The following is a 576,716-nucleotide window of genomic DNA, read 5'->3' as shown; positions in this document are numbered from 1 at the left end:
GCTCAATTCTCAAGCTTTTCCATAACAAGTTAGGACAAAACTTTATATCTGCAAGCAAATATGATAATTAGTACTATTAACCACCTCTCTATAACAAAACCACCTATCTATAAACAGTTGATTTTCAACTAGCTTTTAAGTAAGTTTGAGTTTTAATGGCCCATTTTTACAGATGGGGAAGCTAGGGTTCAGATACGAGATTTTACATAAAGACTTTCACTCATGACTAGCGCTCAGGTATAAACGTCATGCTCTCCCCTTAAACAGGGTCTTCTCTATACATACTAGATAGTAAAACTGGCCAGACTGATTTGGTGGCAAAACATCCTTCCACTGAGTTCTGAGCATATTTTGTGCTATTTAAAAGTTTGTCTATCCATCCCCTCCTCCAAGTAACTACCACCCAACTTTGAATACCTCCTTTGACTTACTCATCTTTTCATAAACCACTTTTTCAATGATGTTGATACAACTGCTATTAGCATCTGGTTTACTTTCACGCAAGATGTGGAAAGAGCTGTGAGTTATAGTTTAAACCATACTAAACTGTGAATATTCAACAATTTGAGCTATTAGTGACTACTGGGTGACCAACAAATTCCAAGACTGGGTAAATTTCTTAATTAAATCTTCATAACCTTATTAAACATTATTCCCAGTTTAGAAATGAGTAAATTTAGACAGTAAAGTAGTTCAAGGGACCCACAGACTTAAAAAGAATCTACATTTAAGACCTTCCACCAAGAGTCACATTTTATTGCTTATGCTACTTAAAGAAAAAATATAACTCCTAGATAGTATGACCTTACTATACTGTTAAATTGGACCCTCTCCCCTGGGCTTAGGACTTAAGGGACCCCTCCCCACCTATTCAGCATACCTTCTACGTCTTTCAGGTTCCCAACCTAGGCCGCATCATAAAGTCCTCTGTTTATCAATGCCCTCTGCATTCTAAAAACATAAGGTTCTTCTAAGGATATCTTAACTAAATCAGTATGATTATTTTATTTGGTTTGATTATTTAAATGATCATTTTCACAGCTTAAGTTAGAGTAATATAAAATATTAGTTGAAAATATTTACTTTACAATACTATCATTCCTACAGGGAAGCTCTCTTTCAAAGAATTTAGTAATTTCACAGATTTTTCCCACTCCCACTCATCACTGCCACAGCTTATGTAATTCAGAGCCACCAGAGTAATAGTGTTAAAATGTTAGACAGATCCTATTACTTCTCCATTTAAAACCTTCCAATGGTTTCTAATCTCAACCAAAATAAAATTCAAAATCCTAACCATGGTGCATAAGGCTCTATATTAATTTCTCATCTAAACTTCGGCCTTCCTTCCCCTTGTTAACCGAGCTCCAGCCATACTGGCTTTGCCTCTTTGCTATTATCTGAACACTGCATACATGTGCCTACCTCAGGATTTCTGCACTTACTCTTCCTTCATGGCTGGCTCAGTCACTTTACTCAGGTCTCTGTTCAAATGTTAGAGAAGTCACTCCTGATCTTTATAGTAGAACCAGCCTCCAGTATTGTCTATCCCATTATACTGCTTTATTTTTTTTCATAGCAAATACCATTTGACTATTGGAAGACAATCTTCCATGGGTCTCTAATTTCTTCACACCTTGCAAACCAGGCACAAATGCTCATTTTTTTCTATACTATCTTTTCAAGGATGTTTATATAGAAAAATAGCCTTGGAAAACAAAGATAGCATCTTCCTCTGGAGCAAAGGGCAAGCAGACTTACTGTCCATTATAAAAGCTTCAGCTTCCATAAGTTCAAAGGTTCCTCTTCTATATGGAAGTATCATCTGGTGCACTTCACATTACCCCATGGGAATTGGAACTGAGGAAACCAGCAAAGGAAAATGCTAATGCTAAGGCTATTGTTATTGCTGTAATACAAAGGTCTCTCTTTGACCCAGAAGTCTTGCATCTTCAGCCAACAACCACAGAACTGTAACAGGCTACAACGAGGGTAAAATCTTAGACCTTTCATAGTTCTTGATGTTGACCTTACATATTGGTTTCCTCTTTTTCCATCTATTTCTCCTGACTATCTTTTATCAACTGTTATATACTCATTTTCCTATAGTTTTCAAAGCACTTTTACACAGTATCATTTGACCTTCAAAAAACCTCCAAGAGGCATTTTTTTACTCTCATTAATGGGAAAGACTCTGACGCAGGAAGGTTAAAAAACACGCAAAATCACCTTAACACATCAGTCACAGAATAACAATTAGAGTTGAGGTCGAACTCCTAATTTGTTGTTAATTTGTGACTGCTTTTTTTTTTTTTTAAAGATTTTATTTATTTATTTGACAGAGAGAGATACAGCGAGAGAGGGAACACAAGCAGGGGGAGTGGGAGAGGGAGAAGCAGGCTCCCCACAGAGCAGGGAGCCTGCTGTGGGACTCGATCCCAGGACCCTGGGATCATGACCTGAGCCGAAGGCAGACGCTTAACCGACTGAGCCACCCAGGTGCCCAATTTGTGACTGCTTCTTAAAAGAAAGAGGAGTGCCTAGGTGGCTCAGTTGGTCAAGCGTCCAACTCCTGATTTCGGCTCAGGTCATGATCTCAGGGTTGTGGGACTGAGCCCCCTGTTAGGCTCCACACCAGGCATAGAACCTGCTTAAGATTCTCTCTCTCTCTTCCCCCATCTGCCCCTAACCACCCCGCTCACATTCTCTGTCTCTCTCCAAAAAATAAATAAATTTTAAAAAGACAAATAAATAAAGATAGCACACATATATTCTGTGAGATGGAAGGATAATCACCACTAATAGTATGACAAATTCCTTATGTAGTAATCCATGAAAAAAATGGCAATAAATTGGGTGCCTGGGTGGCTCAGTTGTTAAGTGTCTGCCTTCGGCTCAGGTCATGATCCCAGGGTCCTGGGATCGAGTCCCGCATCGGGCTCCCTGCTCGGCAAGAAGCCTGCTTCTCCCTCTCCCACTCCCCCTGCTTGTGTTCCTTCTCTCGCTGTGTCTCTCTCTGTCAAATAAATAAATAAAATCTTAAAAAAAAAAAAAAGGCAATAAATAAAACAGAGTATCCAAATAAGCACCTGACATATTAAAATGCATGTATTTTAGACTGCTTTTATTCTAAATGATGACCCTTGAATAATTATGTAACAAAATTAGATTCTGCTATCACACTAAAAGCCCATTTCTTTCATGTCTAAAGAAAGATATATTGGAACAATATCCAAAAATGTTTTCCTTATAACCAGTATTTCCCATTTCTGTAAGAATTAAGAATTCTGTAAACATAAACTCAATTAATCTGGAAAGGTTCTAGATAATTTAAAGCTTCCTACACCACTCTCTTTCAAGAGGTAGGTAAGAAGCATTTATTGTTGGTTTTTCCTCTATAATTTGAGCAAAAAACTCAAAAAACAGACTGTACACAAGTTTGGCAGGCTATAACTCATACCTTACTATCTCCAGAAAGACTGGAAAAAAAAAAAGTAGTCTCTCAGTGTGTAAGATTAGATTCTATACACTAAGGAGATATCACATTATATAAAATATCTAAATTTAAAAACTCTACATACCCAAGTAGGATGAATCTACTGCATCAGTAATAGATACTGATCTACAGTTCAAAGTTCTAATATGCTTATAAATCACTAAATCTACTATGGCATAATATATAACCATCTTCAAGGTTCACAAGTTATAAAATTTGTTTCTGAATGTTAAATTTCAAAAATATAGATAAAATGATTGTGACTAAGTAGTTAAAAATTTACTCTCCTCTTCAGTAAAGAAAACTTAAGAAAATGAAGAAGCAAGCACTAAAATATTAAAGAGGAAAATATAATCAATTGAATACATGACGAAGGTAAAATGAAATTGCTTCATAAAGTAATTTCTTAATTTTAACTCAATTATCACCGTTACACTTACTGTGTAAGTTATAGCTGCCAACATTCCAACCAAGGTCAGAGAACTAATAGAAAATGACAATGCAGCTAAACCATCTGCAAAGGAAGCAGAACTTTGTTAAAAATGTACACATATACTATTCAAATGTTTATATTCAAAAAATCAATATAAAGATATAAAAACTGGGTTTCTTATACATTCTTAAGGAATAAACCCAATGTATATTACCTCATCTTTGAAGTGCCAACTCCAAGGGGAGAAAATCTCTACACCCAACATGGGGCTCAAACCCACAACCCTGAGATCAAGAGTTGCATGCTTTATTGAGCCAGCCAGGTGCCCTGAGAAAAGAGTTTTTAAAAGGATCTTCACAAATTGATTTGCAAAAATCTTTTGGACTAAGATTTTCTTTCTTTCACTTCTTAAAATTAAAGAGAAAAATTATTGTCTAATTATTGAGCCTAAAAAGAAATCAGCAAAATATTAGATGCTCAAAAGGTGGCAAAAAAACTATCCTAGACTTTCTGAATGGCAGTCCTTGAGAAATAACATTACATAGGAAAGCCACTGACACTGACTACTTCTCTTCCCTCTGCCCGCAATCCTGATATTCCTAGTTTCTTAATTTTCAAATAAGTTTTCAACATATAGCCTAAAACTAAATCTTAAAGAGTTTATTTCATTCTTTAACTTGAAAGGAGCTAGACTGCCCATCTGGCAGGAAAAAAACAAAACCAAATAAAAAGCAAACACAAACAAAAAATAAATTCAAACAAAGTACTAACACAGGAAGAATATTATGTTAACAAGTTAGACATAGTAAATTGTTTAAGAGAAGGCCAGTAATTTGGAGGCAAGAGTGACACTTTTAAATAATTATACTAGATTATACAATGAAACACTAAGCAAATTTGAATATTCATAAATGGGAGTAATACTAATTTTTTCAGTTTTAATATAGGTCCTATTGAACCTGTTTTGATCTAGTTAAAATGCAGGTCCTGTGGAACCAAATATAATTTTAATTTAATGTATATTAATCTTTCATGAATAACAATAAAATCAGAATCATTTATCTTCTTAAAACTCATGTCTCAGTTTTATATCACACCTCAAGAAAGCATATTATTAAACAAATTCACAAGCTGCTATGCAAGCCTAATTTTTAAGCCTTCATTTTGTAAAACTAAAATATTAGATTTTATTAAATCAAAGACATTCTGATGCTATTATCTTCTTGATGTTACTAGAATTATCAACAGAAATTGTTCATAAAACTAGGAGAGGTGTGCCTGGGTGGCTCAGTCAGTTAAGCATCTGCCTTCGGCTCAGGTCATGATCTCAGGGTTCTGGGATGGAGCCCCGTGTTGGGCTCCCTGCTCGGCATGGAGTCTGCTTCTCCCTCTCCCCCTCCTCTGGCCCCTACCCCCTGCTTCTGCACTCTCTAATAAATAAAATCTTTAAAAAAAAAAAAAACCCAAAAACTAGGAGAGATCTGGTATTTAGCTGATAGCAATTTTAAGGTCTATCACTTATAAAACACATCCCAATATCAGAAATATAAAAATGTGGGAAAATACGCACCCTACAATTGATAAAATGGAGTATTATATTAACATATTTGTCCAGTCAAAAAAGTTAATATTACTAATACCATTAAGCAAAATGTACTCTAGGATATGGTGTTTAAGATTTGAGATAAAAGAAATAATGTTAAGACTAAAGAGCATGAGATTACAGAAATTAGAATACTACAGTACCTATATAATTACTGATTCAAGTTATACCAATACTCAAAGACCAGCGTACAACTTAATGTTTAAGGCAGAAGAGTAGTTACTCAAGAGACCTGAAGGAGTTAACTACGAGAAAAGAAGCAATTTATTTCTCAGTAATGGGATCAGGTGCATAAATCCTGACAATTCAGTATTAATACATGCCAGGACTGCTATCCTAGTTCTTGCTAGTATCAGCAAGATATTAATGGACCAAAATTTACACAATGAAATCTTAAGTGGAAAGCAAGAAAATTAAGAAGTTGTACAGCAAGGACTCCAAGACTTAATTTAATCATCATTTAATATTATATCTGGATAAAGAAAAAGAAATGCTGATCAAGACTGTATAGTGCTTACTAAAAAGAATACAAAAGCAATAAACATTTTTCAAGTTTATAAAATAAATATTGTAGGTTTCTTTGAAAATAAAGTTATTACTAAGTTCAAATGCACATGAAATTCTGAGGAATAAGATACACATTCTTATTTGATATCAGTTTCTAATATCAACTGTACTTTTCAGTGATTGAGCATCTTTCTTAACCTAACCTCCTGAACCTGCCTAATTTTTTCCTTCTAAAAACCTAAGTCACACTGATAAAGTTGAGGGAAACTTCTGGAAAAGCAATTCCAAATGTTTTGGTGAGGTAAATTTATAATAAAATATTATTTCATTCATATGAAACCTCTGTAATTTATATTCCACATAAAAATTATTTAATGATGATCAAACAGCAATATGTAGTTTTCTCACTGGCTAAAAGTTAAAAATAAAAAACAATATATCAAGCACATTTCTTTAACATATTCTATATAATCCCAAGTGAATTAACAAACATCGAAATTATAAGACCTTCACTGCTAAAATATTTTGAAGATTATATTTTTGTTTCGACTTGGTAATTGTATGAAGAGACTTAACTACATAATAGTTAGAAGTGAGTCTAACAACACAAGGCTCCCAATTTTTCTAGCACACTTTTAACCACAAGTCAAAAGAACTGTGAGGTTAAATTCTTAACACTGTAGAGACTACTCAAAAAAGTCCCAAGAGTCATAAAATATGAAATATTATGAATATTTTTAAAAAAGAATACTTACGACTACTTCCAAGTTCTTCAAACAGGAACTTCACTTTTTCCCACTCTGTAGAATTTTTATTATTAGGAACATTCAGAGGAACAAAAGCACTACAAAAAAGAAAATAAATCTGGTTAATGGCTGTAAAGATAAAAATTTAAATAAAAGGAAATGGTCTAAAACTCAATTCCTTTTTTTTTTTTTTAAAGATTTTATTGATTTATTTAAGAGAGAGAACAAGAGAGCACAAGCAGGGGAAGTGGCAGAGGGAATGAGAGAAGCAGGCTCCCTCAATCCCAGGATCCTGGGATCATGACCTGAGCCGAAGGCAGATGCTTAACCAACTGAGCCACCCAGTCACCCCTCCAAAACTCAATTTCTAGTAATTTTTTATACAAAGATCAACTGCCCCCACCACACACACACACAAATTAACAAATCAAATCTGCACCATGTACAGAGGGATGTGGTAAGTTTCCTACCTGTGTGTTCACCATATTATAAATTTCTTTTAATAGTTTTATTACTGCATTCAATATAATTAGTTTCCTTTGCAGTCCTATGTATTTTATTTTTTGCATTTAAAATATTTTGAGAAGGAGCCATGGGCTAAAGATGATCAAAAAGGTCCATGGCACAAAAAAGGTTAAGAATTTCTATAATAAATCAGAAGAACAGAATAAAAATATATGTAATGATTTCAATATATTTATATACATAGAAAAGAACAGAAAGGAAACATATCAAAATGCACAGTAAATATCTTATTGTGAGACTAGGGATAATTTTTACTTTCTTCTTAGCATTTTTTTATGTCATTCAAGATTCTAACCAACACACTTTGTGAAAGTAGTTTCTATTTATTTTTCAATCCACAGCTGAAGGGGCATCATAAAAATAACAGTGACAGCTAGCTTCCCAGGACGTGCTCTAGAGGCTTAAACTGGGAGACAAGAGAAGACAGACGGACAGAAGGAAGGAAGGAAGAAAGAAAAAGAAAGAAAGAAAAAAGAACGAAAAGAAAGAAAAAGAAAGAAAGAAAGAAAGAAAGAAAGAAAGAAAGAAAGAACGAAAGAAAGAAAGAAAGAAAGAAAAGAAAGAAAGAAAAAACGAATGAACAAACAGGGAAATAATCAAGAAAAAGAAAGAAAGAAAAGAGGAGGAAAGGAAGAAAATAGATATTACTTTAATATCTAGTCAGAAACAAGATTAAGGTAAAGTGCTGGGTATCTCTGAAATTGTGTATGTGGAGAATCAAACAGAAATAAAAGAAATAACTCTAATACTACCTCCTTTCTAACCTAATTTTAATTGTAAACAAAGCACAAAGATCTATCCTCTTTTGTAAAGAGGAAATACTAAATGAGTTCAACAATATAGTAAGTATCTAATAATGCGTGCAAGTAAAACAAAGTAATCATTCTATTCTTTTTTTTAAACCTTTACTCCTTGGTACTACTGATACTTATTATTCTTACAAAAAGATGAATGGTCAGAGCATGTCAGGAGGTTATTTAAATTTCTAACTATTTGCACTGATGTGCATTTACTACACTCTTAATCTTGGAGACTTATTTCACACCACTTTCAGAAAGAAAAGTGATTACTCACACAGAGTTAGAGCAATAAATGCAAAAAGTTCATCGTTGCTCTGGTCACAAGATTAAAAAATAAAAGCAGTAAAGTGGAATCAAAAAATAAAAAAAACAACTCTTGCAAATTATACTTCTATAATGATATTAACTTATTTATCTGCATTTGAACAAAAGTATAAACCAAGCAAGTAAAAACTACCTATATAATATCCCTCAATTTTTTTTGGATGGAGTTTTTTTTCCCGATACATGTATTTTTTGAAAAGTTTATTTTGAATTTCTTAGTTGGGAATGACCAATTCTGTAAGTATGGGAAAAACTTCTATGTTGTATATAGTATCACCAAGAACTTTCTATGACAAAAAAAAATTTTTTTGTTTTGTTTTGTTTTTTTAAGGTCAAATGGCCCAAACTACTGTCAGAATGACTTCAGAAAAATACTTATTTTGAGGAGATCCAGCAGAGTAACATTTTAGCGCTTACTTTCAGGTAGGAACTACAGGGAGTAACAAAAGCACAAACCCCAAAGCAGGTTCTCCTCAATTAGGAGAATCCTGTCACCAGGATTGTATAATCTAAGAAACAGATGTGAAATATTTTCACATCAACTAAGAGAAACATGTGTAGGCTGAATTCAAGAGTTAAAACTAAATTCATCTATACATCCTGAACAATAATATTCAAAACATTTCACAACCAATTTGGCAAAGGCACAAAGTAGTCAACAGACACACTGGCCTTAATTCTGGAAGACCCTGCTGAACCAGGCTTTACCCTTTAAACAGGCCTAGGATGGGTAAGAAGACTCAGGAAGGCAGAGCAGCAGCTGACTAACATGCAAGCATTTCAACTTCTTAACAACCCGAAGGGGCAAACTAACGTTCACTGGCCAAATGTCAGCCTGTAGACAAAGATCTATAAAGAGAAAGGAATACCTCCCAACAGATGCAAAGGCAACTAAAACTAAAGTCAGATGTGTCTTGAATATAGATACATCAATTTTGATGAGGAGGCAGCATTTAATAAGTTTATCAGCCATTTACTAAATGATAATGATAGTAAAGTAACCAGGAGTAAGAGTATAATGAGATTTATGTGGTAGAAAGTACAGATATTTTCTTAATCTCAATCTCTCTCAAAATAAAAATGCATAAGGAGAACCTTAGCTTCCAAAAACACCCATACTAGATCAAGATAAGACCTGGAGCCTCAAAAGGTTATAAATTTCTCTTACAATCTTAAAAAACAGTAAAACTGAAAAACCGCTTAGTAAAAATACTTTATACCCAATCTGACTCACTGTATTAGTTTAATACAGATTATCTCTTACGGAAAAGACAAAGGAAAGGCTAACGAATTTCAGTAGATATGAAACTGAAATGATAAATTCAGTAGAATAGAAATAAGATTTTCACATCTTACACCCAATCACCAGTCATGTTTATCTTCCAAATAGCTTATCAGTTTCTTTTCCTCTCTGCTCTCTTTGTAACTACTCTAGTTCAGACCCTCATCTGTCACCTTAACTATTAAAATGATTACATGATTGGTCTTCCTATCTACCATTTATATTTCAATTCTCCAACCCAACTTCCAACTGCCCCTTTCAAACGCATCCTTCATGGTGCTGTAACTCTTAGATATATTACTTTCATGCATTCACACACACACAAATGTATACACAATCTTCACTGTCTTTCAATTGTTCAGCAGGATAAAACTCAAAATTTCTTAAATGTTGTTTATAAGACCCAGTCTACCTACCTGGCTAATCATAGCCTGTCCCTCACCTACACAAACATCTGAAACATCACATCATACTTTTTTTTTTTTTTTTTTGTACTGAGGAGGGTGAGAGTTAAAATTCACATTATATGTAGGGTGCCTGGGTGGCTCAGTCAGCTGAGCGTCTGACTCTTGATTTTGGCTCGGGTCATGATCTCAGGGTTGTGACATTAAGCCCTGTGTCCAGCTCAACACTTAGTGAGGAGCTTGCTTGGGATTCTCTCTCTCTCTCTCCCTCCTTTGGCCCCTCCCCTGCCCCTCTTGTGCATTCTCTCTCTCTCTCCAATAAAAAAAAAAAAATAGGGGCGCCTGGGTGGCTCGGTCGGTTAAGTATCTGCCTTTGGCTCAGGTCATAACTGCAGGGTCCTGGGATCGAGCCCCACGTTGGGCTCTCTGCTCAGCGGGGAGCCTCCCTCTCCCTCCCCCTCTGCCTGCTGCTCTGCCTACTTGTGCTCTCTCTCTCAAATAAAGAATCTGTTTCTTGGTTTCTCTCTCTCTCTCTCTTTTTAAAAAAAATTCACATTATATGTTTTATATCTTTCTTCAAATATTCCATGTTAACTGCAGCCTCTCAAGTTACCATAATGTTATGTACTCAACTCGTCCCTCTAAAATTCATATGTTGAAGTCCTAACCACCAGTGTGATGATATTTGGATACTGGGCTTTCCAGGAGGTAATTACGGTCAAATAAGGTCCTAAGGGTAAGGTTCTAATCCAATAGGATTGGTGTCCTTATAAGAAGAGGAAGAGACACTACACAGTTCTCTCTCCCTGCTAGCGGAGAGTAAAATAAAGCCCATGTGAGGAGACAGTGAAAAAGCAGCCATTTATAAGCCTAGTATCTTCAGCAGAAACCAAATTTACTGAAACCTTGATCATGGACTTGTAGCCTCCAGAACTCTAGAACTTGAGAAAATAAATGTTCACTGTTTAAGCTACCCAGTCTGTGCTATTTTGTTATGGCAGCCCAAGTAGATTGATACAGATTTTGGTACTGTTAAGTGGACTGCTACTGTAAAAAATACCTAAAAATGTGGCTGTCTCTTTGAAACTCAGTAATGAGCAGAGGCTGGAAGAGTTTTAAGATGCAACCAGAAAAAGCGTAGCCTGCCTTGAAAGTGAAAAGAAAGGAAGGAAGGAAGGCAGGCCCCAAATGGAGTCACTTGTGCTAAGCCCCACCAAGATTTAATACCTAACCTCAGAGCAATTTCAACCTCTCCCAGGAGTAGAATTTTAAACCAATCAGTCTGGAATTTCCTAGTAAGGTAATCTGCCTGATAAAAACCCCCTGCTTTGGGCCCCTGGGTGGCTCAGTCGTTAAGCGTCTGCCTTCGGCTCAGGTCAGGATCCCAGGGTCCTGGGATCAAGCCCCACATTGGGCTCCCTGCTCCACAGGAAGGCTGCTTCTCCCTCTCCCACTCCCCCTGCTTGTGTTCCCTCTCTCGCTCTGTCTCTGTCAAATAAATAAATAAAATCTTAAAAAAAAGGGCAGCTAGTTCAGTTCTCATCTTGAACAATCAGACAACTGCTTAAAAAAAAAAACAAAAAAAAAAACTCTGCTGTGCCCTCAGGGAAGGTGATCTTGCTTGAAACAATTCCCTCTTTGAACTTCCTTATCTCACCTCCTTCTACTTATAAAAATCTTCCATTTTGCATAACTCCTTAGAGCTCCTTTCTACTTGCTAGATGAGATGCTGCCCAATTCACAAACTGCTGAATAAAGCCAACTAGATCTTCAAATTTACTCGTTTGAATTTTGTATTTTAACAAAGAGACTACTGATAAAAATATGGATGTTAAAGGCAAGAGGGAGGACTCAAAAAGAAGAGTTATAGAGAAAGCCTTTGTTGTCTTACAGAAGACATATATCATCATGAATAGAATGTTGGTAGAAGTATGGACACTGAAGGTCATTCTGGTGAAATCTCAGCTAGAAATAAAGAACATGTTATTGAAAACTAAAAGAAGATAACTTGTAATACAGTGGTAAGGACTTTGGCTGAACTGTTTTTGTGTTTCTGTGGAAGGCAGAACTTTTAAGAGATGAAATTGGGTATTTAGCTGAGGAGGATTCTAAGCAAAGTGTTGAAGGAGCAGGATGGTTTCTCCTTACTGTTTACAGTAAAATGCGAGAGGAGAGAGGTAAGGTGAAGGAGCTACTCCATCTGTATTGTAAAAGAATGATGAAGCCTGTGTTAAGAGTGTGGCTGAACAACCACCTGATAAGGAGAGGAGTAAGGGTGGAAACCATGGGTTTAATCAACCATCTCAGCAGAAGCCAGGAATAGTGGTAGGATGATACTAACAGGGACACTGCCAATTTGAAATAAAGGGAACAGAGATGGGACAAAATAAGGTAGGCTATGAGATTTTTGGGATTCTACAGGGCAGGATGACAGAATTATTTAGCTGAGAACATGCTTTATCCTTCAAGAAAAAGTAACCAAAAGCAATTCAGTTATCATCAGGGCTGCCACTCCCACCACAGGCCCAGGGGGCAAGGCTGCTTCCTCCTTGCTTTCCTCAGTTGTGGCCACCAGGTAACTGCTACAAAGAGTCGAGGGAGCAGGACCTAGGCCCAGAACCAAGAGGGCAGGGCCACTACCCAGGGCCATGGTGGTGACCCTACCACCTACCCCTCAGTGGGCCTGGAAAGCAGAGCATCCAACCAAAGGTAATTATTCTTGAGTCTTAAGATCTAATATAATTTGCCTTGTTAGGTTTTGGACTTGCTTGGAACCCATAATCCCTTTTTTTCTTTTCAATATCTCCCTTTTAGAACAGAAATGTCTATCCTATTCCTGCCCTACTATTCTATTTTTGAGGCACATAACTTGTCTGGTTTCAATGGTTCACTGCTAAAGAAGAATTTTGACTCAGGATGCATCGTATTTCAGGTCTCACTGATACCTGATTTAGGTGGTATTTTGATAAGATTTTGGACTCAGCACTGATGCTCAATTAAGACTTTGGGGGCTGCTGGGATGGGATGAATGCATTTGTACATAGTAAGGTCATGAATTTTGGGGGGGCCAGAGAACAGAATGTTATGGACTGAATTTGTCCCCACAAAATTCTTATGTTGAAGGCCTAACCCCCAATGTGATGGCATCTGGATATAGAGCCTTTAGGAAGGTCATCAGTTAAATAAGGTGGGACCCTAGTCCGATGGGATTGAGTCACTTTAGGAAGAACAGACACCAGAGAGCACTCTTTCTCCCAGTGAGAGCACACAGGAAAGACAATGTAGGACACAATAAGAAGGCAGCAGCCAAGACGAGAGTTCTCACCAGAAACCAAACTTGCCAACATTCTGACCACAGACTTCTAACCTCTAGAACTGTGAGAAAATAAATGTCTGTTATTTACAGCACTCTAAAAAGATGAATACACTTCACATGCTATTTATCTTTTTTCTTTATTTAGTCTGATGACAAATTTCCACTCCTCAAATTTCAATTCAAATGTCATTCCTTATTAGGTCTTCCCTGATTCTTCAAGGCAAGGCTAGGAACTTGCTACTCCATCGTCAAAACCTAGTATTTATCTCTTATTAGAGCACTTAAATATTATAGCCCAAGTTATGTATTTATGTCTCTCCCCACTGTGACCCTTGAGGAAAGAGACAATAACCCTCCATCTTTATCCCCAAGACCTTGCACACTACATAATAAAGTGCTCCAAAGATGTTAGCTACATGAATTAATGAAATCTCAACCACATTTTTACCATAAAATTATCTACTGTTTTAAAAGAAAAACACACATCACTTAACAAAAACTAGGAGTAGGTTACCCTCAAGAAAATTTCAGGAAATTTAGTCAATCACTTAATCTAAATGTATACCTCATTCAAATATGGTAATGAGAAGAACCCTACCCTGGGTAACAAAAACATTATTAGTCTTTCATTCACAAATTTCAGCTTGTGAAATACAGGAGTCCACATACTCTCCCCTCTATCATGCCCTCAGCTAATGACCTCAAATATCAATAAGAAAATAGAGGCCAATCAGAGAAGAATTCTTTCATTTGCACACAAAATCTAAGAACCCACTTGCACATCTTTTCATTTTTATTGCTCTTATAACAACAGAGGAAATATCTTTCCACCTTAATCAAAGCCTCCCACCTGTATGGGTGCTTTCTATGCCATTCCTTCTCACCTATTATCCACCTGAGAGCCAACATAATCAATTCAATTACAAAAGGACCGCAATACTGAGACAGGCCTGAGGTGGCACAAGGAATAATATTTAGCAATCCTTCAGCTTATCTTTTACATTTTACAAAAGAAAAATCTCATTTTCTCATTGGAGCTAGATATTGCTATTGCAAGAGCAGTGACTAAACTCTGACTTCCCTAATGCCTGATTTGGTGGCTTACTCATCATCTCTTCCTGACTGCCTATAAAACTTACCATGAAATAAACTGAGATTCCAATACTCCCCCACAAAACTGGCTCCTCCTTCAGATTTGCCTATCTAAGTTGATGACAACTTCACCCTTTTCTGTGTAGCAAAGAATTTGGCTTTGCCCAAAAGAGGTGCGACTTTTGCCCACGGTTCTGGCAGGTACTCAATGTCTTTGTTTAGGGCAGGAGCTGACGACATCTTAAGTGGTGAGCCAGAAAGAGCAACCATGTGATTTTGGGTGACAACTTCGGGTCATATGTAGTCCACTGTCTGGAGGCTGAGATAACTATGTGAGCAATCAATCAATCTGACTTGCCTAAATAACAGTCTCAATAAAAACTCTGTGTTAAGGCTCATGTGAGTTTCCCTGGTTGGCAGTACTCCATGCATACAGTCATACATCAATGCCAGAAGAGTAACATATCTTGAGGACAATGGAAGGTTCATATTTGAAATCCTCCCAGACTCTATCTTATTTATGCATCTCTTCTTTTGGTTGATTTTAACCTGTATTCACTTATAATAAATGGTAACAATGAGTATAATTGCTTTCAGTGATTTCTGTGAATCCTTCCAGAGAATTATCAAACCTGAGAGTGGTTTTAGGAACCTCCCAAAGTTGCAGGTGGTGTCAAAAGTGAGAGAAGTGTTCCTAAGACTTTGCCGTTTGGCCAACTGCAGGTACATTCTCAATTCACCTTTCTCTCACACCCCACCTATGTATCCTATCAGAATATCCTGCTGGCTCTTTCTCCAAAAGGTAGGCAGAATCAAATCACTACTTCTACCATCATGCCTTGCCTCGGTTAGTACAACAGCTTCCTCACAGATCTCATAGTTCTACCCTTACCCCCATAAACTCAAATCTTAAAACACCATCCAGGAACCCTGTTAAAATGTCAGATTATGTCGCTTAATGACAAAAGTCCCTGATAGCTTCCCATCTCTCTCACAATAAATGTCAAAGTCCTAACAATGGCCTATGATATCCTACTAAATCTGGCAGCACTAGTTACCTCTGGCCATATCTTCAGCTACTCCAGCCTTCATTCGCTCTACTCCAGCCACACTAGTTTCCTGGCCTTGTCTTAAATATGCCAGATAATTTCTTGCCTCAGGGTTTTCCATCTGTTGTTTCCTCAGACTGGAATGCTCTTCCCCCGACATATATTCATGGCTCCCTCACTTCCTTCAAATACCTTCTCAAATACCACCTTCTCATCAGTGTCTTCCCTAACATTTCACAACCTCAACACAACCCGTTTTTTGTTTATTTTCTTTCTCTGCCTCCGCTCTAAACCTCTCTTGAATGCATGCTCCCTGAAGAGAAGGAGTTGTCTTTTCTGGTAACTGCTGTTTCACCAGCACCTTGTATGGTATCTGGAACATACCTAGTACATAATAATATTTGGAAAATAAGTGAATGTTATACTGTTCAAAATGGCTGGTCAAACTGTTGCTTCTTGTTACTAGTGTATTTGCAAGGAAACATTTGCTTAACTTTTAGTATACTGCTTCTAAATAAATAAATGTCATCTAAAGAATCTGTTAAAACTTTATCAGAATTGTGCAAAATGTAACTCTAAATGAGGACTGAAGATAATACTCCATAAAAAGAACAAATAAATTTACAAATATATCCCCAGACACCTTTTGTCTAGGACAGATACTCTGGCTGCTATAAAGATTTGTAGTTTTACTGATGGTTCTCAGCCACATTCTAAATCAGGAGATTACAAACTACTGTTTGTAAATAAAGATTTATTAGAACTCAGCCATGTCCTTCTGTTTGCATCTTGTCCATGACTACTAGAAAGGTACAAGAGAGTTGAGGAGTTGCCACAAAGACCATCTGGACCTCTAACTTAAAATATTAACTACCCTTTAAGAAAAGCTTACTGACCTCTCTTCTAGATAATTTAGGTTTCTAAATGAGAGAGCTTCACATTAACAAAAGCAAATTCACATAACTGTCTTTTTTAAAAAGCCAAAAGAGAATTAAAAATATATTCAATAGCGGGGCGCCTGGGTGGCTCAGTTGGTTGGGCGACTGCCTTCGGCTCAGCTCATGATCCCAGGGTCCTGGGATCAAGCCCCGCATCGGGCTCCCTTGGAGCTGCTTCTCCCTCTGACCCTCTCCCCTCTCATGCTGTTTCTCTCTCTCTCTCGCTCTCTGATAAATAAATAAATAAAATCTTTAAAAATATATATATATATTCAATAGCTAAATAGAAAAAGTACTAAAAAAAATTGTCCTTTCAATAAGTACTCTTTTTTCATGACACATCAAGGCAGACAAAGGGTACTGGGAATATGCCTTGATTATAAAGCATTTGTATTCCAAGAAGTCCTAGAACCACAAAAGGTTACTGACCAATTTTATTCTACCACAAATTGTATTCAATAAATGTCATTTTTTTTATTTACTGAAATTTCTTTTTTTTTTCTTTTTTTAATTATTTAAGACCTTTATTAACGGGTGCTTGCCATTTGTTGATTTTTTTGAAAAAATCAAGTTGTAAACTTTTTATTACAAATTAAAAATGAGGTTCTTAAAAATCTCAACTTGACCAGATGTGAAACAATTTAAAAACCTTTAAAGGTGTATTGAGAAAAACCAGGTTTTTGTTTTTTTTTTTTAAAAAAACACGTTTGTCATTACCAAAAAGAGACGTCTTTAGGTAAAAATAATAAAAACCCCATGCTGCATAGATAATGCAGATAGTTCTATTTATCTGGTTAGTGGGCAAAAAGCAAGCACTTAAGGTCTTCAGTTCCAATCTTTTGTTCATTTCTTATTGCTGGAATTTCATCTTCATTTCTTCGTGTTGGATGACTAAACCGGATGATGGTAGAGATGGTAAGCTATTTACTGAAATTTCTGAGACCAAATTATAAAAAGGACCTTTTAAAAGCTTATTAGCACCTCACATACTTCCTAAACTAAAAAAACAAAAGAAAAAACAAAAATCAAAACCTATTTTAACAAGGAGAAATGTCTCAAGGACAAATGTTTTCCAGAGAGAAAATGTTAAATGTATAAAAAAATATGCAAAACTTTATTGATATTAATATAAAACCTTAAGGAAGAAGATTTAAGAAAGGAACTCACTGACAAAGATTAATTCAAAAATTTAAAGACTGATGCACCAAATCTGAAAAGACGCACAGAAAGGTTTCATCAAAGAGCTGTTGATAAAAATGGAAAAACTGCAAACATCATAAATGTCCAAGTAATCATCACTAGAAGATTAAACTGTTGTATGCTAAAAGGAAAATGCAATACAGTCAAAATTGATGAAACTACATTTACTATTTCTAAAGAAATGCCAATAGTATGTCAGCAAGTAGATTATCAAGAATTCATAAAATAAAATCACATTTGTGTAAAATTATAACATGGAGGGTATATGTATGGGGGGAGAGCACTCTCCATGTATCTGAGCACATAAAATGTCTAGGTAGAACAACATATATGAAAAAGTTAACTGTGGCTATTGCTTGGTGGCAATATAAAAGGTGGTTTATTCTTTTTCTTACATTTTTTTCCTAGATTTTTCTAAATGAGCCTTTATTATTATGTTATTTCCATTTTCAAGGGGAAAAAAATCAAGACTTACCCAACTAAAAGAAGAAGTGCACAAATTACAGCAAATCCCAAAGTATACTTGAACGCCGTTTTAATTTGCTGGAAGTCAAGGGAAAAAAGTATACCATTTACTAAGACCTTTAAAATATAAAATAGTCTTAAAAAATAAAATACAAAATATTCTTGCTACAGTGTAACAGTACTTTCACATCAAATGTACATTTATGTGTAAATTTGTGTAAAATTTCCTTGTTGAAAAATAATCTTAAAATTTAAGGAAAAACAATGTAATGCCACATCATAAGTTTTCTTTGCAAACCGTACTAGACTTTAAAAGTCTTTTCAATGATTAGCCCTTACGGAAATCAGTACTCAAAAGCATAACCAATTCTTCAGTGGGCGTAATCATTAGTAAAATTATCAGAATATTTACTAATATATTCCCCTAAACAGGAAGCAATCAGAATCTATTACACCCCTCCCCCAATTCATTAAAATGGGTTATAATAAGTACAATAAATACTCAATATGCATGCATGTGTGTATATATGTACATATTTTATATATAATGTATATTATATTTATATAAAATAAAAAATATAGAGAGAGAACATATAAATATATAAAACATTTATCATTATCCTTGTCCAAAGACAAACGTAAAGCTGAATATTCTAAATATGGAAAGAAAAGTTAACCTCAAAAAAAAAGGTTAAATCAGTAAAACAACAAAACAAACCTATATTTGTCTCTCAGATTAATGAAGTCTCTAAAAGTCACCTTTTAAAATTTAAATTCATGCTTCATATGACAAATTCTTCACAAAGGAGTTAAGACAATCTTTAGGAAAAAACCTAAAATAAAGGTTGAGGAGGATTTTAAGATCCACCAAAGAGTTGGGAAAGATGAACTTAGAAGAAGTGAAAAGAGAAAGCATGTATCTCATTCCATTTTTAACATTAAATTCCTAGCCACCCACTTTACCTTACATATGTTGGGTTTACAAATACAGAGTTACATAAGTATCTGCAAATAATTAATTTTGACTTTCTTTATAAATATTTAAACATCTTATTTTTTTCTCTAATAAACTGTACTGATTACCACTTGGAATCACTTAAAATATTGTTATGTACTTGCTCCTTATCTTAATGCAAATACTTTAAGGTTTTAATAAACATGATTAAGAATAATGCTGGCTTTTAAGTGAAAGCTATATATATATATATGTATATTTGTATTTAAATACAAAACATAAAAAAGGTATAAAACAAATTCCTGTAACTCAATAAAAAGACATTCCTTTTATGCTCCTTTTCCCCCTTAAATTAGAAAAAATGTTCAATTTTAGCAAATACCTTTCAACATACAGTTTCTTCTTTGACCTATTAAATGACTATATGTTAACAGATGTGCCGATTCTAAACTGCCCATGCAGTCTAGAGATAGGCCCAACTCAGTTATACTATATTAATATATTTTTAAGATACCTCTGAATTCAATTTGCTAATATTTCAGTTAAGATTTGTATACCAATACTTAAGTGATGTTGGTCTGAAGTTTTGGACATGCATGTATGTTATATTTATCAGATTTTTATATCAGTGTTATCCTGGATTAGTAAAAATAGTCTGCAAGTGTTCCTTCTTTATGCCCTACAATAGGGGTCAGCAGACTGTCCTGTGGGCCACATGTAGCCCACCTCCTATTTTACTGGATCACATCAAGCTCATTAAGTATTATCTCTGGCTACTTTCACAGTACAACAGCAGAGGTGAGTAGCTGAGACAGAAACTATATGGCCCACAAAGCCTAAAATGTTTACTACCTGGACTTTTGGAGAAAAAGTCTGCCAATCCCTGCTCTAGAATTGCTGTCTAAACAATAGTCACAAGTCACATGTGCCTACTGAGCTCTTGAAATATGGCTAGTTCAAATTGATTCTTTGAAGTGATAATACTTGGAACATATTACATTAAATGCAGTGTATCATTAAAAATAATTTCAACTGCTCGTTTTTACTTATTTTAATAAGTAGAAAGAAAATTTAAAATTTCACATCTGGTTCACATTGTATTTCTATTAGACAACGCTGCTCTAGAATAAATTCAAAGTCCTGTCATTCTTTGAGAAAGGAAATAATCTTTCCTCCTCCCCCCTAAAATAAACATACTTACAGTACATTTACTAGTATCATCATCATCCTTTTCTTCATAGTAGAAGTAGACAAAAGGGATCCAGAAAAACACACAGAATAATATAACAGAATATAAGGCTGTGGAAAGAAATAATAAGCTGAGTTCTACTGAATACATATAAACTTAATAACTGTTATATGTATACTTACGTGTGTGTATATTAACATACAAATTAACTTACCAAATTCACATTTACATACCAAATTCACTCCCCCATCTGATCCCTATACACATAACTCTATGTTTATATGTAATATCCCAATCAGCCTTTTCTGATCCCTGCCCCAAGAAATCAACAGCACTATTAGATAGATCATAAATCAAGTTAACCATGGGGCAATTTTCAGCAATAATGATAACAATTATGCCTATAGGGGTGCCTGGGTGGCTCAGATGGTTAAGCATCTGCCTTCGGCTGGGTCATGATCCCAGGGTCCTGGGATCGAGCCCCGTGTTGGGCTCCCTGCTCAGCGAGGAGACTGCTTCTCCCCCTCCCTCTGCTTCTCCCCCTGCTCGCGTTCTCTCTTTCTCTCTATCTCTGTCTTTCGAATGAATAAAAAAATAAAAATAATAAAAATAAAACAATTATGCCTATAACAAGTGTAGCTGCTAATACCTGAGCTCTTACTACATACTCAACACAATGCAGGAACTTCCTATGAACCAACTCATTTAAATGAACATTAACTTTTGGGGCGACTGTCTGGCTCAGTTAGTTGAGTGACTGACTGGACTTAGCTCAAGTCATGATCTCGGGGTTGTGGGGTCGAGCCCCATGAGGGACTCCACACCCAGTACGGAGTCTGCTTGTCTCCCTTCTCCCTCTGCTCTTCCCCCTGTTCATGCACGCACACTCGCTCGCTCTGACTCTCTCTCCAAAAGAAATAAAATCGTTAAAAAATAAATGAGCGTTAACTTTTGTATTCCTTCCAACTTAAAATCAAGTGAAGTTGACACATTTTCCAGTCACTCAAGTTAAAGAAATAGTTATATATACAATACTATCCTTTTGGTACAAATAATTTCCCCAATCTAAGTTTAAAATATGTAGTGTTATAAAACTGATCTTATACAAATCAAGACCAAGAAAAGGTAAGAATGGTAAAAGAGTAAAATCAGATTCAAAGTTAACTGATACGAATTACTATTTATATGCTTTAAAATAATATTAGAGATACTTTGACCCAGTAGTCAAAATATTTTTTAATTCAATGTATTACTTAAAATTTGAACAGCCAAAGTATATTTAACAATAAAAAAAGAAAACAGAATAAACAACTTTTTGAGGCTTCACAAACCTAAAAAAAGTGCTTTTAAAATCATCTGTGAAGGGGCACCTAGGTGGCTCAGTCAGTTAAGCAACCGACTCTTGATTTCCGCTCAGGTCATAACCTCAGGGTCCTGAGATGGGAGCCCCACCTAGGGTGTGAAGCCTGCTTAAGTTTCTCTCTCTCCCTCTACCCCTCTCATCCCCCACCCCAGTGCACGTGCTTTCTCCCTCTCTCAAAAAAAATAAATTAAAAAAATTTTTTAAATAAAAAAATAAGGGACGCCTGTGTGGCTCAGTCAGTTAAGTGTCTGCCTTCAGCTCAGGTCATGATCTCAAGGTCCTGGGATTAAGCCCCACATTGGGCTCACTGCTTAGAGGAGAGTCTGCTTCTCCCTCTCCCTCTGTTCCTCACCCTGCTTGTGCTCCCTCTCTCTCTCTCTCTCAAATAAATAAAATCTTTAAAAAATAAATTAATTAATAATAATAAAATAAAAATCTGTGAATTTACATTTATTTGCATGTGCCTAAGTTCATGGAAAGAGTGATCATGTAATTATATAAAACAATCACAGGATAATAGTTATTATACTCCTTTGTAAAAAAAAAAAAGCATTTGTTAGTAATGTATAACTTCAAATACTTACTCTGTTAGAAGGAATGATTATATAAGTTACAGAATTTTTAAACATGATCTTAATACTTGCTAGTACTATCTCATTTATCTGGAGGCCACTTATGAAACAGTCCCCATTAAATGCAGCATAGCTACAACTCAGCAAACAAAGCCCTAAATAACCAATAGAAAGGTAAAAGGTAATTTTTATTGACCAATCATAAAATAATTGTCAGCAAACTGAATTCTTGCACTACACATATTTAGTGAAATGCATGTAGTCTTTTAATATTATGAGAAACTAATAATGACAGTAAATCTTCAAAGGTAATGAATATTGGTGTTCCTATACAAAACACAGAGTACAGTTAACCCCTGAAGTTGGCTAAGGCACCAAGTCCCTGCAGAGGTAAAAATCTACATATAATTTTAGACTCCCCTAAACCTTAACTAACAGCCTACTGTTGACTGGAAGCCTTACCGATAACATGCAAAAACAGTCAATTAACACGTATTTTGTAGGTTACATGTATCATATACCATATTCTTAAAGTCAGCAAGAGAAAAGAAATGTTAAGAAAATCATAAGGAAGAGAAAATACATTTACAGTATTACAGTATTATACTGAATTTATTAGAAAAAATCCACATTAAGTGGACACAACACAGTTCAAATTTGTGTTGTTCAAGGGCCAGCAATAGTTAGTATTAATATTTCTATTATAAGTCTAACAGCCAATGGAAATAAACATATATTCAAAAATGTAACCAAAATAAGTTTTTAAAAATTAAAAGTAAAAGGGACAGGACTATAAATCACTCTAAATACCATTCTAATATTATGATTAAAATGATCAAATAATTTGTATAGAACAGGAGAAACCCTAAACTAGCATAACAGAGTTTAATGAGCTGATAGCCATATCCCAGAAATTTTGATCCAGTAATGTTTGGCTTCACTCTCAGCATGGTGCTTATGTCTACTACTTGATAGCCTAGGCCTTCATCTGGCCAAAGAGCCTATGGCTATTTCATAAACATTCCTGGTATTCGGGAACTTGTGTCATCAATGATCTTGTAAGTTTCATAGTTAATATCATAGTCAATTAGCAGAACAAGTAAAAAATTAATTCCTATAATTCAAAAAATACAAATAATCCATTTTTTAAAGTGGACAAAAGACAGATACTTCATCATAGAAGATATTAGCCAAAGATACAAAATGGCCAAAAGCACATTTTAAAAGGTGCTCATCATCATTAGTCATGAAGATGTAAACTAAACCCACAATGAGATACACATATCCAAAAGAATGGCCAAAATTAAACTGGCAATACCAAGTGTTATCAAGAATGTAGAACAACTGATAGTCCCATACTTTGCTAGAGGCAGTGTAAAGTGGCACAACACTATAGAAAACTGTTTAGTAGTTTCTTACCAAGTTAAATATACAACTACCACATGATCCAACAATTCTATTCCTCTGACAATGAAGAGCAGCAACATATGCAAAGGGTTTCTGCCCAGAGAAGCCTGCCTGAGTTAGAGTCCAGGGCTTTTACTGGGGACTTGTAAAATACGGACATTTGCCTGAGTGACCAGCTATGATACCAAAACTACAGACCCAAAGCAGGAAAGCAAGTATTGACTGAAAATCATACATTTTGCACAACTGAACAAGCTGGTACTGCAAGGTTCCATACTCAGCTATACAAAACCACCTTATCAATTAGTAACACAGAGTACATCCAAGGGCTAGGTTCACAGGAGTTAGTCAAGGGTCAGCCACACAACCTGAAAGTATATGGTAAGTGACAAGCTCAGGTGTCTTGCATTAACTCTTTATTTTCTTTTCTTTTTAAAGTAGGCTCCACGCCCACTGTGGAGCCTAACGCAGGACTTGAACTCACAACCTCCTGAGATCAAGACCTGAACTGAGATCAAGAGTCCGATGCATGGGGCAGCTGGGTGGCTCAGTCCATTAAGCATCTGCCTTCGGCTCAGGTCATGATCTCAGGGTCCTGGGATCGAGCCCTGCATCCGGCTCTGTGCTCAGCGGGGAGTCTGCTTCTCCCTTTCCCTCTGCTCCTCTCCCACTCATGCTCTCTTTCTCTCTTCTCTCAAATAAATAAATAAAATCTATAAAAAAAAAGTCAGATGCTTAACCAACTAAAAAACCCAGGCGCTCCCTGCATTAACTCTTTCATAACAAAAATGTTCTTAGCAACATTATTCACAGTAGTCAAAAACTGGAAATGATCCAAACGTCCATCAACAGGTGAAAAGATAAGCAAACTAAATGGTCTTTTATTTATACGAATGACTAGTATACAGCAATAAAAAAGAACAAACCATGGTTACATGAGATGGGGATGAATCGCACAGACCTTATGCTAAATAAAATATGCCCAAACATAGGAGTACATTTTCTACAATTGGACTTCAGGAAGTTCTAGAACTGGCAAAACTAATTTATTACAACACAAGTCAAAAAAAGTGGTTGGGACAGCTACTGACTGTAAAGAGACATGAAGATGTATGGCAACCAAAACTCTCATTATGTTGCTGATAGAAATAACCAGAAAAAGGCAGTTTCTAGCAATCAACACCTGGGGGAAGAAAATGGGGAACACACACAATTCTGAAAAGACTCTATAATATCCCCTCAGCAGTCTGTGACTCAAAATAGGTGTAGAACAACTGCTCTAAATCTTTGTTTTGCCAACACCACACTCTAAATAAACTATCCTCCAGAAATCTGACTGCTCTTTTTTCATAAAGATCTCTCCCGTATCTTTATGCGTCTTCTCCCTGCTTCTCCCTCTCTCTCTCTCTGCCTGCCGCTCCCCCTGCTTGTGCTTTCTTTCTCTCTCTCTCAAATAAATTTTAAAAATCTTTTAAAAAAATGAACAAAGATCTTTTCCTTTAGCCCATAAATGTTAATCTATAAAGAAACATAAGTTAATTAATTAACATTTTTGTGTTTTGGATCAGTTCTAATGTCCAGTTGGGTTTATATATCTATAAATGAAAAAAAAAAGTTGCTGTTACCACTATCATGAAACTGAGAAATTGCTTCTTTTACAGCTCTACTTCATACTGATAGCTATTTTCAAAGGAAAATTATTCTTAACCCAAACAGTGATGACACTCTCATATCCTGACATCTTTATAGTATGCTTTTACTTGTAAATGTTTTTGTTAAAAGACTGCTACTAGCAAGTGAAAGATAAACAGACTATTTGGTTTAATAGTCCCACTAACATCAAAGAAAACGTATTAAGAACAAATTTTAAAACCTCATGTCCACAAAAATTGGCAAAAATTAGACTCATAAAACAAGTTCTTTTTTTAAAAGAACTTAGCAAGAACTAGCAAAAACAAGTGGACAGCCATCAACTCTTAAAAGGACATAGACAAAAACTGTGGCAAAGAATATATGATAACTGTTATGATCTTTTCATATACACAGCTACCTTTTAAAAACTGTGTATCATTAAATTTTAACACACATGAAAATTAACTTGGATTAATTAGGCTTTGGGATTTTTAGACATTCTTTATTCCTCCCAACTACTGATGAAAACACCAAGACAAAGAATAACTTGGTCAATATTGTGATAGTATAATTAATCATTACAAAGCTTTTTTTTAAGAAGGTCAAAGTATAAAGATATTCTGGGAATTCTAAAAGCCTTCTAAAATTATCCCATTTACCCAGCTGAAGATATTTGGGGTCAAGACTGCTAGCTGTATATCCAGATACCCATTTTCATTTCAGCTGGCATTCCCCTTTTTGTCCTTCCCCTTTCCTCCTGCTTCCTGCCTGAAATGGATATATGATAGCTTAAACTCTAGCCATCATTTTGGACTTTGGTGACCTTAAGATGGAAATCATGTACTAAGAATGGAGAGCAGATGAAAACAAAGCAAAACAAAACACAAGTTTAAGATCCTCATGCTGCAGCCATCTGAACCCTGGATAGCCCAATTCTAAACTTACTTTAAGTGAGATTTAAAAACCACTATACTGTCTTAGCCATGTATTTCCAGTCTGTTAACAGCTGTCAGGTGTAATTCCTGAAACAGAATCTGATATGAGAAATGGGGGAACCCAAACATTCACTCCTGAACTATCCTGAGCCATTGGTGGTCCTGCCTGTGAGCCATGAGTATAACAGATCTCAATTAACTTTTACCATTGAACATGGTAGCATCATGAGGTGCCACAGAATATTCTGGGTTCAAGATACAGTTCTTGCCTTCACAGTGTAGCAGCAACTCTATTTCCCTTAATAACCAGCATCAATCACTCCAGCCCACATGGTTAACTATTATTGTCTGTTCATTCAATAGAATAAGGCAACCAATGGTCAGGTGGAAATAATACCTCTAATTCAACAAAACTATTGTTTCATCCTTGCTGGAAGTATACTCATATGGCTATTAAAAATTCTAACCAGCAGAACTCAGCTAAAGAAACAAGTTTTGTGGTTAGTTCATTAGGACTAACTGTACAAACTGCCATGCTCACTTCTATCCCTTAGTTATCAGACATGGGTACAAATTATAGGACAAAGAGACCCATGTAATGCTCACTGGTCCACAGCATTCTCTGAAATAAAAAAATAAATAAACAGGGCCGCCTGGGTGGCTCAGTCGGTTAGCATCTGCCTTCGGCTCAGGTCATGATCCTGGTCCTGGGATCGAGTCCTGCATCGGGCTCCTTGCTCTGCAGGGAGCCTGCTTCTCCCTCTGTGTCTGCCTCTCTCTCTCTGTTTCTCATGAATAAATGAATAAAATATTTTTTTAAAAATTTAAAGGAAGGAAGGAAGGAAGGGAGAAAGAAAGAAAGAGAAAGAAAGAAAAAGAAAGAAAAAAAAAGAAAAAAGAAAAAGAAAGAAAGGAAAAAGAGAAAGAAAGAAAGAAAGAAAGAAAGAGAAGGATGAATACTTCTCGGTTCATTTTATGAAACTAGCAGGGTCTTCATACACAAACCTGACAAGAATAGTTATAAAGGAAAATTACATACCAGTCTCACCTAAGTCGATTTTTAAAAGAATCCCAAATAAGATAACAGCAAATCAAATCCAGCAAGAGATTTAAAAACCAAAAAAGCCACCATCATGACCAGTCAAGGTTTATCCTAGGAATGCAAAGTTGGCTAAAGAATAATCTACCTATGTAATACATTACTTGAAAGAATAATTTAAAAAAACAAAAAACAAAAAAACTTCACATGATTATCTCCCCTGATAAAGTGTATTCAAGTCAACAAATATCTAATTAGTATGTTCCAGGCATCATCCTAGGGCTCATGAATATGGCTAAATCAAAGCTCAGAAGTCCCTACTCTCTTAAGAATTCAGTGGGGGAAAGAAAAAAATATTTCGAATCACTGTGTGAACTACTCAGAGTACACAAAAAAAATTTTCTTAAATAAGAAAAACACAAAACAACCCAACTAAAAAAGGTAATTCAAGCAGAAAGTTGAAAAAGCTAATAAATTTTTTAGAAACATGCAATTTTATTTTCAAATATGAGAAATGCAGATTAAGGAACTATCATTTCACACTTGCCAGACTGGCAAAAACTAAAAATACACAGCAATATCAAAATTTGGCATATAGAACACCTGAAATTAATGGACCATTGTGTGTCAACCACACTCCAAAAAAAGGACACTATGGTTTCTAAAATGACAGCTACGGTCTTGATGTCCCACATTATCCAAATAATATTAGGCTTGTCAGGAGTATTTTACAGTAATATTTTAATCTCAAGTTAGAGTTTCCTTGCTATTCCAAGGGCTCAGATAATGCATGAACACCTTCAAATACTCTTTTTCTCCCCTTCATTTTGGAGGTAGTACATACTCATTCGGGAAATTTTGTAAAATACAAAAATATACACAAAATAAAAATTACACATAATTCAACTACCTAAATGCCACCTAATTTAACCTTTGGGACATTTTCTTCTAGTCACTGATTGTATACACAGTGTTTTTATTTTTATTTACTATATAACTATGATAGATTGGGCCAGGTGCCAGAAAACTACAGCCTGCAGGCCAAATCTAGCCCACCACTTGCTTTTGTAAATAAAGTTCTACTGGAACACAACAGTAAAAACAAAAATAAAAACAAAAACACCAAGTTTAGGATACAGAGCAAATGGAAGATTTCTATCCTTTCAATGGGAGTTAAAGTGGTAGAAACACTTAGAAAAATAAATTATCATTATTTAGAATGTTGAAGATGCACATAACTCGTGGTCCATCAACTCTATGCATGTATTTTGCATATATGCAATAGGAAACGTGTACAAAATATATTCAATGCACAATAGCAAAAAATCTAAATGTCCAGACTGATTAACATGTGTTATATTCATACACAATACAAATAAGCTACACTTTATGCAAGAACATGTAAGAATCTCAGAAAACATATGGCTGAATGAAAACAAGCAAGTAATTTCTTTTTTATTTATTTATTTATTTATTTATTTATTTATTTATTTGACAGAGAGAGACACAGTGAGAGAGGGATCGCAAGCAGGAGGAGAGGGAGAAGCAGGCTCCCTGCTGAGAAGGGAGCCGGATGTGGGGCTCAATCCCAGGACCCTGGGATCATGACCTGAGCTAAAGGCAGACGCTTAACGACTGAGCCACCCAGGTGCCCCTGAAAACAAGCAAGTAATTTCATATAAAGTTCTAAAAATGTAAAACTACAGATACAGCCTGGTAGAACTATAAGGCAAAAACAAGGGATTAACACAGACTAAATTAAAATAGTGGTTACTTCTAAGGGGGTTGGAGAAGAGATGGCATCAGGGAAAGGCCCACAAGGGACTTCAAACTTCATACCTTGCATGCTTAATAGATATATTGCAAGTATAAAAGTATTATATGTTGAATAAACATCAAAACTGTCAATACTTGCAAGACTGCTATAAAGTTAGCCTCTAAAATGGCTCTTGTTGATCCCCACACCCTTGTGCAATCCCTCACTTTGAGAATGGATAAACAAGCCATGGTATATTAATACAATGGGTGTGGGCTAGATCACTGACTCACTGCTGATGAAAAGAATGTGACTCCTAAGATTAATTACTAAAAGACTCTGACTTCCATCTTGCTCGCTCTGAGAGACCTCAGCTGCCATGTGTGAACTGCCCTCTGAAAAGGTCCCTGTGGCAAGGAACTGATGCTGCCGGCAACAGGTAGCTGAGACGTGAAGCCAGCCTAAACCCACATGAGGGAGCTTGGGAGCCAACTCTCCCCAAGTGCAGCCTTAAGATGAATGTAGTCCCAACATACACAACTGCAGCCTTGTGAAGAGAAAATCCGAGCTGAGGACCCAGAGAAACTGGGAGATAATGTTTGTTCTAAACTGCTAAATTTGGGGATAATTTGGTACACCATAGTAGGTAACTACTACCACTGCTGACAGTACCTCACTGATTGAGACATTAAGGGGCATGATCTGATAATATACAACTTGGGGAACAAAACTGTTTACAGCCTTTAACTAGAATATGTACTCTGAAGAACAGTCATTTCCCTGAAGGATTTTTTTTGGTTGTTTGTTTCCTCTAATATTTCTACTTGGAAACAAATTCTTAGGCCACTTAGTGTCACGGAGTCATTATCGAGAGAATTTCTTGAGCAAATGCAATCAGAAACCATTTAGGAAACTTCCCCAGAGATTAAGAATACATTGTCAGGTAGAATACAGTCTTTTTAAAAGGGGAAGGGAAAGCAGGAGATAGGGCACAACTATATCTCATCAAGAAGAACTTTACAGAAATCCCCCAAATTATTCTCAATCTTTTTTAGAAAAGTAATTATATATATTAGAAATGTTTTCAAAACAATAAAGAATCAAAAAGATATAAGTTGAATGAGATGCTAGGTCAATTCTTTCATATTAATCTTCTCCTATCATTTCACTGAGGTTTACTTTCCTTGCTCTCTTAGCTAATTTGAATTAAAACAACAGCAGATATCAGCTATTCAGCACTAATCACACGTCTCACATTCCTAATACCATTTGCAAGACTGCTAAGTAGATACTACTTTATCCACCATTTCACAAGTGTTGAAGTCATAAAGAAGTTAAATGACTTCAAGGTCTCATGGTACTCTTCTCAAATTAGACACTAGAAGGTTGTAAACCCTAAGTTCAAAATTCATAGTAAAGACTCCAGCTACAATTTTTCAGCAATTAACCAATGGGGAGTAAGGAAAAACTTCCTAAAAATTCTCTTAGGTGCGCTAAAAGGCATGGTATAGAAATAGGAGTCTGAAAGTTTCTTGATCCATCTTTATTCTTCCTTAGTTCCATAACTTACCTTACCCAAATATGCATAAAACTATTTTCACTACAGAAATGCTGGAGAGCAAAAAGTAAGAACTTATTAAACACCTAATAATCTGGAATTCTTTGAATAAGAGCACCCATACAATGGAAAACAATGCAGTAAAGGCTTTTTTTAAAATATACTTATATACTAGATCCTCAAAGCCGCAGTATTTGAAAGAGCCAAAAACCGAACCTAACTGATCATCAATTTTATTTTTTTAATTTAATTTTATTATGTTATGTTAGTCACATACAGTACATCATTAGTTTTTTTTAATTTCTGAAATTTCTGCTTAATATGTTTTCTTTTTATTATTATTATGTTATGTTAATCACCATACATCATTAGTTTTTGATGTAGTGTTCCATGATTCATTGTTTGTGTATAACACCCAGTGCTCCATGCAGAACGTGCCCTCTTTAATACCCATCACCAGGCTAACCCATCCTCCCACCTCCCCTCCCCTCTAGAACCCTCAGTTTGTTTTTCAGAGTCCATCGTCTCTCATGGTACATCATTAGTTTTTGATGTAGTGTTCCATGATCATCAATTTTAGAATGGATAAACAAGCCATGGTATGTTAATACAATGGAATATTTAAAGCAATGACAATCAATGAAGTACGGTTACCTGCAACAATACAGATGAATCTCAAATACAATGCTGACCACTACAGCCAAACAGAAAACAATGTATACTATACGAATTCAATTTATATCTACACCAAAAATGATAGCCCAAGAATCAGTGTCAACAGAAGAAAGTGTCTCTAGGATAAAGTGACAGGACAACTACAGAAAGGCTGAACACAACAGTCTTGAATAATTCCTGCTCATGGTTTGAGCTCTCTCCATTTCTACAACCCCTGTACACATGCAAAATCAACACAAAAAGTTAGAAAAACTATTAAGTAAAATGAAAATTCACTTAAAGTGCACAGTGAGTTAAAACTAAAAATTTCAAAAATGGTTAGAGAAAACATTAGAATAAACATTTATAATAAAGTACAATAAATAGAATGTAAAAATTTAAAGATAAAAATAAATCTGAAACATAAAAATAGGACTCAGATAAAAGGTTAAATACAATATATAATAAAATCTTGAATAGGTTCCAACATAGGATTAAAACTGAACAGAGAAGAAAAAAGTCAGACAAGAGTAGTTTTTGTTTTTTTTTAAATATTTTATTTATTTATTTGACAGAGAGAGAGCGAGAGAGGGAACACAAGCAGGGGGAGTGGGAGAGGGAGAAGCAGGCTTCCCGCTGAGCGAGGAGCCCGATGCGGGGCTGGATCCCAGGACCCTGGGATCATGACCTGAGCCAAAGGCAGACGCTTAACGACTGAGCCACCCAGGCACCCCAAGAGTAGCTTTTTAAAGGAAAATATCAAAGAAGTTTAAAGATATAAATGAAGAAACAAATAAAAACATTCAAAAAGGACAAAAGGACTGAAATGTTTCTGGGATGAATACAACATCCTCAAATGAGGGGATGTCCTAGTACCGGGTCCCTATGACTATAGAACAAAAGGGCAGACTCCTATTTCTATACCATGCCTTTTAGCGCACCTAAGAGAATCTTTAGGAAGTTTTTCCTTACTCCCCATTGGTTAATTGCTGAAAAATTGTAGCTGGAGTCTTTACTATGAATTTTGAACTTAGGGTTTACAACCTTCTAGTGTCTAATTTGAGAAGAGTACCATGAGACAACTTAAACAACTTCACTCTTTCATCCTTCGACAAGCTCCAGGAACCTGTATTTCCTATGCAGTCAGTTTCAGGTAACAGGACTGTTAATAACCAGTTAAGAGCTAGTGGAGAACCAGTAGGTAGAAGCAGTAGTTCTCCTGACTTCTACAAATTGTCCAGAAAAAAACCACCCAAAGTTCCATTAATGTAACAGAAGGATTTCAAAAGTGTAGTTTCCAGACCCAAGGATTCACAGGGATCATTTCAGGGTACTCAAAACATGAAAATTATTTTCACATTAATACCAATATGTTGTTAGCCTTTCCACTAGCAGTTATTAAGTTTTTCACCACCAACCACTCACCAGTGGGGAGCACTTTCATTCAGAAAAGTCCCTTTTGAAGCAGCAATAATTCCATTAGATGTCTACCTTTGAGTACACATCTTTTTTTTTTTTTTTTTAAGATTTTATTTATTTATTTGAGAGAGAGAGAGAGCATGAGAGGGGGAGGGTCAGAGGGAGAAGCAGACTCCCCGCCGAGCAGGGAGCCCGATGCGGGACTCGATCCCGGGACTCCAGGATCACGACCTGAGCCGAAGGCAGTCGCTTAACCAACTGAGCCACCCAGGCGCCCGAGTACACATCTTTTTAATATTCTGTGAGAAGGGAAGTACTCATAAATTGTACTTGTGAGAGGCACTGTGCTATTTTACTTATGAGCTGTACTTAGTCACTTTCTTTCAAAGAACACCATTTTTTACTTGAAAGAACAACTGAGAGACGAGCAGTAATTATCTAGGCTTGAGGATTAGGTGGACTTTTTCAAAAATGAATAAAGTGACCCTGTCACTTCAAAGAAAAAAGGTAATAGTATTTGCTGCCAATGATAAAACCTAAACTTTCAAAAGAAAATTAGGATTTTTGGAAAACTTGAATTCACCACCTTGAGCCTTACATCTTTCCAATACCTAAACACATTTCTGATAGAGCAGTGGTGACACTAACGGAATAGGGAATTCATTAACGGAAATCAGAATCTCTCCGGATATAATCTAGCATTCCCTATTACTTAAAAAGTCCCAGATGATTTGGGGAGCTGCCCTGGGGGTTCAGTGCTGCTAAGCATTCTCACAGGAAACATCCCCAGAACCATTTATTAAAAGGCAGCTCACTTCATGCCACAAAGATCCAGCTCAGGAAATAAAATCCACTTCAAAAGGCCACTCACTAACAAGGTGATATTTAATATCTCTAAATATCAATTTCCTCCATCTGTAAAATGTAGAAAACACTTCCCAAAAAATGACATTCATGAAAATTAAGTAAAATGTTGAATGTGAAAGTCTCGTACAGTTCTTGGCAAGGTTAGACAATGAAAATGTGTTGATATGTTAGGAGAGATTAGATGAACTATAGAATCTCACAGAGGGGATGTATAAAAATAGTGCTTTGAATTATATGGAGTCTGTGCTGTCCTCAGGATCCACGAGGAGACAGCTAACAGGCAGTTAGATAATATCTAGCATTTCTGGAGAAACAACTGGGCTTGAGGATAGTAACTATCTCAGAAGCCATGCAATCCTTTTAGGCTCCTTGCTGTAGGTCATCATCTAAGTTAAAGTCAAAGGATTAGCCACAGCTAAAGTGGATATGACTACCTTTATGACAACAACCATTAACATTATTGAATAAATCTTGCTTTGAATCCATAGTCATCAAGAAATCTATCATTATTTGGCTTCTCATGCAAGTTCCTTCCTTAAATCAGTAACTATCCTATCCCAAGGTAGTTAAATTTTTTTTAAAGATTTTATTTATTTATTTGAGAGAGAGAGAGCACGAGCAGGGGGAGAGGCAGATGGAGAGGGCGAAGCAAACTCCCCGTTGAGCTGGGAGCCCAACATGGGACTCTATCCCAGGACCCTGGGATTATGACCTGAACCGAAGGCAGACACTTAACCAACTGAGCCACCCAGGCGCCCAGTAGTTATATTTCTAACTACAACTCAAATTCTGCAGAAAATCAAGCCCTAAATTCCTAAGTCATCTACTGTTTGTAACGATTAACTTATCTCCCATGCATTTAAAATACTAGGGACATACTATCCTTAGGAGAATTGAGAAAAATACTCACTAAAATCATTTTGGTAGACTTAATTCTCTCCATGAAACTGGAAGGGCTGCATGAATTAACATTCCTGTTCAGAAGTCTTTGTAACCTTGGTTACAATGGATTAATCCAGTAGCCTCTAGGTTCAGTGATAAGATATGGCTCATGGACCTGGACTACAGCAAGATAAAAGCTGCTTTATCTTGTCACATGTTCTAAAGCACAAATACACTTTAGTGTCACATAGGAGAGAGGCTCCCTTCCCCCAAAACAGTTTTTTGAAGTGACTTATATCCCCCCCAAATTTGTATTGAAAGGCAAACATTCTACTTAATATAGCACCATTTCAAAGGTTTTAACTTAAGAGGTCAAATTTATATTTTAAAATAATGAATTCTACATTAAATACCACAAGGTATTTCTAAAATACACACCAAAGGGATAGAATTTCATGGGTCTTTATATTTCAGATCAGGAGAAAAGACAAAGGTAGAGCCAAAGCAGCTAAATTAAAATTCAATGCAACCCTTGAAAAAATTATCCCATCAAGAGAAACTTCTATAAGCTGGTTTTTCAGTTTCCAATTTAGTGTTCTACTGAAATCTTACTCAACATCTTGATTAATTGCTGAAAAAAAATGACATCCCTTTCTTAACTCAGCACTAACACATTTATTTTCAGATTTATTTATTTGAGAGAGAGAAAGAGTGAGCGAGAGAGCGCGCACAAGCGGGGGGGGGGGAAGGGGGGGGAAGAAGACGGAGAGGGAGAAGCAGGCTCCCTGCTAAGCAGGGAACCTGATGCAATGCAGGGCTGGATCCCAAGACCCAAAGATTACGACCTGGGCCAAAGGCAGCCGCTTAACTGACTGAGCTATCCAGGCACCCAGCACATACACAGTTTTTTAAAGACTTACTTATTTTTATTTTAGAGAGTGAAAGAGCGAGAATGCATGGACACGCATCTGCGAGCAGGAAAGGTGGGGGCAAAGGGAGAGGGAGAGAGAATCCAAGCAGATTCCCTGCTGAGTGTGCAGCCTGACACAACTGAATCCCAGGACCCTGAAATCATGAGCTGAGCTGAAATCAAGAGTCTGATGCTTAACCAACTGAGCCACCCAGGCGCCCCTGCACTTACACATTTTTATAAAAACACAAGTCTTATGCAAATTTAAAGAGAAAATCTGGGAAGCACTTAGGTGCTTACTATAAAGCTTTTATAATTGAACATTCAAGAAGGAAGAGAGGGAAGGCCCAATCAACCAGAATCCCTTAAACTGACTCTGTATAGTACAATAAAGTTGATGTTACAAACTCTCCTGAGTACCCTTTACTAGTGTCAATACTTAGAAAAAATGTCCAGAAAACTGAGATTTTTAAAATCAAGAGTGCAAGTAGGAAACTGGTAATGTTAACAAAGGAAGACACTTGAGATTTAAAGTAACTTAACTGAAACTCCAAAAAGACATAGTACAAGTGAACCTAAATGAAGTAAAGTAGGTTAAAAGTTTCCAGATTATGAGAATGAATGCTCTATTTCTTACTCCTGGTGTTGAAACAGTAATCACAAATGTGATATCAAAATTAAATGTTTATACACAGCTTAATTCTACATCTTGGTTAGCAGCCCAGATAGGAAATGAAACTGAAATACTTACTGTAGTAACCATATAACACAGTGTCCTCGATCTGTCTGCTGACATTAGCATTGGCCCAGTCCTAGGATAAAAAGGAAACAATAGAAATATTAATGAAACATCCATCTGTTTAGCAATTATGATTAAGTTTTAATATGACTGAATGTCACTTATAAATGTATCATCAACCCAACCAAGTATGATCTGCGCCTTCAATAATTGAGAAAACAGAGAAAGTAAGTAAGCACACAATTTCAACAGGTAAATGCTGAGATAAGATGACAATATAGTTCTAGGGAAACATATAAGCAGGAGGCACCTAACTCAGCCTGAAGATCAGGGATGGCTTCCCAAAATGACTCTAAACTGAAAAATGAAGGAAGAAAGGTCATTCTCAGAGAAAAGGAGGAAAAAAAAACAGTAGGAAGGACAGAAGAGAGAAGACACACATGGAAGTTTGAAAAAAAAACTGCAAGAAGCTAAATATAGATTCATTAGAGCTTTTGGGAAGGTAAGAAAAAGCCGGTGGAGCAACGGAGGGAAGGACACAAGTTTAAGGGACTCATGAGTCATGCTAAATATTTTGGACTTTGTCCTAAGGGCAACAGAAAATAGTGATGAATTTCTATACAGAGAGTGAAATACGATTTGTATTTTAGAAAATATCTGAGCATAATATATTTTTTAAAAATACCTAAAAGAACAGTCAATCTAAACTTATTTGCATTCACCCCACACAAGTATTCTTTAAATTAGTAATTTAACTTAGAAAATATAATTCAAATTAATCTTTTCAAATAGAAAAAATCTATACACTAATGAATCAGAACTCAGGTTATAATGGCAAGTCTTATCAAACGTCCTAAACTTTATGCATATGAAAAATTAAACCTGGAGAGTCTAAGTGACTACTGCTATTAAGTATTAGTATCCAGATCATTTCTTTCCTATAAACACTTTTAAGAGCTCAAGTCAGTATCAACATCCCACTACACTGGCACTTAAGGAAGGATATCAACATTTAAATCTCCTCAAATAATTGGGTTTTTCTTTTTTTTTTCTTTTTTTTTTTTTTTACCAACAACACCTCTAGCGAGGAACATCTATGAATTTCTTACTGACAACTTCCTAAAAGAACAAAAATGTGGAAAATCCAAATTTAGCACTACAAAAGCAAAATCTTGACACACAAAGTACCATAAAAATAGTATTTTTCCAACAGCAATAAAGGCTATAAAAAACTTAATAGGTTAAATAAAGATTTTATGTTAACTATATAAAGAAAACTAACTTAATTATAGAATATTAAAAAATCTAAATAAATGGAAAGTCACATGTTCCCACATGAAAAGACTGTAAATACCAAATCCCTCCAAATTAATTTATAAAAACTATATATACTGCCAATCCAAATCCCAATATACTAAGAGGTAGAGTATTTTGAAATGCTGATTACAAAAATCATCTGAAAAACATATAAGCAAGAGCTAGGAAATTTTTTCAAAATGACCAACAATGAGAAATTTACCCAATTACTAGATTTTATTAATAAAACATGAAAATCTATTATAGTAACCTTTCATTTACCTAAGTGGCAAAATTTAAAACACATTATTAATGGCAAATGTAGAGGAAAAGTCATCACCTACATACTAATAGTAAGAAAAATCGTCTATAATCTAGACATTCTTTGTTGGAATCTATTCCTAAAAATATTCACACAAATCAGGACAGATATCAATATACAGATAAGTTTTAAAGACAAAGTAGTACTGTCTAATGAATGACCTCAAGAGCTCTTACTGGGTTGCATGACAGCAAGCTACCAAAATGGGACCTCCCTTCCCATACAATAGGAGGAGTTATACCCCATCTCTATTACTCACAGAACTAAAGGGGCCCAAAGTCTCTAGGTGTTCTGGCAACCAGAATGTCCAAGCACCTCACGAACACCTTGTATCTAAGTTCACACTACCTGGCACCCAAGTCCATTGTGTTTACCTATCTGCAAGGCCATTCTCTTTGCCTTACAAGAAGGGAGAACAAAAGAAGGTAGAGGTACCTCTGGTGAAGCACCTGCACCTTGGGAAAGCTCACTTTACTGCAAGAATGTCAAGGATTTAAGAACCTATGCACTTGCTGATCCTTACCCCCATAAATTCCAGCCTACACCAAATAATGTTTATTGTTCCCTTTCCTCCTTACCCAACAATATTCAGTGAAGTGTTGTTAAAAAAAATTAAAAAACATCAATCACTAGAAACTATATGCCTAAGGAGAAACTATATATAGACATTAAAAACAATGAAATCTGTATAAACAGGTATATATAGATATCCATGAAGTACTTTTGAGGGGGTGGGGGGGAACCACAGAACAAATTACAACTAGTAGTTTTAACACATGCAATCTTTGTCTAAAAAATAAAACACCCATACATATACAAAAAAAAAAAAAAAAAGGAACAGTGCTTTTACCACATGGGCATGGCAAAGCACTGGGGGTATTTCTGTGCAATAACTGGACATTTTTTCATCAATGATTCAAGCATCCAAATGGATAGGTACATAATCAAAACTTCAGTTCCTAACAGTTTCTTTATTTACTGTTTATGCACAAAATGGAATTTTAAAAAGATTTTTGAATCTTGACGATTTTTTGAAACAGAGGAAAATTCACCTATCACTGCACAAGCTCCCTTCCAATTTCCAAAATAATCCCATAAGGTATTAATGTACCCATTGAGAATTACTTACAAGTCAAGACCCCAAACTCAGAAAAAAGTTAAAAGAAGAAAGAATGTAGGTAATTTAAAGTCAAAGATTCACTGACACTTAGAACCTTTTACCCTGCAAGGTTCTTTTGTTTAACCAAATCTTATGGATAAGAAATAAGAAAATATTAACATTACTATTTTAAGCCTAAAAATAAGCATAAAATATACAACATCATTCAAGTACTATTAGTGCATTTGGCTCTTATACCCTGTCTTGCCTCCAAGGTACATACTGTCAAAAGAGCTTAGTTTATGAAACCTTCCTCCATTTACATTTTGAAAACCACTCTACCCTTGATACATTTTATAGACCACGGCCTCCCAAAGTAGAGACCAAAAGAAACTAGAGTCATTTAAGACCCAAAAGGGTGGAAGAAAAAGAACTAATACTAGAGAATATTAAAGGGCATTTCAGATGAAAGGAAAAGAATATAAATTCCACAGAACAGAGATGCAGTGGGTCATATATGTAAAATTTCCTTTCCTATTCTTCAAAATGACATTTAGAAATGCTCAGCCCAACCCCAAAGTATACAACTCTCTTCAATTTTACCTGATATTCTCACCTTAGACCAGTGGCTTTCACTCAGGGGTGACTTTGTCCCCCATGGGGATTTGGCAATGGAGCCCCAGGAGGTCGGGAGAGTGTTGGTGTACTAGCAGCATCTTGTGGGTAGAAGCAAAGATCTGCTGTCCATGATGCACAGGACCTCACCCACAACAAAGATTAACCAGAACAAAATGTCAATGTCTAAGAAACACTGACTTTGAGGTCCCTAAAATAATTTGGAGCCAAAAGACAGGAATTCACTCAACTTACTACCAAATCTAAAACCTACCTCCATCTGTATTCAAATGTTAGTCCTTCCTTCTGCCAAGTACCTGTACTCCTATTTATGGCCAATCCTTTCACATTAAGACCCCCAACGCTTTTGCTTTCTCAAAGACACTGTACCTGCAATAGCATCTTCTCTTCCCTCTAAAAATTTCTCCTACTCCACTGAATCCTAAAGTATACAAACCCTAGTAACTTCCAATAAGCACAGAGATATACACACAACCACCTCGAATAAAAACACCTCCCTTGACCCCACTTCTTACTCCCTTAGAAAACAAAAGTTCTTGAAAAGTTTTCAGCATTCCCTATCACTAATTCCTCACCTCCCAGTCCACAGTTAACCCGGCTCCAACCTGAGCACCCAAATGCTCCACTGAAACTATCACCGCTGACCAAAACCAGCAGCCACTTCTCTACCCCTCTCACTATACCTCTCAACAACACTTCCAACTCCCTACTTGACACCTCCACTTGAATATTTAGGATAGGCACTCTGAAGGTAATTTGTCCAAAATACAGCTCTTTTAACATGACTTAAAAGTCAAACAATTTGGCTCCCGTCTTCCTCTTGATCTCGCTAGTACCAAAGTGCAACCCCCAACACCACACTTCAGCCAAATAGGCCAAACTCATCTCTGTCTAAAAGCTTCTGTATTTGCTGTTCCCTCTCCCTAAAGGCTTTCACCTCTGGATCTTCACCTGACTGGCTCTTCCTCATCCAGGTCTCAGCTCAAGTAACCTGTTTCAGCAATTTGGCCTTCCCATGCCCCTATGTGAATTACCCACAACTTAGACTTTCATAGCAATCTGTTATATTTCCTCATAGAATGTACTGCTGTGAAGTCAGCTTGTTTTATTTACTGTTGGCCTGATCTTACAGAATGTAAGCTCCATGAAAACAGCAGCCTCATTTATTAATCTCCAGCACCCATGTATGTCAGGTACATACTACATGCTTAGTAAGTATTAAGCAAATAAATGTATTTAAGGTGCAGTGAAGAATACAAAGTTCTAAGACAAAATCTGAGAGCAGAAATGAGGCAGTACTGGAGAGTTAAACCCAGACATCTAAGAGAGATTAATCACTGGAGGAGGGGAGTAAGAGATGAACATTTTAGCTGCCAAAACACAAAATGTTCCAATGCCATATCTTAATTACTAATTTTTTTAAAAAAATTTTTATACATTGGTATAAAATAAAAAGTATTTGTTTATGTTAGTGTCAACTTTATAGTACTCACTAGGAATATATATATATATATATATATATATATATATATATATATATATAAAATCTAGTGAGCAAAGAGCTCTGAAGCCAGATTGCAGAGTTTCAAATCTCGGCCACAGCACCTACAAGCTGTATGACCTTAAATAGGTTACTTCACCTCTCCAGACTTTGGTTTCCTGCCCATAAAATCATGGATAATACTATACCTCACAGGGTTGTTTGGGTGATTAAAGAGTGTTAATATATATTAATCAATGAGAACAGGATCTGACACAGTAAACATTCAACATGTTAATTACTATCTTTATACAGCACTTGGCACATGCTAAGTGCTCAATTAATACTTTCTAAATAAATGAGTGACTGGGGTGCCTGGGTGGTTCAGTCGGTTAAGCATCTGACTTAGGCTCAGGTCTTGATCTCAGGATCCTGGGACTGAGCCCTGCATCTCAGGCTGAGTGCTCAGTGGGAAGTCAGCTTGTCCTTCCCCTCTCCCTCTGCCCCTTCAACCATTCATGCTCCCAGGAAGGGAGTTGTGCTCTCTCTCTCTCCCAAATAAATAAAATCTTTTAAAAATAAATAAATAAATATGTGAGTAAGTGACCTACAGTAAATAACTAGTTTTCACAGCAATCATAATGTATCTAAACCTAACTACAAAAATGTTTTCAAATTATTTAAGTCCAGTTGGCTCAATTCAGGAACTTATTTTGGAAGCATGCAATACTGAGTTAACTGTAATAATATTTCATTCAAATACTGAAGTATCTACTCTGTGCTAAACACTTGGGATACAAAAATAAACAAGACACAGTTCCTGCCTCAAGAAGCTTAACTATTAAGAAACTTAAAAATTTGTTAATTGAAAGATAACTCAGAAACCTTCCAGTCCAACACCCTTCATTTTAAAAATGAAGAACCTGAAGTCCAGAAAACTTAACTAAGTTGGCCAAAGATACAGCCCAGATAGTAAAGAGTCAAGACTAGAAGTCAGGTCTTGTAACTCCCAACTAGCTTAGTGGTCTTTTCCGCATGCCATACTGACTCAAAGTACTCAATGTGAAACAGATTTAGATTTTGATCCACCACTAACAAAATCCCTGCTAAATTACTTATTTACTGCATTAATGTAAATCAACTCAAACTTCAAGGGAGCTATGAGAGACACAAAAATAAACTATTGTGATTATGTAATACATTTTCGGATCAACAAAAGGGATTCTTCACATTTGGAGGGTTAGTGAATTAATAGTTCTTTAGTCAGTTAAGAGTCTGTTTCTAGTCTTCCATGGTGCTTGTCCCATTCTCAGTCTCTATGCTGCATTTCCACTCACATTTATTCCCTGGAGACAACAATAAAAGCACAATATATACTGGACTGCTAAACTTAAACACTTAATTGCCAAGAACTTGAAAGGGGAAAAAAAAAAATCACATAGTATGATAGTAATTACCTTAAATGTACCATTTTGATTTTTCATGTAAGAAACCAAAAATATATCCACTGGTAGAAGTGCTGATGTGATAAGTGCAATCGCCAGAGAAAAAATTGCTGTTATGGTGGAGACAACTTCACTTTCCCGCTGACTTTGGTATTTACGAACATATATCCAACAGAATGCCAAAATAGCCTGAAAGAGAACAAAAAGAATGTTCTGTTACTGCCCTATGCATTCTCTAACACAGATGATAGTATGTGCTTGAAAGTTTCCAATGGGAAACTGTCAAATGAAGTTTCTTTTAGATGTATAAGGAAGGTCCACTACCTCTTATAAACTTGTTCAAGATTTATAATTTTCAAAGCCTATTTCATGAATGCAGTACAACCTCCCTTAGGTGCAAAGACACATTCACACACAAAACTTATTGATACCAGTGCTCAATTACATATATCCTCATTGAACCTCATTAATGGTTTCACACAACGTCATAGTTGTAATTAGTTTTGAATGCTTTTCACCTATAGATTTCTCCAACCTAAATAGAATATAACTTGAAGTGAAATTAACTTCTGCCCCATTATTACAGTTCAAGAATACCATTCAGCTAAAGATTAACTGCCAATAATCACCATGTATTGACAAATTATACTATAATTCAAATTTTAAAGGGCCTTAAACAAAGAAAAGTGAACATTTAAAATGAGTACACGTGCACTGCAAGGAACTTTCCAGTGATAAAAATAGACTCAGAGATACTGAGGATGACATCTCTAATCCACCAGGTACTCTTAATAGTTACCAATGCCTTTCTAATGACTAACACAGAGTATAGGACTTTACTCAAGATTCTCCAACTTTAGGGAGTATCAGAATCATCTGGAGGGCTTCTTATAGTAGAGAATGCTGGGCCCCACCCCCGGTTTCAGATTCAGGGGTCTGGAGCAGGCCCAGAAAAATCTATTATTTGTAACAAGTTCCCAGGTGAGGCTGCTACTGGTCCAGGAACTACATTTTAAGAAGCTCTGCTCTACTCAAATTTAGGGAATTGCAGATAGGTACTAAATCAGTGATTCTCAGCCTAGGCTGTGTTAAAATCACCTGGGCAGTTTTTAAATACCCTTATGCCGAGGCACCTGGGTGGCTCAGTAGTTAAGCATCTGCCTTTGGCTCAGGTCATGATCCCAGGATCCTGGGATCAAGCCCTGCATCAGGCTCCCCGCTCTGCGGTAAGCCTGCTTCTCCCTCTCCTGCTCCCCCTGCTTGTGTTCCCTCTCTGGCTGTCTCTCTCTCTGTCCAATAAATAAAAATAAAATCTCTTTAAAAAAAAATAAATACCCTTATGTCTTCCCCACAAATCAATTCAATCAGAGTGAAGCTCCTCCAGGCAACAGCACTTTAAAAAAGCCTGAGGAGGGGCACCTGGGTGGCTCAGTCAGTTAAGCGACTGCCTTAGGCTCAGGTCACGATGCGGGGGGGGGGGGGGGGTTCTGGGATCAAGCCCCGCGCTGGGCTCCCTGCCCAGCAGGGAGTCCGCTTCTCCCTCTGTCCCCACCCCCCACACCATCCCCACTCCTGTTCTCTCTCTCTCAAATAAATAAAAATCTTAAAGAAATTTAAAAAAATAAAGATAAAAAAAGCCTGAGGATTCCAATCTGAGCCAAACTTGAGAACTACTGCTTTTGCTTCCCATTTTATTGACGTATAGTTGACACACAATGTTACATTAGTTTCAAGTGTACAACACAGTGATTCCATAACTCTACTCCCCTATGCCATGCTCACAAGTGTAGCTACCATGGGTCGCCACACAACACTATGGTATCACTGACTCCCATGCTGTACCTTTCATCCTCATGACTTACTCGTTCCATAGGAAGCCTGTACCTCCCACTCTCCTTCACCCATTTTGCTCATCTCCTCCCTTCCGGCAGCCAACAGTTTGTTCTCTGTATTTACGGGTCTGTTTCTGGTTTTTTGTTTTGCTTTTTATATCCCACATGTAAGTGAACTCATATGGTATCTGTCTTTCTGTCTCTGACTTATTTCACTCTCTAGGTTCATCCATGTTGTGACAAATGACAATGGAATATTACTGAGCCGTAAGAGAGAACCATTGTTTTAAATAAACTCTATTAAGAGCTCTGAAACAAAAGCGTTGTTTTGTCCTTTCACTCTTTTCAACAGATTCAACTGTTACTTCCTTTGTGGGTATCCTAGTTCAGGAGCCTGAACTGAACTAACACCACCACCTAATTTGTTTCACAGCTTCCAAATTCCCCTACCACAATCAAGATGTAAGAACAGTTCCACCACCGCAGAAGAATCCCCTTTGCCCTGTGTAGTTAACCCCTCTCTCTACTCTCCACCCTTGACAACCACTATTATCTGTCCCTATAGCTTCTGCCTTTTCCATAATGTAATAATGTACTTATACAGCATATCATCTTCTGAGTCTGGCTACTTTCACTTAGGATAATGCATTCTAAATCTAAGTTGTTTCATGTAATTCCTTCATATTACTAACATTTCAGCTGGTGTCAGAACAGCAGGAAAAAATAAAGTGAGAACAGAATGTAGACTTTGGAACTCGGATGTTGGAGGAAAAAAAAGACCTAGATTCAAATCCTGGCTACTTACTAATTTATTTTTGTTTGGGGAAGTTATTTTCTCATAAATTTATATTAATATTTTAATGGATTTATTTAAATGAATTCACAAATATTTAAAACATGCTTCTAATTATTTTGAAGCCACTGGAAGCTGAGCTTAATCATTCTATCTTTAGCAGGACCTGACACAAAGTATTCAATAATTTTTTTGATGGATTTCAAAAAGATCTGCACCTTCACCAAGTTCAAAGTGACGGGTATTATGGCAGAGGAAGCCGTTTGCCAATACCAAGCAGACAAGCAGGGAAAGGGCAACCCAGCCAAAATAGTTAAGCCAAAGGATCCTGAACTTTTTGGTCTCAGGATCCCTTTATACTTTTAAAACTGAGAACCCCAAAGAGCTTTTTGTTTATGTGGGTTAAATTTATCAGTAGTTACTCTATTATAAACCAAATGTCATCATCTATAAAATAGTAGTAAGAATACTTCATAGCACGTTATAAGCATAAAATAAGATGTAAAGAGTTTATAACACAGTGCCTGGCCACAGTAACTGCTTACCAAACAGCAACTGTCATATGAATTGTCATATGTCAATAAATCATATGAAACCAAATGTCATATGAAATAAGAGCCTTTCATAAAAGAAATATATGATTTTGCTAACAATCATAAAGGTTTAGAGCAAGCCCTAGCCCCTCCCACAAGATTCTAATTTAATTGGCCTGGGCATTAGGATTTTTAAAAACTCCCTAGTTGGTTCTGATGAGCAATCAAGGTTGACGACTGTGGCAGAAGTAGGAATGAGGAGATGAATGTTTCTTAAACTAATAAGCATATACACTGCCTGGGATCTTGTTAAACTGCAGATTCTGATTCAGTAGAGCTGGGGTCTTATATTTAGTATTTCTAACAAGTTTCCAAGTAATCATCACTTTGAGTAAGAAGAATAAACTTGCTTTACAGAAATGAAGACTGTCTTATATAGCAAAGGGAAATGTAATTGAGGATCTTGGGGGACTTAAGAAGAAAGGCTTAGATTTCGTAAAAGAAACAAAGTTAGATTATAGGATTGGAGGACCAAACCTAACCCATGTGGCAGAAGACACTGAAGTCCACCCTGTTTTCCCAGGATCACTCAAGTAGTCAATCTTAGTGTTCTGATTCTTTAGTAGATTATTGGCAACAGTTTTCAAAGTGTGAAGTCCTCCAACCCCCAGCAGTCCCAGAATCCTTTCTGGGGATTTACAAATTGAAAACGATGCTCATAATACTAAAAAGTCATTTGCCTTTTTCACTATGTTGATACCTGCACTCATGCTGCATTAAGTCAGTGGTAAAACTGCTGACAAATTAAGCATGAATCAAGTCAATGGCACCAAATTGTGCCAGTAGTTATTGTATTCTTCACCACCACATACATACACATACACACACACACACAGAGGACAATGTAAGACTTTGCTTAATGAAGCAGTAAAAATTAACTTTATTGAACTTCAACCCTTGAATCTTTTCAATACTCCATGGGGAAAACGGTGAAGTATGCATTGGAGCTCTCCTGCTGCACATCAAGGTGTTATGGCTGTCCCGAGGAAAAGCACTACCAGTAACTTAGGAGCTGAAAGCCACATCAGACACTCTTTTCAAGGTGTATCACTTTTACTTGTAAGTACAAGTGGTTAACTATGGTTATTCAGACTCCGATGTCCGGCATATTTTGTTGAAATGAACAAAGGGAACCTATCACTTCAAGAAAAAACAACAGACAGTATCCATTCCCAATGATAAAATTCAAGCTTTCAATGAAACTTAGAATTTTGGAAAACTTGTATCCATGACTGCAAGCTTGACAGTTTCTCAATACTTTTTTTCTGGGACATTTCTTCTAACAAGATCAGTGGTGAAGTTAATGAATGGGATATTTTATTATTATGTAATGAAATATATCCATATTTGGAATATCTGCATAACTCAGTGAACCAGATTTTCTAAATAATCAATGCTTCATGTTATAAAACCATGCACAGGCAAAAGATCCAAAGTATGACATGGACCAACAAATTTTAATGTAACAGAATGAAAAGTTTAATGATAGGATTTCAGATTCCACTGTTTCAACTAACCTTTAGAAAGCTTCCAGTTACTGAGTTTTGGTGTGGTATTTAAGAACATCCACAATTATCTAAAAAATACTCCTCTGCTTCCAAGGACATACCACTAAAATAGGATATTTTTCATATACTTCAACCAAAACAACACTCAAAAAACTGAATACACAAGCAGACATGAAAATCTAGCTCTCTTTTAATAAGCCAGGAATTAAAGAAATTTGCAGAAAATTAAATAGCCCTTATTATTAATTTTTTTCTCCGACATCTAGTTTCAAACTCAATTCCCTTCTCATTTTACTTTTTCCTTCTGTACTATCACCAACTTCAATACCTTCCCTTCTTCATCTATCCAAAGTCTACCTCAATTCCACTTTCTTCCAATATTGCTCTCTATTCTCTGCAGTCCTATTTCATTTATAAAATTGTACTTTGGTTTTCAGTACTTAAACCTGTTTTAAGAATTTCTGTTCTCAGGGCACCTAGGTGGCACAGTCAGTTAAGCGTCCCACTCTTGGTTTCAGCTATGGTCGTGATTTCAGGGTCATGGAATCTAGCTGGCACAGGGATCCACACTCCCACACTCAGCGGGAAGTCTGCTTAAAGTTTCTCTCTCCCTCTCCCTCTGTGCTCCCCCCAACCAAACCAATAAAAAAATAAATCTTAAAAAAAAAAAAATTTTTGTTCTCCCATTATCTTCAGGATCTCTTTTTTTTTTTTTTTAAAGATTTTATTTATTCATTTGCGAGAGAATGAGATAGAGAGAGCATGAGACGGGGGAGGGTCAGAGGGAGAAGCAGACTCCCTGCCGAGCAGGTAGCCCGATGCGGAACTCGATCCTGGGACTCCAGGATCATGACCTGAGCCGAAGGCAGTCGCTTAACCAACTGAGCCACCCAGGCGCCCTCTTCAGGTTCTCTTAAAGGCCATTTTGTTTTGTTTCCATCCTCCCACAATTTATAGCACAACTCATATACATTAAACGTTTACTAATGCATAACTGCCAAGATATTCCCACTAGACTTTGATACTGGTTACATGCTCGTTTGTTTTTTCCTAAACCAACTGAATATGATGGTATGGAAAAGCTAGTGAACTCCTCAAGTACCATACCGGATGGGCTTTGGGGAACAGCGCCATCCTTTACTGTTTCCATTTTCTCCACCAAGAGGAGTAAAGTATGCTGCAGTGTACAGGCACTATTATTTTCTGGGAGAGTGAAGGTAGCAAGAGATAACTTTCCAGAAGTTTTCACACTTTTTTTTTTTTTTTTGGTAAAGTTTCTGCTGAAACATTTACCAGCAAAACATACTACTTACTACCTAGGTTGCAGACACCGTAGTGGAATCTAACAAATACAAGTCTTGATTTCCCAAACTGAAGTTAGTGGGTTTGGGGGTTGATTTTGTTTTTTGTTTTAGTAATGCAACGCAGCAAAATACTTTGGGACACAATGCTACAACAGGAGGATAAAGACAATGAGGAAAGAGTGAGAATGGGGAGGGGTATGGAGAGAAATAAATTGAACCCCCAAATAAAATAAGCCCAAGGGTTTTAATATGACGCAAGGAAGTAAAAACTAGGCCATTTGGGCTACTGAGGCCCACGTTCTGATCACTGGATAAACGGGAATAAGATGGTAGGGAAAGAAAGCACCTCAGTTCTGACAGGCTGTAGTATATACACCCTGATACTGGCAGTAAAGAGGGCTACAGCTCTCCCCTGCGTAAGTTTCTACATCCATCAAAAAAGACTGGAAAGGAATGTGAAACCTGGAAGTCAGAACGAACATCTCACGTCATCAAGGCAGAATCGCACAATGGGTAGAGAAGGTTGGAGACTCAATAACCCCAAGGGTAGGGAACACGGACAAACCCCAGTTAAAGAAGCAGAGGCCCCCTTCCAGATCAAGGCCAGCGGCTACTGAACTTGCAAAGATCAGGCGCCGCTGCCCCACACCTTGTGCTCACGTCTCACATGGGGACCGGAGGCCACTTCTCCCTTCTCAACCCCCAGAGTCTCCTCGGTCCCCAAACTCCACCCGTCCCAGTGCCCTAGTCAGGGATAAGGCCAAGAGTTCCGAGAATGGGAACCTGCAATATTAGACGTCATCAGGGAAAAGACAGCAAAGGCGGCCGGAAATCCGTGCCTCCTTTCCCCACTCGGAGCGCAGCCCCCGCTCCGGAGCAGAGGAGCCCCCCGGCAGTCCAAACTACAAGTGGGGCGGGGCGGAATGAGGAGGGTCTCCCGGGCCGGGAAAGGCCAGCTACAAGGCCGGCCCCTCCCGCTCTCCCACCAGTCCAAACACTGGGAAAACTACGAGCACCTCCCCTACCAGTAGTAAGAGGCCGAATATGCACCAGCCGATCACCAGCTCCGCCGAAGCCGCGCCAGCAGGCGCCGCCGCCGCCATCTTCACTTCCGGCCCGGACTCCTGGGGTAAAGGGGGTGGGGAAAAGGGAGGGGGAAAGGGGAAAGAGTGCGAAGGACACAGCGCCCGTGCACCCTAAAGGTTAAAGGGGCGGAGGGGGCGGAGCAAGTAGTTGCCAAGGAGACCCAACCCTCGAGCGTCCCCTGGCGTTGAGCCGAGCGGGGGCGGGGCGCGCCCGGGACGCCGTGACGTCACCGCGCTGCCCGCTCCTGAGGGGATGAGAAGGTTCTACGTGAGGGTGTTGTTTTACTGCACAGCGACCTTGTTGGAATAATTGAATCGGACTCAACTGATGGACTGGAAAAGCGAGGAGACTGCACAAGGGCCTGGATTGCGTTTTTCTAGAAATTCAAGCCAACGTTTAAGGAGTTTCGACTTCCTCCTGGGAAGAAAGTTTGGCCCTCATGTCCAAGACAGAATGGGCCATGTAGTTAGCAGAGCTCACTAGGTTGCAGGAATGGCTGTCTGAAGAAAAAGCTTGCCTGATGGCCACATGACTTTCTAATTTGCTGGCATTGGGGCCCAGCCTGAGTAACTATTTTGCTGGACATAGCCTTATCACATGATGTTGTAGACTTTCTATTTAGCTCTATGCATACCTGTGGATTTCAGTAATGACTTTGTGAACATATTCAAGGTGAAATTGCAGGCTGTGGTACTTGTTTAAGATTTTATTTTAAGTAATCTCTGCACCCAGTGTGGGGCTCAAAGGTCAAGAGTAGCACGCTTACCAACTGAGCCAGCCAGGCAACCCTGTGGTGGTGTTCTGCCTCTTCCTCCAAGTCTCCTAATCCTCTCCTGAGGGCTCCCTTGGCTAGAAGGAAAGGTCTAAGACAACCCCAGGCCAGTTTTCTCCCTTTTCCCCATGGCCCCAATCCCCTCTATAGGAAATGGTTGTGCATAACCTGCCTAACAACCTTTGGGAGCACAGGCCAATCTCAGTGTAGCTGTAGTCTCCTACTTCTACCATCAAAGCAATCAGCCCTTCTTGGATATCCCAGAAGGAATCAGCCTGCACTCCACAGTTTGCTGTAGTTTTCCCAGGCCTGAGTCGGGTACCATCCCTCTGTATCTCTTAATTGCTGGAAACATATTTCAGATTCTTTAAGCGGCTCCCTTGAGGCCTCCCTTACTAGTCTAAGGGTTAGATGGGAACATCATAGCCCTATGTTTCCCCACCCCCAAACACACACTGTCCGTTGGGGTTAAAGGTAGAAATCCACAAACCAGGAGCAATTCTTATGAAAGAAATCTCTTAAAAAAAAAAAGAAAAGGAAAGAAAGAAAGAAATCTCTTCAATTTTTCTGCTCCCCACTCCTATCTATTTACTGACATTTTATTTGGCTGAGGGGTTCAAGAATTGTAGAATAAATTCCTTTCACAGCCCTTTATAATTCTCATATGAAGGAGAATTTATGGCTAGGAAGGAGACAAAGAGTTAAAGACTATAATCTTCCCCACCACTTTAAATTTTATGTGAAATTGGAGTTTTTAGCAAGACCAAACTGAACCTTTTTAATATCTGATATACTGTCCATTGAATTAAGCCTGTTTAATAAACTGCTTTAGCTCTTTTGCTGACTCTAAATGCCTAAGTATTGGGGTCCTGTTGGGCAATTGCTTGATTTTCAGGTAGGAAAACCTTACAAACCTGTGTTGCTGATAAGTGTGACTAGTTACAAGAATTGTAATAGTTTGAATCAGGAAAATTGGGAGAGAAAAGAAAGAGAATGTGAGGCATCTGGACAGGTAGAGAGATGCGCATGTCTCTCCATTCTTCAGTTTAGTCAGGATGTACTATTCATTTCACATGCAGACCAAGCCAGCAAGGATGAAACACATTCTCCTGGATGATGTTCTTAAATCAAAGAAGCCTCCAATTATAGACCAGAACTCTTTAAAAATAATAATCTTTATTGGTTGTTTGTAATTATAAAAGATTGCTCACGTTTAAAACTTCCAAGCATGAATAATTTAGAAACTGAAAAGGTCCTAATAAATTAACACAGTTCTCCTCATGCCAAGATGCTTGCCTTTAAGAGCTTCAAGGATTTTTGTGTGTGCATTCTAATATGTTCCATGAGGGTGTAGAAAACCAACAGATAATTCTTTCCTGCTCCCCGAGTGCTATAGACTGAATATTTGTGTCACACACACACACACACACACACACCCAAATTCGTATGTTAAATCCTAAAGCCCAGGGTGATGGTATTTGTTGGTAGGGCCTTTAGGAGGCACTTAGGTCATGAGGGTGGAGCCCTCGTGAATGGTTAGTGCCTTTATGGGAAAAGACCCCAGAGAGCTCCCTTGCCCCTTCCACCATATCAAGTTACAGTGAAAAGACAGTACTAATGAAACAGGAAACAGGCCCTAGCCAGATACTGCATCTGTTGGCACCTTGATCTTGCACTTCCTGGTCTCCAGAACTGTACAAAATAAATTTGTGTTGTTTATAAAGTCACATGTTTATGGTATTTTGTTATAGCAGCCTAAAGAGACTAACACACCTGGCATTATAAAAGAATGCCCTAGGGGTGCCTGGGTGGCTCAGTCGTTAAGCGTCTGCCTTCGGCTCAGGTCATGATCCTGGGGTCCTGGGATAGAGCCCCGCATCGGGCTCCCTGCTCAGTGGGAAGCCTGCTTCTCCCTCTCCCACTCCCCCTGCTTCTGTTCCCTCTCTCGCTGTGTCTCTCTCTGTCAAATAAATAAATAAAAAATCTTTAAAAAAAAAAAAAAGAATGCCCTTGCCCTCCTCCCCACCTAAGTACTCTTAGGAAGGTACCAGGATTTCTGTGGACTCCCTTACATTTTTTTTTTTTAAGATTTATTTATTCATTTGAGAGAGAGAGGGAGCAGGGGGAGGGGCAGAGGGAGAGAGAGAGAGAATCCCAAGCAGACTCCACACTGAGCACGGAGCCCAGTGTGGGGCCAATCCCAGGACCTCGAGATCATGACCTGAGCTGAAACCAAGAGTTGGATGCTTAACTGACTGAGCCAGCCAGGCGCCCCAACTCTGTTCCATTTTAAGTTCAAAGAAATGGCCATGTAGAGCCCATCACTCCCAAGGGATTTAATAAGAGAACACATCGCAGAAAACCTTCTATCAAAACTTAGGCCCATTGACTATGTTAAGAGGGCTAGAGCCCTCTGGAGGAAAGCAACATTTGTAAGAGAACAAGTATCCTCCCCTCGTTCCTCTATCCTTCAGCTTTTAAGTAGTCCCCCTCCCCTAAAGACAGTGAGAGGAGGAAACACAAGAGAATCACCCATATGGTTAAAAGGTGTGACCTGAATTTCAGTAGAGGCCCAGCATCTTGCTGTAAGTGCTGAGAGTGGCTGACTCACAGAGTTGCCTGGTGCTGAGCTAGCAAAGAAACCTGTGCTGGGAATATTTTGGGCAGAAAGGGTGTAGATTAGCTCCTCCCCATCCTTATTCCCAACCCCACCCCAGAAAAGCCCATTAAATTCACACTGAAGGCTTTGGTAGAAGACTCCTGAGAATCACCCTATCTAGGTGCTTATTCCTGTGGACACATTCAGCAACCTCTACTGGAGGAGGCCTTTCTAAGAATTCTCTTGGTCTAGCCCAGGAACATGTGGACAGCAGAAAGTTGGGGAAGTAGCCCCAAGTGGGACAGGCAGTGATGACCTACAGAAAGGTCACCTTATTACCAAAACCAGACAAAGATGGAATAAACAAAACTATAATGAGGGGCACCTGGGTGGCTCAGTCGGTTAAGCGTCTGCCTTCAGCTCAGGTCATGATCCCAGGGTCCTGGGATGGAGCCCCGAGTCGGGCTCTCTGCTTGGCGGAGAGCCTGCTTCTCCCTCTCCCGCTCCCCCTGTTTGTGCTCTCTCGCCCTCTGTCTCTCTCTCTGTCAAATAAATAAAATATTTTTTAAAAAGAAGAAAACTACAATGAACACAGATACCAAAACTGCCAACAAAAGAGTTCATGAAGAAAGGGTGGGTAATCATTCCTCTCATCCCTAGTCCTTATAGAACTCAAGAACTCTAAGCTGGAGATTTGGGGACAGGTTTGGGAAACAGGAGGCATGAGAGTGGTTTCTCATTCCCTTTATGAAGTGCTTTTGGAAAACCAAAGGTTGTATTATGATCAATTAACACATGCTAGGAGGTAAAATTTATAAAAAGGATCTTATCATGGGAATCGGTAGAAACAGCAAAAAGCAAACTGAACTTTTAAATTTATTAAGAGGAAAAAGTAACAGACTGGGAGAAAAACTTAATGTCAATGAGACACAAAGGAGGTAGAGAATAAAGAAAGGAAGTAGGACATAGAGGCCTAAGGGGGCCTAGAACTAGAGGGTATTAGGGTGCATGAGTCAGGAACACATAAGGGGTCAGTAATCTAAAAAAGTCCCCTAGTCAAGCTAACCACACAATGGGAACCATACAAGTTCTGAAATTACATTTAGACCATAGCAAAGTCTAGTTATGCCTCCAAATTAACTGTATGTATTAGACCACCAGATGTTAATATGTTGTCGTGTTTTCCTTTTGAAATAGCTGATTTTTATACATCAGTTTTTTCTTATTTTGTTACCTTGTTGAAAACATAAAATATTGGACTTTCTGTCCAAATAAGACACTTGAAAAGCCTCAAAATTTCTTTCTGTCATGTTGTCTGTGCTTCTATTGCTAACCAATAATCCTTCTGATTGACAAATTCTTTCTTTAGCTTGTTTAATACCTTCAGTCAGGTTACAGTTAAGCCTTGCTGGCCTCAGATCCTAGTGACTTTGCACATGTCTGGCCTGATCCATTATGTGTTGATGTAGAATTTAGCTCTCTGTTGTGCGCCATGTACTGCCCACATGTAATCTTCTGTCAAAAGGATTTAACGGTATCCTGAGTGAACATTACTGTGGGCCTGAGGAGGTTTGAGCAAACCTTTCTCTCCTGTTACTACATTATCTCCTTTCCCCCCTAATCCTTCCACTGTCATCCAACTGAATTGGTCATCACAACCCTAAAAAGTTTCTTCTTTTCTTCGTGAAAGGGCTGAAAGTGTGTTTATGAGGGAATTAGCACATATGGTGGAGAGGCCCATTTGGTTCTGTTAGAACATTTGCTTATTTGTATATAATTCTGTGGGGGAGCTGGCGGTTTTTGCACAAGAGCCAATCCATGAAAAATTAAATGTTTATGGTCTACATTTTTTTCATTTAAAATCAAAATGGCTTTTATTGAGCCCCAAAGTAGAAGGTATATTCAAAAGTCTAGTTCATCTGTTTCATTGTTTTCTTAAAGAAAATGACACTGAAATGTTAATATCTGGGTGTTTCTGATTTGTGGACACAGAGGCAATGTTCCAATTTGTCATCCTAAAATTAGATTGCACACAGTATCATAATGTGAGTTGTAAAATTCACATTTCCATATTTCTGCAATTATAAACTCTTAATGGATACCATTTACATCCTTCCAGTGGAACAAACATTCCCACGTGAACTGGTGATGCATGTTAGTTTTCTTCTTAAGATTTTTCTTCTGACTATGAAAGAAATTATTTAAACATAGTCTAGACATGCTAAAATATCATTTAATACATCCAAGTGTTTTTCATTTTGTCAATTCCTAAACATGGTGTTTATGTACTTGAAGGTATAAAAAGTAAGTTTGCATGTACAACTCAAGCATAGGGTAATGTCAAAGACAGTTTGTAATACGAGTAGAAATTACAGGAGAAACTGATTTTCAGTTTATTATTTAAAATGATCCATAGCATGCTCAATAATTTTAATAAACGATGCATTTTTTATTTGTAACAATAGCGTTACAAATAATATTTTTCTAACAATAGCGTTCCTCTCCTGACTCCATCATCTATTCTGGAGTTCTGTGGTTCTGCTTGCTTCAATTCTGGACAGTTTCTCAGCTTATATTTGAAATCAAATGGAAGTTTTGGTGTTAAATTCCCACATGTCAATAATTTATAAGTCATAAAATTTTGTAAAACCAATTGTTCTTATTAGAAGTTTCAGAGCTAAAGGACCTCAGGTCTAGATAGCTGTGTCTGTAGCACAATACGAAAGATTTTTTTTTTTTTTAAGATTTTATTTATTTGAGAGAGAATGAGAGACAGAGAGTATGAGAGGGAGGAGGGTCAGAGGGAGAAGCAGACTCCCCGCCGAGCAGGGAGCCCGATGTGGGACTCGATCCCGGGACTCCAGGATCATGACCTGAGCCGAAGGCAGTCGCTTAACCAACTGAGCCACCCAGGCGCCCAATCTGAAAGATTTTTAACTTGATCTTTAAGTTTTTAAACAATTGATAAAGATATTTATCCTTACGTTTTTATTTGTTGCCAAATAGATACTGTAAGTTCTTCTACTGTTTATTTTTTTTTTAAGATTTTATTTATTTATTTGAGAGAGAGAGAGTGAGAGATTGAGAGAATAAGTGGGGGGAGGGGCAGAGGAAAAAGCAGACTCCCTGCAGAGCAGGGAGCCCCGCGTGGGGCTCGATCCCAGGACCCTGGGATCATGACCAGAGCCGAAGGCAGACGCTTAACTGACTGAACGACCCAGGCACCCCTTTCTTCTATTGTTCTTTTTTTTTAATGATATAAAGTAGGGAATTTCAACTACTATGTCCAAATCCTTTTTTGATAAATATTTTTTTTTATTTTTTTCCTTTGAGATAGCTTTTATTTTAAAGTTTTTCTTTTTTTTTAAATTTTTTTTTTTAAGACTTTATTTATTTGCAAGAGAGACAATGAGAGACAGAGAGCACGAGAGGGAGGAGGGTGAGAGGGAGAAGCAGACTCCCTGCCGAGCAGGGAGCCCGACGCGGGACTCGATCCCGGGACTCCAGGATCATGACCTGAGCCGAAGGCAGTCGCTTAACCAACTGAGCCACCCAGGCGCCCTATTTTAAAGTTTTTCTATTTCCTAACAACTTAGAAACAAATAAACAAGTAGAAATACTCAAATTAAGAAGGCGATTAGAGGCTGTTTGAAAATTAACAGTGAACATTTGATTATGGGTATTTATTGTTTTTACAATTTTTGTTATAATGATAATGTGTTCTTATGAAATGTTGTTAGGTGTATAAAGTAAAAAATGAAATTCCCTTTTCGTACCCTCCCAATCCCACTTTCCAGAAACAACCAATGGGCACAGTGTTGATGTCTTTTTTTTTGAAAAATATTTTAATTAAAAATATGAAATATATTCATTGAGGTTTAGAAATGCTTCCAGGAGGGGGTAACATTGGACCAGGTTTTAAAGGATGAAAATGAGTTTATCAACTCAGACACACAGGGAGAGCATCATGTGAAGACAAAGGCAGAGATTGAATTAATGTATCTATAAGCCAAGGAACACCAAGGATTCCCAGCAACTGCCGTAAGCTGGAAGAGAGGCATGGAACAGATCCTTCACCCAGGGCCTTAGAGGAAACATGACCTTACTGCCACCTTGATTTTGGACTTCTAGCTCCCAGAGCTATGAGAGACTAATTTTTTTTTTTTTTTTGAAAGTTTATCAGAGTGAGCATAGATTCCATCAAGGGAATAGCATGTGTAAAGGTACAGAGCATGTGATATCATAGTATTACTTGAGCAATCAGTGTGAGAGGGGGAGGAATTAGCCAATTAAGAGACTAGTCAGGAGGGGATGTATAGGCCCCACTAAGAAACTTGGGCTTCATCCAATAGGCAATGAGAACCCATGAAATGTTCTGAGCAGGGAGAGATATAATAAGATTTGCATTTTGGAAAGGCCCCCTTAGGATAATCTGAATGCTGGGTTGGAAATGGAGCACACTTGAAGGAGAGTTTATTTCAGTTAAGATGCTGTCACTATAGTCAAGGCAAGAGGAATTGGTTTATGCAATTATGGGGGCTGGCGAGGCAAGTCTGAACCCCATAGAGTAAGCCATCAGAAAACGCAGGCTGAAAACTCTCAGGCAGTCCACGACACTGGCAGTCCACAGGCAGAATTTCCTCTTTCTCAGGGAAACCTCAGTTCTGCTCTGAAGGCCTTTTAATGGATTGGATCAAACCAATCCAGATTATGGAAAATAATCTTGTTTACCGAATCAACTGTAGATGTTAACATACCTAGGAAATACCTTTCAGCAACACTGTTGCTGGTTCACCTGAGAGATGTGGAGAATGACAGTGCCACTAATTAAGATAAGGAACAAGTGAGGAAGAACAGATGGGAGGGCGGAATAACAGAAATGTACCGTATTTCATAGATTCTAAGATGCACTTTTTTCCTTTACATTTCAATGCCTCTGAAGTTAGGATACATTTTATAATTGATGAAGTCTTACCACTATAATTAGAATCTTTTTTCCTTAGTATTTTACAAAATGATGTGTATCTCAAAATCAATGATGCCTTAGACTGAAGGAAAGAGGGTAGTGGATTTGATTTGGTATCTTGAATTTGAAGGGCCTGAGGGACATGGATCACTCTAGTTCACAGAACACATAGCTGGGAAACAATGAACCCCAGCTAAGAGGCTTGTCATGGAGATAGGACTTCTAGAGTCATCTGTACTCAAGTGAAAGCTGAAGCAATGGAAATAGATAAAACCCCCAGGGAAAGCAGATAGAGTGAGATGAATAGGCAACCATAAAGAGCTCTAAAGTTTAAAGAAAAAAACAAAAGGAAATGAGTCATCAGAAAAATCTTCGACATGAAAAGCAAAGGGAGAAGATAATTTTTACAAGTTGTGAGGAGTTCTCAATGTCAAATGCAGTGACAGGACAAGTACCCACTGACTATAGCAAGATGGGGGTCACTAACAGCTTTTAGAATGACTTCAGTGGAGCAGTGAGGGAGAAGACAAGTGTATTGGGTCGAGGAATGAAGGAGAATTAGGACAGCAGAAGTCATGAATGTGGCCATTTCTTCAAGGAGGCTTGACTAAGGAGGATGGAACAATGAAAAAATGGAGGGTCTGAGGTCGAAGGTGATTTTTTTAGAAGTGACTCAGCCTCGGGGCACCTGAGTGGCTCAGTCGTTGGGCGTCTGCCTTCGGCTCGGGTCATGGTCCCAGGGTCCTGGGATCGAGCCCCGCATCGGGCTCCCTGCTCCGTGGGAAGCCTGCTTCTCCCTCTCCCACTCTCCCTGCTTGTGTTCCCTCTCTCGCTGTGTCTCTCTCTGTCAAATAAATAAATAAAATCTTAAAAAAAAAAAGAAAGAAAGAAACATATTCTAGGATTTTTCTCTTTTTATTTTTTAAACTTAAAAAATGTTTAGGGGCTCCTGGGTGGCTCAGTTGGTTAAGCGTCTGCCTTCGGCTCAGGTCATGATCCCAGGATCCTGGGATCGAGCCCCGCATCGGGCTCCCTGCTCGGCGGGAAGCCTGCTTCTCCCTCTCCCGCTCCCCCTGCTTGTGTTCCCTCTCTCGCTGTGCCTCTCTCTGTCAAATAAATAAATAAAATCTTTAAAAAAAAAATACAAGAGGGGGATAGATATTTTTTCAAGTTTATGTTGGAAAAGTGAGATTAAAAATTCTCAAGGCGTTTTTCCTCAAGGGCGCCTGGGTGGCTCAGTCGTTAAAGCGTCTGCCTTTGGCTCAGGTCATGATCCCAGGGTCCTGGGATCGAGCCCCGCATCGGGCTCCCTGCTCTGCGGGAAGCCTGCTTCTCCCTCTCCCCCTGCCCCTGCTGTGTTCCTTCTCTCGCTTTGTCTCTCTCTGTCAAATAAATAAATAAAATCTTTAAAAAAAATAAAGAACTGACTCAGACGTGAACTTGTTTCTAAGATAAATAGTAAAGACAAGAGCCACAGTTAATACATCAATCTAAATTTGGTTACAGGTCATCTTATTGACAACTTGAACTCTGAAGAAATGAGGTAGTCAGGTGAGAGGAAGGAGGTGAGTCAATCAGACACTATTCTGGCAGAAAAAAGAAGTATAGCCGAAATGGTGATTCAAGACAGTTTAATGACTGGACTATTTACAAAAATGTGAGCAGCATAAAGTGAAACTAACCCTAAGATTGGTAACAGCAGGAAGCCTGTTCCATTCCTAGAAGGACAAGAACAAGAAGTTACTGAAATCTGGCAAGATCTATAAACTTAGGAAAAAGCTGCCTAGCAGCCTTTGTCAACCCAAAGTTCCCTGGAAAGAGAGCCGTGGGGATAAATACCCTAAATTCTCTCTCTTACTATCCTCTTACTTCCTGCCAGTACCTCCTTTGGATGAACTTAAGAAGTCAAAGGGCAAGGGAGTCCATTTGATGCAAAGCATAATAATCAGCTTCCCTGGATACACAACAGTGTGGAGAAGGGTGGAGAATGGATCTGGAGGAGCAAATGTAAAACAATGAACAGAAAAGGAAGGGTTTGTCCAAATGGGAGTTAAGGCCCAAGACAATAGAACTCCTGGTGAAGACAAAGAGGGCATTTTCTACAGATTCTATGATTTATTCTAGCAGTAGTGACAACAAAGACTATTCTAACTTTTGCCAAGTTAATGAGAAACCGATATTTCTCAATAAGAAAAGGCCCAACATCCTTGTCTTAATTAATACCCATTGTTCATTTTGTATTATATATAATGAAAACAACCAATGATATCTATGGATTAAAAAAGATTCTAATTCTCTGCAGGATGACAGAACTATTCACATGTTTCATCTTTTCATATAAAAACAGCTTTCCAATTAAGAGGATGCTTCTTTTTTCAAAAATTTGAATAAATTGATGTTTAAAAAAATAACTGCCACTGGTAACTTTAGCCTTGAAAAGAAAAATGAACAATGTTAAAACTTTCTTTAGGTTTTTATGTCTATTTTTGTACCAGCACCATACTGTTTTGATTGCTATAGCTTTGTATAACTTGAAATCTGGGATTGTGAAATCAAGTTTGCTTTGGCTATTCAGGGTCTTCTGTGGTTCCATACAAATTTTAGGATTGTTTGTTCTGGTTCTGTGAAAAATACTGTTGGTATTTTGATGGAGATTGCATTAAATAGAACAATAGACTAGAATTGAGAGCCCAGAAATAAACTGATGATTCTATGGTCAATTAATCTTTGACAAAAGAGGCAAGAATTGCAATGGGAAAAGGACAGTCTCTTCAGTAAATGAGGCTGGGAAACTGGACAGTTACATGGAAAAGAATGAAACTGGACCATTTTCTTACACCATATGCAAAAATAAATTCAAAATGGATTATGGACCCAAATGTGAGACCTGAAACCATAAAAATCCTAGAAGGGAGCACAGGCAGTTATTTCTCTGACATAGCAATATTTTTCCTAGATATGTCTCCTGAAATAAGGGAAACAAAAGCTAAAATAAACTATTGGGACTACATCAAAATAAAAGCTTCTGCACAGCCAAAGAAACCATCAACAAAACTGAAAGATGACCTACTGAAGAGGAGAAGATACTTGCAAGTGACATACCTGATAAAGGGTTAGTTTTCAAAATACATAAAGACTTACACAATTCAACACCAAAAAACCCAAATAATCCCATTTAAAAATGGGCAAAAAACATGAACACACATTTCCCCAAGAAGACATACAGATGGCCAACAGATAAATAAAAAGATGCTCAACACCACTCGTCATCAGGGAAATGAGTATCAAAACTGATGTGGTTTGAAGTGGTGGGGCTTGGAGAAAGAATTCCTGAGACATCTTTGGCACAAAAAGGTGATTTTTGTTTTTGTTTTTATTTTGAAAGAGAGAGAGCATGGTCAGGGAAAAGAGCAGAGGGAGAGGAGCAGAAGGAGAGGAAGAATCGTAAGCAGACTCCACGCTAAGTGTGGAGCTGGACATGGGGCTCAATTTTACAACCCTGAGATCGTTTCCTGAGCTGAAATCAAGAGTCAGATCAGACGCTTAACCGACTGAGAGACCCAGGTGCCCCGCAAAAAGGTGATTCTATTAAAACATTGGGACAGGACTCATGGGCAGAAAAAGCTCCACTGGGGTCCTGAAGAGAGCTTGATTATATATTTTCAGGTTGGGAGGGGTTAGCGATAGCACAAACTTCCAAGGTGTTTTGGAAACAAGGTTTCCAGGACCTTGAGAGGGCTAGCTATTGTTAGGAAAAGGTCACTCATTACTGTTTAGTAAAAACTCAGTCATGAGACCCTTCAGAGGTACGTAAGTGGGCCATATGCTTGGGGGATGATTGCGAGCATGTATCTTGAGGGTAGAGATAAAGGAAATTTCCAAAGGAACTTTCATATGTTAAAGAAGACGTATAGAATCCTGGGGGTCGGGCTCAGATTGCCTTTTGCCCTTAGCAAAGTGTCAACATTAAGGCAGCTGAGCTCCCATAGGAAAGTCACCCTCCCTGTTTCAAGGACTTGTCAATGGGCTGTAGGCAGTAAGGAAATTTAATTTTTTCTTTTGCCTTTGTTTACCACATCAAAAACCACAATGAGGGACACCTGGGTGGCTCAGTTGGCTAAGCGTCTGCCTTCTGCCTTCAGCTCAGGTCATGATCTCGGGGTCCTGGGATCCAGCCCCACATCGGGCTCCCTGCTTAGTGGGAAGTCTGCTTCTCCCTCTCCCTCTGCCCCATCCCCACCCTCCCTGCTTGTGCTCTCGGCTCTTTCTCTCTCCTGCTCTCTCTTTCAAATAGGTAGATAAAATCTTTAAAAAAAAAAACAAAAACCCACAGTGAGATTATCACCTCACACCTGTCAGAATGGCTAAAAATCAAAAACACAATAAACAAGTGTTGGCAAAGATGTGGAGAAAAAGGAATCTTCCTGAACTGTTGATGGTAATGCAAACTGGTGTAGTTACTCTGGAAAACAGTATGGAGTTGCCTCAAAAAAATTAAAAATAGAAACACCATATGATATAGTAATTACAGTACTGGGTATTTACCCCCAAAATACAAAAACACTAATTTGGAAGGTTATATGCACCCCTATGTTTATGCAGCATTATTTACAATAGCCAGAAAATGCAAGCAGCCTGTGTCCATTGATAGATGAAGGGACAAAGAAGATGTGGTGCATATATATAATGAAATATCACTCAGCCATAAAAAAGAATGAAATCTTGCCATTTACAACATGGGTGGATGTAGAGACTATAATTCTAAGCAAAATAAGCCAGTCAGAGAAAGACAAATACCACATCATTTCACTCATATGTGGAATTTAAGAAACAAAACAAACAAACAAAGGAAAAAAAGAGACAACCCCCAAAACAGACTTTTAACTATAGAGAACTGATGGTTACCAGAGGGAGGGTCGGGGGGGATGGGTGAAATAGGTGAAGGGGATTAAGAGTACACATATCTTGATGAATACTGAGTAATGTACATAATCATTGAATCACTATATAGTACACCTGAAATTAATGTAACACTGTGTTAACTATACTGGATTTTTTTTAAAAATTTTCTATAGGTCTTATAGACCAAGTGACTTCAGTAATGTTGATTCCATATCTATTTCCTTTCTAGCAGCAATTATAGATAACCTTTAGCTAGCAGACAGTTTAAGAATTATGTATAAGAAAAAGCCTGGGCTATTCCTACAAATATAAGACCTTAGAGAAAAAGAACCTAGAAACAATAGGTACTAAATTTTGATTTTTAAAATTATTCTCATCAATACATAAATGTGTCCACATGCACACTTTCTGGATTGATAGCTCATCATCACTCAGACACGCCTTTTTCTCATATTAAAATGGAAGGCAGCTTTGGTGATAAATTTGATAGAAAACCTTAAGAAATTTCCTTTTCATAACTTTTAAACAAATTAAAACAAAAAACAAAAACACTAAGCCATTCCACCAATTAATATCTGACCAATTCTAGAATATGCTTAATTGTGAAGGGCAAATGGAGCTCTGTATAAGATAAGTAATTGTCCCATTTCTGATAGTTGTAAACATTTTTTTCTCAGGCCAGATTTGTTTTCTGATAAATACATGCAAATTTAAGTTTTCACAACTTTTTTCAAAAACCATTTGATATTTACTTTTACCATCTACCAAAGTCAACTATCAGTTTACTATTATCTAATTATCTTGTAACCTTTAAAGATTTTATTTATTTATTTGTCAGAGAGAGACACAGCAAGAGGGAACACAAGCAGGGGGAGTGGGAGAGGGAGAAGCAGGCTTCCCTGCAGAGCAGGGAGCCTGATGTGGGGCTCGATCCCAGGACCCTGGGATCATGACCTGAGCCGAAGGCAGACGCTTAACTGATTGAACCACTCAGGCATCCTGTAACCTGTTTGATTCTGGGGCTACTCATAATCTATACTGGAGTCACAGAATTATACCATGTGGGCATTCCATAATTAGAAGCAAGTGAAATCTTTACTCAGTATCCTGAGAATTCACCAAAGGATGATTAGGGTAATTAAACTTCTTTAAAGTCCTCTATAGACCTCACTCTCATTTCCTCTCCCATGTCTCCAGGGGCAGATATACGGTGACACTAATGAAACTTAAACTTCAATGACCACTTGCGTAGGCATTTTCCATGGTCCCTGAAAGAGGGCCTAACAATGTGTTCACACGCTTTGATGTTATTTGTAGATATGTTGAGAGTAATGTATTTTCACTTTAATCTTTTGACACCACTGTCTCTCCATTTAGATGATCTCTCTATCACAGTTCTCCTCCTATGAGTGTCTTTTGAGTGACCACAGGAACTCTGAGGACCCAGCTCTGGGCAAATAGGGTTAGGGTTCCATTTAGTTCCATTATACTAAATGGAATGTATTTGTGTGGTTCATAGTTATACTCTTATATAGTTAAGTTATTGCTAGGCATCCTGGTGTAGGAATGGCATCTAGAAATGCTTTTATGGCCCACTATCCCAATTGTGATATAAGAAATGTATTTGGTTTTTGTCCCTGATTCCTGGCATAGAGCTTCTAAAATCCTTGGGATTTCCTGAGTAATAGGAGTGTCTTTTGTTATTTATGAGCCCTTTTTGATCACACCTACACGGATGTTAATGAAGTATGAATTAAATGGTTTTGTGATCCAATTATTGTTGGAATTGGGATTAGAACAATTTACTATTGCTTATTTCATGCTAGCAAAGTATTACAAAGTGGGATATATACAGATAGAGTTCTTAAAATCACTTGTTCACTATGTGAATATAACATTAACTCACCAAAGAGGTTATTGCAAGTGTGGTAAGCCTGCGTTATCTTGTGTCATGGGATCCTTCAGCTCTACCATCACATTTTTCTATTCCAATCAATGAACTACTGTCATACATTCAATTTGATATGTTGTCTGACTTTCACTTGGTGCCAATGGGACAGGAAATAGCAACTACAAGGTGGTATTCAGTTCTTGGGTGCTTCACATGATTCATATAGGCTCAAATATATGATTCATATATGATCAAATTATGTTTTGTAAGACTTTTGTGAAAATACAAACAAAATGAAAAAAAATTGACCTAGAAAACTGTCAATGTTATTTTGCTTTACTAATAAGATGATTATAAAAATGTTTCTTATCAATTTACTACTAAAATTATGACTTTTGTTTAGTCTTTTGTAATAGTTACACTTAAATATCTTATAGGGTCCTCAGTTATTTACATATTTATCAATGTGTGTTATGCATATAAAACCAGACAGTCGAAGAAAGTACTGATTAACCAAAAACTGTAACATCAAGACATAAAGATCTGTGGCTTCAAGTCCAGAGCTTGGAATCTACAAGAGAAAAGCCTCAGAGCTTTAAGGCATCATCTTCTAAGGGTATCTCAACACCTCTTATACAGCTATTATATATCCAATAGAATTTTGTGATTGGTCATATAAGTAGTTCATAAATTATTATAAGTATTGAAATTAATCTTTGTCTTAAGCTAGCCTTGAAGTGCCTCCTATGCCCACAGGCCCTTTGAAGGTGAACCTGCCCCTAATCCGTTGTTGCAAAAGATGTTAGAACACATTAGTGGCCAAGTTATGCCCTGTATGATTCTGATTTCGTGGCCAGAATACAATTGTGGAGACGAAAAGGGCAGCTCATCTAAAAACTGGACAGGAAGAAATAAGAGGAGCAGGCTGACTAATTTTGCCCAAAAGTGACAATGGGGATCACCTGAATGGAAACTCAGGAAATTTTGAAATCAGGAAAAGAGAAAGTGTTGGCCAGTTAACCAAACAGAGCAGAATGAGAAAGGCATATAGAAAGAAGGCAGAAGCCATCGCCTGGCAATGAAAGTGACAAGGCAGAAGCTGTGAGTTACCAAATACCAGGCGAAGGTAGAAAGAAAAACAAGCTATAACTCAGAAAGGAGATAAGTGAAAATTAAATGAACAGTGGCAAGTAGGGTAGAGAATTTAAAATTTTACATAGTGGAGCAATTGATGATGGTATTGACTGGATCCTGAATGGCTCCACATCCCTGAAGTTCAGGAAACCCAGCTCTACTAGAGATGATTTCAATGTTTCCTTTGGGGCCTAATTTGGGGCATTTCCTGGATTCCCAGGAGGCCAGACACATGAGTGAGATTTCTCTTTTTCTTATTTCCACATGAAGCCTTTTAATAAACGCCACACTTCGAGGGGATTTCTGTCACTGCAACAACAAAGAAGGCCTAATTAGTACAACCTTTTTATAATTACAGGACATGGTACTCATTAGCTAGCATATGAACTTACTATGTTGTATTAAAATGGCCTGTTTACTTATCGATTTCCTCCACTTGAGTCTCTAGGCCTGGGGCTACTTTTGTTAACTACATCTTCAGTTTTGGCACGTAGGAAGTGATCCATAAGTTTTTATCAAATGAATAAATGAAATAGCCATTCTAAAAAACTACAAACACGTGAACTAGTCTTTAATCACCTCTATATATTACACATTTCATTTGTGCAAGATACAGTGCCTGGTATAGCAGATACACGAGACATACGCACACAAGCATGTACGCAGATACACAAGACATACGCACATAAAAACACACACAGTTTAATAAGAGAAGTTACTGCTGCTTCTGGCAACTTCCGAAAGGCAAAATAGAGAAGTAATGAGAAGCAGATATTTCTTCTATGAAGAATCGCTGAGAATCTCCCTCTCTTACACAACAGCCGGGACAACAGGCTTACTAGTGGTGGGCTTGGGAAAAGAGCAATAGAAAGAACCTGTTAATCAATTTATTACTGTTGACCCTCTCTAAAGGACCTCTATGCAAAAGCTGATTACCCTGGAGGAGAATCCAAGGCCTTCTGGAAGGAAAGAAAATCAACTTCCAAACCCTGTTGTCTGAGATATGACATGGAGAATCTCAGCTGTGTGACTGCCATAACAGTTTCCACTAGGTCTTAGGATTCAAGGAAGAGCAAGAAACTTTGGAATTAAAGCCATCATGGATGGGAAAATTTCATCCCTGACATAATGTTGCTCATGTTGGTCCCCAAGCATTATGTGAGGATTTATGCTGACCAGGTCTAAAAACTGCTTCTTGACCCTGCCACAGTGGTTTGGCTTTGGAGAATAAGGGCCGAGCAAGGGAAAGTGAATGAAAAAGATAGGTCACATTGGCTCCCAATGCGGGACACCATTGTAACCTGGTGCACAGCCCTGAACCAACAAGAACATCCCTGAGATGATCTGGAGCTATGCCAAGCCAGTCTCCAACCTAACACTGCGTGACAGAGATAAGCAATGGAGATGTGTACTGCATCACTCTGTGGGCCCAGCTCTCCATGGTTAGAAATGGTACTGAATCCCCCAGAATGAGCATGTCCCTGGGATTATTGATGATGAATATGTGGAGTAGAGGGAAATGCCTCAAGAGGGTAAGACTAAACATCTTCTACTAGATATGTTGGAGATTTAATCATTCATTTGAGCAATAAAATATGTCTATGCTCTACTCCAATTTTGTGGAACAGGTTAGATATATTTATTTGTACAGTTTTTATCTCTTTATGAATATATTTGGTCTTTTCTCTCCCCATGGTCTCTTCTGCTTTCACTCTTTTCTTCCTGAACCTATTTGTAAAAGGGAATACTACCTCTCCTGTTTGGGAGATGCTATCCAGCTTTAGTTACTCCCACATGTCCTGGGCCTGAGCCAGCCAGCAGCCTTGCTGCCCATTTCCCACTGCACCCTTCTACTTCTGTCCATGTCCATCTGTTCCATTTTGCCTTTCCTGGGGGTACCTCAGCTGCCACTTTTTTTATTCTCTGAGCTGTTTGGCATCTTCCAGGCATACTTGCCTGGCCTTCCTGCTTTATCCAGTGGCCATAAGGACAGGTTGGGAGTCTCCAAACTCCAAAACATTTCGATCATTGCCTTTACTTGGAGCTATGTCTATCTATTCCATTACTCCATCTCTGAGCATGGCAAAAGTGATGTTTGCCTTGAAATGTGTCCCAGTGATAGTGCTCCACATGAAATATCCAGGTTTTCCTTAACAATACATCATAGATGTATTAATATTCTGTACTTCAATCCTGTGAACAAATCCATTTTTGCTAAATGAAAAATATTTACTACTTCATGACAGCATGGTATTTTTACTATTGACTCCTAACTATTGATATTAGTTTTAACACATCATTCAAGTATTTATTTCATTCTTTTTGGAGTGGACTAGTTTCCTGTTACCACTGTACTTAGGACTGGCTGCATAATTTGCAGGACCCAGGAAAAAAATGAAAACGAGGGACCCCTTGTTATAAAAGCAAAAAATAGTTCCATTAAAGATATTAAAACAAACAGCTTTTTAAAAAAAAATACAGCTTTTTTTATTTCTTCCACTTTTCTCCCCTGCTCATGCAAATACTTCATTTCCCCTCTGGACTTCATTTACAAAATTTGAAAATACAATTTTTGAATTTAAATTTAAAACAAGTAAAAAATGTAATTATTATGAATTTCAAGACACTAACAGTGATAGAACATTAAACCAAGCATGGGGTCCTTATGAAAGTGATCGAATTTCCATGAAGCTGACCCTGACTATACCCTGCAGTAGCATTTTGTCTGTCTATTCATCTTCCTTGCAGAAGTACTCATTTCCAAAATAGTTACAAGTCTCCCTACATCAAAGCAGATTAACAGATAAAATATGTTGTTACCACCTGGGAATCCTGTCCATCCAAACACTAAAGGTAGCTCCATGAATGGCTTCCCTGAGCCAATAATATTTGGGAATCATTTCACTATATGTCTGCCATGATCTGGAAGGTTGTGTCCCCTCTAAAACGCACATATTGGAATCCTAATGCCTAATGTAATGGTATTAGAAAGAGGGGCCTTTGGAAGGTGATTAGGTCAGGATGGTGGAGCCCTCAAGAGTGCTCTTATAAAAGAGATGCCACAGAGCCCCTGCCCCTTCCACCATATGAGGGAACAATGAGAAGTCTTTGATACAGAAGGTAGCCCTCACCCAACCATGCTAGCCCCCTAATCTTGAATATCCAGCCTTTAGAACTTCGAGAAATAAATGTTTATTGTTTATAAACCACTATGTCTGTGGTATTTTGCTACAGCAGCCCAAACAGACTAAGACAATGCCACACCCTCAGATCTCAGTGGTGGTTCTAAGGATCAAAGAGCAAAGATGGCACCAGGTTGTCTCCTGTCAGAGCAGCAACCTGTTCTCTAGCATTCTATGGGCAGTATTCTCAACCACATAACTCCTCTATTTTGCTAAGTGTCTATCTACACAAGTGACATAGAAACACAAGCAATAAATGCATTCTAGTAGGTGCATGCATGATCATATACAAAGAAAATGCCTTCATCTACAGGTCTTTTTCCCCCACCCATGTATAGCCTGTCCAGGTAAAAATTTCAGTTCGATGTACCAGAAAGAACATCAGCTTTAGAATCAAATAGCCCTCTTGCAACAGGCTTGTGCATAAATAATTAAAACCTTCAGAGGCAGGGCGCCTGGTGGCTCAGATGGTTAAGCATCTGCCTTCAGCTCAGGTCATGGTCTACCGGTCCTGGGATCGAGCCCCACATCGGGCACCTTGCTCAACAGGGTCTGCTTCTCCCTCTCCCTCTGCTTCTCCCCCCTGCTCATGCTCTCTCTCTCTCTCCCTGTATCTCTCTGTCTCAAATGAATAAATATCAAATGAATAAATAGGATCTTTAAAAAGTAAAACCTTCACAGGCTCAGCTTACCATTTGTGATCTTGTACTGTGCTGACTTTGTTAGACTGGAATTATATCTCCTAGAATCCTCTTACCTTTAGAGTTCCAGGTTAATGCTGGCCACAAAAGACATTCTGCAAGAAAGTAGAAGTGAAATAGCAACCATATTTGTTACACTTTGAACAGAATTGTCAGCGTTGATATAGAAAGCTTTAACACACTACTCTGCATGGCACAGAAAAGTTGTTTGAGCAGTCTTCACTAAAGTTAGACATGCATGTACCTTGAGAGCAAATTCTTACAAAACAACTACCTCCCAAAAATGTTACAGTTTTTTTTTTATAATGGAATTCTATGAATCTTTGAAATCAATAATTGAGTGATACTTACATTATTTCAGAACTTAGAAAAAAATAGAGAAAACTTCCAAATTATTTTCATGGAGCAGGTATAAAATTAATAAGTAGCCTTAAAATGTATACACAATAACCAGTTAGGATATATAAGAGAAAATCCTATATATAATCAAAATAAAAAAAGGTAGAAATATTTAGAAGTAAGCTCAATATAAACCTTATATAAGTAAAACTGAAAATATTACTAAAATATGTATGCTGGTAATCCTAGTCAATTGCATTTTCCTAGAAAATTACCCAATTTTTGGAAATGTTAAGTTGGATATTCTGTCAAAGTACCCAGGCAACTCAAATTGTAAATCTGGAGATTAAGAAAGAGGTCAGGGCTAGAAATGGGAGCTGAGATTCATCCTCAGAGTGGAGATGGTGGGAAACATGAGATGAGATCAGGTCATCCACAGAAAGCCTCGCTCAGGAGGAGCAAGGAGACCAAAAGACAGTTCCTTGGGACAGGTTTACCTTTCAGGATATTGAAAAACAAAAGTAACAAATGAATAAATAAAAAAAAAGTCAGATGGGGCAAATAAAAAGTGGAAACCCAAGAGGAGAGTTGCACATTGAAAGTTCTGTCCATCCTGGGAGCCCAAAGTTGCAGAAATCATGGATCAGTGTGTCTCACAGAGACTTGTGAAACTTAATGGCTTCATAATGTCCTCTCCCCGACACACATACACACCCCAGCAGGCACAAGCCCAAGATCCAAACCTAAAATTAGCTAAATCCCTGATTGTTATGCAGTATCTTCTCCAGCTCCACTCCAATTTGAGCTCCCACTCAACATTCCCAGATAACAGGTGGGCTCTTACCAGAAAGACAAGTGAGGAACTTTTGGAGTTCAGTTCAATATTTGTGACTTTTACTGGACTGCATGAACTCTCATTAGCTCAAGAAAAGTTTCAGAATGCCCCATGAACCAAAGTTTCTGTGTTCCAAGTGTACCACTCAAGATGAATGTCCACATATCAAAGCAAGAGGAGCAACCGGGTCACAAAAACCATCCACAGAAATAAAGAAAATGCCATCAAAGTTCATTCTTATCAGAACCTGTAAAAAGAGAAAGCAGATATACTCCAGGTGGTCCTATTTTCAGAGGAGAAATTTCAGGATGTTAAAAGAAACTGTTAACCATTATAATACATCTAACAAAGAGAACACAAGGGTGCCATGAAATGCAGGCCAAGGCAAGGTAAAAATTTCAAATTCTATCTGATTTTTCCCCATCAAAGCCTACTTAACAGAAGTAACTATCATGAAGATGGGAAAACTATGAAGAAATGGGAAAATATGAAGTTAACTTATAATTACATATACATTTATATAGAAATATATATAAATTTTAAATTCATTGCATTAACTCCATCTCAGTCTTCCTGGCCTAAGTTATATTTATACAAAATATTAAATAATATCATTAATATTTGAGGATATTTTATAGTAAAAAAAGTTTTAATTTTATATTGAATGTGTAATATCTTTCCAAATAATTTACACTGTTAATATCTACACTATTATTCAAAGAACATTTTGTCATCTTTTCCATGAGACAATCAAAAAAGGTTTGAATCAAATTTTTTGGCTCAATTTAAAGTACACTACACGTTTGTTTTTTACTTTATCTAGCACCAGTCCAAAAACTCAAATTTAAAAAATACATATATTATTTTAGCTAAGATATTTAGCCTATCTTATCTGACTCATTGATTCATTTAGTATTTATTATGCTGTCTTTCCAAAGTTCACAATTCCTCTACTTAATGATCTAAATGGGCTTTTTTTTTTTTCCCCAGGAAGCAAGGTCTATTTTTTTCCAAGATTTACTTTAAAAAATTTTTAATTAAGATTTTTTGGGCAGTGGCTGGGTAGCTCAGTCGGTTACATGTCTGACTTTTGATTTCAGCTCAGGTCATGATCTCAGGGTTGTGAGTTTGAGTGCCAAGTTGGGCTCCATGCTGGGTGTGGAGCCTGCTTAAGATTCTCTCTTAAGAGGGGAAGGTACAGTGATTTTTTATATATTCCCTGTTCCCCCATATACAAAGCCTTCCCCATTATCAACATTCCCCACCAGCGTGGTACATTTGTTACAACCAATGAATCTGCATTAACACATCTGTATCACTGCAAGTTCATAGTTTACATTAGAGCTCACTCCTGGTGTGTTATATACTCTATGGGTGGACAAATGTATAATAACATGTCCACATCACTATGTTATCATACAGAGTATTTCCACTGCCCTAAACATCCTGTGTGCTCTGCCTATTCATCTATCCCTCCCCACTTGCCACCAACTCTTGATCTTTTTACTGTCTCCGTAGTTTTGCCTTTCCCAGAATGTCATATAGTTGGAATCACACAGTATGTAGCCTTTTAAAATTGGCTTCTTTCACTTAGTAATAGTATTTGATGTTCTTGCATGTCTTTCCACAGCTTGGTAGTTCGTTTCTTTTTAGCGTTGGATAATGCTCCATTGTCTGGATGTACCACAGTTTGTCCATTCACCTTCTGAAAGACATCTCGGTTGCTTCCTAATTTTGACAATTATGAGTAAAGCAGGTTTTTGTGTGGATAAGAGTTTTCAACTCCTTTGGGTAAATGCTGAGGATCACAATTGCTGAATTTTGTGGTAAGAGTATATTTAATTTTGGAAGGAATTGCCAAACTGTCTTCCAAAGTGGTTGTATTATTTTTGCATTCCCATCAGCAATGAATGAGAGTTCCTGTTGTCCCATATCCTTGTCAGCATTCATGTTGTCAGTGTTCTGAATTTTAGCCATTCTAATAGATGTATAGTGGTATCTCATGTTTGTTTTAATTTGCATTCCCCTGGTGACATATGATGTGAAGCATATTTTCATATGCTTATTTGCCATCTGCTTATCTTCCTTGGTGAGGTGTCTGCTAAAGGCTGTGATTCATTCTTTAATCAGGTTGTTTGTTTTCTTATTGTTGATCTTTAAGAGTTCTTTATGTATTTTGAATAACAGTCCTTTATCAGGTGTGTCTTTCATAAATATTTTCTCTCATTCTGTGGTTTATCTTTTCATTCTCTTGATGTCTGTATTTTTCAATCTGTTTTTTAAATTTTTAAATGAACTATCTATTTTTCCTTTTTGAAAATCAAGGCTATATTTACTCATCTCTGTTCTTCTGCAGCACTCACATTTCCTGTGATCCCTAAAATATGATGACAAAACTTCTAAGATTTATTTCTGAGGTTGTTTTTCAATTCTTGTTTTGTTTTCTTCACTCGTCTTGATGCCACACAATTTTAAAAATTGGTATCAATCCGTGTCCTAAAATGTCAGTTTTTATAGTTCAGGCAGGGAATTTTGTGGTCTGGGGCTTTGGAAATAGCCTTGTTTCCTACACCGAGAATCTGATGGCACTGCCGTAACTTCCGTGCTGCTCTAAGACTGCTGTGCTCTCAGTTACCTGTGGAAATATGAAATCCTTGTATTCCCTACTCAGCTTCTGTATAGGTCTGGATTATCAGTCTGGGTTTCACCTTCATATCTATATATTCATCCTTAGTTATTTTAGTTCTCTTCGTATCTTAACTAATACAGCCTCTTGAGACATCAGCTTGATCCCAAGCCAGTGGTTGTGGTCTCACTGACTGCTGGTTACTGTTAAGTCCTCACTCCCTAGGAAATGTCAAGGGGTGGGGATGCTGCTAACTTCTGAGTTGGACCACTAACTAGATTCCCTTGATACTTAGCCCTGCATTTAAAATTATATGGTCTGGTGTCGATGTTTGCTTGAGTCTTGAGTAAGCCTGCTTTGAACACTTGCTCCTCTCATTGGGGCTAATCTTTGCTGTTAGGTTGGCTTCCACTGGTCTCCAAATCATGTAAACATGTATTCAGCTTTCTACTCACTCCTTGTTCTTAACTTCTTTACCCAACCCTGAATGTTTAAGGACTGAAACCTGTTTTATACCTTAACCTGCCTTACTAATGACACAATTCACTTATCTGGACCTGGATATTTGTTTTTTTTTTTTTTTTTTTTTTTTAAAGATTTTATTTATTTATTTGAGACAGAGAGAATGAGAGAGAGAGAGCACATGAGAGGGGGGAGGGTCAGAGGGAGAAGCAGACTCCCCGCCGAGCAGGGAGCCTGATGCGGGACTCGATCCCGGGACTCCAGGATCATGACCTGAGCCGAAGGCAGTCGCTTAAACAACTGAGCCACCCAGGCGCCCTGGACCTGGATATTTGACACATTAAAGGGTTAGATGTTTTCTTACTTCCTTATCTGTGCTTGATTAAATTGTCATTTAAATTATCTGTCTGACTCTTTCAAAGGGGAAAATAATGCAATGCTCCTATTGAACATTTTGTGAAAGGAGTTGACTGTAGTCAAATTTAGTGCTTCATCGGGCACCCATCCCATTGTGAATTTCCTTGAAGGAAATATATGTCCGGGGAGCAAAAGTCAGGAAAATGCATAAATTCGCTCCATAAATGTGGAACAGAGCTATCCTTGGCCATCTATTTTGACCTTGTCGTTCTCTTTATGTATAAACTTTATGGTGCTGTTAGAAATAATCATCTCTCCCCACAGTCTTTTAATTCTTCAAGCCCTTCATATTACTCCAAGGGATTGGCCACTTAATTCCCCAAAACCTTTTTCTCCGATGCGTATTTCATCTCAAGTAACCTAGTAAATAATTTGATGCTTTGAGTTCCTGCTGTTCCATCAATTAATATAAGCTGGATTTTTATTGCTTTCAATTCCAACGAGGCCCTCTTTCTCATGCTGTACTGTGGTCTGCAACCAAGCTTCTTCATTTGCACTGTCATTCAGCAAGTGAAACTAATTCTGCTTGATTTAGGCATAACATGGTTTTATTAAACAGATACTGGGTAACTCGCCCAACTTCTTCAATCTGTACAAGGAATAATGACTAAGTCATACCACAGAAATAGTCTGGTGAAACACTATTGTGTACTTAGCTGGGGAACAAGAGTATCTCGTATTTTCAGCTTTTCCAGTGGGAGAAGGGTTCAGTCTCATATGGTAGGAATTTCTCAAACATGGAAAAGGAATTCATGTGTTGGACAGCCAAAAGAACAAAAATGTCCAACTGCACTATCTTCAGCTTATACTGTAGCAAACAAAAGAAAGTGTACTTAGACTACATTCTTTAATAGTGTATATTAGTACATATACTAATTTTGAGTGATTTCTCTTATCTAACAATTAACAGAAAACTCCACTTGATGTATAAATTTACAACAGAACAAAATGAGAAAATGTGAACTCTAACATAGTTTTAAAAGGAGAGAGGAATAGACAAAAATGTCATAAAGATAACATGGGAATTTGATCAATCTTTTTGTCACCATTAGGTTGGCCTTGATTCTGGGACCACATAACATTCCAATAGATACAAGGGGACCATAAATGAAAGAAGAATTAAATTTCACTTCATAGATTTGACTTTTTCCATTAACCTCAGTGTTTGGGTTTACTTTTCATGTTCCATTAAATTTATTTTCACAGGAAATATAAATATAATAGGGAAAATGTTTGAGCAAATACTACAGCTCTGTGCTGTGCTACCCATTCTAGGTGACGGCAGCAAATAGAAACCAATCGGAAACTGGTAGTATAACTACGGGCTGTTGGATTTCCCAAGAGAGGTGAGATGACATATTTCACCCTGCTATGCCAGCATTCCACCCCTTCTGTCAGCAATGACTTGCTGCTTGGGTTAGCTACCACATCCCTTAGAGCTCTGTGCTCTAGTCAGTCATTCCTTCCCACTGTCTGGTCACATTCTGATAGCACATCAACACTAAATGACAAGACTCCATATAATGCAAGACTTGAATGGTTAAATTATTGTAAAATTCACACACTTATCATGGAACACCTTTAGTTTCAAGTTATCATTGGCAATTAATTGACATTTTTACTAGTAGAAAGTTGCTGCTCTAAGGAGAAATTTAGGATCAGATCAAAGCTCCTTCCAGCAATAACCATGAACATGATCCAGCTTATAAGAAACAACACAAAAGAAAGAAGTTCCAAAACATAATACTTGTTTTAGGATTCTATTTAGTCAGGAGTTATAGCTTATTCATCATTATCTTAACAATTTTAGATCCTTATTTTTTAAAGACTTTACTTACTTATTTATTTATTTATTTATTTATTTATTTATTTATTTGAGAGAGAGAGCACAAGCACGGGGAGTGGCAGAGGAAGAGGGAGAAGCAGGCTCCTCGCTGAGCAGGGAGCCGACATGGGGCTCAATCCCAGGACCCCGGCTGGGATCATGACCTGAGCCAAAGGCAGACAGTCAACCAAATGAGCCACCCAGGTGCCCCAACAATTTTAGATACTTGATCAAAATTCCCTGTCTGTGCATTGGGTTCTCTATTGATGCAGTCTTGTTATCTAATTGCCAACTGCTGCAGTCATTTCAGAAAGATCAGAGTTTTTTCCCAAATCCCTTGTAGAAGACTTTTTTCTTTAATTTTTTAATACTTCCTCTGATGCTGAGAAATACACTCTTTTGGATCACTCATTACATAAGTGAACTATAATACAGTTCATGTATTATTTTTGAATTTTCTATCTGTATGAATAAAAATTTAAAATAATTTTTAAGCAGTTACATATTCAAAAACAGTTCCTGAATTATAGTGAAACATAAGATGAGAGCAATTCTGTTTTTGGAGGAAAGAATATTTACAAATTAAATTATATTTTCAAAAATAATGGATAATTCTTTGCAAAGTAAGATATATATTCATATTTACAAATCAGTTAGCAAATGGATTTAGTCCTTGACATTTCAAATATTTGCTTTAAGTACCAAAAATCAATTTGAAAATAAAAATGTAACAATATCTGCCAATTTCATTCAAGTATCCCAAACATTCTAACTTCATTTTGACACATATGGTCATTCCACATTTGTCCCTTACTAAAACTGATAGAGTTTTGTCTTATCCAGAAAGGCAGTGATCTGACCATTTTCTTCTTACTTGCCCCACTGAATTTGCTTCCTGATTGTCTGATTCGTGTATTTTATTTTACTCAGAACTGACTCAATGATACTTGCCTTGGATTAGAACCCTAAGCAATATTTGATAGAATATTGGAAATATGGTTTCTATGGAAACTAACAATGTGATATGAGCTTGAAGGGTTAGCACCTGAATAAAGGTGATTTTCTTAAAGAGTAACTGACCAACGTGTTGAATCCTCTTCAGACCTGTGTGTGGTTGGGTCAGGAAGCATGGAGCCAATTCATCAGAATGTTGTAGAAGTGACTACCCTGAAGAATGGTTTATTTTGCTTCTGATCAGGCTCAGTTTTACCCGACGGTATTTTCACTTCTGAGAAGCTTCAAAGCTGCATAGCTTGAATACCAGGACTTCACTTCTCCCAACAGCCACCTTGGAATCAGGTAGTTAAATATTTTCCTGGAGTAACAGACACATTTTTAAGTACAATAACAAAAAATGGTGTCCCAGAAGTTTAATTAATCGTAGATAGCATAACTGAAGAATAGAAAAGATAAAGGCTAAAGTGGTCTCTCATATAAAGCATATTGTTCTGTCAGAGAAATTATCCTCCTTTGCAAATGAGTAATTTATTAAACAGGGTTTTGAGATACCACAACGCTATATAAATTTAAAGTGTCATGATTTTGAAGCACTGATGACTTGTCACAATTTTTTTTTTTCTATGTGGACCTTTGGAAAGATTTTTTTTTGTCAGACTATAGATGATTATCCTTATTGTAGCTAATGGATATTGTAAAAGCTTATGTAGAAATATAACATGAGTATCATGGTGAGTTTCCAAGCACAAGGGGTATCTTTTATAAATGGAATTCATATTAACTAAATCAATCTGTGTTCTCATTCTTTAAAAAATTCTTCCTGTAAAAGTTTTATTCTATTTCTTTCAGTTATTTCTAACTAGTTCCATATGCACGAAAGCCCAACTGGAGGGCTATTTTAGTTGATCTAAAGGGGTAGTGTATATTATTAGCTGAAATGTATAATGTAATCTCTAAGCCAAGGAAAAATGAAGACAACAACAGCATTCTTTGTTTTAAAATATTTTCAGAGAACCAAAACTTAATTTTTCTTTTGTTCAAAAGATTTTATTTATTTATTTGACAGAGAGAGAGAGTGAGCACAAGCAGGGGGAGTGGCAGGCAGAGGGAGAAGCAGGCTCCCTACTGAGCAAGGAGCCCGATGTGGGACTCGATCCCAGCACTCTGGGATCATGACTTGAGCCGAAGGCAGACGCTTAACCGACTGAGCCACCCAGGCGTCCCCAAAACTTAATTTTTCATTCAAGGTTAAAATACACTTTTGAAATCAAAACTGTTGGGTTAAGTGAACTCTTGTTCTTTTTATAAAATACTGATTTTATTAAAGATTTGATTATTTCTAAAATACACTCGAGCTCATTATACACCAAGATTACACTTACTATAAATTTATGCAGCTGATCCATGAACTCTGGGAAGAAAGTTCATAATGGAAGTGCTGACATTGTCTTAAATATACATAAATCTTTGATATTATGATCTGTTTTAGATCTCATATTTACCTATGGATCATTTATTTTTCATAAGAAACTAATGTATCAAATGAACAGCAGCTGTTGCCAAAAAAAGGCATGCTTAACCTTTCTGAGGGAATAAGGAATCAATGGCTGCAATTTAGAATTTTAATAATTAAAAAATTCAAACTACTAAAGAGTAAGTTTCTCTGTTTCCAGGCCCCAGAGAATTAACGTCATATGCCTTAGGGAATCAGAAGACTCAGTTGCAGTTTTAGTGGCCAAAACTAGATGGTGCTCTACAGTCACCAGTTCTTCAAGGTTCTTTCCAGCGTTTGAGTGTAGTCAGAATTAAAGGGCTTAATTAAGGATGTATTTAATGATTTAATTAAGGATAAGTTTCAGATTTGACCCCTCTCCTTAGGTCTTTTTAGGGAGTAGGAGGCATGCTTTTTCCCCTGTTTATTGCCCTAGTTATTCCTTGCCCCACTTCTTAGCTCTTATTCAACACCTGCAAATTTATGACACATATTGTTAAGATAAAGAAATTAAGTCCTAGAGTAGTATTTAAGGGATATATTCAGTTTTTTACAGCTAGACAAACCCTAGGCTAGGATTAACACTCTGGTCTTTGCCCTAACAAGACGAGTCACCTGACCCAACAAGATGAGAAAGTACAGGCAGGAAGACTAAATTCACTTACGGGAAGGAGTTGGAAGAGCCAGGAATGAGGCCTGGGTGTTGCTTTTCCTTCCATCACAGTCATTTTGGCTCTCTTCCCTAAATAACCTCATTGTCCGATCCTCCACTCTGGGGATCTGCTCATAGAAGAGAAGAAGGAAGAATAGGAAGGAAGAGGACTGGAAAAATCTCACAGAAAAGCATATTCTGTGTGCCAGGCACTGCTTTACACACTTGACATGTGTTTTCTTGTTTATTTTTTGAAGCCATCAAAGGAGGTTGTGAATGAATGATCTCTCTTTTACATATGAGGAATCTGGCAGTCAAGTGATTAACTCCCCAACATCAGTAAGTAGCAGATGAAGGATTTGGCCTGAACTCTGTCTAAGTCCATTACCAATGGGTTTTGCTATAACTGTGATTAAGGCATCCAAGAAAACTGGTCATTTCTCTTTCTTAGGGTCTGTCTTCAGTGAGCATGCTATAATTCCAGATTAATACTGTATAATGTGCAATTCTATCATCTCATTTAATATAATAGCCAACTCTATTGTACTATGAATCAAAAATGAAATTTCCAACCTCAAGTAGTCAGTCAGAGGCAATAACAGATAAGAATCTAAGTCTCTTGACAATAAATTTGTTTTAATAAATCATTTATAATTATAAAGAAATGGCATCGGCCTTGAGATAAGGCATTCATTTCCCGCCTGGTTTATAAGAAACCCGTATCTGCATAGAGACCCTTAAAATTTCCCACTCACCAGATGTAAAGCTATGTTCCTTCCCTCCTCAGCCTTTCACCCACTCCTGCCTGGGTCCTCACAATTGTCATGTATTTAGAGACATGAAGAAAGTGTTTATCAAAAAAGTGTAATCCATTGTTGATTATGCTGCATAGTTGAATGTCTTCGATTTCTCCACTGATTTCTGACTACTATTCACTTCTTCTTTTTAGAGAGAATGAGAGGGGCAGAGGGAGAGGGAGAGAGAGAATCTCACGACCCTGAGACCATTCATTATCTGAGCCGAAATCAAGAGTCCAGAGCTTAACCGACTGAGCCATCCAGGCACCCCAAATACTATTTACTTTCTGATTTATGATAATTTAAAACCTTACCAGGACCTCTATGTGGCTTTGGTTATGCTTAGTGAGACCTTTTCAGATGGCTAATTATTAGGATGGTCTTATTTCCAACTGAACTCTCTTTTCTACTTCTTGAATTTGTCTCACTGAAATTATTTTTACAGTTGACATTTTGTAGTATTTCATTAGCTTTTCCCAGCATTTAATTACAGTTTATCATATAACAGGGAATGATGCTCATACCGAAATGAAAGGTTATTATAAATGTGCGACTTTTGTCAGAGACGTCATTTTTAATATTTTCATTCTCCATGGTAGGTGCAGCTTTGTTATCCTGATGGGTTAGGATCAATTTTACATTCACTTAGTACCAGACCAATCTGGAATATACTCCCAGAGTCAGAGTAAGCGAGCATGGCATCTACGTAGGTTAGCATCACATATGTGCATTTGATTTCTGACATGAAAACTTCTCAACCATCCTGACCAATTTTTAGTCCTTTTGGATCACAAAGACCCATGACACATTTTATCCCATTAAGTCATCACAACATTGCTGTGAGATTTGTTTTTGTTTTTGTTTTTAATCTTGAAATTACTCCCGAGGAAATCAAGGATCATTTAAAGATTTTCCCAGAGCACGCAGCAAGTAAGTCCCGTGGAACTAGGATGCAAAATTAGGTCCAACTGTAAATTGAGTACAAATAACTTATATTTATTTAGCACTTCTTATGATCCAGGCATGGCTCTAAGCACATTCCATAAATTAACTAAATCTCACAACAACCCTTTGAGGCAGGTTCTATTTTTGTCCTTATTTTACAGATGAGTAAACTGAGGCACACAGAGGGTAAGTGAATTCTCAGACTCCCACAGCTACTAAGTGGCAGAACCTGGCTACCAACTTGGGCTGCAACTCTGATCTGCTGACTCTCTGTGATTAATACATGATAGATTTGATAACCACTTTGTATCTCATAGAGGAATAGTTAGGATTTAATAGGATAATATGTACATGGCTCTTTGGAATCTGTAAGGAATCAAAGTCCATCGGGAGAGCTGAGGAGAATTTTGAGGTCAGAAATAAAGTACGTGTGTATTATACTGGTGAGGCTCATTCCCCAGGTAAAGACATGAACATAAGACTGTGTAATCAACAGAGAGAATCAGAATTATGTGCTGACAGCAGCTTTGCCTTCACTTACCATCCTTCTCTTTGGAACTTCCTTTAGGTCATTAGGCATCAAGATCAGAAAAGTAAGGGCAGGAAATGCAAATAATTGTAGGTCATGGGTCTGTTCCATATTATTATTAATCTACTGTAATTCTGCTCCTGTCTTTGTTTTTAAATCACTTTCTCATCAAGACTGCCTTTACAAGTTTCCTACATAGAAATTCAAGAAGCTTATAGTGACATTTTTTAAAAAACATTGTTTCCATTCAGATTCCATAAATCCTAAAATTTCACCAAGAGATTTATTTTTCTCTTTATGTTAGATGTTTTCAGCATCACCTCCACTCACGCATCCCTGCAACCTTAACAATACTTTTACATCAAAGTTTTTTTGATATTTAGTTCTGGTCAACTCCCATTCTGAATTCCTAGGTTTCAGTCCCACAGTAGAAAACATTTATTTTTGTAAATAGCTTATGCCCATTTATATTTCAAAGCTGTCTATGGAACTGGGTGATTATCCATTGAATCTGATCAATATAAACAACGGAAGTAGATTATAAAGCCTGAAATAACTTTAAGAAAATTACACTTTTATTGCTTGGTCTATCCAGATCACTGTCTGTCTTCAGCACCTGTTTTCTCTATGGATGGAGTTTAAGGCTTGTTAATATATGGCCTCAGAGAAAGTTTCCCTTTCTCTCATCGTATCTTGGAACACTGGTGGGCTATGCTTTGTCTCTATATAACCTGCCTACACAAATGTTAGTCAGCTGTTGTATTTTATGAACATGGTGTCTCTCAACAGAGCCCACCAAATCTCACCAGGTTGATGAAACACCTCAATCCACATTCACAGCTAACTGCATTTTCTTCCACTTCCTGCTGCTAGTTGTTCTGAAATACTTAGGATTTGGACTAAAACTTTTTCTCACAAGAAGCTATATTTGGATAATATGTATTAATAAGGAACATTGGCTATTGAGACTGTGAACATACATCATGCTCATTCTATTTCCACTATAGAATGTATCCAAGTGCCAATAAAAAGGTTAGGCAAAACAGGTATAAAGAGTGAAAAGAAAAGACCCTCACAAATCTCAGAACTATTAAAAGGATAAATCATAAGTAGATTTTCTTTCTAATCCCAGCAGTATACCCTAAGGGATAAAGATTTATAGTCTCTGTAATTTTATCTTAAGTATGGTAACTGCTAGTTCTATTCTTAGCTAAATCAATGTGTTAACATTTTTTCCCTCTCGCAAAACTAGCCAGGGCATTCCACTTGTGTTTTAGGATTTAAGAGGCCATAGATTTTTAAAGTTATTTTTCCTGAATTTCAGGTTTGTTTGTTTGTTTTTTAATCAGTCACTTAATATTTGTTTTTGTTTATTTGCTTTTTTATAGATTTATTTTGCATTAAAAGCTTTTTCATCCCCAACACAAATCTCAAGTTCCCTTTGGTACTACAATAAACTTAGCTGAGAGCACATGACCAAAATTGAAAAATTCACATTTGAAAAATTGCCCTGTCTCCTGGGGAAGGTGATGTTATAAATATATTTGACGTAACTATCAGGCTAGTATGGTATCTCTTCATTGGAACATAAGGTGAGTTCTCAAGTGGCTCTCAAATCAAAATGTTCTGCCTACCCCCATTACATTGGGTTTCATAACCTTTTGCAGAGAAGGGGAAGAGATTCCTCTTCCTGGGTAGTTATAGAGAGACTCCTTACAAGTTGGAGCAAAACTTTAATGCAATGGCTTTCAATGTTAGTGAGCATCAGAATCAGCCAGAGAATTTATTAAACCACCTACTGCTAGACCCACCCTCAGAGTTTCTGAGTCACTAAGTCTGGGGTGCAGGCTAGAGAATTTGTATTTCTAACAAGGCCCCCTGTGATGTTGTTGCTGCTGCTTTGGCAACCACACTTCAAGAATTACTGTTCTCATGCCTATAAAGAGGGATATTTATTTACTTGCTTGTTCTTGGTCAAAATTTACATATACAACTGATTAAGTTCCTGATTTTTTGCTGTTCTTTTCTTGGTAGGAAATGGGTTTTAAAAAATCAAAATGTTAAAAATTTAAAAAAAATAGTGAAGATATCTCATTGTAGTTTTGATTTGCATTTCCCTGATGATTAGTGATATTAACCATCTTTTCATGTACCTGTTGGCCATCTGGATGTCTTCTTTGAAAAAATATCTATTCAGTTCTTCTGCCCACTTTTTACTAGAATTTTGTTGTTGTTGTTGTTGTTCTTATTGAGTTGTATGAGTTCTCTCTATATTTTGGACATTAATTCCTTATTGTATATATGATTTGCAAATATTTTCTTTCATTCTGTAGGTTGCCTTTTCATTTTGTTGATTATTATTATTATTATTATTGCTGTGCAGAAGTTTTCAATTTGATTTAGTTCCACTTGCTGATTTTTGCTTTTGTTGCTTGTGTTTTTGGTGTCATATTCAAAAAATCATTGTCAAGGTCAATGTCAAGGAACTTCTTCACTTTATTTTATTCTGGCAGTTTCACAGTATTGGGTGTTATGTTTAAGTCTTCAATTCATTTAAAGTTAATTTTTGTGAGTGGTGTACTTTAGGGGTACAATTCCATTTTTCTGCATGTAGTTGTCCAGTCTTCCCAACACCATTTGTTGAAGAGGCTATTCTTTCCCCATTGAGTTTCCTTGGCTCCCTGGTCAACTATTAGTTGACTGTGTATGTGGGGGCTTATTTCAGGGCTCTTTACTCTGTTCCATTGTTTTATGTGTCTGTATTTATACCAGTACCATACTGTTATAATTACTATAGCTTGGTAATATACTTTGAAACAGTAAGTGTGTTGCCTTCAGTTTTTTTCTTCTTTCTCAGGACGCTTTTGCTATTAGGGATCTTTTGCAGTTCCATACAGATTTTAGGGTTGATTTTTTCTATTTCTGTGGAAAAAATGTCATTGGAATTTTATTTTATTTTATTTTTTTAAAGATTATTTATTTATTTTATATATAGAGAGAGAGACAGCGAGAGAGGGAACACAAGCAGGGGGAGTGGGAGAGGGAGAAGCAGGCTTCCCGCAGAGCAGGGAGCCTGATGCGGGGCTCTATCCCAGGACTCTGGGATCTTGACCCAAGCCAAAGGCAGACGCTTAACGACTGAGCCACCCAGGCGCCCCTGTCATTGGAATTTTTATAAGAATTACTCTGAACCTATAGATGACTTTGGGTAGATGGATATTTTAACAATTAATTCTTCCAATCCATGAGCATAGATTAGCTTTCCATTTGTGTCTTCTTCAATTTCTTTCATCAAAGTCTTGTAGTTTTCATTGTATCTTTTGTTTCCTTGGTTAAATTTATTCTTAAGTATTTTTTAAATCATTTTTGATGCTATTGTGAATGGGATAGTATCTTTTATTTTTTTTTCAGATATTTTATGTATAGAAATGCAACTGATTTCTATACGTTGATTTTATATCCTACAGTTTTACTAAATTCATTGATTAGTTCTAGCAAATTTTTACTTCAAATGAGCTTCATTTTTCCTTCTCTCTTTTGTAATCATTCTGATAGTCATTGTCTTTCCTTTTATATAGCATACTCTTATGGAATAATTGTTATATACCATGTACATGCATTTTGAGAAAATTGAGGCACAGAAGGATTAAGTAACACACCCAAGTCATAGGACTGGAAAGTGGCAGATATGGGATGTGAACTCAAGTCAGTCTGACTCTAGAGTTTGTCCTCAAACAATGTGCTTTATTAACCTTTAGTTTTGACATGGCATAACAATTATTTAAATGACCTTTGTAATAGCTAGAAATACACTTTTAGCTGTTGAAATAGTCAAATTTGAAAAATGTTTTTGAGATTAATGGTTAGATCAGATTATATGTTGCAAAAATTTCTGTAGTTGTAGTCAGTTGCCAAAAGAAAAAAACATGACATTTCTTGTAAGACCTGACTTCTAACAGTTTTCCAGACTCATCTGCACCTCTCACTATACTTCATTTGACCTCAATCTACTCACTAGCCCCTGAAACAAAATGTGTACTTTGTTACTTCACAGTCTTTTCTTATGTACTATTTTTAAACCAGTTTAAGACATTTTTCTTCTTCTCCCCAGAGGGAAAATTGTTTCTTTATTCAGGACTCACAATGTACTAGTTAACATTTATGTCTCTACTCTGAACCAGAAAGCTCTTGTCACGTTTGTCTCTTCCTTTGAATCTAAGCTCCCAGAAGGCAAAGTCAAACCTCACTTGCACAGTGTCCCCTTTCTCATGCCTCCCACCCCTGATTGTGCCTGGTTCAGAACTGAGGATATACAGCCTGACATATTTATACTTCTGTATGACCTAGACAGTAAATAATTTGCCTGTGGTCACTCAGTTTGGTTTTAGGCTGAGACTCTCAAAACCAGGTTTTCTAAAATCCATCAGATTTCAGATCTTTCCATAGGATAGTTTTGGTGACATTTGTGCTATAAAGCTCTTCATTGTGTGCCACCTATTTTCACTAGGATGAACTCTTTTTTTTTTTTTTTAACATTTTATTTATTTACCAGAGAGAGAGACAGAGCACAAGCAGGGGAAGCGGCAGACAGAGGGAGAAGCAGACTGCCCAATGAGCAAGGAGCCCTTATGCGGGACTTGATTCCAGGACCCTGGGATCATGACCTGAGCCAAAGGCAGACACTTAACCGACTGAGCCACCCAGGCAACCCTTACTGGGATGAATTCTTTCGCATATCCTCTCTGTGCTTGTATCTATTTCCATAAATGTAAGCAGGCTGCTGCATCCAATCTGGTGCTCCTATGTGGGGTTTCTTCCACTCTCTCTCTCTTGACTTCTCGAGCACCAGCCAGGCTCTGGATTACTTATATTTTAACTTGTTATTTACAGAACTACCTCTTTTCCAATCTCAGTTTTTTTTAATATGTCCAAAGCATTACTGTCCTTCCACACCCTTGACTTTGAATTCATGTGCTTTAAACTTTTCCATATCCCCTGAAAGTTCATATTTCTCTCAGTTTTATAGCTCATTCTTTTTTTGGTCAGTAGTTACATTAAAGGGACATCCTAGTATGTTTTTTCCATTCTAAGGACCAATGTTTAAAAGCATTGCAAAATCATTGTCTACCAATTTTTCTAAAACACTTCACTTCCATTTATTGCTTTGATACATGAAAAAAATATGGAAAAAAAATTGAGCCAAAGCAGTCATTTCTAATAGAAATATTTGCCGAGATTTCTAAGGTTGGAGCAAGAGAGTTTTTGTTTTCATATTTTTTCTAAGAGAGTCAATTTTTTTCCATAGTATCTTTTTCTCTTCCCTGTGACATTTATGCCCTTCAATCTTAAAAGAAAATTGCCAATGTTGTCTTAATTCTCTTGCTCGAATTTCTTTTTAAGTTGGTTGTCCTTATTTCTTTACTTTTATTTTCAATCATTTTCTATATTTTCATCTATGAGTAGATGTGTGTAGGCTCAGTTATGCTCAAATGAGAATTAGGTACAAAAATATAATTATTCACCCTATGCTGGTATGCTTGATATAGGGAAATAGATGATGATTATTTGCAAGGCTCATGAATCAATAATTATATGCACTTAAATTTAAAATGTTATATTACAAATGGAAATATGGATTCAGCATTCAGGACCTATTCTACAAAACATTATAAAATAGGTAAGAAAAAGGTTAAAGATCAGCATTCTTTAGTCACTTAATAAACAGGTATTGAGTCCATATTATCTATAATCACTAAAGGAGATATTAAAGATATAGAAACCTGAATGGAATCTGCCTTCCCAGAGCTCGCAGTCATGTTAAATTTATGAATTACTGCCATCACATGGATGTGGGAAAAATACTATAGAAGATGTTAATGGATTTTAAGCAAGATAGAAAAGAGATATTAAGTTCAGAGAGTTTATTTTCATACAGCTATGAAACATTAGCATAGGGTGTATGTTTTGGAATTGTTTACCCCAGAGCTGTCTGCTTGGCTATAGCCCTCTGGGGATCCATAGAATATTAGATCTGGAAGAGCTTAGATAGGTAATATCTAAAACTTTACAGTTTAGGGAACTGAGACCCAGAAAGCTTACATGGTTTATCCAATGTTGGTGACATATAAGTAACAGGCCTAAGAGTGTAAACCTGGACTCTTCATTTTTTGTTCACCTTTCAAAGTACCTATCTATGCCTTTAACAAATATTCAAATAGACATGTGAATACAAAATATTGGGAATGCAAAATAAATAAGTTAGCATTTGCTAAGTGGTTTTTGTGGTTTTTGTGCAACATGAACTCTAAAAAGGACAGAATAATATTACAAATGAAATCAAACGCAACTCCAAAAGGATACAACGGCAAAGGGGTAATCATATTGGTGTACGGGGAATTCCCGATCCATGCTCTTTATGCATCGCCAGATAGCTTCCAAGCCTCCAAGGAGGCTTGGGTTACATGAGAAAAATTTCACTAGACTAAAAAAAATAAAAATAAAAATAAAATACTGTCAACAACATTTTAAACAAGCAGATAAAGATTTTCACTTTACACTTAACGCTGAAAGTGTGGGCGAAGAAACAAGTTTCACTTGAAATATTTTGTTTAACATTTTGGCTTGGATAAAAGACAATCGGTTGGATTTATTTTTATTAAAAGTTTCAGGATGGTGTTTAACACACACACACACAAACACACACACACGCAGAATCCATAAAAACAAAATGCTATATTTTCTTATGCTTTTAAGTGTTTTTTTTTAAAGAAAGCTTAAAATTGGAGGTAGTACAAAATTGCTGCTTCAAAAGAGTATAACTTGTAAGTCACAAAGGTTGTTTATATCTTTTTTCACAAAAAGAAAGTTCCAACTCTGACAGTCCATTTTTATTAAAGAAAGATATGAAGCTATTGTTTATCATATATTGCCAACTAAATTACATGGAGTAAGAAGAAAGCAGTGTGTTGCTTTCTTAAGGAATTCAGACACTCAGTGTTTAGTCCATATATATATGGAGTATATATATATACATATATATTTATTTATAGTCCAAATATAAATATATTTCTTGAAATAATAAAAGGCTCAGTTTCAGGGGTGCCTGGGTGGCACAGTTGGTTAAGTGCCCGACTCTTGGTTTTGGCTCAAGTTGTGATCTCAGGGTCATGAGATTGTGCCCTGAGCTCACAGTTGGGCTCCGTGCTCAGCGTGGAGTCTGCTTAAGATTCTCTCTCCCTCTCCTCTGCCTTTCCCTCTCCCCACCTGCATGCACACGTGCACTCTCTCTCTCTCTCTCTCTCAAATAAATAAATAAATCTCTAAGAAAAGGCTCAGTTTCAAACTCGGTTTATTTTTATAGTGCTACCTAGCTTCCACATATTAAAATTTTGGTGATAGCATACTCAGTCTCCATTTTATTAAAACCTTGATTCCTTTTATTTTTCAAAAGTATAAATAGCAGTAAGGAGATGTGAAAATTTTCTGGTTTTGTTCCTAATGAGACTACTCAGAATTGTGATGCACAAAGCAGACTTTGAAATAGGTCTAGCATATCTAATTTGCAAAACCATGTAGATAACTGGATACATAATGGACATATTACACTTACATGGTGCATGCATTGAGCCTGTCAAAAAAATTTTAGTAATGATATAACTATACTAATATTAATTCCCCCCAAAATCCCAAAGGTAAAAAGCATGTGTTTTTTGCCTCTTTCCTCTGAAGCATAGTATATTTTTAAGCTAAGTGTAAGTATTTCTGAGACACTCCAGAACCCTAACATTTTGCTAATAGTTTTGTCTATGATCTGGAAGCCCCACGTGTCTTCATGGCTGTATTATTGAAAATGAAAATCTTGACTTTTGCAGAATTTATAGAAACGCCAATCTAGGTAATTTTTATAATGGTTAAAGGCTGATGTTCCTGTTAAAAGTTAATAAGTTGGCCTGTAACTTCTAGGAATATATAAAAATATAAATTAAATATATATAATATAAATATCATATATATTAATTATATAATAGATTATATATAAATATATATATGCTAGGAATATATAAAAACACTCTAGAATAAAATTTTTAGATAATTTGTAAGCAAATACTATTAAAGGCTTTCAAGTCATCAATTAGCTTAACATCATATATTTTAAATGTAATTTACATTTTCCTACCACATTTAAAATATTACAAGTGACTATGCCTACTAATGTTGGAATTTCTATTCCAGACAGGCATTTATATTTGAAGTAGCAAAAAATTATTGCCTTTTGGCACTTGAAATGAGGTGGCTGGCAGAGGTTAATATGTAATTTCTGGTCAAATTGTTCCTGCTTGCTCTTTTTGGTTTGTTTTGTTTGTTTTTTTAATTGTTATATGTGCACAATCTGCAAGGCACTAATATTTACCCAATTACAATAATATCTCTTGAGAGATAATAAAAATAAACTTTATTTCTCTTACATGCATCAATGGCATATAAAATATAAAATATGTCTGAATAAATCTAACTTTAGTCCTCTGGAAAGAATTTAAATAGAGTGTAAGGAGACAGACAAATTCTTGGCAATGGCATGATATGAAGTAGAAACATTACAGTCAGTCTGTATTATCCAGCAGTCTTTTTGTTTACAAGTAACAAAAATTTAAGTTCACATTAACAAAAACAAAAAAAGAATTCATTGACTAACACTATGGAAAACTCAAAGGTTAGGTCCTTCTCAAGGAATTGCTGAATTCAGAATCTCAAGAGATTTCTCTTTCATTTCCCAGCTACAATTGGCTTTGTGTTGGTTGTACTCATCAAGTAAATTATATACCTAGGGTGGCCCCCAGCAACTGTAGGTACTGCTAGCTATTCCAGTGAAAAGGGGGTTCTCTTCTCAATTGTTCCAATAAAATCCCAACACTAATAAGTATCATTGGATAACATGGGTCATGCACACTTCCTTGGGGCAAAGGAGGCGGAATATGTTCATTGTGCAAGGTTAGGTCACATGCCCACTCCTGGATCAGAGAGCTACTGTCCCCTCCAGGCAACCTACATAAACTGAGAGCAGGGAAGTGCTGGTTCCTGAAAGGAAAACCATATGATATTACCAGAAGAAAGAAGCCTAATAGGAAAAAGCAATAAATGTCTACCTCACCCTCAACTTTAGGTGATTTTAGTCTATTTATTGCTAGATGACTTCTATTAGTTCATTATCTTTTCCACATATGATACTTGACTTGAGTTATAAATGACTAACATCAAGAATGTAAGTTCAGGGGCACCTGGGTGGCTCAGTCGTTGGGCGTCTGCCTTCAGCTCGGGTCATGATCCCGGGGTCCTGCGATCGAGCCCCACATCGGGCTCTCTGTTCGGTGGGGAGCCTGCTTCTCCCTCTCCCACTCTGCCTGCTTGTGTTCCCTCTCTCACTGTCTCTGTCAAATAAATAAATAAAATCCTAAAAAAAAAAAAAGAATGTAAGTTCATCTTGATTTTTATGATATCAGAATGAAGGACAGATCAAGACTTTGGTAGCAAATTTACAAGGAATTATCTCTTTCCACAGATTGACATGAAGGAAACAAAGATTTTAAGAACCTTAATTCATGGGCGCCTGGGTGGCTCAGTTGGTTAAGCGACTGCCTTCGGCTCAGGTCATGATCCTGGAGTCCCGCGATCGAGTCCCGCATCAGGCTCCCTGCTCAGCAGGGAGTCTGCTTCTCCTTCTGACCCTCCTCCCTCTCCTGCTCTCTGTCTCTCATTCTCTCTCTCAAATAAATAAATAAAATCTTTAAAAAAAAAAAAAAAGAATCTTAATTCATTATTTTAAGGCATCCTTTAAGTTCTATTATTCTAGTATTTCTATGAAACCCCTTTTCTTATTCTGTCATTGCATGTGATATAAGCATACTATATTTTAAAGTGAATTCCTGATTTTCCCCTTTATTGGTAAGCTGGTTTGCTCTCCCAATATGAAGTTAATGATTATAGTTTCAGGCAAAGAGACAGAGGAGGGGAGATGCCTTCTCTGGAAGGAAGAGGTTATGATGTAGTGAAAAGCCTGCCCCCTTTGTCCAGACACTTGTGCAGAGAACTGTGGAGTCAAAGGCAGGACAGGGATTTTCAGTACAAGATTAAAGAGACCTGGTCAGCGGGAAGAAGCCAATGGATCCTAACTAAGCCAAGATGGGATAGACAAGGGATTTATTAGCCTCAGACATTAGCAACAGGTGCAGAGCTGTGATTCATCCAACATGCATTATATGACTGTACTGGTTGTTTGTAGCTGCTGTTTGTATTCCCAGGTGCCTATATTGTACTGGTCTTAAAGTTTTTGCTATCACCATCAATAAATGACAAACAAACTTCAGTGTTTGGTCAATCAGTGCCTATCTAAGGACCAGCATGAGGCCAACATTCCTTTCTTCCCCAATGCCACGAGGTGGTTTACACTTCTCTCCTTCACATCCAAAGGCCATCTTGAAGAGAAATAGAGGAAGGAGAATGAGAAATTGCTGCAGGGTTACTCTAGGATTATGCTCAAGTTTGTTCAGATAGTTGGACTGACTAATGTTTGAGTCATATTGGGCTAAATTTAGTATTTTAACCATACTTCCCGGTAAGTGTGGTCATAAAAATTAGATCTGTTATAGAGAAATGGAGAAGTTGCATTATATGCACATCCAAATTGTGGTATATGTAAGTTTGCAACTCTGATGCACTTATAAATGAATTAGTTTGACTGTAAATTCATACTATTCATACCAGCAAAGGTCTAGTTAATTTACTCATAAACATTTACCTGGATTTCTGTGTGATGTTAAAACTATATAGTGGTGAACTTGAACCTCATAAACTCTACCATGACACAACTGAAGAATGATATCTTCATAATGTAAAGGAACACTCAAAAACATTTTCAGATCATTGTCTAAAATAAGAAAAAGAAGGAAAATCTACTAATCATCATAGTGATTACTTGCCTTTTCTTCTAGGTAAACTTAGGAAAGACTGTAATTTTTTAGAACTAGATTATTTTGTGATGGACATAGTAGTAGAGACTAAAGCAGAAATTAGAAAAAAAGTTTAGCAAATATAGCAGATACAGAAATTATATCCTGTTTATAGAAAATAGATCTACTGATCAATTGATCAATAGATAAAAAGAATATGCAGGGCAAAAAACCCACTAAAACATATGCCTACAGAAAGGATCTGAACAGAAAATTTACAAAAGAGGAAAAACAAGAATAAACATGGAAAGTATATGCTCTATTTTCAGTAATTAAAGATAAATCACATAAATGACTTATGTAAATAAAAATACCATATGAATTCACACATACATGGAATTTAAGAAACAAAACAAAAAAAGGAGAAAAAAGAGAGAGAGACACAAACCAAAAAACAGATTCTTAACTATAGAGAACAAATGGATGGTTACCAGAGGGGAAGTGAGTGGGGATGGATGAAGTCGGTGGTGGGGATTAAGAGTACACTTAACCTTCATGAGCGCTGAGTAATGTATAGATTTGTTGAATCACTATATTGTACACCTGAAACTAATATCACACTGTATGTTATCTTTACTGGAATTAAAATTTTTAAAAAGGACCCTTTTTCATTATTGAAATAGCGTGTTTTATATTGCTGATGATATTGTAAACTTTTTAGTAATTTAGCAGTATATATCAAGAGTCATAAGAGGATGGAAATTTGGGGGACCATAACTTAAGCAAATAATCTCAATTGTGGAAAACTCCAGTTTCACAAATATATTCATGATGTTTCTAGTAGATGAAAAGAGGAAACAACTAAACATTCTAAAATAGGAGAATGATTAACTACACCTACTATTGTGCAGGCGTTATAAATATAGGTTATTAGAACCAGGACAAACTGTCTGTTTCTAAGCTTAAAGAAAAAAAAAGTCATTTTAGAATTTTATGTATGTTATTATTTATTTAATAACAAATTTATATTAAAAATAAGATTGTCAGAATGAGGGGAGTATCAGGCATTAATTTTTTGTTTTCCAAATATCTACGATATAGATAAGAATTTTTATTAGTGGTTGAAATGTATAAAGAAAGAAAGCACTATTCTGGGTATAAAAAACCCTGGCTTCTCTCTTGGCCACAACATTACCATGCTTGTGTTTGTGGGGACAGAACTGAACATCTCTAGACTCTAGTTTTCTTCACTGCAGACATCATCCAGTATAATCTGTTCAAGTCTTTCAAACTCTAAAAGTCTATGATCTATGGTTTATAAATAATGAGCATAAGGAGAGATTTGGTTTTAGGTTTCTTTCAAAATATTATTGCAAAGATTATATGGAAATAAAACATTTTATTATCTGGCAGGTGAACTTATAAACAAGACTATAAATAATGCATTTTAAAAGCTTGTTACATGCTCAAAATATTTTATAATTATGGAAAAGTTATAGATAAAAGAAAGGACCAATGAACAATAACAAAAGATAAAATAGTCAACACTCAACAAATTTTTAGGATCATGACCTGAGCTGAAGGCAGATGCTTAACCAACTGAGCCACCCAGGCGCCCCCCCAAGAGATAAAATTTCTAATGAAAAATTACATTAAATATGAAGCAAAGTTCCCTCATTTTTTGATTAGTATATTTTTGTGTGCTCCACTTAATGATATATAATATACATTCATCTATAAAAATATGTATTTAGTTATACATATTTTAAACTCAAAAATACATTACATTTGGTTTTGTCAGTCAAAATCTATTTAGCTCTATCCACTTGTTTATCTTTTCCATTATATATGCAGACAGACAGAAGGTGGAGGGAAGTAAATAAAGTGTTTAAAGTTTACTGAAGTGTGTGGGAGGTAGTAAAAGGACTAAATTTTATGAGACTCTAGTAAGTATTCATTTTGTAATCACCAGGATATCCAATAGAAGAACAGCAAAAGAATACATAACAAATGGAATAACAAAGGGGAAATCGGATTTCGGAATACTTGATTAAAGAAGGCAAGAAAGAAATAAAGGATATAAGGAGTAGAGAGAAATAAATAGAACTCTCCTTTTTCATAGGCAACATAATTGAATGGTAGAAAATTCAAAATAATTTTTCTATACTGCTAGAATTAATAAGTGAATTTAGCAATGTCATTGATCAGTATAAAAACATTATTTGTATTTCTATACTGGCAACATGCAATAATCAAATGAAATTTTCTTTTTTAAAATATCATTTATAAATAACAACAAAAACATAAAATACAAAGGAATAATTTTAATAAGGTTGTGTGACTTCTATACAGAAAATTATAAAACATTATAGAGGTAATTTTAAATAAATAAATGGAGGTATATACCATGTTTATGACTTGGTAAATTTGCTAATGTAAAGATACCAGTTTCCCACAAATTAATCCATTTCAATGTTATTTCAATCAAAATCTCAAAAGTTGTTTTTTAAATGTGTATCAATCAACAAGCAGATTCCAAAATGTATAGAGAAATGAAAAGAACCAAAGCAATCTTAAAGAAGATGATGAAATTTGGACTTACTTCCAAATATCAAGATTTATTGTAAACCTACAGTAATTAAGATTTATTAATTAAGACTGTGAGGTATGGGTGCAAAGATAGACAAATAGGGGGCACCTGGATGGCTCAATCTGTTAAGCGCCTGCCTTCAGTTCAGGTCATGATCCTGGAGTCCCAGTACAGAGCCCCACATTGGGCTCCCTGCTCAGTGGGGAGTCTGCTTCTCCCTCCCCGCTGTCCATCCCCCCTTTGCCGTTCCCCCTGCTCCTGTTCTCTCTTTCACTCACTCTCTCTCAAATAAATAAATAAAATCTTAAAAAATATACTCACCACCTGATGATAAGCAAACATTTTTAAAAAGAGTGCACAAAAAATATACTAATTAAAAAATGGGTGAACTTTGCTTTATATTTAATGTAACTTTTTATTTTCAAATGTTCTCTCTCTAATTATAAATTCTCTATTTTTTCAGTACCCAGTGCTTTGCACAAAATATATATTGTTAAAAATTTGTTGGGAGTTGTTTATTTAATCTGCAGCTTTAGTATGATGTTCATAGATGTGGTTTTCTTTGCATTTATCCTTTAGGTTTTATTACACTTCTTGAACCTGTAAGCTTTGTAGCAATGCCTGAACCTGTAGTTTTGTATTTTTCATCAGTCTTGGAAAAATACTGGTCATTATCTCTTCAAATACACTATTGACCTATTCTCCATAGCTTTTTCTACAGACACTCTAATTACAGGTATGTTAAATATTTCATTTTGTCCAAATGACTTTCTGGCTATTTTCTATTCATTGGTCTTCATTCTTCCATCTGGTTATTTCTACTGACTTTCCTTCCAGTTTCACCAATCTTCTCTTCCACTGTGTCTAATTTACTGGTAAACCCATTAACTTCAATTATTAACTTCAATTATTGTGGGGTTTTTTCCCCTCTAGAATTTCCATTTGATTACTTTTCATGTAATTAAGTTTCTGTTTAAAATTCTCCATCTTTTCATCTAATTTCTTGGACATGTATTTGTAATTAACAAATTACATGTAACAGTTCATGTCTGTTAACTACAGTATCTTCCAGTCCCACCTCTAATTCTAACAACTTTTCTAACACTGAACAATATAAAGTCTTATGTTACTGTTTCTCATCTATCAAATAAAGGATCTGTTATTGTGATAAACAAAACTACTTTGTTCATACTACTTGAAGCATCACCTTACAATATTGAGCTATGCTTAGCCACAAACTTTTATTTAAAAGTAAGGGGTTTATACAGGATTATCTCTAGGTTCTTTCCTAATTCTACAAGACTAAGTCTATGGCTATTTTTAGAATATCCTCAATGTTTGGCCCTGTGCTAGATACTGAGGGGATATCTTATCTAAATTTAGTATTCAAGGCAGTACTATTTAGATCGAAGGCTAAATGGCAATTCTCCATCTTTTTCACTGTTCTCTTTGTCTCCTAGCACAATCCTTGATGAATATGTGCTCAATAAGTATTAGATGAATGAATAAAAGGGTGATTCAGTTCATTGTATTAGAGACAGATAAAAGGCAGAACTCATACTCTTGCTGTTGAAGGGTTAATATAAAATGGTGAATGGCTGAACACAGGAACTGAGAAAATAGGGAGGAGTTAAGAAATGATATTAACTATGCTCCACTGAGCATTTACTACATATTAGATACTGTTCTGAATGTTCTGTATACATTATATCAGATAATAGTTAATTTCTCTGTGAGGTAGGCATTTAGTTAGTTAGTTTCTCTGTGAGGTTATCTACTCCTGAAACCAATATTACACTATATGTTAACTAACTAGAATTTAAATAATAATAAAAAAATAGAGTGAGGTTAGTCTCCCTACCTGAAAGTGGAAAAGATGGAATTCAAATTCAAGTCTGTCTGACCCCAAAGTTTTTAACCATTACTTTATGATGCCTAAGGATTTAAGCTTACAAACAGAAAAAAAATGTCTTTTTAGGGACAATTGAAAATTCATAAGCTCAATTATACATCTATATACAGATAGATCTGGATATACATACATATATATCACGTATGAGTGAGAAATATTTTTTGCTTCTGGAGGTTTGATTTTTTCCTCTTCTTTGGCACTTTTCTTAATCTTATAAGAAAATATATCCAAAATATATCCATCAATCCATAGCCCACCTGCCAATAAGAAGAGAATTTTTAAAGATTCTATACAATTTGAGACAGGGTTAGGTTCTTCATGAGCTAAGAACAGATTTTTTAAAAATACAGATATACATATTACATATGCACAGCTACATACATATACAGGAGAGAAAGAGAGAGACTGTTTTTCCTTCACATAGCAGATTGGCCAGAAAATCTTTCACTTGTCTAGCAGCTAAACATATCATGATTTCCAGAAATGGAATAAATGTCCTTGCTTTTTTTTTTTTTTCATAAATTCTCCTCGGAAAGACACTTCAGCAAGGGGATGCTGTATCATTTGCCAAAAAGTAAACTAAAAAAAAAAAAAAAAAAAAAACTCACAAAAGTGAATTTTTTTAAAAAATTTTTTTTGAAAAAAAAATCAAAAAAGGGAAAATTTTTAATTTTCAAAAAAAAAAAAAAAAAAAAAAAAAAAAAAAAGAACTCAGCAAAGTGAAGTTATTTCAGAAATCTTATTTTACACACATAGCCTGAAGATGACACATTTTTATCCCCAGCATGAGAAATAAAGAGTCTAGAAAGAATTTAATAGGATAAATAGACCAAAATAGAGTAAAGCAGTTTCTTTTAAAATGTCCAATATTCTTCAAATGAACACCTCTTTCTCCTGCCAGCGTATCTTGCACAGTAGACTACCCTGCAGCAGTTACCCGAGGCAACCCTGTCTCTCAGATGGCACCGCCTACTGTTCTCCCTGTGGTTGCTCCGTTTCAGCATCGCTGGTATTTGTGGTGTGCCTTGAATATGTAAAGCCTATTCCCAACTCAGGACTTTTACACTAACTTTTCCTTTTGTCTAAAAACTTCTCCCCTTCCCTACCCCAAGTGTCTCCATAATTCATTACCTTACGACTTTCAGGTTTCTGCTCAAATGTTACTTGTCCAGAGAGGTCTCTGGCACTCCATAACATCGTAACCTATGCCCTGCCTTACCCTCACCATCCACCCTGGTACTATCTCCCTCCTTGCTTCATTTTCGCCATCTGACATAATATATATTATTCACTTATTTCTCTAGTTGCTATCCATCTCTTCCCTTCAGATACAAGCAGAAAGAGGGAAGACAATTCATTCTGTTCACTTTTGTATATGAATGACCACAACAGTTGCTCACGTGGTAGCACTCTAAATATTTGTTGAATGAATGAATGTTGAATGTATAATAAGAAAGCATTTTGAGGAGGTTTTCAACTTTCCTAAGCCTTTAGGAGATAATTATTTGCAAAATATTATTCACAAATACCCTCTCACCTAGAAGAATCCTTATACATATCTGCAACTGGTTACACCAGAAGTATTGGTGGAAATATTTGTAGCTATCTTCACCTCAATTAACTTTTCCATCACAGTTCATGTAAAGAACATGAACTCTTATCTGCCCTGTTAATGATTGTTTTCCAAGAAGTAAAAACAGTTCAAGGAACTCAATATATATTTGTCGTATAGAATATATGCTTGTGTGTTTATATACATATGTATTTTGTATATATCCTACAGTGTATAAAGTTCTATGTCATTAGAACCTCTTGATTATTTGATGAATAAAAATTCTATTTCTTTTCTTGCATCTCCAAATAAAACACAAAACCAAATGCTCCAACCTTGTAAATTACCAAGGTATTAACCAAAGCCAGCTGCAACTTATAAATGCCCCTTTTTTTATAAGAAGACAATTTGGGCATGTGTTCTCCTTAGTATTATATAGCATTTGATCTTTCTTGTTCATGTCATCCAATTTTTTTACAGTACACAATCTATCTTTATGAGGATTCCTTAAGCCCAATCACACATTCAACATTCTCTGAAGAACACACCCCTGCACACGCACGCACACACGCACACACACACACACATTCATTTTAAAAGTCCATTATATTTACACAGCATGGGTTGACAATATATAGGACTGGGGTTTTAATTTTATTTATAAAAAGTACCTGTTATACTCATTAAGTTATTTATATGGGTGCCAATATGAAACCATGAAGAAATTGGACAGCTGTACTAGGAACTGTAACTTTACCTTAAATACACAACAAACAGATGTTAGAACAGGAGATTCAGTTTTTCTTGAAGCACAAGTCATGCTCTGGTAAAAGGTGCTTAGAGAAGCACATTCATATTTGTGGGTATCCAGAGAGTTACTTTAGAACTTAAGATACATAACATAGTAGCACAAACACCGAGGGATTCTTAGGCCCTATAGATGAAGTGACAAAGTAACAATACTTGTACAGAAGTTTACCATACTGGAGCAAGTGACTGGGGGCTTGCATGGATCCATAGTTACTTAGGTCCCAATCTGATTTGTGAAAATAAATTCTAAATACAAAGGTAACTACACTAGGCCCTTCCCCTCTGTTGACACTGTTGTTTTATTGTATGCTCTAAATCTGGGGCTTTCACAGGGGCATTTGTACCCGTTGTCCTGTAATACTAGTCAAAGAGCCTCCTTTCACTCTTGAAATTGCGCCCATTTGGAAAGAAGTGATACGGTCACTGTATTTAAACCCATCTGGGTACCATCAAGTAAAAAATTTCTTTGTTTCAGAGGCAGGAGCTATTCCAAATCTTTCTGGGCCCACAGAACACACCCTTGGAGAGATTCATTAAGAGGAAAGGCACAGAAAGTCTTTGGAATTCATTTTCTTTTGATCATTTTTTTTAATTTTTTAATTTTTATTTTTTAAAGATTTTATTTATTTATTTGAGAGAGAGAGAGAGTGCATGAGTGGGGTGAGGGGCAGAGGGAGAAGCAGACTCCACTGAGCGGGGAGCCCAATGTACAGCTCACATTGATCCAGGGACTCTGGGACTCTGGGATCATGACCTGAGCTGAAGGCAGACGCTTAACTGACTGAGCCATGCTGGTGTCCCACTTTTGATCATTTAAAGAATACATCTTGCTGTTTGTGAATAATTTTGAAATTATGTTTCCATGTGTTTATATAAATTATTTAAAAATATGAATAGTTTTTACTTCAAATTCACTTTTGCTCATATGAACCTATTACATGAATATCAGTTTTTCATAACGAGGTTATTATTTCCTCCTCCTTTCCCAAAATAAACTCACAGTCTCCAAAATTTTGAAGGGTCCTTATTTTTTCACAGAGCTGATCCTCCCTATGATAACTGAGGATGCTGCCTTGACTAGTGGCACAGATCTCAGCTATTCACCTAATTAACTTCCTTGCTTTCTCGGGATGTACATGGTGTGTATGTACATGGTCATTTATATCACCTAAAAAAAAACAGATTCAAGATTTAAATCACTGGATTATTAAAATAGTATTATGCCAAGTCTTAGGCAAGGAGCTTAAGTCTAAGAGAAACCTAAACACTCGATCAACACAGATTTTTAGAGTTTGGTTTATTTCACCAAGTCTCTAAAATACTCTATAATATAGTGTTTAATTTTCCCTTTCACTTCTGTACATCTGTAGATGTCTCTGTGCTCATAATTATAATTATGATTCATGAAAAGCAAAGAAGTCTGTTACTTAAACTTTCTCTCTGGAATCCCTTTCTCCTTTCCCCACAGTCTCCTTTTCTCAGTTTATCCAAGGTGGTCGGACAGCAGACATCCAGGGCTAAAGCAACTCCAGTTCAGTTTCAAGAACCAAAAAGAGCTGTTAATTATTATACCTACTATGGGGGAAAAAAATCTGGTTTCATCTGCAGCCCTTGCCACTTTAGTCTTCTTGGAGAAGCTCATGTGATTCTAGGTCATCCCCTCTCTCCCCTGTCCCTCTTGTGCCCACGAGGGCTAATAGCCTTCCTTAGCACACTCTAATATAAATTGCAACACATGAGCTTGTCTACCATTTATACAGGAATTTCTCCCCTTTCCCTAAAGGATAAGCATTTGAAAACCAAGCAACTTCTATTTCATTTTTATTGATTAAAATGAGTATAGAAACATGATTGGTCCAAGTATTTTTAAGGTCCCTTGTGTTCCTGAAATACAGGCTTGCTTTGTGCTTCTCTGTTTTTCTGGGCCCTTTAGCAAGTCTTATCAAGTTCACTTCTAAAATATGTCTGGAATTTGTTTACTTTTTTCCGTCTACAACTACCACCCTCAATGTAGCCACCATCATCTCTTGCCTGGAATACAACAGCCTCAGAACTGGTCTCATTTTTCTATTCTTGCCTTGTTACAGTCCTCTTCTCCACAGGGAAGCCAGAGTGATTCTTTAAAAACAAAAAAATTAGTTCATTTCTTTCCCTCCAATACTTTCCTATTTTTTACAATGTAAAATATAAACTTTTTACGAGGGCTTAAAATACCCTGTAGTATCTGGCCCCAGACAGCATCATCCCTTACACGCCCTCTTTTGTTCACCCCCTTCCTGGCATGAAGGCTTTTCTATGTTCACTGAACAGGCCCTGCTCTGCCTACCCAGAGCCTCTGCACCAGCTGTTCCCTTCCTCTGATCTTTGCAGAGCTGGCTCCTTCTGGGCATTAAGGTCTCAGCTCTAATATCACCACCTTAGAGAGGTTTACTATGGCCATCCCATCTAAAGTTGTCCCTTGCTCCCTTCCCAAGTAACTTCTTAATCACAACACCTATCCATTATTATAGAGACAGCAAACAGGGGGGGAAAAAAGAGATGTTAAATTTCCAAAGACCAGGTGCAAAAGAAGAAAGATTCTGGTAAGTTAGCTTCCCAGGCCTCTCATGGTTTCAAAAATGTTCAACTGGCTTGGTTGTCCTTGTCACCAGCAAAGTAATGGGAGCTACAAAAGAAAGAGTTCTTCTGAAAGAGAATGAAGAGCTGCTGAAGAGTCTCTTATTAGTCACCCCCAATCTATCTCCCCTGCAGTGTGGTGAGACTTTCTAAAAAGACTGAAGACAAGTTTCTTCCTTTGAGATTTCTGAAGTTTGGAAGCTTGCTGGATTCCCTTGCACTAGCAAGAACACATGGAAAACTACTCTCTAGGCTTTCTAAGAAGGAGAGGGTAGGCATGCACACATCCCAGTTCTCTGTACCTCTGGGGGAGGGTGAAAGGAAGAATCTCTTCAGTTTCCATGATCCCAAGTGAGAAGGGCTGGAGTTAGTTGAGGGATAAGACCTATCAAGCTGCACCGGCTGTTGCTTCTTGGCAGTTCTAGACAACAGGTATCTAGTGGAGGATATGGGACTTAGCACTGGTGGGCTGAATGAAGATGCCCTTTGTGTATTCTCCTAACCATAGAAAATCACCAGTGGCTCCATTTCTTCACTCTCTTGTATCTGTGCTCATGATAATGCGATTTTGAAGCTTCTCCCTTCAAGGGATGGAAATTTTAACTCTGACCTGGTCTTGAGACTTGCTTTGGCCAATAGGATGTGGTAGAAGTGACCGTGTGCCAGTTCTGAGCCCAAACTCAAGAGACCTTGTGGGCTTCCACTCTGTCTTGAATCCCTATGGTCTCCTGGATTAGGCTAGCCTTTTGGAGGATGAGAGATCATGTAGAGCCTAGGATGTCTTGTCCCAGTTGAGCCACCTACCAGCCAGTCTTCTTCTGACCTGCAGGCTGATGGCAGACACATAAGAGAACCCAACTGATATCAACCAAAGCCAGCCTAGACCAGAAGAACTTCAATCAGTAGACTCATGAACAATAATACATGGTTATTTTCTTCAGCTACTGTTTTTCGGATAGGAGATAATACAGCAATAAGCTGATGATACATTGAGTAAAGAAGCTAAACACTGCCTGAAAATCCCACTCATGTCACCTACTGTGAGAATGTCTTTCTGACAGAATCCATTGACATGAGACTGACCTTGATGGAGAAAACAGACCCTTCCTCTGCTTCAGATGGCACCTAGGCCCTGATGTGGCCAGCATCCCCAGGGCTAGGGTCAAAACTGAGCAATGGCACCACAGCAGACCCAGCTGAGTGGTGACCACAGTTAAGGGATAGGATTAGCAAGAAACTATCTCTGTCTGGCAGCCAGTGTAACCAAATCTTTAGATAAAAGACAGTGGATTTCAATATGGCTATCAAAACACTAAAAGTTATTATGAAGTTTTTATTAAAAATAAAGAGCCGCTCTATATAAGAAAAGAAAAAATATTCTGTAGTTTTTGGTTAACACCCAATGCTTAAAATTAAGAGTAAATTTATGAACTATCATTGCTTCCTTCACTAGCTATGTTTTATGACTTCTCATAATTACTTGAAAGGGGTTTTATAAACATAGAAGTTTACATTTAAAATGGATAAAAATGGGTTTATGGCAAAATAATTTGACAGCAAGAATGTCCTTGAGTATTAGAAAACCAGGTAAATCTGTCACCTTTGAGAGAGAACAGTCTGGTCAAATTTATCTTACCTTGTCTTAGTTGAGTAGTCAACTAAGCCAAGGGCTTTGCCTAGTTTTCTATCTTGGAATTTCTTTTAATTTAGCACAGACTAAAGCATATTGCCACACATTGTCTGAATAAATAAAATAATTTAAGTCCAACTAATTTAGTTCATGGTTTTCTCTTACTTAAAATTGGTTCCTTTCTTAAAACAGAGGTTTAGAGGTTTATTTCATCTTTCTTGTATTATCTTGTAAGGGAAATTGTTGCCACATGACTTTAAGCCAGTCTGTTGGATGATGTAGGTTGCAAAATGTTTGTGTTGAAAAGTGATTAAAGACAGTGTGCCAGAGCATAGTGAATAAGAGCCTGGACATTGGAATGAGACAGACTTGGGTACAAATCCTGGCTCTGTCAGGTTGGTTCAGGGCCTTAGTCCTGAGCTGTGAAAATTGGACAACACAGTTGTTGATGGATTTCAAAAAGATGAAATATGTAAAGCACTTAGCACCATGCCTAGGAAATGATTTTTTAAAAATGACTTCATGAGAATCATAGAATAAGCTAAAGTTTTAAGTTGAAAATAAATGCTCCAAAAGAGGTTGCAATGAAAAGAATCACAATTTTGTAGACATAAACCTGATTCATGTACTAGCTGCCCAATCATTTATACTGTGCCAATGTTGAAATATTTTTTTTTTTAAATGTCATATAAAGGGTTCGTTATTTAAAAACATTCAGGAGTTAGAACATAGTTTAACTGGCGGTCCTTTTTCATGTTCTAAGAATAAAAAGAGATTAAACAGAGTTGTGTTCTCTTTGTCAATAATGAAAATTAACATTTAGTGTGGAAAAGGAGTGAAGGGGACAGATGATGGGGACATTTTCAACTAATAATAGTCTTGTCTTGATACATTACTTGTCCACACACACAAAAATAAATAAATAAATAAATAAATGTCACTGTTCTGAGAATGTTTTATAGGTGAGAACAAATTATCCTGTGATCACTTTAGCAGTGTAATAATTTAATTCCCTGGACAGCATACCAAAATGAACCTACCATTTTTCCATATTAACTCTGAGATTCAGTCTATGCTTTGTAATTAGAAAATTGTATGTCCTCAGTTACTTAACCTCTGCAGGCCTCATTTCAACAAATATTTGAAGATTATATTAAGAAAAAACAATTTATTGTACTAGGTGCTCTTGGTATTATTAAAAAAAGGAGAGGACTCCATTCTAGTCCTCGAGGAGTTTACAATCATGTCAGAGGGCCAAATACAGAAATGTGTGTAAAACAAGCTAATGGAAAATAGATTGTCATTAGAAAGTGACTGCTTTGCGGTCTCGAGGTGGGGGAGATTTGGTGACATTAGAGAACACCTGAAATAAGCCTCGGATGATTGGCAGAATTTCACTCGCTACCTTGAGGTTCAGCTGGAGGCAGTATGAGTAAGAGCATGGAGAAAGCGCTGGGCATGTTCATTCTGTGGTTACCGGCGATTAATCTGGTTGTGATCTCCTGTGCATCTAAGGGGTCTGAGGGGAGCAGACTGAGGTTACACTGTTTCAGGCCTGGAATTCCCAGGAAAGGATTTAGCTCAGTAGGAAAGGAACTTCATTTTCCTCATCCAAATAGGGAGAGAAGTGGGTTTGTTCTCTGGGGATTCTTAGTTTTTCTTCTCCCCTCTGTTGATTCTTTCAACAAGTATTTATTATAGAACCAGTAAATTCATCATTTCACAAATAATTATTTAGTTACAGTGCCCCTTCTAGTACTATGATTCTATGATGATTTTTAAGTAGATTTATTTAGACTGACAAAACAACAGATATATTTTTGCTCACCGGAAGTTTTTGACCCTCATGCTTCTACGTATTAATAGTTTCCCCCCTCCTTTGAACGTTCCCAGTATCTTATATCTACTTTATCGTACTTTGTATTTTCACTTCATAATTTCATTATGTATGTGTATACTGTCTTCTCATTCTTACTAAATGTTAAACTCCAGGAGGTGGGGCCCACGTGCAACCTATCTTTGTATACTCTACAGTGCTCAGCTTAAGAAGCATTTTTTTTTTTTAAAGCTTTTATTTATTTATTTGACACAAAGAGAGAGAGAGAGAGCAGGAACACAAGCAGGGGGAGTGGGAGAGGGAGAAGCAGGCTTCCTGCCGAGCAGGGAGCCCGATGTGGGACTCGATTCCAGGACCCTGGGATCATGACCTGAGCCGAAGGCAGACACTTAATGACTGAGCCACCCAGGCGCCCGTTTTTTGTTTTTTTTTTTTTTTTAAGATTTAAGAGGCATTTAAAACTGTGTTGAATGAACGATTTAATATCTGCTTCCTAGAGAAATCACTAGAATAAGTTTAAATGTTTCAAGTTACATACTAATTTTTACCTGAAGATTCCTGCTGGAAATGATTGAAGAGGACTTGAGAGGCAAATTTCTAGGCTCTCTTACCACCACTGCTTTATTAATTTCTTGGAGATATAAAAAAATAACACACTAGTTTTTGTTTGTTACATTTTTATTACAACAATAATACATATTCACTGTAGAAACTTTGTATTATCATAATCAAAAAGAAGAAATCAAAACCTCCCATAATCATAACTCAGAAATAACCACAGTTAATGGTTTTGAGAGCTTTAAATAAATGTGGCAAATCTGCTCTTCAGAAAGACAACTATTCTGTGTTCCTCTGTAAGTGTGAGGACGCTCCTCATTTATGCCAACACTGAATATAATCACTAATATTAATCCTGGCAAATGGGTAGGGGACAAAATCATTCCTTTGGAAATTAATTTCTTTGAATACTAATTTAATCCAACTAATTTAATTGAAATTTTTCATGCATTTATTGACCATTTGTATTTCCTTTGTGAATGGCCTTTTCACATATTTGCCTATTTTTCTATTGGGATGTTTATCTATCTTCATTTTTTTTTAATTTTTTTGAGAGCTGGATGTGTATTAATAAACATTTTCCCCACTCAGGCATTTGTCTTTTACCATATTTCCTTTCAGGGTCACCGATCCCTAGGAAGTAAGTCTAACGAACTAAGTGAATGTCAGATCTATGATCACCTCTTCCTCTCTCATTTCTAAGCTGAGTCAAAGTGAGGAGCTAGAATGTCTTCCAGGAATGGAAGCAAACATAACAACCACCAGTGGAATATTATTTGCTCTGTGAAGAGAATTTTTTTCAGAAACGATGGTAAAAATAGCCTTTACAAATTTTAAATGCCCTTACTTTTGATGATTACTAAAAAATTAGACCTGATACGCCGGCTTTCTGTTTACCCTTAAGAATATTATGTGTAGTACTGGTCTAAAAAGGAAAGAATGGGAAGTGCATGCTAGCGATGACAAGTCAGATTTGGTAATTACAGCTAACAGTACCGTCTGTTCAGCGACTATTGATGCATTGAAGTATTTCCATGGGGTATGTATGGGAGTCACGTATGGCTGTGCCCCGTCAACTCAATAGAGAATGAACACTCTTATAGTTTGGTAACTAAGAAGTTAGCTGGGGGCAATGCTGAAATTCTTTCCTCTTGGGAAAAGGAAACTATGAGGGAGGAGAAAAGTGAAAGAAATCACAAAAGAGAAAGGGCAAAGTAACATGGCTGGGAGTACAGAGGTACAGAAAAAAGAAAAAGAAAAACAAATAGCTGTATTAACCCAGGAGATTGAGAAGTGAAGCTCAGGAAAAAAAAATACATTCTTTAAATTTATTATGGGGCAATTATCAAAATTGGGTGCACTGTTCCTTTTATATCATTTATATAAGTGGGGCTTTACAAATACGGAACAGTTTTTTAATGTACTAAAAGGAATGTATTCCTCGTATGGCATAAAAATAGTTAAACCTGTCTTCCATGGCGCATAAATGTTGAAAGCAGTTTGCTTTTGAGATCTTTTTAATTTTTTAAAGTCACACATGCAGACAGCTAAACTGGGCATTAGAAGGCCTGCAAGCTGTTTGCCAGAATTCAAAGTCCTGTCAGATCTCCTATTATTTTCAGATGTGCGTTCACCAGCAGTAGCTTCAGAAGCAAGTGGAAAAACTGATCATTTATAATTGTATTTGGGTTGTATAAATAAAAGGTGCTCAGTTAGGGGCTGTTTCTATTTGAAGTCACTTTAAAATTCAATGAAAAGAATTGGCCTAAGGGCCCAACCCGAGGGCTATCATAGTTTCTAATTATGAAACCAGTCCAAATTTGAACCCTTTCCTGGAAGAAAAACCAGGAACATTTATTGACCTAGGATTGTTGGTGCAGAGTAAGCCACAGATAATAATAATCTTTATTTTTAATCATTTCTCACTTTCTTCCAAACTCTTGTTTAGTTCAATGCTGTGAGTAGGGAAAAGAGCAATTTGAGATTAAAGCAAAAATATAACAGTGGTTATTTCAAAAAAATCTTAAAGATTATGAAATTATTAAAATGTTTGCAAAAATAACACTAAAATACGGTTGATTTACTTGTATTAAAACACAAATTAGAGGCAAAATTTCAGGCTTTCTCGTAAGTAGTTTTAAAGCCTTACTTTAAATAGTACCAATTAAATGTAAATAAGGTGAATATAATAGTCTATCAGAGAAATAAATGCTCTTATTTCAGTTCACTAACAAGTATAATGTAAAGTACAATTGCTTAGAAAGAAAAAAACGAGGTTCAAATAAGGGTAACACTTTTAAAAAAATTAGAGAATGATCACCAAAATTCTGATGAAGGTTTGTGAATCATGGTTTTCAAATGGCCATTTGAGCAGCATGACTCATGTGATATCCTCCCTCTTTGGCCTCTTTCCACAGTCAACCAAAAATTAGTGATGAAAATCACACATGAAGGAAACACATCAAGAGGTTTTAAATTCTGACATATAAACATGGTTCGCATCGCTATGGATGCAAGAGTAAAACTGCAGGTATTTTGATTACAACGAAAGGTTTAAAAACCACTAGTTGACTCTAATAGTTTCACTTAAATGAAGTGGAAATGAGTGATCTCTTAAATTTTTTCTTAACATTTTTAGTTTTTGCCAGCCTAATTTTATTTATGATCTGATCTGTGAACCCTGACACGTGAAGCATATTTCTCTGGTTTAAGGTAACTTTTAAACTTACTGATTTTCATTATTATGGATCAGTAACATAATTTATAATATTTCCCCAACTATGGCAATACTGAACTACAGAACATTAAACCAATTTATCCATTTTCTAATGCCTGATTATTTTTCTGAATTCTATAATGGTTTTGTTTTTCTTTCAAATATATGTAAATGTGCATGGGTGTATATATGCATGTACATATATATACACACACACACAATATGTATATATGCCTACAAATATACATATATACCCACTATATGTGTGTGTGCATGTGTGTATACACACGTGTATACACATGCACGCACACACACAAATACCTACACGGAGATCTGCAGAAAAATGTTATCTTCACATGTTCAAAGGGATTCCCAGAGTTCAAAACCCAGGATTTGTAGCACCAATCCATGGGAAGACATAATACTTAAAATCACAAAATAATTTTGTGTACTCTGAGACAAATCATGCCACACAAACCTGTACACATGAACATTAGAAGGCGGGAAGACTCTCTTGATTAACTTTATATAAACTCCTGACATAAAAGTGAAAAATGAAACATAAATGATACCCCTTTTTAGCTCAACTGTTAAAAAGCCAATTATCTACCTGTGAATGTGTGCCACATACAAATACTTGGAAGACACTTCATAATCAAAGTGAGAAACTCTAGCACCTGCAACCAACAGTCATTCTATCTGTGAAAGTGCTAATAAAACATAAACCTGAAAGGCATTATTCCTAGCTGCAAGGCGACATTGTTGTAATTAAGGAAAACCTGTGCACGAGTTGGCGGAGTCCTGCCTTGCGGAGTCCTCCGTCCTCGTCGAGTGGGAGGGTCACACTGGGAGAGATTAATAAGGGCAGAGATGCGTCCCCCTTCCCCACTCGCAGGGAGCTCACTCGGGCCACTCCTCGGCGGTGCGGCAGCCCGGGCCGGACTCCACTGCGCCTCTGAGGGGCTCAAACACACATTCAAGGTAAGCTGCGCAGCTTTGCCACCGGCCCTTTCACTTGCCGGGCCGCACACATGCCGGGTCTATGTCATCTGCTCATGTTGCTGGTCATTTGCGTGCATCTGCTTTTCAAGAAAATGTAAAAACTGTGCTTTACAGGTAAATATGTTTTGGTAGATAAATAATGCACACCTGCAATTACGCATTCCCATAGGTAGCTTAATGATGGGACCAAGAACGTTTGGCACGATATGGCCACTTTAATATGCTACATAGAATGTAGTTCGTGTTCAGATGTTCACGTAGTGCAGGCTTTATGCCTTATACTTTAGTTCTAGGTGGGTTTTCTGGCTACGTGTGTTTGTAAAGGAGAGCTATGAGCACTGCTGATGCGGGTGAGAACAGACATCAAATACAGAAGAAAAAAAATATCCATGGGGTTAAATGCACAGAACAAATAAACTCAATATAAATGCATGCCGTTAGATCGTTATTTTTGGTCTACATCTAGAGACGTTACCCATTGGAAGCGAGGAGACAGTTAAGGGGTATAAACTGGAAGACGCGAGGTTCTGGCGCCTCGCTCTCGGGTCGGGGGTTACTTATTCCGACATGCGGGTATTTCTCCCAAGCGCTGCTCCGCAGAACTGCGCGGGCGGGGATCCCGGCCTCCCCCAGCCCCGGCTAGTCTCGCGGAGGCCGGTGTGGCTCCTTAATTACCCTGCAGCCTGCGCAGCGCGGCTCCACCGAGCGCAGTCGCCGTCCCCGCCGTCCCTGCCGCCGCCGCGGGGACGTCCCGGTCCCGGCGCTCAGAGAACGCGGCCCCCGCCTCCGCTGCCTTGGCTGCGAGATCCAGCCGCCACCGCCGTCAGCGCGCCGGCGCCGACGCCACCGCGGCCGTGAGCAGGGAGGCGGCGCGGCGCAGCGCAGCCCGCTAGGGCACTGTGGGGTCCCGAAGAAGTTTGTTGGCGCGGAACCAAGCGCGCCGCGGCCGCCGGGCACGCTAGCTCCTTCTGAGCAGGCGGGCGTGTAAGCGAGACCTGCCCCGTGTAGGGTGAGGGAGGGAGACGGCAGGCGAGCCGGCGTGGGCAGGCCAGGTTGCAGGAGCCCCAGAGGCACAGAGAGGCTGGGAAATGGAGAGAAACAGGGTATCAGAACTCATTGCCGGCCTCAGGGCACAGTGGGCTGGGGATCCAAAAGAGGGGAACCCAGAACCCTGAAAATGCGGACAGTTTTAATTGAACCATCCAGGAATTGCAGCAGCGAGTGATCATGAGCCCCGGCTTGAGGCTGGGGAGTGCAAGGGTAAAGGAAACACTTGTGCTGCCTCCTTCCATTCACAATTCCAAGAGGGCTTGGTCCCATCTTCTGCTTGGAGGAGAAGTCTGAGGAGAAACAAGAACGGGGCGGGGGCGGTGCGGTTCGGGACGCTCAAGAGGAATTTATATCTGCTTGATAATGGAGGGGATGAAATAAAACCACTCCAACATCTTTCCCTACCCCCACCCCCAACAAAAAGTGAAAGAGCAATGGCACTGATTATTCTCAGTCCAAACCAAGCAGTACTGTCATTTTTAAAGAGATAAAACAAAACAAAACAAACCCCTCAAATGTGTGGTTTCCAGCATCTCCTTGCTGGTGCTTGAGGAGAGAGCTGCAGGGCTCTAAGTAGAGATTTTTGGATATGTGCCTGCAAAGGAGGAATTGAGATGTTTAGATGTTCAGATGGTGCAAAATGTACCTAAAATTTCGTGAGGAGGGTTGACAGGGTTCTTTGAGTGGGAATATCTCTTCAGGTTGGAAAAGAGGAAGGGGATCCCGGGGTACAACAATTTATTCTCTCCCTAGGGGATAGAAAATGGAGGAAGTTACTGGCACATGCTTCCATGAGGTTATGTCCAGTCTGATCCCTCAAACTGGCTAGGCACCTAAGTGGGGTTTCCTGGGAAAGAGGGAGAAGATGTAGTGATAGAGCAGGGGAGTGAGCCTGAACCTGATATGAAAAGGTCAGGGAAAAACTGAAAAGGTGAAAGAAAACCAAATGTGATTATTATCACAGTTAGGACATTATCTCTGTATCCGAATCATTGTCATCCAAGGAAACCATCTAAAACAGATAGAAGCCCATTGTATTCTCCAGAAACAGAAAATTTCCATCTACTTTATGGTCCTTCTGTTTAATCTCTCCTGTTGAAATTGTAGTTCGTTTTTTCCCCAGCAGGCAATAATGCCCAGTGGGTACACAGAGTGGATGGTTTTAGAGGCAAGAGAACATATGGAAATAGAAACCATAGTTGTACATGGATGTGGATGGAGATGGAGGGTATTATGCTGAGTGAAGTAAGTCAATCAAAGAAAGACAATTATATGGTTTCACTCATTTGTGGAATATAAGAAACAGCGTAGAGGATCATAGGGGAAGGGAGGGAAAATTGAATGGGAAGTCATCAGAGAGGGAGAAAAACCATGAGAGACTCTTAACTGTAGGAAACAAACTGAGGGTTGCTGGAGGGGAGATGGGTAGGGGGGTGGGGGGATGGGGTAACTGGGTGAGGGGTATTAAGGAGGGCATGTGATGTAATGAGCACTGGGTGTTATATGCAACTGATGAATTATTGAACTCTACATCTATAACTAATGATTTACTATATGTTGGCTGATTGAATTTAAATAAAAACAAAACAAAAACAATTGACATCATAAATACAAATTCAAGTGAAAATGAAAAATTAGCAGGAATACAAATTAGCAGGGCTAGAGAGATGCTAATATATAACCTGGAAAGGATGCTGAAAAAAAATAGAATGAATGGGATTGGAGTTGGATTATTCAAGGCAGGCTGCATTAAGGTCATGTATCTTAAAGAGGCAGAGAATAAAGAGGCTTAGCAGAAGAGAGCAAGAGAGAGGGCATTCCATCCAGAAGGAATGGCATGTGTGCAGGCTTAGAGGTGGGAATGAGCAGTCATGTGCTTGGTAAGACAGAGAATCCAAGCTGGGATGAAATCAGAGATGAGGAGAGCAGATAGCACTTGCCAAGGAGAGATCCGAAAGGAGAAACTGAGAGGCAAGGGGCTTTTTACGGTGTTATTTTGTAGGTCTTTAGTGAGATAATCAGGTGAGGAAGCTCCATATTGAGTTTGGAAATTGATAGGTGGCAAATGTGAGAGTGGGAATAATAGGCTGACCCATGATATTCCATGAAATTTGTGAAGCCCACAGGGTCTTGTTACCTCTCTTTGAGAGAGATCAAAAATAATCATGAGATTGTAAGATTATTAGATCATAAAGTTAGTAGAGCCCTTCAAGTAGGAAAATTAGGAAAACTTGATACATAAGGAAAATATATATGTCTATGTTAATTTAAAATTTTAAGTGGCGTTGGATCACTGATACAGATATATCTGTGAAAATGAAGCTAGAGAATGAAAATCCGAAAAAATGTAGGTCATTCATAATGATGGAAGTTGAGAATGGTACCAAAAAAAGTTGATGGAGACGATAGGTCAGAGAAGTGAATCAATAAAACAAGTTGTCGAGGGTGAAGAGAGTCAGTTAAGCACGTTCAAAGGGAACCTGAGGTTGGAGACCCTCTGGGAAGTAGGCACTAGTTTTGAAGTGTCAGGAGAAATAACATGGAAGTTTGGGAAAATATGATAGAATTGATCAGTTTTAGAGGTTTATAAACATTGAGAACCAGGGGATATATTTTCTGTGATGGAAGAAAAATTCAGTAGTATTATCTTTTGTGCATCTCATTAAATAACTGAAATTATGTTCACTGAGCCTTCTTTTAGTAAAATTCTCCACCTATATCTTCTGTAAATGTTAAGTCCATATCTGGATATATTACTTAACAGTTTGAACCTCCATTTGTTTAATTTTGGAAATGTGTTGTCTTAGACTATATTCATCCTACAAATTGATCAAGTAGGCACCTACTAAATGCCGTGTTTAAACATTATTTAATGTTTGAACAAAACACAAATGATAAAATACTTTTTTTTCTACAAGATGTTCAGTATAGAGAAGAGACAGAATGCACACAGGTTATTAAAATGCTGTGTAGACCGGGCTGAAGCAGAGGTGGGTACTGAGCTCCATTGGATTGCAAGGCAGTGAGTAAATGAACTCTGTGATGGCTCTTGCAGACTTCGTAGAGGACATGGCATTTGAACTGCATGTAGAAGGCAGAGTAAATGATCACCAGTTGGAAAGAGAATTGGAAGGACATCCCAACAGCCCAAACTGCATGTGCGAAGCATGGCACATTTGGGGAATTGTGAAGAGTTTGGTGGTGTAAAGTTTGTTTGGAAGGAGGTAGCAGGCCACGAGACTGGTCAGATGAGTTGAGGACCCCACTGTGAAAGAGCCTTGAGAGCTTCCCTTAGAAATGGCCAATGAAAAACCACCAGGAGATATTAATAAAGCAGAACACTAACTTGATTAGATCGCTGCTATAGAATTCTAGAACAGTAGGGAGATAGAATCAAGGGGAACCAGACTGAAGGAAAGGAATGTAGTTAGGAGTCTGCTGCACTTTTACAGATTAGAAATGGTAAGGAGGTAAGTTAGTTTTTGTAAGGATGAAGAAGTTGGTATGGATTCAAAGGAAATTTTTAAAGGTAGATTTGATAGACTTGATAGAGGTTTGATATAGGAGGGGTAAAGAATGAGTTGAAGAGGATTTTGAAATTTCTAACTTAGGTTCTTAAGTTAAATATGGTGCCTGTAATTAAAATATAAAGGTCAGGGGCTTTCTGTAGATTATAATGAGGGCAGAACCGTTGCCGAAGCTGCAACAGACTTCTGCAAACTGTCTTCAATTTCATTGCTGTAGTCAATGATAAAATTATGAAATAATGCTAGATCTAGTCCCTAGCTCTTGGGAATTTTTGTCCTATTATTGGCTTGGAATTTAGCTCTATAGGCATGGCTTTTCAGCTGGTTTTCTCCAATAGTTTATAGACTCTGCTGTAGCTTCACTAAAGACAGGTTCTAAAGATTGGTAAAAGAACAGATGTGTACCACCTGTTGTTTTTGCTTATTTACAAGATGTGTGACTTCATAATACTATGGCCAGATTTTCTTGGAGTTACATACAGGCATATTGGAGGGTAGTCAAGAGGTTCGATTTAAGAATTGATCCCCTACCCAGTCACACAGCAATTCTATTTATAATGAATACTCTGAAAACATGTGTTCTTTCAGTCACTTGACAAATCAAATTTACCTTTCTGAAAGCTGAAATGTGGTGTTGCTCATTTAACAGTCCACATAAAGCAAATTAGGATTCTTTCTCTATTTTCTCCCTTTGCCTCTTTCATTTTCTTTCCCATGTTATTTTCTATTTCTGTCTTAATTCTAATGTTCTGACCCTTTACCTAATACCAAATTTCAAAGACGCAGAGTGAGCATTATAAAATGTTAGATGACATAACAGTAAAATGATTCATGTTCCATCGGCAGATTTGGTTTGGTTTGTTTTGGTTTACTCAAAAACTTGTGCTAAGACGTACCTGACCATCTTATTTAGCAAGCCTGCTGTTTCGTCATTCTACTCACTCTGCTTTCCTTTACTTCCTAGTGTCTATCTCGCAAAGATAAAGTATGTGCTTGTTTGTTTTTGGTTTCCCTGACCAGAGTGACACCAAGGACTTCCTCTGTTTGGTTCCCTGCTATCTCCCCAATGACTGTTGTCTCCCCCCCATGGCCCATAGTAGGAGTCTCATTGTATGGATGGAGCGAAAGATTAAGGTTTTTCCACAGTTCCTTTCTGTCCTTTTTGTGCTCGCTGTACATGAATTTAGATTAATAAGGAATTTTTAAAAATCCATGTCCTAATTAAAATATTTTGATAGTTGCCTCATAGGTTTTCAAGCACCGAATAAGGGTAAGTTAAGGGATAGTGACTTTCCTTTTTAATTACCTTGCCCCAGCCAATATCTAAAACTATTCCAGTTGGCCAAGGATGGTGAGAATAATGGGTTAGAAGTCGAGGTTATAGATAGACCTTCAGGCAGCCTTTATCTCTTTGTTGTCATCGCAATGAGAAATCAGTTACAGACAGGGCTCTCTGGTTGATTTTAGGGTTCATAGGCCCCAGCACTGTTGTCTGCTCAAGACTGCCAGTACTGGGCACGTTCACAGTTATGACTTTGGTCCTTTGTAGTGCTGGGAAGGAACTGCCTGGGTCTGGCTAGCATCCTGATAGACGGTAGCTGAAAATTTAGAAGTATATAGGGATATGATAGGTCTATCCCACAACCTGATGTGTAACGGCACTGGCTTCTTAGGCAAGAAGAACTGGACTTAGATCTCAGGCTCTGGGATCTTCTCTATGATCTTCGAGTTTTCATATCTGTAGAATGGGGACCTGATACTTGTCTTCTGTACTACCCTTAGGCCCAGGCAACAAGGTCCCTGCTCTGGGCCTTACATTTTGGAAGGCCTTTATATGGCCTCGCTCTGGATGTGTTCCTGCTCTCAGGGTTAGGAGTCCACAGAGTTATGGGTACCTGTCCAACCAAAGCCCAAGCTGCTTGATGAGGCTCTGGGAAGATCCTGAAGTTCCCTGACCAAGTGACTTTTAGTCCTCTTACAGGACCTGGCAGACTTCTTCCTTGGGTTCATCTTCCTAAGGGCAGACCAAGTGACTGGTAGGAACACTTGTAGGCCCCAGTGGGTATCAAGGAGCGACTGCTTGCCACTGTTGTGGACAGAGCTTAGATTTACGGGTATGTTCCCATACATGTGGGTGAGGCTCCTCATGGTGCAGACGAAGGCGAGAATGGGAAAAAATGAGAGAAGAGCTTTGGTCCAGCCCAGAGACTGGTTCATCCTTTGCAGCCTGCTATGTTCAGTTCTAAATTTGACTTGGGCTTTCAGGTCTTTGTGAAGGTATACTTGCCAAGATAAAAGGATAAAGCACATTTCTTCTTAGTTTTATTAGCTTTATTATATTTAAACATACAGTATATGGATCTCTTGCCCTATACCCTGCTCCTGTTAGGGGCAGACATGCTTGCCTCTCAATAAATACCACATATAAAAGAAATTCTGCTTCAGAAAATGAGAACATGTGTAACCAGTATTCCCCATGTCCTTCTTAAAATGTATCATGAGCCATATTTGTACAAAAAAATGATTTGAGGCCGTCAGTAACCTCAGCATCCATATATATTATTCTGAGGTTCTTCATTGGTCAATTCACTGGGAAAGCATTGAAGGTCTGTGTTAACATTTAAATCTTACCCGGGAAGAACAACACATTAAACTGTGACAATGTTGGCTTGAATTAATTAATTTATTTATTTTAAGATCTTATTTATTTATTTGACAGAGAGAGACACAGCGAGAGAGGGAACACAAGCAGGGGGAGTGGGAGAGGGAGAAGCAGGCTTCCCATGGAGCGGGGAGCCCACTGCAGGCTCGAACCCAGGACACTGGGATCATGACCTGAGCTGAAGACAGACATTTAACAACTGAGCCACCCAGGCACCTCTGTTGGCTTGAATTTATCAAACTATTTTGGTAGTCATCTAGCTGGGATCTGAGGGGACAAAATAGAAAATTGGCAAGTTTTGATGATGAAGGAGGTTGTGGACAAAGCCCAGAATTGAGAATTCCTGGAGAGCATTGGAGGTGGGTCCAGAACAGAAAGAAGCAGCCTGAGATCAGTGGGTTCTGGGGACAGTGAGAAGGATCTGGAGGATAGGTCCAGAAGGACCCCAGTGGAAGTTTTCCCAACCCTTCAACTGCCTGAAACAGAGGTTAAAGATCTGGAAAAGGTATTTTTAAAAAACATATACAAGGATTTATTTTGAAATCTTTACCAAGTTTACCTTTACCTTTACCAAACCTTTACCAAATGTTCATAGTGGAAAAAAAAAGTTCAGAGTGGAGTACATCTATACTTAATCAGGATCAAAACAACAGAAACCTCAACTAGTAAACATGTTTTAAAATGTGCAAAGAGATGTACACCTGAAACTAGTATAACACTGTATGTTAACTATACTGGAATTAAAATAAAAAACTTAAAAAGAAAAATAATAAAATGTATCAAAAAGAATGTTCATGATGGTCCTTGAAATATTGTAAGATCTTGAAATGCCTTAAGAATTATAAAAGTCTAAATTATCATCACTGCAGATTCAAAGATAAATATATTTTACTGTATCTCAAGATTTGGAAATTGGCAATCTCTTACTTTTTTTAATTCAAAGAATATTTATTGAGCCCCTGCTTTTCCAGATACTATTGCTAGGTGCCCAGGATAAGGTGATGAACAAGACAGACATAGTCTCTGCCTTCAAGGAACATAAGGTTGACTGGAGGCAATAAACATATGTACTGTGTTTATTAACGTATGTCCAGACAAAATAGTCTGGGCTGGAGAATAATGGGGTGAGGATACTTCTTTGTCAGGTAATGGCTCTTCCACACAGTAACATTTACATTGAGAGATGTAGGATGAACAGGACCCAGCATTATCCAGGTTGAGGTAATAGCATGCACAAAAGCCCTGAGTTTGGAAAGAGCAAGGGAATTTGAGGACTAGGTCATCAGTGAAGAGAACAGTACCAAATGAGGCTGGAGAGGGGGTAGGGGCTAGTTTAGTCAGGGCTTCTAGGCCATAGAAAGGCTTTTGGATTACATATGAAGTACAATGGGAAACCATGAAAGGGTAAAAGCAGGGGAGTGCCATGATTCACCTTTTATTTTAAGAAAAGCTCTCTAGGGCACCTGGGTGGGTCAGTCGGTTAAGTGTCTGCTTTCGGCTCAGATCATGATCCCAGGGTCCTGGGATAGAGCCCCACATCAGGCTCCCTGCTCAGTGGGGAGTCTGCTTCGCCCCTCCTGCCCCAACTCATCCACTCGTGCGGGCACGCGCTCTCTCTCTCTCAAAAAAAAAAAATTCTTTTTTTTTAAAGAAAAGCTCTCTAGTGCCCAGTTAGGAAGCTGTTGAGGAGTCTAAACCAGGGTAACCTGAACTAGGATTACAGCAGAGGAATGGAGGGCAGGTAACACTGATATGACTTGCTGACTGGATGTGGGGGATGGTGATGAGGAAGACAGGAACATCAGTGTGATGCTTGAGTTCCTGGTTTGAGCATTTTGGTGGGTGCTAACTGAGACTGGGAAGAGCATGAGAGGAGTACATTGTGGTTGGGAATCAGGCATTTAATTTGGACATAATAAGTTACAGGTGTCTGTGCAACATCTAAGAGGGAGTATAGAATAGACAGCTGGCTACACAATCTAATGTTCAGAGAAGATTGGACTGGGCATACAAATTTTAGAATTATCTGACAGATACGTTCAAAGCGAAGAGAATGGTGAGATCACCTAAGGAGACCTTATAAAGAGTTGGGCAAGGAGGGCTCACAGATCCCAGGATTAAGAAATCAGGTAGAAACAAGATTTGAGAAGGGATTTAGAAGGAAATCCCAGAGAGTGTGAGGGCGGGGAGGCCAATGAGAGTGAGGATTTCAAGAAGGAGGGAGTGGTCAGCTATTGGAAATACCACCAAAAGTTGAATTAGATGGGGAGAGAAAAGGATTCTTCTTTCAAGTTCTTGCTGAACTTGGTGAGAGACATTTCAGTGGAGGGTGGAATGGCAATTCATCAGTAACTAGGACATTTGGTCAACTATCCATAATATCTTCTTCAAACATTTTGCATAAATGAGATTGAAGCTAGGTGCTATCAGTCTCTAAGTGGCTCAAGGAAACAGTTGGGAGACCTCAAGATTGAGTTAATATGCTTATGGTTGTATAGCTCTCTGGTTCTTTGTTGCTATAACAGGGACCAAAGCTTCAACGAACATAAATTTCTAGGATGCTTCAGCATTTCCTTATTGTCCAAATATCAATGTCAACCTCAGGCTTAGGAGATAAATATAACTACATTTCTATTTATTATTATTTGTGAATATGTAGAGCAAACAATTATAATAGCAGGTAATTTTTATGAATACTTAATATGTTCAAGGATCTTTACTATGCTTTTCCCAGGTGTTAAATAATTTATTGCTAGTGTTATTATCAGTTTTCAGGTAAATAAATGAAGGCTTAGTGAAATTACATAAGTTGTTCATAAGTGACAAAGTGCGGACATGAAACCATGATTTCCACCACTATATTACACTGCTAAGTTATCAACTCTAAATAAGAGTTTCTTCGGAAAAATGTCTCTTCATGTCTTCTGCCCATTTTTTTAACTCCATTTTTTTGTTTTCTTGGTGTTGAGCTGTGTGAGTTCTTTATATATTTTGGATATTAACCCCTTATCAGATCTATCATTTCAAATATCCTCTCCCTTTCTGTAGGTTGCCTTTTTGTTTTGTTGATGGTTTCCTTTACTGTGCAAAAATTTTGTTGACAGTTTTGCATCTGTGTTCAAGAGAGATTTGCCTGTGATTTTCTTTTCTTGTAATATCATTGTCAAAAAAAAAATCATTGTCGAGTATGGTGTAATAATTTTGCTGACTTAATGATTTACTCTCTTTGCCTATTCTCTGAAAAATTTTTTAAGTGAAAGTTCAGTGATAATTACTGCTTAAATATTTGGTAAAATTTTCTGATTTAATCCATCTGTACCTTAAGATTATTTGCATGGTAATTTTTTATTGAATGTTTAATGATTATAATAGTGTAAAACTTACTCTTTTTTTCTTGTTTATGTTTTAGTAATTGAAATCCCTTTAAGTAATAAAAATTTCTAGAAGATAAGAAATCGCTACTTAAAACAAAGGATCTCTTCAATAATTAGATTAATATTTGTGAGTTCATTTATTTGAAATAAAATTAATTGCTTTAATAGTTACTAGCTGATTGGAAATAATAGGATAAGTTTGCAAAGTCATATGAGGATTAGGACTATATCTAGATGAAAGAGTTCAAAAGAAATAAGGCATAAAACCAGATGTTTGATATTTAGAATCGCACATACGATTTTAGTATTGCAGTTGCTGCTTTTAGCTATTCATCCAGAAATATCTAAAATCTTGAATTAATTTTAAAATGCTGATCTTAGGGTATTTTGCACATGCAGAATACCAAAGAGGATGGCCTTGGTTTTTTTCTAGAGTGTGTACTGACAACATTTAGACATTGGTATGATAGACTCTTTTATATTTGACTCTTGAGTAAACTTTGATAGCAAATAAATGATTCAATATTATCTGCATATTTAGAAGTCTTAGAATAGCTATTCTAATAATACTGCAATTGTTAAATACACTGAAGGAGCCATTATATTTTTACTTGCAATTTATTTCCATGTTTAGTTATTTCACTATAAAAATTAATTTAAGTAATATTTAAGTTTTCCATTATAGGGATTCTATTTACTAAATCTTTTATTGTAATACCTATAAAGTAGTAGTCTATATTTAGAAAGACAAATGATTATGGAGGGTAACACATTGTTAAATCTGATGCCAGTGGTAGGCTCAGGTGAGGTAGGCATGGCGTATATCCATTTTTCTCTTTGAACAGAAGGAAAGATTGCTTTTCACGTGTCTAGTAATCCCTCCAGTAGCAGTGATTGTTCCAGTAACAACATAGTTAAGTTTATAGAAAATGTAATATCAGTTGAGACAAAATATGTAACACTAATATTCAGAAGAGAAAATAGAATTGTGAATAATAAGATTATATTTTAAAAATATAAATCATTGTATATGACACCAAAAGAACAGGTTAGAAGAAAAATAGGTAAATTGGATGACATGCAAATAAAAAAACTGCAGCAAAGGACACAATCAAGAGAGTGTAGGGGTAACCCACAACACGGAAGAAAATATTTGCAAATCATGTCTGAAAAGGGGCAAATATCCAGAATATATAAAGAACTCCTAAAATTCAACAACAGAAAACCAGATTTAAAAATGGGGAAAGGATTTCAATAGATATTTCTCCAAAGAAGATATGCAAATGGATAATAAACATATGAAAAGATGTTCAACATCACTAATCCTTAGGGAAATGAAAATAAAAAACACAATGAGATACCATCTTGCACCCATTAGGATGGTTGCTATTAAAAATACTACTACTAATAATAATGTTGATGAGGATGTGGAGAATTTGGAATTGTTGTGCATTGTTGGTGGGAATATAAAATGGTGCAGCTGCTATGGCAAACAGTATGTTCATTACTCAGAAAATTCAAAATAGAATTTTCATATGATCCAGCAACTCCATTTCTGGGTATGTACCCTAAAGAATTAAAAGCAGGGACTTGAACAGGTATTTGTTCATTCGTGTTTATAGCAGCATTATTCACAATAGTCAAAAGCAACCCAAGTGTCCATCAACAGATGAATGGATAAACAAAACATAGTATATACATACAGTGCAATATTATCCAGCTTTAAAAAGGAAGGAGATTCTGACACATGCTACCACATGGATGAACCTTAGGGACATTATGCTAAGTGAAATAAAGTCACTAAAGGATAAATACCGTATGATTCCGCTCATATGAGGTACCTAGAGTAGTCAAATTCATAGAGACAGAAAGTAAAGTGGTGGTTTCCAGGGGTTGGGGGAGGGAGAAATGGGAAATTAGTGTTTAATAGTTACAGAATCTCAGTTTTGCAAGATGAGAAGTTATGGATGGTAGTGATGATCACACAATAATATGAAGGTACTTAATGCCACTGAAAAAGATCGTAGATTTTATGTTAGGTGTGTTTTACCAGCATTTAGAAATATATATATATATATATATATATATATATATATATATATATATACACACAAAAATAATTTTAAGTGGTATAGCTTTAAAAAACACATGTTAGGAAGAGAAAATTTAAGGCATAAGAGGCTTTGTGGACACTGATAATTAGGAACTAATCAGAAAATATTTTTGGAGCTTTTTCATACACATTAAGGTATATATTGTGTTATTATGTATCATTACATATATAATCGTATGTCCAATTATATAATTATATATATTGTAAAAATCTATTGTGTTCTCTTTGGTGATGAGGGTTTTCTAGAGATCCTGATGAAAGGAACCGTATACAAGAAGCTCAGTTCCAATATTTTGTTTTGTTGCAGATCTGTGGCCACTTGTTCACATGGTTTCGAGGCACAATGAGGCATGCTGGCTCTTGGAAACTCTGGCTCTGGGTGGCAGTGCTTCTGCTTCCGGCTTCCATTTCCGTGACGGTCAGGGACAAGTCAGGTATCCAGACCGCCTCTTTTGTCCAGTCACTAAATGTTATTTATAGCCTTTCGGTTATTTTTAAAATCATTAAAATAAGTTGTTGGGGTTGAGGAGGCCATAGATTAAATCTACTAGTACAAAATAAATAATTCATTGTTTTTCCCCATTGACCTTTCATGTTGCACATTGAGAATTTCTAAAATTACCTCATTTTCCCCATATATATATATCAGTCTAAATAGACTTTCTTTTCTCTCATTGATGTTTATAAATATAAATTTGTGTGGATAATTCTCTGTGTGTATTTTTCTCCTTTTCCCCTCTGTTATAAGTTATTCAAATTAGAAGTACATAAGTCTATTGCTAATTAGGTTTAACCAGGAACATACCTAATCTTAATTAGGGAAAAGCAAAAAACAGAATAGGAGATATAAAAAGAAACGTAGTTTAATTATATGTAAGTTCTATAGTATCTCAGATGAAATGAACAAAAGATTAACAGTTGTTAGAGCACTTTTTTGCACTAAATAGATAATATTTATTTGCAATTGTTTAATTATCAACTTCACAAATGTTTCCAAATGGCTTGAAGGCAGTTTGAAACATTTACTCTCACCTCTGGTTTTTAAAAATGATTATGTGGCTAATTTGGAAAACTTTTCTTGAACTTTGAGTTGTAAATTACTGATCTAGATGTACTTCTAAGTCAAACTAGACACACTGGAGAAGACATTTGCTAAGCAAAGAGAAACTTCAACTCTCCTATGCAAAGGATCACATAAGATATGTTCTGATGATGGTCACATATGATGATGTATTCTGAAACTCTGAGTCTTATTGTGCTTATTCTTTTGAATATATCTTTAATAAGTTTTGCTAGGCAGGTATAAACACAGCCTGGTAGAGACTTTTGAGTTTGAAGCACACATAGAATCAAAACAGTCTCTTATAAAGATATAACAAGTCTTAGTCTCTCAGCGTTATGTCTTTATGACTTTTATATTAATTTGGCAGGAGGTGCATTTCCTAATAATCCACATGAAAGTTTGAATATTCTACCGCTGTATCAATGATATCCTGAGGCTGTCATATTTTTGGGGGGAAACTCTTTCTTCAGTGAGAAATAAATCAGCATTGACTCATGACAAAAGAAAGTCCATAGGTCAAGGAGAGTTCATTCTGATAATGTTGAGCTCTTAATTTCTTTATGTTTCCTCCTTTTAAGAACACTAGTAGGTAATGGGATTTGCAATTTACACAGAGAGGATAGGACTTCTTTGGTTAGAAAGGAAAATGAATCTTTGGTTGAGCAGGACACAGTTCCTAGGGACGTGCTAGTGTATAATAAATGTTCTTAATAATGTTTGAAGGATCTACAATAAATGTAATTCCAATTTTAGTTTGAGCAGAAATCATCTGGGGTATTGATTCCTAAATCCCACTCTGAGATTGTCATTATGCAGGATAGGCTGGGGTGGGCTTCAGCAATTTACATTTTTAACAAGCTCCCCAGGTGAATCTAATGCAATGTGTCTGACGAAGACACTGGGAGAAACACTCACTTTTGGAATAATTAATTGACATTTTTTTCTTCTTTTTTTCCTTTTCCTTCTTGGTTATCTTGCATCTTATGCTACCAGATTCCCTTTGTTTTATCTTATTTTATTTTATGTTATTTTTGCCTCTAGTAACTCTTTTGAAAAAAATTGTGGTAGGAACACTTAACATTAGATCTACCATCTTAAGAAATATCTAAGTGTGTAATTCAGTATTGTTGACTATAGGCACAATGTTGCACAGCAGATCTCTAGAACTTAATCATCTTGTGTGACTAAAACTTCCCCATTTTGGGATTCCCCAGGATGTTTTGCTTTTGCAGCTTTGGTATTTCAATTCTTTAATCAGGTTATATTGTATGTAGGACTCCTGAAATGCATATATTCTGGTCCAATTAACTGTCCCAAATTGATCTTTCTAAAAGATTTTTCTAAGAAGTATGAATTCAAAATTAATCTGAACTCTAACAAGATTCACATAATATGAAGCACTGAGGGAAATTAATACAGACAAAAATGAAGAGTTGATTTTTATCAGGCCGTTTGAGAGAGTGTTCCTGAAGCAACACGTACTGAACGTGCCATGGAAATTGCTTAACTTCAGGTATCGTTCGCATTAATTGAAAATGTCAGCACAGCACTGCCAAGGGATTATTGAAGAATATGACACGCTGGGCATGGCCTGACAGGGAGCTCTTCTTGTGTCTTGTGTCTCTGATTCACAGTGCAAGGTTCCCTTTTTAGTTTCCTCATGTGCAGACCTGCGTGTGTGGTCACTAACCATTTACCGGAGGGAAGTGATTACATCTAAAAATAAGATATAACAAATCTGAGGGAGAGGCTAGGGTTTCAACTCTGGAGTCTGTGAAATTGTCAGCAGTCTACTGTTAAACCTAAATATACGAAGGTAAATTGAGCCTTCTAATTGCTTTATTTTAACTCTATGGTATGCTTAATGATACTTGGGATGTTGTTCCAGTTGGGACGGAATTCAAGAGTAATACGGAAAGATTCAATACAACTTGAATTTTAAAATCTTGAAGCTATTAAGAATTCAGTTATTTCTTAGTCTTATCAGTTTTACTATTATGTTGAGATTATGAGTTAAGGCATATTTATATATTTTCATATTGCAGATAATCAATTTGAATGTGGCAGTTCAGCTCAGTTGTCAAAAGAGGGTGGGGAAGAGAACCATATTAAAAATATACATTATGCAGATCTTAAAACTTGTTTTAATCTGTTTCTTAAAACTTTCTGTTATGATAGAAGTTTATATGTTGAAAAATTAAAGGTTCCTCTTTTTGTTCTACTTTACTAAATCTGGTCTAAGGCCAAAGTACTGAGTTACCATGAAAAATAATAAAAACAGCAAACCAGAGTAAGGAAAAGCAGCAAATCCTCCTCCCACCCAGGGGCTCCTGGGTAGCTCAGTAGGTTAAACTCTGACACATTCATTTTGGCTCAGGTCATGATCTCAGGTTATGAGGTGGAGCCCCTCATCAGGCTCTGTGCTGGGTGTGGAGCCTGCTTGAAGTTCTCTGTCTCCCTCTCCCTCTGGCCTGCTCCCCCTCCCCCATCTAAAAAACAAAAAACCAGTCTTGATAAAAGGAGAGATAATAGAATGCCATTTCTTTTTCTTATGGTAAAACATCAGGTTAAGTGTCTAGATGGAATTGATTATAAACTTAGACCCTAGACCATGTGCATATACCTTTTAAAACTAGTTTTCTGTAAATTACAAGGAAAAACTGTTACTCTGAAATTTGGCTTTAATTAACTGACTGTGTACACACTGCACTCTTAAACTCAGAGTAGGAAGTATGCTATCATATAGAGAATTTTATTTTGTGTTTTTAAGAATTCCTCATGTTCAATATGGTACCATATAACTGACAAATATACTTTGTAACTCCTAAATTTTTGAAGTGGAGGAAAGTTCCACAATTATTAAATAAAAATTATAGCTCCTAACCAGGTATTCTTTGGAGGAATAGCTTGGTATTAAAACAATGACAACAAACCCGCAAGAAGCTGTGAGGATTTTGTGACCTTTTGTGACTTTTTTGTTAAAATAGCTGCGTTCTCATTTCTTTTTTTTTTTTCTTGGTCACTTTTCCATATTATTTTTATTATATTTTGGCATGATGACCTTTACCTATATTTGTTAACCAATGTTTTTCTCCTCGCCCAGGATACTCTATAATCCTTTATCAGAGGTGTTATCCAAGTACGAAATATACAGGAGGCCTGCAGGGAACCAGGAACAATAACATAAAAAGGCCTGCTTCCCCCTCAGCCCAACAGAGAGTCTGTTTTAGCCTTTTTTTAAAAGAAATGTGAAACACCTAAAGTTTCTTCTTTGCTCTGTTTACGAAAACAGACCAGTACTGCATCTGTGGGAAATTGCTACGCTTCACCTTCCCGATTCTAATCTTGAAGCAAATGCCGTATTATGGGTTTTGTCACTAACAGTAAGGAAAATAATTTTCCTTAATGGATGTTAGAAAAGAAGAGTGATGGGGGTGCCTGGGTGGCTCAGTTGGTTAAGCGTCTGACTCTTGGTCTCATCTCAGGTCTTGATCCACAGTCATGGGTTCGAGCCCCGAGTTGCGGTCCACACCCATAATCTACCCAAATTGGACCTAGCTGCCCTCCTTTCAGCAACCTTCCAATCTGGTGAGCTGCCCAGGTCCTTCAAAACAGGTCAAGAGGAAAGTGGGTCTGACAATCACCGACAACATCTTAGCAGGAATTTGTCAGAAACCTTTGCATTTGCTTTTCAAAAGGTCTGTCGATTAAGGGTCCCCAAGTAGTACATCTTTTGTGGTGAAATTTTAGTAATTACTTTTGAAATATTCCAGAGAACCTTGGGAGTTTCACTGCAGCAGTGATTCTCCTCTGTCTACCTGATAGGATATTTGGATCTTATCAGTAGTTCTTCAAGGTACATGCACATTTACTCAAAAACTGTACTTTATTTTATATTAAAATCTATGTGTCAATATTTATAGAAGTTAACACATCCAACTTGTGATAGCCGCATCTACTGCCTTGCCATTTGTATGTGATGGATCTCTAAGATTCATGCATTCAGATTATTATTGTACCTTGAATCTTACCCCCAAATAATTAATGTTTAGTTTTCCTTTGTTTTGTTCAGATTTTCACAATAAAGCACATGTTCTAAATATGTGAAGCTATATTTGATTTTCATAAACTAAAGACTTAAGTGGGGAATTACTTTCATGAACATTGCTGGAAATGTTGAATTCTGTTCATTTCAAAGTGACAGGGTTATTACTTTGACGTCATCATATATTCATTAAGTCTTTGGAAGAATTTAAAAATAAGACATATACTGTTTCCAGCTTGGTGGTAGGCCAGCATACCTTCCCCTCATGATGAAAGCATCTTCGTAGGAACTCCCTTTCCACTGTCTTGAGATTTGTTTTGTCAGACATTTGTTGGGCTTTCCCTACATATGTCGTGGAGAATTTAATCTTGTTTATTACCATCATATAGTCATTCAAAGTCATTGTAAAAATTTGATCAGAATTTCAGTTGTTTTGTTTTGCAAGAATGATTTTTAGCTTGTTTTCTTACAGATATGCTGTTTTCTTCATGTTGAGGTACACACTAAGGGTCAATAAATCTTAGATGCTCAGTGTAATGAATTTTTACATATACATTTATACATCTGGGTAACTACCACTCAGATCAAATTATAGAACATTTCCAGAACCCCAGAAGGCTTTCCTGTATCTGCTTTCAGTTGACGTCCCACCAAGGTAACCCATACCTTGACGTAATTTAGTTGTACAGTCTTTTGAATTTCATATAAATGAGATTATGCAGTCTGTATTCTTTTGGGAATGGTATTCTTTCTATTTAATAATGTATCTGTGATATTGAGGTTGTTGCATGTGTCAGAACTTTATTCTTTTTTATTGTACAATTTTTCATTGTATATACCACAATTTATTCATTTATTCTTTTGTCAGTGAACATTTGGATTGTTTCCAGTTTTATACTATTATCAATAATGCTACAATGAATATTCTCTTCTAAAAGGGTTATTTACACTCATTTTTTTGGTGCTCATTTTTCTTGGGCTGTTGAATTTCCAAGCCATAGAGTTCATGTATATTTAGCTTTAGTAAACACTGTCAGTTTTCTAAAGTGGTTGCACTGATTCCCACTCCTACAAGCAATGTGGGAGAGTTCTCTTGCTCCACATTCTCATCAAAACTTGGTGCTGTCGGTTTTTTAAGTTTTAGTCATTTAGAAGTATCTCATTGTGGTTTGACTTTGCATTTCCTTGATTACTAATGATGTTGAATACCTTTTCACATGTGGGTTGGCAATTTGGATCTTCACTTTTGTGAAGTGCTTAAATATTTTGTTCATTTTCAAATAGAACTTTCAATATTTTTCTTTCTAATTTGTGAGAGTTCTTTGTATATTCTGGATATGATACATGATCAGATATATGTATTACAATAGTCTATGGCTCTTTTTCATTCTTTTAATATTGTCCTTTGATTTATAAGTGTTTTAATTTTAATGAAGTCTGGTTTATCGGTTTTTTGTAATTGGTGCTTTCTGTGTCCCTTTAAGAAATCTTTGCTTCCTCAAGTTCATGAAGATCTTATGTTTTTCTGTAGTCCTTTATTGTTTTATCTTCACAGTTAGGTTTGGTACCATCTCTAATTTATTTCTCTGCATGGTGTGAGGTAAGAGTCAAGGCTCAGTGTTTTCCTGTGTGGAGATCCAGTTCACCCACAAACATTTACTGGAAAGACCATCCTTTTCCCACTGAATTACAGTGGCTCCTTTGTGGTAAATAAGAGGACCACATATGCACAGATCTGATTTTGGACTTTCTACTCTGTTCCATTGACCTCTTTATATGTGCGCTAATCCCACATTATAAAAATTTCTGGTATCTGGTAGTGTAGTGAAGCCTGTCTTCGTTTTTGCCTTTACTATTCTAGTTTTTTAGAGTTCCATATAAATTCGAGAATCAGCTTGTCAGTTTCCCATACGCTGTTGGGATTTTAATTGGAATTGTACTGAATCTAGGGATAAAATGAGAATTGATGTCTTAACAATATTGAGTTTTCCAGTGTAAATACTTGGTTTATCCCTTCAGCTATTTAGGACTTTAATCTCCCTTGGCAGTGTTCTCTAATTTTCAATACAGTGATCTTGATGAGATGCTTGGTTTTTATAAAAATGACTATGATTTTGGGTAAAAATTTGGTAATGTTTACAAAATATCCAATTTTACTATCATTTCAGACTTGCAGTCCTGTTAAGATCTCTGAGATAGGAATTTCCAAAGTAGCTAAGTAATCTCTAAAATTATTCAGTACTACAATTTCACATATGTATATTACAACTTTTAAGTATGATTAAGTGGCAATGCTATTAGAATCTGATTAATTTTTCTAGTTACGTATATTTAGATGATGCCCTGTCACCACCCCTGAAGTTCATGATACATTTGTTCTGGAGGCAAGGAAGCTTGAGATCAGGGTTTCAGCATAGCCAGGTTCTGGTGAGGGCTCTCCTCCTGGATTCCTTATATGGTAGGGAGTGGAGGAGCTCCTGTTTCTCCATCCCCCTGTAAGGACACCAGTCCCATCAGGAAGGCTCCACTTGTATGTCCTCATCCAAACCTAATTACCTCCCAAAGGCCCCACCTACAAATACCATCGCATTGGGGATCAAAGCTCCAACATATGAACTTTGGGGGGACACATTCAGTCCACAGCAGTCCTCTTCCAATCTAAAGTTTAATATCATCTGGCAAGAAAACCTTAATCAAATCTGTGTTCAAATATAGTATTAGTTCATTTGTTTTAATATTAGAACATATTTTGAATATAAAAATTTAATGATGTTAAAGCTAGATAATTTTCTAATTTCAAAAATGTATAGCAACAATTAGAAAGAGTAATATTGTAATAATAATAATAATTATAGCTAACACAAGTGTTGACTCTGTACCAGGCATATGTAATCCTCACAAACATACTCTGAGGTGGGTAATATTCTTATCCTTGATCTATACAAATTTAGTAAAATGGTTTATTATTTTCATTTTATCTTAAGTTTCTAATTGTATTGTCTGATTCAAACTTATTTGAAAAAATAGATTAAAAATGCAGTGCACATCTTCAATTTTCAATTTTTTTAAATAGAAAGACAGTGTCCTTTACTGAGAACAGAGGGACATCAGTTTACCCAGGACAACAGAGATAAGCTTGAAGTTTCAGGTAAGCATTATAATCCTTTGCAAAGAAGTGTTTGTATGAAATTTTAACCATATGTGTATTATATTGTAAGTGATTTTTTGACATTGTAATTTAAGATGATAACATCAATATGAGAAATTAAAAAGAAAGAAGATAAATGATGTGGAAAAAAGTGTTAAGAGCAGAGTACTATATTAACTAAGAACAGCTCAGCCTCTTGGAGGAAAAAAAAGTTATTTAAAATTATAGAAGTGTTGTATCCATTGTAGAAATTTTGAAAAAAGAAAAGGAAATTTATGAGAAAGTACTCACTACCCAAAGATAGCCAGGAGTCCCATTTTGGTGTACCATTCCTCTTTCTTTCTCTGTCTTCCTTTCTCCTCCCTCTCTTCCTCTCTCACACACATACATGTAATCATTAATACATATATTGAATTTGAAATCAAAGCATTGCCTCACGTCAATATATATTCTTCTAAGGCATGATTTTTTTTAAAACAAGACTGCTTAAATTTCAATTCAATTGCTGTCATATTTTTTACTTAACTGTTTTTCTGTCTTTAAACATCAGAAATGCTACAATGAGCTGCTCTGATTATTTTCTTAGGATAATTGCTAGGTCAAAGAAAATTAATATTTGAGTCTTTTGAAACATATTTCATCCTCCTGTATACATACTAAAAGGAGAAAATTGAAATCAAGTAAGGACAACAAAAAAAGTCCTATTTAAAGATATCAGTATCTTTGTGGGTTTCCTAAATTTAACAAAACTACTGGACTAAATCATTTGTCACATTTTATAGGTTTTGACCTAGGAGAGAGCTTTTCTCTGAGACGTGCATTTTGTGAAGGTGATAAAACCTGTTTCAAATTGGGAAGTGCATTTCTTATTAGAGATACCATGTAAGTAAAATCATTTTTCTTTTCTTTACATTTTAATAATACTATACAAACTATTTTCTAAGGAAATTCCAAATAATTTGTTTAAAAAATAAAAATAAAAAATAAAAATTGAGAATAAAAATTCTCAATAGTATTGTACTTACTTGAATGCTGTGGTAAGTGAGTTGTTTTTATATTTGTTGTTTTTAATAATCTTTGCAATCTGATCTCATTCTATGGTATAAATGCCATTCACCAATACAGATACAGGTGTAATCTTTGCACAATAGTAATTAAATCCATTTTTTTAAATTTTATTTTATTATGTTATGTTAATCACCATACATTACATCATTAGTTTTTGATGTAGTGTTCCATGATTCATTGTTTGCGTATAACACCCATTGCTCCATTCAATACGTGCCCTCTTTAATACCCATCACCAGGCTAACCCATCCCCCCACCGCCCTCCTCTCTAGAACCCTCAGTTTTTTCTCAGAGTCCATAGTCTCTCATGGTTCATCTCCCCCTCCAATTTCCCCCCCTTCATTCTTCCCCTCCTGCTATCCTCCTCTTCTTTTTTTTAACATATAATGTATTGTTTTCTTCAGAGGTACAGATCTGTGATTCAACAGTCTTGCACACTTCACAGCGCTCACCATAGCACATACCCTCCCCAATGTCTATCACCCAGCCACCCCATGCCTCCCACCACCCACCACTCCAGCAACCCTCAGTTTGTTTCCTGAGATTAAGAATTCCTCACTAGAGGGGCGCCTGGGTGGCTCAGTCGTTAAGCGTCTGCCTTCGGCTCAGGTCATGATCCCAGGGTCCTGGAATCGAGCCCCGCATCGGGCTCTCTGCTCCGCAGGAAGCCTGCTTCTCCCTCTCCCACTCCCCCTGCTTGTGTTCCTTCTCCCGCTGTGTCTCTCTCTGTCAAATAAATAAATAAAATCTTTAAAAAAAAAAAAGAATTCCTCACTAGAAGGTATTATGCTAAGTGAAATAAATCAATCAAAGACATGTGTCATATGATCTCACTGATATGAAGAATTAAATCCATTTTGAATAAGTATTATTTATGTTTAAAATAGGTATAACCAAAGTAAGATTTTCAAATGTGAACTTTAAAACATAAGACACAATGTAGAGTTAGAGACAAAAGACTGGTATTTATTGTAATCATTTCTACATTTATTATGCTTCATGATAAATTAAAACAAAAGAACATAGCCCTTAGGTATTCCTCTTCTATATTGTGTAGAACACATAGTAACATAAGATGATAATGTGACTATAAGATGGTCTTGATACACATTGCATTTCAAAATTGAGTTACCTGAGTTTTCCTTTGTTATCTTTACTATTCATTTTCTACTGATAAGCCTGAGATTAAAAAAAAAAAAGTATCATGTGCCATTAAATACTGACATTGGTCAGCAACTATACAGGACAATAATACTTCCCCCTATGGTCTACATGTGATTGGAGGATGGTTACAGAGTAATTCAGAAAGCTTGAGTCATCCAAAAGGCAGATAGAACATATATGGTCATGATATTTGGTCTTTGAGTCCAAGATGAACATTCCAGTTTATGAATACACTGCAGTGAAAAAGCATTAAAACTCTGGTTTAATACCCAACACAGATGTTTTTGTGTGAAAGCATATATGGATGTTTTCACTTCTTGTTGAGGAGCCTAATATTTAGGTTACCAGACAGGGTTGTTGAGAATTTTCGCATTTGAATTCTCAAAGGGAAATAGCATTAGTCATCTTGTTGCCTATCCTCAGATGCTCTGTGTAAACTAGCTCCCTCACTCACTTTTTCCCTGAGAAAACTTTCTTTTAAACCTTCTATTTTGTGATACTTTAGATGCATTTAGTTTAATGATGTGGTTCCTTAAAAGTAAACTGCCCATTAATTGGTAAGAAATAAGAGTGTTAAGGAAGAGAGTCATCTGCTCTTGGGGCTAGGATGGGTGATCATCAGGTGGGGCATTTCAGCAGATAGGGCTGTACAGGTCTGTGCTGCTGTGGGCAACCTTTAGGCGTCTTCATACGTAGGCATTAAACCCTCAGCGTACAACAGGTCTGTGTTTGGCTATTCATATCCGGTAAAGAAAAGTCAATATGTATCTCTTATATAGAGAGATTTAGATGTTTTTTAACTAGTAGTAGATAACTTTAATTAAAGAATTTAAGAACGGCAACAAATTCTGTTCCAAAAATTAAGGTGCATTTTCTTTCCTGCCTTCTTCCTGACAATTTATTTATTTTTTTTATTTTTTTATTTTAAAGATTTTATTTATTTATTTGAGACAGAATGAGAGAGAGAGAGAGCACATGAGAGGGGGGAGGGTCAGAAGGAGAAGCAGGCTCCCTGCCGAGCAGGGAGCCTGATGTGGGACTCGATCCAGGGACTCGATCCAGGGACTCGATCCAGGGACTCGATCCAGGGACTCCAGGATCATGACCTGAGCCGAAGGCAGTCGCTTAACCAACTGAGCCACCCAGGCGCCCCCTTCCTGACAATTTAAACTCCTGTAATTCTGTCCATGTGGCTAAAGGATTGGAGGGAAAACTTTAAAATTCACTGGAACTGAATATAAGAAGATTTAGCAAATTTTAAGTAGTTACCCTGGAAATCTTGCTGTCACATTTAGGCAATGCTATTCCCCTTTGAATATGTGTGTGAATAGATATCAGCCACAACCTGACACTTAGTTTCCAATCTTTAGCTCTAAATCATTGCATGATCCCTGGGCTATCAATGTAAGTAAATTCCCTGGCTCTGCAGAGCAGAACCCTGGTACCTCTACTACAGGAAACTGGAGGGTATCTGGTTAAGCTGACTAGCCAGTGTCAAGTAGCTTGGCTCATCTCCATTTACATTTCACTCATTGAGCCAAGTATGGTAGGATGCTTCTCTTGCATGATGCCATTTTGATTTTTCAATGAGACTGGAGTAAAGTTGCAGCTATTTATGTGTTTGTAAATAGGCTGCCTTGCAGAATCAGTATGGGAAAAGGCACATGCTATTTTGTATGAAAAATGAGGATTCTTGCTGTGCCTGAGATGATTTTTATAGTTCTGTCATCTTCCAGGTGAAATTCATGAGGGGAGAGATTTAAAGAGCATGTTAGATACTTTTGGGTACCCTCAGTGCCTTGAGCCTGGCTTAATATGGGAATCCCAAGGGCGACTCTTGAAAGGGCCCTTCAGATAAACACTATTATACACTCAAAGGTGACACTGGCTCAAGGAACATCTGAGGGGCTTTATATGTTTTGTTTTATTTTATATTTGTGTCCATTTCTTCATTTCCTTGGAATAGCAAATGAAAGTATTTATTAAAAGATTCTGGGTGGTATGCTACCTAGTTTTTTGGAACTATCTTTTAGAGGAGATTTCCTTGGCTTCTTGTATCTCCAAGTTTCCCTGTCTGTGCAAAAGAAATAATTCATTATTTCTATATATATTGAGAGCTGTATCCCAGATAATCATAACTCTGATTATCTTTAAATTGTGTTTTGGCAATTATCAGGGCAAAGTGGTGAGGTTTTGCACACAAAACATGCACATACTATGGAGCTCCTTATTTTCTTGGTATAGTATAGTTCTTATCTTTCTTTAGTTGCTTCTATAGAAACATGTTTTAAATAAAAATGTCTCAAATAACAAAATAAAAATGTCTTAGTAGTTGAATATTTTAGAAAAGCTGATAAATGTTGAATTCCTGTATACTGTTGATTCTGAAGGGGCAACACTCCCTTTTTTGACTTGCCAATGGGGAAATCATTTGATTTCAAATGTAGCAGGGAAGTTAATTTCCTTGATTTATTATTGAATTCAAGGATAGTAAAGAGCCTTATTTCTTAGGTTCTGTGACTGATAGCTAGTGGCTCGAGAAGGATTCTGAGGCCATATTAGGTCCAGCAGATTAGAATGCTGTGACCCATTAGCAAAAAGAGGGAAGACAGGAGAGCTTATACGTGTTTCCAGTCGGTAGTCTCTCTGACTTAGGATGATTCCTGTGAGTTGGTGTCTTTTGCAACTGAAACAGTTCCTAAGAGTGAGGGGAAATGAGGCTATGTGTGAAAAGATAATCAAAGATAATCAACACAGATTAACTTTAATAAGATTTTATGAGCTTGCATAGTATAGCTAGACACAGTGGCGTAATTGACAGATATGGTCCCCTTAGCTTGTGTTGCAAATAAATAAATCTCCAGTGAAGAGGAATCTTCTCTCTCTCTCTCTCTCTCTTTCATTAAATTAGTTGTTGCTTTCTGGAAGCAAGGGCTATTTAGTTTCACAGCTTTACATGGGAAAAAAAGAGCTGGTAGGAGCTATTTTCATTTGCATTTTATGATTTTTAAAAAACATCATAACCCTCCATAAGTAGAAAATGCCAAATTATATATTTGTAAGATGGGTAGTGTTTTTTAGGAGTTGTTCAAGTTCTCTGAACCTTAACAGTTCCCTTGGAAATAATCTTAAATGTGGGGAAAGCTGCTTTGCATATTGTAGCATGATCTATACCTTGTCTGTACTAGTGTTGAAAGACTCACTCCATGCTCAGGTCTTTTCTACATGAACCTTTACATTACTTCCAGATTTTTATCATTATAAATAATGCCACAACATCTAGGAAAATTGTTTTTCTCAGTGTTTAGAATTATTTACATAAGATTGATTTTTCACAGTGGAATTACTAGTTCATTTTTAGACATCTGGATATATACTTCTAATTATGTTTCATCATTGTTTTATCCTTCTATTCTGTATAATACCCAATGTCTTCAGTAGCATTAGACATTATCATTTAAAGATTTTGTCGTTAAGTTTTGTTTTTTTCAACTAAAGGCTTGTAGCAATTACAAATAAAAGCTGTAGCTTACTATATAAGTATTAGGGGTTCCTGAAATATTTCTGTTCTGCGAAAGGGTGAATAAGAGGTAACATTCAATAGTCACTGTAGTGAATGCAGGGTAGTATAGAGCTCCCCCATTTTTAAAAAAGATTTTATGTATTTATTTGTCAGAGAGAGAGAGGCAGACAGAGGGAGAAGCAGGCTCCCCACTGAGCAAGGAGCCAGATGTGGGACTCGATCCCCGGACACTGGGATCATGACCTGAGCCGAAGGCAGACGCTTAACCGACTAGTCACCCAGGCATCCCTAGAGCTCCCCCTTTTTATTCAGTAAGCATTTAGTGAGCTCACTATGGACTGGGCACTTTACTAGGCTCTGGGATTACAATGGTGAAAGAATGTGGATCTAGTCTTGCCTTCTGGAACCTGCTGAAGAGACACATGATGCAAGGAAAAACTGCACTTCTCTCTTGACTTGGCCAAAAAGAAACTGAGATGTGTTGCCTTCTGTCATCAAGCATCGGCCATGGGACTCAGTGCCACCACCCCTTCTCTTAGAAAGGCTAAACTTTCTTTAGCATCCCACACAAGGCTGATTTTCAATCTTTCCCTCATAAGGGCTGGTTTTCTAACCCATCTTTCATTTTTATTGTTCTTTGGGACCTCTCCAAGTTCTCAAAACCCAGTTAGATTCTGTGGCTCAAAATGATGTTTAGAACTACTGAAACTTCTAATTTCAGGAGGATTACTTCACAATTCCATTAAACTATAGAGAATGACTATTTATGCATCCCTTGGGTTTTCATATGGGCCATCCTATCATTTTGTAGAGAAGAAGTTTCCCATGTAAGGAAAAGTGACTTAATTAAAAAGTTGTCCAGCTGTTTATATGAGATTGAATGACTCTTACACATAATTCTTATGTTATCACTGTATTTCCTTAATTATAGTTTGCCGCACCAAAAATGTGAGGTGAATCATTAAGTCATACATTCTTTTTTTAAATATATTTTTAAGGATTTCATTTATTTATTTATTTGTCAGAGAGAGAGAAAGAGAAAGAGAGAGCACAAGCAGGGGGAGCAGCAGGCAGAGGGAGAAGCATGCTCCCTACTGAGCAAGGAGCCCTATGTGGGACTCGATCCCAGGACACTGGGATCATGACCTGAGTTAAGGCAGACACTTAACTAACTGAGCCATTCAGGCGTCCCTAAGTCATACATTCTTTTTTATTATTATTATGTTATGTTAATCACCATGCATTACATCATTAGTTTTTGATGTAGTGTTCCAGGATTCATTGTTTGCATATAACACCCAGTGCTCCATGCAGAACGTGCCCTCCTTAATACCCATCACCAGGTTAACCCATCCCCCCACCCCCCTCACCTCTAGAACCCTCAGTTTGTTTTTCAGAGTCCATAGTCTCCCCCTCCGATTTCCCCCCCTTCATTCTTCCCCTCCTGCTATCTTCTTCTTCTTCTTTTTAACATATAATGTATTATTTGTTTCAGAGCTGTACCTCTGAAATAAGTCATACATTCTTAAGATGAAAAGAAAAGCCTGATAGGTTCACAATTACTGAATTCTTTAATTCATACAATATAACCAAATTACATATATTAGATAGAACAGAATTTTAAGAGAATGATCATGCAGATTTTAAGACTGCATGGAAATATTTACATCCCCAACCCAAGAACCAATCACAAGAATCTGTTATTTTTTTCTGAAACATTTAGGAATGCTGATATATTCCGGTAACAAATTGCTTTGTATAGAAATGGCTACTAAAATGTAATATAATATGAAATATTATTAGTTTAGTATTTCCATTTACCAGTTTTGGAAACATTTAATATTATCATCAAATTTAAAGAAGTTGTGATTTTTGTCCTTCAGATTTCATATAATTCAATAGTGTTTAGGGAATGGTAGAGTATCAGTAATTGATCATATGTGTAGAGATTCTACAATATTCATACCTATTTTATTTTATTTTTGTTTTATTTTATTTCATTTGTTTTATTTCAGAAAGAACATTTAACATGCGATCTACCCTCTGAACACATTTTTAAGTGTACAATATATATTTGTTATTGACTATAGGTGCCATGTTATACAGGATGTCTTTAGGGCTTATTTCCCATTTTATTATGGCTAATTGTATGAAATTATCTTATCTTAAAATGTCCTTATGCCAGTTACCTTGAGAGTAGTGAGGTGCCAGTTAAATATACTACTTAGGAGTCATAATAATGCAAATGTCATCATAAAGTAATAATATTAAGGTGTTCTGTTTTGGTAATTACTTGGGCCAACTTGACAGGCATTGATTAATCTACTGTTAGATTATATATTTGATTTTTCTTCCCTCTTCACTCATCTTTTTATTCAATAAATCAAATCTTGTAAGTGATGGCAGAGCTTTTGCTTGGGTGGGAGTTGTAAGTATATATCTGTGGAGTGTGCACTGCAGGTTTTCAGAGTATAGAAAAGAAAGAAGGCACCTACTTCAAGTCATCATTAATCCTATTTGACCCATAAAATGCTGTGAGGATTAATTAATTATTAACCTTAGGTGGTTGCACATGTATTGCTTCTATAATGGCTATAAACTTAAATTTAAGCATGATCTTAAATTTATAAATTAGCCAGAGAATTGACTATAGTAATGCATGATGTTTTGTTATACTAGTGCTTAAGAATAACTTTTTAAGAACTTGACAGGTTTTTTGTAGATTTATCAGACTCTGTGTTTTGTAAAATAGCACTGGATAGTCTAATCTCCATTCTCAGACACAGAATCAGATAGTGAAATTCAATTTTAATTTCAATGATAAACTTTGAAATGTATGTCAATCAAGGAAGAATAATAGTGTCAGCTAATAAACTATTAATTTATTATCATTTCAATTCCTTCAACTTAACCATGAAGGGTAATCAGAAAATATGCAGGGTAGCCAAGAGGTGCTTATGTTATTTTATGTGACTCACATAAACTTGGTATACCTTGTCCATTGCCTCATTTTAATTAACACTTACATTTCCTAAAATACACGTGTTCCAGATTAGGTGAAATTTTTATAATTTTAAGCTAAAAGTAATATATTTGAATAATTAATAATTCCTCTCACCATGGCTATATCCATGTAATTTAGAAGCAATCACAAGTTCAGTGAAAATTTCAATTAATATGGACATGCATGGTAGTGCTGGGCAGAATTATCTGTTTGGTTGAAAATGAGATTGAATTGGCCAGATGTTTTGCAGCAAAGGTATTTCTCATATGTGAACCATCTCCCATCTCAGCTTCTTCTTTCTGCTTCAGAATTTCCCTGCCTCAGCTGTCCTCTCTAGAGGCAACCCTTCTGTTTTAACCCCTTCACTTGTGCTCTTAATCTTCTCCCTGCCAGCCTCCTCTAATACCTAGATCCACCCATGATCCCCTTCGCTCTTCTGTTTTCAGTGTCCCTCTCCACAGTATCCTGGCCTCTTAGTCTACAAATATATACTTAATCCCTTTCTGTTCTAGAAACATTTTCTTTTGACAATCCTTTTTACTCCCAAACTTCCCAAAGGAATAATGTTACTGACTACTTTTACTTCCTCACACATCCCTTAACCCCCTTATATCTCACCAGGGCTTCTTGAACACTGTGGAAATTTCTTTCAAAGTTGCTGGTGACCACTGTCCTGTCTCGAATATCCCTGACCTAAGTATTTCTCTACACTGCCTTTCTGTACCCATTTCTCTCTGTCATATTTCTGCCCATCATTTTTGCTGATTTGAATCTTATATATCCTAGAAAGTTTAGTACACACCCTACCTTCTAAACACAGTCCTCCCTGATGTCTGCAAGCAAAATTCCTTCTTTTTGAGTGGTTCAATGTACTTTTCATGTAATGCTGATCTCATTCTGGCTCAGATAATCTAAATGTTCCCAGGTCTCATTAGTATTAAGTTCAAATGATGTCATATTAACATCAGTGCCTAAATTGTGATGATTCCTACTTTCTACCTGCACAGCTGTAGAACCTCAGCCCCCTCTTAAAAACAACTCTTGTTATTTTGGGAGCCCCAAGAGTGTTGCATATGTGCTCATGTTCAAAAGAAAGTACACTCTTGTCCATGTATTCTAATCTCCTTGTTTATGCACGTCACCCTTGCTTTTACTGGGAGTCCTCTCCATGAAAATGCCCCTTCATGGGCCCTAGCCAACTCCTATTCATGGCTGCTCATCCTCAGCCCTCGGGTACCAGAGTTGCTCTGTGGCTTACAGATGAGTGGGGTGTGTGTTTACGCTCTGAAGGGTGAAGGCATCAGTTCAATGATCCTCTAACTGTCACCTGGATCTCAAGTCTATGCCCAAGGCACAGGGCTGCACAGTGTATTTAACAAATGTAATTCAGTCAACTCCTGGCATTCTTTTTTCTGTGACACTCAAAAAGATATGGACTAGGCATTCCTCCCTATTATCTTTACATTTCTATCTCTCTTCTAATTTACCCATGATAAGAATATAAAATGCCCGGGACGCCTGGGTGGCTCAGTCGGTTAAGCGGCTGCCTTCGGCTCAGGTCATGATCCCAGGGTCCTGGGATTGAGTCCCACATCGGGCTCCTTGCTCGGCGGGGAGCCTGCTTCTCCCTCTGCCTGCCTCTCCCCCTGCTTGTGTTCTGTCTCTCTGACAAATAAATAAATAAAATCTTTAAAAAAAAAAAAAAGAATATAAAATGCCCTTTGCGGGTGCCTGGGTGGCTCAGTCGATTAGGCATCTGCCTTCAGCTCAGGTCATGATCCCAGGGTCCTGGGATTGAGTCCCGCATCAGGTTCCCTGCTCAGCGGTGAACTTGCTTCTCCCTCTCTCACTCCCCCTGCTTGTGCTCTCCCTCTCTCTCTCTGTCAAATAAATAAATAAAATCTTTTTAAAAATTCCTTTTGTTTATGAGGTATACAGAATAAATATTTTATAATATACTGTCCCTATTATTTCTCAGTTCAGCTCTGATGGCCGTGAAAGAAGAAATTCTAACGAAGTATTTCATTTGATTACGAAATGACACGGAAGACTCACTACATGACAGGCACTGAGGATTTAAAGATAAATAAAGACATGGTCCCTGGTGTTGAGTTATTTATGTCTGGGAAGATAGATATATTGACAATTAGCTGTTATGGAATATAGTAGCAATCTTTAGATGTAGGTATACAGATGAAGAGATGAACAGAGAAAGCCATTTTGAAGGAACTAGGGAAAGCTTCACAGAGGATGTGTAAGGTAGAGGCTTGAAGGGTAAGTACAGATTTGCCAGGTGAGCCAGGGGGCCAGTGTGTGGTAGTTGGAGTATCATTTAAAGGTCAAGGTAGTTTGAAGAATGGTGAGAAATCCTGTGTGGTAGTGAACACAGGTGGCAAGAGTATCTGTGGGGTGGAGGAGGCTGAAAATGGAGGCTAAGATGCTGTTCTGAGTGGACTTATGTGCAAGGCTAAGGGGTTTGAACTTTATATAAAAAATAAAGTGAAAGGAGAAAGATTTCAACGATCTTAAGAGAAGCCACAGTATATCAATTATACCTCAATAAAACTGTTTAAAATAAAGTGAAGGTGTGAGAGCAATAGCATTACATTCTAGGAAACGAAGGAAGGAAGGAAGGAAGGAAGGAAGGAAGGAAGGAAGGAAGGAAGGAAGGAAAGAAGGAAGGAAGGAAGGAAAGAAGGAAGAAAGAAAGGAAGGAAGGAAGGAAGGAAGGAAGGAAGGAAGGAAGGAAGGAAGGAAGAAAGAAAGGAAGAAAGAAAGAAAGAAAGAAAGAAAGAAAGAAAGAAAGAAAGAAAGAAAGAAAGAAAGAAAGAAAGAAAGAAAAACAGCTGAATATATGCCCCTGGAAAATCACAGCTTTCAGTTAGGTCCGAAAAATCCTGAGGCAGAAGGCAAGCCCCCAGACTCAGGAAGGACACTTCAGTTTTCAGAGGACCACTTCGGGATGGGGTCTGACCCAGGATTTATGTTCTTTTTTGGGTGGAGACGTCTGAAAAAATTAGCCTTCCAAGCCTTTCTGAAGAGCAGCCCTAGAGAGGTCCATCCTTGATTTTCATTATCTGAGTGTCATATAGCAGAAGGGCTTGTTTTCAATGGGAAGTTATTTACAATGTCAGGATGAACAAGTGCTAATCATAACAGACATATGATTATCAGAGAGTCATCCAAGCTTTGTTTTCCCATTAACAATCTATCTGTCTGAATCCCCTTAGTAAGCAAGCACAAAAAGGCTAAGATTTCAGAGTCTGTGTCTGTGGAGCTCAAAAATCACCACCCAGCTTGTGGCAAAGGCATTTCAGACAAACCTTCCAGGCCCTGCTAGCCAAATTGCTTGTAACATGACAGGTGATGGTGGGTGTCAGCTGGGAAAGAAATGACTTACTATAAACTCCAAGCATCTCTCACTTCACTCTCAGGAAATGTAACTTGTATCATATTTCTCTTCCTGGAAGATATTCAGCAAGTCAAAGGCCCCATTGATACTTGTAAACACGGAAGTTCTTCATAAACTCTTCCTCATGCTTATTTAGAATGGAAGCATTAATTTAGAAGCCAGTTCTTGATATTTAAAAATAAATTTTTTTTCCAGTTAGCCATTTCATTTTAATAGCAAAAAAGTAAATAAAGGTTGGTCTTGCTAAATATGATCTGGAAAACTCACTTCATCCCTACCAAAATAGCCCTTTTAAAAAAAGGGCTTTGCTTCAAGCCTTGTGCTATGAGCTAGTTGAAGAATTACCTTTGGAACTGTTGTAATTAGTAACTAAATTGTTTAAACACTTTGCTATCCAAATATATAGCATGCTTGATTTTGGGAACACCATATACAAAATGAAATTTCTCTAGAATAATTATGTTCTCTTTTCAGTTTATGAGCATTGAAATTATGAAAGCTTTTTACTCTTTACATCTCCTTTTTTTTTACCTTTCACTTCTTGCCTCACATTCCTTATTATTTAGTTAGGTAAAAGAACAAAAAAGAAACTGGCAGTCATGTTTTTTTCTTACTAATCCTCTTTTATTCTGCAGTTTGGTTTTTGTCCTTTATTTTTTCTATACATGAGACAGAGATGTCACTTGCCCTATTACAAACTATGGTCCTTCTAGGAATACTGAACAAATACATCAACTTGAACTTGCTGTACAATGAAATTACCAATTACTTAATATACAAAGATGTAAAGAAATTTATGAGCTTCATTATGGTCTTTATTTTTCTTGACAAGAAACCACCAGGGCCTAGTCATGGAAAATAAATGAGATCCACTCCCTGATTCCATCTCCCCCCTATAAAACAACTTTATCAATAAGTATTTGCACACACTTTAAAAGAGTGAATTATTTTTTGTTTTGTGATTTTTCATGCTTGCAGTGCTCCCCATCTAGAAGGGAGTATGAAAAAGCAGTTTATCCATTTAAGGTAGTTCTTACTGGTTTCTCATTAACTGGACAGGCATTCCTGGCTGTCGGCTGACATCCTTCTGTCCCTGAGAGACCAGACTTCAACTTTATTAAGTTAACTTTGTGTATAGCTATGTTTGACATTGATTTCACACCTCAGGGGATGAATGGGATAGAAGCTTACACTTACACATCCCCATGCCAGGAAAGCATTAATATAGGATTAGTGCTAAAGGTTCTCCTTCCATAATCATTTGAAATAGTCACATTTATGATAATTATTTTCACTTTTTAAGGAATTGTTGGTCTTCTTTGTTAGGTTACCATTCTATTGATGTTCTTCCTAAGGTATTAAAATCCCAATATATTTTCTCACCAATAGGATAAACACCAAGGCACTTTTTATCAGAACACTTCATGCTTTTCTTCACATTGCATAATAATTAGTATATATGCTATTCTCATAATTTTTACTACTTCCTGAAAATTGTACTCATTTTTTAAAAAAAAATGCTTGGTGATAAATCCTAATTTTTCTAAGAAATGATCTCTAAGGAATATAGAAAAAATACTCCTGACTGGTTATCACCTTTGTAGCATGGATATCTTTCTTAAAACCCAACAGATCATAGCCCTCTTTTGAAGATATTACTGTGTAGTTTCAATACATCCTGATCTGTGCTCAAAGTATGATTAAGGGAAGGAACTGTAATGATCTTCCCTTCATGGTTACTGGTTACCTAAAATATGCAAATGTCATAATGAATGCTTTGCTCTGAGCGCCAAGTATAATTTATTGTTGTTGTTAAATATTACCATGATTGTAAACATTTTAACTATTCATTTCTTGATACTAATATTTGATATTTATATTCCCCTTCCCCCATCTCACCTAGTACTCAGAAAAGTAGTTTTTTTCCCTCCCCTAGAGTTGCATAACATTACTTTTAAGTCAGGGCAGTAATGATGAGGGAAATTTTATTCTTAACCCAGAGGATGCAAGCAACTTGATATACTGGAAAAAACTGACCTTGGAATTAGAAGTCCCGAGTTCAAGTTCCATCCTGACCCCTGTCTGGCAGAGTGATGGTGGGGGCAATTATTTAACCTTTGTGGCTTTAATTTTTCATTTATGAAATGAGATGGTTGATCTAAATCACTCTAAAAGTTCGCTTCAGCTTTACGACCATAGAACTACAGGAAACTATTAATGTGTGGCTTCTTCATTTGAAACATTTTCAAACACTGGAAGACTTTTGCTGAAGGACACTTTTTTTTTTTTAAAGATTTTTTTTATTTATTTATTTGAGAGAGAGAATGAGAGACAGAGAGCAAGAGAGGGAAGAGGGTCAGAGGGAGAAGCAGACCCCCCGCCGAGCAGGGAGCCCGATGTGGGACTCGATCCCGGGACTCCAGGATCATGACCTGAGCCGAAGGCAGTCGCTTAACCAACTGAGCCACCCAGGCGCCCTGAAGGACACTTTTGATGAAATCTTCCTGGGGCAGCTGTTCAGTTTTGCTATAACCTGTAGAGATTTTAAATTTCTTTTTGAAAAAAGAACACTGATTGTGTTTGTTCATGGACTCATTTTGTGTCAAGCTGTTTGATTGACCTGCTTTACATCATATGGAGCTTGATTTTTTTCTTCTGTTTTCCTGCTGAACGTGATGTGGCATAGTCTTAAAGGCCTTAACTTTAAAGCATTACACAAATATAGTGTTTTGCACATGCCAGGACTGGTCATATATATCATGGTGGATTTTCCATTAATGGAACAAATTTTTATTTGTGCTTCCTATATGCCAGATACCAGCCTAGTGGTTGATTTAGAGCAACAAGTCTGGCAGAGCCCCTATTTTCATGGAAATCACATTCTAGTGGTTGCAGACAGGCAATTCGTGTGTAAACCAATATATATATATATTTTTTTAAAAGTTGGGTAGTTATAAGCCTATGAAGAAAATAAAACAAGGTAATATGTTAGGGAGTAACTGAAGTGAGAACAGCTGTTGACCTTCCAGAAGAAGTGACATTAGAGCTAAGACCTGAATAGCAAGGAGAAGCCATCTAAGTGACAACTTCTGGGAATGACCATCCTGTGTTTTGAGAAAACAGGAAGTACAAAGGCCCAAGACCTCAATGAGCCTGATGTGCTCAAGGAACAGAGTTCAGGTCACCTTGCCTGGAGTATGGGTGTCACACAGAGACTGGAATAGGAGATGACATGTCAGAGAAGGCAGGGGTCAGAACAGATAAAGCCTTGTGAGCCATGATCAAGGATGTGCACATTTTATTCTAGGAACCAAAGGACATTGTAGGAAGGCTGTAAGTAAGGGAGGGATGTGGTCTGATTTACATTTGAAAAGGGCATCCTACAGGGCTAGCCCATAATGGAGGGGCAAGAGGGAGAACAAAACCATCACAGGAGTCCTGAGGAAAGAAGGTGGAAGCTTGGACTAGTGAGTGACAGTGGAGCTAAAGAGAAGTAGAGAGAGTTGGGATCTATTTTGGTGGTAGAAACAGTAAGACTTGCTGATGGTTAGATATGATGGAGGAAAATAAAGGAAAGGTAAGATTCAAGAATGACTTTTAGGCTGGAGACGATTGGCCATGCCTTTTATGGAGATGTGGAATTCTGGTAAAGGGATGTGTTGAATGAAGTTCAATTTCAGTTATTTAATTAGAGATGCCTTTAAAATCCAAGTGGAGAGGCCCAGTAGAGAGTTAGGCATGTGAGTTGACAGCACAGGCAAGGAAATTGTCAAGGTCTGTCTTGGTTCCATCTCCCCTTTGGCATCATCTTTGTTTTTGGAACTTTCTTCTCATACTCCCAGTGCCTTAAGATGATGTTTGTGTTGCCTAGGGATCAGGACAATGACATTTCAGTCTTCTAACTCAGGGGCATTTCCTGCTCTGGATTTATTCCTCCCTCTCTGTGTCTTCTCTGTTAACTTCCTTGCTTTATCACAATCTCATAGATCTCTGTTCTGTTCTTTCCAAGGTGAGAATTAATTATTAGACCATTTGTTAGTATTATGTGACCAGTTTCTAGGGACTATTTTAGTGGTAACAGAGCTTATGTTTTATAAACACAAACATTTTCCAGAGAGGAAGAAAGCTCTAATAGTAGAGTATTAGGTGTTTTGGCTTGTCAACGAAAGTACTTCATGGTTAGGGAGAATCTCTGCATTCATACCATGTATACAAAAGACAGTGAATGTACAATCTTATTTAATAACAATTACACATACACAGAATGATTAAATGTTTTCTCCACCTCATGCCAAGATCTTTCCTGTAATACAGATATGTTTTAGACATCATTATTTTATTTATATTTCTTAAAGACTTAAAATAAATTCTGACCAGCAAAGGATTTTTCATTAATCAAGTGAGAAAGAAGATCTAGAGAATGTGAGCAGTATGCTACGTAGTACAAATACAGCCCATTCTTAAAGTCCTGTGCAGTGAATTCCTTCATGTTTAATAAAATGTTCATTTGTATCCAATTTCTTGAGTACAGGGACTAGTACTTTGTAATTAGATATTCTGTTTGAAGCATATGGAGAAAATATCGGGAAAAGTGTATTTTCATTTGAAGTTTCTTTCATCTTGTCCTACTGCTTCAGTGACTGAACCATTCTGAAGGCTTTAGATTGGGAGTTATAGACTTCTGTGACTTTTTACCTCCATAATAGAAAAAAAATAATATTTGTTATTGTTAATTCTCCCTCATTTCTGACCTTGAAGAATATCAGATTAATTTATAGTTCACTTTAAAGAACAGGATTATTTTTTCTAACCTGAAAATAGTAGTGTTGTTTTACAAATGATCATTAATACAATTTATGCTCACTGTAAAGATTGAGGAAGTAGTGAAAATATAAAGAAGAAAATTTAAAAATCTCTCTTAATTTTAACACTGAGAGGGAAGTACTGTAATGTTAAAATCTTTATGAAATCAGTTTTTTGGTGGGGTCAAATCTCACTGGTTCTCAGAGCTGGACACTGCCTTCTGCCATAGCTATACTATGTTATAAGAAGCCCTACTTCTGATTCTCTGCCACTTCCCTTACAGTTTAATAGTGTTTCTTTCCATTTGATGATGGAACAGAGGGCTGCTATACATAGAGAACATCAGAGAGCAGGTGAAAACTATATTTTAGATTTTTTTCAACACTGAAATAAATTACAAGTTCAAAGGAGTCTAAAATATGTGAATTACAAGGCTTCAGAGACACTCCAGATTATATCTAGAACTAGTGCTCTCAGGGGCTAAGTGTAAAGAGGACTCCGCAAGCAGCAAATTTCCTTTGGCACCTTTGGATAATTTGGAATGACTTTAGTTTGGCTCTCAGTGACTTTTACTTAGTCACATTAAAAAAATTGATTTTAGATTGAACATTTTGTTTATTTGGTATATTTCTACTCTCACCTGTCCATGAATATTTAGGTGACTTTCATTAATGTGAAGCAAAGTAGACAGTGGGAAATAAAGCATTAATTACATGTAAATTTCACTAAACTTTGAGCTCTTCAAATATAGGTTAGTATCAATTTATGTGGATGATTTTTCCATTTACAGCACTGAACTACATACAATGTGTATGAAATGGAGGGAAGGTAGAAAATATCCCAATGATAATTTCTAGCCATATATATATATATATATATATGAACTAATTTGGCAGGTAAGGATCAACAATATTTTTCTTAATGGGAATATCACTGAATAAGCAGTGGATAGAATTTCTTATAGGAAATTACACTCCATTCAAAAATATTCAAGCATGGATATCTTACGCATAGCAAGCTGTCATTATATCTCTCTGGTAACAGACCAGTAATCCAATATGGCCTCTTTTATAATAGAAACTTTGGCAAGACCCAGTGAAATTATTCTGTATCACATTAAGTGTGCTTGTGCGGTATAAACAAGAAACATAGTCTATAAGAGCTGATACATTTTATAATATATTGTTTTTAAAATAGAGAAATTTTCCTTCAAAATTTACAATTTTGGCAAGCAAAATCATTTTTGGCTTTGAAAGTAGAGCAAGAATTATTGAAAGGAAAATACAGTAATTATAAGGATTTTTATCCATTATAAACTTAGACTAAGAAAAAATCAGTTTTTCTATAAACAACTAAATTTACTTCAGTGTATTAAGATTGTATTATATTGTATATTAACATTATTAATATTAATAATATTTTGGTTTATTATTTTCTGTTACAGAAGGAACCTTTCATGAGATATAGTTTCAGTTTTGAATTAGATTGTAAATTTTTGAAAAATAATTGTATTTATGAAATATTATGAATTATTTAAAAATATGAAATAGTAAAAAATTAAGTGCATCTGTTTCATTTACTAGGTCACTCATCCTTTATTTTTATTTATTTATTTATTTTTTTTAAAAGATTTTATTTATTTATTTGAGACAGAGAGAATGAGAGACAGAGAGCATGAGAGGGAGGAGGTTCAGAGGGAGAAGCAGACTCCCTGCCGAGCAGGGAGCCCGATGCGGGACTCGATCCCGGGACTCCAGGATCATAACCTGAGCCGAAGGCAGTTGCTTAACCAACTGAGCCACCCAGGCACCCGTCACTCATCCTTTAACAAACAGTTATAGAGTGCCCTGGTGGCACTGCACTTGGGCTTTGTGGGTGATACAAAGAAACATGAAATGCCTCCTTGCCTTCAAAAGCTTCCAATCTCATGAAGAGATGTGACAGGTGACTTTATGTCCAAAATCCTAACTAGTAAGAAGAAAGGTGTTTTCATGATTTTTTGCTTTGTCACATCAAGTGTGCCAACATAAGCAGTCATTGTTTTCGCTTCATTTGCACAGTGTTGGTCTGGACAGTGTTTATGAAAAATCTGAGTCGATTGACAAAATGAAACTCTAAACTTTTCAGATAAAAATCTGAGTAATTTAGCGTCTCTTGAAAAATAGGATCGGGGCGCCTGGGTGGCTCAGTCGGTTAAGCGACTGCCTTCGGCTCAGGTCATGATCCTGGAGTCCCTGGATCGAGTCCCGCATCGGGCTCCCTGCTCGGCGGGGAGTCTGCTTTGCCCTCTGACCCTATCCCCTCTCATGTGTTCTCTCTCATTCTCTGTCTCTCAAATAAATAAATAAAATCTTTTTAAAAAAAAAGAAAGAAAAATAGGATCATCTGGCAACACTGGGCCCACATTCCCATAAGGTAACAATTGGCTGGAGCTAATCAGCAGCTGCCCCCTATAGATGGGTTGGGCTCTTATTTTCCCCCAGGTCACACTTGTGACCTCTACATGAGGATGGGTGTCGGTTGCTCTTATTAACTCACTTCCTCCGTTTTGTGTGTGTGTGTGTTTAAGATTTTATTTATTTATTTGACAGAGTGAGCACAAGCAGGGGTTAGTGGCAGAGGGAGAGGGAGAAGGTCCCCACTGAGCAGGGAGCCTGATGCAGGGCTCAATCCCAGGACCCCAGGATCATGACCTGAGCAGAAGGTAGACGCCTAACCAACTGAGCCAACCAGGCACCCCTGTTTTGTTTTGTTTTATTTTATAAAAGTCTTAAGAGGAGAGTGAAATTTTCTTATATGCATATTTCTATCCAAGAGGGGAAAACCCAAAGCTAGACTGAGAGAGCCATGTGGTTTTTGTTTTGTATTTTTTTTTTTTTAGGTAGTTTATATCTGAATTCAGTCCATTAATTGGCTCATTTAATACTTATTTTTTTTTTTATTTGAGAGAGAGAGAGAGAGAGAGAGAGAGAAACAGCATGAGAGGGGAGACGGTCAGAGGGAGAAACAGGCTCCCCGCTGAGCCGGGAGCCCGATGTGGGACTCGATCCCAGGACTCCGGGACCATGACCTGAGCCGAAGGCAGTCGCTTAACCAACTGAGCCACCCAGGCGCCCTCATTTAATACTTATTGAGTACCCACCTTGTGCAGGCACGGCTCTAGATGCCAGGAACAAGGTGAATAGTATAGACAACCAACCTCAGGAAACTTACGTTCCAGTTTCCTGGCTGGGTCCTATAGGCCTGTGATTGTGACCCCTGGTTTATATCAATGAGGAAAGGATATCTTCAGTGTTAAAACCTTTAGAAGGATTGAGGGGAATGGAGATTGAGAAGAGGCCAGTAGATTAGCTGATTGGAAATGCTTTTAGAATGCAAGAGAGTTAAGGACTAAGTGGGTAGTAACAATGCAGATATTAAGATATTTGTGTAAGAAGGTTCGTGAATAGATGAGAGGGTGATACAATGATGTAGCAAGGTTGAAGGAAGTTTTGTCTACTTTGTAGCAGGGGGAGGATATGCATCTGTTTCTAAACCAAGATTAAAGGGGCATTGGAGAGGGAGAGGTTAAAGAGTTGAAAGGACTTTTAACCTTCTAAAATGCAAAATTGATTGTAGAAAGGGAGTTGGAACAAAGAGAAAGAAAGATTACAATACATTCTTTGAATACAAAAAGCAGTTGGAAGATGTTAGAACCTATGTATTGCTGGGCTGGCTAGTGAGATGTGGGCCAGTTGACTTCAGTGGACACCTGAGAGACTTATCACTTGGGGGAACCAGCCTCTGCAGAAACTGGTGAGGGATGTGTGTGTGGGTGTAGTGTACCTCCTTTTTCCTCCTACAACCAGACAAAAGGTGAGAGGTTTATTAGACTTATTATTGAGAGAAATTGAGCCAGAGAGCCTCCAGATGCAAGGTAAGCAGGATAGTGAAGGCAGGAAAGAGGCATGGCACCAAAAACAGAGGGATGAAACAAAATTCTGTACCGAACTGTAAGACCCCCACATACCCGCTCTGCTTCTAGAATGCCTGCATCCAGGTGAATACTCTTTACCAAGTAGGACATAGAAAGATTCTTCTTTGGAGAAACTGAATGTCCTTAGAAAACTAATCTTTCTACATTCACATTTGAGGGACTTGCAGTGAAATCCGCCAGCTGATCATGCTATGCAGTGAAGTTGTTCATTGACACACTGTGACACATACATGAAGCTTGCAATCAAAGTTCAGTGGTTCTTCCTTAATTACATATGGATTATAAAAAACCATCAGAAATTAGAGTGTAGCTTCCAGCATGGAAGAGAGAGGCCAAACTATCAAACAGGAAACACTAATCTGGATGAAATGAAGATATTCAAGGATGCAGAGAGAAACATTAAAAAACCCACCTAATTGATTATATCAGGGATTTAAAAATATTGCATTCAGGATAATTTTTAAAAGAGAACAAAAGAGAATCCTGGTAATAAGAAAATAACAAAAATTGGTGTTGCATAGATGGATTGGAAAATAAATCAAGGAAATATCCCAGAAAGTAGAATAGTAGAATAGATTGTTAAGAGACTATGGACTCTGAAAAACAAACTGAGGGTTCTAGAGGGGAGGGGGATGGGAGGATGGGTGAGCCTGGTGATGGGTATTAAAGAGGGCACGTTCTGCATGGAGTACTGGGTGTTATATGCAAACAATGAATCATGGAACACTACATCAAAAACTAATGATGTAATATATGGTGATTAACATAACATAATAAAAAAAATGAAAAAAAAAAAGGTGTTAAATGGTTGTCTAAAAAACAAGTTCCCAAAAGAGAAGATAAGAGAAGATTGTATAAAAAAATAATAAAAACTTACAAAAAAAATTTTTCAGTAATGTGCAATTCATATTCAAAGATGTGTTTAATACAATGAGTGGAAGCAAAATCCCAGGAAATAGTATTGTCAAATTCCAGAACACTTGAAATAAAGATATGATCCTGAAAGCATGAAGGTGGAGAGTGGGGAAAAGGAGGCAGGAAATTAGAAGAAAGATGGTGACACAAATTACTGCCTGTGGGGGTGGAGTGGGGACCTGCTGTGTGTGTTGAGGTTTCCTTTTTAAAAGGAGTTTGGATGCAACTAACTAGTTCAAAATGGTCATTTGGATGTTTGTGTTTTGGCATCACCTCTCAACTATACTTGTGCTCACCTTGAGGTTTATAGGTGGTCCCAAAGAGAAATGGCAGGCATCAAAGCCACATTGTTTTGTTATCTATCTATTTATTTATTTGGGTACACAGGAAGGTTTTTGTTTGTTTGTTTGTTTATTTTTTATGTAAGCTCTACACCCAGTGTGTGACTCAAACTCACAACCATGAGATCAAGACTCCCATGCTTCACCAACTGATAAACCAGGTGCCCCCACAAGAGTTTTTATTATACTATTTTTATGTGGTTCAAAAATTACATAAGAAAAATTTTTTGGAATTGTATAGATAATAAAGGGGATATACAGATACATTTTAGCACATACAGGGGCTTGAGGCTATTTTATATAGTCATTCACTCTATTGTCTGGTATGGAGAAGGGGGTCAGTTTAATAACATAAAACAAAATGGAAAAAAACCATTACTCTGAAGTCCTTCTTACTGGTCAAGGTACTACTTCCACCCTGGCTTCTTGACTGCCCATCCAGCTCTTTTACACATACAAGGTCTTACACTTTTCCAATGAGGATTTGTTATTAATTCAGCCATGATTCAGGATCCCAGGGTGGGGATCACCATGTACCCAGGTCCCCCTTCACCAACCTGGGAGAAGGATGGAAGACAAAGTAGAGGTAGGGGGAGCCAGTTCGGATCTTCCCAGGAGATGTGCCTTCTGCCCCGTGGTTGTCCCAGGCTGACATTCAGGCTATGGGGCAGAAGGACTTGTCCACACGCCAGTACCATCCACACATGGAGACATTACCTCTTTTAGCAGTGGAGGTCTGCTGTTCTGCCAGCTGTTCCTGGTCTGGTTCTGGTTGGGGAAGCAGCGGTCAAAAGAGACAGTCTGGTAGTTCCTGATTTTGGACTTGGTGTCTTCCACCATGGTGCGGACTCCTAAAGACTCCCCTGAAGCAGCTGGCAGCTCACTGTGACTCTCAGCAAAGACGCCAGAGTCAGACCGGAAGTGGAATTAGCATTCTGTTTGCTTTTTAATGAACAATGTTACTTAAAGCAGTACAGTAATGGTCATTGTGAAATTTAGTTTATTAAGGGTGACTCTATAGAGAAAATTCCGTTTTAGAGACTGTTTTATTGTGATGGGAAAGAAATATCGTGTTACAAAGAACTTCATACCTAGATTTTCTTTCCTCACCATCCTCAGTGTTCTCACAATAATTCTTTGTTTTCCTTCCCCAGTAAGATATTTCCCAAAGGCCTTCCTGATGAGTATGCCATAGCAGCTATGTTTCGAGTACGAAGAAGCACCAAAAAGGAACGGTGGTTCCTGTGGCAGGTTTTAAACCAACAGAATATACCACAGGTCAGGAACCATAGAGTTGTGCTGATTAGTTTTCTCCTATGTGGTTATGCCAGGTGAATCTTGGCATGGTATGCACAAATTTGGAAGCAGATCTAGTATCGGAATTTTCTTTTAGAGGAATCATTAACAGGGACATGCAAGTATTCTCATAGTTAGGATGATCTTGCTGAGATCTGTAATATGATTCATATTTTCTCTAAAGACACTCAAACGACCCTTCTTTCAAAACTGCTTCATTGACACTAAGTCCACCTCACTAATAACTTCTTTATATCCTATCATTCCTGATATATATTATTTTTAAATCAGTCATTCATTGTTTCATTTGAAAGTCTGTAGTGAGTGAAGAGGTGGGATATAAATATTGATTCCATCAATAAAAAGTTAATGAACACGTGCTACATATGAGTTAGTGACCAAGAGAAGAGATTTTTAAAAGTGTAATTCCTTTCTTAGGGAGCATAAGGTCTAAGGGGATGGCATCTAGGAGAACAATATACTAGAGCATAATCGCAGTGTGAAAGATAGAGTGGTAGAGGTAAGCTCAGAGTTGAGTGGGGACTATGGGAGCATAGAAAGGGAAGCTTCCTAAAATGGGGCACAGGGAGAAGGAACCTAGGAATACTTGTGCAAGAGATGACATGGGCAGAAAGGTGAGTGTGCAAGGACTCCAGGTGGGGGGGAGATGAACCTCAGTATTACTTACTGGCACTTTACATTTGTGTTTATTTCTATACATATCCACTGAGATGTTTTTCATTTCACTGGTCTTTTAATCTGTTAATACAGTCACAATTTTAGGATGGAAAGATGAACTGAACTAAGAGTATATCCTTTATGAAAAGGCATTTTCTCTGCACCATGCAAATCATCAAAGTTTCAAGAAGTCGATCTCAGTTTCCATGCTAAGAGAAGTGATCCTATTCTTATTCTTTTTAAATTAAGTAACATTTAATTCTTGAATTACTCATACAGAATTGTATATATATATATATATATACACTTAGATATACCCATACATATAAATATATACCCTCAGATGTTCTCTCAAGAAAGAAACATGTTACATTCACCAGAATGCCCCATGTTTAAAACATTTTTGTAGCTGGATATTTGCTGTTCTTTTGTATTAACAAATCTGGTAGACACAGATATCATTTAAAACATTTTGCTAAGTGCCTCAATTATACCAACATGTATCTCTAATTTTTAATTTGTGTGCTTTAGTAATTTTGAACACTGGTTTTAAAACATTTTTGCTGATTTGCATTTTTGCAGGTTTCTATAGTAGTTGATGGTGGAAAGAAGGTGGTGGAATTTATGTTCCGAGCTCCTGAGGGAGATGTGTTGAACTACATTTTTAAAAATCGAGAACTCCGTCCTTTGTTTGATCGTCAGTGGCATAAACTTGGCATTGGTTTACAATCCCGGGGCATTTCACTCTATATGGATTGTAATTTAATTGCAAGCCGGCATATAGATGAAAAGGACACTGTGGACCTTCGTGGAAGGACTGTTATTGCTGCACGAGCTTCCGATGGCAAGCCTGTGGACGTGAGTTGTGATGTTGGTTATGAAATAGAACTAGAAAAGTTTCTAAATTAGATACCTTATTAAAACCTTCTTCCTTTAATTACAATGTAATACATTCCCTTCTCAACACTGTTTAAATTAGCCATCAGATGTGTGAACATAGCTATGTATTTCCAACTGTATTTTCACATATATTATCTTCTCTCTATTTTCTTCAGCATGTGAATTTAAAAGAACTAGGTCATGCCTGAAAAAATAAGATTATTACAATTAAATTCTTGTAAAAATGCACCACATGATACAAAAAGTCAGCTTGAATAAGCTTATATGTTTTGAATAGAAAAGACTGGGAAAAGATGAACTTTAAATTAAATGGTCCCAGATTATCTGATGTTTCCACTCAAGAACAATAGACTGTTTACTCATCCTCAGAATAGCAGCAGTTTTGTATTGCAGACTATTTCTCAGTGGCCTATAATTGTTTTTAAGGTTCTACTGGACTGAAACATAACTACTAATTGTGTCAGTAGGTCATTTGGATGAGAACAAATGGCTAGCAATACCCTTTCAGATAAAAAGGTTCTTGGGGCGCCTGGGTGGCTCAGTTGGTTAAGCGACTGCCTTCAGCTCAGGTCATGATCCTGGAGTCCCGGGATCGAGACCCGCATCGGGCTCCCTGCTCGGCAGGGAGTCTGCTTCTCCCTCTGACCCTCCCCCCTCTCATGTGCTCTCTCTCATTCTCTCTCTCTCTCAAATAAATAAATAAAATCTTTAAAAAAAAAAAAAGGTTCTTTAAAAACCGTATTTGGTGTTCAGGTGATAATAGATTTATTATTGATTTCCCTAGAGAAGAAGGCCTATAATCCTAAAAAAAAAAAAAATCCTAAAATAGTGAGATATCTCTAAATTTCATGACTTCAGACTTTCTTATAGGTAGAATGATGAGAAAACCCATAAAAATTACCTGAATCCAGGTCACCAATAGGAATTGCTAATGCATGTTCAATTTTTTTTTTCAAAAGTACAATTCTGTACAAATACATATTGGGCAGTGTATTTTTTTCTAAATGCCCCTGTGGAAGAATTCATGATAGATAGATGATTAATAGATGGATAAATATAGTATAGGTATAAATATATATTCAATAAAATATTTTTAAACTATTTTCTCTTAGAAACAATGAACAAATCAGTGAGAATGCCATAACTAGAGCTCAGTGATGATCAGCAAAATAGGCCAGAGTAGGAAAAACCAATCATGGAGGCAAGACATCATGGCACTGTGGAGAGTGAGCTGGTTTGGGGATCAGACAGACGTGGTTGTAAATCCTAGCTCATCTACTTAACTGTAATTATCTGCTAATTTATCTTGTTAGCTGTTAATTTATCTGAGTCTCAGTATCCTCAGTTAAAAAGTAGTGTTGGTAGTTACCTACTTACAGTTGTATAGAGTATGTGCAGTAATGCCTAGTATGTGGTTAGTTCCCTGTATATTCATTTATTTATTCAGGACCAAACACTCCATCAACCTTGGCCTGAGAGGATGGGGAAAAAAAAAAAAGTTAGAGTTTATTCCAACTAATGTATTTTTATTTTAAGTTTAATGCTTCTCTTTTCTCAGAGCTCTTGAAGGCTAATGGAAGGATCAAAGTCTATATGGGTAAATGGAGGCTGCCAATAATAATAACAGTATTAATTATAACACAACAATACTAGACAGACCTTTCAGAAAGTTCTCTCCAAAGGCAAGGGAAGATGTGGAGACCAGCGGCTAGAGCAACAGAGATGTAACTTTCAGCAGTAGGTGGAGTGTAGGTAGACAGGGAGTCAATTCAGGGAATTCTAACAACAGTATGAGGGAGTGGCACCTGCTGCAAGTACTAAAGTTTGGGACTGGAGTTTGGAATTGGAACCTCTTATAAGACTAGTGAGAGCAAATTGGGCTCTCTTTCAAGGACTGAAAGAACTAAGCACATACTGAAATAAATTCAGAACCTTTGTGGGGAGATGGCAATAAGAGAGAAATTACTTATTGCAAGAGCAGGGTCCAGGCTCAGAGCTCACCCTCTGAAGGTTGAGGGCTGTGTCCTGTGTCTCATTAACTTCTCACCCAAGAAAAGAATTGAACCCAGAACCCGGGGCTGAAACATATCAAGCATGTCCTCTAAAAAGACACAATGTAAAAATTATAGTGTTACAATCGTTTCATAGTTTAGTGAGGCATCCTACTTTATTTCAGGGTAAAATTAAAGCCATAACCAAAATGAGGAGACAGAGGAATATGTTCCAAATGAAAGAACAGAACAAAATGACAGCAAGAGACCTAAATGAAATGGAGATAAGTAATATGCCTGATAGAGAATTTGAAATAATGGTGATAAAGATAAAGATACTCACTGGGCTTGAGAAAAAAGTGGAAAACCTCAGTGAGACCCTTAACAAAGAGATAGAAAACATAAAAAAGAATGAATCAGAGATGAAGAGCTCAATAACTTAAATTAAAAATACATTAGTTGGAATAAACTCTAACTAGAGGAAGTAAAAGAAAGGATCAGTGACCTAGAGGACAGAGTAATGGAAAGCAATCAAACTGAACAAGAGAGAGAAAAAACAATAATAAGAAAAAATAAAAATAGACTTAGGGAACTCAGTAACATCATCAAGCTTAATGATATTCACATGATAGGGATTCCAGAAGGGGGAGAGAGAGAAAAGGGGACAAGAAATTTATTTGAAGAAATAATAGCTGAAAATTTCCTGAATCTGGGGAAAGAAACAGAAATCCAGATCAAGGAGACACAGAGAGCCCCCAGCAAAGTCAACCCAAGGAGGTCCACACCAAGACACATCATAATTAAAATGGCAAAAAGTAGTGATAATGAGAGAATTTTAAAAGCAGCCAGAGAAAATAGTTACATACAAGGGAAACCCCATAAGGCTGTCAGCTGATTTTTCAGCAGAAACTTTGCAGGCTAGAAGAGAGTGGCATGATATATATATTCAAAGTGTGGAAGGAAAAAACCTGCAGCCAAGAATATGCTATTGAGCAAGGCTATCATTCAAACTTGAAGGAGAGATAAAGAGTTTCCTAAACAAACAAAAGTTAAAGGAATTCATGACCACAAAACCAGCCCTACAAGAGACGATGAATGGAAAGGAAAGAGCATAAGTAGGAGTAGGAAAAGTAGAAAACACAAAAGCAGTAAAATCAATTATATCTATGAAAATCAGTCAAGGGATTCACAAAATAAAAGGATGTAAAGTATAATACCATATACCTAAAAAGTGAGGGAGAAAAGAGTAAAGAATGGGTTCAAACATAAACAACCATCAACTTAATATAGATTGTTATATGCATAATATGTTATATACAAACCTAATAGAACCACAAACCACAAATCAAAAACCACTAATAGATATGCAAAAAATAAAGAGAAAGGAATCCATGTATATCACTAAAGAAAGCCAGCAAACTGAGAGAGAATAAAGCAAGAGAAGAAAGGAACAGAGAAGAACTACAAAAACAATCATAAAACAAGTAACAAAATGCAGATAAAGACATTACAAAAGAAGAGATCAAGGTAATGCTCATTTCAGACCTAAAGACACGTGCATATTGAAAGCGGGAAGGAATGGAAAAACATTTATTATGCAAACAGAAGTGAAAAAAAAAGATAGCAATATTTATATCAGACAAATTAGATTTTAAAACAAAGAATGTAACAAGAGACAAAGAAGGACACTATATAATTATAAAAGGAACAACCCAACAAGAAGATATAAAAACTGTAAATATTTATGCACCCAAATATGGGAAATCCTAAATACATAAAGCAGCTCATCACAAATATAAAGGAAGTAATTGCTAGTAATACAGTAATAATAGGGAATGTTAATGCCCCACTTTCTGTTTGGATGAATAGATCATCCAAACAGAAAATTAACAAGGCTTTGAATGACACATTGGACCTGATAAATCTAACAGATATATTCAGAACATTCCATCCTAAAATAGCAGAATACACATTTTTTTCAAGTGCACATGGAACATTCTCCAAAATAGATCACATATTAGGCCACAAAACAAATCTCAGCAAATTAAAAAAGATCAAAATCATACCATACATCTTTTCCTACCACGGTGCTATGAAACTAGAAATCAACCACAAGAAAAAATGTGGAAAAACACAAATACATGAAGGTTAAATAACATGCTACTGAAAAATGAATGGGTCAACCAAAAAGTCAAAGAGAAAATTAAAAAATACATGGAGACAAATTAAAATGAAACACAACAGTCTAAAATCTTTGCAATGCAGCAAAGCAGTTCTAAGAGGGAAGTTTATAGCAGTGCAGGCCTATCTCAAGAAGCAAGAAAAATCTTAAATAAACAACCGAACCTTACACCTAAAGGAGCTAGAAAAAGAGCAAACAAAACCCAAAAGCAGCAGAAGGAAGAAAATAATAAATATTAGAGCAGAAATACATGAAATAGAAACAAAAACAAAAACAAAACAATAGAACAGATCAATGAAACCAGGAGCCAGTTCTTGGAAAAGATCAACAGAATTGATAAACTTCTAGCCAGACTCATAAAAAAGGGAGAGACAGAGAGAGAGAGAGGACTCAAAAAAACAAAATCAAATGAAAAAGGAGAAATAAAAACTGACAGCACAGAAATACAAACGATTTTAAGAGAATATTATGAAGAATCATATGCCACAAATTGGACAACCTGGAAGAAATCAATAAATTCCTAGAAACCTATAACTCCCAAAACTGAATTAGGAATAGAAAATTTGAATAGACCAATTACCAGCAATGAAATTGAAACAGTTATCAAGAAACTACCCCCAAAAAAGTCCAGGCCCAGACTGCTTCACAGGTGAATTCTACCAAGCATTTAAGGAGTTAATACTGTCTCTTCTGTAACTATGGCAAGAAACGAAAGAGGAAAGAAATCTTCCAAATTCATTCTATGAAAGCATTACCCTAAAACCAAAAGCAGATAAAGACATTACAAAAGAAGAGATCAAGGTAATGCTGGCCTCAGAGAACAAGTTTGGAAGTTTTCCTTCCATTTCTATTTTTTGAAACAGCTTCAGTAGAATAGGTATTATTTTTTATTTAAATGTTTGGTAGAATTCCCCTGGGAAGCCATCTGGCCCTGGACTCTTGTTTTTTGGGAGGTTTTTGATTACTGTTTCAATTTCCTTGCTGGTTATTGGTCTGTTCAGATTTTCTACCTCTTCCTGTTTCAGTCTTGGTAGTTTATAAGTTTCCAGAAATGGACCATCAACTCTATAGTCAACTAATCTTTGACAAAGCAGGAAAGAATATCCAATGGAAAAAAGACAGTCTCTTCAATAAATGGTGCTTGGAAAATTGGACAGCCACATGCAGAAGAATGAAACTGGACCATTCTCTTAAACCAAACAAAAAGATAAACTCAAAATGGATGAAAGACCTAAATGTGAGACAGGAATCCATCAAAATCCTAGAGGAAAACACAGGCAGTAACCTCTTTGACCTCAGTCAAAGCAACTTCTTGCAAGACACATCTCTAAAGGTAAGGGAAACAAGAGCAAAAATGAACTATTGGGACTTCATCAAAATAAGAAGCTTCTGCACAGCAAAGGAACAGTCAACAAAACTTAAAGGCAACCTATGGAATGGGAGAAGATATTTGCAAATGACATAACAGATAAAGGGCCAGTTATCCAAGATCTATAAAGAACTTATCAAACTCAACACCCAAAAAACAAATAATCCAATCAAGAAATGGGCAGAAGACATGAGCAGACACTTCTCCAAAGAAGACATCCAAGTGGCCAACAGACACATGAAAAAATGCTCCACATCACTTGCCATCAGGGAAATACAAATCAAAACCACAATGAGATACCACCTTATACCAGCTAGAATGGCTAAAATTAACAAGACAGGGAACAACAAATGTTGGTGAGGATGTGAAGAAAGGGGAACCCTCTTACACTGTTAGTGGGAATGCAAGCTGGTACAGCCACTCTAGAAAACAGTATGGAGGTTCCTCAAGACGTTAAAAACAGAGCTACTCTATGATCCAGGAATTGCACCACTGGGTATTTACCCCAAAGATACAGATACAGTGAAAAGAAGGGGCACATGCATCCTAATGTTCATAGCAGCAATGTCCACAATAGCCAAACTGTGGAGGGAGCTAAGATGTCCTTCAACAGATGAATGGATAAAGATGTGGTTCATATATACAATGGAATATTACTCAGCCATCAGAAAGGATGAATACCTACCATTTACATCAACATGGATGAAACTGGAGGGTATTATGCTAAGTGAAATAAGTCAATCAGAGAAAGACAATTTTCATATGGTTTCACTCATATGTGGAATATAAGGAATAGCACGGAGGATCATAGGGGAAGGGAGGGAAAACTGAATGGGAAGAAATCAGAGAGGGAAACAAACTGAGGGTTGCGAAAGGGAGGTGGGGGGGATGGGGTAAGTGGGTGATAGGCATTTAGGAGGGCACATGATGTGATGAGCACTGGGTGTTATATGCAACTAATGAATCATTGAACACTACATCAAAAACTAGTGATGTACATATGTTGGCTAATTGAATTTAAATTTAAAAAATTAAAAAAAGAGAATTACAGGCCAATATCTCTGATGAACATAAATAGAAAAATCCTCAAAATCATTCACCACAATCAAGTGGGATTTATACCTGGGATACAAGGGTGGTTCAATATTTGCAAATCAATCAATGTGATACATCACATCAACAATAGAAAGGATAAAAAACATGATCATTTTAATAGATGCAGAAAAAGCATGGCAAAGTACAACATCCGTTCATGATAAAAACCCTCAACAAAGTAGGTTTAGAAGGAACATACCTCAACATAATAAAGGCCATATATGACAAACTCACCTTGTACTTCATGCTTAATGGTGAAAAACTGAGAGCTTTTCCTCTAATCTCAGGAACAACACAAAGCTGTCTACTCTCACCACTTTTATCAACATAGTTCTGGAAGTCCTAGCCACAGCAATCAGACAAGAAAAAAGAATAAAAGGCATCCAAATTGGTAAGGAAGAAGTAAAACATTCACTATTTGCAGATGACATGATACTCCATATAGAAAACCCCAACCACTCCACCAAGAATCTGCTAGAACTGATAAATGAATTCAGTATGGTTACAGGATGCAAAATAGATATGGAAATCCGTTGCATTTCTGTATGTAAATAATGAAGTAGCCGATAGAGAAATTAAGAAAACAACCCCATTTACAATGGCACCAAAATAATAAAATTCCTAGGAATCAACTTAAGCAAGAAGGTGAAAGACCTGAACTCTGAAGACTATAAAACATTGATGAAAGAAATTGAAGATGATCCAAATGAATGGAAAGATATTCCATGGTCATGGATTGGGAGAATGCATATTTTTAAAATTTCCATACTACCGAAAGCAATCTGCAGATTTAATGCAATCCCTGTCAAAATACCAATAACATTTTTAACAGAACTAGAACAAATAATCTTAAAATTTGTGTGGAAACACAAAAGTCCCTGACTACCCAAAACAATCCTGAAAAAGAAGACTAAAACTGGAGGTTATCACAATCCCAGGTTTCAAGATATACTACAAAGCTGTAGTAATAAAAAAAGTTTGGTACTGGCACAAAAACAGAGACATAGATCAATAGAATAGAATAGAAAGCCCAGAAATAAACCCACAATTATATGGGCAATTAATCTTCAACAAAGAGGCAAGAATATGCAAAGAGAAAAAGACAACCTCTTCAACAAATGGTGTTGGGAAAACTGGACAGCCACAGGCAAAAGAATGAAATTGAACCACTTTCTTAAACCATACATAAAAATAAGCTAAAAATGGATTAGGATCTAAATGTGAGACCTAAAACAATAAAAATCCTAGAAGAGAGCACAGGCAGTAATTTCTTCTTCTGTAGCAACTTTTTTCTAGATAGGTCTTCTGAAGAGAGAGAAACAGAAGCAAAAATAAACTATTGGGATTTCATAAAAAAAAAAAAAAAAGCTTTTGCACAGCAAAGGAAACCATCAACAAAACTCAAAGACAGCCTACTAAATGTGAGTAGATATTTGCAAATGACATATCTGATAAAGGGTTAGTATCCAAAATATATAAAGAACTTATCAGACTCAACACCCCAAAACCAAATAATCCAATTTAAAAAAAATGGGCAGAAGACACAAACAGACTTTTCTCCAAAGAAGACATACAGATGGCCAACAGACACATGAAAATTTGCTCAACAGCACTCATCATCAGGGAAATGCAAATCAAAACCACAATGCGATATCACTTCACACCTGTCAGAATCACTAAATTAAAAAAACACAAGAAACCACATGTGTTGGTGAGGATGCCAAGAAAAAGGAACCCCTGTACACTGTTGGTGGAAATGCAAACTCATGCAGCCACTGAGGAAAACAGTATGGAGGTTCTTTAAAAAATTAAGGGAACTAATATATATGTATGTAACTAATATATAATATATATAATTATTTTATAATATATAGTATATATTATAAATTATATTTATATATAATATACATATATTATATAGGAACTATATATATAATGAAATATTACTCAGCCATAAAAAAGAATGAAATCTTGGCATTCACTACAACATGGATGGATCTAGAGAGTATAATGCCAAGTGGAATAAGTCAGTCAGAGGAAGACAAATACCATATGATCTTACTCATATGTAAAATTTAAGAAACAAAACAAATAAAGAAAAAAAGAGACAAACTAAGAAACAGACTCTTAACTATAGAGAAGAAACAGATAGTTATCAGAGGCGAGGTGGGTTGGTGATAAGTGAAATAGGTGAAGGGCATTAATAGTACATTTATCATGATGAACATTGAGTAAGGTATAGAATTGTTGAATTACTATATTGTACATCTGAAACTAATACAACACTGTATGTTAACTATACTAGAATTAAATTTAAAAAAAATAAATGAAAAAAAGACAAAAATTAAAAAAATTAAAGCCATATTATAATGCAGCTTATTTATGAGATAGTGTTTGAGTTAAGCAAATAAAATACATATTTTATTCTATAAAGATTCTTGGTCCTACTAAAAGTTTAAGTAGACTAATTTTTCATCATCTCCATGCAAGCTCTATGATTCATAAGATCTGTTGTAATTTGAAAATGTTTTATTTACTCTGGATGTATGTTATTGAAAAAAATTCTAATAATTTATTTTATGTATACTACCTAGTTACTTTTGTGAGAAAGAAATAGGTGACAAAACTGATAAAAAGGATTTTTTTTAACAAATTCTGTATGACAAGAGCCAGTATAGACTTAGCCCTAAACATTGTCCTCATAAAGCACTGTGTCAGTGAAGGATTCCAGAGTAACTAATGAATAAGAAAGCATCATTAAACTAGGATTGTAGTTTCAATGTCATGGTACTTGATTAGTTGCTGATCCATCAAAAATTGATCATCTATCTTCAGTTAACTAAAATAATTCATATAAAGGGCCTAGTACAATGGATGGTATATAATCAAATTTTAATATTTACTGGCTATTTTGGTAACAATGATGATGTTAAATTAGTTTTCGTTAAGAAGAATATTCATTAATTGGAGTCCCCATTCTTCATTCTACATAATGGATATGTTACTATGTGGTGTTGCATTCGACTATGTAGGACAGTGTATTTAAATTTTATAAACAAAAGTTAACTTCAATATCTTGCAAAAAGTTATAGAAAATAAATAAGTTTCATTTTATCTCAGAATTTCACATTGGCTGCAAATCTTAGGCTGCTCATGAATTCAGAAGATGTCTCATGAATTCAGAAGATTTCTTAACGCTTTCTATGAGCTGAATTGATTTTGTTCATCTCAGTACACTGTAGAGTAATAGTTACAGCCTTTTTTTTTTTTTTTTTGCCTTTTTTGCTTTTTTTGGTGGTGGGTAGAGTTTCAGAACTCACTGAAGATATCTGCTTTCCATTATGGTAGGATTAATTATTGTAATACAACAGTTGGATCTTTCTATAGAACATACTTATTGACATCAAAGTAATACATTATCTAGCTCTGTAATACTGGGAGACAGAGGAAGAGGTGGAGAGAGGCAAAGAGAGAAGGGCAGGCAGGAGGAGGAGAGGGGAGAGGGAAGAGGTTGTTCCTGACCTATGTGATATATGACATCATTGTACGATGAATTAATTAAATTATTAAATTTGCAACCATAAAGTAACTTAAAATAGCCAATTTACACATATATCCTATTTAATTTTTTTAAATGGTCTGTAGTATTTATTTCTCACATGGTTGCTTGATCTTGCATTTAATGGCATGATTGCACTTTTTTTGAACTACTTTTTATTTCACATCCAATGCCAAAAAATATGAATCTGCTAAGCAAATAGAAGGAATTGATTATTTTTGTAAAAAGATTGTGAGTATTGCTCAGGGTTATCCCAATATAGTATAAAATCCATAGATAATCCGACAGAATCCATGAAATATAGATGAAAACTAAATACTTTTTTTTTTCCCTTTTATTGAGAAGTGAGCATCTGTTTCAGTGCTTCAAATAAGAGCTCTGGAACTACTGGGAAAGCCTTTTCCATCGTGTGTTCATACCTTTGACTTTACTTTTTCTCCACAGTTTTTTACTTTGAAATATTTCTCATTTTGTGGGCATACTTTCTTCTAATGTGTAACAATACCTCTCTTTAATTAAATACTTCTTTTTTGTATGAATCAAGTAGCGAAGATTTGCAGTTGCTTTCATTACCTGATTTCCTTTATCTAGAGATCTATCTCAATAATTGAACCCATGTCTCTTTTTCAAATGGTCCATAAAATCATGAATCCTAAATTAAATAAAAGCATTAAAATATCTACCAATAATTTATTTGTATTAGCTTCTTTTATCTTTCCAGTTAAATTACCACAGTTCTTAAGTGCCTAAATGTGACTTTCAAGAAAACTAATGATGTGTCTTATTACTACTTTTTTAATAGATTGAACTTCACCAATTTAAAATCTACTGTAACTCAAACTTCCTAGCTCAAGAAACATGTTGCGAAATATCAGATACTAAGGTAAGTTAATTTTTTCGGCTTGTGAAGAATATAGAATGCCAGTTGCCTAGTCTGTAGAATGCAAATGTAGGACAGCACTGAATATCTTCTGTGAAGCCAGGTGAGTAATTTGTTCCAAGTAAGAGACCCCTCATAGCGCTCTCACATAGTTTCTTTACACAATTTGAATCCCAGTGTTTTGTGTTGAACTTTGGGAATGGTATGTCCTCACTTTGGACTCAGCATAAATAAGAGAGAATTTATGACTTTCTCCCTAAACTGTGTTCTGACAGTAGCGTCATTATTTTCCAGCAGCAGAGATTTTTAAATCTGTCATCATACCTTATTCTTACTCATTTTCCTCTTCTCCATCCTGGATAGTTTTCTTTTGTGATAGGTTTTTTTTAAAGACTTTATTTATTTGAGAGAGAGAGAGAATACACAAAGGGGAGGGGCAGAGGGAGAGGGACAAGCAGGCTCCACACTGAGCAGGGAGCCCGATGTGGAGCTTGATCCCAGGACCCTGGGATCATGACCTGAGCCAAAGGCAGACATTTAACCGACTGAGCCACCCAGGCACCCTCTGATAGATTTTTCATCTTCCTTTTCCCTGTTACTGACCTGGTCCACCTTTATCACATGCCTGGATTGTTGCATTATCATGTCAACTGCCTTCCCCGTCTCTAGACCTTTTTCTTTCCAGCGTAACCAGAGTAAGTCTCTGAATCATTGCTTTGTATATGCATTTATTTTTTCTCACTAAACATTAATTATTCAAAAACATTGATCTTCTAGACATTGTGCTAAAGAACAAGGCAATAACAGACATGAATAAGGCATGTTCCCTGCCTTCTATTCATCTCTTTCTCAAAGCCTTTGGTCATTCCCTTTTGGCAACAAAACATAAACTCAATTACTTAGCTTCCATTCTTAATATTCCCAACCTAACTGTCCAACTGTTGCTTTCTTATACCAATCTTCCATTTAAAAAAATTCAGTACTTTTTTTATCTCTCATTATAATGGTCATGTGTGCTATCTTATATTATTAGATATAGTTGTATTTGTTTTTAATTTATTCAACTGCATTTTAAACTCATTGAGGGGAGTTATACTTTCATGCTCTTCTTTTTAATTCCTAGTGCTTTGTTTGTAGAAGATAGTCAAAACATTGTTTCTTGACTTGTTGACTTATCAACTATTAAAGGAGGTAGATGGTACAAAAAGGTGTTTAAAAGGGACTAACTCGATAAAATCTTACAGAAAGAACATATGAAAAGTAAAAGTAAAAGGTGAAAATGTTTTTCTTTGCATTTTAGATTTCCCAGAAGTTCTATACTTGCCATCCAATATGAAAATTTTATTGATAGTTCAGTAATTCAAAAATATTTTTAACTTCTGTCACTCACTGTGGGTAGTAGAATAATAATGTGACTGATTCAAAGCATAGCTAAGTTTTTCAAAATTATTTGTTTTGCTTATGTAACTTGGTTTTATACAGCATATCGCCAACCCAGTTTATGGCTCTCATTCCAAGTAAAATGAAAGCCAGCCAAATGTCTTTCTATAAATATCTAAAAAGATAATTTATAATGCCAATCTACAGACTTGAAATACCTAGACTTCCTGGAGCCACATATTTAAATTTTGAAAATGTTAATTCTCCAAAAGTTTATTTTTTAAATTAATTATTCCCTTAGGATGTAAGAGCTCTTAAAATAATAACTTTTCCCGGTTGAAAGTAACATAACAATGTTTTGATATATCTAAATACTGTATTTTTGACCAGTAGTTTTTACTCTGTATCATCACATAATAGATATTTTCAATTCAAGTTATGAGAAAACCATTTAAGGAAGTATAAGTGATAGATTTGATGGAGTGGTTGGATTATTAAAAGCAATAACATAACCTCACAAATTATGGAAGAAAAATTAATCATATCTTAAAAAGATTGTTTAGGAGTAAAATTGTGGAAAATAAGGTAGGAATTCATCTTTGACTATAGGAAAAAATAACAAAAGCCTGCTTATTTTCCTGCTGATAATTATTTGAAGGGACATCGCCATTCTGTTAATGAGTAGCAGAAAATAGAAACATGCTACATTTTACAAATGGAAGTGTATAGTTTGAAAGATAAATAATTATATAAAAACCATTTAAGTGCATCTGTTATAATTCTGACACCAACTTTTTTTTGAAAGAGTGTTGAATTCAGAAAATTTTAATGTGCTTGTTTAAAAATTTAATTTTATCCTGGAATTTCAAATTAGACATGCTTTTTGTAATTAATATTTTATAGCATGGTCAAGGGTGAAATTCATTCAAGATCATCTGAAATATACTTCCTTTCTTCTATTAATTAGATTTTCTATTTCTGTAAAGTTTCATGACTACAGACATAGACAGAAGAAGAAAATCAGCAACATTTGTTGAAAATAAATGAGAAATGTGATTAAAATTTGTAGGGCCAATTAACTAAATATGCGTCAAATCAAAACCAGAGGTTTTATGAAGGGAAGAGTCCTTACTTTGTACATTTTTATGTTCCCTTTAGGCACTTTTTGGAGAGTGTGGAAAGTTTTATAGTGAATCCTGAGACATACTTTTAAAGTCATTTAAATCCCCAATTTAATATAGTAAATTATTTATCCAGACCAAAATTATGAACTCAAATTGGGTCTTGGTCATCTAAGTGGTAACTGGTAGAGCAGGAAGTCTCTGGAAAATCATATCAAATCATATGAAATAAATGGACTATTCTGTTGATAATCATGTTTCATTCTAATATGACTTTTAGACTTGTGGACTTGGAAATTTACTAAGATAACAGAATAGCTAATTATTAAATCTGGAGAGAGTAATTGTGATAGACCTAGGGGTGGACACAGAAAACTAGTCCCAATGCTTCTGGGTGTTATTTTTCTTACAGTTTTGTTGTTTTCACAAGCATTAGAGTGCTACCCATTTTTTTCAAAAGAGTTTTTTGTTTTAAAAATTATGTATGTTGGGGTGCCTGGGTGGCTCAGTCAGTTAAGCATCTGCTTTCGGCTCAGGTCATGATCCCAGGGTCCTGGGATCAAGCCCCACGTCGAGCTCTCTACTCGGCGGGGAGCATGCTTCTCCCTCTCCCTCTGCTGCTCCCCCTGCTTGTGCTCTCTCTCTGTCAAATAAATAAATAAAATCTTTAAAGAAAATTACATATGTCTATTATAGAAAACTTGGAAAATACAGCCAAATTCAAAGAAGGAAGTAATTATCAATGGTAGTCTCACCATAATAAATAACCACTGATAATCTTTTAGTTTTGTATCCTGACAATACTTTTCCAAGCCTATATGATTTGTAGCATACAAAGTAATGTCTGAACTCTTTCCCCTAACTTGAAAATTCAGAGTTATGAAATTGCAAATTTATAAAATTACAAATTCACAGTTACAGACCGGGGTGAGGAGCCTGGTAAATGATGTGGAGAGGAAGGGATGCATTTATTTATCCTCCCCGTCTGGATTTATTTTTCAGAGAAAAAAAGTTCATTGCTTTGTAACTAAGTTTCACTTCATGTTATCCCACATGTTCTGAACCCACTGCTTAAGTATAAAATTCACCGCTTGTCTTTTACAATGGAGACATTTTAATAACTTTAAAGGACAATGGACTTTAAAGACCAAGACTAATATATACTTTAATTAAATCTATATCATCCTAGAGTGTAAAAAGAATTTATTTTCTAGTTTTACATGCCTTTACAATCATCTTGGAGTAAACAAGGTTCTAAAAGTTCACGTTGCTTGTTTTTATTTTAAATTTTTGTTCCACAAACACGTACACGGATGTAATATGTATAACTATTTTATTGTAACAAGGCAGTTATTGTTTGATATTACTGTACTCATCATAAAGTCATTTATAATAGTTTTAGGCCTCCTCAACAAACCAACATTTTAGCACATTTTTAGCATGTTGTCGGTGTAATAAAACACACCGGGGGCCTAGTGAAAGAGCAAAGGTATTATAAACTTTCACATACCAGTGTCAACTTCTGGCTAATTAGAAGGCAGTTCTTACAGGCAAGTTATGTCATCCCTAGTGTGGTGGGAGCCAGTATTTGGGATGTTAGAATGTTTGGAATTGACCGTATTCATTTTTCTGGATTTTAGTGTCCAGAGCAGAATGGCTATGGAAGTACTGCATCATCACTGTTACCTGCTCACGCCAGTAAAATGTCTGCCTATCTCCCAGCAAAGCAGGAGCTTCAAGACCAGTGCCAGTGCATTCCAAACAAGGTTTGCTAGTTTCAGTCTAGGCCCACTGAAAAGCCACTACACAGATTGAGCCCAGCCCCTTGGATGTGGCCCCGGTGCACAGAATGTGTCTTGACCTTTAGTGCTAGTTGAATCAAATACATAAGCCACTCCATCACTGGGGTAGATTAAGAGAAGGGAATTGGGGATAGGATTTCCTGGATTTTTTTCCTGGATAGTTCTAAAGCCATCAGATTATCTTTCCAGGCTGTGAAATATAATGGGTAGAAAGTAAAGGGGAGATCCACCTGTCCAACAGACAAATATTGAGTACTTAGCATGTGCCGGGAATAGGCTTCCGTTCTGGGAATTCACAGTTGAAGAAAACAGTGCCTGCTCTTTAACACATACACAGAGGTACTCTATATGATATTTCTTTGTTGTGTACTGATACTATAGGAAATAGGCAGAGATATTACTTAAAGAATTTGCTTCACTTGTACCAGTATGGTCCCCTGGTCAGGAAGAGTGGTCCCATGGACCTACATGAACTTCTTTTATGAATGTTAATGGTAGTCACGAGGCTGTGCTACAAGGAGGCTTAGTGATTTCTTGATGTGGTTTTCCTCTATGCCCATACCTGAGGAAAGGAAAGAGGAAAAGAAAAAACTGGCCCTGGTTCCTAGAGCAGAATATTCCTTAGTACTGCGACTTACTACATGCTGTTAGAGACAACACATTCAGCTACCACTTTACGCCTGGCTGGACGAGTAGATACAGGGGTGAGGTAAAAGTTTAGAGGAACCTTACATTTCTTCTAGCGACCAATACTATATCATACGCTCCACGAGAAAGGCAAGTACAAGGTGCTAGGGGCATAGAGGAGCATCACGTGTCCCAGGCCATGGAAAGTCTCATGGAGGAGATGGTATTTGGAAGAGGGAGATTACTGAGCCTCCTGAGCAAGGGAAGGGCATTATAGTGGCGGGACCAACATCAGCTCAGAGGAGAGTAAAGCTTTATCCTACTGTGGTCACCTTCATATTTATAAACTTTAGCTCAATGTGACAGAATGTTTGATAACACAAAATTAATTTTTGCTCAGGGAGAAGCAGGATTGCCAGGAACTCCAGGCTCACCTGGTCAGAAAGGGGATAAAGGAGAACAGGTAAGATACTTCAAAACACTGTCAGGATGAAAGTGGATTTGTTCAAAAGTGACTTAAAAATGCATGCATTTATGCTGAGCGAAATAAGTCAATCAGAGAAAGACATGTATCATATGACCTCACTGATATGAGGCATTCTTAATCGTAGGAAACAAACTGAGGGTTGCTGGAGTGGTGGGGGTGGGAGGGATGGGGTGGCTGGGGTAATAGACATTGCGGAGGGTATGGGCTATGGTGAGCGCTGTGAATTGTGTAAGACTGTTGAATCACAGACCTGTACCTCTGAAACAAATAATACAAACAAAAATACAAAAAAAAAAAAAAAAAGAAGAAGAAGAAGATAGCAGGAAGGGAAAAATGAAGGGGGGGAAATCAGAGGTGGAGATGAACCATGAGAGACTATGGACTCTGAGAAAAAAACTGAGGGTTCTAGAGGGGAGGGGTGGGGGATGGGTTAGTCTGGATGATGGGTATTAAAGAGGGCACGTATTGAATGAAGCACTGGGTGTTATACGCAAACAATGAATCATGGAACACTACATCAAAAACTAATGATGTAATGTATAGTGATTAACATAACATAATAAAATAAAATTTAAAAATCCATTTCATATCTCTATGTCCCATACAAATGCACATTTCCATTAAAGGCTATTAAGGACTATATTTAAATGCTGATGGCTGAAATAAGAAAGACTATATCAGCATTCAAATCTGCTTTTGAGTTCCTATAGGAACTAAAATTTGCAAAGATGTGGAAACCCAAATCTTTGTATCTATAAACTTTAAGCACAATTGTGAAGCAAGAAACTTTATTTTTTAGTTGTGCCCTAGACTTCTCTAGCATTCTGTTTTCCAAATACTTCAACTCTTATTTCTCTTGTGTGCTGATGGATCCCCACAGATTCTTTTTTAGCTTCCTATCATTTGTTTGCTTATTTATCTATTTATTTTATTTATAAATAAAATTTTACCCCCTTCACCCATTTCTCCAACCTCCACTCCCTACCTCTGGCAACCACCAATCTGTTCTCTGTATCTATGAGCTTGATTTTCTTTTTTTATTCTTTCTTTTCTCTTTCTTTCTCTTCTCTTCTCTTGTCTTCTCTTGTCTTCTCTTCTCTTCCTCCCTCTCTCCCTCCCTCTCTTCCTCCCTCTATTCTTCCTTCTCTCCTTACCTCTCTCCCTATGCCCCTCCCTCTCTCCTTCCCTCTCTCCCTCTTCCTCCCTCTCTCTCTCTCTTTCTTTCTTTTCTTCCCTCCACATATAAGAGAGATAATATAGTATTGGTCTTTCACTGTCTGGCTTATTTCACATACTATTAATGCTTTTGAGGTCCATCCATGTTATCATAAATGGCAAGATTTTATTCTTTTTTATGGCTGAATAATATTCCAGTGTGTGTATGTGTGTATGTGTGTGTGCATGTATGTGTATCACATCTCCTTTATCCATTCATTCATTGATGGACACTTAAATTATTCCCATACCTTGGCTACTGTAGATAATGCTGCAAATAATGTGGAGGTGCATATATCTTTTCAAGTCAATGTTTTTATTTTCTTCAGATACTCACAAGTGGAATTGCTAGATTAATTTTTTGGAGAATGTCCATACTGTTTTCCATAATGGCTGTACAGTTTACATTCCCACCAACAGTGCTGAAGGTTTCTCTCTCTCCACATCCTCATGAACATTTGTTATTGCTTATATTTTTAATGATAGTTGTTCTAACAGATGTGAGGTGATATCTCATTATAGTTTTGATTTGTTATTTCCTTGAAGATTAATGATGTTGAGCATCTTTTCATGTACCAGTTAGTCATCTATATGTATTCTTTGAAAAAGATATCTATTCAGGTCTTCTGCCCATTTTTTAATTGGATTTTCAATTTTCTTGCAATTGAATTGTATGAGTTCTTTATATATCTTGGATATTAGCCCCTTATCAGATATGTGATTTACATATATTTTTTTCCATTCAGTATATTGTCTTTTCATTTCTGGATGATTTCCTTTGCTGTGCAGAAGCTTTTTAGTATGCTATAGTTCAACTTGTTTATTTTTCCTTTTGGTGTCCGATTTAAAAATGATCACAAAGACCTATGTCAAGGAGCTTAGTGCCTATGTTTTCTTCTAGGAGTTTTATGGTTTCAGATCTTATATTCAGGTCTTTAATCTATTTTGAATTAATTGTGTAACATAATGTAAGATAGTGGTCAAATTTTATTCTTTTGGATATGGCTGTTCAGTTTTCTCAACACCATTTATTGGAGAGACAGTCATTTCCTCATTGTATATTGTTGACTCCTTTGTCAAAAATTAATTGACCATTTATGTATGGGTTTAATTATTGTTTCTCTATACTGTTCCATTGGTCTATGTGTCTGTTTTGTTGCCAATATTCTGTTTTAATTACTATAGCTTTGTGATATAGTTTGAAATCAGGGAGCATGATGCCTCCACCTTTGTTCTTCTTTCTCAAGATTGTTTTGGCTACTGAGGTTTTTTGTGGTTCCATACAAATTTTAGAATGATTTCTTCTATTTCTTTGAAAAATGTCATTTTGTTAGGGATTGCACTGTATCTATAGTTTGCTTTGGGTAGTGTGGATATTTGAACAATATTGATTCTTCTAATCCATGAGCATAGAATATCTTTCCATTTGTGTCTTCAATTTCTTTTATTAATGTCTTATAGTTTTCAATATACATGTATTTCACCTCCTTGGTTAAATTTATTCCTAGGAATTTTATTCCTTTTGATGCAATTATAATTAAGATTTTTTTATTTCTCTTTCTCATAGTTCACTATTAGTGTATAGAAACACAACAGATTTTTGTGTCTTGATTTTGTACTCTGCAACCCTACTGAGTTTGTTAATTCGTTCTAATAGTTTTTTGATGGAGTCTTTATGGTTTTCTATATATAAAATCATGTCATCTGCAAATAGTGACAGTTTAACTTATCCCTTTCCAATCTGGGTGCCTTTTCTTTCTTTTTCATGCCTATTGTTTTGGCTAGGACTGCCAATACTATGTTGAATAGTAGTGATGGGATTGGGCATCCTTTTCTTATTCCTGATCTTGGAGGAAAGACTTTCAGCTTTTCACCATTGAGTAAGATGTTAGCTGTGGGCATTTCATATGTAGACATTATTATGTTGAGGTACTTTCCCTCTATACACACTGTTGAGAGCTTTTATCGTATATGAATGTTGAATTTTTTCAAATACTTTTCCTGCATCTACTGAGATGAACATATGATTTTTATCCTTCATTTCATTAATGTGATATATCATATTGAACCATTCTTACATGCCTGAACATGGTGTATGATATTTTAATAAATTGTTGAATTCTGTTTGCTAATATTTTGTGAGAATTTTTTCATCTATGTTCATCAGGGATATTAGCCTGTAATTTTCTTTATTTGTGGCATACTTGTCTAGTTTTAATATCGGGGTAATGTTGGCCTCATAAAATGGGTTTGGAAGAGTTCTCTATTATTCTATTTTTTGGAAGAGTTTGAGAAGGATTGATATTAATTCTTCTTTGGATGTTTGGTAAAATTCACCAGTGAAGCTCTCTGGTCCTGTAATTTTGTTTATTGGGATATTTTTGATTAATGATTCAATCTCATTATTATTAGTCTGCTCAGATTTTCTGTTTATTATGATTCATTCTTGGTAGGAGGTATGTTTCTAGGAATGTATCCATTTCTTCTAGGTTGTCCAATTTGTTGACATATCATTGTTCATAGTAGTCTCATGGTCCCTTATAGTCCTATGGTATTTAGATTAACTTCTTTTTCATTTTTATTTTATTTGAGTCCTCCTTTTTTTCTTGATGAGTCTACTTAAGAGTTGTCAATTTTATTTCTCTTTCAAAGAACCACCTCTTAGTTTCATTGACCTCTATTATGTTTTTAGTCTCTACTTAATTTATTTCTGCAGTACTCTTATTTCTTTCCTTCTACCAACTTTGCGGTTTGGTGGTTTGTTTGTTTGTTTGTTTGTTTTTCTCTAGTTCCTTGAGGTGTAAAGTTAGGTTGCTTGTTTGAGACTTTTCTTGTTACTTGTGGTAGAATAGTCACTTATCACTATGAACTTCCCTCTTAGAATTGCTTTTGCTGTATCACACAATTTGATATGCTATATTTACATTTTCATTTGTCTCAGGTATTTTTTATTTCTCGTGATTTTTCTTTGATCTATTGATTATTCAATAGCATATTGTTTAATGTCCACTTATTTGTGAATTTTCCAGTTATTTTCATGTAACTGATTTCAAGTTTCATACCATTGTTGTTGACAGAGATGCTTGGTATGATTTCAGTTTCTTAATTTTGTTTGTTTGTTTTAAGTTTCTATTTACATTCTAGTAAGTTAACATATAGGGTAATATTGGTTTCAGGAGTAGAATTCAGTGATTCATCACTTATATATAACACCCAGTGCTCATCACAACAAGTGACCTCCTTAGTACTCATCACCCACGTAGCCCATTTAGCCCATCCTGAACCTTCCTCCCTCCATCAACCCTCAGTTTGTTCTCTGTAGTTAGGAGTGTCTTATGGTTTGCTTCTCTCTCTTTTTTTTCATTCCCCTATGTTCATCTGTTTTGTTTCTTAAATTCTACATATGAATGAAATCATATAGTCTTTGTCTTTCTCTGACCAACTTATTTCACTTAGCATAGTGCACTCTAGCTCCATCCACATCATTGCAAATGGCAAGGGTTCATTCTTTATAATGGCTGAGTAATATTCCAGTGTGTGTGTGTGTGTGTGTGTGTGTGTGTGTGTGTGTGTGTGTACCACATCTTCGTTATCCATTCATCAATCGATGGACCTTTGGGCTCTTTCCATAATTTGGCTGTTGTTGATAATGCTGCTATAAACATGGGGGTGCATGAACCTCTTTGAATCAGTATTTTTGTATCCTTTTGGTAAATACTCGTCATCAGGGAAATACAAACAATTTCTTAAATTTATTAAGATTGGTTTTGTGGCCTAACATTTGATCTTTTTTTTAAAGATTTTATTTATTTATTTGAGAGAGAGACAGAGATAGCAACAGAGCTAGCAAGAGAGAGAGCAGGAGCAGGGAGGAGAGGGAGAAGCAGCCTCCCTGCTAAGCAGGGAGCCTGATGTGGGGCTTGATCCCAGGACCCTAGTATCATGACCTGAGCTGAAGGCTTACCAACTGAGCCACTCAGGTGCCCCACATTTGATCTATCTTAAAAAATGTTCCATGTGCACTCGAGAAGAATATATATTTTGTTCCTTTTGCATGGAATGTTCTGATCCTGGTGGATAATGCTTTCACTTTATTCTTGATTTCATTTTGCTAGTATTTGGTTGAGGATTCTTGCATCTATGTTTATTTGGGATATTGGCTTATAAATTACTTTTCTTGTGACTTGTCTGCTGACGGGTCCCCACTGAAAATTCTTCCTTAGCTCTCAATCCTTATCCTAAACAGCACACCTTTGTTGGACTAATATTAGGCAATATCCCATGCTTAGAGATTTGCCTTTCCCTTCTCCCTACCATATCAAAACATAAGTGTTCCATTTTCTACTTTTTAATGTCATATCGTTGTTAGCTAACTAGGTAAATTAATTTGTGCTAAGCTTAGGAGTTGATTTTTTCACCTTTCCAACGTGAAACAGATTTGAATTCCATTCATGCCTTAACTTGGAAGTCCATGGTTCTAAATTAGCAACATAATCTAAGTGGGCTCCTTATTTTAAAAGGTAGGAGACTGATGTCTGAGCAATGACTGATCCTTTAAAGTTGCAGAGCAAGCTTCAACAAAGGCTTTATAGGCATTTGACTCCCAAAGGAAGGTCTGCCCACTGTAGCTTGCATGGGAACTTTAGGCACCTTAGCAGGTGTTTGAGAGAATTTTGAGGTATGATGCAGCATTTATTTTTGCCCTTTAAATCAAATTACTTGGGATAACCTTGCTTAATGCCATTATATGGAAATTTAAAATACCTAAAAAATATCTAGTCCTAAGGACTACTTCAATCAAACTAAATATATGAATCATTATAGCAATAGCTAGTATTTATTGAGTATTAACCATGTGCCAGACACTGGGAAGAGTGATTTAGATATGTTATCTTTTTGATTCTTAAAATTCTTCATATTAAGTATTGGCATTACTATTTTATAGAAAGCAAAACTGAAGTTTAGGGAAGTTAAATTATTGCCCAAGGTGAGTGGTCAAGCTGGGATCAGAACCTAGACATGTCAAATCCAGTTTGCATTTTGAAGGTTGCTCTATATTTTAAAAGCTTTTCAGTATTATTTGTGTTCTTTGATCATGGCACTTCCACTTGACATATATTGTTTTATCCTTATAACTTCATCAAGAATTTCAACCCAATATTTTTATCCTCATTTTGCAGCTGAGAGAACCATGCATGGGTAGAATGGTATGCTCATGGTAACATAATTAAGAGGACTCATAGAGTAGAAAGATCTGGATTAATTCCAACTCTTCTCAGGTTAGCAGTGTGAGCTTGGCCAAGCCACCCAGTCTCTTCATGCTTCATTTCCCTCATCTGTAAATGAGGGCATATCATCTATCAGTTGTATCTACATCATAAGTTTGACACAAAGTACTTTGAAAACGCATATCTATCTTACTTGTTGGTGATTGTGATGTGATACACATTACCATTTTTTAACTTGACTTTCCCATTCTTTGACTTACCAGTCCTATCAATTTAAGATTACTGGCATAGGAAGAAATTTCACATGTCAGTTTTTTTTTTTTACATGTCAGTTTTAGGAGTAAAATACTTTAAAAATATCCCTGCCTCATTTAAAAAACATTAAGTAAATATTAAGAAAATCATTAAATCACCTTTAAATGATTTTTTTTTTAAAGATTAGGTACTAAGACTCTGTTGTTAGGGCATATGTCTTTTAAAGACTCATTCTTTCCTCCATACTCTTTAATCATACAGTAGATGCCTCTTTTAACATCTAAATGTTAATTTAATTATTAAAATCAATTAAATTTTTCTTTTATTCATTAATTCATCAGCAACTATTTATTGAGTTCCTATTATTATAATAAAAAGTGTGCTAAGTTTTGGAGCTATAGCAGTAGTGAGAAAACTAGGCTTAATCTCACTGAGTTTATAATCTAGTGATTATTTGTTTAGGGAGTCTTCCCTCCCTCTGTAGGAAAGAAAACCAGTAGAAAAGGACTAGGGAGGAATTAGTAAAAATGATAATTATTAGCAAATTTATTGTATTCCAAATCTATAAAATATACAAAAAGGTACCTTAGGGTTACAGTGTATTATATAACTTCCCATTTAAGATATGTTTTTAAATATTAACATTGGTTTTAATTTCCAGACTACACAAAACTCATAATTGCAAGTGATTCTAGTGGTAAGGTAAAAACAGCTGGGCTAAAATAAATTGATGATCTACAAAACAAGACAAATAATTAATTGGTATCTTCATTTTTTTCAATACAAGCACCAGCATTTGATTAAACCAGCATAGCACTTGCTGTGTAATTATGACTTCAGATGACTATGGCTATGAATGTGTTCAGCTTTCTGGTACTCGTAATAAACATAGATGTATTGTTTCATTTTAAGGAGTTGATGATGAGTCTGTTCCTATTCTTATTGTACTGTGTGATCCTGCAACTTTAATGTGCAATAAATAAAGATGACTTTCCTCTATGTTTAAGTCTGCTATATAATTTTCATTATTAGAGTAGGTGCACAAAATAATGTCTGCATAGCTTGAAGATTGAAAGTCATTTTGCTCTGAGTCGTGTTGAATAGTTAATTTTGTGAAATGATCAGAAGTGCAGCATTACTAAGGGAACCAGATGTTCTCAAGGTTTTCCTTTTGGTCTATAAGACTGAGAAAGGATATTTAGGACAGTATATGTAGGACAGTATATTAGAAGGCTAACCTCTTTGGAGCCTGAACCACTTGAGATTGAAACCCATCCACCTCTTACTTGCTTTGAAAGTGATCCTTAATAATACCTAGTCAATGGTTTATTGTGAAGAGGGAATACAATAAAATGTATATAAGATATTAGTGCCAGAAACTAGCACATAATAGGTACTGAAAAAATATGTTTCCTCTGCTTTCCTATCCATAGTATACTTGTTCACATATTGAGGGAGACGTGGAAATAATCCTTTTAGTTTGAGTTTAGTTTCTTATGTGCCTTGGACAAAAACAAATTAATCTTCATTCGTAAGCTAATCCCGTAGAATTTGAAATTGATTAAATATTTTAGTATATAAAAATCTTGAAGTGTGATTGTGTGCTACTTGTAGTAAATATTAATAAGTTATTGATAGTTAATTTCTTGAAAAGGTCACTTAATGATTTAGGTATTTCATTCAAATCTATGTCTCCTCTTCCTAACACTGTTTGACAATGAATAATCATCTAAGTAAATCCTTTCCCACCTGGGTCAAAACCCACCCATGCCTTCCTGTCTCTCTCAAGATAAACATTGAAGCTCTCTCCGTGGCTCCACATAGTGTGTAGAGCTCTCCCTATCCCACTCTCTACTCTCTATATTGTGTCCTACCCTCTCCCCCTGTTCACTCCTGCTCCAGGGTCTTTATAACAGGTACATATACCTGGGAGTTCCTTAGATAGCCACTTGGCTCTCTCCTTCACACCATTTAGGTTCTTTCTCAGAAATCACTTTAAAATAGAAAGCCTATTCTTAAGTCTTTATATTAAAAGCATCCCTCCATTCCACTTCTGTCTTCTTTCTTAGCATTTTTAGTGTCACCTGATCTGTTAGCGTTATGCATCTATTTATCTCCCGCACTAGAATAGGAATTTTGTGAGCAGCATACATAGAACAGCACATAATAGGAGTTGAATGAATGAATGAATGAACACCACACCTGACAGAAAGTCTAAATCATCAACTCAGCTGTTTCTAGAACCTATAAATTTGATGCCCCAATTGCCAAGGGAACTTTGCCAAGCAGGGCAAAGAGTCGATTTGCAGAGAAAGAGCTAGATATGCTAAATCATCAAGGACTGTTATTCACTATTGCTCTATACTATACTTCTTCTTTTAAAAAACAAAGTGACCTGATTAGTTTTAGCTTCATATTGCTAATTAGCCACAAAGAATCAGAAATATTTGGGAAAAAACGAGTTTGGGCTTAATTTAATTTTTATCTTTACTTGCCTATGTTCTCATCCATGCTTCATTAATCTGATTTACTGCTTTTTTTTTCTTTTCATAAAAATGATGACACTCTTCATGGAGTAAGATGGTTTGAAATTCAACCACTGCATGGATTTGAACACCTAGGTGTGATCAGTATTCTATATTAGATCACCTAATCAAATCATCTCATTTGTCCAAGAGTAAACTCTAGATGACATTATTTGAAATAACAGTTAATACTTTTCTTTCATTCAGACTTGATTATTCTAGTTTTCTGAATCTTTTAATTCCCCCTCCTTTTTTTTTTTTTTAGCAAATGTAGTTAGCAACCTAATTACTTAGCAACCACATTACTTTCTCAGTTCTTTAAGACCCTGGCTAATACCTTTACCCACTTCAAAGTTGAAACTTTGTCAGAGTTTCGTAAAATAGCAGTTCAATTTTAATGTCCCTGAACCTAAGGTCTGAGCTCTATTTGGGGAATAATTTTCCAGTTTATGTTTGAATTATTATCTTCCACATATCCAGTTAATTTCCCAAAAAGTATAGGCTTTGTGAAATGATTGCTTTGCTGACATACTTCTAAAGAAAATTAAAACAATTTAAAATGGAATAAGTTAACTTACCTGACTCTTTAGTCAGAAACTTTTGTATTGATTCCTTTCCACTACCCCCTTCTTCGGATCTCAGTATATGGAAGTTTCCATTTTGAATAGTCTAATGTGTTAACTCAGAGATTACTGGTGAGTTTTCCTTTATTTTCTTTTCAGTCTGACATTACTCACATGCTCATTCTGTAGCCACACAACACCAATAAAAAGTAATTGAATCAAAATATGTTCTCAAATTTTTTGAAAGGAGGAATATCTTCCCTTAGTAGTAAGCTCTCAGAGGTAGAATTTAATATTGACTTTTGACTTTCTATGTCAGTATAAGAAATAAAGAATATTTCTTTATCCTTTCTAATCTAATATTGAATATATTTTATTTATTTTGTTTTGTATCCATTTTTGTATCAATTTTATTTTTATATCAATTTTACCCAACCTGATATAATCTCATCTAATCTACAGGAACTTGAAATTGACATTTACTTGTGTACCTTAAATCTGAAATGAAATACAATATCAGTGTAATAATGGCATTATATATTCATAAAATTCTGATATATTCTTAATCTCTATCACACATTAGTGATAGAGAAACTCATTCAAAAAGTTGATATTATTTTCCACCATTTCGAGGATAAATTTATTAGACTGAATTTGTGGTAGAGCCATTAAGGTAGATATCGGTAACACATCAGCTTCATTGAGAATATTTTTTTCCCATTTAGATGGAAAAGCAGGGAAGTCAACAATTGGGTTGACCCAGCTGTGGGATTTTTCCTAGAGGATATAATAGAAGATCAAGCACATTAATGAAACAAATATGGGTACCTTAGAGTCTAAAATTTCATGACTTACTTGAATTGGAAGCATTAGGTATTAGTTAAAATAAAAGCGATAGAATCATTCCTTACCTTTGATAAATATAAAAGAAATGATAAAGCTGAATTGTATATATCTGTGTGGAGAATGCATAGTTTTAGTTTTGATTAGCACTTTGATATTTATTACTTATTAACTTTTTGATAATTTATTGTCAAAAGTATAGTTTAATGACTTATAGACAATATGAGGAAGGGACTCAGGGAACACTCTGGTGCAAGCAGAAGCAGCTTCTCTGTGAAATGGTAGATTCTCTTTGACATTAGCACTTAATACACCTTTGAAAAAAACCTCCTAATGAGCATTTCTATATTTTAGGGTTCAGGTGGTATTAAAGGTGAATTTGGTGCTCTGGAATTCCTGCTATTTGATTAAGCTTTGCGGCTGTTGTAAAAGGTTGTACCAGGAAGGAAGACAAAATATATAGAACGAGTCTGATAGTTCAGGGGTCAACAAACTATGACTGCAGCAGGGCTGCCAAAAACTCTAACTGGAGGATTTTGTAAATAACTTTGTGCTGGAGCACAACCACACTCACTTGTTTTCCTATTGTCTTAGGCTGCTTTTGTGCCAGGTGGCAGGGGTTAGGTAATTGTGGCAGAAGTCATAGGGCCTGCAAAATCTAAAATATTTACTGTCTGGTCCTTTGCAGAAAAAACTTGCTGACCCCTGCTCTAGAACATTGCCCATCATTCTGAGAGCCCCAAGGCTTCTGAGTTTCACTCTTTTATGTATGCTTTAATATCTTTTAATACATATTTCACTGTAGACATAAATTAAATAAACATTTAAAAATACAGTACCACATGAGATATAAATAAAAATATAAGAAATATATTCATTCCATTGATAAAATGTTAAAAATATGCTATTTATCTCATAAAATGGTTGATTTTCACATTGTCTTTTCTAATATTGTAAAGATAATTCTACATGATCAATTTACTCACAAGAGGTTACTGTTGCAGTTCAGCATCTTATTTAAGTTCAGTTTTGTTTTATAAGTTTTTTTATTTGAGTATAATTGACATGCAATGTTTTAAAAGTTTATTTATTTGTTTGTTTATTTATTTATTTATTTATTATCAGAGAGAGAGCACAAGCAGGGGGAGCGGCAGGCAGAGGAAGAAGCAGGCTCCCTGCTGAGCAAGGAGCCCAGTGCAGGACTGGATCCCAGGACCCTGGGGTCATGACCTGAGCCAAAGGCAGACGCTTAACTGACTGAGCCACCCAGGCGTCCCTAGTTGACATGCAATGTTACATTCATTTCAGGTGTACAACATAGTGATTCAACGTCTCTATACATTGTGCTGTGCTCACCTACAAGTACAGCTACCATCTGTCATCACACATGCTATTACAATATCACTGAGTATATTCCCTAGGCTGTGCCTTTTATTCCTGTGACTGATTCATTCCATATATTTAAGTTCAGTTTTTATAGAAACTTTAAAAATTGTTATATTTATAAAGATAAACTGCAATTAACTTGTCCTGTTTTTCATGATACATAAATGTGTGTATACATACACACACATAACTTAACCTGCTGAATTATTAAAGTTTCACTTGCTGATGCTAAGAAAATGCTCTTCATTAAAATAAGTTTCGTATAGGTTTCTGTAGCTGTTTTAGCTGCACTAATTATCAAGTGAGTCCATTGTGCCTCATTATCCAGAACACCTCTACCCCGTGGTTATTAACCTACAGTTGTCGCAAGAGTAACTGAAGATGAAGTGGTAGGAGGTTCAGAAATTATCGGGCAGATATTTTTTGAGTCCTTCTTGAATGTATCTGATTTCTGACTGCTTCATTGCTGCTGCTTTTTTTCTTTTAGGAATTCTTTTTTTTTCTTTTAGGAATTATTCTATTATGAATAATTAAGGAATTATTTAGGAATTAGCAAATTCCTTACTCATCCTGTAGTAGTGTAAATGTTAGATTCAGTAAAATCTTTGTTGAATGATACCTTGCTGCAAGTTAATGTTTATTTGGGCTACTATCCTCTTGCTTAATTAAGCTTGCTGATGATATTAATTGCAGACTCTTCATCATAAGTGAAAGTTCCTTCAAACACTTGTTCAAAGGTCTAATTTCTTCAAAATGCTTTTTCCCCTAGAGAACACTACTCAGTCATCTGTCTCCTAAGCAGATGGCCCTGTTCCAAATTTGTTTCAAACACTCATTCCACCAACCTCTTCCTAAAAGACATCATAACAATCTGATTGTTTGGATTTTGGATCATTGGGATTTTTGGAATTACTTTGAATATGGGAACTTTTTTTTAAGCCAAATACAGAATCACTGGAGTACTTGGACTCTATAAAATGATTATAGATAATTGGACTTCTTTACTATGGGATGTAAAGTAAGATTCATATAATTTTACACACTAAGTTATGGGAAAGCAGGACAATTAGAGAATTCATGCAGCTTCCAGTGGTGTTGAATATAGTATCAGGCTACACTGAGCTCTTGGATTCTCACAGACCCTCCTTAGCGGCCAGTACCCTTCCAGTATCTATAGAATCATGAGTCTTTGGCCATAGCCTATCCTCAAGGTCACAGTCACTGGTGGCACCAGGTCTGCTTCTAACTTGTCACTTCATTTGGCGGTTAAAGGGATGTAACACTCCTGAGTGCAGACATGTCACCTGAAGAGTGTTTTTCTCACTTCCATAATCCACAGGTCACCATTTATTTAAAATAACTCTAATGAATAGATACAGAATGAAAATAACAAGAAAACTGCTATGTTATTGGATGGCATGGTTAATAAGTTTTAAATATTTCACTCCAATAAGGACATATCAATTTTTCTTAATTTTTAAAACTTCAAAATTTTGAAATTATAGTTGTAAAGATGAGCACTTATATTTGGAGTAAAATACTTGTATTTTTTTAAGATGAAAATAACTTGATTGATTTTTCTGAGTACATTTCCAAAGAAAATTATTAGTTCTTAAAGTATTCAGTATTCGCAGAGCCGGATCTCCCACAGTTGGCTTAATGTGACTTGTATGCATCTCCCAGAGTACCCAGACAGGCTCAACTTTGATTCTTCTTCTGAGCATTTGTAATTCTTTGGGGTTCTTTTTCTTGGAATTAGAAATGCTTAAGGGTTCTGTTTAAAGATAAAATTAAAAAAGATGAATTGTCTCGCTTGGAACAAGAACATATGCAAAGTGCCATTGAACATATAGCTCAGGTATAATATTCTCAAAGTGAAGCTTTCTTAATTTTTTAAAGTTTAATATTTAAACTAGAAAGTTGATTGATGTTAATGGAGTGAAGCATATTCCGAGCAGTGTAGAGTAGAATTTGTACATCAGCTATACTTTATACTTACATCTAGTGTGATACTGTAATAAATTAAGGGATGTGCATATTAATCCTATTATTCTAAGATAAACCTACACATTGAAGTTTGGCTAGGTGATAGCAGTAAATTTTTTAAGTCAAGGCCCTGAACAAAGTATTAGTTTCTTCTGAGGCCCAGGAGAAAAATAGGACACTTAACGACACTATATTATGAAATCTATTTATGGGATATGGAAACTCATGGAGGATGAAGAACTAGAGCATCTAATTATGTTCTTTTGTGATTCTAATACTCATCACCATATACAAACTTGCACTAGGCATTCTAACCTTATATGTGCAGCTCTGCTGCCAACACACCGAGCCAATAACTGTCCCCTTTACATCCATTCAGCACAGCTAGGATTTTGCCTAAGAGACTTGGCAAATTTTCTGCTTGGAGTTCATGTCAGAAAAGCTATCTTATATAGCCAGTGTAGCAGGTGTTATAGGTTATTAGTCACTGGTGACTTCTGGTAAGCTTGGTTGGACAGAAACCACTGGCAGTCAAGATGAGTAAATTGGATGGCCTAATTTCCGTGAGAACTAAATCACTTAATGCATAAGATCACACATGTGCTTGCACTTATACACACGTGCACGCACACACATACGTTCACAACACCCTTGTGGTGTGTGGTGGGAAAATGAAGTGAGGGTTTGGACCCTGGGAGCAAAACCTGCCCACCGTGTTACCTTCAAACATAACACTCAAAGCCTGCTTGTGTTCATTACTTGAGTGTTTCAAACAAAAAGTTACCTCATTCTCTATTTCACTTATGTATGCCATGTATCAGATACATTCTTTGAGAAGTGGGGATATTTTTAAAAAACAGGAATAATTATTTTCTAGTCATCTTAATCCTAATAATGTGATAGGAAAAGGTCAATAAATATGGAGCCTAATTTATGCTAAAACCAGTCTTCTGTCTGCTTAATTACCTACAGTTTATCCCTAAAATGTTTATTTTACTAAGAAAACTTTCACAAAAAAAGAAAAATTCTGTTTCTCACAGAGTAGGTATGCAGTAAATGATAGCCATCATTATTGTACCATTCAGATATTGACTAACCAGAGTTTGATTGCCTATGTTTGAATCCCAGCTCAAATCCTCAGTCTATAATTTTAGGGCATGTCTCTTGGTTTCTTCCAAGTTTTTTCTTTTTTAAAATGGGCATTATATTGTATCCACTTTTAGCTTTGTCTTAAGGATTAAATGAGATTATTCATAAAAGTGACAGCTCAGTGCCTGATCTATGAATAAATATAGTAGTACCCACTTATCAGCGGTCAACTGCAATCTGGAAGCAGATGGTCCTCCTTCGGACATATGGTCAGAAGGTCAATAGTATCCTAATGCTACGTCACAATGCCTGTGTCATTCAATTCATTTCATCTCATAATGTAGGCATTTTATCATCTCATAACATCACAAGAAGAGGGGCAAATACAGTACAGTAAGATATGTTGAGAAAGAGAGACCCTATTCACATAACCTTTGTTACAGTACCTTGTTATAATTATTCTATTTTATTATTAGTTATTATTGTTAATCTCTTCCTGTGTCTAATTTATAAATTAAACTTTGTCATAGATATGTATGTTTAGGGAAAAACCACAGTATATATAGGATTTGGTACTATCTGTGGTTTTAGGTCTTGGAAGATATTCCCTGTAGATAAGGATAGGACTACTGTATTTGATAAATAGATACAATTTTAAAAGAAAACAGTTTGATGATTCAGTTATTCTAAACGCAGGCTTACTATGAAACTAAATTAGAACTCATTTGAGGGAATTTATATCATTTATTCAAAATATATTTGGTGGAAATTGTTAAAAGTCATACATATCTTAGATAATTTTGACCTCTAAAAACAAAGTAATGTTTGCATGTTAGCAAACCAATTAATTTTCTATTTAACTATATATATATGAGTATAAACTTTTCAATATTAATAATAGCAGCCATTTACTCAATCATTATTATGTGCTAGACACTGTCCACAGACTTCTTTACATCATTTTATTTATTTCTCACAGTATCTCTGAGGTAAGATTTACTATCATCACTATTTCATAGATTAAGAAACTAAAATAGAATAAAAACTTCCCCAAAGTTTCATAGCTAACAGATGGTAGGTCCAGGATTTGAATCTTACCCATATGAGTTCATAGCTCTGGCACCTTTACTTCATCTGGATAAAGCTCCTCAAGTATCCGAATTTCCTTTGTACAGGCAGTTTATTAGATCTTAAATTCGTTTGCCTACTGCCTAGAGAGGGAACTGTACAGAGGGTTTCCTGAATTCTGCTGCAGGGGAGGCTGTGTTCCTTCTCCTTAAATCCATGGACCCCCCAACTGTAGAGGTTCTGACTCTCCCACCCTCAGAAAATTGTGTCCGCCAATTAAAAATCTTCATCATATGTTTTTTTCACCGAATGAAAGTATTTTGTTTCGCTTTATCTTCCGAAATAAGTATTATGAAAACAACATGATTCTGTTTGGTTTCCAAATTCAGAAGTATATTTGAAATAAGCTTTTAAAATTCCCATACCTGGACTGTCTGGAGATCCTTATCTGTCCACCTCCGGGTGGCCAATCATGGTCACACCCTCCAGATTACCTTACCTCAGCACCTAACCTAGAAAATTCTCTTTATATTTTCTATAGAATATGCTTTCAATATATAAATATATAATGTTATGTATAAGTATATATAAGAATACTTATTATAGATCTAATTTAAGTATATATATAACTGTATATTCTTTTGGTCAAATATATATATACAAACTTTTGTTGTATATTCATTTGGTCAAAAACAAAAGCGTTTAACTTAGCACCATGAGTTTATTAAAAAAAAAAATGTGAACTTCCAGAGGTAAAAAGCCATATGCATTAAAGCGCTTAAGAAGTATATTTGATAACGTGATGAGAGAGTTGCCAAGTTGCCTGACTTAAAACCAGCCGGGCTAACCATGCTCACGCCGAGGCGCTTTGTGCGACAGCCCTTTCACCACACGCTCTGAAGCCCCCAGTCTCTGCAGCAGGGCGAGACCGAACTGGGCACATCCATTGTTCCCTGTCCGCCTTTGTATTTCTTTTCAGTTGGAAAATGAAATGACTGTGATCTCTGAATCTCGATTTTCCCCTTAAAAAGACATTTTATGAGAAGACTGACGCTTCAGGAAATAAAGGCAGATGCTGTTACAGTTTATGAAAGCGCAGACAAGGCCGGTAGCTGTTGTGAATTATAATGAACTCCGAGACAGCCCTGGTCCAGATGTAGCAGTAATGCCTTAGATATTCAGAAATTTATAGGCATTTATTGAAAAAGATAGAGAATTTTTAAGTCATTTGGCTTTCCATCTATATTATCTAGTGTCACCTCGTTTTCCACTGAGATTCAGAATTAGTATTAATTTCAGAGGTCTTCCCAAGTTTAAAAAAAAAAAGTTAAAATACCTATTTGTATGCAACAATTTATTGTAGGAATTGAAACACTAAATGAGAAGAACAAAAGAAGGGCAGCTCACCTTTATTCTAACAATGGGCTCTATCCTTCCTATGACCTTGTCAAGGTTTACAAAACAAGTATGAGCTTTGTGTTAGAGGAAATGCTTCTTAAACAGAGAATCATCTGTATACTTCTGTATATTTCAGAAAATTCTGCAGTGAAAAAAGATAGTCAAATCTGGACATAGGCTTGAACTTTTTATTATAACCACTATTCATAGGGAAAATGACCACAAAGAAAACAGTTTTGTCAACCTACTGTTGACTTCACTTACTAGAGTTCCAAGAATGATACCTGGATTATCAGTGAGAAAATTACTGCTTTTACATGGAGTAAGACTTGTTTAATTGTCTCATTTATGAGCACTATTTTCATACAATATAACAGTAAAATAAAGAAACATGAGAAGGACAGAGGGTAACAGCAGGACAGGAAAAAGAAAAAGAAACTTGCTTACTCTGCAGTTGATTTTATTTCTTAATGGTTTCTTATTCCCTTCTAATGCCTTCCACGCACACCCCAAGTAGAGCAGTTGGCAGAGAACACAACAGATGGATGACAGGCTCAACACATGCAGTGGATCTGGCACCCAGGCACTTGACTTTTATTTGCTAAACAGTTAGCCAGATTTCGAGAACTTAGTCTGCTAATGTTCCTATTCGGTTTAATGCACCATGAGAATCTAGCACATAAATAGTAAAATATTGCCATAAAAAAGATCACACACTCTCCGCTTCTCTGCATAGTTTAGTGGCTATTTTATCCTTGGTGTAGATTGCTGAGATACGCCAGAGTGCATTTAAGGTGTAATTGGTATTTGATAAAAAGACATCTACAATTTCAGATATTAGAGTTTTCTAAAAGCGACTCTGTGTAAAGGAGATTTTAGCTATCCAAGTGAGGGACAGACATTAGCCAGTGTAGGGTACTGAATGAACCTGTTAGGTACTGAGTAGAAGATTCAAGAGCATGATCATACATGATTGGTACATTTCTTCCCTCTTACCATCTTACATTTTCACAGATTACTAAATTCAAAGCTGAAGAAAAATTGCATCTTTTCCGTAAAGTCTCCTTGGCACTGGATGGGTTAATAGCCCCTTCTCTCTGCTCCCATAGTACTTTATTTACATTATCAACATAGTTTGTGTCTTTGTCTCGGCTGTGAGCTCCAAGAGAACAAGGTCTTGTTCCTGTAACCCCAGAACCTGACCCAGCATTTGGCACCTGATTGATTTTGGATAAGTGTTTGTTGAGTTATTCAGAACTCAAGTGGACTTAGCCCCAGGCCAGTAGAGAAAAGAAATTGAAGATGATTGTTTAGAACCGTGCTGAGCGGGAATTGGAAGAGGCAGCGGTGCATCAGTGCAAGTCTTCTGAACTTTCTGCAAAAGCATGCTTCAGGGAAATAGGAGGGCACGAGAATCTCTTATCTACCTAGCAAAGCTTACAGATACTGCTTCCTAGAGGGAAATCTAATAGAGAGAAGTGTGTGCAGCTCCAGAATTTGCTTCCCATTTTCTCATGGAGAAACTATGCTCTTTCTTCTCTCTCAAGCAGAAATCTTCAGGTTATCACGCTCTCTCTTTTTCCAAATTAGGTTTGAAAAAAAATCTCCTGACTTTCTGACAACGTTACTAATGCATGTTCTTTCTCCATGTCTTCACAACCATTTACCTCAGGGCTAAAGATAAATAACCAAAGACTTGAGTGCATTAAAGCTCCAGTAGAAGTAATTGATACAGAGTAGAGCTATAAATTACTCATCAGGAGGAATACTTTGGACAGGAAATAGTTTGCACTTACTGGTATCTCACTGTCCTCAATTAGGAGCTTACTGAAGACACTGTCCTTCTCTTCATACCTTACATCATCTTTCACTTGTTAGAATACTTGATTCAGATGCCAGTTACTATATTTCGGATATTTCAGGAGATGATTCATGTTAAATGTCTTCTATTTCCCTAGTACTTTAATGAAGCTTCAAGCTTACTTAGAGACTATCTTAGAGCTAGTCTTACAATATAGTGAAAAGCCAAAACACTTGTTCTTGACAACGCCACTTGAAAAAAAATCCTCATAAGTACATAGGAGCGCAGGTTTTTAATGGGCTCTACCACACTGATCAAGGCTCAGTTTCTTATGTTATATATGGAAAGAATTGTCTAAATTCTAAATTGTCTAAATAATTTCAAAATTATTTGTTTTCTTGTTTTTTAATTTGAATAACTCAGTATAATTTTCATTCAATTAATTTGTAAAAGGATTGTAAGATATAGTCCCTTGAAAGGAAAACTTAATGGTTATGGGGCGCCTGGGTGGCTCAGTTGGTTAAGCGACTGCCTTCGGCTCAGGTCATGATCCTGGAGTCCCGGGATTGAGTCCCGCATCGGGCTTCCTGCTCAGCAGGGGGTCTGCTTCTCCCTCTGCCCCTCCCCCTCTCATGCTCTCTGTCTCCCATTCTCTCTCTCAGATAAATAAATAAAATCTTTAAAAAAAAAAAAAAAACTTAATGGTTGTAGTTGACTACAAGCTCAATGTATACATAAGCAATTTAGCTTTTTTTTTTTTAAGAATTTATTTATTTATTTGAGAGAGAGAGAATGAGAGAGAGCGAGTACATGAGAGGGGGGAGGGTCAGAGGGAGAAGCAGACTCCCTGCCGAGCAGGGAGCCCGATGCGGGACTCGATCCCGGGACTCCAGGATCATGACCTGAGCCGAAGGCAGTCGCTTAACCAACTGAGCCACCCAGGCGCCCATAAGCAATTTAGCTTTAAAAAAGCAAGTTGTATTAATAGGAGTACTGGATAGTGTCCAGAACAAGGTGTGTGTGTGTGTGTGTGTGTGTGTGTGTGTCTTTGTCTTTGTGTGTATGACATTTCTGTTCTCTATTCTGTGTGGTGAGACCATTTCTGGAGTGATGTGCTGAATTCTGAGTGCCTCATTTTAAGAGACATATTGTGTGACCAGTGTGTGCCCAGAAAACAGTGACTAACATATTAAGGGACTCCAGACTATCATTGAAAAATTATTGATTTGCTGAATAGGCTTGATATTGACACAGAGGGATGTCATATATAAGACCCATAAGATATTTTTCCTTTGTGAAATAAGACCAATGGGTAGAAATTTGGGGAAGGTTAATTTGAGTTCAGAAGAGAGCATTGTTGCAGTATCCACTTACAGTATCCAATTTGAATTGTTTTGTTCTGCTCTCCAAAATACAAATTAAACAGCAAAAGTGCCTGACTTTAAGAAGCTTTCAGTAGAGTCAGTACCTCCACAAATTCTTTTTTTAATTTTATTATGTTATGTTAGTCACCATACAGTACATCATTAGTTTTTGATGTAGTATTCCATGATTCGTTGTTTGCGTGTAACACAATAAATTCTTTAATGGAGATGGTGGATATCAATGTATGAATTTATTTTTGTCCCTATATTTAAGACTACCCATCCTGGTTTTCTAGGTATATGCACTTGCATATTCTTGTGTACCCACACACACAGGTCACTCAGGTTGGTAGTTTTTGAGACAGTATATGTTGGATTCAGCTACTGCTAACTCCCCATATTTGTATTATTATGATTAAGACATGTATTGACCATATATTACCTTTGGTGGGCTAGTTTTCCCTTCTTTGAACCGACCCATAAGAATAAGTAATAATAAATAACAAGCTCATTCATCTTATGGTTAAGAATATTATAAATTTGGGGTGCCTGGGTGGCTCAGTCGTTAAGCATCTGCCTTCGGCTCAGGTCATGATCTCAGGGTCCTGGGATCGAGCCCCACATCGGGCTCCCTGCTTGGCGGGAAGCCTGCTTCTCCCTCTCCAACTCCCCCTGCTTGTGTTCCCTCTCTTGCTGTGCCTCTCTCTGTCAAATAAATAAATAAAATTTTTTTAAAAAAAGAATATTATAAATTTGCCTTATCCTGAACATTAATATGATAATGTAAATCCATGTGTTTGCTGCATTAAGGATCCAACAAATACAAAGAATTTGAAAAGTTTGAAGTTTTAAACCCTATGCAGTATATACTTTTTAACTTGACAATTTATTTCTTGGAATGAAGTCCAAGAAAATAGGAGGAAAAAATACTCCTCCCTGAAAACAAAAGGACTTAGATTGGATGAAAGGTCTGAAAAAAAAAATAGGAGGTATCTATTTTATTTCTTGAAGTATTTAGTTGAGTGGCAACAATTTAAGAACCATAAAAATTCAATTTCTGAAGATTATGTCCTGAGTAAAGCCGACCTGTAGTCAGAAATGTAGAGGTCAAGTTAGCGATACACAAAATCAAAATCAGATTTACTTTCACCTGCCTCTTTTGTTGGTTTTCATGCTAGAATTCTGGCATTCCATTTCAGATGTTTTTTCCAGCTATTTCAGTCAACATTCAATTTAAGTAAATCTTCTCTTAATAAATATGAGTTAATTAGTGGGAAAACACTGATATATTTCCAAATATATCCGTTCCTGGAAAACATGCTGTAAAATGAAATGATAGGCCAAATTAAATTTTTAAATATGGAAGCAGTGTTATATAGTAGGATTTCAGACTTTTTAATCAGAGGGTGAATGCCTAATTTTTTAAACCAAAAAAATCACTGCGACATAGTATATAAATTTCTGTTTTCTGGGCTTAGGTATAGTTATTAGCAAATTTTCACTTCCCTGTTTAATCTTTCTTTGCTCTGTCTCATTGGGACTAGGTTTGGAAACATAGCCCTGGGGAATGTGATTTCTTATCAAGTGTCCAGACAACATGTATTTCCTGCATAATAAGAAAAGACATAGATCCCACTGTCAAAGGAATCAGGAAAACTAATTATTTTTTATGCCTAGCTGTGCTTACTTCAGGGAAATGTGCAGTGATAAAAAGGAGGTAAAATGAAATCCTTTGATCAGTTTTTCAGAAAGCCACCAGCTGGCCCTAAATCACACCTAAGTTTTTTCCAAAAGCTTCTCAAAGAGGTTGCTTTGAATTCTGGAAAGGGTGCTTTAGATGGCTCTGTGAAGTCGGAGATGGGAGATGCATTACAGTGTAATAACACAGCAAAAGTACTATCAGCCACAACGTTAAATTTGGCCCCACTTGGTATTATACATACTCATTCGCTTGTCCTTCTGTAGCTTGCATTTGTAACAGGAAAAGGACACAGTTCCTTTGATGGGAAAACCCGTAACAGAAAGTATATGCCTGAGAAACAAGCTTGGAATGTTATGGTAGCTGTGGGAAATATTGATTGTACTTTTCTCTCAATAATGGGCTAAAATATTGATCAGAAGCCAGAGAAGCTTCTTATTTCTTTTTTGTGCCGGGACTGGGAGGAAGGAAAAACAGCAAGGTTCAGAAAAAGCAGCTAATGTCTGCCCATCCAGTAATTTTAGATAGGCCATTTATTTGCTAGGTAGAATTCCGTTTGACCTCAAGCTGCATTAGGTTTTGGATAAAGTCCTAACGGACTTTATCCATGAATCTTTTAAACAAAAGTTTGCTCTTTAAGGCTATTTTCTTCTTTAGTTTTATGCTACTTAACAAATCTGTTTGTTTGTTTTTGAGATAGGGACAAAATAAATATGCTAATTTATCCCTTAGGAACTAGAAAAATGACAAATGGTTTAAGATTATTAAAAATTGTTAAGTAGGACATCTCTGATCACTTCAAGAAAATCAATGAGAAAAAAAGTAAAAAGGGTTCTGAATACCAGTGTTGCCAAATTTAAGCTTCAATAGTGTCCACTCAGAATCTCAAAATCTTCCACCTGCTAGTGTGTGAAGCTGACTTTTTCCTGTGAGAGTCGTCAGTGGTGTCCACTGGTTATCTGGGAGTTTAGGATTATGTTTACAAAACCAATTCCTAGTCAGGAAAGAATGGGGACAGTTAACACTGGCCATAGGAAAATATCACATTTTAATTGCAATAATCATTAAACCTGTGTCCATTAAAGAGAGAAAAACAGCCTTAATATCACAGCTTTAGAGATTTTTGGTACACAATTAACGGTATTTCTGGGTATAACCCTAACTTGATATATGCCAGAAGTGGGGCTTGAGGTGCCAGAACTTGAAGCACATAGTACACAGGAGTGGGCTGTCAGCAAAGAAAATGAGGAAGAGATACCATCACTACTTTTTTTCCCCCAAAAGTATTTTTGGCCATGTATACTGTATCAGTGTACTTTACTGAATTATATGCCATATCTTGTTATCTTATGTAACTTGTAATGTGATATAAAACATTATATTAGACCAACCGATGAAAATAATTCTGCTCCTTATGAACAAGTGGACATACTTCTGTGATGAGTAACAGAAGCTCAATTTCCACAGAATGTTCCCGGGCATCAAATACTTAATGTGCTTTTACTATCACTTTATCAAATGAAATGGGAAGTTTCTCATATATTTGTGTAATGCCTGGGGTCTAGAACTATAACAGTTTTTTATTTTTATTTTTAAAATTTTTTTTAAAGATTTCATTTATTTATTTGACAGAGAGAGAGAGAGACACAGTGAGAGAGGGAACACAAGCAGGGGGTAGTGAGAGAGGAAGAAGCAGGCTTCCCGCTGATCAGGGAGCCCAATGTGGGGCTCAATCCCAGGACTCCGGGATCTGACCTGAGCCAAAGGCAGACGCTTAAAGACTGAGTCACCCAGGCACCCCTATAACAGTTTTTTAAATAATAGAAATATATTTATTACATAGATAAGTATATTATACTTTATTGATGCTTCAACACTTAATTCCACTTAACAACAGAATTTTGCCTTTAGTGTTTATTATATTCTATGATGATAGCAGTTATACTGTGGAAAAACTTAGATTATTTATTTATTTATAAAGATTTTATTTATTTATTTGGCAGAGAGATACACAGCGAGAGAGGGAACACAAGCAGGGGGAGTGGGAGAGGGAGAAGCAGGCCTCCCACCGAGCAGGGAGCCCGATGCGGGGCTCGATCCCAGGACCCCGGGATCATGACCTGTGCCGAAGGCAGACGCTTAACGACTGAGCCACCCAGGTGCCCCAAAACTTAGATAATCTAATCTAAGAACAGCTTTAGTCTTTAAAATAATACGTGTGTCTGTATATAATGGTATAACTATTAAAAATGACTAAATCATCCAAAATGTTTTAATTAATGAAATAATAATGCTCTATTTAGATTTAGACAGAATATATTATTGCTATTTTAAAGTTTGAAGATGTAATTTTTTTCTTCATATATTTGAATTTTACTTAAAAATTCTAAAAATTGGTATCTAACTTCATTCTAGGTAATGCTTAAAAATTGTTGTCTTGGGCGCCTGGGTGGCTCAGTTGGTTAAGCGACTGCCTTCGGCTCAGGTCATGATCCTGGAGTCCCGGGATCGAGTCCTGCATCGGGCTCCCTGCTCGGCAGGGAGTCTGCTTCTCCCTCTGACCCTCCTCCCTCTCGTGCTCTCTGTCTCTCATTCTCTCTCTCTCAAATAAATAAAAATAAAATCTTTAAAAAAATAAAAATAAAAAAAATAAAAAATAAAAAATAAATTGTTGTCTTATAAATTACTTATGTTTTCTAGAAATAAAACAGATCAATGGAATTGTTAATTTATTTTGAGCTGTCTAAACCTGGAAACTCAGGAGCCAAAGTCAGTTCCTATAAGTAGCAAAATTCCTAAGGTTCCACTGAGAATATGCACATCCTCCCAGGAATATCTCATTTTAGCTGGTGGGCTGTTTACAAAGCAGGCTTGTCAAAGAAATGACCCATGAATTCCAGTAATGGAAACTGATAAGCATCTGCTGAAAACCGTTTTACCCAAGACAGGAACCAGATGAATGGAAAGAACTAAAAATTCTTGTAAGCAGTTGTTTCAAGTGAAATGGCATTGAGTATGTCTTCGATTTAAAGGCAATCAACAGATATGAGCAGATGTATATATATGAGCATGTTTACATACATATCTGTATGTCTATCACTATAATAGACATGATATATATCTCTAATAGATATATAGATATATCCAGTTGTTAGATGAGGTCACTTATGAGCCAGAAATCTTTTCCATGAGACAGTGGAGGGAGGTGTTTGTGTGCACAGAGCTGAAGTGTTTGCGTTCAAATTCCATTTCTATCTCCTACTGGCTGTGTAATCGTCTATGGTAAGATGATCGTAACAGTGTACCCAATTAGGTTTGTTGTGAGAATAGTGCCTGGCCCATAGAAAACCAAAGCCAGACTTCAATATCATGTCCAGAGATTTGAAAGAGAAAATGAAATAAGGGATATTAAATAACATGCAGGCCATGGAGTTAGAGAGACCTCAATTCAAATCTTAGGTGGTGCCACAAGATGGGTGACCCTGAACATTACTCAGAGACTCTGTTTTCTTTCTTTCCTTCCTCCCTCCCTCCCTCCCTTCCTCCCTTCCTGCCTTCCTGCCTTCCTTCCTTCCTCCTTCCTTCCTTCCTTCCTTCGATTTATTTATTTGAAAGAGAGGGAGAGAGAGGGCACATAAATGGGGGGGCAGATGAAGAGAATCTTCAAGCAGACTCCCCATGGAGCGCATTGCGGACCTGGATCTCACGACCCATGTGATCACAACCTGAGCTGAAACCAGGAGTCAGACACTTAACCCACTGAGCCACCCAGCACCCCATAGAGTCTGTTTTCTTATTTTGTAAAACTGAAGTACCAATCCCACAGTTGTAAGATAAGGAAGGATAGATAGAAAGCCACTGAATGTGCTAGATGTTCAGTATTAGGCTACCTTTCCCCACAACACTAGAACTAGTTCTTAAAGACTGTAAAAATTTCTTTTTTTTTTTTTTAAGATTTTATTTGTTTACTTGAGAGAGAGAGAGAAAGAGAAAGAGGGATAGAGCACGAGCTAGGGTAGGGGTGAAGGAGAGGGAGAAGCAGATTCCCCACTGAGCAGGGAGCCCATCGTGGGACTCAATCCCAAGACCCCAGGATCATGACCTGAGCCGAAGACACTTTTTTTTTTTTTTTAAAGATTTTATTTATTTATTTGAGAGAGAGAATGAGAGACAGAGAGCACGAGAGGGAAGAGGGTCAGAGGGAGAAGCAGACCCCCCGCTGAGCAGGGAGCCCGATGTGGGACTCCATCCCGGGACTCCAGGATCATGACCTGAGCCGAAGGCAGTCGCTTAACCAACTGAGCCACCCAGGCGCCCGAGCTGAAGACACTTAAACAACTGAGCCACCCAGGCGCCCAACTGCAAAAATTTCTTTATTCATTTGTTTTTTATGGCTAATAAAACTTATTCTCTGTACTTCTCTTAGGGTGAAAATGGTTTACATGGAGCTCCAGGCTTAGCTGGTCAAAAGGTAAAGAGTTTTTAATGTTTTATATAAGTTAAGAATTTAACATCTTAAAAAATTGAATTTACACATAATATGAAGATTCAGAAAATTAATTTGATGAAACTGAATTCCCTGGAAGGCTCTTAGAAAGCCACTAATTGGTCTTTCCAAAGAGAACCCATGGAAATAATCCCTTCTCAAAGGAATCAGGATAGGAGAAAGCTTTATCAGAGAGCTTTAGCAACATGCTTCTCCAGAGAAGTCAATGATGGTGCTTTCTGGGGGCTGTGGGAGTGTCCAGAGCTGCTCTGGACATATTTTCACTGCTATTAGCATCTAAAATGAAGAGTGGAACAATTTTTACTGCCTTTGACTATATTTGGTTCTTTCTTATTTATCTCCCTTTTTGTATATCCCAGATCGACTAAACATAATAGTTACGGTGATATAAAATATTAAATATTACAAAGGTGCTACAACTAATCTCTTCAAAAAATCTTTATCAGAATAAAAAATTTGTAATAAATTACAGTGTTTGTATTGACTGGGCTACTTCTTTCTGTGCCTAGTATCTTTCTCTTTACCAAGGTGAACTTGATTTGTACCCGTTTATTGTCCCAGGGCTGCTTTCTCCTCCTGGGAAGGAGTATAACCAGCATTGCTGGACACACAGAGTCTGGTCTATTCCAGTTTCCTGGAGGGTTTGGGGAGCCACTTCAGGTGGAGCCAGCTGTCATGATACCACCCAGATAATCCTACCACAGGGGAGAGCATTACTGAAGCAATATTAGAAGCCCCCCGCCAGGCCAACCCTATCATCTCTATGCTCTGGAAGTTTTACAAGTCTTAGCAACAAGATGTCAGAAGTTACTATTACATCTAGGTTTTTCTCTGTAGCTAAAAATTACCATTAAAAAAGATATGCATTTATTGATAGTTACAGCTTTTGAAAAATCTTCCCTTGCTTGGCTTGATAAAGAAAATAAGACTGAACTGGCAGTGATGAAATGGCAAGCCTCTGAATTTCTTCACAGCAGCTATAGACAAAACCCATTGATACAGCATGTGCTGCATCTGTGAGTTGAGTTGCAAGCCAAGGGATGTGCAGATTTATCTGCTGGGAAATAGTTTTGGACTTTCCAGCAGCTGTTTGTGGTGGCTGCATCATGCTGACATTGTGGCTGATGTACTGGGGATATTTAGCAGCTTGAACGTCAGCTTGGATTAACAGATCAAGCTAAAGTCCATATTTTAGGAAAAATGGTAGAATAAAGATAGACCATGCATTCAGTGGCAAATATACCCAAATACTAACCTATTGTCTTTCCCGGTACCTTTCTTAAGGGCACATGAAGAAATAATAATTTAATCATGTGTGTAGGTGTGTGTATACATATAAAGATATACATATATTTGATTATATATGATTTCTAATATATACACAGAGATTATACTTATAGTAAAAAGCGGGCATTCCTTTTCTAACACATGAATTTTAATTGTATCAAGCGTCACCTTGTTGCAGCATTACAAAAAAAAAAAAAAAAAACGTAGATAAGAAACCCTTCATCCCTTGTCTCCGTGCACTCGAGAAACGATTATTGAGTGCATCTTGTGGGGGGAGGGGGGAGGATGACCCATCTCCAGCACTCATTGGCTGGCTGTGTTGTCTTGAGTGCCTGACCTATATTTGGCATTCAGTGAATATTTGTTTGAATTATGAATCAAACATCAGTATTATACATATCTGTGCAGAATTCAGTGGGAAAATAAGCTTGTCAGATCAGAGAGGGTTTTAGTTGAGAACAGGGGACTTAGACCTTTTGGAATAATGATGACGGTTGAAAGCCAGCAGTGCTACAGCCACCAGTCCCCTTTCTGTGACTGAGAGGCAGGAGATCTGGGTGGTAAAGAACATGCATGGCTCTGGTGTAGGAGCTGGAGCCAGGACTCAGGGTTCAAGGCTGAACTCATTCATCACACAGCTGTCACTGGAACGGTATTCCACAGACGTCAGCTTGAGAGGGCTGTTCTATGGGATCTAGTGAAGTCAATAGTAATAATAATAATTAAAAGTAATAATAAAAAAGTAATAAATATAAATCAATAATAAAAAGTAAGAGTAACAATGGCTAACTTATTTGGTGCCAAGCACTATGCTGATGCATTCAATTCTCAAAACGTCTATGAGAGGGCGCCTGGGTGGCTCAGTTGGTTGAGCGACTGCCTTCGGCTCAGGTCATGATCCTGGAGTCCCTGGATCGAGTCCCGCATCGGGCTCCCTGCTTGGCAGGGAGTCTGCTTCTCCCTCTGACCCTCCCCCCTCTCATGTACTCGCTCTCTCTCATTCTCTCTCTCTCAAATAAATAAATAAAAAATCTTTAAAAAAAAAAAACGTCTATGAGAAAGGTACAGTATATGGAGCAATGCAGGTGTATGGAGATTACGTTGCATTGAAAGCACTGTTGTGAAGCTATAGCTTGTACCCTTTAATATTTAGGAATATTTAAATTTCATCCAAGTTAATATTGGTTTAAAGTTTACATATTAGAAATGGCTTTTATTTATAATTATTGATTTTTGTTACTGGAAACATTATCATTATTATTGTAATAATTGTGTGTGTTAAAAGTAGAGTTCCTATTATCGTATATATCATATTCCTCTTCTACAGGGAGAGCAAGGTTTTGAAGGCAGCAAAGGAGAAATTGGTGAAAAGGTAAATATCTCTCTTGATGTATGCATCAGTAAAAATACATTGTGTTCATGAAAATATTTTGAAGTGGAATATTTAACTTCTCCTGTGCTTTCCGTAGAAACAATTCTAATTTTTTTAGAAAAAAACTTAAAATATTTACTTCACTTAAGTTAGACGTAATATATTGATGATTGTCAGAAATCTTTCTAAGCTTGTTTGGATGATAGTTCTATCTAGATATTTCTCGCTAAATGCATTCCATTGATATATAAATGATTCAAACATTGAGCATTATATTTGTGTGCTAAAACATCACTGATGCACTGAGTGTCCAAGTCTTTTAAATAAATGTTTTGTTTCCATGTACACCTGGTGTATCAGTGAAATTTTTCCTGAGGAGATAAATAAGAACTATACTAGGGTCAAACAGAGAAGAGATGTGAAATAGAATAGTTTGAAAGAGTTAAAATAAAGGGATGGTTTAATAGGGAGGGCAGGCAAGGTGTGGGAAAAACCACAGGGATTGTGCAACATCCCAGATTGAGTTATAGTTAACTCCTTAAACTCCACAAGGTTACCAGACTCAGAGGCAGAGAAAACTGTGGATACGGATCCAGACTGGTGCTGAGGGAAGCAGTGAACCCAATATTCAAGCAATCTTTGTTTTAAAAATTTATAGTCTTCTACTGAACGTACAGAGAATAGGAGTGCCTTAGTCATCCAAAATTTCCATTCAGACAATCATTTGAATCCTTCTGCATTTCATAAATCTAGTTTTATTTTTAAATAGAACAAAAACAGCACCATTCTTTGTTTCACAAAATGTCTTGTAATTGGACAGCCACAAGAAGGGAAGGGGAGAGATAATCTCAAATTAGACAGTCTTGCCTGTATTTAGATTTCTGGGCCGTGATCAGTTATTTGCTTCTTTAATAAGTATTTTAGACAGAATGAGCATCTATAATAATTATGACAAATTATACATGTTGTAAGCTACTTGCTAATTACTTTTCCTCACAGAACTGTGAGGAAGAAAAAAGGATAGTTATATAGTAATCATATAATTGAGGAGAATTCCATTAAATTACGACTATATTTTAAAAGTGGATCTCTCTTTTTAGCGATCTTTTGAATATTTTTGCTTTAGAATGACAGTCATTGCCTTTAAATAAATGTCTTATTTATACATTTCCTGTTTTATTAATGAGACTTTACCTGTAGGAATAAGTGAGAATAAGGAAACACATAAATTCTCTGTAATTTAAAGTCACCATCTCACTAAAATCTTAGTGGTTATTTTGATATTTTATATACATAGTTGGTATCGCTCAGTAATAGATTCTCACAGGCTATAAAGTATAGAAAACTATTGCATATATTTGGCTTCAAAGATTTCCCTTCTAATTCCTCATACCTATTAACAATTGCTTTCAAATAGTCAATTTCACCATGAGGTGAAAATATTTGTGGAGAATGATAGAGATAACAGGAAGAAATAAAGCATCAAATAGAAAAGACAATACCTTGGGGCGCCTGGGTGGCTCAGTCGTTAAGCGTCTGCCTTCAGCTCAGGTCATGATCCCAGGGTCCTGGGATCGAGCCCCGCATCGGGCTCCCTGCTCCACGGAGAGCCTGCTTCTCCCTCTCCCACTCCCCCTGCTTGTGTTCCCTCTCTCGCTGTGTCTCTCTCTGTCAAATAAATAAAATCTTAAAAAAAAAAAGAAAAGACAATACCTTGAATGAGAATTATAATTCAGATGGTTTATAGCCAAATGTAAAATTCACATAGCAACCCTTATAATAAAAACATATTCTGCTTTGATTATTACTTACCAAATAGCAAATGTTTGCATTTTTTCAGTGTTCCACGCTACATATTCTGATCTATGACCACATGTATTTTCCCATAAGATAAATAATTAATGCCATCTTTTTGCTTCTAGATTAGAAACTGTGTTTCTAGATTAAATAAGAAAAGTATGTGAAGCATGCATTTCTATGTGACACAAGCATGAGATTCTTGCACTGCTTACAGCATAATTTGTTTTCTGAACAAAGACTATCTATTTTTAATTTTTTTATTAAAGTATTTGTTGGACATCCCAAAATTGGATGGGGGCAGGCAGTGCCGGCAGTGAAAGAATTCACCCAAGGCAGAACAAAAGAGAGAGAAGTTTATTGAATACACTGCAAGGGAGCTGTGGGCAGAACAGCAAGGAGAGACTATCTGCCACGAGGTGGTAGTGAGGGGTTACAATTATAGGGCAGAATAAGGGAGTATGAGGACGTATGGAATTTTCCCTTTTTTGGTAATCTTATGGACTGTGCCTAGTTGTAAGCAGCCCATTGGTCAGTTAGAGCCTATGGCTTAATGAGCCTGTTTGCTTCAGCTCAGTAATCACCGTGGGCCCTTTTGCCTTGCTCAAGTTTCCATTACTCGAGCCTGTTGCCTAAAAGCGGCCTCTACAGTATAGTTGACACACAATGTTACATTAGTTTCAGGTGTACAACATGGAGATTCAACAAGTCTATGCATTATGCTGTCCTCACCACAAGTGTAGCTACTATCCATACAACACTATTATTATACCACTGATTATATTCCCCATGCTGTACCTTTCATCCTCATGATGTATTCATCCCATAACTGGAAGCCTGTACCTCCCACTCCCCTTCACCCATTTTGCCCATTCCCCCACCTGCTAAAAGACAATTTAATTTGATTTTCAATTCTTTGTGGAAGACTGGGTATATAATTACAATAAGATCTACCTTTCCTCTTTAAATGCCTTATTGTGGCCTTTACTGTATTTAAAATTTGACTGTTTTGAATGATACAACTCACTATTTGCATAACAAAAGAATTCAGGGAGTTGTTATTGTTCAGAGATGTCATACCTACCAAAGGCACGTGGCTACCAGTTGAACAAGAAAACATATATCAACTGTCAAAGAGATGGTCTTTGGATATCTTCATAGTGATGATACCACTATGTGGTATCCTATAATCCAGTATAAACCAAGTAGAGGAATCTGCTGTTTTTCTTGATGGCCAGAAATCTATCCTGCAGGCCAGTTTAACTCTTAAGCCAGACGGAGTAGATCCTCAACATGTCTAATGTGGTATCCTTAGTCCAGAGAAGAACTCATGAAACTTGAACAAGTATAGAGGACCTCATTTGAAAGTATATTCCTGAGTTTATAAGCAACTTATGACAGGGAAGAAACTCATGTATTACCTGAGCAAGCACAATTCAGCCAAATCAGTCCTGAAGTGAAAATTATTTGAAAGATTGGTTCTTTCTCAAATTACTGATGCTGGCAGGACTCTCCCTGAAGAGATCTACTTTCAGGTTTACCTTTTTTGGGGGTTTATCATTTAGATGGATAGGAATGACCCTATCCCATTGCCCCATTGCCTGCTGCCAAAGTCAGGTGAGCATCACTCAAGGATCCTTTGACTCTAACAGCATACCTCATGAAGCAGGAGGGAGGAGGTCTATATTCTGACTGAAGAATAGACCCACCCCTGGGGTTTGTGTTCTGGCTTTTCTGTTTCTATAGGAGTGATCCCAAACATCCCTTCTTTGGGGGATTTTCCTTAGGTTCTTCAGTACACTTGGAGGTGTTGAAGGGGCTGCTACTAGTGAACAAAGTGGAGATTCCACTCTTGAGGTGACAGTTATCCCTATCTGTTAGCCTTCCCAGCAATGATACAGCCAAACTCTTATTATGGTACCAAATGTAAATGCATGAAGTAAGCTCTGACCATCACATTAGAAAAAGGAGATTCAGCAGGGGCTCATTAGTGATCTTCATTCCTAAACCCTGAGCCCAGGTTTTTACTTAAGGTCTTTGTCAAAATAGGAGGAATATTACTTGGTTACATTATGAAAAGAAGAAGAAAATAGAAAAGCAAATGTGAACATCTGCTTCATTATAGCATTCAGTATCTTTAAGTAATTGCTTCATGTGATTCGGTTTGCTTTTAACCCAATTCTTTTATGTTTTCATTCAAGCCCTGACTAACTTAGTTTAAAAACTGATTTCTTAGGTGTTAAACTTGATTCTGCCCAAAGAAGATGTGGTATATATATACAATGGAATATTATGCAGCCATCAAAAGGAATGAGATCTTGCCATTTGCAACGACGTGGATGGAACTGGAGGGTATTATGTTGAGTGAAATAAGTCAAACAGAGAAAGACATGTATCATATGATCTCACTGATATGAGGAACTCTTAATCTCAGGAAACAAACTGAGGGTTGCTGGAGTGGGGGGTGGGGTGGGAAGGATGGGGTGACTGGGTGATAGACACTGGGGAGGGTATGTGCTCTGGTAAGCGCTGTGAATTTTGCAAGACTGTTGAATCTCAGATCTGTACCTCTGAAACAAATAATGCAATATATGTTAAGGAAAAAAAAAAAAAGAAGAAGAAGAAGAAGGTAGCGGGAGGGGAAGAATGAAGCGGGGGAAATCGGAGGGGTAGACGAACCATGAGAGACGATGGACTCTGAAAAACAAACAGGGTTCTAGAGGGGAGGGGGGTGGGAGGATGGGTTAGCCTGGTGGTGGGTATTGAGGAGGGCACATTCTGCATGGAGCACTGGGTGTTATGCACAAACAATGAATCATGGAACACTTCATCTAAAACTAATGATGTAATGTATGGGGATTAACATAAGAATAAAAAAAAAAACTTGATTCTGCCCAACTTTATTGTTAAATATCATTTGATTGTGAGAGAGAAACATCCGGTGGCAACTGCTGTTCATGGCACACTTTTCCTGACATTTTCTCTACATTTTCTAGCTAAAATGTAGTCGATTTTGTTCATTCAAGAGTGACATTTAAGTTAACGTGGGTACATAGGTAGCAAATCTTTACAAGGACTAAGACATTTCAGCTAGTGTGGAACTTTTCCATTTGGTGAATTAAAACGATCTTATCCTTGAAGATTTCTTAAGTTCAGTGAAAAGAAAAAGGACAATCAAATGCTCTTTTCTTCATGAACCATCTGGCTCTGGGAGATGTGGATAGCATCCAACCTTTGACATTCTGTAGTCAAGAGTGTTCATGGTTAAGCAGGTTTTGACTTACTCTTATTTAAACGTATGGCCCTTACCTACTTTAATCATCTCGATTACTGATCTTTTCTTCCACTCTGAGTTATACTTATAATAATGCAACTGCAAAACTAACAAATTCATATAGTTCCTGCTTTAATTCATCTCTTAAAACGTCAGGAAACTGGTTGCTGTAAATTTTCCAGTGACTTGTGATTTTTATTGTCTTGCTGTTGCCAGAAGGTTACCTCAGTCCTGAAATGCCATATGACATAAAATAGTTATTTAAGTCGGAAAATTATGTTTAAATATTTATTTCTCTGGTTTTATAGCTGTTGTAAATATTTTTACCTGACAGAATCCACTGGAAAAACATCCAATTGATCCCTATTCTTTGTTGGTTTATTTAACAAGACATCATTGTAGAATTCTGTACAAAATGTGATATTCAAATGAATAAAACTATTGAAATGTCTATTATAATGTAGGGTAGAGTACAAGAGTACTTTACTACTCCAAAACTGCCTGGGGTTATTTATAATTAAACCATGTATCCAATCATGTGTATTTTTTTTTTTGCACTTAAACGTTGTCTTACTTTTTTTTTAATTTTATTTTATTACGTTATGTTAATCACCATACATTACATCATTAGTTTTTGATGTAGTGTTCCATGATTCATTGTTTGCATATAACACCCAGTGCTCCATTCAATACGTGCCCTCTTTAATACCCATCACCAGGCTAACCCATCCCCCACCCCCTCCCTCTAGAACCCTCAGTTTCTCAGAGTCCATAGTCTCTCATGGTTCATCTCCCGCTCTGATTTCCCCCCTTCATTTTTCCCTTCCTACTATCTCCTTTTTTTTTTAAACATATAATGTATGATTTGTTTCAGAGGCACAGGTCTGTGATTCATCAGTCTTACACAATTCACAGCACTCACCATAGCACATACCCTCCCCAATGTCTATCACCCGGCCACCCCATCCCTCCCACCCCCCACCACTCCAGCAACCCTCAGTTTGTTTCCTGAGATTAAGAATTCCTCATATCAGTGAAGTCATATGATACATGTCTTTCTCTGATTGACTTATTTCGCTTAGCATAATACCCTCTAGTTCCATCCATGTTGTTGCAAATGGCAAGATTTTTATCCTTTTGATGGCTGCATAATATTCCATTGTATATATATATACCACATCTTCTTTATCCATTCATCTGTCAATGGACATCTTGGCTCTTTCCATAGTTTGGCTATTGTGGACATTGCTGCTATAAACACTGGGGTGTGCATACCCCTTCGGATCACTACATTTGTATCCTTCAGGTAAATACCCAGTAGTGCAATTGCTGGGTTGTACGGTAGCTCTCTTTTCAACTTTTTGAGGAGCCTCCATACTGTTTTCCAGAGTGGCACACCAGCTGGCATTCCCACCAACAGTGTAGGAGGGTTCCCCTTTCTCTGCATCCTCGCCAACATCTGTCGTTTCCTGACTTGTTATTTTAGCCATTCTGACTGATGTGAGGTGATATCTCATTGGGGTTTTGATTTGGATTTCCCTGATGCCGAGCGGTGTTGAGCACTTTTTATGTGTCTGTTGGCCATTTGGATGTCTTCTTTGGAAAGATGTCTTTTCATGTCTTCTGCCCATTTCTTGATTGGATTCTTTGTTCTTTGGGTGTTGAGTTTGGTAAGTTCTTTATAGATTTTGGATACTAGCCCTTTATCTGATATGTCATTTGCAAATATCTTCTCCCATTCTGTCAGTTGTCTTTTGGTTTTGTTGACTGTTTCCTTTGCTGTGCAAAAGCTTTTTATCTTGATGAAGTCCCAATAGTTCATTTTGTCCTTGCTTCCCTTCATCTGTATTTCTTCTATCAGCAATTAACATCAGGTAATTTTCAAAGGACATAACTCAAATTTTCATTGGCCAGCCTAAAATAAAATATATATATTTACTTATGTATTTGTTTACTTTTAGGGGGGAAGGGGCAGAGGGAGAAGGAAAGAGAATCTTAAGCAGGCTTCACACCCAGGTTGGAGATCATGCCCTGAGCAGAAATCAAGAGTCAGACACTTAACTAACTGAGCCACCCAGGTGCCCCTAAAATAAAATATATATTTAGACTTCATATTGATGTTATGTATGATGTACAGTCTTTGTCTTTGGTGGATTCTTTTAAAGGTGTGATAGGAGAAATGGAAAATGCTTACTAGAAAATGTCCATACTTACCTATTTTATAGCTTAATCTATTCATTTTGGTTACTAGTTAAGTGAGTGTTAAAGAGCAGAGACACTGAATTCATTTCCTGTTATTCTGTAGATGTTTGTTTCCGGTATTAAAAATGTATTAGCACCTGAGACATATAATAAATATATAGGCCTGATATGTTAAGTGCTAGGCTAATGAGAATGATGGACAATTTAATCAGTAGCATTCTATTTTGATTTATTTCTCATAGATTGATTTAAACTTCATACTCAACTCATAACAACCAAGGTTAGAAGTTGACTATTTTTATATAAGTCCCACAAATAAATTATTTTGCCTACCAGTAAATAACTAAAATACTGACGTCTAGCATTAAATATCATGAGACCTATAGTCAATCAGGCAAGCAATAGTAATCATTTGTTACTATAAAAAACAATTATGGCTTAAAATAAGCCAAGACCTTTCATACTGGAAGATATTTTCTCTTTATATCAGTTAATTTTTCATTCAGTTGTTGTTATAGTAATTGCATATTGAACTTGAATTGAGAATTCAGAAGAGTAGCTGTGGGATTTTAGCCATTTAAAATTTATTGGAGAATGAGAAAAAGCCCAAGTGAGTAAGTCTATGTAATACACATAAACTATTTTTCAGAACATTCAGGGAGCAGCATCTAGGTCATTCAACAGAAAACACACATTCCTAGTTTCTGGAATGCCACTCCAAAGAGAGCTTAGACTTAACACTTCATTGTAGAACTGATGGTGGTGACCCATCATAGAATAAATAGATTCACATTCTTTGTGTTCCATGTTTCAGTCCAGCTCTACCATGCCAGCTGTGTGAATCTGGATATGCCCCTTGTTTTCTTTACAATGGTCTCCTTTTCTATAAAATAAAGATAATTTCTGCTTCATGAGATTGTTGTAGGAGTGAAATGAGCAATTAGTAATTAAAAAGTGCTCAATAAAAGTATCCTCAACAGCCAAAATATGAAAAAATTAAACATTGATATTTTGAGAAAAGTAGATTTGATGTAATTATCATATCTACTTTTTATTTGCCTAATACTACTTCTTAATTTTCCTTCTAAATAATTAAACAAAGACAAGAGGGTATATTAGTTAACTACTGGTGTGTAACAAATCACCCCAAAACTTAGTGGCTTAACACAACATCCATTTATTTAGTTCATGACTCTGTGATTTAGCGGTTTAGACTGGGCTTAGCTCAGTGATTCTTTGGTGTCAGCTGATCTTGTCTAGGTTTGCTTATATATGTCTTTTCAGCTGGCAGGTTGGCTGAGGGTGGCCTGTCGAGGTTGGGCTCTGATAGACAACATGTCTACTCCAAATAGTCTCTCATCCTCCAACAATAATCCCAATCTTGTTTTCAAGGTAAAAGCAGGGGTCCAAAGAGAGCAAGCAGAAGCATATAAGGCTTCTTAAGGTCCCTAGCTCAGAACTAGCAAGCCATCACCTCTGCCATTATTATGTCATTGGCTAAAGCAATTCCCAAACCCAGCCCAGGTTCAAGGGCTGGGAAAATAGATGCCACTTCTCGATCATATAAGCTGCAAAGCCATATTGTAAGGGGTATGGATACATGGAGGGGTAAAAATGGGACCATTTTTGTAATAAATTGAACATAAGATAAAATTTTCTTATTTTAATATAAAAGTTAAACTCTACTTTAGAATAAAAAGGTTGAATAGGTTTAGCAAGTTTACTTTGTTTTTCTTCTCCCATGACTGCAGTATAATCTTAAAGTTATGTTTACACAATGGGTCTTGGAGACTGTGTCAAAAGATATTTTCATATTTGAAATGGCAAGGATGCTTTATGCATAATAGGAAAATATTATTGAAAAATACAACTCTTAATTGGAATGGGAATAGAGAAATACAATATGTCAAATTATTAAACCAAGGAATTATTTAGTACTTCCACATAGTCTCAAGTGTTTATTAATTTTAGCTAAAATAAAATTGAGACCAGAACAACTGGAAAAAGCAGGTCAGAGTTGAAATGTATTTTTAGGATTTTACTAGTAAAGCCTTCTTGGCAATTATGCCTAGCATTTAAAACTAATGCAAGAATGTTAAATACTGTTATTATAAATATAGCAGTTTCCCATCATCACTAAAACAACTGTTGACATGTCACCTTACTTCCTGTTAATTCTCTCTTGGTTCACCTTGTAGAATTCCACTGAATATCAGTGTTATGCAATTGTTCCATTTATTCTGGTAACATGTAAAACTTCTACAACTTTTAGGAAGGACTTATGTGTTTGATTTGACAGCTGACTCAAAAAATGAAGAGAACAGATGGAGTAGAATAATAACTATAATTTAAAAAATCACAGCAATTTATCTGTGGCCAATGCCAATTGGTATGGAAGTAACCATGCCAACTTACAATTAGCCATGGTAGCAGGCAATTGGGAAGTATAATGGTAATCCCACAGGCAAGCTAGGGGCTTAACGTTAGTCATTGCTGATTGTGTGTCATTTTTTTATTCTTCACAGCGCTAGTGAATAACTCTAGATTATGTGGAATATGTTTAACCCTCTGTTGCTGCATCTTTTAATAGTGGTTATAGAGAAAGTGAAATGTCAAAAAAAAAAAAAGAGGAACATGAAGAAAAGGAGAATAACCATCAAAGGGTGCAATATTTCATGAATATTAGTTTTTTAAAGTATTATTCTTAATGATTGCATAATATTTCACTATATGGAGATACAATATTTTATTTGACTATTCCCTTGTTCTTGGAAATTTAAGCCTTTTATTTTGTTTCATTTTTTTAAATGTGTTTTAACTAGTACATATAATGTAGAATTAGCATACTTTGGCAAGCATCTTTAAACATATCTCTTGTTTTTTCTTTACTAGATTTCTGGAATTAGAATTATTGAGTTAATGAATATGGAAATTTTTAAGATTCTTTTTTTTAAAGATTTTATTTATTCATTTGAGAGAGAGAGAGAGTGCGCACTCGAAAGAGCATGAGTGCGGGGAAGGGTGGGAGAGGTGAGGAGGTTAGAGGCAGAGGGAGAAGCAGACTCCCTGATGAGCAGGGAGCCCAACGTGGGACTTGATCCGAGGATACTGGAATCATGACCTGAGCCAGTGGTAGACACTTAACCACCCAGGCGCCCCTAAGATTCTTGATACATATACTCAAATTACTTTCCTAATTTTTTGTTAAGATTTATTTATTTAGAGAGAAAGAGAGAGAGAAAGAGAGAGAGAGCACATGTGGTGGGGGAGGGGCAGAAGAAGAGGGAGAATCTCAAGCAGCCACCCCACTGAGGGCTGAGCCAAATGCAGGGTTCAGTCCCAGGACCCTGAGATCATAACCTAAGCCAAAATCATGAGTCAGATGCTTAACTGACTGAGACACCCAGACACCCCTGAAAGTTTGTTTTTTTTAAGTTAGTTTACACATTCACAAATAGTGGTTGCATCCCTCACTAGCTTTAAGTATTACATTTTTTAAATATTAAAAATTTTTATCAAATATTATTTCATTTTAACTTTCTATTTATTCCTTGTATTTCTTTAATATCACATTAAACATTCACACACACATACACAAGATAATAATCCTATATCATATATGTTATAAATATTCTCATTTTAAGGTTTGCCTTTAATGTTTATTGTACGTTGAGATACAGAAATTGTAAATTTCTTGGTTGGTCTTTCTTTCCCAATTTCCTTAATTACTTCTGTGTTTTGAAATCCTATGCTTTCAAGAAATCTGTTAAATATACACTCATATTTTCTTCTAGTTTTGCCTTTACACATTGTAATCCTTTCTTCCACCTAAAATTTATATAGCAACTATTGTTAAGATGAAGATGAAACTCGACTTTTTCCTCAATACCATATCTGATAATAACTTCCTTACACATTTGTTCATAATGCTTTCTTTATCATGTACTAATTCATATATACTAAGATTATTTTAGAGGTATGCGTTCTGTCTGTTAATTTTTGTATTACTGCCACATTATTTTAATTATTTTAGTTATATATTTTAACATCTAGCACTGGAAATACAGTTTCATTACTCTTCTTTTTAAATATTTTCTTGTATATCTTACCCATCTATGGTGCTACTTACTAGATATTTAAATTTGGATAGTAACCTACTCTAACTTTGATTTCTTCATCCTTGAACTGAGAATAATAATGATCCTATTTTATTGTGTTTGACACTTTAATGCAAAGGATCCTAATTAGTGCCTACTACCTGGTGAGATGTTGATAGTCATTTGCTTTTATTTTTGTCTTCCTTATGAATTTAGTATCAATTCTCCTAGTTCCAAAATGTAAACATCTTTGGTATTTTGATTGGTTTTATGTTAAATATACGTGCTGATTTGGAATATAACAGAGGGTTTGACATATAATGTATTTTTTATATCAGGGGTACATGTCTGTGATTCATCAGTCTTATATAATACCCAGTGCTCATTACAATACATACCCTCCCCAATGTCCATCACCCAGTTACCCCTTCCCTTCACCCCCCTCCCCTCCAGCAACCCTCAGTTTGTTTCCTATGATTAAGAGTCTCTTATGGTTTGTCTCCCTCTCTGGTTTCATCTTGTTTCATTTTTTCCTCTCTTCCCCTACAATACTCTGCCTTGTTTCTCAAATTCCACATGAGTGAGACCATTTGATAATTGTCTTTCTCTGACTGACCTATTTCACTTAGCATAATACCCTCTAGTTCCATCCAAGTCATTGTAAATGACACGATTTCATTTTTGATGGCCACGTAATATTCCTGTGTGTGTGTGTGTGTGTGTGTGTCCACAACTTCTTTATCATTCATCTATTGATGGACATGTGGGCTCTTTCCACAGTTTGGTTATCGTGGACATTGCTGCTATAAATGTTGGGGTGTAGGTGCCTCTTTGCATCACTATGTTTGTATCTTTGAGGTAAATACCCAGTAGTGCAATTGCTGGGTCATAGGGTAACTCTATTTTCAACTTTTTGAGGAACCTCCATATTGTTTTCCAGAGTGGCTGTACCAGTTTGCATTCCCACCAACAGTGTAAGAGGGTTCCCCTTTCTCCACATCCTCACCAACATCTGTTGTTTCCTGACTTGTTAATTTTAGCCATTCTGATGGGTGTGAGATGGTATCTCATTGTGGTTTTGATTTGTATTTCCCTGATGCTCAATGATGTTGAGCACTTTTTCATGTGTAGCAGAGGGTTTAGAATCAGGAACTAAAAAGCCATCACAAACTAAGATATTTCTGCCTTTTGTTTTCTTCTCTGGTTGCATAATGTCTCTTTTCTGTGAAACTGCTCTGTTCTCTTGCTTATCTTATAGCCTGACTCTTCTTGCTTGTTAGTAAACTTAGAATTAAATGGCAAAAATGGCAGGCTTTTTCCCCAGTTTGCATACCTTCATAAGCCCAGTGCTAATAACAGACTGCGATCACTGGGTCTCATACCCACACTTTGAGCATAGAGAATCTAGTCGACTCACCTCTGGTCCAATCACCTGTGTCAAGAAAGCCCTGCAGCCAATTCAACTGACTTACAGAGAGTGTATGGGAGGTTTTTTTAAAAAGATTTTTTTAAAAATTTATTCATTTATTTGAGAGAGAAAGAGCGAGAGAGGTTCAAGCAGGGCATGGGGGGAGAGAGAGTCTAAAACAGACTCCACACTGAGTACAGAGCCTGATGCTGGGCTCAATCTCACGACCCTGAGATCATGACCTGAGTCAAAACCAAGAGTCAGATGCTTAACCGACTGAGCCACCCATGTTCCCCAAGTGTATGGGACTTTTAAGAAGGGGAACAGGTGAGAAGAAAATAATAGGACTGTGAGTATTGCTGGTATATGGGAAAGCTCTTGGTTTCTATATTTTTATTTAGTATCTGGTCACTTTACCCAATTATCTTATTGATTCTAATTGCTAATTTTATTATTTCTATTAGATTTTCCATTGAAAGCAATGGATATATATATATATGATGGTGTCCTAGGAAATGAACATAGTGATTTTGCTTCTTTATTTTAATTGTTTTAATTCTTTTCATGTTTCACATCTTGCTGTTTGTTTCACATTGGTGAAAGATGCAGGATAGAAAGGGTAAATGTAGAGTGGCTACTTAGGAGACCTCTGCAGTAGGCAAGCGAGATATGATTCTTGTTTGCTATTTTGGTGGAGACAGAGAGGGGTAGATAGATCTGAGACATAACTTGAGGGTATCATTAACTGATGAGAAGGTGCTGATATAGATTATTCTCCCATTTCTGGACATTGTGTATCATAAGAGGAACAATTTGGATGGGGGTTTATACCACAAGTTTGAGATGCCTGTCCAGCATCTAATTAGATCTGAGCCTGGAGTTCAGAAAAAGAGTCTGTATTACATGACTGATTGTGGGGAGGAGGCAGTCAGCACACAGCAATGGGAGTGGGTGAGATTGCATAGGAGGGGGGTCAGAAGTAGAAGAAGGTGACCACAAGCTGAGAAACATACACTAAGAAGTTAAGTAGAGGAAGAAGAATATAGAAATGATGCACTTGAGAAGTGCAAGGAAAATCAGTAGAACGTGTTGCCAAGTAGAGGAAAATGTTTAAGAAAGTGAGTGTTTAAATCTTCAAAATGTTGTATAGAAATCAAATAAGGTATAATATCAGTAGCTAAGGTTTACTGAACATTTACTATATGCAGGCATTTTTATTTCATGAGGTTATATGAATTACCTCACTTAATGCTCCCAGCAGCCCTCTGCTATTATTATCCCCATTCTATAGATGAAGAAACAAATGCAGAAGATGAAAATTTAAAAAGAAATACCAGGGCTCTAACTCACTGCCTCCCTGGATGAGCATCATCCCCATAGGTCACTGGTGACTTTGGCAAAGGTAATTTTGGTGGGTCCCCCTATTCTCCTGCTCCAGCCACAGCAGCCTTCATTCAGTTCCTTGAACTCACAAGCTCTTGTCTGCCTCAGAACTATCCACTGCTTTAGAACTGTGCTTGGACTGCTTTTTCCCTTCACTTGGCTGGCCTCTATCTATTTATCACATCTTGCAAGTCATTTTCTCGAAGGAGGCTTCCTTGATGATGCTCCAATCAAAATCAGTTCCTTTTGTTATAATTTTCATTATACCTTCAAAATCAGTTCCTTTTGTTATAATTTTCATTATACCTTCAACACTACACTTCACCTATATAGCATTTATCACAGTTTAGAATTATAAATTTACTGACATGAGGGTTTTTTTTTCTGTTTCTCCCAATAGAGTAGAAGCTTCATGAAAGCAGGAACCATATCTATGTCTTTATTTCCAACACCCAACATAATGCCTAGCACATAGAAGAATTCAGTTAATTTAATACTAGAGGAGATTCGTGTAGACAGTTTAAGTTGTGTTTCTTTTCAGCTTCCAGAAGTATTTGATAATTAATATTTTAATTCATTTAATTCAATATCAACGCTTATTTTTTCAAACTCCTGCTATAGAATTCGTGAGGTGTAAAGATCAAAATTCATTTTACATATATGACCCTTGGAATTGTATTTCAAAAAAGACAATATATAAAACATTAATATATTTAATAGTATACTAAAATGTGCAGGGAAGAAATTGGGTCACATATTTCTATTTTTCAACATTTGTGAAGTGCATTACCTTTGGCAAGTACTATTTAGTTTCTTATTCTATAAAATAACATCATACTCTTCTTTTAATAGTATATTACATTGTCTTTTTAATTCAGTAGTAGTGTTAAAGGTTGTTTGTTGATTCTTGTATCATAATTTTTAGTTGCAATTACAGTGGAATTTTGGAACTATTGACTATAGTGACCTGAGGTTGGTTTTGTTAAGGAAATTTATTCAATAACTATTTATGTAATTTAAGGACAAAGAAATATGGAAATTCAGGGGCACATAATGAGAGATAAGTAGAAAGGGCATGATCCTTATTTATATGATGACTAAGACAACTTGACTTTAGATAGTTTCTCATTAATCAGTGCTTGAGTATTCTAAAAGGGTGGTTTACAGTTTGTCTCAGTTTTGCTTTTTGTTTGACCTTTATTCCAATTATCCTATTTCTTCACTCCAGGCTCTAGTGTTGTCTCAGATTTCTACTCTTATGTTTTAACCCCCCTTCCCATAGACTCAACTTTACTCTCCCCCATACTCCCCCCTTTCTTCAGCCTCTTGTGAACTTTGCCATTCTTTCTTTCCCACCTGTTTCCTTTCATCCCATCCAGGTCTGACTCCCTTGTTAGGTTACTCTCTTCCCATTTTTACTTCAGGAAGCTCTGGGAAAGGAAGAGAATTTTTAGTATAAATATATGAATTCATGAACAGGTGACTCTAGAGTATTTTTTGTACTCAAAACCAAGGAAGACATCTATGACTCATTTGCCCCTCACACTTGAGCATTCCCTAATGAGATTGCATTTTAAATTAAGAGTAAGGTAAAGGCAACCCTACGTTTGGTGACAGAGTGTTTAGCATATAAAAAAGATGTTTTTAAAAAATATTTTTCATGAAATGGATTTAAAAATTAATCTAGCTATTGCTTCTGCTTAACATAATCATCAAATATTCATCATCTCTAACTGTTTCTACTAAATCTCAGTTAATAAATATACTTTATTAATCAAATCTCTTTGATGGAGATGATTCCAGATGGTGGGAGGATAATTAATTCAATGTCATCAAACATTAGATGACAGGTGCATTATTTTTATTTAGAAGCCACTGGCATGTGAACTTTCACATGCAATGTAAAAGCAATTCACTGTATAGTAATTGCTGAACAAGTGTGTCCCATCAGACTTAAATAACAGAATTCCACTGCACAGAAAACAGAGGTGTTAGTGCAGCTGCTGTTCTAAGTGGATGTTGTGCATTAACTGTGTGACAAGTTACTGTCTGGGCTTTTGCTTCTTAGTTTAATATCTTACAGAATTTATTCTTGGTTCTTATTTTTCCTTACTAATCTTCACAATCCCCTTTAAGCCATATAAGTAATTCCCTATCAATGATCTGTTCTAATAGCAGTTGAGGACGAATGAGACAAGATACAGAAAGCAATTAACATTTGCTTTGTTTTTTCTACATTTTTCCTTGTTTTTCATGTACTGCTGATAAGCATATCATAAGATCAAAAATAAAGACAAAATGCTAACCCATTAATGCTTTGGGCAAACATTTGGGGGAATGTTATTTTAAGTACCTGCACTTATCTGGCCCTGGGAAGGAGTGTGGCAATGGAGATGTCTTCACCCTCTGGCTGTATTCCAGCGGCTCACTAATAGTGATCCTGCCTGTCACTTAAGGTTTACTTGTATATATAGATGGTTTACAGAGCTGACATCTTGGTAAAAATCACAGGGCTGAGTCACACAATAGCACCCAGTAAATAGAGGTCAGATCAAGGGTTCTTCCTTTTGGAACTTTGGAGGTCATCTACATTGACACTCATCTGTTATGTGGATTTTCACAGGTGGTCGTCCAGGTTCTGCTTATTAATGTTAATAATTTCAAGTTCTTTATTTTAAGCCAAAATCTAGTCCCTGTTATTTTGGCCAATTTATTCCAGTTCTAACCTCCTGGAAAAATGCATTCTCAGATTATTCCTTCTTCCAAGTTACTGACAACTTTTTGGAGAGTTGAAGATAACTAATGTGTTCTCTTAAACCATGTTGGTATTTTAGGTTTTTCCACTGTGCTTTGTGGATCCTGGTTTCTGGGTCTCTCATGTTCCTCACAACCTTCATCTTGTGATGCTGTGGCTTGTCAATCAACTGTTAATGTGATGTTCACAAGCAGACAAGTTCTATCATGTTTTGAGCAGTGAATACAGTAGGCAGTGTGGTGGAGTGAAGGAAGTTGGATTTAGTAGAGCTGAGCCCTAATCCTGGCTCTGCCTTTAGATAACTGCATGGCTGTTTCAGAGTCATCCTCTGTAAAAGGAGAGCACTAAGCTAGATTATCTCTGGGATCACAAATGTTTAGAGGTAGAATGGATATCAAAATGGAAAAGGTCTGTACTACTCTCAGGAAGTTTTTTCTTGAATCAAAATATAAGCACTTACATTTATATGTGCTACCTTTTATTTTGGGGTTTTTAGCCTAGTGTTCCTACTTGTCAGCTTTTAATTCTTGATTCTGACATCTATTAGCAGTAGTCACTTTTTTTCAGCTTTGTAACAGCCATGTATTTTGTATACATAGATCCTGAGTCTTTGAGTAACGTGTATAAATACTGAATAAGACAAGGCCTGGAGCACATCTCTGTTACACACCATTGGAGTGCTCTTTCTAGGTGACAACTAAACATAAATAAAGATGAAATTAGTATATTTAACCACTTACTCACTTACTTCATTACAATTTAACCCACATTTAACCAACACATCTTGAGAAATTTTGTTAAAATTCTTACTGAATTAAGCCAATCTCATAACCTTTGCATGATTTTTGTTTTTTGACATGGTATACCTTCTTGATATTCATCTTATTCTTTACTAATAACGTAAAACCAATTTGTTTAATAATTAATTCTAGAATTTTGCCAGGAATCAATATCCGGCTTACTCATTACTCATGTGTATGTTTTAAATGAGGAAACATTATTGGATCTTGTCCTTTCCCTCTCCAAGATTCTCACAAATCCATGTCAGTGACTAATTTTCATGAACTCTTAATTATCTGTCTTTTATCTGCCCTCTCCTATCTTAATGTCTGTCTTGGTCTCAAGGGTAGTTAGCTAGAATCAGTGAATGAAAAGACCTTCAATTTGTTTTCAGAGTAGTTTGATGCCAACTATAACCTATTATGATATTGAAATTTCCTTCAAAACACATGCTAGGTTTTAGAACACATTTGTTTGTTCAGTCATTCATATATGTGATAATTTACTACCTACTCTGTACCAGATACAGTGTTCAGTACTAGGCTAACAGAGATGAAAGTGACAAAACATTCTTTCAAAGAGCACTTGTGAAGTATTTGATGGATCACGAAGGACACTGTGGGAAGGAAGGGGAGGGAAAGCATAACTCTATCTGGCAGAGGGAAGTGAGTTAGATAAGAATTCATTAGTGATGCTTGAAGCAAAGGTAGGAGTTCTCCAGAACAAGGAAAAGGAAAATGGAATAGTTGATTTAAAGGCACAGAGGGGATAAAGTGCAAGATGTCTGGGGAAGCAGATGGAGTATATTATATAACAAAAGGAAAAGCAGTGACCACCAGAGGGATAAAAAAAGAAAATAATTTCTTATATACTGAATGAAGCACAGCTTGGTGCTGAGCACTCAACAAGGAGAATTGCCAAAAATTAACATAAAGAGTTTCCCTTTGAGCATTCAGTTGACAACATGGTTAGCTCACTCTCCCCTAATAGGGGCACCATGTGACACCCAAGCAAGCAATCAGTATGGTAGGGAACCTTGATATTTCTGGAAAAATCTTCCCACCAGAAGACCCATCTGAAGTCTCCAGACAAAAGACTTGAAAGACTCAGGCTGGCTTAAATAAGACTTTGGGTAAGCTTTTTGTTTGGCATTTCCCAGGAAATTCTGAAGCTCTCTATTTTCTTTGTTCTCACAATTTATAGAAACTAAAAATTTTAGTTTAATAGGGGAAATAGATTTGGCCTTTAGTTTAGGTTTTTTTCTTCTATCTAAAGGCCTAAGACAACTTAATCTAAGTATTTTTTTTCCCTTCCATTAAAGAAACAAAAAAAAAAGAAAGAGCATGAGATGCAACCCCTTCTTTTGAGTCAAATAAGATTTAGTATTTGACCTTAAAGTCTAAGGGGTGAATTCCTGGCTTTACCTGCTAATAAACAGTCTTGGCCATATTTACAAAGAATGCCAAATTTTACTGATCTAAATTCCAATAATTTACTTAGCCAGATGTCCAGTCTTTTCTTATGATCATCCTCCTCCAATTGTCACAAGAATCCTCAGGGATTCTATATGTGTTACCTCTGATCAGCATGAGTGAAAAGTAGGCTTTGCTGCTTTCATTCCCTCCTTTGGTTCTTGAGAAGAGGAATAAGAAATTTCAGGTATAATTTGATCTGGCACCTGCAGTTTTTTCTATATCTCCTTTCATTAAGTTGATTGCTGATTATCGACAGAGAGAAAGAAAGCGAGACAGAGACAGGACAGAGAAAGAGAGGGACAGAGACAGAAAGTCAGAGAGAGAGTCATTTATCCAATAGGCAATTATTTTACACATTCATGGAATATTTAGAAAATATTATGATTCCTCAGCCAAAAAAAAAAAAAATCAACTTCAAAAAGCAGACATTTTGCAAGACATATTCCTGGATATAAACAATAGTAAAGAAACAAAGAAATTAAGAAAAACATTCCTAAATATAACCTTTGAACAAAATAGTAAATGAAAAGAGAAATTTGTAGAAATAAATGAACAAGAACACTTTATACTAAAGCATGTGAAGCATAAAAAAGCTGTACTGAGGGTGAAAATATATAGTACAAAATGTATTTATTATAAAAGAGGAACTATAAAAGTAAAAGAAATGTTTTATTATATAATAATAAAAAGAGCAATAAATACACCAAAGTACTATAATCACTAAAATTGATGAAACAGAAATTTTAAACAAAGGATAAAAAAAAACCCAAAAGCTAGTTTAATAAAATACCAATAAAATAAATAAATAAAATTCAGTCAGGGAAACAGAGACTAGAAAATAGAAATGAGACAAAATAGAAATAAGAAAGAAATTTATAAACGTAAGTTTGACCACAGATGGTGTAAGGATTGGGAGAATTCTGGGAGACTACCATGTATAATTCTAAAGAAGAAGCAAATTTGATAACCCAGAAATATGAATAATTTCCTCCAAAAGAATATAAAAAATTGACAAAGAATAACTGGAAAATATGACTATATTAATTACTGTCTAAGCAATTACTGTGGAGAGGTGATTCAGGATCTACCATTGAATAAGGGATCAGGACTAATTGGGTTTTTCAGCAGGATTTTATTTAGCCAATTTTTGAAGATGGGTAATTTTTATGAAGTCAGCATAATTTTAATACCAAACCTAATAAAAAATAAAACTATAATCAAGTATTCCTTATGAACATATATATATTAAAAATATAAAGTATTAGCTAACATAATTCAATAATTCATCAAAAGATGGATCAAGTAGTATAATACTAGAAAGTCAAAGGTCATTGAAGTTAAGGAATTATATGAACAGAATACATCACAACAATCAATTGAAATGTGAAAGTTTATGGTTATATCAATAGATGCTGAAGCTTTTCATAATATGCAATAAGCATTTTTAATAAAAAAATCTTTAAGTAAAATAGGAATTAATGAAACATTTTTACTAAAACCCAACAGTGAATATTATTTTTTTAAAAAAGCAAAACTAGATTAGAAATTAAGGAATATTAGGATCTAACGAAGTAAGATTGCCATCACCTTTGCTTCACAAGAATACTAAGTTGTATGCACTGGAAGATAAGAGAGAAATCTATCCCTTTTTCCTAAAGTCTGGATTGTACAGACAGAAAACCTAAGAGACTTTGGTAGGAAAAGACATTTAGCTGATAAAAGATTTTGGGTAATTGGTTAGGTATCAGGTATATGTTGAAAACACAATAGATTTCCTTCATTTTAGTCTTAAACACCTAGAAATATATATAGGAAGTATATTAATATAAGTGGGAAAAGCAGTAAGAATTTTGGGGAAATTTGGATAAGAAAGGAACATGATATATATAAAGAAAAAGCATATGAAGCAAGATCTAAATGAATATAGATACCATTTTTTTAAGTTACAATATTAAAAAGTTTAGTAATTCAAAGTTAGCATGTAAGTTTAATGCAATACAAATGAGAATGCTGACATGTTTTAAAATTTTCTTTCAAGTTAGATAAAATTGTTTAAGGTTTATACAGACAAATAAATAACTGGAAATAGTAAAAAAAAGAAATTTGAGAAAGAACAATAGTAAGGGTGGATGTGCTTTACCAGATATAACATTCTATAAAGTCACCATAATACCATAAATATTGTATCATGTAGTATAATGATACGTGGGGCAAAACAGGATCTAGAAATTGGTGCCTGGATTTATGAGAATTTAGCTTAATAAATTTTATATTTCAATTCAGTGGGAAAGGGTGGATTGTTTCATAGATGTGCTGGCACAACCAACTCTATTCATATGAAATATATCTAACACCCTATACAAAAATAAATTCCTGATACATGAAGGATTTATAGAAAAATCAAAACAATGCAATAGATATTTTGCATCTGCAGTCTAGGGATAAGGGTATATCTAACCAAATGTGTAAATCCAGGGACTATAAAGCAAAAAACAGATGTAAAAAAATAAAACATTTCAATTGTAAAAGACAATAATCAAAATCAATTAGAAAATGATGGTTCTGATATTATAATGTAATTAACAGATAACCAATAACATTAATACTTTTCAGAGAGCTTTAACAATTGATGAGAAAAGATAAGTGAATTTTTTAAAGTGAACAGAATGTATGACTAGGTAGTTTTACTAAAAAGCAAACTCAAAATATTAACACAGATATAAAAGGCTTAGATGTGCTAGAAGTCAGTGATATGAAATTTAAAGCAATTATGAGCTATGACTTTACACCCATCACCCTGGCACCTGTTGCTGCATGTGATTCAAGGACAAAGGCATTCCCATACATTGCTCATGGTATGTGTAAGACAACAGCCTCTTTTGGAAAGCAATTTGGCGACATCTATTCAAAAAATTTTTTAAATGCACCACCCCTTTACCTAGCAATCCCCTTCTTGAGACTCTGATCTGTCTAAAGTATCTCACATGCACATAATGGTGTTTATTGCAGCATTATCTGTAGTGACAGAAAACTGGAAAGAGTGGATAGTCATTAACAGGAGAACACTTGAATAAATCATGGCACATCTATCATAGAGTATTAAGGAACTATTGAGAGAATAAATTAAGACCACAGTGGATAATCTAAATTGATTTATAGAAGGTAATGTTGAGGGAGAAAATAAAAATGTGTAACATATATAATATAACCTATTTTTAAAGCAAAAAAAATCCATACTCTGTGTGTGTGTGTGTTTCTGTCTGTTTGTCTCCTGTTACGATTATATGAGTTTGGAGAAAACATTTGGAAGGATAGCTACAAGTTGATAATAAACCTCTGGTATCTGGAGAAGGGGTAAAAACAAAAAAGTTACGAAAGAATACTATGTTTTATTGTTATACTTCATAGCTTACATTATATATATTCTTTTTATTTAAAAAATTATATCTGAAATACTTTACATTTATAAATTTTATGTTTATTTTTTATTTATAAATTTTATATTCATAAAGTATATGTATAAATATATTCATACATTTTATATTATGTACATTCACAGATACATATATTCTGGAATGTGTAGCAAATATTTCGTAAGAAAACATTTTAACATATGTACTAAAGTTTATATTTTATGAGATCATTTTTAGGAATTTATGTAAAACTATGTTTTAGGTAATTTTTTAATTTTAAAAGACAAGCTCAAGAGAGATGGATTAAAGATAGGAAAAACAGCTAGATAACTTATGCAATAATACACAAATAAAATTGAACTAGGATCATGACAATGATGTCAGGATCATGCAGCACAAGAACCAATTTAACAAGAATAAAAATAAAAATATGCAAAGAAAGGGAGGAAAGATTCTGTATTCTGATCCAGTGATTTATTTGTCTATGCTTGTTCCTATACAGCACTGCCTAAATTAGATTTTATAATAAATATTGTTCTGAGAGTACTAGTAAGGAAAGTCCTTCAGGTTTTGCTCATTAAGACTGTCTTGGGTACCCTAGGCCCTTGGCATCTCCATATTAATTTTTAAATCATGTCAGTTCCCACACTCAGGCACATAAAACCTGCTGATATTTTGAATGAGTTTTCTTTCAATCTATAGATTGTTTGGGAGGAATTTACCTTGTGATATTATAGTCATCCAGTCCATAGTATATTTATTTAGGTCTTTTTTCTTGCCTCTTACAAATACAATTTTCCGTGTAGAATTCTTAGTTTTTATTAGATTGAGTAATAGGTATTTGATGTTTTTAATGATATTTTGAATAATTTTAGACTTTAACTTCCACTTGTTTGCTGTAGAATATTGAAATACATTGAGTTTTGTTGATTAACCTTGTGTCCAGCAACTTTGCCTAATTAACTAATCAATTTTAATAGTTTGTAGATTGCCATATCGTATGTGAATAAATAATTCTACTTCATCCTTTCTGATTCTTTTTCCTGGGTTTTCTTTTTCTTGTCATAATGCCCTGGCTAGGATGTTCAGTACAATATTGAAATGGTATAATGGACATCTTTATCTTTTTCCTGAATTCAAGGAGAAATAATTCAATATTTTATCATTAAGTATGCTTTAGGTTTGTGTAGAGAACGTTTATCAGAATAAGGATATTAAGAATATAGTTTTCTGAGTTTTCCCTTAAATACCCATTCAGATATTTAATTTTAAAAATGTTTTTCCTAGAAGTGGTGGGATGATAATATGATTTTCTTTTTTTTCTATTAATGTGGTGAATTACACTGATTAACTTTTAAATGTTAAACAAGACTTAGATTCTTAGAATAAAACTCATTGTTCATGATGTATTATTTCTTTTTATATATCACTAGATCCAATTAGCTAATAACTTTTTTTTTAGGATTTTTGTATCCATGTTTATGAAAAACTTGAGATATTCCTTTCTTATAATTTCCTTGTCAGGTTTTGGCATTAGAGTTATGCTGACCTCATAAAATGAGTTGAAAACTGTGACCTTTTTTTCCCTTTCTCTGAAGTTATATGTATATTTGAATTCCTCCTAAGTATTTCTAAGAATTCACAGAAAAGCAAACAGGATCTGGAGGTTTCTTTGTGAAAAAAATTAAATTATAGGTTTAATTATTTTGTCTTGTTCAATTGCTTTGTTTTTTGTTTCTTCTCAAAATCTGGAAAATGTTTATTCCAGTGCTTATATTCATAAAATAAACTACATTCTCTGTTTTTCCCCTCACTATCTATTGATTTTCTTTTCTGGAATAGCAGAATTAATAGATTTACACTTTATCCCTGCCACTATCTGAATTCAATAAATGATATTATTTTTGTTAGTGTATCTTGGTATTACTGATATGCTATCTCTGTTACTTAATCTATTGGTTTTAAAGACAATGTTGTAACACCTCATCACAAAAGATAAAGGAATTATTATACCCAACTTCCCACTCTTTTTTGCTTTCCCTTCTAATTTTTTTGATATACAATTTCAAAATTTTTCAGTCTGTGTATTTATGTTTTGTTCTTAACCATAAGCCCTAATTTTTCTTTTTTCTTTTCATTATACAGCTAAATGGACTCTGTGTTCGTGGTCAGCCCCTTGCCTACAGTTTCTGTATTTTCTTGGTTGGCTGATGTTTGTCTTCTGGTAGTTTCTCCTCAAAAAGGTCATGAAAAATATATATGCATAGTATGTGGAGATCCCCCCCAATTTTTTTTTTATGTGCTGCTTTAATGACAATTTAGTTGGGTTTATAGTTCTTAGGACATTTCTTGTTTCCTCAGGGACATTTTAGCTATTGGTCTATTATCATTGAATATTGAATGTTGCTGTGGAGTTATCTGAGACCAACCTAAAACCTTTTCCATAGGAGATTGATAGTTTTCTTTACTTTAAAAAAGAAATTAATGTAAATATAATAACCAAATGTGTAATACCAGCTTCATATAAGAGCTGGTAGCATTTGAGGGAAATTTTTGTTTAGATTCAATTTGGGTAAGTATAAAAAGTCTCCCTACCCAAGGAATGGGGTCAAAACAGAAAATATACCTCAAACCATGTTTTTTAGAGAAATAATTATTTCCTTGGGCATTATAATACTTGAAAATGAATTCCTCACTTCAAGAATTGTGATAGTACAAGATTAAAAGTTGTATTTAACCTCATTTTCCCTGAGTCCATCAGTGAGTCTATCAGTGGAAGAGACTCTAAGTAAATCAATGGAGATTGACAAATGCCAACACGGAGATATTTTATTCATTTCTATTCTCCTTCCTCTGAATAAGAACAGCCTTCCTGGCATTCATGGTTCCAAGGTCCAATGTGAGTTCAGCACCATTAGAAAAAGAGACAAAGGAAAAGAGAAGACTCAGATTTTGTATTTAGGTCTATTGGAGAGATAGCTTAATCAGAAAAACAAGGACCCTTGAAAGTGAGTACAGAGAGTGGAAAGTAGAGACATGGAATCTCAGTTCCCTTCATCATTGCTGAACATCTCCAAAGGTTTCTTAAACGTTTATTTCTTTTTCTGCAAAATTGTAAAAATTTCCTTTATTTCAAAAACTTCTCTTAAAAAAGTCAGTTCTGGGAGTCTTTGAAAGTTTAGGCCATTTAAAAATGCATATTATTAATTTTCTTGAGTTAATAGCCATTATGGTCTAGCAGTGTGTATAATATATATCAAGGGACATCTTAAAAAGCATATTATCATAAAATGCATATTTAAGGACTTTCTACCTTCATAAATTGAATTTAATAGATTATAACAACTCCAGTGGGCCCATTAGGGTCTTTGGAAAACACAGTTCAGGGCCTTGTTAAAACGTATATTCTCTTCATGCCATATCCTACTTAGGGAGTTTGCTCTAGTAGCCTAGAGCTTGAATATGTTTGTCTTGCTTAGTTAAGAAAAATAAAAATAGAAAAGTAAATTTTTTTCAGCAACATAGGAAGAAAGCAAATTTTACAATTAATTACATTGTTTTTCGCTTCAAATGACATACATAGAAAGGTGTCAATTAAAAGTAATAAGTGCCAGTAAAAGTTTTTAATGACATAGATTATTATGTATATTGAAAAAAAAAAAAACCCTCCTTTTATGTGTCCGAAAGGGTGTGTGAAGGTTTATGTGTTTCAGTTTAAGATGACATTATTAGTTGTTACTTATCAATGGATATACTTTAATGAAAAACATCCAGGATAAAATATATCCAGTGTTTTTCTTTCTTTTTTTTTTTTAAGATTTTTTAATTTATGTATTTGACAGAGAGAAAGCAAGAGAGGGAACACAAGCAGGGGGAGTGGGAGAGGGAGAAGCAGGCTCCCCACCGAGCAGGGAGCCCGATGCGGGGCTCGATCCCAGGACTCTGGGATCACGACCTGAGCCGAAGGCAGACGCTTAACAACTGAGCCACCCAGGTGCCCCTCCAGTGTTTTTCATATTATCGTCTGCAGACTGCCTATATCAGAATCTCCTGGGTGCTTAAAATCCCTGCTCCTGAGTCCCACCGTACATTTACTGGATCGGAAGTCTAGACATGTACCTTGGGAGTTTGCATGTTAATCAACTCCCTCAGAGCTTCTTGCACAATAAGTAAAATTTGAGAGCAGTGGTTATTTTAACCTATAAACCTATCCACACAAGGTAGTCAACACCTACAGTCCTATCTAGACTGAGTTCTGGGTGTACAATCTGACTGCAGAGTCATGTTAGACTCCCTAAACATTCTTCAGGGAATACTTTTTTTTGAAACCAACCCTTACCTGTACTACCCATTTTGGACCTATATAAGAAGCCACCAAGTTTTGTGGCTCTGACTCTGAGTCATTAACTCTCATTTTGTAGTAACAGCTGGGAAATTAATAAAGAGGAGAGATTTGAATGCAATTGTCCATTAGAAATCCTCTCCATTGCTAAGACTTGGGGCATTTAAAAAAAATCATTTTGACAGCTTGAGATCAAAAGGCACCACCCCAGAGGTGTCCACTCAAGACCTGTGGATGTTCAGCAATTATAAGCAGCTTGAATCTACAGCACACCACTAGCTACACCAACACAAAGCACAACAAAACAAAAACCCTCTATCGTGTTCTTTCATTCTATATTCTTCCTCAAAAATGAAAGTATAAAAAATGGAATTATATTATTTACTAATAACTCTATCTCTTAAATTAGTTCTCCCCATCTTCCCTCATTTTAGAAGGACAAACAATAGCTTTTGACCCAGGGAAAAACTGAATTTACCTGTGGCCCAGATACAAGGCTTATATGGAAGGAGAATTCATTTGCTACTGAGAAATGTCAACTCTGATGGCTGAAATAAATTTAAAACAAACGTCATGCTGAAAGTCCTTGAAAGGATTGCCTGGTTACTGGTTTCATGAACAGAAAAGTGGTTGTAACATAGAGTCATCTAGAGGTGCTTTTATGTGCTTATGAGGTTTTCTAAAAGTTAGGGACAGAAGCATCACCATTTACATCACAGCCCCTCCATTCACTGGCTTCTAAAACTTGGATCTAACAAAATGCCTCCCAGCTATGCTTAACTGCTTTGTGGGGTTGGTTCTTGATTGTTGATAAGGATCCCCAGCTGTGCTTACCTAGGAGCCCTCTGGCTAATATTCCTCCTTCTCCTGTAGAGAACCCCTGCTGGAATAGAGTTGTTAATACCATAAAAGTGCCCTATAAAATCTAGTCAAATAGTGGGCTTTCTCAGCCCCAGGTTGCAGTAAATGGAAAATGTGAAAAGTCTGAAATGAAGTACGAACATCGAGTTCTGACATGGGAGGAATAAACTGAGTAAGTAAAAAAGATAATTATCTGGAGCCTTAAAGCTTTAAACTAAATAATCTGATTCATCTAGGTTCTGGGAAGGACTCAGAAATGGTTTGCTGTTGGCCTTGCTGTAGGAGACAGATATTTATTTTAGTTTTCGGAGTTTTTAAACTTAAATTAGAAATAATTTAAATGTGCAAAAGTGCAGCATTCTTGCAGTTTTCTTTACCCATTCCTGTAGTTTTATTCCTCATTAACTGCAGCCTTACTTATCAGCAGTTTATAACATTTGAGGCAGGTAGAAACTTACATGTTCTTTCCTCTATTTCTCATACTGGCTAGACCTGACTAACAATTCAATAGTGAATCATGACCCTATCACTGTGTGAGTAATATAGGCCAGAAGATAAAGATAGTACAGTCTAAAGTAGGATTGTATGTCTGAATTATCTGAGAATGGTCCTCATCCTCCACTCCGAGTTTGCTTTTGAGATTTGGCCTTTCCCTGTTAGTTGGTTCACAGATAAGACAGTAAGAAAACAAACCATCCTCACTCCTGATAAGTAAACACTGTACTGGGATCAATTTGGGAGAACGAAACACTACTTATGAAGATTCCTAGCATTTCTTATATCTTTTCATGAATCAGACAAGAGAGTTTACTGAGTTCTGTACTAAATGCCCTAGAGGAATTTAAAAAAAAATAGGAAACAATATCCACGTATTAAGAGGCCCTAATACTGTTGGAGATTCAAACCAAACTACTTCCCGCATTTCCCTTGGCAGTCTCGATTTGTCTTCGTGCAACTATCACTTCTCAGGAGGATGATTCCCGAATCTATATCCTGCACCTGCACCTGAGTTCTTTCCTGGTCCACCCCACTGCCTCCTGGACCTATCCTCCCACATGTCTTTATTTCATTAGTTCAGTATGTCTATAGCAAAACCCTTCTTTCCTCTCACATCTGCTTCTCTTCCTGCATTTGATGTTTTCTATTTGTGGTGAAGACATCACCATCCTCCTAAGCTTCCAGACCCCAAACTTGTCATTTTTGTTAACTCATTTCTCTCTTGTCTCTTGCTTCTGTCCCATCTCATTTCTCATAGCTGCCCTTCTTTTGTATTTCCATGCTATTAACCCAAGTTCCAAATCTCTCCTCTCCCAATAACCTGTCCTACATGTCCAGTTCCATTAATCTCCGAATGTATGGTGTCAGTCTTCTGCTCAAAAAGAATCGGTGGCTCCCCAGTGGCTATAGGAGGATGTCCCGACACCCCCTAACTTGCCCTTCACAGTCTTTTACAAGTTAATCTTGTCTGACTTTCCAACTGCGTTTCTCTTGTTCAGAATCCTGTGTTTTACCCAAACCAACTAACTTGCCGGTCCCTTTACTTTTACCTTTATCTTGTTTTGAAATAGCCTCTTCCATTTCTTTGGCTCTGGATCTTGCCTAAAACATGCCACTAATTATCTTGCCAATAATTAAGTACAGAATTAAATATACACTAAAGTTTAAGAACCTGAGCTCTAGAACAGGACTGCCTGAGTTCAAACTCTGCCACTTACTAACTGTGTTGAGATACTTTATCTTGCTCTATGTCAATTTCCTCATCTAGAATGTGGGGGATATAGTAATACCTGATCCCTAGTGTCGTGGTAAGGTGAATGAGTTAAAGCTCTGAGGAATAGTACCTCATGCACATAAGATCTTCTATAAATGCTAGACATTAGTTGTGAATAAGTAACTTTTGTCTTCATTTCCAGGGTTTTACCTATTAAGAAATTCTTATACAGGTATCAGAAAGTTTAAGTAGGAATATGTGTAAATGACATAACTCTCTATTTGTGGAGATGAAAAAATATATTTCACTTATCTTTATATAAAGAACCCGTACTCAGGCATAATAAAGAAGTTATTAAGGACAATTTCAACGAACACAAAATATATAGAATAAGGTAATGAATCCCGATGTACATACCAACTGGCCTCAACTCCTGGCCAGTCTTGTTTCAGCTAGACCCCATTCTATGTTATTTTGAGGCAATCCCAGACAGTATATGCTTCATCAGTTCAGTGTGCATCTAAATGACAAGAGCTTTTCTTACATAATCATTATACCATTAACACACTTAAAATTTTAACAGTAATTTCTTTTTTTTAAAGATTTTATTTATTTATTTATTTGAGAGAGCGAGAATGAGAGAGAGAGAGAGCAATGAGAGGGGGGAGGGTCAGAGGGAGAAACAGACTCACTGCTGAGCAGGGAGCACGATGCGGGACTTGATCCTGGGACTCCAGGATCATGACCTGAGCCAAAGGCAGTCGCTCAACCAACTGAGCCACCCAGGCGCCCTAACAGTAATTTCTTAATGTCATTAGTCATTTGGTATTCAGATTTCCAATAAGATCATAAAAGATGTAACATTTCTTTAACAATTTGCGTTAGTCAGGGTCAAATAAAGCCCACACATTCCAGTTGGTTGCTGAGCTTTTGAATGTCTATTAATATGTAATATTCCTCTCTCTCTGTCATTTTATTGTTTTCATTACATTATTTGTTATAGAAGCCAAGTTGTTTGTCTTTTTTTTAATGTTTCTGTTGACTTTTATTTCTATTTAAGTTATATTATACTTTTGCTGGCTTTGAGTATTATAATTTTTGTTGTAATTTTTTTATTATGTTAATCACCACACATTACATCATTAGTTTTTGATGTAGTGTTCCATGATTCATTGTTTGCGTATAACACCCAGTGCTCCATTCAATATGTGCCCTCTTTAATACCCATCACCAGGCTAACCCATCCCCCCACCCCTCCCCTCTAGAACCCTCAGTTTGTTTCTCAGAGTCCATAGTCTCTCATGGTTCGTCTCCCCCTCTGATTCCCCCCTTCATTTTTCCCTTCCTACTATCTTCTTCTTTTTTTTTAACATATAATGTATTATTTGTTTCAGAGGTACAGGTCTGTGATTCAACAGTCTTACACAATTCACAGTACTCACCATAGCACATACTTTCCCCAATGTCTATCACCCAGCCACCCCATCCCTCCCACCCCCCACCACTCCAGCAACCCTCAGTTTGTTTCCTGAGATTGAGAATTCCTCATATCAGCGAGATCGTATGATACATGTCTTTCTCTGATTGACTTATTTTGCTCAGCATAATACCCTCCAGTTCCATCCATGTCGTTGCAAATGGCAAGATTTCATTCCTTTTGATGGCTGCATAATATTCCATTGTATATATATACCACATCTTCTTTATCTGTTCATCTGTTGATGAACATCTTTGCTCTTTCCATAGTTTGGCTATTGTGGACATTGCTGCTATAAACACTGGGGTGCACATACCCCTTCGGATCACTACATTTGTATCTTTGGGGTAAATACCCAGGAGTGCAATTGCTGGGTTGTCTGGTAGCTCTCTTTTCAACTTTTTGAGGAGCCTCCATACTGTTTTCCAGAGTGGCTGTGCCAGCTTGCATTCCCACCAACAGAAGCCAAGTTGTTTGTCTTGAAGAATTTTCCAGTCTGGATTTGCTGATTATATTTCTAGGGGGTAGTTTAATACGTTTCTATCTCCTCTGTGTTTGCTTTCAATGGTAGTTAGATCAGATTTAGGTGTAATATTTTAGGCAACACTACTTTATAAATTTTGCTGTCAGAAGCAATAAAATGTCTGGAAATTTCTGTGATGATTGCAGCTGTTGGTCATCAATACCTATATCCATTAATTTATTTAGGGTTGTAAAATATTTTAATTTTATCATTTCCTCTACATTAATTAGCTATAATATTTTTATAAGGAGGGACTTCCCCTCACCTACTCTCTGATTACCCAGTGGTATGGTTCACAAAGAAAGTCCTGATAAATGCTTGATTCTTTCCATTTTTCAAAATGAGTTGATTCTCTAGTATCTTACAATGCTTACCAAATTATGTTTATTTTATTTCATTTTTAGTATTATGAATCTGTTTTAATCCATTGTAGTTATCCTTATTGATCCTCAAATTGTCCCGTTCTTTGTCAGCCTCTTCCAGTTAGCCTCTGAGCCCCTTGACATAAACCAGGAATCTTTGACTTCTCCCTTTCTCTGTTATATCCTAACCATAGTTCAAGGTCTAACTTAATTTTCATCTCCAACGTGAAGGCTTTCTAACCACACCTGTTCACCATACTCATCTTACCCCCAAATCCCTCTGGGTCTCAATGTTGTAGACTCCTTTGTCAATTGTCAGAGGCTGGTCTTCCCCAAATAACAATGCTGAGTCTTCATATCCCCAGTCCTTGGCATAAGTCTTCACATAGAGTTGTCATGTGATTAATTTCTTTGATTACTTAATACTGCTTTACTTAAGTGGACTTATAATTACATGAATTTTCCTTAGTCAAAGTTCAATGAGTAAAACTAAACCACAAACTTTATAAAATAATATCAGCAAAACTGTTAAAGCAAAAGTAGTACAGAAAACACTCATATACCCTTTACCTCCTATGGTGGATTATTTATGTTCTCTCCCTCCACCTCTCTCTCTCTCTCTCTCTCTCTATACACAAGCACACACACACACACACACACATAAATATACATAATTTACATATATTTACATTATATATTTATACATAGTATGCATATTCATAGATTATATGCATATGTATTTTCTACATGACTTGGGAATAAGTTACTTAAACCACAGCCCTTTAACCCTAAATATTTCATTATATATTTTCTAAGAATAGGGATATTCTTATATAACCACAGTATAATTACAAGTTTCATAAACTTACATCAATTCATTGCAATTTTTTTCTTAATAAAAATAAGTAACATTTATTGGCAGTTTATTTACCGTTCACAGGGAGCAGCTCAAAATAATGCCAAGAGATTGATATTATTAGGCCAAGTTGATTGATAAGAAAACTGAAGCTCAGAAAGGCTGTGATTTTACTGATGTTAAATACTTTGCTCTTTATATCTTGCTACCTCTAATTGAGTGAGACCTCCTAGAAAAGTTTATAGAAGATTTAATGCTGAAACAAGCAAAAAAGAGACCCCTCTGGTCCTTGCATCCTAGTCAGAGAAAGAACAAGTCACTGGACTTCACAGTTGAGATCTGCCTGTGATGAATGTGGAGAGTTTCCTCCTAGATCTGTAATTCTCACTGGATCCTGTGCAGCAGCTGCAAAAGACTGAATTGTCTCTCCCAGATGAGAATAAAGTTTCATCTCCTTTCCTCATCAGCAAAATGAAATGAAATGGTGGATTTTGAGAAGGGCCTGAAATACCATTGCAAGCATTGCTATAATTCGGAAAATTTTACATTAGTACACAGATGATTTGGCAGTTTTGAGAATTCATTCTAGATGTGGCACCAGTTCCAAATCAGCCTGAGAAACTGTCATTTAAAATGCCATTATTTTACTCAAAACTCCTCCTGATGATATTTCATTCACAAGACATTTGTGGGAGACCTAATATTTGCCTCTGCCTGTGTGCATCTGAGAATGGGTAGACCAGTCAAATGATTTTGAAGAATGGGCCTATATTAACTTATCTCACATCCTGCCCATTCTCATGCCCTGCCCATGCTTTTTCCACCTCCTCAGATATTACCTTAGGCCTGGCTTCCCCGAAGAGACATCCTCTTGGTATATCACATTACCCAGGATTTATTTCTGCTCTGTTGCCTCCTTCCTTTTTAAAATCAAATGTTCTCTTTCTCTGACTGACTTATTTCACTTAGCATTATCTCTCTAGGTCCATCCAGTATCACATGATTTCACTCATATGTGGAATTTAAGAAACTATAGGAACAAAGGGGGAAAAATGAGAGAGAGAAAGAGAGAGAGAGAGAGAAAGCAAGAATCAGACTAATTATAGAGAACAAACTGATGGTTACCAGAGTGGGGAGGGGGTGGTCTGGGGGAGTGATGGGTTGGAATAGGTGATGGGGATTAGGGAGGGCACTTGTTGTGATGAGACCCAGGTGATGTATGGAAGTGTTAAATCACTATATTGTACACTTGAAACTAATATTACCCTATATGTTAACAATACTGGAATTAAAATAAAACTGAAATAAAAAAATAACAAAATTTAAAAAATGGGAATGGGGAAAAAGCAAATCGGATATTCTCCTTCCACCTCTTCCTCTCCTCAGCTAATCTGAAAATAACTTATATCTTATTATTTGTCATTCCTAATGTAGTGACCACAATTTTAAGCAAAGTGGGAAGGGCAGGATGTGGCATACCATCTTGCCAACATGGGACATTGGGACCATTTCAGTGGACACATTAGTTTACTGTTACATGTTAGTATTTATAGTACTCATGACAACAGTTCTTTGAATGTCTCCTTTGTCCCAGTACCACAAAATCAATTTCTGTGAGGCTTGGAAGTTCTGACACTACCTTAGCAAACATGAAAGACCACTGCCTAATAGTAGATTTCCCAAAGGTCTCCCTTTCTACAAAAGAGTCTTGAATTCTAGACTCTGTATGAATATCAACTGGGTGGCTTTCCTGCCAGCAATTAGCCAAGTTAACTGAGTAGACAAGACTAGGGAAACTTAATAGTGGATGATTTGAACTTATGTAAAACCATCTGTTGTTTAACCAGAATCATGCCATCGGTTAGTTAGCAAATCAAAGATAAGATCACTTGATATTTTGAACTCCAAGAATCTTCTAAATTCTTTAATTATACTAACATTTTTGTGCCTAAAATTATTCTAAGTAATGGACAGTAACATGATCTTGGAAATGGTTTGTGATACATCAGTGAGAGTGTTTCTTAAAAGAGGATCTTCTCTTCATATATGAAATTTGAACCAAATTAAATTTATAATCTGTAATTATTAATCTATCTGCATTTTTAGTTGCTAAAGGAAATTGATATAAGCTGATTCTGTAGAAGTTATTTTGTTAGATTAAGTTTTTTCTCCCCCTTGGAGAGATAACTTAATTAGGCTTATGTCACAAACGCAATTAGGTGAGTAATCTTGACTCTAATCCATTTAGATAAAGGAATTTTGAACAATTTGTGACATAAATACATTTATCAAGACAGTATTGTTGAGACTTTAAAAGCAGGGACATTGGTCTCAAAACAAAATTGTCTCAGCCTTTATCTCTGATCATCCTCATATCCTTATGAAGACTGATTTTAAAAGAATCTGGGTAAATGCACCTTACATATAGATTCTTTTATCTCCAGCAATGCAACAATACCAATTAGGTAGGTGTAGAAGTTATTTGCTTTTATCAGTTAAAAAAATTCAAGAGGTCAACCTGGCAAAGATTCATACAGCTGTAGAGACAGATGTGTGATTAGACGCAAGCTTCCCGTTTCCAAGCACCAGACTCTGTTCACTAGATCACAGTTAGAACCTTAAGCTCTGGCTTGGCAGTTTTTGAAAAATCTATCGTGTTTCTCAGTCTTTGTTTAGCTTCCAGAAACATAATCAGTGGGCACTTCTGTGTCATTATTGTCATCAATAACAACAACAAAACATTAAATTAATGATGTATATATATATTAAGATGATAAATCTTAATCACAGATATCCTTTAAGTTAGAAAAGGATATTTTACTTAGAAGAGTTCTGCTTTATAACTTCTTTTCATTAGTTAATGTATATATGTGATTAGTAAAGATACTACATACTTTTTTTTTTAATTTTCAAATTTACAACATTTAGGCAAAGGGGATTTGCTTAAAGATATTCCTTAACTTATTGATTCTTAATAGTATATAGAAAACAAGACATTTTAATGGCTTAAAGTACTGAAAAGCTGACTATATCATAAATGTATGTGGAACGTTTAAACCTTTATAATTTACAAAACAAATGTGTTTAAATTGTTTCTGATCTATAGCAAGTAGATTTACTTTCATACCAATAGACCAGAGAATAACACAAATCAAATAGTCTCTACACTAAATCTATTTTGTTAAAAGTTTGCAGTGATACATATGTGTGTGTATATATATATATATATGTTTAAACATATATATTTAAACATTATATATGTCACATATATATAACATAAAATACATATATAGGATAGAAGGATAACTGGTAAACTATGTGCATATATAGGAAAAATCTAAATAATCCCATCAAAAAGAAAAATAAATAACAAAGAAGATGAGCAAGGCTCTAACAATAAATGCATTCTCCACCCTACCTACAGATTGATCAGAAAAGGATACAAGCCCTATGCATTTGAGGTGCTAGAATACAACTTCTGTCCAAACTGCTGGATGATGACTTAGCTATTCAGACAGAAGAGTGACCCTAAGGAAGCCAGTTTATGTGAATCCCAGTAGATAAACAAGATAGAAATAAGAGAGATAAATAAGAGAAATAAACAAGACAGAAACAAGAGCCAAAAACTTCCCAAACTTGATGAAAAATATTGATATAAGATCCAGGGAGTTCAATAGATCCCAGATAGGATAAACATAAAGAGAACCACATCTAGACACATTGTAGTCAAACTGCTGAAAACCAAAGACAAACAGTAAATTTGGAAAGCATCAGGAGAAAAACAATTCGTCATGTGCATGAAACCACAATGAGAACAATGGCTAATGTCTCTTTAGAAAAAGTGAAGACCAGAAAGCAATGGAATGACATGCTCAAAAAGAAATTGTCAATTATGAACTCTATATCCAGTGAAACTATCTTTCCCATATGAAGGCAAAAATAAGGATATTTCCAGATAACAAAAAATGAAATGAGTTCTTTGCTAGCAGACATGACCCACATGAGTTTCTAAAAGAAGTCTTTCAGGCTGAAAATCCATAGGAAGGAATGAAAAGCACTGGAAATTGTAAATATATGGGTCAATGTAAAAACTTCTGATAGATATTCATATATAGATATATAATATATAGATTACATTCTCTTAATTTAAAAGCCTATTTTTAAAGCAAAACTTTAACACTGTACTATTAGGTTTATAACATATAGCTATAACATACTTCATATATAATGTATATGACAGCAGTAGTACACAGAAAGGGGAAAGAAATGGAGCTAAATTGCAGCAAAGTTGCCATAGTTTACTGAAATTAAGTTGATGTTAACTGGAATAGATTGTGATAAATTAAAGATGCATATTGAAATGCTAGAGCAATTACTTTTTAAAAATCTTAAAAAAGACTAATACTCATAAGAGAAAACTAAAACAGTATGGTAAAAATATCTTTTGAATAAAATGAAAGCAGTAAGTAAAGAACAAAGGAATGAAAAAGATACGAGACATATAGAAATCAGATAACAAAGTGGAAACTTTTGTCTAACCTAGTGTTACAAAGGATTTCTTCTTTGTGCTACAGTTTTTTAGTTTTGCAGTTTACATTTGAGTCTAAAATCCATCCAAGTTAATTTTCATGTAGGGTGCGATTTATTGACCAAAACTCATTTTTACATGGATATCTATCATACCAAAAATTACATTAAGTGTGATCTTAGTCATATGGAAATACAAATGACCTGGTACAGTCAAAGCAACTCTGAAAACAAACAACCAGACAAAACCAGAAGGCTAATATTGCCTGATTTCAACATTTATCATAAACTATCAAGAAAGTATAGTGTTCACGTAAGGATAGAAAAATAGACCCATGGAAAAGAATAGAGTCCAGAATTAACCACATATACATGCAACTTATTTTTAAGAGAGGTACAAAAACAATTCAGCAGATAACATATAGTTTTTTTCAACAAAACTCCTGGAGCAATTAGATATTCATGTAAAAAGATAATTTTAATATATATCTCCCACATTATCCATAACATTTACATTTATCCATTTACATTTGTCTATTTATAAATAAGTAAATTCATTTGTAAACGTAGATATGACACTAAAAGGAGACTTCATAAAAGAAAAAGTTGACGTATTAGAGTTTATCAAGTCCCTATAAGATCAAAGTAATTGAGCAAATAACTTCAGATAATAGGAAGAGTTCTTTGACCCTGTGAAAGTCACCTATGTCCTCTGAGTTGGTGATTTACCATCAATAAATGGGGATGAGAATACCCACCTCGTAAGGTTATTGCTAGAATTAAACTATGTATAGCACTTGGCACAAGTCTGGCATATAATAAGGTGTATAGAACAGAAGCTAGTATATTATTGATAGTATCTATTGAAATATTAGTAATATTAATATCTATCTGCATTGTGGATAATAATGGACTAATTCAAACTCTGTAAAAGGGTTTCATTACTTACCTATTGTAGTATTTTGAATACCAAAGCACTACATTCTGTTTGGAAAACATTAACTTTTGGTATAGTTTTGAAATTAGTTTCACCAAAGATTGGGTATTAGAAAAATCTTAAATGTAATCTAATTTCCATTTATCTTCTTTCCTGTGGTTGGGATTTCATTTAACTTTGCATCAGACCAGAATGATTTATTGTATTTTCAAAGAAACCTCTAGAGAAGTTCTGTTGGCTTTGTTTTTGAATCCTTTTTGCTTTTGAACTTATCCAAACACTGGGAAACAATCTGAATGCATTTACTTTCTAACAACCTCTGATGTCAAATCAGTTTTCTTTAATTCTAGCTTAAATCTTTAATGCTGTAGTTTTTGTTTTTACTCATTTTCTTCTCAATGGAGAAAAAGGAACAGCTGGTTACTATTGTCAAATTTCTTTTGTTTGGGATTTATTAAGTATGCAACTCTTGAATATCTTTCTTTTTCCTGTCTGCATACACAACTCCCACTGGTTTTTTTGGAGGATGGTAGAATTTGCAATGGAAAGGCCTTAGAACTCACCTGTATTAACATATAACCTGATGAATTGATACCAGTTAAAATATTAATTGTCATCTAGCATTTCTTATGTATTCCTTGTGGTGAATTGCCTGATTTGTTTTATGCTCAGTTACCAGTTGGATATTATCCTTTTTCTTATAAATGATAAAAACTCTTTGCATAGTAATGATGTTAACTATTAAGCCACCATATGATACTTTTTCCCATCTTATCATTTGCCTTTTAGTTTAGTTTATAATATTTTGCCTTACAAGTTTATAATTAATATTTTGTCAAATATATTTTTCCTATTATCAATTTCTTCTTTTGGTTCCATACTTAGAGTCACCTTACTCATCATAAGCTCTGAGCTATGTTCACTTATATTTTTTCTGTCCCTTTAATATTTTTATTTTTAAGTGTAACCCATCCAGAATTAGCTTCCATGCAGGATTGCACATTTATTCCTAATGAAGTTTGTGTTGTTAATTTTATAGCATATTGTTTCAGTCTGTTGTAACATTCCACATCATGAATCTGTTGCATATATAATGATAGTGTGTAATATATCAGTGGTTCTCAACTGGAGGCAATTTTACCTTCTACGGAAAACTTGGCATTATCTAGAGACATTTTTATTTGTCAGGACTGAGGGTAGACAGGATAGGGGAGAGACCGACAACTGGACTCTAGTGAGTAGAAGCCAGTGATGAGATTAAATATCCCACAGTGTACAGGATAGCTCTCATAACAAAGATCTGTCAGTAATGTCAAGATGAAAAGACCTTAATAGGTGAGGAAGAGGGAGAAATCCATTGAGTACCATTCTCCCAGTTACGCACTCGCGGATAGTAGTATTGCCTGTGCTATATTTCTGTTTCCTACTTGAGGGACACTGGAAGAGACTTTGCGTCCCGCTTTGCAGAAATCCAGATATACATTGCATTTTTTATCATCCCTGGACTGTTTCAAAAGCAAATGAGCTGAATAGTTTTAGAGCACACGCCCCGGAGCCATGCTGCCTAAACTGAAACAGATTCTGCCGCTTAGTTGTATGACCTTGAGCAACATATATAACCTCTCTGTCTTCAGTTTCCTCATCTGTAAAATGAGAGTAATAGTCATATCCTTATCCCGGATTGCCACAGAATTACAAGATGCTTAAAGCAATGCTTGACATGTAGTAAACATTGTAGGGATTTGGTAACAATGATAGTAAAGTAAGTGACTTGGTTTTTGTGAAACTTGTTTGATCACAGTGACGTACTTGCTTTTTATATAATTATACTTTTTAAAATCCATTGCAGATTTTTTGCCAGTGATCAAATTGAAGCAGCATGTTTCTTCTTTAGCCTTCTGCCACATCTCTTTTCCTCTTGCCATGCAGCATAAACCCCATCAGATTATCAACTCTGTACTCTCTGTAGGTATATTTAACTTTTATTACCACAGTCAGGCTTGCAGATTTCCCTATAGGCACAGATCTCTTTACTATAGAGTTGCTTATTTTCTCCTCCTGTGAAAACCATTAATTTTGAATAAAGATTATATTCATTTTCAGTTACATTCTGAAAGTTAATGATGATATATCCATGGAATTAGATTTGTATCCTTGTGCTAAAAATTTCAATTCATTCTGTTAACATTGCTGAACACATTTTGTGTCACCACATAGACACCGTGTTGTTTGTTATCCCCCTTACTAGATAGATATTTTCTTCTGTGTATTTCTGAGCCTCTCAATTCTTATTTTGTTTTCTGTCCTATATGACATCCTCTGGGACAGCACTGTTCAATGAAATTTTCTGTGACATAGAAGTGTTCTGCTCTGCACAGTCCAATAGTGTAGGCACTATTGAGCCCTTGAAATGAGCCTAGGGCAATTGAAGAACTAAGTTTTAGATTTTATTTAATCTTTTTTTTATTATGTTAATCACCATACATTACATCATTAGTTTTTCATGTAGTGTTCCATGATTCATTGTTTGCATATAACACCCAGTGCTCCATTCAGTACGTGCCCTCTTAATACCCATCACCAGGCTGACCCATCCCCCCACCCTCCTCCCCTCTAGAACGCTCAGTTTCTTTCTCAGAGTCCATAGTCTCTCATGGTTCCTCTCCCCCTCCAATATCCCCCCCTTCATTTTTCCCTTCCTGCTATCTTCTTCTTCTTTTTTTTTTTTTTTAACATATACTATATTATCTGTTTCAGAGGTACAGGGCTGTGATTCAACAGTCTTACACAATTCACAGCACTCACCATAGCACATACCCTCCCCAATGTCTATCACCCAGCCACCCCATCCCTCCCACCCCCCACCACTCCAGCAACTCTCACTTTGTTTCCTGAGATTAAGAATTCCTCATATCAGTGAGGTCATATGATACATGTCTTTCTCTGACTGACTTATTTCGCTCAGCATAATACCCTCCAGTTCCATCCACGTCATTGCAAATGGCAAGATTTCATTCCTTATGATGGCTGCATAATATTCCATTGTGTGTATATATATATATATATATATATATATATATATATACCACATCTTCTTTATCCATTCATCTGTCGATGGACATCTTTGCTCTTTCCATAGTTTGGCTATTGTGGATATTGCTGCTATAAACACTGGAATGCACGTACCCCTTCGGATCACTACATTTGTATCTTTGGGGTAAATACCCAGTAGTGTAATTGCTAGATCATATGGTAGCTCTCTTCTCAACTTTTTAAGGAACCTCCATACTGTTTTCCAGAGTGGCTGCACCAGCTTGCATTCCCACCAACAGTGTAGGAGGGTTCCCCTTTCTCTGCATCCCTGCCAACATCTGTCGTTTCCTGATTTGTTAATTTTAGCCATTCTGACTGGTGTGAGGTGGTATCTCACTGAGGTTTTGATTTGGATTTCCCTGATGCCAAGCGATGTTGAGCACTTTTTCATGTGTCTGTTGGCCATTTGGATGTCTTCTTTGGAAAAATGTCTGTTCATGTCTTCTGCCCATTTCTTGATTGGATCATTTGTTCTTTGGGTGTTGAGTTTGATAAGTTCTTTATAGATTTTGGATACTAGCCCTTTATCTGATATGTCATTTGCATTTCGGTTGTCTTTTCGTTTTGTTGATGGTTTCCTTTGCTGTGCAAAAGCGTTTTATCTTGATGAGGTCCCAATAGTTCATTTTGGCCTTGCTTCCCTTGCCTTTGGCACTGTTTCTAGGAAGAAGTTGCTGCGGCTGAGGTCCAAGAGGTTGCTGCCTGTGTTCTCCTTTAGGATTTTGATGGACTCCTGTCTCACATTTAGGTCTTTCAACCATTTTGAGTTTATTTTTGTGTGTGGTGTAAGGAAATGGTCCACTTTCATTCTTCTGCATGTGGCTGTCCAATTTTCTCAACACCATTTGTTGAAGAGACTGTCTTTTTCCATTGGACATTCTTTCTTGCTTTGTTGAAGATTAGTTGATCATAGAGTTGAGGGTCCATTTCTGGGCTCTCTATTCTGTTCCATTGATCTATGTCTGTTTTTGTGCCAGTACCGTACTGTCTTGATGATGACAGCTTTGTAATAGAACTTGAAGTCCGGAATTGTGATGCCACCAGCTTTGCTTTTCTTTTTCAACATTCCTCTGGCTATGCAGGGTCTTTTCTGGTTCCATACAAATTTTAGGATTATTTGTTCCATTTCTTTGAAAAAAGTGGATGGTATTTTGATAGGGATTGCATTCAATGTGTAGATTGCTCTAGGTAGCATTAACATCTTCACGATATTTGTTCTTCCAATCCATGAGCATGGAACGTTTTTCCATTTCTTTGTGTCTTCCTCAGTTTCTTTCATGAGTATTTTATAGTTTTCTGAGTACAGATTCTTTGCCTCTTTGGTTAGATTTATTCCTAGATATCTTATGGTTTTGGGTGCAGTTGTAAATGGGATCAACTCCTTAATTTCTCTTTCTTCTGTCTTGTTGTTGGTGTATAGGAATGCTACTGATTTCTGTGCACTGCTTTTATATCCTGCCACTTTACTGAATTCCTGTATGAGTTCTAGCAGTTTTGGGGTGGAGTCTTTTGGGTTTTCCACATAAAGTATCATATCATCTGCAACAAGTGGGAGTTTGACTTCTTCTTTGCCAATTTGGTTGCCTTTTATTTATTTTTGTTGTCTGATTGTTGTGCCTAGGACTTCTATTACTATGTTGAATAGCAGTGGTGATAGTGGACATCCCTGCCATGTTCCTGCCCTTAGGGGGAAAGCTCTCAGTTTTTCCCCATTGAGAAGGATATTCGCTATGGGTTTTTCATAGATGGCTTTTATGATATTGAGGTATGTACCCTCTATGCCTATACTCTGAAGAGTTTTGATCAAAAAAGGATGCTGTACTTTGTCAAATGCTTTTTCTGCATCTATTGAGAGGATCATATGGTTCTTGTTCTTTCTTTTATGAATGTATTGTATCACATTGATTGATTTGCGGATGTTGAACCAACCTTGCAACCCAGGGATAAATCCTACTTGGTCGTGGTGAATAATCCTTTTAATGTACTGTTGGATCCTATTGGCTAGTATTTTGGTGAGAATTTTTGCATCCATGTTCATCAGGGATATTGGTCTGTAATTCTCCTTTTTGATGGGGTCTTTGTCTGGTTTTGGGATCAAGGCAATGCTGGCCTCATAAAATGAGTTTGGAGGTTTTCCTTCCCTTTCTATTTTTTGGAACAGTTTCAGAAGAATAGGTATTAATGCTTCTTTAAATGTTTTGTAGAATTCCCTTGGGAAGCCATCTGGCCCTGGGCTTTTGTTTTTTGGGAGATTTTTGATGACTGCTTCCATTTTCTTAATGGTTATAGGTCTGTTTGGGTTTTCTATTTCTTCCTGGTTCAGTTTTGGTAGTTGATACATCTCTAGGAATGCATCCATTTCTTCCAGATTATCTAATTTGCTGGCGTATAGTTGCTCAGAATATGTTCTTGTAATTGTTTGTATTTCTTTGGTATTAGTTGTGATCTCTCCTCTTTCGTTCATGATTTTATTTATTTGGGTCATTTCTCTTTTCTTTTTGATAAGTGTGGCCAGGGGTTTATCAATCTTGTTAATTCTTTCAAAGAACCAGCTCCTAGTTTCGTTGATCTGTTCTACTGTTCTTTTGGTTTCTATTTCATTGATTTCTGCTCAGATCTTTATTATTTCTCTTCTCCTGCTGGGTTTAGGCTTTACTTGCTGTTCTTTCTCCAGCTCCTTTAGGTGTAGGGTTAGGTTGTGTATTTGAGACCTTTCTTGTTTCTTGAGAAAGGCTTGTATTGCTATATACTTTCCTCTTAGGACTGCCTTTGCTGCATCCCAAAGATTTTGAAGAGTTGTGTTTTCATTTTCATTTGTTTCCATGAATTTTTTTAATTCTTCTTTAATTTCCTGGTTGACCCTTTCATTCTTTAGTAGGATGCTCTTTAGCCTCCATGTATTTGAGTTCTTTCTGACTTTCCTCTTGTGATTGAGTTCTAGTTTCAAAGCATTGTGGTCCGAAAATATGCAGGGAATGATCCCAATCTTTTGGTACCGGTTGAGACCTGATTTGTGACCTAGGATGTGATCTACTCTGGAGAATGTTCCATGGGCACTAGAGAAGAATGTGTATTCTGTTGCTTTGGGATGGAATGTTCTGAATATATCTGTGAAGTCCATTTGGTCCAGTGAGTCATTTAAGGTCTTTATTTCTTTGTTGATCCTTTGCTTAGATGATCTGTCCATTTCAGTGAGGGGGTGTTAAAAACCTCCACTATTATTGTATTGTTGTTGATGTGTTTCTTTCCTTTTGTTATTAATTGGCTGCTCCCATGTTAGGGGCATAGATATTTACAATTGTTAGATCTTCTTGTTGGATAGACCCTTTAAGTATGATATAGTGTCCTTCCTCACCTCTTATTATAGTCTTTGATTTAAAATCTAATTGGTCTGATATAAGGATTGCCACCCCAGCTTTCTTTTGGTGTCCATTAGCATTGTAAATGGTTTTCCACCCCCTCACTTTCAATCTGGGGGTGTCTTTGGGTCTAAAATGAGTCTCTTGCAGACAGCATATCAATGGGTCTTATTTTTTTATCCAATCTGATAGCCTTTGTCTTTTGATTGGGGCATTAGCCCATTTACATTCAGGGCAACTATTGGAAGATATGAATTTAGTGTCATTGTATTGCCTGTAAGGTGACTGTTATTGTATATTGTCTGTGTTCCTTTCTGGTCTATGTTGCTTTTAGGCTCTCTCTTTGCTTAGAGGACCCCTTTCAATATTTATTGTAGGGCTGGTTTTGTGTTTGCAAATTCCTTTAGTTTTTGTTTGTCCTGGAAGCTTTTTATCTCTCCTTCTATTTTCAATGACAGCCTAGCTGGATATAGTATTCTTGGCTGCATATTTTTCTCATTTAGTGCTCTGAATATATCCTGCCAGTCCTTTCTGGCCTGCCAGGTCTCTGTGGATAGGTCTGTTGCCAATCTAATGTTTCTACCATTGTAGGTTACAGATCTCTTCTCCCGATCTGCTTTCAGGATTTTCTCTTTGTCTCTGAGACTCGTAAGTTTTACTAGTAGATGTCGGGGTGTTGACCTATTTTTATTGATTTTGAGGGGGGTTCTCTGTGCCTCCTGGATTTTGATGCCTGTTTCCTTCCTCTAGTGCCACACACTAGATTTTGGGTGTATTTTTGTCTGTTATAAGAAAGTCCCTCCCAAAATTTTAAAGAGAGAAAAACTTCTATATGTACAAAAAAAAGGGTAAATATGATGAAGGGATGGAATATGATTGTAAAGATGAAAATTATAAAAGATTTTATAAAAGGAATTGATAAGATAAGAAGTTGGTTGAAAAAAGAAAGAAGAGGATTTAAAAAAAAAAAAGAGAGAATGTGATCAGGCAGAAGACTAGAACAAAGCCATACACTAGAGATTTAGGGTATATTTTAGTCTGTTAGAAGAAACTGTATCCCAAAATTTTAAAGAGAGAACAACTTATATATATATACCAAAAATAAGGTTAACTACTATGAAGGGATAGAATATGACTCTAAAAATGAAAAAGATTTTTTTAAAAAAGGGATTGATAAGATGTTGGTTGAAAAAGAGAAAAAGAAAAATTAAAAAAAAAGAAAATTTAAAAAATTAACTTTGAAGGACTAAAGAATCATGGGGAAAAGCCATGAATTTTATGTGCGGTATTCCCCTAGCGCTGGAGTTCTGCCATTCTCATTGATGGGTAAACTTGGTTTTGGCTGGCTGTTCTCGCTGATCTTCTGGGGGAGGGGTCTGTTGCCGTGGTTCCCAAACGTCTTTGCCGGAGGCGGAATTGCCCCGCCCTTGCCAGTCTGGGCTAAGTAATCTGCTCAGGTTTGCCCTCAGGAGCTTTTGTTCCCTGCAAGCTTTCAGTACAGCTTTGGAGGATGAGAGTGAAAATGGCAGCCTCCCAATCTCCGCCGCGGAGGAGCCGAGAACTCGGGGCCCCGCTTCTCAGTGAGCCCCCAGAGAAAAGCCGTCAGTCACTCCCGTCTCCCCGGTCTCCGGTCGCACTCCGTGCTCACCCGGCCTGTGACCGCGCGTTTCTATCTCTGGCACCCGACCCCGGGTGGAGTCTCCAAACCCAGCAGATCCCTGTGGTGCACTCCCTTGCCGCTCCTCCCAGGGGAGGAAGGGGAGTCTCCCCGGATCTGCCGCTTGTTGGGTCCCTGCTGGAGAAGCAGTGGCCTGACTGTGCCGTGGATCACGGTTTATGGCAACCCCGAGCTGAGAGCCCATGCCTCGGCTCCGTCTCTGCAGGTGGCTTCCCCAATCCGATACCTGGGATCTCTGCCGCACACAGGCACCCCTGGTCGTTCTGTGACCCCAAGGGTCCTGAGACCACACTGTCCCCACGAGGTTTCCACCCCCCACTTAGCCACTAGAGTGACGTCCCTCAGCCGAGCAGACTTCTAAAAGTTCCGATTTTGTGCTCCACGGCTCTATCACTTGCCAGTAGCGGCTGACGGAGGCCCCCTCCCCCGCCGACTATCCTCCCGAATATCGCCTCGGATTCACTTCTCCGCACGTCCTACCTTCCAGAAGGTGGTCGCTTTTCTGTTCAGAGAGTTGCTGCTATTCTTCTCTTCGATCTCCTGTTGTATTCGTAGGTGTTCAGAATGGTTTGATCCCTATCCAGCTGAATTCCTGGGACCAGACGAAATTTAGGTCTCCTACTCCTCCACCATCTAGCTCCTCCCCTGATTTTATTTAATCTTAATTAATTTAAATGTAAATAGCCACGTGTGGCTGGTGGCTACCACATTGAACAGCATAGCTCTAGAGTTTCCTTGCCCTTCCATTTTCAGTTTAAAATTTTCAGCTTTATTCTAACTTGAACCTATTTCACTGAATGTGTTTGTATACACTTTTGTTTATCCTCGTATTATATATATTTCTTATATTCCAGTATTAAGTTTTTTTACTTCATATCCTGTGTTTTCAATAGTATAATAATACATAGTGTTAGATGATATAATAATAATACATAGTCTTAGATGATTTCAATATTGTAATAATACATAGTCTTGGATGAATACAAAGTCTTAGATGTAATAATACAGAGTATTATTGTTAGTATTAATGTATTTCTCATAAAGTCAGATGCTTTTCTTTAGGTTTTTTTTTTTTGCATATAAAAATAATAGTGTTCATTGTAAGAAAAAAATGAAGGAAGAGGAACAACAGAATAAAGAAGAGGATAAAAATCATCCTAGGGGCACAAAGCAGAGATTACTACAAATACTATTACATACATGCATATACACACACACTGTGTTACATGATAGACCTGGCAACTTGGATGAGTTCTTTATATGCATAATATATTCTTTTATTTTTAGACATTTTACTGATTATAGAGCTAAGATATATTTATTGTTTTAAAAAATTGAAAAAGAAGAACATAGTGAAGGAAAAAAAAATCACCCATAATCACAGAATCCATAGATTAACCACTTCTATTGTTCTGGTTTGTCTTCTTCCAGTATTGTTTCTAAGACCCATAGTAGGTGGATACATAAGTTGGTAGGTAAGTAGGTAGGTAGATGCATAGGTAAACAGATATTTGATTGTTTTGAATAATGTTAGACATGTGCAGCATTTGCCAATAAAAGTATACATCTTTCAGATGATAATCAAAAATATATGTCATTATGGGTATGTATCATAAACAATTGGTATAAATGGTCATTTTGAACATTTGTAGTTTTAAAGTTAAAAAAAAGGTATTTGTTAACATTTATTCATTGAGTTTGTCAATCCCTTAATTGTATCTTACTTTTTACATCGTAAGGATTTTCCTGTAGTATAAAGTAAAATTCATAAAAATGATTTTAATGGTTGCATTATATAGCATTATATTTATATACCATAATTTATTTAATCAGTTCCCTATTATTGGACCTTTAGGATATGTCTCTTTTTTACTGCTATAAATAGCATTGCACTCTACAATTTAGTGCCTAAAACTTTTCATCTCTGATTATTTCCCTAGGATACATTCTTGGAAGCAGAATTACTGGACCAAATTAAATGAACAGATTTAAGACTCTTGATATATATTGCCAAATTGCCCTCCAGAAAGTTCTTTGTTGCTTATAGAAGAAAATAAATAATCCTTGTTCTATTTCTACCATTTAATCATTTTTATACAGATTTTCTTTGAACCTTTAAACTTCTCTTTGGTTTTAGGACTCAGAATTGTTTTTTAATAAATGTTTCTTTCAAGGGATTAGCAAAGTAATCACATTGTTATAAATGCCCCGACAATGTAACGCTCTTGTTTTTTCTTAGTACAGGTTCTCAGGCTATAACATTTTTCATTGTATAAATTGTTTCTTTCTAGGGTGAACGAGGAGAAAAAGGAGATCCAGGCCTGGCTGGCATTAATGGACAAAATGTAAGCCTAACATTTTTTTTCTAATATTCTGTTTACATTTTGCCACGGAAATATGTTGACTGTCTAAGGGTATTAAGACTTTACTATCCATGGAAGAACTAACCACAATCAAGGCAAAATCAAGAATCAAGGCATTTAAAAAATTTTTTTAATTATTTATTTATTTATTTGCAACAGAGAAAGAGCACAAGCAGGGAGGAGGGTCAGAGGCAGAGGGAGAAGCAGACTCCCCACTGAGCAGGAAACCTGATGTGGGGCTTGATCCCAAGACCCCAGGATCATGATCTGAGCTGAAGGCAGCCACTTAACTGACTGAGCCACCCAAGCACCCCTCAAGGCAGTTTTTTAAATGGCTCGGTGTTTTTATTGTCATTATGGGTCATTCCTTGGGTTTACATATTTCATATTGTGTCATCCTTAACAGCGCTTTCTTTTTTGTTCTTTCTGGATTGAATTTTTTTCTGGTCTTCCTCTTTTTTCTTCTTACATACATTCTCATGTGGTCTGTGTTCTTATCCAGGGTCGCTCTTCATCTTATACCAAAGTTCCATCTACTGAAGGATCTGCATGGGTGGGATTGCAGTGATGAAAAGAAGGGGAGAAGAGGAGGGGAGACTTAAATTTCTGTGTTTCTGCCCTTCCACTGCACCAGGTCATCAGCCTCAGGGCTACTATTACCTGTAACATCCTGATGTCCTAGCATCTCCTCTTTTTATCTTAGGATGACCATCCCCACCCCTACCCCTATCCCCTGAGCTTCACTTTGATTCTTAGGATGAAACTTGAAAATTATCCCAAATCTGGGTTGTTCTCTGAAATATAGACTAATTTTCTGGTCATCAAAATCACCATTTACTATAGATACACTAACTTTACTGGGGAAAGTGACCACCATGAGAATTACTCTTTCCCATAGTTTTCTTTTTCACTTGCATAAAAATGTTTTAGAAAAGTTCTGAAGTGCTGCACTACACTACTTGCTTTATGAATGAAAGAAAAAAGGAAACTAGATTTGGTCCCCTAATGCCTTAGAGGCATTATGAAACCCATCTTGTATGCAGCAGATCACTACAGTGAGGAGGAAAGCTGATCATTACAGTCCCTGGGGCTTGTGGACAAAGAGGGACACCTGAGTGTGGGGAGGGGGTTTCTCCAAAAGAGAAATACCCCAGTAATTAACCCTGTAGTCAACACTGGATTGAGGTCCTGACCCCTCACAGATTTACTCTCTTGTTACTTCCGGAGAAGCCCCATTTATATATTTAATATGACCCTCATTCTTATTCCTTTCCCCTTTGAAGTGATTTTTCTCTAAAAAGGATGGGAACTGGTACCTAGGGCTTGTAGCTAGAGGAATCTCTGCATCTTCTCTAGCTCTTTACAATGCCTTAAGACATTGGCTGCCACAATTGTTGGTGCCTACACTTAAACAGAGCATCTGATTCATTTCCCATCCCCACCAGGGGAGGCACCTGGTATCATAGCAAGAGTTCTGGAATGGAAAGCCAGAGCCCACTGTGTCCCACTTCTGTCACTAGCTGAGAAAATCACTTCTATGTCTGTAAAGGATGGCCTTAGAGTCTAGTCTAAGGTCCCCATCACTATGGTGTCCTATAATTTTATACAAAGAGATTATTAAGATTACAAACTTGAAAAGCATCCATTCAGGTTTTTGGAATTCCTGCTACAGGTAAGGAGATATAGAAATAACAAAGCAGATTACAGCTGGAGCCAGAGTATGGAAGGTGCTGTATATAAGGATGTTTGCCCTCCTTCCTCTGACAGAGGGAAGACATCCTCCAAGCTGTGTTTAAATGAAGATTAGTTTGACTGTGTGTTCTATAAAATGGATAAAATTTAGGCCTCTGCCTATGGTTTGTTTTTTCCATCATACTCCTCACAAGAGCAAAGGCCATTTCTTGGAATCCTTAGTACTTAGTGAATATTTTCAGAGTAAGTTCCCAATAATTATTTGCCAAGTTTTAATTTTAAAAACTGAGAAAGTATTATAATAGTTTAAAATAGATGTAATTAGAGCCTAAAGTAGGATAACAGAGATGGAAGGGAGTACATAGATAGTGATATTATAGTGGTAAAATATATACTAGATAGCATTGAAAACTCAAAAATAGCTCAAGAATTTGACCATTCATTATGGGAAGGATGTTAACTTGTGAAAAACAGAGGAGTGTTGAAGGAAATTAATGATAGTGTTACAAAAGATAACCAAACTGCATGTATGTGGGCTCCCTGAGATAGAGGAACAAAACGAAGATTTTTAGAAGTTCATTAAGATAACAATGGAGGGGCACTCGGCTGGCTCAGTGGGTTAAGTGTCTGCCTTCGGCTCAGGTCATGAACCCTGTGTCCTGGGATGGAGCCCTGCTTCATTGTCAGCTACCTGCTCAGCAGGGGAATCTGCTTTTTCTCTCTGTCTGCTCCTCTCCCCTGCTTATGCTCTCTCTCACTTTCTCTCTCTCTCTCTCAAATAAATAATCTTAAAAAAAGATAACTTTGTAACTGAAATAGAGAGGGATTTATCCAAACACCTGAATAAAACTGGAGATTTGAGGGGTTGGACTCTGAAATCTACTTACATTAACTTAGAGATTTGGAAATTTTTCTTATGGCATCTTCAAGTAAGGTGGTTTGGCTTTTTAGAAGTAATCAGTTGATAAACAGATATATGTGAGTGCCTACTACATGCCCAGATGTTCCAGCAGCCATTATAGGAGTTCCAAATCCGAATAAGACCAACCTGTTAGGAGTGCACATAGTGTAGTGGGCAGTGTGACCTTTCCTCTTGGAGAGGATCTTGGAAGAGTTCTTTGCATGCCCCCAATCACAGGGCTGTCATTTCTTTAGCACCATCATTGTTTAATGTAGCTCATTAGGTACATCATAAAGCAGGACAAAGCACATTAACTTTTCTCACTTGGTTACTTAATTAATATGTAGATGATATTATTTTCCTTTCCTCAGTTTTGCCAAAGATATTCAGGGGTCATGACTAAGGAGAAATAAGAAAAAGTAATGAAAATTCTCCTTTTCCTCCCTCTATCACTAAGAATAAAGAATCAAATGCTCTGCTATTACATCATTAGTGTTGGTGTTATTAATAATGTGTTATCATTCATACACTGTTTTCACAAGGAATTTGAAATTTGATCCTTACTCTAGCTTTATGGGCTAGCTAGGGCAGGGGGTTATAACATCTCCATTTTCAGAGGCAAGAAATAAAGGGTTGGGAAATTAAGCGACTTTTTTTTTTTTTAGAAAATGGTAAAATCAGCTTTTCACCCTACATGTTTGGCTGAAAAGTCTCTTATTTCCCCATTAAATCATGCCCACTTGTCATTCCTTATTTTTCAGTGCTAAAATAAACTGAATGTGCAAATTAAAATCATTCAGCATTTATGACAGTTCACTCTGACTTTCAATAAGCACAGGTACACATTCTTAGGGAATGAAGGGCATTATAATAGCGATTTCAATTTGAATTAAAGTCAAGCTATGATGGAGAGTCTAACTTCAGAAACATTCTGTTGGAATGCACAGTGAATAAACTTAATGGGCCAGCTCATTCCAGCTACTTTCCAAGTCAATGAAAATTGTAAGAATTTAATATTCCTACAAAATGAATTCAAAAGCCCTTTTTAATGGTCTTTATTCTTGCATATTACAAATATCTTGATGTAAATGTATCCTTTGATAATTTCTTCTGTGCCAGCTATTTCAAAAAATGGGCAAGCTCACTTTGGAAAATGTAAACCTGATTTACAGGGAAATATTCAGCAGTTCAGTCTTTCTCAGTGGGACACTATTGTCATTTTGGGTAAGACAGTTCTTTGTTATGTGGGACTGTCTTGCAAGAGCAGAATGGTTAGCATCCCAAAGGCTCACCAACTAATGTAGCAGCTCTTAATCATTAGGACAAAAAATATATATATATATTGGTCTGATATCTTTCTAAATGCATCCTTGGTAGTGTATATGTGTGTGTAAACTTTGGATTGATCTTCAAGGTATTAGAGTATTGGACTAAAATTATTAGACTAAATACATGCTCCTATTTCCCTTATAGTTTAAATAATGCATACCAAACATTAAAATTGTCAAAAATTTGAATTGCTAAAATTTAGCTTTCAAAATACAAGACCTCAATTTTACACACTTTTGAGTTTATAATTAAATGATTTTGGTTGTGACCTACTGTGAGATATATTCAACAAATGCATCTTATAACAGACTTGAGAGGGTGTCTTATAAAGTTGTTAATGTACCCTTTAAAGCCAGACTTTCTGGGCTCAGATCCCAGCTCTGCCACTCCCTACTTTGCATACTACTTGGAACATGACTTACTCCCTCTGTGCCTCACTTTTTTTTTTTTTCATTTGCACAATGGGATGATAATATTAATAACACTTCAGGGCTTTTTTGTCTGTCTGTGTTTGAGGGTGAACAGGGTTATCATGCATAAAGCATTTAGAACAGTGTCTCGCATACAGTAAGAACTATATAAACATTTACTATTATTTGAAGCTGGGTTAAATAGAACACATTTATCTCTAATAAAAATAACATTTCATTTGTTTGTTTTTTTAATGGGGTTGTATAATCTTAGAAAAGTTGATTTCAATCACTGAGTTTAGACTCTTCCTCTGCATCTTTATTATTGTCTATCAAACATCCCTTATCAGAATTACAGCATCTGATGTTTCTAAAATAATCATGTTAATCTCCTTATACCAGTGTAATCTTTATTATTAAATACAAATATACTGGAATCACAAAGCTGAGCTATCAGCTGGCAACAGTTTATGCCATCGCTAGGAACAAGATACAGTCAATGGGAAGAGGAGGTGAAGAATTAATTGATGGGTTAAATTTTTTGAACAAATATTTTGTATCTTCTGATTTTTAAAGATGCTACATACCATGAGGAGTAGATCTTCCAACAAAATTAATTTCATAGTCCGCCTGCTTTTATAGTTCTAGATATAATACTGTTCTTCAGCTTTCATCTTGCCTTTAGATAAGAGTTCCTATCTCCACATAACATACAGAGTCAACTACTGTGCTTTTGAGAATCTTTATATACATGAATTTTATTGAGAACCTTGATAATGGATTCCCATCTTATTCAATATTGAATTCATAGTCTGTTCCATTTGATTCTTTATGCTTTATGGTGAATGCAGCATCTTTTTCTCCCCAGTACTCAATAACCATTGATAGCAGCACCAGTGTGACATGAGGAGAAAAATTGCACTTGAGAAAAGCATTACTGATCTGTTTCTCAGAGCCTATTATGATGCCATGGCCTTAAAAACATTGTACTTTGTCACAAGAGGACATGAGTTACATGGGCCCACTTCAATGACCATAAAAGTAGAAGCTTGATGAATGCAGTACTTCTCAATTGCATTTTATCGTATGTGAGTTAAAAGCACAGTGGTTCCATATCCATCAAACTGAGTACAAACCTGAACAGAATGAACTATTAATTATCCCTTAAACTTGGACTTGAAAAGTAAAGGCAACATTTATTAAGTACCTACCATGTACTGAGTGTTTTTATAACCTATGATTCTCAGAGCAACCCTTCAAGATAACTATTATTTATACCTATTTTATAGGGAAGCTTGAACATCTTAGGATTTTGCATAAAATGCTACTCTTTTCCTGACTCTCCTGAACTCCACATTCCTGAATATTGAGTACCTCCAGTAGATTTAGGCCTCTCTGGGAACTGTTCCCTTCACACTTGCTATATGCTTCCATAATAGCACTCAATATTCACATCAGCTTATATTTGGTTGCGTTATTACCCCACTGCTTCCTGAGCATGGTTGATTGAACCAAGGATGGTTAGCTGATTCATTTGCCAATAACTCCTTCCCAGAAGTTGCAGTTAGGGTTAGTTCGTCAGGCAAGAATATTGGGAAAAATTTTAATGTATTATTTTATACCTAGAAATAATATTTGTATAACATATAATGTGTGATGATTATGAATCATAGTAATAACTGGAACACCAGTGTACCTAGAACTCAGTGTAACTCCATGCCCCACCCCAGAGTTAACCATTTTCCTGAATGTTGTGTTTAATGTTGCCTTTTAAAAAAATAACATTTGCAGATCCGTATGTTCATAGAATACAGAGTTTAGTCTTATATATTTGTAGATATTCAATAATATTTGTTGAATAAATGGGTACTTGGTGTCTTTCTCAGCCATTTCTTCTTCATGTGTCTTTCTCTGGATAGTGTTATACCAGGAAGCAGAAAGAAAACCTCTTTTTTAATAAACTTCTCAGTCCAGTAAATGGTACAACGTCCTATCACTTACTTAAGCCTTGGCACCTCCTTTGCTTTGCCCCCTCTTCCAACATATCTGCATGTCCTTCTTCCCAGTATGTGCAGCCTCTGATCACTGCTCTCCATCTCCAGTGTCACCCCCCTACCTCAGCCACCCTGCGCTCTTGCCTGGAACGCTGCTTCCACAATCTATTGCCTACAATCTATTTTCACATTGTGGCCAAAGTGGTATCTTTTGAAAAAAGTCACATCATGTCATTTCTCTGCTTGAAACATTTAAGTAGTTTCCCCATCCCACTTAGAACAAAACCTATCCTCCTTGCTATGGCCTGCAATTCTCTATGTGCATTGACCTCTGTCTAAACTTGACTTGATCTCCTGTTCCTTGTCTGCATGCTCATGACATTCTGTTCACCCTGGAGGCTTTGGTGCTTGCTGTGCCTTTTAACTTCAGTACGTTCCCCCTGGATCATCGCATGGCTGGATCCTTTAAAACAACAAATGTCCCCTCCACACAGAAGCTTTTTCTGATCACCCCAACTGAAATAGTAGCTCTCTCCCTCTCACTCATCACATTCAGCCTGTTGTCCTGTTTATCAGCAGTCACCCTCCTCTCATAACATGAGTTCCCTGAGGGCAGGAATCTTGACCCTGTTAGGGAAAAACTATTCTCACACTTATTAAAATGGTAAGGAGGACTTTTTGTTCACACCTATTGGAATAGGGGTATTGCAGTAGAGGTGAGAAATTGAGCTCAACTCCAAATACAACAAAGACAGGTGGGAGATTTATAGCCAACAGAGTGATGGGCTCAGTGAATGAAAAATTATTAAGAGCAGAACTAAAGGGTAGGAGGATTCTTGAAAAAACTGACTTAATAGGATTCTTGCTAAAGGCAGGCCAAACACTTACACATCAGAGGTGGGGGATGAGGAACTTGATCTGATATCAAGAGTGGGGGATTCTTTCTAAACTGACTGAGCAAGATTCTGGCTAAAACTGGGCTAAGCAGGCCAAAGACAGAACAGGACAGAGGACAAGGTTGAGGCTTAGTCGAAAAGAGGACTCAGAAGAGTCTGACTAAAGTTTGATCAAGGAGAGTCTTTGTCAACTTCTTGTTTTTGTACTTCTAAGTCGCACTATCCAGTAGAAATAGAATCTATTTAATATAATACTTATACAGTATATTTCTAAATATGATATAATTTCAAGACAAATATAAATATATTTTCCAGTAGCCATATTAAAAAAGTAAAAAACAGGTGAAACTAATTTTAATATATTAAATATATCCAACATATTATCATTTGAATATATAATCACTATAAAAATAATTAATGAGCTATTTTACATTTTTTGTACTAAATATTGAAAAATCCATGTTTCACACTCACAGCACAGCTCAATTCAGACTAGTCTCATTTTGCTTATTCAGGAAGGAAAGGCTATTTCAAATAAAAAGAGAATATCACATCTCAAATATAATTTACTTTTTCACTCATCCTTTTTCTATAAATACTCCAAGGTAACAATGGAAGACCCATAGCTATGAGTTTTATCCTGAAAGGTATTTCTACAATTGTGAAGTGTTTTTTGCCAATCAGGTGCTGTTTTCATCTGTTAAGTCTTTTTTTCTTAAGATGTAAGACTGCAGTTTTCACATAACCTCTGGAACAAGATTATTTTAAGTATCCAGTTTTCCTTCATTTCTTGAAATTCTTCATGGGCTTCTATATTAAGTAGTTAAAGCTGATGGCATTTGACCTTATTTATTGACTACAAAATGTCAGTTCAGCGAGAGATGGATCCCTCAGCCAAGAGAAGTAAGACGTCTAGATATACTGTGCATTGTATGGCTTCAGTATATTTCTTTTTTCCATTATTGTTCTTCCCTCATCCAATGTGTTAAATCAAGGATGAAGGAAGATATTTTTTTTTTCTATTCACCACACAGTCAGGATGTGTCTATCTAACTTTCTTTCTGTTTACACTGTGAAAACCTTCAACTGTAGAACTCCAGTGAAATCTATCGTGGTCTCCCTGAGAGCTGTCATTTCTGAGTCTGATCAACCAAATACCCACTGAAACACCCAAGAGCCCAGAAAACTCATGAACATATTTATCTGATACTTTGTCTATGTCTTATATGGTTTCATTTAATATCTTTATAAATTCAGGTTTAAAAAAAGTAGGAATTAGAGAACTAAAACATACTTTAAAACAGGAAAGAGACAACATTGTAGCTTCAGGCTGTGAGTGATAGGGAAAGAATATGTCCTTCATTTATCTTTCCCCCACAATTAGATTACTTGATAGAAACATAAAAATGTTTTTTATTTAATTCTTGAATTTTTTTGGCAAGCTTTATAAAGGCCAAATCAATGCTAAATCAAAGATATTTACAACATCCACAAATTTAATCCAAAGTGGATACTTAAAAGCTCATATAGATCTAAATGATGTTCTTCCAGATGGTGAATTAATGTAATTTTAGCAGGAAGCGAAGTTGCACAAATATGCAGTATTCAGGACTCACGCTGATTTAATGTATCTGTACTCACTACAACGCAGATGTTGCTTATCATTTTAGTGCCAGTTGTCTCTCTTTCTCTCTATACTACAAACTGAAGAATGGGATTTGGGAGTTCAGTAAATTATGATTTATTTTGTGACTAATGACTTGTTAGAAATTGAAGCATTTCTGTGAATTGTGTATAGAAATCACATTGGTTGTATTCTTCGTACAGGGTTTGAAAGGTGACTTGGGTCCTCGTGGTCCACCTGGCCCAAAAGGAGAAAAGGTATCGTATTCACCCAGAGAAGTGCCAGTTTTTCTTAAGAAAACCCTGAGAATGTATGCAGGGACTTTTCAGTGATACTATTAAACTGCCAAAAATTAATTTTGCTAAAATTAACCAAAGGCTGTTATGTTAAAAGCATCTGAAGAAAAGCCTTTTGGTTCATTTAATTAGTTTGAAGAGACTAAATGCACAACTGCTAGTTGACATTAATTTGTGTTTATAAGATTTCACTTTCTCTCTCTCACTTAACAGTATTAGCTATTCCATTGCCAAATTAGCAACTGTGCCTTGTATCAGGGAACTTTGCCAATAGCACTGAACTGCTACCATAATGGTGAAGCAGGTGGCCTTTGGGGGGGATGGAGGTTAACTTTCTAACTCAGTCTTAGTCTGAATGCTTCATTTCCTGCCACTTTTTCTCACATGCCATTTTATAATGATATATTGGCAGTGGCCTTGAAAAGAGATTTAGAAATACTAAAAGCAAGAGTCATTCAGAATAAGGTCATAGGATGATCCCAGTTTGTTGAGAATTGTATGTGTGGGTGTTTGACACTGTGTTTTGTTCTCTATCTCAACACATTTGGGAATCCTTGTCTGGCTTCAATATTTACCTCAATGTTAAAATTGATCTTACAAATTGGTCCTCAGTGACCGAGTTAAGCTATGTCGATGTTCCTTAACGAGTATTGGCTATTTTTATTCAATTGTTCCAAAAAGTAATGATTACCCCATACTAAGTCTTAACTTTTGAGGTGACTATGTTAGATGAGAAAAGAAAAAGTCACAGAGATACTCTCAACATGAAAACACATCTCAGAGCTTCATGCCACAAAGTATAAGGTCTCCATAATGTCTACCTAAAAAGCATTATAGCAATGATGCTTGATCTTAATGATTAAGAGTTCTTATTGAATAAATAGAGGTCCTGATACAATAAAGCATATAGGTGACATATAAATCAGAAAATAGTAAACTTCAGATGAGCCATTTTGTAAAGATTTTGAAAAGTTTCTCAACATATACACCTGGTAATTTGTATTCACGTAGGTCAGCAAAGCAATTTTGGTATTTAAAAATATGTAAATATAGGCAAAACCTCTTAAAATTGATGGCAAGTACAATATCAGTTTAGCAGAGCTTTGTAAGAGGCAATGGGACTGCTTCTTGCAGCTGGGAGGCATGAAGTGGGGAGATCCACTTATTATTTCTGCTGATCCTCATACTAACTTTGTCAGAAAAATTATCTGTGGTTGTGACACTTCCCAGCTGCTCCACTGGCAAGTAACCATATTTGAAGAGATATTCTTTCTAATTTTGGATTAGTAGACAAAAGAATAGAAAATTAGATTATTTTAGCTTTTCAAAACAAATTCTGCAGAAAGCATGGGGGTGCACAAGGTGATGTTTATATCATGAGAGCTAAAACCCCATGATATATTTTTCATTGTGCAGAGACTCCTATCAAGATGAAATTCTATTTTTTTCCTTCAAAATTTATCTATGTATTGCTTCTATCCATTCAGAAAACATAAATAAAATGTGCAAGAAAAGATTATTAGTAACTGCAACTTTTATTTAATCTATTTTAGGGAGATACCGGACCTCCAGGACCACCAGCCTTAACTGTAAGTATTCTTGAAATCAGAATTCAAAATTAAAATACATTATCTTGTTAGTTTTTCACACTACATCATGACTAAACCAAAATTTAAGCCATAGGCTATTTTGAGAGCTGAAAGAGACCTTAGAGTAGATCTAGTCAAACCTCCAGATTTTAAAGATGGGGCATCTGCCCACATCAGTGAAGTACTTAACCTGAGGTCATACCAGTGGTTACTAGAAAAGTCTGGAGGCAGTACCAATCCTGAACAATTTTCTCTACCCTCCATATGGTTCATAATTGTGCCCTTTGAATATCTGATTATACATTCTTAACATGACATTTAAAGTTAATGGAAGCAGAGCCTGCTCTACTTATTCTAAAAACTGTAAAAGAACAAAATAAACTATAATTGCCCAGTGGGTAAAAAACAGCTACCTATTTAAACTGATTGTTACATTCCCCAAAACCTGTCCAAAACCATTGTTTTTTCCTATGTGATTCTCTTCTAAGATTTACAAATGGCAAAATGGTGATATTTCCGTAGCAGATTTATGAGAAAAGTTTCTAAGGTGCACATAATGGGATTGTTCTCAATTAAATGGTTCATCATTTATTAAGCATTTAATCATAAATATATAATGACTTTATATTTGGATATAATTTACTGTTATAGATTTTCTTCATAGGCCATTAAGGACTCTCATTTAACTTAAAGATTTGGTATAACAATGACTCTAAGCCTAATAGAAAAGAGGAAACTTTCTTAAATAAGATCATCTGTAGCCTGAGGTCTCTTGAATTTTATGTTGATATTACCTAATAACATAAATTAAGACTTTAAATCATCAGTTGTCAGACCTGTTCTGATTGGAGAAGGTCAGGTTTAAAAAGAAATCTTCTAGCATCTGTGTTGAGCTCTTCTCAACAAGTCAGCACAGTAAACTCAAAGACTGTGTGTCTTTGATAACATTTGTATTTATCTTTGCACTTGGAAATGTCATTCTGAACAATATGTTAATAAGGTCTTATATAAATAATTTTTGCAATGCTTTCTTAAAGGACAAATACTTCTTCAGAAATGAAAAATCTAAGGGATCAAACAGATGACTTAGGAATAACCAAATTCAATTTACAATGGAATTCTGTGCTTGAAGCTTTCATTTTCAAGATGGAAATAAAAACTATTTGAGCAGTGGTTTTAACTGCTTATTATTCAGCTTTTTTATACTTTGTGGAGTTTATTTTTAAAAGTATTTGGCAGTGATTTAGACTTAAGCCTGCTTGCTTTATTTAAGTCACATGCTTTCTTTTGTTCAACTAAGTTACATGTTCACCCACTCCACTTAGTTATCTGATTTCCTAGTCATTTCTAACTTGTGTTTGAAGAACAAAATGTAGTCTATGTTTATCATTTCATCTGATAATGCAGTTTTGGCCCCTTATCCAGAAAACTGTATTGGGATATATCTATTTTATGGATTTTTTTTTTTGGAGGGGGGAGAGAGTGTGTGTGCATGAGTGGGGCGTGGAGTATGAGGGGTAGCGGAAGAGGTAGAGAGAGAATCTTAAGCAGGCTCCATGTCCAGAGTGGAGCCTGACAGTAGGCTTGATCTCATGACTTTAAGATCATGACCTGAGCCAAAATCAAGAGTCAGACACTTAACCAACTGAGCCACCCAGGTGCCCCTATTTTATGGATTTTTAATAACAGCTATTGTCTTCCGGTCAAATAGCACCCTATAGATGTCCCTGTACTATTTAGCTGGCAGGCACTGAGGGGGTACAAGTGAATTTTTACATAAAAATATAACAAGGCAAACCGCTGTGAAATGAAATGTTTTATTTCATAAAGTTAAATATTAGTATTATTTGGATATTACTAGTTATATGCTTGTCATTACTTTATTAATATAATCAACTGTTAAAAAATGGGCAGAGACATGAATAGACATTTTTCCAAAGAAAACATACAGATGGGCAACAGACACATGAAAAGAAGCTCAACATCACTTCTCATCAGGGAAATACAAATCAAAACGATAAGATAGCACCACACACCAGTCAGAATGGCTAAATTTAACAACACAGGAAACAACAATTGTTGGTGAAGATGTGGAGAAAGGGGAACCCTTTTACACTGTTGGTGGGAATGCAAACTCATGCAGCCACTCTGGAGAATAGTATGGAGCTTCCTCAAGGAGTTAAAAATATAACTACCCTATGATCCAGCAATTGTAGTACTAGGTATTTACCCAAAGGATAGGATACAAAAATACTAATTCAAAAGGATACATGCACCCTGATGTTTATAGCAGCATTATCAACAATAACCAAATTATGGAAAGAGCCCAAATGTCCATCAACTGATGAATGAATAAAGAAGATGTGGTATGTATATATATATAATGAAATATTACTCCATAAAAAGAATGGAATCTTGCCATTTGCAATGACGTGAATGGAGCTAAAGAGTATTATACTAAGTGAAATAAATTAGTCCAAGAAAGACAAATACCATATGATTTCACTCATATGTGGAATTTAAGAAACAAAATAAATGAACATAGGAGTAAAAAAGAGAGGCAAACCAAGAAACAGACTCTTAACTATAGAGAGCAAATGTAGTATTACTGGAGGGAAGGTGGATGGGGGAGATGAGTCAAATAGGTGATGGGTATTAAGGAGGGCACTTGTGATGAGCACTGGGTGTTGTATGTAAGTGATGAATCACTAAATTCTACACCTGAAAGTAATATTACACTGAATGTTAACTAACTGGAATTTAAATAAAAAATTGGGGGGCACCAGAGTGGTTTAGTCAGTTAAGTATCCGACTCTTGATTTCGGCTCAGGTTATGATCTCAGGGTCATGAGATAAAGCCCTGCATCAAGCTCCACTCTGGGTGTGGAGCCTGCTTGAGTTTCTCTCTCTCTCTGCTCGTCCCGGCCCCTCCTCCTGCCCCCCAGCTCATGCTCACACTCTCTCCCAAAAAATGAATGAATGAATAAATGAATAAAAACTTGGAAAGAAAATAAATAAATACTCTTTAAATTTTAAAAAAGACATAATCAACTGTTAACTATGAAATAAAGATGAATGAAATGCATACCACCTCACCATGTACTAAATATTTAATTGATTTTATAATACAGATTAATACATTTTAATGAAGTGATTGATAACAGTTTTCAAGGAAGATAAACTTGAAAGCTATACTGACTCCACTGTATTCAGATTAAAGGAGGCATTGTTATATAAGTCAATAAACTGAGAGTTCATTCATAGTGGTTCTCAAAGCTAATTGCATGCTGAATTAACTAGAGAACTTTAAAATATACCAATCTGTGGCTCCACCCCCAGAAATTATAATTCAGTAGATCTGGTGTGGACCAGTGTATTTTAAAGCTCCTGGGGCAGTCTAAATATGTAGCTGGAATTGAAAGCCATTGTATATGGGCACTGTAATGGAACAAGCTTTCTTCCTATTCAAAAAATTCTTTTAGACTTTTGAAGAAGTCTGGCTTTCATCTGAAATCCAACTTAATACATCATAATAAAGCAATGTCTCTTTCCATTAGGGAGGCACATTAGTAAAATGAAATTAAGATTGAAGGCTGCTTGGTTAAGTGGAGGAGATTAGGGCTAGGAAGATACCTTTAATTATAGCCTTAACCCAGCCATTCAAAGACTGCAGTGAGCTCAGGTGTCTTAACGCTTCTCAGAATTTAATGTGCCCAAGAACATTTGGGGGTCTTATTCAAATACATATTTTATTTCATAAATCTGAGGAAGGGTGTGAGATTCTACATTTCTAACTGGAGGATGCAGGTGCTGCTGGTCCTCAGACCACACTTTGAGTCACAGGGCTTAGCACTCAACCCCCAGCTGCACTGCAGACTTGCTGCCTCATTCCATAGATTAGTTGTTCCTTACCCATACTGTACATTAGATGTACACAGATCACCTGACGTAAATGCGCTTATCTTTAAATTTTTCCTGCTTTTCCTGAGCTTCTTTGATCTGTAAATTTACGTATTTCACCTAACTTGGGAAATTTTTGTCCATGATATTTTTTATACAATGTTGGATTACTTCTAATTTACTTAGAAATTTTACAACTGTAAACATATGTGAATTAGCCTTTTAAATTATATATTCTATTTGCCTCACCTTCAATATATATCTGAATCTGACTGGTTCTCACATTTCTATTACTTTCTGGTTCTAGACACCATTATACATCCCTGGATTATTTCAGTACCCAATTAATGGTCTCCCCACTTCTTCCCTTGATCTCCTTGAGTTTTACAAAAACACAGAAGCCAAGAAGTTTCCTTGTCAGTCTTCTGTTCAAAATCTTCAGTGTTTTTCCATTTGATTCATAATAAAAGCCAAATTCTATCCAATGGCCTAGCCTACAAGGTCTTACAGGATTCAATTCTTGCTGCATTTTTGACATCATCTCTTATTCTTCTCTTCTTGCTAACTTTATTCCACAACAATGGCCTTCTTGCAATTCTTCAAGCATTCCTGGCACACCCCCACCTGAGAAGGTTTGCATTTGCTGTTTCTTCTGCCTGCTCTAGCAGGTAGCATAGCTACTTCCTTTAAGTTTTAATAATGACCACATTGAATTACCCTATTTTAAATTACATACACACACACACACGGAATTTCTAATCCCCATTAGTGCTCCATTTTTTTCATTTTCTCCATAGCACTTATACTTTCTAAGATATTTTAAATGCCTATTATATTTATTGTTTGTTGTCAATATTCCTCTACATTTGACTATTAATCCCATGAAGGGGTTCTTTGTCAGTTTTGTTCATTGTTGAATTCCAAGCATACAGAACAAAGTTTAGCACATAGTATGCCCTGAAGAAAAAGAAAAAATGATGTTTAATGAACATTATCTTTGTAAGTATTTTAATCTTTGCTTTTTATCCTCATTAATGCCATTTATTAACTTTCTTTCTCTTAGTTTGTATAAAATAAGAATCAGCTCTAATATAATGATTTTGGTGAAATAATTTGGACTGGTGTTTTCTTTGTCACAAAATTTTTGTGCTGCTTATTCCATTTTTGTTGTTTTAAGGTCATTTGTTTTGAAGTTTTCTTAAGTCAATTTTCTATAAAATTGTTTAATATTCATTAAAAAAAAAGCAGAGTGCTAGCCAAATAGAATAAATCTGTGGTTCCTATGACTTGATTCTGACACAAAAGTATAAATTGAAATAAAAGTCTTTGATCTACAGTTTTAGGTTTTACCTTATCTTATTACTCATATCTAAGCACTTTAACTCCTAGAAGGTCAAATTTGGCACCTAATCCATAAAAATATTAAATCAATTGCTATAATTTGGGACTTTTGCTTTCAATAGCACAAATAGAAGCCAAATAAAATCAAATTGTACCATGATTCCAGCTGAAATTCTCTAAGCAACTGCTTATTAACAACAAAAGAATAATTCCCTTATAAATACATTTTGCATGTACATGTACTTTTTAAAATTCTAGTTTTAAAAAATGTCATCAAATCACATTTTTCTGATACTTATTTGGTTGCCACCATACCTGGAATGAATGTCACAATGACACTTAACAAGTGAATTACTGGAAGTCATCATCATAGTGGAACAAGAGTTTTCTACCATATACCTCCTAAAGAACATCAATTTAGACAATCACTCATGGATAAGATAGGTTTGTGGAAGTCTAGGAAGAAGTCTAGTGGAGTCTAGTGGAGAAGTTCCAGCATACCACTGAAGCAAAGAAATCCAAAAAGGGTAAGAGGAACAGTTTCAATTTACATGCATCACCCCTCCCCCAAGGCTACACAGCTCAGTACCAAGAGACAACTTTTCAGCCCATGATTTCTCCTGCTGGGGAAAGTGAGAGCTTGTGAATGAGAACTCACCTGTCCCAGCTATGCAGGATGCTGCCAAAGAAACCCACTTCCTTCTTACCTCATCCAGAGTACTGAGGTATGCTGTGTGATAGGGTGGCTAATACTGGGAGAACAGCAGGTAGGGCTCTCAGAGGGCACCAAAGGGATGTGAATCCTACTGAGTGCATGTACCCTAGACTCCATTAGTAAACTCACCCACAAGCCTCTGGGCATTCATCACCTTAGCTTCTCCCTCTAATGGCCCACAGACACTGCCAAGGCTCCATGCACCTCACCTCCACACACACCTACCTCATGGCCGGCTCCATGTGCATGCTCCCAATGGCAGCAAGAATGAGCCTTTGCAGAGGACCAGTGAGCGCCTGCAGAAGCTGGCTCCACTCTGTGGGATTTGGAGAAACAATACAAAATTGAGGATTCATCACTGCCCTAAGAAAAACTAAAGGGAAGCTGTCAGCATACGTCCTGACTATGCAGTATTGAGAGAAGGCATAAAACTTTAAGAATTCCCCCACAAGAAGAAACAAGAAGTGTGGAGTAGGTGTATCCGAGAAAAGGTCTGAGAAAGCCTTAGAGTCCCTAACAGGGTTGATGGAAGGCATTTCTCCCCCAAAGCCAGTCAGTAAAGACTGAAAAGGTAACTGCTTTAGTAAAGACTGAAAAGGTAACTACTTTTTCAAATATGAAGACAGCTGGGCACTTGGGTGACTTAGGAGGTTAAGCGTCTGTCTGCCTTTGGCTCAGGTCATGATCCCAGGGTCCTGGGATCGAGCCCCACATCAGGCTTTTCCCTCTCCCCTGTGCTTGTGCTCTCTTTCTTGCTCTCTCTCTCTCTGACAAATAAATAAATAGAATCTTAAAATAAAAAAAACATCAAATATGAAGACAGCAACACGAGACTTCAAGGAACACTAAAAATCAAGGAAATATGACATCACCAAAGAACACAATAATTTTGCAATAACAGACCCAAAGAAATGGAGACATGCAATTTGCCTGATTAAGAATTCAAAATAGTTTTAAGAAAGCTCAGTGAACTACAAGAAAGACAGTTCAGTGAAATCATGAAAATAATCATGAACAAAATGAGAAGTTTTACAGAGAGAAATCCTAAAAAAGAGCCAGATAAATTCTGGAGCTGAAGACTACAGTAAGTGAAATGAAAAAAAAAAATGCAGTTTGAGAGCATACAACAGACAAGCAGAAGAAAGAATCTGTCAAGTAGAAGGCAGGTCCAGTCAGCAGAACAGAAAAGAGAATGAAAAAGAGAAAAGAAAGCCTACATGAAGTATGGAATATCATTAATAGAAATGATTATTGGAGTACCAAAAAGAGAAGAGAGGAGAAATGTGTAGAAAGCTTATTTAAAGAAATAATGGCTGAGAAATTCCCAAAGCTGGAGAGAGAAAGTTGGAGACTTGAATTCATGAAGCTCATAGGTTCACAATAGCCAGGACATGGAAACAACCTAAGTGTTCTTCAACAGATGAATGGATAAAGAACATGTAGTGTGTGCAGTGTGTGTGTATAATTATTCAGCCATAAAAAGAAGGAAATCCTGCCATTAGCAACAGCATGGATGGACTTTGAAGGCATTATACAAAGTGAAATAAGTCAGACAGAGAAAGACAAATAGTCATGTTCTCACTTATATGTAGAGTCTAACGAAACAGAATTCATAGAAACAAAGAGTAGACTGGTGGTTGCCAGGGGTGGGAGAAGGGGGAAATGGAGAGATGTTGGTCAAAGATTAGAAACTTCCAATTATAAAATGGGTAAGTTCTGGGGATCTAATGCACAGCATGATGACAATAGTTAACAATATTGTGTGATATACTTGAAAGTTGCTAAGAAATTAGATCTTAAATGTTATCAGCACACACACACAAAAGGCATTTATGTGAGTTAATGGAGGTTAACTAATCTTATTGTGGTAATTGTTTCATTATATATACATGTATCAAATTATCAGGTTCTATACCTAAATTTACACAAGGTTATATGTCAATTATATTCCAATAAAACTGGGGAGAAAAAGTGAGTTACTGATAAATTTAACACATCTCTTCTGTTTGATATTTATAATTTACAAAGCAGATGTTTATTTGCATGAGCTAAAACCAACACTGAATAAAGAAAACATCATAATAACATTCAAATTTCTTTGATCAAAATACAATTTATCTAATATAATACAAATTTATGTAAAAGTAGCTTCTGATAAATTATTCTGAAATCATAAGACTTTGATATAAAAAATCCCCTAGTACAGGTAAATATTTTATGGTTTATTTATGTTATTTTAATTGTGACATTTTACACAAGTTTTTACTTTACATTTTTTTTCAAGTTTTTATTTAAATTCCAGTTAGTTAAAAACATACAGCGTAATATTAGTTTCTGGAGTAGAATTCAGTGATCCATCACTTACATACAATACCCAGTGCTCATCACAAGTGCCCTCCTTAGTACCCATCACCTGTTTAACCCATCCCCCAACCACTTCCCCTCCAGTAACTATTAATTTGTTTTCTACAGTTAAGAGGCTGTTTTCTGGCTTGCCTCTCTCTCTTCCCGCCCCCCCGCCCCATTCATTTCTTAAATTCCACGTATGAGTGAAATCATTTGGTACTTATCTTTCTCGGACTGACTTATTTCACTTAGCGTAATTCTCTTTAGCTCCATCCATGTCGTTGCAAATGGCAAGATTTCATTCTTTCTGATGGCTGAGTAATATCCCATTGTGTATGTATGAATATATATATATACACACACACACACACACACACACACACACACACACACACACCACATCTTTATCCATTCATCAGTTGATGGACATTTGGGCTCTTTTCATAATTTGGCTATTGTTGACAATGCTGCTATAAACATCAGGGTGCATGTAACCCTTCGAATAAGTATTTTTGTTTCCTTTGGGTAAATGCCTAGTAGTGCAAGTGCTGGATTGTAGTTCTATTTTTAACTTTTTGAGGAACCTCCATACTGTTTTCCAGAGTGGCTGCATCAGTTTGCATTCCCACCAACAGTGCAAGAGGGTGCCCCTTTCTCCTCATCCTCTCCAGCAGTACTTTACATTTAAATATTAGATATAAATCTTTACATTTAATGTGCAAGAAAATAAATGCAAATTACTTGGTTCTTTGTCATTTGTTGTCAATAACTTTAAATATAACTTCTTTATATATAACTTTGTGTCTTTATATATAACTTCTTAAAATTGTTGTATATGTTCTATGTTCTTACTATTATGCACTATTAACAGATAATCCTCATATTAAAAATATACTGCTGTTTTTACAGTAAAGTTTTGCCAAAATCCCTAACTAAAGCTTCAGAAGCGAGCAGGGACTATGATTGAAATAAGGCAGTTGGCTAACACCTCTGCCTCCTTCCCTCTTTTCTCTTTTGGCCTTTGCATGTCATGTTAGAAGAGACAGGTGAAGGAAGGTAGAACAGGGTTACTTCATGGAATATATCCACTAATTTTAGTTCCCAGGAAAATGACTATATTACTCTGGCCCTGTCCCTTTGGGGAGTTATTAAATACTCATCCAGATGGCACCAAATGTTTACATAGAAGTCAAAGGTTAAGTCAGTCAACAGCAAAAGTGTCTTAGACATGCTTACTAAGTGATACTTTAAATGCCAGTCCCTTGGGACCTGGATAAATCTAGCATAAGTGAAAATTAGGCACAGAGAAGGAACACAGATTTCACCCTATGAAAACTACCTTAAATACCATAAGCAACTGAGAGAAAGTCTCAGCTGGTCATTTATAAATCAAATGACACACAAATTAACAGATGGCCTCCATGAACAAGAGATCATATAGTATTCACATAAGGGAAGCCTTGAGATAAGGTTTTTTTGTTGTTTTTTTTTTTCAAAATTAATGTGTTGAAAATACAAAAATGATCAGTTCAGTAGATGAGATGGCCTATTCCCTCCGTTTCTCTCTCCTTTGACCTACCTACTTACCTGACTGATAATCATGTGTCCGATACTAGGTGCTGGGAACACAGAAACAACCCTTGTATTGTTGCCTTCCCAGAACCTATTTGGTTTATGAAAAAGCAAACAGCTGTTTAAAATTGATCATTTTTAAACTGGTCATTTGCAGTTAGCATATAAAGAATCTACAAGTATTCGTACAACTGTAGTTATGTTGGTATTACACAAAAACTTTTAGTTATTTAAGAGAAAATCATTTTTTACTAGAATTCTTATGCTATGATTTAAACAGTTATTTAGTTTAAATACATTTAAATCATAGGTTCAACTACTAAATAATGTTTTCTTACTAAAATTCCTAAGGAACTATAACCATCTCCTGTTAGGTGAATGAAATAGAAAAGTTCTTGTTAAAAACCCATAGAAAATAATTTCTTTAAGTTCTGACTTGAATAAATATATGGTCTACAGCATGTATGTACTATACATATTGATATGTACACGTAAATATATGTGTTGTAGCATAGTAATTAATAGGCAATTCAATTAAGATTGTTTAAAATTCCTTACATATCAAAATCTGAATTATTTATATGGTCTTTCTATGAATTGCCTGAATTTGAATTAAGTTTGTCTTAAAAAGTTGCATAATTCATATTTAATTCACTGTTAACTTTCTTAAACTGATGATCCAGCTCAATATTGGGATTTTTAGGGTACTAGTGGGCCAAAAGAAAGAAGGGATTTCAAATATTCTTAAAAATCAATCTTTTTTAAATCTATGGGCAAAAGACTGATTTAAATGATTTCGTTGATTAAAATAGAAGGTGTTTCTATACTACAAAAATATTTTTATTGACTCTGTGCAGAAATATAGGGGAGTGGATGCTTAAGGCCCTAGAAAGATTTATGTTCTGCCTCAGAGAAGATTTATGTTTTGGAAAAACTTCCCATCAGCTCATTTGACAAGAGGTGATTTATATATCTTTCATTAGATAAAGGATTTGAGAATAGCTCCTTCTGCCCTTCTGTTTATAGTTTGCTTCTGTTACAAAAGACATTTCAAATTGTTTTCATCACAATTTTAAGTATGTATTTTAAAGCTCAACAATAAAACTTACTTTCCTAAAAGTGCTATACACTAGCAGTTAGGGAATTTTATGAAGGAGCTGTTTTTTCATGGTGAGATATTCAGTGATCTAGAAAAATACATTAAAATGTATCTTAAATGGCATTAGAAAATCATAAAATGGATAAGCCTTTTGAAAAATTATATGGAGACAAATGTGTATTTAAGTCAGATATATACAGAAATTAGTTAATTCAATTAGTTCAAAAAATTAGTTAAATCAATTTCACTTTAAGTATATAAAATTTTTTTTGGTAAGAACCTTATATTGATCTATAAAATGGAATTTTAGAATTAGAATTATATTTATTCCACTTAACTATTTCACTGTTTTAACAAACCAAAAATTCATGCATTATAGCTTAGTAGTTATCGAGTCCCTTCATCCAGGGTTCGAACCTGAGCATGTTACTTGACTTCTCTGTGCCCTACTCTCAGCATCTATAAAATGGAATAATAATATTTCCTACTACATAGTGTTGAAGTGATGATTAAATGAATTAGTATTTGTAAAATTTTTTGACTGATGACTGGGTCCTAGTAAGTACTATTTTACATTTAGCTAGTGTTCTCATTGTTATTATGCTAATCTTCAATGGCAAAATATCAATAGGAATGAATATCAATAGGAATGAGGCCTTTATGAAATAATTGCTGAGAAATGTTCAAAGACAACTTTTGTATAATCTCAGTGTCTTTATGGGTAGAATTTTTTCATCTTAAGAAAATAATTAACTATAAACTGAATTGTAGTATTTTCTTTTTTACCTCTGGTATAATCTCTATGAGGATAGCAACCTTTTCTATCATATGCATTCCCAGAGACTAAAAGTACTTGGTGCAATGTAGGTACTCAATACAAATTTCTTCTTCACAGGCAGAAGATAGATATTTTTCACTGACAAACATATTATCAAAACAAAATATCACCAAATCCTACAGTTAGAATATCTATAGGAAAATATTAAATCACTGACTTGAACATTATAAAGAAGGGCAGATGCCCTCCTTCCAACTAAAAGTAATTAATTTAGGACAGGTCACCTTATCCTATATTGATTATTTTCAACAATGGCAATCCTGATGTCACTTACTGTCCCTCATTTCTTTTTTGTCAGTTTGAGAGACATGTCATTTGTGGGCAACTGGAATTATCTCCTTTCTTGAAGAATCCTACCTTCTGTTTAATATACTGCAGACATGAATAGAAGCTATATATGTTTTAATTCATCATTAAAGTTTCTTTTGACAAAGAAACGCTAGATATAAGGCCAAGAAACTCAAGTCTATCCTGAAATGTGCAACGATATTTATTTATTTATTTTATTTTGGGCATGTCACTGACTAATAATTAGTGGTCAAAGCAGAAGGTTTTAAAGGTCATTCAAATTGTGAAATTCTATTATTTCACCTTTAAATTTCCTAAGGAATTCTAATTCATTTAGCTACATATGATGTAATATCTATCCCTCTAAGAACATTTTAATGAATCTTCTCTTTTGTCACATTTTTGGAAAGATAGATTTTAAATGTAAAAAATAGTTAAGTTAGATGTATCCACAATATAGAGAAAGGGTTGGACTTAACCAGTGTCAAGAACTGTGAAAGGTATGAAATTTTACCCTACTTGCAAGGAAACAATTTAGCCTACCACAATTTAATGGATCCTAGCAGAAGACACGAGATCCTGAGTCAGAGGCAAAGATATTATCACTCATGGCAGCAGGCAGCATGAGCTTCACGTTTACATAGGTTGCCCTGGCCACCAAGCCTCAGGAGTAACCCAGGTAGGTATTACACATGCAATGGATTGGTGTCACAACTGAGAAACTCCAAGTTTAGAGGGCCAAAATCTTTTTTAATGAATTTTTTTAACAGCCCTTCCTAAAGATGTTATCTTTAAAATTCTGAACATAATCTTTAAAGAGGGAGACGGTATCTTTAAAATTCTGAACAGTAAGCAAATCTTCCCTTTGCTTTCCTATATAAGCATTCTTAAAAAGATAATAGAGAAGTAGAAAAGAACAAATAGTACCTCCCTCACAAGACATGCATGAAAGAGCCATGGAAAGACCCATTGTTTCCCAACGATATCCACCCCTCTTTTCTATACTTGGCTCCTGGCATTTTCCTATGAGTATGCCACTGCATCAACCACTCTTATTAACCTTACCAAAACAGGCTGAGACCAAAACTGTTCAATTTGCCCCATCTAGCGTTTAATGAGGCCTACTGTTAAAAGGATTCCAAGCAGGTAGATGAAGCCAACCTAGAGTATTAATTTCAACCATGTTCCCCTGGATCCCAGACCCAAGCAGCTGAACAAATCCCATAAATTAGCCAGGTCTACCTTAGAAAACCAGATGATTTGCTCCTTAAGTTTCTGAACTGCTCTTTCCCCTTGTTGTGAAGCATTAATCCAGTATATCAACACAAACAGACACATTTTTAATAAAACTTATAGAAACCCATTCTGTGCCCTACTTTAGCTTAGTGTGCAACCAAAAGGGTACCAAGTGAGCAGTATTCAGTCAAGTAGCCATTATCTTTTTGATCTAGGACCACATCAAGCCAACAAGAACATCTAGGCAGCTGAGCCAGAATTAAGTTTGAATTCTCTATATTCTTTTTTGGCTAGGCTGGTGGGGAAAAGATGGTTTAGAACACAGAGCAGTTAGCGCCTTACTCATAAGACAAGCAGAAATGCCAAAGATTCATGGAGAATTATCTCCAACAATGTGCTTTGCACCCCTTTTTAAAAAATCTTAACAAATGGTTGCTCTTTTATTTACCACACCATTTGCTAACAGTACTGCTGCCTCATTCAGCCTCTGACCAATTCTAATCCTCAGACACCTTCTGGGGCATTGCTATTCTTACTTACCTTATTCTTACTTACCTTAAGTCTATGCTGTTGATTTTTCATTCCATTTCTTATGGAACACCATTCTGTTTTACAACCACTTCTTAGTTTCCCAATATAATATATTCTAGAAAGTTTAATATCTTCATGTGTCAAAAATGTCAAGGGTGATCCTATCAGATCCTATGATCTGATAAGATTTACCTGAAACCCCATTGGCAGATTAACATGATGCATATTTAAATACATCTTACTCTCCAAATATTTCTTTGGAAGTGGAAGTAGAACATATTAGAAGTAGAATTGAGTTTTGGGGTCAGATATATTTGAGTTTAAAGCTTATTTAAAGCTTTAAACCCCCCCTTATTTGCAGTGTTATCTTTAGGAAGTTTGTTTTCACATCTATAAAAAGGAAAAATTCTATTTTATACAATTGTTAGAATTAAATTAAATCACTTATGTAAAGTGACTAGTGGGATTCCTGATATAATAGCAGGTACTCAATAAATGTCAATTCTCTATTCTTTTCCTAATTTATCGTTGTGAGTGTATGGAGGTCATCAAAATATTTGTTGAAATTTTGATGAAATGTTGCACTAGGGCTTCTACCATTTGGTTCTGTGCAAATATGAGAGTCTTTTTTATATGCTGTTTGCATTGTCCTTTTATTCACTGTTTATGTGCTTGTTATAGCTTTATATTAGTACATTGACTCTCAAATTATGTTGATTTGTTCACATGATATGCTACTTTTTTTAGAAGCTTAGAAATAACTTTCTGATTGCTCCATTTCATTGAAATATGAAGAAAAATTAATTGTAATTTACTTTCATGCCAACTTTCTAGTGTTTGATTGGTAGTTTGAAAATTAAGGCATTTATACCTGGCTTTGATAACATCACAATCTGATCATTTGAAAAACACATCGTATTACCAATCCAGCAGATTGAAAAGTAATATGGGACTAATATCCTGGGGGAGGAGGGTCTATTTGATACATCATGACTAATCTTATTAATGCTACTTGCACTGAATAGAAGTTATACTGACTCAGCCTTAACTTATTCAGTATTTGATTATAGAGGGCAAATGTGACCGCATTTCTAAAAGATCATGTTTAAGGAAATATTTGTATATAGATTGACTTGTCCATTGACCTGCAGTATAATTTCCACAAAAATTGAGTTAGTTCTTAAGTATATTAAACTGAGTCTCAGAATTTTAGTATTTTCAAGTATTTTGTGAATCAGGAACTACCCATTCAATATTTAAGCAGCTACCCTGGCATTTTCCACATGTTCTACAGAATTAACAAGGCTTGTTCAGTCTTATAAAGGCCATCTCCTTAGTTCTGCCACCAATAAGTACAAGTTGAATCTAAAGACAAAATGATGATTAAAAAAAAATATTTTACATGGGGGCGCCTGTATGGTGTGGTTGGTTAGGTGTCCAGCTCTGGGTTTTGGCTCAGGTCGTGATCTCAGGGTCCTGGGATTGAACCCCACATTGGGCTCTGTGCTCAGCATGGAGTCTGCTTGGGATTTTCTCTTTCTTCCCTCTGCAAGCCCACCCCCCCTTGCTCTCTTTCGTTCTCTCACGCTCCTTCTCTCTCTCTAGAATAAATCTTAAAATCTTTTACGTGATAATAATTAGCACTGTGTTAACCAAATTAGTGGCAAATGATTGCAATTTGAAACCACTTATGTTAAAAGTAATGATCTGTTGTATACTCTAGGATAAATTGCTGGGTATAAAAATTAGAGCAATTCCTTGCTATTTCAAATGCTAAATTTGAAACTGCATGCAATTAATGAACTTTAAGAATCAGTTTATTTGCCTTAATTTATTCAGTGTTTTAAATAAAAATTTAATACTTTTCAAAATAGCATATTTACATAGTTAAAAACAAAACTGAAAGTGTCATAAAAATAAATATCATATTTCAGTAAATAGATTGGGAACGATTACTTAGCATTGGAAAAACACAAAGTTGGATACATTTATCACTCCCATACCAAAAAAAATATTAGATGGATCAAAATTTTAAAGGTGAAAACTAAACCAGAGCAGTCCTACGGAAAATATAGAATTTTTTTAAAGATTTTTATTTATTTATTTGAGAGGGATTACACACTTGATTGAGGGGAGGGGCAGAGGAATCAGCAGACTCCCTGCTGTGCATGGAGCCCAGACGTGGGGCTCCATCCTAGGACCTTGAGATCATGACCCAGGCTGAAGTAAGATGCTTAACCAACTCAGCCACCCAGGTGCCCTGGAAAGATACAGAAATTTTAAAAATAACTAGTAAAGAACAACTTTTTAAATATAAAAAAAATCCAGAAAGTAAATATGAAAAAAATTAGTAAATGTGGCCACGTGAACAAATAATTCCTGTATTGTAATTCATGTATGTATTAACTTAGTTTTTAAAAATTGGGTAAGGATATGAACAGAGTTTATACAAAAGAAAGAACAAGATGGCTCTTCAACATAAAAAATTCATCTAAATGTACTTAAGAGAAATACAAACTAAAATGTCTCTGAAATACTAATTTTCACTTACAATATTGGCAGTGGTCTCAATTCTTTTGGGATATATACCCAGAAGTGGGATACCTGGATCATATGGTGGTTATATTTTTTTTTCTAGTAACCTCCATACTGGATTTTATAGCCACTACACCATTTTACATTCCCACCAACAGTGTACAAGTGTTCCAGTTTTTCCACATCCTTGCCAACACTTACCTTTTTCTTTTAAAGTAGCCATCCTAACAGGTGTGAAGTGATCTTTCACTGTGGTTTTAACTTGCATTTTCCTGATGATTACTGATGTTGAACATCTTTTCATTTGCCTATGACAAAATAGCTAAGATACAGAAACAACCTAAATGTCAATTGACAGAAAAATGAACAAAAATGTGGTGTATATACACAGTGAAATGTTATTCAGCCTCTTGGTTTTGCCTCAGGTCATGATCTATCAGGCTCCCCACTCAGTGAGGAGTCTGCTTTCCCTCTCCTTTTTCCTTTGCCCCTACACCCTTCTTGCTCTCTCTCTCTGAAGTAAATGAATAAATCTTAAGGAAAAAAAAAAAAAGATATCCTGCCCTATGCAACAACATGAAAGAATCTGACGGATATTAGCTAAGTGAAATCAGCCAGTCACAGAAGGACAACTACTGTATGATTCCACTTAGGCCAGGTATCTAGTATAGTTAGACTCAATGAAACAGAGTAGAATGAATGGTAATTGCCAGGAGCTGGGAGGAGGAGAAATTACAGAGCTGTTGTTCAATGGGTATAAATTTTCAGATATACAAGATTAATAAGTTCTAGAGATCTACTGTACAACATTGTGCCTATATTTAAGAATACTGTATTGCGCACTTAAAAATTTGTTAAGAAAGTAGGCCTCATTTAAAAAATTCTTACCACCAATAAAAAAAGATTGGCAAAGGTCAAAAAGTTTGATAGTGTAGTGTGTGGGCAAAAATGTAGAGAAACATACATTCTGAGGAAATTATATGTGTATATAGTCTCTTTGGAGGACAATTTGATATTTATCAAAATTTCAAATTTTAGCTACAGTGGCTCTCACTCATTTATGAAATTAATGCATGTGCAAGGCTATTTATTTCAGCACTGTTTGAAATAGTAAAATAATAGAAACAATCTAGATGTCCAACCACGAGTGAGTGGTTAATAGAGTTATAGTATTACTTTTATTTTAAAAATATAAAATTTTCACAATTTTCTGACTATGTAAATATTGGTATTTGTAGAGCCATGTGATATACTTTTATTGAATAGTTTTGTTGTTGTTGTTTTGTTTTATTCTCTGGTGTTTCTAATTATCTGTTTGCCCTGCAATTATCCTCCATATTTTTCAAATTCTCTCACTCAGTCTTTATTTTGGGGGAGTCCTATTCAGACCTTTTACTCCATTCTTGGCTACTAGCTTTCCAGGCAAATTATAAAATTCTCATTCTGTGACTCCTTTTATTTTTTTTTATTGGTTGATTCCAACTCTTCTTCTTTTCCTTGTCATCTCCTTTCTTGGTTTCACTCTTTCATTTATGTAAATACACTTCAAGCAAATTATTAGGAGAATGTAAAAGGGAGGTAAATTTTCTAAGATTTTACATGTCTAAATCTGTTTTTATTCTACTTGCACACTTGGTTGCTAGTTTGTCATGGTACTGAATTCTAGGTTAGAAATTATTTCCATCAGAATTATAAAGGTTTTGCTCATTGTCTGATGAGAAATAGAATGCTTTATGAATTCTTTCTCTTCCTGGTTTCCTAGCAAGAGGGAAAGCAAAAATACTGGTGTCTAATTCACCATTCTTCTCCTGAAACTCTTCATTCAAGGAAACAGAAGGGAAGGAAATGTTTTCAATTCCCTTTCTGGTTGGATAGAAACAGCCTCTATGGGCTCCTTCCTCTGTGGGGTTCATGTTCAACTTTGTGATCTATGAGATTATCTCTTGATTTGTAGTGATGAGGTACTTGATATTTAGAAATACTTTTCTATTAATGGAGCCCAGCTTCCAGAGTACTGTCTTATGTGAACTCTTAGATGTCAAAAGTTGAACATTGACTCTTTCACTGTCTTTACACTTATGCTATTATGATATTAATCCTCCTGAGGGAAATGGATGCTCCTGGAAGAAAGGAGGAAGGCCAGTGAAAAGTTAAAAAAGAGAAAAGTCTTCAGGGCCCTGGTGGCTCAGTCCATTAAGAGTTGGACTCTTGATTTTGGCTCAGGTCATGATCTTATGGTTGTGAGATCGAGCCCCATGTAAGGCTCCACACTATGTGCGGTGTCTGCTTGAGATTTTCTCCATCTCCCTCTGCTCCTCCCCCCGCTTGTGCGTGCGCACTCTCTCCCAATAAATAAATAAATATAAAATCTTAAAAGAGAAAAGTCTTCAATATATGTTTTTAATATATTTTTAAAATTTCTTTATTACAGTATGAAGCATTTTCCCCTATTAAAATTTTGGTTTTTACCACCTTACTCAATGAATTGCCACTTGCTTAGTCTGATATTGTATCAACCATCTTCACAGTTATCTGTATAATTCATAGGTCTTTCATGTGGTGTGTGAATATCTCTGTACTGATTTATGTTTTAACCCCAAAATTACTAGGTTAAGTTTCCTTCAGTCTTGTCATTTATGTTGCATAGGCCAAATGCAAGTTATTCATGATATTACATTTGGAATTACATTTGTATCATGTTGTCCATTCTCAGAAGTTATCAGAAGACATTTTAAAACCACCTATGTGTAGATTATTCCCTCTTTTTGCTGTGGAACTATGTCTCCATGATGTGGTCAGTGACCTATGGCAAAGCCAGTCAAAAAGTAGACTGTTGTTATGATCAGACTCATCATTAAAACTGAATCAGTCATATTCTCCCTCACATAAATCTTTAAGATGGATGATACAAATGGATTTGATAGACATTGGCCTACCAATTTTTTACTTGTCAACATGGCCTTGAGTTAACTGAAATCAAACCATTTCATTATTGGGTTAAGGCCAAAATAAAGCAAATTTACATAAAGTTTTTCCTAGTCAAAAAAACTAAAAATATGAAATTAACAAAATATGAAAATATTTATAAGTCAATTAAGGTGAATCAAGAATAATTACCAAATATGAAACTACATTATTTTAAATAATATAAGCATTTTTAAATAACTTGATGGTTCTAGTTCTTATTAATTAATGGTTTATATAGATACATTAATCCCTTCAATTCATGTTGTTTTTTCAAAAAGTAAGTACTTAATCTCCATCAGTGTGAGATAAATTTAATGCAACTTACATTTCTTTCTCTAATGAAGGGCAACTCCTCCAAATAGAAGTAGAGCATCTATTTTGCAATTTTACCACATAAGAATTAAAAATAACAGATTATTTTGGTATCAAGTGGGATTTGTAGATGAAGAATATAAATTTTTTAATTGAAATTTTGGTAGCTATGACAATTAATATTCTCACTATAGCAGAGGTACCAAGAGAAGTGTAAAGGAATCAGAATCTAGCAGTCATTCAGCCACTCAGTGCCTACTACATGCAATTCACTCTGCTAGATAATATTCAAAGTGGAAGGGAACTGAGGATATATACAAGTTACAAAGTAGAATATCTCCTAATATGGGCAAAAATTCTTAGTAAAGGAAAGTTTGTGGGGAGTACAGATGTCCTATAGCATTCCAGTTTCACAGATTATATGTTCTATTATTTAATTTATATTTCTAGTGTTAATGGCTGAATCAATAGTGACTGAAAACATTTCAGAATCTATGTATGAAAATAGATGTGATTTCTGAGTTCAGAAAACAGAAAAAGATTATTACTAAAATTTATCTTTATAACCATATGGAACAATCATAATTCATTATGCCTCATGTCCAAAATGCTGGCAGGATTTTCAAATGAAACTGTTAAATTTTGAAAGCACTACAGATGACCTCTATTTTTTAAATTGTTGAAGATAGGATAAAATTGTCCATCCAATTATGGAACCTGTTTACTGTAACTTATAATGATTGAAACATTCCTGTCTACACAAATATTTCATAAATTTTCTTTCTAGCGATGGCTCTTCTTATTCTTCTTTTGTCAGTGTTACTGGAAAGGTTTGTCAGGGTTTCTTTTCTTTTTCTTTTTTTTTTTTTTTAGTATATGAAAGAGATTCTATTGTTTTTTTATTCCAAAGACATCTATTTCCTAGTGTGCACTGACAAATGCTTATGATAAAATATTAGGCTTTTTATATATAACATAGAATTCCTTTTCTGAATACTTTAACACCCTAAGGGAAATTCTTTCCTGTGTCATGATAATTCCATGAAATGACATAACACCCATCACTCCTTTAATTTATTAACATAAACATTCTTGAATTCCACTTCTCAGAACCACTTCCCATGACTGGACTATATGTCTGTTACATTTTTCCTGATCCACGCTTTTTTTGGTTCTGATATCTTCAACTTACCACATTTGTTCCCATTGTTCTCATATTAAAGGCATGAAATTTTCTATAAAAACAGATAAACTCTGTTTTCCATTTTAATTTTGTACATTCTATTTGAAAGACAGAAAATTCCCTAGTGGCATTTTAAGAATCTATGCAGATTCTGCCTAATCTTATGTTTCAAATCTATGAAGCATATTCTAAAGCAGTAATCATAACAGTTAAAATACACATACTTGCATAACATTTTTGTTGAAGTAGGTTTTAGGTATCATATATTCTGCAACATCCCTAGGAAGGGAGTGCAAATAATACTTCAAAATGAAACTTCCCTTTTTTACTTCAGCTTCTTTCTTTGATTAAGAAGTTATGAATATATCTTGCCTCTTTTCACAAATGAAAATGTGTTTAAATGCAATTAATCTACCCTATTAACTCTACTAAACATCTGCTGTATTTGTTAAACACTTCAAAATTCTGTTCTGAATCGGTTAATTCTAAGGAATTTCTCAGTTAAATATTTACATGGGCTTCCATAATGACAAGCTGTAGCCTGTCTTAAGTAATCAGGAGATTGTCCAGAGAGAGCTATGTATAGTGTAACACACTGTAATAGCTGTCCACTGGAACTTAAAGTGGTTTAGTTTCCTTGGACTATTTTTTACATAGTTTTATCCTAGCCAAAAGAAGTAACAGCCCTATGAATTCCTTTCCCTGTCAACATTTTTAATGTCCAGAATTCCACTTAAAAAAAAAAAAGAATGAATGCCTGTATAGACATATGCAGATGTTTACATCATGAATCTCCAAAATACATTCTTACACTTCTCTTTGAGAAAAGCAATAAATCTTCATGTTTGTGAAATTTTAGGAAAAAATCCAGATTACAGTTATTTTCATAGCAGACTAAATACATGAAAAAAGTAGAAAAAATAAATCGGCATTACTCTTCTGCAAAGGAAATCTAAGAAGAAAATAATGCACAGATTATACACAAGATGCAATTCTCTAACTTGAAAAATGGTATACATCTATAAAATATCAAATAATGGTCAAAAATTTAAATAAGTTTCATAATAGAGATGATATCATAAGTGGTAAACAATTCTTAAATGAACTGTAAGGCAGTTTTACTCTTAGATATGACACAATTGAAATTACAAGACAGAAAATTCTCCAATGTGGTATTTAAGTTCAAGTTTTGAAAACGCGTATGATTAGAGATTGACCAGAAATCTGTTTCCTACGACCACCACCACCCATTATTATTCCATCCCAGTGTTTCCTTCCTTCTGATCCAATTTACTAAGTATCTATTGAGTCTCTTCTATTAAGTATGGTAGAGCATAGAAAAAAAATGATCTGTCCTCTAGGACTCCGAGTCAACTAAGAGGATAAGTAAAGTACATACATAATGGCATTAAGGCCAGAGTAAGAAAGAATTGTGGGAAGGGTCTGACACAAATGCTGAGCTCTACCCAAGTTTAGGTAGGCTGGAGCATAGGTATATGTATAATTTTCAATAGTAAGTGATCAGCAAACACTATTTTACTTTACTAGATGGAAGGAGTAGTAAACTGGATAATTGTAAATAATGAATTATCCCCAAATTTTGATTTCTTATTTTGGGAAAAAATATTTTTCTGTAGTTGCTTGGCCTATGTTTTACTAATGACAGTGTTGATTTTATTTTTCTTTGTAAATGTCAACTAATATTCAATAAAGACAGCTCAAAAATATTCTGAACGTTAATGCAATGTGTCTAGGATTAAAAATTGGTCATGGATAAATCAAATAGGGAATAATCCATTTGAGATTAAAAACAATTCCCTAACTTTTCCTTAAAAATCTCCCTGGGTTCTAGACTTAGCAAATATAAGGTGGGGGTGGGGCATGGGATTCAGAATCATGTACATTGAGGGGGCATATTAGTGGGTTTTATGTGTGTGAGTGTACCATTTGGACTTCGGACACAAAAGGTTCTCATAAATATTTTTGAATCCATTGAATCCACTTCAAATCAAGTTTAATATTTTTGCATTTTTGTCAGCTTCTGTCTATAATTTCTCCAACTAAAGGAGTGCAATTTTGATTATATGTGGCTCAGAATTAATTGTACTCCCTCCATGAATATTTGGTGTGTGTATGTTTTAGTAGCTCATGTTTAAAAACACTGAAAAAGCTGTCAACATTTGGACGGATATCAAAAATGTTATATATAAGTTTGACTATTCATGAAATGATAATAGTTTCCTAAGGGTAAAAGGAAGGAGTTTAATCTAGAGCCAAGATTGTGTCAGTCTTTTAAAAAATGACACAACTCCCTGTAATTATATTATAATTAATACTTGGTATATTTAGATTTTAAAAGTTGTTTTTCTTATGCACATTATAAATGTACCATCCTAAAGTTGGCCTAATTAGCCAACTTTCCTTGGTTATATCTCATTTGGTAGGTGTTTTTTGTAAAAAAAATCAAACAGAACTGGTCACTTTTTTCATTCCTTGTTTTTTATTCCTGCCTAAATCAATAAAACATAGGCTTTATGTGCCCCTATAACATTAAATTTTTCAGAGAACAGGGCACCTGTGTGGCTCGGTTGGTTTAGCATCTGCTTTTGGCTCAGGTCATGATCCCAGGGTCCTGGGATTGAGTCCCGCTTGGGCTTCCTGCTCAGCGGGGAGTCTGCTTCTCCCTCTGCCCCTCCCCCTTGCCACCCCCACCCCCGCTAGTGCACATGAGCACGTGCGCTCTCTCTCTCTCTCTCTCTCTCTCTGACAAATAAATAAAATCTTTAAAAATAAATAAAGGGAAAAATGAAGGGGAGAAAATCGGAGGGGGAGACGAACCATGAAAGACTATGCACTCTGAGAAACAACTGAGGGTTCTGGTGGGGTGATGTGTTAGCCTGGTGATGGGTATTAAAGATGGCACGTATTGAATGGAGCAATGGGTGTTATATGCAAACAATAAATCATGGAACACTACATCAAAAACTAATGATGTAATGTATGGTGATTAACATAACATAATAAAATAAAATTTAAAAATAAATACATAATAAATTGTTCCAAGAATAGATAAAAGAAATGACAATAATACATACATATATTTTACTAGGGTTTTGTAGGGAAGGAATCAGAAAGACTTGAGGAAATACTGAGGATTTGTGATACATGCAGAATTTTTTGTATTAATGCTTTTTGAAAATGAGTTACAGTAATTTTTATTAAATACTGACTTTGATCATATGAAAGTTATCTGAATGAAAATTTATAACTTTTTTCTATTCAAAATAAAATTAGATGGTGAAATTATGTACATTATCACATTTATTGAAACAGTTTCTTCTATAAAAAAACAAAAAATGAATATATACATAATAAATAATTATAGGTCATCACAAACACATCTGATGTTTTAGTTTAAAGGTAACCACAACTTTTAAAGAAAAAGTTCAGAATGTACAAATGTTTCCTAAGTTTTTTAAAATTAGGTAACAAAGGAATGTTTCTTCTGGAATGGAAGTAAATTCAGATTTGTTTGAATTTTTATTACTATTTTTCTCATTTATTCCAAACCAGTTAAGCATTTAATATACGATAGGTTAATCACAAATATTTGTAAGACTCTTTGAAAATTATTGGCTTTATCCAAAAACTTACTAAAGTGAATTGATTTTCCAGTATGAATTTTTTCACTCAGATGTTAATAGGCCCATTGTGTGAATAAGACAGTTTCTAATGATTCAGCTTGATGAATCATTACCTGTACAATCATTTAAATGAACTTATGACAAATACTTTAAAGGTCAACTACAAGGCATTTTAAGACTGATGAACCAAGACATTCATCCCTTCCTGTGGAAAGTCAGGGAAGGTCAGGCTGGGTTTTTTTCTTTTTTTTTTCTTTTATTTAAATTCAAGTTAGTTAACATATAGTGTATTATTAGTTTCAGGGGTAGAATTAGTGATTCATCAGTTGCGTATAACACCCAGTGCTCATTACCTCATGTGCCCTCCTTAATGCCCATCACCCAGTTACTCCACCTACCTCTCCTCCAGCAACCTTCACTTTGTTCTTTATAGTTAAGACTCAAGACTGTCTTACAGTTTGCCTCCCTCTCTGTTTTTATCTTATTTTATTTTCCCTTCCCTTCCCCTATGTTTATTTGGGTTTTTTTTCCTTAGATTCCACATATGAGTGAAATCATATGGTATTTGTCTTTTTCAGACTGATTTCACTTAGCATAATACACTCTATTTCCATCCACGTTGTTACAAATGGCAAGATTTCATTCTTTTTGATGGCTGAGTAATATTCCATTGTGTATATATGTGTGTGTGTGTGTGTGTGTGTGTGTGTGTGTGTGTTATATACACCACATCTTTATCCATTCATTAGTCGATGGACAACTGGGCTCTTTCCATATTTTGGCCATTGTGGACATTGCTGCTATAAACATTGGGGTGTAGATATTCTCTGGATAAATACCTAGTAGTGCAATTGCTGGATCATAGGGAGCTCTGTTTTTAACTTTTTGAGGAACCTCCCTGCTGTTTTCCAGAGTGGCTGCACTAGTTTGCATTCCCACCAATAGTGTAAGACAGTTCCCCTTTCTCCACCACCTCACCATCATCTGTTGTTTCCTGAGTTGTTAATTTTAGCCATTCTGACTGGTATGAGGTGGTATCTCACTGTGGTTTGGATTTGTATGTCCCTGATGATGAGTGATCTTTTAGCATTTTCTCTTGTGTCTGTTAGCCATTTGTATGTCTTCTTTGGAGAAATGTCCATTCATGTCTTCTGCCCATTTCTTGACTGGATTTTTTGTTTTTTGAGTATTGAGTTTGATAAGTTCTTTATAGATTTTGGATACTAGCCTTTTTTTTTTTTAAAGATTTTATTTATTTATTTGAGAGAGAGAGCACAAGCAGGGGGAGTGGCAGGCAGAGGCAGAGGGAGAAGCAGGCTCTCCGCAGAGCAGGGGGAGCCCGATGTGGGACTCGATCCCAGGACCCCGGGATCATGACCTGAGCCAAAGGCAGCCACTTAATCGACTGAGGCAGCCGCTAAACCAACTGAGCCACCCAGGTGCCCCTGGATACTAGCCTTTTATCTGATATGTCATTTGCAAATACCTTCTCCCATTCTGTAGGTTGCTTTTTAGTTTTATTGATTGTTTCCTTTGTTGTGCAGAAGCTTTTTATCTTGATCAAGTCCCAGTAGTTCATTTTTGCTTTTGTTTCCCTTGTCTTTGAAGACATGTCTAATAGGAAGCTGCTGCAGCCAAGGTCAAAGAGGTTGCTGCCTGTGTTCTCCTATAGGATTTTGATGGATTTTTGTCTCACATTGAGATCTTTCATCCATTTTGAATTTATTTTTGTGTCTGGTATAAGAAAGTGGTCCGGTTTCATTCTTCTGCATTTGGCTGTCCAATTTTCCCAACACCATTTGTTGAAGAGACTGTCTTTTTCCATTGGACATTCTTCCTTGCTTTGTCAAAGATTAGTTGACCATAGAGTTGAGGGTCCATTTCCGGGTTCTCTGTTCTGTTCCATTGACCTATGTGTCTGTTTTTGTGCTAGTACCATACTGTCTTGATGATGACAGCTTTGTAATACAGCTTGAAGTCGAGAATTGTGATCAGGCTGGGTTTTCTTAAGATCAGTTTGGCATGATGTGGAGAATGGAGGGGTTAGTGTCTGGTTCAAGTAGGAAGCCGATGAGCAAGCAAGAAGTGATGATGGGAGCTATAGGAATGAAAAGAAATAGATGGTTCCAAATATACTTTGGAGATGCACCAACCAAACTTGGTAACTGGATGTGAAAGAGAGATTTGAGAAAGGAAAGTACGGAGGATAAGTCCTAGATTTCTGGTATGAGCACTAACAGGATGTGTGAATTTACTGAGAATGCTGGAAGAGAATCCAGTCTGGGGGAGGAGGGTCCTAAGTTCAGTGTTTGATGTGCTAAGTTTCAGATGCCCTAGAGGAGGCAGTATCTCAAGCAGGTGGCTGGATACCCACATTGTAAATCTTAGAATCACTGGCCTGGAATATTCAAAGTCCACAGTACATTAGATCATGGCAAGAGAATGCGGATTGAGAAGAAAATGAGCCTAAACTCCCATGTTTAAAATGTTGAATAGGGAAGGAGGAAGTATCAGGAGAACTAAGAAGAAACTTTCAGAGAGGCAATAACTGCTGACAATTTTTTTAAAAAATATACCATCATTTTGAGTAAGAATTCCTATGTAAAAGTAACGGTGACAATCAGGAGACTTGACTTACAGATTAACAGCACCTGGAATTTCCTGGGCCTTTTGTCAGAGTCTGAAAAAAATGCTTATTTTTTCTGCCCCTTGATAATGTTGTTGTGAAAGTATTAAATAATGTCTGTGATATTAAAAATTAAATGTTATGAAAAGACATATATTGAAGCCAACATCATAATCATGTGTTTTCTTAGTGGATACTTAGAAGAGCTATTCTCAACCAAAAATGTGGCTATATTTATAGAGTTTATATATAGAAAGAACCTTTTTTTTCCTGCTTGCAAATATTGTTCCTACTTATTTATGGTAGTTTGGTGAAACATAGTTCTGACCATATGGGAGTCAGAAAGGAAGTCTGGAGTCTGGAAGTGAACAGTGGCCTCACACCTGGTTTGGAATCACTTTTTTTTTCTTTTCTGGAGTTAACTCCAAAGACAAACCAGTCACAGGACAATTTACCGTTATTATTATATTAGAGTCTAACTTTGGAAGAGCTTAAATCACTTTACAAGTTTGGTTTAATCAATAAAGTAGGTATTACTTTTCACAACATTCTTTGTGAGGCAGGTGTACTTGAAACAGTCTATTAACATGTGTTCTTTTCCACCTCCCACAGAGTTCCCTGGGGATACAGGGCCCACAGGGTCCACCTGGAAAAGAAGGTCAGAGGGTAAGTAAACTTGGGACAACTGGCAGGCATTACTATCTCAAGGCTTACTTATTTCTGAACATTAATAAAAATAAACCCAAAATACAGCAAGCAGATGGGCATAAGGAGAGTATTAACTATCCAAAGGCTGAAATTTGAGATCTGAGATTTTGACAGAGCTTTTACAATCCAGAAAGTTCTATATACTTTCAAGATTGGCAGCACAAATGTAGAAATACAGTTTAGGTGAAACGAATTAACTGTAATTTGATCTAGGGAACATTGCTCATATTTTGAGGTTTTGAGTTAAGTTGATGAGTATCTTTGTGGAGTTCCCGCCTGTTCATGAATTCTGTAAAGACTGTGAATATTAACTGCAGTCTTTAGTTGAATTAAATTATTGACTTTAGTGATGCTTTATAATTCTTCTTTCATTACAGTTTGCTGCCTTTGAGATAAAATATGTAGTAAGTGAATAAATTGTAGTTGCAATAGTTAGTCTTAGCTTCCCCCAGTGAAGGGAACCCCTGCAGTGATAATGGGTAAGCTTCACTTCAACATTTTCAGCAGTGGGTCACCTCATTCTTATGGCTTATTGTTATTGCTATTTTCAAATCATTTTAATGTCTTGAAACATTTTATGTGCTTGCTCATATGATTATTGTTATTAACTTTTGTTACCTTATAGATGAGGATTATATGACTCAGAGTTTAGGTGATTTGCCTAAAGTCAAAGAGCTAATAAAAAGTAGATCCAGGTGCTCGCTTTGGCAGCACATATACTAAAAAAAGTAGAGCCAGAACTTGAATATGGGGCTTCTGATTCTAAATCTCACGTTCTCTTTTACTGTCCTAGGGTATTAACCCCAAATCTCTTTTTTAGTCATTTTTGTTTATTATTCCCAGTTTTGTCCTCTGGCAAATAAGTCTTTTGCCTCAAGTATATCAGAATCTTTCAAGTATTTGGGAGCCAGTGGTATATTTTACCAAGGTTTACCTTTTATCAGGTTAATAAAATCCCATGTCTCTTAACTCTCTCTTATATGGGTTTCTGACTCCCAACATGCTGATCTCAGAAAATATTCATGGACTTTGTGGCAGTATCAGGAATGGGACTGAACATGTGTGGTATTACTTAGGGCAGAGCAAAATGTGGCGAGTATGCCCTTGTACTATAGATAATATACTTCTATTGGAGCTTAAGATTGAGCTGATGCGCTTCTGTGTATTTTTTTAAACTAACTCCTTCTACTAGAGCAGCTTTGTTTCTTTGTTTTTATTTATTTATTTTTTAGTAGTACAATTAAGATTTGATTTGGACAAAAATCAAAATTAAAAATTAAAAATTCTATGTTTACTTTTTACTACAAATGGCTAGTTTAGTGAACACAAAAGGGCTTAATAACTTTTGATGGTTAAGAAAATAAAAGGAAAAGTTTTGTGAATAATGGCTAAGATTTATGAGCCACCTATAATGTGCTAAATGCTTCACATTATTATTTCATTTATTTATTTCTCACAATAGCTCTTTGAGATATGTAATACTGTCATTCTCATAGAGAAACTGAGGTTTTTAAGCAACTTGGAAAGGACACATTGCAAATAAGTGGAACTATGCTGAAATTTTAAAATTATTTATAAAGCAGTCCTATCTGAGTTCTGCTCCCAATACCTATATATGCAACTGTAGTTTCCCATTTGGCTCTCCAGACCCTCTCTATTCAGGAGTTTGTTAATCCACTTGATCAAAGTTTAAGTAGCATCAGGGAGAAAAATAGAAAATTACTTACCTAGATTTTGAGTCTGCCTTAAGCAATTAACTCATTGGGGGCAGAAGACCAGATGAAATAACCTTGTGAAGTTAATTTCCAGGCTTCTTCTTCTGTTTTCTCCCAGTGATAGCCAAGATGTCTAATTGCATCTAGGACCATATTTCTGAGTTTATGTCTACTTTCTGCATCCAGAGGACATTTTCCTTCTAATAACTTTCCTTTCCTGCAAACTGAGTGATAAATTATACCTCCTAGTTAATATCCAGAATATATAAGGAACTCCTGCAACTCAATAGCAAACCCCCAGGTACCCAGTTTAAAAATGGGCAAAAAACCTGAGTAGACATTTCTCAAAAGAAGACATACAAATGGCCAACAGGTACATAAAAAGGTGCTAAACATCACTAATCATCAGGGAATGCAAATCAAAACCATAATGAGATGTCACCTCATACCTGTTAGAATCACTGTTATCAGAAAGATAAGAGGTAACAAGTATTGGTGAGGACACGAGGAAAAGGGAACCCTGGTGCACTCTTGGTGGGAATGTAAATTGGTGCAGCCACTATGGAAAAGAGTATGGAGGTTTCTCCAAAAACTAAAAATAGAACTACCTTATGACCCAGCAATTTCACTTCACATTCAAAAGGAAATGAAATGAGCATTTCAAGGAAATATCTGCACTCTCATGATATGCAAACAACTTAAATGTGTATTGACAGATGAATGAATAAACAAAATGTGATTCACAAACACACACAAATGCACACAATGAAGTATTATTCAGTCTTAAAAAAGAAGGAAATCCTGCCATTTATGAGGACGTGGATGAACATGGAGGACATTATGCTCAGTGAAATAAGCCAGACACAGAAAGACAAATCCTGCATGTTCTCATTTATATGTCTAAATCCAAAAATATCAAATTCACAGAAACAGAGTAGAACGGTGGTTACCAGGGGCTGGGCTGAGGAGGATGGGGGAGATGTTGGTCAAAGTGTACAAGTTTTAGTTATACAAGATAAGTAAGTTCTGGAGATGTAATGTACAACAATGAGACTATAATTAATATTGTGTACTTGAAATTTGCTAAAACGGTAAATCTTAAGTGTTTTCACCATAAAAAAAGAAAAAGGTAATTATGTATGAAGCGATGGATATGTTAATTAGCTTGATCATGGTGAATAGTTCACAATGTATATCAGATCATCAAGTTGTATACCTTAAATATATACAATTTTAGTCAACTGTATTCTCAAAATAGAAAAATATAATAATAAACAGATTTTTAGTTTTAATTCCCAAAAACTTATACTCTGTAGGTGGTTTGAGATGGAAATTATAGAGTTAGGTGGGTGAGGCTAGGTTGAGGGCATTATGTCTGAATTATCCCTCATATGACAGAGTTGTTTGTGTGTGTCTGTGGTAAGAATATTTGACATGAAATCTACCCTCTTGACAAATTTTTAAGTGTACAATGATACCACACTTTTGACTTAAACAACATGTGGTCAATTTGTAATGTTCCCTCTCTTTTATTTATTTTTTTATTTTTTTATTCTTATGTTAATCCCCATCCCTCTCTTTTATTTTAATGAAAACTTCTGCCAAGTCAGATGTTCATCCCTGCTGTTTGTATATACAGTTAGTTGCCTTTTTGAATCACAGAGAAGGAACTGATTCCTGTCATTGTTAAATTTCATCTTCTGGATTTTAGTCCCTAATATCATTCTATTAGTTTTCTTTTCCAGTGAAATGGCTCCCAGCTTTATGTCACCGTAAAATTTGATAAGCCTATCCTCTAAGTCTTCATGCAAATCTTTAATAAATCCCGAACAGAGTAGAACCTGACAATTGCATGTACCAACAAAGGCTGCCATCTTGATTACCACTGATGTTCTTATGGCATGATAATTAAATCATGTACAAATACACTAAACGCTACCTCCTTCCCACCCGCATTTCTTAATTTGGCTTGTAAGATAATTATGAGAGTCCTTGTCAGAGACTAGCTGAAATGAAAAAATATTCAAATGAGGCTTTTTAAAAATAATAATGCTTCAAATTGAAATTGTACCCTCTCAAAGCTTGCATTTCAGAGGAAGGTGGGTTAAAGAATAAATTAAACTTATGTATTCTTCATTATTATGGAGGAACATACTCAAATTATAAAGTTCAACCACTACTTTATGCAAATTTACTCCATTTATAAATATGTATAGTCTCAATAATTTAATATTACTTTTATTTTAGCCTCTATCAAGAGTAACAGTGTCAGAAACTAAAGAATGTAAAAGAATTTTATAGATACTGTTAGGCATGGCTTGTCGTTATTACTACCGGCTTTCACAAGTGCCATTATTTATTGAGGAAAGAAGCTGGAACAGGTATTATTGACATTATCCACATTTACAAATTATTATTTTCAAATACAATCCATGATTTATTCTGCTTTATAAGCTACTTAAAAGGGAAGCAATTAATTTAAGAAATGAGCATTCTTGGGGCGCCTGGGTGGCTCAGTTGGTTAAGCATCTGCCTTCGGCTCAGGTCATGATCCCGGGGTCGTGGAATAGAGCCCCACATCGGGCTCCCTGCTCAATGGGGAGCCTGCCTCTCCCTCTCCCTCTGCCTGCCGCTCCCCCCTGCTCATACTCTCTCTCACTCTCTCTCTGTCAAATAAATCTTAAAAAAAAAAAGGAAATGAGCATTCTTACATATTTACAGTTAGGTCCATCTTAGTGCCACCATTTCTTCTCTGCTCGAGAGTTAGGTAGCACTCAGCTCTTTTAGACATACTAATGTACTTATATGTATATGTGTGCGTATGCATACACACATACTGCAAGCTAAGACCAATAATTTTTCCATTTCACTGAAGCACGCAATAGAAGACAAAAGAAAAGTCTATGAATTTAAAATTATTTTTTATTGACACATTATCAACAAAACTCTTTTATTTTGATTACAGGTGTTTGACCAGGAAGGAATTGACAATCATTAAGTTAATTGAAATGACATATAAAATATGTGGCAAGTCTTATACATACTTTACTTCTGGGCATAAATGTCTTTAATGAAAGCAGAACATTTAATTTAATTTAATTTTTTTTCAGAACATTTAATTTTAAATAAATCATTGACTTCTTCATTTTCCTCAGTGGTTAAAGAGATACTAGCTTCTGCCCTACCAATATCTCACAATTATGGTCAGTTTCAAACATAGGTGTCACAAAAACAAAAACAAAAAAACAAATACAGGTGTCACATGTAAACATACTTTGAACAATATCAAACATTGTAGAAACATGTTAATATTACTATTATTTTTATTAAGCATACAGATTCTGATTGATAAATTCCTTTTCTTTTTCTCTTTGATCTTTGTGTATAGTTTTCTATAAGCACAATAAGAACACTATTTTTCTCCAAGAACCACACCAAATTTCTGTTTCAAATTTGTATTAGTTGATTTTATTCTTTTCACTGTCTTTTAAGTAACTAAATCTTAGATTATAAAGTGTTCATTTAATAAAATACACGGCAATATGCTTCTCATACTTAAAAGCTTCTCTTAACCTCAACAATGTTTCATGACAATATATATCTGAGATTTATAGGTTTTTTTTTTCTTAACCTCCTGATTTTCTTCTTTGATTCTGTCATATGCCATTATATACATACATGTGTGTGTGTATATATATATATATATATATATATATATATATATATATATGGTTGTTTTTTTTTACTTTGTTATCTTTTTAAAATCCTACAGGTAAAACATTTGGCTGGCACATTTTTAAGTTCACACATCCTTTATAGATTAACACATTTCTTAAAACTTATGTTTAGCATTGACCCTAAGACACAGATGAGAGTATATCAGAGAGAAGTAAGGGAGAACAGCATGGGGGCCCAGAGGATGTTCAGCCCATGATAAAGTCAGAGAAGGGCCAAAATAGGGACCAGGACACTGCAGAGCCAAGAAGCCAACAGAAGAGTATTTCAGGATGTATGGAGGGTTGAAGAGGATTAAAATTTGGAACAAAGTCAGAGGAAAGATGTTAGATAAGAGAAGAGATGGCTGGAATAGGTGCCAGCTGAAAGAGAAGTTTTAGCTGAATAATGGAGAGAGCATTAGAAACGAAAATTGCAAGAAAGGTGTAAATTAGGGGGTGAATCATGAGGAAGGAGAGACAGAAATGCGGAATCTGTTGGAGCGGTAAGGACAGGACCTGGATGGGAGCCCAGAAAAGTATCTTAGTGAAAAGTGGAGTATTTCAGACAGCTGAGCATGTTCACAGAAGTTTATATGAAATATCTCAGAAGAACTGGCATTTATAAAAATTCCCTCAAAGATATAGATTCCTTGCAGGTTTTCCTAATATTTGTAATAGAATTTCCCAAAATATAAAAAAAAATTATTGTTTTAATGTGACCTTGGATTTTTCCTTTTTTGTCACATTAAGTGCATGTCTGGATAGTATCAAGGTTGGCATAAAACTACCATGAACGTTTTAAAGAAATCACTCTAGGTCTCTGAAGAAAAGCATTTTGCTGGTGAGTCAGCTAATTACTGCCCCAAATGCAAGTTTGTCTGGTTGGACCAAGATAACACCTCATTCTTGCATTTTGTTGCTTGATTGTAATTTTGATCTTGAACAGAAATTTTATGGTTAAAAAAAATTCTTCTTTTTTTTTAGGGTAGCTTATTCCACAGTGCTAATTTCAGAGCCATAGAATGACCTCATCGTTCCAGTGAAGTGAGTTTAGGGCCTGGTAGAAATCACTAACAATTGTCTGTAGTTGGGATTAAATTATTTTACATTGGCTTGAGTTTTAAGGAGGAGCCTATAGAGAAAAGAATGAATAATGATGAATTTTCAGCTTCAGGAAGTAATTTGGTTAGTTGCACATGAAGATGACACTCTTCTTAACTTTATGTATTGAAACTGACCTTTAAAATTCACAGTGAGTGTATCCATAATTCTACTCACTCACTAATGCTATTACTTGTATCCTTGTACCAAGAATTTGTATTGCTAAAAGGAAAAAGTCAACAAATTTTCTTAAAGATTTTATTTATTTATTTGAGAGAGAGAGCGCACACAGAGGGAGAAGGAGAAGCAGAGAGAGCTGAACAGAGAGCCTGATGTGGGACTTGATCCCAGGACCCTGAGATCCTGACCCAAGCCAAAGGCAGATGCCTAACCAACTGAGCCACCCAGGCAGCCCCCATCAAATTTTCTTAAATAATAGTTTTAACTCTTGTCCCAGGTAGAACATAAATATAGGAAAAAGGCATCTCTTTTTTTTTTTTGCTTAATCCATATATAAATATGTAAATATACATGTTTTAAATAACATCTTAGAGGTTCTGCATTCTACAAATAATGGCTCACGTTTATTGCACATGTTTTAAACTTCCTGGCATACACATGACATCTTTTTCCATTTGCTTTCTGTGAAATTTCCTAAGGATTTCTTCTTAAGGATTACCAAAGAAATACCATATTTGATCCTGTATGATATTTCTAGATGGGTATCTGGGAAATTGTGTACCCTGGTCAAGTTTCAAGGGCTATGCAACTTTCCCCCAACATCTTACTTGAATTTACATTTCTCCCTACACTTCTATTTGCAGAGCTCCACAGCAGACTTTGGGGAACCTTCACTATTATTTCAATACCTGATACTGCTGTCTTTGTCTTTATTTGCTGTCTTTCTAGAAACTCATTTACCATTTAGAATTATCTAGTTATCCCCGGTTTACCTATAAGACAATTAAAATGAACACTTATAAAAGGTCAATATATATAATTGATAAAACTCTTACTGAGTTAAAATACCCACTTTGGAAGAAAAAAATATACCACAATACAAATTCTACCATATAAAAAATAATATAATGGTTTATTTTTGCATTTATGTTCTTTTTGTATAAAGTACCCTTTCTACTAGGAATGTAAAGCTTTCAAGCATTATGTGTCTGTATCATTATATATCTCATGGTCAGATTTTGTACATTTGTATTCTGACTTTATTCAGTCATTTTGTGTGCTTTGGGTGTTATATGTGTATATAAATAAGTAAATATAAAGTCATCTATATGCTTTCATCATTTTATACCTATTTCAGAAATTGAGAAATCAGCATAGAATATAAGAATAGCATAGCAGTCTTCTTACTTTTATTATATGATACATTTCTTGGAGCAAAAGTGTATCATTCATTACTTTGCATAATAATTTCCTCTTCTTGTCCTAACTGATGAAGTCCCAATAACATGTGATTCATTATTAAGCATGTGACTTCATCACAGCACATAATAAGGTATGATTTAATGTTTGTGAGATTTTTTAATATTGTCAGTTAGATGCTTCTCAAAATACAGCATCAGAATTTCAGAGAACTTTGGAAAAGAAGTTCAAGGAATGACAATGATCTGTTTTATCTGAAAATTTGTACTTCACAGTTTTCTCCTAGTGTCCTGCCACCCAGATACTCCTCCTTACTCCAGCTTGGTGTCCACCAGAGCTGCATCAAATTTAGTTACTATAGCAATAGAGTAAGGCAGGAAGAAGGGGGAGAAGCTAATATATATTCATGTCAAATGAATGTTCACGAAGGAGTAGTTGTGTAGCAAGGACAAGAATCCTCTTAATTTTGCCTCACACTCTAACTGGTAGGAAAGGTAAAGGAACAAGAAGATATTGGAGGCAACTTCTAGCTCAGTCTAATTAGGATCAGGTGAAAAAAGACATAGTATGAGATGTAGCCCAGACTTTATGAGAACGGGCCACCGCTCAGATAAATATCACAGCTAGTTAATGACAGGGTGCCTGTGGTCCATTGTGGTAAACTTCACTCTAATTAGTGAGTCTCTGCAGTGCGCTTGAAGAAGACACAAAGTGCCCTGGGAAGGCCGTAACAAGAAAAAGAGATTGTAACCAATGGTTTTATTCCAGTAATACTTACATAGGTCCTTAAACCACAAGGAGCTGAGGTCCTTATTCATTTAAATAAAGGGTCAAATGACACCATTTGTATTGTAACAGAATAGCTTAATCAACTATCTGTTATTTGGATTAATAAAGAGAAATGTTTCGTATTTTTCAAATAGAATGCTGACTCAGAACGGCTTATTTAATAGACCCAAGAACTGGTCTTTGCTGTGGGAGAAGCACACCTTCTTTTTTTCTTTTTTTCTTTTTTTTAAAGATTTTATTTATTTATTTGACAGACAGAGACACAGCGAGAGAGGGAACACAAGCAGGGGGAGTGGGAGAGGGAGAAGCAGGCTTCCCGCGGAGCAGGGAGCCCGATGCGGGGCTTGATCCCAGGACCCTGGGATCATGACCTGAGCCAAAGGCAGACACTTAACGGCTGAGCCACCCCGGCGCCCCGGGAGAAGCACACCTTCTTATGCAGCCTCCTTTGGACCAGGGACACATAGTCCCTGAGGCCCAGGCAGGCGGGGAGCTGTTTCAGCGGAGGGGCCTAAGGGCCCATTTCAGGGACATCCAGTTGTCAGATTTTAGAGCTGAGAGGGGACAACACTGTCATTCCAGTCCACCAAATCATGAAACTGAGGTCAGAAACATTCAACAGTTCTTCAAGGCTTCAGGCTATTAATCTCTTTAGCTATTGTGTATAATAAGAAGCCCTTACTGTCTGTTTTGTGGTTGTATTCCAAAACCCAGATTTCCCTGTCTTTAAAATGGAGACTATTGAGAATTTGACCAAAGCCCCTCATTTTTCTCATTAAGACCACACACATTATAAGGGACAAATGTCGATAGGTACAGTTGGTCCTTTTGTGGTCTCCACACATGGTAAAGAGTGCACATTCTGTGCCCATGCCCTGCTTAGCCTGCACCTGTAGCTGGGAACAAGCACTGGCTGGTCAGTAAGGAATGGGGGTGGGAGTCAGAGCTGTTCTTTTTCCAGCTGTGTGATTGGATTAACTTGTAGCTTCAGGCAAACCATTCAAGATTCTAACCTAAATTTATCTGTTTCATCACAGGTTAGCCCTCAGGTATGTTAGGAGATTAAGCCAGGAGCACTTTGGATGCAGTCTGGTGACAGGTGTTCTATGAAAGAATCTTATAAATATTAACTACTTAGTCATAGAAACACTTAAAGAGAATGGAAAAGGAGAAGGCACTCTCCACCGAAGTGACAGTATGCTAATATTCCTGCCTCCCTATCGTTATTCAGAACATCACACTGAACCCATTAGTAGCTATTTGGTACATGTTTAAATTTAAATTAAACATTTCAATTATGCACTTATTCAATCATGCATATAGTTTATCTTTAAAAGAATTTGAAGATGTTATAAATACAATCAAACATCTCTACACTGAGAGGTGAGATGAGCTAATTAATAAAAAGTAGAAAAAAGAAGAAAATAAGTGAGAACACCTATTTTGAGAGAAGCACTACGTTTGAGTGAAAACCTTCTTTCTGAGAGACCCGAAAGCCTGTTTTATTTACTTGAGGAACATTTGTGTGCCTGGTTTGTGTGAGGTACCATGGAAGTTGACTTAGGTCAGGTTTCCGTAAAAGCAGAATCTAAGACGGAGTTCTTGTATACCTGGTTTTCAGAAGAAACCTGTAAGAGAGTGAAGGAAGCAGAAAAAGGAAGAGGAAGACTGCAGGCAAAAAAATGTGCTTTCAGAAGTCTAGTTTTAGCCAGACCCCACAGGTAGCCGGAGCACCAGAGAATTTATTCCTACATTGGAGAATGGGGCGAGGCTTTGATACCCACCTACCACACTGGAAGGGGAAACGGGCAGTAACTTCTGAGGTATCTCCAGGCAAGGCAATTCCTGCAGACTAAGGCAAGCCTCTGGAGAGGAGCACACATGGAAACCATTGGCAGCCAGCACCCATGGTAGCTGGTCCCCCAGTCTGGCACCAACAACATCTGCACCCAGAGGTGGAATAAACACCATCCTTAACATCACCAGTGAAGAGCCCTCAATGGTTTTTGAGGAGAAGAAGACACAATGAAAATGTTGATTAATATTAACCTCACCACCAGAGAAAGACAGAGATAGACAGAGAGTGTGAGTGCGTGTGTTTTTTTTGTTTTTTTTTTTTAAAGATTTTATTTATTTATTTGACAGAGAGAGACACAGTGAGAGAGGGAACACAAGCAGGGGGAGTGGGAGAGGGAGAAGCAGACTCTCCACTGAGCAGGGAGCCCGATGCGAGGCTTGATCCCAGGACCCTGGGACCATGACCTGAGCCGAAGGCAGATGCTTAATGACTGAGCCAGCCAGGCACCCCAGTGCATGTGTTTTATATAGGAGCAAATGATAGAACTATTTTTTAGTCTAATCAATAAGTAATAGAAGGCTAAACTCAGCTCATGCTTATAAAAATAATGTAAAATGACCAGATGGGGCAGACATTAAGGAGAGAGAATGAGTGGAGACAAGGCAATGGGCTTAAGTATCAAAAGTGGTGTCTAAAGTACCAAATCTGAAACAGTAATAGTGCCTTCAACCAAAGTAAAAAATACTAGAGGAAAACATTCTTTTGAAGATGAGTCAGTGTCAAGCCTATAGCATTCAAGCCGCCAACAGGATCTGCAAATGGAAATGCACCAGCCCCTTAAAACCTGGATTAAGATCATAAGGAAAAAGGTACAGTTTTCTGTTAGAAAGTCATCAGTTTACGGGTGACACTTAAAGCCACCAGAGTAGATAGGGTGGCCAAGGGAGAGACTGTAGAAAGAAAAGAACTGAGGATAGAACCTTGAAATTAGGGTAAATTTATATACAGGGGTGGGTGGAAGGTGAATGAGAAAGTTAAAAGTACAACTGACCTTGAACAACGTGGGTTTGAACTGTGCAGGTCCAGTTTTAATTATATGGATTTCTTTGAAAAATACAGTCCTATAAATGCATTTTCTCTTCTTTATGATTTTCTTAATACTTTTCTCTAGTTTTATTGTAAAATACAGTATATAATACATATGTACAATATGTATTCATCGACCATTACTGTTATCAGTAAACCTTTTGGTCAGTAGTAGGCTATTAGTAGTCATGTTTTGGGGGGAGTCAGAAGTTACACACAGATTTTCGACTGTGTGGGGATCAGTGCCCCTCACCCCTGAATTGTTCAAGGGTCAACTGTATAAGGAAATGGAATAAGAGAAAGGTTTTGAAAAGAAGGGGATGGTCAACTGATTGGAAATCCTTTAGAGACATCAGGGAGGATGGGGTCTGAGGAAAAGCCTTTGGTGATCTGGAACAAGGCTGGTTTTAAGAGTGGCTGTGCTGGGCAGAGGCAGATGTGACATTTTATGGGTCTTGGGAGTATAGTAGTTATTGAGAAAGTTAGGGGATTATGGACTATTCTTTTCAGAAGCTGAGGTATAAAAAGAGATGGTATAAGAGCACATTCGGCGAGGTCAAGGAAAAGTTTTTTGTTGTCATTTTGTTTTGTTTTGTAATTGAGGACATTTACAAACGGAGGCAGGGAAGTCAGCAAATAGGGAGAAACTGCAGTTGCAAGCAATATGGGAAAATAATAAATAAAAGACCAGGCAAGAGTGTACATATGGGTCAGCACGAGTGTACATATGAGTCCCTGAGGACACGTTGGAAGAGAGGAGGGATATGAGTGCTCCCTTTGGGGACAGAGTAGGAGTCAAGGCACTATGCATATTTATCTCAAACAGAATTTTTCAGCATAGATATGACTTAATAAAACTTTTGCTGTTTATAAGTGGCATTGGTCTCAAGATTGTTCGTGGTTTCCAGGCAAGTAAAATTTATAGGTACTACTTTTATCCTTCATAAACAAGTCCAACTCATTCAAGTAAAAACAGCAAGAAATATAGAGACAGAGGAAGCCAAACTGAAAAAAAAAAAAAAGCTGGAAGTGGAATAGGACATTGGGAGAAGAAAACATCTGTTATTGTAATTTCAGAATTTTGCTAGGTTCTTAAGCAGCTGGTGAAGATGTAGGCATTTCCTTCACCCTTACTATCTGTGCCTCTTTGCCTTTGTAAATTACCCATGGTATCTGACAAGAGCTTCTGTTATCCGCTGTTTGAATTTATCTACTTTGTTTTAGAAAGCCATTTTGCTAGAATACAATTTAACTTCTTAGAAAACTTGGTTTTATTAGTATAATGTAAATGATGTCAGAGTAATATATTGCCAAAATTAAATTGTTCTTATCTTTATTTCTTTTGGCAATTTTTCACTTTTTATGTCTCTGTACACATTCCGTAAACTGTCATTTATTTTTTTCTCAAATGATACAAAATTTCTGAAACATGCTAATCAAGGATAATTCCCAAGCTAGGAAATGTCAAGGGACTGATTTACTATGTAAGTAGTCCTGCCTCTGTCTTTTTATCAATAAATTCTTGGGGTTATAGTTATACATTTTTGTAGACTATACTACTAATTTACTATAGGCTTAAAATCATTTTCATTGGTAGCTGATGGAAATGAATATGGTGTATTTCTTTGCAGTTGTTGCCATAGAGATAAAAACCTTTTCAAAGTAAAATGGGGATGGCATAAAAATTACTAATTCAAAAGAAGTTATGCTTCTAATTTAATATTGAAAATGGTGCACTATTCCCTTTCTTTTTTTATTTTGCCAAAATTGCATGACTTGAGTGTGTCTAATGTATTTTCATTAGATAATTTCTAGTACAAGAAAAACTGAAGCAAAGAATGAAATAGGTAAATTCCCTACAGCATTTAGTGGGATGATACTTTTACTTTTAATCTTTTATTCTTAAAATTTAACAACATTCCTAATTATCTCCTCTCATGCTCCACCTCCATACTCCTTCTTTATATCTTGCTATTTAATTTCAAATCTAATTACCTAAAATGGGTTTTCTTAAATACAAACAATTTGCTTTCATTTTATGCCACATTATTTCCAACAATTAGACACATTTTCTAACAATAACACAGTTACAAAGATAAACAAACCTATGAAGCTTACTCAAATCTTATTACTATTCATGTTCAGATTTTGAAAGTCTTATAGACTTCCCTTGAAAAATCAAATTAAGGCACTCTTGGAAAATATTCTATGACTTAGAATTGTTTTACTAAATGAACCTCATTTTGATTCTGTTACAAAAATGTCAGCAGCAACACTTTCTGGAGACATTGGAATGAGCTAAACCAACACTAAGACAGATGATTAATTAGGTGGGGAAGTGTCAGCCAATGAAACAAGACTGTGGTGGATGATGTGCCTACAACACGTCCGCATGGGAGAGCTATGTGATGGAGAAAGAGGAAAAAGGGACAAGGTCAGAGAAAACAGACTCTACCTTATCTTCATTTTCCTCCTAACTAACTCTGTGTTTGCTTTCTTTTAAAGCCTAGAACACTGTTCACCTAGCCAAAAGCAATATGGGTGGCTCGGTCATTGAGCGTCTGCCTTCGGCTCAGGTCATGATCCCAGAGTCCTGGGATCGAGCCCCGCATCGGGCTCCCTGCTCTGCGGGAAGCCTGCTTCTCCCTCTCCCACTCCCTCTGCTTGTGTTCCCTCTTTAGCTGTGTCTCTCTCTGTCAAATAACTAAAATCTTAAAAAAAAAAAAAGTAGAAGAATTGAAAGGATTGTTCCCATAAAAAAGATAGGAGTTAATGAACTGTGGGTGCTTTGTAACACAATGCTATTCAAGTATGGTGCTCAGACAAGGTGATACAGCACCATGATAAGTACAGAAATTGAAAATGCATGTTTAGAAACTTTTATAACAATTTAATATTGCTGTATATTCTAAACATGGTTATTGGACTCATCCATTAGGCCATAAATGAGTTGTGTGTTATTGAACCACATGGAGAGTAGCTGCCTACCAGTCAGGAACAAGAGGGCCACATCAAAACATGGGACATTTTGAGGTTAGCTCGTCAACTGTAATCCACAAAAAAAAAAAAAAAAAGTCTGAGAAAATGTGATCATTTATTTTTATAAATTATTTTCAATTATTTTAAGTTTTAATCAAGTTAGGGAAGTAGAATTGTATTATTTATTTTTAACCCCAGCTAACTAATGGCAAAACAAGCTTCACAGGAGTTTTTGACACCCACGTATTTTCATTAGAAATAAACTAACTGCTGACCATGAAAGTGATTTCAAAGAAATAAAGATCAAAAAGAATTGGTATCAGTTTTATTAGGAAGTATGACCATTCATATATTGAGTTCAGTTCATTGATGGTGAAGTATGAAAGCATAGCATGTCATTTGCAGAGATGGACTGGCTCATGTAGCGATGAATCCATCAAAACGTAAGCAACATTTATACACAAAACAGAAGTAAGTTCAAAAGCAAAAGAATTTTGAAATAATGAACGTTGATGTAAAAAGCCAATTGAAGTAAATGTTCAGTACTTCATATTTAAACATTAATGCCTTGGAGATGTCTTAGAAAGTAGTACTGTAGATTGCTGAAACAAAAATAAACGTACAATTGCTGAGATATTAGTGAAAGATGACATCAAAGATCTTTGCTTGGAAATATTGAGTGAATATGTCAAAGATTACATGGCTTGACATATTTTTTTAAAAACTAGCTAATATCAACTCAAACAACAAATAAAACTAGCAAAATATTTTTACTACGTCTTGACAAATGCACAAGTAATGCTCATGTGGCAATTTTTTTGGTATATGTACAATTGTAGATGATGGTGACAAAAGGAAGAATCTTTTTCTTCAGCTTCTTTGCCAACAAATATGACTAGCTCTGAGCTTTAGGAAAATATAAAGGATTACATTGTCTGCACATGTGGTTTAGAGTTCAACTTTTGTACAGGAGTATGTTTCGACGACACAGCTGCAGTAATAGGGAGGTATTCCAGAACGGTTACCCAGACTAGGGAGCTTGCACTAGAATGTAAACCAACACATTGCTTCCTTTATCAGGAAATTCTTGCTAACAAAGAAATATCAGCTAAATGAAACGTTAGGCTTAATGGCGTGGTAAAAATTGTTAATTTGTGAAGGTTAGTATGTTAAAATTGAGATTTTTAAAATTTTGAGATAGTACGGAAAATGGTCAGAACAGCTCTTCTTGCATACTGAGTTACGGTTATTGAGGAGAAAAAGTTTGTCAAGTATGTTAGAATTATAGAATCAATTCATTGTTTCTACAAATTAAGAAACCAGTGGCTCAACATCACTCATCATCAGGGAAATGCAAATCAAAATCACAAGGAGATATCAGCTCACCCCTGTTAAGAGTGGCTCTCATCAAAAAAAATAAAGAGAGAGACAGAGATAACAAGTGTTGGTGAGCATACTGAGAAAAGGGAACCCTTATGCACTATTTGTGGGAATGTAAATTGATGCAGCCACCATAGGTTCTTCAAAAAATTTAAAATAGAACTACCATATGATCCAGCAATCCCGCTTCTGTGCACATATATCCAAAGGAAATGAAAACAGTATATTGAAAAGGTATCTACACTCCCATGTTCATTGTTGCATTATTCACAATAGCCAAGATACGGAAACAACCTAAGTGTCCATCAACAAATGAATGGATAAAGAAGACATAGTGTATATATACAACAAAATATTAGTCAGCCACGAGATAGGAGGAAATCTATTTAGGACAACATGGATGGACCTTGAGAGCATTATGCTAAGTGAAATAAGTCAGACAGAGAAAGGCAAATACTGTCTGATATGACTTATTTGTGGAATCCAAAAAAGCTGAACACATAGAAAAGGACTAGAATGGTGGTTACCAGGGACTGTGAGGTAGGGTAAGCGAGAGAAAAAGAAGAAACCAGTTTATTCTCTCCTTTTAAAAAATGTAATTTGGACACTTTTATAGATTTGCTTTTTACCTATCTTTAGTATTTTTAATAATATCCATACTTCCATGCAAAGGAAGAATGCAATGTATTTCAATAGCAGAAGAAAACTGAAGAGGGAAAACTGAAGTTTCTACAGATTGTTGCAGTATATTCCCATAGTTTTACAACCATTATTAAAGAAATAAGTGACAATATCCTTCATCAGTGAAAATTATCAACAAATATTTTTAACATTTGATAGAAGGTTTTGAATTTTATTTTCCACCAGAAGAAGACTCATGCATAAACAAAGAAGATTCATATGTAAGAATTCCAGGATGCTGGGGCACCTGGGTGGCTCAGTCAGTTGAGTGTCAGGCTCAGTTTCAGCTCAGGTCATGATCTCATGGGTCATGGGATGGAGCCCAAGTCAGGCTCTGCGCTCAGCAGGGAGTCTGCTTGAAGATTCTCTTCCTCTGCCCCTCCCCACCTGCTTATATGCTCTCTCTATCCCTCTCTCTCTAAAAAATAAAAAGATAAAAATAAAAGAATTCTAGGATGCCAAAATCATTTCTTTCATTGAAATATAATTTAAATTAAACAAAAAATTTATAGGGTAGATTGCTGGAACTGGCTACAGATGAAAGATTAAAGATGAATTAAAAAAAATAACAGCATCATTTCATTTTTTAATAAAAGTTATAAAGAATATTCTCCTGAGTTTGCTGAAGCCAGTTTGGAATCTCTTGTTTCCTTCTTATCAACATACCTCTGTTAAACTCATTTCTCTACTGAATATCAGTAAAACCAAACAATGAAGCACTGCAGATAAGTTATGCCCTACAAGTAGCATTGTCAATTCAACTTAAGTTAAATGTTAACAAACAAGAAACAAGCTTTAATATAAAGGTATTTGTTTGTTTTTTAGGGGGAAGGGGCAGAGGGAAAGGGGAGAGAGAATCTCAAGCCAACTCCATGCCCAGAGCAGAGCCCAATGCAGGACCCGATCTCATGACCCTGAGATCATGACCTGAGCCAGAATTAAGAGTGAGATGCTCAACTGACTGAGCCACCCAGGTGCCCCTAGTATAAAGTTTCTATACTAAAACTTTCAATACTGATATGATTGTTTCATTTGTCTGAGTGTTTATAGGCACTTAGTATGGGGGATCACTATCTCACTCAGAACTTTTGTTTCATTATAATTGCAAAGGACTAAAAGTTCCAAGCAGAATAGTGAATCCTTGTTATCATCATATATACACTTTTAACAATATGTGCAGTTTTATAAATTATTTTATTTTTCCCTGTTTATTTGATTATATTTACTAAAATTTTAATTTATGTCTATTGAATCCAATAGTAAACATGTCCTTATTTCACTTTTTTCTAGTAATTTGGTATTATTATATTTATAAAAGTAGCAGTCCATAACAAATTGGAAATTTTAAAAACCAGTCCTCCACCACAGAGTTAGAGAAGTACTGATTTAGTAAGTTACATTGACTTTAGGCTAAAAATGTAACAAAATTTTTATCACCAGCAGAAAAATTCATTTTATTTAAATATTGCTAATTAAACATTTAAAATAGTTCAACCTTGTAATAATTAAGAGAAATGTGCACTGAGCCAGGTTAACGTATTTTACTGTCTGCTCTGCTTTATTCCTGGCTACCTATGTTAATTCTTTTGGAATCTAAGTACAAGTCAGGACAAGCAGAGGAGCTAAAAGTCATTTTGTAAATGGAGTTTCTAAAAAAGTATTCTAAGAGGAAAGAGGACTGTCCTTTCTCACTCTTGGTTGGTTTTCTCCTTGGGAAGAAGATAAAAGGGAATGAATGGGTAAAATGTGAACAGTAGTCTGACTTACCTTTGTAAGATCTGAGGATTCATTTTTACACAAAGGAGTTAAACACCCTAGAGCCCAATAAAAAGGCAATTATGTATTGGATTTAGGTGCATGGGGAGGCAAACAAGATACAGTTAAATGTATCCAGGTAAGGATCTGTAAGGATAACTAACTTGGTAGCTGAACTTTAGGCTCATGCTGACTGGTTTTCTTTAGGTAAGATGAACATACCTAATTTTAGCATGGCTAAAGCTGACTTGGTCACAAAACTGAAAATTTTGGACCATCTCATCAGTTGTTGGTGCTATATCACACCAATAATATAATCTATATGTATGCAATATTACAGCAATATAAATAATATATATGGTAATTCTATATTATTATCCTGGTTACAACATCCTTCTCTGTTAAGGATTATTATCTCCGTTTTTCAGAAAAGGACACTGAGGCTTAAAGAACTTAAAGAGCAAGTTAAAGAGTCACAGAGCAAGAAATTGGTAGAGTTGGGTTCTAACGCAAATCTATTGCTAAGCTATGGTTCCATAATAGCCGTTTTTCAAACTGTGTGAGATGATCCATTAGCAGGTCAGAAATCAACTTAATAGGTCCTAATAAGACTTTTTAAAAAAGAAATAGAATACAACAGAATATTCAAAAGAGTTTAACCAATGCAGTGGAAAATGCCTGACATCAGATGATACTGATTTTGTTAACTGATACTGGTACAAAAGCTTCTCTGCCTCTTTGTCTCTGCCCAGCCCCTCTCTGGGGTTGCCTTGATTTATTTCCCTACCAACACTTTCAACTTTCCTTCTCTCCCCTGACCTACAACTTGTGCACATGAATGCTAGCTGGTAGGTGGAAGTGCTCCTTCTGCCATAGAATGGCCTTGGTGGTAGCCAAAGCAACCCACCTGGCTTGCCAATGGAAAGAGGGCCATTCATCACTTGATGGGTTCATACCTTATGTGGATATCTGGTTGCTTGAGGTTTTCATTAATAAAATGCTAACCTCTGCATCACTTCAGCAATGCAAACCCTTAAAGATCATGAGTTCTGGAGTCGCACAGACTGCTGGAGGAGTCCCGGTTCTGTAACCCAGGGAATGCCATCCTCTCTGAGCCTTGGGTTCTTCAGCTCTGCGGTGGGAATGACACTAACAATGCCTAGCCTGAAGTGATGATTAGAAAAACATATATGGAATGTAGCCAGGACAGGGCCTGTCACATGGCAGGTGCTTGTTAGCTGCTAAATGGGATATCATACTTACAATAGCAATTTCCAAGTGAAATCTATCAGTATTAAAACCAAGGAAAAGATTTAGTGGTTCTTTTAGCATCCCAGAGACGTTTGTGGATTTGTCACATAACACATTTGCCCTGAAGAAGTGCAACCAGTCAACAGGTGCTTGGCCGCTGAAATCCAGCCTGTGCCCCACTAACCAACTGTGTGCCCCCTTGTTTGGCTGTAGCCGCCAGGAGGAAGGGTGTCTTTGTCTCATTAGCACAAAAGTACCCTATCAGCTAACTGTCTCCTGGGTCATCAAAGTCATTTAGTACTAACCTATGGGAGCTCAGAAGTGCCATCTGGTGGACTTTTCCATTTAATAAAGTGCTAGATGAATAAACTTTTACTAAAATTGGCTCTCCCCAAAACATGTGTATTTCTAGAGGTATTATAGGACAGTTTGGGGAGGTTCTTCTCTTTGTCATCATATAGACACATGTGAAGTCCAGCAGCACATCAAGACTAAACTATTTACAGCATAGGTTGACAAAGTACTTTCTGAAATGTTTTATGGACTGCAAATGTTTCATAAGGAGTCTTCATGCTTTCTCTTTCCATTCCTTGATGTTATGAAATATGACAAAAGGCTTTTTTAAGGTCACTATATATCTAGCCTATTGAACACAGATACTCTGTTTCAAAGCTCTAAGAAACTGATACTTTGGATCAGTAGACCCAGATTTAATTTCAGCTGGCTCAGATTACATTTTAAATTCCATTTCAAAATATCTGCCATTATTGTGTTATTAGAGATACTACTAGTGTTTTATGTAACTGGAAGTCCTTATGATCCCCAATTAGGTGTTTTAAAATTTAGCTGCATGAATTGAAATATTGCAAGTGAGTTATGCTATTACAGCCCTTATCATATGTTACTAATTGAATTGACATTTTACAGGATGAAGTTTTTCTAACAGAGAAAAATAAATGGTGCTAAATTCCTGAATTCCTTGGGCCAGTAGTTCTTTTCTTGGATGAAAGACTTGAGCAACATTAGACCCCAATATACAAAACCTGAAAAAAAAAGAATTGAGACTTTGCCTCATATTATAATAAATAGTCTCGTACCTGTTGTACGTCTGTATTTTGCTACTTTGGAAATATCTTTCTTTGGAAATATTATCTACACACACACACACTCCCAACAAGGATGAGTACAAAATTATTGAGTACAAAAATATTGTTAAAGGCTATATACAAAATAATTTATACAAATTTCAAAATATGACACTATTAATATTTATATATATACACATATGTGTTTGTTTTTTTAAAAGAATACATGGGCCACAAGGATAACATCAAACTCATTAAAGTTACACCTTGAGAGTAGTGAGGGAAACAGGACTAGAGGTGGTCCAAAAGTACTTCCATTTAATCTGTAACATTTTGTTTATTTTAAAAAAGATTTGAAGAAAATATTACAAATATTACCAGTTGTTAATTCTATATTGTGGGGAAAGTAATCATTTGTTATGTTACTCTTTTTATGTATCTGCATTTTTAAAATTCTCAACAAAATAATTTCAGAGTACTTAAGAGGGTTTTTATCTTGTGTTCCCTACAACAACAATATTAACAGAAATAAAAATAAAAACATCACTAGAGCCTAAAGAATTTTTGAGACATAATTAATCCCACGGTTTGGGTATTGATCCTTGTCTAAAAGTATGGTAATGAATGAGATCACATTCTTTTTTTTCGTTAGCGCAAGCTCCTCATTTTTCCAGTATCTTTTCAACAAATTACACTTAATTCCATTTTAATTGTTAGCACAGTCCAAAAATAAGAACAAATATTTATTGAGCACCTACTGTTTGCCAGGTATTATTGTAGACGTTGAAGATAGAACAATGAAAACAATAGACTGGGAGTCAGCAAACCACGCTTGGTCTAAATCTGACCCACTATCTGTTTTTGTAAATAAAGTTTATTGGAACATATCCATGCTCTCCTTGCATATTTTCTATGGCTGCTCTACAACAGAGTTCTCCATAAATGCCTACCCATTCTTCGGTACAGAAAGTTCCAAGCTTTCCCAGAGAGGTTAAACTGCATGGGGGCATGGAGAAAGTCGAACACATTCAGATGTAGAGCTTGTAGATCAGTTACATTCTTGGCAAATATGAAGGAAAACTATATCCCAAATGGTCTTTTTAAAAGTTAGTATTGTGGTCACCTACTGGCTTAAAATAGAACCTTATATAGAATGTGCTAACATTACCATGTCACCGTGGCTGACTTATGGGTAAGATATGTGCACGGAAATAGTGATAATCTGCACTCATCAGCTACCTAGTTCTCTTCTTCTCTGAGCATGGGTAATGATTGGTTGGATGACTGGCAGAGTTGGAACTGAAGTTTTTGAATGTAAACAACATTTTGCCTAAGGAGGTGGTATTCATAGCTTTGGCCTTAGCCTCTCAACGAAATGCATATTCTATCCTGACTGTTTTTATTTGAATATAATTGACACACAATGTTGCATTAGTTCAGGTATACAACATAGTGATTCCACATCTCTGTAGGTTATGCTATGCCCACCACACGTGTAGCTACCATCTGTCACCATACAACGCTATCACAATGTTATTGACTCTATTCCTGTGCTATAACTGTTATTCCTGTGACTTATTCATTCCATGAATATTCAGATTTACAAAGGACAAACTAGGGCCCTTACTCAGAGTAAAAGCTGAACTCCCTACAGTGGCCTACAGGGTTCTGCTCCACAGGCCCCGTAGACTCTACCTCCTCTCTCCTCTCACACCATAGTAGCCTCGCTGGCTTTCTGCAGTTCCTTGAAATTTCCACTTTGGGCCCTTGTACTTGTCACTTCCCCCAGATTTCCAGACCTCTTTGAAATCTTTCCTCACAGGTCATCTTTGCAACACAGCTTTCTCTGACTTCTTCACAATACTCCCTACCCCCTTCTCCTGTTTTCTTTTTGGTTGCATCTGCCACTATTGACCACACTAAAACTTACTTATTCTGTTACTGTCTGTCTCTGTAATAGACTTTAAGCTCCATGAGGGCAGGTATCTTTTTATTCTGGTAGGGTGGATGCAGCTAAGGCTGAGAGATTATGTGACTTGTCAGATTTGCTTAGCTCATAAATACAAGAGAAGGTACCAGTGATCAGATCTCTGGCTTCTCAAATAATGGATACTGTTTTCCATCTTTTCATTGTTGTTAAGCCAATGATCAGTTATTTTTGTCATAAATATATGAGAATCTATATTCACCTTAATTGAATATATACCTTTCTGTATAATATAAAATATGACCACAGACAACCAAGTATACTACGTATTTAAAGTATGCCAAAATAGAAATATTGCTATTCTAATAATCCGAAGCCATTTATATCCAAGTTTCACATAACTTCTAAATCTTGAAAATAATGGTGAATTATACTGTTTTCTTGGATCTCTTAAGCAACTTTAATTTTTTGTGTGTGGGGGGGGAAACCCTTATACAGAGGGAAGAAGAGAAATATTCTAATACTAGATTATAAGCCCATCAAGGGTAGAAGCTGTGTCTAATTTTCTCTTTAATCTCCAATAATCAACATATAGTAAGCACTGTAAGTAATAAGTAATAAATGTACAAACACTTATTATTGATCTAAGATTATGTGTTTACTTTGTTTTCTGAATCATTTGTGTTTGTCATTGGCAGTTCATTTCTCACTAAGGTAGTAAACAAATCTATAGTTTTGATCATTTGCAACATTAGTTCTTCTGTAATTTTAGTTATTGATGTTTCTGGAGGATTTAAATTATGGTTCTGTCTTCAGGAGCCCAAATATCCAAAAGAACCTATGAACTTTACCACATGATTTTATGTTTAGAATCACAAATACAAACAATTGGGTTTTTCTCCTCACCTCTGGAGAGCTTGATATCAAACAGACACCATCTACATGTGTTCTCTCCTTTGAATGGACTTAACTCCTATTTCTTCGATAGATTTTACTTAAATAATCAGATAAAAATACTATATATAAGGAAAAGGTAATGACATAACTCCTTGCATTTATACTTTTTCCCAAGCTGTTGGTTTCTCAGCCATAATCCAACAATAAGGGCTTTTTGTCTTTTATTAGCCTCTCAGGATTCATTTGTTAAGTCATTGGGACCTTTGGTCATCCATTACTTTAGGGCATCTTTGTAGCTTTGATCTTATATTTTAAAAGCCATCCAAACTATGACATTATTTTCCAATAAGGACTCTAAGTTATTGGTTGATCATAATATAAAAGAGATTATAAACTACATTTGCATATTTCTGTGTATTAGTTTAAACATCTTTTTTTTTTCCCCCTGCAAGGTCTTTCACTTGAGTTAGGCCAGTTAACTGACATATTGCTCATTAATCATACATATTAACTAGAGTAGTTAAAGTTTTAAAATCCAACGTACCATTCTGTCCACAGGGACTAGTCCTTGTTTTCTAAGTGTGATGACATATGCTTCAGACACTGCTAATTAGGTCTTTCCCTTGAAAATTCATCCTGACATGTTTCAAGAACATTTTTCCCCCTTGAGTACGAGTTCACTAAATTATTAATATCCTTGTATAAGTCTTCCAGGATTACTTACACAAAGCAGTTTTCTCTATTTTAAAGCCAGAGTTCACAGTGAACAATAAAATAGATCTCGCATCCTTGTATATCTCCTTTCCTAGTCAAAAACAATGGGTTGGGCAAATATCAGAGAATAATAGATATTATATTCAGTAACATAAAATATTAATGGAAGGTAAAAACTATTTTGTACATGTAAATGGAAATGTGTATTAGTCAGGGTTCTCTAGAGAAACAAAACCAAAAAGATATGTATACATAGAGTTATTTTAAGGAATTGGCTCACACAATTATGGAGGCTTAGAAAATCCAGAATCCGTGGAGTAGGCAGGCAGACTGGAGACTGGAGGGGCCAGTCTTTGTTCTATTCAGACCTTCAACTGATTGGACAAGTCTCAGATTATGGAGGACAGTCTGCTTATTCAAATTCTACTGATTTAAATGTTAATCTCATCCCAAAAAACACCTTTACAAAAACACCCAGAATAATGTTTGACCAAATATGGCCCAGTCAAGTTGACACCTAATTTTTTTTTTTTTAAGATTTTATTTATTTGACAGAGAGAGAGAGAACAAGTAGAACGGCCGGCAGAGGGAGAGGGAGAAGCAGGCTCTCTGCTGAGCAGGGAGCCAGACATGGGGCTCGATCCCAGGACCCCAGGATCATGACCTGAGCCGAAGGCAGCCACTTAACCGACTGAGCCACCCAGGTGCCCCAACACCTAAAATTAACCACATAAGATGCTATTTCAATAATCAACACCTGATTATCTGCACAAATGGAAGTGTTGCCATTAGCAACATAAACTGTTGAGCTGCTATATTAAATGATAATTTTGTAGTAGTTTTACCTTCCTGCCTATTATCTATGTAGACAGGCACTTAGATCACCCTCTATTATATGACTTTTTTTAAGATAAAACTTCCAGTAGCTTCCCATAATAATCAAAATAATAGAACTTAGAACCCTCATCATAATCTATGAGGGCCAGTATAATCTGGCCTGCCTACTACCCACCCCCCCACCGCACCCCACAATGGGCTCGCTCCTCTCTAGCCACCTGTGTTTCTTGCTATTCCTTGAACAAGCCACACTCAGGGCTTATTTCTTGCTGTTCCCTCTGCTGGATGCCCTTTCTCAGACCTTGCATGGCTCACAGACTCACTTGGTTCAAGGGTCTGATTTTTCTATCTAAAACTGCACACCTCCCTATATAACTTTATTTCCTTCACTCTGCTTTATTTTTTTTATAATTCTTATTGCTATCCAAAATTCATATCTTTATTTTTTTAGTTATCAAATATGCAGTAAGTATAACATAGTGGTAATGATCAGAGATGATACAGCCAAGTTGCCTGGATTTCTACCTTTGCTACTTTCTAACCAAGTGACCGTAGGCAAATTGCTGTCTCTCACTTGCCTCATCTGTATGGCAGAGATACCTCAAAGATATTTTGAAAACTTAATGAATAAATAGATGTAAATTGCTTAGGATGGTGTTTGGCACAGAGTAAGGACCATCAGTTATCTATTACTATTATTGTTCCCAATAAAAGGACAAGATTGAAGATATTTCCAGAACATAGAAAAGGGTCTGGCTATATTAGGGGTTCAGTAAATGTTTGTAGAATGAATGAATGAATGAACAAATGAATCTGGGCATATGCTGCCTGAGAGTGGGAAAAATGTCCTACAAAGACACAGTGAAGAGGTGGCAGATGAACAAATGAAGAGTTTAAAAGTTGTAATGGAAGTTTTACATGCTTGAGAAAGCTGAATTGGGTAGGTTTTATGTATGAATCTGTATGTATATAGGCATGTATATATGTATGTATGCTGGGAACAAGATGTAGCTGGGATTTCTGCCTATAGGATAGATCCCTAAAGGGGATGGAAAAATCAAAGGAGAACATAAAAAGAATCCAGCAAATGACCCACCAATAGAGCTGCAAAGACCAAGTGGGACACTAGCTTTCCCAGGAAATCCTAACCTTATGCTGGAAAAGATTGGAGCTGAAGGAGAAAGAGACTGTCCGGAGAGACAGATTGATGAGGCTACATTCCGAATTATTTCTACCCAGTCGTAGTTTCAAGTGACATTGGGAAGTGAAGTTTAAAGAAATGTTGGTAGTATTCAAATCAAGAAAAAATATACCCAGTATTGGCATAATGGCATGTCCTCAAGTGTTCAGTGTTTGAAGGTCATCAGTGTATTTCCCAATACTTGGATCAATCAAAAATCGAGCAAAAAATAAGGAGTAATGGGCTGGGAAATGCCTTCTAAGCACACTTGATTGAAAGGTTGTTGATAAATATCAGAGGAGAAAAGGACCAAAGAGGATACACATATCTGTCAGTACAGAAGAATCCAGGAAAATCTCTCCCTGTTTGAGAAGACATTTTAGGGTTTGGTCCCCCATCAGTCCACTGCTGAGGGTATACAGATGGCTTCCTCCCTACCTTTCACTCCCATGCTGGTGACCGTCCCTCTCCCTCTCCCTCTCCCTAAAGAGAAGACTGAGGAGAGTTATTCCAAGGTAGCACACGATCACGACAGGAAGGAACTTAATTCTCACTCCCCCACCCCGCCCCAAACTCCTAAGCTTACTCATAACCAAATGAACAAGTCTATCCAAATCGTTGTTATGAATAACTGTCCCTCCTCTCCTACTTTGAAGGCAAGATCCAGGTCTTAGTCATCTTAATGTATTTTCCCCTTGCACAGTATGGAAAACACAGTACAGTTTTCTTAAATTCACCCATCTTTTTGTTAGGGTTTGATTCTGAAGTCAGCTTTTAAATATCCAAATGCAATTTGACCTAGCAAATTCAAATTGGTGAATTGAGAATTATGCCCTGAAAATTCTCTTTTGAAATCAGGTGACCTGTATAGTTCATCTTATGGATCCTCTGGAATTCTCTTCCATTACCAGGCAATTATTGGATAGCTGCAAAATGTATTCTTATGAATTTATTTGATGCTGGTTAATCAATTCTGCACATTGAAAATGCAGTTCTAAAAGTCCACCCCTGAGGGTACATTTCATCTTTTAAAATAGGCAACTCAAAAATGCTGAAATTATACCCTCTATGACTTGACGTTAATTGAAATCAAGATATAAAATGTCATTAATGATTTCTTTGTCCCAGTGCTGGCTGGTGAGGCTAAGTGTGTTCAGACTCTGACCTCTCTGACCACATTGTTTTTATTTTCACATTTCCGTGAAAGTAGACATGACAATTTATGTGCATTATTTTTCCATCTACATGTTGATTTTATCTACCCTAAATTAAAAATATAACAGTTCCCCTAACAAAGGTGAAAGATTAATTTCGGCCCTCACAAGGCATTCTGAAAGTGCTTAGAGCTGTGGAAGACCAGTGGCATCACCCTCAGACAAGAAAGGTAGTGTATAATGCCTGATTCCCCTTTTCTAGTCCGTAAGCATGCTTGCTGTGAATTTCCAGTTATGGAGGAAAAGAACATTTCACAGTGCACTTCCAGCATCCACCCTCTTAATGTGGTGCAAAGATGTGAAAATATATTCACAGCATGCTCAGGAAATTGTTTAGCCACACCCTACTGCTGCCCCACCCATGATACCAAGATGAGTCAAGTGCCTTGGCAGAGATTGACAATGGCAGGCATAGAAAACAGAGCCAGAAATTGGGCCTGAGAGAGTTGGTGGTTTGGCAAGGCAATCAGGAGTCCAAACAAATCCTAATGGAAGGTTGTGGTTGGCAGGTTGGAAGGTCCGCAGAAGTCAGGGTAGGTTCTGAGGCGAGGGCAAAGAGAAACGGGAGAGCAGGTAAGACCTCAGGAGACCCAAATTCCGAAAGACAAAGTGATAAGTAACTGGGACATTTAAAAATCTGCCTTGGTTGTGAGAAAATAAGAGAAACTCAACAATCACAGCAGCAAAGTAACCTAAATTGTGAATGATCAGGATACCCACCAAGGAAACCTTAATCCTGAGGATAATGGATTTTAAGATCTCAGATATACTTGGGCTTAAATTTTGGCCCCACCAATTAAGAGGAGAGTGATTTGGAGCTAGATGTTTAACCTTCTTTCTCTGTAAAGGGGTGACAGTACCACCCACCCACAGTAGCTTTGAAAAGACTGAGTAAAATAACATTAAGTCATTGCTTAGCACTCTATGCCTGGACCATGGCAAGCACTTGATGAATGGTAACCATTTTAATAATTGTTAGTCATAGACTTTTCTTATGTTTTTGTGGTATACCACGGGTAGCTCAGAGCACAGAGGGAAAAGTTGATTGTTGGTACATCCAATAAGAAGGGGGTTAAGAGGTCAGACTTTGAAGTTACTTATCTTCATGACCAAATTAGTAACAACATAATAACTTAATAGGAATACTAAACAGTGACTATAGGCATTACTGACCACAGACCATTTGGCTCAGTCCAATGCTTTGATGAAGTGTTATCATTTATTCAAATTATTACTTATTCCATTGTAGCTGAGGAGGTTTAGATAATATTGTCGTATTTCCAACTTGTTTTGAAAAGTCACTTTTCAAAAGTTACTCAAAGTCTGTACAAGGAAAAGAAAGGGACAAAAAGATGGGGAAAATGTACAATTTAGAAATTTTGAGATCTCACCCTAAATGAGGAAGGCAATATTGAGAATGGCATCACACTATGGATTCGTCTTTCCTTAGATCTAAACCTATTTCAAATCATTTGTCCATGCTGAATTACATCTTCTTCCCCTGTCCTTACAAGAGCCACTTGTCTGATCCCTGAAATAATGAGAACTTTATGACTAGAGTTGTTACTGTCAGAGATGTATTTTTAGATATCTGTTAAGAAGTAAAATGCATTTAGGATATTACGCATTGCTTACATAAGTATTCCTTTCCCATTTTTTTTCACATATCATTGATTGCAAAATGTGGTAACTTTTTACATCAGTCATAAATCTTATTTCCGCTCACAATGTAAAAAGAGACAACTAAACTTCCCAAATAGTCTGTAATGTTTTCCTGTGTAATTAACACCTCATTCACAGTTGTGGGTGCCAGTCAAGGCCCTGTCTCCTCTTCCTTGACTTTTCCTTGATACCTTGTTCAGGCTGAGCTGATGCCTAAGAGTGTGCTAAATACACACACGGGAACAGGGAAATATTTGAGAGGAGCCAGCTGTATTAGCAAGATCTGGCGATTTAGAGAGACCACTTTCACATGTGTCTCCTCTGTGGGCTCGCAGTCTGCATACCATCCTTTATTTAAGTCCGATTACTGCTATAACCTTGTCTTCATCATCATCATCCTCATCAGCAGCAAAAACCATCTGTCAGATAAGTACCAGTAGCCCATTATTTGCATTCTTTCTCTTCTTAATGTTCCTGCAGGGCCAAGTGTTTATAAATCAAGTGACTAATTTAAGATACATGTGCTCTCATACTGCAAGTCATCCTGGAAGGATGGTTATTTTTAACTGTTGAAAATTTGTAGATGTCATTTATTTAAGTAGCCTTGTTTTTTTGTTTTTTGTTTTTTGGGGTTTTTTTGTCTTCCTGACATAGTGACCCTCTGTGGCCTTGCACTCAGCAAAAGCAGATGGCTGAAGTCATTAGATAATTCAAATAAAATCATTCTATTGTTGAAATCTCCTGGTTTCATTTTTTAAAAAACTTACTGTAACCATACATTCAGAAAAATGTATGCATCATAAGGATATACAGCTTGATAATTTTTCAGATATTGAGCACATCCATGTCACCGGCACCCAAGTTCAACACATCAGCGTCACCCACACCGTAAAATCCCCCTGGTGCTCTCCACCACTCCCTGCTCCCACAGCGGTAACCTTTCGTAACTTCTAACAGCATGGATTAACTTTGCCCATGTTTATTCCTTTTATAAGTTGATGAACACTGTGTTTGTAAGAGTCACTTGTCTTGTTGCATGTAGTTGTACTCCATTCATTTTTGTTGCTGTATAGTATTCCATTGTATGAATGCCCCACAATGTATTTCTTATATTTCTATGCTTCATGGGCACCTTGATTGTTATTTTGGATGAAAAAATTTGCACATACATAGTTAAGAGTTGGTTACACTTTTTAATTCATGCACAATCCATATTTTAGGTTTTCTTGATATATTATCAAACATTTTTAAATGAAAAAAAAATGTGGAGAATTGGGCAGAGGATGGTAGAAGAGCAGGATGGGAAGGAATTATTACCCACCACGTATTAGATGTCATGTCATGAATATTGTTGCTGTCTTTTATTGTGGAAAAATACGTATTATATAAAATTTGCCATCTTAACCATTTTCAAGTGTGTAGTTCAGTAGTGTTAAATACATTCACATTGTTGTGAAAAAGAGCTCCAGAACTCTTTCAGCTTGCAAAACTAAAACTCTATCCCCATTAAATAACTCCCCTCTAACCTCTTCCCCCAGCCCCTGGTAACTACCATTCTACTTTCTGGTTCTATAAATCTGACTACTCTAGATACCTCATAATGAGTAATGCATTCAGTAATCATACAGTATTTTCGTTTAGTAACTTATTTCACTATGCTTGTTTCAGTTAGCATAACGTCATCAAGGTTCATCTATGTTGTAGCTTGTGTCAGAATTTCCTTCCTTTTTAAGACTAATATTCCATTGTATGTATATACCACATTTGTTTACCCATTCACCAGTTAGTGGACATTTGAATTGGTTCCACCCTGTGGCTATTCTGGGTCATGCTGCTATGAACATGGATGTACAAATTCAAGAGCCTGCTTTCAGTTCTTTTATTTATATGCCCAGAAGAGGGATTTCTAGATCATATGGTAGTTCTACTTAAAAATTTTTTTAAGAATCTGCCTAATGTTTTCCATAGCAGTTGCAATATTTTGCAATCTCACCAGGTGTGAGTTAAGTGTTCTAATTTTTCCACATCCTTGCCGACACTTTTCTGTTTTTTGAAAGAAAGCCATCCTAATGGGTGTATATGGTAGGAATTGACAGATGATCTCTTTTTTTAATGCTTAGCAGGCATGTTGTGAGGTAGAAATATCAATTTTACAGAAATGAAATTTTGACACAAAAAATTTCCATAAAAGAAAAAGCTGGGACTCCAATCCAGGTGCTCTTGAACATTACAATGGGCTTTTTATTCACATAAATTCACATAATCACAAAACTAATCGGGCTTTTTTTGTTCTAAGCTACAAGATTTACAAGATATTTGTGGCTCTACATGATTGTCTAGCTTTAAATATGAAAAAGAGCTTGAGGCTTAGAGTAGGGGTTCTCAAAGTGTGGTCTTTAGGCCAGCAGCATCAGCATTACTGGGAACTTTTTTTTTTTTTTGACAGAGAGACAGCGAGAGAGGGAGAAGCAGGCTTCCCGCAGAGCAGGGAGCCCCATGCGGGGCTCGATCCCAGGACCCTGGGATCACGACCTGAGCTGAAGGCAGATGCTTAACCGACTGAGCCACCCAGGCGCCCCTACTAGGAACTTTTTAAAAATGCAAATTCTCACGCCCTGCCCCAAGACCTGATAAATCAGAAACTCTGGAAGTGGGGACACAAATCTGTTGGGCTTTTTTTTTTCTTTAAGTATAGTTGATATACAATATTATAGTAGTTTCAAGTATGCAGCATAGTGATTCAACACTCATATCCATTACAAAATAATCACCACAATAAGTCTAATTACCATCTGTTACCATACAAAATTATTACAATATTATCAACTTTCTTCTCTTTGCTGTACTTTACATCCCTGTCACTTATTTATTTTATAACTGAAAGTTTGTACCTCTTCATCCCCTTCACCCATTTCAGCCATTCTCCCACCCCCCTCCCCTCTGGCAAGCACCAGTTTGTTCTCTGTATTTTGGAGTAGGTTTTCTGTTTTGTTTTGTTTTGTTTGTTCATTTGTTTTGTTTTTTAGATTCCACATATGAGTGAAATCATATAGTGTCTTTCTTTCTCTGTCTGACCTGACTTAAGTCACTTAGCTTAATACCCTCTAGGTCTATCCATGTTATGGCAAATGGCAAGATTTCATTCTTTTTTTATGGTGGAGCAATATTTCAGTGTGTGTGTGTGTGTGTAATATATTCTTTGTTCATCTACTGATGGACACTTAGGTTGCTTCCATATCTTGGCTATTGTGAACAATGCTGCAATAAACATAGGGGTGCATATATCTCTCCAAATTAGCGTTTTCTTTTTCTTTAGCAAATGTAGTAGAATCAGTATGGTAGTTCTATTTTTACTTTTTTGAGGAGCTTCCAACCTCCACACTGGCTGATTCAGTTTGCCTTTCCACCAACAGTGCACGAGGGTTCCCTTTTCCTCACATACTGATCTGTTTTAACTAGCCCTCCTGACGATGCTGATGTACAATCAGGTCTGAGCACCCCTGGACTTAAGTCATTAGACAAATATCTAAACCGCTGTCTAATAATCTTTACACTATTTCCAAACAGGAAACTTACATGTTGAGCACTTTGAGGTTTCCAGGGCAACCTGACAGGGTAAATCTGTTTTGTGCTTTATACCCCTGTTTTCAGAAAAGTGGTGGATTAGCCCAATTGTGATTATGCTGGAACAGTAGGTCCCCATCCACTTGGAGATCCAGCCAGATTCCAATTTATCACAATTGCTTATGAACAAATGGCCACCTGGGAGCAGGCATCCTAACCAGGAAGGCCATCCCAGCTCAGCATTTGTCTTTGTCTGCCGGGATTTTCTTCCCCACCCTCATCCAAGTCCCTACTTTTTGTCTCACGTTACAGTGGGTCTTGAGCAAGCCTTGCAGTGAAGGCACTGAAACAGAAGGAGGCAGAAGTGGGAACAACCATGAGACAGCCATTCCTCCCATGGAATCACCCCCACCAACAACAGCCCTTGCCCCTGGCCCCGAGCATCCTCACACAGCTCCCTAGAGCCCTGTAAGGAAAAGAACAGAGGTTCATAGATCACACTTCCCTCAGAAAAACTGGAGGAATCTGATTTTAGTCCTACATGAGAGTTGTGGTTTATGCCTGCTATCTTGGCATATGTTATTAAAAATACATACATAAATAATAAATAATATTAATATAAAATATTCCCCAAATTATCCTGACTTAAACAATAAAATTCACCCTACCAAAAATCTACATTATCCCTTAGGGAGGCTTTTGCCTTTCCTGAATGCTTGTAAGTGAAAAAACCAAAAGATGTTTTGGAGGAACAGGAGAATGGGAGACTGTTCAGTACAGCTGGAGACCTTGAATGGGAGGGAAGAAGACAAAGGAGTGAATTCGTGGGGCTCCTTGGAGAGAAGAAAGATGATGCCTGGGAGTAGGCCCACAATTTCTGTCACTAGGATAGTTCAAGGCCACTCCCAGAATTCATCTTCTGGAGCTTCCATCATGTTTACCCTCCTGCTCTGTCCTGTCAGAGCCCCCTTCATAGATCACTGAAACTTAAGACTTAAGCTAAAGTCCTAAGTCCAAATGTACTTAAGGCATATTTGGCTGTATGGCTGAGAAAATGGGGACTGTGTTGTTTTGTAAAGAAAATCTTTAAAAAGTATTCCAATCAGTATGAGGGTGTAACTAGGAACTCAAGCCTACGAACCACGTTTAAACTGAAAAGACCATGCCATCTGAAGTTATCTGCTGCACACAATATGTTCCAGTAACTTAAGGGCCCTAAGAAATAGTTTCCCTGCATATCCGCCCTTAGCAAGGATGCGTAAACGAAAGCAGCATTCCCCCGTGCTCCTCCAGCATACACATCAGTGCACTCTGACGATTGTGAGGCTGACTTAAATGATCATGTAAATCAGCAGTGATATGCAAGAATTTGTTTGCTTGCCCATACCGGACTGAATTGTGACTGTTTGTACTCCTCATCCTAAGACATGCCGATGGTATGTTACACTATCGGACATTTGGTTTTCCTTACCCATTCACTCTGTGATAAAAGTTGATCAATAGTCAGCCTCATTTTCCCCACTTCCTGCCTAGATCAATAAACATTTCTCCTTTAAAGAAAGGAGAATGCACACAGAAGTTGATCCCATGGTTTTAACTTACCTCAACCTAAAAGAAAGAACCAATCACACACTTCGATGCCATTGATTTTGTTTCTTTGTGCTCTTGTGAATAAATAAATTACAGTGCTTCCACTTTCTAAGTAAACTTTTTATCATTGATTAGTCCTCAGGGTCTAATTGACTTACATTTACTAAAAGACCCAATATATTGATTTTCAGAATGTGTAAACTACAAGACCAGAAAATGATGTACATGGGTATAACTTTTAATAAGTATACAGACTATTAAATTTTATATTCATTCCACTGTTACAGTTCCCCAAAGGAACTCCCAGGCTCAGATCTCTGCAACAGGCAATACATGAAAATACCACTAATTATATTTCCATTTTTGATAAAGTTTTAAAAAATTTGTTCTGTAGATGTTAGCTAGGATTGTTTATAAAAACAGCTGCTGTTTTTATATGAACTCTTGATGGTGTGCATTTAACTTACTACCTTCAACAACAGTGCAAGCATTTCCCACCCAATCATAGTGTGGTATGTGCTTGCTTATCTCCCAAAGTTTACTCCACTGGTTTAACTGACACTGGACTTCCCACCCCACTCCCAGCCTCGACGAAAACCAGAAAGAGGAAGCAACTTTGCCTGACACTTTCCGAGCAAGAAAATTAGTGAATGAAATGGGCCTTTCTGGGTTTATGTTTACAGTTCTCCCCCCAAAAAACGTTGAAAGATTAATCCAATACTTTTACTTTGTCAGTAGCCCCAAATCTTAATAGGTATTAATATACTACCAATATGATAATAAAATAATTAGTAACAATGAAGTAGAGTGACCATATTTATAAAACACGTGCAGAGGGGCGCCTGGGTGGCTCAATTGGTTAAGCGTCCAACTCTTGATTTCGGCTCAGGTCATCATCTCAGGGTCCTGAGACCAAGCCCTGCATCAGGCTCCAGGCCCCACCTTCAGATTCTCTCTCTCTCCCCTCCCTCTGTCCTTCCGCCACTAGCAACCCCCCCCCCAGCTCCCATGCTCTAAAAAATAAAAAAAAAATAAAATAAAATATGTTCAGAAATGCTTCTTATTCAAAATGTATGCTTTCAATACCTAAGCTTACATCCTTCTATTAGAAAAGGAAAAAAAATTTTTAAAGTAAGTTTATAAAAAATAACTAACTGCCTTTTAAATGATATTAGACACACAGTCACCTAGAGATGTTAGCACAATCTTATTTTTCTAACTCTTGCGATTGAAATTTAGCCAGTGGTCAACTTGGGAAAGTTAACATTCAATGTGATATCGAAGATTGATAAGCAAGGGGTATTTATTTTAGTTTAGTTAAAAAATAGCTTAACCATCCAAAGGGATGAAAAGAGCTAGTTGATGTGCTTTATACAATACATACGATTATGGTATGGCTTAGGGTAGTGCTTTTCACACTTTAGTGAGCATAAGAGTGACCTGAAATGGTTTTAAAATGCAGATTCATGACTTCCTTCCCGGAGATTCTAAACCAGTAAGTCTAAGATGAAGCTCCAGAATGTGCATATGTAACACCTAATCTCACCCTCAGGTTACTCCTATGAAATTACAATTCAGACCATTCTTTGAGAAACACCAACTTAAGATGACAAATGCAGGTTTTATTGCACCCAAAACCATAGAATCGTCAGATAAAATGCCAATCTTAGACCATCTTTCAGATACTTTATATTACTTGACTACAGTATCAAGGTAGACAGCATTTAAAGGACTGCTCGTAAGTTAAGGTTTAGTCATTCCAGGCACTCTTTTTCTCCTGTTGGTCATTAAAATTTGGCCTGTAGCTTTTAGATCTCGTTGATGTTTAAAGGTCAAGTAGGCTTGAAATTATTTTTTGACTTTTCTATCTTTAAAATTGCCATTTAATATTGTCTCATCTAAAAGCAAAAAGGCATCACAGTAATTATTGTCTGTTTCTCTTTGGTTTCCAGGGAAGACGAGGAAAAACAGGTCCTCCAGGAAAACCAGGCCCCCCAGGACCACCTGTGAGTAAACAGTAGAATGACTGTTCTTTAAGAGAGCCCCTCTTTCTTCCTGTGTATTTATCTATGGATTATTTTACTCCCCTGTAGCTAATTTCCATCTTTCTACTGTTTAAAATGGTTATACTCCTGGGATGCCTGGGTGGCTCAGTCGGTTAAGCATTGGACTCTTAGTTTCAGCTCAGGTCATAATCTCATGGTCATGAGATTGAACCCTTTGTTGGGCTTCGTGCCAGTCATGGAGTCTGCTTGAGATTCTCTCTCTCCCTCCCCCGCTCCCCTTCCACCCACTCGCTTGATCTCTCTCTCTCTCTCAAATAAATAAATAAATCATTAAAAAATAAAAATAAAATAAAATGATTATACTCCCTACACCTCCCACCACCACACAAACCACAAATTAAGGGAGGCTAGTAGCTGTCTGCACACCTCACCCACTTCTTTCTTACATGGACAGGAACCACTGTACTGCCTACATGAGCACCCTAAGCCAAGTCTCCAAATAGATGAATCCTGATCTGAACCTACCTGGCTCCATCGCCTTAGTTTCTTAATGTCCAGGCTGGTAGTAAGTTAGATATCTGGAGAGGCATGTCCACTTTTCATGATATAACTGTTTTGTCAGTAGAATTTTGTGGAATGTTGTTGCTGAAGAGAGCTATAAAGATCTTCTAGCCAATTAGCTCATATTTTTCTTTACCCCAATCCTCTAGAAAATGTATTCCTTTTCTTGTGGTTCTGTCAATCCTTCGACCCATCAGAGTCTGATTTGTGTCCAGGCTACTCTAATGGCACTGTTCTCTCTTTGGTCACCAGTAATCTCTGAGGCGTGCGATTCCCTGGGCTCCTATCAGGCTTCATCTGATTTCACTGCTATACAGGAATTTACAGAGCTGCCTGCTCTCTCCTTGAAACCCCCAGTTCTCCTGGTGTAGTGACATTGATTTTTTTTTTCTCCTATCTCTGGGGCCATCCTTTTTTGTCTCCATTAACAGTGTTCTCTCCTCTCCTATCTGTATGTTGCACGCATTAAACATTTCCAGTTTTTTGGGGTTTTTTATTTCAATCCAGACGTTCCTCCTGTGTTCCAGGCTCGTACACTCCCACTTCCTGCTCATGGTCTCCACTTATAGGTCTCCTACACATTACAAAAGTAGCATGTTCCCAAACTAAACTCTAGAAATAATTCTAGATTTTTTTTTTTTCTCTCCCGCATTGTCCATATCCAAACAGCTCCTAAATCATGTCCGTTCTACCTCCGGATAGCTCACAAATCCATCTCCTCCTCTCTTTCCTCATTGCCACTGCCTTCATTTGGCCCTTGTCACTTTGTATCTGTATTTTAGTAGCTGTCCCAGGGTGGGGCTCATTGCCTCTATCTTCTACGAGTGGAGTAATATCTCTCAATGATAATTCAGACTGTGTGACCCTTGGGCTTGAAATTCTAATACCTTCCCTCTCCTTCAAGGTGGATTCTACATCTTCTGCGTGTCATTCTGGGCCCTTCTTAGTTGGCCCTTGACTTCTCTTTGCCCATCCTCCTCTAAGCCCTTCCTTTGTAACCTGTAGTGTCATCTTCCCTTACGGTCTCAAAAATGCCATGCTTTGTGCAGCCAGAGGCCCAAGGAAGCTCTCCTCTGTCCAGCACTCATCTCAACCTCAGCCTTCCTACCTAGCCTTTATCAGTACTCTCAGTGTGTGAGGTGTTATCGTCCGCGATCCTTGCCATCGTAGACCTCCTGCACCGCTGTAGCACATGGCACAGTGCTTCATACTGTTATTTTCTTCACAGGTCGGCCTCTGCCCTGCAATTTTTTTGAACCTCTGTTTTATCACCATTGCCTAGCACAGTTTCTGTCATGTAGCATGTGATTATTAATTACTTAACAAACAAGTAAACAAATGAATATATTTTGTAGATACGAAAATGGAAACCAGAAAATAAGTGGCTTTCACCACCACTAGAGGGCTCCAGACCTAGCACCTTAGGAATTTCTTAGGATGCGGTAATGGGTGGATGTGCCAAGTGATGAACAAGGTTGCTGTCCTGGCATTGATTTCATTTCATCCTCTTTCGCCATTCAAGTGAATTGTTCTATTGGTAATGTCCTGGCGTCAATGGATAGTGATTATAAAAGCAAGTGGGGAAAAAAGAGGCATAAATTGGGAGCCTGGAAGCAATTCTTTAAAGGAATTCGCTTCGTTGATTTTTATTCCAAATTTTCTGGCAAAACAGAGAACGCGTTGTAAGATTTGCAATAATTGTCTTGTGCTATAAAGAAGAAAAGCTGGTGAATGCAAACAGGCAAGATTAGACCTTCATGTAGCTTTCTAAACATATGATACTGCTTTTAAAACTGGATTAATTGTTGTCTCAAAGGAGGAATTTGAACGATGAAGGCTTTTGTGACAAGCCTGCCAAATGTCTAGGAAAGAAGATTACTCCAAGTCCTGGAATGAGTTCTCAACTATAGATCAACTGAGTTTACTGAAGAATTTAGAAGATTAAGAAGTATGCGATTCTATGAAAGAATTTATAATATTCAATTCCACCAGTTTTAGTTTATTGCCAGAGCATTTGGGGAAGAGAGGTACTTATTTTATTTCAAGTATTGGATTTAGAATTTCAACTCAGCTATGGGTCTGGTACAGTGTTTGTTAAATCCTGAGTACACAGTATTTAAAAGTGGTTTATTATCTTTTGTGATATGACAAAATACTGATTGTTTTTTTAATTTTATTATGTTAATCACCATACACTACATCATTAGTTTTTGATGTAGTGTTCCATGATTCATTGTTTGAGTATAACACCCAATGCTCCATTCAATACGTGCCCTCTTTAATACCCATCACCAGGCTGACCCATCCCTCCACCCCCCTCCCCTCTAGAACCGTCAGTTTGTTTCTCAGAGTCCATAGTCTCTCATGGTTTGTCTCCCCCTCCGATTTCCCCCCCCTTCATTTTACCCTTCCTACTATCTTCTTCTCTTTTTTAACATATAATGTATTATTTGTTTCAAAGGTACAGGTCTGTGATTCAACAGTGTTTTTCTTCATAGGTCAGCTTTTATTTTAAAAGAAAAGATCTTAAATATCTCATTTTCTGTTTAAGAATTGTGGTTTATGGAAATTCTTCATCTTTTTGATTCTGCGATAACTCCTCCAGTTGACTAAAATATCTTTTCTCTAATATAAGTATTATCAAAACTTTATGTTGGGGTACGGTTTTCATCCTGTTTTGGTTTTTTTTTAAGTTGTTCAGATGATAGGTTGAATGGATGCCCTGCATACCAGCATGCTGCAAAAAATCTTGCGAGGCACCTACTCATACTTACAGGACTTAGCTAAGGGCAGCATTGCAAGGGAAGGCAAAATAATAGGCTCCCTACATTTTTCTATGCTATCTTCATGTTTAATTTTTCTGAACATAGTGTATTTTAGCAAGAGGACTGTTGTTTCTCAAATGGGTAGAAATAAACAGAGTTCTTTGAAAACAGTCCTTTTAAGATCATAGTAATTCATATCTTAAGAAAATGAGCTTATAAAAACATCAACCTGCTCCTAATTTACACTGTTAAGTGATGTCACAAACATTTATTTAAGGCCTACCATGCACCTAATACTCTGTTAGGAGCGGGGCTTACAAAAATGAATAAGACATCGTCCTTGCCCTCTGGGAATTCAAGTTTAGTTTACAGAAGTGTGAACAAAAGAAGAGAATTAGAAGAGATAGTGGTTGAGATGGTTTCCTTCAGGGAATTGACAAACTGAAGCGTAAAAATTGAGCCTTAAAAAAAGAAGGAATTCCTGCCAGTTACAACAGAACCTGGAGGACATTTTGCTAAGTGAAATAAACCAGTCACAGAAGGGCAAAGACTGCATGATTCCACTCATATAAGATCTCTACAATAGTGAAACTCAGAGAAGCAGAGAACACATTAGTGGTTGCCGGGTGCTAGGGGAAATGGGAGTTGTTATTCAATGGGTGTCAAGTTTCAGTGATGCAAGATGAAGACGTTCTAGAGATCTGCCGTACCACATTGTGCCTATAGAGTATCATGCACACTATCGTGCATTTTGAAGTTTGTTAAGAGTATAAATCTCATGTTAGGTGTTCTTACCACAAAACAAAACAAACACCTAAGAGACACAAGGAAACTCTGGTACCTATTGGATATGTCAATTACCTTGATTGTGATGAGAGTATCACAGATGTTTTCATAAGTCCAAACCCATCAAATTGTACACATTACATATGTTCAGTTGTTTGTATATCAATTATACCTCAATAAAACTGTTGAAAAAAAGAGTTGAAAAGGAGCTGTCCAGTAAAACAAATAGAGGGGAAGAAGAGAGCAAACTGAGTACTGCTGGTGGAGGAAAGCAGCCTGAGCGAATACAGAGTACTGATGTTGAGCCCTGCCAGGTCCTGGTGAACCTCACATGAAGCCCCATGAGGCAGGTGAAACTATAAAAATTCATGGAGAGTTCTAAATGGGGAGTCCCATGGCCAGATTTCATTGATAACATCCCTCTAGTGGCAGGCATGGCAGAGTTGGATTGTTGAGCTTAGGCATGATTCACTGTGGCTATCATAGTATTTACTATTTTTTAAATTATCGGCAGAGCATTTTTTATCTCTTTCAGATGTCCCATGGAGCTATTTGTCTTTTGTGACAATTTATATATAGCTTAGGAGATATCCCCATTTATTTATGGACATATTTAGATCAAAATGTTGTTGTTTTTCACTTATTTGTCTTTTTCAACATTGTACCCTAAGTGAAAGAAGCCTGCTTCACAGGAGGAAAGAAGGTAACAAGAGAAAGAAGGAAAGGTTGGTGAAGGCGAAAATCCTTCTAATTCAGATTTAGAGATGGTGTATGACTCACCCTAGTGGCTTGCATATGAGATTCCTAAAGCACATGTTAGAATTTCTTATGACAATATGAAATAATTTTAAAATATTAATTTTATCTCTCTTAACAAACAGTAATCGAGTAATATGTAATATCCCTCAAGTGAGTGAATAGTATGTAATTTTAGCATATATGTTTGAGCAATTAGCCTTTAGAGAAGTTAGGGAGAAAAAATTTTATTCCGATCAGTGTGATTGTCTAAAAAGCACCAAGATGACAGAGATCCTTTGATAACAATTTCTTCAAGAAAATGTTTTCCCTTTAGGGTTTTAGAGATGTTCCCTAAATCAAAGGTAGTGTTGTTATTTTAAGGAATATCAATGAAGATTTTAAAAAATAGAACTGAAAGATATTTCTAATAGCCTGAAGCAACTCAAATAATTAAAACACTTTAACCAGTCCTTCTACTTGCAATTTTTTGTTCTGAAGTCAAATTTGTATTTTCTTACTTTCTTAAGAAACATTTTACCAAAAAGGTACATTTTTTACAAAGAATAATTTCCCACAACTTTCCATTTAGCATATAAATGACAACCATTTTCCCCCTTAAAGAGTGTATTTCCTAGGGGAAAAAATTCTAATAATGGAATATTTACTAAAAGTAGACCTATTGAACTATTATTATTAAATTGTCTTTTGAATTAGTGCTTCATCAAAGTCATATATATTACTCCAATTTAGTTCCCATATTTATTTTTTTTAAGATTTTATTTATTTAGTGAGAGAGAGAGAGAGAGGATGGGCAGAGGGAGAGGGAGAGAGAATCTCAAGCAGACTCCGCACTGGGCATGGAGCCTGATGTGGGGCTTGATCTTATGACTCTGAGATCACAACTTGAACCAAAATCAAGAGTCAGATGCTTAACCAACTGAGCCACCCAGGCACCCCTAGTTCCCATATTTAATAACAATTTTTACTCTGTTTGAGGAAGATTTAGTTGAAATTTACCTACATGTATTCTGCATAAAATAAGATTATTCTTAATCAAAATACTTGTAATTGAGGAGCAACTAAACTGGTTACCAGAGCTAGCCACAACCCTTTATGATGAACACATTTTTTATAAAATGTTAGTCCAATTTCCTATTAACAGGCAGAGCCGATCTTACCTATGCAAAGGAAAAAGCTCTCAAATTCCCCCAAATAATTTCTGCCATCTTGTTGTGAATGACTAACTCTTCATTTGAGGGAAACCATTAAGTAGAGATGTCTTAGATTGATAATACCTGCAAATACACTATGCTGAAGAGCAGTTTTTCAGAGAAGAAGCCTGAGAGCATTAAGTATCTCCCCGGGGAAGGAATACTACTAACTCCTGAGGAAACAGGTTCCAAAGAAAGGGATGGATCAGGAGAGTTTATTATAGTACTTGCTCTGCATGAGGTTCTCCACTGCCAGTGCCTTATGTAATCCTCACAACTGTGGTGCGATGTAGAAATGGTCCCATTTTATAATAGGATAAAGGATGCTTAGGAATATCCAGTAACATGCCCAAGATCGCACAAGTGTAAGTGGGGGAACCAGAAGTGAAACTCAGGAGCTGATCTCTAAACCCATCTTTATTTCACTGGATCATGGATGTAAAAGACACGCTTCTAATTTATAATTTGACTAGGATCCGCCTTATTTAAACATTATACACAGAACGTGGCTTGATTTTCTCACCATAATCCATAGCACTGCAGTGCCTCAGGACAACGGGATAGTGTAAGAAGATTGTGAGGTACCCAGTCCACACTAGAGTGTCCTCAGGCAGTTCACTTGACATTTCCATGGCTAAGTTTCCTTTTCTGTAAATTCAAAATGATAGTGCCTGCCTCATCAACTTCGCACAGTTGCTGGGAGAAATCAATGTCATGTATGAGAAGATCTCTCTTGTAAATGTAAAGCTCTATCCAAGTATAACTGAGATCCATTCCTATTATTCTGAACATCCATCCACACATATAGTATTGTAGATAGAAGAGATCGTCCTGAATCTGCAATTGAACCACTACATTTTTTTCCCTTTTTATAGATTTCCCAAAACCCTGTTAACAAAAATGTAAATGTCTTTCAATGACTTGCTAAAATGAAAGATCATGAGCTCTACATAAATATGGAATGCTTAGTCTACATTTGTAAATCTACTCATGAAGAGAGATGAAGGTTACTCATAGTCAGGTAATAATAACGGGGTCTAAGTATTCAGTGGTGTTTTTTTCTCTTCTGATTTACAGCCTCTTCCTTGCTTGTGGGACTTGTTCATCCACGATCTGAGCTGTTGCATTTTATTAGTTCTCTAAGTCTCAATTACTATCCCTCACACTCTAACAAAAATTTCTCTTTTTCTTTAAAGCCTTCCAGTTATCTGCATAGCATAAGCAATGGAAAATCGTGGCCTTGTGTTATGATAATGAGACTTGGAAAGTCTCAAGACTTAAAATGCCTTAGTTTATTTTAAAGTGTTCTGGTTTTTAGTTCCTTTAGAAAAGAGAGGAAAGCAGCTGGAAATGAGGCAGAGCAGGAGGGAAAGCAGGAGAATTTAACTAATGAGCCATTAAAGGAAGTATGTATTAGCCCACCCATTTGACATTAACTTTACTTCTCATTCATCATCCCTGTAAAAGTGTTTATTAAAAACCACATTAATTTTAAAACGTGTTATTATTTCTTTCTGTTACAGGCAGGGCTCTTGATTCTTTCATTTTTCCCCCCCCCGGCATTGTTTTTGTGCATTGTTTCATTATTGCAGTATGAGAATTGAGCAGTGGGCTCAAATGTGTCACATTTCAGTGCATAGCAATTTATGTTGAGAACAGTTTCAAGGAATTTGTAACGTGGGGCAGCAGCTCCCTCTACTGTTTCCACTGGAAAAGTTCTAAGCAAAGAACGACACTTCATAGCCCTTGGAGGAGGTCCAAGCTATGGAAATTTTCAGTGTTTGAAGATTAATTATAAATCTACATGATTTTCAAAATTATTTTCACGGGTGTTTTTTTAATTCTGTACTTATCTTATACTTTAAATAGAAATGCTATTTCATCCCCAGTCCCTTTCAATATGAATTTGATACACTCTTGAAGTGAAAACCCTTAGCTCATGGATATCTAAAATGCCCATCTATTGTAAAATGCTGATAAAACTCTACAGTGATTGTTTTGTGGGAGCTGACTCCAATGAAATGTATGCTTCTTTTCTAAAACCGCAATATGATTTAAAACAAATACTACTGTGTTATTTCTGTTTTCATTTTAACTTCAGTGTAAAAGAACTTCTCTTATCTTGAGAGCATGAGTCATTGCCCAGTTTGAAAGTTATGTTTGTACTGCCTTATACACAGTTAAAAGAGTAATCTAGGGTGTAATATTGAATTCATTTATTCAACAAATACTGATCATCTATCATGTGTGAGTCACTATTACAAACATTGAGCATACAGTAGTTTTTTTAAAAAAAACAAAACGTAGCAACAAACAAGCTACAGACAAGGTCTCTCCCTTTAGTAACTTACACTCGATTGTGTGTTGGGGGTAGCAGTGGTTAGTAAGAAATTCAACAGATAGCAAAACAGTTTCAGTTTAGGAGGAGGTGACACAGGGGAACAAACTGGGCAATGTAAGAGTGATTTGGAAGAGTTGTTACTTTAGTTAAAATGGTCCAGGTGGCATCTTTGAGCATTTAGATGACGTTACTTGAGAAGGAGCTAGCCTGTGAGGGTCAGAGCAAGATCTTTCCAACCAGAGAGACCAGGACGTGCAAAGGGCCTGAGGTAGGAATGAGCTTGATATATCTAATGAACATAAAGGACCTAGGAGAAAAACAGTGCCAGAAAAGAAAAAAATGCTTCCTTTCTGGTAGTTTATGGGTTAGGTCAGATGAATAATCATAGCAATGAAAATATATGCCCTCAAAACACCATAGACCTAATGGCTTTCTGTGCCATATCCTATTATCCATCCATTCAGATCTTCCATCTCCAACTTTATTGGCTATGAACTGAGAACTCAAGGTGCAAAGTTATTGTTTTCAGCATACAGCAAGGCCCACCTCTAAAACAAGTTAGTACCCCAAATTCATTTTGGACTACTGAATAAAGTAGATGACAAGAAATGTCTGATTTTTAACATTTAATTTCTGGTTAAAGCACCCTGGATGTGACTATCTACATTTTGAGGCTCATCATGTCTAAATGGGAATCCAGTTCATATTCTCAACATCCCTTTTAGAAACCTTGAACTGATTAGAGTTTTATCATGTTTCTCAGTTTTCCTTTCAGTGAAAAACCTCAGTCTCTTTGGTCTATTAAATGGCTAAAGGCCATGTACTATAATGATAATCTCTTCAGAGAAAATGAACCTAACCATTTATTTGAGTCAATGGGAATAGTAATTTCACTTCTTAATAAAAATAAGATGACTTCCTCAGATTTAAAAACAAAGACACATAAGACCTATAAAATGGAGACAGACATGGCCAGTTAATCATTTTTATTACCACTTGTCCCCTTACTAGGGTCATGGTCCCAGACAAAACAGCTGTTGCCACATTGCTGAAATTCCAGTGTCACCTTGTGTGGCCACAGAATGAAGAGACTTGCGTGTGAGGCCCCTGGGGGTTTCAGGTTGAGAATGTGAAAACTGGCACTCGGGTTCAATTCCCCAGTTACTTCTCTTTTTCTGTCCCTGTGAACAGCAGCAGGAGGACATTATTAGCCAATTTCTGACTTCCTAAGTTTTTTGCTAATAACAGCTACAGTCTGGAGGAAAAGGATTTTATCTTCCTATAGCCACTGACTCTTTTCATCTTGGATCATGTTATTGGAACCAATTATTAGGACTTCTGAATTGACAGGCATTGTGTATCACAATGATGGGACAAGAGATTTGATATTCTTGATATATGATCATTAAATTTGCTATTCCTTGGGCCACTGCATGGAGTAAGCACTATTTCTTTGTAGTAGGTAAACATTAAGGGTTTAGTAAACCTGATTGGCCTTTGAGAGATATTCAGAAAGGGAGACTGGTTTCCTAAATAATCTTACAATTTGTATTGATGATATCATTTCCAAAAAGTATTTCCATACAGTATTTGATTTGACCACTGTCTGACTCTGTGAGGTAGGCAAGAAAGTTATCTCTGTTTTAACAAGAACAAAGCTCTAGGCCTTGGGAAGTAGGGGCTCACCTAACTCCACGCAGTCAGTTTTCTCTACACAGCTACTACCTAGTAGAAAACTGTTGGGGTCAAAGGTGACTAGAGAAGCAACAAGTTTTCAGCATCACGTGGAGGACCTTAAATATGGAAGGAAATACGGTAGAAAATAGGACTGGAAGGGGCTTCAGCTGTCTCTGTAATTTCATTAAAAAGTAAAGAGATCTGAAGCAAATATGGCAAATGGTTAGGATCTGACAACATTGGATTGTGGATTCATGAGAATTTATCATCTTCTTTTCTATACTTTTCAGCATGCTTGAAATATTCCAAATTTAAGAAACAGGAAAACCATCCTCTGGGCTAGGTTAATATTAGGGTAATATCACTGATAACTTCACTGGCCTAGAGTGTCAGCATCTTCTCTTTTGCCTGAAATCTTTTGTAGGGGACTGTGTGTTTTAAAAATAAAATTATTACGTCTTTTTTTTCTAGTACTTCACTGAATGTGCCCTTTGTAACCTTGGGGTTCAGTTGAGCCAAAAATCATCATCCGCAGACTTATCATTCCTACACCTATAGATCAGAGAGAAACCTTGATGTCACACAGTTGAGCTGAAGTAAGACTATAATCACAGCAAAGTAAACCTACAGATTGTTCATTTTGCTGTTTGCCAGAGTTGTCCAGAATGTCCCCAACTATTCAGATTTTGTACCAGCTCTTGGCCTCTGTGTCACTTGGCAGTGTATACACCAGGGCCATCAGCCTGGTTAGCTTAAGTCCCAGCAGTTGGCCTTGGAAATCGCATTTTCTCTGCACAGGCAGCATTGTCATCCTACCAACGCTTTTATTATTATTTTTTAAGATTTTATTTATTTATTTGACAGAGAGAGACAGTGAGAGAGGGAACACAAGCAGGGGGAGTAGGAGAGGGAGAAGCAGGCTCCCCACTGAGCAGGGAGCCGATGCGGGGCTCGATCCCAGGACCCTGGGACTATGACCTGAGCCAAAGGCAGACGCTTAACCACTGAGCCACCCAGGTGCCCCACCCTACCAATGCTTTTAAAGAGAATGAATGTTATCACCTAATTACATAAATGAAAACTCAAAGCATTGATAGGTGCAGGCGGTGTAAGCCAACTTTCCTCCTGATTTGATTACTGAGGTCACACGAGGGGATGGAGGCACACTCATTCTCCAGGTATGGTTTTGGTTGGTGGTGAGCTTTGGGGGACACCACTGGATACAAATAATTTGTTTCACACACCTCCATTCTTACTAGTTTTCATACCCCTGTGGTTTTTATCACCTTGCACTGGGTCAATGATGTTGTTCCTGTGGGGTGGCAAGCCACTCTCAAGATTCCTGCTGCTCCTATATTGCAGGGAGCTGACTAATGATATTTTTCCTTTTGCAGGACATACTGGGGAGAGATGAGTCTGACACATTTTATGGATGGATAAGCAGAATAGCAGTGTTGGGGGAGGAATCATTATTTTTCTAACCATCATGCCATGGAAATCAGTCAAAAATGTCCCACACTATCAATAATGCAGTGGGCTTTATACCAATTAGATTGATTTGTTTCATGGTGTCAGGAAAAAAATAAGCTCCTTTGAAAATGATTTTTGTCTCCCTTGGAAAATAAAGTGTTAAAAACTTATGAGCTTCATAGCATAATTTAGAAAATCTGCTTTTATGAAATGAGTTAATTATACCCATTGAATGCATTCACTGTCACAGTCTCATCCTCCCACTCCTGTTCCAAAATGACAAGTAAAACCAGGGACTGTGCAATTTTGGAAAACAATCAGGTCACATATTGAGTATTTTGCTTATTCATACAACCATAAACTGCCTATGCTTGAGTTCCCTCAATTACACAGCTCAGTATGCAGGCCAGAAGAGACAAGCCCAGCTCAAGTGAGCACTTCCTGGAATACACAGAGGAATGAGTTTGAAAAATGTCCAAAGTGGCAGATGTGAAAAATTCTCATTCAAGATCTAGAAGCTGCTTTTGCTGCAATTCCTCACCTGTTAATCGCGCTGCTTCTGAACTTCTGAACCAGGGATGCTGGCAATATCTTAGATTGAAACACTTAGGAGCTATTGATCTTTCCAAGTATGGTGCAGGTATATGCCACTGTGGGGGGGGGAAACTGGCTCAGACAAGAGAAGATGGATCACACAGATCACAGTGTTGCTCAGAATTTCCAGAGATTCACCAAGAATGAACTTGTGGCTGCTGGCTTCTAACAAAAGTATTACTTTTATTCGAGGATGTCCCTGAAAGATGTCATTGATGAATGCTTAAACCCATGTATTGTTGTATCACTTAAATGCTTCAGATTTCAAGAATGCTAATACACAAATCTCTCTTCCACAACAAATACAATGGCGCTGTTGTAGTCTTATTTGAAGGGTATTTCATTTTCTCCACTAAGTGTGACAGCTTTCCCATGACTGTTCATCACAGCAATTTCACACTCGTAGAATTTCAACCTATCAAAATCATCTCCAAGCATTACTACTCTCTTGGTTAGCTCATCTTTTTCCACCAACTATGACCATTTTTATTTCTCCTTTTCTTCTATCATCCCATAAATACTAGGCCTCATTTGGTGTTACTTGAATTCCAAAAGTTACTTAAGATGCTGATTACCATTGCTTGCTTGCTTGCTTGCTTTCTTCAGAAATCTCCCTCTCTTGATCTCTCTCTAATCTAAGCCCTCCATGATTTTAACATTTCTTGTGTCTGTATGTGGTTCCTCTCTCTTCTCCTTACCCTTCTTCCGTTCTGACCACTTTCCTCTTGATCTCTTCTTGTCATCCAAATCTTTGAAGATGTGTGTCTACACTGTGTCCCAGAGCAATCTTTGCTTGGCCCTTACTGATTCTGTATCTCATTAAGGGATTCTGTAATCTTTTATCCTAGAATTCCCTACTTGATTCTTATAACCAGCTTTAAGATAATTGACATTTTATTTTCCTATCTGGCCACCGTCTCACTGTGAAGCAGATAAAGGAAAGTGTTAAAATATCAAAGCTATGAGGTCAGGCTGACTTGGGTTGGAATCTGGCTCTTATCCACTAGGTGTGTGATCTTGGGTAAGTTAGTTAACCTTTTGTTATGTAAAATAAGGATAATGCCTACCTCGCTGGGTTGCTGTAGAGTAAAACGCAGTAATATATGTCCCTTGCCACACAGTTATTAGTTGCAAAGCCTAACCATTTTTATTTATTAATATTATTATTATTTCATTTTATAATTCTCTGCCATCTGCGTATTATTTTCTTCCTTCTTTCTCTTGATTTCATTCAAGGTCTACCATTTCTGAAGCAAAAATGTTGATACTTTGCCCACTTTGTACATTTTCACTCTCGTGTAACTTTTTCTTCTATCTGCTTCGCTCCTCTCCTGTTTTTCTCTGTTCAAGTCTTTACAGAGTAAACTTCATCTAAGAATGTTAACCTAAGTATATTCGTTGACATATTAGTCATCCAAAAAAATCTCAGTAGATTCAATTTTCAGTGTGGATGAAAACATCTATTTAAGGATGAGGGCACTTTCAGTTTCATGATTGTATCTTTATGTATTGGCCAAATAAATGAAATATGTCCTGATTCGCTTGAAACCTGAGTTTTCCTTGAGCTTATTCTGAGTCCTCATCTCTTACAACCAAAGTTAATCTTAAGACTTAGCACAAAAGGGGGCGCCTGGGTGGCTCAGTCGCTGGGTGTCTGCCTTCGGCTCGGGTCGTGATCCCAGGGTCCTGGGATCGAGCCCCACGTCGGGCTCCCTGCTCCGCGGGAAGCCTGCTTCTCCCTCTCCCACTCCCCCTGCTTGTGTTCCCTCTCTCACTGTGTCTCTCTGTCAAATAAATAAATAAATAAATCTTTAAAAAAAAAAAAAAAGACTTAGCACAAAAGAAGTAACGTCATTCCTCAGAACCTGGTGCCAGAAAGCAAGAGCCCTGGGTTGATAGAGGTACAAGGAAAGAATCAGCTTCCAGGGTCTTCCTCCTCCTCCTTCTGTACCACTTCCTCTTTTACTATCTTCTCCTGTCCCTACTCCCCAAGTACCATGCCCTTCACTCTTCTCTTTCTCTGTCCCATTCAATTTGCTCTCAGGAAATATTTAATAAATGATCCATAAGAATATATTAGAATGGAACAACTCTTAGACTTGATTCTACCATTTGCTTATTATGTGATTTAGGGGAAAAATCTCTCCATTTTTTCATGTTAGATGAAGAATATAATAATACCCACTTCAGTTATTGTAAGAATCAAATAAGATAACATGTTTTGAAATCACATTAACATGTCATCCAGGAAAATACATGAAAACAAACTTAAAATTATCCAGAGTTGTATAAATATGAAACAGTATTACATCTACCGGGAACATTTACATTTGAGCTGGTGATAAAACCCAAACAAATAAATCAAACTTTCTCTATGAAGTTTTAGGAATAAACCAGAAAGTGGGTGGGATATTCTCAGGAATAAGAGTTCCTTTCCAGGAATCTTAAAATTTACCCCGTACATACTATGTGGCCACATTCCCATTGTAATCCCAAAAAGGAGAGCTTGAGGAATCTATGTTGAAATGTAAACATATTTCACTTAGCATAATCCCCTCCATGTACTATATGTTGGCTAACTGAACATAATAAAAAATAAAAATTTAAAAATTAAAAAAAAAAAAGAAATGTAAACATAGTACGAACACTCAGTGAATCTTCTCCTGGCTTCAGAAATCATCATTATGCAGTTTGAGAGTTTTCAGAAATTTTGAGGGGTGGGGGGGGAGGAATATTGCTATCTCATTAGTCACTAAAAATTTATAGCAGAAGCATTCTTAGAAAAATAATCCACGATAAAAATTATAACTGTGTAACTTAGATAATTAAATCCCAAGAGACAAAAAAAATTTCATTTAGAGCAAATATTTAAGATAAATAAGAGGTTCTGTGTTTAAAAGAAAGAGGAATTGATTTCCCAAATATTTTCTATCTAAAGAATATTATCAATTTTTCTCTGAGTTAGAATACAACTTTCTATGTTGTAATTCTGGTTAAAAATCCATCCATAAGCTCTTTTCTACTTAACCAGAGCTCACTGCAGCTTTGTTTTCAATTATTTAGCCAGATTCTTAGATTAATCTAAATCTGTTGGCCCTATCTTCTATGAGTTTGAAAGCAGCAACACTTATGCTAGGTTCGCTACCATTGCTAACTGAAACCAAAACCAACAAGCAAGAAGTCGGCTCTCCCCGCACATTTTTTCTTGGAGAAACAATAATTCTAATGAATTTGGCAAACCTTGGTGGAGATGGGAGAGATACTATGTACCACATCCCGAGTTATGATAAGAAAAACAGATTGAAACTCCTTGTTTCATTCCAACAAGAAAATAGGTGTACACAGCCCCCATAATCAATGTAAATGTGCTTTATATATACTAAGTTATATATAATATTATAGATGTAAATGTATAAGAGAAAACATAAGCTGTTCCAGCGATTACTATATATTGAAATATGCTTTGTCTTACCATTCCTATGAATGAGTTTAGGCTTCCTCATGATATATTTTTTTTCATACCACGGGAAGAATAATTACAGTTCTCTGCCTTTTCTACCAGCCATTAGAAATGGAAAATATTTCTTGAAAATTAGCCCAAATGACTTTCCAATAATAAGCTTTCTATCTGTTCTTATTGCAAAGCTATTTTTTAACATGTTTTGAAGCTCGTTGATTAGTACAGCTTTCCTCACAGAGGTTTTGGTATTTTGAAGGTTGTGACTGAAATTAACTGGAAACCCACAGGGCCAGAAGGCAATTATTATAAAACCTGAGAATATGTATTTGTGAATCCTGAAAGGAGCCCCTAACAAGAGATTGAACAGCTATGGGACTTGGAAATAAGGGGCACCAAGATGGCTCAAGAAGGCTTAGTCAGCAGTGATGAAGAACTAAAGGATGCTTTTAGAGAAAAGGAAAAAAGGGAAATGGTTCAGGAGGGAGGATCAGAGAGGAGGCAGAGTAACTGTGGAGCCATGGAGATTTTGATTCAGAATACTAGGGGGTGATAAAGCTGAATCAAAAGGTCTTAGCCCTGACTTGCATAGAGAGCTTACACCAAAGACCAGGGAAAGGAAAAAAAAAAAAAAAGGGAAAAGTAGAGTTTTTTAAGCTCTGTGTACTGCATGAACTGAAAAGTAAAAGTACAGCCAAGACCAGGTTTGAAGAGTGTGGTTTTTAACACAGAAAACTCTGGCCATCTCTTAAACTTAGGGAATCTGTAGCCAAAACAGAAATCTGCTAAGGTGAAGATAATGCAAACAGCTCATTATTTTCACACTATGCATTTGATGACGTTGGTGTCAGACACCATGATACTTCTGTTTTCCACCTCTAGCAAGATTTTAGTAAAAACAAACAAACAAAAAAACCTTTAAATGCTATAAACTATTGCTGAGAGTATATGCTCCCAAATTGAATGTAGCATTAATTCACTTCATCACACCAGGTATGGTTCTTTGCAGTAGGAAACATCAGGATCTCTACCCATACCAGGTTTATAGACCTCTCAGATAATTACACGGGAGCCCAGTTGGGTTCTGAACAGGTGTGTCTCCCTGGAGTTCATGAGCATTTGAAAGGTGCTCTGTAATTGTGTACTCATCACATTAACCAAGATGTCCTATGTCTCCCAACCCAATACAGGTAGAGTGGAGCAGAGCTGCATAAAAGACAGATAGACAGGGGCGCCTGGGTGGCTCAGTCGTTAAACGTCTGCCTTCGGCTCAGGTCATGATCCCAGGGTCCTGGGATCGAGCCCCACATCGGGCTCCCTGCTCGGCGGGAAGCCTGCTTCTCCCTCTCCCACTCCCCCTGCTTGTGTTCCCTCTCTCGCTGTGTCTCTCTGTCAAATAAATAAATAAAATCTTTAAAAAAAAAAAAAAAAGACAGCTAGACATTGTATAGCCATGATTTCTGTATAGCTATGTATAGGTCACTATCATAGCAAGATATTGGGACTTTTCTTTCCATAATCCTTCAACTGCTTTTCCTAGTGGAGTGGCTGAGAGCATTAGCCGGGGCTGACGTGGCCTCCGTAGCTAGCCTTCATTCTCCACTGGGCCTTGGTCATCTAAGCAATTCCTTGATGAGTCTTCATAAATGCAGACCTTAGAGAAAGTGACCTCTCAAGTGTCCTGGAACATCTGCTAACACCATGTGGTGCCAGGAGACCTGTCACTTACCACAAGTCTTTAACTTCTTCCTTAGAGTTGATTGATAGTCTGTAAGACTGACAGCTCTTACTAAACTTAGAAACAAATGACTCATTGGACCTTTTCCAGCCATGCATTTGTACCAGAATAGAAAAGAGGAAAATATTTCGCACATCTCTTGGGGATGTGGCTCTAGGTCAGCCAATTCTAAGACCCCAGGGTCTATACTGGTCTTCCAGCAGTCAAGAGAGAGTTGCTCTGGGCATCTATATGCATAGTGTTTCTCTTACCATCACTCTCCCCACGTTGATTGAGGTGGTTTCTTTTGCCAGTTTCAGAACAACCCGGGGAGCCATGGCCAGGCAGGCTGCAGTCAGGGCAGAGGTAGGCTGCCTGAGGACTCTCCACTGGCGTTTTTTTCAGTCACTGCATGGCTTCTTTAGCCCTCGGGGAGAATTTGTGTAAAGGACTGCCTCCAGGGTAGACGGTTAGCTGTAAATCTGTTACATTAAACCTAGGATCTGTGATACCCAGAGTATCCTACTGACTAAAAGAACAAGAAAGAAAATGTCATCATAAATGCTCATCGGTAGATTAGGTAGTAGAGCCTAAAACTTCAGATCGACCCCATTTGGAGCAGTACTTTGTGGATTTGACATTTTATGGCAAGAATAAAACATATAAAAATATGGAAGTAACTTTTATAGGTTTATTAATCGTGTGTATATCTGAATCATACTGTTCAGGCTTTTCTATTGGCCAGGGACTCTGTTCAGTGAGCTGTGCTTCTGCTATTGTTTTTAGAAGGAGAAGCAGCACTGAGCCCTCCTGCCCTATCCCCAGTGGTCCGTTCAACAGCAAGATCAGGATCCTGGATGAGGAATATGCTCTGGGTTTATGTAATATGGCTATACACTGCGAGCACATAACCAGTCTGTAAAAGATCAGACCTAATTCTCACCCAATTTTTGCTCTCCCGTTTTTTACTATTCTCATCCACGCTGCTACCTGTTCTGTGCCAGGTAACCCCTACCACTCTGTTCATTCTCCTCTTTATTTTTCCATACTGACTTCCAGAGCCCCCTCAAAAGCTCCCACTTTTTATATTCTCTGACCACCTGCTCTCCCAACCTCTGCAAACAAAGATAAGATGCATTTTGAGTATAGTTGTGGGTTGAGAGGAACTTGGGGGAATATTTAGGCATAATATCCCTATCATGGGTTGTAAGAATGTATGAAGATAGATGGGAGATGCAAAGAATAGTTCGGGGGACCTCCTTCATCTATGTAGTGGGACTACATCTAAAGACAAAGTGTTTATATCTTCCCCTCCTACACCAATCACATTGCTGGCTCATAAGAAGTGCTAAGTACAAGTTCTGTTGATTTTTTTTTTTCAATTTCAGTATGTTAAGTAGAACATGAAAGAGTGATCACCCAGTATTCTCTAAGACACAGTCAACATGATAAAAAAAAATGACTACAGGGTGCCCGGGTGGCTCAGTTGTTTAAGCAACTGCCTTCGGCTCAGGTCATGATCATGGAGTCCCAGGATCGAGTCCCACATCGGGCTCCCTGCTCAGCAGGGAGTCTGCTTCTCCCTCTGACTCTCCCCCCTCTCATGTTCTCTCTCTATCATTCTCCCTCTCAATAAATTTAAAAAAAAAAATCTTTAAAAAAATGACTACAAAATTATTTTAGGCTGTGAGTGTGCTTTTAAGTTAAGATAGGAGAGTGGATGAGAACTAAGTTTGTGTCTAGGCTATCTATGTTAAATATTAGTCTTGCCACTTACCAGTGGCGTGACCTTGGGCCAATTAACAATTTCTAACCCTCATTTCCTATATCTTCGAATAGGAAATAATGATGGTATATACCGCTCAGTGTCACTGTAGGGATTAAATGAGTTAATCCACATAAGATCTCTAGTATAATGCCTGGCACACAATAAATACATTATAAATGTTTGCTATTCTTATTTGATTGATTCTTCTGCTCTATTTGAGAGACGGTATGATCCTGCTATATTTGGGAGCCCTAATTATTAATACTTTCAACGAGGATGAATGTGTATGAAGCTAAATTTACCCACCACGTCACTATTCTTTGATCTCATTAGCCTTATTATCAACACGCATTCACCATTCACCAAATGCCTACTATGCATATATCCATAAGCCACCTGTTGATGCTACTACAATATGATACCTAAAATTTCTCCTTGCCACATTATATAGCTGCAGAAAGAGCAATGCGTAAGCAATCTCAAGCTTCCTGCTTTTCAAGAATGAGTTTTTATTTTGCATCTTCTTGGCTAGAAACTTTTTGCAAAAACTCCTACCCAATGATTGCTTTCCTCATTACTTCATCTAACTGACCTAGAATACAGAACGCTGGCAAATTGAAAAAGAAGAGGAAAAAAATATAGTGCCATGAGAATTCTTTTCTGACATTAGCTCTGTTTTTATTTCAGCAAAGTAACAACATCGTTTGTCTTTCCAATCATACTCGACTCCATTACCCGTGAGGCCTATTATTTTCTCAAGAGTTATATCAAACTGCTTCCAGACATCCATCATTACATCATTGTATCTGCTGCATTTAGTGGCACAACGCAAAGGTTTCACGTTAGAAAAGACCTTCAGACACAAGCTGTTCATAAGAAACACCAGTCATAAATGTTAACTGACATTAATTTTTTCAGTATACTTAAGGTGTTTCTCCTATCAGTGAGTACAGCTAGTAATCGTTCCTTAAAATTTTCTTCACTTTTCAAAGTTTTTATTTCCTTGTAAAGAAAATAATTTTGTATAACAGTGGTGTTTGATTTGCTCAATCATAGTCTTTCTTTGTGTTATCTTCTGAGGTAAAATGTAAAGAGCTTTGCCTCTGTAATATTTTCTCTCCTCTGAGGAGTTTTCGAGGTCAAGATGAAATATGCAGTCTCTTTTCTGACATTGCTGACTCTCTCTTGGCTTGAACTACTTGATTTAAAATAATGCTAAGCTTTGTATTTTCTTATGGCCCTCTCCCCCAAAGTGTAATCCCTGAAAACTCAGAAACTCTCCTCTTCTTCTCTATCTGGAAGTTTTAGGGACAGATGAATGTCTTCTTCCCTGTCTACCCAAAGCTCACAAGGTGCTTAGTGAACGCTCCATGTCAGCTGAAGACTATGAGCATCTGAATGTCTTAAATCTGAGGTTTTTGAACAGATATCTTTTTCTGGTCTGAAATTCCATGTGCAGCCATTTTCACTCAACCAATTCAAAGGAATATTTCTCCCATATTTTCTCAGTTAATAACACATGGGCACACATTTCTATAATATATTGATCAAAGCCCTGTAAGAAGTGTCAAAAATAAACTGAACCCACAACCTCTTCCCCGGAGGAGTTTTACAGGTACAATATTTTTTAATAAAGAATATGCTGATGCCTGACCTTCTGGTAAATGTTACACTTTCCCACTTAGGACCTCTCTTTGGATTCATGCAGGATTTAACCTAGAAGTACCTTTAGGAACCTGATAAGTTATTGCTCCTGTAATTCTCCGTTAATTAGAATATTTGACTAAACAAATGCTTACTTTTTCTTAACTAAGATTTCAAGAATTCTTAGATACGTTATTTAAATTCACGTTGTTTTGGTAAATGTTCACACCTTTCTCTTTATTTCTAATACAGGGGCCTCCTGGAATACAAGGAGTACAACAGACTCTTGGATATTATAATAAGGTAGGGCTTCTCTTTTTCACATCTTATATACACAGACATTTTATGTAATCATATTTTTGAAAAAACACGTATTAATTCCTAACTGCTCAGACTCTGAAACATGATCACATATACTTAATATCTTTCCTCACTGAAAGTAGGTTTCAAAAAAATGTATTTTGCTCAGCATCTTTTCACAAAACCAGCATTTTATTTTTATAAATTTTTTATTATGTTATGTTAATCACGATGCATTACATCATTAGTTTTTGATGTAGTGTTCCATGATTTATTGTTGCGTATAACACCCAGTGCTCCATTCAATACGTGTCCTCTTTAATACCCATCACCAGGCTAACCCAACCCCACATGCCCCTCCCCTCTAGAACCCTCAGTTTGTTTCTCAGAGTCCATAATGTCTCATGGTTCATCTCCCCCTCTGATTTCCCCCACTTCATTTTTCCCTTCCTCCTATCTTCTTATTATTTTTTATTTTTTAACGTATAATGTATTATTTGTTTCAGAGGTACAGGTCTGAATTTCAACAGTCTCACACAATTCACAGCACTCACCATAGAACATACCCTCCCCAATGTCTATCACCCAACCATCCCATCCCTCCCACCCCCCACCACTCCAACAACCCTCAGTTTGTTTCCTACAATTAAGAATTCCTCATATCAGTGAGGTCATATGATACATGTCTTTCTCTGATTGACTTATTTTGCTCAGCATAATACCCTCCAGTTCCATCCACGTCATTGCAAATGGCAAGATTTCATTCCTTTTGATGGCTGCATAATACTCCATTGTATATATATACCACATTTTCTTTATCCATTCATCTGTCGATGGACATCTTGGCTCTTTCCATAGTTTGGCTATTGTGGACATTGCTGCTATTAACATCGGGGTGCACGTACCCCTTCGGATCACTACATTTGTATCTTTGGGATAAATACCCAGTAGTGTAATTGCTAGATTGTATGGTAGCTCTCTTCTCAACTTTTTAAGGAACCTCCATACTGTTTTCCAGAGTGGCTGCACCAGCTTGCATTCCCACCAACAATGTAGGAGGTTTCCCTTTTTTTCCACATCCCTGCCAACATCTGTCATTTCCTGACTTGTTAATTTTAGCCATTCTGACTGGTGTGAGGTGGTATCTCATTGAGGTTTTGATTAGGATTTCCCTGATGCCGAGTGATGTTGAGCACTTTTTCATGTGTCTGTTGGCCATTTGGATGTCTTCTTTGGAAAAATGTCTGTTCATGTCTTCTGCCCATTTCTAATCAAGAAGTGGATCATTTGTTCTTTGGGTGTTGAGTTTAATAAGTTCTTTATAGATTTTGGATACTAGCCCTTTATCTAATATGTCATATGCAAATATCTTCTCCCATTCTGTCGGTTGTCTTTTGGTTTTGTTGACTGTTTCTTTTGCTGTGCAAAAACTTCTTATCTTGATGAAGTCCCAATAGTTCATTTTGCCCTTGCTTCCCTTGCCTTTGGCGATATTTCTAGTAAGAAGTTGCGTGGCTGAGGTCGAAGAGGTTGCTGCCTGTGTTCTCCTTTAGGATTTTGATGGACTCCTATCTCACATTTAGGTCTTTCAACCATTTTGAGTTTATTTTTGTGTGTGGTATAAGGAAATGGTCCAGTTTCATTCTTCTGCATGTGGCTGTCCAATTTTCCCAACACCGTTTGTTGAAGAGACTTTTTTCCATCGGACATTCTTTCCTGCTTTGTCGAAGATGAGTTGACCATAGAGTTGAGAGTCCATTTCTGGGCTCTCTATTCTGTTCCATTGATCGATGTGTCTGTTTTTGTGCCAGTACCATACTGTCTTGATGATGACAGCTTTGTAATAGAACTTAAAGTCCAGAATTGTGATGCCACCAGCTTTGCTTTTCTTTTTCAACATTCCTCTGGCTATTCGGAGTCTTTTCTGGTTCCATACAAATTTTAGGATTATTTGTTCCATTTCTTTGAAAAAAGTGGATGGTATTTTGATAGGGATTGCACTGAATGTGTAGATTGCTCTAGGTAGCATTGACATCTTCACAATATTTGTTCTTCCAATCCATGAGCATGGAACGTTTTTCCATTTCTTTGTATCTTCCTCAATTTCTTTCATGAGTATTTTATAGTTTTCTGAGTACAGATTCTTTGCCTCTTTGGTTAGATTTATTCCTAGGTATCTTATGGTTTTGGGTGCAGTTGTAAATGGGATCAACTCCTTAATTTCTCTTTCTTCTGTCTTGTTGTTGGTGTATAGGAATGCCACTGATTTCTGTGCATTGATTCTATATCCTGCCACTTTACTGAATTCCTGTATGCATTCTAGCAGTTTTTAGTAAATTTAAGAAAAAATTACTTCAAAGTTTGCAAAACTTCATGCAAAAAATTAATGCAAACCATCGTGCTTCACCATTAATACTGTCACAAATCCAGTTTCTCAGAGGGTAGACCTAGATAATTTGCTGCCTTGAAGCTTGAGTAGCACAATAGGTGATAGATTTCTTATCAGAACCAATCACTGCTACGCTAAAACCTCAAGCAAACCTTTACATACCATAGATCAAGACTGGAGGTCCCCCACCTTTCAGGGAGAGGCCCCTTCACCAAGGTTTTTAAGTTGTAATCAGGGTCGATGGAATACTGACATGAAAGTCCCTGAGTGGCAAAAGGCAAGAGTGTTTTGCTCTGTTCTTCAAGAAAACACAACAGAGGGAAAGAAAATGGGTGTTGGCAGTGAAGTAAGACCCAGAGACCTAAGTGTGACCATTGATTGACCCATCATTTTAATAACAAGTATTTGAGGTCTGATCACTTGGCATGAGGCATTGTGTCTACCAAGTAGGATCCCTTTATACACGATAGCTTGTTGTTGATACGATGCTGGTAAATAATTGTGCTCCTACACAAAAACAAGTTCAGAGACACTCCCCTTTATATCTTTCTTCTATGTTCTTGCTTTCCCTTTTAATAAATTCCTCTGACTACTGTCATTCTTCTCTGTTTAGAAATCCCAAAGAGATGCTATGTGCCAGCAAAGGCCCTGAAGATAGCAGGTGCTCAGAAAAGTGTTTATTAAATGATGAGCTAATTAGTTTGAAAAATCCCAGTTCTTCTTTAATGAGATTGAATTCAACATAAAGACTATGGGAAGTGTGTAGAGCTTGTAGCACTTCCTAAGTGATCCTGTCTTAAATTTTCTCATTTACTTAGATTTTCTAGGGATTTATTCTAGGGAAGAATGTTTGGGGTATATTTTATGATTCTCAATTAAACATTTTTCTGAATAGATCTATACCAGCTTTTTCAAAACATTAGGGCTTGGCACATTAGGGCTTGAAAAAAAAAGCGAAGCATATCTAAAATCAATCAGTTAAAGTACAATGCTTTTTCTGTAAAGGCATCTACTGTCACAGAATAGGATTTATCATAAATGCTTCAAAATAATGAGAATGAGTTTCCTGATGTCACAGTGTCAGCTAGAAAAACTTCAAGAACACACTCTATTACGATCACCTTTGGTATAAAATTTACCAAGTTGCTACTCAGCTACTTAAATATTTGCTATCCCTTGCAAAACTTTTAAAGCTTGTATCTTTACAGGTCTCTCAACACTACTTCTATATATAGTTTATCTGGCCTATGAGTCAGTTTTCCCTTAAATGAAGATATATGAAGCATTTGTATTTTAGTCTAAAGTTGAGAATGTACATTTTTTAACTTTAAGATTATATTTCAAAAAAAATGGGGGCTGACCAGAGCAAGCAAGTGGAGAATCTTGCTAAACCAGGACTTTGAACTTAGCTATTGTCTTGCCCAAAATAACTCCAGCTCTCTGTCCTTACTGCCATTAGAGGACTGAGGCTCACAGGGATTTAGTCCACATCTGCTCAAAATGTGGCTTTGGAGCTGGAGCATAACTGGTTAGAGAAGAGAGACCATAGCTTTTCTTCCCCAAATGATGCATTATAACCACTTGGCTTCAAAAGATTTTACGCCCATCTGGGAATTAATGGAAGGTAGCTTCCCAAAGACTTTACTTTGTTTCACTCTGAGAGTAGTTAGAGCTGTTTTATCAGCCTCCACCAGAATGGATGGAGGAGGTAAGAACTACCTTCTCAGTACCTACACTGGCCAGTGTTTCTGGTTGATAACCACTTTATTCTCATCCTTAGCTTCACAAAGGAAAGGGCCAAATGTGCCATGATGAGAGAGATGCATGTTTTCACTTGGCGGTGACTTCACCCACCCACCCCCATCTGTTTTGGATACTGAGGTGGTTTCATTTTGCAATTCATTGCATGCCTGACAGTCTGGCTATAGCATATAAGGAGAGAGAAAGAAAGGAACATGAATGAAACTTCCTTGGAGATTAAATGATGGACCATATATTGAGACATATAAAGTGATGCTCCAAGGTTAAAATAATCTTCCCTTTTAAATTGGCATTGAATTATGTGATGTCTGCACTTGAGTCCTGGACACCAGCAACTCAGCTCCCATTCGTGCAGCCTGGATTCTGCTGAAGCAGCCACCCGTGGGAGGACAAGCAGTAGGCAACTCAGACACTCCTCCTCCCCATTCTAAACTCGAAAAATCCACAGGTCGTTCCCTCATCCGAGGAATCCTCAGAGGCCAAGGAATTGTTCTGTGGTCCCTGCACAGGAGTTGGTCTTTTCCCCTATAGTTTTCTTTATGTCTTCTGGAGGGAGAAGCTAAGGCATAAAAAACCTTTTCCCCTCCTGGCACAAATCAAAAAGGGAATTGGGAGGGAGGGAGGGAAGTAAGGAAAAGAGAGAGACTAAGGAGTAAGGTTGGGAAGATTATATAAGTGTGTTTATATGTATTTTTGCATGCCCACTTGAGGCTGCAAAGAATAAAAGGTAGATTTCCCTCTCCATCACAAAAATAATTTACAAACAGCTGCTCCCACTTTGTAAGATTGTTTGCAAAACGAAGCAACAATGCTGAGAATATTCTTCCCCTTAAGGAAAATCTGCTCACAATCCAAAAAACTGTTCTTCATCGTCTCCAACTCTGGGGATTTTAATAAAAATTTGATAGGCTGTGTCAACTGCTAACGCCATCAGATCCAGAGCCTCTTGCAACAGTCTAGATGGGGGGGAAAAGTGTTATCTGTGGAGACCCAGAATGGGAGGATTTTACATTTGATGTTGTTTTTAAAGATCCACATTTCAAATGCATAGTTGTGCTATCTTACATCGCCACACTCGGTGCAATTTGCAGAGAATCAGTCTCAGCGGTTGGAGATTGATGCTGTGCCTCCCAGCAACCAATTCTCTTGTTCACTTCTCCAAATTGTTGATCCAAAAAAACCAATTTGCTAGCAAAATAATCTATTTTTCTTTCAAGTATCAAATCATAACTTCATTTCAATATCCACAGACTAGAAAGGACAAAAAAATCTTTCTCCAAAAATCAAACATTCAAAGTCTTTCCAAATAGTGAGTTAAACGCACCCATGGCCTAGAAAGTGATGGCTTCCTTGGGGACACTAAAGGCAACCCTTCTGGACCCAGAAGATTCAGAAAAAAAATTTAAATCCTAACTTCCTGTCTCTTCCTCCTTATGAACCATCTCCTGTGGCTCAACCTATCCATGTCCAGGTACATCCCCTTTTTTCAGAGAATACCTTCTCCAAGTCAAGTGGAATAGCTTGAGTCTTCCCACTTGCCTGACTATAGGTTTCAGAGTTCCATTCATCATTTCCCACAAGAGAAAAAGGACAGGTTCTGACATCCCTAAACTCTTGAAATGACCAGGCAGATTGGCAGCCCCATTCCACAACCCTCATCACTTCACTGGAGGACATTTTAAATAAACACATTTAAAACCATGTAACTATTACATTTATTCAAAAGGCGTACAAAAACCCATTCAAATAACATGGCACAAATGTACAAATGACCTAGTAAAATTAGAATAATATCTATGGCCAAATGCCAGATTCCAGAAATGTGAGGACTATGTCTCTTATTATTTCTCTAGAGCGAAGTAATTGTCTGGTACAGATAGCTTGGAGAAAGTAGAGAGCAAAATCTTACAATGTCAATGCTACTGAAGTTCAAGGTCAAATCTGCCTTGAGTATTATTAGCCTGAGAGTGGAGAACAGCTTCAGAGGCCACTGAGGATCCTTGATTAGATGGATTTCCAGGCCTAGATATTGAATGAAGCAAACATATGGGGCTCTGGCAGGCAGTAAATAGCCCTGTTTTTTGCTTTGGGCATGAAAGCTACCAGAAAATCAAGATTTTAGAACAATAGAGCATATGGATAGAATAATATGAGCTGGTGCTATAGAAGCAATTTTTCATCCCACTTAGAACATCTCTAATATCCTGTAGGTTGTGGGGAGGTGTGAGAGGGGGGGGATCTAAACCAAGATGCTATATTGGTTCTGCTCTGCAATTCAAGAGCATGGGACCTCCCAATCCAAGACCATCTCTGGATAAGTCATGTTGTAGACCAAAGCATGTTCCAGCTTCCCCTAAAATTTTCTTTCTTAAACACAGCCAGGGAGAGATGCTGATGGGTTGTATACACTGACGGGCATCATGCCCAAATGACTAGTATGTTTAGGAAATGCCTCAGAGTTATGTTTTATGCAGGTTGCATCTAAACAACCTACCATTTTGTAACTGCTGATTCTTTATGTATGTGTGTATGTGTCTTAGAGTTTCATACCTCATTTTCAAATATGTCCTTATAATAATATACAGCTCAGGATTTTGAGAATACAATTTTTATTTTCAATTCAGACATCTCAGATCAAAGTTAAACAGGAAAAATGAGAAATGTCTGTCACAAGACCAACAATAACAGCAGTTATAAACTACTTATTTTTGATTGGAGTAGGATGAATAACATGGAAGGTATATTTAAAATGTCAAATTATAGCAACAGTGATCTGAATGCATACTTTTGTTGTGTAAATGTTCCTCTACTTTTTTCTACCAACACATAATATTTTAATAAAAAAATTTTAATGGGAGAAAACACATAAATTAGAATTATAGGCTTATTTATTGAATATTTCCTGTATGTTAGGTACTGTGCTAGGAATGGGGCATTCAATTCCATCATGGAGCTTACATTCTAGTGCAAAAGGTGCAAGCTTCTTTAAACAAACACAAAAAAAATTAAAATATTAGTATTGTAAAGAAAAAATACAATATCCAATGAGAAGATATGAGAGGGGAACCTGTCTGGGAGACCTGCAGGATCTTCCATGAATGGCATTTTATCATAGTTGAGACCTGGGGGATGAGTAGTTGCTAAATGGACAGAGGAGTGAAGACAGAGTGATGACCTAGAGGGTGAAATGGAAAGTATCTTGGTCCATTTGAGAAGCCAAAAGAAGGCTGTTACAGCTGGAAATTCCGAGGGATAACAGGGGCCACCATGATCCTGGAGAGGGAAATGCATTTAGGTCATATGGGATTTTGATGGCTTTGTAAAAGTTTAGAAAGAAGGGACTCAGAATGTCTTAAAGGTATCTCTCTGACCTTATATAGAAAATGTAGGTGTGTGGGGAGTAAGAGTGGATTATAGAATGCCAATTAGGGAGCTACTACAGTAGTCCTGGCAAGCCATGATGAGTGAGGGTAGGTAGTGTAAAGAGAAGAGATTTGGGGAACAGAGGCAGCCAGGCTAGATGACTGATTGGACTTGAGGAAAAGGAGGATGGTCTTAACAATGATACCCAGATGGAAGAAGGAAGACTTCTATGGAAGGGAGAGGATGAATTCAGATTTTCTTTCTCTCCTTGTTTTTTTTTTTTCAATTGTAAAATGAAATTACCATGCATTTTAACAAGTAACCATAGAGCTAGATTAGGAAGAAGCCAATGGTTATTATCCCACTTCTGGACTAATGCATGTTAACAGCATGATGTAATTCTTTCATCTTTCTCTCTCATATATGTGTATATTGTTGAATTTTTTAAATTCAGTTTTGAACTTGTTAAATATGAATTTCTTCGAAAATTTATAAGTGAATACAACAAGTGGAAAATTAGATACATGGGTCAAAACTCAGAAGACATATGCTGGGTTTATAGATTTGTCTTTGTGTAGATGATACCTAAACCATGGGAGCAAAGAAGAGTGTCCAGGAGAAAATGTTGAGTCACAAGAGAAAAGGATCTGGACAGAGTCCTAAGGAAATCCAACATTTACCCATTAGGTGAGGGAGGAAGTGGAGAGGTCAGAGAGACAGGAAGATCCTAGGAAAGTGAGGTATTATAAAAGTCAAGAGAGTGGCGAGTGCAGCCAAGAGGTTAATTAATGGAACGTCCATTATAGTGAGCAACAAAGATATCATTAATAATGTTACAAAGTCATATCAGTGGACTTGTTGGGGACCAAGAGAAGTTGCCAGACATTAATTTGGAGTAGTGACAACTTGCCCTGGGAGGTGTGATATTTCCCCCAAATCACCTCCTGGGAGGAAGTCACAGAGAAGATAAATAGGGTCTACAAAGTTGGTGTTTTTCAGCAATATTTCACAGAAGGTAAGAGAGGCAAAAGTGATTAACATGGTATTCATAAAAGCTATTATTACAACACTGTTACCTGACTATATTTTAATGCAGGGGCTGAATGTATTAATAATAAATGGACTTTTTTTGTACTTTTATTTATATATAAATATACGTATATTTTTTTCCACCTAGGGAAACCTTGGTGAATATGGAGTTCGTGGCCCAAAAGGAGAGAAGGTAATCAGATTTATCCAAGTGAATAAAAATATAAAAATATCCAGGGTTTTACACCAACATATACATTCCCATGTCAGGGACAGTCCTGCTGCCATGTAGGCTTGCGTCTCTGGGGCGCCTTCAGTGGGCACAAGCCTCCCTGCCTCCTAACCAGACAGCAGGATTAGGCACTGAGGGTCTGCTCCCTGGTGAAGACTGCTGAATAGCAGCTGGCTGCAAGGAGGGAACACATCTAGGGGAAATAGCTGTAACAAAGTAAAGGAAATTAGGACACAAGCTTCGATTCATAAAGCGATATTTCATGAATCGTTGTAGGTGGCAAAACCATCTGAAGACCCCTTTAGCAAAATGCCTCAGGCTCAGGCTCCCTATTTTTGTGTCTTCTCATGTACCCAAACATAAGCTGTCGTGGGGGCATTTTTTTTGGTGGGGTTTAATAGTGTACAATCATAGTTTAACCAAACGATTATTTCAAAAACAGTTTTAAAATTAAAACGCTGATGGATTTCCACTGCGTCCTCATCGTCATCTGTCACCAGCTTAATTATATGAGGCGTGAAGATGACAGATTCACTTGCCCACTTAGAAAAATGTTTCACTCCGGTTTGATTCTGGAATTGTGATGACCTTGGATTCAGTGTGAATGTGCCATTGTCAGGAAAAAAATGATGCACATTAAATCTACAGAGATGAGTAGGTCTGAAAACACTCTGAGGGAATGTGGCCTGTGAGTGCTACTTTCATTTGTTCACCCAGTAAAAATTCTCTTGATTGAGGGCAGGGTATTTCGACATGAATCCAAGAAAATATGACTTCTGTGCCTCATAAATCAGTGCAACCAATCTATTCAAAAGATCATACATCTATCACCAGAAAATACTGCTAAAAGATAGTCTCAACAGAAACTAGGAATTTCTTTTAGATTGACCATTGAAAATGAAATTTTCTGCAAAAAAATAAATAAAACCTTGACGTTCTTAAAAAGACATCCAAAAAATATTGATTATACAGCCATAATAAGGCATTTGTGTGTCTGGGATTTTACTGCTAGTACATTAGCATTATTTTCTGTAACCAGATAGCTTACAGAATTTCTACACCACCGTATGAACACATTACATTTTAAGCAATTACTAAAGCACATGTGCAGGCTAACGGGGGAGAAAAAGCCACAAAGCTTGTCACATAGGACAGCTGAGCAAAGAAGAGTGTTGTGGCACTTTTAAAGTATTTAAACGATGATTCATTTATTGAAACCAAACAGCTGGCTTCTGATTGGCTATGTTCATTAGGAAGCATATGTTACTTAGGAATTCCTAAGACCTCAGTGATGAGAAATTTGATTCTGCAAAACAGGTGTATTTCAAACTCTAAGGACCTTTTCTATTCCTCAGAATCTTTTCTAATTGCTTCAGAATCTTAAGTGGAATTAGGAAAAGCCAGGGGCATAACTGTTCCCTCCTCCCGCCCAGAGAAATAACCTAGAAGAGTCTACAGGGAACTTGATGCAGTACCGGATACAAATGTACATATGAAATGATTTGTAAGAATTCTAATTAATGGGAGAAGGACTCTGCCAATAAATAATACATAAAATAAACTGAAAGACAAGCATAGCACTTGCTGGAAGAATGAAGTCACCTCTACCTATACATAGGTACTAAGTGGTTAGTGTCTGTTCTGAATCAATACATTTGTTTTTTAAATTATTATGCTGTTCATGGGTCACCATAATAAGAATTTAAACCTCCTTCAAGCTGCCCTCATAGATTTTTCCTTGCACCTATGGTGGACCTTGATGGTTCTGAACGCTGGCTGCACACTGAAATCACTTGGAGAGCTCTTAGAAAATGCCGACGCTCAGACCTCACGCCCAGAGACTCTGATTGGTTGTGGAGCCCATACCTCTGGTTGATCTGGCGTTGAGTCCATATCACTATTATTTAAAAGTGCTTCAAATGATTCTAATGGGCAGCCAGGATTGAGAACCACAGAGTGGTCAAAAGAACATGGGCTCTGGGGTCAAAATTGATTGTACCATTAACGGCTGTGTTGGGAAAATCATTTTATTTCTCTGAGCATTGGTTTCCTTGTCTGTAAAATGGGCATAATTGTGTCTACACAGAATTGATAGCAAGACTGAAATCAAATGAGATGAGATGAACTTACCCAAAAGCACAATACCTGACACATATTAAGCCCCCACTAAAGATTTGTTCCTTTCTATTCATCTGCTCCAAACTTTCTTCTCATGAAGTCTCACTTCTCTCTCTTTGGTATTAATAACTGTTGCCATCCTTAACACCTGGTCTTGTTCATCTTTTTGCCTCCCACCATAATTTTGACAGAGAGGGACTCAATTTATGCAGTTGAACAAAAGATTTAATGAGAAATACAATTTCAACACATAAGTGACTTGTTATTGCTATATATCACTTCTCCATGCAAAACAGAATCACGAAACCAGCCTACCATTTGGATCCCAAAATTGCAGTGAAGCACCAGAACAAACACAGACAGCAGTAGAATCTACACAGAAATCACTCCTGGCTTAGCAACCACATCCTATATCAAGAGCACTTAGATGCAAGGAGAAACACCAATGAACACTAGTGGCTATTAATGGTAAATGGCAGTAAAGACCATGGCAGCCATGGAACCAGTCCACCAGTGTTGAAATGATGACCTCTGCTCTGTAGTTTTCCTGAGACTGGCAGCATGTGGTGAAGGAATAATGTATTTGCAAATTGGTTAAAGAGAACTGCTCCTTTACATAGACAGTGGAATAAGGTGGCAGAATATCTAAGGACTCCTAAGAAACTAGCAGGTATCTTTTGGGGCCAGCTGTCAGAAGGAAAAGATTTAGCCTCAACAGCACAGGTCTTTGAAATAGCATTGAAAGTGGCAAATCAAAGGACAGCCTTTCCTGAAGCTGAGTAAATTCATCACTTATCTTTCAGCTCATACCCACAGTGATAAATCACTGAACATTCATTTTAAGTATGAAAAACAACTCCTCAGGTGTGTAAAATTCAGGTATGAAATGTTTTTGTTTGCAGAATTTTCTATGAGGGAATAGGTGCCTAAGATTTCCTCTAAGTCCAACCTCACCCAAGTACCACTCAGAGAGACAGAGAGATGCCTCTGTTGGGTCCTTTTTCTACGTTTCAAAGGAGACTTATTTACATGGGTTCAAACATACAGCAGTTATGAATGTAATTACTGTTCTTCCTTGTACAATCCCCTCCTCTTCCCCTTTGTTATCAGGCAGAAGTGATTTTTATAGTAATTTCTAGACCCCTTTCCCTGATTTCTACTTTTATATTTTGCAGATCAGTCTAACAACTAAGCGTATTTTTCTTTCACATCTATGCACTGGGGGATTTTTTTTTAAGATTTTACTTATTTATATGAGAGAGAGAGAGCACGAGTAGGGGTGGAGGGGCAGAGGGACAGGGAGAGGCAGACTCTCAGCTGAGCAGTTTTGGGAGCCCAATGCAAGGGTCCATCCCAGGATCCCAAGATCGTGACCTGAACCGAAAGCAGATGCTTAACCAACTGAGCCACCCAGGTGCCCCTGCATTGGGGATTTTAACACCTACCAGATGAGTAACAGGGAGGTCACTGTGTACCCCCTAATGCTCAGACAAGTCCAGTTGTTTATTTTCTTTTTAAAACCAACACCAATTGGCTTTTTACATATATCCACCAATTTCTCCCTTTTCTTACTTTGGATAGAATTTGTCATATCTAGAAAAAAATTGCTTCTGCTACAGTGTGGTAAGTATAAGACCGATGATGGTACACTAGATGTTTAGATGGTAGAAGGAAAAATGCTTATATTAATAAAATCAAGATTAATTTTACAAAGTATATTCCACACATCTAGAAGAATCCTTTGAAAACTACGATCTTGTTTATCAATTGCATATGACAAGTTCCATCTTCCTCTAGTGTAAAGTCACAAGATACTGATTTTGATAGCAATGTGGAAATAAGCGAACATTTTTAGGACCGTAATCAATTTTTACTTGAAGTACTTTGGGTAGACTGTTATTCAAGGCTTCAAAATAAACAGATAAATACATCCACAGAAGGGGAGAGAAATGGAGATGTGCGCTGCAGGCTTGTTTATAATAAGGAAAAGCTAGAGACAACCCAAATGCCCATCAATGGGGCTTGGATAAACCCTGGTACGTTAACATTTTCCAGTGGTTACAATGAGTGAGCTAGATCTATATGTATCAATAGAAAGGGATATTAAAAACAACCTTGAGTAGAAAAAAGCAAGTTCTAGGATGTAAAATATAAAAATAAAGCTATTTATGGAATTCATTATAAATATCCCAAATAATATATTGTTCATGATTACATATATGCAATAAAAGTGAAAAACTATGGACTGAAAATATAAATATACATTTAAGAGAGTGGCTCCCTTTGGGACAGAAATAGAGGGGAAAATACAGAAAATTTCTTCTTTGTAAATTTTTGTATTTCTTTCGTTTTGGTTGCCTGGTACACAGAGGTTTGCCATATTCCCCTTCATGTTTTCTGTAGTTATTTTTTTCAAAATAAAAATATACAAGACATTGTGTGAGAAAGGTATATGCCCAGAAATGCAATGGTGAACATCATTTTGCAAAAATGCTTTTGAGATTGGAATAAACCCAACATACATAACTTCTAGTGGCTATGTTTACTTTACCCTCATGCGGTATTCAAGGATCTTGGTAGATGCTAAAAGAAAGCACAATGCTGGGACTCCTCCAAAGTCTGATTAGTGATCTACTTCCTTTCCGCTACATTATTTCTAAATTGTATTTTCTCAAAATACTTTTTATATGTCACATACAAACCCCTCTTCAAGATCTCTGACCAGAACATCTTAGACATTCCTAAGCTGCTGTTACCCCATCAACAAGAATGCCTTCTCTTTGTCCACAGCCAGTCATTTCAGTGATCATATAAATGCTGGGAACAGCTGAGAGACTCACTTTTCTTCCTATGGCTCCCCCACTCCTTCACCTGCCCCCACCTAAAAAAAGAAAGAAATGTCTGAAATAAAATGAGTCCAGATTATTGTGGCAGTTCAACAATCTCATGTCTTTAAGATCACACATACACACACACAAAATTTTTTTGGTGAAACAAGACAAAATTATAATTTCTTTCTTCTCTGGACATCTTGCCTTGAAAAATAATTTTTGTCTCTCATTAATTTTAAATATCATAACGAATATTATGGATTTCTGAAAGAGCTGAAGGCATCATGAAGTGCTGACAAATACATTATTATGCAGACAGTCTAACCAGTTTCACGTTGTCTCTTGGATGATAGCAGATAAATTCCGTGGTTGGTGGGAGCACAAGCAATTGCTCTGAACCGCAGTCACAACAGTACTCACCTGACCTCATGCAAAATCTCTCTTCTGCTTTTTCTCAAAAGGGTGAAACTGGACAACCAGGATTCCCAGGGTCCATTGGCCCTAAAGGTCAAAAAGGAGAATCGGTAAGTATGAAAGCTTTTAGGACAAAGGAAGAATATTTTTTAAAAAACAGAATTTAAAATATTTTTCCTAATCAGCCCTAATTCTGTGAGCCTTGTTTGCCCCTGCCTTGGCAAGCAAAAACAGATCAGATATTTGAGCAAGTGCTCTAGCAAGGCATGAAGTCACTCAATCAATTTTTAAAAAATAAGATAGGTAGGCTATTATCACCCCTCTTCTTCATATGAGGCAACTGAGGCCCAGAGAGGTTAACTAACTTGCCCTAGGTCACAGAGCCAGTAAATGTTAGAGCTATGAATCACATTTAGGTAGGCTGATTCTAGAACGCAGGGTTTAAAAATTACTAAGCTGCCCTTCTATAACTAAACATGATAGCTATAATAAATAATAAAGTCAATATACTGAAGACTGGGGCTAATATATCCAAAAAATTAGAAACGTGTATATATCTGCTCTTAGGATACTTTCTGAAGTTACTTTCCTTCCTTGGTTTTTATAAGATCAAAGTAGCTTCTCAAGCCACTTTTCAGTATTACTGAGTCCCCTTTCTTTCAAGACTTAGTTTTTGCTGTAGGAGGAGAAAACCTAAATTATCATTTATACTCAAATCAGACTGCCTAAAGAGATTACATGAATCCTAGTTAAAAATAGCTTTTTTTTTAAATCCTGCTAAAAAACAAAAACAACCTACAGCAGCTCATAAGAATCAGCCAGAATCAGACTTAAATGTTTTATCTTTATTCAAAAGTGTAATACCTTTTTTCTTTTATTATGTTATGTTAATCACCATACATTACATCAGTAGTTTTTGATGTAGTGTTCCATGATTCATTGTTTGCGTATAACACCCAGTGCTTCATTCAGCACGTGCCCTCTTTAATGCCCATCACCAGGCTAACCCATCCCCCCACCCCCTCCCCTCTAGAACCCTCAGTTTGTTTCTCAGAGTCCACAGTCTCTCATGGTTTGTCTCCCCCTCCAATGTCCTCCCCTTCATTTTTCCCTTCCTACTATCTTCTTCTTTTTTTTAACAAAAATCACATTTCCCTTTTTCCTTGCCAGGGGGAACAAAGGACATTGGTTTAGCAGAGATAGTGAATGCAGAGGTCACGAAAATGCCCGCGTGCCAAACGGAAACAGTAGGAAAAGCATTTAATATTACAAAGCCAAAATTTCCCTGTGCTTTGGCTATAAAAATTAGGCTTGTTTGGCAATAAGGGTAATTTTGCAGGCAGCGGTAGGGTGAGGGCATTTACCAGAGTCCCCCAAGCTGTCCTGCCTCCAGGGGTCATGCTCTCTCACCTTTAGTGTCTAGTCCAAGCTTCTAGTTGTCCAAGCTGTCTAGTGACTGTCCAGGACGTGACAGTCTTTAATAGGGCTTCCCAACTTCGTATTTCCAAGAATGTCTGAGAAACTCCCGTTCCACAAATCCAGCCTGGTGGGGATGCTGCCCCTTCTACCTGCCTAATTACTCCTGACACTTCACACTTGTTGGCAGCTCTGACCATCTTCTAACTGCTTCTGTAGGTCTGCACTGTCTCCTCGCCAAGCTTGAACATTGACTCTCACCTCTTAAATTACTCGTGACACATGGCAGACCCAGACTGAGCATTTTTATAAATTCTACTACCTGAAACACAGGAAGAGCAGAAAAGAGGAACTTCCAGTGGTTTAAGAGCAGTGTTTCCCAAAGGTGGAATGTGCACTTGAATTACCTGGGGCTCTTTTGAAACGCAGGGTCTCATTCAGGAGGGCTGGGGTGGGGCCTGAGAGGCCACACTTCTTACTAGTTCCCAGGTGATGCTCATGCTGTTGGTTCATGGATCATGCTCTGAGTAGCAGGACTTGGAGGATTTCATAGCTCCTAGGAAATCCGCTCTGGTTTTCTCTCCCACTGCAGGTGTTTGGGGGCAGCTCACCTACCTCCCTGAGATTATCTTTAGCCCCATCTGCCTTACCCGGGAGAAACAGGCTTCTCTTCCTTTTGCCTTTTCTGCTTGCCAGTTCCCTCTTAATCCCTTAATGATTCCACGTCCCTTATACAGTAGTCCCATGTTGTGCAAGGGGGATAGATTCAAAGACCTCCAGTGGATGCCTGAAACCGCCAATAGTACCAAATCCTATACAGATGACCCTGAACAACGTGGGAGTTAGGGCATCAGCCCCCCAGTGTAGTCGAAAATCTACATATACCTTTTGACTCCTCAATACCTAATTATTGATAGTCTACTGTTGCCCAGAAGCCTTACCAATAACAAACAGTTGATTGCCACATATTTTGTACGTTATATGTATTATATACTGTATTCTTACAATAAAGTAAGCTAGAAAAAAGAAATGCTATTAATAAAATCATAAGGAAGAGAAAATACATTTTACTGCACTGTAAAAAATCCATATATAAGTGAACCCACGCAGTTCAAACCTGTGTTGTTCGAGGGTCAAGAGTATATACTATGTTTTTTCATATGCATACAGACCTATGAGGAAGTTTATTTTATTTAAGATTTTATTTATTTATTTGAGAGACGGAAAATGAGAGAGAGCATGAGACAGGGGAGGGTCAGAGGGAGAAGCAGACTCCCTTCTGAGCAGGGAGCCCAATGCGGGACTCGATCCTGGGACTCCAGGATCATGACCTGAGCCGAAGGCAGTCGCTTCACCAACTGAGCCACCCAGGTGCCCCGAGGAAGTTTATTTTATAAACTAGGCACAGTAAGAGATTATCAACAGTAATAATAAAATTATAATAATATACTGTAATAAACATTATATGAATATGGCCTCTCTCGGAATATCTTGAACTGTACTCACCCTTCTTCTTGGGATGATGCGAGATGATAAAATGCCTCCATGATGGGATGACGTGAGGTGAAGGACACAGGAACTGTGACATAGCGTTAGGCAACAACCGCCCTGATGATTCGTTGGAAGGAGGATCATCTGCTTCCAGACTGCAGCTGACTATCGGTAACAAATCATGGAAAGTGAAGTCACAGATACGGGGGACCTACTGTGCATCTTTGTCTGCCTTCCTCTCTGCCCACCACATAAAAGAAAAGCATTTTTACATTACTATACAGAGTAGTTTAGCTCTTTGTGGTCTCAACCTTTCTATTCAGAACAGAATCTGGACACGACTTGGGAGAATAACCAGAAGGCCCAAAAAGAGGAATGGTTTTCATCCAAATTTGAATTCTGAACCATTTATGCTGAATGGCAGTTTCCCGCCACCTTCACTGCTGGACATTTAGAATATGACTACATGTGTCACATGTTAGAGCTTATCGTTATAGATGAGTTTACAGACAGAGAAAGAGAGGTGACCAGATAGTAGTCGTTGGAGTGAGGACGAACTATCAAGTCTTGAGACAACCAGGCTCCTGGTTTGGTTTGGTTGTTTATTTTTTTTAACCTGTTACTTTAATCCATATGGCTTCACAGTGGCTCTAAATAAGCATGATATAAGCAATGCAACATAAGCAAAAATAAGCAGTTATATAAGCATTGTGGCCCATTGCTCATATCTAAATAACATCATCTCTTCTCTTAAAAATCAACTAGGAATTTTTTAATTAAGGCTGAAAGACGAGAATATAAATAAAGCCCTGATCTAACTTATAGCAGTTAACCAACAATAAGAAATTTAATCACATTGGCTAGATATGGGGCATAATAGAGCAGGCTAGGTTGTGCTAGGTAACAAATTAACCCTGAAATTTCTGTGGCTTAATGCAAGAAAGGTTTTTTTCTTGCTCGTGCTGCATGCCCAGCATGTTGGGTCCGGAGGAGTGGGTGCTGATACCCACTGCACTCAGATACCAGGCTGATTACCACCAGGTAACTAAGCCATCTGGAATACACAACCTTCTCAGTCACCATGCAGAGAAAGTGGGACTGGAGAATCAGGAATGGGCTTCTCCTTGCCTCAGCCTGCAAGGTACACATGTCACTTCTGCTCACGTGTCATCGCCAAAACTAGCCACATGGCCCCAGGGAACAGCAAGGGAGCAGGGAAATATGGGAGAGAAGAGTTGAGCCCTGAAAATCCCTAGCATACAGGACACGAGGTGAAAACCACAGGGGTTCACTTACTAACCACTTATCTCCCCTTAGTGATTTGTTTAAGGGACTCACAGTCCCTAAGGAGACCTTCAAGAGGAGTATTATCTACCATATTGTTCTCACACTTTCTCTTGACTTTCCTGTGCAAAAGAAAAATTTTTTTAAATGAATGGTTTCCACCTTATTGTCAGTTCACTCAATTCAAATCATAAGTAAATCAAATTACAAATCAAATCAGACTGAGCAACCAAAGCCCAGGATTGAAGTCAGGCTGTCTAGGTTTAAATCCTGAATGACCTCTCACTGGCTATATGACCTTGGGGAAATCACTTAACTTCTCTGGGCCTCAGTTTCCTCATCCAGAAATGGGTATACTAATCATACCTACCCCAGTGACACATAAGAATTAACTAGAACAGTGATTAGATCAGTGTTTGATATAAGGATTTAATGAATATCAGCTATTATTGTTATATCTGCATAACTTGAAATTCTCTAATCTAATAAACTTTTACTGGGTACCAACAGAGTACACCAGAAATGCTGTGATAGTCAAGACCAATTATATCCTTACATTCACAGAGTTTATAGGCAAGATAAACAAGGAGACATAAAGTGAGTGAGTGCTATTTTAGGGGAAATAACTCAGAGTTACTCAGAACCTTTCTGAATCTCTTTCCTCATGCTTGAAATGAGACCGTATCTTCCTCACAGCATTGTTGTGAAGAGTAAATGAAATCATGTCCATGTAACTTCAAGAGGAAAAGCTAATAAGAGAAAGTGTGTGTGTGTGTGTGTGTGTGTGTGTGTGTGTGTGTGAGAGAGAGAGAGAGAGAGAGAGAGAGATCATCTCTGTGAACCATGCAAGAGGAAGCTTTGGCCTTGGCAGCATTCCAATTTGTTCCACTCAGGATTCTCGAAATAGTATTAGCATGATTAACTTATTGTTCACTAGGGAATATGAAAGAGTTTTTAAATTAATTCTCATATGCTTCCTTTAAACTGCGCAAGCAGACTGTGTGACATTCTGAGTCATTTTAGCGGCTGCTTTGTGACAGAGGTCTGAGTTTGGCCTGCAGGATTTATCCATATCCAGTTTTGGAGGGTTTCTCAAAGTGTTCATAATTGATTCTGTTTTCTACCCATTTTCCTAGGGAGAACCTCTTACTAAAGGTGAAAAGGGAGATAGAGTAAGTAGATGTTTTATCACTATCTTGGGTTTTCTACTTCATTGATTTCTCTCTCTCTGATTTCTCAAATGTTTACTTTGGAGTCTAATAGATTTGATAAAATAAGCTCTCTGAGCATTTTACTTTTTCCTCTGTGAATTTTGACTCTTTTATTTTGATAAATGAGAAATTATAAACCTTGTTAAGTTTCGTCCCACGTGATGACACTTTACCATTCGGCTTGGGTATTATATATTTTCTTTAATCATTACTATTTGTGATTGGACATGAATGTTTTGAAAGATGTACACTTAAGATATCTAAAATACAAAATTAAAATGCAAGATACAGTTTTTTCAAAAATTCTGTTAATGATGCAGGTTAAATTTATCAAACAGGATGATTTTATCAAAAGGATCAATAATAAGTCATGGAAATAAGAAAAGCAAACTCATAATAGCCAATATTGTCCTCTTTTGGGTAACCTTAATTTTTTTGTTGTTGTTGTTCATTAAGTACATATACCCAATGGTAGAATCACCAGAACATTAACTTAGATTTTACTCTTTCTTTTCCCCCTTCATTTTCTTTTCCCCCCTTCATCTGAGGTTTTAATCCTCTGAGATATAAGATTAGTTGGTGGCAAGTCACGAAAATGTCAGCTAAGTGGAGACTGCAGTGATTGCTAATGAACTATGATGATTATAGAGTCAAAGTGACACTGGGGGGAAAAAAACTGTTATAAAGAAGAAAGAAACCCTGAAACCAACACTACACTATACGTTAACTAACTTGAATTTAATTTAAATTAAATAAATAAATAAATGAAGAAAGAAAATGAGTTATTGTTTACATATTAGCAATAAGTATTTTAAATCATGTTGTAGAATGACCTCTCCTTGACTTCATCATGTCATCCGTAATTCCCCCTATATTATGTTAATTAGTAGAAATGCAGATGAATTCAAGTATTAGAGATGCTCATCCCATCTGAGTTTAAGCATTACATAAATGGTAATTTTTTTTTTACAGGGAGAACCTGGGCGAATGGGATCACAGGGAATAAAGGTAATCTCCTGACCTTCTTACTGCATCTCCAATCCAATGAGATTGTGAAGATTAAAGTAACCATTTCACTTACCTTCCCACCCATGTGTTCAGGGTGAACCTGGAGATCCTGGTCCCCCCGGTTTAATAGGAAGCCCAGGACTAAAGGTATATAAGAAATAACTGGGATAAAAGAAGAAATAATTTTGGGGATATAGCCATTTCCGTGTAAAACAAACGGCCCTGATGTGCCACTCGTTTTCTTCACAAAAGTTCTCAGAGACTTTATCATGTTTCCATGGTGATTTCCCCCCATTGGCTGCATTTATTACACTCATAGTAATTGTGCCTTTTGGTTCACAGTCGGGTTTTTAAACTCTTCTTCAGAGTATATTCACAATAACATCCCTAAAAGGTTTAGAGTAAACAATGTGAGCAAAACCTATGACCCTGAGCTATATACTTAAAGTGAATGGGATTCAAGATTCAATCTCTTAGCCAAATTTATGCAGTTGCTTGAGTTCCCCATGTGGAATTCCACAGTAGTGTCCCAAGAAAGACCAGCCATGGGGAGGTGTGGGAAAGACTAATGTGATGCGCTCCCACCCGTGGGTAAGGCAGGTTATCCTGGCCTCCCTTGCTGGTGGGAAAAGACCCATTTAAATGAGAACATCTCCAAACTATCTTTGTAAGCCCAAAGCACATTTCAGAATTATTCAGAGAAGGTAGGATGATAGAAAGCCTGTCTTTCTCTGTAAAAATCATACCATGTTTTACATATATTCAGCTACAATCTATTTTTTAATAGAGTTGAAGGACATTTCACCTTCTCTTTTAGGGTCAACAAGGACCTGCAGGCTCTATGGGGCCTAGAGGACCACCAGGAGATATTGTATGTATAGCAAGTACAAGTGTCTTCGATACGTGGAAATTAAATTAATGTCTTAAAGAATGTCCACATCTTTTCATGTGACTGAGTTATACTACATTTTCCAAAGACATAGGTCATCTCTACTACCAAAACTGATCACACCTGATGTCAGGGGTTATTAGGAAGGCTAGTAACTTCCTATATTCATATTAGGTCCTTTTGAATATCATTAGCCTAATAAATCAGTCTTTGGAAGTCAAGTTAACTAAGTTATCACTTCGGACGTGCTTGTCAGTGGTGTTCCGCCAGGAAGAGAGACTGGAAACATCAAAAGAAATAAGGAAAACTAAGATAGGAAGCAAGCATTTTCATTATGCATGGCTTTGGTTTAATTCTCCATCCAAAAAAGACACTTCTTAAGTTTCTATTGTTGTTTTCTTGCAAGAGTCTCTAAAAAAAAAAAGCAAGTCTTTTGGCTGAAAGTATTTCTCTAATGCCATTGGAGAAGAGTCCTCAGGTTGCATAACCTAATTCTAGTGGTCCCATTATTCTTTCTGTCTCGGTCTGTCTCTTTCGCTCTCTCTCTCATGTCCTTTAAATGCACTTTTCTGTCCATTCCCCCAGCTAAGTCTTTTGTTCCTTCAACAACTGCCCTAGCCTGGCCTTCCACAATTTGGGAGTTAAGACTCACCATCATCCTCACTTGAGCAAAATAAGAGAAATGTCTGGCCATAACTTCTTGGAAACTGATCCCTATCTGGCCACAATTCCAGCACTTTCTATGCAACTATTAGAATCTCTCCTTTTCTCATCATCTTGAGAATAGCCCCATGACCTCCTGCTGTATCCTCCAGGCTTCCTGACTGAGCCTCCACAGGTCTCTTTTTCAGAGCATTTGTTCTGCTTCGTACTTTGAACACTCAGTTTGTGAGCAGAGCTTTTTGTTGCTCCCCCCCAAAGCCATCTAATGAGCCAGGTGAGTGTACCTAGTGGAGAGATCTTATGGAAAGAGAGAAAATTCTGGTGGCACAGGTGGAGACATAAGTTACCCAAGAAGTGAGATTAAGTGATAGTGGCTGGAGCTGAGAAAGAGAATAAAATCAAAAGGGAAAGAGCCACTGTTGCCAAACACAGTAAAAGTATGTTTTCCTATTTAGCCCATCATCCTTCTATATCATGATATGATGCTACCAACCACCATCCTTCCACTTTCCATCCAATAACATGGATGGGGCATTTGGTTCAATTCTCCCTTATTTGGTTTCTTTTCCATTACATCCAGGTCACTTCACTTGAAACAACAAGCCACATATTTTCACTAATGCGTTTTCCTCTCTAACAGGCCAAAATCAGCCCATCCCTTCATGCTTTGTGTGTTACAATTCTGTTCGCCTGACAAAGACTCACAGGTAGAAATGTTCTTATAATAAGAGATACTCTAATTGTTCTTTCCCATTAATTCTGAATTTTCTAGGGGTTGCCAGGAGAACATGGTATCCCGGGAAAACAAGGCATTAAAGGAGAAAAGGTAGAGCTTCCATTTTATCCATTTTGTAAATTAAGTAATTCAGTAGGAGGAAGAGACAGAGGATCATAAGGGCTTTGGGGGAGTGAAGGGATAGGACAAAGCTGCCAGGACTGTGCAGGGGATAGACAGCCACAGAAACGATGGCATGAATTGTGTCCCCTGGAGTTCTGCATTGGGACAGCCCTCATTCTGACACAGAAACACAATGTAACAAAATGAACTGACTTAAAGATGAAGACCTCAGGACTCAGAAACTCTGTTTCAAGCTCAGCGGCCGACTCTGGAGTAGCTCTAGGAAGTCTCCATCTTTTAGGACCTTTTTCCTGTTGTCTACATGGAAATAGTATATTAATGTTGAACCTTCACTTAGAAATAACTTAAAGAAAACATAAAGATCATTGAAAGAACTTCTGAATAGATGCCCTTTTATGCACATATCCATGTACATGCATATGGCGTGATACTGCTAAACTTATTGTCACATAACTCACCACAAAATGTAAATGCATTTAAGATAACTGGAACAGTGCCTGGCATAAATCAGGCCCTCGGTACATATTGTTGAACAAGTGAATGAACGAGAAAATGAAGTTTGGTTATGATGACAACTCAAAGCAATGGAAACTGCCTCCACAACTCCCACCACAAACCTGAGCAATGATATAAGAATCTTTCCTTGTCTTCCTCAGGGATCTCCAGGTGGGACTGTAGGCCCTCCTGGGCTTCCTGGTCCAAAAGGTGAGGCTGGTCCTCCAGGGAAAAGCCTGCCAGGGGAACCGGTAAGTACCAGCCCTTTTCCTAATATCTCCCTTGAAAGTTCATTAATTACCACTTGTGTGTTCCCAGTTTCAGATCACAAGTATAGGAATCAATTGAGATCTGCAGAAAAAGAAATATTCATCTCGTTCTTTAGGTCAGAGCTCTAACCTCTTTGGAAATTTGATGCAGGTGAAGGGCTCTTTTCTGAAAATAAAATGCACATACCTATTTTACATACAGTTTTGAAAGATTCATAGGCCCCCCCTGAATCTTCTGCATGAATTCTTTAGGGATCCAAGGAGCTAGTAAGATACACTAGTTTAAATCGTAAGCCTTCCTAGGACGCTATGTTAAAACAGAAGAACTGCCTGAAATTTTCTTTCCAGGGGCTCTGCAGGGATGGCCATTCATGGTCATTTGCAGAAAATGTCCTTGTGGCCGGGCAATTTCCAGGACATAGAAAAATTGAATAGCTGGAAAATCTAAATAACCAGTATGCCTATTTCACATACTTTTATTTTTCTCATCCTCTTTGACTTTTTATATTAATTGTTGATAATAAAAAGTTCTCAGTATCAGATGCCTCATTTTAAAGACAAAACATCTTTTTTATTAAGTTTTTAATTTTAATTCCAGTACATAGTGTTATATTAATTTCAAGTGTATAATATAGTGATTCAACAATTCCATATATCACTCAGTGCTCATCAAGATAAGTGTACTCTTAATCCCCTTCACCTATTTCATCCATCCCCCACCCACCTCCCCTAAAAATGAAAACACCTTGTATTTTAAAGTAACTATACAAAATCTATAACCTAGCAAAATATGTATTCCCTGTTTCTTATTTTTTTTTACAGAAAAGGGTTTATTCAAGAAGGATGAAGCACCATGAACCATTTTTGAGCTATAATTTCTAAGATGCTTTTAACCTTTTTAGAAAAAGAAATGTATTTACCTCGATTTTTTTCTTTTAGGGATTAGATGGAAATCCTGGAGCACCTGGTCCTCGTGGGCCAAAGGTATGAAAATATCATAGATAATTTCTAAAGAATTAATAAGAAAATACAGCCTGGAATTTCGTGAGCCTCGCACTAACGGAAGCCTCTGGTTGCACAGGGCGAGCGAGGACTGCCAGGCATCCACGGTTCCCCAGGTGACAGAGGCCCACCGGGGGTGGGAGTTCCTGGCCGAACAGTAAGTGAAATGCCATCAAGCTTTTGAACCTGGTCAATTCCAATAATCAAATAAAATCCGGTGACAAACTTGAATCAGGAGAAAGGAATGAAATGGTCAGAGGAGGAAATATAAATAAACACTAGTCAGAGGGAGAGAATTGATGAGCATTGAGGTTACATAGCTGAGCACAGGGATGGTGCTGTTTACTGACGTGCAGATGCTGGTCTTGTGTACACTGATTTCGGGTTAGAAGCAGTTATTTAACCCTTTGTTCCTCCATTCTACATATTAAAAAGTACAAATGAATGTTTGTAAGATGATACAAGTGCCTAAGATTAGGATTTATATATTACTGTTTGTTTTTAGTGAGAATAAAATTATAAGTTAATATTTAAAGTGAATGGAGCATGTATAAATGAGATGATGTCAAAAATCCCTTAATATATTCAGGAAGAAAGAATAGAAGTCGTTTATAATAGGGAAGACAGAGAATGGGCAGTTTTTTAATGTGTTTTAGCTACAAGGACAGTGCCTGATGATAATGACCTCTACGCATACTTGTTGACTAAATAGTAATGAGAACTCTTTATTTACTATGAAAAAAACCTAAAAGATTCTGGAACAAGAAAAGTGGAAATAAACCCTAATTCTAATGGCATTAATTTGGGAAATTGGCCTTGTAATGAAATTATCATGAGAGCTAAAAGAAGGCATAGTGAATAGTTACGCTGTGTGTGATTGATTCTCCGGGGCAAGAATATAAAAGACCACTGGCGATGGGAGATTAAGCACAGTAACAACACAGATCGGGAAATTATTAAAGGACTGAAGGAGGCTGAAGCAAAAAATTAAAAAAATATATTAATAACTAAGGACACAGTATAAATAGAAAGGGTACAAAAAGTAGCTTTGACAGTAACAGTGATATGAATATTTATTTTAAAAAACAAGAAAGGAAATGTGGGTGAGCAGCTACTGAAGTCAGCTGCTGAGAACCCCGCTATTTACTTACCTAGATTGTCAACTCCTCCTTCCATGATCTGTGCTTATGTAGTAGGGAGGGAGCTTTCGTCATTAGGTTCACTGATCACTGTCCAGCCTCATGTGGCTTCCCCCAAATTCCAATTTACTAATGTAGAAAAGTATGGCGATGGATGCTTTACTGCCTACTCCTGTCCCTGAACACTGGTTCTGGCGATTTCTTCAAAGGGAGAAATGACTTGAAGTAGAAAGCAGAAAAGGAAGCGGGTCCTGAGCCAGTCAGCCTATCAGCAGCCAGTTTCTGAACAGATAGAATGTGGGTGCACCATGTGGTCGTGAAGGTACAGGGACAGATGATGGTACCAAGAGAGATCGCCTAGGGCATCTGAGCAAAATCCTTCCGACGGCTCCCGCAAAAGGCATCTGCTTACGTATTTACCTGCCATCCAGAAGTCTTAGCCGACTTCACAGGGAGTTTTCAGGGGGTGCAAGGTGGCAAGCCCTGTTGTTCCACTAAGTAAATTACAATACGTAGCTCTTTATCCCCCGTGGATAATTTATGGACATTCCTGGAAGAATTCTGATAATTGGATCTCATTCTGCTCAGGGCTCCCAAGGACCCGCTGGAGAGCCAGGTATTCAGGTAAGCTACGTAACCAAGTTATTTGGCACAACAAATCCAGCTTGCTTACTTGGAGGAAATTACTGAAAAACTGTCCTCATAAGTACCTATTCCCCCCGCTTTCCAGGGTCCTCGAGGTCTCCCTGGATTGCCAGGGACTCCAGGGACCCCAGGGAATGATGTAAGGACCATCTTTACCTCCTCTTCCCCACCAGCCTATTTGAATTTACTCCTGTGCTACCATGCAAAGCTTTGAACACGATGATTCTGTTTTCAGGGAGCTCCAGGGAGGGATGGAAAGCCAGGTCTGCCAGGCCCCCCAGGTGACCCGGTAAGTCAACAGACTATGCCCACCTGACGTAGGTATCTTTAATGCACCCAGCAGCTGAACAGCCTACCAAGCAACCTTTACTGTCCAAACTAATTAGAATGCTCAGTGACTGCTTGGTGATTGTCGAGGGGAAAAAAATTCAAGCTGCATTGGCATTTTGTGTGTGTGTGTGATGAATACTTATTTCCTAAGGGTCTAATTCAGCTATGCAATTTTGCCCCAGGCTGAGCCTTGGCACATAATGTCTCAACCCCATGGAAAATTGAGTTAAAATATATAGCCACGACTTTTGTTCTTTCTAATGCTACCGACTAAACGAATTTTATTTTTCTAAATGAAAGTTTGCAGGTAAGCTACCTACAATATGGTACATAGCCATTGATTCTGTGGCTTTAAGACGCTGAGATGATTAAAGTATAAAAACCGGCTTGAGTAGGCGCTTAAAAAATGGGTTTAGGCGCTAAATGTGTGTTCCAAAGTTTTATTTCAGGATGAACCTGGCTTTGAGCGACAGAGAAATCCCTTTAAATAGCCTCAGAATCGGCAGTTACAATTTGAGCGGCCATATGGTACATGACATTGTATTAAGAGTTTTGTATGATAAAATCCAAATCTGGCCTCTCGGTTCTAAGTCTCACAAATCCTTCTCCCTCCCACACTGGTTGGGCCTTATGTGCCTTTTATAAGCTACGTGCAGAGGCATATTTTGGCCTTACTTTAACTCCACTGCCGAGTGAATCATGTGTGTGTATCATCTAGGATTCTTATAAAGTGTTACTTGGGTTTGCAGCGTCTCTCCGAAAGGACAATTTAAGACACGAGGCCCAAATGCTGCCTGAGTTCCTTCAGTGTCTCTCTTGCAAATCACGGAAGCCACCTGTTGGCTCTTTTGAACTCCAGTGAGAAAGAACTTTCAGACAAACTCGTTCTAGACTTTTCTTATTTCTCAACAGCCTGATAATTTGTTTGGCAGAGTGGTGACTTCCTTTTAATAAATGATTTACCTTTATGTATTATTTAAAGCCAAGAATATACGAAGGTTGGCATAAAAGTTGCCATGTCATGAAAATATAAAATAGAGATGCAGACTCCAAACCACAATATGGGTGTCTTTACATGTTCATCGCAGAGGAATAGTGAATACTTCTCAAAGTTATGAATCCTGTCAGTGTCATATGCCTATTTTGTGATCTGAAATATAAAGCCAGCCATTCTGACAGTGAGGCTCTTAGAAGCCCCATGACAAATCTCAATTGGCATGACGCTTGGAGGAAAAACATGTACAATATATCGTATGTTTGTATTGTATTATGTGCATGTATGTGCATAAGTACATGTATTCAGGTTTTTTCTCCTTCAATGCAGATTGCACTTCCTCTCTTGGGAGACATCGGTGTCTTGCTTAAGGTACTCTGTTGCTATGTAAGAAATTACATGTTAATTTTTAGGAAAAAGGAGAAAGGAAGTCTTTATCAGAAATTGAATTAATTGCTTAGCCTGGGCTAAAATTCAATTTTTTAAAAGGCAGAACATCTTTAAGATAGAAAAAGGAACACATATTTTTATGTATCTTGGGCCACTTGTACTAATCCCTCCACTCTCCTCTTCTTTACCTCCCTGTCAGTTTGGGTGTGGGGGGTGGTGGATGAAGGTGGTAGTTCTGAGATGAGCTACACGGGAAGGAGCAGTGCCATCAACACCCTTGAGTAGACCATTCTCTTCTCTGGAGGGATGGCTTTCACCTCATGGGTGTTTGGCCGCCCTGGCTCACTGCTATGAAACCTAATCCTTCTTACTTGGACCTACCCTCACCAGTCCCAGGATGAAAACCGGTGCTGCTCAATAAACAGCTAGCTTGCAGGGCTGAACTTTGATGTCATGGGATTTTACAGAGTGAGTTATAGAATTCCAAAGCCAACAATTGCCCTAACACCTGTTACTCTGTTAAATAAAAGCTATCTCTACCTATTATTCATCTCATAAGGAATAAATCTTCTTACCATTTTTGCCTCTAATGCTACCCTGTGTTTTATTTGTAATACAGATGGGGAGAATGATAATGGATACCTGTAAGGTTAGGTATTTGTAATATTTTTTCATGGCACGCTAAGATCGTGTGAACCCAGATGAAAATCGGTCCCTTCACATTATACTCAAACCTTCTGTGTCCTATCTATCTGTATATGAATGGACAGTGTATATGAGCATACAGGTGCACACGCACCCACACACAAACTTAGGCTATATGTGTATATATGCGATTTATTTTATATTCCTAGCATTTAGCCCAGTGGTTTGTACAATGACTTACATAATAGTAGGCAGGCAAGAATATTTGTTGATTTAAATTCAAAGACTCAAGAATTCTGGTATAAGTATTTGCTAGATGATTAAAAATTTGAGAATATTGGGCGCCTGGGTGGCTCAGTTGGTTAAGCAACTGCCTTCGGCTCAGGTCGTGATCCTGGAGTCCCGGGATCGAGTCCCACATCAGGCTCCCTGCTCAGCAGAGAATCTGCTTCTCCCTGTGACCCTCCTCTGACCCTCCTCCCTCTCATGTTCTCTGTCTCTCATTCTCTCTCTCCAAATAAATAAAATCTTAAAAAAAAAATTTGAGAATATATATAAATATCAATATAAATATGAGTATCAATATAAAAATAAATTACAGGAGGTTTTTAAGACCTTCAGACCTTCAAAAGTCAACATTTTCTTATAAGTCAAAAAAGAGTGTTTATGGGGATTTTAGGAAGACCTTATATTCGTTGAGTTACAGTTACATGGCAGGCAGTACACTGCTTTACTTACAGCATCTCACTTAATCTTCACAGAAATCCTGTAAATGTAGACTGTGGGAGTATCCACCCCACAATAATATAAAATTATTCTAATTTTATACATTAGAAACTGACGTTGTGAGCAGCTAAGTAACTTCCTCAGAGTCACACAGCTAGAAAGCACAACATTAACCCAGGAACACAGGTCCTCACGCGTTGTCTTCGGTTCTTCACAAGGGCAGTTAATGCTGGAAATCATAGGCCTCTTTTTTTTTTTTTTATTCTCATGTTAATCCCCATACATTACATCATTAGTTTTAGATGAAGTGTTCCATGATTCATTGTTTGTGCATAACACCCAGTGCTCCATGCAGAATGTGCCCTCCTCAATACCCACCACCAGGCTAACCCATCCTCCCACCCCCCTCCCCTCTAGAACCCTCAGTTTGTTTTTCAGAGTCCATCGTCTCTCATGGTTCGTCTACCCCTCCGATTTCCCCCGCTTCATTCTTCCCGTCCCGCTACCTTCTTCTTCTTCTTTTTTTTCTTCTTAACATGTATTGCATTATTTGTTTCAGAGGTACAGATCTGAGATTCAACAGTCTTGCACAATTCACAGCACTTACCAGAGCACATACCCTCCCCAGTGTCTATCACCCAGTCACCCCATCCCTCCCACCCCACTCCCCACTCCAGCAACCCTCAGTTTGTTTCCTACAATTAAGAATTCCTCATATAGTGAGATCATATGATACATGTCTTTCTCTGTTTGACTTATTTCGCTCAACATAATACCCTCCAGTTCCATCCACGTCGTTGCAAATGGCAAGATCTCATTCCTTTTGATGGCTGCATCATACTCCATTGTATATATATACCACATCTTTATCCATTCATCTGTCGATGGACATCTTGGCTCTTTCCACAGTTTGGCTATTGTGGTCACTGCTGCTATAAACATCGGGGTGCACATACCCCTTCAGATCCCTACTTTTGTATCTTTGGGGTAAATACCCAGTAGTGCAATTGCTGGATCATATGGTAGCTCTATTTTCAACTTTTTGAGGAATCTCCATACAGTTTTCCAGAGTGGCTGCACCAGCTTGCATTCCCACCAACAGTGTAGGAGGGTTCCCCTTTCTCTGCATCCCTGCCAACATCTGTCGTTTCCTGACTTGTTAATTTTAGCCATTCTGACTGGTGTGAGGTGGTATCTCATTGAGGTTTTGATTTGGATTTCCCTGATGCCGAGCGATGTTGAGCACTTTTTCATGTGTCTGTTGGCCATTTGGATGTCTTCTTTGGAAAAATGTCTGTTCATGTCTTCTGCCCATTTCTTGATTGGGTTCTTTGTTCTTTGGGTGTTGAGTTTGATGAGTTCTTTATAGATTTTGGATACTAGCCCTTTATCTGATATGTCATTTGCAAATATCTTCTCCCATTCTGTCGGTTGTCTTTTGGTTTTGTTGACTGTTTCCTTTGCTTTGCAAAAGCTTTTTATCTTGATGAAGTCCCAATAGTTCATTTTTGCCCTTGCTTCCCTTGCCTTTGGCGATGTTTCTAGGAAGAAGTTGCTTCGGCTGAGGTCAAAGAGGTTGCTGCCTGTGTTCTCCTTTAGGATTTTGATGGACTCCTGTCTCACATTGAGGTCTTTCAACCATTTGGAGTCTATTTTTGTGTGTGGTGTAAGGAAATGGTCCACTTTCATTCTTCTGCATGTGGCTATCCAGTTTTCCCAACATCATTTGTTGAAGAGACTGTCTTTGTTCCATTGGACATTCTTTCCTGCTTTGTCAAAGATGAGTTGACCATAGAGTTGAGGGTCCATTTCTGGGCTCTCTATTCTGTTCCATTGATCTATGTGTCTGTTTTTGTGCTAGTACCATGCTGTCTTGATGATGACAGCTTTGTAATAGAGCTGGAAGTCCGGAATTGGGATGCCGCCGGCTTTGCTTTTCTTTTTCAACATTCCTCTGGCTATTCGGAGTCTTTTCTGGTTCCATACAAATTTTAGGATGATTTGTTCCATTTCTTTGAAAAAAGCGGATGGTATTTTGATGGGGATTGCATTGAATGTGTAGATTGCTCTAGGTAGCATTGACATCTTCACAATATTTGTTCTTCCAATCCATGAGCATGGAACGTTTTTCCATTTCTTTGTGTCTTCCTCAATTTCTTTCATGAGTATTTTATAGTTTTCTGAGTACAGATCCTTTGTCTCTTTGGTTAGATTTATTCCTAGGTATCTTATGGTTTTGGGTGCAATTGTAAATGAGATCGACTCCTTAATTTCTCTTTCTTCTGTCTTGTTGTTGGTGTATAGGAATGCCACTGACTTCTGTGCATTGATTTTATATCCTGCCACTTTACTGAATTCCTGTATGAGTTCTAGCAGTTTTGGGGTGGAGTCTTTGGGGTTTTCCACAAAAAGTATCATATCATCTGCAAAGAGTGAGAGTTTGACTTCTTCTTTGCCAATTTGGATGCCTTTGATTTCTTTTTGTTGTCTGATTGCTGTGGCTAGGACTTCCAATACTATGTTGAATAGCAGTGGTGATAGTGGACATCCCTGCCGCGTTCCTGACCTTAGGGGGAAAGCTCTCAGTTTTTCCCCATTGAGAATGATATTCGCTGCAGGTTTTTCATAGATGGCTTTTATGATATTGAGGTATGTACCCTCGATCCCTATACTCTGAAGAGTTTTGATCAAGAAAGGATGCTGTACTTTGTCAAATGCATTTTCTGCATCTATTGAGAGGATCATATGATTCTTGTTCTTTCTTTTGTTAATGTATTGTATCACATTGATTGATTTGCGGATGTTGAACCAACCTTGCAGCCCAGGGATAAATCCCACTTGGTCATGGTGAATAATCCTTTTAATGTACTGTTGGATCCTATTGGCTAGTATTTTGGTGAGAATTTTTGCATCCATGTTCATCAAGGATATTGGCCTGTAATTCTCCTTTTTGATGGGGTCTTTGTCTGGTTTTGGGATCAAGGTAATGCTGGCCTCATAAAATGAGTTTGGAAGTTTTCCTTCCATTTTTATTTTTTGGAACAGTTTCAGAAGAATAGGTATTAATTCTTCTTAAAATGTTTGGTAGAATTCCTCTGGGAAGCCATCTGGCCCTGGGCTTTTGTTTTTTGGGAGATTTTTGATGACTGCTTCAATTTCCTTAGTGGTTATAGGTCTGTTCAGGTTTTCTATTTCATCCTGGTTCAGTTTTGGTAGTTGATACATCTCTAGGAATGCCTCCATTTCTTCCAGGTTATCTAATTTGCTGGCATAGAGTTGCTCATAATATGTTCTTATAATTGTTTGTATTTCTTTGGTGTTGGTTGTGATCTCTCCTCTTTCATTCATGATTTTGTTGATTTGGGTCATTTCTCTTCTCTTTTTGATAAGTCTGGCCAGGGGTTTATCAATCTTGTTAATTCTTTCAAAGAACCAGCTCCTAGTTTCGTTGATCTGTTCTACTGTTCTTTTAGTTTCGATTTCATTGATTTCTGCTCTGATCTTTATTATTTCTCTTCTCCTGCTGGGTTTAGGCTTTATTTGCTGTTCTTTCTCCAGCTCCTTTAGGTGTAGGGTTAGGTTGTGTACTTGAGACCTTTCTTGTTTCTTGAGAAAGGCTTGTATTGCTATATACTTTCCTCTTAGGACTGCCTTTGCTGCATCCCAAAGATTTTGAATAGTTGTGTTTTCATTTTCATTGGTTTCCATGTATTTTTTTAATTCTTCTTTAATTTCCTGGTTGACCCATTCATTCTTCAGTAGGATGCTCTTTAGCCTCCATGTATTTGAGTTCTTTCTGACTTTCCTCTTGTGATTGAGTTCTAGTTTCAAAGCATTGTGGTCTGAAAATAGGCAGGGAATGATCCCAATCTTTTGGTACCGGTTGAGACCTGATTTATGACCTAGGATGTGATCTATTCTGGAGAATGTTCCATGGGCACTAGAGAAGAATGTGTATTCTGTTGCTTTGGGGTGGAATGTTCTGAATATGTCTGTGAAGTCCATTTGGTCCAGTGTGTCATTTAAAGTCTTTATTTCCTTGTTGATCTTTTGCTTAGACGATCTGTCCATTTCAGTGAGGGGGGTGTTAAAGTCCCCCACTATTATTGTATTGTTGTCGATGTGTTTCTTTGCTTTTGTTATTAATTGCCTTATATAATTGGCTGCTCCCATGTTAGGGGCATAGATATTTACAATTGTTAGATCTTCTTGTTGGATAGATCCTTTAAGTAGGATATAATGTCCTTCCTCATCTCTTATTACAGTCTTTGGTTTAAAATCTAATTTGTCTGATATAAGGATTGCCACCCCAGCTTTCTTTTGGTGTCCATTAGCATGGTCAATGGTTTTCCACCCCCTCACTTTCAATCTGGGGGTGTCTTTGGGTCTAAAATGAGTCTCTTGCAGACAGCATATCGATGGGTCTTGTTTTTTTTTTTTTTATACATTTATTTTATTTTTTTTTAAAGATTTTATTTATTTATTTGACAGAGAGAGAGACAGCGAGAGCAGGAACACAAGCAGGGGGAGTGGGAGAGGGAGAAGCAGGCTTCCCGCTGAGCAGGGAGCCCGACGTGGGACTCGATCCCAGGACTCTGGGATCATGACCTGAGCCAAAGGCAGACGCCCAATGACTGAGCCACCCAGGCGCCCCTCGATGGGTCTTGTTTTTTAATCCAGTCTGATAGTCTGTGTCTTTTGATTGGGGCATTTAGCCCATTTACATTCAGGGTAACTATTGAAAGATAGGAATTTAGTGCCATTGTATTGCCTGTAAGGTGACTGTTACCATATATTGTCTGTGTTCCTTTCTGTTCTATGTTGCTTTTAGGCTCTCTCTTTGCTTAGAGGACCCCTTTCAAGATTTCCTGTAGAGCTGGTTTTGTGTTTGCAAATTCCTTTAGTTTTTGTTTGTCCTGGAAGCTTTTTATCTCTCCTTCAATTTTCAATGACAGCCTAGCTGGATATAGTATTCTTGGCTGCATATTTTTCTCATTTAGTGCTCTGAATATATCCTGCCAGTCCTTTCTGGCCTGCCAGGTCTCTGTGGATAGGTCTGTTGCCAATCTAATGTTTCTACCCTTGTAGGTTACATCTCTTCTCCCGAGCTGCTTTCAGGATTTTCTCTTTGTCTCTGAGACTCGTAAGTTTTACTATTAGATGTCGGGGTGTTGACCTATTTTTATTGATTTTGAGAGGGGTTCTCTGTGCTTCCTGGATTTTCATGCCTGTTTCCTTCCCCAAATTAGGGAAGTTCTCTGCTATAATTTGCTCCATTATACCTTCTGCCCCTCTCTCTTTCTTCTTCTTCTGGGATCCCAATTATTCTAATGTTGTTTCATCTTATGGTATCGCTTATCTCTCGAAGTCTACCCTCGTGATCCAGTAGTTGTTTATCTCTCTTTTTCTCAGCTTCTTTATTTTCCATCATTTCATCTTCTATATTACTGATTCTCTCTTCTGCCTCATTTATTCTAGCAGTTAGCGCCCCCATTTTTATTGCACCTCATTAATAGCCTTTTTGATTTCTACTTGGTTGGATTTTAGTTCTTTTACTTCTCCAGAAAGGGTTTCTCTAATAACTTCCATATTTTTTTCAAGCCCAGCTAGTATCTTTAAAGTGATGATTCTGAACTCTAGATCTGACATCGTACTAATGTCCGTATTGAGTAGGTCCCTGGCAGTCGGTACTACCTCTTGTTCTTTTTGTTGAGGTGATTTTTTCTGTCTTGTCATTTTGTGCAGAGGAGAATAGATTAATGAGAGAACAAAATGCTAGCAGAGTAACAACGTCCCCAGAAAATATACTCTAAACAAATCAGAAAAGACCCGAAGCAGTGGGAAAAGAAAGGGAAAGAGTGAAAAAAGAGAAAGAAAAAAAAGAAAAAGAAAAAGATAAAGATAAAAACAAAAACAAACAAAACAAAACAACAACAACAAAAAACAGAATGTGATCAAATATGATCAGGCTGGTATATAGATCAGTGCCACACACTAGATTTGGGGTGTATTTTGGTCTTTTAGAAGAAAGTGCCTCCCAAAATTTTAAAGAAAGAAAAACTTATATATGTACAAAAATAAGGGTTGATATGATGAAGGGATGGAATATGACTGTAAAGATGGAAATTATAAAAAATTTTATAAAAGGAATTGATAAGAAGTTGTTTGAAAAAAGAAAGAAGAGGATTTAAAAAAAGAAAAAAGAAAAAGAAAGGGAGAGGATGTGATCAGGCAGGGGAATAGAAAACACCATATACTAGAGATTTAGGGTATATTTTAATCTGTTAGAAGAAACTATCTCAAAATTTTAAAGAGAGAACAACTATGTATATAAGCCAAAAATACGGGTAACTACTATGAAGGGATAGAATATGACTCTAAAAATGAAAAATAAAAATGTTTTTTTTAAAAAAAAGGGATTGATAAGATGTTGGTTGAAAAAGGGAAAAAGAAAAATTCAAAAAGAAAAAAAAGAAAAAAAGACAGTTAAAAAAAAATTAACTTTGAAAGACTAAAGAATCATGGTAAAAAAGCCATGAATTCTATGTGCAGTAGTCCCCTAGCGCTGGAGTTCTGCCGTTCTCATTGATCTGTAAACTTGGTCTTGGCTGGCTGTTCTCGCTGATCTTCTGGGGAGGGGCCTGTTGCCGTGGTTCCCAAATGTCTTTGCCGGAGGCAGAATTGCCCCGCCCTTGCCCCCTCCCAGCTAAGTAATCTGCTCAGGTTTGCTCTCCGGGGCTTTTGTTCCCTGCGAGCTTTCCCTACAGCTTTGGAGGCGGAGAGTGAAAATGGCGGCCTCCCAATCTCCGCCGCGGAGGAGCCGAGAACTCGGGGCCCCGCTTCTCAGTGAGCCCCCAGAGAAAAGCCGTCAGTCACTCCCGTCTCCCCGGTCTCCGGCCGCACTCCGTGCTCCCCCGGCCTGTGACCGCGCGTTTCTATCTCTGGCACCCAACCCCGGGTGGAGTCTCCAAACTCAGCAGATCCCTGCGGCGCACTCCCGCGCGGCTCCTCCCAGGGGAGGAAGGTGAGTCTCCCCGGATCTGCCGCTTGTTGGGTCCCTGCTGGAGGAGCAGGGGCCCGACTGTGCCGCGGATCACGGTTTATGGCTACCCCGAGCTGAGAGCCCGCGCCTGGGCTCCGCCTCTGCAGCCGGCTTCCCTGCTCCGATACCTGGGAGCTCTGCCACACTCAGGCACCCCCGGTCTTTCTGTGACCCCAAGGGTCCTGAGACCACACTGTCCTGGAGGGTTCCACCCCCCGCTTAGCCACCAGAGTGACGTCCCTCAGTGGAGCAGACTTTTAAAAGATCCGATTTTGTGCTCCGCGGCTCTATCACTTGCCAGAAGCGGCCGCCGGAGGCCCCTCCCCCGCCATCTATCCTCCCGAATATCGCCTCGGATTCACTTCTCCGCACGTCCTACCTTCCAGAAAGTGGTCGCTTTTCTGATGAGAGAGTTGTTGCTCTTCTTTTCTTCGATCTCCTGTTGAGTTTGTAGGTGTTCAGAATGGTTTGATCCCTATCCAGCTGAATTCCTGAGAGGAGACGAAATCCAGGTCTCCTACTCCTCCGCCATCTTGCTCCGCCCCCCCCAAATCATAGGCCTCTTAAGAGTTAAACCTAACCATTCCAGAAGAGTTAGGATCAAAACTTGCACCCTTCGGCAGAAATGAATATCCTGATAGAATATAGGGCGGTTCACAGAATAGACAAAAAGACTGAATAGGCTCTGACGAGAACCAGGACTCCAAAGGCCTCAGATGTGGACATAATTGATGGGTTCACCAGGACAGCATCCCCTTAATGAGTGTGCTCTGCCACTGGTCCAGCCCTGACATTACCTCACTGAGGTTCTGAGTCCCAGGAGAGCTGATGGGTGAGAGGCAGGACACCTCAACTGAGAGTCCCATCAAACTCCATTCCAGAGAAGGGAGTAGTATGGAGTTCCCCAAAGTGGAGTCCAAATACAGGGACTTAGATTGGAGTTTGGATCTGTTAGGTCAATCCAATGTAATTTTAAATTCTGATCGTATTACCCAATGCATTAAGTCTCCCTCTCTTGTCTAGAGTCTTTAGAAAACTTTGTCATCTGCCTTCTGTTTTCAAAAGTATCTTTGATTAAAATGTAGTAAAGAACTGACATAATTCCAGACCCAATGGCCCTTCAAAGACTTCATGTAGGTTAATCTGTGCATCCGTCCCTCTTTGAATGAGATTGTACATTGGCTAATAATTGATGCATCTTTATTCTCTCTGTAAGAAAAATCTAAAGACTTTTTTCAAGACCCTCAGTGAAATCATTTCCCTTGATTTACCATTCTGGCAACCCTAACCTAAAGAAAATGGGGCCCGTTTAAAATGACTCTGAGAAAATTTTATTGACTCATAATGATTACCATTCTTCTATGTTTTATTAAAACAATCAGTTGAATAATCCATCCTAAAATACTGCTGAGTGTTGATATGCCAGGGTTTTGCTCCATATTGATATATGCCACATTTATTTGTCTACAGATACAATAATTCATCTTCTTCATGCCTTTTGAAATACAGAAAACTTCTTAGTTCTCATAAGTCCTCTGGCATCTCTCTCTTTCTTCATAGTTTTTCAGATAGTATAAGTAGTGGATCTACAATTATATATATATTTTTTATTATTATTATTTCCTCTACCAATACATCAGCTCTGTGAAAAGATCCTGATGGCAAAATTGGTTCTGGGAAATGTTGCACACTCTGGCTCCCTTTTATATATACCAGCTCTAGGAATGGACCACCATGAAGAGAGAGCTCTTTAATCCAGCATTTTTTAGAGAAATTGCCTCAGAACCTTTTCAACAGTATATGGAATTAGTCTTCCAAGGAGCGTGTTTTTGGAAATCAGACTTATTCTGATATTCACTGAGCAAAAATATTGAGCTTGAATAGCCATGAGCTTTCTTGGCAACTTCTCATTAATGGCAAGCTTCAGTTCCCTTTTTTACATTTCAAGATTCTTCCCTTTGGTGAAAAGAATGGAAGAAGAGAGGCTGGTATTGTCCTACCTTCTGTCAACTGTTAAAATTAAACCATCTCCTCCACCCAGTGGTCCCTATTCTGTGCCTTTCCTGATCATATTCTTACTCTAACAATTTAAAAATAAGCCTTTTTAGGGCTTTTCACAAGCACTTGTTCTTTAGCAATGTGCTGAGAAGTTTATCTTGTGAGCTCAGACACTTAAATTCAAGCCTTTCCAGATCAGCTAAAGGTTACAGAGAAGGCAATGGCAAGGTAATTCCACTTAGATTTCCTATCTGCGCTTGGATTTGACACAGAGTCAAGTCCAAATCACTCAAGTAATTATTTCTCACATGAGTGCTTCCACTGACAATGTTGGTAAATTGTGTGTAGCGTCTGCCAACTAATTTTGTTCTCAAAAGGAGAAATCCTTTCTTCACAGCTTTTTCTTTCTTTCTCTTTCTTTCTTTCTTTCTTTCTTTCTCTCCTTTTTAATGATTTATACTATCAGTTGTATGAGGTCTGTAATCTTGTTGGTTATTTTGAACTTTATTACTACCTCCCTTTTTAAACATGCTGCTAACAATTCAAACAGTCTGTGTTATTGACTTATGTGTCTTTTCCTTACATATTTGGAATTTCCCACTTACATATCATCGTAGACATGCTTTTTATTTAAAAATTTATTTATTTATTTAAAGATTTTATTTATTTATTTGACAGAGACACAGCGAGAGAGGGAACACAAGCAGGGGGAGTGGGGGAGGGAGAAGCAGGCTTCCCGCCAAGAAGGGAGCCCGATTCGGGGCTCGATCCCAGGACCCTGGGACCATGACCTGAGCTGAAGGCAGACGCCTAACGACTAAGCCACCCAGGCACCCCTTTATTTATTTATTTGAGAGAGAGAGAGAGAGAGAGCACATACAGGAGCAGGGGGTAGGGAGAGGGAGATGGAGACAAGCAGACTCCCCACTGAGCTGGGAGCCCTATGTGGGGCTCAATCCCAGGACCCTGAAGTCATGACCTGAGCCAAAATCAGGAGCCAGATGCTCAACAGACTGAGGCATCCAGGTGCCCCGACATGCTTTAAAAAAAAAAAAATAGGTCACCAATATCATAAACAGATACAGCTGTCTAGCTTCATATGTAGTTTTTACCTCACAAAAAATAGTCTTTTCAAATCGGATGAATTAAGTCTCTGAAAGTAGTGATATATCAATTGCTGTATCATTGGTCTCTGACAAAGGTTCAAATCTGATCAGACCTCACTTTTATAGATTGCTTTGATGAATCGCTCAGTAACCTTATCTCTTTGCTCATTAGAACTTCTGTGGCAACTGCCATGCCAGTGTCCCCGGGCTGAAAAGCAACAAAGGAGAAGAAGCTGGTGCTGGTGAGCCTGGAAAGTATGATTCTATAGCCCAGAAGGTGAGGAGGCCGGCTGGATGTTTATGGCCCTGTAGCTTCCACCTAGTGCCTTCTCTCACTTCTTTACTGCTCTGTCCTCTAGGGTGATCCAGGCCCACGGGGTCCTCCAGGAATCCCAGGCAGGGAGGGACCAAAGGTAGGGCAGTTTCTCCTCTACTCTCTGTGCTACTTCCAGTTCAATGTGAAAAAACAAACCAATTTTAAAACACACTACTTTTTAAAAGAAATATGTTGGAAAAGTGTAAAAGCCATTTGCAAATGTCATTTTTTGTGTGCTCTGACTCTGTCCAAATTACGTCCCAAGCATGCTAAGAAGAGATGTTTTTGTTGTTCTAAAAGATGACAAAACGATTCAGTATACTAGCTGAATTTCTTGTCTTTTTAGGGAAACAAAGGAGAGAGGGGCTACCCTGGGATACCTGGTGAGAAAGGTGATGAGGTAAGACTTTTCTCTGATAGTATAGTCCTGCTATTGACTCTCTTTGCAGAACTCAGAGGAAGGACTTCAACTTGTCTGTAGCTCATGTTTAATGCTAAATCAAATAAAAACAAAGATTTAGGTAGGTTGTTTCAAATGTCAACACAATTTAAATAATAATACATTTATGTTTATTAGCAGTGGTTCAGTTTTTGAGAGAAGGAAAATAAAGCACAGAGTTGACCCTCAGTTACTATGTTTTTGTTTTTATGTAGCAGATAGCAGTTCCAGCTCCCTCAAGATAAAAGCAAGGATTTACTGAACAGAATCCTGAGGTAGCTAGTGGAGGAATAGTTGAACAACCAGCCTAAGGACAAGGGACAGCTCCAAAACGCAGCAGAACTTCCCTGGGATACTGCTGTAACATGATTCAACTTCAGTGACCTTGGTTTGTCTGTGTCTCTGCTCAACTTTCATACTCTTGGGAGAAAAAAAAAACCTATCATAAGGATCTGATTCAACTAGTTTAGATCAGCTACCCACCCCCAGACTAAGGCTCAAAGTCAAATGTACTTTTGAGACGATGGTATAATTTTCTGACTCTAAGCCATAGTGATGCTCAGGATATCATTCTTTTCCTGCATAATTTACCTTAACTCTTAGAAAAACCAATTAGGATGATGAATTGTTGTTAGTTTAAACAGTTTTGATGCTAATAATTCTTAATGAAAGTAAGTAAGCCATCTGGCATATATTAACCTTGATGTTAGTACTGAAAATCATAACAGTATAAAGTAGATCTATTTTTTGAGTCAGAGTTATATTCCATGTTATCACCATGTGTTATTGTTTTTAATATTGATTCTATTCTAGAAAACTGTGAGAATTAGCTTGCCTTTTGTCCAAATTAAAAATTAAAGAACAAAGAAATACAACATTTATTTTCATCCATAAATAAAGCAGTAAAGGCATTTTGTTTTCAAAATAAGAATTATTGAGCTTTTGCTTCTTCATGCTCCACAGGAAATTTCACTAATGTACAAAACCTATATCTGATTTTAATAGTCTAACAGCTTTTAACTGCCTGGATTCTAGGAGTGGGCTTTAGAGGCAATTGAGAAGGTAATAACAAAAAGATCAGGAAATAATTGGAATTCAGGTTTTTTATAAGTGACTCTAAGTTAAATTTATTAGAAGTTAATTTTGACGGAGTCTACAGGATACTTTGCTCTCTTGGTAAACTGAAATGCATTGTTATTATTACTCCACTGTTTTAGTATGTTCTTTCTTAAGTATAGTAGACCTCCGTTACCTGTGGGGAATATGTTTTAAGACCCCCCAATGATGCCCAAAAACTGCAGAGAGTACCAAAACCTACACATGCTGTTTTTTTTCCTATACATACATATGATAAAGTTTAACTTATAAATTAGGCACAGTAAGAGATTAACAATAATAACTAATAGTAAATCAGAATAAATATAACAACATACTATAATAAAAGTTATGTGAATGTGGTCTTTCCCTCCCTCTCTAATATCTTTTTGTACTGTAGTCATCCTTCTTCTTGTGACGATGTGAAATGATAAAATGCCTATATGATGTGGTGAAGTAAGGTGAATGATGTAGGCATTTTGACATGGTGTTAGGCTGCTACTGACCTTCTGGAAATAAGTCAGAAGGAGGTTCATGTGTTTCCAAACAGCAACTGACCACAGGTAACTGAAACCATGGAAAGGCAAACTACTGTATACCTTTTGGATTCTTTAATGGAGAATACACAAAATTTTGCAAAAGAATCTTATTATATGGGGAATTATTATTATATTAATTATTATATGTAGCAATTTCAGAAGGAGATTCTTTTCATTTGTTTCTTCACATCACATGAATAATATGAATAAGCCTAAAATACCACACTAAATCAGTTGGGCCTTTTGGAAAGGATAGGGTGATGCAGGCTTTTCCTCTCAAACAGATAGGGAATAATGAATATCATCTACTTGGATAGACTCAATGAATAGTATCTATTTGGACTCAGATACTATGTGAAATTATAATTTATTGATTTGTTTAGGTGAACAAAACTTTGACTGAGGACGTGTGCATTTCCAAATGGCCAGTAAACTACCCTATGTTAATATGCATATAATATCTAGTCATACAAAATCTCAAATATCTGTTCTACTCTTAGTGGAAAAGATACAGAGGGACACCTCATCTCTTTGAGGACTTCTAATTATTATGTCTTCATTTTAGTCTGTTTGGGAACTTAGAGGAGCTGCCTATTTGTTCATTGCTCCGAGAAAAATGAAATTATCCTCTATATTTTTTGCAGGTGTTACACAAATCAAAGTAGCAACTTATAAGACACTAATAGAACACTCTCACCTCTCATAGAGTGAAGTCTTGCTTGGAATGCAGATTTTCCTACAATACTTCAGGATAATAATTGATAAATAAGCCATGAAAAATATTGTCAACCATAAATTATAGCAATGGAAAAATAAATATTCTTGGTAGCAACTGAGCTAGGACTTGCAAAATCAAAATATCAGTTCAGAGAAAGAACTTAGCTCTAATGATCCTTGAATATCTGTGCAATAAATTCTCTTTTGTATTTTAGTTTGGCACTATATGCTAAATTGACTGTCCTACTCTTTAATATGTATTTGTCTTCTTTAATGACCATCTTGTCTTCTAAAATTATCTTCTTGCCCTTTATGCATCCATAGTAACTTTTACCCTTACTACAAAATTTCAGCTTGTTCAGAGGAAGACTGCTGAGAATGATTTTTTTTTTTATTTATGGACTAAGGTTTATTTTAAAGTTTAATGTGGTCATCAAAGGTTAATGAGTCCCAAGCTTGTAAATTAAACTACTTAAAGACTCACTCAACATCTCTAGACTGATTCAGGAATGAGACTAAAAGTAGAAAAAAAAGAAAGAAAAAGAATACATATGTACACCCATATCTTATACATGTACATATAGAGAGAATTTTATGGAAATGTGGGTATTTTGAGATAAAACAATTTGTGGTATGACATTTATAATCTCCAGACATTTAGAAGTGCCATTTCCAAAGGAAATTTGTTTCCTTTCAATTTATCAACCCATAAGAAAGTTAAGGGTGGGGAAGTGAAAAGAGACAATTCAACATGCCAGTGTGTGCCACCCACACGTCTGTGCATGCATGCACATGCACATGCGCATGCACACACACACACACACACAGCATTGCCAGTGAGGATGATATCATCTTGAAGAAAGAACATGTCCACATTCTTCAACACAAGCATACATAAGATTTTACCCAAAACTCTTATTTCATGAGGAATTTCATCATGTTCGAGGAGATTCTTTTCAGTGTTTCTTCACATCATGTCACATGAAAAAACCTGAAGTAACATATGAGCCCATTTAGCATTAGATGGACAGGTCTAGCAGAGCTTGGTCCTTGATCACATTGATGCAAAGAAACTTGATTCGAGAGAACCTCGGTTCTATAGAATTCTCATAAATAAGTATGTAGTATTTTTACCATGGTCACTCCACCTAATATTTATAATGTGTCTAAAAACGCATATTTAATCACAGTAAAAGGCAAAGGAACTTTGTTATAACAATTAATGGTTTGGTAATACGAAACATTACTCAATAAAGAAAATTAAAACCTGAAAGAGTGGAATCATTCAATCTAGACCTTGACACCTCATGTGGTTATCTGAAATAACAAAAGAGTATTTAAAGGTATATATTTCTAATTATAGAAATCATCTGAGTTTATTAAAGAAAATTTGGGAAATACACAAAAGCACTAAAAAGGTAAAAGTTATCCCTATTTGTACTGCTAAGGGAGGACTGTTGGTAATAGTAATATTATGATCCACACCCATCATCTATAATTCCAAAGCTCAGAAGCCTCTGAAAACCCTGGAGATTTTTCCTGAATTTGTGGGAAATTCTTTTGGCAGCAGAATCTGACCCGAAATCATATGGAGTCGGTCTGTTTAACCCACTTGATAAGCATATCATGTTTTGCTACAGAAATATTTGTATATTTATTAGAGGGTGCTGCCCCAACGCCACTGGGAGTGCTATGTAATATCTAGTGTGAGCACTGTGTTATTTTTATTAAAAAAATCAGAAAATTCAGAATTCTGAAACACATCTGACACCAAAGTTTCCAGATGAGGTACTTTGAACCTCCATCATTCTCATCTTTTATGAAGTGCATTGAAAATTTTTAATAATTTAAACATTACTCTCTGTAACATTTTATAACTGTCATTTTTGTATGTTAGCCAATAGTTTGCTGAAACATGATTTTAATAGTTGCAAAATATTTTGTATTATTTTATATAACTTATTTAACTAATATTCTGTTGTTGACACACTTGGTAAAAGAACAAAATTAATTACACAAGCCACCGGTTAATCTTGCCAATTCTTCCTTGAATATATGAATATATCAGTATCTTAAACCTTATCCAGTATAATTAGCATTATTCTACAAATCCAAGAAGAAGGGGGAGGGGGTATTCATTCACTTTTATGCTTAAGCCATTAAAGGGTTCTAAATTTAAATTCGCTGATGAGCCAAATTTCTTCTTATAATGAACTGTTCAGCTAAACTAAATATTATATCATAAAACATATTCCATTTTCCCACTAGCTGAAGCATTAGTGTAATCATGGATTTCTTTGATGGCATTCTGCCAATTTGAAATTTGTATGTCCGTGCTTTAGCAAAGCCAGATTCTCAGTGATGCTATTGTTCATGGGGTGGCTCTGGAAGCTCAGAAACGCTCTACGAATCACCAAACACATTAAATTATGTTTGTTGCAGATTCCGTATCATGGCATTTTAGCTCATCATCCTTACTCTTTGAAAATGGGCATTTGTATATTATATGTATCATGTTTTCCAGCCAACATAGATGTTTAATTTCAGTAGTCAAAATATTTGATCAACTAACATGCCTTGTTTATAACTACGTAACAGGCTAATGGCAGCAACTGTTTCTTCTAGGGTCTTCAAGGAATTCCAGGCCTTCCGGGTGCCCCGGGTCCCACTGGACCCCCTGTGAGTATTTGCTAAAGCCGTGCCACTAACGCTTCATATCTGCTGGGGTGATACAGAGGGAACTAAATTCCGCATTGCCTTTCATTCTCTGGGCCTCTCTGTAGATCATCCAGCTGTTGCCTAGAAAAGTAGCATCCTATAGCTCAGATTCGCATGTAGTATTAATGTTAAGGCTGCCCTGGGGCATGGAGACTTGTCATCAAAATTCTGCCAGACCAAAAGCAGTCTGTGATTAGGCTGGTCTCTTTGAATAGAAGTTAGATGTAAAGGAGCATTTTATTTTTTAGTTACACTTTTTTGGCATTAACCTTTGGAAGAGATATTCAGATGGTTACACCCTTACATTCTTAAGCTAAACTTAGAATATAAACTAAGAATAGACTAAGAATAAATATCTTTAAGGGGGGAAAATGGGTTAAGGATAAACTAAGAAAAATATTTTTAAAGGGGAAAAATGAGTTAAAGATTATCATATTTGATTTATTTTTATTCCTATTTATCCATTAAAATACCATCTACTTTAATTAGCACTTTTTTTTTCACTGTCCCTCAGACACAACTTTGTGGTCTTTGTGTCTTTGGTTATACTGTTTTCCTAAAATAATCTCTTTTTCTTTCTTAGCTGCTAAACCCAACCAGTCACTAACATGGGGCTGTCAAGTCTAGGGCGGCCAGTTAAATTACAGGACATGCAGTTAAATTTGCATTTCATATAAATAAATGGTTTTAGTATGTTTGTCCCAAATATCATATTTTGATTTGCTAAATCTAGCAACCCTACTCAAGTCTCATCTTTTCCAGCAATTCCCATGAGTTCCTATGCAAATGGTATTTTAGCTCACAAGTAGGCATGTGATCATGTTCCTTTGTGTTTTAAAGCATGGATTCACCATAATTAAAATTTTATCTTTTATGCTTTCACCACAGCTATGTAAAACAAACCTGGCTTTAAATTGTACATTAAAATTAAAAGTGAAGAGAAGAGTTGTGAAAGGAACCATGGAAATTATAGCTAACTCCATTCTCAAAGAAGAATTAAAATTAAATTTTATTTTCCATTGGTAAAATGCAGATTGCATAACTTAATATGCACATTGTTAATTCTGCCGCATCTTGAAGTATTTAAAATGTTGATCGCTACCAAAATTATAGCTCATTTAGGAAGGCATAATGTTATGTAAATTGCCATTTAAACAGCAAGGCTAAATTCTTAAATATATCAAAAGGTTCCAATTAAGGTCATTAAACGTGGTTGGCCAAGGTGAAAAAGCGGCCACAAATACAATTTTTACCCTTGCAAGGGCTTATCAGCAGGATACAGCTGTTGTATCAGCCTGAAGAAATATAAGCTTGTAGGACTGATTTAATTAGGATCAAATGACCTTCAAAATGTATCAGTTTTAGCAACCAACTTCTGGTGCCTTTGGCCATTTAGTTGTTTTGTTGTTGTTGTTTGTTTGTTTGTTTGTTTTTGTAACACATTTAGTTTTGTGTTTTACAGGGCTTGTTGGGAAGAACTGGACATCCTGGTCCTGTGGGAGCAAAGGGTGACAAGGTACAGAGGAAATGCCTCACTTACTCTCTGAATTGGGGCTTGGGGGATGGCAAGGTGAAACACTTAACAGATCCAGAAAATCAAGCAAAGCCTGAAAGTAGGAATAATGTCAGGGAATAGCTATTCTGGTAGGGGGCTTGGAAAGACAGAGGTACAAAAATTGGTCTGCATACAGGTTCCTAGGGAAAAGGCTGAATAGAACACTGGTCATATAGCAAAAGTGCGAGCTAGATTCAAGGTCTTGGACATCTAGTTCTGTGAAGGATAGAGTGGAGGAAGCTTCCTGAAGAGGTACGGGTAAGACGGTTTGTATCAGGGAGTTGCAGCCACAGGTGCCAAGGCTTCAGGCAGCTTGCTGAGAAAATCTGGAAGTTCTGTCTTTTAAGGGTCGTAGGGGAAATTCACTAAGGAATTAGGATACTTCTTCCCTCAGGAGTCCAGTTGATTAGACAAATGTGTTGCTATGGTCTGAAGGGAAGACCAGCAATAGAGGAATTTCAGGCAGGAAGAGTCCGGGGCTTCATAGGTTTACCCAATTTAGGTCTAAATTGGTCCCACAGTGTGAGCCCAGCCAATAAGCGGAGTAAGACTGGGTATTCAGATTTGGGAAGTAAGAATCAAGAATCCACATAAGCAACTCAAGTAGCTTCTACCCTAAAATGACCAAAATGGGACATAAAGGCATCAATAAGCAAAGGAATTCCAAAAAAAAAAAAATTGAAAGGAGCCATGTGCTTATTTTAGATAGTCTCTGCACATTTTTTTCTGAGAATATTCCCAAGAAGCTTGCCCAACTCCACTAGCCTTTTTTCTCTGTTCTCTATGGAAATTATTTAGTCAGAGATTTGCCTTTTGAAGTTAATGGGAATTCCACACTGAGATGAGCTTTGGGGCACAATCGAGGATGAAAATATGACTTTTAATTGTGCCAGGAAAAAGAGAGTCTTTTCAATAGACACATATTTTTCCTTGTTTGTTGTCCTCTCATAGTTCATGAGAACTATGACATAATTCTCTGAATGACACTGCCAGCAATCAGCAGAATATGACATGTCTTAGACAGATAGGCACCATCAAAGCAGTTTGGGAAGAGATACAATATACTTGTTGTCACTCATTCTCAGGCAGCTACATTGCAACAAAAACTTTACAGTTTATTTTCGTTGATAAAGATACCATTAGTTTTTATGATATTTCCTTTTGTTACTGAAAAAAAATATGGGGAGATGGAATGAAATCCTTCATCAAAGTCATGGAAATGGATTTAAATCCCTCAAAATTTGGGGGCATTGTAAGTTGGAATCTTACTGTCTCTGGATTCTTTTTTAATTAACCATTTCTTGCCATTCCCGTGACATTAAGGGACTTAAAGATTTTATGAGGCTATTATGCTAAAAGAAAAGCACAGTTCCAGGAAACACTGGTTAAAGGCACCAAAGGGACTATAATAGCTTCGCTTAGTATGGATCGATAAGCATTGTATGTTTTATAAAAATAAAAGTGAAATCCATTTTTCAAGTTTCAACTTGAGTTCATTTTTCACAATTCCATTTTCAGGCTGTTTCTCCTGCAAGCAGAATGTCTGAGGCTGTTTAAACTGTATAGAACATTTCCCTTAAACAGTGTTGTACCACAGTCACTTCTGTTCAACGGGATGTACCTGACTTGGTTGCAAAGTCTAATAAAACCTTAGGGAGTGAAAAAATTTCTCCTTCTGCAGACACAACACAGGGTGTGACTTTTTCTACTTTGGCCAAATTATGTGGACGGCCCTCTGGTTCCCCAAAGAGGAAGGTGGTGGGGTTGAAGCCTAAAGTGAGGGGCTGACCTAGAAAGCCCAATCCCGGAGCTCACCCCCGCTTGCAGGATTGCCGCTCTGCACCCCGATGTGGGCAGAGTTTCCTCGGCTGCACTTGAGCTCCAGAACAGGATCAGCCAGGTTGTCTGGCTCCATCTAAAACTAAGCTTCGTCCCTGGGGCTCACCCAGTGGGAATCTGAATGGGTATGGAAAAGGCATTTACCTTTCCTGTGGTCTAGGAACATATTTTCCCAGGTGAAAGGGAAAGCCAAGCTGAATAAGACTTTGCAAGGCTGAAACAAAATTATATTGATTTTAGAATACAGCTCTCTGAGCAAGCACAATCTAGTTCATAAACTGGGTGTTGAAATGTGCAAACCATTGATTTTTGGTCTCTATATCCTGTGCAGGGCAGTGAGGGACCCCCTGGGAGACCCGGACCACCTGGACCACCTGTGAGTTACTTCAGTTTTAAAACTTAAATTCATGTGTCTGCTTGAGACTTCTATAACTCAGAAGTCAGATAACCTTCAGATGTTTCCAGGATAAAAGTTGTCTGATTTTTATGGATACCTACAAATGATAGCCAACGCAGCTTTGGGGGAGACCTAATTTTTCCCCTTTAGTGCAGCCCCAATATGCAGTGCTCAGATTTGCATACCATGGGCCTCCCTCCTCTGGACTCAGGTGCCCCGACTCTCCATGTCCTGCCTGGGGGACCCTGGGAAAGCCATGTAACCGCAGTGAGCCTCATTCACAGAAAAAAAGGGGCTTTAAAAAGAGCTCCCTTCCGGCAATGTGAGTTGGTACAGAATTTGGTGTTAGGCTGTATGTGTTCATTACCATCCATGATGTCTGAGATGCGGAGAAATTCTATTTATATAGCACCTAGTGAATAAAATGTACAAGAGCCATCAACGTTGTTATGCTTGCGATTGAGACAGATGTGCGCTTTGTCAGGGAGGCTACGGAGAAGAGAGGTACCTCTCTCTGTAGCAAGTCTGCCCTCGTGTGGGGCCACGCTCAAATCACAGCAGAGCTTTGGTCCAGGCCAAATGTTCTTTTCCAACCTACTTCATAGGAATACTTTCAGAAACCAAACTCACCTGAGAAAGAGCAGAATTAGTCTGTGACTTTCTGAAGACAACAAAGATATATAATTAGTGTGCATGCAGTCGCACATTTTACACACATAAACGAAGAGATTTGCACTCTGTTTCCCTAAACCTGTTCTTCATTTTGTTTACTTGCCTGTTCCCTTGACAAAGAAGCAGGACAGAAAGCATTTGGGGCTCAAATCCTAAAATGTGCTCCCTCTCCAGTGGACACAACAGGCAACCCATAGCATGAGTTCACAAAAGGGACTTATATTTTACACTGGGTTAGGAAATCTTCCTCTTCCCTCTGAATTCTTCAAAACTATTCATTCTTCAAAATAGATTACATAGTGTCTCTTTATGGGAAACCTCCTCTAGAAATCTCAGACAAAAATATTCTTCATCTCTTTAGGACCCAGCACACTAAAATATAGTAGACATTTGCCAGTTGCCACATGAGAGAGTGAAAGAATAAAGGAATAAATGAATGGAGCATTTTTCCTCCCATCACTAGTGTTTTGAAGATGTACGCAAATCCCATTCACTGAGCACCGTTGGCCACCATCACCCAAAAACAGCGAAATGATGGCTTCTTCAGTTTTGCAGTTGAAGTGTGGAAATCACAAAAAAGGAAAAAATGCAGATTATTGATTCTACGGGAACTTCTTAAAAGAAGGATAAAAGATCCCAGCTAAAATTTGTATCTGCAAATTTTTCCTGAATGCCAAAATGTATGATTCTTTAGACTGTCGAATTAGTTCTCTTTAAGTGTTAGTTACTCTGGGACTTTCCATTCACGGGCCAGTTTTATTAGGAAGTTTTATTCCCTGTTGTTCTAAAGAATATGTTTGTGTAGAAACATCCACACAGGGTTGTGAGTAACATCATTTTCCCCATTTACTTTAATTTTCTATTTAGTATGAAGGGACTGTAGGAAAAAATTACTTTTCAGTAGCCTAATTGCTGCCTATTCACATCTTCATCAGCACTACCGTGTTATAGCCTGCAGGTCAGCGGGCTGTAAACAGTTAGCATAAATTGGCAATTCAGAAACTGAATTTTAATGAGCAAATAGTATTTTCCTCTGAATGCATTAGTGTCTCATCTGTCAAATCCGAACATTAATCACACCTCCACTGAAAGTCTCTCTGGGCTCCAGGTGTAGCTCAAACTCCTGGTCATTTTTCCCCCTATGTTTGCTTTTGAAAAGCCCAAAATGGAAACATTGGTTTATTTTACTTGTAGTATCAAACTCACGTTCTAAAATAAAATAGGAGAAATATCATTTGGGAAAAGGATAAAAGGTAGAGAGACTATTAACTTAAAAAAGAGTAATTCTCTATCTCCTCTCTTTCTGAAGGGTGTACAATTCAATGAAGGAAATGGAATGAGCAGTTTATATAAAATCCAGGTATTTACTTTTGTAATTATGTGAAATTATTTTCCAGTGAGGGGTTGCTATAAATGCTTCTCACATTTTTCTTTTTTTTTGAAGGGAGGTGTGAATGTTCCCAGTTTTCCAGGGCCCCCTGGCCCCCCTGTGAGTACAGTTTTTTATTACCAAGCATTCTTCAGCTGAACAGCCCCAATAAATAAATAAATAAATAACTCCTAAGTTCACTGAAAAAATACATGATACGAATATAACTAAGATCTTATGCAATAGGAAATAAATGTAAATTTATTTAATATAATATAGAATAGAATAGAATAGAAAATTATAATAAAATGGAAAAAATGTACCCAGCCAATGACAAATAGCGTTCTGCATGGTGGTATCCATTTTTGCATTGTAAATCTAAGAACTAAATCAATGTCCAAAGTCACTGTCATGGGATTCCATCAAGTTATGTTTCATCATCTAATTCTTCAAATCCCAACTGTAGCAAAATAAAACTTGCAAATATTTTGTATGTGTCTTAAAGCAAATTGAATTAAAAATGCTTTAGATTCTATAATTTTGCTTCCCTCATATTTTTAAAAATGACTTCCCATGTTTTTCTTGCAGGGCCCTAAAGGAGACCCTGGCCCAGTGGTATGTATATTCCCATGCTTTGAGTCATTTAGAAATTAAGTCTTTATTGAAGTTTGAAAGAAGAGCATCAGTCAAAGATGGCCTATTTTCTTAGCTGTTCACCAATTAACTAACTTTGGAGGCAGGAGGCAAGCCACCAAAGAAATACCAGCAATGTGTTCGTCTTTAAGATGCATTCGTCTTGATGTCACTGCCATTGGCCTTTGTCTCTCTTATTAGTGTATTTTCAAAATCTCCCTGTGATGGAAGAGGACACATATGAAGTTCCTGATAAACGGAACACTTTCTTCTGATAGCGCTATTTTGATGGTCAACTCAGTGTTAAGTACATTGTGGAAGAGAAATACTTACTGGAAAGAAATTCCTTAATATGTCTCCAGTCTCTCCCTACCCCCCAAAAAGGAAGGGACTGTTTTTTGCTTTGGCTGTCTTAGGCAGTTATTCGGTAAGAAATGTGGTGTGCTGTCATCAACCTGCTTATTAGGTGTAATGTATCAGGGGGTTAGCACTCAGAATGGAAAGAGATCATGTCCTGCAGCCCCCCAGAGAGGGACAATTGTTCTCAAGCACGGAGTGTCACTCTGCAGCTTCTGCCAAATTCATTAGATTCCTTTTATTCCTTGGCAATTCTTCCTGTCATGTCCTTGTCAAGCATATGTTCATATTTCACTTGTATTAACCTTTTAACCTTGATTTATATAGTATGCTTGAAACTCAGATATACCTGAAACTGAAATAAAGTTTCAAATCATTTTCCATTGTCATGTGAAAAAAAATTAAGGCCCTTTCATTACAATAGATTTTGGTAAAACTAGATGAATAAATTTTAAAAGAGCAAAAGAAGAAGCCATAAAAAGTAATCTTTTCACATCTAACTATATTTTCAAAGGACATGCATTAAAGCGCATATTTTTTATTGGTCGGTATATAGTAAGAGCCAATTTTTCCCCTGAAAGCATGATTTCAACTAGTTAGTACCATTTTCTGAACCCCAATTATGTAACTTAGAAGTTTCCTTTGTTTTCTTATTCATGTTGCCCCCCTTTTATCTGTAACATTTTTTATGCTTTCACCAATCATATCCTTCATTCTAATTTTAATTTTCTTTCATCTTGTTGATAAAAATTTCCTCCTGGTCTTTCCCTCTCCTACTGACTCACAGCCCCTCTGAATCATGTAGAGGCCACTAGACTTCTCACTGACTTTTCTGGAACATCCTTTCAAGTTTTTCATTAATAACTGCATATCAAGGTGATAACATTTTTTAAAGTATTCTAATAAAAGATAAATCGTGATTCACTTCGATTGGAAAATGGGTAGAGACACATTTGAGTAGACTTTGAGGAAATTAGGCTTCAAATTCCTTAGCTACAACAAAGGATAAAGAATAAAAACTGATTAAAGGCTATTCCCTGCTTTTAGAGATGTGCTTTAAGTGGGTGAAGCACAAAAGCAGAAATCCGGAATAATGAAGTTAAATACCGTGTAAACCCTCAGGTTTATCCTACATAAACCTTTGAAATTATTCTTTGGGGCCAATGTCAGCACCACCATGCAACTCCCTTCATTTCATACCAGTTGCCCAGTACAGAGAAATACTACTTCCTACCAGAGGAATAAGCCAGGAATGGTAGAATAATTGGTCACAGAGCAGAAAATGGAAAAGCCAATTTGAGGAGGCAGCAGGGGCGGGGGAAAGCTGGGGGAAGATTTACTCTTCAGCATCCTTCATTTCCCATGACTCTGGGTCTGCACCACCGTTTCTAATCCTCTCAGTAAACGTTTGTAGACAAAAATCACCCTTAATTGAATTTATCTTCTGAGGTACTCCATTTAATTCCTTTGATATTTAATTTATAAGAGGCTTCAATTAAATATTTAATTATTAACTACTTTCAAATAAATACTGATTGTTGGGTGACCACCTTCCTCGGTCCTCAGGATTGTTGAGCATGTAAACAAAGAGAATTGAAGAGTTCATTTCCTTTGTCAACAATCCAGGACCTCTTTTACAGTGCTTTATGTAGAATAGAATCTGAACATCTTTTTTTTTTTTTTTTTTTGTCTGATTGGTAGGTTTATATATTAGTGGACATTTAAAAAGATTTCTAAGGCATGAAAAGTATCAAGTCATCTGCTTGTTCATTAAGTGCTCTGTAATAAGGACAATATCATAAATAATAATGGAAGTTGGAGACTTGGTAATATTTTGAAGCAGATTAGAATTATGCATGCAAAAAAATATATTTACAGAGAACGAAAGCTCTTTTTTCCATTTAATTATGTTGAAAGCATCCAGTGTCTGAAGAAAATATTTGCAGTTAACATCAATTCATTAACAAGGAGGTATCAGACAACTACCTCCTTTATCTCTCCTGATTTAAAAACCTTAATGTTTACCTGCTCAAAATTAGCAGCTTCCTTCACCCTAACTTTTCTAAATATATTTCTTGAGAGCCTACAGGCTCCAGCTGGCCTGGGACCATACACTAGAATATGTATAAGATTTTTTTAATGGAAATGCTTACTTATCTTCTGCCAGTGACCCATGAGCTTGAGCAATAACTTTTAGAATCACTGGAGATGCTGCTTCTGGAGCCATCCCCTGAAGCATTCACAATTCATGGCCAACTGCAGAGAGCACTGCAGGACGGTAAACTTTGCTATCAGACCTTCATCTTCATCTGCTCTTAAGGAGCTTAGTCTTATTCTCTGGTCATCTAGCAGCCCTGGGTACCTCACAAATTGGCAAACTTCATTAAAGTCCATCTTTCCTTCTAATTTTTATTGAAATTGGAGTTAGCGCTTACTAGAGGGATTCATTCTAATTAGATTCTTTTTTTTTTTTTTAAAGAATTTTTTTTTTTTAATTTTATTTATTTATTTTGACAGAGAGAATGAGAGACAGAGAGCATGAGAGGGAGGAAGGTCAGAGGGAGAAGCAGACTCCCTGCCGAGCAGGGAGCCCGATGCGGGACTCAATCCCAGGACTCCAGGATCGTGACCTGAGCCGAAGGCAGTCGCTTAACCAACTGAGCCACCCAGGCGCCCTCTAATTAGATTCTTAATCAGAATAAAAACAACTAATCAGAAAATATAGTCATACTTCTCCAGGGAATAGCTTTATTCTCAAACTATTTTCAAGTATCAAATGCAAGAATACAAATGCTTGAAAATAGAGCATACCGATTACTTGCTAAATTGCCAATCAGTGTTTGGGGGTACTTTTTTGGCCAAAAAAAAAAAAATCTTTGTTTTTGAAATCAAGGCTTAAAAAACCTCTTGGTCATTGCTCCTACATTTCTTATGTTCATATTTAACAGGGAGAACCTGGTGCAATGGGGTTGCCAGGACTAGAAGGATTTCCAGGTGTAAAGGTAAGTACAAGGGTTAAAAATGTGGTCACAGATTCAGCATTCAAAAATGTTTACTGAGCACCTCCTATTGGACCAGGAACTGTTTTAGGTTTAAAGATAGCTAAGAGTACAAAACAGACAAAAATCTCTGCCTTCAAGGAACTTATTTTCTAGGAAGGGGATGCAGAAACTACAAGAATAAACGTAAGTAATAATGTTGGTAAGTGCTATGAAAGAAAGAAAAAGTAGAGCAGGTTAAGAGGGCTCAGGAGTGCTAAAGGAGAGGGTTGTAACTTTAAATACGGGTCTGAGAAAGCAAGATCCGAGCAAAGACTTGGAAGAGGGAGACAGAGTTAGCCAAGTCCCCTCAAACCTGAAGGAAGAATGTCCCAGGCAACATAAATAAGTTCTAGAGATCTAACATGTAGCATGGCAACAAGAGGTAACAGTACTTTACTGTATACTTGAAAATTGCTAAGTGTTCTCACCACTACATTAATTAGCTTGATTGGGGTGATCATTTCACAGTATATGCAAATCCTCAAGCTGTATACCTTAAATATATACAATTTTTTGAAAGCATAAACATTAGGTCTAAATGCGCTGAGACATGAGTATTCCTGCTACACCAAAGGAGACCAGGAGAATGAGGTGAAGGGAAGGGTGGTAGATGAGGTCAGAGACGTAGGGGTAGAAGTAAGTGAGGTGTAGCCCTGTCAAAGCAGTCCTGCAAAGCAATACTACTCAAAATGTGGCCAGTGGAGGACCAGTGACAGTCTGCAAATTCTCTTATGGGTTCTGTGGCAAGGTAAGTATAGACTGAGAGTAAGTATTTAAAAACTTGCCTAGCAATTTAACTTTGCCATGATATTCAAACATGTGATCAGTAGATTCACCTTTGTTCAGGATGTATTAGAACATAAATGATAAACTGCTCCTGAAGGAGCACGAGTAGTTCAAGAAGCACTAATAATAAAGAGGCTTACTAGCCATTGTGAAGACTTTATCTTTCACTCTGAGTAAAATATGGAGCCAGTAGTTCATTTCTGAGTAGAAGGGTGATGAGGCCTACAGCTGGAGAGCAGGGGTGGAAGCAGGGACAGCTGGGATGGTGTTGGCTCAGACTGAAGTAGAAATGGTGGAGATAGTGAGGAGTGGCTAGATTCTGGATATGTTGGGAAGGTAGAACCAACAGGACTTTCTAAGTGATTGGACATGGGTATGAGAGAATAAAGAGGAGTCAAGGATGACTCCAAGTTTTTTGACTTGAGCAACTGGCATGATGGGATAGTTATCAACTGAAATGAGGAAAGCTATAGGCAGAGCCTGTGTGGAGAGGGTGAGGATGATCAGTTTAACTTTGGACATGAGGTCAAATTTGGCAGCATCTATTAGATAGCAAAGTGGAAGTATTGAGTAGGCAGAACAATATAAAGGCATGGAATTTGAAAAGAGTCTTAGTGGAGATTTAAACTTGGTTGTCCCAAGCATATAGATGCTGTCTTAAAGCCAGGAGACTTGATAAAATCACCAAGGGAATGACAGTAGATTTTATAAAAGAGAAGAGGACCGAGGACTGAGCACTGAGGCCTCCAACATAAAGGGATCAGGAAGAAAAGGAGGACTGAGTGGGGGAAACTGAGATGAAGGGACCAGGGAGGTAGGAGGAAAACTTGGTGTCCTGAAAGCCAAGTGAAGATAATGTATCAAGGTGAAGAGAGTGATCACCTGTCTCAAATACCATAAATAGGTCTAGTATGATGGGGATGGGGTCAAGTAGAATGGTCAAGTATTAATTATTGGATTTAGCAGTATAGAGGTTTAGCAATAACGCATTATTACTATTTCACTATTTTGGTAGGAGCAACTGTTGGATTTAAATGGATTTAGGAGAGAATAAGAAAAAAATAATTAGAGATAGCAAATACAGTATAAACAATGGCCAAGGGGTTTTGCTGCAAAGGAAATCAGAGAAATGGGAAGGTGACTGCTGGAGGAAGTAGAGTAAGGTTTTATAAAATGGATTTTAGAAATGGACCATAGAAATATCAGAATAATTGTATGCTAAAGGAATGATCCAGTAGAATGGGGCAGGGGAGTGATGATATAGGAAGAAAGGAGAGAGTTGCCAGAATGACATCCTCAAATTGCTAAGAGAAAATGGGAACTAGTACATAAATGGAGGTTTTGGCTTCAGAGAGGAGTCTGGATAGTTTATCTGTAGAAACAGGTAGAAAAACAGAATATAGGGATACAGACACAGATACACCAAGAATAATTGGTTGGGGTGTATAGAAGTTCTTTTCTGATTGCTGAAATTTTCTCAGAGATGGAGGAAGAAGATCATCATCTGAGAGTGAGTTGGGGAGAAGAGGTTGGAGATTTAAGGCAAAGGTCTTCTAAGAGAGAGGGAGAGTCCAGGGACCACAGAGTGCGATGACTAGGCAGCCCCAGGGCCCCCCTCAGGTTCATGGACATGAACTGAAGTGAGACCAGTCAGAGAGATCTTCTCCAGCATGTACACTCAGGTAAAGACATAGATTTAAACAAGGTTCCAGTTTTGACAGGTGAGTACTAGAAGCAAGAATGGGCCAAGAGAGTCAATGGTGTACACAAAGGAGTGAGTATAACAAGTGACCATGGAATTTAAACTAAATAAATAAGGGAGAGAGGCCATCTAGAAAGTTGAAGGATGACGAAAGATTTGTTCAGTGGATTAGAGGTGTTGGTGGCATCAGAAGTGTGAGAATCCAAGGTACTCAAGGGAGTGAGTTAAAACTATGGTGGCCCAATATCAGAATGCATGAAATTTCAATTATGGAGGGGATGGAGTTATTGGTACTGACAAGGTCTCAGGTATAGCAATGGAAATAAAAGGCCAGATCATTAGAGGAGAATGGTTCAAAGAACTGCAAGACCTGAACTTTGGAAGGACCATATTGTCCAAGAGAAGCCTTCTTAATATTAACCTTTATCAGATATACAAGAGTTTCCACTGACTAAAAAGTTCCAATATATTCATTTCGGGGGTAAAAATCCCATAATTTAAAAGGAGCAGAGTGAAACTGACAAGAATTACCTGTTTATACTGTTTGTCCACTATTCCATTAGTTTTTTTTCTATTTGCCTAAGGCTATGCTTTATAAAGATATTACTTCTATTTAGATGTTACAGTTTATATCCTAGTTGGTCTGACCTTTCATTTTCATGTTCAATCTCATTGTATATGTAAAGATAACATTTATGTAGTCAAATAGCAAACTGTTTTTCTTTGTGTTTTCTTGTTTTGCTTTTATGCTCATTTATCTTATTTTCACCCAAAATCAGGTAGTCACTTGGTATTTTCTTCTAATTCTTTTATACCTCATATTATTTTATTTTTTACATAATCTATATGGGATTTCCATGGAGCATAATATAAAGAGAGGAATTAAACTTTTTTCAAAGAAATTACTCAATTATTAACACTATTTGTTGAATAATACATTCCTTTCTTTACTAAAATCCTATTATGGATGTTGGTCTATTTCTGAGGTTATATAGCATTTTTATATTGCATTGATATACTGCTTAATCTTATGCCAATATTCCATTATTTTAATAGTTATAGCTTTGTTATATATTCAGATATTGGTATTGCTAATCTCCTTATTGTTCTTTTAATTTTTTTCTTTTATCTTCTCATGTATTCATTATCCCGAGTGGACTTTAATATCGTCTGATCAAGCTGCAATTTAATAAGAATTGCTTTAAATTTATAAATTAGTTTGGGTAGCAATGACACCTTTACAACATTGTCTTGCCCTCCAGGAATAAAACATATCTCTACATTTAATCAAGTCTTCTTTTATGTCCCTGAGTGAAGTTACGAAGTTTTTTAATGTAGGTTCTGCTCAACAAAAATTGCCATTTATTATCCCATATATAATCTATAGTACTTTTAGCATCATCAGCTTTATCTAAAACACCACATTGCCTTTGGAAAAAGAGTTGCGTCACTCTACTGTTCAGAGCAATTCAAGGGACCATCTGATGGCCTAATGAGGAGAACTACAAAATCCCTTGTTCTAAATATCTTTATTCTAACCCTACATCCAATAAGACAAGTGTAGGAAAAGCTTTTTAGAAGACGTTCAATGTGCTCTCTTTTTTAAGTATTGGTAATGGATTACTTTTGGAATGAAAATACTGTATTGACTAATTGTAGCTGTATGTGTGGAGCCCTATTAAAAATAGGTCACAGAATGATAACCTAATGCTTGTTTTCATTATTATTATTTGCTTTCGTTTTTTGGGAAAAAAAAAGCTTTAACAAAGTCAGTTAGCTATTCATTTTATTTTCTCATCTGATACTGATAATGCTTATCAATACCAAAGAAATACTTGACCAAATCCAAATAATCATTTGAGCATTAATTTTATAGGCAAAGATTTTATAGATACCATTATAAGTAGCAATTTTTTTTTTTAAATCCCAACAGGGGGATCGAGGCCCAGCAGGTCCCCCAGGAATAGCTGGAATATCGGTGAGTCGAGAGTATCTCATATTATTTTCACAAGGAAGCAATTCTATCTCCACAGTAAAACTATAGCTAGGGATCAAGAAGGCTAGGGAGGTGTGCCTGGGTGGCTCAGTCGTTAGGTGTCTGCCTTCAGCTCAGGTCACGATCCCAGGGTCCTGGGATCGAGCCCCGCATCGGGCTCCCTGCTTGTCGGGGAGCCTGCTTCTCCCTCTCCCACTCCCCCTGCTTGTGTTCCCTCTCTCGCTGTGTCTCTCTCTGTCAAATAAATAAATAAAATCTTTAAAAAAAAAAAAAAAAGAAGGGCTAGGGAGCACACAGTAGCTCCTATGCCATTAGGTTCTAGAAACATCCAGTTAAGAAAATAAAACCACCTTGTTCCTATCCATCCTCAAGAATTCTTTCTTTTTTTTAATTTTTTTTAATTTTTTAAAATATTTTTATTTATTTATTTTAGAGGTGGGGGGCAGAGAGAGAGAATCCCCACTGACTGCAGAGCCAAGCATGGAGCACAGTGTGGGGCTTGATCCCATGACTCTACGATCATGACCTGAGCTGAGATCGAGAGTCCAACACTTCACTGACTGCACCACCCAGGCACCCCAAGACTGCTCCTTTCTTTATTTTCATCTTTTTCTTATTTTTTGTCTTTTTCTTTTTTTCCCCACCTCCCTTAAGGAAGGGAGGAGATGCCCAGTTAGTTATCTGTGCCAATATGTTAGAACAAGCCCAACTTTGAGAAGCTTGTTTTGTTTCTCTGCTCTTATCATATTTAAGGTTTCTTGGCACCCAAAAGACAAAGTTCTTATCCTTAGGCATGTACTTCAAGTTCTTGATATTAAGCTGCAATCTGAGTTTTCCCTTGGCCTGGTGTTATTAACAGATCTTTACTGCTGCTAATGTTTCCTCATAAACTAGCCCTTCCAGCCTCTCAATCATTTTTGTTGCTCTCCGGTGTCAAATGTTTTAATCTCATCAAGGTCTTTTCAAATGAATAGGGAGTGCTCCAGGAAAGGTTGAAATCATTTCTCCAAGCCCTAGGGATCATTCTGATCTTCATTCATGATGCTCTAATTAAAATTTTGTGGCCATGCTTTATGAATAAGAGCCCATTTATCCTTTTGTTCAGTGGCCCTGCAGGGTAGGCCCAGGGTAGGAGAGTCAGTGGAAACTACGTGCTTGAATCATAAGAACACAAGATAAGAAAGGGCCCTACCATCCCACTCACCACACCCATTGACATCTACTGACACCCAACACCACCCAGAGCGTAAACCACCCATCACTCCCATCTTTAAAAGGCCAGTAGCCACTCTATTTTACTCTAGTTGTTAAGCCTAATAACAAAAATTTAAAACCCATCCCTAATCTGCAGAAAACCATCCTTTATAGAGGACAAATCCCCTTATTTAGCTGTTCTATCCCTTTCTCGTATATTCAAGCCCATCCAGAGATTTCTCCAGGGCTTCTTTCTCCTGCTTCTTCCCAGGATGACACATGGGTAGAGAGGGGGAGGTGTCTGTGAATGCTGGCAGTGAGGTGACGCCTCCAGTCAGCATGCTCTCCCCCAGGTTCTCCAAGCTCCCCGTGACCTTTGAAATTGCTGCTGCCTGCCACCGATGTCCCTGATCCCTTTGTCTCAGATCTCAAAGCCTGAGCACTCTCCCCCTTGTGTCCTATGCCAAACCCATGTGGGACATGAGCCTTCAGGCTCTAGCACATCCGCCAACGTGGGCCCACAGGAGCTTCAGCAGTTCCTGCTCGTACACACAGGCTCTGGGGAACCAGGGCTGCTCTGTCAGGCCTTGTGTCTGCCTAGCTTCACCACTCAGCCGTGTCCGAACCTGTGAGGGGAGTTCCTCCCAGAGTCCTAGACAGCAAGAGGAGGAAAGGGTCCTTGCTTTTTCAGATTCTCTCCAGGGGAACCTACTAGGGTTTCTGCAGCCTCAGCCCTACAGGGATGCCTGCATCCCTGAATTATTTGTTTTTCTATCCATGTTAGGTCTAAGGGATAAAAAGTGGTTCCTTCTTTTAGCTTGGTCTAGATACTTTGGCACTTCTCACTTCTGGTGTCTGATGGACCATCTTCCTCTCTCGTCCCTCCCAGTGGTCTTCTACCCAACAGTTCTCTGTTTTCAGTCCTCCAAGCCACAGTTGTGTTGGAACAAATCAATCTTGTCCTCTTCCTTTTAACCAAACATGGCTTTTCAAGTCGAACATGGTATTTCTTCAGGCTATCCTACTATGAACTTAGAAATCCTCTTAAGAAACACAAAATCTAGGAAAGGTGTCTTTGACTCCATGTGCCCTCCCACCCCCAAAGTCAAGAAGAGCTGCCAATCAAATAGGCACTTGAAGGATTTCCAGTAATGAAGATACGTTGACTTCATATTTTCAAAAAATATTATCATCCCCTCCTACCCTCTGTTATAGACAGATATGTACATGCAGAGAGCTGCATTCTAGTCTGTACCTTGGAGCCTCCAGAGTCAAGTACATGTCCCCACAGACTCTGTCCCATTAGGAATGCCATTTTAGTATAGAGAGCCACAGGCCTGGCAGCACATTAAATTCCCAGGCAGGGAGGGGAAGGACATGGCATCATGTCCGAATTTGGCTTCTAACATTTCTCCTTGCTTTGATTTCCCAGGGAAAACCTGGAGCCCCAGGGCCTCCGGGAGTCCCAGGGGAACCGGTGAGTTGCCAGCCACTTACTTTAACCATTGTACTTGCATGCGGTTCCAAAGCTTTCCTTAGCAACTAATATTTGTCTGTGGACATGCCTATAGGGTGACAGAGGGCCTGTTGGAGATATAGGTTTCCCTGGACCAGAAGGACCCTCTGGAAGGCCAGTAAGTACTTTTTACTATTTAAAATTTGCCAGTTTGAGAAATATTCCAAGTACTGCCTCTTTCCCTATCTCCTTGGAAAATCTGATGTTTGTCGTTTCTAAGGAAGTAAGAGCAAGTTCCACAAATGGATCTTTGGGGGTGTGATTCTCACTGAGTGTCCTAGCTCTGTATGAGGTATCTTTATGTCTTAAACAATGATGAAAAAAGTGAGATTGTTTGTTTGTTTTTTTGTTTGTTTTAAGTGTCAGGAGATTAGACTCATTATTTCTTAAGTCTGATGTTCTCCGAGTTAAAAAACAAAATGGCCTGTCACATTCAAAAATATAAAGAAACTGAAGACTCACAGATATGACTCCTGGGTGCTAAGCTGAAAACTGTTTTCTCAGATTCCCTTCTTTATCTATGGACCTTGTTCTTATACTTTCATAAATCATGCTTCTAAACATAGCATCCCTTTGATTCCTAAAAGAGCTCTTGGATACTGACATATATTGCTGTAACATGGTAATAACCATTCTTACTAATTCAGTTCGGCTCAACATATATTCATCTAGTCTCTGCTCTTGCTAAGGATGTGCTGGGCCATGAGGGAGGGGACGTAAAGATGAATGACATAGAGCCCACTCTGGGGTTTACTCTTTATAGAAGGTCACTGCTCCCTTTGCTTGTTTATTTGTGTGCGGAGAGGGACTGCTATTAGGACAGGGAGGATACTGAAGGTGAACAAGCGGCACAGAGTTCACCAGGCTGGTTCAGTACCTCGGGGAAACCTTCTGGGTCTGAGTGCTCCCTGGCCACCACCTGCTCAGAGAAGGCACCATAAAAATATAGGAAGCATATACAATTTAGAGTCAGAAAGATAGGGGTTTGAATTGTGACTCAAAGGGTTTTGTGAGTCACTTAACTAACATGACATATGGTAAATATCTCCAGTGCCTGGTCCTGGGAGGCACTCAATAAATAGCTTCAATCCCTGCCTCCCCCTTCACCTCCTGTTACCAACTCCCTATCCTGGGCCTCTGACCATTTTCTAAATGCTTGCCCTGGGGGTGATGCAAAAAGCAATTTGTTTATTCAACAACTATTTCTTGAGCACCTACTAAAATGCTAGGCACTCTTCTGGGGGCCAACAACTCTTGGCTTTACGTTCTGGTATAGGGACACAGACAACAAACAAATAAATACACGTACATGCACAATTTCAGGTAGAAAAAGCTCTAAGCAGGGTGACACACCAGAGTAGCATTTAAGTAGAGCAATTGAAAAAGGCATGCCATTTAAGCAGAAACCTGCATGAAGTGAGAGATCAAACCTGGAGTGGTTGTCAAAGGCATTGCTTCAAGGAAGAGAAATGGCCATAGAGGAGGGAGCCTGGTGTGTTAAAGAAACAGCAAAAGGCATGAGGTCAAGAATGCACTAAGCTAGACAAGAGTTGGAAAGATACTGAGAGAGAACTTGGCAGTGGCCTGGCCATGAGGAACTTCTAAACTATGAACGGAATTTGGATTTCATTTGAAGTATGATGGAAACCCATCGAAGCATTTGTAGTGGGGAAGGAAAATGACTGGAGTACATTTTAAAGTATCACTCTATTATGTGGAGAGCAGACTGTAGGAAGCAGGATGGAGGCAGACAGAACAGTGTGGAAACATCACCATAATCCACATGAGAAATTAATGATGGGGAGAACAGGGAGATCATGAGGAGTAGGGGAGTTTAGGATGTACATCGAAGGGAGAGTCAACAAACTCACTGATGGACCAGATGTGGAGTGTGAGGGAGAGATAAGTTAAAGCTGTGGTGCGGGGTCTTGGCAGCCATGTCACAGTGGTGCTTTTGGTGAGATGGGAAAGACTGGAGATAGGTAGGTGTGGGAGGGAAAACCAAGGATTCTCTGTGGTGGACACATTCAACTTCAAGCACTAGTAGACATCCAAGTGGAAATGTCAAGTAAGTGGTAGATTATGCATCTTGAATTAATGGAGAGATCAGGACTGGAGAGACTGATTTGGGTATTTAAACCTGAGCCTGGATGAAATGGAGTCACTGTGGATTGGGAGGGGAGAGAGGACTTCAAGTTTTAGGAAAAGGACCTGGCAAAAAGTCTGAGAAGGTACAGCCGGTGAGATATGAAGAAAAACAGGTGAATGAGGTTTCCTGGATGTCAAGGGAACTAAGTGTTTTAAGACAGAGAAATGATGAATCTAGATAAGTCATGTGAGAGCTGACAGTTCTCCTCTGGGTTTAGAAATGTGGTGGTCCTTGGTGGGAGAGGTTACAGCACGCTTGTATCTTGATAAGAATGATCCAGTCAAGAGACAAAGTTTGGTGATGCCATGCGAGTGGAGATAACTTTGAGTACGGGGAGAAGACTGGAGTGGACATCGGTCTTCACAAGGAACAGGGGCAGCTCATCCTTCTTACCAGGAGGAAGGAGGCAGGCAGAAGTTGGTGTACAAATGCATGTAGGTTGGTGGATCCCATGGAGGGAAGGAAGGTGAGGTGGCTCTCTCCTATTTATACTCTCTATGGAAGAAGAATCGAGGTCATCGGTTGGGTGTAAGGAATCAGGTGATGATGCTGGGGATCTGAAGACACAGGAAAATCTGTGAAAGAGTACTTTGGAAGAGAAGGAAAGGGAGTGGAATCCGGAAATCCAGGATAGCCTGGTTATACAGAGGGGCTACTTGCCATCTGCCTCCGTATGTTTAGGTCGGAACAAGTGAGCAAGGATATGTGTTTTTCTTCAACCACAGCCAGCCGCTCAGGTGCAGACATGTGGTAGACAGAAAGCTGGTTATACCCAGGGATGGAGCTCTTCCAGATAAGTGAGATGGGGGGAGGGGGAAAACAAATCCATTCAGGTTATTCTAAAAATCTCTAAAAGCAGTACTTGTCTAGGGAAAGCAAGTTAATAACACCTTTATATACATGATAGTCTTTGATGAATTACAAAAAACAAAAAAAGACTGTACAGTTATTTCTTTTCTTACATTGTTACCAAAAGCATGAATTCCATTTTTTTTTTTTTAAGATTTTATTTATTTATTTGACAGAGAGAGACACAGCGAGAGAGGGAACACAAGCAGGGGGGAGAGGGAGAGGGAGAAGCAGGCTTCCTGCCAAGCAGGGAGCCCGATGCGGGGCTCGATCCCAGGACCCTGGGATCATGACCTGAGCCGAAGGCAGACGCTTAACGACTGAGCCACCCAGGCGCCCCGCATGAATTACATTTTAACACTAGATTTATCTTCCTTTATTCAAGTGATACAGTTGGGTTTTTTTGTTTGTTTGTTTGTTTTCTCCACATCCTCTCTTTAATCAGCTTTATCTTTGTTGCTTGTGTTTCTGGATGTAATAAATTCTTTGAACCATACACTGCAGGTAACGTGTCCTTAGTTCAAGTACTCTAGATAATTCCCAGGGTGTTTCAGAGAGGTTGGGGGACTTTGGTTGGGTTATCAGCTGTGACGGGTTTTAGTGTAATTTACAGCAGTGAAAACATGTGCTTGTCTGCAGTTCCAGCCTTGTAGAATCCATCCCAGCACAATAAAACTCTCCTAGGCTTTTCAGAGGAGGGTGTCCATGCAATTGCCTGCTGGCTAAGAAATCATTTTCCTTACCTTGATCTCTCTCTTCAAACCAAATCTCAAAAACACATCTGCTGTTGGACTCTAGGTATTTGATTTGACCCCAAGTGCTTTTCCTTCTCACATCTCCTGGCCAAAAGTTGTCTCTGTCTTATAAATCTCTGAGCAGGGGGGCTTTATTTCCTCCTCCAGAACTGCCTTGTAAAGTTTGGGAAACTTCCAGGTTAGTAAACCACTACTTAATGCTCTCAAAAACCATGATTACAGATTTCTTACTTTTCTTTCATATCCTCCCACGGAAAAATAACAAATTGTTCTCGGGCTGACAGTTTATTTCACAGTAGGATCATGCTCTGGCCATGTTATGAAATTTCCCCAGCAGCAACTGAGACCATTTACTGAGAATGACTCTCTGTGCTGGAAAATTGTTAGAGGGTAACGATAAACACCACACACCAGCCACCCAGCACCACGGGGCACCTTATTTTTCAGATTGTACCAAACAGAGTAAGTAAGGAAAATAACCCCGTTGACTATTTACAGTGAGCGAGGCATTTTGTGTTCCTTCACCAAATCCTTAGTTTTAAAGTCACTATCTTATCCTCACTTTATAAGGAAAGAAGCTGATGCTATTAAGGTTCAGTAAATTGCCTAAAGTAAATGGAACTTGTCAGTGACAGAGTCAGAATTTGAACTCAGGGCCATCTATTCTATCAACATTGTTTTCTGTTTCACCACACTGCCACACCAAAATAGCAGAAATATGATGACTAAGTCCTCGAAACTTTACCCTTTTATTGTGTTTAACTATGTCTACCGATGTAGAATTAGAAATATTAATCATCTTTTGTCTTTATAGGGAATAAATGGAAAAGATGGATTACCAGGTACTCAGGTATGGAAAATAACGCTTCAAACAAATGTTCTGATGTAAAACCTCATCCGCAGTACCTGTCGGAATACTTGACTGAGCAGGCTGGGGAAAAATCTTGGCAAGCAGTGATTTTTTAGTATTGACATTTGTTTTTCAGGGTATCATGGGTAAACCTGGAGATAGAGGCCCCAAAGGAGAACGTGTATGTATATTACTATTCTGATCATGAGTTAAGCCTGTCTGTTGCAACTGCCTCATCCTTTGAGTTACACAGTGGGTGTGTGGATGCCTGTAAATCTCCCAGTATGACACATCTAGGGTGTATGTGATCCAAGATCTCTTCTGGGCATCAAATAGGCCAGTTAAAGGACCCAGAAGCAGGCCGTATGGCAGGTACCCCTACAACGATGACCTTTATTTAGAACTAAGTCTAGTGTGCTATCCCAGCTTTGGGGAGCTTTGATCCTCCTGTCTCAGACACATATTCCTATCATAGCGATCACCACTTTTCTTGTTCCTTAGAGTGGGGTTTCTCAACCTCAGCACCGCTGACGTTTGGAGGCAGACAGCTCTTTGCTGTAAGTGTCCGTCCTGTGCACCACAGGACGTTTTGCAGCATCCCTGGCCTCTAGCCGCCAGAGGCAGTGCCTCCAGCTCCCCTCCAGTTGTGACAACCAAAAATGTCTCCAGACATCACCAAATGCCTTCCGGGGACCAGAGTGGCCCTCAGGGAGAACCCCTGACCTCGTGGAATACGAAGTCGAGGAAGGGGGGTGGTGTGAGGAGGTAGAGCAGTGGGAAGTGGACCCGAACAGAGTGACGAGTCATGCCAATTCCGTTATATCCTTTTATTGTAATTGGTTTGTTTGTTGATGTTGTTCCAACTTCCCATTATTTTCTTTTCACTGCAAAGATTACTCAAGCACTGTTATTCAGTGGCTTTCTCGTGAGGGCTGCTAGTGTGTTGCATGTGTGTGTTTGTGCACCCGTGTCCAGTTTACTCGTTTTTACTTACTACACAAATAATTCATGATAACTGAAGGACTTGTGAAAACAGAGATAATATAAATAAAAAAGAAAGAAAAAGGTCTACATTATCCCACTGCATAGAGATAAGGATTCTCGATTTTGGACAAGCACTATTTTGGACATATTTCTATTTCTCTTTTACACATAATATGCATATATACTTAATGTATCAATACAAATGAATATATGCTCTTCCAAAAATGTGTTCAGACTGTTTTGTAAATGACTTTCTTCACCTAACAATATATAATGACCATCTTGCCATGTCAGTAAATATAGATCAACAGGTGACTTTTAGTGGCTATGTTATTCCACTGTTTGGATATACCTTACTTCACTTTCCTAGTCTCCTTTTTCTGGATATTTAGGTTCTTTCTAGTTTTCATAATAATAAATATCACTGTAATGAACATCCTTGTGCCTATATTGTAAGACAATTTTAATATGCTAAAGACTGCGATTATTTTGCACATGATCACAGTATTGATCAGCATGTTAGTACTTCTTTATTTTTTTTAATTTGACTCATCCCAGGTATTTCCCCAAATTTGAGTTGATATACTTGTATGCAGATACATTTGTATAACTAAGACAGTAGCATTGAAATTAGGTCCATCTGCTTTTTCTTCTTTCGACATGGCTTCTTTCTACATCTCTTCATTCCATGATCGAATAGATCCCTGTAATTGTTCATTTGTTTTCATTACTTTTTTTAAATCAGAAGAAATGGAGTTTGGCCTTTTGCACAGTAGTCACAAATAAAAGAATAGCACAGTGAAATACAGGGCAGCCTCAATGCAGCATCCCATCATATTTGGTATGATCATCACCTCCTGGCACTGTAGAACTGAGTATTTGGAGTATCTGTAACCGAAACACCCTATGGTACATATATACACCTCTCTCCTGACCCCCCACCCCTAATGCACAAACACATGCAGTAGTAGATACCTTGCTGGATAAAAGTCAGCATTAAATAAACTTCTTATTACAGTCAAGCCACCTAATACTATCTTATACCTAGTTTACTATGGCACCTTACTCAGTGAATTCTCTCATAGTTCATTTATGTTATTAAGTATATGATCTCAGTGATGACCCTCCACCCCAAGCACCTGCTCTGAACTTTTTCAAAGGCTCTCCTCTCTCATCTTCCTGAGTTGTATATCTTTGGGACACAGCATGTATACACACACACACACACACACACACACACTCAATACACTATAAAACACGAATAAAGAAACCAACCCACAGAATCTAATAAAGATTCTGATAAAGGTAAAAGAAGAAGAAAAGCACATGATTTGAGAAGGATTTTGAGGGTACTGAAGTTTTTACTTGGTGTAAAATCTAGGTGACCATCTTCATTCAAGTGCAAAATCCTCTTGGCCATCTTCCTTTATTATTGCCAAGGAGACTCAGGCCTGAAATGAGAGCTGCTGTTGACTTTCAAAAGTGTCATCATTCTAGACTAGCAATCGAGTACAGCTAACGTCGTCACTAGCTTTGTATGGGTGCCTTCAACATGCCAGGCTTGTTCTAAGCGCTTGACTTGACTCACTCATTCCTCAGCAGCACCCTTCTTAGTGGGTACTATTAATATCTCCACTTTATGGGACAGGAAACCGGGGCACAGAGGGCTTAATTCCCTTATCCGAGGTCCCACAGCTAGTAGATGCCACTATGAATCCAGAACCTTTGCTTTTAACCACAGCTTATGTGTTCTCGAAGAGATCATTATTATCAACTTTTTCCTTAACAGGGTGACCAGGGAATTCCAGGGGACAGAGGGCCACAAGGTGAACAGGGGAAACCAGGCCTTCCAGGCATGAAGGGAACCATAGGTCCTGTGGGGCCACCTGGAAGCAAGGGTTCCACGGGACCCCCGGGGCACCAAGGCCCTCCAGGCCATCCAGGCGTCCCAGGCACTCCGGTGAGTGGTGCCGAGAGCTCCAGTAGCTCCTGGCTAGTATTGACCACATATCCCTTTTACAGTGAAAGCAGTCATAATCCTTTTAAAAGAAATAAAATGAACCTAAACTGCTCTCCACAAGGGTAGCGATAGCTGCCATTTATTTCAAGTTATGTACCAGATCCTCTGCTAGGTACTTACTATACATTACTTCAGTAGATTCTCACAACTAGGAGCATTGGTGTCCTGTAGGCCCCACTTTACAAATACAAAAGCTGGGAGTTGACTTGTTCAGGGTCACAGTTATTTAGTGGGTTAGACCCACATCTGACGGACTCCAAAGCCAGGCTCTTAAATACCATCTATAATGTCTCCCTACACTATATAAATGACATATATCTGTTTTATATTAAAACTCTATTTGTTGAATATGTGAACAACAGCCCTGCCTTGAGTGGTACTTTGAGGTGGAAAACAGGCCAAGAAGGAGTGTCTGGTTAAGGAAGCCCATGTTATTATTAATATCCTCAGGAGGGGTGATGGATGGCCATTCACAGAGGAACTTAATCAGAAAATATCCTTGTTAGGGAGAAAGGAGGGTCCTGGAGTGGGGAGGGCGGGATGGGGAGTGAAGGACACACTGTCCTCAGATAATCAGCCAATACCAGATGGAGGCCAAATTGGGCATTCCCACAATATTGAGATTCTTTATTTTTACCCACTCTCCCGAGGCTCTACTTGAATAAAGCCTGTATAATGAGCTCGCAGTGCTGTCAGTAATTGGTATTAGATGCATTAACTCAAGTTAATATGTCCCATATACCATGAAAATAAAATGTTGAAAGAGAGCATTTTTGGAACTATTCTGTCCTACAGAAATCATCATTTTATGAGCCCATCACATTGTCTTTAATGCCACACATATACCTCTAGATAATAACCACTTAAAAAAAAAAAAGAAGAAGAAGAAGAAGAGTAATAAAATACTTTGAAATCCTAACGATCATGAAAAATAATAGCTCTCTTTTAAAAAATATCAAGGTACCATAGTAAAATATTATTATTATAAATGTTAGATTCTTTGCCAAATTCATGTAGCTTCATTTGTCGAGGGGTTAAAAATTCAACTGACATCATTTACCTACTTCCCTTTCTCATGTCCCATAGTGTTTTCTATTAAAAAAAGAAAATTGCTTAATACAAATATGCTTACAAAGTGTAAATTACAGAATAAACTATACTGTAAAAATGACTAAAACTTCGTAAGTTTTATCCCATGAATAAAGCAATTTTAAAGAATAATCCAGCATACTTGGAGTTCTCTTCCTTTAAAGAAGCATAGTATTAGTTAGATATTGACTTTACCAGTGCCCAGGGATTGGTTAGAAGTTAAACTGTTCCTGGGATATTAATGTCATGATAACACTGTTCAAGTTCTGTAACTTCAGAAAATGAAGTAATAGGAAATGTCTTTCCTAATCATATGAAGCCATGTCTCTCCATTTAATAAGAAATATGTTCGAATCACTGGTTGTGATTCCAGCCCACAGCTTTTAAAGCAATTATGCACTTCAAGTTCTTCTCAGCATTTGATCAAAATAAAGATATTTATTGCCTAATATAGTCAATTGCCAAAAGCATTTTGTTTGATAAATGTATCTCCACAGAAGTTTCAAGTATGCACACCAACCCAGGATTTCAATTCTTTATTCATTTGTTCTATGCTCTACTTTAACAGACCTTTTTCTCCCTTCTTTAGGCTGATGCAGTTTCATTTGAAGAAATAAAGAAGTATATTAATCAAGAGGTTCTAAGGATTTTTGAAGGTTAGATCTACTTAATAAACATTTCTGAACTTTTCACCAGTTACTACCTCCCATCCACTGTAGGGGATCCCTTCAGCACTCTCTCCAAAGCTGGCCATTCAACAACAATGTTAAGAGGCAACCTCTTTTATGAGGGGGATGAGGCAACTCTCTTAGACAGAAAATTCTTCCTGACACTGAGTTAACTTCGCTTCTCTCTAACTTCCTCTCATCATTCCTGGTCTTTTAAATAGCACAGGTAAAGTATCTTCCTCTATTCCCATGACAGCCCTTAACAATATTTTTCCATATCCATAGTACTCATCCTTACTTTTCTGTAGTGCAAGTGTATCTAGCCCCTCCACTGTCACCACCCTTGAAAAACACTTCATTTTTTTTTAAGATTTTATTTATTTATTTGACAGAGAAAGATAGCAAGAGCAGGAACCCAAGCAGGGGGAGTGGGAGAGGGAGAAGCAGGCTTCCCGCTGAGCAGGGAGCCCGATGCGGGGCTCGATCCCAGGACCCTGGGACCATGACCTGAGCCAAAGGCAGATGCTCAACGACTGAGCCACACAGGTGCCCTGAGAAACACTTCATTTTTAAATGACCCTCATTCACCCAGGAGTATTTTGACCAAGGCAGAGTACAGTGTGTTTTGATTTAGACCTGGGTCAGCAAACTTTGGCCCACCAGTCAAATTTGCCTGCCCCCTGTTTTTGTGTGGCCCACAAGCTGACAATGGTTTTTACTTTTGGGGGGGTGTGGCAAGGGGGAGCACGTAAGGAGTGCATTTTTAAATGCTTTTTTTTAAATCAGAAGAATATTTCATGACATGTGATAATGATCTGAAATTCAAATTTATTTCCACAAATAAAGTTTTATTGGAGCACAGTCAGACTCATTCTTTTAGGAATTTTCTCTGTTTTCATGCGAGGGCAGCAGAATTGACTTGTGGTCATGGGATTGTATAGCCTGAAAAGACTTAAATATTTATTATCTGACCCTTTGTAGAGAAAGTTTTCTAACCCTTGATAATAGACTTCAATAATGCTGCCTATGATGGCATCCTTTAAAAAAAAAAAAGGCTTCATTGATTTTGATTTTTCAATTAACTAACAACCCTGGATCTTGTTTACACAAATTTTTAAAGATTAGATGTTTTTCATTGTGTGCTGTGTCCATTTTTAAAATCTAAGTGTGTGATTTTATGTTTCTTCATATTAAATTTCAAAAGGTTTGTGTTCACACATTGTCCCAAACTGAAGATACCTTGTGGAATGTTGTCTTACTGTAGGGCAGGTGGACTGACCCTCATAACTTTGTGCCATCTCTGAATTTTATAACCATGTCATCATTCTAATTATAGGTAGAAATGTTGGAGGAAAGAGTCAAGAGTCAAGGATTAGGCCTTTCTTAATGCCACTGCATTCCTCCTGTTCACTTGTTAATTCTATTAATCTATTGTTTCAGTGACCTCTGAATCCATATAGTTTTCTAAAATCCACTCTACATTTTTTTAATCTGTTCCCAAGATATCACATGATTTTGTCAAATGACTTGCTAAAATCAAGATCACTCCCCTCAACTGTGAGCTTAATACAGTGGGGAATTTTTGTCTTTAAAAAATGAATCCGCATTGGCTCTCCTGGTTCCTGCTTCTTTTGCACAGCATCCTTTCTTTGCCAAGCTAAATATATATTACTGAATTTTGCAAGGAATAAGATTACAAAATGCCCCAAGTTCACGGGAAGTCTTCCTATTGCAAACATGGAATTAGCTACTCTCCTAGAAGCTCTGATTATTTTAAGCAGTAATTAGTATTAGAGACCAAAATCTCAGTGCTTGAGTATACATTATCTTATTTCACATGAGCACTAGAGATAGAACAGAGTAAACACAGGAACTTTGGCTGCTTCAATGACAAAATAGAAAAAAAAAAGTGTTTTTTTTTAAAGGTAATGAATTCATGCTGTTGATTTCAATTTACATTGATCTCTACTAAGTATCTTTACCATGCTCTGGCATGATAGGTCATTAATACAATTGTCCACTGTGTTTTTATTTCAAGCTACCAGTTTTCTCTTTATAATTTTAATGTTGCCCTTCAGTCTAGAAATCCTTTTTTACTATCTTTTTTTCTTTTAATCTTTGAATCAAGCATCATGGGAAAGAGCCTCCAAACTTTGCAATCCAAACATACCCTCTCAATAAGCACTCCTCAAGCATCACCTGCCTGAAAAAGAAAAAGGCATCTCGAGTGCTCCAGAGAAACACTGAAAAATATAGAGGCATAGACAGGTCCAGCTGATTTGCAGGACTCAATGCAGAGTGAAAATGGGGGTGCCCTTATTCAAAAATGATTAAGAATTATAAGACAGCCATAGTTAAATACTATACCAAGCATAGGGCCCTTTTGAGCAAGGGACTCTGTGTGACTGCACAGGTGGGTTGTCCTTAAAGCCTGCCTGGGCACAGGACTTTTAGGACCTCAGAAAGCATCCACATGTTTAGTAGACACAATCACGGAAGGGAAAATACCAGCAAATATGTTTTTGAATTGTGATCTAAAATTCTCCTTTAACTCTTAATGTCCATGGGCTCTAGTGTCAACCGTCTTTTATCTCAGGCAGCTTTAATGCAGAATTTCAATTCCTTAAATGACTTTAAATTTAGTCTGAGATGTGGGAAGTGTTCATTTTGCCCAGTGGACCCTGGATGAAGGCATGGCCTCTGGTGGCCTCCCTGTTGCGTTCAGCAGAGGAGACATGCCACTTGCATCCACAGAAAGCTTCCTGCTGCCCACTCACAGGCCATTGTGGGGTTATTCCTGTGAAGGACTGTGCCTTCTGAGGAGAGAGATCAGGGGAATTGGACCACTCTCCACCTGTCTTGGGGCAGGCTCTTGCGGCTCGCACTTTCTTCTAAGTCTGTGAACTCCCCCTCTGCTGTTCTATCCCAGCTTCCTCTCCCAGTCATTCCCTGCCTGCCAGGAAGCGAAGGGTGCAGAGGCTCCCCCAGGCCTCCTCTGGCTCCCCCCCACCCCGCATCTCCCCCAACCACCTTCCCCAGTCTCTCCAGCCTGGCGAGGTCCCTCAAAAGCCACATGTCTTGTCTCAAAACCATATTCTAAGGTGGCCCACAAGGAAATTTTTTGGGAGACTTGTAGACTCTGAGACTCTGAACATGATACCCCCTCTCCTTTCATCTTTGTCGGTACCAGTCCAGCAACACTTTCTCCCAAACAAAATTGTATCGAAACCCAAGATTTGGTTATTTAGCACTTGAGTTAATTTGTCCCAAGATTATTCCAATTCAGTCCATTTAACTTTCCAATTAGAAGTCACTTCTCCAAGGCTTCTGAATACCATTTACAAAAAGGAATAAGGAAAAACTCCATTTCCACAAATCCTAGAGCTCCAAGGTCACATTTCTCCCTTTCAGAAAGCTTTCTCTATACAAGCAAAGACTAATTTTCACAGGACAGTGGGCTCAGTGGCAACTAATGTTTGTCTCTACCCCATTCACCCCTGCACAGCTACAGCCTCGGGGGCAACTCTCTCTGCCCAGCAAGTCGTGCACTGTCTATGGGGGCTCAAGGGAGTGCTGGAGAGAGCCCGCTCTCCCACTTTACCATCCTTTCACTGGAGGTCCACACTGGAGCCTATAGTGAAGCCTAGATCAAAACCCCAAACTTGGGCTCTCTAGCTCCCTTCAGGGATTTCCAGGTGGCCCCTTCCCACAGATCTCACACTTTGGGCTCTGTCCCAGGCCACCAAGCCCTCCTTCAGCATCCCGATGCCCCCATCTCAAACCTAAGCATGGTGGAAGAAGGTGTTTTCCTATCAACCCCAAGTCTGGGTTTCTGCTGGGTCACAATGGGCAAATATGTGCCCAGTCCAAAATTAAATTAAATTCCCTATTTGATTAGCCAACAGATCAAATCCTTTTGCAAATAAGGTGACTGCACAGAGTGGGGCAAAATGCTGGGTGTCTCAGCTTAGCCTCTTTTGGCTTTATGAGGGCTTTGCAGCTACCCTACAAATTAGCATCTTGCAAGATCTGAGAAGCTTAATTCTTGCTATGACACCACCCTATTATACTTGGAGATTTCCATCAACACGCAGGAAGAATTTGCCAACCTGTGCAGAAATGTGGATACATATCCTGCTTTCTTGGTTCTTGAGACAAACTTGGAACCAACTCCAACTGTGGGAAGAGAGGAAAGTAAGTGCTCTGTGTCCCTGAGCAGTATTTCTGCCTCCAGAGCCAATGTCCAGGAAAGCCCCTTTATCTATGTTTTCTCCATTTTCCATACATATATTTCATATATATGTGAATATTTATCCTGTTCTCTTGTTTCAAGTGTAACACCTCTCTCGCATCTCAACAACTAAGTTACTAATTTACATATGTGTATGTATATGCATCATATATATACACCTCACCTGATAAGAAACATATCTTGAAGATGTACATATACCTTTTAAATACTTTGCACAGCATAGCCTCTATTTCTTTCAATTTGCCTCTTTCCATTTCTTTGTTTGGGTCTGTTGTTCAGCTTATAGGATTTCCTTTGTGCCAGTAATCCTTGGATGTCTGTTCATACAAAAGAGTAAGTTCTAAAAACCTAATCGAAAGTTATGAGTGAATGGTGGGACTCATGCACCATGAGCTTCACTGTAGGGTAGTCTAACTGGGCTTTTTAATTGAGAGGACTTCGATTTCAGTGCCTTTAAGTCCTTCCTCTTATTCTGGCCAGATTCCCCAGAGGAAACGCTTCCATTTCCTGCCTGGCTGCCAGCATTTGGAGAGCAAAGTAGGAGAATAGGACTGAAAACAAAAAGAATAAATGTGCACTCATTTATTCTTCTTGTTTTCAGTTAGGGAAGCCCAAGACTCAGTGGGATCTGAGGGCCCCCCAGGGCACACGTGATCTATTTACCTTTTTTTTTTTTTTTTTGCTAGGTTTGGGGAGGAACAACTACCCAGCTGTATAGAGAAAGAAATTTCTAAGACTACTTCTTAAACAGGCTTTCGGCTAATTCTTTTTATTTTTCTTCCCCTCCTTTACCACACTTCCAGAAGTAACACACATTGCCAATTCCTGAGACTTTTAAGGATTCTGTGGTTTAGAACAGGTTGTCAGTTTCTAGTATAAAGATTTGGTTTTCTTGAGTCTGCTAAGTCATCTGTCACTCAGCCTCTGGTTCTCAGCTTCCAAAATTTTGTCGTGTTGTCTTCTTTCATATTCTCCCCATTCTTATGCTTTTATGCCTTTAAAAAATATCTTACTATTGCTTTAAAGGGATTCGGATGCGTGTGTTTAATCCACCATCTTTACCCAAGGTAACATTTCAAAGCAGCATGCTTACAGTGGTGGCAAAGGATTAGGTCAGAAATACAATGTAGCAGTAACAGCCTTTGGGTTATGATGAAGCACAAAATGAATATGAATCCAGCAAATGATACTGTGGAACTCACAGTTAAAATGAAACTAGAGAGTAATTATTTGAATATATGAAAGGAAATTACTCTCCTGATATTTTCTGCCCCTTAGGAGAGAACTGTATCTAATTTTGGTTTCCACGTTTAAGAGATATTATGGAAAAGCCCTGGAATAGTGAAGCCAAAAAGTGATTTACAAAACAGATGACCAAACCTATGAGTAAAAGTTATTTAACCTGAAGACTAAGAGATAACAATAGTATCAAGTAGATGACTGATTTCCCAAGGGAAATACTCATTGACTGCTTTCTGTTTCCATCATAGAGTAACAAAAGAAAATAAGTTGAAGCTGTACCAAGAAAATGGGCAATTTAACATTTGAATGGCCGTTAGGAGAAAACGATGAATTTCCTTATTTGGAAATATTTACAAATTCTGTCTGTGAAATAGAAGGTAGACCTGGGCCCGATGACGTCTGAATGCCCCTTCATTCTCCATATAATATAGTTTATCAGCACATTAATATTAATGTCTGCATTACGTTGATGAGTCCATTCTCTAAGGAAGGCAAGCCATTGGTCTTATTTGTTAGAATGACTGTCCTGGGTTTGCATTGGTAGATAGAATATGTGTGCTTGGTTTATGTAAGCTCCTATCTGAACTCTTCAATTTCCTGCCTCCTTAGAAAGCATAGTCAAAATGGTTTAATTGACCAAAGATCCCTGAAAACAGAGAAAAGGCAATTAAGAATACAGGTCTTTACAATTTGTTTAGAGGCTCAAAAACATATTGTTTTAAATTATAGAGCATTAGAGTAAGGTTCAGAAGAAGTAATTATCCTTTTGCTAAATGAGTATTTCTGAGTATATCCTGAAGCTAGATAATTTATAGCTAAAAGTAATTATCTTTCTAAAAGAATTCTGTTTTACTAAAAATATTAAAAACACCTAAAGCAAACACTTATAAATTCAATTTGTGCATTAAAGAGGAAAAAATTAGTACTGTGAATATTTGTGTTTAGACACTGAAGGTATTCAAAGAGATATATCTCAAATTAATAAAAATTATACTGGGGCTCCTGCGTGGCTCAGCGTCCAAGTCTTGGTTTCGACTCAGGCTGTGATCTCATGGGTTGTGAGATGGAGCCCTGACTGGGGCTCTGCACACAGTGGGGAGTCTGCTTGGAGATTCTCTCTCTCCCTCTCCCTCTGCTCACCTCCCCCCTTGCACAGGCACTCTCGCACTTGCTCTCTTTCTCTCAAATAAATAAATTTTAAAAAAAAGAAAAATTGTACTGAAATACATATCTCTTTTAAGTGCAAAACAAATAATATGCAGAGTTTTGAATTGAATTTCATATTTGCTTGTAAAACACCCAGTTTACAATTTCATATAATAAAGAGATATCTACATCCAATATAATGATTTGCAAAACTATATATGCTAATTACAAACTTGTTTTATCTATTTAGTTATTGGAAACAAATGTATGAACATCAACCAAACTTATCCCAGGTGGGTAGTCAGGTAATTAGAAGTTTTGTCCAAAGACCCATAATTTAATGTCACTCAGGGATGATTCATCAGATCCTCATTGGTCTTCTCCCATCCCTGTCAATCCGTCTGCATCCAGAGATTCACATCCTGTGAATGTTGTGATGCTTCCATTCCGCTTGCTTTATAATTTGAGAAAAGGAGTGTACAGTGATTGCTCCTTTGATAATTATACCTAATAGTCCATGTTTGTTAGGACTTTTCCCCTAATAATTCTATTTGAAAATAAATTTGTTTTACTTTCTCAAGCAGCACAAGGTCCTACATTTTTTAAACAAAATTTTTTATCAAAAGCCTATTGAAAAATAGGTTTTACTAAGGGATAATTTGCTCTTTATAAGAAGTTTGTAAAACACACATATCTGCTTAAATGAAATGTGCCCTTACAGTTCAGCTGAATGAGCTAAACTGAGTAAAGAGGCTAGAGAAAATTGGAGTAACTCTTCACAAGGTCTTTATGATTTGGCCTTTGTTTTTTCTAATTGGCAGCTATAGTTTCCAGAATGTTGCTGTCATTTGGTCTTACCTACAAAGTAAACACTAATTTAAAATTCAGTAAGAAAATTTTCTGGATTTGTCTGCACCAAACCCATGCTGAATTCTTTACATTAAAGATTCATTTTTTTCTTACACATTGGATGTATCCTTGAAAAATTGGGTGTAAATTAGTTTTACAAATGAAATCATTTGAATTTGCTTTTTGAAGAAAATATGTGAAAAGAAAAAAAAAGGGACACCTGAGTGGCTCAGTCGGTTAAGGGTCTGCCTTCAGCTCAGATCATGATCCTCGGGTCCTGGGATCGAGTCTAGCATCGGCCTCCTTGCTCAGTGGGGAGCCTGCTTCTCCCTCTGCCTGCCGCTCCCCCTGCTTGTGTTCCCTCTCTCGCTGTCTCTCTCTTTCTCTCTCTCTCTGACAAATAAATAAATAAAATCTTTAAAAAAGGAAAAAAGTAAAGAAAAGGAGAAAAGAAAAAAGAAAAAGAATGCGGTGAGTATCTTTTGTCATGCTAAAGATATGCCCTGCTCCAGTTTCTGTTTTAAATCTAATTATGCATATATTCTATTTTTTAAATGTGAGATATATAAAATATAAACAAACCAAGCAAGTTTAAATAAAGAATCCAATGGTAGATTGTATTTATAATGGGCTTTGGATTAATTTGCATTAATGATTTCATTAAAATTAATTCCTAGTGTAGTAAAGTATTGAATATGGTTTTGAGGAAAAATTGAACTGGATAATGGCCTAGGTAGACTTTATAACTGAGAAGTCAAGAATAATAAGTACAATCTTGGAATGATTATTCAAAAAAGCAATTCCAAGAAGGAATGTCTTATATTATGGAACAAGTTTTTAGTCATAAAATAAAGTTTATCAGCAGATAATCTTTATAGTGTCAGGGGCTTATAAAACATGGGTAATAGCACAGGGTGATAATCTCTTTCAGGCTTTCTCTGGGATTCCTGAATAAGAGCACTTAATGCAGAAGGTATAAAATGCCCGATACACGGCCCTGCTTACAGAGAATGTTTAATTAATGTAATTAATGATATGTCTTATTTAGGAATTTATTTTAGTGTGAAAATTCTCAATTATATTTTCATATTTCCATTTTCTTTGAACTTCCTCAGTTTCCAGATCCTTTCAATTTCATGAGTTACTAATGCACTGATGTTCTGTAATATACTCACTTTTATCCAAAGGCATTACTGATTTATGAATAAGTCTCCTAAATAAAGTATTAATAGTTGCATGACACCAATACCACCTATAATGACACTTTCATGGGCTAATGACTGAGCTCACCTTATAGAAGCCCCTTTAATCAGTCCTCGCTTCCTTCCCTGGGTTCTTTCTTTAGGACCCAGATGAACAGTGTTAGGCTCCAGGTAGTTTGGGGAATGAACAAAAGGGCAAATGGCAATGATATGTTCCTTAAGAAGGCAGCATTACTTTTGGGGGAAGTATTCAATTCATAAAGGTCACATCACTCAACACCTGCAAAAGATTTTGCTGTTTTTATTGACATTTCTAAATGTTCTGGGTAATTTGTCAACTTCTCATAACTTGTGTGTTCTTCATTACAATGTCTTCTTCAGGTTCACAGAAATGTGTAGAAGCTTTTATTGTTTTTACTCTGTCTACAATTGAAATTCAGTGAGAGCATGCTCATTGGTACCAATGCTGAATTTTTTCTTTGGCCAAATTAGACATACTCCCTACTAAAACCGTGACTGAATAATGGGACTAACTGGGAATAAAACCAGAAAAAAAGAATAATATTGAGGATGTATAATAAGATTAAAAAAAAAAAAGCAAAATTTGGGGCACTTGGGTGGCTCAGTCAGTTAAATTGTTGCCTTTGGCTCAGGTCATGATCCCAGGGTCCTGGGATTGAGTCCCACATTGGCTCCCTGCTCCTTGCTTGGTGCGGAGCCTGCTTCTCCCTCTCCTTCTGCCGCTCCCCCTACTTGTGCTCTCTCTCTCTCTAATAAATAAAATAAATTTATTTATTTATTTATAAATAAATAAAGCAAAATTTAGTTGTTGACAAAGTACAATATTTTCCCAGTATAGGAATTAAACAGTGAAATCATAGTGAATATGGAACGAATGACCATTTTTTTAATAAAAAAATCTATTAATAATGCAGTTTTATTCAAGGATATGAAGTGTCACGTACTATATGAGTTATCTATTGTTGCATAAGAAAATACCTCAAAACTTTAGTAGCTTAAAACAGCAAACATTTATTATCTCACCTTTTCTGTAGGTCAGGTACTTGATGGGTTGCTTAATTTTTGTTTCTGGCTCAGAGTGTACAACGAAGTTCCAGTTAGGATGTCAGCCAGGGCTGCAGTCATCCGAAGGCTGGACTGGGGCCAGAAGATCCACTTCCAAGCTCACACACGTGGATGTTGACAGTGGCCTCAGTTCATCCCCATGTGGGCCTCTCTATGGGACTTCTTAAATGTCCTTACTACACAGCAGCTGGCTTTCCCCAGAGTGAGCAATCCAAGAGAGAGAGCAGCCAGGAAGCCACGGTGCCTTTTCTGACTTAGTTTCCCTATTTGCACAATGTCAATTCTGCATTTCCTCTATTCATTTGAAATGAAAAGTAACTCCAGCCCACACTCAAGGATAGGGGAATTAGTCTTCACCTAACAATTCCATTTGGAAGAGAATGTCAAGGACTTTGTAAACATATTTTAAATGACCACACACATTTACAACATTGCTGGAAAGTGGCTTAAATTTATTATTAAATTTATTATTAAATTTATTCCATCTTTTAATAGAAACCCAAAATTCTCTCCATAAGTCATTACCAGGGTTTAATTAGATTTCAGGCTAGTGTTCTCTCCAGTAGACTTGCCGCATCTCTGAAGCACTGAAAATTCTCAGACCCTCTGATTAGCACAGGTGGTCTGCATTTATATTCAGACAACTTTATACAATCCATTTTGTTTGACCAATCAATAAGACAACTCTCTCAGCAGTCAGGCCAGCTAGTAAATTAAATGCGCTTAAATTGAAAACCAAGTAGGGTTTTTTGTTGAATTTCATGTAAAAAATTTTGAAAAATGTTGATGAAAAACTGTTTCTGTTACATGATATACTCTTTTTTCTTCCATAAATGAAGAGAGGATGGCCGTGTTCCTATCGCAGCTCAAGGTGCCAGCAGCAATGTTGGCTGCTCAAGCTCACGGGAGGCCTGGTCCACCAGGAAAGGATGGATTACCTGGGCCACCAGGAGACCCTGGACCCCAAGGTAAGTCTTCAAGTATAATATTTGTTTAGAACATGCTGATCACAGTTAAAGCAAATATATATGTATATACATATATATGTGTATATATGTACACACACATATATATAATGATTAATATAGAATATCTTGTTCATATTTGACATTCTAGAAGTTGATTTTTAACTGTTATGACTTCAAGCTTAAAACTGGCTAATAATTACCTGCTACTCTAAATGTATTTTAATAATATTTGTTATAAGAATAACTGCAACAATAATGGCTTATATGTCATTATTTTGTGGGAATCAGGGTTGTTTATGCCTCCCTACTGATGTAATTTGACAACAACAAGAATCATCTTAGTATCTTGAAGAAGCTGAGGAGTATTAAGAGATGCCACTACAGTAGTGATTTAGGTCCGAGTAAAATTTTGAGAAATTTTAGAATCCTTCCCATATGGTTTCAAAAATGTTTAAAGCAAAACTTAAATTGGCAAAAAATTATTTTTCCACTGATGACAACTTGACAGAAGACATGATTTTGAGCATAGCTTGACTAAATTAAGCCAGCAAGGTCATTTTCTAGAAATCTGGTTAGCAATCAGCAGAGAAATCAAATAGACCCTGGTTTAGAGGACTCACAACTCTGACAAGGAAATATTAAATCCAGTAAGTACATAGCATGAAAGATAAAACCAGAGCAACTCCTTTTCGTGTGTTACCATTGAGGAGCTCAAGGGTCCTCCTTGAAATATCAGAAGTTTGTATAAAGGAGAAAACAGAGAGTGAACATTAAAATTGCAAGAGAATACAGTCCAAAATACTATCTATGAAGAGAATTATTTTTCTTTCACTAGTTCACTGTCCTTCCTATGAGCCTGGTTTTCCATAGGAAGTGCCCAAGTGACTGACAGGCCCTTCCTTCTCTGAGAGAAAAACTATCTCCAGTCACAGGGTCTGTTAGAGTCTTACCCTTCAGTCACAGCTGACAAGGCTTTCGGTTTAGTTAGCACGATGTAGAACAACAGAAACATCATTCTAGTTCACCTAAACTAAACAGTATATTCTACCTTTCCCTGAGATCATAGAGAAGTTTGGCTGATAGTTGGAAGAAAATGTGTAGAAACGGGTGTAGCCTTCTGGGTGTACATGGTTGTGTAGAAGGTAGTTAATTATTATCTTCCATTAGTTGAGTCTGTTCTGAAATCAGAGTCTATGAATCTGGAAGAAAGAGCTTGAAGACTCATCTAAAGATGGATGATGCCTCAAACTATGTGAAGGATAAGAACTGTTAACACCAATAGCAGAAAAAAATATCTACTGATGCTTCAAATAGCTGTTCAGAGAGGACAAGTACAGTGGGGAAATCAGGATTATCAAGGAAAATAGTTCTGGAACTGGAGACATCTGTCCATACAAACTCCAGGCTTCAGACTCCCTCCCCATGTAGGGAAGGCCCATCTGGAAGGCTCTCAGTCAGAGACAATGCCAAGACAGCCATGTTAGTGAAGCTTTTGGAAAAAGACTATTCACCACTCAATTTATCTTCCATTTTGTGAAAGATTTCTGTGGGATTTATCTATTTGCTTAAGAAATCTTCCAGACTACTTCTACTCCTGATAAGACTTTTTGACCCAATTCTTGAATTGGAAAGACTTCCTTATATGATTTCCAACTTTTTAAAAACCAGTGTTTGGTAAAATTGACAAAGCTTGTGCTCGCTCTGACAGCATGACATATGTTAAAATTGACAAAACTTTAGTCCCGCCATGGAGTTTCTAACAGACGTATCTTCGACTCCAGCTCAGTTAGCTGTCTCTTCAACTTTCATATGATAGCTCCTTTCTAGTATTTGTTAAATTTGCCAGAAAGGCCGTGGAAAAATAAAAACCTACATAAAATGGGGTCCATTTTTAAGGAATATTTGCCTGTATATGCTATGCTGATAAAGCCACCAAGCAATCTTGTTGTACAAAAGAAAACAAGAGGCTGCTGTTTGATTTTTGGTGCCTCTCCAAGAGTTCACAAGTAATTGAAGGCTTTGTCTGTGGTAGAGAAATAGACAGAAAGTGTTCAGAAGATAAAGTTATGCATATAGGCTCCAAGTTTTGCTCTGCCTGACTTAAAAGTTTTCTCCAAAAGGAAAGAAACAAAATGCATATAAAACTGTTACCCTAGTGTCCATTGCAGACGTCAGATGCTGTTGGCTGAATTAGTCCTCTTCGTGACACAGCATGATTGAGTTTGAGAAAAGATTGAGGTGAGAAAAGCAGCACAGAAAGGGAAAGAAAGTGTGGGCACCGAGCCTGGCGCAGCATGTTCTGCCCACTCATTGATTCTGTTTGATGGTGGCTCTTCTGCAATTTCTAAGAGACATTTTTTCCAGTGTTTATTAGGAAAGAAATCCACTTTCATTTAAAAAGTGGCTTGTGGGCGCCTGGGTGGCTCAGTTGGTTAAGCGACTGCCTTCGGCTCAGGTCATGATCCTGGAGTCCCGGGATCGAGACCCGCATCGAGCTCCCTGCTCGGCAGGGAGCCTGCTTCTCCTTCTGACTCTCCCCCCTCTCATGTGCTCTCTCTCTCATTCTCTCTGTCTCAAATAAATAAATAAAATCTTTAAAAATAAATAAATAAATAAATAAATAAATAAATAAATAAATAAAAATAAAAAAATAAAAAGTGGTTTGTATTGAAATGTGTACTATAGAAGGAGTCCTTTATTATCTTATTACCTTAAGAGCAGGACAGAAATTTAAAGGGGTCTCATAAGTTTCCTGTGCAATCCTGAGAAGCAGGAGACCTGCGGAGAGCGATGAGAACTTTGATGCAAGACTAATATCAGCACTCAATCCTAGTTGAGAAAGGGAGGTACTGCTCCTACCAAGATTCTGACAATGAAAACTTGGATCCTCTTTCAGTGGCCTGGTCTTCTTTTGATGAAAATAGAAACCACTGTGATTCTGAGTTGAGACACTTCATTTGCATTTTCCCTGAAGTCCCAAAGGGGGTGATCGTTGTCTTTTTTAAATTCAAAAGCATTTCTAGACAACTTTCTATTTTAACCATCCTGTGGGTTTCTGGTTATTGCCTTCCTTCTGCAGTGAGAGAACTTTCCTTGGTGTTCATTCCCACCTCGGATCTGCAGCGTAGGTTCCGATGGCTTGTGCAGCGGGGGTGAGCAGGAAGGTGCCACACCAGGATCAAAGAAGCCCAGTGACATGATGCAGCTGGGTTTCCATATATACATGAGCGAGGCAGATCTTCCCATCAGCCCTGATCCTCTTGGGCAAGTTTTATGAGAAAGAACTTTATTTAAACTGTTTTCAAACACAACTGATTCTCCACCTCTGAAAATTCTGAAGAGCAGATGCTACGCTTGAAAGCCCTGTTTCAGAAAGAACCCCGCCCACAGAGTGGATGTGGAATTAGTAGCGGAAAACAGATCCGGTCATTCCATGTGTCCTCCATCCATTTTGAAAGGACATTATTGGGAATGGTGGTTCCTACTTTTGATTTTTAAAGTTTCGCTGTTACTGGTTTATAACGAAGAAAGCCTTCTGTTCTTTGTAAGCCAGTGCCCCATAGGGTAGTTCATGTGACTGATACGGATCTGACCTGGCACACTGGTTAGTGGTAAGGGCCTTAGGAAACGGGAGGCATGTGTGTCCACCATGACTGAGGCGCATGGCAGCCCGTCAGTGGGCTGGGCCACAGGAGGCTGAACGACTTGTGATGTGTTCCGCACATCAGGACAGGAAGAACTGTCCCTCCCCAAATGCTGGAAACCCTCCTTTCATGGCCATTTGTATGCAGATAGATGCACTGAATTGCAGTTTAAAAGTAAATCCCTGGGGTCAAAACAAATCTGTCTGCAGAAAGTACATCCAGCCTGCCATCTAAAACACTCCAACAAGCACCAAGTTTCTTTAATGACTAGGACATTACTAGTCAGATGCTGTAGATTAGGACATCACTGTGGTTTTCCTTCCCCACCTAAGCTACAGGATATCAAACTGTCACCCTGTATCCTTATAGACCATAGAAATACGAGTCCATTGATGGGTAGACCTGCCTTTTATTCTTTTCCAAATTTCAAGACAGGCCTACCCGGAAGGGGTGAAAAGCTTAATTCTAGAAAATGGGAAAGCTTTTACTGATTTTATTAGCATTCTTATCTGAAGTTTTGTTGTGAAGCAATTATAAAATAAGACCCTATGGCTTTATGGCAGCCTTCCTAAGGAATTAGCTTGAGGCCTTATTAGGAAAATTGAGAGTAAAAGCTCTCATGTGCTTGTATAATTCAACAGCAATAGTAGATAGTTATTAACCTAATGAACTGAGAGCTTTGTACAAATAAATCATTACATTTGACAGGAAAAATGTAAATGTTACCCTATTCTGCAAATATGCGAATTACTGTTTCTTGTTTTGTGATACCATATGCACTGAAATCCACGTGGAATAATAAATTTTTGCCTTATATTAAAATCTGAGAACTGAATTTGAGTATGTAAGTTTTAGCAGATACCGACTCCATTTGGAATTGTGTTACAGTCTTGTTAATCCACTTGGTAATCAAAAGTTCATACACGGTTTGCTTTTTTCTTTCTTCCTCATTTTTTAGCCTATGATCTCAAGCACTTACTGAGATAGCTTGAGGGTCAACGTTATAATTTTTCACAGTCGTTGGACCTGGTTGAACTATCAAATACACCTCATGTAACACATGTTATTTTACTGCAGAAATGTTTAAATAATGGAATTGGAAGGGTGCTTTCAAATGACCCTAAATATAAGCATTTTTTCCTTGTTGTTCACACAAGTTAAATGAAAGTCACTTATGTAAAAGAAATTCTGGTAATATTTTGAATTTGAATATGTATCAACTTCTGATATCATGCCACATGTTCAGACCACTATTGTCTCTAAAATCTAGGATTATATTGAATATCCATAACAGTCTTCAAGTATAAATGTGTGAAAATTTCTCCCGGGATATACTTCCAATATGCACCTCAAAATATATTTCCTGAATGTATATGCTTTTTTCCCACTATTTTCATATTTATGATCAGGTCACGCCTCTAAAGTAAAAAAAAATAATGGTGTGGTGATCCTATTGCTGATATTATTTTAATTATAAGGTATGTACTATATGGTCAAGTAAAAATGAAGACTGGCAACCCCAAAACTGATGTCTAATTCTCAACAATAATGGGAAATCATTTTTCTTACATTCTGCTCATAGAAAACATTAAAATTTCTTCTCTTATCATGTTCTGCAGTAATAACACACCTTTACAGAAAGGCACAACTAAGTCAGGACCTACTTCTCCTACCGAGGTGCTCTCCTGATTATCTCTGTTGGGTGTTTGCATGTTTCTGCATGACTGCTTTGTTCATTTTGGACGAGGTGTAGTCTTTAAGCTGCTGTTTAAACATGAAAAGTTGGAAATTAAACTCTATTTACCATCATCATGAAACTCTTAGAGCCACAAAGCCTTTTTATCAAACAGAATCTTACATGGATGCCAATATATAAAACACAGATCAAAAGTGTTATATGCTTTATATTTTTTTACTTGCAATTTTATCTCTTTTAAGTATCATTGACACACAATGTTACATTAGTTTCAGGTGTACAACATAGCGATTAACAAGTCTATGCATTATGCTGTCCTCACCAGGAGTGTAGCTCCCATCTGTCACCACACAACACTATTACAATATCACTAACTATATTCACTACGCTGCACCTTTTATTCCCATGACTTATTCATTCCATAGCAGGAAGCCTGTATCTCTCACTCCCCTTCACCCATTTTCCCCATTCCACCATCCCCTCTAGCAACCATCAGTTGGCTCTCTGTATTTGTAGGTCTGATTCTGCTTTTGTTTGTTTATTTATTCACTTGTTTTGTTTTTTAGATTCTACATATAAGTGAAGTCATATGGTATTTGTCTTTTTGCTTTTTAAAAGCAGAGATAAGGGCTCCCAGAGGCAGAAACTACTCTGCACTAGTCTAACTCATGTGACAACAAGCATATTCAAGAATAAGAATGATTTTATCTTAAAATGTATACAGATCTTAGACCTAATTCATTTTGGCTAAAGGATCTTAAATTGATGAAGTGAGCTTAGATGAATCCCTCAACCTGCTTGCTTTCTAGCATTGTTACAGCACCTCGTCCTTTGGAGTTACGAACTGCCATGTTAAAACCATGGCCTTGCTGGTTTAGCTTTCCTCGGAAGAGATGTAATGCTGATGTAGTCAGTGATTTGAACAAAGACCTGATTTGTCCTCTCCTGACTTCTGAGATGGATGGCTTTCCATATACTCACACTCTTGCTGTCATTTATTAAAATCATGAATTTTTGTTCCTTTCATTCCCTTTAATTCTTGGACTAAGGTCCAGATTCTTGTCATAACATCTTGTCCTCATACTAAGCAGAACTCTGGCAGTATACTTCTTATATTTAGCCTGTATCTAGCGTCCAGTCAGAATTGAATTGAAGAGGGTTCACGCACCTTGTCATAGCTATTTGAAAGATGATATGAATGGTTGATTTGAGTTACTTAGGTATCATTTTTCAGGGTCAAAAAATCTCACTATCAATAGTTTGACTAGTTGGAACTTTTATGGTAGCTGCATATTTCTAAGATCCTCATTGCATATTGCACCTAATCTGATATGTAAGCCTAATGTGATTATAATGCAAAACAGATAGCTAATATGCTGCTTATGTTAAGTGAAGGAGTAACATAAAATACATAGTATGGATTAAGAACATGATTCTTGCCCATGCTCTGTTGCCACAGAACACTCTTACTTCTTGTGTCTCTCTTTTTATGTATCTCTCATTTAGGCTACCGAGGACAGAAGGGAGAAAGAGGGGAGCCTGGAATTGGGCTTCCAGGGAGTCCGGGTCTTCCTGGGACTTCAGGTAATAGTGATATTATCTTCACAACACAAGCAAGCCTCTAAAACCAGGAACTGCACCTTCTCGCCTGTGGCCCTTATGTGTTGCTACAGGTGAAGTTGAATGACCCATGTTGGTTGGAGTGAGGGAGGAAGAGCCATATGTGATCTGCATTCTGATGGGGATCTTTTATTTCATTAGCTCCGGGTTTGCCAGGCTCACCAGGTGCCCCAGGGCCCCAGGGCCCCCCAGGACCTAGTGGAAGATGTAATCCAGAAGATTGCCTCTATCATGCCCGTCAGCAGACAGGTGGGAAATAAACACACCTGGGGAAGACTTGACATTGAGCTATCTTAATACTCTCAAACCCTCATGATATATGGGTGGCTTTTTTTGGTTTTTGTTTTTGGTAAGCCAGACATTAAAAGCAACAGTTGGAATCCTATAATTGGGATAGCAGCATTTTCAGCTTTTCCCGAATTCATTCCATATGTTTTGCTTCACCATTACTATGATTTTTATTCAGGATCTTCTATGAACTAAGCAAGCAGATCTTGTCATTAGTTCTTCTTCAAGATGAAATTACATCTTATGATTTAGTAGGCTGATGGTGATGTACATTTTCTAGACTTATCAACTTGTATTTGGCCTTTGATTTCTGAATTTTAAAGTTTCAGACTTCAAGTTTTCTTGGAGTTTAAATTTACCATCATTGCTAAAAATTTCAACTTTTTTGACATAGTGCATTGCTCCTGCTCAATGTTTTTTGAAGACTTTTATAGCCGAAGATTTCTTATACCATCCTATGTCCATCCTGCTTATGCAGAGAAATAGATAGGCAATAAGAGCTTCACTTCATAACTCATTTTGGAAAAAAACCCAGGAGGCTATTTTATCAGGGAGCCCAAAACCCACCATAGCCAACGACTGAAATGATTTTGTTAATTCTGTATAATGAGCTCAGTTCAAAGCAATCACCACTGGCATGAATATGTGCTGCATGAAGAGGGGAACAAAGTCCAATTGTACAAGAGTCCCACAAGAAAAGCCCAACACTGCAGTGTCTTTGCTGAGTTTCTCATTTGGGAAACAGAAGGCAGTTTTCCCTAACAGGTGTTTGATGGTGGAGGCATCAAGCTGTCTTTGGTACCTTTGAAGCTTACATGGCCTAGCAAGGTCTTGGGGTCCTGGTATCCATTATCCTTCTGGCTGGATCACTCTCCGATTTTAAGACAAGAACTGGCCATCAGAACAAAGGATGGGATGTGTAGCAACTGGGAAAGAGACCCCTTGATCTAGAAGATGAAGGTGTGGTGCCTGCAGATGCGTATTGAGGAGGTGAAGCCCAAAAGCTCTTACGGAGAAACAGTATTCCCGAGAAACAGGGCAGCCAAGGAAAGCCACGGGACCGGATATGCAAGTAGCGCTCAGACCAAAGAGTTAGCACTAACTTCGGGGGAAAAAACAGGCACTGTGAAGACTGCGTCCTCTGAAAGGGAACGAAAGTACAGTGATCACCAACCCAATTGCTTACTACGGTATTTTTATTGCCTAGCTGTACGTTATTTTGAGAGGGTGAAAACAACTGACTTTCTAGAACATTGGGCACGAGGATGTTGCTGAAATCTAAGCAGTGGGTCCCACAGATGCGGTGAGTGTGCGGCCCAGAGCCATCCTGCCGGAAATGAGGAGGCCCCACCTCTTCAAAGAGCAGCAGAGATTCCAATTTGGCTAGACCAGGCTACAATGGTTGCTTTTATTTGTTCATTGGAAAACGGATTTGGAAAGACAAGCCCACTGAAATTGGAACAAGCTGTGAACAGAGTTGTGTAGGGAGGCTTTTGTTCAAATGCACCCATGATTTGAACTGGTTTTCATTAGAGATGAACGAACTGCTGGTCAGGTATTGTCAACGTGGCTGTGTGCACACACAACCGTTTAGTTATTTCATATTGAATAATGTTGTATATTTCAATTCCAAGTTTGTTTCTTTTATTCTCTAAAGTTAATTGTATTTATTTCCAATGTTTTAAACTTTAAATTGATTTTCTTCTTCAGTTTTCCTTCCTGTGCAATACCTACCATGGTGCTGTGTTTTAGATTACACGATTGGAATATGCATATGCATTTTCTTAGTAAAATGATAAATTATCCCTCCCAGAAATGTACAGAGATCCAAAATCTGGTGCTATGTGTATATCTTGAGCTTTTAATTTGTTGAACTTTAATTTTTTGAATTTTCTGAAAGCTTACAACTCATCTGCCACTCCTTAATTTACTTGAACTTATCACGACGCTATACATTTTATATGTTTTCAAAGATTATTTTTTCATATTAATTAGTAGGTTGTTTATCCTTTTGCCTCTTTGCTAATCCGGAAGTACTTATTTTAGCATGTTCATGTTCTCATGAACATTTTTGCTGCTGGTGATCAGTGTATTTTTCCTTGTTTTCTTTGAGTCTTATATATCCATAAAAAGACTCCATTTATTTTCTCGTTTTATAACTTATGTTCATTTTAATTCCACAGAATATGTCATGCATCCTTTCTTACAAATTGTATATTTAGGAACCTTTCTTTGTCTAAATTCCATTAATTGCTGAGCTGGTTTATTCCTGTTCCAAGAATTTGGATTTATTCAGGTGATTTAAGGGGCATGGGGAATGTCACGTTCTATGATGCATATGACAAAATAGAGCTCATTGATTCAAGCTCATCTGTTATAACTGACATATATGACTTAATCTACCTTTGGCATAAGTAGAAAAATGGGACTGTGTCCACATGGAATGAGCTCTTCTCACCCTGCTTAACATTTACCTTCCAACATTTGCTCTTGTCTCACATGATCTGCAGCCAACAGCAATGAGAAAGCCTGGGCCCAGCTAACACAACACCAAATAAAGTGGACATTTGGCAGTTGCCTAATTCCCTTACTATCAAGGAAGTGGATAATTAAGGCCCCGAAGTAGGGTGGGAAATTTTCCCCTCCAGAATTTGGTGGTGGCAAACTCTGTGGTATCATTTTATTCCATTCCGAAGCATTTGTTTACTTTCAGATAGATGTCAGTAGCGTCCACAGCAGGGAAGAAGAATTATCAAATTTCCTGAATTCTCTCTTATTTGGACTCCAGAATAATTACAGGCCATGATGACAATTAGTAATTAAAATGGGGTTTGCCCTATATAAGTATGTTTGGATTCCATTCTAACAATTTGTACCAAGATCAGTTAACACTTTCAGATAGAAATCTTTCTATGCAAAGAATAAGATATGACTTCAATTAATATTCATAGCCTTTAGAATCTAAAGAAGAAGGAAGAATAATTCATGAGTTTGTTCATTGTTCTTTCCTGTTGAACGACATTAACCACTTCTTCCTGACTGTAAGAGAAACACTACCAGTCTTAAACTTTGAAATTTTTCACTATGTGATCACAGTAATTTAATTAATAACTTTAAAGTAACCCCATACACTATTTCTATATTTCATGACATTAGTGAAACTAAAAATTTTGTCACTTACAGAGCTTAAGTAATTACCTTAAGATTTGTTGTAAAAATGTCATTTGGTGTTTGGATTATAAAATATTTTTTATGAATATGTTTTAGGAGTTAAGTAAGACTTAGTCTTTCTCATCTGAGAACCTGTGATATACCTCCTTTTGTCCACAAGATGGTGTATAAAGCAATTTGAATCAGAAGAACTGAACAGACTTGCAGAAATACAAGGCTAGAAACAGTTTAGTGGACAACTAAATCAGACCCTTGCCTTTGCACTTATTTTATTTTTTTTACTTTTGTAAATAATTTCTTATTAATTTTTGTTTTGTTAATTTGTTTTAATTTATGTTCTTCCTCATTTTAAGTATCTTTACGAAGAAGGCACAATAACCTGTGATTCCTTGGGTGTTTCCATTTTATTTCTTAAGTGGATTTACATACCTGCTTAACTTGCAACTTTGCTATTGGTAACTTTAGGTTGTATACTACCCTCATATTTTGGTGATTAACATGAAAACACTTAAGTATTCATCCTACTTTTTAGACAGGACACTCTTTTGATGGACAAGTAAAAAGCATTTAGCTTATCTCAAGAAGTGGACCATTTATAAAATTACACAATGTCTAAATCTCCATAATGTTCAAAGTACTTAAAATTTTTAAATTTAAAAATTAGATTTGTATGATGTTTCTATTTTCTAGAAATATATCACTATTTACAAAAAAAAAAAGATAAGGAACACTGTTTTTCAAATTACTATTTTAATTTTGCTCACAGAGGTAGTAATACCCTGAGATTGAGAATTTCTAGGTTAAATTATATTCTCCAGTCTTTTCAATGAATTCTCAGAATCATTTTGCAGATTGGTTCATTGCTTTTGTTCTTTTTTTTTTTTCCACATTTGCCTGTGTTCCCTTTCTTAAGACACATCAGTGTTTATTGTTCTTTCTTCCCAATGTTCTTTCTTAGAACTTTAGTGTTGAGGGACACACACCCTCTCCCCATCCCCCCCCCTTTTTTTTTTTTACCCTTTCCTCTCACAGACTACACAGGCTTCTAGGAGGAGAAAATGAAGAAAAGAACTGAATTTCTACCTTTTATGCCTCAGTACTTCTAAGTGACTCAGCCCATTGAATTCATTTACTAGTTGCCTGGCAGTGGTAGCATGATTTCTGTTAATTTTCTTTAATTACTAGGAGACTCAGGAAACAAGACAAATGGATGTTTTCAGTTTTACTGTGTTGGGTAGCTGGAGTCATAATCCAGACATTTTCCTCAACAAAATCATGCCAGACTAACTGGTCAGTTTAAACTGAATGAAGAACCTGAGCACAGAGAAAGCTCACTCAGACAAGCAGACCCAGAAGAGCAAAAACTTACCTCAAAGATAAGACAGGCTTATAAAACCAAAGCCAAGTCTAAGAAAATCTAAATGGAAAACATTTCATGTTCACATAATATAGTAAAGAGTGATACATGGTACAACTCAAGGAGTCAGCCACTTACTTCATGAATTTGTCAAAAATGAATACTAATAAAGTAGGAGATTTCATTAAACTTATGGGGTAGTTCAATAAGAATTAAGTTCATCAGAAGGGTGTGTGTCATTTGACCATAATAAGCTTATGGGTGTAAAGATGCTAATTAATTTACAATTTTTCATTTTACTGTATTATTTAAAGTATATTTTAGGGATAAATATTTTTCAGTGTATTGATGTATTTAAATTCAGATTGTTTTATGGCATATTTTATAACTATTTATTTTTAAAGTAACATTTAGGGTATATTTTTTCCCCATTTTGTTTGTTCTCTACCTTACCTCATCCAACTATTTAAGATTTCGTTTGACATAATCAAGTTAAGTGGAATGGCACTAGTTTTATTCCAAATCTCACTTGGATATAATGCTTTGAGGCCTTGATTCCTATATGTCCATGATATATAATAAGCTTTTCGCTTATCTTAGCAATAAAGGATTTGACCCTAAATCAGGGAATTCTAAGGTGCAGTTATTAACACCATTTCTACTCTCTACCATTTCACCATTTCTCATGACTGAAGCTCCACACTTAGCTCCATTCTTGTAGGTCTCAGCCACAAAGATGCCCCCAAAGCACTCGCATACCAAACGCGAGCCACACAGATGTCCAGGAAACCTGTAACTTGGTCTATTGCAGGTTTCATGTTTATACCATGCTGGAGATTATGCCTTTGCTTGTCACAGGAATCAGTGCTTAGCTCATAATAGTTAAGTTTATTACCCATCTCCCTGGCAGCTCATAAAAAGCCTCGTCTGATGATTGTGGATAAGAATTACAAGCAGAAACAAAAGTCAGAGAACAATCCATCCTTTGCAACTTTTGTCACACAAAAGTGATCTCCTCACTAAAATCATTTAAGACTCGTTGGTATAGAGGGGCCTGAGCAAGATAAGAAATATCACAGTTAACTTTTCTCATAAATGTAAGCTCTTACATCATTAATGATAAGGCAATAGGCAATAAGAAGTTAAATACATAGCATGTTTCCTTAACAGAAATTAATCACATCAAAACATGCCCGTGGATTTACATGTCTGTTTAGACTGGGAAATGATTTACATAGGTCTTAACTATTCTCATCTTCAGGTCTCCTTGTGATATAGTATATTAACCAGGTGTTCCCTAAGGAATATTCTCAAGTCTTTTCACACACAGATCTTCAACGTGGAGGCCAAAGACAAATGCAAATTAATCTTAAAAAGAAAGATAGTTTCTTGGAGCCAGTTTCCCTCATTTGTTCTCTCTCTAGTTAGTCTTAGAAAACTTGTTGGAGTCAAGAGTAAGATATGGAAGCATGTTAAGGAGAAAGTTAATATGGATTGCCATTTACGAAGACTAAAAATAATATCAGCGTCCTCTTTCTGATAACTGGATATGACAAATAGATTACACTTCCCCTAGTTAATCATTTAAAGAGCATCTGAGCATGTGTATTTATAGTCCTACATTGTAATGGTTAACAGATTGTGATTTAATATTTACTGAACCATATGCACTTAATACCACCATCCCAGATCACAAGCTCACTGAAAAGGGTTAAGTACACAAATGAAAAAGATTTGCTTTACTCAGTGGAAAAAAAAGGACCTATATTTATTGATCCTATATTTATTGACCTATATTTATTGAGCACAAATATTCTTTATTAAAGATATTTAAAACTATTTATGTCCATTGCAAAATTTGTAAATGGCAGAATCACTAGCTTGCTAGTATTTTTTTCTCGTTAGTACTTTTTCACTCCTTTTGCCAGAGCTAACAGAAAAAAGCAACTTTCTTGATATTTGGTATGATTTTATGTATTTTTAGTGATCTTCTCCCTAAAATGGCTTATTTGTAAACTCATAGATATTATATGCCAGAAACACTGTTGTAGCCAAAAAAAATCAAATAATAGAGATGATCTTCTAAAGCAGGGAGTCTAGCTTATTTCAGGTGGCAAATAAATCAGATTTTACTAATGATGTTTAAGAATAGCAATATTCATTTAGACAGTTTGACATAGAAAGTGTCTATAATCAAATCAATCACGTAACTTGATATGACTACTAGTTCATACTCTTCTGCTAGACAGAAGTCAATTATCCCAAACCATGCCAGTGAATTTGTGTGCTCAGTCAACCTTGGAAGTGATTTCCATAGTTCTTAACCAACCTGTCAGATACTTGGGATGAAAATCATATCATAATGCCATAGAAGCACTGACTAGTGATCATTTGCCCTTGAGTAATATGCCAGTTTCTAACCAACCTTAATTATTCACACACTCTTCTCTCAGTGAGTGCTCTAGGTAGCACTTCACCCAACTTTTAAAAATATCTCAAAGAGGTTTTGAACTTTCTGTTCTGCTAGAGAGAGAGTTGGCTTAATTAAATATTTATCAACTCTTTCACTGGAGAGGATTTGTTGGATGCTTTTCTTTGCAATTTCTCAGCCAAGTATTTACGGCTTCTGTAAACTACTTCACTTAACCGGATTTACAGTGGATTGTCCCCACCATTTGGAATGTACTGGTTTTGCATAATCTATAAGTGGTTGTTTCCAATATTGCGTATGGTATCCGTGGGGCTTGTTGTACAGCCTTTTGTATATCAGGTTTGTAAAACAGCTGGATGAACTGTTCTTTGAAATTTTATTTTTTAAAAATTTTCTTCTGAATACAATATTATAGAACTGGGAAATGTATTTATTTGGTTAATTTTTCTTGTGTTGTATTTGATTATGTCACTCCCGTTAAAATAAAACCATCTTTGTGGAAAGACAAGGCCATTTCTTTGCATTTATTTGGTTAAGTGTTGCAGTACCTAAAAAGGTTTGCCATTTATATAAAGATCATTTTAAGTAGTTAGAACGGATGTCTCTATTTCCAAAAATTATCTATTCCACATGAAGGAAAACATCCTTTTCAGTGTGTGTAAATGGCATTCACTTATGCAGCCACGTTGGAATCATTCTCCTGAAGCACAATCCATGCTCAAAGCACAGAACTAGATGCTCTGAGAAGTTTTCAAGAAATCCAAATGCAGGGAGAGGGGAGGAGTCCCTGGATGGTTCCTTTGGTAGAGTATGCGACTCTTGATCTTGGGGCAGGAGTTCAAGCCCCATGTTGGGTGTGGAGATTACTTAAATAAATAAATAAATCTTTTTAAAAACTTAAAGAAATCCAAATACAAATTAAATAATGATTGATTTAGCCAAACAGGGCTAAAATTTTTAAATGTATAGCAAGTACACAAAAGAAAAAAATTGGTATCAAGGATCCTATTAGGGCTCACGCCCCCTTGATTTGAGATAACTGAATTCCATAAACCAACTGGAGATATTGACTGTTTTGAGCACTGTGCCATCCCCCTGGGAGAAGTTACTGTGACATAGAATTAATATATTAAGTCTGATCAATAGTTGATAGAAATGTCAATAAAATAGCCAGTCAATGTGACTATGTAAATAGTAAGAAAGTGCTTGAGTGGTCAGGCAATACCTATCCTATTGATAAGAATACAGTGCTTTAGCTGAGCTGTCGTCATAAAATGTCTACGAAAAATGGTGGAAAATGGTGAAACATAAATCATTTTTGCAGCAGTGAAGTTCTGAATAGGAAGGTGCTAACCATTGACACAAAAGCAGTGGTTCCTAACCTAGAAACCAAGTCTGAAATGAAGTCTGAAATAGTCTGCCAACATGTTTGTACAGATGCACTCATGTGTTTTCCTGGGATGATGGCCCCATAGCTTTCATTAAAATTTCGAAAAGGTCCTTGAAGCTCTCCTGCACGCTGCACACGTACACACAAAGAACTTCTATCCCCAGGGTAACACCCCTTAGGGAACAGGAAGGGTTTTTTTTAAATTTCTCCATAGAGAAAAAGCACTACTATTATAAACATGCCTATAGAAATACCAGTAACTGGAAATTTTTCAATGTATCTAAATAAGTTCAGTGACTTCATTGAACATGATTATTTATAAGAAAACATACAAGAGATTAAGAAATCATATTTATTTCTTCTTTGGTACAACCAGGGATGTTACCTCAAACCTTGAAAATAAATAACCTCATTAAAACTTACGAATGTCAGGATATTAAAATTCCTTCTTTGCTTCACATAGAAGAGCTCAAAACATTAATGGGTTTGGGATACAGTACAGTTCAACAAAAATCCAGGCTGACTACAAAAACCAACACGTGACGTAAGGAAATCATTGCGGACGGCTCCCGAGAGGACACACTGCCGGGCATTTTAAGCACCAGTTCTAGTGACTACAGTGAGGTTTCTTCCTCACTGGTCTGATAATCCTCTATATAACCGAAACAGTAATCTGAGAACATCTAAATAAAAAAGGAAAAGAACTACTCCAGCTAAGGAAAACCAAACAGTTGTCCTTCTTTATTGGCACAGTGGCCCACGACGGGTCACACATGTACGGCGCGCTAAAGTTCAACATCCCGGGAATAGGATTATAAATTTATTTAAAGGGAGGGTTTTGGGGTTTTGTTTTTGTTTTTATCTGATGACTCTCCTGTCTCCCCTCCAGGGGCAAAGCAAGAGGATTTATTGAATAGCACCATTGTTTTAAATCTGTCATTAAGACTTATGTAATAACGTTGATGGTAATGCATCGTTTCTTGCCTCGGCTTCGGTGGTGTTTCTCCTCCACGCTCCTTTGCCAGGCATGGTTTATGCAGACAGCCACGTGGCACTAAGCTTTTCACTGATCGGGCCCTTTGCTAAATGCCCGTTGCCCAGCCTGCAGGGTGCAGGAGGCTGGCTCGCAAAACCCAGGAGGGCCAGGAGGGCCCGGGGGACCAGGTACCCCGGGAATTCCTGCCACCCCTGGGGGGCCTCGCTCGCCATCCCGGCCATTCCTCCCGTAGCTGGCAGGACCTGGTTCACCTGAAACACAAACGATTGCACATGTGAACAGGAGAACCCCGAAGGCTGTGAGCTGGCCGAAGGCCCCAGACTCCCTCCCCCAGCCCAGCGGGGTGCACACAGGGCCTTAGTAAGTGCTTTTGGAAATGATGGATGAAGATCGATGATGATGATGATGATAAAATTCCTTCGCTGGACTTGGGTTTCTTAGAAATTAAAAACGGAAGGAGGCCTCAGCATCTCCAGTACGGTAGCCTCTAGCCGCAAATGTCTATTGAGCACTGAAATGTGGCTAAGTCAAATTGGGATGAAGTGTAAGAGTGTAAAACAGACCTGGACTTTGAAAAATTAAAATATATTTCATTAATAATTTTTGTTCTTATTACATGATAAAATGATAATATTTTGGTCGCAATGGGTTAAACTGTATTATTAAAATTAATTTCACCTGATTCTTTTGACGTTGATAATGTGGCTACTAGCAGATTTAAAAGTATGCACACAACTCTCCTTGTGGCTCACACTGTATTTCTCCAGCGGCATCATCCCTAACCGGTGATCTGTCTCCAGACAGGGAGTCCAAGTATAGCTCAGTGGTTAGAAGCATAGGATTTAGAGACAGATAGCTCTAAGTTCTTGCTCTGGCATTTGTGAGTAGGGTGACATTAGCAAGTCACTAAATGTTCAGTTTCTTCATCTCCAAGATGGGACGATACCTTCCTCAAAACTAACTTCCATGCCTGAAAGCATCTAATAAACAGGGGCTATTATGATTATGAGGATATCACTGATGGATGTCTTAGAAGCCTGTGCAATGCACCTGCAAACTTCCCAGATGTTTTCTCATCAGGGGTTCACGCCTACATGAACTGTATCATGGCCTGAGTTCCTTGGGAGCATTTTCTCCCTTTGTCATGTTCAAAGGTTGTTTGGTCACCCCATGGGGCACATTCTCTGAAGCAGAGTACCCCATAACAGGAATTTCTGCTGAACGTTTACGCACCCCATCATACCAGCAGTGTTTTAGCACTATTAGCGTAAAGATGGCGGGAAGAAACCAGTGTGAGACAAACTGTATATGCCATGATGATACAGTTTCATAGAGATCCTCATTCCATCTCAGCCATCCTACCTCGGCCATTCAGCCAGACAGTGAACATGTTCAATTATGTATTTGCTTAGATTTACTTTCCTTCTCTCCCAGTGATTTTAGTTTTCTTTTTCTATTTTCGTGGTCTTATTACACGTGTCTTTTATTGGTCTTATTATAGTGGTCTGGTCTTATTAAGTCATCTGATTACATATATCTCACTTTCATTTATTTTTTCATTTATTTTAGATTTTATTTATTTATTTGACAGAGAGCACAAGCACAAGTAGGCAGAGCAGCAGAGGGAGAGGGAGAAGCAGGCTCTCCACTGAGCGGGGAGCCCAACAGCGGACTGGATCTCAGGACCTGGGATCATGACCTGAGCCAAAGGCAGACACCTAACAGACTGAGGCACCCAGGTGCCCTCTCACATACTTTTAGAAGGAAGATAGATTAGAGATCTTACTTTGTATGTAAGATCTCATTCTTCCTGTGATTCTCTCAATTAGATCCACACACAGCAAGAAGACAGAACAACATATTATTAAGTTTTAAGAGAATTATCTTTGATTCTAGCCATCTCAAGGCTGTAGATAAGCAGAGATGTAAGTAATTTCCCCTAATGTATCCCATAAGCCTCCATTTAACTATATTAAGTTGTAGTGAAGCAGATGATTGTGTTTTCCTCTAAAGACCAGGCCCCTGAGAAAGTCTTTCCCTAATCAAGAGCACCTATAAATAAGCCTCTAGCAGAGCCTCTTCAGGTCTCCTGATACAAGCAGTTGTTCAAAGTTGCTCTTTTAAGGTTTAAAAGCTAGGACAGATAAAGGGGCACATAAAGGGTAACTTTCATAACTTTAGGAGCAGCACTATTCCCATGGAGACATACCAGGTCTGCCTTCACAAAATCAAATCAAGATGAAGAGGAGAAAAATGCCCAAAAGAGAGGTCACAAACCAAATGACCCCAGAGGCAAAGTGGGTAAGGCAGATTGGGGTGGGCGAACAGAGGGGAGCCCATGAGCCAACCCCTATTTTTGTACATAGTTCTACTAGAACAGAGCCATGGCCATTTGTGTATATATTACCGACAGCTGCTTTTTCACTACAAGGGCAGAGCTGTATAACCTCCACAGAGCCTGCAGGGCCCACAGATCCAAAAACTCTGGCCCTTTACAGAAAAAGTTGGCTGGCCCTTAAGGTAGTAAAGAAATGCCCTGCAGTCTTTACAAGAAGAAAACTGATGTAATGAGAACTCCCCATTGGTGGTAGGGAGGCAACAGGGAGGACGGGCCTGGGGCAGCTCGGCTCCAGCCAACAGCTGCCATGAGGGAAGACGCACCGGAGCCTGCAGAACCTCTGCTAATTGTCAAGGAAAGCTAGAAGCTGCATTCTGGAATAGGTCTCTCCGTTTCTACATGTTACCAACTAATTCAAATTTTTATTGAACATTTGTACAGCCAGCCTCCTGCCTAAAACCTTAAACTTAAGGGAATTTATTCTCTACTACACAACAATATTAGAAAGCAGAAGGAAAGGGGCGCCTGGGTGGCTCAGTCATTGAGAGTCTGCCTTCGGCTCAGGTCATGATCCAAGGGTCCTGGGATCGAGTCCTGCATCGGGTTCCCTGCTCAGCGGGGAGTCTGCTTCTCCCTCTGCCTCTGCCATTCCCCACTGCTTGTGCTCTCTCTGTGTGTCTCTCTCTCTGACAAATGGATAAATAAAATATTTGGGAAAAAAAAGAAAGCAGAAGGAAAGCTTTTTAGGTTTTCATATGTGATTCCCCATCACTACACATTCCAGGAGAGGTTTTTCCCTTGCTGCCTTTATTCCAGATTCCTGCTCATCCTTTGAGGAAAGAGTTGATGAGGCCATCCTGTGTACCCTCGATTTACTTTATGTAAAGTACATCTAGTCCAATTCTCCCTTGGGCAAATACAGCAATTGACCCTCTGGAGCTCTGGATGTCACTGTCATCATCATCATTAACACTTATAAAATATTTCCATTTTACCATGGCCATGAACTGTGCTCATTATTGATCCTATTTTCCTCTTGTGTGAACTGAGAGTTAAGGCTAAATAATCGTCCAACGTCACACAGCTAGAGGGTGTTGCAGCTAGAAACAAGGGCCCTTCCCCGCTACTCTAACCCAACCATATTTCCATACCCACTGATGAGCTAATTCTGCCAAGGTGTGTGCGCGATTGCGCGTGGGCGTGCCGGCATGTGTGGGTGGGAGGGTGTTTTTTGTTTAATTTTTTGCACCTGAATTGACTAGGGAGTAAAAAGAGGCACAATAACCAAGAGTAGTACTGATTCTTCTGGAGCTCTATCATAAGAAACTAAAGATATTTTTTCTGAGGTTTTGTCCTGTAGAAATGACCAGAGGAAAAAAACCCAGCTGTCACATAACAGATCATCATCAATTTCTGGTGAGTCCGCACCCTGGGCATTTACTCTCAAATGTTCTTGTTACTGTTTAGGATGTAATTTTGGGGTGACCCTATGTCACAGTCCAAATCATTCAAGAAGTCCAGCAGCTGCATTAGCGAGTATCTATAAACTACCCTCCAACTCTTCAGAAGAAAACAGATCTGAAGTGTTTTCATTCTGCTTTGTCTCCCTCGTGGGTGTGTTAGCTGCACTAACTAGCTAATGATTACACAGTTTTCTGAAATTTCAAGGACCTATAAAAACGTTACGGCCAAATATTTCGTTATTTTTAAAAATGAATGTCTGTGTCATTCTCTGTGCGAACACTAGAGGGTAGTCATGTTACATTGATGGAGACCAGTCCCCGCTGGAACATTCTGAAGGATCTAATACAGGCCGCAGAGTGAAAGGGACTGTGTATAAAGGCCTTAAAAAAAAAGAAAAAAAAAACCTGAAAGTGATTTTCAGCATTAATTTGGTGATTTATCCACGGGTTATGTAAAATGTTTGTATGTTCCAGGGACTTCCTTACATTTCTCACCTTACACTGAGCTTACTTTTGTGGTGTTTGACAAAGCATATGTTTAAGGAATTGGCATAAAGCCGTTTATTTATATAAGATCCCCAAAGCCAAATAAAATAGCTGCAGTGATGGAAATAGGATAAATGGCTACTGCTAAACCAGCCTAAACTGCGTGTGCCCTTGGTTTGGGGCTTGTTGGGGTTTTTTCCACTCAATATTCACAAGCAAAGCTCACCTCTGTGCAAATTTTGCATAAGAAACCTAAATAGCCCAGTTGCCTAGTGTGACCCTGCACAAAGCCAGCTCTGCCCTTCTCTCCTCGTCCAAGAAGGGAAAGCTTGTCAGTTTACAAGCTACATTCCTGGTGGTCACATACATATGAGTCCTTATTGAACTGGCTTCTTCCCCCCATGAGTTTGAATGCACAGTGGAGATCAGGACCTATTATTAAATATGTTTCCTTAAAATCCTCAGAGCGTCAAGGAACTGGTCCCAAGTAGGCAAGTTAAGTGGCAGTAGGGCATAGAGAGTTACCCTTAATGAGACAACCCAATCAAGCCATACCACCAAAGGCCTGTGGGAAGAAACCGAAGGTGGGGGTGGGGGGTTGAGGGCATCTAAAGTCCCGGGTATCTCTAATGTGATCCACTCTGCTCTGTGAGAGAGGTGAAAAGGAATCAAGACACTAAGTGGTTATGGGACTTGCTGAAGTTATATGGCTAGAGTGGCGAAGACAAACGAATCACATTACTAGACAGTCAGCTCAACATTTTGTCTACTACATGAACCTGGACCTAGAAAGTATGAATATTTGCCTCTGCCACTTATTACCTGAGAGACCTTTGTTAGAGCAGGTGAACTTTTTTTTTTTTTTTTTTTTTTTTTAAATTTTATTTATTTATTTGAGAGAGTGAGAATCAGAGAGAGAGAGTACATGAGAGGGGGGAGGGTCAGGGGGAGAAGCAGGCTCCTCGCGGAGCAGGGAGCCCGATGCGGGACTCGATCCGGGGACTTCAGGATCATGACCTGAGCCGAAGGCAGCTGCTTAACCAACTGAGCCACCCAGGCGCCCCAGAGCAGGTGAACTTTTAAGTCTGTATTTCCTCAAACATAAACAGAGGAATACAAAATAATAATAGCTAAGTTTGCAGCATGCTGGCCATATGCCAGGCACTGTTCTAAGTGTTTCACATGTATTAACATGTACATAGATCCTCCTAAATAACTCTAGAAGGTACATGTGGTTATTAACCTTGTGATACGGAGGAGAAACCGAAGTGCTAAGAGGTGAAGCAGCTGCAAGTAAGTGACAGCCATGTATGCACTCTGCAAGCTTGGCTCCAGAGCCCATCCTTCCTAAATACCCATTCTGCCTCCCTCCGGCTGTGGGAAACACACTGGAGGATTCATGGGTACTCTTCAGACAACAGAGCACTTCAGCCAAAACGATAGTCAGCGTGGCGGTTATCATAATGATCTACGGCCATAGGAAGCAATGTACCATTACAGCCCCAAAGGGCCACATGATACTTAACACTGAACAGTGAGATACGATATGGAGAGGAGACAAAGAACTAAAACCGTCCATGAAGAGCAAAGGAATTCTGATAACTGATAAATAATTAATGTATTAGTTACATTTTTTTTTCCAAATATACAGATATGTTTGCTTCAGGAAGAATGATCAAATGAACTTTTTTCATCCAGGAGGATTTAAGTCCCGAATCCAAGTCCAAATTAAGGGACAACAAGGAAGGTTGCGGGATGTCCTGTTCTGCAGGATGTTTCTTTTAGGTACCAGACAAGTCCCTGCACCAAGTGCTACTGGAAGTTCCTCCAGTCCCTGAAGTCCTATTACTATTGTGTTTGTGAGAGACCAGAAACCACATTCCTAATCACATTCCAGGCTCTGCCAGGGAAATTAAAAAGCCCAGTCTCTCAGTGGACAGTGAACTCGTTCAATAATTTACTGTGAGCCAGTACTTTGCATTTATGATTTGGAGTCGGAAGTCACCCAATGTCATAGAGCTAGTAAGTGACAGAGTCAAAATTTGAACCCAGGATGTCTGAACTGTGGAGCTCCCAAATAGCCCACTTTCCCAGTACTAGCTTAAGGGGAGGAATGACCCAAAGAGCTCTTGTTTGGGGACTGATGGATTCGAGAAATTGTTAGCTAAGCATATTCATAGTGTAGAGGAGAGAATGTGAGCTGACCTAAAAACCAAAGAAAACCAAAGTACCCGGCTGGCGCCTCAGGGACTGGGGGAAACATAAACCCTTTGTGCCTGTGTGCTAAAGCACTTGCGAAACTGCATGCTTTTGAAAGGTAGCCCAAACTTGTAAAATATAACCTGAAACTCAGATTTCCCACTAAGTAATGTCAGTATCCTTCAAGAAATATAACCAAAGCATAGACCAAGAAGACCAGATTTCGGAGTGGTACCAGGAAGCAAGGGGCAAGGACTGGCAAAAGGCAGAAAGGAAAAGGCAAAGGACAAGTGCAGCAGTCCTGAAATAGCCCATAAATGTTTTTAACAAATCATATTTAAGTATTAAATCCAAGACCAGCTATAACAAGTTGATTTTTTCATAAGGGAGACTAGATGAGGACCAGGCAGAACTGCCAGTGATGAGCTCGTCCCGCCCTAACCACTGTGCCCACACACAAATGTCTCATGTACTAAAAAGCAAATCAGGGAAGCCCCTTTTTGGGAGAGCAAAGGCCCAAGAGCACATGTAAAGCCCTCCCAGTCAGAGTCAGCACATCTGAGTGGGTGACTGCATGTGGGGAATAATGTGTCCCCTCACAACAGCCTGGGACACTGAACTTACAGAGCTGGGTCTGCCTCAGTCTTCTCATTTGAAACCTAAAACATGGTTTATCAACAGAGTTTTTGAAACTAAGAGTCATCAGAAATGATAATATATTTCTGATAAAGGAAAATCTTGCCAAGAATGCAAGTTGCTGGTCTGAGAACTGTTACGTGATTTGTCAACAAAATAGAAGGAGAAAGAGAAATTGTAAGGCAATGCTACAATATACAGATAAGTGAATTGTAACGGTATTTTTATCAACTTTAAACCACCTACTGCTACCACTGATAAAGGAGGAAAGCACTCAGTAAATTCTATTTCCCTTTCCTCTTCTAAACATCCATCAATGAATGTAGACTTTATCATACACTGAAATCTTCTCTTGGTCCCATGTAGCTTCAACCAGATTTTCTTTCCTTTTCCAATCATAAAAACTTCCTTTCCTAATCACGAAAATTTATCAATTTGTGAAAGCATCTTGACAGACCCATGAATCACAGCTTTAGCAAAGCAGTGTTTGAGCCATCTCCAAATGTATTAGTATTTAAAAAAAAAAAAAAATTTAATGAGAAAGCAATTCCCAGGAGCAATGAAATGGATAATGAAAAAGCAGTGTTTTTGGCCGCAATTAGAGTCATGATTGAATAGGTAAGCCTCTGTCAGAATTAGAAAATGAGCATTTCTTTTTCTAAATTTCCCTACACCAAGTTTTCCAAATCCACTGTGGAAGCGTGGACCACCCTTTCTCTGCAGAACCTCTCACCCTGACTCCTCAGCTCCAGGGTTTGGGAGCCTTCCTTAGCCACCACCCCGGCAGCTGTAAGGGTTCGCTGGGAGGCTGCATGTCATTCATGCCCTCAGACCCAACTGACTTTCCACCCTGCTCTGCTGCTTCTGGGGTTGGGCTGGTAGGTCATTTCCCAGCGGAGGAGTGGGTGGCAGCTTGAGCTGAGGGGACAGAGTAGCCAGTGTGTAAAGAGAGAACAGACGCCCAGTGAGCGAATCCAGGCTCTTCACACAGAGGCAACTTTGTCGCCTCAGCCAACACAGCTGTGATACCCGGCTTGTGCATGGCTCTTTGTGGTTATATGAATAGGAATGTTCAGGTTTATTTATTTTATTTATTTTTTTGGGATATGGGTTTCTGGAGGGTCTGGATATTTGAAACAGGAGCTTTTAAAATAAGATTTCAGTTACTCCCTATGCAACATGAGTAGTTTGAAAACTTGGATTTTCTTGTTGCTCTTTCTGGTTAAAAATAAACAGAAAACTATCAACGAGGCTGACAATGGATAGGACCTCATTCATTCAGAATTTTCTAACGAGTGCATTGTGGCTGGACCTTGACACGATTTTTTTAAATCATCTATTCAAGAAATTAATATTTTAAGCCCTGATACTTGTTTTCTCATGAGGAACACAGGCATCATTTACAAATCATTTGACTCTTCATTAAAGTTGCTCTTGAAAAATCTGTGCCAGCCGTTATTGTTACAGGCTTAAGTAATCAAAGAGCAAATCTTTAAAATGGTATCCAATTCAGACTGCCCACTTGCTACCAATTTCTCAACCCCGTGCTGCCATATAACACACTTACCTGGGAGACCTGTAGCTCCAGGCAAGCCCTTAGGACCTCTTCCAGGAGGGCCACGTTCCCCCCTTTCTCCCAAGTCACCTGCATTTCATTAGAGAAATGTTATTTTTCTATATGTCTATAAAAAGAAAGTTCCATATTTTTAAACTTTAAGCAAACCCAGCATTGAGAAAGCAAAAGGTCATGATATTGCCACAAACTAGGTTGTAGTAAATATGTAACAAGGCAAAACTTCAGTCAATTATATGAAGAGATCGAAGGGGAAAAAATCTAATAATCATATTCATCAAATGATAAACTAAATCAAATATCAAATGATCAACATTCAGTAAAATAAGAATCAAAAGCTACCTCCTTAACATGATAAAATATATCTACCTCAACCCAAGAGTTAGCATAATGCTGAATGGGAAACACGAGAAGCAGTTTCATTACCCATAGAACATCACAGAGATGCCCACTTTATCACTAGTATTTGTCATTTGGTTTGAGAGTCGAAAACATCCCTCTTTTTAAGTGGTATCAGTGTATATCTTAAATCCTTGAAAAGCAACTCAAAATCTACAACAAGCAATGAGAGAATTCAGTAAAGTAGCAAGACACAAAATTAATATATGAAAATCAGTAGTTTTCATATATACAAACAACCACCAGAACTAAGATGTAGTGAAAAAATATCCCATTTATAATAGCAATTAAATTAATAACAAGGAATAAGTTTAATCAGAAATATGCAAATCCAACATTAAAAAAATAACATTTCTAAAGGATACAAAAGGACTTGACAACTATTCTTAGGTGGAATGACATCATCACACAAAGGTGTAGTTCTCCCTAAGCTGAAGTTTCATCATGATCCCAATAAAAAGATTTTTTTTAACCGAAAAGGGGGATTCTGAAGTTTGTACAGAAAAATGCATAAACCAGAGTAGCCGTAAAAACTCCAAAAAGAAAAGCTACATGAAGGGAATTAATCCTACCGCATATTAAACCAATTAAAATGGGGTGGTACTGGTACATGAATGGATAGACCAGTGAAACAGCCCCAAAACAGGCTCCGATACATACAGGATTTTGTTTTGTAATATATGTGCCATCTTAACGGGGGAAGCAGTCAAGTAAGTCAATAAATGGTGCTGGAAAAAGTAGGTAGCCAGCTGGAAAAAAAAAATAAAGTTGACTCTGTTCCTCACAACATAATCCAGGATACATTACAAGTGGATCAAATATTTAAATGAAATTTAAGAATCAGAAGAAAACAAGGGAAAATTATTTTATAACTTCAGATTTGAGCTGGCCTTTCTGCTATGATTCAAAATATGAAGAAGAGTTCCTAAAATCAATACAAAAAGGTCAACAACAACAAAAAAGAATATATAAGCAAGAAAGTCGCTAAAAGGAAACAAAAATAGCTCTGAAATATATGAAAAATTCCTCAACTTCACTCTCACATCAAAATACACGGAAATTAAAAAATAACATGAAAGCTACTTTGAACTGTAAGATAGGCAAAAATTCCAAAGTTGAATCAAACCTATGCTAGCAGGTCTGTGGAAAAACACATTATTACATATTGCTAATAAGACTGCAAATTGGGACAGTCTCTTGGAGGATAACTTAACAGTGTCTATCAAAATTACAAATGGCAGTACCATTTTACCTGGCAATTCCACTTCCAGGAATTTATCATAGAAAGAGGTTATGTTGATATTTACACAAAAATGAAATAGTGTTTTCCACGGCAGCCTTGCCGTAATGGCAGAAGACTGGACACTAAATGCCCACGAGAGGCTTAAATGCACTATGCTATTTCCGCAGAATGGCATACTATGCAGCTAGGAAGAACCAGGAAGCTCTTTGAAACGATCTCAAGACCTATTGTTCACTGAAAAAAACGCAAGGTCCAGATCATTACTAAAGGGCAAAAAGACTTGTTTCTAAAAGGCTGTAGGGAATGTATGTAACCATATATTGTACCTCATCACTGGTAAGGATATGTAGGAAACTCATAAAAGTGATTACCTAATGGGGAGGATAAAGGAATCTAGGCAGATAGGAGACCGGGGTGGTGGGAGAAAAAACTCTTCGCTAAATATCTTTTCGTATATTTTTAAATTCTCAAACACTGTAAATTTAGTGTCACTGAAAGTAAATTAATGAATTTTCAAAATTTAAAATGTGCTACCACAAGTGCCTACATTTCACTTGTGATTCACTATTTACAGGGAATGTGCTTTGGATTACAACCAACCATGTGTATTTGCAAGACAGTTGATTGAATTTGGGGATTCAGAAGCCACAGAACCAAGTTTCATTAATTATCCTGGCTCCTGCAGAGAAACCCAGAAACTTGGCCTCATTAACAAAGTGCCCTAATACCTAGTCAACTGCTCCTAGATGACGTTTATGGCTCCTAGTAGAAGACATTATTCTACTATCCCGTTGGTATAGTATTATGTTATTATCCTACTACTCTTTCAGAAGATTCAGTGGCATTTTGCAAGATTCTATACATAATCATTTTTTCCAAACATTTGTCTCGGCCCAACTTTATTCAATATTAAGTCAAGTTTGTTATAATTTAAAAAACAAAAGCATGCATGCCAAAATAGCAAAAAAAAAATCTCTATGAAGTGAATGTTTAAATAGTCACCGTACTTTGATGTTGGCTGTGAATGTCCTTGTATGAATATTTTTATCATGAATCAACTATATTTATATATAAATACTGCATAAGGATATAGAGCTCAAGTTGAACTCATACTCACATAAGCTGTTTTTTTTTATCCTCCTCATCAATATGGCCTTACTATATTAGGAAGATACGACAATTAGCATTTTAAAAACTAACAACTTAAGCGCTCTTGTTAACTTAGCAATTTAAATGTCATATCCCTGTAATTCTGGAGGCTAGCAACGAGAAGAGAACCAATAAATGTGCCACATTTTCTGAAGACAGGAGATGAAGATTATAAATTGAAATGTAACTTTCACGCAGACAGTGAAAGTTAAACACATTCTGGCATGAAGCCACATCCCCTTTAAAATGTCGCTTGCAAGGAAGAAGACTGCTGTCTTGGTGCTGATGCTGCCCTGTGGTTGTCGGTCATAGAAACACAATTTTTAGGTGGGCTCCAGGACAGAGGTGCGTGGCAGCAGACAGAGCTGCGGCCGGGCTCTGGGATCCCCAGGGTCCATCCGCTTCTTCAAACCCTGATCATGTCTTCTTTTGACATGTCTGAAAACTGGCTCAGGGAACTAAAGTCCACTTTTATTCGCTAGCCTACTGTGTGGAAAAATAGAGCGAGCTTGTAAAATGAGCTTTAGATAAGGTAAAAAGGGAAATGTGCAGTGTAAGTAGCAAAACAGCTCCCTCTGAACGGAGTGGCTAAAACGAAAGAAATTCTCATTGCTCCATAGTTGCAGTTTATTTCATTTATTTGAAAGCTATAACTGATACTCCGACCCCATGCAAGCAGATTAATACCGAAAAAAAGTGTTACAGTAATGACGTGTATTTTCTCATGCCATCACTTACATATCGACACATCTGTCTGACTCACTGAAGTATCAAAAAATTGATATATAGCCTTACTCAAAGGGATTTAAAATTAATCCAAACCATCAACATTTAAAAATAGTATTTATGACACAAAAGACTAATACTAAACAAAGTGAACATAAAGCCAATTAGGTATCTCTCATGTTTCTGCTTGAGTATACATATAAAATGTACATGCAGCATGGGTCTTGGCCCTGTTTGTATAATATTGCACAGAATATGTCAATGAAAAACAAAAAATATATATAAATATGATTTAAGATTTGAGTATGATTTCTGGCATCTACAAACTCCTACTGAAAATGTTTCACTGTGTTTTGCAGACCAGTTTTATAGGAAAAAAATTATTTTATTAAAGACATAGTTTGAACTGCTAAAAGCTTTAGTAAAATTTATTTGTTCATTATTTATGTAGTAATTTCCTTGGGAAAAGACTCTTAAAGTAATATGGTGAGCAAGACTCAGACTACCCCTTTATTAGGCATGGGAAAAAGGCAACAGGTGACACTGAAATACATCTCTTCTCAAACTGGCTGAACATTTAAGTTTCAAATGCTGGAGTATTTGTTCTCCAGGAAGAACTGATCTGTAACCTTTGACTAGTGGTACATTATATGTTTTCAATTAAATATTACTGTTATAATGTATGTGGTAGAACAAGAAAGGTCAAGTCTGGTTACCTGGAATCATACATTTCCAAATTTGTGACAGCCCTCATTTAAATCCAAGGATAGTACTCCTTTCTTCCCACACCCCAAATTTCAAGAAGTAAAACAGAGAAGATGCTGCTTTAAAAGAACCCAGTGAAAATAAAGGGATGGAGGAGGGTGGGCAGAAAAAGTCCTTTAGAGAAAAGAAAAAAGACTGTATCTTTTCTAGATTATGGACTATGTCCTAAATACTGAAGAAGCATTAGGGGGAAGTCCCTTATACAATCAAACTATGCTTGATGAATAAACTCTGTGCCAGGGGCACTTTCCGGGTTCCAAATACAGAAATATATGTTTCTCCCCTTCAAAATAAGGTTCATCTGCTAGATCCAAGTCAGCCCAACACAGCCACTGAAAATTCAGTGCTGCTAGGAGCTTCCCAGGAAGCTTCCTGAACATTTCACCTTTGTTTCCTATTGTTCCCAACCCTGGTTGTATATTAAAATCACATGGGAATGTTTTTAAATCCTGCTGCTCAGACCTATTAAGTCAGAATCTCTGGGAATGGGATTGAGCTGTGGACAGTGTTTAAAGCTCCCCAGATGATTCCACGGTGCGCCCCAGGCTGAGAAACGCGGCTTTAGGCAGTCTCTACCAGCATAGTAAGTAGACATGGACATTCTTACTTCTTAGAACATGAAATGGGACTTCAGGCGAGTTCTCTTACTAACTCAAAGTTAAGTTCTGCCCCACGTATGGAGACTTCCTTTTAGCCAAAGAAAACAGAGGGCTGTGATTTCTATAGCCCCTACAAGGTGTTCCTTTTCAGCAGGAAAATGGGTGACTGCTTTACATGGTGCATTTAGCAGCATCAGATTCATCTGGAGGCTTGTTAGAACACAGACTGCTGGGCCCCACCTGCAGAGTCTCGGATCAGTGGGACCGGAGCAGGCTGGGGAATCTGTATCCCAGACAGGGTCCCTGGTGGTGCAGACACTCCAGCCTCCAGGTACCGGCTCTCTCGGAACCACTGTCTGAAGGGAACTAACAAGAAGGACTGAGGAGTCACGGTGGGCTCTGGTGCCACAGAAACAAGGACGTCAACAACCCACTCGAGGCAGCAGAGTTTCTTAGAAATTGTGAACAGAATGAATGGGGACTAAGCACAGAGGGAGGACCTACTCGTGAGTTCCTGAACCAGGAGCTAAAATCAGGACAAAGATGGGTGGCGATGTGATCCTTTCAAAGAAAATACTCGGTTCTCTTTAAGATGAGCTCTGAGCTCTCTCCATATTTGATTTTGTCCAGCCTCTGAGAGCTTGGAAATTGGGCCAGCCTCACAAGAGACTCCAATTAGTGCTCATTTTTTCACATACGGCAATGCACATGCCAAAAAAAACAAAAAACAAATATAATTAACAAAATTGTTTCAGCTGAAAGTGAAGTTAGCCAAATACATCAGCAATTCATTTATAGATCCAAAATGGCAGCTTGCTTGGCCTCTGACCCTTCACACCACAATATTTATCCCTAATTGGAGCACCACCATTAAAAAAAAAAAAAAAAAAAAAGCCCCTCTCTTGTTTCTGAAGCCCCACATCTTTCTGAAGCTCCCTAGAGAACTGTCAGTCACTTGCCAAGATATAGAAATTCCTCATTTTGTTTAGCGCTCTCTGTAAATGATCCAGGGCACACACCCACCCCACGCTGACATACTCACCTCAACTAGTAAACACCATCTGAGGCAACCAGTCCTTCCGCAGGGCCTGCTGAATACCTAACACACTCACAACACTTTTTTTTTTTGGCAAAACACTTGCTTTCAATAAAAGGGGAAGAAACAAACTTTCTCACATTCCCTCACATGTTAAAGAAGGAAAAAAGTTCGATTGTACTTCTGAGCTGAAAAAAATCCATCAAAACTAAATATCCAATGTCACTTTTTCAAAGAAGAGGGAGGCAGCCTCAATTCATAGAATTTATGTCTTCTGACCTGCTAACAAATGTTGTTAGTTTAAGTAACAGATACAAACATTCTAAGGCTGGCTGCCATCTTAGAAGAGCTCCACAATGATTTTCGAGTCTCAAAAAAAAGGCTGAATGATCCTTTACGAGATCCTGTAAAGTTTATTTTGAACTATGATTGAGGCAGAGGGTAACTGGAAAAGATCAGTACTGAAAATCAAGGGACCTTAATTCTAGGTTTTGGTCTCTTGTTGCCACACAGCAAGGTCAAGAGGATGTCGTATAATAGTTTTTTGATCTTTCCCATCATCACGGTACAAGAGAATGATACGTCTCCTTGTCTCAAAGGATATCTGGAGCTTGGCAGGATGTGTGGATACATCTGAAAAAGGACGGGCAAAATGGCTTACCTTTAGGCCCCCTCAAACCAAGAGCACCAGGGGGGCCTTTAATGCCTGGGAGGCCACGAAGTCCCATCTGGCCTGGGAACCCATTCTCTCCAGGTGGTCCCGGGGGACCGGGGGGTCCAGGCCTCCCAGGGAGGCCAGACGCCCCTGAGTCCGGTCGCTTGAGACTAGCAGCCATCTCAGCAAGATGCTCTAAAAGATAATAAACAAAACAGCCCAGAGAAGTCAGAAACATGAAAGTGATTCAAATGAAAAAAAAAGGGGGGGGGTTATTTCAAGTGTCTTTTTTTCTAAATGTGTCACCAGAGCTTCAAAATTCGTGGTGGGAAGTGAATAGAGTTAGATCATCTTTCCATGGACTTTCTGCCAAGAAGCTTCCCTGGTGCTGTTTTATTCAGCTCTTTTGGGATATATTTGGTCCTGCTGTTGTGAGACAAGGGCAGGGGGATAACACACACACACACACACACACACACACACACACAGCAAAGCTTTCAGGTGAGTAGTGTTCTAAAAGGATGAGTCTGTCACCTGAGTCCCAGCTGGTTATCTGAAAACCCAGGACGGGAAGAAAATGAGTTTCTTAACAGAGGGAGAAGTGGATGTCCCAAAGCTTTTTAAAAGCCAAGGACATTGTCCAGAATTAGTATTGAGAGAGCATTTGAGACCTAGCCCCACATTTTCAGTCTGAAGATATTAAGTGACCTAAAATATCCTGAGCATTCACAACTTCTTATAAATTCCCCTCTCAAAAGTTTTTTCATGCTTGGAATAGACAACAGACATTAAAAATAGCCCGCTTCTTGGGAATGTTCACAGTCTGTCTTAAAAATTAATAACTGTGTGGGCTTTTTCAGGAACCATTAAATAGATTAAGAATCATCCACTGAAACCATGAAGAGCAAGAAACCTTTCCTATGGAAATACTCTAAGGGAAATATGCCAGTGTAATATTTTTTAAAGGTGTGAAGGAGATTATGAATTGGAAACAAATTTCTAAAGAACATTTTAAAATTGTTTAAATGTGAGCATTCTAGTTTGCCTTATGTAAGAGTTAGCATAAAATTATAATTTTCTAGGGATATAACGTTTAAAATTGAAATATCCTTTCAAGATTAAATGTCTGCCATAAAGAGACTTATATTGGCTTTCAAATATAGAAGTGACAATTTCATTCTGGAAAACTCTACAAGTCTACCAGACAAATTAGACTATCTCATGAGCTTGCAAAAGAAGAGTATTTATCATGACGGAATTGGTTCCAACTAGAATAAGGTAATTATTTGTTAGAAGGCCCCAAAGTTACAGGATCTCCCCAGTTCCTGTCTCCCCAATTTCTTCCTTTTCTATGTGATTTTAGAACTAGACCAATTCTAAAACAGCTATATAGCAATTGCTATAGCTAATGAATTTAGATAAAGGTTAACAAATGTAAAAATATATCACCCATTTTGGTAAAATACTAGTTATTGGTTTTCTACATACATGATACATGAGTAGAGATAATGTCCTTATGCTTCTTATGGGCATGAAGACTGTCAGTTACTTCACATATAAGCTACAGAGAGAGCCAGGGTCAGTGCCAGGGACACACTAAGTGGTAGGATGTTAAGGAGGGGAAAGATACCTGAGAATCTGTGTTCCAAAGGGTGGGGGGGGGGAAGCTTGTGTGTGTTTGTGTGTGTGCTTTCTTGTAAATTAACCTCCTTGGCAAAAAACAAAACCAAGAACAAAAATAGGCTAACCCAGGGGCGCCTGGGTGGCTCAGTTGGTTAAGCGTCTGACTCTTGGTTTTGGCTCAGGTCGTGATCTCAGGGTTGTGATCTCAGGATCATGAGATGAGTGCCGTGCTGGGCTCCCTGCTCAGTGGGGAGACTGCTTAAGACTCTCTCTCCCTTTCCCCCTGCCCCTTCCCCCCACTGGCTCGTGTGCTCACTCTCTTTCTCTCTCTCTCTCTCTCTAAAATAAATAAATCTTAAAAAAAAAAAGGGCTAACCTACAAAGATAAAAATTTTCTTTGAGGCTATAAGCTATTCTGTGGCAAAAAAATTAGATAAAACAATTAATATAATATTATTCAAAATCTCCCACCTTTAAAGCACACCAAAAGTCAAGACTATGATTTATTTACCTTGCATGACTCTCATGCAAACCTGCTTAATGTGCTGATCTGTCGGTGCTCTACCCTGAGACGGGGGGAAAAAAAAAGATGGTTTATACACAGAACCATAAAGAAGACATTGTTAAATGGTAACCTGACAGACTCAGCAAGTGGCCAGGTGGCTGGATTTACAGCAGAACTCTCCCACACTGGTGTCTGGGCTAGCCTGGCTCCCAGCCCCCCTCCTAGGGCTGTGAGCTGGCGTCTCCAAAGGGAAACCCCAGGGACTGCCCACCACTCACTGGAAGGCCCTGGATGCCAGGCAGGCCGGTGGCACCCTGCTCTCCCTGCACGCCTCGTGGTCCAGGGGGTCCTCTTGGTCCTTCAACGCCAGGAAGCCCCCGACTTCCTTCGGGCCCCCTCAAGCCGGGTTCCCCAGGGTTACCCACCTAGAACAAAATGGCACATTATAAAACCAGGGCTATCCACAAGTCACGTGTCTGCTTAATATTAATACAAGATTTACGTGAAATTTGGGGTTTGCTTACATTCTGTCTCCCAAGAGATGTTTGCTCAGAGGTTACAAATTCTCAAGGTAAAGACACAGAATGCCACAGTCTCTGAGAATTCCAGTTCAAGTAAAGTTTTTCAAAATCTTTCTTTTTGGTATAGTTATTATTTCAAAATGTTAATTGAAATAATGCATTTTTAAACTACATTCTTTATACTTTAAGCCACTTCCTAAGAACAAGTTCATTTTTAATAAGACTTGTGCACTTTTTCTGGCCACAAAAAGGCCACTGAGTTCATACAAGACATGTTACTTTGTATATCACCAATACAGAAAGCATAAAATAAAGATATTTCCAAGGACATAAGTTACTTAGCGTTGTAACACTCAGGAGAATTTGAAGCAGATGTATCCAGGAATTATAAAATACTAACATTAACTAAATACATTTAAAATGCCACATTTAAAATGCTGCAGTTAAAATGAATACATTTAAAATACTGGAACAAAAAGAGTGAGTCCATAATTTATCTAAGTCTTGAGGAAGTTAAAAATCTAAATATTAAAGAAGTTAAAAAAATAAACCAACTGTTTCCTTAGCACAAAAGCATATACCAGATTTTTTTTTCCTGAAAGCAGACCACTAAAAACATTTTTTAAAGTCCCCATCTACAATAACTGCTTTAAAACAAAGCTAAATTAATTCACTTTCGGTTAAACTACCTCTGGTAGAATTTATGGCATAGTAGTTACAATGTGCCATTGTTTATAGAATAAGAATGAGAAGATAAAAGGACAGGAGGCAATAAGGGAGTGCTAGGGCTCAAAATGAAGTTCATGAAGCGACTTAACCCTGCTTTTTCATATGCAACATTTATGTAGAAACAAACTGAGGGTTCTAGAGGGGAGGGGGGTGGGGGGATGGGTTAGCCTGGTGATGGGTATTCAAGAGGGCACATACGTAAGGAATGGAGCACTGGGTGTTATACGAAAACAACAGATCATGGATCACCACATCAAAAGCTAATGATGTAATGTATGGTGATTAACATAACATAATAAAAAAAAGTTAACTCTTTCAAACGGTCAGATGTTTTAAGCTAAAGGGAAGAAGGTGATGAGGCAGGGCTTTCACTAGATGCCTCTGAATAAAGCTCAGCGCCTATACTTTTTCCAATCTTTCTTTAGGCAAAAAAATTGATACTCATCTAAGTCAACTTGTCAAAATTGCTTCTATGAAGAAATTATGGCCTAAAAGACTTCCTGAAAGACAGTGTCAACAGAGAGAGCTAAGGATGTGCTGTGGAGGGTTCAGAGCTGTCAGATGACTACAGAATAAAACTACAGCAACTTCTAAAACAACCCTGAGGAGACGCCAAAATGAATTTGGAAGTGCACTAAAGAACTGGCAGAAAACAAAGGAGGCCAAATCAGAGTCTATCATCTTGTTGACAACGTCTGAAATACTGCTACAACATGGGACAGGACATTTTCGATGAAGGGATCAAGGGCCAACATGGCCAGGATAGCTCAAGGGCCCCAGGGCTCTGGAAAGAATTCCTCAATTGAGTGGTATACTGAAGTAGAAACTGGAGGTACAGTCTTCACCTACTTATCAGGTTTGTCTCTGCTGAGATCACCGAGCAAAGTGAAAGTGTGTCTCCTTGACTCTGGGACAACACATTTCAGCTGCATCAGAATTAGGTGGGTAGTGGCAGAGAAGAGAAAGGAGTAGGAAGGGGAGGTGATAAATCAAGAGTTAATTCCTAATAATATACCCAAATTTAAATGAAATTAACTCATTTTGACCACTGCATTGTTCATTCACTTTTTCCTTTTACAACAAATTCTTACCATTGAACATTACCGGTTATTTCTAGATAGTGAGGTAGGATTTCTATTATCAAATCCTATCAAGGTTTACTCTTCACATTTTTTTCTCAATCCTAAACCATTCCTGTCAAAGATTCTTAGGTGTAAAGATGTTACTTAAAGCTTGAGACTGTCAACGGTGTTTGGAGAGTGTGTGTAAACAGGTGAGTTAATATAACATAATAGTTTCCATCTCAGGGGCATGTGAAGAGCCCAGGGCTGGCACTGCAACCAAGTCTGGGGGGGAGGGGTGTCCTCCGGGGGGAAAGTTGAGCTGAGGATCGGGCTACATGCCTAAGTAGGAGGTAGCTCTTCTAAGGAAAGAGGAAGAGTGTTCCAGGCTAGGAGAACAGCACAAGGCATTAAATAGCATGCCAAGTAAAAACAATTGCAAACAGATGAAGTTCCAGATAGCTAGAGATGAGGTTGGCAAGGCAGAGATCACTTCATCAAAGACTTTGTATATTTTGCTAAGAGTCTGATTTTATTCTATCAAATGTCATTCCTGAAGGGCTTATGCAGAGGAGGGATAAAGAGTGGGCTTTATATTTTTCTCTAGATGGCACTGGCTGCTATGAGGATAATGTGTTGGATAGGGACAGAGAAGAGTGGAGAAGATTCTAGAAACAGGAAGGACTAAAAGATTAAATGGAAGCTAGTGGTGGTGGCCTTTGAGGTTAAGGTCTGAGCTTCATCTTTTCCCTTATACTCTCTTAAATTTCTTATTGTATTAAATGTGCATTCCTTTCAAATTAGTGAAGCATTCCAGGTTTGCTGGTTCTCTACTTGGTTCTATACTTGATTCTATTAATTTTGTTCTAATAATTGGTTCTATTATTGGTTCTATAATTCTGAATACATCTAATCTCTAAGGAGATCAGTTTAGTTTCTGTAAAATGATGAATTGAATGAGATGATCATTTTCTAGCTTTAATAATTGTCTATTAAATTTTCTGATGCATTACGACTTTATGTTACTTCCCCAACTAGAACACACAGGAGATTAATAAAATTACTGAAATATTTGCAATGGCATGAGTGCCAGTGAAATTCATTTATACTCTTGTCACCACAAAGGACAAGTCAGTTCTTTTAAAATGACCCATTTGTGAAAGAAATTACTATGTATACTACTCATTGAGCTACTTATGATAAAAACTTCCTTTAGAGTGGATTAATTCAAAAGGCAGATCCATTTACACTGTTGTGAGGTGGTTCCCCCCACCTTTGGATGAATCCATTACTTAAAGAGTAAATTTAGACATTAATTTCCTTGAAGGTAAGTCCTTTAAGAATTGAATTTTATAGTGATTTCATAAAGCAGAGCATTGCATTTTCTATGGCTTTATTGATATTTTTATTTTTTTTATACCATTATTGTTCATTGTACTTACAGATCCCTTTGGCCCAGGTAATCCTATCTCTCCCTAAATCAATAAAACAAAATTATGTTAGAACCATGCATTCATGTTTGACAGTTTACTAAAAACATTTAATAGGTTATTGTGTTGCTGAAATCTATAGAAAACCATGAAGAGATGAACTCTGGCACTATAGAAAAACATGAGATTCAAAATTTGGATTCTAGTCCCAGTTCTGCTACTTTCTGAGCTTTGTAACCTCCTAGCTTTTGACTAACTTATCTGTTAAATAACATGGTAGAATCGGAGCTCTACTAGGCTCCAACCAGATCTAAAATGCTAGGTGTTGAGAATTAAAATGTGTAAGTCAAAAGACATTAAACTAGCATGCTGTTTTAAAATATAGTGGACATTTAAACCTGATGACTTCATTTTTGAAACTCTAACAGTATTCTAAAACTCATCTGGAAAAGTCTATCAAACCAAATATGCCTCATTTTATGCATAAATCTCTCACCCCTAATTCTAGATATGAATTCAGCTCAAGTTCAAGCACATCAGTTCATCTCCACCACAAAACAATGATTTAAAACATCCTCTTAGCCCATAAAATGAAAAATTTTAACAGAAAATAAAATTAAAATAATTCTTTTCAAATTTACTTAATAGAGAGCTTTGCCTAATTCAGATGTTAAATTAATATTAGCTCTAAATCCTGAAAATCTGAATAAAACAACATTACAAGAATTTTTTTTTCTGCACTAAGTGCTCTCTGGAACTTTTATGAGAAATCTATCACCACTCCAAAGGACCAAATGTAAGTTTCCACATTAGGTCATGTTAGACTGTGTCAAAACCACAAAGATGAGCCCGCAGATGTAGCAGTTCTGGCAGTAAAGAAAATTTTTTCTCATTCTTGCTGCTTTCCTGGAGATTTAGCAGCAGCATCCTCTGGAGATGGAGGTCACTTCTTTGGAAGGTTTTAGACTATGGAAAGTACCCACAGTCAAACTTGTGAGCCACGGCTTTCTGGCTATAATAAAATTCATTTTGTTTCCATGATAGGCACTATTCATAGACTTTCTATAGTCATCTAAGAATCACTTTGAATGTCTAGGTGTAAAGCCACAAGAAAGTCACCACCTATAAGAGAACACTTTGTTCTTCAAAGGCTTAAGGCCTGGTCTATCAATTTTGGGATGTTTACCCTCTGCTTTACTTGAACTTGGCGGCAGTCTTGGGGAGTCATTCATTAGTTTATATAAAAACACCACAGCCGCTGAAGAAGTCGGCAAGGATAACAGTATCAGAGAAAAAGAAAAATTATGTTTCTAGTACAGTTAGAAATCAGTAAGGCTCAAGGGTGCCTGGGTGGCTCAGTCGTTAAGCGTCTGCCTTCGGCTCAGGTCATGATCCCAGGGTCCTGGGATCGAGCCCCACATCGGGCTCCCTGCTCTGCAGGAAGCCTGCTTCTCCCTCTCCTACTCCCCCCGCTTGTGTTCCTGCTCTCACTGTGTCTCTCTCTGTCAAATAAATAAATAAAATCTTTAAAAAAAAAAAAATCAGTAAGGCTCATCATTAACCAAAACAAAATGTCTTACAAGTTCACCCCTTTCTCCTGCTTCACCTTCTTCACCAGACGAACCCTAAAAATTAAAATTAAAAGTCACATTTTTGAATTCTTAGTCCCTTGTCTCAGTTTTAACCCGTCAACATTGATAAGCATTCCTAAGTGCCCACAGTGCCCACCAGATCATGCAGAAATACAAAATGCCCTCAATGGCTTTTCAATCTAGCTGTCAGTGGCTAGTCAAAAATAGAACAGAGTCTAGAGAAAAGATAGCAGGTGAGGTTGAGTTTCTTCTAAAGTTAAGGATTAATGATTGTATCCAGCAATTTTATAATTAGGTAATCCTTGAAAAAAGGCTTTCACTGTAGAAAAAGGAACCCAGAAAAAGGACTAACTCTAATTCACATTCACACTTTATTTGTTAAGGTCTTGATACAGAAAAACTCAAAATATGATGATGCGGCTCTAGAAGGCTCCATCGGTCACAAGTAAACCAATCTGGTGAATGAGAGCAAGGGACACTCTTTTCAATGTGTCATCTTGGAGGCAGAGCAATCATCAGCTCCAGCCTATTAAAGCAGTAGATAAGGTTACAGACCAAACTAAACTCTAGCTTTCACACACTATGAAGCACAGTTGAGAAACACTGCTAGCCTCCGTCCTTTTATTCACACCCATAAACCAGCCAGTGCCCCCTGCTGGTGAGGCACCTCCATGCACATCACGGACTGCATTTCATACTCTCCTGATAGGACCTACCTGTCCACCCTTTGGACCTGGCTCACCGACTACTCCCTGTAACGAATAAAACATAATACCTTTTCAGTATTTTGAGATGTTCAATTCTATAATTTCAAATGAACCAACTTCCCTCCTCAGGCTGGTAGATAAGGGCAAGTATGAATAATGTGACAGATGAGGACTTGCTCCTCTCCCCACAACCTAACAACAGGGCTCCAGGCTGGGCGTGGAGCTTACTTAAAAAAAAAAAAAAAAAAATCAGGATGACAACCTAACAACAGCCAGGTAAGGCCTGAAGAAACTGACAGTTGTCCAAAAGCTGGCAACTCGGGGTGCTCTCTGATCACATCCACATAAAATTGGACTGGTAGGAATGTAAATTTAAAACTAAACAGGAACTATGATTACAACTGGCATTTTTACTTTTCTCAACTTTTGTATTTTCCTTCTGGTAAATTATTATATATTTTTTTTTATTTTTTTTAGCTCCTTAATCTCAACTCTCACTAATTCAGGATACCTTTCTTGATAGCTGTCCATGATAATTGCTATAAAAATCTCCACTGTGCCGAAAGCAAGCTCGGTTTCTCAATATAGTAAAACTCATCCTTCCAAATAAGGAACTTTCGGGGGGGGGCTAGATATCTTACCCTGTCACCTTTCATTCCAGGAAGGCCAGGGGGGCCAGGCAAGCCAGGGAGGCCAGGGCTGCCAGGAGAACCCTGAAAAACAAACACAGGGTCTCCAGAATCGCTGTTAGCACGACACTGCAGTCACACGAGGCAGACACAACCTTGGGTGTGTGGACTCTCGTCTAAAACAAATGCGCTGTCGTTGGTTTAACTCTGCTCCTCAAATCTGCCTCTCTCCCAGGCTCTCCAGGGAAAAAAATAGGCCAGTCCCTCCACCCGCTTGGTCCCACCTCGGAGGTCCTCAGTTCCTGGGTTTGCACCCTTGCCAACCGTGGGCTCTTTCAGTGGAGTCCCTGCAATAGTGCTGCTTCTCTGTCTGTGTAAACAAGCAGGGCTCAAGAAGTACAAGGCAGCGCTCACGCCCACTTCTCTTCAATTCCAAGAACCGCCAGAGGCCAAGTATAGCACTTGACGTTTCTCCTGGTTTCAAAATGTATGCTGCAAACCACACTGATTAAAATACCCTCGGAGGGTATCCTAGGTATAACTTGAAATTTCCCATTTACATTTTCACGCGTTCACATAACAATAGAAATCAAGTACAGATGATTAAGTCACCCTTTGTACATTGTTCTTCTCTCCTTGCTTGTTTTTTGAAATGTACTGTGTTTTGTATAAAGCAAATAAACTTCTGGAGGCTGGAAATATTACTTACCAGTTTACCTGGTAGTCCTGGGGGTCCCACTGGTCCTATTCCTCCTCTACTGCCCTGGAAAAACACAAACATGACCGTCAACTGGCTAGTATGCCAAAACTCAAATGCTTAGTTACTATGTCAGTAAAACAACACTCTACTTAGGTTTTTGTTTAAATATAAAAGTCATCAAAGTATCCTCCCCATCTTCGACTGAAGCCAGAGACCTTTCTGTAAAATGCCCCCAGCCTCCCCAGTGTTTATCCTTCGGTGAATGTGGTCATGTTGTTCCTGGTGACCATGGCCCATTAGATAAAAACGATGTCTGCTACATCTATGTGAAATGACAATTAGTAATTTCCAGCATCTGAATCACAATGTAACTTATATAATGGTTATCTGTGTACGTGTTTTATCCTCTCATTAGAGTGTGTGTTCTTGAGGTATTAGGTACATCAATTTTGAATTCCACCTAATGCCTAAAACACGGTAAATTTCTGGTCCACAGTACATATTAAAGCAGCATCTAGCAAACGATCTTGAACTGTACAAGAGTGGGAAAAGAAAAAGAGAAACAGGACGGGGATGTTTGCCTTTAAATTACTAATGCGACTTCAAAAAGACAGAGAGAATAGAAATTTACAAAGTTTCTAACATACAAAACTCTTTGTTCTACTCATTCTTGTTCTAAACATGTCTTAAAAGATTAAATAAACTTTGGAAAGTATAATTTATAATGAAAATACACCGAAAGCAACATTTCATTTTGTGAGCCAATTTCAATTCTTTATTTGAAACTCTAAGCCCTTTGAGAAAAGGAGACACATGAATTCTTCAATTTCTTTCCCCAAGAACCTCATACAGTCTTATGCAGTCTGATAAAAGCTTGTTTTATTTCTAACTCATATTCAACTAAACTGAACACAAGATTATTGGATAAATAATCACATCTCCTGGATAGTGTACATAAAAATGAAAGTAGTCTTTTGAGTTCATTTTACTTTAAAATGACATGACAACTTCATATTAATTCTTGATATTTATAAATGCTCCTGCTAAGATTATCCTGATCTGGCCCATATGCTATTCATTTATCTCTAAGTTGAACCAAGTGTCAAGGTCCATAATCCTTCTGAATTTTCAGTTTCTTTAAAGGATTAAGTAATATTTGCCAAATTACAAGTCTCTAGCTTTGAGCTACACTTAAGTGGCAGTTGTCTCAAATGACTTATAGGTGATTTAAATGAAATGCTCTTAAATAGTTTTCAAAAAATTTTATATAAGCAACCTGTCTAATATGTAAGTTTGGATGATACATTGGCCCTTAACCCTTGTGAGCGGCTTAGAAGCCTGAGGCAGGCCTATGAGGATGGGCACTGGAAAGATGTAAGACTAGATGAAAACCAGCCACTGTGATAGATTCTTCTATCCATCTATTAATATAAAGATTGGGTTCTACTCCATTAATTTAGCCCAGCACTTGAAAGTTCAAGACAGATTTTCTTCAGTATATCTGCTCTGTTGGCATTTTCAAATAATTTCTGAACTGCATCATGATGAAGATCCGAAATGCCATTGGGCTAACATGACTTTAATTCACAATATAATTAACAGTCATTGGTGGGAAAACTAATTAATGATATCAGAAGGGGAAAGCAGTTCTTGGCACAACCTCAAGTATTCACTTCTTTTATATATATATATGTATATATATGTACATATATATATTATATATATACAAAACCATATATATATGTACATATATATACACCTATATATACATTATATATATATATACAAAACCGTTCTTCGGTCAAGGGTATAACGAGTAGTTGCACTCCCGTTAGAACCTCCAAACAAACTCCCAAGTATTCACTTCTAAATACATGCATCATTATGCCAAAAGAAAGATGATTGATGTACTTTTTTTCTCTTTCACAAACCAAAGGGCTAAGTTAAAATAAAGGACTGTGTGACTTTTCATTTCTCTTTTGTTGGGATTATTTTGCCAAAGACAAAGATTTTCTCTGCTGGTACTTATTTTCTCTTTCATGAGCTCCTATTAGTCAATTTGTAAGTGTTTTCCAACCACTGGCAGGCCCTTGGTAACACATATGAATGGCTCAGAACCCCAGTGGAGACTATTCTGCTGACCTTCTGTTCCCAAGAGAGCCCAGCATGCACAGGTCAGTAAAATTACAAGCATTTACTCCTCTGTTAGTACACAAACAGACAGAATGTGTTCCTCATTTTTTTTTTCTCTTTCATCCTTTAAATTCTTGGCCATTTTAAATGTAGGTATTTCTATAGAAATCACCTCAAGGTTGAAAAAGGTAATGTTGATTTTCACAACAATGACCAAGCAGTTATGAATAAAGTGTTAGGACAAGATTTTCTGATGGCCATTCCTATGATTTCTATGTATTCTAAAAACATGTAAGTAAGATGAACATGAAGTGTTCATGAAGTGTGAACATGAACCGAGATATAAATAGTCATATCTAAAAACATAGGTTAAACTGAACACATGTTGTAGGGAGCAATTAACCATGACCTTGTAACCCCAGGTGTGCTAAACTTATAAATGGTAAATCTCCTATGTTTCAACAGCTGTGGTATAACCATATTCTCAGATGTGGGCAAGGGAAACTGGTAGGGATATGGCTTTTCTGCCCAGTAGCTAAGATTTACAAGCCCCGTGACAACAAGAGTTATGATCTGTAACAAAAGGATTGTAAGGAACCAGGAAAAAAGGCAAAATCCTACCATTAAAAATATGAGGACCAAATTAAAGGCTTTTTTTTCCCTCTTGGATGCTCTGTGCCACCATATATATCTCCAGCATGTTCAGACACATCTGCCAACCACTCCCTACTTAAGAAGCCAATCGAGGCCTTAAAAAAGTTGCAGACCCTCTACCAGTGATTCCCAACTCTGGCTGTGCATCAGAATCCCCCAAAGAGTGTTTTAGAAATATATTTCACTAGATGTCTTCCACCACTCCATCTCCTTGTTCTTCCTCCTATCTTCCCCCCTCTCCCCTAGATTCTTATTCTGTGATTTTGAGGTCAGACCCAGGAATCTGCTTGGGTTTATGTTGTGTTTGTTTGTCTTCACCAGCTTTACTTTAGACTCTTGTTAAATGCTCACTACGAAAATTCCATAAACACCAAAATTTAAAGTTTGCTAAATATGCCTTGTACCTTTAGAATTGGGCAAGCTAACTTCAAATAAAAACCATCCTGCAGAGCCTTGACTTGAGCCGTCGAGGCACTGGAGGGTGGAGATGACGCTGCGGGCACTGAGCCCCACTGCCAGGTCTGAAACCAGGCTCCACCATGTGGGCCCCAGCCAACTCCAGCCCCACAACTTCTCCTCTCTGTGCCTCAGTTTCCTCACCTGTAGAGTGGGGATAAAAACAATACCAATCTCATAGGGTTTTTGAAAGGACTGAATAGATACATAAAGCACTTAGAACAGTACGTGGCTAGAGTAAGCACTATGAGAGCATTAGTTATTTTTATCCCAGGTTTTACCCAAGAACTATAGAAATCAGTCAAAATTAAGCATTTTAATCTGTTTAATTAAATGTTCTTTGCCTTTCAAATCTCCCAAGTTTCTTTAAAAGTACAAGTTGCTCTTGGGGAAAAAAAAAAAAAGTCCCTAGTCCTCATTTCTCCAGTTTCTGTCAAGACCATTGATCACCAAGAAGAATCGTCTTCTTTTTTTTTTAGAGAGCGGGAGGGGGGCAGGGCAGGGAGAGAGGGAGACAGAATCCCAAGCAGGCTCCACACCCAGTGCGGAGCCTGATGTGGGGCTCGATCTCACAACCCTGAGATCATGACTTGAGCCAAAATCAAGAGTCAGACACTTAACCGACTGAGCCACCCCAAGAAGGCACCTTCTTTATAAACAAGTACTGAGAGCTATTTTGCAAAACTCATTTCAAGAAATACAGACAAATAATTCCATCTGGAAGTCTTCCTTTTCAAATGGAAATACTAGACTTCTAAAATATCACAGAAAAAATCTACTTCATTATACTTGTGTTGTCATAAGTATTTTGCAAAAAAAAGAAATTTAGATTTTATTGCATTGTGCTGTAGATTGTGATGGTGGTTGTATTTGCCTGATTACCCAAAATGCTAACTAGTTGAAGAATGAACATTATTCTTAGTACCATGCTAATTTTAGAAGTGAGAAATTACAAATCATTATACTTAGTCTGAATCATATACCTAAGTGCCTCTCTCTGGGAAAAAGGATGCTGATTAACCCAGAAGATCAATTATGATTTCTACAGATTGTTGCTTTTACAAACCCATCTTCATATTAACATTGGAAGATCATATTAGTCCTACCACAATGATAATTTTTAGGTTTGTCATAAAGATATTTTAAAAATCTATTCAATTTTATAGCATTGTATAGTTTATATTTTTCTCTGGTGTAGGTTTAAATATTCCCTCACACACAGAGGCAGATCACAATCTATAACCATCACAGCTGCTTCACAGATTATTGACAGGGATAATTTTCCATGGCCTGGGTGGCACAGGAATGCAGTTTCGATCATTCCACAACACACCATATGTGGACCTCTGTGCTCAGAGCTGTTGGTGATAGGGTGGGGGTGGGACCTCAAGAGAAAATGGGGGAGGCTCTGTACTCCAGGAGTGTATAATCTTCAGAAAACTGGAAGTAGATCAGCATGGCACTCATCCCAGTCAGAAACATGAGAGCAGAGCAAACACAACTTACTCAGCAAAAGCCCTGGCAAGTTCTGGGAAGCCTGAAAGAGGGAAATGGACCAGGAGCCATGGCGTCCAAGGCCGCCGCCATTCTCCTGCTGTAAACCAGGAGTCACCCAGATCCAGGTATAACCAGTAGTGTGAGCAAGAAAGCCAGAAGCACCATCCAACTGGTAAAGATACGTGCTCATATGTAATTGCTGGAGGTGACCAAAAAAACTCCAATGTGTGTTGCTGTGACACGGGGCTAAAGCTCTTAGAACAATGGTTTGAAAGGGGAATACCACTTAATTTCAAAGACGTGCTCCAATTAGCCCTGGTCCACTAGTAGAACACATTAGAAAGAGGTTTTCATTCCTTCTACTCAGCTTTTCAACTTGACATTCGCATGAAAAACTGATAAAACTTGTGAGGAATCATTGAAAATGTGTGAAGTTATCTATGAAACTAAACGTAATGATGTAAGATGAAAGAACAAATGTATCTTTCTGTCAGTAGATTTGGTGTTAAAACTCTGCTCCAGAACTTCAATACTTATAACCTCTCATGACACTTTTCTGTAAAATTTATAGTAGGTGAGAAGTCAATTATTACCAACATAAGCAGCACAGTGAGATTTATTATACCTCCAATTCAATTCGTTTTTAGAAATATTGATTGAGCACCACCTTGTGACAGGCCCTGAGGGAAGAGATGTAGAGAATGCAAAGGTGGATCAGAGATGTCCCTGCTTCCCTGCAGTTCCCACAGCATGGGGCAAAAGGGGCCCTGGGTTACAGGGTTCAGAATAAGGAGAGAACACTTCTACCTGGGGGATAGGGCATAATCAGAGATGGTTTCACTGTCGAATTAACATTTCAGTTACATCTAAGAAAGGACATGGGCTGTTGAGTCAGAGAAATGGAGAAGAAAGCCATCTAAGGGCAGAGTAACAAAAGAAAACAGGTGGGCTGAGAAGTGCAGAGATTATTTGGAAATGAGCATGGAATCCAGCTTGACTTGAGCACAGGCTCTGAGCAACAATCTGTAGAAATCATAATTGATTTGTTTAATTTCCTAATCAGTTTCTCTCTAAGGGTTAAAGTGTATCTAGTGAGATAATATACATTGCTGTATTGGCTGCAAAATAGACACATTACAAACTCACACTAAAAGAAGTCCCTCAGTTTCTCAAAAGATTAAATATAGTTACCACATGACCCAGAAATTCCACTCCTAGGTGTTCTACTCAAGAAAATAAAAACATGTGTCCACAGGAAAACTTGTAGAAAAAATGTTCACAGCTTCATTATTCATAATGGCCAAAAAGTGGAAACAACCCAAATGTCCATCAGTGGATGAAAGAATGAAGGAAAGGCGGTATGTCCATACTATTGAACATTAGTCAGCAATAAAAAAGAATGAAGTAGGGATACATGCTACAGCATAGCTAAGCCTTGAAACATGCTGAAGGAAGCCATTCACTGAAAAAACCCCATACTGTATGATTCTAGTTATATGAAATTTTCAGAACAGGCAAATCTAGACAGAAAGTGGATTAGTGGTTGCCTAGGGCTGAGAGGATTGGGGGGAAATGTTGAGTGACTGCAAGTGGACACAGAGGAGGGTTTTTTTGGGTGATGAAAAGGTTTTAAAATTGACTGTGGCAATGATTCCATAATTCTGTAAATATGCTAAAAATCAATGAATTGTATGCTTTAAATGGTTGAATTATATAGTATATGAATTACAGCTCATTAAAGTTGTTTTTTTAACCACACTAAAATATTTCCTTCAACATGAGATAAGAGCAAAAAGGGTCCTCATGCTTTTTAAAAATACTTAAAAAATTTTTTAAAAAGCAGACTGTATACACGACGAGCATTCCCGTTTCCCTGTCTCTCTCAACTAGCACATGCTCCAACTTGAGAAGGCATTCATGGATAAATGAATAAATGACTGGAAGGACACCCAGCCAAACCCTGAGAAGGCACTTCAGAAGGTTCTATAGAAAAGGAGTACTCACAGGAAGCCCCCGCGGCCCTCGGGGTCCCACCTCTCCTGGCAGCCCCTGTGGGCCCTGTTATGAGGAAGGCAGGGAAAGAAAAAGTTAACACTCCCTAATTCTTTGCTGAGTGATTACAACAGGTGATAACATAAGGAAAGGTAACTCATGTCATCTTACCTGTTTGCCTGAATTCCCCAGTTTACCAGGCTTCCCCGGAGCACCTGTGTTACCCTAAAGGTAAAATGCGACATTCGAAGTAATTCAGACAGCAAGTAAGCAAAATCATCAACCTGTCTTACCCAGACTGGGCATTTCTTACACCTAAATAGCATTAATTTCCCAATTTCACACTGAAAATTTGGGAGGATATAGAATCTCTTTCTTGATGGATACGTTAAAGTTCTTTAGATTCAGGATACTTTTCTGTTATTCCCAGAAGTATAATAAAGGTATCAAAAAAAATGTTCAAAAATGAAGGTCAAATGTCAAAAAATGAATAAGAAGATTTTTCTTTCTTCACAATGTTAATGACATTTACCATTTCTATCTCCAATAAACTTCTTGGAGCCCTTTTATCTGACACTGACACTATTAAAATTAAAAAGAATCCTGTGAACATGAGGAATAGGTGGGTGTGCTCTTGAGAGGACCCTGCCAGCAAGCTCCAGAGAAAGCACATGTCTGGAGATCCATCTCCACCACCAATCTCTCACGGTCCACTTAGGAAGGGAGCATTTCTGCTGAAGATGCTGTGGACCCCAGTAACTGGAGAGCTATAGCCATATAACGCAGTAGTGACCAAATTCTACGTTACTCCCATGTTATCTCTTTTATTTAGAGTAAAGCTATATCTTATCCCTTTCATTTTTCCTTCACCTATTGCTTTTAATTGCTGCAATATAAGCATTGGTTGATCAGTCTGAGAACGAAATGTTTAATATCTTTTCAGTTTAAGCGAAATCATGTTAGTAATATTCACTGACATAATTTCTATAGCTTAATCATAATGTCCTTATTTTAAGTGGTAAAGAGCAATAACACTGTCTCTGTTTTGCACTGACAAAGGATGACACTTCCCAGGAAAGAAGTCTAATCAGCAACAATTGGTCAAAGTATTCTTTCTGCAGCTAGGAAAGAGGTTAGTATTTGAGGCCTTAAAAAAAGCCTTTTTTTAAATTTCTCTTTAGGATCAAATATAAAATAAAAGGTTGGAAATACTAAAAATGATAAAACATATTAATGAAAAAATAAAAAAAAACAGAGAAAAGTACTAGTTAAAAAGTTTTCATCTTTTACCTTTTCACCAGCAACACCCTTTACACCAGGAATCCCAGGTACACCCTAAAAGAGGACACACAGAACATGGGTTGAATCACCTCAGCGGAGAATCTGTGAGATGCCATGCCCACTGCACACTGCCGAGGGGCTGAGAGAATCGTGACAACATCAAAGCTTTAGTGTGAGGGAGATTCTTCCTAATTCCCAAATTCTGAACGGTTCTAGAACTACCCACAGTTTAGTAGGAATGGCTTTACTCTATCTGGCTTGTTAAGTCTGAATACCCTTAGGCAAATGCTACCTCTAAACTAAAGTTATTTTTCAAGCATGAATTTCCAAATTATAATCCAGTCAAGGGGAGCTCCTACCAGCATGATCCCATGTACAGAATAACAAAACAAAGACCTACTGAAACGCTAAACCTGAAGTAGAAAAACGGAATGGTAGGAGAACACTGGCTCGAACTAAAACCTGGTACTATTGGGAGTCCTACTGTCCTCTAACTGATTATTTTAAAATGTCAGATATCATAATAAATTGAGGTCAGCCCTCAAATTACCAAGTATCCCTTTATTACCTTGAAACATTTGTCTCCAAGAATATATCTGTATAATCCACGTTAACCTCTAGCCACATCAATGCAGGGAAATGCCAATTCAAATAATTCAAAATAGCACACAATCAAAAAAGTGGTATCTTATACCTCACATCGTTCCATGAGCATACTCTCAAGCCTCTTATGACTCAACTCTGCTAACAAGAACTTCAGAACTGGTGAAAAGGAGGAGGGAGTATGTGCTCCTGGCCCACAGCTCAGAATTAGTAAAAAGATATAAGAAAGATTGAGTGAACTAAAGAGAGAAGAAGAATACAAAATACAAATTAAAGCTTAGTATAATTATTAGAGAAATAGTTCCTTATTCAGGAAAAAAGTATAAAATGTAAAACTGTAAAAATGTAAACTTAAAGCATATTTCTTCCCCAGAACTTATCAAATTATTTATTTCTCCCTAAAATTCGTATTTTCCAAATATGTAGCTAAACCAATAAACATTTAAAGACCCAAATACTCACAGGTAAGCCCTGCAATCCTGCATCACCAGGAGGCCCAGGCTTCCCTGGTTCACCCTGAGAAAAGAAGTTTTTATTGCATCATCGAACATGTGTGAACTGCTATAAGTCTTTCAAGAAAAGAAAGGACACACGGCTTCTGCATAGAAGGATTCCCTACAGGTGGACCTTATGTGCACTTTTAAAATATGATCCAGTTCAGGGCGGGGAGGGGGGCGGTGTGAGGTGGGACGGGGGACGGGATGGGGAGGATGGACTTGGGACATAAATTTAATCAAAATACACAATCTCTTCCAACTGCTTTCATCAACAGGGCATTTCTACTGAGTTCCTAAAACCAAGTAAACAAACATACTATTCTAATAGTATTTTTGAGTTGACACTTGATGAAAAAACTAAATGGAGGAAAAAAGCCAAAACCAGCTGAGTAAATCTCCCAGTAATGTAGTAATGGAAATGCTGGGCTCAGGTGGCCAGGGCTACATAGCTACCTTTGTCCCGGGCATTCCAGGTATTCCGTCACGGCCATCCACACCTGGCAAGCCCTAAAGACACACAAAGCAACACACTGTGTCTTAGAAACAGTCGCATTCTTCTTCCCTTCATTATTTTCTAAAGTTTTATTACAAGTTAATAATCACTTGGAAAAATGTGGTGGATGACTATGGCTCAGGACATACCGTGTCACCTTTGGTCCCAGGGAGGCCAGGAATTCCTCTAGAACCTTGAGGGCCCTTGCAGAGCAGAAGGGAAGGGATAGACAAGACATGCTCATTTATCACGACACTTTGGGCACATCAAAGACATAAGCATAATCAGCAGAGGACACCAAAAAGCACGATGTCTGTAGTGACTGACATGAATTTGAACTCACTCTATCTCCCTTGGGACCTATTTCTCCTGGAGGTCCTCGCTGTCCTTGATCACCCTGTATGAAAATAAAATGTTAAAAATAGCAAAAGCTACTTATTGATAGACTTTTGAAACTATAAAACACCATCCATATTACCTTATTACTGCTCTTTCACCCCAATGCTTTGCTCTGTCATGGATGCCCAGCTCAAGAAATCTTTTTATAAAAATTACATTGTCTTAAAAATTTATATTGCCATAGGGATCACAAAGACTCACATGTCCTTTGATTTCATTTTAAATGTGTAATTCTTCTGTGCTCTTTGGATCCATACTACAGGTAACCTTAACGTCAGTAACTATGTCCACGTATCAGCTAAACTCATTGACTATCATGGTGGGTTGAGGTTTGGGTCAGTTGCCCATCTTTTCTCCATATTATTTCACTCTCCAGGCAATAATAATGGTTTCTGTCAAAATTATCCAGCTAATGTTGATTTATGGTATAGAGGGTAATAGATGAGAGGATGTGTCTTCCTAAACTAGAGCTTTTGTTGAATTGCATAACTACTCTAAAACCTCAAATGGCTTCCTGTTGCTACTAGATCAGTTCAAATTGCTCCCATTAGCATTAAATACTCTCCACAACGTGATCCTACTTTATATATTCAATTTCATCTTCTCAACAGAAACTTTCCAAGCCAAGCAGTAACAGTCCCTGTGACAACACACACCCCATCACCACCAACAGTGTTCCTTCTCACCTGTGCTCTGCTGTCTTTCCCACCCAGAACGGCTTTCCAGATCAACCCGCCTCTAGGATCCTCCTCTTACATGCATTACCTCTACCACATACTCCAGTGCTGGATCTCGTAATGCATAATGTAGTTACATTTTCCCTTGAGCCATAAGAGCTTGATAGTTGGAAATTCTATTTTTCTTATACCTTTTCTACTTTTTCTGTGATAAAGGTGGTTATTAATGGGTGGCTTTTTTATTTATTTCTAGAAAAGGTCTGAGGCAGCCTATAATAATGACACATGTACATATAGCAGTAAAAATATAGAATGAGATCAGAAATCACAGAAAAGGATAGAATTACCCAAGAACCTGAAATGAGACAGTTACTGTGACTCTAAGCATCCTGGCAGCCAAAACAAAAGGAAAACACAGCAAACATAAAAACTTAACAATTTGGGGCACCCGGGTGGCTCAGTCGTTAAGCGTCTGCCTTAGGCTCGGGTCATGATCCCAGGGTCCTGGGATCGAGCCCCGCATCGGGCTCCCTGCGCTGCAGGAAGCCTGCTTCTCCCTCTCCCACTCCCCCCTGCTTGTGTTCCCTCTCTCACTGTGTCTCTCTCTGTCAAATAAATAAATAAAATCTAAAAAAAAAAAAAAAAAAACTTAACAATTTGACTTCACCTATGTGAAAAAAACCCATATCAAGTCAAAAGAACATTTCTCTTTATTCAAGGAAGTGATGCTTATCTTAATTAAAATTTGTTTAAATAAATATAAAAACTACTGCCAATTTTACCACTTGAATCATTCACATGTAAAAGACACTTGCATGCAGACACACACACACACAGAGCAAATAATCTATCACTGATCATTGCTAAATAATCTATCATTGGGTCTTGTAAAAGGAAAACTACTTACAGGTGCACCAGGAAGACCTTGAGGCCCAGGTTCTCCATCTAAGCCCCGAGCACCCTGCCAAAAACAAGACGAAGAAATGAAATTGAGATCAGTCATTAAAAGGCACATCAGTCTTTCCATAGAACATTAATAGCCAGATAAAAAGGAGGTTTTGTGTCTGTAATATATACTGTATTCATCGGTGAACCCCAGGGAGTATTCCATTGGACACCTCAGATATGAAAACACTAGTTTACATCTCCTCATCCCACCAAGAGTACTGATGGCCAATCTTTGATACCACTCTGGATATTTTAACACTACAGCCATCCTTAATTGATGACATGAATTATAAACACTGGTACCTATTTTGAGAAGTTGGCAAACCTATCAGAGGAGGTTTAGGAGTCACCCTCTGGGGTTCTCAGGATTCTTATGGCTATTCATTAATGGTGAAGACCAAGGAGCCACCCAAAGAACAGAAAGATTGCCATGGACTGCTGCTGCCACAGCTGTGGGTGGGATTCTGTGACACTGGATTTCCACCAAGATCCAGAATCAGAAGTCCAGCCATGTGATTTAGAAGAATGAATTGTAATAAGGATTTGAGTAGCCCCCATTCCATCCTAGATAGACATTAGGTCTGGTTAATATAAAAATAATCCATCTATTTTCTTAACAATAGATTCACCGTACCAAGAGATGGGAACTACAGAGCTTTATAAATCTAATTATCTTGAAATCAATGGTGACTTGGTTATATTGTACATATCACCTCCTTATTTAATGATAAGAATCAAAATGTGATCTTAAAACAAATATATCAGGGTTTTTTTTAGTGCTTCCTGCATACGCTACATGATAATACAACCCCCTTCTTTAAATCTTTTTCTCATCCGCTAAGTGAATGAGAAGGCAGAAGGGTGACTGAAGTCAACAGGCCATCTCCTAATGAATAGGGTTGAGATAAGGAGATGATAAAATAAATGGAAAACAGTCAAAAGAGTGCTGGATGGATGTCAGGCCAAGAAAACCAGGTGGACAGCATCTGTAGTAAGAATTAGAAAACCTTTGATAGAAGGTTCAGAAAAGGCAGAATCAAAGAAAGAACACAACTGAAGCAGAGGCACCACAGAGACTTGAAATTCTTTGATCCCTAAACACTAGAAGAGAGCAGAAAGCATTTTACATTCACCAGGGAAGAAGAGGTTTGGAAGACCCAAAAAAGACCTTGAATTCATCATTCACCCTGCGTTGTGAGCGCGGAGTCCAGCCTTTGCATTATAGAAATGGCTGTGATACACTCACTCTCTCTCTTATTGCTGTTCAGCATGAGCTCAGTCCCAAAATGCTGTTACTAGGCAACCACTCCAGGGGTCTGAGTTCATGAGAAGAGCTTGCTTTCTTTTTTTTTTTTTCTTTTTTGTTATTGAAAGCAATTTGACAGAACTCAAAGGAAATGAGACATTTTGAAAAATGCCAAGTAAAAAAAATACTTCAAATAAAGAGCATATCAAGAACAGTAATTGGTTTCAAAGTGTGGGGTCACATATTTTAAATGATTTAAACCCAGAAAAAGCAAAGGCTGAGGTATCAGCAACTTCAAAATAAATGGGATTTATTATTTAATAACAGAAGAGATACACACAGAATGTTACTTAAGGTAACATGAATATAGAAATATGAAGCACGTTTTTTTAAAATACAGTGTTTTTAGAAAAGAGATATTCTGGAGGAAATAGAAGAGTAAAACAGACAGAATGAGAATACTTAGAAGGGACAAAGAGGCTGAAAAAAAAAATGAAGTTGAAGGAATTGGTCGCAAAATAATTCCTTCAATTTCCAAAAATGTGCATTTCTTTTAGAAAAATTTGATTTATGGAGCACCTACAATGTGCAAGTTATTCCTGCTTAGCTGTTAATAAAAGTCTCTGCTTCTGTGTGAAATGACACAAATTAGCCATAGAAGTTCTAAAGAGAAAGAGGCGAGGGTCAGAAGTGGTGGCAGGCAAAGTGCTTTTTTGTTTCTCCTGGAACCTACAAATTGGCTTTCCTAATATACTCTCTAAGTAGTAACCATTTTCTTAAAATCTGATAGAAAAGCTAGACACAGCCTTATACACACACACACACACACACACAGTGAGAAAAACATTTCTGAGCACATCAGGAATGTCCAGGTTTCCATTATTTCTGTTTATGATATTCACCCAGCCAAGCATTCCCCATTCTCCATCCTCCACCAGTGGGAACATGTTATCCTTCTAGGCCTGGCATCCTTCTAATGTCACCTCCTCCATGAGCCCTCCCAGTTCCCTGATCAAGAATAGCCAGCACTCCTTCGTCTTCAGTCCCTTACTCTACTTGCCCTCAAATTTATGTGTCTCTTGTTTACACTGTAGTTAGCTATCTACTCGCTTGTTTCTCCCAATAAATAACAAATTTGAAGTCCTTATTACCGTTTGAATCTCCCCATCATCTCACGGTGCCTTGCTATGGAAATGGTAGGAGAATCTGGCTTTTGAGACTGGGCTAAGGACAGGTTGGCAAATTGGCCACAAGTGTATGATCCTTGTTGAGGACAGAGCTCAGCAACCAGCCTGGAGGGAGGGCCACGGGTGGCCCTAGTGTCCCTGGGGAGATCCTGCCTTCTCTTACCTCTCCCTTTCCATCCTCCCCTGTATTTGCTTTGATCTCCAGATATCGTGTCAGTGCTATCAGTATTAACTATTGGTAATGATAAAGAAATACAAATGTAACATCCCTCGTATTCCTATCTACCCAATATAATTTAAAATATATAATACATAAGTATCATACATACCTACTCATTTCTGTCATCTATGTTTATAACAGAAATGTGAAAACCTAACAAAACATCTACAAAGCAAATAAGAAATTAAAAAATGTTGCTGAAAATAAGATATTTTTAAATGGGCAAACAAATATTTTTACATTTTGATATCATATCATCATCATCATCTTACTTTTTCCCCTTTGGCCCCAACTATGCCCATAATGCCTCGTAATCCTTGAGCTCCCTGGAAATATAAAAAAGAAGGGTGAATTTTTTCAGCTGAAGCACACACTTGTTTATCTCATCACAAAAGTTCCTCCAGAAGCATGTTAACATAACTAAAGGTAACAATAAGAAATAGTGACATTATGTAAACAAATGTTTCTAGTTTAGAAAGAAAAATCCAAGGAGAATTCTTCTGATGGTAAACACTCTTCTAAAACCCTGAAGACGTACACAAACCTGGAGTTGGAGCAATTAACTGATGACAAGAAAGTAAACATCATTAGCTTAAGAGATGTACAATCATGTATTTTGACTTACTTTTTAACTTAGGTACAGAATACACTGCCATCTCTACTTCCTTCCTGATTTGTAACTTGGTTACACATAAGATGGTTGTGATTTTAAACTTTGTAATGATTTTTCCCCACCAATGTATGCCATCAAAGGCCATTCGGTTTCCAGGCTAGTCCACAAAAGCTTAGGACCTGTAAATGGAGCTGAAGTCTCTACTAACCACTAGGAGTCACTACTCATTACACCATCTCTATGTAGAGGCATTCTGCATTCCCACCTGGGGCACAACGAATCCATCTCACCCCATCTCAGGCATAGGAGTAGGTAAGCCTAAAAATAAGGATGTGAGTATGATTTCTAGAATCTTCTTCAATACTGAAATGTCACCATTCTCCATTCTCTGGCCCCACAGGAGCAGGGCTCCAGGAGTGGATCCTGTAAAGGGGGAACCTGGGTGCTCTCTTGGGAGGAGCAGCAAGGGGATGCTCCTTCAGGAAGGAGTGGCCACTTCTGAGCAATTTGCTAATTGGCTTAAGATCAAGTAGCTCTTGGCCAGTCATTCTCTTGTGTTCTCCCTTGGAGAAAATGGGGCAATTCTCTGGCCAACCCTGCCTGCATCTAGATAAGTCACAAATTCTGTGTAGATCAGTTAGGAATGACCAGAATGTGTAAGATGATCCAGCTTAGGATAACCACTTGGGATATAAAATGAGAAATGGCCATTTCAGATTAAAACTGCTCTTTCTGAAGATAATTCTACAAAAAGAATTCCAAAAATATTTGAGCCAATGGAAGTGACATGAGAATGCCGTGGATTATCTCTTAAGGTGACTACTTTGAAGGACAGAGCTTATATATAAATGTTCCCCAAAGCATTTTTTTTAAAATCTGTGCATTACTTCATAGATGCACATTTAAAAAGTGAGCATTTGTGAAGTTTATAGAAACATTTTGGCAAGCCTACTGCCAAACACCAGAAGGTCAGCAAGCACTAACGATAGCCCCCAATGGACCACTTGAGCCATGCAGAACCCAACAGATATCCTTAATCCATGAAAATATTTTTAAATGCTGCTTGCAAAATCCTGTTCTCAGGATTTGGAGGGATAGCTTTAAAAATAACTTTAAGTCCCCACTAAATTTTCATCAGATCAAAAAAAAAAAGCATACATCTCTTACACTATTGCTATCTCCCTCCTACAAAATAGAGTCCATCTCCTTATTGTCTCCTTTCAACAGCTCAGGGAAGACAATCTTCTGAAATAAACACCTCGTATTCCTCCAGGTTTCCTTCAAGTTCTCATGTGGCTTAAAAACAGAGGCCATTCTTACAAATGCTCAGACTCATCATTTACTTTAGCTGGAATTTCCTTAAACTCTGGGGTAAGTACTAATCTACACAGCTCCCTGAACTCTTTCATAAAAAGCCAGTTGTTTGGGGAAGAGCAGAGCAGGACAAGGAAGGGTGGCCTCATATTTGTCCTCCCTAACTCTTTAGTTCCTGAGAATAGGACCTGAGCGTGTCCCCTACATAGTAAAGGCCTTGGCTAGCTGCAATGTTCAATGGATATTCAGAAATTATTATTTCCATAATTGTTAACTACTCATCTTGACAAGAAAAAAAGTGTGACAATTCTACTTTCGTATACAAAAGTAGTATAAATTTTGATGTAGCAAACACTAAATTGAAGTATGCCAATGCCCCAAATTACCTCATTGTGCATACAATTGCAGCAATCTGCCAAAGCACAAGGGACTAACTTTTTATTAAAAGACATGATTACAAGCTATTAAAAATGTTCTAATTATAATGATTACATGCTGGCATAAGGTACTTAAATCCAGTGGATGATGTACCTGCTGTATATTCAGGGTACATGAAATTTTCTATATCATGTGAAAGTACCATAGAATATAAAATATATATATAAACCTCTTGTGTTCAATATTTACTTTCAGATTGCCTAGCCCTGAAATCTAGTAAATGAATGTATGTAATTATAGGTAAAATTTTTCTGTTAAAATGGTGCTTGAATATACAATGGGGATCCTTTCCTATTTTGAAAAAATGGAATTCTCCCAATGCTGGCTTGGTGGGAAAATATGTTAATGTAATACTACTAATCCAAATGCTAAACAGGAAATATTCCAAAAGTCACGAAAAAAGAATATTTGCATATCCTAGTTAAATATTTTTTTAAAATACTTTACTGGAGGTCCTTGAGCTCCAACTTCTCCTTGTTCCCCCTGGTCACCTTCTTCACCCTAATAAACAACAGAAAAGCACACCGAATGTTATTCCAGCAAATGAGCATAGATAGATGACTCAGCACATTTGAAATTCACTTGGCATCCCCTGAGTTATGTTACTATACTTTCTTAAATTAGTTTATATGAGTAATCCATATTAATTGTAGGACATAGAAAATACAGAGAAATATACGAATAAAGTCACCCAAAGCCCACCTTTTAACTATAAATACCAGTAACATCTTAGATGCTTCTCTATAATGGGGTCATGGGGAAGGAAAGGACAGAGAGAGAACATATATACATTCATGTTCCCAGTGTGTGTGTGTGTGGGGGGTGTTATTAGGAAAATATGATCATGCTATGCAAACTTTTCCATCAACTACAATATTATTTATTTGTGATTTTCACTTTTAACTTTTCTTATTATAATTTTTCTACCAAAACAATTTTTTAAAAGTATTTAAATCAGTCTTTCTTTTCTTGGCTTGTACCTTTGATGTCACCCACAGAAAAGCTTTCTCCATACCCAAAATATATAAATATTCATATGTATTTTTCTTCTATAACTTCATAGTTTAATTTTTTACATAGAAAGCTTTAATTGATTTTAATGTAAAATATAAAGTAGAAATCTATCATTTTTGGAGGTGGGTGGGGTGATGGGGTAACTGGGTGATGGGCATAAAGAAGGCCATGTGATGTGATAAACACTGGGTATTATATGCAACTGATGAATTATTGAACTCTACATCTGAAATAAATGATGTACTATATGTTGGCTAACTGAATTTAAATTTAAAAAAAGAAATCTATCATTTTTTTTTTCCTGGTAATTGGCCACTTTCTCTAATATCATTTATTGAATACTAGATTCTCTCTACATAGACTGGAAAATTCTTCTTTAACATATAGTAAATTGTGAAATATACTCATTTCTAGATTTCCTACTCTGCTCTTCTCATCTGTTGTATGAATTTGCCAATACCACATTTTAATTATTGAAATTTTATAATACATCTTAGTCTCAGATAGAGAGAATTCCTTTAGCTTTATTTTTCATTTATGGTTACTCTTATTTTTCAGTTTTTCCTAAATGTTTACTCTTCCAGATGCACTTTAGAATTATTTGGAAAATCCTCACAAAAATACTACTTGTTTTATATTAGGACTGCACTAAATGAAAAGATTAATATGGACAGAATTAGATTCTTTACAATACTGAGTCTATCTTGGAACTCAGTGTATCTCCCTAGTGAATCGAATCTTTCTCTTTCCTTCAATAAAGCTTTGCTCTTTTCCTCATATTAGTCTTGAATACTTAAGTTTGTTCTAAGGTATCTTTACTATTTGGTAGCTATTGCCAATGGAATCTTCTTCCATTTTGTTTTCTAACTAATTATTGTTTGACTTTTTGATATTAATTTTATAACCTCTGATATACTTTAAAATGTTAGTATATATAATTTAGTATATTTAAAATGTTAGAAAAGAAATACAACTGCTGTTTCTTACAGAAAGATTACTTGACTGACTCTGAAAAAATGTTATTTTTCCCTCTGACAAGGTTTTTTTTTTTTACAGAAATATACTGCCTTACATTTGCTATGGTAATGGATATCTTAAATTGTAAAATTAATCATGAGAAAAATTCATTTTAATATTATGTGCATAATATTAGCTAAAAATCTATTTCTGTTGTTTATTACATATTTCAATTCATCCATGTTCTTTCTCTACAAACTATACCTTATAGAGATTGTCACACACACACACACACACAGAGAAATACAGAAAATTGAACAGCAATATTAATATAGAACTTTTGGGCATAACTGCAAAGAACTAGGTTATGCCTAAATCATTTATACTTGACTTTTGAATCAATTATGAGAGTGTTACATAGTGGTTTCACTCTCATAATTTTATTCAGATTATATTCCATAAGAATATATGATTGACAGTGAGGAGAGGCAGTCCCAATGGGAAAGCCAGTGAATTAGCTATTTCAAGGAATGGATAATCAACACATGTGTGTAATTAACTGCTATCTCTATGTCCCTGCCTAACTATCAAAACAACAGTGATTGATATGTGCACAGTAAGTTTTCATTAGCAAGGTTTGGGGTATTTTCCTACAGATTCCAGGATAAACCTTGGAGTAATATAGTTGATTTAAATATTTTACCAGTAGATGAATAGCACACAACTAATCAATAACCACAACATAATGACAAATTTAGGAATAGAAATTTATTATCATTTTACTGAAAGACTTTTTTTTTTAATTTTTTTATTCTTATGTTAATCCCCATACATTACATCATTAGTTTTAGATGAAGTGTTCCATGATTCATTGTTTGTGCATAACACCCAGTGTTACTGAAAGACTTTTGATTGTTCATTCCTACAACCATAAACAAAATTTAAAATCTTCATTAACTAATTTGTAGAGTAAATTCAAGGCAGAATTGTGAATCCACTTTCAGTTTACAGTTCAGTGCATCTATTACACTTTTAAGTTTCATTCTTCAAGGAACTATTGTCATCCTATCTTCCCATATAAATTTTCAAAGACACCACTGAAAGGTGTAAGTGACACAACATGTGAAATAAATTAAAGGAGTGTTCAACAATGACCAATAAAATTTTGGCCAATTATCTCACACACCCAAACAATTTTCAGGTTCTTCACTGAAAATCAAGTTAGTATAGGTATCAATAATATTAGTTTCTTGGAGAGAGGGGGGAAAATACTCTAATTGACAGCTCCATCCCCAAATAGGGTTGTAAAAGTTCCCCCAAAGGAAAGGGGTCACTAAAAGAAGAAGGAAAAGAGCATGGCATCAAAAATAACAGAAGTCTACCATATCTACTTGACTACATGCATTAACTCATGAATATCTTTTGGTATAATGTAATATCCTTACACACCTCTTTCTGTGGTTAGATAATATTCTATTATATTAGAATATTATCTAAGATATCTAGGATATGTCATACTTAATTTAGCCAGTCTCCTGTGGGGGGACATATTTTTTTCACTTCTGTGCCCCTGGCACTTAGAATAAACCCTGGCACACAGCAGATACTTAATAAATATTTGCTGAATTTTTTTAACTATGAATTTCAAGATTTAATGGGGGAATGAGCATGCAGAAAAATTTCTAAAGTACTCAACTTTTTTCTACTTTCTCCAATTTGACATTAAGAACCCAGCTGTTACATTCCAGATAGATAAAATACCTTAATTACTCAGGGCCCAAGTAATAAAAGACTGGAAATAAATGTCCAAACTGTAATAGGGTCGAGAAAATTGGCTTATTTATCCTGATTATCTCAGGTTGTTCAACAGACTGATTTTAGCTAGAGTTCAAGGATATTAATGCCTGACGATATAATAAATTGCCTCTCCAGTTCTTAACTTCCAAAGAAAAAGACTAAGTTTCTGTCTCCGCCCAATAAAGGTATAGAAGGGCACAGTCAACAAAGTCTAGAAAATCCACATGAATAAGAACAGTTTGACTTTGTAAAATATCACAGAATTAACAGGGACAAAACTTCTGTTACGCAGGAAGTCAAATTCTTAGACAATTTACACCAGTGGATTTAAAAAAAAGCAAATAATTCATTTTACTTCGCATTTTTGCCTTGGTTTTTCTGCAAGGCATGTCAGCTCCAAAGCAAGTTGTGCTGTGGATTCCATGTTTCTATCCAGATAATAACATAATTCTATCACTCACTTTCGAATTACTCAAAATCTAAATTCTATTGAAATGGAGTCAGAAACAGACAAATTATTTCAGAACTTAAGATGAGAAGCTATCAGCTCTCAACCTCCTGTTTGCTAGTGTCAGCAACACTTGTCATAAAATTTTACAAATGTCATAAAATTTTGTTTAGTGCAGTGGAAAATCTAGCTGAATAATGTTTGACTATCAAAAGCATCAAGGAAAAAAAGCTGAGTGTGATTGATTTCAAAAGAAAAGCAAGGAGCAACAACACAGGAAAGAATGAAATGTATGGTGTATTATTGTTTCTTGTAATTGAACAACATGAGAATATTATGCTTAGTCAGAATATTGATGCAGCTACTGAAAACCTGTCAATCATCATTTGAAAAGGAAGGATAAAATCTCATGCTTTCTTATTCCTTAAAATTCCTTGGAATAAAAGCAATCACTACCCCCCTAATCACAGTTTACCCACTATATACTCATTTTTCTTACCTTGTGACCTTGTCTTCCAGGTTCACCAATTTCTCCTTTAGCCCCTTTATGACCCTAAAAATGTATAATTAACAAGTAAATAAATTAACAAATTAAAAAATAATTCTATTGGGTTTGTCACAGAAAGTGGTCAGAAGGTTCATAAAGTGATCTTGCTTCCCTAAATCTGTGTCAGTGTGCTACCCAGAAAAAGGTTATGTCACAAAGAAAATGACGCCTTCAATGACCTTAATACTGCCACGCATATTACATGACTAGTGTATATGATAAATATTAACTCCTAGTTAATAGAAAACCACTGTTCTAGAATAACAAAGCTTCATTACCCAGTTCAGCAACATGATGTATTACCAGCTGATCCCTAGATCCCTCTGTCCCAAACTTCCTCTCACAGCTGGGTTAAGAGCTTTAAGCCTTCTCCAGCATCAGGAACTTTTTCCTCAAAGGTGACAGTCCTGACCGAGCTCAGCTGGCTATCCCCTGCTCTCTCCATGCTGCTCCGAAAACCCTTCCGCCTCCTCTATACCCACCTCCTTCTTGGTGGAAAAAGAGCTGATATAAGAAAGGCAGCTCCCCAGATGCACGACTTCCACCTCTTCTCGTACACAATTACAAATGCAAAGGGAAAGCCCTAAAGGGCAGTCCGTGAAAGCTGCATAGCATGAGAAGAAAATCCCTCTCTTCTTGTCGGGCCACTAGTTCTAAGCATGTGTGTGCTCTGGATGGTAACATGAGGCAAATGGGAAACGAACATTCCAAAATTAAGTCTATCAGAGCTTTCACCCTCGGAGAATTTCTTGTTCTGACAGTGTAGGTCTTGGTGAAAAATAAGACACCAGTCCAGGACCAGGGGCGCCTGGGTGACTCAGTCGTTAAGCATCTGCCTTCGGCTCAGGTCATGATCCTGGGGTCCTGGGATCAAGCCCCGCATCGGGCTCCCTGCTCCGCGGGAAGCGTGCTTCTCCCTCTCCCACTCCCCCTGCCTATGTTCCTGCTCTCGCTATCTCTCTCTCTGTCAAATTAATAAATAAATTCAATCTTTAAAAAAAAAAAATCCAGGACCAAATCTTCTGCAGTTGTGAGAACCCACTAAACCAACCTTAGAGAAAACCATAATTGGAAAACCAGTGCCCTGGGGCCTTTCAGATCATAGCAGAACTCCTCTGGTCTGGAATTTTCAAAATCACTTCAGACCTCATAGACTAGAGAGAAAAAGCCACTTAACCCCAACATTTGGTATTTTTTTATGGGAAATTTTGAAGCAATTATGATATAGAGTGAGAGAAAAACATTTTGGGGATGTCTCTTTTCTTGCCTATTTTGCACTGTTTTCCCAATTTTTTAACTAAAATAGTTTCAAATACATTATGTGTGCGATTACTCCCCAGTCTTCCTGCATAGGAAGCAAACTTCGGAACCTTAATTTGGTGTTATAGCGTCTCGAGCCAGTAAATTTTACTGGTATTTCCTCCCGGAACAAGAGAAGTATCGTGTAATCAAACATCCATGTCTCCGTGTACCTGCCAGGGGAACCAGCTGGAGTTTCTAGGACTGAAGAAGGACCACAGACTAAGCCGAAGAATAAGCAAACACAGACAGGCCTAATCCATCAAAATGGGGTCTTGCACCAGAAAGGACGGTGCTTACAGGAAAGGATCTATTTTTTTTCTATGGATAATACTCTTGAATATAAAATACTGAAATTATTCTCTCACCCTCATGCCTGGTAAGCCTGGATATCCTGAGCGACCTGGTGGACAGGAATTGGGACACTGCCAAAGAGAGAGAGGTAGAGAGAGCATAAATTAGAGCCCCCCTTTATGACAAAATGGTACTGTTTTAGGGATTGCAGCTTCAGAACCCCAGTATAATTATATTCATTAAATAAGTCTGAATATCCCTTTTTTTCAATATTTCATTTTTAAACTCAGAAATATTCCTAGCTTACAGAAAAGCACAGAGAATAGAACAAGCTTCCCCCACGTGTTCATCATCCAGATTTAATAAATGCTAATATTTTTGCCATATTTATTTCAGATTTATTAAAGAAATAAAATGTTTCCAGACCTAGTATACCAAATTCTTCCAACTTAGTGTACCACAACCTGATCCTTTCCTTCTCCCACTTCCACCAGAATAGCTCTATCCTGAGGCCCACAAAACCCTTGTCAAATTGGCCAAAATTGCACTTAGTACAGTTTCCCAACATCGTTTGAATATTAGGCTATAAGTAAAACAAGTCTCAGAGGGAGTTGTTTGACTTCTAGCTCCTGAAATTGGGGTGCTCTGGTGAAAACGATGCCGTAGTCATAAAGTAAAAAGACTAGGGAAGAGCAAAAACAGGGGCACCTGGGCGGCTCAGTCGGTTAAGCGTCTGCCTTCGGCTCAGGTAGTGATCCCAGGGTCCTAGGATCAAGCCCCACATCGGGCTCCCTGTTCAGCAGGGAGCCTGCTTCTCCCTCTGCCTGCTGCTTCCCCTGCTTGTGCTATTTCTCAATCTCTATCAAATAAATAAATAAAATCTAAAAAAAAAAAATTTCCATAATGAAAACCACTTATACAAACCACCAGCCCACTAGTGCAATGGATTGCTCTGCTACCCATGTAAAGTAAAACACAGAAATACAACATATTCCAGCAAGATAATTTTAAAGAGAACTTATCTGAAGATTACATTGTCTTTGACTTAAACTGTGTTTCGTTCAAAGGTAAACATCTTACCAATGGATCTCCTTCATGAAAGCCAATTGTTCCCTAAAGTAAAGAAAATATTAAAGTTAAGAATATAGCTAAATACCGTATTCAAACCTACTTATAATAGAAAGTCCACTGGACAAAAATATAATAAAAATATTTGTTTAATAGAATATAAGGAACAAATAGCAACATATAATATGCTAATATTCTTAAACTTTGACTCATGGGCATATTCCTTTTGGAGACCCCTCTTTCAGGGAGCTGAAAGGAACTGAAATGAGAGACAGAATAGATAATATGGGGAATTCTGGATCATACATCTAAAATATGAATTATCAGGGCGCCCTGTCAGTTGAGCATCTGACTCTTGATTTCAGCTCAGGTTGGGATCTCGGACCATGAGATGAGCCCCGCTTTGGGCTCCACTCAGTGGATAGTCTACCTGAGGATTTCTCTCCCTCTCCCTCTACCCCTCCCCCGACTCATGTGCTTTCTCTCTCTTTCTCTCTCTCTCAAATAAATAAATACATCTTTTAAAAAACTGAAAAGAAATAAGATGTGGATTATTTCCTACTTAAACTCCTATTTTTTAAATTGCTTACTGTGTAAATCCTTTGTAAACATTAATTCATTTGAAAATGTCCCTTTTATACAGCCAAGATTTAAGCATTTGCGAAATCACAAATGTCAAAGGACTTCAAATATATGAGTAAGCCATGCCCTGAGAAAACCACCTTTTAAATTATTGTTATTCCTCTACCCTTCTGGCCTAAAAAGACCCATGCTCTGAATGGGTGAAAAAATTGATAGCCATTTTGGAATTTTAGAACGATGACTTGATTAACAAGTACTTCCATTTTTGGTTCTTAGGTTTCTTTAATCCTAACTCTCAGATACAAGAAAATTCAAGCTGCAAATAACTTACACTGGGTCCCGGGGGGGCCAGGGGGGCCAGGTGGTCCTCTTCTCCCAGGGTCACCCTAAGTTATTTGAAAATCGTGACACAGTGGTTATACACATGTCAAAACACAGTGCATAAAACTGGTGAGGCATGAGAGAATATTACTAGAAACCCCCACAGAGCTCAGCCATGCATAGACCTGCCACGAAAATCGATGGGTGGCCCATAATCCAATTAGCTCCACAAAACCAGAAGAATAAAGGAGCTCCAGTCTCACCAAAGTAATAAAACAAGGCAGGAGATTTGGGGGGGAAAAAACAAAGCCAGTTCTTCTCTATAGAATGATCACTTTATTCTAAAAACAAACTGGCAACACTACATATTTTTCTAGTTGATTTAAGAGAAACTGGAACAGCCAGTACTGCTACTGCCATCCAGATAATGGTAGCAAAAGAAGGCTTGCACCTGGCCCGAAGCTTTGGAAAGGAAGGTTAATCTCTGCAATGCCCGACTCTCCCTCGTACTGTTTACCCACAAGCTATTACTTGGCCTGTCACCGTACTCTTTTGCAAATGGGACTGAAGATCAAAGATGGCTAAATTCAAATGAAAATGGATTTCGGGCGCCTGGGTGGCTCAGTCGTTAAGCGTCTGCCTTCAGCTCGGGTCATGATCCCAGGGTCCTGGATCGAGCCCCACATCGGGCTCCCTGCTCCGCAGGAAGCCTGCTTCTCCCTCTCCCACTCCCCCTGCCTGTGTTCCCTCTCTCGCTGTGTCTCTCTCTGTCAAATAAATTAGAATCTTTAAAAAAAAAAATGGATTTCAATTTGTCTTAACATCCAGAGTTTACTCCTTGCATACCTTTTCCTTCTTAATATTCTACCATAAGAAGTCAAAAGCATCTTACAATTAATTTAACCTTACAACCATTTCAGGTTTATTCATCCATTCAGTGAATAATTTTATCAAATCGTAAGACATATAGAGAAGCAAGAATAAGTACATAACACATGGCTCCTATTCTCAATGCGTTTACAATCATCTATCCTCCACATAATGTCACTACTTCTCAACATCCTTGAAATATTTATTGGATAGTAACATCAAGAACTTATTACCAGCAATTTCTCCTATGGAGTTCAGCTCTTTATTGCCTAATGTTAAGTTCTGTTGGTTCAATTATAATTTAATGATCCTAACATAAATATACTTGGCAATAATTTTTGGATATTCACTTTTCATTTCATGCAGTTAGCCTAATACAAAAGACACTGGACCTTATTTCTGGCTGAGAGTCTTAGATGGAGGTGACACCCTTTTGACTGATCACTAATTCTAGAAGTTGGGAAGAAAAGTTTAGCTGATAACTTTGGGAAAAAAATTAAAATCACTCTACAAAAATGAGGTAACATTATTATCCCTGGTTCCCATCAATATTATGAACTGGAATGAAATTCATCTGCCATTTTTTGGATTTGCAGGGGAAAGCATACAGTTAGGGCAATTTGCCTTCCTGAGTAATGTCTTCCACTAAATCAGCAAATGTCTATCAAAATGCACTGCAGTACTCACAACTGGTCCAACACGGCCAAGCTCTCCAGGGAGTCCTGCTGCCCCAGGAGGACCCTGTATGTATATATGCAATGGAATATTACTCAGCCATAAAAAAGAATGAGATCTTGCCATTTGCAACAATACAGATGGACCCAGAGGGTATTATGCTGAGTGAAATAAGTCAGACAGAGAAAAACAAACACCATATGATTTCACTTATTTGTGGAATCTAAAACACAAAACAAGGAAGCAAGCAAACAAACAACAAAAAAACCAAACTCTTAAATACAGAGAACAAACTGGTGGTTATCAGAGGGGAGGTGGGTGGGGGTACAAGGTACAAAGGTACAAACTTCCAGCAATAAAACAAATAAGTCACAGAGACGAAAAGTATAGCATAGAGAACATAGTCAATAGGATGGTAATAACACTATTCGGTGACAAATGATGACCACATTTATTGTGGTGAGTACTGAGTAACGTAGAGAATTGTTGAATCACTCTATTAGACACCTGAAATTAACATAACACTGTATGCTAATTATACTTCAATTTTTTAAAAAACATAATTATAAATAAATAAAGGGACATGGTGACTTATAGGTGGTTTTATAATCTATCATAAATCATATCAAATATGGTAAGTAATTGATTCAGGATTACGTATCTGTGCTAGCTTTGGTTTCCAATGACACAATAACTCATTTGACCAAATTTTAATTACTTAAAATGGAACAGAAATTTCTAAAATGAATAAAATTTTTTGTTTAGCCACCTAAGGTCATGTATGTAGGACACTATAAATACTATGGGTAGTGTCCGTTGGCGAGTAAGCTTGGGAGCTGAGAAATAGGCCATTGTTACAGACTTAGGTAGAAATAAACCAAGAGATGATACTTACAGGGGGCCCAGGAATACCACGGCCCTAAAAGGTTAAAACAAAAATTGTTATGGTATGTGATTTAAACTTAATATAAATATAGACAGACATAACTCAATTCAAAAAAAAAAGTATAAACTTTGTCACTAAATAAATATATGATGCTCATTCGAAAGAAAGGACTGGATAAAGAAAAGCAAACATGGCTCTACTTCTAAAGGAAGAAGCTTGTTTCAGCACCTCAAATATAGCTTGGATATCTAAGCTAACCCATAATACTTTTTCCAAACTTGTTTTTAAGAAAATCAAAGAAGTCATTCATGCTTACCGTCAGAACTTAGCATCACTCACAAAGAAGCACAACACAACCTGACAAAGATTTTTTTGCTGTGTTTTATAAGAAATCTACATTAAAAGCAATACAGTGTACTGCTTTATAATTTATAATGTGATGTTTGGAAATCCTCCCAAACAAACATTTAGCACAGAAAGGCGGGGAGGGGGGAAAGACCAGAAGCTACCCTCTTTTGACAGGTAGGACTGTTTCCAGACACCAAATCCAGTAGATGAAAATAAAATGGTGTCACTCCAGAAATGATTTACTATGGGATCCTAATTTAATATCCCGAATTTGATCTTAAAGCTAATTATTTTGTCTCCCTCTCCTTTATCCTTTATATCTCTTTAGCGACACCGAACTGCATATAACCAAGGATTGACACCACATCTTATTTATACTCCTAGCCTCAATTCCTAACACAGGGCCTAATATATGTGAAACCCTAACTATATGCTTGTTGAACTTCATATAACTGAACATCAGCTGCCTAGAATCCCTTTTTCTCTATCTTTGCTTTCCAGGTTCAATATTCCCCTCCCCTCCCCGCCCCCCACCCCCTCATTACTCCTTTCCCTGATACATTGGCTTGAATAACTTTTATTTACAGCTATCTCTGATACCATATTCATGTTAGCTTTCATTCCAGACTTCATTTTCTAAAATATCCATATATGAAGCATTTAGTGGAATCAACATATACCCTGTGATAATGATATTATTATTTCTAATTATTTAGGCAGCCAAAACAAGCACGAATTTCACATGAGCAGTATCTTTTAATAATAAGTGGGGCTTTTTCAAGACATTTCAAGGCATTTGAAAAATCACTCCTATTTGATCATTTTAATATGTAAATCAATTTGGGGAATAAGTATTATGCTTGAAAATACCAAAGTAATCAATAAGTTATTTCATTACCATAGCTCTAGATATTTGACAAATTTCAAATTTCACTCAGTTTTTTAAAAAAGGCATCTCTGTAAGATGTTGAGCTCTGAGTGGAAAAATATGGGAGTAAGGCCAGCAAGCTATTCATTTCTGAAAATAGCCTTGTAATGGAAAAGTTGACAGACAGTGAAATATGGCCATAAAAACAGTGCAAATAGAAAACAAAGACGAAAAATACAGATTAATGACAAGAACAAAAGAGGAATAAAGAGCAAAATGGAAAGGAAAAGCAGGCTGAGAACCTAGTAGCCCCCTTATAAATAGAAATAACACACAAATCAGCCAGATTGGGCAATGCAGGAAAGGACTAACCAGGGAATCAGGCTGGTAATTATATCTGATGGTTGACATTCCATTAGAGATAAAACCAGTTGTGAAGTGGTGTGATATTATGGTCTAAACATCGAATATTTAGATTTGCTGTTATTATGCAAGAAATGTTTTCTATCAGGGGAGTGAAGGGGGAGTTGTCTATTGGGAGATACCATCTGTAAGCAGACATATGTATTTTATACTGTGCATTCAAATTTCTCTAAATGTTCAATACTCATACCCAGAATGTTTACCATAGCAGATAAGTCATGAACTCCCTTGTGATGCATATTATGACAAAAGCTGCATTTAAACATTTCATAACAACAGGAAAAATGGGAGATTTTCAATTCTGTCACTTTACAATTACTTACTGGAAATCCGCGAGATCCAGGAACACCAGGTTCTCCCTAAAAATAAAAACAGCTTCATTGTACTTAGCTTTTTGTGGCATGAATATGTAAATATGTAAATTGCATAAATTTTGAAATCATTAAAACACTCCATCTTGATGTTTTTAATTTAATTCAACTAAAACACGATTTTAGTTGAACAAGTATATTTCCTCTGTTTCATAACTAATTTTTCAGTTGATTTGCAAACACTATAATGAAATTATACTTCAGCATCTAACTAATACCAGCAATTAATACCAGGTGGCTAACTTACTTTTTGTCCTCTTGGTCCAACAGAACCAGGGGATCCATCAGGTCCTGTTAATCCCTAACAAAGCAAGATGATGTTAGAAATATTATAGCATCCTTAGGCAAAGCCCTAAGTGGATAATTGCATTTTATTTATCAATTATGTACAGAATGGTTATCTTTGTATGATTACAAAGAAATACCTTCCTATATTCTTATCAACTGCCTGTTACTTTCTGTTGATAAATTTTATCATATTCCTAACTTCCTGCTAACAGGGTCCAATAATTTTAGTACTTTTTGTCTCCGCTTTGGAAAAATGCGTATAACAATTATAGCATTCTAATAGCCACATCTAATGGGACAACAGATCTGGCTTTGTCAATTACCCATGTTTATGCACCTCCTTTACTTCATTTATAAAATAAAAATACTATATGTCTCTATATCTCTCTAATAGTGTTTTGAGAGTTAATAAAATATTTCTTCAATAGGAATTAAAAATACTCAATCTCATTATTGCTCTATAGCCATCTAAAGCCCTCTGGCCATCTTCCAGCAATAATAATTGCTTACTGAAGAAACTTAACTTTTAAAATAAAATGTTTGAGAGCATGCATGTTTCTACACTATCTGCCTTAGTAAAAATAACTATAATTAAGTATATATTTTCATGTGTGTCACCTAGTATGTAGAATTTAAGCCAATTACTATAAAACACATTTTATATATCATATTTAATACTAAATATGTTATTTAAAGCATATCCTCCAAACATTCTCATTTTCCCTACCAGTACTTTTTTTTACCATCATCCTCAATATAAAATAGATTTTAAAGCATTGATAACACTACATTATACACCTGAATTTCCATATTTGATGAAGATGCATTTTTATTTTTTTAATTTTTTCTTTACTCTTTGACACTTTTAGATATCATTTATAATGCAATATTGAAATTATACCTTGTCAAAGATAAATATGTGTATGAGTATCTGTATGTATATGTACATATACATATGTGCATGCATATATAAACATTTTACAAAACTATTATCAAGATTTTGAAAAAGACTCAAATGGTACTAATCGAGGGAGGGATTCCTTGCAAGTATGAAAGCCCTACTTAAAAATGCATCACCAAAATCCATATTTAATCTGTCATAGTCTACATATCACTAAAATGCTGTCATATAATTTATGTAGAAAACTAGTTCACTGGCCACCATTTTTACATTTCTCTACATCAATCCATTTCCCTTATAACTCCAAAGAGTGAATCAAAGGAAGTAGAAAAAAAATAAGTTGAAAATGTTAATTACTGGAAATTTACCAAAGAAAATTATTAAACACACATAAATTTCAATTTTTCACAGACTGTCCTTGATTTTTAATCACACTACTCTAAATATAACACTGTAATTTGGGATCAAGCCCCAGCATCTTAGGTCCTGAGCACTGGTAGTAATGAAACCTTGGCTTTTGATTTTGGTAAACAAGCCATACATCCAGAGCATTCTCTACAGGCACATACGGCACATAGATTGTACAAACCTGAGAACACATCTGACTAATGGAACCCCTAACTCCCGCTTCATGTATATACCCTCCAAAATCAATCCTGGCCAATTCCCACACATGCAACCAACTAACAATCTTCAATCTGTGACTGAAGTAACTGACGAGATTGGTGAGCAATAGCTACAATATATGGTAGAATTTCAGCAGCATAATAATAAAGCAGAACCAAGTAAATAGTTGGACAACACGGAGGCTGCTTCCACGTCACTTCTTATTTAAAGTACCTTCTATAATACATAATAAATTATGTCTATCACTAGGAAGTTCTTTGAATTAAATTGCTAATACAGGGGTGTCGGGTGGCTCAGTCGGTTAAGCATCTGCCTTCGGCTCCGGTCATGATCCCGGGGCCCTGAGATGGAGTCCCACATCGGGCACCCTGCTCAGCTGGGAGTCTGCTTCTCTCTTCCCTTCTCCCTCTGTGTGTGTGCGCTCTCTCTTTCTAGTTCTCACTCTCTCTCAAGTAAATAAATAAAATATTTTAAAAAAATAAACTAATACATTTTGGTGTCAGATGTTACAGTGAACTCTGTTATGAAATAGCTATGTAGAAAACCATAAGCTCCGTAAGGACAAAGACTGCATGTCCATGATAATCCAGGCACATTGCCCCTGGCGTCTAACACATACTCAATACATGAATACTGAATATTTAATTTAATCTATTAGGTAGAAGGCTATGACACTTATCCCTCTACATCATCTTTATTTGGGGTTCTAATCCCAACTTTGCCACTAATTAGCTGTGCAACCATGACAAGCTGCTTAACTGCACATTGCCTCAGTTTCTTAATCTATAAAATAGGTATAATATTAATATCTACCTGATATGGTAATTTTGAAAATTAAGTGTGATATTACACACAAAATGCTTACAACAGTGCCTGATAGAGTGGGCCCTGAATAAATGTTAGCTATTCTTATTATCATCATTATTATATGGTCAGCACTGCTATAGATGTTGTGAAGAGTTCACCTGAAGTATAAGACATGTTTCCTGCCCTCTGGGAGCTTAAAACCTCATACAGAAGGGGTTCTGCAAACAAACAAATGAACAAACAAATACCTAGATATTAACCATGGGTACTGTATTTTATGGCCCCCTCAGATTTCTTTGATGTCTGACTATTTCCACTTACACTGACCTTTTGGAATAACTTCTTAATAACTCACTATTCTAATCATATAAGCATCTGCCAGGGATAGTAGTTGTATACATCCTGAGGATGTTCTAACCTCTTTCCTGAAACAAGTGGCAAGGTTTAACTGTAATGCCTATATTTAATTCTAATTCTGCTTCTGCCTACCTTAGATGGATGCTATAAGAATGAATAAAATACTGTTTTCAGAGCTCACTGAGCATGTCAGCAAATAGTGCCAATAAGAATATCTCTATTGATTATTGGTAATAACACAGTTGTCCTTTGCATGCAAGGTTATAACCAAGCTCTGACTTCTTTAATTTTACATATATACATATATATATATATATAATCTCCCACATTTATATTTACACACACACAAATTCCATTTTGCAAGGATTCTTATCTGTCAAAGAATTGACAGAGAAAAATATTACCAGTGGCAGAAAGAATTGCTTTCATATGAATGTTTATGAAGATAAAGTTCTGTATGGGGATCATACTGAAGCTGTGTTCTGAACTTTCATGCTGCTGCTTGGCAGAAAACACCAGCCCTCAATAGTAATTTCCTTCCAACATTCCAACTACTCAGCTCGTGAGACTCAAGGCATAATTCTACAAGCATAGCTGCCATGAATCTTCTACATTTTCTGTCAAAAAACTCACTTCACTTAGGATAATTACCCTTTAAATCATGTTCCTTCCATATTCTTCCAAACATCATCTGATTAACCATTTGTTCACCTTACCAAAAAGTATAGCCTTGCAATGAACCAAAGAGCAAAAGACAAAGAGGTTGGAGGTTTAAGGTCCCACCACTACACTGGGGCTCACCTAACAAGAAAAGATCACTGGAGCTCTCCTGCTTACTTAGCTCCCCTATGGCCAGGGACAAACAAACAGCAAACTGATCCAGTTACTGATTTTTCATTATTCATTATTCTCAATGCCTAGTCTCAACGTAAGGTAAAAGATTTGTTTATGAGCCAAAGAATACAGTAAGTCAGAATCTTGTAAGCACCATGTGGCTTCATGTCAAAATCTGGTGGAACCATACCAATATTTACAAATAATTAGAAAATATCAATTATAAATTATTCCTATGATCCATTTAATGACCCATATCATTTTTCTTGGCTAGGAATTCAGATAATTAAAAATTCACTATCACTCTTTTTCTCTCTATTTTCTCTGATTATCCATCTATTTAAGATACTCATTTGTAGCCACATGAGGCAAAACTATCTGGAGAGAAAGCGAGTCTAAAAATGAAGAAATCTAGTTTCTTTCACTATCTTAGCCACTTAATAACTCTGGGTCCCTGGGGAAACTACTTGTCCTCAAAATTATTCAGTGTTCTTATCTCTGGAGAATAGTATTAGCCAAACTTGCCTTCCAGGTTATGTAAGGTTAAAGTGACTGCACTTGAGGAAAAAAGTTCTACACAAATGCATATTAGCATAGTTAACTTTTTGCTTAAGTAGAGTTAACTTCTGTTCCAGGAAATGCCTGAAAAACTGGCACATACATGGTTGTCTTACTACGATACTGCAACTATAGACCAAGACAAAAATTCCTTTCATTGTTAACTATATTGTACTTCAAAGATTTTTTAAGCACTTTCATTTGTTTATCCAAAATTTCTGTTGAAATGCGGGAATTACTTTATAAAGCAAAACCAGGTATCGTCTTTATGACCTTACAGTAAAAGGTAAAGAAGAATTTGTAGCACGTTGAGCATGCTACAAAGGCACCATTAAATTGATGCACAGATAACTCTAGCCCTGTATGAAAGTATTTCAACTCAATACCAAGGGAAGACTCCAGGTGATTAGTTTATGCTTCAACCACCACAAAAATTAATAATAATAATAATAATGTAATCATAAATTTTCTTTTCACACAAAAGGCAGATCCAAGTTTCATAGAAATGCAGAAATAAATCCAACCCATATTGGGCTACTGTTTTATAGAGTAGCCTTGGATTTATCAGACCTTTTTATTATGATGTGACAGTTTCAAGTAATTCAGTGTTTCAAAAAGAACTTGAAAACCAACAAGTTATATAATTTCAGTTCGTATTATACAAATATTAGTTTGATACTCAGTTTGTATTATCCAAATATTAGTTCTTGGGGGATTCTTGCACACTCACTTTGCATCACAGAGAAAGTTCAAACTTGGGGCTCTGAACTGTAAAACAAAATCTTTCCTAAAGTACTAAATAGCATAGACAAATACCCTCATAATGGTAATCTTTGTAAAGAAAGCCCATCTTAATAAACACTAAAATCTAGCGGTTTTTTCCTTCAATATGTAAAAACTATAGTCAAGGATTCTTGGGAATTATAATCATAGGTTTTCAGGTGCTTTCTTTTATTTAGAAAAGTCTTTAGGTTTTGGAAACCACATAAAGTGGTAACTTGAAGGATAACTTGAATGCACCACGGCATGTTTTCTGAGAACAGGTAACTTCATTTTACTTCACTTTGTATCCCAGCTTTAAAGTCAAGGACTGGCCTGTAGTAGGACTTCTGTACCCATTAGTCCAGCACATGGAGACAGGAGAAGCAGAGAGTCCTGAAGTCATTATGCTCTGAGGCAATTTTATTACTGTCAGGTTTATCCTACAATTCTGCAGGAGCTTTCTTCAATAGAGGGGAGGGAGAGGTGTAAAGGCGGATAAATTGGAGAAAGGATGAGGATTCCCAATTTTCAAGCAACCCTACTCAGCTCATTTCTGTCCGTGAGGCCAGTCAAAAAAACATGGAAAGAGGAAAATTAGTTTTGAATTTCCTATTCTTTGTGCGTTGACCATTTCCCTGCCCCTGCCCCCCCCCCCCCCCACACACACATTCCCACTCACTTCGGGCCCTCCCCTCAAAGGTATCTTTCTTATTTCTCTTTTTCAGGATTTAGTACTCTGCCCCTTCCCCTGCCTCCAGGTCCTTTACTAAATTAATCTAGGAAGTGCCTGTGAAAGGGCAGGACCAAAGGCTACTTGCTGCGAAGCCCCACCAAAGCCCCACCAGCGCCGAGTAACGTTCCTCTTCCTCCAGTTCCCCCTGTGCCGGAAGTGGGGCTGAGAGTTCAGGCGGTGAGCAAGGAGCAGAGGGTTAGGGGCAGGCACCCGGAAGGCCTAGGGGTTTGCTGAGAGCAGGGAACGCCCGCGCTGTGTGCTCTTCCCAGGGGGCCGCGAGCTATCTCCACCCTCGCAGGACCCTTTGCAGAAACTGCCGCTTCCACGCCGCGCGGGGAGTACAAGGCGCAGGTCAGGACCAGAGCCCTGTTTCAGCGTGGATCCCCGCAGTCTGCACCCATCCAGCAGATCATCACGTCTCTCCCTCCCTTCCCCCCCCCCCCGTGCGCGCGCCCGCGCCTACTTACGTCGGCGCCCGGCGTGCCCGGCTTTCCCGGAGCTCCTGGCTTGCCCGGTTCTCCAGCGGGACCCTGAGCAGGGAGGGGGCGAGGTCGGGAGAGAGAACGATGCAAAGTTGAGACTCTTGGAACTCACGTGGCTGCAAACCACGTCTAAAGGAAAGAAGTGAAGAGCGAATGCGCTGATCAACTTACCGGGGGACCCGGGGGACCCTTTGGACCTCGGTCACCCTGCAGGGGTAGTAGAAAAGGCAAGAGCAGTCCATGAGTGGGAGGCGCTGAGGACCCAGCTGGGAGACTTCCACGCGTGTTCACCACACAGCTCGGGGACGGGGACAGGGTAAAGCTAAATGGTGGAGATCCTTGACCAGCGAGGACAACTGAACATGTCTACCTCAGCCCCCCGAAAATCCCCAGGCTTCTACAGAGGCTCCAACCCAGCTCTCACTCATGCCCTAGCCCGCCTTTGGATGGCGGGCATCTGGCCCCTTCAAAAACCCATCCCGCTGGAGAAAGGGTAGGAAACGGTGGGACTGGAGGAACAGGACTGGAGATAGAAACTTACGTCGATGCCATCGATGCCTGGAACTCCAGGGGGACCTGGGGGCCCGGGGGGACCCTGCTGGCCCGGGGGACCTCTCTGACAAAAATAACACACACGGGTTAATGGAGCACGTTGGGCAACAACAAGAAACTGGCGCGATGTCCTGAGGCCCCCACCTCCACCGGTAAGAACACTTCCCTTTGGGGGACGGAGTCTTGAAATGCAGTAAAACTCCTGTATAAAACTCCCGAGCGACCCCAGGTTTCTTTGGTTCCGCCATATTCTGAATGAGGCTTAATAGTGTGGTTAGAGCAGAATCTAGGCCCCACGGTGGGCACTGGGGTCACATGGCCTCGCCCTACAGAGACCATTAAACCAAAAGGGGTCTTGAAGAAGCGAGGGCCTGACGCCTCTCTTTTTTTTTTTTTTAAGGGACACTTTTTTTAAAAGGACATCAAATCGCTACTTCGATTTGATGAGTAATTGAGAGTCAGTGTTTTGGCTGAAAAGGAACTGCTCAGACTGGAGGCGCTCCACCTCAGATCCAGTACCGGATCGTTTTGTAAATCTTTCTACGTCCAGTAGAAATCAGGGAGAAATACTGGAGGAAAACTGGGGAGGGTTGGGGCAAAAGAGCCTTGAAACCCAGGGAGGGCCTGGCTTCATTTCGGATTTACCTGCATTGACACTCTCTTGCATAAGGTCTTTGCACCTCACTTTAAAACTACACCAAATTTCAGACTGACCCTAGGGTATTACCGCTTTTATCGCTTGCAAACAGCCAAGCTTTGATGGTGCCAGAGGGAATACTGGCGACTGAAAATGTGTGAGCAAGTTGCTTAGGGTATGTGGGATTTTTTTTTTCTCTTCTAATTTAGAAGAAGAAAAAGAAAGGGGTAAAAAGATTCTTTCATCAAGGAAACTTTGTTTTTCTAAACTCCAATGACCAGACAGGTTACAATGGGGTCTTTGTAAGTGAAACCTCAAACCGCGTCTGGGCTCACCCGCCCCCGCCGGGTCCTCTCCCGCGCGGGAGGAAGGAGACGCCGGAGCCTTCGGGAAACTGCTGAAATTTTGACTGATGCCAGCCAAGGCCGCCGGGTTCCAATCCCAGAGCGGCGGGCACCGCTAGCAAGGTTCGCGGTTTAATGCTGCTACCGCGGGCTGGTGGAGCTGCGAGAGCGCTTAGCGCCGCTAGGCTGAATTCCCGCCTTCTCCAGAAGGGCCTGCTCTTGAATGCAACCAGGAGGGGCGGGGTGGGGGAGTTAAGAAGCAACCCGGTAAACCGCCCAAGTTTAGTGACCGGTCCCCAGTCACTAATGGCCTTCAGAGCCTCTGCCTGCAGTGTTGGGGCCCAGGTGGGGGAGGAGACGCCTTTCCCCACCTAAGGGTCATCTAGGGTCCCCGACTCCGATGGTACTCGCTGCAGGTGCTCAAGGCTGGAGGAAGAACGCGGCTGCAGAGCCCAGGGAAAGCTCTGCGCCTTCCCCACAGCTCCCGCGACGGCCGTTCCTCCACTTTTCCCTGCGTGCACTTGAAAAATGCAAGCACTTCTCGCCCTCCGCTTACCTGGTCGGTGGTCTCGCTGGGCTGGAGAAGAAAAGACGGGGAGAAAGTGAGAAGGCTCTCCCCTCCCCCCACACTCGCGCACAACTTACTTGAGCCACGCACAAGCAGAGCCCAGACAGCAGCAGTCGCAGCCCTAGGGCCCCTCGATCCCGCGCGGTCCAGGCCATGCCCGCCACCCTCTGCTAATCCCCTGGACGGACTCTGCCTCCCGCCGCCCCGCTGGGCTTCCCGGACCCGTCACACGCCTGAGGTGGTACTTCTCCCCCGCAAAAAGCGTCCCCGGGAGTAGTTCTTTACAAAGGTGCCCAGCCAGGGAGGCGTACGTTCCTCCTGTTTATGAATGGTCCTGGAGAGGGTCCTAGGGATTGGAGGAGAGCTTGCGGGCTGGAGGACGGATAGAATGACAACAGTCCCCCTTAACCCTTTCCCCGCCGCCACACAGGCAAGGCCTGAAGATGCACCTCTGCCTCTGCCCATCTGCCCAAGTGTAGTCTCTCGCTGTCCACTGTGGGCGACGAATGGACTGCCAGTGTTCTTGGAGAGATGTTTGGGGGAGGAGGAGTGAGGGTCATAAGCCACCCAAGGTAGAACCAGACACCCTGAGGTGGTTTCTCCTTGCCAGGCTGTGGGTGGGACCTGTGCTTCCTTAATATCTACGTGGTCCCTACAGTAAAGCCTGAACTCTTTAGAAAAAGAGTGAGGAGGTGGGGAGTTTAAGGAGGTGGTGGGAGGTAGGCTAGGTGGAAGTGTAGGTGGTCAAGGGACTCACAGTTACCCGGACTGGCAGCTCATGGCAAGTTTCTCTCCTGGGGCGTAGTGGGTCACAATGGATCAGCATCCACTGAAGTTCAAACTGGAGAAAGACAGCAGACAGTCAATTCAGATTCTGGAGGACAGAAGCAGGTCATTTAAGAGAGAGATAAGTTCGTAAGTGTGGTCCAATTGTTTAGTGACTGGAGACCAATTTGAACTGATTGACCTCAGTGGACCAGTACTCTTGTTCCTTGAATACAGATTTTCCAATGGAAATGGGCTGGAAGCCCTTCCCAAGTTTCTCTGATGATTGAATGTAGATGTCTGTAGCTCTGCAGTATTCCAGCGTAGCCCTAGGCAGGAACTGGCACTGACTTTCCATTTCTGTCCTTCCACATCCTTAAGATGCAGATTCTATTCAAATGAGGCCCTGTGAGAACAAGGAACCGGCCAGGTCACAAGCCAGTGTGAGGGTCTAGATTGGAGCCCAGGCCTACTGAACTTCACAGAGAACACATGCACTAAGAGTTTACATGGGGGAAGACTAGAGACAGAGACAGCCAAAGAGGTGGCACGTAGGAGGAAAAGGAGAGGAAAGAAAATCCAGTCCTAGAAGAAATTTGCATGCTAGAGAAGACATTCTCCATGGAGTATTCACAGCTTAAAATGGAAATAGGAAGGACTGGAAGTGGAAGGAATGAGAGGGAAATCTAGAACTCAGGGAAAAAACAAGAGAATAGAAACCATTTAAATTTATTGTTATCTCATTCATTTGTTGAAGAGATATAAAATTTTCAGACACTTGAAATCCAAATGTACCCTGACAAGTTCTTACATTTTAGCAGGTGTTAAGAGAGAAAGAAGGGAACAGGAGAGAAACAATACAACAGAAGAGTGACCAGGTCTGAAGCTGAAGGCCTCAGGTGACAAGGTGAGGGAAAAAAAAAAAAAGGTATACACCACCCAGCACCTCCATTCTGGCCCATCTTCTTAAATTGAGGAAATTCCTTGTTAGTCATCTCAAATCAGATCTGTATTTCTTGGTCAGCTGATTCTTCTGGCATTATGCAAATATCTAATTAAGTATCAAGGTCCCAAATCCAAAACATTATGTCTTTTCTTTCATCCAGTAGTGATTTACACTCCATCCCACCTGCCAAAAGTTCTCTAGATCTGCTGGATCTAGCATTAAGTTAGATCCATTTTTTCCATTTTTATGGAAACACCCAGAGTTGAGGTTACTGAGCAAAAGATCAGACTTGGAGAGGATGAAGGATGAAGTCCTTCCCTTCTACTCATAATGAAGGGAAAGTTAAACAAAAGGAAGTTTTCCATTTTATGAAGGGGTGAAAATAAGACATTAAGCTTTCAGATTCCTGCATTTATACCTCTTCTTAGATGATTCTAATTCTCCTGGTTGCTCTCAACCCTATCATGGCTCTTCTCCAGAAAATACAGATATCTGGAAAAATGAGGTAAGTGGGGTGAAGAGAAAGTGAACAGCTAAACCAAGATATATTTTAAGATGGAAAGTTCTCTATAAATTGTATGAAAATTGTGTATTCATGGTATGAATTATTTACAATAGTATACTGACATCCTACAGGAGAACTGCTTATTAAGCCACACAATTATCTTACAGTTAAGCATATCACTTTGTCAAATACTTTATCTTTATTAGAGTAGTCTCATTTGCTTGGGAAGGATTTTATTTTGGTTTTGTTGTAAACTGCAAGGAAATTTTAATAGGAAGACAAAAGAAAGAATGGGACAACCTTCTCCTTAATGACTACTAAATACCTAGCTGTGCCTCAAACAACTCTTTGAAGCCGTCCACACATGAGTAAAGTGGGGCAGAGAGGTTAAACCACTTGCCACAGGTCACACAGCTAGTAAAAGACAGAGCTAGCATTCCAAATGTGCCTGATTGTGAAATAAGGGGCTTCTCTACTCCTCTACTTAGCCTCCCCCAAGAATACATCCCATCTCCAGAAAGAGCCATCATGTTCTAAGCCAGTAACCAAGGAATTTGGTGATTGAACATTCGTATTAAAGATGAAGAGAAAAGAAGAGTTATCTAGAAATTAAAACTTTGTAAGCTTACGTCCAACATCTGCTAGAAAACCTCAAAACAAGACTAAGGAACTTCCCTAAGAAGTCAGACCTCTCCCTGCTTGCATGATTGTTATGCAAATACATCCAGAAGCAAATTTCTAATGCTTCTCCAAAAACTGACAACTATTTCTATATGCAGTTACATATACATGTGTATAATAAAATATCAAATAGGAAAGAGGGTTATAATTCTTGTTCTTCAATGATTAGATAAAAATATTACCAGAATAAGAAAAGGTGTCTCCCCCCTCCCTAATTCTCAAAATAAGAAAGACCGTTCATATATTGTATTCACTATATCCTTTGTGAATTGGTAATTCACACTAGGCATGCATTGTATATGTTTGATATTTTGATTTTCAGAAAAATTCATAGCCTAATCACCTTGAGAAACTTTAATTATATGGCTAACCAGGAAACCTATATCCTTTGTTTAGATACTTCATTAAAGTTACTTATTGTAAATGCAAAGTAATTCATTAAGCTGTTTTCTGAGAAATGTAATTCTCTCCGGATAAATTGGTACACCTGCTTAAATATGCAAGATGCAATTGTCGCACAGGATAATGGGGGAATGAAATGCAATTCATCTGTGAATACAGGCTGGGTTGTTCAGAGCGCCACATAGATCAAAGGTTTCTGCACACATCTGTGCATCCATATAAACACCACCTACGCACTAACAATCATCTATACAACAACCATTTTTTGGCTTGCAATATGAATTCCAATTTGCATGTTAATTATTTTGAAGGAAGACTGGCAGAGTTCCTTACTAAAAGTCACTTTCATTACACATCCAAAATGCTGATTTCCACACGTTTCTCATCTTCATACCTGGAATTACTGTTCTCTTTGAATATCCACTGACAAAATATATGTGACAAATATTTTAATTTAGTCCTTCAGTTAACATTTTTGAAGTCCTAATATAAGCCACACACTAGGGAGACGTTCTAGGGAAACCAAAGATATTCTCCTCCCCCTAATGAGTTTACAGTTTGTAAGACTTGAGAAAAATACAAGTAGAGAAATAAGAAAGTTTTTTTTTTAATCAGTTAAACAGAATGTCCTAGCACAATTCATCCTTCTCAACATGAAATACTTCACCATTGTCTCAGGGAGGACTGAGTTGTGTGATTGTAAGGTGCCTTACGTGATCCTGATTTGGCATTATCCAATTCTTTTCTATAGAACATGAAGGTATAATTCCTATCTCCTAAGCCAGAGTAGTGTCCAGCAGACAACACATTGAAACAAGGAATTTTGGCACCAACTTCTACTCTTCTAATAGTGCTAGTGATTTCTACTTATTTTGCTAGGTTGTTGAGAAAAATTAATAAGGTATTTAAGCTCTTCTTAAATTTAGGCAAAAACTAATATTAGACAACTATCTTTTCCTCCTGAGAAAATTCTAATGACAAACTATAGAACTTGGTTCAGTATTATTGAGAATAGCACAAGGCTAGATTTTTTTTGCATACTGAATTATGATTAAATTTTACAATTATAAAATATCTAAAAACTAGCTCTTCAAAGACAAGTTTTTTTAACAGGAGAAATGTTTCATTAAGCTTTTGTCTACTCAGTAGCAACAAAGATTTAAAGAAATACTTGAACTCTTTTTCTTTTCATTTTATGACAAAGTGTTGGTTTTTACCATCATTTGGGACCTCCTCCAAGTGAAGCTTCCTAGTTGCTAAGCAGGAGGCTCTGAGCTGCCCTGAAATCAGAAATTTCCCCAATTCTCTGTAGACTAGGCCCTGCAGTTTCAGACATAGTGCTAAGAATTGTCATTAAATATGAGTAGGGGAGGGGCGCCTGGGTGGCTCAGTTGGTTAAGCGACTGCCTTCGGCTTGGGTCGTGATCCTGGAGTCCTGGGATCGAGTCCCGCATCGGGGTCCCTGCTCGGCGGGGGGTCTGCTTCTCCCTCTGACCCTCCCCCTCTCATGTTCTCTCATTCTCACTCTCAAATAAATAAATAAAATCTTTAAAAAAAAAAATATGAGTAGGGGACAGTCATCTGAATCATACCAAGGGCAGAGACAAAACAGTGAAAGGAAAGAGCAGTAGACTTAGAGTTAGCAGACCTGGCATATAGTGCTTTGTTCATCTTTTTATCCAGCATATCTTTATATAACACACTCACGCGCTTTGAGATAGAAACTATGGAAGACACAAAAATGTTTAGTACATAGGGCAGCATCTAGGCTACAAACTGCTTTTGACAATATATAGTATTGCCATTGATGTACAACATGGCTAAGGTCATCAGCAAGGGGATCATATAACCTGTAACATGTGAGTGAGGCCCTGAAGAGCAACTGAGATTCTCATAAGCAGAGGTGGGGAGGGTAAAGGTTAGAGTTCTAAAGAGGTGATAGTAACACAGCACAAGAGGAGAAAATGATGTATACAGAAGAGATCCAATTCACTGTGGCAAACAGTAGACAATAGATGTTTTTTCCTCTGTTGAATTCTAAGCTAAAGAATTTGAGTAGTATTGGATAACTAATTATTGGACCATCATCAAAGATTTTTCTGCACCAGGGATATGGATGGGGAAAGGTGGCCTAATTTAAAAGGGCACTTCAAGGGGATTCACGTGGTAATAAATGCCTGATCCTTGGAGTCAGAAAGGCTACTTTAGTAGAGCATAAAGGAATATTACACTCTGAGCTATGATGAGGCATCCTCAGTTATCTACCCATTTAAAAAAAAAAATCACCCCCTCATGCCACATCCCCCTTCAGCTGCCATCTTGTTTTCTGCTCTTCTCCATTTAAAATTCAGAAGAGTTGTCTGTATTTGTTGCCTCCAATTCCTATCCCTTTTATTTTCTCTTGAAGCCTTTCCAACTGGGCTTTCACTCCCAATACTCCAATGGGTCTTTTCTCAAAGCCACTCTCATGGGTTTCTGAATCCAATATCAAGTCTCAGGCCTCATCTAATTTGATCTGTCTACAGCTTTTGGGTGAGTTGACCATTCTCTCCTTAAAATTCTATTTCCCCTGACTTTCAGAGTACCACAGTCTCCTGATTCTCTCCGATATCACAGGCTGCTCTTTCTGGTCTGTTTCGCTGAATCTCCCTCATCTCAGCAACCTTTAAATGTTGGTTGTTTCACAGTCTGGTTCTAGAACTTCTCTACTGCATTCATCACTCAGCGATTCATCTCACTGCATGGCTTTAAATACCATATATACACTGACAACTCCTAGAGTCCTATTCCCAGCTGGGCCTGCCTGTTAAACCCCAGAAGAACATACCTAACTGCCTGCTCAGCATCTTCTCTTAGAGGTCTAATAGTGATCAATATCCTGATCGAACTTAGATGTTCCAAACCAACTCTTGATATTCTCCCTGATAACCTGCTCTTCCCATAGTCTTTCCCAGCTCAATAAATGGCAACTGTATAATTCTGATTAATCATTCCAAAAATATTGGTGTCACTCTTGATTTTGTTTTCTCTTACACTTCAGATCTGTTTACTTTATTCTCAAAATGGATCAGAATCTGACCACCTTGCACCACCTCCACCACTACTGCCCTGTTCCAAACCAAGACCAGCCCTGCCTGAGTTACTGCAGTAGTCTCTAAAGGTCTCCTTTTATTGTGCCCCTAAGTATTCTGTCCTTCTCTCCCCCTACATTTTATTGCCAAAACAGCAGCCAAGGAGATACTTTCAAAAAATGAGAACATATTACTTGTCTGTCCAAACCTATCAGATAGATTCCCATCTCACCCAGCATGAAAGCCAAAATGCTAACACAATTTCCCCACCCTCACTCCATCATGCTACCTCTTCAGGCTCATTGGCTACTTCTCTCAGTCTCATTCCAGCCACACTGGTCCCCATGCCCTCCTCAAACACAGCAGACAACCAACATCAGTCCCTTTTCACTCCATATTCTCTCTTTCTAGAACCCTCCTCCCTCAGAGAGCCACATGCTAATCCCCCCAACCCCTTCAGGTTTCTGTTAAAATGTTCTTTTCTCAGGGAGGCCTTCTCTCGAGGGTCCAGTTTTCTGCTTCATTTTTCTCCAGAGTATGCATGAACACCAGGCATACTATACATATACTCATTTATCCATTTGTGTCCATCTCTTCTCCCCAGAATGAATGTAAACTCCATTGGAGTTTTAATTTCTGTCTATAACTTAACAGATGTTTAATAAATAGTTGCCAAATGTTAATTAATGAATATATAAAGATGAAATGAAATATAGTGAACTAAGAATTGATAGTATTTATCTTCTGGTTTGCTTATGACTTGGGGCAAACCCCTTCCCCTGTCTGGGTTTCAATTTCTTCACATGTAAACTTAGAGGTTTGGAGTAGATAACAATCAAAATTTCCTCCAGCTTTGAGAGTCCATGATTCTATTGACACCACATTGTAAACAAAGAAACCAAATGCACAAAGATTAACACAAAGAGGAGGAAAAATAACATTGAATTAATCTCTTGACTTACAACCACCCAGTCTACGTAACAAAGATTTCTTTATGACCTTAGCCCATATATAGTTTAATAGAAATAGAAAAACTAACAGCACTGACTTTTTTTATTGCAATAATATGGGCACAGCTGAGGCCAATAAAAAATTTTAGTGTTTTTCAATTTTCCATTAAAAGCAAGTTTGACCCTCATTTAGTTTATATTCTAGTTATCCATAGTCCCTTCCTCTGATTATGGCTCCTCGTATGTTAACAGATTTCTTTCTATGTGCTTGTCATTTCATTGCCACCTAGTGGAAAATCCAGCTGATATTGTTAATATGGTTTACAATGCAGCAGGCTAGATTTTATCTCCAAAAAAATTGTCTTCACAGTCAGTATTCAAAAATATTCCATCAAATTACACCAAAGTGTTTTAAAGAGAATTTCCTATGGTTATGTATACATGACATAACTATTTCTTTTGTATTTATTTCATACTTACAAGTGAAAGAGTATTAGTAAAAGGTGTATTTGTCAAAAAAACAACTTAATAAGCAAACCTAATAGTTTAGATATTATGCCTAGTAGAGTATGCATTTCTTAAATCACTGAAAAATAACTTTCCTACAATATTTCTTAAATACCAAAAAGAATATTAACCACAACCTCGTAGCTGATTTTCCCATGTTATCTTTTATGAAACTTTCATTGTTTCTGTATGTGGAGATGAGTATGATTTAATTCTGTGGAGTAGAAAAAAGGACAGATAACTTCTATATCACTAGTTTTGACAGTTCTTTCTATTTGCTCTCACATTTTCTCTGAATTTAACAAAAATAACATAGAGTAGCACTCTTGAAATATACTTTTAAAGGCACTATATCTTCTGATTATTTTCCACAGTGGTTTATTTTGCATAAGCATAGGTAAAAAGAAAAAGGTTTTGAATCATGTATTTGTAAAGCCACATAAACTTGTATCCTTCTTTAAGCCCAAACCCCTAGTGTACATCCCTGAAAAAGGAGAAAGGCTAACTTTGTTTTCTAATAGAGCTGTACCAAATAACTCTCCTAGGCAATCATACTGACAACAAACAATAAAGAACCTGTCATAAAATAACATGTTTTTATGGTATGCTGCCAGAAAACTGAGTTTGCAGTGGGATAAATTGCACCATCCTAAAATATGGGCACAAAGGAGAATAGGAAATATGGGATTTATTGCTTTAAAATCAAACTAACAATGTATTACAGCAGTACATTGGGAAAAAATATAAAATGCTCTGAGCCCACTAAATAACCATGAATGATGAGAAGGTGTTTGAGTTGTAGATCACGTGAGCAGCTATATTGCAAGCTTTATGAAAAACCTCTTGAAATTGGTTTCCTTTTCCAATTTAGAAAAGAGAAAGGGACACAAGACAGGATAGATATGGGAAAATCACAAACAAGTACAATATAAATGAGTCTTTTAGCATTAGTGCTCCATCAAATGTTTTCAATTGCATTTTTTATTATGCAGTTCCTAGGGCTACCTTCTGACATTTGTTAATACCTTTAGAAGGGATGTTTGCTTTTGATTTATTTGATGAAGAAAAGCCAGTGTTGATCCTGAGAAAAGTATTCAATTAATCTAGAATGTCAAAGATTAGAATGAATCCAATTTCATGAAGAAAAATTGAAAAATATACTCTTCCTTATTGTTTCTATGTTATTGGCACATTTCATTCCAGTTTAAAATTTCTCACACATTAATATTGACTATTTGCTGTCTCCAGATGGAGAGAAGGGTGCCCTATCAGTATACTTCTACCTCCCAGAATATATGGTTACTATTACTCATCACTCTCTAAGTCTTCTAAGGGACATATGGTCACTGTTGAGCTTCAGTAATTGCCAGCAACTTCAAATTTCAGCCAAATTGGTGAGAAATCAAAACATAAAACAAGAATAAAAACAAGGGCTTAGGGTCAACTCATGGGCACTTGAACTTGGACTTTGAGGACTTGTATGAGTATTTGACTATTCTTAGTCTAGACGAGTAAGGAGCAGTGTGGGAAGACTAATAAACTTGAAAGGAAAGAATTGATATATGTGGGAAGTCCCTAACGAGAGCCTTTCTTCCTAGAACACTGGACCCTATCTTCTCCTGGATAATGCTCATTCAGCCCCAGGGTTTCTCTAAACATCATCTTCTACAGTAAACATGATTGACCTCCACTCTCATGCCTCCCTGGCCTGATCTGAGTGGGGAGCCTCTTCCACGTGCTTCCATTCACTATCATGATCCTTATCATGTTGTATTGTCATTGTTTACTTATCTCAACCCCTCACCCTCAAGAGACTGAACTGAGGAAGACAAGATCTGTGATTTATTTAACTTTGTATACCCAGTATATAGGCACACGATGGAAGTTTACTAAATTAATAAACAAGTAGGATTAATGTCTGAGAACATGTTTTATACTGTACAATCCTCCTTCTTTAAAAAAGAAAACATTTAGTTTGTCCTGCAAAGTAAATTCTGAAAAATCTACTCAAATCACAAATGCCTTCCAAAATGAAAGTGAGGAAGTGCTTCAAAAGGAATGATATGTGGTTATACATATTTTTACTTTTCTCAAAGGAAAGTTAGTTGGCACAGCAGAAAATAGGTAGATTAGAAATTTTATGCCTAACATGGCTTCTTACAAGCCGAGAAACCCTCTTGAAATCACATCTTCAACTGAGAAATGGAGATAATCCTTTCTATGCTTGCTATTTTATAAAATTGTTGCAAGGATAAAATAAGTTAATGGGAATGAATGCACTTTTTAAACTTTAAATTGGCATATTAAGGGTATTAAGATGCTTAAAAAGCATAAATGGGTTTTCCTTACATAGAATTTTCTATTTCTTTGTCTAATATAGGGTAAAAATTGAGGAATACATTTTGGTGACAAGTTTGAGTTTGACATTGTCACTGTCAGTACTTGGATGTAAGTAGGGTTTTTTTTTGGCCTATAACTTTGAGCTATTTTATTTATTATTACTACAACCAACACTATATCATCAAATATGAAACTTTAATGAAGCTTTAGGTTCAAGTCTCTTTTGTCTTTCCTTGTGGGAGAGTGAAAATTCAGTATAAAGGAAAAAAATTGTTCATGCCTGTTTCAATTACTTTTAACATTGGCTATAGTGTACTGATTTTGAAAAGCTCCTTGGTGGACCAGAGGCAAAATATAATATCAGCTGCCAGGTTCTTTGTTGCCTGCCCACACATGGCAGAATAAAATAGAGGATAACTGGTCCTAACTGGTCTCCACTCTGATATGAGACTAGACTTAGCAGAAAACCTGCCATCAGCTATAACATTATTAGCTAGATTATAATATATTGGAGTAATATTGAGACTTTACCACTCTGGCAATCAAAGAGTTTAATAACTTCCATTACACCCAGAATTATAATGATTTGAAATGTTTTTCAAGGGATGGGTTAAATGGGTGATGGGTATTAAGGAGGGTACTGATTGTGATAAGCACCAGGTGTTGTATGTAAGGGATGAATCACTAGTTCTACACCTGAAACTAAAATTACACTATATATTAACTAACTGGAATTTAAATAAAAACCTGAAACTACAAAAAAATGAAATGTTTTTCAAGACCAATGAAACAATAAATCAATTTTGCAAGTACTTGATTGATGCTCATTATACTAAAGAGGTGCCTTAAGGTCTCTCTGCCCTTACCCATGGCCCAGAAATGACACCGATACTGCAGAAATTTGGTGTTGTCTGCAAACCAGTCCCATGCCATTGCAACAATCTTGCTGCACAAAATTTCAAGATGGCACAATAGTGGTCCCATTGGCTTTCAGCCACTTGAGCTGTGATAACTCATTAGTTGAAGAAATACTTTCTCAAGTGTCTACAAGCCAGAGCAGTAATGTGGCAGTTACAAATTGCTTCCTGTCCATCACAGAATATAGAAATTTCACACTACCCTTCACACTAATCCCAATTCTTCCCTTGAAAATAAGTTATTTGAACAATTCCATTACTGAGTGCCTGATAACCTTTTTCCTTTGGAGAAGTACACAGAAACAATTCAAAATCATTGTATCACCCCTGCTACATGCCATGATACGAGTTTTGTGACTAGAATTTAACAGTTCTGTATGAGAGAGAGAGAGAGTATATGTTGGTATCAACAGTTTATTGAGCTCTAAATTCTTTAATTTCCCCCAAAGAACACTTATCCTATAAGATATATTTTTTAAATTCCTGTAATAATATTATAAAATATCCTTTTAAAGGATTGTTCAATGAAAGTTTAACAATTCAAAATGATAGAACTATATGGTATTAGTTGGCACAATTATTCTGTTATTATATAATTTCTAACCTTTATATCCATGGAACTCTACAGCAAAATCCTGAACAGACTTCTAAAATCCTTTACTTTTGTAATATGTCATGCAAGACCTACTTCTACATACATATTGTACCATCTATATACTTGTCATTCTTGTTAATCAGATACCGTATGGCTTCCTAACCTTCTCTCTCATACCCTGCAATTAGTATCTCCTACCCTTCTTCCCCTCATCACACACACACACACACACACACACACACACATTTTCACATATACATTTCATCCAAACCAGCTGGTCTCCAGACCTTTGATTGGGCCCACTTATTCTCCACTTCCTTTTCATTTAATGCTCTTTCCCTCAGCTAGTTCAGATCCTTCTATTTCAAAGTTCATTGCCTTCAAGAAGCACAGAATTCTTGACTTTGTAAATCCACCATTCATCTTAACCTTACTTTGAATATTCTCATTAGTTATTTATACACTATATGTACCACACCAGTATTGGCTTCTTTTACATTGCCTCTGAAGGATTCTGGGAGCCCCAGGTTGGCATATAGCATCTTCCAAGTAGATTTGAAATTCCTCAAGACCAGGAGCCATTTACTTGACTTTCTCTGATTTCCCATTCCATTTGATACATGCTATGCTCAAAACAGGCACTGAATGCTTTTTGAGTAAGTGCTTGAATGAATTTTGAAAATGAATAACTGTTCATTGCTTAAGATTTGTTCAGATGATTATCAAAGATACCTGAAGTATTCGTTTTTAAGCAATCCGGTTTGTTTTAATCAACCATAGTGTATGGTTTTATACTTACTGGAACAGAAACTTGAGGATTATCTGCAAGTTTTCCCAGCACAGCAAAGCCATCAACACCAATTTGGCCTCTTGGCTTTATAGGTAAGGATTGAATCCTGTTGCAATCAACAAAAAGAGTAGCACTACTCCTTTCCACACCGATCATGATCTTATGCCACTGGGAATCAAACAAGGAAGGCAAATTTGAAAAGGTTGCAGTTTGGAGACTTCCATCCATTCCCTTGTATGAAAATGCAACAGATTTTGTTTGGCCATTAATCTTCACGCCAACTTGCTCCTTCCCTGAGGAATCCTGAATCTGCCAAATGGTCCACGTCTTTTCAAGTGTGTTTCCAGTCATCCGAAAAGTAGTTAAAAAGGAGTATTCTTCAGGCAGACCATTGGGATATAAATGCCTGAGTAAAATTTTAAAACAGTAAATAAAAGTCTTGTTTTCTGTACCCATGCATATTACCATATTCCCTTATTATGCTTTCTTAGATTCTAGATCTACAGAAAGGCTACAGTGTGAAAAACTATGCCCTGTTTGTTCTTTCATGACTGTCCATAAAAACCTTCAGAAAAGTTCAATCATTCATGTACATTAATGCTCCGTCCTAAAATACACATTTAAAAAAACCCTTCCTCATAGCTGAGGGTTCCCAATGCCACATAACTCCAACAATATTACTGTTTATACTACCTAAAGAACTCCTGTTCAGCAATTCCTTCTCAGCCAAAAAACATACTCTTGCAAGATTTTTGGCAGCATTTCTTCCACAAATTAAAGAAGAGATCATTTGGAATCCAAGTCAGCTCTACTAGTTAATAAAGCCATTTAATTAAAGCAGCTTTTAAATTTTTTATTTTAATATAGTACGTTGTTAGGAGTATTTGTTATTTCCATAATTGCCTGGGTAGTTCCCTCCACAATTATATCCTAGACCCACATATGCATTTTGAGAATCAGTAACTGTATAGACTTGAGAAGCTCCTTCACACTGAGCATGTTAGATGCCATTAATTTTGTTTGGTAAATAATAATATTTACATTTCTGAAAACAGTTACGGACCAGGACTCAAAGTCCCGAATAACCTTCCTTCAGGTCAGACTCCTATTAAATAGCCCCCTCTTGTGAAAGTAAAAAAGCGAAAGACAGGAAGAAATATCTAAGTGGATGCTGATTTGATTTGTTACAAAATGAATAACATATAAATTTATCATATTGGCATATGTATTACTGCCAGTTGCATTAAAATATATTGTTGGGGGTCAAGAATTTCTAAACCAAAAAATTATTCAGTTCCAAGAATGTTTAGCAATAAGTGAAATTACTCAACTTACTAAGCTTTTCTATCTTTACGCTGACTTTAACTGTAAAATTTTACCATCCCTCACAATAGCATAAATAAACATATAACTTACTTTACTGCAAATATTTTGTACACCTTCAATAAAATGGGTCAACTATGTCAACAAATTTCATTGCTTTGCTGATTTTATAAAAATAACAAAAATATGAAGCTTTTCACCTGAACACCCTTTTAGCATCCAAGTAGTTTTTTTTTTTAAAGATTTTATTTATTTATTTATTTGAGAGAGAGAGAGAGAAACAGCATGAGAGGGGATAGGGTCAGAGGGAGAAGCAGGCTCCCCGCCGAGCCGGGAGCCCGATGCAGGACTCGATCCCAGGACTCCGGGATCATGACCTGAGCCGAAGGCAGTCGCTTAACCAACTGAGCCACCGAGGCGCCCCCAAGTAGTTTTTTTAACCTTAAGTTCTCAAATGACTTTTTTTTATTTATAATACTGGGTGAATTCCTTTGTTAGTACACATTCTTAAGCGGTCACTGGTGATATGTATTATACTTATTGCAAAGTTTTCAATTCATTAAGTATTTGTCAAGTATACAGTAGGTTTTGGGGTGCCTGGGTGGCTCAGTCAGTTAAGTATCTGCCTTGGCTCAGGTCGTGATCTCAGGGCCCTGGGATCAAGCCCCACATTGGGCCCCTTGCTCAGTGGTGTCTGCTTCTCCCTCTTCCTCTGTCCCTCCCTGCCCCCACTCAGGCTTGATCTCTCCTTCTCTAATAAATAAATAAAATCTTTTTCTAAAAAAGTATACAGGAGGTTTTAACACATACATTTAAAAAGATTCAGTTTGGAGCTAAAGAAGAAAAAAAAGTGTGTGTAAGAACTATTTCCCCAGAACAAAGATGTCTACATCTATTTGGATATTTACTTTTAATATAGATTTTGTTTGACATATTTCCATTGACTTTAAATTTTTCAGAATATGCATATTCCAGAATAACCTCTAGAGAAGAAGCTCAGGTTCACTGATGACAGTATAATATATTGCCTACTGTATAATTATAAAACCTTAAAGAAGTTTATACATTTCATTTAAATGACCTCAATTAACTTGGAGCTGGGAGATAAGTTTTAAAAGTTTTATTCAATGGTGAAATTTGACAAGTATCCATTTAAATTATGAATATGTTATTTTAGTATTCTTCTCACTTAATGATCTGGATTTAACCAGATGCTTAAAGAATTTTTCTTTTTTGTCCAAATATAGTTATTGTTGGGGTGTGAGCCTTTCATAGAAGAAAGATAAATCTTAATGTTTTGTTCTCTTCCTTAAAGCATTCTTTTTCTAGGTTTTTGTAAACCTATGTTACCAATGTATTTGTTTACAGATGCACTGAGCAAGGCCGTAGAATTTCATCAGTCCCTAGATAAAACAAATCTATTTTGCTTTGATTCCACAAGTCACAGTAACTTGTCTAAGTGACTCTTTTGCAAAGACATCGTGAGGTTGACTGAGGAATCTCTCCCAATTTATGCTTCATCTCATCTTTCCTGCTAAATGAGCAAAGAGATTATGTTGAAGGTAGGATAGAACATAATGTCCCCATTTACCTCTGACTTGGTTTTGTAATGCCAAAAACTTTTTTAAAAAAATGAATTGGTGACTGACGTTGCTAGAACAGTTCATTTATAGACATATTGTTAAATCAAAGGTATCCATCTGCTCTCTTTCTTCATATACATGAAGATAATATATATGTTTATGTTTGTGTATATATACAAGTATAATCAAAATTATCATGTTATTAATCTTTTAAACTAGGTAATACAATTTGTCAATATAAGAGAAGAAAGTTCCTTTCAGTGTTCAAATTAATAAAATATATCTGTATTTATACATACTTAAGACCTTTTAGAAGTCCTCACAAGTCTAATAGCAGTTGGTAGCATTGTCTTTTTTGAACACCTGAGAGTCTGTTCTTGCAAAGATGCTATGCACATCGATAAGTAAACTTGACAGCATACATAATGTAAAAGAAGCTGGACCTATAAATGATTTATTTCATTATGTTACAATCTGCACAGAGTACCTTAAAAGAAGAACTGTAAGGGTTTGAATAAAAGATAAGAAGACGTTAGACCTTGAAATGGTTGTTTATGACCTTAACCCAAAAAAGAGCTAAGAATTGTATTTGTTAAGGTAAACAAACAAAAAATGTTTAGAAATTTGAGTTGAGAATATGATACTATTATGTCTAAATAAAGAATAAAAAGCAAAAAATTATGTCTCATAATCTTTCAAAAAATTGAAAATAGGAAGGTAAATTGTGATTCTATCACATCAGTTTTATACGCCGTATTCTCGTTTCCCTCCCACGAAAATCCTGTTAAGGTTTTTTTTCATTCCCTCAGAACCTATATTCTCCAGTATAGAAATTTCCTTTAAACCAAGACTACTCCCTGCATGGTCTGAGAGCAATTCCAGTCCCTGCTTTTCTTGCCACCTGGTTTTTGAATGAGTAGGACTAAGAGGGCAGCTTGAAAAGAAAGAATCCGCTAAGGAGAAAAGGCTCCCGTCTGCACACTCTCTGCTTCTAGGGCTCTTCACTACTTGAATGAATACTTAACTAATACTGCCATCTGCCAGGCTCTGTCCAAACCCTCTCTGACTTATTAACATTTGCTCCTATGACACAGTTATTATCATTCCTAATTTATGCTGAAGAGACTGAAACAAAGATAGTGTAAGTACTTGCCCAAAAGTACACTTTATTACCTATTTGAGACTCCATTTATTTCAGTGCTCTGCCTCTCCCCTCCTCTTTTTATTTCTTTCTCCTACTTTTTTCTACTTCCTACCTAATTCTTTTTTCATCTTTTAATAAGCTTTGCCAGTAAAGCAGAGATTTTAGTCTTTGGGGGGCAGGGAGTCAAGGAGATAAGAGAATATGGGACACTGGTTATATACTGTGAAAAATATTTAGTGACAGCTCTAGGCACTTAGAGAAGAGCAACAGCAAAGATGAGCAGGAGGTACGGGCTTATGTGGCCTCAAGTTGGTCAATATCTGAACTTAATGACAGTCCAGATCATACCTCAAATTATAGAAGAGAGAATTAGGTCAGCACTGGGAGGTCTTGCATCATGTTTATTTTATTAAAGAAAGAAAAAAATGGATGTTTTTAAAGCTTATTTAAGAACACAACTAGGGCTAGACACTGGGCATGGAGACTACTTTTTTTAAAAAAAGAACACAACTAGCACTTCTGTGCATGAAAAGAAAATATAAGCAAAAAAAAAAAGTCAGTAGCTGTTACCATGCCTATAATCTTTCCAAATGTGAATAATTTTCCAGGGTCAGTATTGAATAGTGGTTGAAGCACCATTCTGCCTGAATTTCAGTCCTTCTAGCACCTCCTAACCCTGGGACCTGATGTAAGTAACTTAAATTTCCTGGCCTCAGTTTACTCTTTCATAAAATATGGATAATAATGTCTCTACCACAGGGTTGTGATGAGGATGAGATTTAATGTTAATTAGTAAATTTATAAAAAGGGCTTATGCAGAATACTATTGTCATTTTATAAAATATAGTTCATATTTAGAAAAAATATAGTTCATATGTTCAAAATATGAATTTCTATCTGCAATCTGGCACTATATCAGAATATTCTAATTTGACCAAAATTTTCATTATTATAAACATTTAGAGCTTTTATAATACTCTTTTACTGTTCTAAGTAATCACTTTACTTTTACACCTTAACTTTTATCAAAGCCTTAATTTTCTTGTTCATCTATCAAAGGAATCTTAATTCAATTTTTTGCAGTGCACTAAAATATACAATAATTATGATAATTACATATAAGGTATTTAAGTGATATAAAACTGAAAATCCTGAAGCTCATTCATAACAATGGCTTGACTCAACACATACACTAAAGCACCACAGTTATAAATAATTTAAAGGATAAAAAACATAGTTCTAGAGAAGGATGTAAATGAAGTGGAGGATTTTTAAATTATTATCACTACCATTGCTTCGGTTATCATTATTCTAGTTTTGCTTTTGTTTGATTCCCGCCAGGAGCCAAGAAGTAGATGTGTGGTTCGATTTCAGCACCAGGACGCTTGAACAGCACCATTGTGAGTCTCCCTAACCACTCCGCGGTTCCTAGTTAAATTTATGCTTAAACTCTGGCACTTTTCACAGAGGGTCCTTTCAGCCAAAACCAGACAAATTATACAGAAACAGAGAGCAAAGTAATAAGAACATGTCCTGAATCAATGTATAATGGTTTCAGTGACTTTTTTTCTCCCTGGAATGAAAAGTAAATTACATACTGAAAACATGAATCTACATATTTAGACACTGAACACTGAAGTAGATAGGTAAATATATTTCTTCATCTTCAAATAAAATCATGATCTAAGAAGCATTGAGCATGAGAAGATTTTCTAACATTGCATAGCTTTTCATTTCTTAAAATGCATTTGAGGCAGATAATTAGATAAAATATTTTTATATACCTTGTTGGAATCCTGAAGTCTACATTATTTCCCAATTTGTAAGCCACTTGTAATGCAGTTGATCCTACTACCCTCTGAATAGCTCTTCTAGATGCTGCTTTATCTACCTGGAACTGAGAAATCAAGTCAAAGCCTACAGAAAGGGAACACAAAATAAAAAGTCTAAAATGAGATTGGTTATATTCTTTTCCACAACCTTCCCAAATAAAAGAATATATCAGGTAGGTTTATAGAAAGCATGGATTTTTCAATATGATACAGGACTACTTGCCTGGTAAATCATCTTGACCAATCCTGACCTTTGGACAGAGTTCATTTCCACCATTAGAATTTGAATTAACAGGGAATCCTGCAAAAGAGATAGCATGTCATCCTACCCCAACCCCTACAAGGACCATCAAGATATATCAATAACAATAAGAGCTGAACAACTATTTAAAGGAGAATAATGTGCCAAATAGCTTGCTTATAGTGTATTTGGCTTTAACTCTATGACTCTATGATTATAATTAATTCATCTTCAGCTTATCCTGGAAGAGAAACAAAGTGGGAAGTTTTAATAATTTGTACTGGGAAAATGTTACTTGGGAGAAGTTAGGAATTTGTTCCTTTTGGAACCAGAGCTGTACAATGTTCTGAATGGCAGAGTGTCAGACGCCTGTTTGGAAAACTTCTGGTGGCTTGGACTAGAAAATATTCCTCAAACACCACAAATTTTGGAATTCCTAAGAGAATCCAGAGCCAGCCTTGAGCCAGTTAATGGAACTTCTGGAGAGTGGAGTTCTCAGGAATCTTTGTTAAATAGAGGAGTTTGGGGGGAGACTTGGGATTCACTAATCCAAAATAAAATTTATAGGGTGCTTTTAATTTTATAAATTCTTTCCAAGAGATCAGAAAAAATGATCCCACTAGACTATTGCTAGCATCCTAGGATGGGTAAAAGTAATGAGAAAAAGAAAAGAATCATGAAAATGATTAAGCCCTTAATTCAATGAGAAATCCTAGAATTAAATTGGGTGCTCCTTACACAGGTAGAAAGTTGCAGAAAGTTTTTAAGAAGGCTTCTTGTAACTGTCCAACCCCAGCACCCTGCTGAGACTCACCTGACAACAGAGACTTCCCAGACTTCAGAAAAAGCATTTTCCAGCTACAAGTTTTGGTTCAGCCATCCCAGTATATCAAAATACTCTTTATACCTCCACTGACCCCAGGTCATTCATCCATCCATTCATCCATCCATCGGTGCACCCACCTAATATTACCAATCATCATTGAACCAAGTAGGCACTGTGCAAGGCACCGGAGTACACAGCTTGGCTTTCCTGTCAATTGCGATCACACCCAAGACTTCTCTTCTATACCTAACACTGCCCACATAAAACCAGCCATGGAGTAAACCCATGGCTAAAGCAGGATTGAAGAGTGAGGCTGTGGAGGACTATGGATGTTTCACTCAGTCCTCACTCAGCCACAGCCCTGCCTGATCCTTTCTGGGAACAAGTGATATTTCAAAATCCAGAAATTGTGGTCTTACTTGGGCGACGCTTGACAGTAGCAGATGCCCAAGATCCCAGGAAACTGCATACAAAGAAGAAAACTGGAATTTTCCTAAAGAGGAGAAAAGAAAATAACTCAAATAGGAATCCCTCCAGATGGGGACTACTTAAATATTTTGAAATATGGTAAACACAATTAATGTAGGTGATCAAATCTCAGTATAGTTTATTTTTTTCCATTTGACTTTGAAATCTTGAGAGATTTAATGAATTCTCACATTTCCAGCTCCTACACTAAAACAATCATGAGACTGCTGTTTGCTCTATCTCACTTTCTCCATATCTACCTATTTCACCATTTCTACATCTATTTCCTTGTCTATGTTTTCTTTCTTCTTAGTATTTCTCCTTCTTCACTTTAATAGCTCTCTCTTTCTTCTTTATCTGTCTCTCTCCTGTCTCTTATGCTTGTTCTCTTGTCTCACTCTCATCTGTCTCCCTGTCTTTCTCTGTCTGGGTCTCTCTCTCTTTCTCCTCACCCCTCTCCCATCTCCCCTCACCTCCTCTCATCCTACCATCACTGCAGAAACACAGACCCTTGGTTGTAAGGGCCCCCAACCCAGTCTCCCCATCACTCTTTCCAATGTCAAGGCCTTACCAGAAGTTCTTCATTTTCCCAACCGGTTTTCTTTTGTACCAACAGTCCTAGTGATGAAGGGGTTGTAGGGGAGGGAGGTCAGTGCTCCCCCCAAGATCCCTTCACTGTCACCCCAGAACTAATGGGTTCTGGGACCAGCCTTTGTTCCTCCTGCCCTTGTAAGGGCTTAAAGCAAAGGTAATGAACCAGAGGCATCTGGTGACACTTTAAACCACAGCAGAGGGAAGGGGTGGGGAGAGGCGGCCCTGTGAGCCCAGGCCTAGCCAGGGGTGTGTCCTCAAAGCTAACAAGGTTACACTGAAGGAGGGATTAGCAAGGGAAAGTTTGCTGAAAAGAAAAAAGTCAGGATGTGGAGAAATTCACCGGAGAAATTCACCAGAAAAATTCAAGCAAGCTGCTATAGGAATACAGTGGAAGCTTTTAGAACTGCTATAGGAATACAGTGAATGAATGCTTTTAGAGGACTGAGGTAAAGAGGGGCTCACTGGAAAGCAGAGATGTGGGAACTCATGGGTATCTTGGTGCACAGCCAACCTAGATTTGTATCTCCATTTGTTCCGAAGCATACTAGTTGTATGTTTTGGGGCAAATTAGTTAATCTGTCTATAACTCAGTTACCTTAGATGAAAAGTGGTTTGGTTTTTTTTTTTTGTTTGTTTGTTTTTTAATTTGACAGAGAGAGACACAGCGAGAGAGGGAACACAAGCAGGGGGAGAGGGAGAGGGAGAAGCAGGCTTCCCGCGGAGCAGGGAGCCTGATGTGGGGCTTGATCCCAGGACCCTGGGATCATGACCTGAGCCGAAGGCAGACGCTTAACGACTGGCCACCCAGGCGCCCCGAAAAGTGGGTTTTAAATAGTCACCTAAAACAATTGTTTTGAGAATTAAACAAGATAGCAGAGAGTCTAATTCCTGGCTCAGGGGAATAGTCATTATTCCCCATCATCATCATCATTATAGCTAATATAACTTCACTCTTTGCCCCCCTCTGTTGAAAATGCTTGAAGCCTGATAACATTTGATTCTCAGAACACTATAAAGTAAAACTAAAATTATTCTTATTCTACAGGTGAGACAACTGAGGCACAGAAAATAAAGTAACTTGTAACTTGCTCAAAGTTGCACAGCTAATTAATTACTCAATACATGCCAGTTCTCTGTACTTCATGGCTAGAAATCTTGGTAAAATGTAACATCAAGCCCCCTAGTTTTTATTTTTTCTTAAACTCTATAATTACTGGAGCTAAGTAGAATGTCTTGGGAAATAAGCAACATATTATCCTCTATGAACAAGTTGAGAGCATGTTACAAGGAGCACAGACCTGAAGAGAAAGGTTTTTGTCAGAACCATGTCACACAAACCAATCCTCTCTCCAGAACCTGAGTACTTCAAGAGAGAGCCTCCACCCTATTCACCTGGGATGGTCTGTTTCTTGTCCCATCTTGGGGGACATCAGTGTCCACTCCAGAAACAAAGACTTTCAGGCCCAGATGATCCAATGATCTTAATAAGTTTTGGTGTCTAGTGTGAAATAGTATTGTTTTCTTGAAATTTCTTTAATTCTTAAATCAATTTAATTTTTCAATTGCAAAATAAATGGTATTATTTCTTATTTTTTGTTTGTTTCTTAAAAAAAAAATTCTTTCCTCTTCTGCTTTCCTCAGCTCGATAGAGAATTTGTTGCCCCTGATGAGCTGAGAACCAGGTAAACCTGAACATCCACACCCTTTGTTCCCGTTTCCTTTTCTACTCATGACCTACCTGTCTCCCCCTGGCATTAGGACATCCATTTCCTCATGTTGTTTGGGGCTCTCCACGGGGCCCTGTCATTCTCCTTCCATCTATCAAAATTAGGATTCCCAAATGTAGCCATTTTGGCTGAGTCACAGAATTATAAATGGTCCTAGCCTAGCTTTTTCTTGAAAGTTGACTAGGGCTTATGTAAATGGAGTTTATTAACCCAAAAAACCCTGAACTTCCAATGGTAGGACTTCAGAAGAGAAACTGTGCTGCTGGGGACCTCCCTGAAATCTAGGGTAAGACAGCCCTAGATCCACAGGGGAAGGGGCATTTTCCAAAGGGACCCTCTCCACTTAAGTTCTTTATTCATAGTACAGATCCTCCAATACTATTTACTGTGGGAAACAAGAGGGGCCGGTTTTCCTGTATAATTAAGTGTTTGAGAAATCCTTTTGTTAAGTGTTTTAAATATCTCATTTCTGCTTTTGTCCCCTCCTCCTCCCACTTTGAAGAATCCTCTACAGCTAGGATAAGAAGGCAAATGAAGGGGGACTTTTAATAAAAGATTTTTGAAATGAGAAAAAAATAGGTTTTCTCATAAGTGGTTTGGCTTTATTCCAGCTTGGCAGTTTTATGTAAAATGATGAAGAGCAAGTAACAGCTCTATTAAGAAAGAATGTAAGTCCAGAGAAAACAAGAATACCAAGATCTCTCTCTCTCTCTCTCTCTCTCTCTCACACACACACACACACACACACACACACACACACACACTCATTTAAAGATACTTTTTTCTCCCTTTTCCACTCCTGTTTTATATTAATCATATTTCCTAACTTGACATGAGAGTCTCACAGGGAACAGTGCAAACCCCACACTCTCTGGCCTGGGTCAGAGTGCACCCTAAAACCAGACACAAGCTTTTTCATCACTAACATTGTTCCCTCACTTTACTTAACAGTTTTGTTCCTGAGGAACTATGTGGAAATGAAATCTGATCAATTATATAAGATTGTAAATGCACTAAGACAGCATGATATTTTAAAATTATCCATTTTGTAAATAGAAGTATTTTATACGGAATAATTATGCTTTCATCCTTTTTTACTCCCTCCCTTCCCCAACACATACTGCTCTATATAACACACACACACACACACTCACACACATCTTTCCCTTTCTAGAAATCCAGAATTTTATTTACTTACAGTTTATATCAGGGAATATCATCACAAATAATCAGCTTTCTTGATCATCAACTCTCTTTCATTTGTGTACCCAATCATTCAGCAAACACTTATTGAATGACTATATGTACCAAATATATAACCACTCTTACCAAGTGCTAGGAGTTGAGGAGACAAAAAACTTTGCCCTGAGGAAGCTCACAGCCCAGTTGGGAAGTCCAGTATGAAAATGACTGCAAAAGAGTGAGGGAATGAGGTTGTAGTGTCACTGAGAACAAGTATGAACTCAGTCCAGGAGCATCAGGAAATTTTTCATAAAGGGAGTGCAATCTTAAAGGATGAATAGAAGCCTACCAAGAAAACAAGTGGGAACAGTACATTCTGGGCAGAAGAAATAGCAGGTACCATGACAAAAAGGTAAAAGAGAGTATTTCAGGAACCCCAAGTTTAATTCAGGAACTCTTTCACTTGGTAAATACATATTGGTGACTCTTCTACCATGAGCCTTGAACTGGTCTCAGCACAGAGGTACAGCAGAGAAAGACCAGGTCCCTGCCCCGTGGACTTTACAGCTGGTGGGGAGAGAGATACTAAATACATTTACAAGAATAGACATGGTAATTTGAATTGGAACTGTTATAAAAAATATATAGGGGTGCCTGGGTGGCTCAGTTGGTTAAGCAACTGCCTTCGGCTCAGGTCATGATCCCAGGGTCCTGGGATGGAGCCCTGCATCAAGCTCCCTGCTCCTGGGGAGCCCGTTTCTCCCTCTCCCTCTGCCTGCCACTCTCCCTGCTTGTGCTCTCTGTCAAATAAATAAATAAAATCTTTAAAAATATATACAAAAGAGGGCAATGTGTATTAGAGAAGGGCAGGGGTAGGTTTACAGGTTGATGAAGATTGAGGGGTAAGGGAAGGCTCTGAGATGATAAATTTTGACTCAGACTAGATGAGAATCCAGAGACAAGACTGATGGGGTAGACTGAAAAAGGAGAGGAGGGCAGATGGAACTACTTGGTATTTAAGTTTAGCAACCGGGTATATGGTGATGTCGTTTTCTGAAATGACAAGTAAAAGGACCATGGGGGAGGCGCTGAGGAAGGGGAAATTGAAAACCTTTGAAAGAGTTTGGACTTTATTCTGACTATTAAGGGAGCTGGATGAAGAGTTTGAGGTCAAAAATAACTTTAGATATGTCTTCAGAAAAATGGTTCTGGCATTGCTGAAGGATGGATTGAATGGATTTGATAAATATACTCAACTGAAACAAGTTTCAGAAGACAGTACTTTATTTTTTTTTATTTTATCATGTTATGTTAGTCACCATACAATACATCATTAGTTTTTGATGTGGTGATCCACCATCCATTGTTTGCCTATAACACCCAGTGCTCCATGCAGTATGTGCCCTCCTCAATACCCATCACTGGGCTAACCCATCCCCCCACTCCCCTCCCCTCTAAAACCTTGTTTGTTTCTCAGAGTCCATAGTCTCTCACGGTTCATCTCTCCCTCCGATTTCCCCCCCCTTCATTTTTCCCTTCCTTCTCCTAATGTCCTCCATGCTATTCCTTATGTTCCACAAATAAGTGAAACCGTATGATAATTGACTTTCTCTGCTTGACTTATTTCACTTAGCATACAGTACTTTATCCATGTAAAGGTAGAGCACTCTATTTTCTGTTTTATTCTATTTCATTTTTTACTCATGATGACCAACTCAATAAATTGATTTCAGGACCAGCTAATCGGTTGCAGCCCATGGTTTTAAAAACATTATGTTAGGGGTGCCTGGGTGGCTCAGTCGTTTCAGCGTCTGCCTTCGGCTCAGGTCACGATCCCAGGGTCCTGGGATTGAGCCCCGCATCGGGCTCCCTGCTCGGCGGGAAGCCTGCTTCTCCCTCTGCTTGCCCCTCCTCCTGCTTGTGCTCTCTCTATCACATAAAATCTTCTTAAAAAAATAAAATAAAAAATAGAAACATTGTGTTAGAATACAGTAGGCACTAGATATGTCAAGATATATCTTCCCCCTTATTTCCTGGCATAGGGCACAATAGTTGGGACATTCCATAAAATTCATAGAATAGTAGAGAAGGCTCCTTAGTTTTAACACAACGATATTTTTTTAAAGTATTCTTTTGAAGTGAAGTTACCAAAAACACAACTTTTCTTAAAGATGCCATGTGTCCCACATTTACTTTATAGATTAAAACTAAGAAGACGCCCTTTTAAAATTAGCTTTCTAATAGTGTCTAGTTGTTAGCTTTCTTCTGTATATCTTGTCTTTAAAAATAAAAGACTCGAACGCCTAGTGACACAGAGCAGTTGTGTGAGGATGCTGCAAATTAGCCTCAGCTAGAGCTTGAAATTTATCAAAGAAATCTAGCTGAGAGGCTGATTAATAATCAGAGATTTGCTAAAACTAGGACTCCCACAGTTTTGCATTAAGTTTTACTGTAAAGAAATCTCACCACAATCAAAGCTCTATTTTTAATCTGCTTATTTTGGTTCTATACTTGTAATTGTAGCCTAATCATATATAGCAAGCAAATAGAGCCTCATGATGATAGCCATTTCTCTCTGAAATCACTCACAAATAAATGTGTTCTTGCCATGGACCATTAATACAAGAATGTGTTATTTAACATAAACACCACCCCCACCTCCAAGCTTTCTGGTGTATTACTTTTGCTTTCTCTAAAATTGAGCATTTGCTTTACCCCAAGGAAGGGAGAGATCAAGTCCGCTCCACCACACATGTGCTTCCAACATGTGTTGCTACATTTGCTGCCTTGCGGCTCTTCAGTTTGTAGCAGGGGATTCATGTCCTAAGCCTCTTTTGCATCTTCCAAACCTCACATACTGATCATTCAACATATTTTCCTACATGCCGTAAACCTCCTTTTCTAACAGTGGTTCCCAAACCTCAGAATCGCCTGAAGATAAAAACATATCTCTGGCTTCACCCCCAGAGTTTCTGATTCAGGAGATATAAGGTGGGTCTGAGAATTTATATATATATTTTTAGATTTTATTTATTTATTTGACACAGAGAGACACAGCGAGAGAGGGAACACAAGCAGGGGGAGTGGGAGAGGGAGAAGCGGGCCTCCCGCTGAGCAGGGAGCCCGACACGGGGCTCGGTCCCAGGACCCCAGGATCATGATCTGAGCCGAAGGCAGACGCTTAACGACTGCGCCACCCAGGCGCCCCGAGAATTTATATTTCTAACAAGCTCCCAGGTTGATGCTGGTACTACTGGTCCAGTGAGAAGTGCTGCTCATAAAGATAAAGTTTTCAACTCTACTGAACTACCCCTCCTTTTTATAACTGATATGGACTTGCAGACTGAAATTTTTTTAATAATTGCTTGCAGAATAACTTTTTTAAATAAATATCAGATGCACCCATAAGACAGATCTACTGGGAACTTTCACACTTACGAAAACAAATTGGACTAATGTCTTTACATTATATGTATCGAGGAAATTTACTTGGCAGAATGATGTACAGAAACCAAGCCTTCCCTTCTGCACAATTCTCATTTATCAAGCAAAATATATAAAATGTATTCTTGAATCCATGTTACCCTTTATCAATAAAATAGAGAAAGATCCTTCATTCTGAAATCACTCTTTCTCTTTTACCAAAGAACCCTTAAGTGAACACCATTTTATGTTGCATCCTATGAAATTTTATCTGCATTCACTAGCTTTCACACGCTGGGAAAATGTTTGTCTACACTAGGTGGCAGTGTAATCCTGGAATTTGAAACCTGAGCTAAGGGGTCAGACCAGAATTTGATTTCCAATCTTTAAGTAGATAACTTTGATTTTATGCAGATATTCCATTCTTGGTTGGTTCCCATATGTATATATTGAAGTATTATAATTGATTCCATTTTAGGGCTATTCGCAGAATAAACAATGCAATCTGATTGTTCAGAAAGTCTATTGAAGGAGAAAGACTAAATCAACACTTAAATTTTTTTAAATTTTAATTTCAGTATAGTTAGCATACAGTGTTATATTAGTTTCAGGTGTACAATACAGTGATTCAACAGCTCTGTATATTACCCAATGCTCATTAGATAACTATACTGTTAATTTCCTTCATCTAGTTCACCCATCCCCCTACCCATCTCTCTCTAAGCACCTGTTTGTTCTCTATAGGTAAGAATCTTTTTTGGCTTGTCTCTTTTTTTTTCCCTTTCCTCATTTGTGTTGTTTCTTAAATTCCACATATGAGAGAAATCATATGGCTTTTGAGTTATTTTTTTAATATATTGTCAGATTCAGTTTGTTAATATTTTGTTGAGGATTTCTGCATCTGTGTTCATCAGGGATATTGGCCTGTAGTTCTCTTTTTTTGTGGTGTCTATCTGGTTTTGGTATTAGGGTAATGCTGGCCTCAAAGAATGAATTTGGAAGTTTTCCTTCCTCTTCTAATTTTTGGAAAAGTTTGAGAAGATTCAGTGTTTCTTTAAATGTTTAGTAGAATTCACCTGGCAAGCTGTCTGGCCCTGGACTTTTGTCTGTCGGGAGTTTTTTGATTTCTGATTCAATTTTATTGCTAGTAATCAGCCTGTTTAAATTTTCTATTTCTTCCTGCTTCAGTTTTGGGAGGTTATATGTTTCTGAGGATTTATCCATTTCTTCTAGGCTGTCCAATTTGTTGGCATATAACTTTTCATAATAGTTTCTTACAATGATTTGTATTTCTTTGGTGTCAGTTGCTATTTCTCTTTCATTTGTGATTTTGTTTGAGTCCTTTTTTTTTTTTTTTTTCAAATGAGTCTGGATAGAGGTTTATCAATTTTGTTGATCTTTTGAAAGAACCAGCTCCTGGATTCATTGCTCTGTTCTGCTCTTTCGGTTTCCATATCATTTATTTCTGTTCTAATCTTTATTATTTCCTTCCTTTTGCTGGTTTGGGATCTTATTTGTTCTTTTTCTAGCTCCTTTAGGTGTGTAAGGTTAGATTGTTTGAGATTTTTCTTGCTTCTTGAGGGAGGCCTGTATGGCTATACACTTCCCTCTTAGAACCACTTTTGCCACAGACCAGAAATTTTGGACCATTGTGTTTTCAGTTTCATTTCTCTCCATGTAATTATTGATTTCTTCTTTGATTTCCTGGTTGCCCCATTCATCGTTAGTAGCATGTTATTTAACCTCCGTGTATTTGTGCTCCTTCCAGATTTTTTCTTGTGGTTGATCTCTAGTTTCATAGCATTGTGGTCAAAAAAGATGCATGGTATGACTTCAATCTTTTTGAACTTGTTGAAACTTGTTTTATAGCCTAATATGTGATCGATTCAGGAGAATGCTCTATGTGCACTTGAAAAGAATGTGTATCCTGCTGTTTTAGGATGGAAAACATGTTCTGAATATACTCGTTAAATCCATTTGGTCCAGCATGTCATTCAAAGCCACTGTTTGCTTGTTGATTTTCTGTTTGGATGATCTGTCCATTGGTATAAGTGAGGTATTAAAGTACCCTACTATTATTGTGTTACTATTGATTAGTTCTTTTATGTTTGTTATTAACTGCTTTATGTTGGGTGCTGCCATGTTGGGTGCATAAATATTTACAATTGTTATATCTTCTTGTTGGATTGTCCCCTTTATTATTATATAGTGTCCTTTTTGTCTCTTGTTACAATCTTTGTTTTAAAGTCTATTTTGTCTGATATAAATATTGCTACCATGGCTTACTTTTGACATCCATTTGCATGATAAATGTTTCTCCATCCCCTCCTTTTAATCTGCATGTGTCTTTAGGTTGGAAATGAGAATCTTATAAGCAGCATATAGATGGGTTTTTTTAATCCATTCTGTCATTTTGTGTCTTTTAATTGAACATTTAGTTCATTTACATTCAAAGTAATTATTAATAGATATGTATTTATTTTCATCTTGTTACTTGTTTTATGGTTGTTTTGTAGTTCTCCTCTGATCTTTTCTTTCCTGCTCTCTTGCATGGTTTGCTGGTCTTCTTTGGTGATATACTTGGATTCCTTTCTCTTTATTTTTTGCATATCTATTACTTATTTTTGATTTATGGTTACTATTAGGTTTGTATATAACATCTTCTGCATATAACAGTCTATATTAAGTTGATGGTCGCTTAAGTTTGAACCCATTATTTACTCAACCCCCCCCCCACCATGTTTTAAGTATAAGATGTCATACTTTACATCCTTTTATTTCGTGAATCCCTTAACTGATTTTTACAGTATACTTATTTTTTACTGCTTTTGTGTTTCCTACTTTCCTTTCCCCTATGGTCTTTCCTTTCCACTCAAAGTGTCCTTTCTAACATTTCTTGTAGGGCTGGTTTAGTGGTCATGAACTCCTTTAGCTTTTGTTTGTCTGAGAAACTCTTTATCACTCCTTCTAATCTGAAATGATTGCCTTGCTGGGTAAAGTATTCTTGGCTGCAGATTTTTTTCCATTCAGCACTTTGAATATATCATGCCACTCTCTTCTGGCCTACAAAGTTTCTGCTGAAAAAACTACTGATAGCTTTATGGGGTTTCCTTTGTATATAATTGTCTTTTGCTGCTTTTAAATTTCTCTCTTTTTCACTACTTTTTGCCATTTTAATTACTATGTGTCTTGGTGTGGACCTCCTTGGGTTGATTTTTTGTGGGGGATCTCTGTGCCTCCTGGGTCTGGATTTCTTTTTCCTTCCCCAGATTCAGGAAGTATTAAGCTATTATTTCTTCAAATAAATTTTGTGCTGCCCTTTCTCTTCTTCTTCTAGGATCCCTATAATGTGAATGTAATTATGTTTGATGGAGTTGTTGAGTTCCCTAAGAATATTCTCATTTTGCATATTTTTTCCTCTTAGCTGCGCAACTTGATTACAATACTCTGTCTTCCAGGTTGCTAATTCATTCCTTTGCTTCCTCTAGCCTGCTATTTATTCCATCTAGTGTATTTTAAATTTCACTTATTGTGTTCTTCATCCCCAGCTGGGTCTTCTTTATCTCTTTGTTAAGGGTCTCACTGATGTCCTCCACTCTTTAGCAAGGCCAGGGAGTATCTTTATGATAATTACTTTAAATTCCCTGCCAGGTGTATTACTTATATCCATTTTGCTTGGGTCTCTTGCTGTGGTTTTGTCCTGTTCTTTCATATGAGACAAATTCCTGTGTCTCCTAATTTTGTCTAACTCTCTATGTCTGTTTATGGGTGTTAGGTAAGTTAGCTATGTCTCCTGCTCTTGAAAGTAATGGCCTTATGAAGAAGAGGTTCTGTAGTGCCCTGCAGAACAGTATTCCCTGTTCATCAGAACTTGGTGCTTCCAGGAGTGTCTGCTATGTGTGTTGTGTTGTGTGCGCCCTGCTATTTTGTCCTGGCTGCTTTTTTCTTCAGTCCAGTCATTTGCAGAGGCTCTCTTTGCCTATTGTGGGCATTGTTTGATCCCCAGCCGGGTGGGGCATGTGGTTTTAAAAAGACACATACCAGTCTGCTTATGAAATGAGACCTGCCGCCACCACTTCCAGGACTGGGGTGGTCTGGGCAGATCCACAAAGTGTGCGTGTACAGGGCATGCAATTTTAACAAGCTGTGCCTCAGGCTTCTGCATGGCCTGCCACCGCCACTACCGCCACTCCCACTGGCACTGAGGCCCCACAAAACACACAGGATGGGAGACACAGTGTTGACAAGGTTTGCTCCAGTTTTCTGGGAAGGGGACATGCAGTGCTGGGACTGAGGCAGATATGACTGTGAAGGGCCAATCTACCAAAGCGCAGGAGGTGGGGCTTGGTGTAAGCAAGTTAGGTAATGAATGTTGGCACCTCCCTGGTTCCTGCAGGTGGTCACGTGTTTATGTTGGGGGGCAAGGGAGAGAGATGGTGCCTGCCAGCTACCTTGTTCCTGGAGAAGCTCCTCAAGGAAGCCTGCCCCTTTAAGACATGCTCAGAGATTAGTCAATAATTCTCCTGTATATCGCAGGAGTTTTTCAAACTGCTGCTCCTACAGGTTGTTTGTTGTCATAACTCTTATAACTAAACAGAGCCATCTCCAAGGTTAGGAGTGTGACTACTTAGGTTCAAATCAGCACCACCACTTTCTAGGTAGGAGGCCACGAGAAGTAATTACTCTCCCTGTGACTTGGTTTGCTCATCTGTAAATATGAATAATTAAGTACCCACCTTTTGGTATATTTTATAGGGACTAAACTGGAGCTTAAAATAGTACCTGTAACTCAATAGATTTTAGCTGCAATTTTTTTTGTTATTATAACTTGCTCTCCTCTACTTAATTTTCCCATTCAACTCTACTCTGCTACAGTAAATGGTGGCTTATTTAGATCTCCTTAGGAAAGAAGGATGTGACTATTCTAGAGGTTAAAATCTCCTAGACAATATTTAACTACTGGAAAACCCACCTATAGATATCAAAGTAAATCAGTCAAAAGACTTCTCCTCCCTTCCATACACACATCTTTTGTTCTCTGCTACACTTTTATGATTCTTCTTCTTACAAAGCTTCCCTTAATAAGCCCTTTAAGCTCACCTCAGTATCAATAATGCCTTCTCTCTCATTATATATAACTGAGAATTATATATATATGACTTCTAAAATGAAAAAAACAATTATATGTAACATTATATAATATATATTTGGGGGTTTTTTTGCTTTAGAAGTAATATGTAAATATTATAGAGAAGCAGAAAACATGTATATAGAAAAAAGAAGAATAAAACACTCAATGAGACAACCCACTATTAACATTTTAGGATGTTTCTTTTCTTTTCTTTTTTTAATTTAAATTCAATTAGCCAATATACAGTACATCATTAGTTTTTGATATAATGTTCAATGATTCATTAGGATGTTTCTTTTCTATGCACAAGTTGTGGTCATACACAGATTTACAACTTTCATAAATGCACATCACTTGAAGTGCTTACACATTTTCTTTCACAAAATTTAATGCAATCACATAGCATATACAAAATAAATAGTAAAGCCCAGGTGTAAGAACTTTGCCTTGAAGCTAATATTATAGCTTTTAATTCTAACTGGTGTAACTTCGAAAGAAAACAATTATAGAGAAAGAAACATTTGAGTAACTGGGAGAGATTCTTCCAGCAGCTCATGGTTTTTGAAAGACGCTATTTTTCTCTCCCAAAGCCTCTTGAAACTGTAAACTCCCAACCAACTGACTAACCACAGAGCAGCACGAGCATGCACAGACATTCCAGAGGCACCAAAGGGCAACCACAGAGAAGTCCTGCCTCCTGCCATTCCTGCATTTCAAATATCCCTGAAACTATGATTAATGCCAGGAATAGCTATAGCAACTGACATGGGGACAGGTGATAGAGAGGCTTTGTTCTTGAGGACTGAACTTAGAGTCTTTCCAAGCTGAAAGGGCTCTAGCATTAACACAGCCAGTTTCTAGGCAGTGGTCAGTCCAGGGTGGACCAGCAGGGATGAAGAAAGGGACAGGGAGTACCAGATGCTGACAGAGGCTCTGTTATCCCAGTATGTCTTGGCCAAGGGTTTCCCCAGGGCTTCCAGGACTTTTTCTAGAAGTCCAGAACTTTTTCTGGACTATGCCAGGAACTGTGCTTCATACTTAAAAAAGAAGTTATCCCATTTAATCTACACAACTCATTATAATTGCCCTTTTACAGGTGAGGTAAGTGAGGCTCAAAAATGTTAGGTGACCTGCTAAGGGAAACTCCAGATGACAGGTCAAAACTAACCTTTGGTTTATCTGCCACCAAAGCCAATGTTCTTCCTATAATTTGTTGTTTTGGAGTACACACACATGCACACACAGCACAATGTGCTTACGTACATTTTCCATTTCACTGTGCATCTAATACTTCGCAATTATTTTCTTTTTTTCATAAACTTCCAAGTTGAAGTACTTTTCAGAAGTTGATAAAAATTTGCCCATTGTGCTGGTCACCAACTTGGTGCCCTAATTGTGTGAGCTGCATGCAAATGTTTACCTCGCTGGTGCTTTGCTAAAAGTTACAAAAAGTAGTAGTAAAGGTCTCGTCTATATTTTTCTGTGGTTTTATCCATACCAAAGTTTGGCCCAGATTTTAAACTCTCCAAGGTTAGGGACCTTAACTATTTATAATCTCACCCATACTTCCTTTATTACCACTAGTCATCATTTTATATATTCCTCAGCAGTCAAAACTTCAACCAACACCATATTAAAAGCACAATGCTGCATACTAAGGAAACTTTCAGAGCCAAATAAATCCCATCTACCTTTAAGGAAGAAGGACGCGTGTGCGCGCGCACGCACACACACACACACACACACACACTCCTACACACACCCCAAAACTGTGAAGCACACTTTGGCCTAAAAGGACCCCCAAAAGAAAATAAATAGAATCATAAAGTATTTTGGAGACAGAAACTGATTCTGTTCAGAAGGATTCAAAAGCATTTCACAGAGGAAGTGACATTTTACCTTGACCTTGAGGAGTGAATCATATTTTACAGGCAGAGAAAGGCAGAACAGGTTACAAGGCAGTTGGAATAATGAGAGCAAAACCTCAGAGGCATGATAATGCATGGAGTGTATTTAATTATGTTAAAGGCACAACTTAACTTTTTGAAAATATTATTTGTGTGCCATTGTTAACCCAGAGGTTGAAAAAATTAGTATCATTAAACTGCCTTTGTAAATAAAGAAATGAGTCTAACGATGTTTCTAACTATCTTATATTAAGCTGCCTATCACAATAATAAAGTTTTCATTTCCAGAGATATTCCTTCTTCCACTGAAAAACAAATCAGCAATCCATTTATATGGGAAACATAGAAATAAGAGTTTCAATTGCAGAGTGGCACGGTTCTAGGAGAACCTTTTTGTTGTCTGCAAAGGATCCTCAGGTTGGGGGTACTGTCAAGACGTAAGGAACACCAGGTAACCTGATGCAAGCCACAAGAGTAAAAGAGGCGAGATGTATGTACTAAAACACAAATTATTTTCTACCACATAAATCACAATTCTTTTTTTTTTCATTAATACTAGTAATAGGCTACTAAACTTGCTTAAAGTCGGGTGCTAGGAAGGGTCAATGGCATAAGCAGTTAGCAATATTTTCCTTTCCTTAGGGGAAACCCAATGGGTAAGTAAAATGTATATTACTTTTAAAAAACAAAGGTCCAAGAGAATCCTGGATACATACTAAGTGATGAATTTGGGCTGCAAGAATGAAGGCACACAGCCAAGAATGGGAGATGTGTTGTGTGCAGGGAAAAGATTTGAAATCAAAGTTGCCCTGAACAGTGAAATGAGCTCTCAAGTGGAGCTCAAAAGGGAGAAAAGGAAAAATGTAGAGTGTAGCTGGAGCAACTCGAATGGAAATCAGCATGCCCATGGTGTATTTCCTAAAACCTATTCAGTCAAGTAGAACAAAATAGTAAAGAAGCAATAAAAGAATAAATGACCTAGAATTATTGGCCTCACCAAGCATAACTTGCTACACAGGGCTGGTTTCGGAAGCAGATGCAGAGAAATTGCAACCCCACAAGGCTTTCATCACTGTAGATATTCTTTAAGCTTTGTTTCTGACAGGACACTGTTGAAAGCCAGAAGAACATGTAAAATGTTATTACTAGAATCACCGGAGTAACCAGTAGAAATCTGTCTCTTGGTGCAATATTGGGAAATGTCATTTGGCTACAGATTTGTATCATACTAAAGTCCATAAATATACACTATAAACACAGAAGGAAAGAAATGAATAGCTTCAATGTTATATCCAAAGGTTAAATGATAGACCATTGGGTGTGTTACTGTAAGCAGTTATTTAAGAAGAAAAAAAGCCTACCAAGTTAGTTGACCTACGTTGGACTGTAAATAACCATAAAAAGACTTTTTTAAGAAATTGGAAGATTATGAAAAGCCTCAGGGTTTTACTGTATTGCCTACAAAGCCCACCACAGTCATTTCTATTGCTGGGTCCAGAGTTACAAATTCAACTGTAATTTCAGTTGCAATTCATGCATTTCCTTTAAAAATAAATGCTTTCTGCAACCTAAATTTTTTCAAATATGAAATAGTTAAACTAGTTTTAATAAAAAATTTTCATGTACTGTAGCTTCCAAAACATCATTCACTTTCTCCCTGCCTGTCATACCGCTTGTTCTTCCAAGGCACACTTCCAAGCCCTTCTCAAGCAAGCCCCACCTCTTCCACAGAGCTCCCCTATATCTCCAGCCAGATGTTCTCCATTCTGATCACTCAGGAAAAGCTATTTGCATGAAATGATGTTACATTCAGTTTCACAGGCAGGAGAGTATAGCAGAGACATCTAAAATCAGACGACTTTAACTTGAGCCCTTGCTTGTCACCAATGTGTGTCCTTTCATTCATCTTCTGCCAAATGGGGACTTCCCTTGGAGGCTCACCAGGAGACTCAATGAGCCGATCTATGTGGAAGAGCTTTGTAAAGTATAAAGTATTCTGCAAAGGTAATTATTGTTTCAGAAATATTTAGGGAGTACCTCTTCTAAGCAGGACACAATTTTGAACACTGTGAAGTAAATACAACTGAAGAAGCCAGATTCCCACCTCACAAGGACCTTAAAATATAGTAAAGAAGTGATGAGATATACCTTAATAGTTAAAACACAGGATAGTGTATAGTAAATGCCTTAAGCAGTACCCCCCAGGACTTCAACACAATTTGACAAACATCCACGAAACAGGCTCTTGAGATACAAAGGTAAACACAGTGGTCACTGTCACCTGTCTAGCCAGAAAGACACACAAAAACATCAATACAAGGCAGATGATGATAAACACTGTAGAGAAAGTGCTTACTGGGAATGAATTAAGTCTGGGTGGGTAGACAGACTGAAAGGCTTAGGGCTAGATGCTCAAGGATAAAGTTTGATAGATGTCAGAGCTTAAAATCCATTTTCAAAGACTGGGTTTTCATTTCCAGAAAAGGTGAAAAGGATCAGATCTGGCATCAGATTGACCAGCGCTATAAGGCAAAGGGACACTGGGAAGAAGTGGAGGTGACCATGGAGATCCAGCTGAGCTGGAAAAACACTCTGGTAAGAGACCGAGGACAGGTTAACATTTCTGCAAGTCCTCAGGAGAAACCTAATCATAATGAGGAGAGAAGAGAATAAGGTCAGCAGAGGTCAGTGAGCCAAGGGATGGGAAAAGCTAAGACAGTGGTGAGAGAACAGGATCTAACAAAAAGTTTTCTTATTTTTTTGTTTTAAAATTATTTAAAAATAACAATTGTATGGTGTTTACTACATGGTGGGTATTCTTGCAAGCATTTACCTATATTGCTTCATTTAATCACACAGCAACCATCAGTGGTAAGTGCAATTATCTCCACTGTAGTGATAAGGATGCTGAGATGGGGGAGAGCTGACCCCATTTCTGGGTTGAGAAAAAGGAGCCAGTGCAGAGAGAGAAGTTGAAGACAAGAGGGAAGAAAAGATGCTATCAAAACTCAGATCAGGAAGAGCTCAGAAATTAGGGTGATCATTATTTTCCTTTCTACACTTTTCTTTAACTCCTAACTTCTCTACAATAGGTACTATCACTTTTATAATCAGAAAACTAAATGATATAAAAATATGCAATCACTTCAGTGATTTTGTCTAAATTATTCTTTATTCCTTCTATGTAAAAAATAAGTTTTCCGATAAGAGAGTTTAGCTAGCTCCCTGAGAGTAGGAATGGTGCCTTATTTTCCTTTTCTCCCCATCATCTAGCACCGTGTGTGTGTGTGTGCACACGCACGTCCGTGTGTTTCTTTTAAAGGAAACAAAATTAAACCCAACCAAACCCAGGTGCTTGTTAATATTGCACCCAAATTTACCTTTCCCTATACTAACTGCCCTATATTACTATCCTTAAGTAATTTTAGGATTGACCTGTAAATTCTTTTTCCTTCCCTTCGGTCCCCTTCCATTATTTCACTTCCTACCACCGCTACTTACAGACCTTAGAAAATAGGGAAACTTCTGGGGCCTGCCAGGTGGCAGATTTATTCTGTTGTTGGCTCTCAGTTGTCCTGTGTTGGGGATTCACAGCCGTTCCCCTGCAATAAGACCTGGATATCCAAGTAATAATTGAGCATACTATCATTAAATTGCAGTCTTTTCACTTAATATAGCTTTCCTTCAAATTATTGATTTTTAAAGTTGTTTTCACTATTGTTGTTTATTTAGGGAAGGAGAAAGCAAAAATGGCTGTTTTCTCTAAATTTTGATATGCATTTCTCCCCCCCCTTTCCTCTTAGCAAGCCCATCTCTGAAGTTCATGTTTCTCTTTATTCTTTCGAGAATCATTCCCCTTAGTTTCCTCACTACAATAAAAATTCAAGGAAGGAAGCCTAAATTCCCAGTTTCCATTCGTGAGAAGCACTTCCTCCCAAGTTTCAATACAGGTCCAGCAGGGCTTTCTCCGGGGGCGGGAGGGGTGAAGAAGACAGTTGTTTGGGAGGAAGAAAGATAAGCATCTTGCTTGTTTCTGTACATAGGCCCTTGTGTGGACCTACATTTAGCATGCTCACAAAAGAGGTAGATGTTATAAGTGTGCACCTACTTTACACTTCTCCCTAGACGTGCAGGTGAGAGGAGTCTCAGGAGGGGAATGAAAAGAGAACCCCTTAAAACAGAATGTAGGTTATACTCTCAGTATGATTACATTAAAGCTGTCACACAATGCCTGATATTCTGGAACTTTTTGTCCTCTGAATTTTTTGATCCATAAGAGACGTTATAGTTATTAGAGCATTTAGAATTGCTTGGGGATCTTTTAAAAAATTCAAATGTTTAGGGACACCTGGGTGGTTTAGTTGGTTAAGTGTCTGCCTTCAGCTCAGGTCATGATCCCAGGGTCCTGGGATTGAGCCCTGTGTCGGGCTCCCTGCTCAGCCAGGAGTCTTCTTCTCCCTCTCCCTCTGCTCCTCTCCCCCTTCCGCACTTATGCTCTCTGCTCTCTCTCTCTCTCAAATATTAAAAAATAAACAAATAATAATAATAAATTTTAAAAAATAAAAATTCAAATGTTTGCATCTACCCACAGAGATTTAGATTTAATTGATCTGGGATGGATGCCCACCTAGCCATCGGTATTTCTTAAATCCCACCCTACACCCCCACCCACCCTCCCTACCCCCACCCCCAGAGATTCTAAAGTGTAGCCAGGTTGAGAATCACTGGTAGAGAGCCAGTCCAAAAACCTAAAAATTTAAAAATTTGAACATATATATATATATATATATTCTCACTGGATCTTAGAATACAGTCTAGATCTAGTTTCTTTTTATTTATTTTTATTTTTTTAAAGATATTTTATTTATTTATTTGACAGAGAGAGACAGCGAGAGAGGCAACACAAGCAGGGGGAGTGGGAGAGGGAGAAGCAGACTCTCCACTGAGCAGGGAGCCCAATGCGGAGCTCAATCCCAGGACCCTGGGATCATGACCTGAGCCGAAGGCAGATGCTTAATGACTGAGCCACCCAGGCGCCCACAGTTTCTTTTTAATTAAAATTAAGATTGTGTCTCAGGTTAAAATAGAGTCAAAGTTATTCACCAAATTATCTCTTCTTTTCCTACAAATATGCACACAAATATTAGACTAAAATAGCACTCAAGAGCAACTCAAGGGACTAACCAAGAAACCTGACGTGGTTATCTTTATACCAGCTGCATGTGACATCGCTAAACTTGTTAATGAGACAATAAAGTTGTTTGGGAGGAAAAATTATCTTTAGGTGTTAATAAGACTCTGAGCCAAGAAAGCCAAAGAAGCATATTCTGTCAAAAGTCTCTAGGATAAGATATAGTACTTAAAAAAATCATGAAGAGATTGTATAATTCTAGCCTTGAACACCAAGATATATGGGGAGCGTTAGGATATAGAAAGTCATTCTTTGTTTCAATTCCTAGTATCCAATTATGTAACAGATAAATGTTCAGGTGGTCCAAGTGTAGTATGTTCATACTTAAAACCACTTTTCTTTTCTGCAAAAAGCTTTATTGTTTCTATTTGGTCCACAGCTTGGGAGAGGGCTCCAGGGTGGTTAAAAAGCTGCCCAGTGGCTGTGGGGGGAGGTTCAGGCAGAAGCCCTGGCACCAGGGGGATGCCAGAGGGGTCCCTCAAAGGCTTCTGGGCTGCAGAGGTTCCTAGTCATGCTTGAGAGTGAGCCTTTTAGAGCCAGGCAGCCTGTGGAGGTGAGTCAGGTGGTCACTATCTTCTTGATAAGTTTCACCTCCTCATCCAGGAAGTGGTTCTCCAGGAATCCACAGAGATGGTTGTCTGTGGGGGCAGAACCCAGGGCATGCAGATCCAAAAGGGCCTGGTTCATGTTCTTCTCCAGAGCCATGGCAGTTCCATAGCATCCAGGATTTTACCCGACCCATTCTGGGATGGCTTCTGCCCATGCTGGAAGAGGGAGTGGTCACTGGGCTGGTTTTGCATCTTCAAGAGACACTCAGCACCCTCATGCTTCTCCGCCCACTCCAGGAAGAAGTGGCCCACACCCTCCAGAGCCACAGGGTTGGTGGAAAGATAGAAGCCCAGAGAGAGGTAGGTGTAGGAGGTAGGTGGGCATGCTGACCAAGTAAGTGGTTAACGGTAGCCTCCACCTCCGTGGAATAATTCTGACAAATATAGTCAATAATACTGTAATAATGTTGTATGGTGACTACACTTATCATGATGAGCACTGAATAATGTGTAGAATTGTTGAATCGATATATTGAACACCTGAAACTAATATAATATTGTATGTTAATTATATGTCAATAAAAATTATATGTCAAAAAAATAAAATAACAAAGCATTTTATTCTTCAATAACTAGTGAAAACTAAAGAATTGTACCCCAACGTTAGAGGGCATTAAATAACATAAATCATGCGTCAGAGTTTTTAGTTATGAGCTAACTACACCAGTGGTTGCCACTCAATTGCTTGGCCTTGTTTGCAGCTACATTTCTTTCTTGGTTGGTTTTGTCCTAAGGTTAGGCTACCAGATGGAGAGCTTTTCCTCGGGTGCATGGACTTTTTTCCTGCAATAGACAGAGGGCAGTGAAACACAATTTTCATGACACTCAGTTTGAGTGGCTCTTTGTCTTATATAAAAAGCCTCTAGGCTTAGGTTCATGTCATATAAACACACACACACACACACACACAGTCTTTGCAAAGAATTAACAATGCATCTTCACTTATACCTAAATAATTATCTAGGGTGACCAACAGTTCCCAGTTGTCCAGGACTTTCCCAGTATTAACACTAAAAGTCTGGTGTCCTGGGAACCACCCACCTACCCCAGGACCAAGCAAATCGGGATGGGTGGTTACTCTAAAAACAACCCAAATCAGAATCCAGTCTGGGGTAGTCTTTGAGATATTGGACCCATTCTTCAAACCAGGTGTTCTTTACTGATACTGCTAACCAGTGCATGCCAAAGAGGGCCAGATTGACACCACAGGCCACCACGTAAGAGCTACCACCATGCTTTACCCATGTTATCTGGAATCCTCCCAACAATTGTGGAAGATACTTATCATTGTCCTAATATTATGATATCAAGATATTGAGGCTCTGGTAAATTACAGGGCTCCAGAGGTTCCTAGTCATGCCCACACTGACAGTAAGTGGTAGAGCTGAGATTCAGGCCTAGTTCTGTCTGACTTAAAAACTTATGCTCAGTCTGTTTCATTCTCTGCCTCTTGCATTCTGAAATCCATCACCCATAATAAATTTTAAGAAGGCCTGCAGAGAGGAGATTTTATAAGAGCTAAAGCAAAACCAAGTAATAAAATATAGAGGGAGAATGGAAATAACAAAGTATCAGAATCTATATGAATACAATAAAATATAGGGCATAAATAAACCAGAAGCTAATTGATGGATTACAAATTGCCCGAAGTCAAATTCCTAAGATTGTTTATAACATCCTCCCAAGTATTCAAATAAAATACTTATTGCCTTAGGCAAAAAGAATTTTCTGTTCATATGTATGAAATATTTTTTCCTAATTATCCTCAAAGTGAGGAATAATACATAGTGTAAATATGATTTGTTGCTTAAATTTTTGTATTTTGATTTATCCTATATGCTTACAAAGAAAAATAAGATTATAAAGCTGTTATTTAAGAAATGTCTAAAACAGGCAAGAAATTGTTGATTTATAATTCAATTCTTAACTATGCAGATTTGTTCTCAGCATATATTTAAATCTGAGTTAAATCAGCACATATTCTTGGACGAACATAATTGCAAGGATATTCTTCAAGAAATTCATGTCTGCTACTTTTTACTTGACACTCTTGTATACTCGTAATTTCTCCCTACATGTCAGTCCTGATATCTGCCCCCTTACACTGGATCTTAGGAAAAGTGCATACCAAAGGAGATTTCCTTCTAGTAACTACACATAGAAAAAAGGGAGTTGATATCCTTCAGTGTTAATGAGAGTGAGCCTTGACAATGTGTGACAGCTAATGACAGGGTCCCCATGTGAATTTCTCAGCAGAATAGCAGAGAAGCAGCTTTTTGATGCTGACCTTTAACTGATTTTTTTTTAATGTGTGCTCTTACTTCACATCGTCTTAGAGTTGTTAGGTAACTTAAAAAATGTTTAATATTCTTAGATGTGATGCAACAACCAGATGTACAAGTGGCAGAATCAACAACCAGCCCTAAAATTGTCAGGGTCTCAATTATATCCAAAGTCTCTAATATTGTGGTTTACCAAACACTATGGAAATCTTCTGGAAAAGTTAACTAAAATGTCTTTAGGATATCATTTCTTACCATCTTTAAGGTATCTTTTTCTCAGAAAAGATCTGGTCATGGTGCATTTCAGAGCTTTCTATAAAGGTCTTTTTCTGAGGAAAACCTGTAAAGTCTTTATGTTGCATGGAAATGAGAGACCACCAAAATGTTATATTCTATCAAAAATGGACTCAAGTATTTCTGGCAGCTTTTACCTATTGGCCATTATAAAGCAAAACGGATGTAATTTAGTCTCTCTGGATTAGATATTTTCTAAGAGATATACAATATTCCCTGGTAGCAAAAATGACTTCCTTTTAACTTTATGTGTAAATTAGACAGACTCTGCTATGGACTGAATGTTTGTGTCCTTCCCAAAATTCATATGTTGAAATCCTAATCCCCAGTGTGATGGTATTAGGAGGTTGGGCCTTTTGGGGGTGATTAAATTATAAGGCCACATGGAGCCCATAGCTAGGATTAGTGTCCTTATAAAAGAGGACCCTGGGAGCTGTCTTGTCTCTTCCACCACGTGAGGACATAGCAAACAAGTGATCTTCTGTGAACCAGGAATCTAGTCCTCACCAGACACTGAGTCTGCCCACTGCTTGATCTTGGACTTCCCAGAGAACTAGATTTCTGTTGTTTATAAGGCACCCAGTCTATGGTAATTTGTTATAGCAGCCCAAACTGACTAAGACAGACTTTTGTGGCATCTTAAACTCATATTTGAGGGCATGAAGAATCAGGGCTGGGAACTCTTCCACCAGCTGATGAGAAACATAAGAGAATCAAGAATAAGAGCAAAGTTCCTTTTATTTTAAATTAGGTACTATATGGATTTATTATAATATAATAGTGTTGCCAGATTTTTAGAAATTGTTGTAACTGCTTCATCTGTACTCTCAGAAGAAAAAAGTGGAAAAGAATAACTGAAATAAAAGCAAACCAAATTTTATGAATGTAATACCTGTGAGCTGAAAATCTTAGTGATTATATTGTATTTTTTTATTTGGCTAATAAATATGTAGATGTCTTCTTTCTTTGGTTATATTCTGCTTCATTACCAATGGGGAAAAATAACATGCAAACTTCACTATATTCCCAGAACTCATGAAGAACAGATGGACACTCTGAATAGTGATACAGATTGATCCACAAAAACAGAAAAACCTCTAAAATAATTAAATACTTCTTTTGCACAAAAACTCAACTCAAAGGATTAAAAGCTAGGCACTGTTTCTAAATACAAATTCAGTACAAGCCAACACATATGTGTAATTATAAATTATAGGTCATGTTTCCTATTTACCTATGCTCTTTCCTACACCAGTCATTATTAGCAAGCCAAAATTGGACACAAATGGACAAGTTAATTGCCAATGCCATTAGAATTCCCATATTTCTGTAGTGTGAATGAAATTGCAAATTAAAACTACTAATTTGTGTATTTTTAAAAAGGTCACATTGTTACACAGGAACTTGAATGTGAAGAGAACAGAAAATAAATCTCAAGGTAGCTGTTGGGTAGGGAAGTTGGCTTTTTACAGTTTCAATTTTGTTAAAACTTTTACACATATCTTGTTGATTTTTTTTTTTCCAGAAATTTAGACACTGTGTGAAGCTATAATGGAGTGAGGTAGGGGAGGCGATAATCTGGAAGAATCCTGAATCAAGTGTTTCAGAATTCTTAACCAATGGCAAAACAAATCAAAACCAAGGTTGAAAGATTCTCAAAAGCATCTTGTATCTGCTAGCAGCAAACTGTGAGTCACATTATTTTTTTGATCCTCTGCAAGAGTACAAAACAGGAAATAATTTTAGAATCTAATAATGTTTCTTTCCTGTTACCTAGAGAGTTTTGACTTTATAATTAAAATTCTAATCTTTCTCAGTTGTCACACAAATATATTATCCATATCCTGAATATTTGTTGTGTCATGACAGTCTCCTGGGAGGGGCTCATCAAACACAAAGTCACACCAAGGCAAGCCATATAATATGTATTGAATAGCGGTTCACAGCAGCCAAATCCAATGAAGAATGGAAAAACCCAAACCCAATTCAAAGCAGGTGCTGGTACCCATGTCAGTTAATAGAGGTCACTGATGGTCAAAATTAATACATCTTAACAAAATGACAAAATAAAATTTTAAAAAATGACAAAATAATTATATAGTGCTTCTGCATAAATATACAAACATGATAAAAAAAATCTTAACCTAGGCACTATTACTGAATTCAAAATCCAGTGCAAGCCAACACATATGTATAATTACAGATTATATCTCTCCACCCTTTATGCCAAAGGTAATGGGAAACAGGCAGCAAGAGATACCAGAAACTAGTCAAAAGGTTCAACAGGTCTACTCACCGCAGTTCTTTCCCTATAGTAAAGAGAGCATGGGGAAGCTGAAACCTATGTTTGTTGGCACTTTAGGTGACAATATTATCTTGTATACTACTTCAGGGTTCAGCTAAGAGAGATGAAAATCATTTCCAAACCATACTAACTGTTGAGAACTGTGAAGGTCTCAAATTTTACCCTAATTGTAAGCTACCAAGATAGGCTACCATAGATTCGTAGATGCTGACAAAAGACACAAGATTCCTGGGTCAGAAACAAAGGATAGTTTACTGTTCATAGCTATACTGACAGTATCAACATTTGTGCTGGTTCCCTGAGCCCCAGTTACTACAGGGTGATGTGAAGAAGGCTGGGTGATTATACACATGTAGCGGGGCATGATGCCAGAAAGCTTTGGAAACCCAAATCTTTTATAATGGGCAGTAAGCCTAGTCAGATTATACCCTGGAGGGAGACATATTTATTATACTGAAGAATAAACAAACTTGACCCTGTTCCAGATAGAGATATTATCTCAATTATCCAAGGCTGGATATTATACCAATTATACCAATGTCCTTGAAAAGGTAATCTGGTATAAAGTCAGTCAGTGCCTTCCACTTATAAGATGTACAGAAACTTAAGAGACCCATGGAGAATTATCTCCCAACACTGACCAGGCAGGAAAATTCCATACTGAGACATAGCTCATGGTTCTTTCTTTAAAATCTCCAATTGCAGCTTAGGACAGCACAGCACCATCTTCCTCAGAAATTCTATACACATCACCCCAGTCCCAAATTGTCCCATTTTTTCCCTTTTCTCCCCAGTGGTTTTTCCATATTGAGTCTACTCTTCCTCAGTCTGTTTTTGCTCTCCTGCCTGAGTTATTCACTCCCCGCCCCAGATCTTAGGTTCACCTCTGACACATGTGTTTAGCTCATGCCTTCTGGCAAGATGCTCCCACAGATAACCCACCAGTAGACTTCCTTACCTAGCTTGTACTGGGACTCTGGTACTGGCCTGATAAGGAACTGCCCCCCCACCCCCACCCACCACCACCAGAGAGCACATTTTAGCTATGTAATTGACTGTTTCTAAGGCTGGTGACTGTAGTAACTAGATAATCATTACAGGCAACTGGGATTAGGTTTGGCCTGCTCTAGCCTTTATTTTTCCTTTAATGAATTTTCTAGGGAAGGAGTGGAGTCATCCTGTGCATATGCAATTTTGGTAAATGCTGTTTACAATAGTCTTTCAGTCTGTAAACCCAATATGTTGCCATAGAAACAGATTTCCATCTGAAATGCATCCAATCAATTCTGAAATTATCATTCAGAACACCTTCATAAATTGGAATGAATCCAACAAGTACCCAGAATGTCAGTATGTAGGCAGTAAGTTGCATTTCTCCTTTTATTTAATTATTTTAAAGACAAGAAACGCAGAGAAGAACCCATCTTAGATATACATAAAAATACAGAGATAGTCATTCTAAGTAAGAACATTTCTTCTTGATTATTTTATTCTTGAAATAGCATTTAACTAGAGCAACATATGCCATTCAGAAAAGGCAAGATATGTTTCAAATGACTAAACAGAATGTGATGGTTCATTTAAACAGCATTATTCTTCCTGGTAAAAAAAAAAAAAAAAAAACCTGTAAATTTATTTTTTGGAAGAATTTCAATTTTTAGAGTGGATTTTTTAATACTGTCTTGCACCTCTTGTCTGCTTGAAATTATTTTTGCCAACTTAATAATCCCAAAAGGAAAATTATTAGGAGTTATGTAATCCATGAAAGGGGAGTCAAAGATCTAAAATAAGGATCCAAAATTTCCAAGTTTTAGGGACATGATCAGAAACTTTTCTGCCATGGAATTTATGACAAGAAGAATAAAAATAAAATTAATTAGTAACCATCAGTAAAATTAATCCACCCCAAATGATGATTAGTTTAGCACTGGTAATAAAATTTAAGTGTTTCCCACTTCCTGGAGTCCACATTATTATTTTATTAAAACCTCACCAGGAAAACATTAGTACAAAATCTATCAGCAGCACTGTTCAATAGAACTTTCTGCAATGGTGGAAGTATGCTGTAATCTGTGCTGTCCAGTATGGGTAGTCACTAGCTAGTGAGCACTTGAATGCAGCTAATGTGACTAAAAAGCCAAACTTTTAAAAAAAAAAAAGGTTAACTAATTTAGATTTGAATTATGACATGTGGCTAGTGGCTACCAACATCACACCTTTGTAACTTAATACTCATAGTTATACTCAGAGTTGGAGTCAAACTGACAAGGTTCAAACTCTGGCTTCCCTACTGTTTCTCTGTTACTCTTCTGCATTGTTGGATTGATAATGAAGATTCAGTATGTTATACTACTTGCTATATAAATTTTAGCAGTTATTATTATACCTCATTTCCATAACTTACTAGCCTTATAACCCTAAAACATCTAAAACTTAAGAGTTTAGAGAAATTTTTAACACATATAAACAGCCTTATAGTCAAGTTACCTAACCTCACAGAACCTGAATAATTTCATCTGCAAAATAGGGTTAATACTACTACTGCATGGGATTGTTTTGAGGATTAAAAGAAATGATGCAGTGGGGCACCTGGGTGGCTCAGTCCATTAAGCGTTCAACTCTTGATTTCGACTCAGGTCATGATCTCAGGATTGTGAGATCGACAAGGCCCAGGTCAGCCTCCATGCTGGCCATGGAGCCTATTAAGATTCTCTCTCTCTCTCTCTCTCTCTCTCTCTCTGTCTCTCCCCCCCCCGCCCCCACCCCTGCTCACACATGCACTTTCTCTCAAAAAAATGATGCATTAAAGGGTTTAGCACATGCCTACCACGTGGAGCACTCAATACATATTAGATGCTTTGTTAAATTATCATTGAAGTAATGTTTTAACATGAGAAATTTTTGTAACTCATGAGAAATATTAGAGAAAACAGAGAGGTTATAATGATTTATACTGGATGAGCCAATTCAAATTTGTTCACCAGCAAAATTTAAGACTATAAACCCAGTGATTCCACAAAGATTCAAAAAACATGTGAGATTCATTAACACATTCTGCCAACTTTTCCTTTCTCTTAGTTGTAGCCTCATCAGTAAAAAAAAAAAAAAAAAAAAAAAACATATATTTTTTTCTTTTTCATATGTATTCACCTTGTCTTTCTTAGTATGTATTGCTCTTTCCTTATTTTCAGTACCTGGTAGCACAGGAAAGTTAGGTAGAATAAATATATCACTGCAGGAAATCCTGTTTCAAATTATTCCAAGATGTGCAGAGCCCATCAATGACATACCCAACTCTAAAAACAACATATTTATAGCCACAACTTTACACATCTCAAAAGATTTCTAAATGTGGTATTCAAATAAACCAATAACTCCCACATATATATTAACTCCCTCTCTATTTATATCTTAAATACAGTACCAAATGATAAAACATCTAAAACTTAAGAGTTTAGAGAAATTTTTAACACATTATAAAAACGTTTCTTCAAATATTACACAAAGACAGGAAGTCTGGAAAAATCTGAATTGGAATGCTGCTAGTTGTGGCTTAAAACAGTTTTATTTTATAAATGGACCTGGTGTGCTCGTCTCATCATTTTTCTGGCATCTCAACAGCAGACAAGGAAAGTTCTTGTTTGTCCAGCAATGTCTCTTTGGTGGAGCTTAAGTAGGTCAGGGCAAGAAGCAAAAAGGTTTCCTTTCAGTGAGAAATTAAACTCAGAACCCCCTTTATATTTAAAACTACTTTCACTGTACAGTTGCCCAAGAACAAACATGTAGCAGACCCCTTGCTCCCAGATGTGTACTTACAGATTCTGAAGAGAAAACACACCTTCAGTGTTAAGATTGCAGATTTCCTAGTATATTTGGACTATGTTGACCACAATTTTGGAAACTGCCCGTGTGATATCAAAGACACGGCAACGTGTACTTGTATGTACTTGTACTCCACCATGGCTGTCCAACTGACAGCCTCCCCTTAATGAGTAGTCCACCTCTGTCAGAGAAGGTCATTGGCTTCATGTAATTTCGAAGTACAGATTGGAGTAAGAGTAGGAAAGAAAGAAATGGCCAGAATTAGATTTAGAGAGAGCAGGAAGATGACCCAAATGTAATTTTTCCAAGTCCTCCCAGACTGGATTTATAGCATCTGGACCTGTCTATCAGGAAGGCAAAGATCACATTTGGAATAATGCTTCTGTTGATCTGAACTTTCAACTAACACCAACATCCATGATAAAGGTTTTGATAATACTACTTAAACACATGGGGTGCTGGGTGGCGCAGTTGGTTGAGCATCCAACTCTTGGTTTCAGCTCAGGTCATAAGCTCCTGGTCCTGGGATCAAGCCCCACATCAGGCTCCACACTTAGCACCTTTAGATTCTTTCTCTCATAAATAAATAAATAAATAAATATTTTTTTAAAATAAGTAATATTTAAATACCTTATTGTGTTAACATGCATAATGCAGATGGTAACTGGGGTCTCCCTATTCCTTGAGTTCTAGATAAAATTGCCCTGGTCTGTGCAATTCCAAAGCCCTTCCTAGGACTTTGCTGATTTGGGGGTGATTACATTCTTGAAGTCTCCTCTATTCTTGGATTTTTGCATGCATGAATATGTCTCTGCTTTACTAGGCATCAATTTAGACAGAAAATACAAGCCTCTCATCAGTTTCTACCATTCATGTGATTAGTAGAACTGACTGGAGATTTGGGTATTGGGATTGGCGACTGGGGGCACATATGAAAATAGGTCATTTCTCACATTATTTCACAAATAACTTTAAAAATCTATCATCTTGTTCTCTCTTGTTCTCTCAAGTTGTTTCTGGATCCTACCATCAGGCAACATGAGCTATGAAGCTAAGGTAATTAAGGAACAGCTGGAGAGGCGTCTGCTACAGGCAGGTGATACCATGTTTGACTGTTTGACCAACAAAATTGTAAGCAGTGGTCATGATTCTTAAACCTCTGTGAAGCCTGAGCCTTAATTTCCTTCACTGTGGAGTAAAACTGGATGTGCAGCCCAGATTATTTGTGACATAGAATAGGAAATGTAAGTACACCACCCTATGGGAATGATAAGAGGGAATAAAATTAAATGGCCATAAATCTAGGTAAGCCAAAAGACAAACTCTTCATTCCACCCTGCCCCCGGTAACCATGGCATAATTTAAGAAAAGTAACTTCTACATAGGACTAAGTAGTGTTCTGGGGTGGAGTTCAAATGAAATCCTCCAAGAAGCACTAGCCTATCCAAGCATCAAGTACTACATCTTTAAGGAAGATATAAATGAGAAAAATGGCCAATACACAGAGTGGGGGTGGGTACTTCACTACCAGACCACGGTCTTTATTTCACCACCAAAAAACAAACAAGAAAAGAAATAGAAACCTTTTAGTTATTACTGTGGCCTAAGTCCAAATTCTTGATAATTGGAATAAAATTTTAGTTTAAGATTTAGCTTCCCAGTGAAACATGTTGTGTGAACTACTTGATACTGGCTTGTTTCAAATCTAAATTGCTTTTATTTCCCCATATAGAAAGGATTTGGAAAGAATCCCATTTAGAAAGCGAGCCATTAGGGCAGGGAAAGGAGTGTTAACACACTGAAGTCACTACACATACTTAAGAGAGCCTTGTAACCTTGATTTAAGTGCTAAGCTAAATATGGTTTCTCATCATATTTCTGTACTTGTGAGCCAACACCGCAGAAAAGCAAACTGAAATGAATGAGTTTCTTTGATTAATTTTTTAGTACAAGACAGTTTAAACATCGCATTGGTGATGTAATTTAAATTACAGCAGATGGAAATGGCAGAGTCCTTAAATAGATCCCTGCACACTCTCCCAGGATTCAGAAATCTCTTATTTAGGTACCATAGCCTATCTTAATGCGATTTACTTGTTGATATTCCTAACGAGCTGCCAGGTTAGAGGGAGTGTGACTCATGTGATCCAGATTAATAATTCCAAAGAAAAAAATAAATATACTAATTCCCATACTGTTAAATATTATGATGGCTCTATCGTCTAACCAGGTAAAGGTCTATGAGACACCCTAACAGGAGTTCTCCAAGTAAATAGTTTCAGGGATTTGATGTTATTATTTGATGTTTGATCCTTACTCTGACACTCATAATAATATCTGCAATACAAGGCAAGCATGCTAGGACTTTTACCACTGCAGAACTAAATTAAAACACTTACTTAACATAAACTATAGTTCAGTGCTGGTCTATGAAGCCACCATATCCCTCTACTCTCATTCTGTCAAACTTGTTCATGATAATTAAAGATCAAGGCAATTCTTTTCCTCCTTGAGCTTCCTTGCCTAAGTTTACCTCCCTTGTTCAAGCCAGGGAAGCCCTTCTGGGTCTGTCAGGTTGCTGAGCAGTTGCTCAATACTCCCAGTCACCAGCCTAGGTAGTTACTTCAAAACCTAAAGGCCATAAGCCATGGAATGCTTTCCAATTTCCTTTAGTTCCCAGAACCTATTTTCTCTTCAGTTTATACCCCCTCTCTTGTTCTTACCCATGCATTGATAGATTTACAGGATTATATTCTATGATAGGCAGATAATGGTTCCCCAAGGATTTCCACAAGCTAATCCCCAGAACCTATGAATGTGTTATGTTACATGAGAAAAGAGACTGAAAATGTGACTCAGGTTATGAATCTTAAAATGGGGAGATTATCCTGGATTTTGTAGGTACACCCAGTCCAATCAGTGGAGCAACTAAAAGTAGAGAAATTTCTCCAGCTGGAGTCAGAGAGAGGCAGCTAAAGACAAAAGAGGCAGAGGAGAGATGAAGCAGAAGGGAAGATCAGAGAGATTCAACACCTGAGAAGGTTTTGACCCATTGCTGGCTTTGAAGAGATCTGCTTGGCAGGAAGACATGTTATAGAGAAAAGGCCAGGTGTGTCTGTAAAACCTTTTTCTAATACCGTAAGAAGTTCAAAAGGTCAGAATATTCAGTTGCAGAAAGTGCTATTTGAAGAGACTAAAGGTGTGATAGATCCCTTCAGCTATATCATCCCTAGAGATGAGATTATCTAAGAAAGACCTATGTAGGGGTGCCCAGGTGGCTTAGTTGGTTAAGTGCTGCCTTTGACTCAGGTCATGATCCTGGGGTCCTGGGATCAAGCCTCAAGTCCAGCTCCCTGCTCAGTGGGGAGTCTGCTTCTCTGTCTCCCACTGCCCCTCCCCCTGCTTGTGCCCTCTCTCTCTTTCTCAAATAAATAAATAATAAAAATTTAATTTAAATATATGTTAAGAAAAAAAAAAAGAAGAAGATAGCAGGAGGGGAAGAATGAAGGGGGGGAAATCGGAGGGGGAGACGAACCATGAGAGACGATGGACTCTGAAAAACAAACTGAGGGTTCTAGAGGGAAGGGGGGTGGGGTGATGGGTTAGCCTGGTGATGGGTATTAAAGAGGGCACATTCTGCATGGAGCACTGGGTGTTATGCACAAACAATGAATCATGGAACATTACATCTAAAACTAATGATGTAATGTATGGGGATTAACATAAGAAAAAAAAAAAAAAGACCTGTGTAGTGAATCTCCATGACATACATGGGAAACTCATGAAGTTCTTGAGAGTATTATGACAGCAGAAACACTGCCACCTAAGACTGAATGAAGCAGAGAGAGTACAAAATGAAAAGATGCTGTCAGGACCCTACAATTCCACCTGCAGAAAACAGGGTGTTAAAACTACTCGGTTGCAAACATGTGCTACCTTTTGTGAAAAGGGAAACATGACTCAGAGGAGGCAACCAAGAGCTGAGAACCACAGAGGATTATTTTCTCTGGACTTCAATATCTAATGGAGTTTGTATGGCTGGATTTCAAAATTACTTGGGAGCAGTCACTCCTTTTATCTTTCCATTTTCTTTTTTGTACCAGCGTGTCTATAACTGTAATCCAATGTCTGTCACATCATCATATGTTTGGAATAAATAACTTGTTTCTTTAGTTTCACAAGGCCAAAGATGGAAAGGAATTATACTCCAGGAAGAATTATACTGAGGGTTTCACTCATACCTGATTTAGATGGATTGGGTGATTAGATCTGGAATTTTAAAGTTGATGAAATTTTGAACTTAATACTGTAATGGGATGAGATCTTTGGGCATCTTGGAATGAGCTAAATGTATTTTGTTATGTGAAATGGACATGAATCTTTGAGGGCCAAAAGGTGGACTGTGGTAAGCAGAATAATGAACTCCCAAAGATCATCATGCCCTAATTTCCAGAACAGTGTTTCTTTATAGCAAAAGGGAAGGCATAATCACTGCATCAATGTGATAATGGTTATGGACATTGAAATAATGATATTGTCCTAGATTATTCAAGTGGGCCTACTGTAATTACTTGAGTACTTAAAAGTAAAAGAGGAAAGCAGAAGAGTTAATCAGAGAGCTATAGCAGGAAAGAAGCAAGAAAGATGAAACAAGAAGAGAGGTCAGAGAGACAAGTATGAGAGGACTGAACACACTGTTGTTGGCTTTAAAGATGGAGAAAGGAGGCCACAGGCCAAGGAATGCAGCCAGTCTCTAGAAGCAGAGAACAACCCTAGTTAACAAGCAGCAAGGAAATAAAGACCTCAGTGCTATAATCACATGGAACTGAATTTTGCCAACAACCTGAATGAGCCTGGAAGTGGATTCTGCCTCAGAGCCTCCAGGTAAAATCCTCCGTTGGCCAACACCTTGATTTCAGCCTTGTGGCACCCATAGCAGAGAAACCAGCTGACCCTACCAGACTTCTGACCAGCTTAACTGAGACATAATATATTCATGCTGTTTTAAGCTGCTGAGTTAGTGATGGTTTATTGGTAACCATAGGCAGCTAATACATATTCCCTTACGTGGTTAGATTATTATAAGAATTTGATCCTCTCTGCTTTTCTAGTAGTATACTAATAATGCCTCCATGCCCCTATGTTACTTATAATCAAAAGGTTATCTTAAATAATCTTGTCTTTCACAGAAGTAATTTCAAAAATTTGTTTTGTGCCTTGTACTGAAAGTTAGAATGCTCTCTTTTATTTTGGTGTTGCTTTTTAGAAGAATCAGTTTGTAGATTTAAGATCTAAAATGTACCTGTCCAAAATTAGCCAAATCACAAGACTGTAGTACTCTTATGAATTTTTCCTTTGAGTTGTAAATGGTGAGTTTGAGTTCCAGGAAATTAAAGTGGTGTGCTGAAAGAGAGTGATCAGCTAAATCGGGAAGTAGGAATTCTAGTCCTAGTCTGATACCAAATAGCTAGGCAGCCTCTCACAAATCAGTTTACCACTCTGCGTCCATTTTCTTCCTTGTTAGAATAAAAGGGGTGAGAAATCAGGGAGGCTTCCATGATAGGTACCACTTCAGTGAAATCTGAAGGACTGGTAGGCATGAACAAGGCAAGTAGGTTAGGGTTGGGTGCAGGGAGGAGAACAGTCCAAAAGGTTTAGCATATCTTGTTCTTTATACCACATGCTATAACAACACTCTCCTGATGAATTCAAGGACCAAAAAACCAGAGGCCGAATGGCCTATAAATTGGTTTAGAAGAATTCACACCACTTGCTGGCCGTGTTATCTCTGAGGAGGGTTCAATGGAAAGAGTGAGGGCTTAGAGAAGCTTTTATAAAGTAGTATTTACGGGCATGGACTTTGTGCACAAACCTCCTGATTTGAGTCCTGGCTCCGCCATTTATTAGCTGTGTGGGTTTTTTAGATCCTTCAGTTTCCTTATGTGTAAAATGTAAATATGTGTGCAAGCATTGCTTAGGAGAGGTCTTGGCACATAATATGCATTATTTAAATTAGCAAGCACTACACCGACATTCATCAGTATCATTGCTGTGGACTGAATTGTGTCCTCCCAAAATTTATATGTTGAAGCCCTGAATCCTAGTGTGGTAGTATTTGGAGATGGGGCATTTGGGGGTAATTAGGTTCAGGGGAGTTCATGATGGTGGTGCCCTCACGATGGGATTAGTGCTTTTATAAGAAGAGACACCAGAAAACTTGCTCTCTCTCTGTCTACCTTGTCAGCACACAGTGAGAAGGCTGCCATCTGCAAGCCAGAGAAAATTGTCATCAGGAACTGGCCATGCCGGCACTGTGATCTCAGACTTCCAGCTGCTAGAACTGTGAGAAAATAAATTTATCTTGTGGAAGTCCCCCAGTCTGTGGTATTTTGTTATGACAGCCTGAGCAGACTGACACAATTATTAAGGAAGAATTTTGGTTTCTGTTCTATAACTGCTATTTTATTCAGCTTTTATATGATAATACATTAATGTATTATTTTATAATTTAAAATGAATAAAACCAAATCCAGGAAAAAAGGTCTATAATTCCTTTGAATGATACCTTCAGATATCTCTTAAACTTCAGAATTGGACAAGCTGTAGGTTGAATGAGCCATCAGTGAAAGACATCAATGGACAATTTAATCAATATTCACTCTCAGTTTGTAAGATGTCTCATTGATCCACTTGTCAACTTTAAAGTGATACAATTAACAAGTACTGCAGTGAAAAGATCCTTTAAGACAACATCAAAAACTCAAGAGAGTACTAAAATGTGGCTCTTCTGATGACATTTAGAAATATATATAAAATTCAGCAATTACTTCAAAGGATGACTTTCTGAAAAAGAAGTGTTCAAAAACTTAACAAAATTCAGAGCTTGGAAGCCATCTGTGGAACTGCTAATATAGTATTGGATAAAATACTTAAAAGAGAAATTATAAGTTACCAAAATAAATCTCTTTTAAAAAGGGCAACCGTATGCCTGTTACCAGAATACAACTTAAAATATAATTACTACTGTCTTAGAGTTTATAATTAAGTGGGCCAGACAGATATTAATTAAACAATCAAATAAATTAGTGTATAATTGCAAACAATAATTTGGATTTTTTAAGCTTTAATTTTAATTCCAGTTAACATACAGCGTAATACTAGTTTCCAGGGTACAATTTAGTGATTCAACACTTACATACAACACCCAGTGCTCATCACGAGTGCACTCCTTAATCCCCATGAACTATTTCACCCATCCCCCCATCCACATCCCCTCTGGACACCCTCAGTATTGTTCTCTATAGTTAAGGGTCTCTTTCTTGGTTTGCCTTTCTCTCTCTTTCTCTCTTTTTTTTCCCCCTGTGCTCGTTTGTTTCATTTCTTAAATTCCACCTGAGTGAAATCATATGATATTTGTCTTTCTCTGGTTGACTTATTTCGCTTTGCATACTACACACTAGCTCTATCCACGTCACTGCAAATGGCAAGATTTCATTCTTTTTTATGGCTGAGTAATACCCCACCGTATATATATACTACCTCTTCTTTATCCGTTCATCAGTCTATGGACACTTGGGCTGTTTCCATAGTTTGGCTATTGTAGATAATGCTGCCATAAACAATGGGGTGCATGTATCCCTTTGAATTAGTATTTTTGTATTCTTTGGATAAATACCTAGTAGTACCATTGCTAGATTGTAGGGTAGTTCTATTTTTAACTTTTTGAGGAACCACCATACTGTTTTCTAGAGTGGCTGGACTAGTTTGCATTCCCACCAATAGTGCAAGTGGGTTCCCCTTTCTCCACATCCTTGAGAACACCTATTGTTTCTTGTGTTTTTGGTTTTGGCCATTCTGACAGGTGTGAAGTGATATCTCATTGTAGTTTTGATGTGTATTTCCCTGATGATAAGTATGTTGAGCATCTTTTCATGTATCTGTTGGCCATTTGTATGTCTTCTTTGGAAAATGCCTATTCATGTCTTTTGCCCATTTTTTAATCAGGTTATTCATTTTTTGGATGTTGTGTTTTATAAATTCCTTATATATTTTGGAGACTAACCCTTTATCAGATATGTCATTTGCAAATATCTTCTATTCCATAGGTTGCCTATTCAATAGGTTGATTGTTTCCTTCACTGTTCTGAAGTTATTTATCTTGATCAAGTCCCAATACTTTATTTTTGCTTTTGTTTCCCTGAGACATATCTAGAAAGAAGTTGCTACAGCCAATGTCAAAGAGGTTCCTGCCTGTGTTCTCCTCTAGGATTTTTATGGGTTCAGGTCCCACATTTAGGTCTTTAATCCATTTTGAGTTTATTTTTGTGTATGGTGTAAGAAAGTGGTCCAGTTTCATTATTCTGCATGTTGCTCTCCAGTTTCCCCAACACCATTTGTTAAAAAGACCATCTTTCGGGCGCCTGGGTGGCTCAGTTGGTTAAGCGACTGCCTTCGGCTCAGGTCATGATCCTGGAGTCCCGGGATCAAGTCCCGCATCGGGTTCCCTGCTCAGCGGGGGGTCTGCTTCTCCCTCTGACCCTCCCCCCTCTCATGCTCTCTCTATCTCATTCTCTCTCTCAAATAAATAAATAAAATCTTTAAAAAAAAAAAAGACCATCTTTCTCCCACTGGATATTCTTTCCTGCTTTGTCAAAGATTAATTGACCATATAATTGTGGGTCCATTTCTGGGTTTTCTCTTCTGTTCCATTGATCTATGTGTCTCTTTTTGTGCCATTACTACACTGGTTTGATCACTACAGCTTTATAATATAACTTGAAGTCTGGAGTCATGATGCTTCCAACTTTGCTTTTCTTTTTCAAGGTTGCTTTGGCTATTTGGGGGTTTTTTGTGGTTCCATACAAATTTTAGGATTTTTTTTAGCTCTGTGAAAAATGCTGTTGGTATTTTGATAGGGATTGCATTAAATCCATAGATTGCTTTGGGTAGTATAGACATTTTAACAATATTGTTTCTTCCAATCTGTGAGCATGGACTGTCCTTCCATTTCTTTGTGTCATCTTCAATTTTTTTTTTACAGTTTTCAGAGTACAGGTCTTTCATTTCTTGGGTTAGGTTTATTCCTAGGTATCTTATTATTTTTGGTGCAATTATAAATGAGATTGATTCCTTAATGTCTCTTTCTGTTGCTTCATTATTGGTGTATAGAAATGCAACAGATTTCTGTACATTGATTTTGTATCCTGCGACTTTGCTGATTTTGTTTATCAGTTCTAGCTGTTTTTTGGTAGAGTCTTCTGGGTTTTCTATATAGAGTATCATGTCATCTGCAAATGGTGACAGTTTGACTTCTTCCTTGCTGATTTGGATGTCTTTTATTTCTTTGTGTTCTCTGATTGCTAAGGCTAGAACTTCCAGTACTGTGTTAAGTAACAGTGGTGAGAGTGGACATCTCTGTCTTGTTCCTGACCATAGAGGAAAAGCTCTCAGTTTTTCCACATTAAGGATGATATTAGCTGTGGGTTTTTCATATATGATCCTTATTATGTTATGGAATGTTCCCTCTAAACCTACTTTGTTGAGGGTTTTTTTCATGAATAGAGGTTGTACTTTGTCAAATGCTTTTTCGGCATCTATGGAAATGATCATATGGTTCTTAGCTTTTCTTTTAATAATGTGAGGTATCACTTTGATTGATTTGCAAGTATTGAACCACCCTGGCAACCCAGGAATAAAATCCCCTTGAACATAGTGAATGATTCTTTTAATGTATTGTTGGATTTGGTTTGCTAGTATTTTATTGAGAATTTGTGCATCCGTGTTCATCAGGGATATTGGCCTGTAGTTCTCTTTTTTTAGTGGAGTCTTTATCTAGTTTTGGTATCAGGGTAATGTTGGCTTCATAGAATGAATTTGGAAGTTTTCTTCCTTTCTATTTTTTGGAATGGTTTGAGAAGAATAGGTATTAACTCTTCGCTAAATGTTTTGTAGAATTTGCCTATGAAGACATCTGGCCCAGGACTTCTGTTTGTTGGGAGTTCTTTGATTATTGAATCGATTTCTTTGCTGGTTATCAGTCTGTTCAAGTTTTCTATCTCTTCGTGTTTCAGTTTTGATAGTTTATATGTTTCTAGGAATGTATCCATTTCTTCCAGGTTGTCTAATTTGTTGGCATATAGTATTTCATAATATTCTCTTATAATTGTTTGTATTTCTGTGGTGTTGGTTGTTATTTCTCCTCTCTCATTTGTTGTTTTATTTTTTGGGATCCTTTCTCTTTTCTTTTTGAGAAGTCTGGCTAGAGGTTTATCAATTTTATTAATTTTTTCAAAGAACCAGCTTCTGGTTTCACTAATCTGTTCTATTGTTTTTTAGTTTCTATATCATTTATTTCTGCTCTAATCTTTATTATTTCCTTCCCTCTGCTATCTTTAGGCTTCATTTGTTGTTCTTTTTGTAGCTTCTTTAGGTATAAGTTTAGGATGTTTATTTGAGATTTTTCTTGCTTCTTAAGGTAGACCTGTATTGCTATATACTTTCCCTTAGAACCCCTTTTGCTGCATCCCAAAGTTTCTGGACCATTGTATTTTCATTTTCATTTATTTCCATGTATTTTTTAGTTTCTTCTTTGATTTCCTGGTTGAGCCATTCATTGTTTAGTAGCATGTTGTTTAACCTCCATGTACTTGTGGCCTTTCCAATTGTTTTCTTGGAGTTGACTTCTAGTTTCATAGTGGTCAGAAAAGGTGCATGGTATGATTTCAGTCTTTTTGTATTTATTGAGGCCTGTTTTGTGACTAATATGTGATCTATTCTGGAGAATGTTGCATGTGCACTTAAAAATAATGTGTATTCTGCTGTTTTAGGATGGAATGCTCCAAGTATATCTGTTAAGTCCACCTGGCCCAGTGTATCATTCAAAGCCGTTGTTTCCTTGATTATTTTCTGTTTAGATGATCTATCCATTGAGGTGGACTACTATTATTGTGTTATTATCAGTTAGTTCCTTTATGTTTGTTATTAATTCTTTTGTATATTCAGGTACTCTAACTTGGATTTTATATTGTCTAGCCCCACTAAGCAATTTGTCCATAGTACTTTTTACTTATTGCTATTAATCTTGCTTGCTGAGATCCTAAATCAACCTTTCCATCCACTCTATGTAAAGAGTTATACACAATGGAGAAATTTTTATATAAAGCACAAAGCACTGACTTGAAAATCAGTTCAGTCCGGCTCTGCCACTAATCAAGTGAGTTTGCAGAGTTCTTTGGACTCTATAATTTTAAGTGGTACCATAGATGTCCCAGTAGGGCCCTCCAATTTTAAAATCACATGATAGGGGTTCCTGGGTGGCTCAGTTGGTTAAGCGTCTGCCTTAGGCTCAGGTCATGATCCCAGGGTCCTGGGATCGAGCCCCATATCAAGCCCCGAATTGGGCTCCCTGCTCATCAGGGAGCCTGTTTCTCCCTCTCCTGCTCCCCCTGCTTGTGCATTCTCTCTCTCTCTGTCTGTCAAATAAATAAATAAAATCTTTAAAAAATAAAAAATATAATCATATGATAAATATATTTTCAATCCCAACATTATTTTGGAACCCAACAATTTGTTATTTCATAACAAATAAAGGCTGTGTCTCCTGTCAGGGAAAATGGACTTAAAATTATTGATGTATAAACAATTCAATCAAATGAGTAATAAGTAAGAAAAATTGTAAGAATGCAATAGGCTTGGCTTTAAGAAATATATAACAAAGAATGTTCAGTATAATCAATAATATACAGGTTCAGTTGTGACTGGCAGGATGGTTTATACTGTGCAATGCTAAAATCTTTTTCCCTAGGGGTCTTTAAAAACAAAGCAGATTCCAAATTGCAGTGGGATGGCTTAAGAAATAGGAAAGTTGAGATGACGTATCAACCACGTTCCAACCCTCTGAACATTTCTGAGACATTTTCTTCATACCTAAAGTATTTTTTTCCATAAAGGAAGAAAGAGTTCTTTTTAATTATCCATGGACATACATTATTAATTAAATTCTTTTTTTGAATCATAATTCACACTAAAGTCCCCAGGAGTTAAAAACGTGTATGAGAATTTGAAAACTCCACTCAAAAGGTCACTGCAAGGACATTAAAGGGCATTTACTTTGTTTAGATGTGATATACTTTATGATTGGGGCTGATTCACACTTACTGCAATACTCTAGGGGAATTAAACACATTAATCTAATTATGAGAGTTTCACAGCACCTTAGAAGAAAGGCATTCACCAAATTTCAATTATTTTTAGAAGATCTATCTTTGGATTTAAAATGTGATTAAGTTCCCTTTTCTGTTATCTAAACTGAGGTAAAGGCATTGTTTAAGTTTATTCAAAGACAAAAGATTAGCATTATTAGTGTTTGGTTTCTTCATGTAGCTTACATTTAACAACAAATTGTCGCATAGTTTTCTTTATATCTAATGATATTATTTTCTCACCTAAATACAGGTTTAATATTGGACAGTCTTGAGCCCAATAAGGTGCAAACATTACACATTTTATTTTTTCCCAATCACTGCTTTCAAATATACTTGGTCAAATCTCCTTTTCCTGACCCTTAACAGCATCTCAGGCAGACCCTAATACCTTTCAGGTCACTCTGACTATTTAAAAAATCTAGTCCAGTCTAGGCTAGTTTAAATTTTCAAATTTTATATTCAATTTAGCGTTTATAACCTTTTCTTTCAAAGCACTGGCAAATACAGCCTAAAGGACATGCAGTGTGTCAAGGTCATAATCTGCTCTTACACTCCTTCAGAGAGGTGAGAACAGAAACATGATACTGAAGAGATGGGGATGGGGCCAAGACCATTAGTGCTCATTGAATATCTATGTGCTCCTAGACATTTCCCACCCCTCATGCATCAAGTTGGGGTAATATGACCAGTCTCAAAGTGGAACATAAAGGGAAATGAGGTGTCTCTTCTGGTCTGGGCAGTTAAAATCAAGGGTATCTTCTATATGTATACTCTCTCCCTTGGCTCTGTGGCTGAAAACAAAGGACTCAAGTCTACCATGGCACTGTTGAACTAGATGTTGCCTGGGTCTCTGAGTTGCCATGAAGAGAAAAGTAGCCTACCCAGCCTATATCAGATTGTGATGTAAAGGAATATACATCTCTGTTTTACTAAGCCACTGAGAGTCCAGGATTTATTTTGTTACCACATCATAATCTATCATGCATCCTATTTGATGCAAAGATAGACTGGAAGGTGAGGCAAAAGGAGTAGGATGCACTGGCTCTGACCAAAGAAACGAAGGAGAAAGAGAGAATAAGTGCATGAAATGACAGCAAACCCACTAGAGCTTGTTTGTACACTGGTGAGAAGGAGCCAATAAAGTAAGAAATTGGCAATGTAAAGAAGAGAGGATATCATAGATGGGCCAGTTTTCATGAGAGACTATGATTAAAAACACAAGTGAAGAAATAAGTCTGGAAAGGAGTGTTTGCTCAAAGAAAAGAATAAAGGAGAAAACAAAGAAATTAGTTGCAGAAAAGTTGCAGAAAATCTAATAAGAGCAAAATGGACCACTTTTGCCTATCTTCTGATAGAGGTATAATCAAAGGAATTTCCAAATGATGTGAGCTTGTATTCACCTTCTCTTACCTACTTAAATTTATTCAGCTTTATCCCTACAGACCACACTTAATACCTATTCTTAAGGTATACTAAGCCTGATATCTTCTAAATCTTATGTGCTTTTAATGCATTTCTGGGCAGAATTACTCATGCTTCTTGCACACTAGCAATATCATAAATTAGAATTGGGAATTACTGAGGTATGGGTTTACCAACCTGAACTGGATGTAAGTCCAACAGAATTAAGCACGGGTTTTATAGGAAGGTATTTTATTTGAACTGAGTACCAAAGGGGGAAAAAAGGGTATATTTCACTTGAAAAAAAGTTGGAAAAACATAATTTACAGAAAAGCATGATATGCTTTGTATTAAAGAGACTGGAAGGGAGGAATAGAAGGAGGGAGGGAAAGATACCAGTTCTAAATTTTTGGTAAGTTGTAAAATACCACTCCCTCCTATTTCTGCTCTCTCCCACTAAATTCCTAAACCAATAATGACCAAGTCAGTGGATAACTGGGCATGCAAATTTACTGTTCCCAAGAAGTGAGTCAATAGATTTAGAAATATTGATTTATTTCACATGTGCCAATATCACTCTCTCAAATCAAGTGATGGTTATCATGTTTTGTCTTCAAGAAATCAGTCTTTAACTTCTTCAAGTCTATTTTAAGAGCACAGAATAATTATTAGTTGGTTCCTTCATAAAACTAGTAATCAAACCCTCTATCTTTCCAATATCTCTTATATCTGCCCACAGTGTATCATACTCTCTTTTAGCCCTTCATCACCTTATATCCAGGTCCTCTAGGTCTTCAGATTTCCCACCCTTCTAGTCTTTCCTAGATGTCTTCTTAAAGCACTATTTTTATCATGTCATTCTCAGAATTAAAACTTGCAATAGCTCCCCATTGTGTATGGTAGAGAGGTTATTTACCCGGCATTCAGGGATGGGCTTCAAGGGGATTTTTGAGAGCACTGAAATTCTGTGCAAACTTTTTTTTATGCTATATATTATTTTGCTGGTAAAAATACCCAGTTTTCTCATATCCTATGGGAAACCCTAAAAAAAGGTTGAGAATCACCAATCTATAGAGGAAAATCCAAACCCAATGACCAGCATACAAGAAGTGAGATCAAGTCTGCATTTCACTAGTGGCCCCTAAGTCAGATCTTCTGTTGGGTTAGTTCTCCTCATCCTATTCATTCATTTATTCGTTCACTCAGTGAACATTCCTTGAGCACTTTTATGATCCAGACATGATTATGGACACAGAGGACACATAAGTGAAAGAACAGTTTCATCCTTAAAGTATTTCTAAGCTCTCATCAGAACATACGCAGGTGGAGAATTAGGTCTTGAGCAGGCCAAGTATTTCAGGAATTGAAACAAGGTATGAGAGTGGGTTAAGAGAAATGGCCCTTAGGCATCAAGAACAAGAGGAGAATGAAAGTAATGTTCAAACAGATCTTCTAACACACTAAGTCCAAAGGGGAGTGGTGGGCAAAGAAGTGAAAATCAAGCAGTAGCAGATTCCAAATCTCAGCCAAACTATATGGAATAAATGAATTCAAGAAGACCAACAGAAGATGGAACCAGTAAAAAGAGACTCTGGAGTGCCCGTACTTACAGCCAGATTCCGTGTAGTCTCCAGATGTGCCAGTGGGAAAGAAGGACACTAAAGGGTGCTGAGAGAGTCCTAGAAGTTTTACAGTGGTGGTCACACATAAGCTGACCCTTCAAAGAGGAGCAGGATTTTGTCAGGTGGACAGAGGGGAAGACAGGATAATCCATAAAAGGGACAATTAAATGCAAAGGCCCAGAGATTTGACACAGCATGTTTTGAGGAATGAAAAGTGGTTTAATACAAATAGAGGTGTGGGATAAATTATTTAGAGATGATGCCTAATAACCCTTGTATATAGATACTTGACATTCCAAAAGAAAATTAGATTTGTAATCCAGAATGTTAGAACAACCAGAGTTTTGCTAGACCAAACCCCTTTACTTTACAGACCAAGAAACTCAGGTTTGGGGAGGATATTTGTCTCACCGCAGTTAACTGACAACAAAGTCAACACTGCGTTTTTCATCTGCTGATGTAAGTTTTGTATGATGTATGCTGCGCAGCCAGCTCTATAACCTGATCCAAACCATTTGGCCTCATACCAGTGTTAGACATTCAGAAGAAAAACCATTCATGACTATAAAGTCAGAGGGTAGGTGGGGAAATGGTAATCTTTCACTTTAGTAGTTTATAATACTGAACACCTTTGGAGATTCTTTTTTTTTTTTTTAAGATTTTATTTATTTATTTGAGAGAGAGAATGAGATAGAGAGCATGAGAGGGAGGAGGGTCAGAGAGAGAGGCAGACTCCCTGCTGAGCAGGGAGCCCGACGTGGGACTCGATCCCGGGACTCCAGGATCATAACCTGAGCCGAAGGCAGTCGCTTAACCAACTGAGCCACCCAGGCGCCCTGGAGATTCTAATTATAAAAAAAGTAGTAAGACACAAAAAGGGTGAGGTAATCCTATCATCTCTGTCCATACCAGAATTAGGGCCTAGCATTGTGTCTGGCTCCTAGTCAGTGGTGTGCTGGTAAACGTTTAACAACCAGCATTCAGAGCAGGAAGGGTGGAGACTCATTTATAGGGTTGTCCAATTTCGGTGATGTAACTGTTTCCTTCATGGCCAATTTTAAGCTACCGATGTGATGTAACTGAGATGCCAACAATTAACTCTTCGGAGTCAGTACAAGCTGTCTCAAATGTACCACTACTAAAAGATGACAATAAACACCTAATAAATCCATCAACAAGCAACCACCACCTACAGGACCTCCAGCCTCCCTCTGGTTCCAGTCAAAGTTGAGCCAGGCCTGCCCATTTGTAGCAGACAAAATAAAACAGCTAATCTATCTAGCTAACAAGTGGTACACTTAATAAAAAAATATAAAGAGATGAAACCCTGCCTTTCTAGTACAATAGTACTAACCTGCTCCTCCCTACCTCAGCTCACTACCTTGAAGTTGACCTTGCTCACAGCAGTGGTGCTGCCCATCACACTTCCAGGAACAAGTGTGATAAAAGCATTGGCCAGAACCAATGGAGAGATTCTTTTTAAAGTACTTAAATTGTCTAGACTTGATTCTGAAATTATATTGAGATTAGGCAGATGAAGTCATGCATAAATCAATGTCAAGTGTGACACCCAGAGATAATACCAAGTGATGAGAGGAGGCTATATGGAAACTTGGTGACATTCACAAAGCAACTGACAGAGAAGCAGAGGCTCATTCATTGCTATTAGCAGCACTACTGATATTGTACCTTTAATGTGGCTAAATGTGAATAATAAGCTCTGGATAAAGTATTACAGTTTGGTGTCTCTCCTAGGAGCTGAGTCATTCATTGCCCAGCCATGCTAAAGTGGGTATTTGATGGTCCTTTAAGGAAAGGCATTCTAGGGCAAGAGAATCATGCTGGGGTTTCCTCTGCAGGTTTTCACCACTTAATCAGCCTACCTGGCACTTCTGTAACACTCATTGAGAGGCTTTCAGGTTCTCGTAGCTTGTCCCTTGTCCTCTCATCTCCTAAATTGATGTTGAGCGAACCAGGCCACACTGGCAGCTCTCTGCTGCTCTCTTCTGTCACCAAATGGTAATGACTCTAGTGGCCCCATCCTTTGGACGAGAATCCAAGGTCACTAGGAATCTTCTCCCTCAAAACTGGTTATTCTCTGTTCTTACACAAGCAGGCGGAGTGGGAGAGGGAGAAGCAGGCTTCCCGCTGAGCAGGGAGCCCGATGCGGGGCTCAATCCCAGGACCCTGGGATCATGACCTGAGCCGAAGGCAGACGCTTAACGACTGAGCCACCCAGGCACCCCTATTCTCTGTTCTTTACCTTCCAGCTTCAGTATGTTTCTGTGAACTGTTGATACCTCTTCCTGCTTTTTACTCTGGCTTCAGAGACAACTACCTCTCCTGGACTCTTTCATAATTTCTCTGTTGACACTTGTGAGTCCTTTCCTAAATTTCCACTTTTTCTTATTTCTTATTTTTCTTTAAAGATTTTATTTATTTGACACACAGAGAGAGAGAGCTCAAGCAGTGGGGAGCGGCAGGCAGAGGGAGAGGGAAAAGCAGACTCCCTGTTGAGCAGGGAGCCCGATGCGGGGCTCAATTCCAGGACCCCAAGATCATGACCTGAACGGAAGGCAAACGCTTAACCAACTGAGCCACCCAGGTGCCCCTCCACTTCTTTCTTACTAATAATGGATATCTTCAAAGAGATAATTCAAGATACCTGCTTCTTTTACCCTATATTAATTCCTAAAAGAAAATCATCCCCTTAAACATTTTCAAACAGACTCATCTAAGTCATAGCTTTCTATTACGAGACCTAACATTTCTACATTTCCATTACAAGACCTAACACTCCTATACTGTTCACTCTTTTTCTTTTCACAATCCTTATTTATACAGATTTCTGGGAGAGAGTTAATAGTTTAGCTAGCTGATCTGGCCCTGGCATTCAAATGACTAAGGTATAAGATCCAGGCCTCTCAGAGGCAAATTGTGTAGATCTTTCTGGAAAAATTAAAATATTACTTACCATGTGGATTTCCAGCAAAGTTCTGAAGAATTCATCAAAACTAGAAAAATAATGGGTAATCACAACCAAAAATCAGGCAAATATTCACACAAACCAAGATGATAGGGAAAGCAGGATTATTGTCTTGGTGTGGGCATTGGCAAAGGGTTTGCTGTGGCAACTCCCACCCTAGTTCATGTAGCTATGAGTTGAGGTTTGCCAACAAGAAAAGATGGTTCTTACCTCCTGGAATGCTGCTGAGCCCGGAAATACTGAGGACAGACTTGATGACTTCTTTAAGTTCCATCTCAGTCCTAAAAAGCTAGTGGTCTACAATTACAGGATTGTGAAAAATATTAGTAATAGTAGAACATGGCAGCACTTAATCAATGGCATTTGGGCAGAAAGAGGATGCACTAACCATGTTATCTTCACTGGCCTCTGCACCCCTTCCCCTGTGCAACCCTCATGTACAACTTTATAAACACAGACACATGCTAATTATTCTGTTTTCTAGAGCGATGGAAAGATCCAGTCTGCCAGTATCAGTTCCAAAACGATGATCTATTCAGGATTAAGTTCTAAGCTTATCCTCTCTAAATTCATCCCTAGTAATAAGATTTTGGTTCATTTGAACATAAATGTTGCAGCTGAGTATCTGAAAGCAGGATTTATTAAAATCCCTACCCAAGTTATTACTGAATATGTTGCCCACAAGTCTGACATAACTTTTCTAAAAGTAAATTAACATTTACTCAGAAGTGAGCTAAAATGAGTCCACAACGTAAATGAATTGCCTCATTTCTATATTAAATAATTGTACTTTATATTACCTTTTAAACTAACCTCAGGCATTTTCCATTTTTAATAAAGAAGTGTCTTTCAAATCAGCTGATCCAAATCAAATTTTATACTGTCAAATTTTACAGAAGTAGATCAGGGTGAAGTAAGCATAACTTATTATGAGTAATATAATATACTTACTGTAAAACTGCTTTAAAATTGCTTTATCATAGTGTTGTCAGTAGATAAAGACATTACCAACACTGGATTTTACGTATTCTAAAGAATGAGACATCCCTATTCTTGATTTTTAACCTGACAAACATAATTTCACCCATCATATAAATAACCCATGAGATAGATATTCATCACTCTGCACATGTGGGAAAGTATATTCAATCAATTAAATCTTAATTTAAAAGAATGAACATAACCAACATTTAACATGTGGTATGTATCAGAACTTAAGCCTGAATGTAGGTAATATTACTGACAGAAATGAACAGATTCTTAATTTATCTTCTGTTTATACTGCAAACAGATATGTTTGTAAAGGGCGCCTGGGTGGCTCAGTCGTTAAGTGTCTGCCTTCGGCTCAGGTCATGGTCCCAGGGTCCTGGGATTGAGCCCCGCATCAGGCTCCCTGCTCAGCGGGGAGCCTGCTTCTCCCTCTTCCACTCCCCCTGCTTGCGTTCCCTCTCTCGCTGTGTCTCTCTCTGTGAAATAAATAAATAAAATCTTTTTAAAAAAAAAGATATGTTTGTAAAATCTAGTCTGCCTCAATTATAAGTGGCTAGAAATGAGTAATAAATTTGTATGTCTTGAATTTCCAGGTTTTATATTTCAGGCAGTCAACACCAAGATTATAAAAGAATGATATAGTCATAAAAATTCTATGTAAACACATAGTTCAGTGCTTTGAATTCAAAAGTAAACATAAAGATTAGTCATTAATTTGCTGATGGTTCTTAACATTTCTTGGCTATGTACCAACATTTGTACATTTAAAGCTGTGTAGAAAACCAGTATTTCTTCAGTATGGCCACTAGATGGCAGAGCCTTGGAGACTCGGTCTTGGCTTAAAAGT

General features: G+C 37.3%; 3 protein-coding genes across 3 annotated transcripts in view; 1 reads left to right on the top strand and 2 right to left on the bottom strand.

The window, feature by feature from the left end:
• LMBRD1 (LMBR1 domain containing 1) overlaps nt 1-49,638 on the bottom strand; it is a 131,971-nt gene extending 82,333 nt beyond the window's left edge. Inside the window, exons 1-7 of the mRNA XM_044917714.1 lie at nt 49,391-49,638; nt 42,348-42,524; nt 36,070-36,130; nt 20,337-20,434; nt 18,191-18,258; nt 6,795-6,883; nt 3,937-4,010 (exon numbers count right to left, since the gene is read on the bottom strand). Of these exons, the coding sequence (XP_044773649.1) occupies nt 3,937-4,010; nt 6,795-6,883; nt 18,191-18,258; nt 20,337-20,434; nt 36,070-36,130; nt 42,348-42,524; nt 49,391-49,468 (645 nt within the window). The 5' untranslated portion in view covers nt 49,469-49,638. The remainder of the gene's footprint in view (nt 1-3,936; nt 4,011-6,794; nt 6,884-18,190; nt 18,259-20,336; nt 20,435-36,069; nt 36,131-42,347; nt 42,525-49,390) is intronic.
• Nucleotides 49,639-122,709: 73,071 nt separating this feature from the next.
• COL19A1 (collagen type XIX alpha 1 chain) lies at nt 122,710-436,311 on the top strand. Its single transcript, XM_021692008.1, has 50 exons — nt 122,710-122,800; nt 130,548-130,622; nt 131,405-131,504; nt 153,983-154,106; nt 155,385-155,660; nt 166,701-166,781; nt 170,920-171,045; nt 172,109-172,171; nt 199,042-199,086; nt 201,737-201,781; nt 250,383-250,436; nt 259,504-259,557; nt 261,150-261,185; nt 288,931-288,984; nt 325,280-325,333; nt 346,315-346,365; nt 355,053-355,097; nt 360,547-360,609; nt 365,827-365,862; nt 366,874-366,909; nt 367,003-367,056; nt 367,727-367,780; nt 369,234-369,287; nt 369,977-370,066; nt 371,024-371,068; nt 371,166-371,243; nt 372,814-372,849; nt 372,956-373,009; nt 373,106-373,159; nt 374,525-374,566; nt 386,274-386,378; nt 386,461-386,514; nt 386,764-386,817; nt 391,833-391,886; nt 393,388-393,441; nt 395,651-395,695; nt 397,698-397,748; nt 397,833-397,877; nt 398,346-398,372; nt 401,696-401,749; nt 406,210-406,254; nt 408,899-408,943; nt 409,038-409,100; nt 413,550-413,585; nt 413,722-413,766; nt 416,359-416,529; nt 418,268-418,334; nt 428,963-429,091; nt 435,938-436,015; nt 436,193-436,311. Exons 1-50 carry the CDS (start codon nt 122,710-122,712, stop codon nt 436,309-436,311), a joined length of 3,411 nt encoding a protein of 1,136 aa, XP_021547683.1.
• A 9,440-nt stretch (nt 436,312-445,751) lies between these two features.
• Nucleotides 445,752-528,795, bottom strand: COL9A1 (collagen type IX alpha 1 chain). Its single transcript, XM_044917214.1, has 39 exons — nt 528,773-528,795; nt 528,153-528,226; nt 526,890-526,967; nt 526,619-526,751; nt 520,794-521,190; nt 509,073-509,156; nt 508,304-508,324; nt 506,756-506,830; nt 506,386-506,421; nt 506,200-506,262; nt 500,113-500,166; nt 499,818-499,853; nt 497,865-497,888; nt 496,982-497,035; nt 495,435-495,489; nt 494,610-494,620; nt 494,534-494,566; nt 493,528-493,584; nt 491,813-491,866; nt 487,545-487,598; nt 485,005-485,058; nt 482,039-482,092; nt 480,399-480,452; nt 480,205-480,258; nt 480,016-480,069; nt 479,528-479,581; nt 478,472-478,516; nt 477,353-477,406; nt 477,194-477,247; nt 470,459-470,512; nt 469,762-469,833; nt 469,130-469,165; nt 468,402-468,446; nt 466,834-466,866; nt 463,359-463,505; nt 463,087-463,141; nt 460,959-461,147; nt 454,375-454,452; nt 445,752-445,936 (listed from the first exon to the last, which is right to left on the bottom strand). Exons 1-39 carry the CDS (start codon nt 528,784-528,786, stop codon nt 445,752-445,754), a joined length of 2,778 nt encoding a protein of 925 aa, XP_044773149.1. The 5' UTR covers nt 528,787-528,795.
• Between the last annotated feature and the right edge of the window lie 47,921 nt (nt 528,796-576,716).

The sequence above is a fragment of the Neomonachus schauinslandi genome, chromosome 8 (genome assembly GCF_002201575.2).
Source record: "Neomonachus schauinslandi chromosome 8, ASM220157v2, whole genome shotgun sequence".
Taxonomy (NCBI): Eukaryota; Metazoa; Chordata; class Mammalia; order Carnivora; family Phocidae; genus Neomonachus; species Neomonachus schauinslandi.
The sequence above is the reverse complement of the archived record's forward strand: the minus strand, read 5'-3'. Positions and strand labels throughout refer to the sequence as shown.

Excerpts from the sequence above, each read along its gene's own strand:
- COL19A1 (XM_021692008.1), top strand. The coding sequence starts at position 122,710 with ATGAGGCATGCTGGCTCTTGGAAACTCTGGCTCTGGGTGGCAGTGCTT. Across the intron at positions 259,558-261,149 it reads CTGGCCCAAAAGGAGAAAAG|GGAGATACCGGACCTCCAGG; the intron begins GTATCGTATTCA and ends AATCTATTTTAG. Across the intron at positions 416,530-418,267 it reads CAGGCGTCCCAGGCACTCCG|GCTGATGCAGTTTCATTTGA; the intron begins GTGAGTGGTGCC and ends TCCCTTCTTTAG.
- COL9A1 (XM_044917214.1), bottom strand. Across the intron at positions 477,407-478,471 it reads AGGGTGTTGCTGGTGAAAAG|GGTAACACAGGTGCTCCGGG; the intron begins GTAAAAGATGAA and ends TTTTACCTTTAG. Across the intron at positions 466,867-468,401 it reads CAGGAGAAAGGGGTGAACTT|GGAGAGATAGGATTACCTGG; the intron begins GTAAGACATTTT and ends TTATTGATTTAG.